This window comes from Nipponia nippon, unplaced genomic scaffold (assembly GCF_047370975.1).
Source record: "Nipponia nippon isolate SJK-2023a ecotype South Korea unplaced genomic scaffold, ASM4737097v1 scaffold_2, whole genome shotgun sequence".
Lineage (NCBI taxonomy): Eukaryota > Metazoa > Chordata > Aves > Pelecaniformes > Threskiornithidae > Nipponia > Nipponia nippon.
The window spans coordinates 7,167,204-7,730,587 of record NW_028262336.1 but is presented as its reverse complement, the minus strand read 5'-3'; the positions used below and the strand labels follow the sequence as shown (position 1 = coordinate 7,730,587).

The window sequence follows — 563,384 nt, the reverse complement described above, 5'->3', positions numbered from 1 at the left end:
TCCCTACAGAGACGCTGGTCCAGCTTCTACTTTGCGTAGCTCTTTCTTTGTAAAAGGGAAGCTGCTACTTAAGATCCTGTGATACTAGAAGATATTGCAGAGCTGTTTTCTCTTTGGAAGTAGCTGTAGAAAATTCTGATGCGATACCACCTGGAATGTTGCTGTGGAGAAAAAAAGCGCTAGCTGCAGTGCTGTTTTTCCAAGGTTATCGTAAGCCTTTGGATTACTTTTGTAATAGCTTCCCGCCTGCATGTGTAGTATTAAATCATGGGTTAAGTAATAGAAGCAAACTGGAAATGCAAAACTTAAGTCATGCAGTCTCTGAGGAATGGGTAAGGAAGCTGCATTGAAACATTAGTAAAGAACCAGCTGAAAGAAACTTTCCTGGTCTGGGAAACCAGCTAGATGCTGTGATAAATGTTTTCTGTCTGCAACTCTGAAATCTAATATTTTGAAATGTAGTTTTCAAGTAATGGGTGAACAGCTGTTTCATAGATTGATCATAGATTGATTCCTAGATCAGATTGCTCCCAAAAACTGGGTACAAAAGTGACAGTCACAAACCTTTGTGACAAACTTTTCCCTGCTCACACAAAACTTTGAGCAGGGAAAAGTTGGAGAGGAAAAGAGCTAAATTATGCAAGGCAAGACATCCTTATCAACTGCAGGGTTTGTGCAGACATCCTAGAATGTCTACACAGAATATTCTGCCGTAAAATAACCCAGGAGCCTATTGCCATCATTCCTGACTTCCACAGATCTCTTGCCAGAAATAATTTCAAATAGATTTACTAGGGGAAATTTAACCAGTCCTGATACAGCCGTTCCTCAAATCTGGGCATGAGGAACTGTGTAACTTGACTATTACATACATATAGTAAGAAGTCACGTACAGCGTATGAACAGAAAATGATGCATTTTTTGTTCAGGTCCACCAGTAGTGACAGAGTTAGATGATTCCTGCTCCTCCAGCTCCTGCATGGTTTAATCATAGTAATACAGGCTCTTGTCAGAGCAGTGATAGAACTGCTCCTTCCCACTCTGTGCATCAGGCTGTAAAAGTTGCCCTGTTCTACTGACTCTTTACCATTTGTGCTAATAAAGTCATTCCCTAAAGTTGTTGTGAATTGCAGAGCTGTTGCAATTACAGTGACTCTTCCAGGATCATTACAACGAGGAAAAGCCAATTTGATGAGTGTTTGCAATTACAGTTTCAAATGTCAGGATAGGGCATGGTATTTTTCCAATTACATGTCACTGCTAAAAGCTAGGTGTTTTTTCCCTTTGCTAAAAAGGTCTTTCCTTGTTGCTGTAGCTGTTGTTGTTGTTATCACTATTTCTTTTAGCATGTATGCTTAAAATCCGTAACAGGTCTCTAGCTACAGTCCTGTATTAAGCCTGGTCAGGCAGGGTGCATTGTTCAAAGGCGAAGCTGCCAAAAGAGAAGAAAAAAGCCTGGAGGCTACAGGAAATTCAGGTGGCGTTGATTCAGGAGAGAGCCAGATGCTTCAGGCTGAGTCAGTGCTGAACCTCCTCACAGATTTAGCAGGCAGCATTTTACCAGGACCTTTTTATACGTGAGCTGAGTAACTGAATCCCCCTTTTCATCGAAGATCTCCTCGTCTTTTTTTTAATAGAATGGCTTTATATTTAGTCTTTGGGCTAAATTCAAGCTTGGCTATCTCTGTGCTGTCTAGAAGTTGGCAGTTCCTACTTGATATAACTGGAGAGCTTTCTTGGAAGAGCAGTCATCGCCAGATCATCAGAGGCAGAAATGTTCTAAAACTTTATATGACTCCTTCAGAAGGAGATTTCTTCTCCAGTGGGCTCCTTGGATATTTGAGTGAAATTGATACTAAACCTAATGCATAAGGAGCTTTCGATAGATTTTTCGATAGAAAATTACCTTCTCCCCCTCTCAACTTGTTTTAAGTTTGGCCTCAAAATATGTAGCTTCAGCTGATTCTTGAAGCATTGAGAAAGTCTGTTGTGATAAAATGGGTAGGAAAAATGTTAAATTCTAATGCAGAAGTTGTTAGAAAAAGCAATCAAAGTATTTTTGAGGTATTCTTCATAATCTGAGAAGAGATGCAAAAGGGGTGCAAGTCCTGTTTTGTTTATTTTGTAAGTCTCACACAAAGCTTGTTTCTATGTATGGCTCAGTTACCTTTTCTTTCAGTTTAATCCATGGGAAACCTTTTAGAAAAGGCCACAGCAGCCAGCTGTAGCATTTTCAAAATCCATGGACTACTGACCTGGGGCTTAATATGGGCCACCCTTTTCCAGGGGTGTGACTGTAGCCGTCCGACTGAACAGCATTAAGAGGTCAGCCAGCTGTGATCCTTGTCATGGAAACCAGCCGTTGCAGATGGTGAGCAGGTTTCTCCTTCACAGAATTTTGGTATCATTAGAAAATTCTCACATGGCTTTCTCTAGCATAGACCATGACCTACAGATCATACCATTGCTGTGAAATGCCAGAGGGGAAAATCTGAACTAATCACTCATAATAACTCTGCACAGACCCACGGGGTAAGTCTGAGGTCAGGGCTGAATTGATCTTTGATGTGAGAATGGCAGTAGCTGTAATTCACTTGCTGGTCATGGGAACGGGACTGAGCCAAAACCAGTTTTCTCTGAGCTAGGTAAGGGGGAGAAGGGGTGAGAACGTGACTTAGGCGTGTCTGTTTTACATGCAAAGGACCCTGTCTCTGCATCATCATTCAGGCCGGTGCTGAGTAAGAACGCCCAGAGCTTGTGGTGTTTTATACCAGTTTTGTACTTTCTTTGTGTCAAAATAAAATCTTAAAGAGTTCAGAATGATCTTGCTTTAACAGTCACTAAAGCTGGGTGCTATCTGACAGCCCATGTTATGTGGGAAATTAAGAGATGCTTAGTTGGTCCCTTTTGGCCATATGGTTTGTGAATTTGGATAGCTGGAGTGACAGCGTAGCCATTGAAACCCAGCTCCCCGTGCCCTCTGTCCATTTGCATTCTAGTCATGAGAATGATTTCTCTTTTCTTTACTGTTTTGCTTTTGTGGTGCTGCAGATGGTGGGGGGAAGAAGGGGGGAGAAAGGAAGAGAAAATTTGGGGAAGGGGCTTCTGCATCCTGTCGCTGTAATTCATTGCGATCTGACCTTCTGGATTCTCACTCCCCTCAGCCATCCACCGCTCCTCATGTGACTGTCACCTCGCATTGTTGTAATTAGTAACTGCCAGCCCCGGAGATTTGATGGTGGAAGTGAAAAAGTCCGAGAAGCTCCCTGCCAATTTAAAATTAACCCTGTCACTGCAGGACAGATTGCCTTGCTCCTCCAGAAGCAGCTCCTTGGCATTCACACTGAGACAATCCCATGCTCCTGCTGTTGTACTGCAGCTCCCTTGTCTCACCCTGCTTTGCCTTCCTTGCATCTTCCCAGCTCCCAGGGCTGCTTCGCCCTCCTTCCTCCCCACAAGCCACCCCTCTTTGCTGGCTATGAGAAGTGAAGCTGCTAATGAGAGCGCTCAAGCTGACGGTCCTGGAGTCTGTGTGGGTGGATGATAAACGTGGCTTTCCGTGGCTGTGCCAAATGAGGTCTCTCTGCCCAGCCTCAGAAAAGACCCTGCTGCTCTGCATGCATCTCTCTTCTCCTTCCCCTCTGCCTGGGGATTCTTCTCCCCGTGTGTAAGCACCGCAGAGTATAAAACCACCTGGGCCCCATTTATGTGGCTGTTGGTACATGTTGCTGCCTAAGACTCGCCATCTTTACTGCCGTGGATACCTCAGCCAGGTGGATGAAAGCTAGGTCAGATCTGCCTCCTCATGCTACAAGTCCCTCACCTTTGTAAAGGGATTACAGACGTTCTCCAAGTGTGACTGGCAACTGCTGTTGTCACGGCCCTCGTTACATGGCATTTACAAATCTCGCTTCATTATCTTGTAAGCAGGGGGTGGCTGGAGGTCATCCTTGTTGCTACTCCGTTTGGCTAATTAGGAGCAGCTCCTGCTCACCTGCTGTGCAGAGGTGACAGCACAGTGACAGCTCAAAGGAAGGTTGTCTTCCCCCAGGAAATATCTGGGGTTTCAAACAAAAAATTGGAATATGGAGCATGCTACAATATCTGACACCCAGTCTCTGTACTCATTGTATCTGCTCAAACAAATAGAGCACAGTCAGGTAACAGAGATCCTGATAGTCCTGCAGTTCAACTGGGTGATGAGCTGTTTCAGTGCATGTGACAGGCAGGTTTGACACTGCCCTGGCTCAGATACCGTTCTGATAGAGTTCGCATAAAACCAAAAATATATTCGCTTGACCTATTCTGCACCCTCCTGTATAGGTACAGGTTTTTTTACTCCCAAGTTCATAAAAGCTGGTACCCTTAGTCCTTTAGGATAAGGCCATACCCTTTTTTGCAGTAGTTCCATGCTGCCATAATTAGTTCTGATCCATGATGTGCTTCTCCCCCACACCCCTTGTTGTTGCAAGCAGTTACAACAATCACTGTTGCTCCAAGTTGCCTATTTCTTAGTTCAGCTTATGTGTGGGGCTGGGGCAGATGAGCTCTTCCTCCTCACTACAAGAAGCGTAACTGAGAGCCCCTGAGACATGATTTCAGTATCTGGTCTTCACATGCTTGTGCCATGAAGTTTCTGAGCCTGCTCTCAGCTTTCAAACATGCCGGTTTGCCTTTGCACCACACAGCTCATCATGCCTTACGCCCATCCACATGGCAGGCCATTTTTGTAAGAGCATTTTGTATTTTGTTGGTGAGCCTGACACCGTGCTAGATCCCAGCAGTAACGGTGTTCACCAAGAAGCAGGAAAATGCCTACATAGCTATTACAGCATTTAGCTTTTCTAATCACATCAAGTTCTGATGGCTTGTCAACTACATCCACAGAAAAATGCATCCCTTCCTTTTCTTTGTGCTATGCTCTACCTTATTTTATTTCACTGAGGACTCCAACAGCTTTATTAGGGCAGCAGACTCCTCGTTTCTCTTCTTACCTTTAGCATATTTACAGCCACTGCTCATCATCAGAGAACACTGTGGGTCTGTGGAAGAGTAGCCTTAGAGAGCATGAGTGCATAACCTTGGTGTTGTTATTTGCTTTATATGGATAAATGAAGAGAAAGTAGTTGCCAGCAAATGTAAAGATAGACATGGAAAGAATGAAGAAGAATCAGCAGAACTCTAAAAAATCTCTGGAAAGAAAGTTATGTGTTTGGGTTGTTCATAAGGTGAGACATTAGAAAAGCAGGCATGACAGGCACTAGTGGAATAGTTTGTGCTTGCATTTTGTGACTGCCTTCAAGGGAATATGACATGATTAAGAGAGATTTCTGCTCATTACTTAAATGCCTGGCTAAATTGTATGTCCATGCAGTGCGATGCAAAGTGTCAGCACCCGCTGGTTCTGGAGCTCTGATTTAAGATAACTAGAAATGTGTGTGGGTAAGTGTTGCACTACTAGGTTAAGCTGCCTCTGTAGCCGTATCCAGTGATGCTTTCTGGTGAAGCATGGAGAATGGAAGGGTTTGTCTTCAGTAGCCATCAAATCCTTGGCACCAGCTGAAGGAAATAAGGGCCAGAAGTCGCCATTCTACTAACCACGGGCAGCAACATCTCACCTTCCTCATGCTGCAGTGGGCACAGCATAGTTCAGGTTGGAAGGCACCTCTGGAGGTTTTTGGTTCAACCTCTTGTTCAAATCGGGGTTGGCTGAAGATCTGACCAGGTTGCTCACAGCTTTATCCAATCTTGAAAACCTCCAAGGATGGAGAATGCACCACCTCTCATTTTTCCACCTGCAAACAGAAGGTATAAGTTACAGTGCATGGCAATGTAATATCTTTGTGACCAGAGGAACTGGGTCACAGAATCAAAGCTGCTGTTATTCTGCTAGTTGTGCACTCCTCTGCTCTGTAGCTGTCTTTATCATTATCCCCTTCGAAGTGTTATATTGAAAACTATATTTTTCATTTTAAGAGGCATGTCCTGCCTCTCTGACCTTAGAATATTTAGCAGCACGGGTGCAGATGCATGCCACACATGCAGTGAAAGTCAAAGACTGTTTCTCAGCCTATAGTAGACACATTTGCCAGCTCTCACCTGATTATTTTTATGAAGGATGCAAAACCCAGCAGCTAAAAAGAATGCACCAATGTTCTTTTATGTCAGCAATAGGTTAGACCAATTGCCTGGGGAACTATCATTGTCCCTAGCCCAGTAGTGCTGCAACTCTCCAGATACCCTGGCAACCTTGCACCCAGTAAAAGAACTGTGCTAATTGCTTGAAACCCTTTTTATATCTTCGTTCCAACAATACTTTTGTGTATTTAAACCAAAGCTTCAGAATATCAGCAGTTCAGTGGGAGGTGCTGGTTTGGTAAATCTTGGACTCCAGGAGTAATAAATCCTGATTAGCAAATTACTTTGCCGCTTCATGTTCCTGTTTGGCCGTCTGCTCATTTTTGGTCTTTCTGGCCTGATGCTGTAAGCTCAGTTAAGTTACTGTCTTGCAACCCCAAGCAAATGCCCATATTCCCCAGCTATTAACTATTTGTTTCTTTCTTCTTGCGCTCTGTCTTTGCACAGGAAAACTCACAAGAGTCTCTTGTCTTGTCCTATTGTGGAAGAAAATGGGGAAAAAAGCTTCCAACTATTCAGCAGAAAATGAAAAATTGTTTCTGACCCAGCAGTTATAATAACTACTATGAGTCCGTCTGTCTAGATATATGATTTCCTGACATTCAATGAATTTGACATTTACAGCTGCTTTTATTTCTTCCAAGAGCTTTGTCTCTTTTTTCCCACTTAAAGTGCTGTTGTACTCTGAAAATTGTTGTTAATATTGGCACCATGGGGGCTCCATATTTCTTATGTCAAATTTACTCAGAGCACAAACATGTGGATCGACAGCAAGAAACTCCCTGGCTTTTGTGGCCTTTGGGTCATGGTGGAAAAGGCCTTTGCTAACTCATAACCCTGCAAACGCGGAACTCGGAGCCTGCCCGAACCGTGCAGAAGTGATGGAGAGCGATGAAGGAGAGCGTGAGAATAGGCTGTGCAAGAAGAGCAGAAACGGCAGGCTTCTCTCCCTTGTCCCACTTTTGCTGCTACGGAAGATTTATGACGTTGTAACAGGGTTTGCCGTGAGTTGAATATGAATAGCACTTCTCCTGGCCTGTAGTACAATCAGCATTTTTGCTGCATTGGCTTCATTGCTTTGCTTCAGTGCTCCAGTGAGCCGACTGGCAAAGTCCAAAGCTGCATGCTAAGAACCCGCAGCACTGCAGGCAAAATAATGCCTGAGCTGCAGGAATAAGGAAATAACGTACCTCATAAGTACCCTTCACTTAGGCAGAGATTCCCTGGGGAACAGCAAAAAACCTGGAGAGGGTGTTGCCAGAAACTCCTTCTTCACTGTCATCCACTGCAGAGAAAATAATTTGCATACAGTGACTGCCGTACGAATTGCCGGATACAGTCTCTGCCCTCTGCAGCAGAGAATTGCTGGCTGCCTTCATACACAGCGGACAGATCCAGATTCCCATAAACATGAGGCTGGGTTGATGGGATCGCTTATCATTTCACGAAGATGAAACCCAATTAGAAAAAGCAATTTCATTGCAGTATGTACATCTCTTAGCAGCTTACGCTATCCATTGCTATCTCTTGCTTACAGTCTAAATATGAGACTCTTGAGTAAGGATCATTAGGTGTTCACAGTGCTGAACACAATGAGATCCTCATCTTCCTTCATCCATCACTATCACCATCACATCAGCATTTATTTCTTTACACCATCTGTTCTTTCGGTAGGAAGCTCTGCTGGGAACCATAGTGGTGATAAGGATAGAGCACTGCTTTTCTCAGCCATGCCTCCTTTTAAGAATGTAAATGGCTTAGCTCTTTATGGCACCCAAAATGACATTTTTCTGCAGATACCAGTGATTATTTTCTGAGTTGGCTCTTCTCTTTTATGCCTATCTGATGCTTTTTTACGCTGTAATATTTTATAGCTTTCTAGCACTTTCCATTTAAGGATCTTGAGGCATTTATATCTATGAGGTACAGAAATGTTATATCTATTTTACAGACGTGGGAAACTGAGGAAAAGCATGGTAAGGTTTACATCAAGGTCACACACTGAGTTTGTAGCAAAACTGGCAATTAAAAAAAACAGGTCACCACCATTTCTTCCCCTGTTTTTAGCTATTCCCTTCCTTTATGCCTAATCTCCCTCCTGTCGTCTTTTCCTTCTACCATTTTGCCACTGTCTTATCCTCTCTTTCAGCAGGTCTTATCCCTAAAAGTGGGGTTTGTTTTCCAGATTTGTGAATCTGGATCTGATCCCCAGCCACTCCTTTTGTGTATGCATATGCTATACAGCACTCACACACTACCAGCCTGCTTCTCTTTTACATGCTAACAGCTAGGAATTTCCATAGCAAACTCCCAGCTATTTCAGGGACCTTGAACACTGGCAGTAATTCTCATCTCTCCTGCTTTTTTTCCTGTGGCCCATTATAGTGCTGGCATTTAACTTTGTGTTATAGGCCATTAGAATTTTGCTGTGTAAATAGGTCATTCTGAAATGTTGTGGAGCCTGCAGTGTGTGTAGACTTGGAGGACAGCATTCCCTGGGCCCTTCTGGGCTCGATATCTGTCATATTGACTATCTGCAGTAGTATGTGGGGATGATCTTTTCCCAGCCTGTATTTCAACAGAGATTCCTAATATAAATTTTCTTTCTGTTATTTCCACATTGAAAAAAAACCCCAAATGCTTCCTGGATGAAACCTTCAGTGTTTGCCCTGCAGTGCACTGCAAAAGGACAATCATCTATGTATGATGCAGCTGGATAAAGGGAAGTGTTTAAGGTTTGAGTGGGGGTTTTGGGTTGGGTTTTTTTACCCTTCCCAAAAAATAACATAACTTCTGCACGTAGTTATTTCAAAAAGCTCTGGGCAGTGTGCTCTGTGAAGTAAGAATAGCCAATTCAAAATTCTGATTTCTATTGATGTGGGCACTCTTTGTATTTTAGGCACTGTGTAAATGCCTTTTCTGGATAGATTTGTTATCTTGTTTTTAATACATTGAAACAAGGGGCAGCTGCTAAGGAGGAGGGGAGGCTCTTTGCCAATGTAAGGACACCAGGGAAGCTGTCTGCCAATTTCAATACGAGAAGAACAATTTTTTTTCCTTTCCACTCCTCTACTCTTTTCCAGCGCTTCCACTCCTTCACATTCTCTCTTGGATAGAGGTAGGAGTTCATTCTCTAAACTAAATCAATTCTTGCTCCCTTCACTAAGGCTGTCAGCAGAGCAGAGTTATGTGTCATGACAGTGTTTTTGTGTTGTGGGTAGCTCTTCTCTTTTTGCTGGATTGATATAAGCAGCCTTATAGCCCCTGCCCCATTTAGCCTGCTCAATGCAACATGCATGCTGCAGATCACTAAGGCTGAGATTACTTGGCTGTCCATATCTTCCCTAAAATGACTTCAACCCCTGTCTCTCTCCTAAAAGCACTGCAAGATCTCTGAAACTGTGTCTTTCGTCTGAGCGTGCTCAGAGGAAAAATTCTTGTTTCTAAAGATCTAATTTTTTCTTTCTTGTTTTACATCACCAGTTATCTGTATGAACAAGGCAAGGCAAAACAGCCGTAAGAAAGAGTAGCCCCATGCTGATAAGCTGGCTACCCACTGATCCGACTTTGCAGCATGTTCCAATTAGCTCTACCCAAGAAAAGCATCAGTGACTGGAGTCACAACATGGATGGGAGATTCTCAAGGGATTCAGCCAATACCAAGTGGATCAGCAGCCTCATGTTAGATGCTCTGGTACTGGTGGAAATGGTAGTTTTCAGGTGGGACAAAAAATGACCTCCCCACTATGCTATTTTCCACATGAGTAGAGGCTGTCACAGCCTTACTCTAAACACACGGTTACTCATCCATACATGTCTGTGCCACTTCTTCCTAGATGCTAGTTCCATTCTGTCTTACTCAGAATTTCCCAAGCACTGTTCATTTGCAAAAGCAATCCTCCCTACTTTCTGCCCTGGTCTGCTGCTAAATAAGTAGATGTGCTACTGTGTTGGGGGGAAATTTGCCCTGTATGTGGAGCAGAAAGTATACTGGAAATGGCCAATGTCAGCTGTGCTAATTGATGGAATGATAAAACTTGTCCCGGTTGCTTAAATGGCGTCATTCATATGTATTAAACTATAGTCTAATGGTAGAGTATTAATCTGGAGAGAGGAACTTATCAGGTTGGAAATCCATGTACGGTTGGCGAAACAGCATCTAAAGTTGGCCTCTTGTTCCCCCTTAAAGTTTTAAGTGCACTTCAGCTTTTGAAGCTAAACCACTCTGCTGGAGGACTGCCCGGTCTTGCTTTGGCTTGCCTCTTTCTCTGGATTCCCGCCACAGAAGAGATGTTAGCTACTTCGGTTGTATTTTAGAAACATGGAAAATGTGGCTCATGTAAGCTTATGTTAGTGGGTTGCTGGACTCTTCAGGCTGATGTTGTCTTTTGCATTCTGCATTTCATGCTCAAGAAGGCAATTTATTTTTCCCCTTTTCTAAACCTCGCCCCTATTGTTTGTTTGCAAAGAGAACTCTTTTGCAGAGATGGCAGGATTTGCCGAGAGTAGGAAGGGAAAGGGGCTTGCCATGTAGACGTGACATTTTCTGTACCTCGCTGCAGCTTTGCAGCAGGATCTTGTTTCCTGCTCTCTGGTGTCCTCTTTTGCTGTACTTTTGACAGATGTCTGTTAATGCTTAATCACCAGTCAGCAATGCTTGAGCTATCTCATGGCTTGTTGAGGTCCACTGACTATCACCATGCAACCCACAGCAGCCTTGTTTTTGTAACATCAGAGTGAGAAGAAAGTTGTCTAACAGAAGCACTTCTTACTGGAGCTTTCGAACAGCCAGCCACCACAACTCTTATCCCATTGTAGGTCAAGATTTGCTCATGAGATAACAGGTGTGCAAAAAGTTATTTATTTAGTAAAATATCATATATATTTATATATCCCTCCCTATTTATATATCCCCCTCCCTATATATATATATATATTTATATATCCCTTCAAAATTAGGGACCGTCAGTGATTATCTGCAGTGCAGATACTAAAGTGGACCATTTTGATGCAAGGCCCTTGGGCACATGGCAAGTTTCTCTCCATACTACAAGGCATGGGCTCCATGACCCTAAGGCTTACCTGCATGAGTATGGTTATGCTAAGGTAATGTGTGGCTTCACTGTTTCACTTCTCCCCTCCTTTCTTTGGGTGTGACTTCCTGCCAAAGGTATGGCAATATCATCTTGGCATCAGACTGGCTCCAGGGAAGGAGGGTTAGCTTCAGAGCTACAGAGCTGGCTGGTGAGACAATTCATTTTTCGTTTGGTCTTTGCATACTTTTAAGTGCTTTAGCCATTTCTTGTTTGTAGGGCGGTGGTAAACTTCTCAAGTGGCTGTTAAGATGTGAACACAGGGAGGAGTGGTGAAGTGCACAGCTCCTATCCCATGCTGTGGCCCTAATTGTTCTGAAGAATTACACACTTCGTCAAGTCCCGTTTGTAATTCCTCTTTTGATTCAGCCTATTTTCCACCAGAGGCAAGGGAAGGTGAACCGCTTAATTTGCGTAGCTCTTGGAGGCAAAAATCTTCAGAAAAATTAGGGCCTTGACATGGTGATTTTGTATGCATGTGGATGTCTTGTCAGCCCATGGTCATCCCACAGAGATAGCATTTCCCTGAATGGGTAGGCAAGGCCTACGTGCACAGAGTGTATGAAGTGCTTTTGGCTTCTGATGAGATGAAATGCCCTTAAAATAAACCCTGGCCCCACAGAAATCAAAAGCAAAGCTCCCAGTGACATCTGTGGGGCCAAAGTATTACAAAACTTGACATTCTAGAAATGGCTGAAGTCTAGATGGGCCAGATTTTTCTAAGCTGCTAATAGGCTGCTATACAGAAGGATCTTTTTTCTTAGCTTAGTTTGCTGTGAAAATACATTTTGCTTTAGAAGCGGTCTTCCCATGGTGAGCAGGTCAAGAGGGGATCATAACCACACACTTGATAAGAGAGTCTGCAGCTATATGGGATTGTGCCATAACACTCTTCTTTGGGCAGTGTGGGGTCTCATGGAAAAGCCCTGAAGCACCCGTCTGAAAAGAAACCCAATTCCAGATCTTGGATTCAGCTACCCTGCTGGTTTTTCAGGGTTCAAATTTCAAGCCTGAACTGGGATCCAAATACAGGCAAATGGTAATTTTCTCCTTATAGAAGAGCTGAAATTGCAGGCTGGCGTTTCCCTGACCTCTAAGTTTATTCCCGCTACTGTGTTTTGTGGCATCAGCCTGTCTCACCAACAGCATTAGGTCAAAGAAGACCCTGTCAATGACAAAGAAGTTGTGCTTTCTTCCCCGACACATCATTCCCGCCCACAGCCAAGCTCTGAAATAAAATTGGCCTAGGAGGATTGCTCAGCTGTGCAGGTCATGGGGAGGCCAAAGCATGTAACCTTGGAGTGAGGCAGCCTCAGTACCTCTGTGAGGCTGACATTTGAAGATGAAGAGTGAGAAGGAAAGACAGGCCATGAGTGCGGGTGTCGACACGCTCGTCTGTACACATGTGAGCGAATCTGTGGGTAAGAAGCTGAAAGCAGAACTGCTGCTGTGCTTGGCGGGCAACAGGGGTAGCTGGACTGGCCCTGAGGGTGGGAGGAAGGGGTAAAGGCAACTTCAGACCTGAAAACTGCCATCAGGGGGATCGGACTGGATAGACATCATGCCGTTCCATTGACTTCTGTGCCATGCAGCATCGGTGACTGCAGCCATATTTAACCCAAGGTTTTCCTCTTCCTCCGGGGTGGAGAGGGGCCAGAAAAGAACCACATACATGAGCTAGCTTCGGATCTGTGCTATAGCTTTTGTTCAGTTGGGGGCCTCTGAACCGTGTTTCTCACTGCAGTATGACCAGCGGGTGTTCGATACCCACTGCACAGGGCTGCACGGGATTTGCTTGTGTGAGTCGGGGGAAATGGTTCACTCCGTGCCAGGCAGGGTAGCACCAACAGGAATTAGAGGAAAACCTGCGTATAAGAAGGAGGTGGAACTAAAACTGGCGTCCTAAAGCCAAAAAAGCATATTTCTTAGGAATTACATTAGTAGCAGTTAACAACAGGATCAAGATGAGTCATATGGACAAAGGGCGGTAATGGGACAGTTTTGACTACAAATTTCCTTGTAGCTGTTGCACAGATCAAAAGAGACCGTCAGCATTCATTCCTGGGAACAATAACATGGAGGCCTGCCTCTCCTGTTGTATATAGCAGTAGGAATGAGGAGTGAATCTGTTGAAGTCAGTGCAGTTGTCCTGATGTAGTGAAATGCAGGATGAAGACACATAGATCCATCAGCCAGGAAAGGGAGAGCCCTGAAGACTTAAAGATATGCTGAAATGACTGGCACTGGAGGCAGTAAGAGTGCAATTTCTTCCCACAGACTATTCAGCCAACCTTGGCCTTTAGGGAGAATGGCTATGTGAGGACTGCTCTGCCCCCATATCCGTGTTGGCTCCTGGCTGCTCTGCACCATCAGCCAGCAGGAGGGCTGGTGTGAAGTGCCTGGGATCAGGGTACTCGGCAAGGCGCCCTGCTCTTGTCCCAGCCCAGGCCAAAAGGTACCTGTGGCAGTGTGAAGAGCTCTGAAGCAGCAGTCAGCAGCAGGGACTGGTGAAGCCCTTTCCTTGCAAATCCTGAGGACGGGCAAGGACTCGCAGGGATTTGTACTGTTTAGTCTCATTGTTTGCTCCCGTTTCTCTCAGTGCTGGATAACTGGCTGCTGAAGCTGAGGTTATTTCTAACCTCTTGGGCAAAATTTTACTTCCACTTCCTAGCTGGTCACATTGGTGCTTTCTTTTCCCACTGTTGCGCATGGCAAGGCTGGCTGGACAGCACAGCCCAGAGCAGAGCTACATGTCCACAGAGCACCCAGGAGTGAGCCCAGGACAGCAAATGCAGCTGGTTCTGCTTCTATGTGCAACACGTTATGTCCACTGCAAGGAGAGGGTTTGGGATGCTCGTAGGATCTTTTTGATGCAGATGACAAAGATGATATCTTCTCCTCCCCCAAATATACGCTGTCCTAGGCTGTAGCTTTGTCTAATTTCCTGGGAGCCCAGACCTTGGTGAGAACCCATTGGCGCTGTGGTATTGTGCCCCTCCATGACCCTCATTAGCCTTCATTGGCCTAGTTCTCCACTGACTCTGTTCTCCTATCAACAGCTCCAGGGAGACTTGGATGTAAGATGTCCCCTTTTATTCCATTGCCTGTAGAAAGAGTTGGTGATGGGGCTTGGAGGACAGGCAAAGATACAAAGTTCCTACTTGCTCTCCAGTTCCAGTCTCCGCTTCTTCCTCTTACCAGATTAGGAGATGTCTATATTTCAGGTATATATTTCCAGTTTTAATGGAGAATGTTTGCTAGTATCTTCTGGTTGACTGCATTCATTTTAGAGAGCAATCTTATGATTTTGTCATTCATTGTGGCCTTCTGTTCCCTCTAGTGGTGGCTGGGCTCTCTGTAAGCCACAGCTACGGAGGGAGTTTGTTTTAGGTCTGAGCCTACTTTCAAGATCTAATTTACCCTCAGCCTGTATTGTTCACCACAGATATTCACTAAGAGGGCCAGGAGTCATTTAATCCAAGCTCTGGAGCTTGGGTATAGTCCTTCTGCAGGCCTGAACTTCACACGACCTTGTGTATCAAGCACCAGCCCACCAGCAGGTGTCCCAGACGCCCATTGGTTTCTCACCGCAGGAGGGACAGGGTCTCTCATACCTGGACTTGGATCTTCTGAAGGACAGTGCGGATGCTGTGCCACAAGCAGGATACAGCCAAACTAAAAGCACAGTGTACAAAAAGAAAGCGTGTGGATCGTGGGACCGGGTGTGCTTGAGCCACGATCTTCACCTCACCACATGGGTATGTTCCTTTCAGGGGCTGAGGAGCCTGCTGTTGCCTTGGTGACAGGAGCTGGCTCTGTTAGCACAACCAGGAGAGCCTAATCCAGTATAGTCCAGAGGATTAAGAGCAAGTCCCTGCAGCACAGCACAAGAAGGGGTGATTTCAAGGATGACGTGAGGCAGATATTGGATTTTGTGTCATGTTTAGCCAACACAGGCGTACTGGATTGAGCCAGTCGGCTGCTTATCATTCCCCCATGCTGCAAAGAGAGCATTATCTTTCCTACATTCTAGAAGCCCTTTGTCTTTGAAAGGGACAAGAACTTCACTGGGGACTACCAGTTCTCTGTTAGCAGTCCCATCAACAGACAGTAGTTTCTCCGGCTCTTGCAATGGAAATGAAACCTCTGTCTAAAGGAAAAGCAGTAATAATGTTGTATTGGTCCCTGACAAAAGTGCAGAAGTATGTGCTAGCACCATCTAGCCTGCATCCCCATCATTGCATCACCAGCTACGTCTTTCTCCCTTTTTTTCCATCTTCCAGCTCGATGCAAGTAGTTGTCCTCTATTTTCAGCTACAAGCCTTATTTACTGCCTTGCATCCTTTGTCCTCTGGCATTATTGCACATCCTCCCCATCGCCTTTCAGGGAGAGGCTGCAAACTTGCAGGCAAAGCCATTGACTGTGTCCCAGTACTTGGGAGTGAGGAGGAAGGGAGGTGTTCTGGTGATATCCCAGACCTCAGACCCTCTGACAAGGGTGAAGCCAGAGTGTTCCTGCACTCTGCTTACAGTAAGTGCCTGAAACGTTGTGAAAGTGGCTACAGGGCATGCGTTGAAGCAGCCTCTGGGAAAGCTCTAGCTTGACACAAGGCACGGTCCATCAGCCCTAAAAACAGGCAGCTGTGAAGTCACCCTTGCTACCTGCTGTCTCCAGGTGGGGTAGCCCCAGGCATGGGTCAGCTGGACCCAACTGTCTCATTTCAAGGCCATGTGTCTGAAGCAGCAGGGGAAGGGCCAGATGAGCAGCAATTAATCACCTGAGGCAAGTAATCACCATAGACTAGGCAGTGCTGTGGGGCCAGCCATCCTTCTGTGCCATGTAAGCAGTACCCTATTCCATGCCGTGGAGGCTGTCCTGGCAGCCCACTCTGTCTTGAAGCTCGCACGGCTCCTCAGCTCATCTCCTGGCCTCCTTATTCGGGGTATGCTCTGCCTGGGCGGTGACAGGAGCGCTAGTACAGCAGCGTGTGAGTGAGGGCAGGATATTCCTGCAAGCCTTTGGTCCTCGTCCCCAGCGTGTGAAGGTCGCTGGCTCCTGGGTAAATTTCCATCGGATGCGGCACTCTCCCGTTGCGACTCAGCATTTCTGACACCCGACTGCAGCTTCTCTTTCTCATTTGATCATTTTCTTGGTAAGGGGAACTAACAGCCGTTACTAGAGTGATTTGGCCACTGTCCAACAGTGTGTATATTACTCACACATTTCCCTGCTAGCAAAAGGCTTTTTCTTTTTTCACTGTCTGGTTGCAGCCTCTTCCTATCTTCATCATTAGATAGCTCAGAAGGTCAGTGCTAAAAGAGAAATCTTGGAGGCTTTTTTTACAACCCAGAGTAAGGGAGGGCTGGGGGGGGAGGGGAAGGGAGGGTATGCCCAACTGAATTGATTCTTCACTAGGATTGTCTCTGATACAGCTGAAAACACGATCCTGGAAAATGGGATATTTATAGAAACTGTACTGCCCCTGTTGTGTAAATCTCAAGGTCATCTGATGATCACTGCAAAAGGAATGGCCAGATACTGCTGCTGTTGCCCTGGCATCATGAGACATAAGACCTTCAATTCAGCACTGAAATCTGCATACAAAATGGGATCCTACTCCCTCTCCCTAACAACCATCTCTCCTGAAACCGCATTAAGGAAATACACAGCCCAGCACTGAGGCTGCTCAAAATGCCTGCATGGCTTTTTCTTCTTTTTTTCTGTGGGAACATTAAGCTATTAACTCTAACTCCCTCAGAGGTAGAGGTCTGCAATTCATTCCACATAAAGGGAGGGCATCTCAGGAGTTTGCCTGAACAAGTGAAGGACCAAGTGCTGGCCTGAAGCCAGTTCTTTCATTTTTGAGCCCTTCCCATCCCTTGAGGAAATTCTGCATGGAGGTGCTGGATGTCAGAGTCCCCAGAGAGAAAAGAGGAGCAGAGGACTTGTGTTTTCACTGTATCTGTTATATTCCTGCACAAAGACAAGTCCTGACCTCATCGTCAGATGAACACAATCCTTCCACTGCCCTCACCCCCAAGTGTGTTATCTGTCAAAGAAATCTGTGGTAAGAGGGAAAGGTGAGAGCAAGGTCATGACTGCAGCTATTTCGCTCTGGCCCAAACAACTGTCCAGGTCTAAAGAGTGAAAGGTCTCCACTAGAGAGAGCGGAGTCAAGAAGGCACTGTCCTGAGGCAGCTACCCGCTTCTGAAAGTTTAAAACACTCTCCCCTTCCAAAACATTAAAGGCAAACTAAATGTGGCCTCTAGACAACCTTCCTGAATTGCCTTTCCTGAGCACAGAGCAACATATTCCCTAATATTTTCTCTTTCTGACATATTTTTGTCCAGTGGGGGTGCTTGCAAGAGCCTTTAAGTTTTGTGTACAGGGTTAATACAGTGAATTAGGGTAATTATTCATATCTTCAAACATTTATTCTGCTGTGAACCAAAATACTTGATTGCAGTGACAGTATTGTAGCCAACACAATGCAATGCAAAGCAGTAATAAAATCCAAAAAAAGTCAGACTGTGCCACAGTGGTGTGCGATGAACGTGAGAATAACTGTGTGGCAACTGCAACGACCATGCAAAGCATGCAGCAAAGGTGAACACTCACAAGAGTACACCGCATGAAGGGTACATTTTTGCTGTTGCATGACCTTGGGTCAGATTAAGCTAGGCTGGGCAAATACAAGTGTGCCAAGCTGTACCGGAGCGTGTCCTTTGAAAGGGTGTGCTCACTCAGGTGAGGCTGTAGGACTTCTGCAGTCACCTCCCAGGTCCTCAGCCCTGCAGTACCCCAGGGATACATTTTCTTCTGGTCTGGTCTGGTTGTCTCCATAGAAATACTAGAAATGGTGCCTGCCCATCAGACTTCATTGCAGGTGGATTTAAACCTGGTACATACTGTCTTAAGTGAGGGGTCATTTCTGATGCAGAAGTAGCGAGTAGGTAGCTGACCGAGAATACACAGCCCAAGGGAAGGTATGGAAAAGCACTGGAAGACTAGCAGTTTTGAACACAGTGGCTAACAACCTGAGCATGAGCCAAGTTGAATGGATCATTAAACTCAGGCAATAGGTTTTTGTGGGTCAAGGGGAAATGGATAAGGAAAAATGGTGTGGAAAAGCTTAACTTCGTGCTGCAGGTGAAGGTGAACCCTGAGTGTGAACTTGCAGTGCTGCACAAAAAGGTGTACAAATACGAAAGGGAGATACAGGGCAAGACAGTCCAAAGCATTTGACCTCCAAATTGCCAGATCGAACATCCCTGCTTTGGGAAGGAAAAATTATATATAGGTTCAAAGGTGGATCCTATGGGAAGAGCAGTGGTTGCTTGCCTCTCTGAAGAGTAGAGGCTGTAGGGGGTATGAATTCCTAGCCTAGGATGGTCCGTCTTGGTAGGACTTGTGTGAAATTGAATCCAGTCTAGAGGATTCATACCAGAAATGCTGCAGCTAATACACATGACATTCTCAAGGATTAGAAAGATGATTTTTCATGGGCCAGATTACTTTAGAGACATTGGCGCTATCATATCAAGGTGAATCCTATTATCCATCCAGGAGTACACGTGACAAATATGAGACCACTGAGGCATGAAATGTAGAGGCAGCTTACTTACACGGGAGGAGATGGTTAAATGCATCAGTGGGGGGAAGCCTATAAATATACTGTTTGTCTTGTTAAACTCTAAAAGTTTAGGGCAGAGGTTGTCTCTGTCTTGTGTTCAGTGTTGTCTTAGACGTATTTTGGAAAACATAGGGTTGGCTTTTACCTAGTGAGGCCCAGCTCAAAGAGGCAGATGGTGCCTGAAGCACCCAGAATACGACTCCTTGTAGGAACTGTACACTATTTCTTGATAGATGTTTTAACTTTTCATTTGAATGCTCTTGAAAGGGAAATACATTGCCTTGATCTGCCAGCTACCTTGATGACTGATGCACTGCTGAGGCACTAGGTGTCTTCAGGTGGCCTCACAAAGGTGTCTGGTAAACAAGGACAAAGCTGTAGCTCAAATATTGCGTAAGCCTTTGTCTGCTCTTTATTCTCTTATTTATTAACACTTCTTGTTGAAGAACTGTAGTGTAATCATTAGTATGCTTATGCCCCAACCCATGTAATCGAGGCATGAGCAAAATTCTCTTCTTAGGTCTTGTCCTTTGGGTGTAGCACCAACTCCATATTCACTCTCTCTTGCTGGATGTGGGAGCAAGAATAAGTCTGTACATTTTTAACAATAGGACAACCATCCCCAACAGTGCAGAATGCTAAAGGGGCCCTACGGAGAGTGTACAGGCTAGGGCCCTGCCAGGTAAGAGGGACATAATCTATTCATTCACTCCCTCTAACACTGTTTCGTGCCTTTTAAATTCTACAAAGTCACAAGAGGCTCCTCCTGCTATGCACATTTTTCAAAGACCTCCAGGCAGAATGACCTCCTTCTCTGTTCCCTTGGTGAGAGGACACCCTTCTGCCTACAGTGAAATGAAGCAAATAATAGCATCTGCTAGTCCAGGGGGCATCTTTCAGCAGTGGAAGCTTACAGGTTTCGCCTGGTATTTTCCCCTCTTCCTAAAGCACATGTTAATGATTTTGACCTTTCTAGTAATTTGATTCCAAAACCAGTGTTGCAGCAGCTGAGCCCTAAGCTGTCATTTTAAAGAGAAGATTATTATTGCTCTGAAATCAAAGCAAAGGCCTGCTTGTTCAAGCCTGTGTGGAGATCCCTTCACGTATGGAGATCCTGCTCTCTCATCTCTCCGTGTCCTCAGCTCTGGGCCTGCTGGCAAGAAGTTCCAGTCTGGTTGGCCAGTGTAAGGATAAATCTACTGCCAATTCTTTGCATCAGTGTAATATAAAAAAGCTACAGGAGAGCCAAACCGGTTGAATATTTTGGGGTGATACCAAAGGAATCCTTGTACACAGGTACCCAGGATAGAGGGTGTGTGTGTGCGTGAAAACGTTGGTTTGTGACGTGCAGTAGTTGAAAGGACATTTAGGCTATTTGCAGATAGACCAGAAAGTGCTCCCTGCTTGCCTTAAGCAGAAGCTGACTCGTGCGAAAGGTCTCCTTCCAGATCTGTGTTCCCTTGGCTCCTCCCACAGTGTGAATAATCCCTAACGTTGCTGTGACTCAGTGGATTTGTGATGGAAATCATGGCAATATTTTCAGAGTCTCAGTCTAATACCTGAGCCCCGACAGGATTCTTGCCCCCACATCTCTGGTATTTTGCATAGTTACGTAACGCCTCTTACTCACGGCGCCGAAATCAGGAGCATGTCCGCGTAGTGAGGAGCTAGTGACATTCGGAGTAAAATCCAAAACTCCCTTTTGTTCACTTTTGAAAACCTTTTCATTCATGTTTGAGTTTGCAACTTTTTTTTTTTTTCATGTGATTTGCAGATAGCTTGCTCTATTGGTGGCAACAACAAGGTCACAGCTTTGTTTTTAACTTCTTGCTTTTGCATCACAAAATTCAAGTCACTGTGTAGAAAGAAAGTCCGATTAGCTGCTTCATGAGATTAACATGAGCATCTGCCTTCGGCTTGGCTGTTTCATCCCCTCTTCTCCCGGTCCCCTTCCTCCTGTCCCCTAAATGCTTATTAAGAACAGCAATTGGAAGAGCAGGTGTGTAAAAAAGAGGAAGAAGTAATCTCATCCATACAAACCCCTAAGCTCATGGCTATGTTTCTTGTATCAACTGAATAGAAAGCTGCTGTCCTCAGAAAACTGGTAATAAGAATCATTTGGGAGGCTCACTGCTCAGTGCAGAGCAATGTCTGTTCTCAATGCAGTTTCTGCTTGCTCCTTTATGGAAAGCGTCCTTTCTGCTGTGCATGACAGAGGCAGTTCTCACAGGTTAGATGCAGCATTCGCAGCCACGCGCAGAGGCCTCAGGGCCTCGTCATGGGGCAGGTACACTGAGGAGTGGTCACAGGAGGACTATTCAGATATTTTTGTGTCATATTCAGAGAGGATTCAGAGGATTTTACCTGGGTAACTGAAAGGCAGGGGTAAACCACTTTGCAGTGAGTTCACATATATGAATGCAAATAGGATTTGAAAGTGGTAGGTATGCATGTCTTGCATGTCTGCACCATCTGCCTTCTCTGGGCCATAATCACCTTTTCTGAGAGGCTGTATCAGCCACTACTGCTGTCTGTAATAATCATAGCATCACTGACTGCACTGTTCGCATATTCATACAACCGTGGTCTCCCGTAGCGAAAGCTGCCTCCCTTAAGGCTACAGACTTGAAAGCAGACCCACCTGCAGACTGCTGTGCTGGCAGCTGTAGAGCAGGCGGAGAAGCCAGGGCCAGAAAAGCAGTCACGCATTACAAAGCCACTATCAGGCTCTGTTTCACAGGTGAAGAAACAGACAGATGGAGGGCAAGTGAATTGCTCAAAGTGGTATGAGTAATATCACTGGCAATGCCTAGTCTTGAAACTAAGCCTGTCTCAGGCCAGATTCTGTGCAACGTGTAGTAAATTGGACTGCAACATCCCTGGGCTCCCCACTCTTGCCCCAGAGAGACTCACTGCAGACAGCTGGCGCAGCCAGCGCTGTGGTTGCACTACTGTGTTGGCTCTGATCCGAGAGCACTGCTGGGGGACCTTCCTCTTTCTTTCTCCTGAGGGTGCCTATGGTGAGAAAGTAGCTGATTCTTTACACAGTAGGTGCTCTTTCTTAAATTAAAATAAGTCCTTCTGGGTTTTGGTCCTGTTCAGCTCAGTCTTCCCTTTCTGGGCACATGATGTAGTTGGGTGACTGAATAATTTATAGGTACCACTTGGCAGGAGCAGAGATAATGACATTTAAAGAGTCAGTAAGGATGAAACAAAGGCTTTGTTGTTTGCTGATATTCCAAGAATAGGCTGCACTGAGAGCAAGCACACCTTGTATTTCCCTGCTGCCCCTTGTCCCTTTGATACCCCCTCCCAATCCACTCCAGTCTGCAATTTCCACTTCTTTCTTCCCTCCTTCACTCCCTACAACTGGCTGCCTCACGGGAGCGTGAAGCTCAGGCGCTCCATGCCCTGGTTGCACAGAGGTTTCAGTGGACCATGGGCAAAAGTCAAAACTATCACCTTTTTTTGCAGTCAGATGTATTGCAGTTCGATGAACTGGGACTCTCCCCAACCTCTTCTAACTCGGAGCCCGGGGTGAACCGATCTGCCTCATTCCTAGACCTCTGAGTAACTCTTTTCTGCCCAATTTCTTCTTTGCATTTGCCTAGGTCTAAGCATCTGCTAGACCCTTGTCTCTGACTAAAGAGCGTTCTCACCCATGAGCCCTGTTTTGGACTTTGAACTTCTTCCTAGTCCTCTGGCTTGGCCGGGCCCTGGGCTTGATGGGACTGGTCAGGTGGGCAGGCCAGTCTGCAGGGAGAGTGCTGGCTGTAAAGGAGAGACACGATGGAAATCATCCCAAATGATATTTGCCATTTTTGACAGCAGTTTAATTACCCAGAATGTGACGTGTACCCACCCTGGATGATATCTAATCCGCCAGTTCTTCTTGTCTTTCAGGAAAAATGATGGGGTGGAAAAGAGCCAAATAGATTAGCTTGTGTTGGGGCTAGGACTTTTACGGCTCCTATGTCTCTTTTGTGGCTCGCATGGCTATGTCAGGCTAACTCATGATTCATTGACTTCTCAAGTTTTTCAGACTTTGCCTAGCTGTCCATCATCCTAGGAACCAGCTAGTTCCCTGAAAACTAATTCTCCCTGCCAACACTGCCATTTCAACCGAGTATCTTGGCAATTCTAGGACACTTCTCTTACTGCTTGGCATGCTTGGATCTAGCCTTGATAAACCAGGAGACTTCGCCGTTGCTTGAACAGCACAACCCTCTTTGCACTGATTAGCTGTTAGGCTAAAGTATTGGAATGCTTTAGGTGACGTGCTTCAGTTTTAAAAAGAGAAAGACAGAGAAGAGCACAAATACACACAGAGAAACTACCAAATAATGAAAAGCAAAGAGGTTTCTAAAGTTCTCTTTTCAGGTTGATAGCTTGCCACCCAGTGTTAACGGTGTATTGCTCACGTCTCCAGAAAAGGTATTTAGAAGTAAGAGGGACTTGCACGTTTCCGGAGCTGGATGTATTGGAAAGGATAAATAGCTCCATCCCATAGTAACACTAGGCAGTCAGGCACGTGCTGCGTGTCACTGAGTGGAGGAGTGCCTGCTCCACTGTGCAGCATCTCTGCTGTCACTGACAGTAGCTTCAGTCCTGTCTTCCTCACTTATCTTCCCATCGTGACTCTCCTCTGCACCCTCCATCCGTCAGTATCAGGCTGCTCCCTGCTTCTGGATTACAGATCAGCTCTGGGAGTACATCCCCATTCTCGACTGTGCCGTGCTTTTTGTGCCTCTATGCAGTCTCGCATGCTGACCACTTTCACACTTCTAATCTCCTTTATTTCTTCCTTCCCTTCTTCCCCCCCCGGCTCTTTTCAACATTATAAATAGCATTCGGCAGTTCTTTAAAAAACATTTTAAAGCCATAATCATATTTTCTTCAGGTTTTTATAGATTTAACCATCTCACAATGCTAGTGGGGAAAGTGAAGCTAAGCACACTTAGTGATCATCCCAGAAAATGTTCACGTCAAAATCAGAAGCAGACTTCAAGGTATCTCAGTCTCAGTGAATGGTTCTGGCTCTCTTGCAGGGCCTGGACACTGCACTCTGCTCCAAGCCACTCACGAGGCAGCGATTCCTGCCATCCCAGATCAGCCAGTGGGGTGGGCTGGGCCAGCCCCTTGTAATCTGCTCCAGTGCAAAGTCAACTGGGAAGTCAAGCTAGTGAGCTTTGTACAGGTAGTGGGAGTCATTCTCAGGATCCCATCACCAGCCCAGTTTTGGGGGTACCAGCAAACAGCTGGCTCTGCAGGGCTATTCTGCATCTTTTCCAGATGCTTGAAATATATGCCTGAAAGCCACGGACTAAGCAAAAGGGAAGGATGTGATAAATCAGATAGATCATTTATTTGCCCTTTCTGACCTGTATGATACTATTGTTATCCAATGGTGTCCTGTCAGAGCATGAACAGGCCTTGTGTGAGCCTCAACACAGGGGTGAGCGTAGCTCGGCTACCTGGAAATACATATGTACTTTGGTTTATTGTGAGGAGTGTAACAGAAGAGAATAAAACTAAACATTTCTCCCATTTATGAATGTAGTCTATGTGTCTGCTATATATTGTTCCTCCTTGGATAGAGCTGTTGAATGGCTGTCAGCACACTGAAGGCTTTTAAATATAATAGAAAGCCAACCTAAACTTCCCTCATCTGGTCTGGATAATATGACTGATCTCACCATTCCTGCCGAACAATGGAAAATTGCCTGAATATTTAAACATGTATTGTTCTTAGGGAAACAAAATGTTCAGCTAGTTTGGTTGCCTTAGCAACATCCACTTCTAAAAATACAAAAGAGACAATCTACAAAATAAGTGAACGTGTAGAACAGGCAAGGAGAGAAAATGCTTCTTTCTCCCTGACCCAGAACAACTGGGTCGTGGGCATGGAATGCTTTCATTTAAATCTCAGTGAAGGGTTTAGGGCGTATCTTCACACACTTGTTGCACAAGTTTAATTTTTAATAGTTTAGAACGTGACTAACATTAGACCCATGCAAGCCCCTGTGACATCTCTATTATACTGGCTCCAAACCGATTCTGTCGATGGTATGTTCAGTGATGTGAGGACAGAAAGCACAGATCGCACCAGAAGTAAGCAGCAGGTCACAGCGATGGTTGCTGTGTGTTAGGGGGCAAGGGGGCTAAAACTGTAAAGGATTAATTAAGAATGATCAAAGGCCAACCTGAGACAGACCTTGTAAAGGCAAGTAATAGAAGCAACAAACAATTCCTTTGTGACATGGCATGGAAAAGACCTGTGCATGCTTGGAGAAAGTAACGAGGGGATCATAGGTGTGACCCAAGGACAGTGTGAATTAAAGGAGTAATACTTTGGTTTTCAGTAATTCTGAGAGTGGAGAACACAGGGCAATTGCTGTGTGTATAGAAAAGGAAATGACTGCATTCGAGATGAAACAAGAACGTAAGCATCTTGATCAGCTCCAGTCACAGGGACCAGAATATCTCAGAATATTGAGATAGCTGGCATATGAAATGGCAAGTCTTCCAGGGCGGATTTTTAATTAATCTATCAAGTTGGTGGTGGCACTGTCTGACTGCAGAATAACAGATGCAGTACTTCTGTTATCTCTAAGAAAAGGAAAAGGGTGTAATCTAGGGAAATGCAGACCCATTCTTCTGACCGCAACAGTGCATACAGCTTTAGAGCCAGTCTGTAGGAGAGAATAATAAAAAAACACGAAGGCAAATAAACAATGAGGTACAATGCAGTATTAATTTGTTGAAGGCAGAGCATGCCAGAATAACTCGATATTTCTCTTTGATAAGACAACTATTTTGGATAGGGGAAATGATAGAGCTCTTATCTGTCCAGACTACAATAAAGTACTTGACACAGTGCCATATGTGAAATTAATAGCTAAAATAGAAGTTATGAAAGAGTTAGAAGGCAGATAAAGAGCTGACTGATGGGGAGACAAAAGTAGGTGGTACGGAAAGGGAAGGTATCAGGTTAGAAGAATGGAATTCAGTAGCTGGCTTTGCTAGCGCATTAGCTTTAATATGCAGAAATGTATTGGCATCCATAACAGCAACACTGTGGTGGCTCAACAGCTGGAAATGCCAGAGAAGGACAAAAGCTTGAAGCTAGTAATACATTACACTGTCATCACACAGTGACTGTGAGCCCCAACATGTTGCAATTGTGAAAAGGCAAATAATACCCTACAACATAACCAGAGAGAGAGGGAAGAGTGAATAGCAGTATGTAGGACTCAGGAGAGATCTCATCTGAAAAATGGAGTGCAATTCTTGTCGCCTACTTACTAGAAATATGTATTCCAATGGGAACAGGTGAAGAGAAGAGCGAGCAGATGATACCAGGAGCAGGAAGACTCTTAGCCTATATGGAGAGACTAAGAGAGACTGGCTTTTACAGCCAGCAAAGTGAAGGATGAGAGAGGCTGTATTTCCTCTCTGTAAGTGTATCGGGGTGGAAAAACCAGAAGAATAGGAAGTTATTGAAGCTGAAGGACAATTGTGTCCCAAGAACAAGTGGGTATAAGCTGACCATAAAGGAAATTAGCCCGGAAATTAGAAGAAAGTTTCTAGCCATCAGAGCAATTAGGTTCAGGAACGCTCTCTAATGGGCGAGGTGAGGAAAGAAGGGCAGCATGCTTTAAGAGGATGTCACTCAAATGAAGGACATTGTGTGCTGTGGCTTCCTGTGATAGCACTCAGTGACTGAGAGGTTTCTAGGGCTATATTTGCCTAATCACAAATCAATTTGGCGGCATCCATATTCAAGAGGTCTCCACTTTACCTAAACTTAAGTCTGTGCTTTCAGCCACACCAGTACAACTCAGGGTGAAAAACAATGATTCACTGGAAAACGCTTGGTGGGGAGAGAATGACAGCAGGAAAAGCAAAATACTATTTCAGCAGAAGGCCCTTATCCTTCCCTGGTACTGAGGGACACGAGATAATACCACATTTGCAAATTGTGGATGCAGCCCTGTGATGCTGATGCCAACAGATGAGCCAAAAGAGCTTCCTAAGAGTATAGTAACTGCATACACTGTGTAGAGACCTGTCCTGGAGACAGACAGAAACAGCTCCAACTCTCTCCCAGTCTGTTTCTCTTTGCTTTCCCCCTTGAACTGTGACTTTGTTGAGGCTGTTCAGATGAAAGCCTTCTATTTTCTGGATGTCGTTCAGCCTGTTTTTTATCACAAGGTGGTTGCCATGCTGTATTTATGCTCCTCGTGACATTTAGCGACAGTTCTTCTCACAGAAACTTTTTACAGAAGAGAAACTGGTGTTCAAGCCGATGGGATGACTTGCCTGAAGTCACTCGGGAGGTCCGTGGTAGAACGGATCTACCAGTCTACCAAATCCCTACTCCCTGCCTCACCACAAAGCCAGTGTCTCTGCTACTCTTCCTTCCTTGGTTCATTTTCCCCTTCCATTTTAGTCGTCTTCTGTCAAGCTCACTCATGTCCTCTTCACTCACCTCTCCTTGCCAGCTGAAGCACATGGCTCGCGTGCCCTGCTGCAAGCCTCTACCCTCTGATTTCTCACGGTCCTCCCTTTGCTCCATCCATCGCTCTCACGGCTCTCACAGTTGTAGATCACCACAGCAACAACAGAGGGTTGGTTAGGAGGAACGTAAGATGAATGAGGTATTGTGACTCTAGCTGAGACAATAGGCATGTACAAATGGGAAGCAGGGCTTTGGGAGAGCCCTGGGCAGGTTTCTTGGTTTATACAGTGGATAGACGCTAATATGACAGGCTTGCCAGATCTTGCTCATCAAGGGGAGAACTCGTGCAATTAATTCCCACCTTGTGCTCCCCTCAGCAGGCAGCTTTTGCTCTGTGTTTTCTCTGCAGCATTGCAGCCTCTGTCTCCCCTGTGCCCCCCTCCCATGCCAGGCCCAGCCAGTGCGTGTAATCTGTGATCCACTGAAGACCTTCTGGGGGACAGGGGTGCCACAGAGCAGGACACAAACCTCTGTTGCTGTCATGTGAGCCAGTAGGCCACATGCAACTCCCATCAGTGTAATGCAGGGAAGAGAAAAAGAGTTGGCAGAGAAGAAAGCAAAGGCAGTGGATACTGCAGTTGCTATGCAAGACTGTTGAAATGATCTGAAATGACTGTGCTGGGGGGATCTATAATGCAAGGGAACTCACACGTGCATATCCTTCAACAGGCAGAGTGAGCTGCAGCTCGTCTCTACATGTGCTTCGATTTGGAAAAACAGCTAATTATAGATCATTCACACTCTACTCTAATTATTCTGTCTCCAGAAACAAAATTTTTGTGTGCAGTGTGGAAAGGGTCTGTCAATGCCACTGCAGCCCTTTGGGTGAGCAGGCTTGTGCGAGCCTCGTGTTTTGAGTAGGGAGATTTTCTCTCAAGTATCAGAACTTTTATGTGTTTAAGTTGTGATCAGAATGGAGACCTTTCTCATCGTATGTGTGTCTTTCCAAGCAGGGAGTCTCAAAAGCAACTGTGATATGGTGAACAAAATATCTGACTGTACAGACAGTTACAGAGATTCTTGCCTTTCACAAGCTTCCTGTCGCTGTCACATTTATATGGATGTAACTTTTGGCGCAATTGCAGCAATTGCTTACAAGGAAAATGACTTAGTTATGTATAAATGTGGTCAGTGCCATAAGTGTCTGAGAAATCATTAGTCATAATGGACCAGATCTTCAGCTGAATCAAGTTAATATTTGTCGCAGAGAAAAGTGTGCAGGGCAGGGTGACATAAGCTAACATTTTACCCAGCTAACCCTCCCCCTGCAGAGAGATTAAAATGGATCCAAAGAGAATGTTGTTAAAAGGAGTTTAGGCGTTGCTCTACCTATGCCACAGGTGTATGTCCCTTGGAGACTGCTATAGTGGCCAGAGATTTATATGTGCTCTCCTCTGTCTGCTCCTAAATAACAAGGGACGCAAGAGACATAAAGCTGAGTGTTTCATGTCAGTGCTTATGAACTTGTTGTCCAAAGACCACAGGTACTTGGTAAGACATTAAAGGTTTTCTACAAAATGCTGTAAAAATGCACACTGAAAGAAAATACACACGTACATTCCTGCTTGTAAGCAACAACAAAAAGGAGGAGGAGAAAGTAAATGCTATTTAATTTATATAAACAGAAGGAGGAAAAAATAAAGGCATATACAAAATTTTAATCTAATTTTTAGTTGATGATAAAGGAAAAGCAGTGAGCTGTGTCTTTTTTTTTCATACAGACTGGATTGCTAAGAAACACTGCTATACTCTGCCTCAGCGCAATCCTTTTGAGCAGCTTTCTGCCTGCTTTGTACCACAGAGACTCTGACAAAGCTGGGGCAGCAGATCTGTCCCACTCTCTCCCTTTTCTCTCCATCCCCTCTCCCAGCTAAGGAGCTCACACACTATGGTGAAGACTTGAGGGCTCAGATCTCACTATCTCCACTACAGCGCCTCAGTCTTACCCCCTGGAGAGTTATCACCTTCTTTATTTGCAAGATAATTAAAGGGAAGCCCACTTCATACAGCAGCTGCTCCTTTGCAAAGCTTCATGTAAAGCTTTCTGCTTTGTTCAGGAGGATTCTTCTTCTTCCCCATTAGCGAAGGACTGATGTGGGCTCTTCCCCTTTATCTGAGGCATCATATCGTGATAACAGCAAGAGATTCTGACCCTGTGGTTAGAACTCTGTCCAGTGGTTGAAGGCAGTGATCCTGTGACATGATCCTCTCTCCCCTGCATGTGTATTCCTGCTTGGCCTCTGTCACCTCCCCTTCTCCGTCAGTGACTTCCAGCTGCTGGTTTCCTGCTACCCCTTCTCTGACGTGATTAAAGTAGCTATGGGAGTTCACTGGCCCTGGGGACTGTCATCACAGGCTTTAATGAGTACATGGTGATGTGGCAATGCATCACCTTACAGTACGGGGTCACAGCATAAGAAAGAGGAAGGGAACAAGTAGTGAACTAAACTCCAGCAAAGGTTGTGTCTGTTCAAAGACATGGTGGCAGGCAGCCGCAACATCTGTATGTGTTTGTAGTTACCTATAGCTCCTCTGTCATGCTCTCCTGCACTACTTTCCACCAGGTGGGAGAATCTGCAAGGATAAAGGCTAATCTCGGTGGGGAGACCCCAGGATTTCTCTGTCAGTTACAAAACTTACCCAGCTCATCTGTCATCAGCTTTTTGCTTGTAGCTTTGATCACAATTACTGATCTGTTCCTAAAGCTGGGGGCAGATATGAGTAAGACAGTGATAATGCCTTTGCTCCTCTTCCCCCTGTAGGAAGGAGAAATGGTCACAAACTTGGAGATCCAACTGGGCAAGGCCAGGAGCTGAGTGGGGCTCCCTGTTGAAGAAAGGCTGTCTTGCCCCATGGCTGCTTCTGCCCTTCCACTGTCAGAAAATGTCCCAAGCCCAGGAACATCCCCGCAGATAGACACTAGTTCCTGCTATTGCTTCTGCTGCGCAGCCTCTGCCTGGGTCCTGGTAGGAGTGTGAAGTGAAACTTCCATTACAGTAGAAGTGTAGATCATGAAACTTGGATGTTGAATGGGCTGGTGCCTGTCCTCATGCAGAAAAAAGCTTTGTTTTAAGATATTTAAGAAATGGTTCACAGGATCACATGGAGGCAGAGGGGAAGCTTTGCTTGTTCAGCCTTTCTGTCTGAAACCAAGAATTTCCCCAAGGTTTCAAAGGTTTTGGAGATGGGGTGTACAATGTAACTAGAAGTTTGCACTTTCTAGCTAGCAGAGGTTTTCCTCATAAACAGGTGTAGATGGCATTGAAGTACATGGCAGTACCGTACATCCACCATGCTGACACTATGAGCAAAACCAGTTCCTGCAGGCTTACAAGCACAGCAGATCTACACAGCCAAACCCAGGCTCCAGTGGAGTCTTTCTCTGTCGTGGATTTCAGTAGAGCCAGGATTTTGCCTCCACATCTACTTTCATCAAAATAACTTTTTTTAATCCTCCACACTGCTCCTTAGCAAGCATGCATCCCAAACCATCTATCTGACCAGTGCTGCCTTCCCATTTAAATCCCTGTCTGTCTTCTGCAAAGAATCGTTTAATTTGAATTACTGCTTTTTTATTATGCCGTTATTTTAGATATCTGTAAGGCCTTCCATAATCTGTCTGGCTATGCTATACCAGCCTAAACTGGGTCACTGTGTCTGCTGCAGTTCTTCTCCCATATTGTGCCCAATGATTTCCTTACCCCTCCATTCCCACTGCAGTGAGATTCCAGGTTCCTGAGAGGAACCCATCTAGAGGCAGTAAAACCAGCAGGATTCTGCCTGCCACAAAGCTCCGACTCACATCTGCCTCTCAAGGGTGAGTGCCCCCATCCGCTGATGCCCCAGCTGCTCTCCCCACCACTGTGCATGCCCATGGAGGCATCCCACCCAACCCTTTGCATTCTTTCCAGAAAATCTGGCTGGGTCACAGCACTGCAGTGGGCACAAGAAAAGCTGCCCTGAAGCTTGCCTTTAAAGCCGTGAACTGATGACGTTGTCAGCACATAGTGTTCATTCCCAAGTCATGAAGTTTATTCTGGGACCACTTGAGAGCTTCAAAGGTCCGTCCCCTTGCCAGGAAAATATCTATGCTGTTGAGCTCTCCTTCAGATTCTCTCCACATGCCATAAAGGAAATGTTCAGAAACCTAATCTGAGGGGGATCGGGCTGCAAATTCTCCTTGTCTCTGTCGACTTCATGAGGCACGAAATCTGAGGGTGCTGTAGGAATCGGGCAGCCTTTCTAATGCACACCAGTTGTGTCATGCACCTTCAGCAGGGAGGCAAGCTCTCATGTGTCCCTGTTACTTCAGACTCTGCGCTTGCTGGTACCCTGCTCGCTTAGAAGGACCCTATTGCCTGTAGATAGGACTGCTGCTAGGTAAGCAAATAGGAATGACATGTTATTCCCTTGGGGTAAGAGTGAGAGATAAAGGATGGTCTTGTGACTGGGGCACTGAGCTGTGACTCAGAAAAATAAAAATTTCTGTTTTCATCTCTGTTGCTCAATTCTTGAGTGACCTTGACAAGTCACAGTTACTGTTTCAGTTCCCATCTTTGATCTGGGGAAGAGAATGCTTTCTTTTTCCTGTCTAACCTGTGTCAGTCCTCAACTTTTTGTGCCATAGACTGTCCTCAACAGTATGTGTGTGTGTCATCTAGCACAGTTAGCCCTTCACTCTGGGTGAACCTTTAGGTGCTATTATGATATCCCTAAGTAGGAACAGGAGTGGAGCCTAGGGCATGCGTGGGCAGTACCCCGATCCTGACAGCTTCTTGCTGGTCCTGTTCTCTTGGAGCGTTTTGACTCAGCAAAGGCTGCCACATTCTCTTGAGCATGAACCCCTTGGTCTGAGCTACAAATAACTACCACAGCCTCGAGCGGATAAACACCAGATGCTGAACATTCACTGTCAGATGCTGCATTGTAAGTGAAGGCAGATAGTTAACCTACTTTGGGTACCTCATCCAGGATGTCAAGATGTACTCTCGGTTCTGCTGACACAAACTTGAGGAGATAAGCTAAATCAAGCTACATAACCCTCGTGATCTGTCATGTGGGTCTTGTGGGCTTAGGTGCCATCATTTGGAAGGCCACAGAAGTGCCAAATGCCTGGCAATACTTGGAAAGGAGACAACTGCAGCAAAGCAATGGCTGTTTTGGAAATTATGTGTAAAATGCCTATAATTGTACAGGGGGATGTCTAAAAAATGGAAGCCACTTCTGCAGGACCAAGAGCACGAAGAAATCAGGTGGGAGACAAAGGGAGAATATGTGCCCATGCAGAAGAGACATTTTCTCAGTAGAACATCGTGGTTGGTAGGCTCTTTTCTTGGGCCATATGATCCCAAGTTAAATCAGCTATTGAGAATGACTTGCTGTCGCCAGAAATCAACAGGGAGGTAAAGCCCTGTATAAATGGGCACCAGAAAAAGCTAGTTTAAGGATGTGATCCTGTAAGATCCTGCTTCAGAATCCAAACCTGGGTCAACTGTTCTACACCCTGAGCAGAACAAGAGCTCTGGGGTGGGACGAGGTGAATTGTGAGGGAAAAATTGAAGGGAGGACAACAGAGAAGGATCTTGTGAAGAAAATGGAAAAAAGGAATAGGGACAAGGAGGTGCAAGAGAACAGGGTGAAGGAACGAAATGGGGGAGTTAGTGAGTGGTTGGGAAAGAAAAAGAAAAGACGAAAGAAAATTGAGAGGAGGTGAAAGGACAGAAGATTTTTAGTGGGTGTGTGGTGATGCATTTATTGAGCCGCGTGTACCTTGGAGCACACCTTGAATGATGTATCTGTGGCCCTCCTGGTAGGCCTTGGAGAGGAACGTCTTATACTTTCCTTTTGATCTGGATGGGGAGAAGGATATTACTAAGGCTCAGACCTCTTCTTTAGGATCCCTGAGTATCAGAGCAAGCTAAACCCAAGCTGTTTTCCCAACACACGTAAAAAGAATGACATTCTTTCAGTGCCTGGAATTCCTTAAACTCCTGTCTCTGATTTGAATAATCCCTACAAAACTATGTGATTTCAGGTATATCTTGCTGACAGCAAGGGCAGATTTAGGAAATAAGACAGTTTCACAGAGATATCCTAGGCCCTGAAGGACAAGGTCTTCTTCCATCAGGAAACAGCTCTACAGGCTCTTCCTGTTATTTTTATCAGCCAGTTGGAGACTCGGTGCTGGCTTAGATCTCGTATGAAGCTAGCTTTGCTTCAGCCTTTCCCCCGGACCAGCCAGTCACTGATTCCTCAAGAGCTTGCTATGGCAGTTACCACCAGCTTTCCTTATTTTATTGGGAGTTTCTCAGCAGTCATAGTGTTTGTGTCAGAGTTATGGGCTCTACCAAGGGTCAGCTTTCTTTTTATTTAGTTTATTTAGTTTCCCTGATGGCTGCTGAGAAGACCTTTAAAACGTGAAATTCAGAGGCTTAAAAAGTAGGAAAAAAAAGAGAAAGAATTCCTGATTTTGAAAAAATAGTTTTGACATGAATATCATCATTACTAGTTGCCTCATTTGTCATTTTTTAACAGATTGAGTTTTTCAGAGATTCTGAAAAGGGAAAATGAGATGGTAGCCAGTGTAATTGTGTAATAAATTTTCTGCAGGATTTTAAGATGGCTCAGGAAAGAAATGTGCGATACAGACTGTCGGGTTAATTTCTTTCAGTGTGTTTTCTTCCCAAAAGTTGTTCCCTTTGAAACAGAATGGCCAAAACAAGCGCGAAACTTCACAGAAGTAACTCAGTAATGGAAGTGAAGCTGAGGGCTTCTTAGCATTAGGCAATCTGCATAGATAAAAACTACATTATAAAGTTGTCAGAATGGTTCACATCGGGATTGCACGTGTTCTGGCATTTCCATCGGCGCACCTCCCGCGTTTAAACAAGCCTTAAAACATTGTGGTATGCTGCGACAGTGTGTCAGAAATTGTGCTGCCCAGCCCTGGGTGTCACCTTTGCCTCTGATGCCTGCAGAGTCCCCTGGTAACGCACAACAACATTGCTCTACACATCCAGGCGTTTTGCTTGACCTTCCAGACAAGCAACAATGACCAACACCAATTCCTTAATTTAATCTTTGACTGCAGTAGCAAAACCAATCAGACCTTAAAATTACTTCCTTGGATAAATTAGCAACTTCTGTTTACTGTTGCTTTTACCACAGCATAATTCGTTAATAACCCTTAAGAGCCTTCTCTATCAAAGCACCCCACCGGCTAGTACAGGCTACCCCACAGACAGATTATGGACATACACTTGCAGAACGACAATCTTGCACATAGCTTGAGTCCCGGCTCTATCCGCAGTGCCTAATGTATCCAGTCTGCAAATTTAGACAGCATCTAGAACTCTCATGGTCTCACCCCACAGACACACCAGGCCCCCAGGAGCGGCCAGCCCGTGGCTTCTCATCTGCCTGCAGCCTGCCAGCAGCCCAGGGGCAGTTCTCCTGTTGATGCTACCGTGCTTGGCCATGAGCCCTAGGGCAGGATTGAAGTGCTGTCGGCCGGGGGGTTGCTCGGTAGGGGAGGCATGGAGCTGGGGCACCGCGGTGCCGGGCCACTTGGCCCAGCAGAGTCTTTCTTATTTTGCTAACACCATCAGGAAAGGCTGGCTACCCTTGATGCAAGGGCAAGTTGACCGCTGTGTTACTATTTCCTCTGCATGTAGGTTCTCAAAGACTCCTCTTCCACTTCATGTGATTCCTGATAAAAACATACCAGCCTCTGAACTTAAGGCTGATGATACCTGGTGCTTTCCCCTTCCCTGTAACATGAAGTGTATGGTAATATAAGCAACAGAAGGGACTGCCCAGAACAACAGGGGTGTGAAAATAACCTGTCCTGTGTGTCTGTTTTCCCTGTGATCCTCTCCTGTTCCACAGTATAGTCAAGACAACGGTCTGCCTTGTTTCACTGCTTGTGGAGAAGTCAATGTAGATGATCAGGCACCACATCAAATGCTCCACATCTACCAAGAAGTACCTGTAGCCAGTGGCTCCTGTGCAGTCTGCAAAACTAGAAATTAAACCCCACTGGGCAGCAAAAATAGGCATAGTAGCTCAGCTAGAAGACTAGACCCACTAGCAAGGAAGAACTGAAAGATTATTGAAATTAAGAGCATTTACCTTCAAAGTTGTGTCCACATATCAAAACCTTATATATGTATGCCATGTGCAAATGCGTGTCCTCCAACACACAATCACATGTTCACTCGCGTGTGGACATATGCATAGACATAGTTATTGTGAAGTGGTGTGCTGTTGTGGGCAAAAACAGTCTTGGGTTGGGGAATTTCACTTAATTTATTGCCAATTTACATAAACTTTTAATTACTGATGCTGGAATTGAGAAATACTAAGACAAATAAACAAGTACTTAAGGAACACATCCCAGCTTCCCTCTGGATACCCCTCGTCCTCCTTGCTGGTCTCCAGATCCCTAGCCACACGCTATGCTTAGTCCCCTCAGTGAGATGAGGAGTGGTGGAGGAGGTTGAGGTTGGTGTCTTGTGGTTCCTTTGCTTTTGCTGCTCCTTGTTTCTGACTCAGCTGCTCCAGCATGGGTTTCTCCATGGGCTGCAGTCCTTTCAGAGGCATGTCTCCTCTTGTGCCTCCTTTTGCTCTGGCATGTCTTTTGCTCTGCCCCTGGTCGGGTGTCTCGTGCCCTTGCATGGGTGTATCCTGATACACCTTCACTTGTGCCTCCTCCTCTCTTTGTGGTATCTCCTGCTCCAGGAGCAGCTACTGCCCTTTCTTAAATATGTTTTCGCAGCGGCTCCATATGCTCTTCTGACTGGCCACAATGTTGAGGCGTGGTGGGTTGGTGTTCCCTGTTGCTCAGTTGGCTGGACCTGGCTGGGACTGGCACTGGGCAGTCCCTGATCTTCTCCCACGCAGGGCGCTCTGCAGCCCCACGCCCCCACCCTTGCCAACCCTGCCCAATACAGATGCACTCAAACAAGTATTTATACCATGCTAAAATCTATGCAGGTCAACAAAGAAGTTTCATGTGAGTCTTTCTGCTTCAGCCCATGGAGTAAAGTACTCTTCCAAAGAAACTTAATTCCCCCAGCTTCCTATTGCCTTGTGAGCTCTCTTCATAATTCAGCGTATCAAGTTTAATGTATGCCTTGGAGCTGGCTGAAGGAGGTGTATGAAGAACCTGGCTGACTGGTGGCCTCCTAGACAGAGCGGTCCCGTGTGACAAAGCGTATGGAAACTTCACTTTGCAGCCTGAAGTTTGAGGGGTTCGCCCGTTGGACACTATTCCCCAGGCTAGCTGGCATCATGTGCAGTCTCCATCACAACAGCATTCACACAAGCTGTAGTCAGGACCAAGCAGTCATACTGGTGGCTTCTTTCCGCACCTTGCAGGCTGCAGTGCAGTAATAACAGCATCTCCTTCATTTCACGTTGTCTCCAGCCTTAGTAAAAGGATCACCAGCAGAGAACAAAATAGTAAAAAAAGGCTCTACCAGTGAGACAAAACTGATTTATGGCCTAAAGGGGATATGAGGACAGATCTAAACGGTCATCTTGGTATGTGCTTGACTCAAGCCCTACAGCCATCTGCACTACTTCCTTGCTGGTGCTTATCTGGGCCCATTCTGGTGTTTTTCTGGCTCCCCTTGGTGCACTTGGGGACTGCCACCACAGAGAGTGCAGGGGTGGCCTGAAAGAAGAGGGAGGAGGGCAGCCATCCAAGCCTGGAGAGAGAGAGACAGCAAGAGCACATGGTGGGAATACAGAAGCCTCAGTAAAGAAAGAGAAGGCATAAAGAAATTGGCAGTCCTACAGTGCAGGGCTGAAGCTCTTGGAATCTAGGATTTATGATGTCCCACCAGTTATGAGAAAGGTGGACTCTTTTCCTCATTTCATTGTTCCTACATAGACTGTAGATTATGACAAGACTCTTGGCAGTGGATTTGCATGAATAACGTGGCTGTACTGTACCCAAGTAAATCATATTTTGTTCTCAAGCATTCCTAAGTGTTGTTTGTGCAGTCCTGGAGTCTTAAAATGCTACCTGCCCGGCAAAAGTTTGACTTTGGTAATCAAAAGGAACTGATTCATCCTGTAGGATGGGAAACCTCTTCAGGATTGCAAGAATGTGGAGATTCCAGAGCTGCACAAAACAAACTTCACCCACTGCGGAGCTGTAGCTACTTCTGGGTTGTACAGCAGCTGTTGGGTACTGTGTGACACTGTGACGTACCAAAGTGGTTCAGGAAGTGGAAAACTGTTGAGCAGATGCTGCTAGGACATTTGTGGTGGGAGAAGTACTAGGAATTTTGGTTGAGGTACACCATTTCCAATAGTGACCCTCTAGAAAAGGCATTTTTAAAGAGTTGGTCTGTTGTTCCTTTACAGTGCATCAGAGAGCATCTTCAGAAGTGTAAGACTGCATGATACCATGTGAGGGTATTGGATCAACCCTTGAGCAGGGATTTCTTTAAGGTTTCCCATCCAAGTACTGACAGGTGTCACTCAATAAGAATGAACAAGCAAGACCGCAGAAAAGTGGAATAAATATTGTTTCAGGTCAGTGAGAGAATAACTAAACAAAACATGCTGAGCTCTTTATTTCCAAAAACTTAGTCAGAGAAACCAGTCACCAGGCAGCAAACACCTCATAAGCTGAGGTTCTCTAGAAAGGGAAACGTGGTATAAAAGTGGTTTCTGGCTAATTAAAGTGGGAATTTTTTTTTTTTTTTTTTTTTTTTTTTCAATTTAAGGTTCTCTCATTACTAACAGGAAAAAACAGAGAGGATGCTGTGGTAACTTGAAGCTGCTGGTGTGACTAAGGTAATTAAAGCGGCCCATATGGATTTCAGGCCACCCACCTACCCACCCCAGCCCTTAGTCAAGTCAAAACAAAGCATTACATTTTTGAAGAGTTGCAGCTATGGAAAAATATAGGCCTCTGAAAAGCTTGTTATTAGACACTGCCAAGATAGATTTTTGATGAGCATTTCTGTTAATTTGGCAACATAAATAAAACACCAGAGTTGTTTATTATGGTATGTAATGCGAGGTGGAGGCTCTTTGGCAGGTATTCCCCTTCAGGGCTTGTCTCTCAGGCGTAGGAGATGCAGGTGGCAGGGCTTGGTGGCATCTTCTCAGGGTTGCCAATTTTCACACATTCATCTCAGTGAGCCAGATTCTCTTCTCTACAATGTGGTAAACCAGGAATAATTCCATAGAAATCGCTAGAGACAGCATGAGGTCATTGCTGGAATGTGAAGGCACAAGCAGCTTCTCCCTATAGACTAGCAAGGGACACCCAGCTCCCAGAGAGTTGAGTTTCTATAGGTGAGCAAAAAAATCTGTGGCTTGAGACTACTGCTCCTGTGCGTTACAGATGGTCTACTGTGAAATTTTCCAACCTGAGTGACCTAAGAGCCTAATTGCCATTTACATGCAGAATTAGGCTCCTGAGCAATTTGTGCCATGCCTACAGTCAGGAGTTCTGCAGCTGTTAGATTTCTTGGTTTTGCGAGCGGTGCCTTTATCATATCAGCAGAGATGGTACCTGTCTCCCCAGGCGCGGCTTGTTGGCTGAAGGCAAAGTGCCCAGTGGGGAGTCAGCCAGTGCTGTCCTCAGAGCCTGATACAGTGCCCTGCGGGACATCTTTGCAGAGCATTTCTGGAGGCTGTTGTGACACTCGATAAACTGTGGGACTGTTGTATCAAATTCCCATGGCTCTGTCTTCCACTATGTGTTTTCCACCTCTTTTAATATTTTAGCGTCTTTGTAAATCTCTGCTGTTCTTTGTGTCCTTCCTCAGGATAATAATGTTCTTGGTTCTGGTGTACAAATGGATCATGCAGCCTGAGGGGACCAGACATGGGTTTCAGGAAAATGCCACTGCCCAGTGGTTGCCTCTCAAGAGGAGGAGGATAAGGAGAAGGCCTTGGAGGGGTTGCTTTGTTATAACAGGCAGCACCTGTGTTTTGCTGCCTCTGAAGGTCTTGAGGTCCCAGTGCACCTCTGTCCTCACACTTCTGCTGGGGCAGGTCATCTTTTTTCCTTCTGCCCTTATGGGATTCCTCTTTCCTTAGCCAGAAATTTTTGAATAGGATGAGCTCTGAGACACAGTCTGCATCGTGCTAGTTTTTTTTTTTTTTCTGGTCCGAGTCTAGCAAAACTAGGTGGGGAGGTTGTGCATTTCAAGGACACACTGATGGGAGAGACTAGTTTAAAAAAAAAAAGAGAAAAGAGACAATAGAAATGTTGTTAGATTTATACGAGTATTCAAGAGGAGAAGCTATTTTTTTGATTCCTAAATCTTTTCTGTAACCTTCTGGGGAGATGCACAGAGGTGTTTTCCTGTCTTTGGAATTGCTCAGTTTCAAGTTGTCCTTGTGGTCCTAGCTGTCAGCTTGTAGTGGTAAAGCAGGGAAGATTGATAAGGTGAGTCCCAGCAGAAAAGTGAAGGAACGTGGCAGTAACTGTTGCTCTGGCTGCTGTGGAGAGAGGTAGCTGCGGCTCACGCATCTCCCCCATGGCTAACGAAGAGCTGGCAGGAGCAGATGCTTCTGAGCTCATCCCAGCCCATTTACTGCCCACCTGCTTTCAGCATTTGTCCCAGCCGAGCTCCTCCTCGAGGCTGTGGAAAGGACTCCTCAGCAGATGGAGGCAGCAGAAGTGCCATTGCTAGGGCCAGGGTTAAAGGATCAGAGCACGTGGGAGCAGTTTTGAGGCACTGGGACTGGATTCACTGACTGTCTGTTTCAAAATAATTGATAGCACTGCAAATTAGTGTAATTCTCTCTCTGCTGAGAGGAGATTAGCATCCTCCACAGGCAGTCAGGTCTTTGAAACCTGATGCAACGCGTTTCAGCTTCTCATGACAGAGAACAGATAAGTCCGTAAGAGGGTCATGGCAGGGCACAGTTTTGGATCTTTTTTGCTAAGAAATGTTATTAAGAGCAGAGCTTTTTATGTCTGTTATTTAACTTGCACACGAGACACAGATATTAAGGATATTAAGACACAGATAATGACTCAGGAACGGCAGGCAGGCAGAGCAGAGCAAGCTCTTCAGTGCAAGAGCAGAGGGAGAATAGCTGCAGCAAGTACATTTCAAGGTCAGCTTTGTGGAAGAGAAACAAAAGGCTGTAGATGTTGAAGGCTGGTGGCTCCTGGGTGTAACTTCTGCCTGCTTTTATGAAGTGGGACTGCAGGGAAGAATCCTGCATATTGTGACAATATCTCCGGATGGCAAGTTTTGGGAAGCTCTCCAAAGCTGTGACAAGCCAAATCTCAAGAACTGTGATAGGTGAATCTTCTAGTGTTGGAAATTATGAGGTTTGTCTACACAGGGAAATTTGCTTTAAATATCCTGATGGAGTTAAAGCTCTGTGATCTCTCCCTTACTGTGAATGAACGTTCTGTTTGTATAAAGGTGTATGATGCCAATACAACCATTTCTGTATGGGGGAAAAAAAAAAAAGAAAACACACTTCCAGCTGAAATAGTTACGCCTGTAGTAAAAAATGGCTTGGAACTACTTAAGCAGAGTATGTGGATCATACCAGACAGCTCCAAAAGGCTGCATTATAGTCATAAGGAGATGAAGTTTATATCCTTGACTAAGACTAGATTTGAGACTGGAGTAAACTGATTCTGTCCCTTCTCGTGGCTTCTGCTACAGCTGCTAGCCCTAAGGGGCTGGGGGAAACTGGCCTGAAAGAAGGATAATTTCCTAATTTTCCCAGCCCCTCAGCAGCCATAGCTGTAGAATTTGCTATTGGCAACTATATAGTAACTTTGATAATTCACATGGGAGTGATTTCAGGTTGGAAGTTACCCAGGTGAACTTAGAATTTTTGCTCAAGTTCCCTGGCTTCTCATGCAAACATGGGCTGATTCTGGATTTTCTCAGATCTTCTGAACTCAAACAACTTTTATGGGGATAGATGGGGTGACTTTCTAGAGGTATATACCTTTCTGTACATACATATCTGTTACCCACTTACATGGGGACTTGGGCTTGGACTCCGCTTCAGTGGAGTGTCAGCAGATCCCTAGTTTAGCCTGAATTGACTTCATTTGCCTCATTCCAAATATAATTCAGAAAACGTTATTCTAGGCGGCAGTGACAGCAAGGGACTTCCTCATGCCATCATCTAGGGGTGCAGGGGAGGATATCTCCTACAAATAGATGTCACAGAGTTAGCTGCCCTGGAAAAGAATAGTGTCCCCCAAGGACCTAGCAGAGGAGGGGGAAAAAATCAGATGAGTGACTGGCTGAGTGACTGAGTCCTGCTTTATGAGCGGATGGGGTAGAGGCCTCCGAATAGGTAATTCAGCTGGTGCAGTTGCTGGTATTCCGAAAGGGAAGCTTTGACTGCCTGACTGCCAGTTTCCTTGTCTGGTTAACAGATGAACAAAGAGTTTCAGTCTTGCTTCTCCATGATGTTTCTTCACCTTTCATAAACCCCACAATGACATGAACTCGCTAAATGGCCACTAAATTTTATCTCCCTTAAACCTATATTACTTTAGCGAAGTTGCAACCAGTTTACAGTAATGCTACTAAATTAATCCAAATCTCTCCTCTAGCCTGTGTAACTTAAAAGGATGTTATGTGTTAGTCTGAGTGCAGAAGCCAATAACTGTACATTATTCTAGCTTTATATTGAATAACAAAGATCTGTGTAGGTCAGTAACCTACATGCAGGAAAAGGAATATAGCTTAACTCTCCCACAGAGAATTGCTGTGTTTGTAGCATCTGTGCCTCAGTTTCTTCCCTGTAATGAGACCAGACCTGTTCCTATCAAGGGATTACAGCTTTCTGAATGACAGACAGCTGCTATAGTTGTTAATGTTAAGAGCAGCTCTCTTGCTTGCACTAGGAAAATTGAAGTCCACAAAGTAAGCAGCTCATCATCTGAAATATTTATGTATTCATCCCTATAAAAGCACCTGTCCTCTCTGCAAAACTACAGTGAAGCAAAATACACTTACTACAGCTTAGAATGGCTATCAAGGGCTTCCTAATTGATTAATGTGAATTTCAACTTATTTTCTTCTTTAGTTCTCTTTACTGCATCTTCCTTCTTTAGGGAGCAGGTCAGCCCTCCTGGAGCATTGAATACAAAACCTCATTGTGTGCAATGCATAAAAACAGGGTCCATTGCAGAAAATGAGTTCCAGCGTCAAGATGTTGCATTAAAATTGCCTGTACAGTGGCCCCTTCTTACTCCAGATTATTCTGATCTTTGATGAATTTAGGAGAGTAGAACAGCAAAAGTACACAGATCTAAATCTTAAGGTGTTTCTTGGGCTACTCTGTGTCCCAGTGGATGCTTAACAACCGGAATTATGGATGAAACGGAAAGGAAGATACAATAATTTAAGCATTAGTCCAGGATTCAAAGACCTGCATTCAGTTCTTAGCTGTCATGCAATCTCAGTCTCTCCATTCCCTGTCTGTAAAACACTTTTAACAGCTGTAGCCTTTCACTTTGGGAAGTCTTAGGAAAGTGGATGCATCAGCATCAAGAAAACATCTAGGTACCATACAGCTTTGTAAGCCAGTAATGTAAGCAATGTATTGAACAGAATGTATTGAACAGCGTATTGAACAAATAATTTTTTCCATATTCTATATTAAAAACTATGAGTCTTAGAAATCATGGAGTAGTGTGATTTTCCCCTTCCATCGATTCCCAGCATTTTAGCAATTTATGTAGCCTTCTGTAGTCCTTTCAGGTTCCTTCCCAAGCCAGAAGGTGACTCAGGTGTGCCTTCCGTGCCTTGCAGATGGGATACACGGCATCAGGACATGGTGAAGAGGTGGTGAGAAAGTGTTGGGCAGACCCATGAGGGGACAGGAAATTCCCCCTGATGCCTCTGCTCGCCTGGTCTGCAGTAGGAAACCCAAAGTGTTGGAGTTAAGGATATGTTTCTCACTCTGAGCTTTTAGGAACTTGATGAAATTGCAGATATCCTTGTCTCCTCTTCCCTGAAGCCTCTCTAGCCTTAGCTGAGATAGCACAGAATGCTTTCTTTGTTGGGAGGGAAGATAAAAAGGGAAGGCAAAAAGTGGGAAAATAAACTTATCTTTAAAATGTAGTTGGAGCCGGTGATGCAGTAAGTTCAGTTACTCAGTTGCTGCTTTGCAGTTGTTTCTTTCTGCCATCACACACTGATGTAGTTGAAAGGCTAACTACTGAAGTCATTGAATGCCTGATTTATTCTTTCTTCTGTTTTATAGCCAGTATATATTTTCATAAGTTGGGCTGTCATTACAGTGAAGGTAAAATTTCTGTCCTTTCTGTAGAGACTAAATGTATAAGAAAATAAACCCACAAGATATTTATAGCATCACTTGCAGTGTATCTGAGTATACCTAGAGTCTAAAAATACTTATTTTAATTAGTGACCTCTTGGGGGTGAGCTGAGAGCTCTGTTTTTAGTTACAAGATATTGGAGGAGGTGGAACTGCAGGACAGTTTCAGGGCAATAACGTAGCACGGATTTCAGTAGCATAGTTCCTAGCCCAGCAGGGGAGGGCGGAAAGTTTGTGACTATGCTGTTCAACACCACAGCGTGCTTGCACTGTAACTACAGTGTGGCTGAGACATCTTTAAAGTCACAATGTTCTACATTAGAAATCCCGGTGATGGCTAAGGGATTAAAACATGAGGGAGTAAGAACTGCTAGAGCGTGCTGTTATGGGAAAGCAATTATGTACTAAATACCTAAATGCGGATATATTTGATGGAAGGTATTGGTTGATGGGATGCTACCTGCATGGAACTGGGCTTGTAAAGAATAGTTATGAGTTAATCAGTGGTATAAGTCAATTTTTTTAAACAGTTACATTAGAGAATTCTCCTTTGAGTTCTGCTTTTGTGTTCCCATTCGCATAAATGTGAGCGTGCTCCTAAAGCGAAAGGCCAAATAACAGTACTATGTTAAATTATTTGCCAGATTTATAGTCTGTCACATCCTGCTGTCTCACTAGCCCTGTTGGGCAGGGTTAATATTGCTGTGGAAAACTGGATTTAAGATTGTCTGATTTACTAAATCTCAATCTTAATCTTAACAAATATTATATTAGCTAAGTGGGAGGAGGGAGGGGGAGGCATTTATCTTGCACAATGCTATAAAACAGTAATTGGAATTGAAAAGCAGTTGTGTCTTGTTATATTTACTTTTATTGTTCTGAAATAGTAGTGACAGTAGACTGTTCCCCTGCTTGTCTCTAGACACATGCAGATGTTACTGCAGGCTAGCTAGGGAAGGAGCTCATTTGTTACCAGGAGTACCAGCCTGTGTGCATGCTCTCACCCTACAGTAAACTTTAGCCAGCTTTCTCCCTTTTCACTAAGCATAAGCTTCTTCAAGGTTTTGTTTACTGCTGCATAAGAGCACGTAAGTGAGAAAACAGATAATATTAACTTATTCCTGTGCTTGTACTGTAATAGCACTGCACTGACTTCAGAAGAGCAGTGCTTGGTCCTGAGAGTCAAAGAGATCAGACTGGGATCCACAGGCTGGAGTTTTCAACAGGGCATAGAGGAGTGGGAACAGTACCCACTAGCTCATGAAGCTCCCTTAGACCCTTGTGAAAGTACCACGTGCTGTGCTTATCTCTGTGTTCCTAGTTATTAGCTCTGGGTGGTTTAAGAACAGTCAAGTTCTTGCTCAGTACTATGATCAGTGTGATATACTGTTCACATGCTGTCGGTGTGGGACATCTGGGCCATTTAGGGGCACACATAGCTATCAGCAGGTGGTTAGATTAGATGGGGGACTGGAGCTAACTCTGCTGAAGCCAGTGTGAGTCTTTCCCATGACTGATTTGAAGCTGGATAAAGCCATATTTTTGCATGAAATTTATGCATACTTCTTAGAAAGCATCCCTGCAGGACAGAGTTGAAACACAACGTTGGAGGAGGGCTTAAGAGAAACTTGTACAGCTGTGGTCAGTGTTACACTTAAGACTATTCTCTCAGATGTGCAAGCTGGCCTGTTCCAACTCCATTTACAGTGGGACCTCTCTTTTTTTCTAAGGGAGGTGGCATTTTGGTGGTTTGCCCTTTCAGATGCTCTTCCTCCTCCAGCTTTTGTCAAATGCACTGAATTGTTACACATCTGCTGCATTCGTTATGCTGTTATATGACTGCATTTATAGGGACAAAAATCCCAATAGATCTGAAATGATGTCTCTTTCTCAATGGCAGGAGCAGTGGCAGCAGCAGCAGGTATATACTAAGAATACCTCTGGAAGAGAGAAGAAGAGCAAGTCTGCATGTACGTATCACCTTGCACACTGACACTCCTCCAAAGGGAACTGAGAAGATAAGCCAATTAAGCTTGAAAAAGGCAGTGTTAGCTGAAGATTCTTCTGTCTGATTCTGCAAAGGTTTAACCAGACCTCTGAGTTTGGCAAGAGATTCATTTTAAGAAATAACTGCTTAAAGAATTCCCCTTACTTATCTGCTGTCAGTCAGAGTCTCAGTTTGCTGCCCCAGTGGTAAACATTCACCTCCACGCTGTGAGTAGCTGTCTCTGTGTCCCCAGCTCTTTTCCACCAGTGGGGCCTAATACCGAGGAGTCAGCAAGTCTTTATTACTGGGAAGTTACACTATCTGTGTGCAGAGGTTGCTGCTGTTAACTTGAAAATCTGTCTGTGTAGTGCTGAGAGCAAGAAACATTTATAAAACCAGGATTCTCTTCCTGGGTCTGCTTCTGAAGCCTTATCATTTGACTGTAGCTGGTGGAGGCATCACGAAAGATACACCAGCAGGACTGGTACAAATAGTACTCTCAAAAGAAGTAGTTACTCAGGTGACCAGAAGGAGCTGCTCAGGTGCATTTTTTGTGGGTTAGAAAGTGCCCTTGAAAGTAAAATCTTCTAACTAGTCACAGAATAGGTGCGGCAGTGGTAACAATTTTTACCAATGTGTTCAAGCTCTGACCATAATTAGACTCTGTGTCATGGTATCTGCCCTTGAATTCATACCTACAGGTTGCAGCGATGTGGCTTTATATGGATTACTCTCCACCAGGAACCAGATGAGGATGTTAATTTGCTCTGCACAGACTTCTAATTGCCTGTTGAAATTAAAATAAGTTTTGGCCACAATACCTTGGGCTGATTTTTAGTTAGGTGAAACCATGGTAGGTGCCATTTGTATATATTAGAAGAGCTAGGAAGAGGGATGGGTATGAGATGGTAATGTTTGCAGATAATTAGTTTGTTTAGGCTAGATAAATCTTCAAAGAGTGAGAAGCTTCACAGGGATATAGCCAAAGGTATGTGGATGGGCAGCAGGCTGGCCGATCTGTGCAAGTATGCATGTGTATTAGTAACTACAGGGGAGCTAAAGGCAGGTAGGGACTACTAATATATCTCATGTGAGTTAAATGCAGCCACAGAGCCAAGGCACTTACTACCACTGACTGTCTAATGGTGCTTCATTACCCCATGCTTTTGAAATAAGTTCTATCTATTATGGATTACAGGACAAATTTATACCATTTCATGTATTTTGCCCAGAGCTTGGCCTCTCATAGAGAAAGGACCATGGGCTGGATGATCTTGCGTGAACTGATCTGCTACAAAAGACTTTAAAAGATAAAGGGCTCTGTAGTCCATTACCATTCTTCTGAATCTTTCACACTATTAAATTCATCTCATTATAATGCCTCTTTTCAACAGGAAGCTATCAAATGGATCCCAAGAATGTGGTCATTCTGACCCAGCTCATTCAGATTCGCTTATCTCACGATACAAAGCATAGTCAGAATACACCCGCTGTACAGAAGAAGATAAATAGTTCAGATGTCTATTTGGAACCACTGTAAGTAGATCTTTTCTCTCCAGTAATGTAATTTTATCTTGCTGTATCTAATGGTGGGTAGTTGCTGAATCTGACGATGAGGTTGCTCTGTTTTCTGTCTTAACAATGTCTCTAAAGCCTGAAGCAATGAGAAAAATCAAGATTATTTAAAATTGTCTTGAGTGATTCCACTGTTGCACAGAAGGGTATTTTTCTTGGGCTTTCATGGACTTCAGTAGTTTAAAACTATATTGTCGTCTTTTATGGAAAAGAAGTTGTAAAACCTCCTGTAAGATGAGAAGGTTCATGAATCGGTTCAGTAGTCAACCACCGACATGTGAGACAGAGACTGAACTAACCAGGTGTTCTCTTAAACATATCACACCCAGAAGTCATTTCTGACACTTCTAAAATGTAGAATTATGATGTGATGCTTCTGTTTTGGTGATACTTTACTGATTTATCTGTGGTTTGCATGAGGATTTCTGTCTGCAGCAGCAGAAGGGCTATCCCGTTGCTCTGCACTGTTAAAGCAGATCTGTGGCTTCATATTCATGGCCACTGTGCCACCTGGAATACAACTTGGGAGTCTCCTTGCCAGTCATAGACCTCCCATGCTTGAGCAAGAGCTGGCTCACCGTTCAGCTCTGGGTGTCTGTTCCATTTGTAGCTATCCCCATCTTTTAAATTATTCAGCAAGTTTGATCCCTGCACTAGAGGGCAGTCAGAGTCAGCTGCACCAGCTGGTAGGTATCACACTGGCCCCAGGAAAAGTGGGAAAATCTGTGAGGGGAAGGGGCTGCCAAGTCTCAGGACTTGCCTTTTAGTCCTTCAGCCCCTTAGTATTAGCCCTTTGCCAAGGCCAGGGGTGAGCAGCACAGGCACTGCCATTTCTCGTCATGAATGAGAAACTGAAGTGCGGTGGCTGCTGGATCCTTCTCTAGAAGGTATTTATGCCAGCTGATCCCTCTTCCTTGGCTATTCTTAACCCCAACTTTGCATGTAATTGGGTATTTTCTGGGCCCACCTCATAAATTTTTAGTGTAGATAAATCAAAAGGAAAATAACTGGATAGGAATGAAATGCTAAAAAAAATTGCTGAATTATATGATTCCAGTGGGACAGGACTTGGACAGCTGTCATTGATTTCAATAGACATTTAAGTGCCTGGTTTAGTCTGGAAACTCAAGTGTGATATGTTTACGTAGTCCTTTATACCACTGTAGAAGCCATCAAAGCATTTCTGTCTCCTGCAAAGCTTTGTGCTATTCACAAATCCAAATTACTTGCTACACATCACCTTCATGAAGGGCTACATTCACTTATTTGGAAGGTCCTGCAACATTTCAAATCCTATTTGAATTATGAGACAGACACTGGGAGTATCCGTTCCCTTGCCTGCCTTCTCCCCAGGGTGGCTGAACTGCCTGGCTTCTGGCTGCCGTTTGGTATGGACTGTTGGGCTGTGCCCTGTGGCGTGTGGCCTGCCAAGGGCAAGGGATTTGGTAGATCCTTTTAGAAAGAGTGAAGGCTCCCATGAGACAGAGTTCGCCCAAGATTTGGAAAGGAAAGCCATCATGTGATTGGGGAAGTGTATGTGAAGCACAAAGCAGAATAAATAATGGAGTTTGATGGCAATAGGTCTGGGACATTGGGTAGTTGATTTATTTAGGAGAAAGGAATGTTTCTCCCTCATAGCTGGCACTGCACTGTCCATGGAATACTGAATTTGCCTCTTGAGAAGTGAGCATTGCCTGGTGCCTCAGACAGGATACTAGACCTGGTACTTGCTAATGCGACCTGGCCTAGCAGCCTCTGTTGTGTGTTGAAGGGAGAACCCTGGCAACCATCTGCTTGGAAATTCCTGCCTTTGTGTGCAGCCAGATTTACAGCACCACGAGCACGAGGAAAGCATATCGAAACAGGAACCTCACATAATACCATGCTGTTGAGTGAACGGCAGCTTTTTGTAAAGAGCAGTTGACTTTGCAGGCCGGTCCCAAATGGATTTTGGGTAAGAGCTGCTCTTTTTCTATCAAAAAGCTGACAAAAGGCAGAGAAACAGATGGCTCTGATATCAGCTCTGGTTGAGGGCCCATGCCACCAAGCCATCTTGGTGAATCCTTCTCCTCCTTTTGCACCTCACATGCACTGCTCAGGGCTGTCCATAGCCCACTAGCTGCCAAGCCTGGTTTTCCACCATCTGCACGAGACAACCTTTTCTTTTGGCTTGCTGCTGCTGTTCATGGCTCTGTCAGTTTGAATGGCAAATGCGGATACAAGCATTACCAAAAGCAAAGCCCTGTGTGGAGGTGACAGTGTGCAACTGGAACTGGTCCAAACTGGGTAAGTCTTCCTTCTTCCTTCACATGGTTAAGCAGGAACCAGGAAATATCTTCAAGGGATTTTTTTTTTTTTCTAATTCCTGCTTGTTCTTTTAATAAAGGGCTGGCAATTTGTAAACATCCCCAAAGCATAAGGTGTTCTCTGAGCTTTTGCTTTCTCGGGCTTCATGTCTGTTTACACTACAATAAGGCTAAATAAATGACGGGCAACAGTAGCATCTCTTTGTTTTCTGGCTGGCATTTCCAGTCTGGTCTGGAACAGCTGAACTCAGGAGGGGATTCCCACTGTTGTCAAAGGGCTCAACATGAATATGTCCAGGGCCAGGCCTACATTTGTTTTATTTTGCATGCCCTGAACTCCCACCAGTTTCACTGGGTGCTGACACTTTTTGCCAATGGCAGCATCAGATCCCCCAGCAGGGATCTCCTGTGTTGATGCTAGAGAAGATTTATGTCTCATTTCCCTGTGCTATGTGTAATCCTTGTGCTGCAGCATAAGGACAAGGTCCTGCCATTCAGGTATTTCATAGTATTTTGCAACACGTTTGTACTCCCTTCATTTCTGTAGGGGATTGTGTGTGATGCAGGGCAGTGAGGAGGAGGATTGCTAAGGACTTGGGAGGCGCTTGTCCTGATCACTGGGACTTACTAGGTCTTGGGCATGAACAAACGAATCCAAACAAAATAAACCAAATCCTCCTTTAAAATGTCAAGCTCTTTTCCTCCTTTCCCTCTCCCTCTCCCTCTCCCTCTCCCTCTCCCTCTCCCTCTCCCTCTCCCTTTCTTCCTTTCTTCCTTTTTTTCACTTTTCTCCTTCTTCTTTTTTTATCTGCTCTCCTATGAGCACCAAAATTTCTTACAACCTCCTCTTCCAAATTTTCAGACAGCTCTGGCCTCAAACAGGAGCTGATGTACCAAAACCCCATGAGAGAGGTCTATTCTGACTGTATTTCTGGCCTATTTTTGCTGCGAAGAGAGATGGATGCCCTCTGAAGCTCAGAATGGTATCCAGAGTTTTGGACGCTTCCCCTGAACACTGTGGCACTTGTCCATCACTTGTCCAGAACACACACTCTGTTGTTTGTAAAGTACTTGTCTGCTTACAAGGGAAAAACAGTCACTACGGAGGTGAACTGCTGTCAGTTTGGAGAGTGGAAGGGTGGGAAATGTCACTCTGTCTTTCTCTTTTGTGGGGAAAAAAGTGGGGGAGTATATCATAAAGTGACCACTTGAAAGGCAGTAAGAGTAAAGGACAAAAGGACAGAACGAACTCACATTTCAAGTCAGCTAGGTGCCAGGTTTTCTCCCGTCCAAGGTACATTACCTGTTGCAAGCATTTTTCTTCACAGCGGTGTGAGTAGACAAGGTACTTGAATTATGAATAAGAAACTGAAAGAGATAAAGGGGACATTTGCTCCGCAAAACAAAGGTGGGGCTATTCCCAAGGAGAAGATGCTGGCTCATAGAGATGGACCTAGGCCACTTTTAGATAAGGCAGCAGGGTACTCAGTAGTACAATTCCATCAGCCCGGTGCTTTCTCTAGCACTGACAATAAGTCCTCGGGTAGCTATGCCTTTTTCTGTAGCTTCGTTGGCCAGTTTAAAACTAGCTTGTTTGTGTCTGTGCAGGCTGAGGTTGAAGATGTGACTTGGGTTGTGAAAGACATGGCAGACCAGAGACTGAACAACGCTCCTGGGTGCTCTACACCGTCTCCCTTTCCTGTGCTACCCAGTGCTGCATCCTGCAGGGTAGGAAGGAAGGAGGAGCCCCTTCGCGCTGCACCACGCCTGGCCCCATGGGCGAGCAGAGCTTTCCCCTTTGCCTGAGCTCTCAGTCTGTCACCTTGTGCCAAAAGTCACATCATGTCAGATTTATTTTTGGGATATCATTTTGGGAGCACAGCCGCATTGGCCTCTGTCGCTGAAGTTTACATTAAAATGAAAAGTATCTAAAAAAAAAAAAAACAGTCCTCCAGTCCTCTAAAACCTTTAGTGGATCTGAATCGAGTCTTCCACATAAACCTTCTTAAAGGCTCTGCAAGTCAAATCCTGCCTCCTCAATGCTTTTTCCCATAGGTTTTGGTGGGTCTCAGCCAGTATGGCTAATTTGGAAGGCAAACACCACAGTGATGATGCCCAAGGAGGGAAGTCCATTATATTGCCTTCATGGTGCAGAATAAATGCAGGCAAGGGCAGAAGGGATGAGGAAGCGACAAACCCTACCACCTTTCACTGAAGTGAGAAGAGTTGCTGGAGAACCATTTCCATGGCAGCAGTTTGGTTTAGTTAGTAGTATTTTTACATAACAGTTTATCAGATTAGAACTGCAATTCCAAAAAAAAACCCCAAACCCTTAATAATAATCCCTGGGTTTAAAGTAAGATGTATTTCACCTTTTTTGTCTCTTTTCCTTTTCTTTTCTTTTGGAAAAATGCCTAATGGAAACCATATGTGTCACTTGTACACAATAGTACATAAAATGAGAAAACTTTTCAGAAATTTCTCTCCTCTTGTTTTAGAAGTCGATTCAGGCCTGTAAACAGATGCATTCTTCACTGCATTAGCAGTTTGTTCCATTTTTAATCAGCCACATGATGCTATCCAAATATCATTTAACCTATAATCTTCTTTTGTCCAGAAGCCCAAATATTTGTATCACTAGTAAGAACTCATTAAGGTGGCACTCAGATTTTTTTTGTCCCCTGAACGCTGCCAAGTAGTTAAGTTATAATGAATTCAGAGATTTGAAAGGCTGCAGTCTGAATACTCTCCCTAGTTATAAAATCGCTATTCTAGGAATTAACTATCCAGTTAGTACAATTACTTGCCTCCAGTAACAGCGGGTCCAGCCTGGTTCAAAGGTAATATATTCCTGGTGATGTATAATATCATAGTCTGTATGGAAGTTCCTCTCTGAGGACAACTACGATCACCTTGAAGCAAGTACATGAAAAATCCTTGAAGATCTGTACTGTACATGGTGTTGCTAGAAATGCTGCGTGTCTTAAATTCTAATCTTTTATTTAAGCAAAAAGTTAGTAGGCTTTTTTCTTCACTAATAGATTGTGGCAATGTGTAGGGCAAGGCCAGGTGACACTGAATTCTAAAACGTCTGACTCAGCAGAGCTGAAAGGGAAAGCCAGGAAGAACAGGTGCTGTGCATGGTAATCTGGAATCATGTACACGAGCAAATATTCTGGTACCATGGACATTTCAGATCTGAAATACATGCTTAACCTAGGGATCCTTTGATCTACAAGTCTTTTATTATGCTGATCTATCTAATAATATTGTGCAAACTCCAAAGTACCAGTATTTGGTAAACATTCACCCACCCCTGATATGGAGCAATTGCAGGAATCAATCGTAGTTACTGTCTAACAGCATGCAACAAACTAAGCTCAGGAAAGGAAGCTCTTACTCATATGAAATGACAGGACAAAGTCTTGCAGCTGATGCCCTTGCCATAGTTTTATGTGCACATACCTTGATCTTTCCAAAGGAGCAGAAGAGACTGAGTGCCAGGTTAGGGGCAAGGTCTTGAGTCCTGCTCGGTTGTGGCGATTGCCCGGGGGTTCTCATGGGGCAGGGTGCGCAAGCACTGACCCAGCACAGGGAGACCAGAAGCAACTGAGATCTCCTTGAAGGTATACAGAGCTGATGAAGAGTGACTGGGGGAGTGAACTGGGGAAATGGACCTTCAATGGTGGGTGGGTGAGTGGGTTTGGGGAAGGGGCGAAGGGGAGGGTGAAGGAGTCCGAGTGTTTGCAAGACGATGCCCCAGTTCTGTCTGGTGTTGCACAGGTGGCTGTGCAGGCAGCAGCGGGGACTTGAGCACTTCTACCAGGTTTCTGTGAGTTTCGGCTACGGAGGGTGCGCTGAAATGGCTGGCACTGAGGGTGTACGCAGTGCCAGTTTTGTTCAGGCTGGGAAGCAGTATCAGCGATATCAAATGGAGCTGGTCCAGAAATGTCACTGCTAGGTTAACCACCACTGACTATAATAACACGCAGGGTGGTGCAGCAAGTGGTTACGTGCTTGTCACAGCAGGTGATTGCAGAAGACTAGGAAGGGCAGCAGGCTCGCTAAAGGACAGGGCAGCTTGATCTTAAGGCAGAGAAATGGCATGAAGCTGGTAGAGGAAGAGAAGGAACACCCATCCCAGACTTCTTGAAATCTCACTGGTTCCTCATTCATAAGTCTTAATGGTATTGCCACGCCTTTCTGGCATTTGAATTGTGAAAGATTCAAATGATGTTCTCCTGTAGTCGGCCGGAATACTGCAAATCAGACAGAATCACCTTCTTTTTTCTCTGCCAGTGCAACAGAGAAGAATCACAATTTTTCCTACGGAAAAAAGGAGTTAAGCTGTTAGAGCTAGGGTGATCTTTTTTCTAGGTGTGGTTGGGTTTTAGTTGGTTGTTTTTTCCTCCATACCAAGCTTTTTCAGGTCTGTATTATTTCAGTTAGAACATGTTACTATTTTAATCTCTCATGAGCCCAAAGCATTGACCTAATACGTCTTCTGAGATAAAATGCATTATTTGATACAGGAAAATTTGTGTCAGTTTAAAAAAATTGCTTGCTCACCAGCAAAAGAGAGCCCTTAAGGATCAGGTCTCAGGTTCTGAATTTGCAAATGAGTGCTGATTCAGGTAATCCAGTTTTTGACAAGCTAGTCAGCACCCCACAATGTCACATTGAGGCCTGAAATATATTTAAAGCAGCTGTTTGCTAAGATCATGCATGTGTCCACCCATTTGTTTATAGAACTGTCCTAAATACAAGATCAAAACTTCACTGTAGTTTAGCTAAGATTCTGAAAAGAAAGAAAATCCAGTATGCTTTCCTTCTTAATTTCAGTATATTATGTGTTAATTTAAAACTTTTCCACTGCTGCGGAGAGCAGAAAGTGAACCTGGCTAGAGGCAAATGGTGAAGATAAAGACTCTGAATTGTTCTGACCCTGCAAAGAGAAAATCCCAAGCACACGAATCAAGTCTGCTATCAGAAAAATAAATCAGGTCCTTAACATTCTCACAGCTATATCTGAGTCATGGCATCTTAATAACACCACTAAGAATGCTATTGCAAATTATCTAATTATTCAGGGAAGAAATTCCCCAGCCTAGGCTTTCTACCAAATCTCTTCTCACCATTGGTGGAGGATTGCTCTGAAAAAGGATGGCCTTACGCTGGCAGAACCCTTGTGGAAGTCTGTGGGAGTTTGCTTTCACTGTGAGCTGCAGGAAACAGTTGGTGAAAAACGAAGTCTGACGGTAAGTGCTGTCAGGCAAATGGCCAAGTCCAAGAAGGAATACAAGCACCTAAACTCTTACTGATCTCCGTGAGAGGCTGTGGCTTACATTTCTTCAGGTGGCTGGTCCTGTATCTTGTTTTGTCTTGTAGGATTAACATACCAAAGTTCAAAAGCCTGCTTATTTTCACAAAGAATAAAGAAGTGGTGTGTTTTCAAGAGCCGTGGGCAAACTGGGCAGCAGTGCAGAAAGGAGAGTCCTGGCAAGGATGGTTAAAAAGCCAGGGGCAATCTTAGGTTACCCAACATGCAGATGGGTTGTGCTGAATACACGTCTTTTGGCCGTGCTGCGTCGCTGGATGGAGGGCGACAATGAATGGAGCATATGTGGTGATGCCTCGCAGGTCGCTGATGGCAGCTGTGCCAGTAGTGCAACAGGTACACCCAACAGATGAACTAGTCCCAGGGCAAATGGAGCCGGTGCACTGGTGGCTCCGAGTGTCTTGTACAGGCATCCCGGGTGCCCCAGGTTTCCTAAAGAAAACCAGGGCATGGAAGGAATGAAATATGAGGGAGAGCTGTACCCTCCAGTTACTTTGCGTCCTTGCAGAAGTCTTCAGAGGCCACTAAACCAAGTGCACATCCTTCACAATCCTTGAGGCAAGAAAATACAATCTGACTGAAAAAGCTTTCCCTTTACAGAGATCTAGGAATGCATCGGATCTAAGCATGGGGGACGTGGTCTACTGTATTGCAGTGTATACAGCTTCGATTTAGGATCTGACAAGCCAAGCTTCCATCACTACCCACCACACATGCAGAGTTCCCCAAGAGCTGTGTGGCCTTCACAGGCCATGCCTCTTCAAGGTGGCACCACTGTCCTCTTAAAGTCACTGCAGTTTATTGCTGGGGACACACATACCATGCAAGCAAAATCCTCGTACAGCACCTTCTTTCCTGTGCTGTTGCTTCTCTACTCTATGTGGAAGGTCTTTCAGACCAACACTCGGGTACAGAAAAACATCACACAAGAAATGAATCTTTCCCTGGGCAGGCACAGAGCAAAGAGGATTTCTTCTACCCCTCTTCAGATATCTAGAAGGTTAGTCTTGATGGCGATGCAACCTGAGACCTGCTCTTTCCTGAATCCCACCTTTCGTGATCCACAGTGGAGTTTGTATTGCTTTGATACACAGTCTCCAGGGCTGGGCCAGCAACCAGCCCTCCCAGCTCACAGGAGCACAGCCCACGATAAAGTCAGCAATTTTGCCTCTTGACACAGACCTTCACTTGACCTGTGGCTCCAGTGAAACAGCTTGGCTGTAAACCTAGCTAGGCAGGCTGAACAGAAGTTTTGCTGAAATACGATTAGCCCGTTCAAGCCTAGATTAGCATGTAACTTCCAGAAGTGGATGTGCTCTAAGGAGACACATACATGTTTGTTTTCTTTGTGAGAAGGTACAATATTATTTAATTCATTGTAACATGTCAGGATTTCTGTTAGAACGAGAAGCTTGAAGAGGAGTACATGCTTTTTTGAGAGAGGGAGACAAAAAACAGAAATACAAAGAACGATCACGTATGTATAGCTACTGGAAAAAATACAGAAAAATCCAAACCCTACTGCACACACACAACAGAGATTATATAATTTTAAACATTTTAAGTGCAGTGCTCATGTCTGGGGTGACCAGTTATCCATCTTTTTTATGTCTTAGGGAAAAGTATTAGAATAATTGCAGGCCTTGATCAATGGTAGATGAGTCATTTAATGACAAAACTGTAGCAAAGTGTCCAAACCTTCTAATTCAAGTACATTTTAATCTCCAGTCCTGTTTAATTATCCAGTTATGGCAACTTGGATGGAGAGTGATAGACTGCGCATATCAGCTGACTTAAACTCCAGATTTTCTTTGTAAACTATCAGTGAAGAGGATGGTAAGTAGGACTAGATCCTGACCTCTCCTGAATGGTATTGCACTTACTTAACCCAGAGAGTTAAAAGGAGTTCAGTAAAATTTCAGTGAAACTAGGGAGTCATCACACTTTGAAAGGCAGAAAGAGGAATATATGACAGCTTGCATTATGACCTAGAAACTCAGTCACTCCATTTTTATAACCGTTCTGCACTGAAACCAGAAACATAGCCTTGCCCTGCTCCAGAAATTCTAACGTCCAGTCATACAGTTTGTATGGAAAATACAAGTGTTCTTTGAACTTACTGTAGGCCTTTGTTGTGTTTTGCTTTTTATCTACCTTGTTTTTCCTAGTCTTTGGTCTTCCGTGTTTGCTAAAGCCATTCAAGAATGCCGTGCCAAACAACGCCCTACTACTGCTCTGCAGCTTTTATATGAGAAGGTGGCCTCTCAAATGTAATCATCCTAGGCAGCGACAGCTGCCTTCACCCACAGTTAAGGCTGCACAATAATTTCCATTACAAGAGTCTTGTCTTTCCCCCCCCCCCCCTTTTTTTTTTCCCCAAAGTTGCTTGCAACTTTGCTAAACTCTGTCATTGAGGCTGAAATTTTCCATGCCGGGTGTCTACCTCAGGCCTCTTTCGCTTAATTTAAAACAAAACAACTTAAATATCACCCATTTCTGAGAACAAGATGATGCAAAATGTGTACATCTGCCCACATTAGAAATCTTACTGTCAACTGAAAAGCTCTGGGGTATTCACTCCTTTGCCTTTTTTGGAGGTCAATGCAAAGCTGCCCTGCTTTTTAGAAGTGCCTTTGTCATTACTGTGGTATTTCTTGAAATCTGAAAAAAAGTGTAGGACTGAAGCACTCGGGTTGTGCCTGATTAGAAGGGACCTAGAGTTTGGAAGCTAAATTCTGTAAAAATGTGCCAGCCTTTCACGTGGAAACCAGCATAGCCTGAAGTGTCACAGCAGTGGCAGCACCTGCCTGGCCTCAGGCAAAGGGCACAGGCTCCAGGGAGAAGAGGGTCAGCCACAGGCAGAGCATTTTCCTCTCCAGATCCGGAACTTAGGTCCAGGTCTGTTGTTCGTGTTCAGCACGTAATTTTAAAATGCCCTGGCAAACTAGGTACTTGGGGGTTCTTCTTAGGGTAGGCCTAGGGATATGAGTTTTCCACTGTGAGTAGTTTCTCTGTTGCCTCAGGTGGGGAAAGGCTGATGAGGAGCTGATGTTCCAGCTACATATGATAAACCTTGTGAGGACTAAGGTGAAATTTTGATGTTGCTGTTGTTTAGTTTTCTTTTAATACTTCAGAAGCATTGCAGAATGTAATTCACACATCACCATCAACGTTGCAGCCATTCAGAAGCAGGGCTGTCCTTGCAACTGTATTCAGCCCCCCTTTATGACGTAAGACCGTTGTGCAGACTATAGAGAAACAGTTGAGAAATTATGATATCGAGGTGACCAACTGGAGAGCTACATCCACCTCTGGACTCTGCTCATTAAACTGTCTCCTCTGGGACTTAGGACTCTTCCTTAAGAAGCTTCAAAGTATTGCCATTTTCTTTATGTCAGGCTTCTTCCTCTCACCCCCTCTCCCTCTGGCTTATGTTAATGAAAGTATTACTACACTGTGAATGACCACGTGTGTGGCTAAATGCAAGGCTTACGGCAAGATTTCAGACCTTTCGTCACAATGACTAGGTATCAGAAAGAAAAGGCAAAAGTGGTTTTTTTGAAGTGCATATACTGTTTTATTTACATTTTTCCTCTTCTGACAGAAGCTGTAGGAGCAGGTCTGTGATACTGCCACAAGTCCGCAGCAGCTAGAGACAGGTCTACTGCAAGCACAGACAATGCAGGTCTGCCTGGGGCAGCAGGCTGCTACGGGCTGCAAAGTGATGACTGCCGCAGTGTCTGCTTGGCCAGTACAAAAACTATGGCTACTGTTGGAGCTGTTGCTGTTGCAGAAGGGGCCAGGTTCCTTCCCTGGCAGCTGCTGTAGGCCCCAGCGCATGAGGACAGGGTCTCAGCAGGTTCGGCCCCTGTTCTTCTGTTTCTTCCTTCCCTCTTTCTGCCCTGACACCTGCCTCTCCTCTCCAAGCAGCAGTGGTAACTTTGCCAGTGCTGCTCAGTTAGTTTGTTCTGTAAGGGAAGAAAAGACTTCACTTATTTAAAAATATTTTAAGAGTTTTTCCTCTGAAATGCAGATCACTTGAGTTCTAGGAATGAACTACATATCCGACTGAGGCTTTGCATCTCATGAGTAATGCAGTCATATCAACCTCAAGCCATCTCATGAGTCTCACACCATTGTACATGCTCTTGAATTCTCTCCCTAACACACTTATGTAAAAAATTATGAAACACGCAGAGGTAAGTGATGTCAAGAAATAATATACATCTAACTTTTTTTAAGTATATGAACAAAGCCAGCAAGACAGTTTTCCATATTTTCTGGTCAAGTTTGCTCTTGGGATAAATATTAAAAGATGGATAACCCCAGCAGCTTCAAATTTGACTTGTATTGTGGACTACATCAGGACTGACCATCAAGGCAAGATCACAAGGCACATCTTCAGCTGCACACTCAACCTACAAAAACTTGCAATGGGTTCATGAAGCTGGAAGTGTGCATGTTTGAGAAAGTTGCAGGGCTAGAGTGGCTGTAATACAGGATCTCTGATACCCTGTTGATGTTGCTTAACTCTTAGTACTAATGAGTTTTAAGTGGCTTAGTTATCTTAAACTGCTCTAAAGGCTTAGACTGATTTAAGCAGTTTAGCTTATAGTTGTGCCAGTCATGGTTCATAGGGTTGAGGGATCCTGATTAAAGCAGTGTATGGTCAGGAAATTCAAGACATGTAGTTCAGCTCTGATGAATGTTCAACATTTTGCAAAGGTCATAATTTTCAGGCCTTTTTCCTGATTTTTATTTTAAATGGAGGACTATCACACATAAAAATAGAGGCTTTGCAGCATCAAGTTTCAGCGCTGATACGAATTTCCTAACAGTAAGGATGTTCCCAAATATTAACTCTGGAACTAAGAGTTGATCTGAAAATCTGAAATGATATTTCAGTGCTCTTTGGCATTGGTAATTTGGCATGTTACTTATTTTTTATTTTTCCCTGGTGTCTTAGGATTTTTCCCTAGGAGTAGATCACTGAAATAATGCCTAGGTCTTAAGTAGCGCTTCTCATCTGCTTGTTGAAGTAGCTGTTTTCGTTGCCCACTCCAATTTGAAGAAAGGCATTTCTTTTGAAGTTGTCCAAAGTTTTAGAGGTTTACAACAGCTACTTTGTTTTCACCCCGACATGGTAAGAATTAAGAAGACACCAGTGCCTCTCCTTTCCCCTTGGGGAGGGAACTCACTGTTCCCATGAAACAAGGCCAAACCAAGGCCTGAATCTGGAAGACCCAGCAGACGAGCAGTCAGCCTAGAACTGCTTGTGTAAGAGGCAAAGGTAGATGACCATCCTTTGCGTCAGGAAGAGGCTCAGGGCACATAGAAGAGAAAGGGCAGCAAAGACCTGGGTTGGGCAGGGAACACAATGGGCCCTGAAGTTGGTGACACTGAGCACAAGCCCTGTGGCTGTGTGTTGGAAAATGTTAGCTTTGCTAATCATCATCTGTATAGCCTAGCTTTTGCCAGCACCAATTGATTGGAATTATATTCTGCATTAGCACTGTTTTGTTGAAAGGCTTTCTGGAGCTCAAGCTACAAAGGAGGGTTGCAGCCCTGTGTTTCTTGTCTAGTGTTGAAGGGGTCCGCGGCCGGGTGATTGGCCTCATCTTCCTATCACAACTCCTGCCAAGGGTTTATTTGCTCATTGGCAGCGAGCTCCTACAAGGAAGGATTGCTCTGCCATTGATTCAGTTGGAAACGTAAGAATGGACCTTGCTGAGTGAATATTTATGTCTGGAAGATGCTTAACATGCTTGGCACACTGCCAGGAATACTTCATGAATAATAACAGTAATATTGTCTCTCTAGTAAAGATCTTTACAAACACAGAAGAGAAAAAAAGCAAGAGGAGTAAAACACTACAGCTGTCCATTCATCCTGGGGCAGTTTCAGGAAAATCCTTGGCCAGGGACAACTTCGACTTAAAAAATCCGTTTTGCTAGTGCCACAGGCTCTAACTGGTGAAAAGAAAGAGTCTGTTTGCATTTGTGCTGAAGAGAATAATGTTTATGCGTTCCTAATTTTTAGATAATACCACAGGAACACTTAAGAGGATAAGAAATACAGCTGAATAACAAAGAATAAGACCGTGCCAGTTTTGTTCCTGTGGCCTTTAATTTAGTTTTTAGAGCATATCGGGCACAGACACATTAGTCATAGGCACACATGATGTGTCCTTTGGGCTCTGCCTCACTTCTGTCATTTTAGGATGAGACTGGGAACATTCTCCTGCTCCCCTTTCACCAGTCATTCCAAGTCCTTCAGCACCATCATCACCACTTTACATTATAAATACCTTACCAACTGCCTCGTGAGGAAAGAGACCATTATTGTACCCATGTGACTCGCAGGAAACTGAATGACAAGAGTATTAACTGATTTATCCAAGGATACATTGAAAATCCAGGCAAGTGAGGGAGTTGAACCTGCATCTCCCAAGTTCCAGCCTTGCTTTAAGGCCACTGGACTTTAGCAGAGGATGCCTGAACTCTCCTAACAAGCTTGTCAACACACCTACTTAAAACCTCCAGAATAAAAGCACACACAGAAATCTGACCCTTTGTGTTAGATCAGAATTCAGAAAAAAAGGCATTAACTCTTTAAATCTCTTCAGATAGCCACACTTTCTTGCCAAAAGCTCTGGGTTGCATATCCAAGTTTACCTGACATAAAGGTGCAATCAGTTCTGGAACAGAATGCAGTAGCAATCTTACTGCATCCAGCGATTTTGTAAGAAATCACAGAACAGCTTATAAAAAGGACAGAGAGGAGAGGATTTGCACATTTGTAGCCTGGCTCAGGCTTTTCTCAAGAGCTAACGGATGAGAGGGACCAGAAATTCAAACTACCTACCCTGTTCTGCTGGTTCCTAATTGTCCCAGCAAGATACCTAATTATGGGAAGGCATGCAGGAACCAAACAAAGACAAGGAAAAAAACCCATATCTGGAATAGCGGAACAAAAATGGAAGGCACACTAGGAATCCAGAGAAAAATATCTGTGCAATTAATGTGAAAGAAGAAAATGTAAAGCTCAGAAAAGGTTTTTCTGCTCTGTTGTTTGAGACAATAGGGATTTAGTAAAGAATTAGTCTCCATCAAAAGGTGAAGCAGTAAGACTGCTGTCGAAGAGGAAAAACACGTCAGAGCCAGGATCTTCACTTGGTCTGTGATGTCAGCCTGTCTTTATAAAGCTGTGAAGTCAGTGATGAGGTCAGCACAGTGCCCGAGTGACAGATACAACTTGGCTTTCTTTCATCAGAGAGCCTAGAGAAAGTGGGAGAATCAAAGGTGGTTATGCAAAGGTGGAGGTCTCCTGAACTACTTCTCTTGCCACCAAGAGGAAAGATGGAGAAAAAGAGGCAATCTAAGAGGCAATGCTGGAAGGAAAAAGTAAGGGAATTCAAAACTAAGTCTAGAGGATGGTGGAGCCCAGGAGGAGATGTGAGGATTTATCCTGGTGCTGGAACAAATTCTTGTGAACATGAATATATAGTAATCATTCTTGGGCTGAAAGTGTGGATACTGGAATAATTCTCCAAGGCAAAGAAAGTGATCTCAGAATCAAAAGGGTTTTCTAATTGAAACTTGGGCTAAGACAAGAGAAAAGTGCAGACTTGTTCTTAGCTTGACCTCAGCTTAGGATTCAGGAGGAGATTCAAAAGATGACTGAAGATTTTTTTTTTTTTAAGGGTTATTCCAGTTCAAAGAATGAATGGAGCTTGAAATAACTTGCTAAATGTAAATACAGAAGACTTATAGATCAGGAGGGTACTTTTTGCCCATGTCTGCATCTGAGACTAGACAATCTCTCTCATTAAACCTCTGCTTCTCATTTGCAAAGACTGGATACCCCTCACCTCTTGAGGCTGAAGTAAAGGAGAGCCTCTTCCAGAGTGGAGGGAGCTGTGTCCCTCCTTCACAGCCACTGCCTTGCAGTCATTTTAAGTCTGATGTGAGAATTGGAAGAGAGAGACCAGCTGTGATTTCCATGAAGTAAATCTCCTTTCTAGCAAGGGTACTTATTAATTCTCAAAGCGTCCCTTGGATTGCTTTACTTTTCTCCCTGCAGACATCAGGCAGGACTTCTCTCTGAGCCTCATGGCTGAATTTTGAAGGCAGATTTATCCTCTGTTATTTGCAGATAGATGTCAGCAGGTTAATGGGGAGGTATGGAGAAGAAAGGACATGCTATCTAATGGAGACGTGAGTGCCAGGGCCTAGTGCCACAGTGAGCTGGGAAAGATCTATGCCACAAATCATGTCAAAAGAAGCAAAAGCTAATGTTTACCTCCCCCTCAGTGTAATGCTCTCAGCTGCAGAGAAACAAAGCAGGATAGAAATCAGGAATAAAATCCAGTCAGCCACGTGCTATCAAATGGTTTCACCTGCCGCTGGGAGCACGGGCTGGTACAGCTGTGAGGCACAGCTCCCACCACTGTCCTAGTCTGAAAAAAGAATTGCGTCAGAGGGACAAGCATTGCTGATAGAAGTTTTGTGCCAGTGAAATAGCTAAGTGAAGCTATAATGGACTACGGGGGTTTTTTTTCTTAAGGAATTCCACTTTGCGGTAGATTACAAATTGCATTGGTTGACCAGTTTTATTGAATGGAGAAGGACTCTGAAAAAAAAATTTCCTTTAGATCTTAGACTGGCCAGCCAGAAAGTTAGAGCTTGTGATTTCTAAGACTCAATCCTATGTGTGTAAAGCAGGGTTAATATCCTTCCTCCTCCATCTCTCCGAGTTCTGAGGATACGTCCATTAAGTGGTAACAGAGAAAAAGTGTGTTTTCATGGCACCAGGTAAGGCTACCTAGCTGGGTACAACATGGCTATAGGACAGATATGTTGTTCAGAGCTGGCCCTGGTAAGCTGGCCTAGCACTTCTTTGTGCCGTGGAGACCTGCACCATGATGCCGTGCTGAGAGTACTGGGGAGAAACATGTACAGGGAAAATACCAGTTGTGCATTCAGTGCAGGATTCAGCTTGTGGGCAGGATACAAGGTGTGGAGGTTCATGTGGAATGAGGGCAGTAAGGAAGAGCGTGTTTGTTTGTTTGATCCCCGACTGTATGAGATGGTAAGTCCAATTCTAGGACCAGAGCAAACGTACCATGGCCGCATGATGCACAGTGCTGAAACAGTACATACTTACTCTGCTGTGTCAAATGCTTTTTAAAGAAGCGAAGGGACACTCTGTTCTGGCAGATTGTATATCATGCACAGTCTGCCTGCGCTTCACTGACTTCATGATGAGTCAAGTGTGGTCTGTCCTTCCACAGCTGGTGTAAGTCCCCTATATGAATACAAAGCTTCCTAAATGCCATCTTGTGAGCTTTGGCTGAAAAGATTATTAAAATGTGATTGTACGCATGCATCTGGTCCAGGTGAAATTTGTAGCGCGGTGACCCCATAGTGCGCCGGCCACATATCAACGATTGTAGAGTCACTGTTCAGGTTCAGCAGTTCCCTGTGCAGAGTGTGGTACGGGTTCCTCAGACAAAACAGCTTGTGATCCTGCGATTGCAGACTGTATCACACTGCCTTGCCTCCAACAGGGAACGAAGGTTTCATAGGCCATTCCAATCCTGGCGTTTCCTACCTGTGAGTGCATGATTTTGTGCCCTCGGTGATGTTCTTTTTGTGTGTCATATGATCATAAGTCTATGCTCATGAGCATTTTCCATGCAGTACTTGGATATTTTGTCTATAACTCTTTAACAGTGTGCTTTTGTGTCTTCCTTTGCAGAACTTTTGCTACTACTCTGTTTGTAATCTTTAGTGATCAATTCTGCTATGAAACAAAGCAGCCTAAGACATGATTGCTTAAGCACCTACAATAATGAGACTAAATGTTTTGGCATTGAGGAGCTGCTGTAAACAGAGCTTCCTTTGTGATGGATTTCTACTGGAAGTTATTGAAATCTCCTATCAGTATTTTTTGTTAAGTTTTAAAACATACTGCTTCCTTTATTACCTGCATCCCTAGCGATTCTCTTTGTCATTCAACAAATTAATAATGCCGCTGTGTTCAAAGCCAGTTTTGCGTCTGAACTTGAGGGTGACTTTCACCAGAATGCAATTCAGTTACATACTGTGTCGGATGCCAGGTGCTGGGGCCAACCTGGAACGAATACTGAGCTGGTTTGTTACAGGGCTCTTGGAAGTGGGGCTGCTTTCGTGCCTCTGCCAGGGAGGGATGAGCAGCCTTCCTCGCTGTGAGGCTGGTCCCTACGTCCCTAACCAGAGGCTGCTGGTGGCTGTTCTCCCATTAGGAGCTAGAGTAGCTAACCTGATTTTCAAATGGGAGCTTGCCCTTGGTAAGATCAAAAACCTTCACGCTGCAAATTGAGTGCACCTCTCCAGAGCAGTGTCAGGTTTTCCAGCGACATAACAAAAGTGAATTTAGCTGCTCTAAGTATGAGGAACAGATACTGAGATCTACTCCTATGACAGAAAAGGGAAGGAAGGGATGGAGTATGGTTGGGAGGAGCAGTGGTGGTGACCCTGCGTAGAGATCGGAGGAGTGAGGACAGATCATGCTGCTAGCCCTGATGTGGGAAATAGCAGCTGTCCAAACACTCTGAACCCAGTCACCCAGAGGTGGCGGCAGCAGAAGACAATCTAGCTCTCCAGCAACCTGGAATAGGCGAAATAGGCAGCCGGGTCACAGCTAGTTTGCGTGCTTCGGTTTCCTGCTCTGGGAAGTTAAATGCTGTATTGATTCCTGGAGCCAGCCCTGGACCTGTCTACACATGGCCTCAATTATTTCTCTTTATGTTTGCATTGCACTACTTTTTCTCTCTCACTGCTAAATCTCTGCCCATTCTTGTGTGTGGTCTATTGAGAGGGAAAGACCTTACCAGCGCTCTTTTGTAACAAGGATGCTCTTTTAATTCAAGGGGTAGCAGTCTGTGTGGTGGTACTGAACATTTTTGTTTCCATCTCCTGCTGCCTACCTCTGCAGGGTGGGCTACTGCACACATTTCAGGTCTAGCAGTAACCTGATGGATTGTCTCATAGCAGGCATGGCTGAAGCATATGAATGGACAGTAAGCATTGCCCCAAATGGCCAACGAGGGTAAATATTAGCTTCGTTAGTGGGGACTTCTCTCTTTTTCATGCCAGCACATAATTTCAGTGTTGCAACAGCATCTTTAGTTCTTGTCTGCTAACTGCTGAGGCCATGCTGACTGGGAAACTACCCATGTGCTTGAATCCAGGAGAGCGAGGGGAGCATTTTCCCCTGTGTTGAGGCCAAACCCACTTTCTTCCAGCACAGCACAAGCCTGCTACACAAGCTTCATGCTGGAAGCGTTAAGAGAGGAGGGTGGCAGACTAGGCAAAGATGGAAGCGTGGCCAGAAGGCTGGTGCCCCGGGTACCCCTGGCGTGGAAGCTGCAGCTGTGTTTCAACAGCGGCAGCAAAGCACAAGAAAAGTGAGCAGCATCTCTTTTGTCCCTCGCGGCAGACACGCACTGACTCTAATCCAGACAATGTGATGGGGGGGGCAGCCACAGTTTTGTCCGGACTCTGGGGACCTGCCAGCTGTTCACAGCTGGGAGCCGAGGCAGCGCTTCTGTGGAAGTGAGGGAATGTGGGCATCATCCAGAGCGAGATGATGAACAGAAAGGAGTTGGCAGATGGAAACAGAGAGGGTATCATATATTGGGGAAGTGGTTGATGTTCAGGAATACTTGTCCTGGGGACAGTGCTGACTTATTGAGGGCACTGGCTTGGAGATTGCAGTGTGTTCTGTGATCCAAAGGTTAGAAAGAATATTAGGCTTAGCAAGTGTGGCAATAAAGTAAGGAAGCCAAGCCAGCTCGCGGAGTAAAACTTAAGAGATAGTTTAACTATATCCTAGACTTGCACAGAATTGCTTACTAAATTGCTAGGCTTTGCTGTTGAATATGAGTTGCAAAGCTTTAAAATGCAGCTTCCAATCCTCTTCCCATTTTCTGATACACAAAGTACGTATGGCAGGCTTGTTTGGATCTCATAAAAGGCTGGAGGGGAGTTCCTGTTCCTCTGGAGGAACAACAGGGAGAAGTTTCCCACAGTGAGTCATGGGCAGGCTGGATTGGAGCAGTGCCCCTGCTGCTTCCATGCACCCTGCTGTCCTACAGCCTCCCCCACAGAGGGTACCATGCGCTCGCATGCAGGGAGCGAGTGTGGAATAGCTCGGGTACTGCAAATGAGTCCCTCCATCTTCATACCTACAGGTTTTCATCACAGCAAGCTGGGCAGCCGTGCAGACGTTTTCACCAGTTCCACTGTACCAGTTTACTTACACATCTGAGACTGTGCGCTACTGAGTTTCCCTAAACTGAAAGAGCCTCCTGAAAACGAAGAGGTGGTTACCCAGCCCTTTGCACTTGTTTAAAAATAATCTTTAAAAATTGCTTAAAAAATTATTTTTAAAATCTATTTTAAACTTAACTAGTGCAATTTCCCTGTGGTAGCAGAGGCAAAGAGAAGAAGGGAAGGGAAGAGGGCAGAGGTGGATCACCTGTGTGTGTGTGTGTGTGCTGCCTTTAAAAACAAGGCCTGGCTCAGGCATTTGAATGTTGCTGTTTCTTTTCTCTTTAGGAACCAGTCTAGAAACTTTTATGAGCTGCCAACTATTGATAATATACCTGGGTGGGACAGCCTCAGTTTGGGTTTGTACTAGTTGCCTTCTCATTGCGATTTCAAACAAGACCAGCAGGGCAGAATCATGCCTGGAGTTGAGAGAGGGGATAAGCAGGAGTCATCATCTCTTAAAATTATGCTCTCTGCCAATGACTTGCTCTGTTCCTGTGGACAAGTCATTTGGTTGCTCTGTGCCTGGGATGGTGCCTTGCTGACACAGTCGTCTTCGGTAATACTAGGTATTGCTCAGGTATTGCCACTTCACTTCCCAGCATCATCATCCTCTCCTTCTCTTTCTCCTTCCTCCACAGCTCATTCCTGCTCCTGTGCCACTGCATGTTACTACTGTGTTCATCATCAGGCAGCATTTTCCCAGCAGTATTATCAGTCTGGTAACTGCTGAGACTATAAAATACAACAACAACAGCAAAAAAGCTTTGTTAGGTTTATTTGTTTTTCAGTTGGAATAGTTACACCGTCTGGTTTATGGAGTAGTGCACAGTTGAGGGTCAGCCTGTTGGGAGGCGGCGATGGCTCAAGGAAGGGGTGACAAAGAGGCAGGAGCAGTAGCCGCTGAAGATCTTGCTGCCATCGCATTCTTGCTATTGGCAAACTACGGCCTCCATTTCAGCACTGAACAGCAATGAGAGAAGGTGCTGTGAGTCATCACTAAAGGATGTTTGCAAAGTGTTGTGAGATCCTTACAGATACCTTGCAGAGAAATGTCCTTGAAGAACAGATATCTCTGTTCTTACCCTACAAGATTTTCTAGGCAGACAGTAATAAACAAGACTCATTGCAGGTCATGGCTAGCCTTAGAGCATGAACTCCTGCTTGGGAAGAAAACGCCTGGATCGTGTAAGAATCACATGTTTTGAGAAAAAGGAGGGAGGAGGGGTTGTTAGGTTGCAGATACTTTTCTGTTGTCTAATTGCAAGAAAGTAGGGAGAAGACTCACGGCTATGGGTTAAGATTTTGACCCTGTTCAGTATGCAGTGGGCTGAGCAACTTCTGTCTAGCAGGCTGCAACTGTTGAGAACAGTAAGGCTATAATTTGCAGTTACCAGCTTAAACGTTATAATTCTCCCATTGCACCATAGTTGTTTGTTGTCATTCTTCTCCCCCAACTTGGTTGTCCTGTCTACGCTGCTGGCACGAGCATTCATGTCGTAGTACTGTGAACCAGATAGCCATTTTGAGGGGAAGGTTATTTTTCATCCTGAGCTAATCCAGCAGCCAGGTGCACAAACACTGTGGTCAGCTTAAGCAAGAATGAGGTGCAGGAGCGTGAATGAATGATTAAGGGTGAAGAACACCAAGGCTTTTTAAGCCAAGTTAAGCAGCAGTGGTGTCCCAGTCCAACCAGAGTGAAAAAGGGAAACGAGCTCTTGCCTATCTTCTGGAAGTCTTGGCTTTTGCCTTTTTAAAAGGCAAATGAACAGAAAATATGCACCAACACTTGACAGCTAATTACAGCCAGAGAGAAAAGGAGGAAAGGAAAACATAAATAAGTTGAGCAGAAAGATCTTATAAATGCATTTTCTGTTGCAGAAATGTGTTTATAACAGAACACACAGAGGCAGCCCTCTTCCAGTGGGTCCCCTGATTTGGCTGCAAGTTCACTGCTCTCATAAGGTTCTTTATCCCCCACTGAAGTACTGGAGAGATTGACCGTCGCACCCGTGCACCAACCGCTGCGCAGCCCAGCTGCCACTTCGGGTCACCCGGCAAGCAGGATTGCCTTCCAGATCTGGCTGAAAACTTGCACAGCAGAAATCACTAGATCTAGCACAAAAGAAGGGCTTGAATCATGCAGCAGCCCAGGGGCTGAGGAGTTGAAGCCAACTGTGAAATGGCCAAGGGGCAGATCAGAGACTGACATTTCCCCATCCCACCGGATGGGAGCAAGAAGGTAGCGTTTAGTGAACATAGTTGGCCATGTAGTGCACTATACGTTATACTAGGCAGATGGTTACAACCAAGCAAGAGCTCTATTTAACAGAAGTACTGAGATCAGGGTATTGTTGCATTAAATGTTTTGTACATGAGACCGAAGTAGAGTGTCTCTGCTCTGAAAAGCCTCTAAAGCCTCCAAAGACAGCTCCGATGTGGTGGGAAAGGGTGTCATCTGCAAGACCATTCAGCACCCAGCAGGTAACAACTCCTCTGCAGCGACATTGGTGCTGGTTTTTGAGGGATTTGAGACGGGAGCTCAATGAGGAGGGAGATGCTCTTATGACTAGAAGGAGTGGGGGAAGAATAAGGAGAAAAGAGGGAAGGGAAGTGCGAATCAGTTGTGGAGGGAGGCTGGTCTGAGGGGATCAGAAAAGAGGATGTAGGAGCAAACTGCTGTTCGAGAAGAAATGCCTTATTTAAAATTGTAGAGAATGTGGATGACATTGTGAGTATGGCTTTGCGCTTGCTAATGTGATTCTGTGTCTGTTCCTGCCAGCCTCCAATACAGTGACCTGTGCACCTGGCTCTTCACAATACGTATTTTATCTTTTTTTTTTTTTCTTTTTTCTTTTTTCCACACAAGCCTGTATGGCTCTGGGGTAGAAAGTTCTCCATGGCTCTCTAAAGGGAATCAATCTTGTATAGTTACTGGTGGGTGTGAGGAATATTTATTTTTAGGGGAGCTTTTGGAAGTGGGGGTACAAAAGTAGGGAGAACCTGTGCAACAGCAAAAATCTTTTCTGTTTTTTTTCTTTACTTGTATGCTGCTGCTGTACACTGCTAACCTGTTTCCCCAAATATGGCTGTGTTTCAGGAGCGGGAAGAGTCCTTGTAACACCCGGTGGGATCCCATGGGATGGGATGCAGTAGGCCAATATGAAAATTGTGCAGCATTTGTCCTTTAATTGCCAGCTCTGTCCTTGCTCCTGGAGTCAGCGTGCTCTTCTGACTGGACTCCCCATAGGCTTTTTGCCATCCCAGTTCTGTAGAAATTCTGCATCATTTTGTATGGCGGTGATTTTGCATGGCACAACTTTAAACATTGCAGGCTGGTTCTCCCTTTTTTTTTCCCCTTTGTTGCTTGCTTGCTTTTATTTTGTCCTTTGTTTCTTCCACCGTATTGTTCATTTATTTGCACTCCCTTTGTGCCTTGTCTCAAGGCTGCGAGCAACGTCTCAGTGCAGGGAATTCATTGCGCTACCACGTCATAGTGGAAAGAGCTCCCATTCAGAGACAAGGGAATATTTTTTTAAAGGGGAAACCGTGTTATCCACAGCTTCATGTTTGTACAGCACAATGTACAAAGGCTATCCCCTTTGGCATGACTTTACCTCCTACTGTTTATGACAAAGTATGAATTGAGGAAGAGAAAAATTATGACAAAGGAGCAAGCTGGAGCCTGTTGAAGGGGAGAGAGAGCAAGCAGGGTAAATGTCCAAAGCCACAGGCCACGGAGGGACCCCATGGAGTGCAGCTATGATTTGGTGCAAGACATCTAACGAGCGGGTAGGAGCAGAGAGCAGGGTCTACACCTCTGCGTGAGGTGTCTAATTTCTGCTCCTGAGCTGCTGCGGTTTACGGACAAATGCATTTTGTTGGACTTGATGATCTTAAGGGTCTTTTCCAACCTAAATGATTCTATGATTATCTTGAGCTCGTCTCAGTTTAAACTTGCACTCAGATGTTCAGCTGTGAAATGCAGCAGCTGAAAAGCAGGTACATCCCCCTACTTCTGCGTGGTGGGAGCGGACAGTGAAGTGGTGTAGCTGCCAGACAGCCCTGCAGAATCTGAATATAAGTTAGTGCCTGGGGTTCCCATGTGAGGTTCAAGGCAGTAGGGCCATCAGAGGAGCGAGCTGCCATGTCAGCAGTGAGAAGATTAACTCCAATGGATATGATAAAACAAGGGTTAAATGAAAGAAAAAGCTCACTGCTGTCAGAGTTCAAAATAAGAACAGGGATGCTTGGGAGGGAAAAAATAAGGATGCTTTGTTAACTCCACTGCAATACATAGCAAACATGGTACCTTTTTGCGTCCGGACTGCAAGGTGGGTAATCCAAGTCCCATTGGTGCTCACTGTAGAAACTTAGGCCTGCACTGAGTTTGGCCTGCTAGGGCTCCGTGGAGTAACAGGAGACGATGGTGGAAAAGGCAATGGAGACAGCTGGTGCCTGTGGACAAGAATGGGGAAGGAAACTGCAGGAAAGGTCCTGAAACTGGGCAGAGCCATAGCATAAAAAGCTTTATAAGCAAGGACCCAGATTCCGTTGCCTTCTGTAGGTACTTCTGCTGATACCAGTATGCAGTCTCTGGCTCGGGTGGCACTCAGCAAGCAGCACACGCTGCAAGACAGGAAGGGATGGTGGTTTGAGCTGGTGCCCTGTAGCAAAAGGAGAACTTGCAGAGTTGCTTAATACAAGTAGAGTTTCATGAAAATGCAGCTTCCTATCTGTGCTCCCCCCGTACAAGTCCTTAGCAGTACCTGGCTGGCACTGTGACTTGGTATTGGTCCTTGGCAAGACTGCGGCCCTAGAGCTACTCTTGTATAAATGCACTTGCTGGCATTCACACCTGAACACTTTGATTTGGCTTCCAAGCACTGGTGCTGAAATGTGTAAACCACTGAAAGAAGTTGTGTGCAAACACCTGCCCCTGGTACTTGAATGAGCTTTTCATGTTTATTCTTCAGATGGTGGATATTTCTTTGGATATTATGAGATTCATAGCCTCCATTTCAGAGATCATTGTGACTTCTAATAAGCAATTAAGTCCATGGCAAGTCAATCACTCTATAATTAGCTCCAGTCTGTGTTCCCATTAGCTGCAACATCCTTTACCTGCCATTGAGCAGCCAGCAGTAAAGGGTGTGAAAATCCTTGTGACCTTGGAAATGCATCCAAAAAACTGAAGCAATCCCCTCCGGCCAGATACTTGCGGACTACTGAGAACACATAGCAGGAGTTGTCTGTTGGAGAAAACACTGCTGAGTAAATCCTCAACTGTGGTATTTAGTAAAGCTTAGCTCTTTTTATTAGTCTTGAGAAACTATGACAGGTAATTTAACGGATGGGAAAGTAAGGATAAACAGTCCCCATTAAGGCACTTTTTGTCTGGATGTGTATCAATTTTGAAATAGCTCTGGCTCTACAGGCAGGACCATTTTTTTTAAAGCCATATAGTGGTGTAAAGACACAGGCACTTAATAGGATTTTAAGCTGCTACCAGGCACTGCAGGGAAGATCGATACCTTACTCCCACTAAATCCTTAGTTAGATATTGCATAAACCAGCTTGCAGCTTGGGTTTGGTTCTCTCGCTGCTGTGATTTTATGTACCAGTTGCTTTGAATGGATCCTATCTAGTGTTTCTTTAATATGCCACAAGGCAGGGATAAACTTGGAAGCTAGTTATTCATCCCAGGAGTATTCTCTTGCTTTTTTATCATCTGATGGTATTTTAGTGTGTGCATTCAGATGCAAAAGACTACTAAACGTGCATCGCCACGGAGAAAACAGCTCTTCTGTGTTCCAGTTAACAGGTACCTCCTAGAGCGTGAGCAGAGCTGAAGACAGGCAAGATTTAGAAGGAAGAGTGCTCCTCATCAGTGCTTCTTCCCACACACTTTTAATGGCAAAAATTGCCACCGACAGAAAGATACTAACAGTGAATAGTCTGGACAGCCCATCAAAACCATTCAGGAGGTTTATACAGAGCATGGGTATCTATGATCAGCTCACTTTTAACTCTGTGACTCAAACAACTGTGTGCTGACAGCAGCATTAGCCTAATAAGAGAAAAGGTGTTCCTCTGCAGAGCTCCCTGGCTTCCCAAGTCCTCCTTCGCCTCCAGCTATCCGCCCTGCTGGAAGCCGTGTACCTCACCGTGGTTTGCGCGCTTCTGTCTCTTGAGGCGACGCAGGCTGGTTGTGCCAGGGCAAAGGGCCATGATGAAAAGGGGCAGAGGTTGTATGTGCATGGGGGAAACCTTTCAGGCCTGATGGGAAGGTTCATATGTAAAAGGTGCCAAGTGGGCATCCAGCACTATACCAAAGAGCCGCATACTTGGGAAGAAAAAAAAAGCCAAGCTAGGGAGCTGATCCCACAAAAACTTTTGGGGTAGGAACCTGTTACTAAAGCTTGGGGGAGGAGAGTAAAAAAGAAATTTGATTCTGCAACATTTTTATTTTTGTGTGTGGTTTTTAAACAGAACCATAATGTTTTCCCTAAAGTATAATTTTTCAAATGTGTAATTTAGGTTCAGGTGGAGCATTCAGAGTGGCTCATGGTGCTTTTCCTCTCACTGTTGACCTTCTGCTTCATAGAAAGTTTAAAAATGGAAAATTCTCTTCTTCCATTCTGCTAGACACAATGTCATTGCTGTCAGTGTGTGCTCTTGCGGGGAAAGTGAAACTTTACCTTGTATTTTCCCAAGGAAAACATTTTGCTGAAATATGTTTGGGACTTCGCTGTGAATGGCTCGTGCACACCCTGTGAAGGGCTGGGTTGCATTATGGGGAGCTGGAAGGGTCAGAGGAGGCTGCAGTAGTTCTCCATGCAATGAGCAGTTTTCTGCACTGGGGAGATTTCATGTGATTTAATTTACTGCGTTCTCCTAGACGATTCTCGCCTTCAATTTACTGCCTCCGCCTAGAGGAACTGATGCGTTACGGTCTAGACAAGTGGTTTGTGCGGTGGGTGGGAACTGGCTGACAGCCGCACCCAGAGGCTGGTGGTAAATAGCTCCTTTTCACACTGGCAGCCTGTTGCAAGTGGGGTCCCCCAGGGATCAATATTGGGCCCAACGATGTTTAATATCTTCATAAGTGATCTGGATGATGGGATCAAGCATACCCTGATGAAGTTTGCTGATGATACCAAACTGAGTGGGGAAGTAGACACTTCGGAGGGGAGGGCCACCCTGCAGGAAGACCCGAATAGGCTGGAAGAGTGGGCTAACAGGAACCTTATGAAGTTCAACCAAGACAAATGTAAGGTCTTGCACCTGGGAAAACATAATCCAGGAGTGCAGCACAGGCTGGGATCTACCCGGCTGGGGAGCAGCTCTGTGGAAAGGGACTGAGGGTCCTGGTGGACAAGCAGCTCACTGTGAGTGAGCAGTGTGCTGCTGTGGCAAAGCAAGCCAAGGGGGTTGCACCAACAAGGGCATCACCAGCAGAGACAAAGCAGTCATAATCCCACTCTGCTCAGGGCTTGTCAGGCCACACCTGGAATACTGTGTTCAGTTTTGGTCCCCACTGTACAAAAAAGATGTGGACAGGCTGGAGAGGGTCCAGAGCAGGGCCACCAGGATGATCAAAGGGAAGCCTGCTGTATGAGGAAAGGCTGAGAGAACTGGGTTCGTTCAGTCTTGAGAGAAGAAGGCTTAGGGGAGACCTTACCATCATGTTCCAGTATTTAAAGGGTGGCTACAAAGAAGATGGAGACTCCCTTTTTGCAAGGAGTCACATGGAAAAGACGAGGAATAATGGGTACAAGTTACTCCTGGGGAGATTCCAGTTGAACACAAGAGGGAAATTTTTCACAATGAGAACAATCAGCCATTGGAATAATCTCCCCAGGGAAGCGGTGGATGCCCCAACATTGGACACTTAAGATTTGGCTGGACAGGGTGCTGGGCCATCCTGTCTAGACCATGCTTTTGCAAAGAAAGCTTGGACCAGATGATCCTTGAGGTCCCTTCCAACCTGGGATTGTATGATTCTGGCACTGGCTTAAAGTGACCCAAAGGAAAGCTTACGGTTCATATGGTGTGTCTCATCCAGGCATGGAATAAGGAGTAGCTGCTGCATACTCGGTGCACCCCTAGCTATTTCACAACTAGACAGGTGCTAACTAGGCACTGCAACTGTTACAACTTGGCAGAGTTCCTCAGCAGTTCCCCAAAATTTTATGCCTGAGGGAAGATATCCTGTCTCGTTACACCAGACAAATGGTTTTCAACCTTCTTCCAATTTACCAGCCACTAAAAATTCCAGCAGAGGTGTGGGCTCCTGTGGGACGAGCAAGTTTGCTTGTCCTGGTCTTTATCCATGGACTCCTTAAAAATAATTCTCAGACCCCTGGGATCTCACATACTGTGGATTGAAAACCACAGTACTAGGTCGGTAAACAGATCCACTGGTGAAATGAACAGCTCTGTTCCTCGCTACAAGCAGTACAGAAGTAGGGTGCGAAGTTAGCCCTGTTTCATTTGTTTGTTGTTAGACAATGTGTTCTTGTGGATAAAGCACTGGTCTGGCAGTGAGGAGACTGGGTAGCAAACAGGACCTATAGCTGTGCAACATGGTCTGCAAAGCAGAAAGCATGGTTGATGCTTTTGGAGAGATGAGACGGGTACTTAGCCCAATATTTTAGAGACATAGAAGCAATATCGGATAGAAAACTGGCTTCTGAAAAGGGCAAGTAATGCAGATGGTTGTTGGATGGGAGAAGTTCTGAAAAAGACCTTTCCTGAGATACTATGTTAATACAGAGAGATGTTTTTCTGGGACATTAACAAAAGCAGATTTCCTAGAGTGATGATGGTAGTAATAGTGCTGAAGATGATGTGTTTCCGTGTCAGGACTTTCTGAAAGAGAAGATACAAGGCGGAGAGGGCTATGTTCTATCATCTCTCCAAGGAATCAGTCCTAATTTGGTGAATGAAGAGAACAGCATGCTTGAGATTTACTCTGTGTGAGGTCCAGAAGTAAGGGATGCGGGAGCATCACTTCTTTTGTAGGTACACTGGGTATTTTGAGCATAATGTCTGCATTCTGGCTGTCCTGCACCAGAATGAATCTGGATTCTTTCCACTGCAGACAGAGAGACAGAACATCCTGCAGTTTACAGCTGAATCTTCATGTTTGGAGGCAATCAAGGACGATGCCAGACAATCACCCGTGACCCACTGCACTTGTACACAGTTTTTAATCTACATCAGACCTCACATCCCCTCCATGTATCTGCTAAACACTGCAGATGTCACACTGAGACCTAGGACTTGCAAGTGGAGAGTACTTGTCTAATAATCTTGTAACAACTCCTGGAAGGCTTCTCAGGAGCAGGATGTGCTGTTCGGGTCTGATATTGCCTTCAACGTGTCTGGCCCCCACCTCTCTTTTATCACACATACTCATATGGCATTAGAGAGCCGCCTCACAGCCACTCCTCTGCTGTCATTCTGGTGTAGGTCCCTGCTTTCTGGTTCGGAGACCAAATACAGTGACACTTGGCACTTACAAAACCATGTAGCCTATGCAGAGTATTGTCCAGATATGAAGCTGCTGACCCACATGCCATCTGTACGAATTAGGTCACCCTGGCTGTGTTTTGTCTTCACAGTACAGATAAGGGAAATGACTTATCCTTCTGGAAAGTGGGCTGGAGTCAGTACAAGGATTTTAGTCCCAGCAGGACTTGTGCTGCTTTATTTACCAGCTCTAAGCGGCAATAATAAAAACAAAGGGGGGAAAAAAGTCATGAAGTGCAAGGTGCATATTGTGCCCCAGTGAGAGGATGTCGTGTGTACGAGCCAGGGCACTGCCTGTAAACAGAAGTCTGTATTATCGTGGCGATACTGGGAGATCCAAGCAAGAGGCAAGTCTTATTTTACAGATCTGCGAGTAAAAGCATAGGGATTGACCGTTCTTGCCCCGCAGGCATTACAGTACATTTGCCGGGAGGGAAGCAGGAAAAGGATTCAGCCCATGGAGAACTGAGAGGAGGGATGACTTTTCCCAAGTTGTATTAAAACTTGTGGCAGAGCCAAGACTTAAACCCCTTCCCCCTTTCAGTGCTTAACCATCCCCTCTCCAAATGTCCCTCCGTGGCTGTGCCTGCAAAGCTGTCGTTGTGAAGAGCGTTGGGATCTGCCTCTGAAGTGACTTCAGTGCAGTTTCTCTCTTCCTCACCCCCGCACCCCTTCTCATTAGCTTGAAAACTCCTATTTATAAACCTGCTCAAGCTTGCTTGTTCGGGGAGGAGGAGCCGAAACACTCAGCACACAGACGAGGAGACTCAGCAGAGATGCAGGCAGAGCTACTTCTCACTCAAAGGGTAATAACCAGATGGAACAAGTCAGCAGGAAGAGTGCCTGAAATGTCACAGAAATGAGATCAAGCAACAGCTAGAGCTTTGTGTCTGCAGGCAGAAGGGGGAGAATCACAGAATCTCAGGAAAGAGTAAGAAAGAAGGGCTGAGTGGAAGCAAAATATTTAAGTGGATAAGGGTTAATGACCTAATCGTCGCCCCAGACCATCACACTTCTGTTAGGCATTTTTGATGCTCTCTCCCAGCGTCTCTGACAGTGATGAACAGGAGGCCCATAAAGCTGGCTTGCTGTGAAAAAGTGTGCCGGGCTACTAACTGTGGAGTGACTTGTCACCTCTGTTGTACACAGATCACTCGCCTCCCTGAATCTCACTGAGATGCTGTTTGTAAGCACAACACTTGTTAAACTCAGGCTTGCCTGCAATTTCTGCAGCACCTGGTGATTTTGTGCTGGCAAGCTAGAGAACAGGCTGATGACAACTTGAACCCCTGTGAGGGGAGAAGCGAGTACCTAAATAGCTGTCCTACATTGTATGGCACTATATACAACAGCCTGACTTCCCTTAGCTTTCCTCCTGACTATATTTTATGGTAATGATCCAGACACGACCCAGCTATCTCTGCTTTTCTGGAGAACCACAGGACAATTACAAAAGACCAGACAAGCTCATCTCCTATGAAGAAAGAAAAAAAGCCAGTTCCTAAGTTTTATGGAAAGAATAAACAAAACTGCAGTAACCCATAAGGGGTTACATTCATGGGGAGAAACAGAATCACATTGTTCAAAAAATCAGAGGAGAACAAAGAGCTTCAATGAGAATCCAAGACCAAAGCCATTTCTGCCGAGGGGCCTGCATCCGCGTGCTGAACATAACCTCACCTCTTCCCCTTCCGGCTCACCAAATGATTTCACGGAGCTCTTGGTGCTGGCGTGCAGGCACCTCCCTGAGCTGCTTCTCTTCCCTGGGCTCCGGAGCCAGCGGAGGGCAAAGGACCTGCTGTCCTGAGTGCTCTGCTCTGCTCTTCTCCAGTCTGAATTCCTCCCGTTAGTCTTACTAATACCAGATTAACTCTCCTTGACATCTATGCTCTTAGGTGCTTTGTCATCTGGTACATTATTACGTTACTTCTAAAAAGCATTTTAATGCCCACGATCGTACCAGGCTGAAGTCCCAATGCATTAAGCGACAGTTTACAGGTCTAGGAAAGGACGGTCATTCCCATAGAATGCTCTCAAGGTGTCAAAGGTGAGACACAGCCGGTGAATGAAACAGGTAGACTAAGGGAATGAGACCAAGAGTTAAGGTAACAAAAGTAATGTGATGTGCACAATCGTGGCATTTTCATTCTGATGATTTTAATGATGGTGTGTTGGACATGCCAGAGTACTGGGAGACTCTCAGGATAATACAAAAACATTTCTAAAAAGAAAGTTACTGAATTTGCCTGTATGTAATTGCTCTCTTGGCTGGAGAAAACCTGATCCAGTTTGTGGTATCATCTGACATATCTTAGGAAGCTCTCTGCTAACATCAGAGAAAAAACATCAGCCTATCTAGAGCATGTCTCCGTGTGAGACACAGCCTGAAGTGGGTTTAGAAGTGAGCAACGAAAACTGTCACAGGTCTAGAAAACCTGGCCAAAGCAGATTGATTGAAGGAATTGGCTTTGCTGGGTGTAGGAGAAAGAAAATTGGGGGGGAACATGGAAAACTGTCTTCTAATGGAGCTATAAAAAGAACAGGGATTAATTGTTCTCTGCTTCCATGGCAGGAGGGGTATGCAACAAATAGTGGCCAGCTTTGTTTGCATAAACAAAGATTTTGGTTAAGTATCGGAAGTAGATTTATTCTGAAAATAGGAAGAGAGAAGATGTGAAGCAGCCTTGAACGCTGTGAAGTCCCTGTTTATGGAGTCCTTTAAGAACAAAGCTTTGTTAGACAATGATGGTCTAGGCATATTTATTTTGTTGTGAGGAAGGGACCTCTGAAGTCCTCGCAGCCCAATATTTCTATGATTTCTACTAAGTCTACAGTTCTAACAGCAAGGCTGCAAGCTATAATCTCATTACATAAATAAAGATAAATGGAAATCTCCATTGGGTTCCCAATGACCAACGCTGGAAAGGGAAACAGGAGGTTTGGGGAAAACAAATGCCACAAGAACTTTTAAAGATTTATAGGTGTAATTTGACCCTGTAGTTTCAGGAGCATCTGTGAAGAGGGGCCTGGATTGAGTGGGCTAAGGAGGGAAAAAAACTCTACTCCTTGTCCTTAGTTTTGTGAAGGGATGAACTGGAGGAGATGGGCTTGTTCTGTGTTGAACCAGGCGGCTTCAGGGCTGGCAGTGGGATCCAGCCTGCATCTCAGTGACTATGCTCCCAAAAGTACAAATAACAAAACTCACAATAACAATGTTATTGATGGAAATACTCTGACGTAGCTAAAGTGGTTCACTATTTCAGAGCTGGAATAGGAGAGAAATATGTGAAATTAAGATGCCTGTATTCCTTGTCCAAAGTCGTGGGGAAAAGCTGAACAGCACACAGGTAAAATAGATGGATTTTAAATTATATTATCAGTAACCTATGGTATAAGTGCTACATTTAAGGTTGTTGAGTATTTTTAAGCAGCATCGACTGGGCTTGAGTTGAAACATTAGATTTACTCAAGTGTAAGTTCTCTTAGTTAATAAAACTACATATGAGTTGCCACTGTATACATGAAAATCTTGTATGTTTGCTTTGAGATAGCTTCATTAGGTTTCTTTCTTCGTCCCAGGTCACTTGCTGATTGTTCATATTTCTGCGGTCCCAATTTTTTTGTGTTGTTTTTTTTTTTTTTTAAAGGGTTTTCGGTGTCAAATATAGAAGTTCCTAAACAGTGATAGACCATGACCAATGGTCCTACCTTAAGCTCTCAAGCATATGCATAGGACTTGAAACACTGTGGGCTTAACTCTGGAAGATGATAAGAACTCTGGCTCCAGTCCAACAAACTGTATTTGTCCTGGGCATAGCCTGATTCAGCTGGGCTACTTGCATGCTCCAGTCTCAGCACCAGGAAGGAGAGCAGTTAAATCAGGACCTGTTGGGATAAAGTTCTGATCATAGCAATGAACTGCCCCCCCTTGTCTTTGGTGCAGTTCCTCTGATGTATGCAAGGGTAAGTGAAACTGGATCTGTATCTGTAAGATCCTTTCTGGCTTTAGACTCAAGCCTTCAACGTGATCTTTTTCACTTGGAATAACATCAGTTAATTGAGATAATAGATACTTATCACTGGTTTATGACAGAAAGAAGTTGCTCAGGTTCTGTAAAAATTATTTACCTTTGTGTTAACAGAACCTAATTAACATATCTCCTCCAAGAAGATTAAGCTTGGAGTATCTAAAAGTCCTATCTAAAGTCCACAGTGGTGAAAGCAGCAGGCTCTGTCATGCTCCCGTTGTTAATGGCTTGGAAGGATGAACTGTTTAGCCAGGTTGGTGTGAATTGATAAGTCTTGATCCAGCTCACGATAGACTATGGTTGATCTCACAGCTGTTCCACGTGAACAAACTTGCCGAGTGAGGGACTCAGTCTGGAAACCTTCTCAAGCTGGGAGACTTAAAACGAAGGCAGTGTGCTAAGGCTGCTAGCTTGCTAAGGATTACAACTTTAATTCCAGGCTCCCTGCATCCTGTGTTTTTATGTGATTAGACAGATGATATTTTTCTAGGAGTCCCCTGAGATACAGCAGGTTGATGTGACTTCTTAGCTGTAAAGGCATCATGAGGAAAGTACTTCATAAGGGCCTTCATCGGATGTTCTTAGCACAGGTATAACTATTGTAAGGGTAAGCTATGTTGCTATTTATCTTTAGATGACATTTACTGTTACTGTTGCTCCCTGCTACCTGGTCTCTCTCCTGTTTTTTCCGTCCCCTCCTTCCCTAGCCAACTCAGATCTGAAAGCAGTATGTTGTGGCCCAGCAGTGCATAAAAGTAGCTGTACTGCATCTGCATTTAAACTGGGTACATCAGCGTAGCAGCACGCTGCAGGGATCTGCAAAGGAGCCTTGGCTCAGCTCGGCCCTGCCACAAGCATCTCTGTCCCATGCTCTGCTGCACGGTGCAGAGAAGCCCAAAACCTGATGGGGAATCCACAGACCAACCTGTTTCAGAGTTCAGATCCATCCTAGGGTCTAGATGTTTGTCATCACTTCTCTGCCTATCAGAGCTTTAGTCAGCGTGGCCCAGAAATGAATAATGCAAAAGACTATTTGAATCATGTGGCCTCTGCTTGCTCTCAAGTTTCTTGGGTGAACGGTAGTTTACTGTAATATGCTGCAGCACCAGAAATGCATCTAGGACTATTTTTCATCCCTTTCTTGCTTCAGGGTAGCAGGGCTTGAACCACTGAAAAAGATTAATGAAAACGCAGAACAACATCAAGTCCAGAGCTCCTGGCTTAGAGAAATGGACACTTTCTGTTTCCTGCCTCTCCCATGCAAGCTGCATAGCCTGGATCTGAAAGCTGGTTAGCCGGCCTTGCTGGCGGTCGGCTCTTTGCAGGTAATCGATCCAAAAAGACTTAACTTGGTGCAGAGCTATGGGGCCACATGCAGATGGTTACTCAGTAGTGCTTATTGTATGTTGGCAGGAGAAGGCAAAAAAAAAAAAGAAAAGAACTAATACAAGGTTGTTACAAACTGCAAAATAAGAAGGAAACCCACTGTTCTTTCACATACACTTGCAATTCTCTGCTATTTGCTCTCCTTGCTGTTCTCTGCTCCTTCCATAGTCTCTCAGTGTGTAAAATAATCATCCTTACATTGCATAACTTAGAGTGTTGATGTCACTGTGGAATTTAGTGCTTGGCTCTTGGATTTTTTTTTATTAGATGTAGTTATTAGAATCTAATCAGTGATCATAGCTCTGAAACTTTTATAAATATGTTCTTGTTTCCAGTGGGATTTTTTTTTTTGTTGATTATCTATCTGATTCAGAACACTTACCACAAGTTGGGAGAATGAGTGTGTATGGAGAAGTATGAGGGGGGGAGGTTTGGATTTTAAAAGCCTACGCAGATGACTTAAGGGCAGCAAATTTTTACTGTAGGGTAAGGTGCTTTGTTTCTTAGGATACTGACATATGGAAAACAGCTTCTGGAAGAAACATATGATTTCAAAAATACTCATAAGGAGGTATGATGTATCTTTTCATTCTATTGGTGAACCAAAGCAAGCCCAAGGCTGGTGAGAACTACTCCTATTGAACTTACTGGGATCTGGGGAAAAGGGGCTGAAATTCCAGTGCCTGGGTTCCCAAACACCAGGTCACCAGTGAAGGATCAGGAATCAGCGTCCACCTTTTCTTTACCTACATGAGATGAGGAGGGCTCCCAGGAAGAGGAACGAGGAAACCGCACTTCAAGTGAATCCATTTCTGTATATCTGATTCATCTGCTTATGTGGGGATGAATTGGAGTATCCCACTGAGGACAGTAGGCTAGGTCACATGAGGAAGGGAGCCTACCCTTCCATATGTATTTGATTTGTTTGGTTTTGGGGGGCTGTATTAAAACCACGTGCCACAGGAAGGGCAGTCTTAAAAGAGCTGATTTTCCCACTAGGCTAAAAATAGTGTTTTCCATGTTTCATTTTGGTGGTGCCTTTCCTTGGCACATCTGGCTCTACCTGCAGTTGTAGTTATTCCAGGTAAGGAGTGCCTTTTTCTGGTTTAAGATAAGCCACTTCTGTACTAGGTTATAGGTGCTGCTCAGTGTTACCTTGACTGGTCTCTTCAGTACTGTTCCCTCTCCTTTTTTATAGCCATCTTGTCTCTTCAGGTCTTATCTCTTCAGGCTGACAGTTTTTCTGTCTCTAGCTCTCTGCCTGCATAGTCCTTGGAAGAGCCTCTTATAACGAGAAAAAGAAGAGTTCTTTGGACGTTTCCCAGCATGTGTTCATGGGCACATGCAGCAGGTATGTCCTTGGGAGCTAGCAATTCGGGGTCCGCGTTTGAAAATGTGTTCTGGGACACATTGTTCGTTCTGGAGAAATCATCCATAGGTATTTCTGAGACACCTACACCTCATTTATCAGTTCAATGTCATTTGACATTTTCTCTCGTTCTTTCACCAGAATAAAAAAAAAAACAAACCATGAGTGCACACAAAAGGGTCAATGTTTTTGAAAGGTCAGTAATTCCAGATGAAATGCAAACCTAGGGCTTTAAAAAAAAAAATCTCCATTGAGCAATAAACCACTTAGCGTTTGACTTTGTTACGCAAGAGAGAAGCTTTCCAGCTGGCTGGCAGCGGTTCCGAAGGGTGTCGGTGTGGTTATTGATTAATTAAATCTATTGTTACTCACTTCTTTCATTAATCCAAGTGTTTTCTCTTCACTTGTGTCCCTGCACAACCTTGTTTTAAAGGCTTGGAATCTGTCAGAGACAACTGCTTTGAATATCAGGTTGCTTATTTGAAATGCTAACTCTTCCTGTCTCAGAAATTTCTGGGTGTGGCATTTTAGACCTCAGAACAGTGAGAAAGCTGCTTACAGTTGAAGGTGTCTCCAGTCTCATGTTCAGACCTGGAACTCTGTGTCCATGCTTAACAGAGAGGAGGGCACAAAAGGCTGGACCAGCGAGGTGGCTCCGCTGCTTTCTGTGGGACTGCGCTCCGTTCCAGGGCCGGAACGCAAACCTGGTAGGGGATTCCCTGCTCAGGGCAGGGGCAGACGCCTCTAGCGGGATGACACTTGCTGTTCAGGATTATAAATCTCTGCAGGAGTTGTGTGGAGGATGGGATAGCAGTATCCGCAAGCCAGCAGTATAGTTTTGCTTCTCCATATGCCCACCTTGGCCCTAAGGAAAATTTCCAACTAGCCTTATACCCACGCAGTCCTCTGCTCATGCTCCCAATAACCAAAAACCCTGAACAGCACTGCTGCCCCAGCCGTAAGAGGCTGTATCTAAAAACCCAGAGGAGAGCCCAGCTTTTGCTAAGCCACCCAGTCCCTGGCGTCTCTGTTTGCCGTACTGAGGGTACTTTGTTCGCTGGTCCCTGGCGCAGCGCCACTGACTCGTGTCACACAGGAAGCTGAACCCCTGCCAGCTGGGAACCGCTTCTGGTCGCTATCTCCAGTCATCGGTGCTCGATTGGAGCCTGTTAACCAGGCTCCTGACCTGCCAGCCCTGCAGGTCCCAGGCATCTGCTTTCCCTTTTGAGCCCTTGAGATAGCAGAGTCTGTTCTACTGGGATGAAGGGGTTTAGGAAATGCCAAATCCAAACTAAGAACCCCTGGGTACCGGGAATTTTTAGCTTCAAGACTTCAATCTCGACTGGAAACATTTGCCAGAAACCAGGATGGGCTGAGTTCAAGCCCAAGAGCAGGGCAGACCTCCTTGATAAAGCTTCCCCACGGCAGCAGTGCACATTAAGAGATCCTTTATCGCAGCAGCCACAAGTCACTCCTGCTTCCTTCCTGCTGTATACCAGCGTTATTTCCAGTGAAATACAGGGGTCATTTCAAGGGTAAAACTGCAGCCCTCTGTCAGATCAAGAGAGCTCCATCTCCACCTTCCTGAAGCAGGGAAAGGGAGGACACACTTTCAGCTCCTGACTATTTGGCTGCTTTATAGTTTTGTTTGGTAGAACATGAAAGAGACCTGGAAATTTCACAGGGCTATTTTAAGAAATCCTTTGCAAGTTCCTTTAGGAGATGGGTTTTATCTTAACAATTCAACTAATTACAATTAGTTACTTGATCCTGAAAGCAGAAGGAAATTGTATCATTCATATTTCATACAGGATTTACTCAGGTATTCTGGTTTTTAGCTCTTTAGTCCTTTTGTTAGTCCTTTTGCCTGTAATTTCAGCTGGCAATACCGATGCCTTTGTACCAGAGAAGTGGGCTTCCTCTTCTGAAGAGCTTAACAGCAATAGTGTCTGCTGGCAAGCTCTGGTCTTGTCAAAATCAGCCACAAACAAACTATGCATAGGTTGGTCTTCCAGTCCAGTCAGATATGCAGAAAACGTTTGTGCCTGGGGATGTCCATTTTCCCGCAGCTGTATCGGTAGGTATCCAAAGATTACCTTGCTGATAACAGTAGATTGCCCTGGTTATAGCAGTACTGCTAAGAAACACTGCAGTAAACCTTCATGCAACGTAGTACCAGGAAGGCCTCCTACTTTCCCTGAAGCATTTAAAAACGGGACTGTTTAACCATTTCCTAGCCACAGCAATGTGCTGGCCCTTGTGGGAGTCCCTCCAGGGGAGCTGAGGCCTTGGAAAGGGCTGGCACAGCAGATGGGGAGGAGCAGCTGGTGACGTGTTTGGCTCGCCGGCTTGCTTAGCAGCATAAATCTGTTGAGCACTGAGGAAAGTTGCAGCCAATTTGCTGTAAACAAAATAATATCTTTCAGCATAATTGCAGTAATTATACAGGGACGCTGCTTTTAACTAAACAGTTGTTACCTTTTTCTGATTGAATTAAATAGTTATAAGCCTCCCAGGCTTGCTGTTACTCTCTCTTCCTGTTGTCTGTTTTATCAATCGGTGATTATGCCTGAGGATTTTGTAGTGACTTTCTTTGGTCAGATTAGAAATGTTTGTGGTGTCTTCGTCTCTAAAGCCTTGCACACGCAGGGCAATATTCCTGGAGAAGTTCCTCGGCCGCCTCAGAAGTGCCCTTTTGCCAGCAGCCGCCCATGCTGCTCCGCTGCTGCCCCAACCTCTGTGGAAGGGACTGATCCCGAAAATAAGTCGATCCTGATCTGAATAAGCCTGTCAGTAGAAGCAGCCGATGCTTTGCTACTCATAAAGCAGTCTCCAACACGTAGGAATGAAGGCTCAGCATATTTCTGAATTAGGGTGGTGCTTCACCTGCTTTTGCAGTTGTGTTCGAGCAGCGTAAGGTGCTATGACCAAAGCAGATTTAGGCAAAACCATTTAGCTCTGTACTATATCAGATGGAGAATTTGGCTGTTACCATCTTCCACCTGAAAAGCCACCACAAGCAGTAGCCTGAGGGGTAACGTTTACAAACTGCACCGCCTGATAGCAGGGCAGTAGCAGGAGTGACTCTTCCAGCCTTGCGTCCCTTCAGATCATTTTCCGTCGCTTTCCCGTCATCTTATCCTCACTCACCCTCAATGTTTTCCTCATCGCACTCTTCAAATATTTCTTTGTTGGTGTTTCAGGTCACCTTAGTGAAGCTGAAAGAAAAGAAAGAGCAACAGCGATAGTCAGCTCAGCAGCACAACTCCTGTGTACTCAGCCCTGCTAGGTTCCCTCGAATGCAGTGCCTGGCCCCACCTGACCTGTGGCCCCACGCAATCCTGTCTTTGTTTTGGCTTAAATTTCCTGCAAATAGGTCACCCTATCTAAGGAAGACCATAAGAAAAGAATCCTAGACATTTTAATTCGCAGGCATTTCTGAACTGGCAATACTCCGGGAGAGTGGACGGTAGAGCTTATAAATAGCACTTCCAGTGCCCGTGATGTCACAAACCGCAAGAGCGTCTGACTTGTGATTTATTACATCAGATCGTGGCTTGTTCATAGGCCTGTCACTTGCAGCTTATTTACAGTCAGTACACCCACTATTATTCCTAAGGCATCCCAGTGTTGAGCAGATACATAAATGCTGCCTGGAATTGAAATGGTAAAGAAGCAATTAAAAGTTTAACCTCTTCCTTTCCAATCTCTTCCTATGTTATTAACTGAGGATACTGTTGTTTAAATTAAGGTTGTGTGATATAATGACAAATAGGTGTTCTTTCATTTGCCCATGTATCACATTTGCACAAACAATACTTGTAGACTTTTTGAGTATTTATGCTCAAAAATAACTTCTCATTAAAACTGCATTTATTTGAAGACATGTTCTTTCCTTTTCTTCAGTGCAAGATTGTTGTTTTACAAGATTTCCTAGAATAAAATAATGAAAACTCATTTCTCGAATTTAATGAAAGAAGAATTTTAATTCTTTTTATAATTCTTGACCCTGCACACATATGCACATGAGTCGGTTTACCTAAACAGCAGTTTGCCAAACCAGAGTTGGACAATGTAATTAGAAAGGAAAAAGCTTGGTATTCAGATTAATTAAGCTAAGTAACATTCAAATTTTATGTCACATCTTTTGGGGGGGATCTCATTCACTTTGGTCATGTTTTCGAAGAGGTCACATTTAAGATTTAAATACAGGCCACCATAAACCTCAGGCATTAATGAATCGTGAATGTAACGATTTTAAGATTGGAAAATTCTTTGTCCCGCTCATGTTCCCTAGTATTTCTGAGTTCCAGGGATGACTTGGTTTCCAGTAGCCTAGTCACAGAGAAGGGCACCCAGCAAGAAATCTACTGAAAGAACTACGACATTTCAAGCAGTAGTCCAACTAGATGCATTTTAAAATAAACAAAAACCTACCCTGAGAAAAATGTGTGATTATATGTTCAGGTGTCTAAAAACTGGTATATCTTGGTATCTAAGGGCGGGCAGGGGAGTAACTGCATCGTTCAGAAATGGCAAAATGGGAAATAATTTATGTAGCTACTCTCAACTGAATATCAGTGAATCTCGCTGGTACGTTAGCACGTGTTCTCTATCAAAGGTTACTGTAGAGCACTCCTAAATGTATTGTTGTGATTTACTCCCTCTCTTTAAAAAAAAATCTCAGGTAAGTCTAAGGCTATAGGAGAAGAAAAGTAATTAGTAGTACTAATGTCCTGTAAAATATCTCAGTCTATGCCTCGTGGTTTCATAGTCTGTGATCTTAAAAGCATAGCCTATGTCCTGAGATCAGAAGCTCCTCTTGCATTCTCATGGGATAAAGTACCCTAAACCAGCTAGTCGAATGAGATCAAACACTATAGGGGCACAAAGGAAAATTTTCTGTAGCCAGCTGGTTCTTTCTAAACGTTCATTTGCGTTAATTAAAAGTTTTACAGTGTTAGTAGCCCTTACTGGAGTTGGGGAAGAATGCAGATAAGATGGTTCAAGGTGCATGAGAAATGTGGTTTATTGCAGTCTTCCCTGCACAGATTTTGCATTTTATGTCTAACCTTGTTTAGTAAATAGTGAGTTGGCTAGCTAAGGTGTACTGGTGGCCATGAAAGAGAAATCTACTGCACAGCATGTCAGCAATATTTCTTCTAGCTGGGTTTACAGACATCTGTAGGTGGCCTCAAAGCTATTTTTTATTTATTTTTTTACTGGACCTGCTTTTGAAAATGAGTGCTTTCAGACTCTTGCTGAGGTAGGCAGAGGGCTTAGAGGAGATTGTGGGAGTGCCGCGTGCTTGCTGTCTCTGAAAAGAAGAGCCAAGGTGCCTTGAATGTCAAGAAAAATGCTTGTCTTTGCACAAAGAAAAAATATTTGTGTGCGCTGCTACTAATCTCAGGTGTTTAGTCATCAAGGAAGCAGCCTTCAAAATTTAGAAATCAAAGGATTATTAAATCAATGAATAGAAAAAAGCGCCTTTTTTATGCCCTCTGGATATGGGTGCCGTTGGTGTACAGAGGACTTATGTTTTCAGGCTTTTCTACGCAGTCATGACAGCTTGAATCCCGTTACCCTTTGATCAAAGCACTTGTGCAACCCCTTGATACTGGGAACTGCAGCTTTAAGGAAAATATTGCAAAACTTCCCCGTATAAAAGTATGCAGATTTTTTTGTAATATTTATCATCCAGTTACTGGCACACTGCCACTGGCACAGGGTAGTGCTGGAGGCTGACGTGGTGCCTTCAACAATTATCAGTGTGTATTTTCCCATGTCTTACCAGCTCCCTGGACACACGGTAGCAGCCACTGTCAGAGCCAGGGCAATAGCTAGATAAGCCTTTGCCCTGCTCTGCTGGGGCCTTTCTTATGTCTTATTTTGGATTTGGAAGGGTTAATAAATATACAGATTCATTTTTCCTCCTCCCTAATTAGATCCCAGAGGAAAAATGCCACAAGCCTCAACTACGTCCTTAATCTCCTGAACAATAGAAACCATATTAAAAAAAATTAACTGTCTTCCTGGAAGGGGTGGATGATAGTCAGTGACCCAGAGCTGGGTTTCTGGTGGGAGCCTTGCACGGGCTGGCCGGGGGCAGCGAGGGTGGCCGCCCACGGCTGCAGGGGCGTGGGGACACCTCCTGCTTCGCTGGGCTGGGTTGGGTTCCTGCTGGACGGGTACGCATGGCCCAAAAGCTGGCAGGGAGCTTTGCGGCCGTGTGGAGAGGCACTGGGGAAGGGGGAGCCTAGGAAGGCAGGCAAGCAGCTTACTCACCTCTGCAAGAAGCAGCTCCCTTCCAGGTTGGGAGCGCTTTGGCAGAGGGATGCAGTGGATGGATGCCCCGCACTCATCCAGCTCAGCTTCTGGAGAGGTGCCTTCCCTCTTCAGGTCTGTCAGCTCCCCGGCACTAAAAATACTTCTCTGAAACGTGCCCTCCTCTGCACACAGAGAGCCTCCGCTGGGCTGGCAGAAAGCAGTCTCCTGGTGTTTTCCGTGTACTTCAGGAAGGGTGCAGTCAGCTGCTCGGGACCATTATCAAAAGAATTGGGACAGAGAACTGCACAGGTTAACCCAGCCTCTCCTCTCTTCCTCCTCCCTCTGACTCAACAAGTGGTGTAAGCTGCAAACAGCATCCGTATCCAACAAGCGTGTGTTTTACTTCTATAACAAATTGAGGTATTAGGAATTTTAAACCCCAGATGTTTCTCATCAGTTATGTAAACCAGGAGACACCCAGATGCCCATGTAAGAGCAGAGGGAAAATCCCTTTGAGAGCACGTGCCTGACCCATGGCTGCACTGGGCTGCCAAGCAGCGTTGTTCAAACTGTGAGGTGCAACAAGCTGAGATAGCAAAAGCCCAAGAAGAATGAGGTGAAGGTGTAAAATGACGTGCTGTTCCTTTTCTTTCTCCGCAGGCGGGCCTTGGCAAAACTAGAATATACCACAGTTGTGGCTCCCAAGTCAAGAGTCAGGATCTGCTGTGCATAAACTCAGGCAGAAAGCTAACCAGCAGAAAGAGGCTTAAATGGCAGAGAGTATCGAAAGAAAAAAGACATAACAAGACAGGTAAATATTACATTCAGTGTTTCCCAATGTACTGTATTTCATTTTCCTCTCCCTGTTTCATTCCCATTTTGAGACAAAGAATTGTCATCTGGAAACAAGGAGAAATTTCCTCTTGTTTTGTTGCATTAGGGCATATAGGGAAAGTTTGAAAATGTTTAGGTTTTTGAAAATTATTTTCTATCTACAAACACTGAGTCTGTTTCTTGGAGGTCTTTCTTGGTGGACTCAGGATGGTTACCTGATGGACTCTGAATTCTTAGAGGAAGTAGCTGGGACTTTCTTTCCTTCCAACAGTTTATTTTGTCCTTTCAATCAAAGAGATATTAATGAACATACACAATTAAAAACAGCTGTTCCTTCCTCATACGAGAGCTCATCTCCACCATAGTAGCTCTGCTGAAATGAGGAAAGTGATCTCCTGGTGTGGATTGAGTCCTGTGTGAGCTTTTGCTCTGCTTTCTTCTGCGAGGCTCTGTCCCTCGCCCAGAATGGGCAGCCTCCCTCTATCTACCTCCCATCTGCCCTGGGATGTCCTGCGTTACAGAGATCAATGACATGACCTAGCCTTATCTTGTACTAGGAAATTATAGAGCTATTAGGAATGCAGAAAATACCTCTTCTCTCACTCTCCTCCCACCAGTCAACTGCAATCAGCACAAGCTTTAATGTAAATGCAGTGACAGAGGCAAAAGCAGCAACAGGAGGCCTTTTACTGGTGTGGCTTATTATTACTATCTGAGAAAATAAGCTGCAAATGCAACACTGAGCTTTACTAGTTAGAACATTGCCCCTGTAGCTGTACCTTGTTTGGTGGAGGCAAAGAATGAGATCTGAAACCAGTGAGGCAGGAAAGTATTTTATTAAAAGCTGCAGCACCCTGAGGAGCGAAGGAACGAAGTCGTAGGCACCTAAGGAAAGCATTTGATAACATTTTGAGGACATCCACATGCACATGGGGCCTTTCTAAGGGGAGCTTCACAAAACTCTATGTGTGTGGCTTGTCATCCCAGCTTGCCTCTGTTGGGATACCAAGGAATCCACGGTTGGGATACCATCAGGCCTTTCTGGCTGAAAGGTACTGACTGTAACAGTAAGTGGCTGACTCAGTTTCAGCCTAGTGGCCACCTAAAACTCTCAATATGTGCCAGATAAAAGGAGCTTTTCATCATACAGGTATCTCTAAAGAACCAGATTGAGGCCAGCATATCCTGGCATGCAGCGTACTAATCAGTCCTCCGAGGCTGAGTCACCACCCGTTGTCACCAGACCAGGTTTTGAATCAGGTCAGAGGATCAGTTGTTTATCGTCAAAATCCTTAATCTCTCTATCCCTCCTTGCCAGTAAAGCTATTTAGCTTTCCGCCACTGTTTCAAAGCGTTACTCTTTCGAAGTGGCCTGTGCTTGACTTCTCCTTAATGCCGCTCTCTGGAGAGAAGCAAACACGGCATCACCCTCGGTCAGGGCTGGGTGCCCCGTGTCCATGACCTTTACCATGCTAACCTGCCCTCGTTGGGCCCGATGGCATTAATTCCCTCGTAGGGCAGCTTTGTCGCCAGCTCTGGGAGGTTAAGACAGACAGCTCACGCTTCCAATAGTTAGGAACTAGTAATAGCCAGTTTGGGTCCCGGTATGAGAGGAGGAGAGGCTGGTAATACCCCTGTTTCAGTGCCCCATTAGAGTGGAGGAATCCTCAAAATGTGGGTTAGTTTCAGCTGAAACCCCTCCCTCGCCAGCCCAGGCTCTTCCTCATCTTCTCTTTCAGCTCTGCACCGCAACCCACGTGAGGAGGGCATGATGCTATTTATTCTTATTTCCTCCCTCTCTGGGATCCTATCAGAAACACCAGTCTGAGTCAGAGGCAGAGACTGTGACTGAAATGAGAGAGAAAACTCGGAAATGCACAGATTTTAGCCCAGTGTGGCTACCCCAGCTCTGTGAAGGAAAACTGGGCCTCAAAAAATGCGTGAGATACTCAGCAAAACAGTGGCTGAAGAAAGACTACGTGAATTAGAAACTGCCTCGCAAGCAGCAAAAAAGGAGTGGCCGGCTTGTCATAGGTAACGAACAGGACTCAGAAGAGCGTTGTAGCACGGGTGTTACGTGACCTTCTCCCCTCTTGCAATATCTGCTATTTTTGGACATTTGCTGAGAAGAATCCCTCCAAGATCACTCTTCTGGTTTATTGGGTGGTGATAGCTGGCTTTTCCAGCACAAACAGAACTGTGCTACAGTGAGAAGTTTCCAGCAGGGATACTTTTTCATACGCATTTGGATGAGAAGTCATTTAAAAGCCTGTTCTCTGCATTTGGCAAGTAGGGGCAGGGTACCACAAACTAACAGCACGTGTCCAAATATTCTAGTCCCAGACATGTAAATCTAGCTGCTGGCAATGTGTTCCCATTGTACATTAAGCAGCACAGATCTGGAAGTACCTGGAAATGCTTTCCACATCCAGATCTCCCCAGCAAGAACCATGTCTTGGGCAGATTGCATTTTTATTGCCTTCACTGCCTTGCTCAGATGATATCCTGGTGCTTAAGGTGAGCTGCGTGTGTAATGGGACTTCAGTATAATGGAGCCATTTGCTTCTGCCCAAGTGAACTGGTGCTTAATGGTCTGTACAGTTATATGACCTCTGGTTGCAATCTGATCAGATATTATAAACTAAATGGAGTCTTGCTGATAACGGGAGGGGAGTGGAGAGTCTTGGGAGGGAGGGTCAGGATCTAGCGTATTGCCCAAAGTAGGGACGATGGGTCAGTAGGTGGCAACCTCATATCTGAAGCAGGAAAGGCCCCCACAATGCTAGAAAAATCTGTGCTACCGGCCATGTCTTCAGTGAGATGTGTAGTCGCGAGGTCTGGACGCTTTATGTACTGGTTCTAATCACGTGGATTTATTTTTTCTTTGCATTGTGTTAACCTTGTACACTAGCCACGTCCCAGATGTTATGACTTACTTTCCCTTCCTTCAATTCTTCCGTGCCCTCTAGTTGCATATCTGGTAGGTTATATACACCCTTCTCCTTCACCAGACAGCAGTACAGGGCCAAATGTGTAGCCTTGCTATTTTCAGCTAGAAAGCTGCTATGGAATGGACGCACCGTGCAAATGTAAGTCATGAATTATCATTAGCCGCATCTGCCGTTCAGATGTGTGAGAGGAGGGCATCTGGGTCCTTGCAGAGATGAATGGCTCACAGACTTCGCTGGCCTGGTTTGTCCGTGCAAAGTCAGTCAACTGCAGCAGTTTGATCAACACCACCTTTAATTCAACACTGCAGCTTAGGCATCTTTGCTCATGTAGTGCTGACTTGAGAAATGCTTTCATTTGGGGCTTTTTATTATATACAGAAAAAAGTGCCGCAAACCATTTCCACAGCAGTTGACCTCATTTGCAGCCTGTCAAGTGGGAGAGAGGCCGTGAAGCATAAGGAGAGTGGTTGGGACCAGGCAGAGAGCATGCAGCAATGGAAGCATTTGTGATACGTGTTGTCCTAACAACAGCAGCCTTCTCTAAGCCGGGATTTCCTGTGTTAACATCTTGAGGAATCCTTGGGTATGGCCTGTTACCTGAAAGGCACTTCGTGTTCTTGTGGGGAGGGAGGAGGTGAGAAAAAACCTGATGATGCTGCTTTTAAAGCAAATTTAGCATTAACGAGAGTAACTTGTTCACAGCCCTGGAGCCTGAAGCTTTGTCTTACCCACAGGGTATGGAAAACAGGCAGGGCTGGAGCAAACATCCCTGTCCTGCATTTGCTCTAGGTGGACTAGGGCCTTGCACCCATGGGAGTGCAGGTGGAGTCCTGCGGGAAAGGGGCCGGTGTTCGTGCTCCTCAGTTCTTGCTTGTGGACCCTTCTGGGGCACCCGTCATCTATAACGGCCACACTTCATACAGGCCTCCGAGTACCAGCCCCCAGTACCCTGCTGAAACAGTGCCTACTCTGACGTCAGGGAAGCAAGGTGAGGGGGCTAAAAGCTAGGTGACGTGGGCATGGTTACGTGGCAGGTTTGTGGCAAGGCAGGCAGTTATGCCAGAGCCTCCCAAATCCTTGCTCTTTCCCTTGGGTTAGAGCAGTTTCAGTTGCCTGTTCAGATCTCAGCCCCATAACCAAACAGCTAATTTGGGCCCATTGCAAGTGAGATGTGAACCACTGAGGCCTAAAACTCATTTTGCTCAGCCTGCCAGCAGTCACCGACTGGAATTTGACAGCTAAGCACTGCTAGTCTGTGCTTGATTTAAGCTGGCAGCCTTCTTGCTGAAGTCAAGGTCAACAGAAGTAGCACAGGGAGGTGAAGAGGCTATTACAGCACACAGGAGCCACCCAGGCACTCACATGGGGTTTGATTTCTCACCCCTTCCATTGCCCAGTTTTCACAATGCACATCCACAGATTTAGGTTATAACCCCGAAAGTGTTGCAACAAGTTACGGCTTGGAGAAAGCTTTGTCTGCGGTGTTTGCACAGTCTGTCTCGCCGGCAGCCAGGGCTGTCCCAAGCACGCCAGCAATGCAGGCTGCAACGGCTGGATGAAGCTCCCCGGTGGCGAGCGGGGCTTTAGCTCCCATCCTGCTATAACCCAAATCACATCAAGGATAAGCTCACTCAAACTGAGACCTCCCTCCCCAGGTGTGCGCTCCTCACCTGGCCGCCGGGGGCCTTTGCCCAGAGAGCTTGGGATGCTGCAGCAGTACAGATTAGTGGTGTGTGCGAAGGAAAGGGCAAGCATTGGAGCTGCGCTGGCTCAGGCAGCTGCTCACACCCTGCCCACCGAAACGGCGATCCGCGTTCAGAACCTGACCCAATTTCAGCCCCTGCCAGCTTCACAGGCAAAACACTGTGGGGTTTCCAGGAGGCACTTGCACAACAGCTGATACCAGGTGAGCTGCAGGCTGAGGCAGATGCGTTGTCAAAGCAGTGTTGCCACATGTGTTGCAAGGATGAGCGAAGGATATTGGCATTTTGTGGCGTTCCATACTCAGAGGACGATTTTCTCTTCCTAAATACGGTCAAAATGGAGGGGAGGGGTGGAAAAGCATGGTTGTGACTTTAATATGCCAGTTATAAGTGGGAATGTGTGCCTGGCATAAAGTTAGTTCATTCAGTAATGCATATGTTGCTTTTATATTTGTAGAAAATTCACAAGTGGATCACGACCTAGAAAAGGCTAGGGGCCTTTGCTTTAAGGGAAGGGCTTTGACCTGGTGGTGTGAAATTACTGTGTTTTGGACATTTTCCCTTCATATCAGACATCTGCTCTACATGTACCCAGGAGGTCTGACCCAAGCAGCAGTCTCTCATGAAAGACAACCTCTAATCACATGTAAGCACAAGTGCAGGATAACGTATTTTCTTTCACAAGGATGAGGAAGAAAAGCAGTGACAGACACAACTGATAGGAAAAGTCCACTCATTATAAACCAGATGTCTTCCAGGCTGAGGAGCCAGTGTGTGGCTCACAGTGGAGTGAGGAGTACGAGAGGGCTTGGAGCCACACACCTGGCCTGGCCCAGTCATGCATGCTCCTTGTTACCTTTGGTGAAACACTGGTTGTTTCTCTCTGAAAGCCATTTTCTTTCCACCCACCTACTGTGTCAGTCCTCAGAAAAGCTTGCCTTGGAAAAAAATGCCTAGTCATCAGCCTGCTAAGTCAGGCTTCATGTCTCTTCTCTCTCTCTTGACCTTGTTCCCAGCCAGAAGCACATTTGTGGCAGCCCCACAGAGTCCACAGCAGAAATCTCTGCTTTGCCTTCGCTGGAACTGGCGAAAAAGTACAGCAGTAGGAGAGGGAAATGGAAGGAGATGATGGGGCAGGGAGGTAGCAAAAGAAATGGTCAGGAAAAATGAGATCAATGTGTGATCCCAGCCTATAGGATGGGTATCTGAAGGAAAGGCAGGGACAGGGCTTTTGTCCGTGCTAGAGAAGCTCTAAGGGAGCTAGCTGGGAGACGTGGGAAATTTTACTGGAAAGGTCTCCAAGGCTGAAAGATGTCAAAAGGCTGTTAGGAACAGGGAAACAAAACAGTATTCATCTTGGAAAATGGGAGGCATAGGGATAGCTATGGCCCTATGGAGAGCTTCACATTTGTTTCTTTAGATGGCTTAATTATGCTGTGTACCAGTACTTATAGCATAGCCCTGCTTATGCTACAACTTTAACCTGCAATGTTAGCAAGTGGCTGTAACGGTTGGCCCCAAGCCATGAGGGTCGAGGCGCCACGTGGCTTTCCTTCTTGGCTAGCACCCAAGAAGGAGCCATAGAAGCTCCACAGGTCCCATCCCCACCCCTCTCTGCCTGGAGGCCTCCCCATGTCCCGGCCAGCTCAGCATGGGGGCTGGGAGGACAGCGGTGCTGGTGTAACTGGTTTGGTCTGCATACCAGACCAGAGTGGGTGCCAGACAGCACTGCTCCAGCCCCGGGGCTGCTCCTCCGGCGCCTTCCCGGGGCACGGCAGCAGCAGGGTCCCAGCACCCTGCACCTCCTTGGGCTCTTTGCGGAGCAAGGGCCACGTAGGCGAGGGAGCAGGTTTCCACTGATGAAGAGACCCGTGCTGGCACATGGGCAGCGGAAAGCCAGCAAGGCATCAGAGCGAGCAGGAAAGAGTATGTACCGGCGCTGGGTCCAGCTGCGGGTCAGCCTGGATGACCGGCCGAGCAGCAGCACAGCTATCGCAGGTTAGGTGCCTCCGCAAGGCCAAGTGGAAGGACAGAGGTGCTTTACGTCAGCCTCCAGCCATGTGTGTACGGGGTCAGTGCACGGCACTGCCCCGGGCACGTTCGGGTGCTACAGGCTGGTTTGCAGGGGAGCAGTGTCCTTGCAGAAAAATTACTCTCACGGTCACTCTCTTGTGCTGTCCCAAGTTGCTCTTAAGGGTAGTGGAAAAAGCCAAGGGGGAAGTCCTGTTCTGCAGCATTTTCTCCTTGAACTCCAGAAGGAAAGTTGATGTTGCTGTAAATGCAGCAGCACGCTTCACCACTGAGGCACTTCTGTGTGGCTGACAGGGATTTTGTCTACGTGTCACGCAGGAGGCCAGAGATATGTGGTCCTAGCCTTAATAGCTTTTTCTGTTCCTCCTGCTCTGAGGACTGGCATGAAATGATGAAAAGGGCATCAGGCGAGGACAGCTAGCCCCCGTCTCCTACCAGTCAAGGTCTCAGGAGGAGATTCCTGCTCTGGAGGTCATAAGTCAAGGAAGCCTCCTAGGAACAAGCAGAAATACCAAATCCTAAGCCTTGAGCTGAGACTTGGTATTCACCGTTATCAGGCTGGAAGGACAAAGCCAGACTGGATTATTTCCTTTTCTTTTTTGAATTCCTTTTGTCTCGAGGCCCTGATGCTGTGGACAAGAGTAAGAAACTTCCCCTTGGGCCCCTCTTCTTTGGGCTTTTTCGCATGCTGCTTGTATCCCGGGAGCAGGCAAACTTCCCACCCCTCTTACCACAGATTGTATTTTTTTAACCCCTTTTCCGCATTCCAGTAAGAGATGTGTCCTGTAAGCGCGTTGTCTCAGATCATCCTGCTCTCTACAAGCCAGGACTTGTGGAAAGAAAATCTGTTTGGGCCAGGAATGTGTTAACTGTTTGCTGCTGGCTCTCCCATCAGGGGCTGTGTGCTGTGCCGGGGATTTTCCACCGGCTCTGCCTGTTCCAGCTTTTCAGCTGGGTGCATTTTCTCACAAAGACATGGTCTCAGAAGTGCCATCTTCGCTGTTTAGTCACTCAGGTAAAGAAAATGGTTAGAGCATGGCTCTCATACTGTTTCCTTCCTACCAGGCACTTGGCTTTATCTTGCATTATAACTGAGACTAAATCTTTCTGAAAAACTATGTGTCAGCGCTGAATTATTTATAGTCATGTCAAACATTCCTGAGTATATGGGTAAAACCCAGGATAAAGTATCCTGGTATGCCACTGATGACAAAGACATGTTTTGCCAGTCAGAGAGCTGACAAAGAGGTGATGTAGACAAAGATGTTTTTTGCCAATCAGAGGGGGGGTGGGGTATTGTAACAAAGTCAAACAATATGTCATATTTTATGATTACCTTAATAATCACATATGTAATAATATATTTTTTCAGCAGCAGACTGCGGCAGGAGATAAAAGCCTAGAATTACATTTGTGAATTTGCCTGGAGCAGGTTGCAGTCTGTTCCCAGGCCATGTTTGTTCTCTTCACCAAAACAAAGTATTACTTAAATAGAAGGCTAGAGACACTATGCTGCAGCTGAAATATGACCCATTAGAAATGCCTGAGAAACCGCAATTAAAAACTCAAGAAATTTTAAATCATTTCTCCCAAATAAAACTGGGGGAAGGGGAGATAATTGTATTGGTGTGTCAGTTGTGAATCCAGATCTTGCTTTGTAGTTGCTCATTTTCTTCATATGCTATTTGCCCTTTTTTAAAGAATAACACAGGCCTTATACATATGCATATAAAGTATACAATAATACATCATTATCCTTCTTGTCCTATATTAATTTTTAATTTAAAAATCTTCCAGCACTTGGAATGCTCATCCTTGTATTCAAAAACTGCTTGGCTTTAGTGGCTGATCTCTCCTGTTCTCAAAATATTTAAGACCTCCACATCTCTACATTTTTCATCTCATTTTTGTCTATGTTCTGATGGGTATTGACCAGCCCACTCTCACTGCCCTCCACTAGAGGAAACTGATTGATAGATCATGTCTTCAGTTACAGAAGGTCTCTTGACTCTCCCAACATGGGCATTTAGGAATTCTTACTCCCTGCTTCCCTGTTGAGTTCTCGGTGCATTGCCCACGTGAATGGGCTGGACAGTTGTCAAAGGAGTGGTTAAATCTCAGCCAGTCCTGAGAGGGTTCAAGTGGAGTCTCCAAGGAAGGGCAAGGAATGATAACCTTTCACCTGTTTTGGTCTTCTCAGTCTTATCATAGCAATATATGCTTGCTTGGTCACTCCCTTTCGAAAAACAGTTGGTCTCCTGAAAAAGTAGATCCTTTGATTTGCTCTACATTTAGGCAAAACCAGTCTTGATTCCTGGACTATAGAAATGCACACTTTTCCTTCCACCCTTCAGCTAAGGAAGAGGGGAGAACAAACATTTGTGCAAATCCATCTATAATAGTGTAATATTTTACATGTCTGTTTAATAGACAAGTACAGCAGTGAGGGAAAGCTCTTTGATCTGGGTTTTCATCTGGGTTCCAACAACCCTGTATCTCCTTGGGAATAAATTTATGCATCGCTGACAAGTCACTGCTAGAGAGTCCAGGCACTTTGTGGTGGTTTGTGGTCTGAAGGCTGCTCAGCTTCTTCATTGTCCTGCAGAGTTTGCAGATTGGGTTGTGCTTTCACGATGTTTTTAGTTGATGGGTATAAGTTTATTTTCTGGTAATGCTTAGACAGAGGTAGAAACTTCCCAGCCATAAAGGAACCATTGGCATCCTCAAGGTCCTGAGGGCGGAGGACGGACCACTGAATGGAAAAGTTAAATAAAGGGTGGGAAAATCAGAATTACTGCTGTTGGCTCTTCAGGAGAGCTGTGTGACTTCTCACACTGGCGTGAATACTTTTCCCTGTTGTTTTTTTTTTTTTTTTCCCTTGCTAAAGGGTAATGGTGATGTCAATAACGTGCATATGGATTATTCTGCATTGAAAATTTTTGCTGTATGGCTGGGTTATACTAGTTGGGAGTATACGGGAGAATACACATCAAACTCATATCAGTGCTGGCCCTAACATAATTTCAATTATGCTTGCAAAAAAAAAAATAAAATTACACAGCTTAGTCTATTTAGGTAGCTGAGAAAATAACTCCTTCAGTGGTATGAATGGCATCTCCATTACTGAAATATTTTTGTCATGGCTCCAGCAAAATATATATATATATATATATATATATATATGCTGGAAAACTCCTTCTAGTGTAGATACACCCTAGAGGAACCTGGTGTCCACCTCCCTGAGAAGGTCACCTAGGTACCTAACTCTCTTAGACACATCTGAAATCACTATCTAAAGCCTGTCTTTTCTCTTTTGAAATGGTGGTTTAATACATTTCTCCATGTTTCCCCCCCCGCCCCGTGAGGTCTCTATGAACACTATGGCATCAGCTTCCCTCGATCCCAAATCCAGCCTGCCTGTTGGTCACCCTGCCCTCAGCGCTGCCCCTCAGACATAGCCCAGGCCCCAAAGCTGAGGTAGGAAGCCTGGGCTGGGCTGGGCTGGGCTGAAGAGAAAGCGGGAGGGTAGGACTAGGTTTGTCAACAACAGGCAGCAAAGCCTATGTTTTTAACTGGCAAATAGAGGGACATTTCCCTTTAGTGAATAGGCCTGGCCCTGTGATGCAAGTGAAGTGGAAGATTTGCAGTGTTATACCAGTGGGTGTAGATTTCACTTCTTTTAAGATACACAAATCCTAAGCCTATTTTTCTCTTTCTTTTCTGCCTCTGGAGCTAATGCGTTTAACTCTCAAAGAGGAGACAGCTGGTTGTTAGCTTCAGCTTCTCTTGATGTTCATTTTCTTTTTAAGCGAGCTTGCATATTATTCTAGCTTAATTAGATCTTTCTGCAGATAAAATCCTTGGAAGGGGTGCACCCCCCCTCCCCCCATTCTGGTAGGTTTCTTGCTTGATTTCTTTCACATGTCCCTTCCCCAGTGAATATATCTGAATGTTACGTGGCGTTAATTAAGGATCTCAATTGCATATTCGTCTCTGCAAAGCTTGCCAGTGTGTACTGGCAACCATGATTGATTGACAGCACACGAAGAACAATGGAGAAGCCTTAACAAGGCTTGGCAAAGAAGTACAATCAGTGGAAAGCACGCAGAGGGGAAGAGCTTCACACAAGGACTTCAGGAAAGTCTGTGCTTCGTTACTTTTATTTCCTTAATCAATGACAGGAAACAGTTCAGCCCTGCTGCAGCTGGTGATAAAGTAGCTCCCCCAAAGCCCACCACTAGATAAAATAACCACATGGCTTGAGGTAGAACAAGCTGTTCTGGAACATGCAGTTGTATGGTTATTCAGGGAAGTCTTCAGAAACTGTGATTCTTCCCGGCAATGGCGTGGAGCTGGGAGATTTTGGTGTTGGGCTCTGCAGCTGTGCCAGGACAAGGTGCTTGTGATGCTGGTGCAAAGAGGTGTCTGGATGGGAGGTGGAGAGTCCTCTTCTAGTTGAGGTCCTGACTAGTTGACCCACAGGCTCCACAGGTCAGCCATCTGTTCTGCTGGCCTCCTAAGACAAAACTTGAGCAGACCAGAAGAAACAAAGTCTGGATTTACCTCAACTCATGTGGGAGGTCTTCCATAGGCAGGATGAGCTTCAGGTTGCGGCCACCTGCCTCGCACGTTGGGGAAAAAGGTCATCCCAATTCTGTCCACCAGGCACCATCCATGGGGCTTGCCTGTCTCACACGCTGTGGTGATCTCTGGTATCACCACATCTGAGCACCTCACAGCTTCCCTTGCATCGTTGCATTCTCCTCATGTTCCTGAGGGGTTAAAAACTGCTGTTAGCCCTGCTTTATGGCATAGAAGCGGAGGCACAGAGATGTCACCTGTTCCGTTTCCTAAGCAATGATGAGAAATCATGGGGCAGGACCAGGAATTATAGCTGGGTTTCCCGTTGGTGTTCCTCAGGGAATTACCTCAGGGGTTTCCTGCCCACGGGGACAGGACTACGGCCAGTAAGAGGGCGCAGTGGTTCAAGCAAAACACTGAGGAGTCACACTGGTCTGGGATCTGTTATGTTTGGGAGCAATAGCATAATGCAGCAGCATTAGAAACTCCTTTCCGTCCATCTATCACACCTGGAATGGCATTTACGCAGGCAGATCTCTGTGCCAAGGGGTCATGTTACAGTGCAATTTTCTGCTAACCATGTTACTGCATGTTTTTGCCTCACCTGTGTATGCAAGTCCAATCCATGTTACAGCTCAGGGGACAAATTCCTTGCTAAAACAGAGTTTGACCTTATGTATACCAGCAGTAATAACCACTATTGCAGCAGGATTCCCAGTCATGTTCAGTTTTCTGTGCAGAGAGGACTGCTCACACCAATGAAGAGGGCTGCCAAATTGAGGTGTGCACTGTAAACTTTAGTGGGGGATGATGTGCCAATCTATAAAAGTTTGCAATATCCTTTTAGCCAATTGCGTAATTATTATTTCTTGCCTATTTTACCACCTCCTCCCTGTCCCGCACTTGTGTCCTGAGTTGAGAAGCACAACAGATCAGGTATTTGGGCACCCGCAAAGCACTGGGGAGACCTGGAATCAGTATCTTTGCCTGCCACGCTCTTTCGCATCTGAGCTGGGCGAACCCCTTAGGGCATGTCTGCACCAGGTGAACTAAGTGCCTGAGAACTTCTACCTTCTTGTAGGCAACAGCTGGATAAATTAACCCAGGGAGAACATGGCATGACTATCTCCCCATCAATTTAGAGCTTGTCTCTTAAAGAGGTTGCCTGGGCTGCAGAGATGGCTCAGCTGCTTATGAAGCAGTTGGTGAACCACTGCGGTTAACAACCCTCATCATTAAGGTAAATTAGCACCAGCACAGAAGGTTTTAAATGAAAAATGGTCATATTGGATCACTATAAACGTTCATCTAGTCTAGTATCCTCTCTTCATTGATGGTTGGTAGCAGATGTTTACAGAAAGCTGTATGAGAAAGGCAGGCATGTAATGGTATACCATTCCCTGGTGTACTTGCCAGGCTGTGGGTTCCTGAAAGCCTCCTAAAATCTTGCTGTTTAATAGCACTTAATAGATCTGCCCATGACTTCATCAAATCATTTTTCAAAATCTATTTTTGGCTTCCACAGGACTGTTGGCAGCAAGCTCCAGAATTTAACTATGCATTTGATGAAGCGTTTCTTTTTGTTAACTTTGAATCTGCCACCTCGTAACTTTATTTTATGCCATTTCTGCTGCATAATCCTGCCATGTGACCAAACTGCATGGAAGTCTTTCTTCAGTCACCAAGAAACTTTTCAGCTTAATGTCTGATCTGTAGTTGCATGCCTGCGCAACTGTTGTGGTTATGTGTATGCGTCAAGGGGAGGTTGTTTTTCACTTAACCAAGTCCATACCAATGTAACTTCCAAATTTAAATTCCATTACAATAGCCTGAATAGGTCTGCCATTGATTGAACTCTTCTCTCTTCTTGGAAGTGAAAGCTTTGCCAATGTAAAGCATGGATACATTAGTGCGATCACGCTTACTCAGTGAGCAGGTGTAGTCAAAAGAGCATGTCGTTCAGCCAGAGCTTTGTTACAGAAGCTTTTCCAGCACCAGTGAGTTTTACCAGGGAGGTGTTTCTGCTTTGGAGATGGCGTGTTGTCAAGGCTGTGCTCCGTACCAGCCTGTAACCCACAGGCAGAAAACGGGTTTGCTGCAAGAGTGACACCAGCAAGGCAGCTCACCCCTTTGCTGTCCTAACCGGTACGTAGGCCAACAGAAGTCTTTGGTGATCCAGCCTTTGGGGCTAAACCAGCCTGACGGGATGCAAAGCTGTCCCTCAAGTCGTTTGAAAGAAAATATCCTCATGAGGTCCCTTCCTATACTAAGGAATCTCCCCGCCCAATAACTGTACTAATGCCACAATGTTCACTGAAGGCCTGTGCCTATGATTTGCATAAGAAGCTATGTCCCCAAGACCATATCTGATGGTCTGATAAAAGACTTGATTTTTCAGGAACCCTTGAGTTTCTATTAAAAGCAGTGAGAGAGATTGTGAGTGCTGCTCATTGGAAATTCAAGCCATTTACTCGGGAGTCTAAATATGGAGTTGGACTTTTATTTTATGATATATTGGCCTTTGTCTTGGGCTGTTGTAAAGCAAACATGATAAGCTAACAACCGGCATAAAATTTTCAGTTACTTTCTAAGTGTTACAGCAGCAGAGAACGAAGTAGAATTACCAAAGGGTCAAAGGCATAGATTAGAAGCATCATTAAGAAATGGTAAGAATTACTGATAAGTTTTAGTGTCTTTGTTTTATTACTTCCCTGTCTCAGTAAGGTCTGCAAACACACTGATTCACTTTTAATTGAACAACAGCTTCATTGTGAAACCTGCCATTCTTAGCTCCAGTATAGAAAATATCTTTAAAAACACCACCCCCGCTTTCTAACATTGTACAGACAAAGAATTACAGCTCATCTGCCATAGGATATACACTACAAGTGGCATCATCTTCCTTAAGTCTCATTTTCTCCTTCATACATGGTATGACAAACAGCAGTCCAGGGACCCGTGTGCTGTGTGTGCCTCTGTGTGGAAAGGCTACCTTGCTGACAGCCTGCAAGAGGCCCTTGCCTTCCCCTTCCATCTCCCATTCTTTGGGCACCTCGTCCATGCGCCTCCGTCACGACCAACGTCCTCTGGGCCGGTGTCCCGTAGCTTCAGACTCGGGCAAGGTAGGCGATGCTGTGTGGAGGTGTGTAAGGGTGACCTTCACTTCAAGTTCCCAAAGCCCTGCCCACGCTCTGGGTTGCGCACAAGCAAACACACCTCCCGCTTTGCTGAAAACGGCACAAAACGAAGTATGGTCTGCTTCCTTGAGCCATGGGCTATTGTATGCTGCAACGTTCGCTACATATGATCAGTCGTATATATTTGATTGCTCTCATATAAATAAAAAAGGATTAGCTGGCTCAAAGCATTTGGCCTATATTTCACCGTTTTGCTCGTGAAGGTGAGCCAGATAGGAGCGTGAAAAAACCAGCTTGTGAAAGCCCTGGTGTTGACATAGTTATGTCAGAAAAAAATTCTTTTTCTTTTGTCTGGATAACTAATTTCCTTTTGAGGGATGCGTTCCTTTGGTGCTCTTAGTTGTGGCTTCCACTGCTGTTCTGGCAAGCCCCATCTTGAGTAGATCATGCAGTGCATAGATGATAGGGTCTACAGTCCAGCTTGGCAGTGACTCAGGCTGTATGGTACTGGCAGCTACTCAATTTTGGTAGTAGTCTGATGACCTTGGTGCAACTCCTAGGAGTGGTATGCCTCTATTGCAAAGTCTAGGCTTGAGGAGAGTGCATGCGAGGCTTCTGACCTGCCTCTAATTTAGGATTCTTAATCAGCAGGATACTGCAGCCACGTGCTCAGTGTTCGTTCCCCTCAGCTTATTTCAATTCCAGCATACAGGGCACAGTGCAGTGGAAGATGCAGTGGTTTGGAGGAGAGTGGATGGTCCTTTAGGTCAGATAACAGATGCAAGCATGTACGCAGGATGCCCCATGCTATGTAATACACTGCTTTATCTGCCTTAGACCATGTTGAGACTTCACTGGTCTAGTGTCACCATAAAGTTAACTCACTAGAGAGATCTAAATTGACTTAACCAAGGCTAAAAGTGACAGTTCAGTACAGATAAGCCCTTCATTTTTAAGTTGGTTATTTGCATTAGATCAGCCTGTGTGAGTCACAGCATCTGACCTGAACAGCCCATTCCACTACCTGGGTAAGGATTTGTCTGGCTCTGTCTTTTTTTGCCTTTTTAAACTCCTTATGCAGTCAAGACTAGTAGAAGGAGGCTGGAAACTCTGGAACAGTGGTGCCTTTCCTCCTGCTCTCAGTTTTAACCTTTAGTCATTTTACTTTCAGCCAAAATTGCTGAAAGCCCTTTCCTCCCAATCTGTGCACTAAAGATTGTTAAAAGTTAATGAGAAAAGCTAAAACTCATTTGCTCAGAAAGAATAACTCCCAACTCTCTCCTGTGGCAAATGAGAAAATTGGGCAAACGTAATGCATTTGTCATAGACTCAGTTAAATATGGTGTGTTTTATTCAGCTTCATGTAAGGGTACTATAATAAAGGTTTGGGCATAAGTCCCTGACAGGTTAATGACGACTCCAGCATTGTTTCTACAGGGCTTGTCAGAGCGCTGTAGTTTTCCAGGTAGAGAACTGGCAGCCTGAGGAAAGGTCCGGGCCCAAGGGATCTTGGTATAGGGATAGTGGGATAGGTGGATCTCTATGAATGTTGTTAGAGAAGATCATGTCCACAGATCTAATGAGGAAAGGTCCGGGCCCAAGGGATCTTGGTATAGGGATAGTGGGATAGGTGGATCTCTATGAATGTTGCTAGAGAAGATCATGTCCACAGATCTAATGACTGCGCCCAGCTCTGCTGTGGACCCCGTGAGCTTTGGCCAGATGGGTGTATGAATCAGGGTGCCAAACATACTGTAACTATCATTTGACTTTTGGTGTTGCTCCTAGTTCTCTAGAAAACATCTGTCTATTGTAACCAAGGGCAAGTTGCTTTTCCCCATCTCTCAGTTTCTGCCTTGGGAAAAGGTAAGAAATAGTGCTTCTTGTCCTTAGTATCATGTTCAGATCCAACACTGGAAAGCTTCTTATATATATTCTGAGTGTTACTGGTGATCCCAGAATGCTGAGACAGTGCAGCGTGGTAAGTCTAGTCCAATAAGACTCTTGCTCATTTTTATGCTTTATTCCAATGTGTATTTGAATCCCTCTGCACTGCCCAGCCCGACACTGCCATTGGAGTGGGGGAAAAGGAGAGGCTAAATTGGCTCATGTAACTGCCTTGAAGCTGCCCACCAGGTTCTCCTTTTGGCTCCTGCAGAGTGCCTGAGGCTGGGACCACCCTGTAAAGCTCGCAGGGTTTAGTGTTCCTGCTCCCGCTTCATTGCTGACGTGGTGAGGTAGGCAAACGGAGCCACTGTATGTCCTCAAGAACCTAGATATAGCAGTGACAATAAGAGATGTATTTGAGGGAAGGAGAAATTTGCATTCGCGCTGGTGTAATAATTTTGGACCCCTGGAAAGGAATGGGGTTTTCTCCTCTTTTTTTTTTTTTTGAGCTGCTATAGACCAAAGCTGCATCCCCAAGAAAACAATGACTATGAATTTGCACAGAAAGGCATGTCTGTCAGAGGGGAAAAGATTATAAAAAAGTAGTTTGCTAAAAGGAAAATTGGTTTCAATGGAAAACACCCATCCAACAAAACGCCTGGAACAATTTGTCTGCAGCAAGTACCTGACTTTATGCTTCAGTCAAAGATAAGCTATCAGACTGACTGAAGAAGTAATGGAATGAAATTATACTGTCTGTGTTATGCTGGAAGGGCAGAATAAATGATTTCCAGACTTCGCAGTCTCAAAGGACTGTGGCATTTTCATGAATTTTCTACGCAGCGTTGCCTGCAGCCAGACAAGACACCTGCTAGCTCGCTCCTCCTGGCTCGCCTCTGCTGTTCAGGGCCGTTGCAAAGCCTGATGTGGTAGGGGTAGAAGAAGAGAGCAGTAGGGCTAGATCCACAGAAAACATGTCCAGCAGCGATAGAAAGGTAGTGGAGAGAAAAGCTGCTTCCCTGAATACTTGTGTTATGTCTGGGCTCCCCCACTTCTGCTCTTGGCACTTCTTTTGGGTGATCCTAAACAAGTCCCTCCTCCTCTCTCTTGAAGGGCTTCTTTACAAAGGAAAGCTAAGGAACAAAGTCATCTAATTGAACTAAAAGTGTGAATTTCAAATAGGTAAATCAACTGCATTAAAGTGGACACCTTTAGTAAGAATTTGGGTGGGCTAAGTTGAATGTTCTTTAATTTGCTTTGGAGGGGAATGTACTGCAGAGAATAAACATACCTTTAAGTTAAAATGCCCACATGGGGCTTTAATGTGATTTAATTAAGTTTTTAAAAGTTTTGTTAGCTTGCAAAGTTTGTTCAAATTAGGTTTCCAGAGCATCTCCATTAGGCAAACCCATGGTTTCTGCCACTGGTGAAATGGGGACCTTTCTGCCTTAGAAAAGTGATGCTGCCGGCCTCAGTTCATTAATACCTAGAGAGCACTTTGCTCTGTGGGAGGCATGAGGCAAGAGGTGCATAGTTCTCCCTCGTGAGTTCAGCAGACGCAGGCTTTGGGCAGCTGCACGTTGGTTCTGTGCGAGGCTCCCAGCTGCGCCCCTCTCCCAGACGCGTGCTAGCTAGCAAGGACGGTGCCGTACCCAAGGCGGCAAAACACTGGTTCTGCTCTTTCTTCTGCCACCAGCTTCCCACGTACCACATGTACCTGCTAGAAATGGGGCCATAACAATGTGGATGCATTTACTCTTTTAGGTGCTTTGAAGCCGAGAAGGGATAGAGGGCTTTGCAGGCCTGTTGTGAGCATCCGATGTGGTGACTTTCTTGTGCCATTTCATTATGGGAACTGAACTGCAGCAGATTCCTGGAAACCTGATCCCTGAGATAAACGGGGAAGGACTGAAAGAGCAGTATCTGTACAGTGCTTCAGACTTTCAGTTCAGAGGCAGGTCAGAGCCTCCCTGACCTGGAATAAGGCTGTCAGTATAAAGATAGCTGCTCTCAGCCGTAGGCACCCAGCGGGCCTCGGTGGAGGCAAACGTTACATTAAACAGCCACACTGCTTTCAGAGTCACATGAGACCTACTGACATGCATTTTCTAAGAGACTGATGACATTTAAAGCTCTTTGAGTAAACTATTTGCTTTCCATTTATAACAGGATATTCATCCACACTGCTTGTCACGGGAATAAAGCACACTGATCGCCAACCCAATGACCAAACATTTGCCATCTCAAAAATGTTCTCCTGGAGAATAAAATATACATCTTCATTGTTAAATTCTGTCTCATTAGTAATGTTGGGACAGATTCTCTTACAAAGGTATCAGGTATTTAACAGAGCACCCATCTTACTAACCACACCAGCCTTTTTCCAGATGGCATTTTGAATACAGTATAGACCAGGGGCTTTGCTAACCAACCCATTATTCAATTAATTAGCACTTATAAATTAAATACGTGCCTCGCAGAGTGTGCCTTTCCATGTGGCAAGCCTTTTGTCACAGTGCAAAAAGGAAGGACTGTGAGTCAGTGGGTCACCACAGGTGACATGCAAGCCACCTCCGTCGGTCATCTCGACTGAAAAATGAGAGGCAATTCCCATGTGCTAGGAGGCTGCGTCCCAAGAAGCAGCTCAGAATTGAAGATGCAGAGGTCTTTATATACTCATAGGCTAGTATGTTGTTTGGTGGTGTTGCCATGCGGGCGACTGCTCAAATACCACCATGACAGTGAGATGAACACGTATCTGGGTACCTCACTCGTCAGATACACTAGCATGCGTCCACTGAAGTCTATGGTCCGCTTGTTACTGCACACCCCATGGGAAGGCTGATCTGCGGGCCCCCTGAGGCTGATGGTGACTTACACAGCAAGACCAGAGACAGCTTTAAACCACCTTGCTGAACCATGATGGAAAGTATCAGTGCAAAGCCCAGTGCAGGCTATAGCTGTTCACGTGTGGGGCTACAAGACCTGCCCTCACCTCTGCGCAGTTGCTGGCCTCTAAATCTCACTCAGGTGAACTTGCAGAGGCTGCAGTCACGCCGCGGAGCTGGAGGGTGAGGTGCAACGTGCTGGATACAAACTGGTTCTCCTAAGTGAGACACAGATTAGGTTTGGGGCTACGCCCAGTTTACTTAGCTGTCAGTGTACTCCCTGGCTTGGGAAATCCCAAGGCAGCAGGCTGCTGGCCACCTGGGAGGTCACGTTGGTCACTCTGTACTTGCCCTGTTCTTAGGCTCTTTTTCTAAATATTTGCTACTGGCCACAGCTGGAGAAGACATACTGGATTAAATGGACCCTTGGTGCATTCCAGGTGTGGCCAGTCTTATGTTCTTAAAAGGGACAAAACTAGCTTGTAATGAAACCGGTTAGCTAAGTCCATTTTGGTATTGAGTGCTCATTTGTGAAATGCTTTGAACATCAGGTGACAGTAGCTTATCTTTGATTACTAGTAGTGACTGCTTGTTCAAAAGGAAATATGGGTGGGGAGAAAAGGGAATTTCTGTTCAGTTCCCGATCCTGGTTGCCTGGGGAATACTTTTTAACATGCAGAAGAACAGATTTGCATGTTGGTATTTTGGGGATGTTTCCTATGAGAAAAAAAATGCAACTCAAAACTCTAGCTGACTTGGGGGTCTTGTCACCATTATATCCTCCAAGGGTTTGTGTTAATCTGCTGATAAATAGAGTTTAAATAACAGAAAAACAAAGGTATCGCCTTATGTAAATAACAGCAGCATCACCGCATGCGCTGTCCTCCTCTACCTGTCCCATTGTTGGACCAGACATGATGGAGTGGTTTGCTTATGGTGTTCACTTCGCTCTGCCCGTAACTTGTGATGTCTTACTCAGCCAGAACTGACAGTTTCTGAGAAACGCCAGATGGATCTGCGGACAGCAGTGACACCAGTGCCCAGCTCCTGTCACGCCTTTGCAGAACCCGCTTTGACGCGGGTCTGGTATAAATGTCCACGTCAAATGTATCTGAGCAGAAAGGCTGAGCTGTGGAAAGTCAAAGCAAATCTTCCAAGGTACACAAGCATCTAAAAATACAAACTGAGGCCCATCCAGCTTTTCAAATCATCCACACAGGACAGCTCATTAACTCCAACTGATTATAATGAGAAAGACTTCAGTGCTTTTTAAACTCCTGTTAGATGTGTATCTGCCTCCTTTGGCCTGTATGCGAATGCCTCTCAGGCTGCGTGATGTGGTGTGGTCCATGCAGGACTGGTTAAAAGAGAAAAGGGAATTTCAGACTCCAGCGTGGTTACCACAGCACCGAATTTACATCAGGGGAATGAAGACAGACAGTTCGCATCACGGCTGCATGATGTCTTTTGTCACGATAACTGGATGTTGAGGACTGGAGAGAGATTCTCCAGTCAAAATACGTTCGTTTTTTACATGTATTGTGTTACTGTGTTGCAGGTGAGGGTGCAGTGTTGGTCATCGCAGGTCATTGCAGTGGAACCAGACAACCCAAACCAAAGCAAAAACCACCAAGAAGCCCACAGTGGACAGCAGGCTTCCCAGTTTGCAGAGTCATCTACTGTCAGTCGGTAAGAACTTCTAGTGTGGACGATGCTGGAGTAATCTTTAAAATTACCACAGACATCTGTGAGTTGTTTTAGGGAAAGGACCTCCCATGAGGAGAAGGAGAAAGGCTTCTGGCAGGCACTGTAAATCGTGTAGCATCCCACTGTGGCCCTGACCGAACAATTAAAAGAAGATGTTTAGGAACAAGTCGAACCCTAACTTACCATTCCCATTGCCAGCTCCTGTGTGGTGCTGCTTAGATAAGTCTTGCTCCTGATGGCTAAAGATAGAAATGTTTTTCCACTCTGATTTTGTTTTTCTTTTTAAACACTATTAGAGCAGGCCTCAAAATAGTTTTGGAGTTTATTTAGTTCTTGTTCTTTGACTTGGTTTCGTGCTGGATGTCCCAGACTGGCTGGCCCTGGAGACGGCAGAGCTCTTAACTGGGGCAGCCGAGCGGGCTGGTGCCCAAATACAACCTGCCATCAAAAACCCCTTACAAACCGTGGTTAGGAGTGAGTGGAGAGTGAAGCCTTGTGATCTTGCTGCCAAGACAGAAAACTAATAACAACCTGTTTTAATGGTGCATAGTGCTGCTATATCCAGTAGGAGCCAAATGGGGACCATTTTGTTTGGACCAGCAGGGGTGAAGCCAAATCAGTTCCCCAGACTTGCAGCTGCTGGCTGCATCGGGAGCTCCCGTAGCTGCCTGAGCTCAGTGGCTGCGTACCAGGAAGCTGGCTGCTGCTCCATAAGGGCCCCAGGTGCCCATTGTCACAAAACCTGTGCTGTTCTTGCCAGCTTCATAGCTAGTTCCTACTTCTTCCCTGTGTGGAGGTCACTTCCAGATGTGCCGAGGAAAACAGGGTGGATTTTATGCAAGAAAGTATTTTCTTATTATCTTCAGTGAGATGAGCGTCATTTTTCCTGCATCAGCCAAAAAGAGAAATTCTGGCAATATGGTTTGACTTCTGCTGCCTTCACAAGTTGCCTTTGCCTCCACCAGAACACTGTTGATAGCTGGCAGGTTTCACTACTGGTGGCTGTGCTCAGCCAGAGGAACTCTGTACCATCCACCAGAAGTATTTATCCAGGTTATCAAACACCAGGCACACAGCACGTTGTCCCTATCGCATCCCCCTTTTCTGTCTCCACCTGCCAGCCAGTCCACCCCAGAAACCATCCCTTGTCCTGCACCTAGTCTCCAGTTCAACATGAAGTGAATCTTTTCTCGATCTCTGACCACATAGGCCTTCTCCTGCCAGGATTGGTCAAAAACTTATATCAATTGTTAATTGTTGCAGGGAAAAATGGGTCAGCTCACGTAGGTTAAACCAAATCAGGATTGAAACGATTTGTTGATTTATTAAGGACATGTAATTAACTGACAATCAGTGAACTATACATTCAGGATCTATGTCAGCAATACAGCAGTTTAACCACAACATTAGACACTTAGAAAACATTAATAAATTCCTGCAAGTTCCTAAACACGCTTCTGTAACTAATCCCCAGAAGTTCTCATCCCACACACGCAGGCACCCACCCCTCTCTCACTGGTGGGGGGGTCACTTCTGGGAGCGCAGGTCCCCCGGTTTACGCCCCGCTCCCGCTGGGGTTGTGGCCGCTCCAGCTCTAGGGGTGCCCACGCTACTCCCTACCATCAGCTAATGCACCCACTGGTGGGAAGGCACCCCAGCAGGTCACCCACACACACCCAAAGCGTGGGTGCCTACGTGCTGTACCCCGCAGGGTCAGCCCACACGCTGGGGGCCGGCTGCTGACGGTGTCTCATGGATGGGGAAGCTGCTGCGTCTGGTCTCAGCAGAGGTTGTGATGTGCCAGACTGGGTTTTGACTGCTGCTCTGTTCCCGGTCTGCTCCGTTACAAATTTTTATGCTTCTTTTATACAGCTTTTCAAATGAACTCATTCTTTGTTTCAAAATTCTCTTTGTCATTCCCTGGTTACCGTATAATCCAGCTGATGGCTGCCATCCTCTTTAGCGTGATCAGTTGAGGACTGGTGGTTGTTTCCCTCTTCAGCAAGATCAGTTTTGGGCAAATGCTCTCTCAGAGACTTCAGGGTTTTCCATCCACACGTGCTGTTTACACTCATCTATCTTAACAGTTGTTGTTTTCCACATTGTTTTGCCAAGGGTGAGCTGTGTGGGCACCCCCACAGGTTGTATTACACAACTATCAAACTGATATTAAAGAAAAGAATACTGGCCCCATGGCTGGGTTTGGGGGGAGGTTATTTCTATATATATTTAATTTCTCAGTGCCTACCAGTTTACGATTTTTTGAGCTTAGCTACCTCAGTTTGCATAGCTATCTCTAATTCATCTGTTCAAATGCAGTCATTGTGCTCAGAGGACCAACCACATATGTCTATAAGCCTAATCCCTAGTGACCCCACATCTGTGGGGGGAACAAGGAGGGGAAGGAGGAAGACTTGAAAGCTGTTTTTGTCATACTGTGTTCTGCGAGACTACAGACCCTGCCTGAGCCAGTATAATGTGCTGCAGCCCCTGAGCGGGCTCTGTTTCTCCTGAACCTCCCAGACAGAAAATCGGAGGACAGTCCTAAGGCAGTGCCCTGCAGGACCGGGAAGCTGGTGTGGGGACCACACACCGGCACTCGCCTTGCTGGGACACTAAGGGCAGTTCTTGAGGGTCGCTCCTCTCCCCTTCAAGGCCCCTTGCGGCTCCCAGAGGGGTGTAAAACGCCCCTGTGCCACCTGGCCTCGCGCTCGCAGTCTGCAGGGCCGCGGCAGCTCTCGGCGCCCGTTTTGTTCCTCGCCCTCTCTCACCTGTTGTGTGTGATGCAGGCTTGGTGCCAAGCTCTTGAGCAGCTGCCCTTTTCCAGCTCCCGGGCATGCCAGCCCGAGGAGGCCCAGCCCCGTTTGTTTGCAGTGGCAGCCCACGAATAGTAACTACTTGAGGCCATTTCACACACTTCTGTCATCTTATAATTAGCACTTGGTCCCGCAGTCTGTGAGAGTCCTTCCCGCGCCGGTGTGCCTCTCTCCTTCCTCTGCTGTATATCGCAGCATCAACCACAGCCACCTTCAGAGATGTTTCTTGATCATGTGTTACCGTAAGTTCCTGTGCGCAACCATAGAATAGTCACCAAGCTGGACAAATCCTCACTTTGCTTTGCTCTGCACCGGGCCCTTCTCTTTCGCCGCTACATCAAAAGAAATTGTCCACCCTCCTGCCCTGTAGTGAGACACCTCTCCTTGCCCTAGGTGCTTTCTCCCAGTCCTGCAAGGCAGGACACCCAAAGGAAACAGGGATCTCATTGGTAGCTGTGCCCAAACCCACCAGAGGAAATCAGAGTGCTCTTCACATGCTAACTCCTCTAGGGCAGCGAGATAAACCCTTAACAACTTCCATCCTGCAGGTTGTTCCTTCCTAGGTGCCGGTGCACAGCCTTCCCCAGCCCCGTCCTTCCTCCTGCAGCTAATCTCCTGGACATGGCTCACTTTGCACATTTTGTTCTCGGCAGTTTCAGACGTTGCCTCAGGCCCTTATCGCCTTAAAAAATCAGATCATATAGTGGTAGCCTTAGAGACGGCCTGATTGATATCTGAGCAGCCAAACAAACAGTAAATCTGAATAAAATTTGGCACCCCGTTGCCTATTAGTTCTGCCGATTCTGAGAGGATAATTCACCGACATCAGGTGCATGTCCTGAGCGTGCATGGGACTGAGGCTTCAGGTGTGCAAGAGTCTGCAGGAACAGCGTGCAGCCCTCGTGAAGGGCCTTTTGCCTATTCCAGATCCTCCGCTCCCCAGCCTGTGCAGTCACGGGGATTTGGTATCGCTGGCCACTGCCAACCCAACAGGACTTCTCTGTGTATTTATACAGAAATACAGACGCTTGCAGGAAGAGGAGAGAGTTTCCCGGTGATCCTTAAACAAACACTGATGAAGCCAGGAGCTCCTGCAGCTCAGCTCCCACCAGCACCACTAGAGCTTGTAGCGCTGGTGAGAATGTGCTCAGAGGAAGATCGTGTTTCTGGGGGGCCATTTACCCTGTAATCATGATACGATTATTCAGATATTCTCTAGCTGCTTTCTCCAAACTCATTCTTCATGGTCTTGGGAAATAATGCTGAGGGAGAGTGCACTCCCGGTTCAAATCTTCCCCAATTTGAATATCGCCGCGAACCTGCCTGAATATCCCATGCCTGTTTTATTTTGGATGACCCCATTGCTCGGGCAGAGGCAAGGAGGGGAGGGCTGCACTGGTAGGCTGTCTGATGAGCAGACTTCACGCTTGGGTGACACCACCACGCACCCACACATCATTCCCAAACTGCTGCCCTTTGTAGGGTAGCATACCTAGGCCATGTATTGCGCCCAGGGCATTAGAAGGAGAGTTGGTTCAGTACCCCAGTGGCCAGCGTGGACCTGGTGGCCTGGCAGCCAAGAGAAATGGCCTATTTGGCTACAGCGGCAACTGCGCTGAGGCCTGGGAGTTAAAAACGGGTGGTTTTATCTCCAGCAGTGCTCGTCTACTTGCTGGCTTGATTGTAATCACAGCTGCCTTACCGTGTAACTGATACTGTCCTCCCCGCAGCGTGGATGTGTTCGCTGGGGTATCAGATCCTGCTGTCTGTGTTTGCTTTTGTTATCACCCACCATCAGCAGGTCTCTTTAAAAGACCAGCTCGGACCAGACGCCAAGGAGAAAAGAAAGATGCCGTTTATCCTCTTCCCTCTGGCTGACCAGCCCTTTTCGATCACAGAAATGCCACTGAGAGCCGATTCTCCTCACCTGGGATGAAAATCCATGTGGCACGCCTGGCTCCCTTTGATCGTGCGTAACGTATCGCGGAGCGTTGGGCAAACTGAACACTCCCAATTAAGCACATAGAGCCTTCTAGGCACATGACCTCTCCGCACCTCCTGCGTGATACCTGTCCTCTTTCTAACCCACACGGCTTTGGGAAGTCTGGTCGTGTGCCTACGGCTAAGGAGGCCGTGCTCCGCCACTGCCGTGGATGGTGGCATGACCGTGAGGGTGTCTGTGGACCCTGTGCGGCTCCGGTAGGCTAAAGCCTAAAGGAGGGCCTAAAAAAGCAGCTCTCTGGGTCGGTTGCTTCAGGGGCTGGTGCTGGGTTGTAGCTGTGGATCAGCTGGAGAAGGGTGCCACATTACGACTTGTCCCCTGACTGCCAGCTTGATGGCTTAGGGAGGGTAGGAGATGATGGTGGCTGGACCGCTTCTCCTCGAGGTCCGAGCGGAGCACGCGGAGGCTGGCTGGTGGGGTTGGTCCCCAATTTCAGGCTGGGTCATTCTTGCAGGTAACTTCCAGAAGAACATGCACCTGCAAGGAGATACCAGCCTACGTGCGTGCATCCCGATGCCCAGGCCGAAAAGAAAACGGAGGATGAAGCCGAGAGAACGCGTCAGTAGCTCAAGGGCAAGAAAATACATGGGATGCAATATCGCAACGAAACAGGAAATTCAGAGTTAGTTTAGTAACGGCACCGTGGGATCGCGGCACCTTGGTTACCTGCGATCGCAGAGGGGAGCGAAACGACGGTTCTAACGGTGCGTTAAAATGCCCTTTTCCCCCTTTTTTTGCCCCCGGTTTCCCGCAGGGTACAGGCAGCAAGGGGAGGAGGAGGAGGAGGAGGAAGGGAGGCAGGCGATGCCCAGGGAACCGCGGGGGGGGGGGGGGGGGGGGGGCGGGCCCGCGCGTGCATGCGCACGCAGCCGCCCCTGCAGCTCCGGCCGCGCAGGGACACGCGCCCACCGCCGGTCCCGCCCGCCGCTTGGCCACGCCTCAGGTTCCGCCCCCCCAGCCCCTTCTGCCGGCGTTCATTGGCTGAGGCGGCGGCGGGGGCGGAGCCGGCGGCGTATATGAAGGGGAGCGGCAGGCGGGGAGCGCGGCTGCTCCCTGCCCCGTGGGCTGCGCTCACCTCGGCGCCCGCCGCCGCTCTCGCACGGTCGCTTCCTTCCCTCCCCCTCTCTCCTCACGCCCCGCCGGGCCAGCGCCGCCGGCCGCCCCGCAGAGCGGGCGGGGGGCGCCCACCCAGACCTTCCCGGTGCCGCGGGGCGCGGAGCCCGGCCGGAGCCTGCCCGCGCCGCCCGCCGAGGGCTAGGCTTCTCCCCGCCGCCGCTCGCCCGCCCGTTCGCCCGCCATGGCCCGCGGGAAGGCCAAGGACGGCGACGGCAACTGGAAGAAATTCATCTGGAACTCGGAGAAGAAGGAGCTGCTGGGCCGCACCGGGGGCAGCTGGTGTGAGTGCGGGGCCGGGGGCGGCGGGGCCGGGTCGGGGGGCGGCGGCGATGCGGCGGGCACTGCAGCAACGGCCCGCGGCGCCCCGCCTCCGCCGGCTGCGGCGGGGCTGCGGCCCCCGCTGAGGGCGGCCCGGGGCGATGCGGGCGGGGGGCCCTCCTTGCCCCCCACCGGTGCCCTGGGGGGCGGGGGGCGCTGCCCGCCCGGGTGTGACTTCAGGTGGGGCCGGGGCTGAGGCGGGGTCGGTCCCCGGCCGCGGGATGGAGCCCGGGGCGGGCCGACCTTGGCGAGGGCGCCTCGTCCTTGGGTCTCCTTCCCCGGCGGCTGGCCCGGCCCGGCCCGGCCCGGGAGCATCGCCGTCGGGGAGCCTGCCCTCCCAGCCGTCATCTGCCTCGGACGTCAGGGGGGCTTTTCTTTTTCCCCCCCCTTTTCTCTGGATAAAGGAAACTGAGTTATTTTACCACGTCGAGAGAGAACAATTGGCTTTTAATGCCTCTGCAAGAAGGAAATGGCTATATGCGCATTTGTGATTAAATGCTCATGATGTATTTATTAGTCTAAGTGCTATTTGTGCAGCACCTAAGAGGCTTTTAACATTTTCTTTACACAAATAGACAGTCTTCCAGTTGTTGCCAACCACAGCCACCCTTGCGATGTTGAATTCAGCTCCTGTTGTAATGGATCAGCTGGAGGTGCCACATCCGGAGCTGCCAGCTTTAGCTCTGGCAGGCGGGCGGACTAGAGCAGGCTTCTGCCGTATCTTTACGTGAGCAGAATTGGGTTGTGGGTGCTCATGGATAGGTATTTTGTGCTCCTGAGGCACCAGGCAACTGCGCAGTGCTTCAAATGCGGAGGCTGAACCAGGTCCTTCTCCCAGAGTGCCTGTACCTATCCGCCTAGGACTGATTTCCATTTGTGGAGTCGATCTGCAGGCTGATGATCCGATTCCTCTCTTATAAACCTACCTGTTGCGGGAAGCTTTCTCGTTCGTGCTCGGTCACTAGACCTGCTGCGTATTCTCTGAGACCTAGGAGTGGTTTTGACCTTTAAGGTGTCTTTGGTGTTAAGAGCATCCTGGCTGGGAACCTGATTAAATAAGCTACCTCCCAGCGTTTGCCTTTTGATGTTACAAAACTCAAGGCATTACGCTGCAGACAACAGCATTAGTGTTTGGTTTGTTACAACAGCACCTCCTATGACCGTGCTCTGGAAAAAATTTCCACACGTCCCTGACGTCACAGCCATTTGCTTTACGCTGCCTGGATACCAAAGAGTGCTTTTAACTCCTGGAGCACCACGCTACCACACCCAGCTCTGCCCACCAGCCCTGGCTACCTCCCCTGTCTCCGGTGCACACGAGGAAGACGAGAGGATGGAGTGCCTTTCTGACAGTGTCCCTCAGCCTCCGTGTTGCTGGCTGTCCTTCCTGCTCGCCTGTCTTTCATAGACTTGAAAAGAAAACAACCAGAACTGCCTGCTTTCATTGGGAGGCTTCTCCACTGATGGAGCCTTTTTTACAAAGGGGCTGGGGAGGGAAGAGGAATACTCCCACCTACTGCTTCCTCCCCTTCCCTTGTAGCTGATCACTTCAAGTTCTTCAAATAAACCACCTCTTTCTCGTTCGCAATTAGATGAGGACAGTCCAAGATCAAGCAGGCTCTCTTTCAAGTACTCTTTGGCCTCTTGTGCTGGCCTCCTTGTTCCTGCAGCCTGCTTAGCATATAGTTGCTTGGCATGGGCTGGCTTATCGTTCCCGTAGGTGGCCTGGTGATGCCTAGTACAGCATGTTACTGTGCAGTTAATCAGTTGAGATAATCCTTGTAAACTGGTAACTGATACCCGGACTCTGAGCCACGCTGTGTCTCCAGGCTCGTCTCCACACTGCCCCCCTCTGCCCCCCCAGATTATTCTGGGCATCTCCCTTTAGACCAAAATTAAATTCAGTCTTTCATTATTATGTAATTCACTTTCTAATTGGTATGAGCAGTGCTGGAGTGCCTTTGTAGACGTACAAGGCTGGTAAACCTGCGGTACTGTGACATGTCTGAGTACTTTCCTACATTTGAGATTGAGTCTTGGAGCTAGTTTGGGCCCAAATTCTGCTCCCATTGTCTTTAATGGAGGCGATAGCCTGAATTACTAGGGGAGATCAGGCTTTATGACTGCTTGCAAACCTAAATGTAACATTTACTGCAGGTTCTCCTGGGAATAGCTTTGAGGCCCAGAGCTTTGTGGAATGGGTGTCATTCAGAGCACACCCCTTGTGTGGCTTCTTGCTGTTGGGCACTTGCTTCACTGAAAGTTTGTCACCTGTGACAGTTTGATGGTAGCGATGGGTCAGCTAAGGGATCCTTTAAAATATGGTTAAACATGGTTTAATCTTCATGTTTTACAATCCTAGATCCTGATTCAGGGATTTCTAGGTTTTCAGGGGTTTGTGCTTCCAGCCCCCCAAACAACTGGAGCGACTTACATTTTCTGCCTGCATCAGGGCATAATCTCACTGTTAAACAGGTGCCTCTGCGAGAGGCCTTGCCATTTGAGTTCAGCGTGCTGGGCTCTTCCTTGCAAGTGGCAAAGGAATTTTGTCCTGAAATGTGACTGCCGTAAGGGCTTGATTTGATTCCTCTTTCTGTTTGTTTTCTCTTGCAGTTAAAATCCTCCTCTTCTATGTCATCTTCTACGGTTGCCTGGCAGGTATATTCATTGGGACCATCCAAGTGATGTTGCTCACTGTCAGTGAATTTGAGCCCAAATACCAGGATCGAGTGGCACCTCCAGGTAACTAAATAGGAGGCCCGTGTTTAACTCGGTGCAGGCTGTTTGGGGGAGGCGGGTTGGTTACTCACCTCGAGAAGGAGGATGAAATAAGCATGCTGTTGCTGCAACACATATTTGTAGGGGGTGGGTATGTTCTCAGCCTTCTGCGTTAACAGTACTGGGGCTTGAAGGCAATCCTGCTAGAATGAAAGGTTGCAGCACATGAAATATGCCTCCTGTCTGAGAGGAACTTGAACCTGGATTGCTGCTCTTCCCTTAAACTGAAGCAATGGAGTGAGGCTAAGAGGCTTCCCTTGAGAATGAGCTGTATGAAGAAGCTGGATTCAGTTTTTCTTCATAGCCCCTGTGTTCCCGTGGGTAAGTGAAGGGACAAAGATAAAATGTCAGCTTTACCTGTGAAACTGGGGTGCACAAGGAGAAAGGGGACTGTAGCAATTCTGGGTGTGCTTTCTGAATTGTATTCGCCAACACTGAACTATGCTGTGTGATCTAGAGGAGATGGTGGTGGTAGCATTTACTAATGGGCATTTCATTTGAATGTGTCGTGGGAGGTTCAAGGTGGGTCTCACAGTTGCTGATGCATGACCTGTCTTTACTAGACAAAAATAAGTCTCTGATCAAAATTAAAATGCTCACTTGAGCGGTGTCTGTGGACAGCCTTCCTCGGGTAGGGGAAATGGAGTAACCAGCCCTTGCCGCAGGTTCCCTGCTCTGCCTGTCCGGGCTCCGCTGCGCTATCTGATTCCGGCTGCAGCCAGCGGCTGCTTCAGAGCGTGGCGGGGGAGCTGCGCAACTGCTGCTTTCCCACATTACAAATGACCTTGAGGCTGCTTGGCACTGGGGATGGTAACGATCTGTCTCCAGTTGCTCTGTAAAACAGTTCAGAAGCTTTTAATAACAGTGGTATTTAAGTGACAATTGTGAGGCTGATGGCTCGTAGCTACAGAAGTTGGCTCTGGTGTCACAGTGTCTTACAGCCCCACTGTCTGCAGTGCTATGCTGTGATTATTCCCAGCTCTAACAACACGGGGAACGTTAACCATCACCAAATGGTGTTACATCTCAGCAAAGAATCACCTTTTTCAGGTAATTGCTTTTCCACCAGCACTTTTTTAAAGATGGAACAGAGACTGGAACTGCTGTGTTAGTGTGGCACTTCGTAACATGCCAGCATGGCTGGGGTAAATACTGTCTTCAGCACTGAAAGTGGCTGTTTCCATCTCTGCGACAGGCTCTGACGTTTGTAGGAAAGACTAAACTGTCGCTGATACTGCCCAGAGCCCTTAGCTGCATCTGAAAAGCCAACACGGCTAATAGTGGAGTAGTTACTTTAATAATGTGGTTTTCCCCCGGCCGAAGCCCAGTGGTCTCACCAGACATGAAATAATTAGCGAAGAAGCCCATGAATCTTGAGTCACATCCAGATAGACCTGCTGTGTAGCCTGATGTCACATAATTACTCATTCTAGGTAAACTGTTCGCTTTCTGTGTAATAGCAGTTTGCAGTTCTAATTTCAAAGCAACTCTGGTAAAATTTCTGTGTAAGATTTTAGCCTGCAGAGGATTTTTATTCATCTCTTAATTGCATACTGCACTAGTTTTTCTGGGGATTACCCTTTTTTGGTTAAAAAAAGGGAACTGAATTTGGAGATGCTCTTGTAGTGTGTATTACAGAAATCAAAATGGAGGAAGAATGAAAAGGTCATCAGGGATCTTTGTAATGGGCTTTCAGGTCATGTACTGAAATCAGGGGGAACAAAATGCAGCTCCTTGAATGTATGACAGTAGGCAGCCCGATAAGCAAGGGTTTTGAACCAAGCTGTAATAGCACATGTGCATGACTTCAAGGAGCTATTTAGCAGTTCATAGTACAGGTCCTTTGCAGGGCATCATGTGGCAAATCTTTCTACAGATGTGGACAAGCTAGGGGTAGGGTGTGGTGGAGGCTGGCGCTTAGCATCAAGTCTGTTCTCCGTCCTGTAGCACAGCAGCCATTAGACCACAGCGAGTCAGAAATAAGCCTTTTAACGTGGGCTTTGAGATGGACACCGGAGTGAGTTGCTGCACTGCTGTGTTTGGGAGGCTGGCAATCCCTTTGTGCCCCTGTGTAGGGCTCGCCCCTGTGCTGCGAGCGCAACTGCTCTTCTGGCAACGAACACGCGTGCGGGCATGTTCGCTCCTACGCTTGGTGAGCATAGAACTTGAGTTTTCTGTGATCTGGGACCCCTGCAGACTATCAGCTACATAAAACGGGGTGTTCTGCAATTCTAATTCCTGGTTCTCATGGGAAGATTCGCAAGCCAAGTAAGTATATTGGCAGCATGATAGAGCCCTGGATTTTCTAGGAAGCTAGGAAACCTGGTTTTAGCCTTGCTACAGTGCTCTGTCCTTCCTGAGCAAGTCTGAAGTGGCTGGGAAAGGGGAAGTCATGCTTCCCTTCAGGATTTGCAGGAGAAAATGCTGCAGGGGCTGCTATAATATTCTTGTTCTGAAATACAACAGATTTTGTAGCAGCAGCAGAACCTGCAGGATGTTTTATCGAGTTATTGACATGGGTGTAACATTGAAAGCCATAAAGTGCTATTTTTGTAGCCAAGTGTCATTACTATGCTAATTGGTTTCTGCATTGAACACAACAGGAATGTTATACCGGGCTTCAGGGCAAGCTGAGTTTTGTACCTTTCCATGGTTCTTTTTTTCTTCCTCTTTTGTCTTGGGGTGGGGGAAGGGACTGTGCAGTTCACCTTGTCCAGCCTTGCTGTTGCGACAGCCCCAGCTCCCAGTTCCACGTGTGTTGCAGGCTTGGACTCTGCTTTAAGCACAGAGGACTTACCATGCTAATAGGGAAGGATGAGGATATTGCTTCTTAAACACAGCGTATGGAGTGTATATAAAAAAAATAATACTTCATTCTCCTCCTCCCCTTCCCCACCCCAATATAAATTGGGCTGTGTATCCTGCCATCTTGTGGTGTGCATCCTGTGAAACGTCACCAGGGCTGGTGTAGGGGCGAGAGAGCTCGCTGCTGCTGGAGGCTCTTTTTAAGTGGCAGCTGGAAGAACCCCTGCTCGAGCCAGGGCGTTTCAGGTCTCCCTGCTTCAACAGCCGCCTGGCCACCATGTGCCTGGGCAGTGAGCATATCGTGGACACGGCTGCTCTGCTCTGTATTCCCCACTTGGCTTATTTATCCCTAAGGAGTGTATGCCACCTCCTGGGAAGCAGCACTTTTTCTATTTCTGTCTCTTGTCTCGGTACCTATGTTTGGGGAAAAAAAAAATCTCTGAATCTCAAGCTTCAGGGATGTTATCTGCCAAGCAGATTTTGCTGCGTTTGTAGAAAACTTGCACCTGCTTTTTGCGCTTTGGGGATGAGGTGGAATCCTAGAATTGTTTAGGTTAGAAAAGACCTGTAAGATCATTGAGTCCAACCGTTAACCTTATGCTGCCAAGCCCACCGCTAAGCCATGTCCTCAAGCACCATGTCTACCCGTCTTTTAAATACCCCCAAGAGATGGACTCAACCACTGTCCTGGGCAGCCTGGAAGCTTGGAAGGACGTTGCTTGGTATGGGGGCTTTTAAAGTCTGTCCTCATTTAGTGAGCTGGGGGGATGGGAAATAGAAATGGTGTCGCTCAGTTTGTCATCTGTGTCATCCCAGGAGTGTTCAGACTCATTCTGAACCAAGATTACATGGTACTTGGAAATGAGCATTGCATGATGAAGCAAGAGTGGTTACTACGGACTTGCACAACCATTCCTAATAACAAGCCTGACTTCTCACTTCTAGTTTCTTCCTCTTCAGGAAAAAGTGTCCTGAGGGTGAAGTCTTGCTCCTGCAGCTTAGAATGATACAGTCTATGTGGAAAATCTGGTTTTAAATGGAGCTGAATAAATGTGATTTTTTTTTTAACCTGCAATGGTGTTTTAGAAGTGGAACTGTAGCTGAAAAAAAATGAATTATTTTATTTTACATGCTTTTTTTGTCATCTGGTATCTTTGTACATCTACAGTTAGGAAGCAAACAGAAGGTGGTGTCTGTTACCAAGTCAAGGCATCACTCATCATTTACGTGGACAGTGTCAGTCAAGTGACGATAGGAATTGTATTTCCTAGCAATGCACTCTCAGAGCCAATTGCAGACATTTTCTCAAGTAGTTTGTCAGAATTTTAGCAATAAGTTACTTGATTCTTCCACCTGTGAAGCACAGCATCACCACACATGACACCATGGTGCATCTCTGTGGTAACAGCATGAGATGCAGAACTGCGGCAAACAGATGACAGTCAGAAGATGGGGAGAGGGTTGTTCAGGCTCCTGGCTGTGAAAGCACTTGAGGCTTTGTTTCTTTTCCCCCATAGGACTTGCTTATGAATGGCTTCCTCCTGTGCATGAAGCCTCTAAGAGGCTTATTCATCCCTGTACTTTATGGGAGCCACAGACTTAAGTGTCTGGCAGCCCATGGTAGGTAGCACTGGAATGGCTCAGCTTTGTAATTTTTTCTCATCCCTACTTGCTTCTCTTTCCCTAACGGGGATGAGAGAAAGTTTCAGAAAGGTTATGGATGTGGTCTGCAGAGGTTACCTCCTCTTGGCAGATCAAATCAACACTTTTTTTTTATTTTTAAACAAGGTTGCTTAAGAAGGGTTCAGTGATAGCGCTGCTCTGATAACAGCATTGAAGCTTTTATTCTAGCTATGGGAGGTACAGATGGAAAACAAGGAAGGAAGTGATAGATCTGTGCTTAGGACTCTGTGTCCAGTCAGTTGCAGGCATGTGAGAATGGAGGTTGTGGTGAGTAATACATTTTTAATCAGAATAAAGCTATTTTCATAACAAGCTCTTCATCTTCACAAAGATGTACTTTCCTCCCTTCATAAGCAGGAAGATTAATCCCTACTTTGCTCTTGTTGTAACCAAAGAAATTACCTGCTGTACCAAAGCTCAGTCTGGTTCATACAGGTACCTGTAAATGCCCACAGTTCAGCGGAGAGCAGCCCAGCTACGGCCACAGGCTGAGTCTGCCTGGCAGGAATGGTTGTTCTCTTGTGCTGGCTGCTGGAGCAGCTGTACAGAGGCACCGCTTGGGCTTCGGTGCCGTTCTGCAAAGATTTGTGAGACGGGGATGCTTTGGCTGGGGGTCTGTTCTCCCAGCCACGTCGCTTGTCTCATGGGCGGAGGGTTGGCTTTGGATTGCACATATCGGTGGCGAGGCTCTCCTAACCAGGGAACAGGGATATTCTGCTAGGTGGCTTTTTCACACCACGGCGTGTGTATTGCTGACCTTCCCTTCACCTCTGCCACCTCTGCGTGGGTGTCTTTATTCGTTACCTTGGACAAGGTAAAGAAACGGAGGTGGGGAGGTCCTGAGCAAAATTAATGGTTTAACAGCCTGACTGAAGCTTAACAAGCCTGGCCAAGCTTGCTTGAATTTTATATTTATACATTTGAATGACACACCTGTAACTTGAACTCTGGAGAAGGCAGCCGCAGGAGAGGAACCAAGACCTGCCTTCGCTGCAATTCCAGATAGCCACTTCGAGTGACCCTGAGCCTGTTGCTTCCCAGCTGAGTGGTAACATGAGGAGGGATTGGCAGGATGGGATTGAAGTCCCTTACTAAAATTGAACCCAGCTTATTTATTTTATATATACTTATTTATAACTGTGAAGCAAGAATGCAAGTAATTACTTGAAAAGGGGTTGAAAGCCACTGACTTTGGAGGGTAGGACATAATTCTGCTAGTGGAGTAGTAAGTTGCTTCTAAACTTCTAATGCTCAGCCTGGTCAATTTGTACCAGAGGGAGTTTTGAGCCATTAAAGCTGCTTCCTGGAATAAAACTTGAAACCCCGAGCTACTCCCTGGGTGTCTCGCTGTCTTTGGCTACTAGGAGCTGCGTTTAGGGGAACAAAGCTAATCTTTGTTCTAGGTTACAAATTCCCGCTCGGGGGTGGTGGTGGTGGTGGTGAGCTGGCTTGAGGAGGGACTAAGTAGAAGCACTCAAGTGGCTTTGGAAAAATTGCTGGAGTCACAAGCTCCTGTGGGTTGGGGCCAGCCAGCTGAGCTGCCTGGGTTTTGCACCGGGGGAGCTCGTTGGCAACAGGCTTGTTCTGAAAGCCGTCAAAGCAAATGCTGCTGCCCTGTTCCTTTTTCTTGTTCTTGCTAAAATGAAGATGACAAACTGAACAGAAGTCAAGACCTCAATAATTACAGCGGCCGCCGCAAAAGCAGCATGAACGCCAGTTCCCATTACTTAAGTTCAATGCGTTAGCCACGCATCAATGCATTCGATTAAAATGTGACCTAAACATCACGCAGGAGCAACTATTTCCTAGTCCCATAATGAAAAGCAAAGGGGTTGGCACTTATCATCTGTAGGCGTTACTTCTATCTAGTCTTGTCTCTTCTCCATGCATTCCTTTTTTTATTCATCCTCCTAAAGTCAAAAGTGGAGCTGGTTACACGGCCCAGAACCTAGGACAGTCTTTTAAACATCTCTCCCATGTAGCAGCATTTCCTACCCACCTAGTTGGTGATGAGCTTCTGATCAGAGAGCTCTGAAGGCTATTTCTGCAATCAGAAATACCTGCTTACAGAGTGAGAAGACCAGAGGAAGCCATCAGGCTGATCAATTTACTGACTGGGAAAATGTCTCCTGCCCCGCATCCTGCGAGGGCGGCTACACGAAGGCAACGTGGGTCACAGCCAGCAGAGACCACGCCTGACTTGGGGAGCCTCTCGTGCTTTATTGCAAGGGTTCGTGAGTGGGCAGCTCTGATTTTTATCCTAAACACAGAGCATGTTTTGCAGACTTCCAAGTCAACCTGCCAGGGATGCACACACAAGAGTGGGCTTCCGTGGGACTTCAATGTGTGTGGTTGGTCTCAGGCACGGGCAGCTTCCCTTCTGTCCTTGGGGAGGAGGCAGAAGTGGGCAGGGGACCCACAGCTGACTGTTTTTCTTGAGGAAAACCTTGACTTATAGCCTCCCTTCTGGATTCTGTGATTTTTATCTGCTTAGTGATGCAAACTTCATGATGAATATTCCAGACTGTTGTTGGAAGGAGGAGATAAGAGCCTGTCAGAGCCTCCCCTCTAGTGAGCTTAAGCTGTTTTGTTCAAGTCCTGAAGTCTGAAAAATAGAGATTATTAGAATGAGTTACGTTCTTGGTGTGCGCCACGTTGCCCGGAGGCTGAGCAACTCTGAGGTGTGCTTAATGTTTTCTTCCTGATTTTGCTTTTCTTAGGACTGACTCAAATCCCCCAGGTACAAAAGACAGAAATTTCCTTTACTGCCTCCGATCCCAAAAGTTTTGAGCCGTACGTGAAGAACCTTGAGAAGTTCTTAAAGGACTACAGCGCTGATCAACAGACTGAAAGCATAGTATTTCAGGACTGCGGGGGTAAGTCGCGGTCGCTTCGTGTAGCTGAGGGCTCTGACCAGTGCCTCTGTGTCAGGCCCACCAGAAGCTGAGGGTTGAGCAGTGGTGGTCTCTGACTTTGGCTGTTCCTTTTACTGTAACCAGCGGCGTGTGGGTGAACTGGCAGGCTCTGGTGTCAGTCGTATGGCTGCTCGTTAAATGATGAGTTTGGACAGACCAGATTTGGCCAGGGATGTACCTCGAAGCTTATTGTAGAGGTTATGTGGTTGGGAACTCCTAGATTTCACGTGGAGAAAGTTGCAGCCGACTCCAAAAAGCTCGTGGCGCTGACCTTATCATCTCTGAAAGCCATGGGGGGTTTTACTGATGACTTTGCTAAGGCCAGTGTTGGTCCTCTTGACGCAATGCAGCAAAACATCTGGGAGTTATTAACCTTTAATAGATGATATGTAATAATGCAGAGTGAGACTGTCACCTCATAATACATGTATATAAAATCTGAGGGGAACCCGCTTGTAAAAGCTGCCAAAACCCCCCTTTTGAGCCAGTGGATTACAAATGCATTTGTTCTTTTGTTGTCTGGAAGAATCCCCAGTTAAAAACCAAAACCGCTGCAAACTTGCTGGTCTGGGACCAGCCCACAGGCGGGGGTGGCTGGGTGCGGGTCTGTGGTGTCACTTACCCGCTTGGATGAGGGGCAAATCCTAACTACGCATGGAAGCGTAAGTGTTGCTGTTCCTGACGAGCAGAAGGTCACCTTGCATACGGTTGTCTTTTCGTTCCCCCGCCATGACAGACATGCCTACCGACTACAAAGAGAGAGGACCATATAACGATGCCCAGGGTCAGAAGAAGGTCTGCAAATTCAAACGTGAATGGCTGGAAAACTGTTCTGGAATAAACGATCCCACCTTTGGGTACAGGGATGGGAAGCCATGCATCCTCGTCAAGCTCAACAGAATTATCGGCTTCAAACCTAAGGCGAGTATCTCTTCCCTTTCTAGCAGAAGTTACTGATCAGGAGGAGTTGGCTGCAGATTTGCTGTGCCTGCTTTTCTGTCTCTGGAGAGGTATCAGTATTAAACCCCTTCTGCAGAGAGGGTTTAATTGTGAGACGATTTGAGTAACTGGCTTTAAAAATACTTTTCATTAAAAAGCAATGAGATCTGCACACCGCAAGTTGGTAAATATCGTAGAATGGTTTGGGTTGGAAGGGACCTTAAAGATCATCCAGTAAAAAAGTAGCGATGACCCTCACAGTGCCAACTCCTGGTTATTTATCTGGTAGCTTCTGAGCCTGCTAACTGAATTGCTCTAACGGGGTCTTTTCTTCAAATGATAAAACCCATTTTAAGTTCCTTTGTGCTTCCACAGGACCATCCCAGACCAACTCTATCTGTAGTAAGATCAGCCATTGTGTCATGCCCCGATCTACTGCATTCTTTCCTCAGGCAGTGTAGGGTTGCCTGCCTTGCTAAAACCACTGAATTAAATGAAGTTGTGCTAATATTCACTATCAGACTGATACATAGTCTCTAAAACGTAAGCTACATCTGAGAGTCAGGCACAGTTCTTACTGCAAGGAAGGTGAGGAGGCTTTAGGCTATTATTTAATGCAGTTTCCCAGATGCTGTAGGGTGTCCCTGTCACCCGCTTGCTCTGTGCTGCACCTGAAGGCATGTTTGCAGTAATGCTGGAGGATGTTAGTCTGGACAGGGATGGCTTTTACTTCTAGTTTTTTCCCCCAGCACATTTAAATGCTGAAAAATTTTTTAAGAATTCAGCAGCAGAGCACGTGTTATTGAATAAGGTGGTGCGCAAAACCCGCCGCTCCATCTTCTGGATAGAAAGCAGTGCAAATGGTGGCTAAGCCAGCTTCACCACCATCCGTCAGTGCAGTCGAGGACGGGGAATGGCGCTGGGTAGCTAACGTGTTTTGAGGAACGTTTTTCTTCGAAGGGAGCCTGCCCTGTGCTCAAAGAAGTGAGTTGAATTTTGGCTCCTCTGGTCCAGGGTGGGACCAGCCGGTGTGTGTTAGCAAGAACGTGCTGTGCCCAGTATGCGGTGGTTGTGGGATGACATAAGATGTGCCTGTTTGATGACTGGGGAAGAGAAGGGTTTGGTGTGTTCCTCTTCTCTTTGCCACAGAGCTCTGAAGAGCTCCAGACCGCCTTAGACAGCAGGGTCTAGTCAAGGAATGACTTCACAGGTTTCATTTAGAAATGACGTGCGTATCCAAGGCAATATTTGTTTTCTTCATTCCACGCTCCAGCAGAGACACTATAGCTCCCGTGTTGGGCAAGGTGTCTGTACAGCAGAGCTGAGACCTGCAAGGTTGTGAAGCAAAGCTACTTCACGTGTTAAGAGACCAAAGACCAGCACCAGAGCTGGCGCTCCCGCCCTTCCCTGCCATCCTCGGAGCCTTTGTCCTGCCCTGTAGGTGCTGTCGAAGTTCAGCCACGTCAGGGCGTGACTGCCGCTCTTGGTTCTTCCCTGTGCATTTCCAGTCCCAGCCGCCTCTTCCTGCCGCTGCCTGGGCTTCGCACGAGCGCGCCCCGCTAGCTAGCGCTCTGTCGTGAGACACTCTCCCTAATGACACCGCGAAATGGAAAACAGCAGCATCGCTTGCTTTGGTATCCACAGCAGTAAAGCTGTAAGAACAGACAAAAGCTCTGCTGGGGTTAAGTCCCCCGGCTTCTACGCTGAGTGTCTGTTCCAAGAACCCCCACCAAGAGCTGTTGCCTCTGAAGCTGAGCTAGAAGGGGTTCCGGTTAATGGCACGTGTTTGGTACCTCCGAGCTGTGCCGCTGCAAAGGTGCTGCGGTCTGCAGAGAAGCGTCCGGTCTGTAACATCCCCTTGTTTTGGGTTTCTTCTAGGCTCCGGTAAATGACAGCCTCCCTCCAGAGGTTATGGCAAAATACAACCCATATCTCATCCCTGTCTACTGCACCGCGAAGGTAAGTTGAAACAGCGTAGGGCGGAGGCGGGAAGCTGCAGGGGAAGACTGTCGAAGTCTTTGTCCAAGTGTAGTGACCTCCCTGCCTTTCTGCAGATGCTGGGGGTGGTTCTTACGCGGGCTGTCTCCCCCTTCGGAACAGGAGTTTCTCAAACCCCTGCTGGTGACAAATGGTAGTTAGCGCTGCCCTCACAGGGAGGGGGTAGAAGCAGGGCTGCAGAGCAGAGGGTGTCCTCAGAAGTAGCTATTTTGCTTCCCAGTGCTGCAGTGGAGCTCCTAGCAGGGATGGCTGGAAAAAGGACTCCAGGGATGAGGTATTTACTTGGCATTGTAAAGCAGCTGAGAAGCAGCAAACTTTTTTTTTTTTTTTAGCCAAAGAATCTGTGGTGACTTCTGAACACGTAAAGAAGCAGTTGAGTTTTTAAATAAAGCCCTTTTCCTGGCTTATGTGTGCTGGGAGGTGCTTACTGCCCGGCTGCTGGTCAGCCAGCGCCTCAGCGTCCTTCCCCCCCACCCGGCCGCCCTCCTGCTGCGGGGTGAGCGCCGAGTGACCAAAGCGAGGGCGCGGTCTTGGTGAAAAAGGGATGCCGCTAGGGAAAAGGGCTGCACAATGTTGCGTTTGGGCGATTGTCATCGTTTGTTCTTCCTTTTCTTGCCTCCCTAGAGAGAGGACGATGTAGACAAAATAGGCACGGTGGAGTACTATGGGATGGGTGGCTACCCTGGCTTTGCCCTGCAGTACTACCCCTACTACGGCAAGCTCCTGCAGCCGCGGTACCTGCAGCCACTGGTGGCGGTGCAGTTCACCAACCTGACCTACGACATGGAGGTGCGCGTGGAATGCAGGGCCTACGGGCAGAACATCCAGTACAGCGACAAAGACCGCTTCCAGGGACGCTTTGATATTAAATTTGACATAAAAAGCAGCTGATTGTAAGCACAACTCTCTCCCCCCCTCCTCCTCCTAGCCATTTAAAAAGGTAAAAAAAAAAAAAAAAAAAAGAACAAAAAAGAAAACCTACTAGTCTTGAACAAACTGTCATACGTATGGGACCTACACGTAATCTATATGCTTTACACTAGCTTTCTGCATTTACTAGGTTAGAATGTAAACGAAGTGTAGCAATAGCGACAAATATTTATTCTACTGTAAATGACAAAAGAAAACAAAATTGAGCCTTGGGACATGCCCATTTTTACTGTAAATTATGATTCCATGACTGACTTGTAGTAAGCAGTGTTTCTGGCCCCTAAGTATTGCTGCCTTGTGTATTTTATTTAGTGTACAGTACTATAGGTGCATACTCTGGTCATTTTTCAAGCCATGTTATTGTATCTGTTTTCTACTTCTTGTGAGCAAAGACTTTTGCTGTCCAAGGTGTAAATACTCAATGGGACGAGAACTGGCATGATACTTCTCATTATTTTGTTCCTTTTCAAAGACAGGCCCACCTGTGAGACTATATTTAACAGCACTCCATACGGCTTCTGACTCTCCTGTGGTGTTAGGGTATTTTATTTGGAGGGGTGGCAGGGGAAACTAACTTAAGTGACGTTCAAGAGAATAGATGATTGTGTACTGTGCTTTGTAGCGAATGCTGTCTCTCTCCACCTTCTCCCTCATCCTCCAGTACGCTGTGTGAGAGACCGGGTCAGACTATCACTCTCCTCGGTGATAGGCATCACTCTTTGCTTTGTATGTTTTCTTTTTTCTTTTTTTCTTTTTTCTTTTTTCCTGCTGGAGGCATCGCACACTGTGGTGCTAATGTCTTTATTGAATGTTTTAACCATTTTCATGGTGGAAGAATTTTATATTTATGCAGTTGTACAATTTTATTTTTTCTGCAAGAAAGTGTAATGTATGAAATAAACCAAAGTCACATGTTTGAAAATAAATCTTTATTTTAAACTTTATAAAAGCAATGCAGTACCCCATAGAATGGTGTTAAATGTTGTCTAAAGTGCAAAACTCTATGTTCTAACATGTAACAATAGCCAGGAGTACAGTGCTCTTGTTGATCTTGTATTTCGGTCAGGTTGAAACATTGGACAAATAAATGAATGAACACACCGTGCCGTGTGCTCGTCTCTTGCGTGGGGCGAGGCTGGAGGCTGTTAGTTGTCCAGGATCTTGAAGAAGTACTGCACCTGTTCCAAACAGAACATACCTCGCTATCCTTCCCAGAGCATCCCGGCTGGAGGTAGCTGAAACAGGCCTTGGGATTGCCTTAAATTGCTGCTCCCGCCTAGGACAGCGGGGTTTGGGGTTAGCTACTTGTTTCCCCCCCCCTCCCTGAGCTGCCTTGGAGGCTGCTGCGGCGCACGTGCCCACGATCGCACCAGTCAGGAACCCCAAAAGGCTTCACTGTGTTCACCGTTACTGCAAGTTCTCCACGTCTGGAGGCACCAGCCGCACGTTCTAGTAGTACCTACAGGTAAAAATGCTTTCTCGTTGGCGTGGGTTAAAGCATCCACCAGCCCCTTGTGCGACGGGTCCAGAGGGGAGGGCGCACGCTGAAGCTGCAAGCGGAAGAAACGGAGTTCCACAGCAGCAACGGGGTCCGTGTTGCCGCTGGGCCAGGAGCTCAGCGCTGACCCCGGGCGATGCCTGACAGCGCTGCTCCGAAGTGACAAAACGCGGCAGCTGGCTTCCTGCAGCAGCCAGGAGCGCTTTATGCTGTGTGACGCAGACTGCCAGGGAGAATTTCTCCGTGTAAAGTGACAAAACATGACTATCCTAGAGCAAGCTGCTTGATAAAGCCTTCCTAATCGGAACGCACGATACTGGAAAAGCAAGCTGCTAAACTTACTGCCATCTGCTAGAAGGAGAAGCATAGTTACGGTACGCTGCGGTGGTTAGCGTACGCGTTGGGCTGTTCCACGCTCTTCCCAAGGAGCAGGAGCTAGCGGAAATCTCACCTTCGACTGTTTAATTTGCTGCTGTATGTTTCTAGCGAGGCAAGGATTTAACAAACACACTGCGATTAAAGCGCTAAAATCCTCCCTGAAGGAAGCTCCACCGCAGGAGAGCTGAGCCCGCTTGGCTCCCAGCAGGTGGTGGGTGCACGGCTGCTGCCGTGGCGGGGGTGCGTGGTTCAAGGTTTGGCAGCATCAACTGCCCCTACCATTCCATTCTTGGTGCAGGGCCTGTGACAGTTTGAAAAAAAACCACAACAAAAGAAACCAAACCCCAGACTCCTCTATTTATAAAATAAAACTCAGAGTTACTTTATCTCCTTTTAATGTACTATATGAGTGCAAAGTCCAAGCATGAACTAGTAATAAAGATAACGGCTTATGCCAGGGGTTGGGACAAACATTGAAGAAAGCTTACGGTGGCTGCGTTGGCGTCAGTGAGCGGGTGTCAAAAGGCGCTGGTATGATGTCCTCTTAACAGCAGCATATGAAATAAAGCAACCCAAGCCTTTACCCCTCAAGCACTTTCTAGGACCAAATCAGTGAAAGCCGGCTGGCCCGCTCCGCTCACTAATTAACCAGGCGGTAACGGCAGCAGCCGGCCCAGCCACACGCCCTGCAGCCGCCCGCTGCCGAGCCCCAGCTGCTCCCAGGCCGCATGGCAACTCTGCTACTGAGGGGCCGCACCCCCAGAAAAAAAAAAACCCACCCAGCCATCTCCCGTCCCCCATTAGAAATGCCGCTGTAATGTGTCAGCCCTAGTAGGGATACAGCATTAAACGGCTGCAGGATGGTTAAAAAAAAAAAAACAGAACCACAACCAACCAAAGCAACCAAACCCCTCCCAAAAAAAAAAAAAAACCCAGCCCCAAAACGCCCCAGAGGACAAGCAGGTGTGGACGCGTGGCTGGGCAGCCAGCTCACCCCAAGGCACCCGGACTTTGGGACACAACAGGCTTGGCACGAAAACGCCCCGTCACAAATTGCTGCTGCCACAGCCTGGCTGTGCTAATGGCCCAGCAAAAGCCCAGGGGCGGGGAGAAGGGCAAGATGCGACAGCTCATCAACCCAATTTAAAAATTTGCATTGCTTGCAAGATGTTGGTTTTTGGTTATTTTTTTTTTTTTTTTTAAATCTGTGCTGTAGTGCCTATGTAAAAATCTATTCTCCTCGGGAAGGCATTGCTTTCCTTACTGCCTAATAGGACGTTACATTATAAACTGCCAGTTTGAACATGCTGTTCTTTCTGCCAGATTGGCTCAACATAGTAAAGTATAATTGTAGCCATTAAAGTGAATTTTATCTCCCTTCTTGGGAGGGACACCTGCATTTCAAAGCGAGAGAGACAAAAATACTAATAAAATAAAAAGCAGAGAGAGAGACACGCACACACATTTAAGGACAAGAACCTCGAAGGCTGTGCCCGCACGAACACTCGCACTACCACACCCCAGCTGCCAGCTTTACAGCTCCGAGCGTTGGCGCTTCGGGCCTTCTGTTCCCGGTTTGGCCGAGGGCGGCCGGCCGGCACGGGCCAGGCACGACCCTCGGCGTGGGCGCGGAGCTCTGCCAAGAGCAAAGGAAAAGGCCCAGCGGCACGGAGCCTGCTCCTCCGCAGGTACCAACCGCGGGCCCAGCCCCAGCCTGGGCCGTGGAGGCGCCTGCTGCCACCGCAGGCCGCGCTCCCCTGGGACGGGGCAGGTTTAATGGAGCTGCGCCCGCTCCCAGCCCTACCTCGGCCGGAGCGGGGTGGCCTCCCCGGGCTTGGGCCACGATCCGCCCCTGCAGCACCCACTGATGGAGGCCAACACTGTCCTCACCCGACTCCTGCTCACTTGCTATTAGCAACAAAAGGCATAGCGCTATTTCAGTCCTTAAAAGCCCCTGGTTTTGTGTGACCAATTTTCCCAGGCCAGGCTGAAGGATCTCAGCTTGCTTACTTATAGCCTACGGAAAACCTCTTCCTCCTCAATTAGCTTTTATGGGATTGTTGAAGACCCACACAGACTGTACTGGCACGGCTCGGACATCTGCCCAAGCACATGTGTTGTATAATGTGCAGAAGTAGGTGCTGGTATGCTCTCTTTATATATAATCATCTTTATGTGGGTCAGCTGCCACCCAGCTCCCAGTAAAACCAGTTCAGAGCTGGCATGTCTGTGGTACACAGAACCTCACCCTCGGGAGCACGGCAGTGCTGGACAAGGAACGCCAGAAACAGGGGCCATCCGTTACCCACTCACACGACAACACACGCAGCGTTTTGCAGAAGAACCAAGACAAGGATTCCAGCACTACCAAGAGATTTGGGGTGCCCCCATCTTATGAGGCCCCAGCTGGAGACAGCTTGAAGAACCCCATTCTAAAAGCACCAGGTCCTTTTCCAAGGGGATCCAGGACTTGGAAGTACTTCCACTGAGCATCCAGACAGGGGTTCGGTATTCCAAAGCACTCTGTATTTTAGGAAATACAGTTATTCTCTTTCCCAGGGTCCAAGTATAGTATAAACCACAGAAAAGGGAGCTGAGCCTGTACAAAACATCCGGACAAGCCTCAGCTTCGCTGATCCAAGCACACCTCTGGTCTCTTTACAGGACCCAAAGGTGGCAGAGGATAAACCCACACCGGGAACTGATCTCAAACCAACCAAACGCGTTTCACCAATGCCACCCAAATGCCCTTCAAATGATGCTAACATTCAGGTGTGGTCACTCCTTCCCAGGGATGAAACAGGATTAAATTTAACATCAGTACTCTCCTTACAGATCCCAGGAACCATCCACCTGCTTTATAGCACACAGCTGCTATGAAGAGCCTGCTCTAGCTCCTGTTCAGGGACAAATAACAGTAACGCTCAGGAAGCAGTAGCGGGTGAGTAACTGTGACCTCCTGGCTCTGACCCTACAAATGCTTCACCGGGGAGGAGCTGCGCTGCTTCAGTTCCATGAAGTTTTGCTTCAGTCACACGCGCTCTCTGCAAAACTCCTGGTAATGAAGCTGGCTGCTCCCTCTGGGCGCTTCCACGCATTACCACAAGGTTTCAAGAGTTAATACAGCAGGCAATAACGAAATCCAGCCTAATGCCCTGGCTGAGCACAAACGATTATCATCTGAACAATGTGTGCCTTAAGAGCATGGAGAGGCCAGGCAAAGTTAAAAAAGGAGGGAAGCAAATCGAGTGAGGCAGTCAGTCTTCCAAAGGAGAGCAAAAGATCTTGGTAATAACGCAGGACCCAGCGCAGGCACGAAGTGGCCCGAAGACTAAAAGTGTAAGAATTACAGGCACCTATAACTTACTTCTCCTAGTGCCCAGAACACAAAGCAAAAAGCAGTGCCGATGAGAGGTGCCAGCTGAGCAGCTTTGGAGTCAGAGCTTTTGCCTACAGACGGTCAGACCAAGGTACACTTTGCACGGTACCAGCAGACCGTACAGGAAGCATTACATCTCGCCTCAAAGAAAACCCCGGCACTGAAAGGGTACCTCAATGTTCACGGTCCATTCCCCTCGTTCCCTTGGGCTGGCAGTTTTCGATACAAGACCCTGTTAGCATCATTCGTGGCAGAAGCAAGGGCACTGACGGGGAGACATACTGGTAGGAAATACGCCGAGATCACAGGTTCATCTCATCCGTCACCAGAAAGATGACGGCAATTTCAGTCCTTCCTCACCTCTGCCAAACCAAAATTGCCAGCTGGGAGATGGAAGGCTTTTTCATCCCTGTATTCATTTAGAGCCTGTCAGTCATCTCGGTGCCTTTCATGCAGCTGGACAGACACTCACCAGTACCCTCTCCCCAAAACCACCGCAAAACTGTGTCTCCTTGTTCAGCGTAGGTATCCGGGCTCATGATCCAGAGAGTCTTTGCTGACCTAAAGTTTCAGCATCAGTACACTCCCCCTAAACACTCAGGTCTTACAATTTTTTACAGGTTATCTCAGTTTGAGGTCACTAGTAGGAACCAAAAATTTCTCTTTGCCCATGAATCTTGGTTTGTGCATCAGCATGAACCTGCTGACTGTTAGCACTTGCTAACACCTAAACTGCATTTCAGCTACAGTTCACTCAGCTGACTCACACGACTAAATCATTAGATTAACACACCAAAACCCCATGGATTCATACCATCCTTCCAGCCACAAGCAGTCCAGAAATAAAAATGACTGTCAGAGAAGAGGGCCTACTTATTCACTGTATTATTTGTTCTGAAAATAAAGAATTACTTTCCCACAACGAACCTGAAGAGGGTTTAGTCCCAGGAAGCTTGTTCAAAGAAAAAGGAAAGTTAGTCACTCCTGCCTCTCTCAAGCATCACGCACTGTAAGAAATAAAGCCGGTCAGGCTGCCCAAGGCAGAACAATTTGTACACATGCACTTCAACCGTCCAAGTTAATTTCTGAAGTACAACTGGGACAAAAAACCCCTGTGCACCAAAAAATAAAACTTTGCAGTGGAAGGTTTTATTAAAGAAACACTACAGGATAACACAGAGCGCATTCTGCTTTTATGCTATGTGCTGTTAAAACAGTCACCTCAAACACTGCATATGGTTATCATCAACTCTGAAAATACAGTGAAAGAGAAGGGCAAGGGAAGCTATTGGGAAATTGTACCATAAAATAAAAGATTAGAGAAATCTAAGAATCTCTGAAATGAGAGGACAAGACAATAATTCGTTATACTACAATCAAAACACCAAGAAAGCCAGTTTTACGCTATTTATTCTGTCACAGTACAAGAAAAATAAGTGAACCCAATAACTTATTTAAAATAACAAAGTGTTGTTTTTACATTGTACATATCTACTGCGCTGACTCAGACCACTGATTTCTGAAGTGTCCATACTGGCAGATTTAATAAGAAGGTACAGGTTCACTGCATCTCCCCACTCCACGGCATAAGCCAACTGCTCAGTAGCTGGGGCTGAATGTATTAGGCCGGGACTCTCCTACCAGGAGCTCTGCTCCTCCTTTAGCAACATCTTTGGTCGCCATCAGAGGAGATCACTGGTCTAGCAGAGCCACTGGAAGGAAATAAAGTAAAAGGTCCTGGCTCCCATCAGACATGACAAACTACAACACGACAGTGAGTACTGCTTTCCCAAGGATGCCAAGCAGCTCACCGAGTCACCAGGATCACTGCCACTGCACATCACCCTTATCTTGAGGGACACTCAAAATTAGGAGGTCCTGTGGAGCTCTTGTATGATGCCCTTGAACCGGTCAGCTCAGGTACAGCCAAGAGGCAAGGCGCACCACCACAGATGTCGATGCAAGCTGCAAACAGTCCTGAACGCTGGATAAAACCACTGAAAAGGGCCCCTGCTGCTAACACCTGAAATATCTAAGTAAAGCCTGGTTTGGATGTGTTCATACAAGCCACAGGCATTGTGGAGGCTCCTTGCCAATGCTGTGCTACGGCTCTCCAGCCTACTCAGAGAGCACTGAAAGTCAAGGTCCTCACGAGCTACCAGACTATGGCCAACAGAGGAGGAAGCGGTCACAGAGAGAGAACAAAAATGTGTGTCCACCCACATCATGGATTCAAGCAAGGATGGAAGCAACAAGCAAATAAATGAAGTAGAAGGCAGCCAGCATTTAAAACTCTTCCTGAGCAACCAAGATGTTCTGCAGCGTAGTATTTGGCCAGGGGACCCAACAGGCCACACCTGGCAGCAGGGTAAAAGTTATGACAGATAATACAGTGACAACAGATCCTGAAAAAACCAACCAACCAAAAGCACCACCTGGTCCACAAGTAGGGGCCTTGCAAGCACCGCCACAAGCCCCTGTGTAGACTGTGGCTCCCTGAGCTGATAGGAAACATCCCACCAAACTAACAGCATAAATTCCCCTGGCATAGTGCTCAAAATTCCTTCTGAGCAACGCCAATGAATCTAGAAAGCTCCATTCCCCTGTGGAACGGGTCAGTATTAAGAGGCCAAGAGCTCATTTCAAGTCTCAGCAGCCCTCTGTGATTTTCACACTTCTGCTGCGTGCTAAACCATGTACCGTCATAACAGAACTAGACTCTTGACACCTGAGTGACCCAAGTTCCTGTTCAGCAGCTGGACTCGGTAAGGCGGCTACCAGAGAAAGCCCAGAGGTCCTGGTTTGCGGCTGGATAGTCTTGGCGCACTGTCTCTCCCCAGCAGAACAGCAGTCACCACTACCGACACCCATGTGGAAGGGAACTTGCCCACTTAGCAGCTCTGGCCACTTAAGAGAACTGCCTCCTGCTCAGAGACTTGCCTACATATCTCAGTGTATCTCAGATCTATTTGTAGATATATCATTCCTGCCTATATGCCAATGCACGGAGGGTTGAAGAGGAAGAACCCAGCTCTTACTGAAACCAAAAGATGCCCGGTGACTTCAAGGAGCTCTAGACTACAGCCAACACCCTTTCAGGTGACCACTGCCATCTCGTTCTGTGTTTGCACAGCTGCTAGCACAAGATCATCACAGCCCTCAGTATTACCACACCACAAACCCAATACTGGTATGACACTACACTTTGAATAATTAGTTATTATTACTTATGAAAGAAGAAGTGGTTTCTAGAGCTTGATAAACACTTAACTGAAGATATCCCATGGTGTTCGCATCTATGAGAGAAAAGAAATCTTGTTCACAGTCTTCTAGTCATATTAACACATTTGGCTTTGTTTTTTTCCTCCCACGTTCCACGTATATTTCAACACATGTATGCAGATAGCTGACTTAAATTCTCCTCTTAATTAAGGCTAGTTTACAGTAGTCAGTCACGGAGGTTGCACTGATGAGGGAAGGGGTAAACCCTACACCGAAAGTACCGATACAGCTAATCATTTGCCTATTTGACCTCTGAGAGAGAGATGGGAGGTGCAACTGCCTGAGGTCAATAATAGGAATCCACGTAAAAACAGATTTGCATCACACAGCAGTGTGTGCTACAGGACAACAGTGCTTCTCTTACCCCCAAAAAAGGTGCAGGACCCCTTGCTCAAGAAACGAAAGGAGATTCTAAGCTTCTACGTAACTGTGAAACTACAGTGTCCCCTTACTGCTTTTGCTATATAAGCTCTTCCCCTGGGTTTTTTCTCTTCTTTGCTGTAGTCTGCCCATCATGCAGCTGAGTTGCAGCTAAATTGTTGCTATGCTTCAGCTGGAGGAAGCTGGGTAACTGAAAGCGGACCTGGGCTTTTTGGTTCAAAATGAGAACATGCTGAGGGAAAGCAAGAAGGCAAGCAGCCTCAAAGACACAAACTGGGCCTCAGATGAGTTATCAAGAAGTGTCACGCCTTCCCTCTGCCTTGACCTCCCCTCCGCAAAATTACCTTGCTCAGCGCAACGCGAACATGTGCCAAAAGCCAAGCCCTGTTTATCACGCAGGTTACCTTCAGGATCAGGTGAAACTTAAAGAGCTTTAGGAGCTGCTTGGTTCACACTCGTTAACTACTTCTCTCTGGCACTTATAAACCTCAGACTTGGCAGAACAAGGGGCAGTTGGACCTGGGATCTTACCCAGAAGTGGAAGCACAAGAGCCGAACTATTTCCCAACTCTGTTTAAACATGTTTCTAGTTTAGTTTGCCTGTCTGGCCCACAAGTATAATAATTATACAACCTATGTTCAAAATTAGGCTGCAAGTGACCTAATAATACCTTTTTTTTTTTTTTTTAAAGAGAAATCACCAACATGTGCTCAAAATCCATCCCTCTATTATTGCTATTTTTATTTTTAATTTCTCTTCAGATAGGCCTAGGCAAAAAGATGACTTAATTCCCTGTATATACAAGTATATATACAGCATCAGGAAACGTTGTGAGACAGTGCTGGCTAACATCCTCTGATATGCAAAAACACCACCAAATGAGATGAAGTTTTCCTACGCTCCAGATTCTTTCCAACCTGTTCTCACAGCTGTTGGATAAAAAGTCTCAGAAAGTTAAAATGGAGAAGCACTTGAATCATAATAACCATTATCTGACAGATCAGTTTGTACCAGGAGAGACTGAAATGTCCAACCGACTTACAAAAATAGCTACTGCTTTGATGAAAACTTGCAAAAAAACCCCACCAAAAACCAACCTCACCCAAACCCTCCAATTTTTCATTTCTTTTCACTGGAGATGATTAAAAGCATCTTACCCTGGATTATGCAGCTCAGTATGGGCCCCTAATAAAAGACTTCATTGCAAAATTGCCGTATGACTGAGTGAAACAATGGCTTCTTTATTAATATTTTAAAGACTCCTGAGGGAAATGCTGTACAGCTGAAATGCCCTCAGTGAAAGGTTCATTGCCATGCTATGCACTTCTGCTGTGTAATGTTTTACAAGCTGCGCTGCCCTGTGAATGGGGAGAGTTAGTTCTCAGCTGGTAGAGGCAGCTTGCATAATACCAGACAAGTTAATCGGTAACAAGCAATGCAGGAGACCTTTGTTCCGAGTGTGACATACACAAATTCCACACTAAGCACATTGACGCTTCTGAGAGTTACTCATTGACATGCTTTATTAAATTGCTTGGACTATACCTTGATGCAGCAAAAAGATTAGTTTAACAGAGCTGCATCCCTCTGATGCCTTCCATCCTGAAGTGTTGCACTATAACCTCAACCCACGGATCAGCTCACTGCTGGTACAAAGGCATTTCCAGGGTGGATGATAGCAAGCACCTTGCAGCACGCCCACGTGTCAAGAGAATGGCAGCGGGCAGGCAAGGAAGCAGCAAACAGAAAAACGCAAGCCGGCAGCCAGCAGAGAGCTCCTGTAGCAAGACTCTGTTCTTAGGGGAATGGTTATGGGAAGCATTTGTCGTGTGTCCCCCCTGCAAGGCAAGTGCCCCCCTGTCCACTCCAAACAGCTTGCTAAACCACCACCCTCCCCCCAGCCTCCCTGAACAAAGGCAAAGGGAAAGGAGGCATAAGGCGTGCTTCTCCTGGCACTACTTGGAATGCCAGACCAAGGACAGCTGGCTTCGAGCAGGTGGAAGACACGCTGCACGAAAAGCCCAGGAGCAGCACAGCTTGTAACACTCGTCAGAGAATTTAGCTAATACCAAGTCTGAGGAAAACGCTGCTGGTTTTCATCGCCCACAGCACTTGTCTGGACAAAACACATCTGCTGAACTGGCTCGTCCTGTCACCACTTATCGTACGACATCATCGCCCATCTCCCCAAGGCTGGATCCAGCCAGCTGAACTTCCAGTGCCAGAACTTGTGTGAGTCTCCGTCCGTCAGACCGCCACAGCTGATCTGTACAGCTAGATGGTATTACTCGTTTGCCTTAGCAGCAGTGAGCCAGTCTCACTGGTGCGAGGCTGAGCAAGGGAAAGAAGAGCTTCCAGCAGTACGTTGCAGTCTGCCAGTCCCCAGCCTCGCTCTCGAGCACCACTGCACAGCTGAAACTCAAAGAAGTGCTAGGGAAAACAACCACCATCACGACAGCTCTCTCAGAAGACAAACAAAACCCACTCTTCTTTGATAACAGCAAAATCATCCCCCTTCGATAGGTTATTTTCATGTCTGTAGATGCCACAAATAGACCTGAGGCAAGGGAGAAGGCCAGCAAACGATACTCGAGGAGGTCCTTGGTACTGCCTGGCTGGAAAGCTGGCTGTGGCAGTGAAAACTGACACATTTCCCTCCACGGTCCCAATGCCCAAGGCGGAGCCTGACGGCACCCAGCAGCCATGCGGAGGCATGCACGCAGCACCCCGAGGAGTCAGTGGAAAGAGCGCCCGTGGGGACGCAAGACTGAGAAGGCAGCTGGCACATCCTCCGCTCCCGTGAAAGCTGCCTTAGCAGCCCACCCCCCTCCGCAGTTTCACACATAGCCTACCAGACACGCCAAGGCACATGTAAGCACACTCCCGCAGCAATTGCCACATTACTGTTCACTAGAAGAATTAGTCACCTAATAACAGCATCTTCCTCGGCAACGGGGAGCCGGTTATTTCACCCACAACTCAAATTTTACCCATCCCACAGAAAATCCTTTTTCAGGAATATCTTACTGAAGGCAGCATCCTCTCCCTCTACGTGTAAGTATGCACACACATATACATGTATGACTATTAAATATTTTTTAATTATGCAAAGATTTTTAATTATGCAAAGAAACCCCATGGGACTGACTGATTGCCCAAACCTCATGGCATAGGAACATAAAGCTAGCGTGGATGGCTCAGACACAGCAGGCTGCACCTCAATGGAGAGACCTTTCAGGTTACCCCAGGCGTGTGCAGTCTATCATCCCCCGAGTGTTTTGCTGCAGGACAAATGCCCTTATGGAACTGCTCACAAAAAAAAAAAAACAACCCAACACCCTGAACTGCACAGTATGAGCAACAATTTACGGGCAGAGTGTGCCAAAACCCAGAAATACCGGTTTTGTTATAACTGCAGGTCTAGACCACCAGTTTCTTAATGGTTGCAGATTATGTGGATTCCTGCATAATCTGAAAGGTACTCAGCCACTTGAGACCCAACGAACTGAGGTGTGTGTACAGCACCACCTCCTGTGGAAAGTTTTACTCACTGTACTTCCAGGGATGTGAATAAGGCCTTCACGGACTGATTTTTAATTTGCCTTCACTTCTTTAAGGAGGCACATAAACCACAAACTCTGGTAGCCACAACACCTTGTATTGAGTACTTAAGTTAAAACTAGTCCAGGAATGACTAATTTCAAGAAAAATTGTTTTGTCTAGAGAATGATGATTCATCAGATCCAATGGTTTGCAAGCTCCTATTTCAAAAATATATTTATCAGAAATGTTCCTCAGGTCAAAGACGGTGAGTTGAGAAACAGAATCATCTTTCACCACGTGTACGTGAAAGACACAAACGCAAACCCGTCTCTGGTCTGTTCAACAGAGCACTTACTTGGCATATAAAACATGCATGTTCCAGTCCTTGCTCTACCTGACTCAGAAGGATGTGAATGCAGGTGAGTACTGTAATTGTTTGCTTGCTCCAAATAGTACCTGCTTTATATAAAATAGAAAAAAAACTGACAAGAGGTAGAGCAGTACCTGCTTTAGATGTGGGAAACAAATGCAAAACCCTGCTCTGAATGAATGCCCTACACAACATCAGCTGATCAGAAAAATTAAGAACCAGCTGGTTTAGCCTTCACTCATGAAACCCCATCATCTCATAAATACTTCATCGCTATCAGATTCCCTTCTCTACTTCCTCCTTTTTTTCCTCTCCCCATTAAAATGGGAAATTGATGACAACGCTGAGAAAACGGACTGTTCTGAGCTATTCGTGTCTATCCATTGTCACTTGTGAAAATACGTTTTGTACTGAAATGAGGACATGCAAGTCTATGAAGTGAATAAATAAGTGCCTGACCCAGTAAGTCAAAGAGATCATCCAAGAGGCTTCAGGGCAATATTCACCCTTCTCCTGTATCACTAAACTAGGAATAAAAGAAGCAGTTACAGCTTTACAACTGAAAATACACTGATATTTCCATTGTGGCCAGTTGTGTTTTAGGCTCAACTGCATCTCCCCATCTCTCTTGAGCCAAAGTGAGTTATTCATTAATTCTGGTATGCTTTAGTCGCTGCCTAAAATGTGAAGTAGTTTGTAGAACAAAGACAGGAGTTAAGTGTCAAACTGGTGGGAGCAAGTGCTGGTATTTGCTTTTGGGGTTTGTTTGTTTGTTTGTTTGAGGGTTTTTTAAGATTAAAAGTGAACTTTCCTTTTTTGCAGGTCCATGGAAAAGAGATCTAACAAAAAACATTGAAAAACTGCTGTACTACATTAATTAAAATATAGTGTTCTAAAACTAGATGCACAAGCTGGCCTTTACTTAGTTAATTAGTCCTTGTTGTTTCCAAGACACCGTTGTTCTCTCTCCTTTCCCCGAGTACTCCTTGGTCATGATTTTTGGGAGAAAGGTCACTACTTTGCCTTTCCTAGTGACTGCCAACTAAGCATGAACCACCAAAGTCACCTACAGCTTGGCTATTAACTTCAGCAAGCATTTGATCTAGCCTTCAATTACCTATCTCATCTCCCCTAAGAAGTCTCCATTTGTGGACAATCAGACAGCAGTATTTTTATTTTGGAGAAGAGAAATGTAAATCAGAACATCTTCATACAGAATTTCAGAGCCAAATACTTTCATGCCGAAATTTGGAAAGTGGCTGAGCCAAGCTCAGATAAAATCAGCACCAGAGTTAGAAATGAAACTCTGAAGGTCCTAGCTCTTGTGCCTGAATTCAGATTGCCAAATTTACCTTTCATCAGCAAAACAGGAGTGCAAGAATTTAAATATAGACTGTTTTTTTGAGCTATACTGGGTAGTAACTGCAGCAGAGTATTAACACTGTACAAAAAACCAATGCTACCTGAAGAAAGGAAAAAGACTGCTAGGGATGATTTCATTTTCTTTGGAGTTTTCAAAAGGATCCTTCATCTTTGTAGTATAAATCTAGTAGGTCAGATTTCTCTCTGAAATTTACTCCAGGCTCCTCCTCTACTAACCAGTTGTCCTACAACAATACTGTAAAGCTTTTATAGCAACAGCAGCTTAACATCTCAGCAACAGCAACATCTCCTACCAGAACATGGACATAACGAACACACACTAACGCCATATCGAAACAAGCAAGTTCCACTGCGCCAACATAGCCAAGGCCATTCTCCTCAACGACAAGTGCCTTACCCATCTCTGAATTCACCTCCTCCGAGGCTGAGAATAATTGTTCTGTTAAACTCAGTATATTAAAATATTCGGTTTTCCATTGAAGAATGAAAACATTCACTACCATTTACTGAACAGCATACTCCTTAAAAATGTTAGTCTGGCTCAGTTTCCTTCTATGGTCGTCTTGCATGCCCCACACAGTCACTCTGCTCTAACCCAGCACATATGGTGCTGTTACAGTGATTGGGGCTGAGGGGGGACAAAGGTCTGGTTTCTGCTTGCCAGCAAATGAGACCTCTGTGACTGGATTCAAGCTCCTCTCACAGAAAAGCCCGCTGAGGAAAAAGTCCTTCCCAAAGATGATCTCTGCGCATACTGTATTATTTCTTTTTCATCAGTTGTGACAAGCCCTTGCACTTAAGCAAATCCAGAGGCTATTTTTTTTGCTTACCTAAGTTTTCAGGCAACTACATTTCTTACAGAATACAGATCTAAAGATACTCCCAGAATCAAAGTGTTAGCAGTAAAAAGGTTTCTATAGTTTACATTATAATGCTTATTTGCCAAACAATCAGAATGAAACCTTCACTGCTTTACTTACTCATTAAAGAACATTGACTGATGTCCTTTGCAACTGCTGGCTTAACCTGGACTGTTATAGAAGAAACTACAGACAGATGAAGAGCCACATTCTGTGTACAATTATGCCTTCGGTAAAAAAAGGTTTTAGACCCCTCTCCCAGAAAGAGACAATCAATAAATGACTGTTAAAATGACTCGTCTGCAATGGGAAGTTACTATAAAACACAGGAAATACCAACTGACATGCATAATTACGACTGCCTACAAATAAACCTGGACCCTATCTGGAGAATTTGAATCCCTAGTGCCCATAATATTCCAAGCCACACACGAGCTCACTGTAGAGACAATCCAGATCAGGAGTTGTGGTGGTCATCCAAGAAAGGGCTAAGAAAGTGTCCTTGCAGAAGCACTGTTAGGTGCTGATATCCAGTCCCAAGGACACATTCAGCCAAAGAGAAGACTCTTGACTTTCATTTCATTAAATACTTCATTGTACTATATTCACTCAAGAAAATGGCATGAATGAATTTTTTTACAGTATCAGAATTAACTGAGTTAAATACCCTTAATAAACTCTTTGCTTTTGTTTCTAATTGATCACTGGTCTCCAACACAGCTACTCCTGCATATAAAACATTTCAACAGCTTAAAACAGTGTCAAGAATAGCTTTTCACTTTAAAACTTTCCATGATATAAAAGCACATGTTTGTCTAGCAGGTCTTACCTCCAAAAGTCCATCTTCAGGTAGGTCTGTGCAGTGGACAGCATTCTGAATCTTGTTCTTCCCAAAGACAGCACGCAGAGTTCCAGGTCGGAGATGACGGGCTATTTCCTATTGAACACAGGAAAACCAGAAGATGTTTGTGAACCACACTGTTCCTTTATAGCGTGGACGCAATAGAATCTGATAAAGTAAAACATTATTGTGCTATTAATATACGTGTTGTGCACTATAAAAGAAAACAAAGAGGGAAATTCCAGCTTGCACTACACACATACACAACTGCTGAAAAACCATGACCAAGACTGTGAAAACTAACTGCTTGAAATTGGGCCCATCAGGCCACCTTGGGTGAAACGCAGGACCCTTCATATTACAGATACACCTTCCTGGCACTTGTATTAATACAGTTAGCTCACGTTAACACCTTTGCAGCTCTCCAGCACAGATTGTGCTGTCCTTAGTGAGCAGACACAAGCACACCACCTTGCAGACTGCCTCCCCTAACACTGAACTATTTGCCTCAGAACCTGACATTTGTGAAGCCCAGCCTCTCGGTCTTCTCCTCTGCGGCGCTTCTCTGACACCGTGACTAGTGCCAACATCTGATCCCCTCTGACGATCAGTCCAGACTCTCTCTACATCTTTCTCTGTTCTTTGAAGTTAACATTTCAATATTCTTCTTCATCTACAATGCTGCATGCCTCCTTGGCCTCTCAGAGTGTTTCTCTTACTACAGCAGCTACCACTCAGGTCTTGAGACAACATTCCTCCCCTGCCTCTTTACTATGGTATATCTTCCATCATATACCACAGAGGACAGCCTTCATTGGCTTTCCCCTCCACCATGTTCTTTCTTTCAAGGCGTAATGCAGTCCTGCTGTACTTCTCTGCCCTACCACCTTGCAGTGTTGTCTTTTAACCCCTTTCCTATACCAGCTGTGCTACACCTTGCTGGCCTCTCTTCCCACCACCCTGGAGCTCTTCTTCAAGCCTACCTCATGCACAGTGTGCCTCCTTTTAAAATTCAGTGGTGATAGCATTAACCCCATTTTCCCTCCTTAAAGCCCTTTGGACATTCTTCCATGAGTGCCTCCAGAGCACTGCTGCCCATGAGGGGACAGGCCAATGACAAGCTCACACTATGGCTACTGGACAAAAAAAAAAAAGCATCCTTCCTTGCCAACAGAGCCTACATGGCCCCTTTCTGAAAAGGCACCGGCTACGTGAGGGTGTAATCACTTTGAAAGCAGCCAGCACAGTTTCACCATGCCACTCCCAGGTGTGTGTTTCGGTGTCACAGCTGGAGGTTACTGCCCCCACAGCCGAGTCACCAGACTGGATCGTCCGAGCATTTCTTAACTTTCGGTGTCAAACAGGTTCAAAGGGACTTCAGGAGTGGCTCTTGGCTGACCTGGAAAACTTTGCACAGGTACAGATGAGAACCACTCGAGCAATGCACGCTCTCTTCTGGGATGGCAGGGAATGTTTTAAGCTAGTCCCAAAAGGCCCCACAGGGTATCTGACAACACCACCCTTTAGCCACTTTCCAGCTTCATCCACTTGTTGTGTATCATTACTAAACTAAGACAATTGGACTTTAAGGGCAAGATTGTCTCCTTAGGCCAGCAAGTCCTAGATATTTTCCTGTCATCACAGTTAGGGTGATCTGTTACCTAGTAACCTAGATCTGTTACCTATGGTGATGTGTTACCCACCTGGAAGACAAACCGCTTTAATGCTTAGAGTGTGTCTAACCCCAAACATGCCACGAGGAGAAGTTTCAGTTCCCCATGGTTACTGTGTGTACATCACAGGTTATACAGGATCTTTGCATGCGGCTGTCGAGGATATTTCAATAAGATACACTCAACATCAAACAAATTTTGCTTCAGAGCAAAGTTCTAGTGTTTCACTTTAAAAAAAAAAAAAAAGCCCCAAGGAGGAAAAAAAAAAACCCTCCCCTACATGGTCCTCATTAAAGGCTTGCGATAAGAAAGTCTGCTGGGGAAACAAGTCACATACCAGTTCACTATAGCTATGTGACACTTTAATCAAGCCTTCCTTGAAACAACTGTTGAGGCCAGTAAAAACTAGCTTCAAGAAGCCAGCAATAGCACTAGGCTCTCAATCATTTTAAGGAAAGTTTGGGCATATTAAAAAAAAAAATATTATCGTGGCTATGAAACCTTTAGAAACACTTTAGCAAGAAACAGCTCAGATCTAAAAAGCTAAAGCTTGGTATTTCACGTTCCATTTATTTCCTATCCATCAAACTCTTTTGCTCAAACTGTTCTGTCCTCCAACAGGTCCAAAAATGCTGCTGCTTATGAAACTTGGAAAAGTTTCCCTTGACCCATCTTCTGCACCAAACTCACTTTTTTTTTTTTTTTCTTTCTTTAAAAGCAGCTATGGCCTCCTGACTTATCATTTGTCCTAAGCTCTCATTTCTACTTCACAACTTCATAACAGAAGACCTCATGTTTCTTCTCTTGGACTCACTCTCTCGCACTAACATTGGCACAAGCTCCTACTGCTGCAGTACGCAATCTCCTGTTCTTCCGTCAGTTTTTCAACGCAGGTTGCTACGCATTCTCCTGCCCTCCTGAAACTCATCAGCCATCTTGCGCAAAAAGGGACTCACTCTGTTCCGCCTGGGATTGCGTCAGATCAGAAGGACACAAAGGTAGGTCCTCCAGCGCTTTACATTGTTAGCACCTGATTAATAAGAATCTAAATAAGCCTTTCTTGCCATCAGTTAACAAACAGGAGGAAAGGTAAAGCAGTTTTTGCTTATATTTACATAGCCAAAAAGGACAATAATTGTCAACTTCAAAGTTTTACTATTCCGTTGCTTTCTTACTACAACATTGAGGAACTCTCAGGGAACAAGGCCTCTGTAGATGCTGGAGACACAAAGAGCTGTATGGATCATATACAGGTGTCCTTGTGTATATATGGCTGGAAATCTTGGGAATGTTTCGGGGTGTCGTGGTTTAACCCCAGCTGGCAACTAAGTACCACACGGCCGCTCACTCCTCCCCCGTGGGATGGGGGAGAGAATCGGAAGAGTAAAAGTGAGAAAACTCGAGGGTTGAGATAAAGACAGTTTAATAGGTAAAGCAAAAGCTGTGTACACAAACAGAGCAAACCAAGGAATTCATTCAGTACTTCCCATGGCAGGCAGGTGTTCAGCCATCCCCAGGAAAGCAGGGCTCCATCACACGTAATCATTACTTGGGAAGGTCAACGCCATCACTCCAAACGTCCCTCCATTCCTTCTTCCCCCAGCTTTTTATGCTGAGCACGATGTCATACGGTGTGGGATATCCTTTTGGTCAGCTGGGGTCAGCTGTCCCGGCTGTGCCCCCTCCCAACTCCTTGTGCACCCCCAGCCTCCTCGCTGGTGGGGTGGGGTGAGAGGCAGAAAAGGCCTTGACTCTGTGTAAGCCCTGCTCAGCAGTAATGAAACCGTCCCTGTGTTATCAACACTGCTTCCAGCACAAATCCAAAACATAGCCCCATACCAGCTGCTATGAAGAAATTAACTCTATCCCAGCCAAAACCAGCCCACAGGGAAGGAGGAAGAGAGCTCCTTACAGAACTTATTCCTCATAGCACATATTAATGTACACTCTTCTGCTCCACGCCAGGAAGCTTGCCAAGCATTTTATTTATAGGGCGTCATCTGCAACAACAGGGAGATACAAATACAGCAGTGGGGATTGCGTTGGTTCCCCCACGCCCCTCTATCCCCTTTTAAACCTCTTTTTCCTAAGCTTTCTGCTGGAAAGTTTCCAGAGTATGTGTTTTGTATACTCGTTTTCAAAAACTTTTTGAAATGAGTTCAGAGTGGGATGATGGAGGAGTTAAGAGCAGCTACAGCTCTACCACATGCATGAGAGGAGAATAACATGTGTGCACTGGAACTTCATGTGCGTGTGTAAGTGGGGATGCCACGAACTTGCACCTGACATAAGGAATACACTGTCTGTGGCAAAACAAACCAGGGTTGCTGTACCAAAAGGCTTCATCCTCTTTGGTCTTATTCAGCAGGCTATTTGATCGCACCTTACAGGCTGGGCTTTGATCTACAGCTAGCCCTTTGAAGATCCTTGTCCTACACAAGATACAGATGCATATATTCCATGTTTCTCTCTATCATATAACTGTGCCCAGTGCAACACTGCCTGTATGAAGTACTTAGCACATTCTAAAATCTTTCTATTTCTATAAAAGTGAAGGGAAGCAAAAATGTCACCAATGCCAGTAATATGTCAAAATCAGACTGAAAAGTCATAAACATACTCATGAGCAAAGCTCATTAACTGCTTTTCCTTCAAATGGCTGGTTTTTCATGGGCTGGATGGGAAGTTGTATAGAACAGTAACACGTATTCCAGCCAAAACTGCAGATTTCAAGAAAATTTGGCCAGGTTTTTTAAAGCATCTGCCCTGAATACTTAATTGGGTATCTAGAAAGGCTGAAAGGCCACTGCTCTTAAACATTTCTGCATGCTTTGTTGTTTTTTAAATGACATTCAAGGAAAAGCCAAGGAGGCAGCCACTGACTCTGTGCAGCAGCCATTCCCTCCCTCCTCAGTGGGAAACAGCACAAACTCTGAAGGGACCAAAAACACACAAAGGAACTTTTACAGCCTAAACCTTTGTTCTACTTGAACATGGATTTTCAAGGTTCCCTTGTTCTAGTTCGTTACTGGTCCTCTTGAGTGAAGCAGAATAAAAATAAGAGTTTGTGATCAAACCCTCTCCTACCCACAGTGTGCTCCCAAGGCAGGCTCATTCTTTTAGGTTTGCTTTCAGGCCAGCAGCATTCAGAGGACTTCTTGGGCTGCAACAAACTCTGCACAGTCCCCCCCAAGCCCCCAGTAAAACACCTTGTTTTCCTTCTCTATCCAAGCCCTGACTGAGCGTCTGCTCATTGCTCTTCTTGGCATTCCTCATTCTCACTCTTTCTGAAGGCTTTCTGTTGACTTGGTCTCCTCGCCTCTGCTTTCCTCACCCTGCACTCATGAAGCTTTTTTCTTCTGCAGTTCTTCATGCTCCGCTGCTGTCATGAAAGAGATGGTCCCTCTTTCCCCTTGAGGGTGCCAACTTATCCAGAAGGCACTAGCCAGCCTCAGGCAAACAAGCAAGTGCCTTTCTCCTTTTCAGGACCAGCTACGCCCTTGTCAAGAGAACAAAACACACATTAACTGTGAACAAACAAAATAACGTAAATTCCACCATTCACCATGGAATTTGTCTGGCTGAACATTAGCCATCGGAAAGGTGAGTGCCTCGTCCAAGTGAGGCACCTGAGCTTCCTCTGTAGTGAGCGTAGTGAGCGGAGGCTGAAAAACCCTTTAAGGAAAAAAAAAAAAAAAAAAAAAAGACTCTTTTGCAGTACAACAGCTATGTAAGGTAGGTAGGATAAGTGCCTGCCTCTCCTCTTCCCATCATCACAGTTCTTCAGTTGGCTTTTATTTTCAGGGGGTTTTAGCACGTCATACCACACACTGCTGGTTGCAGCAGGGAGCTGTACAAAATACTCATTCCTACACAAACCATCAGCAAGAGGTAAAATGATAAAGCGGCACAGGCTCTGTCATGCAGAATACACCACTAGACAAGTATCTCCTGTAATGCTTATTCAAGCGAAGAAACACCTTAACATTATTGCTACTGTGGGAACAACCTCAGCTGATCAGCCTGATATATCCTTCACAGAAGTTTCCATCGAAAGACGAAGGCTTAACTGTTAAAATGAAATCTGTGGTCACAGATGATCTTGTGCACGATAACACAAGGGCTAGCTTGCCTCAGCTTGCTTCGCCTGCTTTCTTTGCGGCCCATCCTTCCACACTCTGGCCAGCCAATTCTGATGTGTGCGCTTCCCCACTGGTTACCTCAGCTCTGGCCTGGTTTATGTTCCCCAGTTTCATGTGATGAACCACCTTGCACTCAACATCAGCTGCTGCAGAACACAACAATTTTCTACTCCTGCATCAATTCAAGGTCAATCCAATCATCCCTAAATGCAGTGCTAAGCCTTCTGTCTATATTACAGAGAGAAAAATCTACATAAGATTGTGCTGTTGCCACTGTAAAGTCTTTAACTGGGGAAGAGCACATTTTGCCCTGAAACCTGGGGCCTGCCTGTTGAAAGGTACTTCAGAAAGTTTCTAAATACAAAACCAGGGCAATGTTAAAGAGAATGCAATAGGTTTCCTTTACATTTCACAAACCAATCCAGAACAGAAGTCTCTTGTTGACAGAGTGACCCATTTTCTCCTTTGCATTCCATGAGCTGCAGCAACATCATGTACAAATATGGAGTCAGTATCAACGGCCTTACGCACACTTCCAAGGGAGTCAGCGTTATCTCAAAGTCTTTTGTCCTTTCCACATATCGCAAAAAAAAAAAAAATCAAACCAAAACAACCTCCTCCAAACACACACACACACACAAACTGAACACTCCTCATCTCTTAATCTTTATCACAAAACAAACTGATACACAGGTTCTCAAGAATCTGGAGAGGTTGCATCAAAAGTCTTTATAATATTTAGCCTAATCCTCTGTCCCCTGAGCACTGTGTATCTCACCTAGACATCCAGGTTGTCTTCTGACTCATGGCAAAATATTTATGCCTCCTACCACTTACAGGCCATCCTGACAAGTTTCTCATATCTTTAACAGAGCCAAGTCTGTGTGCATATAGTTATGTACTTGAAATAGTGTGGCTGTGAAGTTTTGTTCAGCAAATTAAATGATCTGATCCAGGCAACAGCAGCCAAATTTTCAATTGCAAGGCTGTAAAAAGTGCATCTGAGGCTCACCTCCTTCCAAAAATCAAATAGTTTTGCAACAGTGGCAGCAAGTAATCAAACCATAGTTTATTCTGTTACAAAAGCCTACGCTGGTCGAGTTTAAAAAAAAAAAAAAAAATCTGTCTGCTTTTCTGTTTATTTTAAAGTCAGCCTACCTCTGAACTACCAGTCTGAAGCCCTGTATCTTTTGGAAGTTTTGTTAACGGACCTAAAATTATCTTCCATACTCCAGTGTTGGCAGTTTTTCGGAAGCTCACAAGTCTGTAGAAGTTGTTACACTCTCTCCTTCTCACCCTCCATCCCCTGAGGCACTTAGATTCTCTCTGCTTCACTCCCACGCTCCCCACCACTCCTCCTCTCTGGCAGCCCAAAGGTGCTGCACCAACTCTCCGCAGATTCTCTGCTGTGGGCAGCAAACGTGGCACATTTGCCAGCCTGAGATAGCATTTTCACTGGTCTTGGCGCTTCTGGTTGATGCTTAAGCAATTCTAATGATAACTGCCCTGCTCGGAAACCTACTTACTGTCATATTTGTGTGCCTATTTGCCATTGCCAATGGGCTGAATTTAGGTAAGAGCAAGCAGCCATGCTTCTGAGTTAAGTGTAAACTACATTGGATGGTGAAGTCTTGAGGATAACTGACATCCCAAATGTAAGCTGGTCGCAAAATAGGAATAAAGATAAAATATCTACCTATCTTGTATTATCTGGGTGCAATAAGAGATATTTACATTACTTGACAAGTTGGAAAAAGGAAGCATTTAACAACTGAAAACGCCACAAGACGTCAGAAAACACAGTATAAATGTAAATTTGATTATTAGTTGCTTTACTTGAAGCTTTAAAGGTGAAATACTGGTCCTACTGATGCTTTTCCAGTGCCTTCAAGGCATCCACAATTTCATCCATTTATTAATTCACCTGTAAAACAGGGATAAAAAAATACTAGGCTACAAGGCATGTTTTGGGATTTCATTAATTCATGTTAGTAAAATATCTGGAGAGCCTCCAGTGAAAGTCACTATGAAGTTGCAAGACATCATTTTTAGTCTGCAGATATCTTGGCTGAGTTTTCCCCTGTAAGAACAACAATAATCATAAATTATCTTTTCCTCTGAAATTTTTGAGACAGAATTTTACATTTGCAAAAGCAGTCGAGATATCTGAGCTTTACACTTTTTGCAAAGCAGAAAAAACTGCTTCAAAATTCTACTGAGACTTCCCTAGCTGAACCAATTTCGGACCATCCACTTCAACAGATGGACTGAAAGACAAAACTCACAAGCCTGCTGCAAACCCCAGAGATCCTTCTCACTTGGGGCTTAGCATGGGAGAGCGCTTTCCCTTCCACTCTGTGCCCTCAAGCCTCTCCAATCCAACAGCAAGCTTTTCCTTGGAGGCAGCCATGCTGCCATCTCTTCCCACACAGTTGTGAACAGCCCTGTTCTGACGGAACGACTCACTCATTATTTGTGTTACAACTGTTTTTTAGAAGCCCCTGCTGCTTTCAGGACTAGCTGTACTAGTCAGTGTTCCTATACATACTAATAGACGGTTCCTGGCCTGGAAAATTTACATGAAGAGACACAAAGAACAGAACATAGGAGCAGAAGACCCCATTTTTTGGAGTGGGAAACCAAGACAAGGAGACAGTCATTTCCCAGGGGCACAAAGAAATACACATTTCACAAGGATCACAAGTTCAATGTCTAACTTTTAGCTCAGATCTTTTGAATCCCAGACCAGTTCCTCAACTGATCTCTCTCCCTGATTTAATGCTGCTTTAATTCCTGTGTAGCACTCTGATGATAAGCTACAGTCTGCAAAACTCAGGCCATGCCAGGTCGCCCATGGGAACTTGAGAGCTGCCATGGGAACACGAAGAACTGCTGCTCACCCGTCTTCCACCCTGACCTTGTTCTAGTCCCTTGATCTGGGAAGTCAAGGGATGCAGAGAAAGGGAAAACTTCTCAGTAGGAGTATCCAAGGGAAGTCCCATGTGCACATCGGATGCAGTCTATCATACTGTAAGCAAAAGAAGCTGCTAAAAATTCTGCTCAGGTGGCCCTGCAGTAGAACAGAGAATGTCAGCCTAAACCAAACAGACCAGAAAGCAGCACTCCAAATTATTCAGCAGGTTTGCAGCAGTTGAATTAATCATTTAATATCCAGTTTTTAAAATGCCTTTGTTGAGTTAATAGTGTCCACAGGCAATGAGGCCAGTGGTACAGAATGAAAACTATTACTGCAGCTGTTCTTATGGTTGTCAGTAATTGCAGAGAGGAGGATTTAAAATTAATAATAATAATAATAATAATTATTATAACAACAATAATATCCATCATCGTCAGAAATGCAAAACCAGACTACTTACTTCTTTTTGTTACAGAAGGGAAGGCCTAGGCTACGGTATTTGTTTTCACCCACTTTGAAGCCTTCAATAATGTAGCTCAAGCAGAAAATAACTGCAGATACGCTCTGGCCACAGCAGGTACTTCTTGCATTACTACAATGGCATGCAAAGCACCTAGGGAATTTCAGTCCATACACACCCTGTTGCAATGTACAGTACAAGGATACCACCCAGAAAGCCAACTGATCCCTCTTAGGGGAAACCCATTTGAGAAACTGATAGCTCTCCTCCCAGCAGTGATCAGTTCCCCTCAGATCAGTCTCTTTTGTGTACCAATTTATCATCAAGAGTACATAAGATACACTGTGATCTGCAGCTCCTTTGCTGTTTGGTTATTATTAGGTCTGCCACCAATTTATTCACCAAGCAGAGCCTGAATAAGCAGTCCTCTGAGATAAGAGTTTCATAGGTCTGATCATCCTCTTCACCTGTTTCTTCCAAGGGATCTCAAAAAAAGAAAAAAGTCGCACGTATCCAAGAATTGACTACTCATAAGCTGCTGACTGAAAGACATGAAACCTTTTGGGACAGCTACAGTCAACTCCAGGATACTCAAGATCACAGCATCATCATGGTTATATGGAAAAGCAAGTGCTCAACTGCCCTTTTTCTACCCATTTATAATTTCCTCTATTGCACATTTTCAACCAGCACCTTTGTGTGCTGAATCTTGCTAACTGCCTTCTATAGTGCTCTAGAAAAAGCCCTTGCAGTCTGTTCTAGCAAGTTCTGCCTTGGCTTATTATTTTCTTAACAGTTTTTTACTGGAGATATCATTCGTATTACTTCATAACTTCACGTATACGTAACAGCACTACAAAACTACTATGTTCCAACCAGAAGTCAGGAAGAATTCAAGTGAAGGACAAGGCTATCTATAGTCAACAAAAGCCTGAGTCAGGCATGTAAGCAAATGCTTTTAATCTATTCAAACCAAAGATCTGGCAAACACACAAGGTCACTGTGACCAGGATGCTGAGAAACTGGAGAAGGAGAAAAGGTTGGTTAGTGCAGTAACAGTATCATATTCTTTCCCAGAGTGACCTCAGCACTTCCCCTATCTTCTGGAAACACTGCTCCCTTTTTCCAAGGAAGGACTGAGGTTATAAAGAACTTGGTTTTTGCTTGAATGCTTCTTTTCAGGGATTAACTTTTATACATTCAAAAACATCACTGTCCAATGTAAAAGAGTGATTTGCTGTCTGCTGTAACCAAACAGAACACAAGGGAAGCAGAGAAAACAACCACATAGACTGAAATTAACCTAGACCCATCATGTACTTGAAAAGGCTCTTACCTTGTGCCTTTATGGACTGAATATATTATTGAATCTATTCTCAGAAACCTCAGCAGCTACAGCAGAACTATAATAGAACAACAGTCCAAAGGAGAAAGTGGGGGGAAAAGAAAAAAACCCCACCAAAATAAAAAAGGGAAGCACCAAGAAAGGTAGACCTCCTGTGATCGCAAGAGCAGAGTATAACCTAGGAATTCTGATGACCAGCTCTGTGTCTTACTGATAAAGACTGTATTTTCACAAGGGGGAAGAGCACTTTTATTTTTAAAATGTGCTAAAACCCTCCCATAGGCAAGGTAAATTGCATTTTAATCCAGTGTAGCTGGGAGAAACAAGCCCTAGAGAGAACCGTGTGGATTACCTTTGATCAGCCTACCGGTGTAAAATCACATTGTGTATTTGTCTATACCAGGCTGGTATCATACGGTCACCTGGTATGTTAGAAGCCTACCTCTTTTTCTACAATAGTGAGGAACAAAACTTTTCTCCTCAATCCACCTAAGATATGTAAGCAGAGTTACAATAAAGATATGGTATTTTGAAATGTATTAGCTAGCATTATTTAAAAAAAACCAAACAAGCAAATGCTAAAAGAAACTAGGCAAGCAAGCGTTTTTTAAATTTTGTGTGGTCACAAGGTCAAAGGTTTTAAATAAAATATGAGCCATATATATGAGATATTAAATCTGTAACACCACTCTGTAAAGCATGGCATGTATTCAAAGCTTGGAGAGAACCTACACAGGAAGATGCAATCCAAACAGGATATGGAGGCATTCATTTTGCAAAACAAGACCTGCAGATGGACAGTTATAACCAAAACCCCGCGCAATCTGAAAAAAAACCCACCTCCTCAAGGCTGAACAGACAAATTTATGTAACTCACAGCATTTATAAGAATCTTGTGTTCATCATAGATGCTTAAAATACCACTTTTTTAATAACACCCACCTACTACTTTGGGATGCACTCAGTCTGAGTGCAAAGGGAGCCTTTATGATCCCTAAGCCAGTCTTTCAGGCTTCTTCCACACCCACCTATAGATACAATTAGTCTTTGTGATTTCAAATTAGGCTAAACATCTTCATGTGTCTGCAGAGCTGAACGGTACAAAGTCCTTAACCAAGAAATTGAGTTTTCCTAAAAAGCAAATATTCTAAGTGTCGCTTAAACCCTTACAGAAATGGCTAGCCCTACGATGCTTTGCAGGGAAAGGCCTAAAATCCTAGCTCCAGGATACCCCGGCACGTTATCCATTCTGGGGAGTAGCTAGGAGGTCTCTCTGGCAGCACAGCAAGCCAAGGAAGATGAGTAACCAGTGCTGTTAATGCCTTGTGGCACATCCCTGCTTTCCTTCAGTCTCTGGGCTCACGTTCAGCTTCTCTCCTCTTGCTAAAATAGGGCAAGCTATTCCAGCCTGGAACCAGGCACGAGGAGCCCAGGGAGAAAAAGTTCAAAGCCAGAGACAGCTTGACATAAGGGAAAGATGGGAACACAGGTGGGAACCCTGAGGTTTCTGAAGTTAATGCTACTGTCCAGGAGAGCATACAGGATTTTCAGCAAAGTGTTGATAACTTCCTGAAAATGTCCAGAAATTGCAGTTAAGCAGGTGCCTTGTCATCAGGGGATACTAAAATACCATGGCGACAGGCAGCAGAGGAAACTACAAAAAACCCTACATAGGAAACAAGATGCAAACGTGCTCCGGTTTCAGTCCTCTCCCAGAGGTCCCCAACACCTTCTCTCTAGAGGACGACAATGGCAGACTCCTCCAGCTTCATGCCTCTGTGGTGGTAGTGGGCTTGATATCAGACAATGCAATGTCTTTTATTATCTACTTAACCAAATGACTGGAATTTGTGACCACCGAGTCCAATTACTTCCCATCGAGGATTTATTTAGGCAGGAAATGTAGCACTGCTGACATACTCAAGTCTGGTAGCTCTGGAGCCTCAGACAACGAGAGGGAGATAGAAATTTGAAAAAAACCTGTCACCTTGCCAACATGCCTCAATCACATTGGATTTAAAGCAGAGTTTGGTCTTGAGGGCTCTGTCAGTATTTAGTCTCCTGATGGAGACTGCCAGTCACCACTAATAACAGCAATTTTCAACACATATGCACCTACCCATCAGGAATCAAAGCGAGCCTACAAACTTCAGTTCTGCAGGACACTGAACAGCCACTGTACGACAGCAACCTTCAGGCAGTAACAAGCCACACTTCAAGCAAGCCACTTGCAAGCAAAACGCTCCTCCACCACTACTAGTGCTCTCATTTTTGTTCTCATCTCCCCACAAAGACATATTTCAGTGAGGCTGAAGTCCCTCTCCCTATCGAAGGACTTCTCGTTGCCTGCAAAGGGTGGCGTGGAGAAGACAGTATGCAAGACACAGAGCTCTAAGCAGGTAACCTCGAAATTGTAACCAGATCATGCATACATGCCACTACAAAGCACATACATGCACACGATGAAAGCAAACCGGGCAGCAGGGGGAGGGTTTCAGGCGCTGGCAGACCTCTGCCATACCCATTCAGAAGCAAGAGAAACACATGGGGAGAACTTACTATGAACACTGAATTCATGCCTGTAAAAATTATTTATTGGATTCTTGACTCTCAGCTGCTCCTGGGGCTACACACAGCTTTGACAGGAAGAACAAATATGACATTTATGTATCAGTCTTGTTCTGGTGCAGCCAGTGCAGACTCTACCAGTTTTAAACCAGGGAAAGCAACTCACTGCCACAGGCGTGGTGTCTGGCATCCACACAGACACAGGCTTGTCTCCGACAACAAGCTATACCACTTTTGGAGGTAAATTTCAAACCATACACCAACATATTGACAGTCTGAAGCAGTGGTGGCAACTCATGGTTACAGTCACGTTACAGCTGTGGGTCACAGCTGTCTTAACACTTCCTTTCTAATATATATCCAGCCCTTGCCCAGGCACAGAGGGGTGACAGAGAACAAGGCAGGAGAAGTCCTGAACCCACCGAGACTGGGCTTTGTGAACCAGCAGTGTCAGCTCAGCAAAAGGGGGCTGCACTAGAGGGAAGAAGCTTCCTCCACAGACGCTTACTCAGTCAAAAATTACCACGTCTCCCAACTAAGAGGCCTTAGCACTGTCTAGAACACATTTTCATTAGACCTGCAGAGCCTGATGTGGAAATTAAAAACTGAAAGGACAGAGTCAGATGACTGACCCTAAATAACATCTAAGCAATTCAATCATGTCTTTCCCATTGCAGGCTTACACAGCAGGATATCGTAACTGGTATCGATCGATCTGTTTGCTAGTCTAGCTGATAATGGTCTGGTGCTGAATGAAAATTTTTGTTATTATTACATGACTCAGGCTATCTGAGCAGATAATCAATTATATGAACTTCTTCTTAATCAAAGAATTAGATTAATAAATCTTATTTCTCTTGAAACACATTATGTACTTCACTGTCAATACTCTGACCAAGGCTCACTAGGCTACGGGGAGAATCCACACTGAAACAGCTATGAAGGTATTACCAGAAAATGAATACCTGGGAGCTCAAAAACAGTCTTGATATCTCTTTGTATCTTCCACTGAACTATTTTTTATGTGATATAATATGAAAATGTCGTGCTGCTAATGTAGTTCTAAGGAATGAACATGAACATTTGCGGCCTCACATGTAGATATTTTTCAGTGCTAGAGATTCACAGGAGGTCTATACAAACAAAAATCTTACAGCAACAGTGCTCTTTGGCTCATACCGTTACCCCTATTTAACTGATGTGATAACTGAGGCAGAAACGTATTGAACTTTTTGTCCAAGGTCACACAGTGAGGTCAGGAATGGAGCTAAAGCAGACTCCAGCTCTTTCAGTTCACCACTTTGTTTTAAACCATCTAATCTCCCTTTGAGCTCTCTGGCGTTGATGCAAAAGTACAAAAGACTGTTAATACACTGTTACCCTTAAAACTGCAAATCCCCAATGTAAAAAGAATGTAGGTTAGGATCTAAAGCAAGGATACGAAAATCCCTTTTCAGCCCACTGGATGCAGAAGTATTGCAGCACGTCCCATCAGTTTAATAATATCTCACAGCAGAAGGTACTTGAGTCACTTTTAGCGTACTGCCAATCCTAACTAAAAGCTCTTAAGATTACTAAAAGTTACACAATCAGCCAGGAACATGTAGCTGATGTAGACTCCTGGAGTCACATGTTATAACCAACCTTTTCACTTGTGTATGAAGACAGTTCAAAAGAAAGATAAAAATAAAAAAATAAAGGCAATATATCTAATTTCTACAGCATTTTACAAGTGTCTTATGGATACTAAATAATCACCTCAACAATTCCATGACAAAATGTTACCCGCAGCTACTTCAACATAGAAGCTGCATGAAGAAGATGCGAATACTGAAGCTGTAGCTTCAGACCTAAGTAATAACAAAAGGCCTCCAAGTGCACCAAAGGCCAAAAATACACAAACACCAAATCAAATGAAACATTGATGCCAGCAAGCTCAAGCAGAGATGGGATTCCCTGGCCATCATCTCCCTGTTCTGAAGCTGAGGTTTTCCACGACAGCCTTTGCTTCCTGATCCATGTGAAACAATGTCAAATCAATGCAGAACAGTTTGTGGTTTTTTTTTTCTTACCACACTTAAACAAAACAGCTTTCTTGATAGTGCACACTGTGCTGCGTTCCCCATACCCCTCCAAGCATTTTAATTTCTTTACAATGATGAAGAAACATAGCTTCTTTTCTGTTCAACTTTGGTTGCAGTTAGCAAATCTTATTTCTAAGTAACAGTGTGTATCAAAAGTTCAAAAGGTTTGTGTTCTCCATTACTCTGATTTAATTAACTTCTAACTCCTCTTCCTAGCTTTCTAGAGCAGTTACCTCTTTGCCATAGGTGTAATTTTTTTTTTCTCTTGATGTCAGAACTGCAGCAGTAGAAACAGAGTGAAATAGCATCCAGCACAAAAAAACCCCGCAATTTAACAACCTGCATAACAAGACTTGATAGTATATATTGAAAAAGTCCTTAAATGATTCAGACACACCATGGAAAATCAGTGGAACTCAAAGTCATGTCAGAAATCCCATTCCTATTTGAAATTTAAATATCCAAATAAAAGGGCTCAGCTGCTCCTAGGATCTCAATATCTCAAACTTCCTAGCTTTGGGTGCACAGCAGAGGCTAGAAAAAGCTACAGTCTTGTGTGGAATTCAGAGATCTTTTTAAACAGTCCTTATTAACATTGTAAAGAAACAATATTTTCAAGATTGGCATCAGAATGGCCTGCTGGCCTTTTATAGGGGTGCTGCAACAGCAAGTAAAGCGTAAATACCTGTTTATTATAGTAGATGTGGAGAGAGCTTTCCGTTTCTAAGCCCTACCTGTTAGCCACAGAGGCAATGTGCGACAGAGAGAGTGAGGCGCAGGGCGACACCAAGAGCAAGTCACACGAGTAGCCTGGGACCTGGCTGTGAGGAACAGCTAAGCTACAGGCTGCAATCAGAAGACAAGAAAAACAAGCATCATGGCTGATCTGAAAGATTACAGAAAGGCCTCAGATGAGACCACCACCAACACAAAAAAAATCCAGCTGCACTCCAGGAGCTTAAGCCTAGTGGAATTAAAGATGCTGACAGTTCATCAAGAGTGCAATGACCCAGCCAGCCACTGACGAGAGAAGTGCCAGTGTACAACAAGAATGCAAGCAGCAGCAAGATCTGCAGAAAAGCATTTCTCCTAGTGCATATACTATCCACCAGAGACAAACGTTCTGCTAGCCTGCAACCTCTGACACTGAGCTCTTCCATCAAGCCACAGTAATTTTGAGAGTGAGCATGTCCAGCACAGCTCCTTACAGACAAGTATCTATCCCACTGCCTGCTTTCCAGATTTGATAGGCTGTCCGTACACTACTGCAAAGAGGCTCAAAACAGGTTTTTGGTTAGTAGTCTTCCCTACTACCACATGAGAGGTTCTAATGAAGTATTTATAAGCTGGTTTATAATGAAGGATATTTTTAGTAGAGAGCTTTACTGACCTGCAGTGCTAACAAAATATTACCCAGTTATAGAAAATAGCACAAAGTTCCATTTCATTTTTAGCATTGTACACTTGGTATAAATTGCTAGCTTATTAAAGTATAATCCTCAAAGTGGAACAACTCTAATTCTTTCTTCAGCCCTAAACATCAAGGGACTTGGACAAAACCAGACCTATTTCCAAATGACATCTTGCTTTGATTTGGGAAATTTTATATCACCTCTTTTTGGATGCCTTTTATTGAAGTGTACCCCAACTGCCTCCCTGCAAAACCAAGAAGAGACTGAAAGGGCTGTTAACATTCATACCCAGTTTAGATATCTGACTTGCCACAAAGTAATTATTACATTTGCTATGTATCTAAGATATAATTAACAGCACACGTGATTGGGAGAGATTCATTATATAAGTCAAATTCCAACACCTTTACTCACTTCCAACAGCACCTTGCTTTGAGAGCAATCACAGGTATTTCAATGGCACTACTTGCCAAATAGGGTACTATTTCACAAGAGCCAAAGTGACCCCATCAGGTACATTTTGTAATAAACTTGCTCTTCGCTTGTGTGTATAAACAAGCTGTACACACATCAGGATCTAGCATATAAATAAACAAACAAACAAGTTACAGAGAGAGCCAGATCTCTCAATGATAATGCGCTATTTGCATGACACTTAGATTTACTTTAAGCACTAGAATATCAAGTCCATAGTATCTTCATGGTCTGTATACAACCTTGCTAGATAATGAAACTGCCGTTATGGTTTCTGCTACCCCTATTTGAGGTAGATATTGTAACCACAAAGTTCAGTTGTGAGCTTCTCTGATGATTCCAGTTGGGAATGACAAAAGATCACTGAGATACCTTAGTTCCTTCTTCCTCAAGGACAAGCTACAAATGCTATCTGAAGAGACAGATAAGTTCCAGGCAAAGATCACTCTTGAGAGCAGCTGTAGTTACTGTACATATGCTTCATGTGCCTGAAGAATCAATTAATTTGCAGTTCTTATAGTAAACAGTAGACAGAAATATATAACACAGCTGCCTGTCTTCCAAACATACCATTAGTGTAACTGCTATGAAGTCAGTGTCCAAAACTCCACAGCCCCCTGCTTCCACTAGAAGCAGGCAGGTACTTATTTTCACTTCACAAGTCACACAGTTAACCATTAAAAGGGAAACACCAACAGCATAGGTAGGTCACTAGCAAGAGATCTGAGAGACAGGAATTTAGTTCCCTCCTTTGCTGTTTTCTCATGCTACCCAGAGAAGCCATCAGTTCATACATCCCTCAGTTCCTCAGCTCATCAACAGTTCCTTCGGTCACACATGTTGTATGGCTATGACAGAGCTTTTCATGTGATGTAGTAAGGGAAAATAGAGAAATTCCCCTTGTATAGGTACACTTGGCTTTAATAACCTAAAGCAGCTGTGATGTTTGCAAGCATATTTTGATTTCAATTTATCAGGCATTAAACAAGCAGAAACATGAAAAGGATGTAACAGGCCCAAATAAAACAACTGCGTCTTTGAAAGTTTTAAAGACCAGAAACCTTAAACATGGAATTTGAAACAAAACTGAAACCACCATATTGTGTCCATTACTACTGATACATCATCCTGCAGTGAAAAATAAGTCAGATAAACAGGTTATGCTCTGCTTACAAGATGCTAACCCAGCAGAGAAACATTTGAATGTTACCAAACAGAAGGGGGAAAAAAGGGTTTGGATAATGCCTTTAACTTGTGCTTTCTGTAATGGAAACTCTGGATCTGAAGAAAAATATATCCTGAACAACTTGTTCTCCCCTTCAAATATTAATCTGTGTGAATTTTTTTCCATGGAAACTGGTAAACCCACTCAATCTGCAACTAAAACATCAAATCATAACAAAAAAACCCATACAAACCCTGACCTCATTGCCTCCATCTTGATATTTCACCTCATGGCTCCTGTGTGGTATAGCAGCCTTCAATGTTTAACAAAAAAACTGCGAACTTTTTGAGACAGCACTTATGCTTGTCTCCATATTGCACACAGTATCACGCATATCCAATTAGTCACCTCAAGAAATGAAAAATAAAAGCTAGAAGCATTAGCATAGCAAACAGATATGAGAACTTTTACACCCTTTTTTGTTTGCTTCCTTCTAAAAACCAGTTACAGTTTCATCCTAGGAGAATACCAGACTGCAGTGGACTGACATTTGATTTACACTGGCATGCACAAGCAGTAACTATTTGTTCCAGGGCTCTGAAGCCTTGTGTTAAGAATATTTATGAATCTTTAACAGAGATTTTTTTGCCTAGGTAGCTTTGCTTTCACTTAAATACTATCACAGTATTTTATCATCTAGTTTAGGTAAGATCAGAAGAGTTGCTAGAGGATTTGCAAACTGGTCCACTAAGACTAGCATTTGACTTCCATAATAAGGCAATGCTTACATGTTTCCAAGGAATGCAGCAGGTATGTGGCAGCCATACCACACTGCAGTATTTTAATTCACATAGACAGCACATCAACTTTTTAAGCATTTCTTATCACTCAAGCAAGTACTTACAGGGTCAGCAGGACCACAGAAGTCTCTGAACACTTTTGGAGGCTCGGTTTGTATAATCTCCATTGCTATGCAAGGGCCTGAACACAGTTCTGTGACCATCTCCTGGAAGAGAAAAAAGACAGAAACAAACCTGAGCTTCTTTGGGCATTAGCAAGGGTTGCATTCCTCCCCGGAACTAGACTCAACCTTACAGGACAGGAACAATTAAGAAATACTGGTGCATTTAGGAAAGCAAAGACATGAAACAAAGATGACATTAGTATTCACAACAAAAGAAATGTTTTCCATTTTGCTACTCGGTTTAGAAGGTGGAGATTAAGGTAAATTGGATATTCAGCTTCAACAAGATACTGAATAGCATGCAACAGCATCCGCAATACTTGAAATTCTTTTGCGGGTGCATCCTTATTGATCTGGACCTGGATTTCACAGAATTATCCCATAACTTGTCAAACTAGACTGAATCAAGGGAACACTCTTTTCTGGGTATAAGCCTGAAAAAAAATCACACTATGTTCAGTCAGTTCCACAGGCAGCAATGTACTTTGCAGTGTTCCCTACAGGGAGCATAGTACACAGCCTATATTTGTTTCCAAATATACAGTCGTTTGATGGCTTTAAGTCGTTAAAATGTCTCTTGGGCTTTTTGTCCTCACTGTCTTTTCCTCACATATTACTACAGAAGCTGAAACGCACAAGCCAACAGAACAGAACTGAAAGGGGCCTGTGGCACAACCTGTTAGGGAAAGGGTCCTTGATCTGGCGACGTTCTTGTGGTGTACTGTTACCAGAATCTCTGTTACACCGAAATAATCTGTTTCCCTGCAGCCTGCCAGAGAGTAAAGAGAAATCATGAGTTCTGAGTGGGTGATGAAGATGGGTCTTGGTTTTCATAAGCTTAAATTAACTCTGGGCATTAGTGCCAATTTGGAGTTTGTTAATTAGAGGTATAGGTTTCACAAGCAGAAAGAACCTATTTTGATGCTCTAGTCTGACTTCCTTTTTTAAAACATGCCCTTATAATTGCATACTTGTCTAGAAATTTGGGCAGACAAGTTTTAAACAAATCAGGACAATTAAAAGAATCAAAACCAATGAGGAAAGGGGAAAGGAGAAAACATTCACAGCAAATAAGGGAGGACAGGGAAGGACAAGCAAGGTACTGCAATCACGCCCACCAGCCATGGGCAGGTCACGGATGAGCCACGGCAAAGAACAAGAGCATACAGAGTGGACAAAAAAGCAGTAGGAAAGGAAGGATTAAGTCCCTCTCTGCCTTTTATGAATTGTGATGGAAACTAAATCCACAAAGGCTCCAAGTCAAGCAGCATTGTTCCAAAGAGTTGGTGTCTTCGTAATGGATTCCACACCGAGAGCATGTGCTCAATCTCCCCACTCTGAAGTCAACAGGACAGAATTTCAGTCAAGTGCCTCTATCATCAACCTGATCCTTAGGAAACACAGGTAGAAGTATTCCTGAGAGGACATGAAAAGAGTGTAGACTAGTTTCCTGCTCTACAACATGAATACATATTTTAATTTCAAAAACTGTCTTATCGCCAACGGATCCTCTGTTAAGAACAGGTCCAAGGGCAAGATATTTCATTCTGTTAAGAAACAGTTAATTGCCACAAAGCCACTACTCTGTACAATTTCAATGAATTCTGTCATCTAAATAACTGTTAACAGGAAAGTGGAGAAAAAACGGGCTTTTAACTTTAGTTGAATCAACTGAATTCCTCCCTGCAAACCATGGTGTTTCTTGCTTCTGCCTTTTCTATTGTTTCTGTGTCAGCACTGACATCCCACCAGCAACAGCAAACAGCGCAAGCAAAGCTACTCCTGACTCCTCCATTACAACGCAAAGCTGAGGACTGAAGGCCAGCTGCCATCAACTACAGCACAGAGGCACGTGGTACTACACGAGACAAGCTTGGTCCACCTTACACAGCCTCATCAAGCCCAGAGTTGAATTTAAATAGCAGACAGCATTTCTCTGGTAAGACTCCCAATTACAGCTAAATCAAATTTTCTTTAGCAAACAGTTTATTCATCAAATAATATGGCTTGTGGTCAACCAAAACTATTCCTGGAGCTGGATCAAGCTCAAGCATTTCTGATTAACAAAGTGGATTCTGAGCTGACCCAAAATAATATCCCTCCTTTTTTCCCCATTTTCTGTTCTGGCTACAGTAGGAAATACAAAGCAAAACAGCACAAAACCGAATCAATAGCATGCAAAATCCCATGCAGGAGATACCAACAAAGCTAAAATTTTGGGCAATTGTTCAGCTTTCTCTTTTCACAGAAAAGTGCTTTATATACAGTGTCAAACCTTTATCTGATTGATAAGGGGTAACCGGAAGAAACAGGAGTACAGTTTTTGAAAAGGATTTCTGGATGCCAAGTATCTTCTGTGCTAGGTTATTTTGGAATGATAAATAAAATTCAGATCAAAACAGACGGTTCTGAGTCACAGATATAAGAGGTCATATTCTTTCTTCACTATCCTATTTCGCAACATACTTCTTCCTGTTTGGCCTGCACTGACAATATCTATTGCTGTTCCCATATGTGCTTTCTCTGGATCCCTTTACCACCATGATTAGCTTTCCCACGTTTTCCTGTTTCACAGATATCCTGAGTGCACGGAGATATTAATTTCATTTCAACTGAGTGCATCCAGCACATATGGCTTGCAGGACAGAGCTCTAGATTCTCACTTTTCTTCAAATCCCATCTAAAACGTATCTTATTTATTGACTTACTCTGTTTAAATGCCACTTTCCCTTCTGAGTAACTCTCCAATTAAATCATATAACTAAAATTTGCAACTTATCAGGGGGTCAGAGATTGTACAAAAGAGCTGCAGAAGATGGTAGAGAACTTCCAATTTGATTCAAAGCAGAGACTTTTGCAGTACCACGGGATTCTTTGGGCCCTGAAATACCGGTCATATATTACCATATTTGAATTCTGCCACATACCTACAAGTCTGCCTGTCCAATCTTCCTTTGGTCCTTGTCAAAAGTGGTGTTATCAGAGGAGACTTTAAGAGTATTCCCCAATCTAAGAGCGAACTAAACAGTACTCCCAACCGATTTAAAGACAAATCTACAGACCCTGTTGAAGTAAGTTAGACTAAACAATCATAAAGGGGGGGAAGAAAGAAAGTACAAATGTCATTATCAGAGTAATATTAGTAACTGTCTGGAGTAATACTAGTAACTGTGTAGAAAACTTTTAATAATTTAACCATCTAAAAATTAAGGATAATTTGCATAGCATACAGCATGGCAGTGAAACTAAATTCATTACTATTTGTAAAATGAACCAAAATCCTCTGACAGAAGGTGATACAGAAATGCAAGCTCGTCGTCTTGTATTCCCATTGTTCTGCCTACAGTCAGGAAGTTTTATGTGACAGTACAACAAGGCATAATAATATACAGAGTCTCCGATGTCCACTGGGATTACAGCATATCTTAAACTTCTTATATTTTCTGAAGATCCACAAAAGTCAGATCAATAAACTTAAGAATAGCTCAAAATGTCATTAGGAAAGCATTCAAATACAGCAGCCCCATTGTAAACAAAATAAAAAAATACATATTCTGGTCCAAGCCACTACTGCAATATCAAATCAAACAAAGATACAGATGTGACACATTCTCATAGCTCTACTGCAATAAAATAAAATCTGAGGGGGGGTGGAGGGTGTTCACTTTGTTGTATTTTACAAATTCCTTGGCTGAACAATTTTCACAAAAGACTCTCCTTTCTTACAACATAGCACAATTTTCAAGATGAGTTAGTTCATCTGAGAACAAGGTATAACTGGTCAATACCAGGTTCCTAAAAGAAATCCTATCACAACCCCAAAAAAGGAAAGATGTGACTGCTTCCTTGTTTAATCATATTTTATTTTTAAAGAAATTCTTCTCAAACTTATGCTTACCACATATTCAGCGACGACACCTTTGTAAATCTCATAAAATTCTTCCACATTTGCACGCTCCATGTTGAACTAAGAAAACAAAAATGTTAGCCAGTCTGCCTTAAACAACAACAAAAAATAGACAGACACCCTTTCTTAACCAGCAAACATTCAGAATACTCTTTTAAGTTTTACTAGGTAAAAGGAATGGCTTTACAGCTGCAACATGATATTTGTCAACAACTTAGCCAATGATGCCACAGGCAACATAGCACACAGCATCTTCTTCCGCCTTAAATATGAGTAGACAATGTAGTGTTGGTTGATGCCGCTAAGACATGCAAGAGGATCTGTTTGGTGCATAGTAAAGAAAAAGGGCTATTCTTCATTTGTGGTGGGGATTTGAGTCATTGGGGGATTTCAGATCTCCAGACTTTCACAAAAATCAAAGGGCAGGACTTACAGGACTACTGTTGGGAACAATCCTTGTGCCAACTTCCTTTAACTGCTGAGAGTGATCAGGGTGTCAAAATCCTTTAAGTATCTTTAAAAACCTTCCCCTAAATTCTTACTAAGTATCTATTTAAAAAAAAATTGAAGAAGGATATTAACAACCATTTCTCTAATCTTAGCTAGTACTTTTTGTAAAGATATCTCAAATTGCTCCAGAAGAGACAGATATCATTATTCTCCTTCTAACTACAGGGAAACTGAGATACAGGAGGTAAAGTGTCTTGGCTCAAGGTCACCAAGCAACAAGAAACAGATCAGCTGATCAATCAAATAATAAAACACAAATAGCACAAGGACAGTGCTGATCCCAAAATATTGCTACACAGTCTGCGCAAGGGTTTTGTATTGCAGGAAAACACCTGTGCATGGTTGTGAAGCATATACAGGACTTCTCCAACTTCTGTTTATCAGAAAAACATCCACAAAAGGAAACCTACCATCTGCAAAGCTGAAATCTGAAATCCTTCCTTGATGATGGCTTTTATAATCTTTCCAGCTAGCCCTGAAGAAACACACAAAAGACAGTATTCAATTTTAAAAAGCAGAATTTACAACTGGAAGGTATTTATGCCAATATACCACTTATTTTCAAACCAAAAAAGCAGCATTTGCGTAACGCTGTGAGAGGAAGCAGAGAGCAGAGCTGAGTTCACATACTCTGTGTTCTACCTGAAATGACATGTTGATGATTTCAAACAACTAAATTCCATGCAGCTGTTGAAAAGAATCTCTACCAAAAAAAGGTAATTAGTGAAGCCTTTGCTTTTCTCAGATCAACTGCAAACCAGTTGCTTCAAGATCAAGATTTATATTTTTAATTAAGTTTGGGTCACAGGCTGCCTATCTTGCTGTTTTTACACAGTGTTCACCAGAGTGGGGGTCCCAATTTAAGCTAGAAAAAATGCAGGATGATAATAAATATTCCAAATAAACCAGCACAAAAGTTCATGTCTTATGGGAAAAACACATTAGTGCAAAATAACCTACTGCTTCTAAAGTTGTAAGTCACAAATATGTTATTGCTGATCATACTGCTCGCTTTATTCTCTCCAGAATGCATCCTCAAAGACTGAATGACATTGTAAAACAAAACACTAAACTTCGGAGAACAAGAACCACTGATTTTCCACTGAATGTGTCTTTTAGATTTGCCTATGCTTACAAGATCAGGCCATTTGAAAGATTATGTCAGCCAAGCACAGTACTCTGTGTGAGTGAATTTCATAGAATCACCGTTTTTATAGAATATAAATGCCTGTCCTCTAGTACAATTTTTGAGAAACTATGCATTTCTGGACATTTATTCAGAGCAGAATTAATCCTAGAAGAATACCCTGTAATGAATGACAACAGCAGGATTCGACTCTTGGTCATTAAATCCTTTTATTAACTAGTCTTTAAATTGCTGCATTTTTTAGCACTGCATGAATTTAGTAGATGAGAATAAAACATATCTGGTATCTAGGTCCTAGCATGCTCAAGACCTAAACTGTACAGTCTGCTAATACCTATGGCATAGGACTGGTGAGCTTCCTACCACATTAAAAGGTCAGTGGAAGCTCCGAGTAAATGAGATGGATGGTTGGAGGGCTTTCAAAAATTGTATTTACGAATTAAAATGAAAAAAAGCTGTCCCTGAAGTATCCCCCACTGTATTTTCACATTAAGGTTTATGTGGAAAAACCTTCCGCATATAAAACAGCGCATATTTCTTCAAAAAAATCTTCAAACTACTAAAGGGAAAACCTGAGATTTTGGTACGTGCTCAGTCCACGCAGCTCCTGGAGCTTGCAAAATGTGGAAACAAGCAAAGGCAGGTGTGCAGCTCCTGCCATCCCACTATACTGATACACCATGGTTCACTAGCACTGCTAAAAGTTCCTTCGTAACACTCCTGTGAAACCAGGAAAACAGATTTCCCCTTTTTCCAAGGTTAAAAAAAAAAAAAAAAAAATAATTGCAGCAGCAAAATGAAGGGACTTGGACAGGTTTGCCCAGGAAATGCAAGACCATGTTGGAGAGAGAAACCAGACCTCTAATTTCTTTTTGTCCACGCTGCTGGAAAGGCTGAGCAGCTCAGAGGCTTCCCCACACAGGTTCCAGAGAGGCAGCCAGCCTACAGTCTTGACTTCAGAGACGAATGGCCAGTTTTATAAAGAGATTAAGCGACTGGCTGGGGATCATTCAGGAAATAACTAAATGAATAAATAATCTGTGACAGCGCATAAACATTTCTTCATTCTCAATTTTCAGAGCCAATACTCCAGCCAACTGCTTCACAAGAAACCAACAAAGAGGGAAGAAAGGGCAGTGGCAGACAAATGGCAACCGCCACTTGCAGGGACAAGGCTCCCTTGGTATGAGAAAGCTGCTCTGCGTGACAGATCTCCATTTTACACTTCATCAGTCAAGAATGGGCCACTCGCATAGGCCTTCACAGCTGGCAAGAATCTAATTAAAATACTCATCAGGTATCAGGTTCTGGGGTATGATGGAGATCTGCTTTTTACAGAACTTTTGCCCTCCGCAGTTTTACGAGCTGCAAGCAAAATCCATGTTTTAGAGAAACAAAGGGGGACTCAAATATTCAGCTTTCTGGGCTGTTTCTCTACTGAAGTCAGTAAGATTTTTCTTCTCTGTAGAGAGGAGACAGGCTCCGTTAATGATAGAAATCAAAGTAGGAATGTATTTCACATAAAGGTCTTTAATACAACGTTCATTTAATAATTAACTGTGATAAACCTATCAAGATTTTCCTCTACATTGTATTCCTGAGTTCACTCTCACTCATCAGAGCAACAGAGCACCTTGTTGCTCCAAACAGATTGCCCACGACTGCAACACCCAAAAGGCTTAACCAAAGGAATTACTGTCACCATCGTACACAGATAGATGTCTTGCCAAAAAAATTCAAAGTGCCTTGAGGAAGAGGCATGAGATTTCATTTATGTTTGCAAAGCAGGATGTTAGCTCCACTTCCCAGACGTGGGAATTGAGGCACAAGAGGATAAGCGAGTTGCCAGTGGCAGCGCAGATCTACAAACCCAGTGACTTGGCCTCCCTTGTCCCAGTTTAGGCAACACAGGTATCACTTCTCCTAGGGACACTTCCCTTTCAGATTCAACCTGAACTGAAATAGAAACAAAAAGCATAGAGGCAATCCCCAAGCAACAGAAGAGTGGAAGCTCGAGGCTCAGCTTGGGATGTGTTTCAGGCTTTCAGCCACTCGCATGACTGAATTGGGACATGTCTTCTTTGCGAGCAGATAAGGCTGAGGATAAGAACAACTACTAATTAGATAGAGTGACATTTCAGCAGCTTTCAACAATTTGTTTTCAACTTTAAAATCCAGATCTGTAGTGAAAAAACAACTTTTTAAGGACCCTTCAAGCAGGGCCAGTGCATGTTTAAAATGTGATTACAGTAAGAACGCAAATCAAAGCTGCAGGTTAGGCACCAGTTATGAGAAATTTTCAGTCACAAAGCACAAAAGTATCACAAGAATTACTAAATACAACCAGGAGAATTTAGTACTAATCCTAACAAATATGAGAGTGAGAGAGAGAGTGAGTCTGCACACGCTTTATGTCTCCTAGGCAGCATTATGTTACTACGCATCTAATCAGGTCAGATAATCTTCCAACATATTTTAATCAGATAAAATGATAAGGCACCAAGACTTCATCAGTTACATTGATCTTCTACAATCTCTTGCTTTACAACACACAATATTTGAAAATTGTACTTCATTAAGAAGCAGAAAGTAGCAGGGAAGACATCAGACTGAAAAATATTACAACTGTTTGCAGAATTATGGATTAGAATAAAATAAAACAGTTCATGAAAGTCACTTTTAACCTAACTGCACTTTAATTAATGGGATGTAACAGCTGTGTTACCGGGACCTGCCAGTCTCAGTGCAGTATGAACCACCAGCCCTAGGACTAGGGATGTTACATTCTCTTCCCTTTGTTCTTGGCCTGTTTCCCAATTTAACCATTCCACCGTTAAAAGCTTATTAGGCAAGGCAGCAGACTGCCTTCAAAGCAAGTCAAGAACTAGCTTCCTCATCTCAACCTCTATATGTCATTTTTTAAAATTCTTTTCCAATAATTAAAAATAATTCCTCTGGAACAACAACAGTTTTCTGACAGGAATACACAAACTGCTGTGACTGATCAGATCAACGATGCACCTAATCCAATAACATACTTCTAGAAGTAACTGGTACCAGATGCTTAAAGTAGCACTAACTATAAGTAGCCATTTCATTTCATGTCTATTTTTGACATTTTAAAATGCAATTTTGCTTCATAGTATAATGAAATTATCTAATTCCTTATTGCCAAGTGTTAAGGTCCTGTCCCAAAACTCCAGAGAATCACGATCAGGCTTGACTCTGAGCAAAGTCCTTATTGAATTCCAAAAGAGGAAAAAGCAGGACTCAGAGCTGGGCTCTCCTGCAATGTATTTCAGTTGAAGTTCTCACTACTCTTTGTTTCACAGTGTTGCAAAACACTGTGCAGTAGGAAGCTGACACGTCCTTCTCAAAAAGTGGCCTTCTTCCCATCAGTTGATCAACCTATCCTCTAAAGAACAAGGTTTATCTATCTTTTCTCTTGGAGAAGAGAGTTTTTTCTGCTTAGAAATAACGCAACTCTAGGCATTCTTACTATGCAACATAAATACACCGTTTCTAGACTCCCCGAAAGTTTGGCCGTAGTGATAATCTGCAGCTATTGATCTCCCAGCCTCGCTGTGCACTGTATGAAAAAGGATATCCAGTCATTTTTTTATTTGTGCTCTAGAGCACAGAGAGGGACAGAGGGTCTCCTGAGCAACACACACCAGACCGACAGAGAGGAGAAGGGGAACTCAAAAGCTACCCAGCCTAACCATTAAGGGGGAAAAATGACAAGTGGATGCAGACAGAACACAGAGAGGAACACATGAAGAGATTATGAGAGAATATTGTTCATAGTGATAAGACTCCAAGGCTTTCCGTCATTCCTCATTTCTCTCTAGGCACTGTATTAAAGAAGAACCTTAAGAAGTTTGAAGGGCAGCTTTACAGATATGTTTGGAGAACTCTATCAACACTGCAGCACTGGTGAAAATCTTTACAAACAATATTAATCTGAAAATACTAAAAGGGCGAAGACAAAAAGTACCACCACTGCTTTACTGGGGAACAGAAGTTGGCATTTTGATAGCACAAGAAAAATTATGCATACAGCCAGTAAATCTTAGGGGACCTTGAAACCAAAACGGCTGAGGGTTTAATGCTACTGAGAACAAGAACCAACAGAAAGATTCAAAGCGGGTGGAAGGTTCAAAGGCTTAATCCCAGCTGCAACTTTCTGAACCGCTATGAACAAGGCAGGACCACACTTGTGAATGCCAGACAGGACATTAACACACAAAATGATGAAAACCTGTAGCAAAAAAACCTGTTCTGGGAGTTCTTGCATGGGAACAGATGGGAAGAGTCCCACTTAAAATTCAGATACAAAAACCCATACAGAAATTCAAGTCAAAGATCACAGCCAGGCTATAGAAAGTATCCAGCAATTTGGCTGTGCAGTGTGTGCCATTTGAGAAGGGAATTTGAGGAAGAAAGAAAAAGCTTAAAAAGAAAAGATCAATACCTCTGCAACAGGTGAACTCAAACTGACAGCTGTATGTTTACAAAAAAACAGAAAGGCTTAGGTTTCTGGCTTTCATTGTTCTTGTGCTAAAAGAAAGCTTAAAAAGAAATATCTCGTTTGTTTTTCTTTTTACTTCTTTCTTTCAGGTTGTTCATTATCTTGTACACCTTTAGCACATTCATTCTGATTTTTATTCACTTGAAAAGAATATGGTCAATCACTCTGGCCAGGAGAATGTTTCTATGGCTATAATGATTTTCATTTACTTTTGCTTATTTCTTGAGTGTGAACAAAACTAAACATGATATTTTAGCTGGGGCTGTATCACTGGATTATATGATGGTATTCAGTATTACAATTCAGACCATTTGTACACTTACTAATATTTCTTTCTTTTTTCTGGTTATCCCTACTGAACACTGTGCATGGGACTTTTCATGAATGGTTACAGTTACAGAGAGGAAATGGTTAAAATTATGCCTTGTAGTGTGCATTAGCCCATAATTATAAACAATAATTTTAATCTGCTATTGCACTGTCAATTAACTTAACTCTGGAGGTTAAAACCCTCAGGAGATCCCCTATAATCTGCTCCAGCCTTTACTAATTTTATATTCCACTTCCTGTGGAAGGTTTGCCAACTCACTGTCCTAGATCAATAGTAATTATACTGTAAGCTCTATCATTTATTTTTCACTTGGCAAAAGACTATCACATATTCCTACATTCTGTGTCTTGGCTCTTTTCAGATCCAATACCTTGCCTTTCTCCTTACGCTCTGATTTGAAAAGGACAGTAAGAGAAGAGACTTCAAGATATTTATCTTTTGCTCCAAGGTACAGTAAAGTTAGCCTACGCATGGCTTCATTTTTTAAATTTTTCTAAAATGTTCTCAAAAACTTCTGGGAACAAAGGTTCCATTACATCCCCAGATATCAGGCCAGTGATATACTTTGAAGTTTTCTTTAATGATTAGATTAAATCTTCTTTCACCTGAACTAGTAAATATGCGCATATTTTCCAAATTTACACATTGAAAGCTGTATATCCCTTTCTTCTCTGCCTCTTCAAGTTTTCATCAAGTTTTCGTTGGCTAAATCTCTTATTCTTTTTGCTCTCGGTTGATGATGTTAGTTTTGAAACAGAGTGCCCAGAAACTGGACATGGTGCACAAGCTGTGTTCTCACCAGCACTGAGCAGAACTAGTTACTGAAAAAAAACATAAACAAAGTGTGTGCAACATTGTGAGCACGGATTGTGCTTATGATACATCACTATTCCAACCACTTCTCTACAGACCTTTCACTGATACCCTGCCAGTTCTTCTCTATTTTATATTTGTGCATTTATTTTCCCTCCTCCGTGGTAGTGCTATGCAGTTGTTTATATTCAGTTTCATCTTCTTCACATTGCTTCGTTTCTGCAGTTCATTAGGAATGTTCTGAATTCTAATCACATCCTCCAAAACTGTAGTAGGCACTTGGTACCATCTGCAAGCATGCTCTGTCCTTCCCCATCCCAGTCACTAATGACAATATTGACAAGAACTGGCCCAAGGATGGGTGGTAAGATTTCACTTGTAAAGCCCTTTTAATCGCATGTGCTCATGTCCAGTCCAATGTTCAGGAAAACATTTAAAGCTATGCAGATGCCTACACTGCACAGATCTAAATGTATGAATTACTTCATTAAAGGAAAATTTTGGTTTCCTAACAGCAAGGGACTTTGACGAAGGCACTGATATTCAAGTGAATTAGACTACCTGGCTCTGTTTTACCTTCCTTTATGGAAAGCATACTTAAAGAATTCAGAGATCAGCAAAGCATATTTTCCTTCAAAAAAGACATGCTGGCAAATGCCCATCGTATCACCACTATCTAAGTGGTTTAAATGGAATTATAGACTTTTGATTCATCAGTTTCCTTGGTATGAAAGAAGTTTCATTAGCCTGAAATTCCCCAGACCACTCTTAGAATTAACTTTTCTCTAGCCCTTTAAGAATGAAAATCCCACAATGCAGTAATAAAACACTCATTCCTAATCTCTTTTTTTTTTTAATATTAACACCATCATCCCTGCACAGAGATGATTTTCAGCAACAGGAGCACCACTAATATAATTCTACTGAACACTACTGGGAAACTCTCTCTTTCCGGTAGTAGGAGGATACTTACAAGCTTCAGTAAGGATTGGCTGTGCCATTTGATCTGTTTTTTTTTTCTCTGAAGTACACCTCCTCCTCTTCCTTCCAGTCTCAAACTACCAGAAAGGATTTCCAGATTCACTTCACCTCTCCCTCTACCTTAATCAATCCAAATATAAAATATATTTTTCATACTTTGAAAAAATAAATGCCACTTCCCCACTAGCCACTGAAATCCAAAGTCAGTCTGTTGGGAACCCAATGCCAAGCTGCTAAAACTTTATGCAGGAAGTAATCAAGAAGAATTCAAACCATGAATCAAGGTTTTGGTTTCAAAAACAAACATCCCAAGCAAGGAATATCCATCATTACAACTACAGCAAAGAATTTAAAACACAGATGGAAGTGGATGGACTACTGTTCTCATGGAAGCTAAATTTTTTTCTAAAAAATGGTGATAAAGTGGTAAAGCAGATTGCTTTTATTTGAATCACTTTTCCTAGGTTCTCTAAAGTGAACAAAACCAAACAAACAAAAAACCCAGCACCACCAGACACCACCAAACACTTTAGCACCCTATATATAATATATTCAAGGAAAACATAAGAAACAAAGTGCATTTAATTGTGCATAAATATGTCTTCTGCCTGGGCAAATCTGTCTGCAAAAACACACCTGCATCTGAAAGCGTAGTGCTTTACTAGGTATTTTTCATATGATTACAGCAACAGATTGCCATATTGCAAGTGGGAATATCCAGAGGTCGCAGCCTAAACGATCCGCTGTACTACTTTGAAGCATCTGCAAAGATTTGTGTTCATCCCACTTTTTTTCCATTTCCAGATTCTATCTTCAAATAGTTCCTTCCAGACTCCTGTCAAGTGTATCAAGGCTATCACTGATGCCCCTTTGTACTCAACCTTGTAGACAAAATACAAAGAAAAGTTCTGCCTATGATGAGGTCAAGTCCACAGCATCTGCACTTCACCTTTCTATTATGAATACTTATCACAGACAGAAGATCTATCGTCAGATTACTTATGAGAAAATTGCTTTCCTCATTTTTCCTCAAGTATGAGAAAACAGCTTTCTGAAAACCTTGTTCTACTTCTAAGTTTCCTGAAAATCAAAATAATGAGTTACTCAAACTTATGTCTAAAAACCCAGGGTGAAAAAAACCCAACAATTTCCAGAGTTTGTTTACAAATTTTAAAAATCTTATCTAATGAATACAAATCATCGTGACAAAAACCAATGACATAGATACCTAGTCCTGAGAACGATGACAGATTTGCACCTTAGCACACTACAGAGGTCAATTGGACATTTTCACAGTGATGCCTTCTCTCTTTCAAAGAGCAGTAAGTATATTGTGTGCCAGCAACAGCTTTTCAGTTGTTTGCAGTCAGACATACAATCTACTAAAATGCTGGATTTTAGTCCTTTTCTCCCCATTCTCTCGTAAAGAAACTTCATTTGAGATCTTACACAAATAAATGCTGTTTCTATACCCGCTTGAGACTGAACTACTGTCCTTGGTATTCTTTTTGTCAAAATTAGGTTTGTCTCTGCAGCAAGGAAGTACTCTCTCAATTAATATTTTTCTAAGTCTTTGCATAAATAAGGAAATATGATTCTTATGGTTATCTGTCATGCAGCATTTTGTTGATCAATATAAAGGTCCGTGAATTTCTAAAGCAGTCCAGTAAGTATTAAGATAGGAGTGCTCCCTAAGATGTATCATCCACTCAGAACAGGTCTAAGACCACATTTCCACAGAATACCTTTTCCACTTGGGAAGAACCCACTCCGGCTCCTTTTGTTTTCTATGAGAGTTAAATTTTAGTTGAGGAATAACGTGGAACACAGCACTGTAAATTTTTTTTTTTTTTAATTACAAAAGAGGGACAGGGGTTTAACTTACCAGCAATGTTAAAACAAAATCTCAAGCTTAACACATGCCAGGAGAACAAACCTGTCTGGGTAGCCAGTCTCACATCTAGGAGCCCTCAAGACCATAGAGGCTTCCTTGCCTCTAGGCAGGCCTTTCAGTTTGCATCAGGTCCAATGAATTCCTGACTAGCAGTTTTGCTTTTCAAGTTCGTGGCACAGTTCTAGCCCCAAATTTGTTTTTGACAAAACTCTGACTTTAGGAGAACCCATGTCTCAGCTTGGGAGTGCAGAAAAGGAGGGCAGGATTTCACCTCTCAAGCTCTGCACTGTAACCTAAGTACAAAATGTGAAATGTTACCAACTTCTGACCTCAGTCTTTATAGCCTGATCATCACTACTTTAATCATTTTTTCCCTGCTCGTTTTTCAAAGGAATTAAGTAAAAGCCACATCAAAGAAACTTTAAACCAGTCATGAAATGCCAAATTCTAATTCCTACAGCAAACATGACTAAACTGTTACACATAAATACATTAAAGTTAATCCCACCCAGTGATCTACTGACAAAACAGTCGAGTCATAACTGTTCTCAGGGCATTAAACTGAAGTTCATCCATTTTGGTGCATTTACAATTTTGGCTTCTGAGCACTACTGCCAACACCTCCAGATCTACTAAAATGAGGGGAATTACAAAAAGAGAATGTCTAAATGATTGCAACTGTGACCTTGTATCTGAAGAATCAGAAGCTCCAAGCACAAGACGCAAGTGGGTTTCAGAACACAGATCCACACTAAAACTCTTAGATTATTAAAATATTAAGCCCTACAATCGTAACCTACACACTGAGGAGCTGTGCTTACTAGTTACCATCCTCCTCAACTGAAAACTGGTCTCAGGAGAAGAGGAGACGGGTAAAAGACACTCAAAAGCTTGGCAGATTCTAGAGGGGTCAAACCACATCATGCCTCGCCAATATGCCTCTGGTCAGAGCAAGTCTGCATGGAATAGCATCGGGTTGCTTTTGCACTCTTTCAGCTCCCAATAAAGAGGAATTGGGCTGCTCTTGCAAACCCTTTTCAGAGTTAAAATACAACGACCTCACCACTGCCCACCTCCCAGCCAGCCAGGGAAGTGCTTCATCTCCACTGGGAGGAGCCGCCAGAGAATGAGCTAAAGCTGTCTAGTCTGGAGCACCGGGCTACATAGCCTTCAACGGCCTTCCCAGCTGTCTTCCCATCTCTGATCCTCCACAGAAGACATGCTGACACCAGAGTGAGAAAATAGCTATTGCCTTACTTCTTTAAGAGGCGCGTATGATGCATGTTCCTAGAGAGCCGGCAATACCACCCCTCCAGCATTACCAGCACCCTTGACAGCTGAAGTTAAACTTCACGTAACTCCCCTGACACCCTTTGTCAGGCCCCAGGGTTTCTCTGCAGCCCGGCAGACGCTTGCGGTACTCTCGCTCACAGGACTTAACGTGTGCGTGAGCGCTGCGCCAGGTCCTGCTGCAGGTGGTCGGGCTGCGCTGCTGCAGCTGCCTAGCAACAGATGAGGGGCAGCAAGGCCAGAGATAAAACCAACAGTGATTTTCCACTGCATTGTCGCTGGATAGGAACCCTATGAACCCTCTACAGTAATCAAAGTCAGTTTCTAAGTAAGGACTCTGTCTGAGAATTAATCAGCATAAACTAGAGATGAGATCCAGCCTTCTGACAGCAAGGTAAGCTCACTGAAAAACCTCCTAGGTTACAGCTGTGGTTAAAGCAAACCATCTTCCAGGATGGAAAAACAGAAGATTTTTCCTTCTAAGAATCAGTTATGCAACAGACTCTGGATGAAAAAGGAACACTGGGGAAAAGGACTGGAAAGGAAAACTCAAATCTTTAATTCGGTCAAATGTTTCTGCAGAAATAAAGACTAAAGCTCTGTATAAGCTCAAGTGTGTAAGTGAAACTTGACGTAATTGTAGATGTGTAATGAGCAGATTATATTCATGGTAATTAGATAATCAAGTTCAAAGCCTCAGCAGCACATAGGAAATGGCAAAAAGGTTTATTTTTAGATACTCGATAGTGAAAATTTGTGGAACACAAATCAAATCTGCAATGCGTAACAGGCTCTGCTGCTTTGACCCACATAAATTCGTCTGCCAAACCACCTTTCTACACTAATGGCTATACAGGATTTCCTTTCCTCTCCAGCTGCTTACATTCTCCCCACCAGAAACAGCAGGGTGGACAGCCACAGCCAGAAGCACTGTTGCTGGGTGTAAGCAAGTTGCTTATTTCTAAGACTACGCAATCTACTACATGCCATTTTGCCAAAAGGGTGGCTCACTAGTTGCTATAGCACCTTCTTCAACTGAGACACAGGAGATGTTGTTGGTATAACCAGAATGTCTCGGGTATCACTGAACCCAGTTGCTAACAGCCATTAAAAGGGAGATGAGATGAGCAGGGCATCCCTCTCTGTCACAGATTGCTGAGCCCAAATAGGTCAGCCCTTCCTTTCTCAAACTTTCTGCCTACAGATCCACAATCCATGGGGCCAACCTGCTCCACTGCCATGACTCTGCTCTCTAATCCCCTACAGCCAGGCTTCCCCCTTCTTGTCTGCCTGTTTCAGGCAGGCAGCTGGGAGTTCTTCCCAGCAGATTGTTTGGTCCCCCCAAACCCTTTCAGCGTGCTATTCCCTGACTCCAAAACAGTCCCCACAGGGAAAGAGGAATGGTGGCATTTCTGTAGAGACAGCCTGCCAACTGCCACACAGCATGCTCAAAAACTTTAAAAGCTTTAAAATCTATAGGAGGCAAAGGCTACATTCCTTCAACTTTAAAAGAGGCAGTTTAATCATAAGAGAGTAAATTTGGAATTAAGACTTCCAAAAACTGTTGCAGAGCTAGCACACAGTTCTCTACTCTGTTGTGCATGATTCTTCCAACCACTGTGATGATGCAAAGTGCTTTGTAAGAAGACCAAGTGTACCAGAAGAGATGCCACTCCGTGATATTTTTGTTGTTACTCACAAAAGTTGGCTGAAGAAGAATACGAGAAAGACTAAGGAAGACAGAAGGAGGACAGGCTAAGAAAGCCAAACCCTGAGACATTCCTGGCCCATTGGGCTGATGTTGGAGAGTTCCTGCAGCCCTTGTGAAAAAGGATTCATCTCACCTTAAACTGCAAACTGGAACCAGTCCAGTTGCAATATGAAGCCACACCAGTGCTCTCAGCCAAAGGAGGAGGCCACTGCTCAGCCACCACGACTCTTCCCTTCCCTAAGCCCAACTCCCTGTCAGAAGCCAGACTTGTGGAAAGTTTTACAAGACCTCCACAGTCTCATAATCTCTTTAAGAGATGCAGCACCTGTGGCTTTTGAAACATTCAAAGTAACACTGGAGAAAACAGGCAGGAAGAACAGAGCTTGGTGAGGTAAAAGCATAGCCAGTCCCTGAATCCCATCATTCTTGATATTAATTTAAAATTGATAAAATGTTTTGCTGACTTAGAAAAGAAAATTCAGTTTTGATTTCTTCATTCTGTTGAGGGTAGTAATCAAAGCTGCATGGACAGAGAACGCTCACACAAGGTACACTTTGTCTTTCAAATTTTAGTTGCTGTTTGGCATCTGTGGTCTGCCTTTCCAGCCCTCTGCGGTGTGAGAAAAGGACTATATAGTAGACATTAAACTCAGTTTTAGTCCAGTCTCTCTAGCGCTCACATTGTAAAGCTGGGTGTGCACTTATATTTTCTGTTTATCTGTACCTGTACCTCTTTCTCTCACCACCCCCACCTCCTCCAGACACCCATGCTCCCAAAGGGGAGTGCAAACAGAGCCAGAATTTGTCCTTTGGCGATTCAGAAAAATTCTGAGAAGTTCAAGAAAAAAGAAAGTAACAGACAGGGCACTATGAAATCTACAGAAATGAAGATTAAAAGTAGGAAGGGACAACCTGAGCTGACTAAGAGAGAGTCTGAGCCCCCATATTTAATAGAAATTGTATCTTAATTATAAGAAAGCACAGCCCAAGCCATCCGCTTTGCTATTTTCACAATCAAATTAAGGACCCTAACAATCCTGCCACAGAAAAGTTCGTCCTCTGCAAACATTTAGCTAGGTAAGATCCTAGACCCAGCTGTTGCCCATATTTCTGTAAAAGGAGCATCACTCTGTCTTTGCTGCATGGCAGACTTATCAGTAGCAGATACCATGCAAGGCCTCAAAGAGATAACAGGCATATTATCAGCAGTGAGTGCGAGACTCTTTCTTGTGAAAGCCTTTTTTTTTTTTTTTTCAGCAAGCTGTCCAGACATCCCACTTGAGGTGTGAAAGGTCTGGAAACTGCTACGGCCACTTCTGCTGTTTCCATTGCAGCTATCCACAGAGAAGTGATTAAAATGTTGCAGTGTGCTCTGCATCTTACTAAGAAAAATCTCAATGCTCTCACATGGCAATATTTATTCTGCGCTCAAAAACACTGTTGCAGTGCCAGAGCCAAAATATTTTACTGCACTCACTGCTCCTACACATGCTCCTGTATCTAAGTACAGGACACAAAAGTGAGATTATTTTTGCATGGTGACAGTTGGGCATTAAACATTTCCAATACTCATATGGTGAGCTCATGGGGCATTCTTCAGCACAGAAAGCATCATAGAGTCCAACAAATGCTTTAGGTCTTTGGCTCACTTTCATAGAGTAAACAAGCCTTTTCTACTTTCCATCCCCACTGCATTCACCAGAATAAGATTCACATCAGCACAAATCTCCCTTTGTGAGTAGTTTTAACGTAATGTGTTATTGCGTGAGCGGAAGGCCCTGCAACAAGGCCAGGTGTCCTGCTTTCACTCAGCCGTGAGGATGCTAACCTCCAGCAGGTGAGTGTGGTGGGCAGACGGGAGCAAGGACATGGTAAGCTGTCACAGTAAGATTCATCAAATCCCATGTATATTTTTATCCCTCTTTTTTTCACCTCTCCCTTCTTATTCTGAAATTAACGAGTATCCACATGGAAAGCACATGACCCACTCTTCATGGAACCGAACTGCAGAAATACTAAAGGTGTATGAAAGACAACGTATCTGTGTGCTTTTGCGTGTACTATGAAATATACCCCATGCTCTTGCAGTCTCGTTTTCCCCAAAAAGGGCACAGAAATGATCACGGATACAATGAAGCACACATTGCTTTCACCTCCACTATCTGCATTGCTTACCTTCATTAACTGCATGAGGCTTAATAATGCAACAAGTACAGTTTGTGAATTTTGCACTGTTGACTGGTCCATGACCTCCACTGGAGGGAAAGAACAACTCCAGCTCCTGAAAACAATTGTAATTGAATACATTTTAGATTCATCTAGCTGCATACATCAGCTTTTATCATAAGTAACAACATCTGAAGTATCCATAATCACAGAAGATAAACCTTAATTGTAAATTTTTGCGCTACAAACACTTTTTCCCTATAATATTCTCTCAAATATATCTTTCCCTCTCTCGCACCATTGCTACAATCATAAAAACATGATTTGAATACTTATTGCAATGTCTTTCTTTTCACTTCTGCAATGCAATCCATTCCCATTCAGAGCATTCAAAATGCTGTTGCCACAATCATTTGTTAGAGGTTTTCCCAGTTTTCTAATTCTCTCTCTTTCCTCAGTATCTTTCCTAAATCCACTCTCATATACATATATTTTATCTTCCCTTTTTCACATAATCTTTTCCACTATATGAGCAAAAGTGCAACTCCCATCCATTTCTCAGTATGTTTTCTTTCCATATACAAAACTGACCTCCATCCCATTTGTTTGCAATTTTTTTCCTTTTGTCTTAAACAACTACACTTTGTCTAAAATTGTTGACTCACTCTTCATGCCTTATCGACCCTATTTTGTTTTGTTTTTGTTTTTGTTTTTTTTTTATATCTTACTGAATTGAAGCTGATAAACTCAATTGCTCTGATTTTTGGGATGAATGAAAAGAACCTCTTTGCCTCTGATGACTTCCTTTCTTTCCTCCATCACTATTCAGGTATCATAGAGCTTGGGTCTTAGACCATACTGGGGTGAGCCTGACAGCCAGGTTTCTTTCCTCATTGATATTTTTTCACTGTTCACTGCCAGCTTCACACTTTTTCTATACCATTTATTCACATATGTTACACAATCTGCCAATTAACATTAGTCAGATGCTCAAAACACAGATTCCATTTCAGACCTATTGATCAAATTCAGTAAGAGAATTGATAAATTTCTATTTAAGGGAAATAATAATATCCTGGAAATACTACTACTGAATCTATCTGATTTTTTCCTGTATAACAGTAGCAGTGCTAAAGGCCATTTCCTGAAATTGTCTCATTTAATTTAGTAGCTCAATTCAGATGGAATAGACTTAGCTATCTCCCAGTCTTTAGCTCGTGGCACTCCGATGATTCCTGTAATCCTTACTTGAACAATTATACAATTCAAACTAATGGACCTTTCAATAGAAGGGAAAATGGTTTTTGTTTTTCTCCTAGCAAATAATCCACATTTTAAGTGGGCATATCGGAGACAAAAGGGTTCATTTCCTACATCCTTCTACTGATAAAATGCCGCATGCTTCAAGACCATGTCCCACTCTGTTAACTAATGTTTACTCTATAAAGAAGCAGCCAGGAAAAGGCAGCAAAATAGTTACAATATTTAACACTTTGTTTTATCCATTAAGTCATAAAAGGAAAGTAACTAAATAATGTTGAAGGACTAGGGTAATGAAATGCCAAACTATAACCAAGTGGAGCCTTAAAAAGAAAATTCTTTTCCTTTCCCTTTATTCCTGATCTAAAGAAATTCCAAAATTTGGCCTGCAGAGAGGTATGAGCTTAGAGTATACCAGAGGCATACTTGTCATTTAGCTCCCAAAAGAGCAAGGCAGTCTTCCATTCTAACTGTTTAGTTTACAATACATTCATTCAATGCGACTGAGACTTCAGATTTCCTTTGAAGAGTTTGTTTAGGTCCCTTTATCTTATATTTCTTTCTTTTCAGCAAAGCTTCTGCAAGGCATAGCCAACTAGTTTCCATGGCAACTGCTATACAGCCATATAATACTGGGCCTACTAAATTAAAATAGGCACAGGGTATTAAATTCACAATTTTTATTGACTTATTGAAGATAGGTATCAGTAACACTACAAAGATGCACACACCTGCAAAAGCTCAGCAAAATAATCGTGGGATATAAAAATACTGCAGATGAATGGGGCCTTCAAACAGCATTTCAAAAATAATGAAATGCAAAAAGAACAACAAACTTAAGCCAAAGCACATACTTATGCTTCTCATCAAAATTTTATGCTAATAAATACTCTTTCCTACACGCTCGGTTCAAAAGCTGGCACAGTTGTCACGGCAGTACACAGGAACAAAGAGAAACTTTCACCCTTATATATGAAGACATCTAGCTATTTAACCAGAACTACAAAGACTTTTCTGACTACAATTCTCCTTCATCAGAAAAGATCCATTTCATCCAGACTCTTTCTGATTGTACCATCTTCATCAAGCTTGCCAGCAGAAAAAGTACTTCAGGGCCAGCATATGATTTCTTGTCACAACCAGAGGCACGCGGAGAGGATCTGGCAGCCCAGGCATGGTGCAGGGAAGCGAGATGAGTGCTTGACCGGCAGAAAACCGCCCAGGCTTTGCAGTTAGCTTGCTATGCCACACAGCCTAACAGCCTGCCAGAAGAAGAGGCTGACCAACTCTGCCCTCATCACCAGGATATAATCTCTACATGTATTTTCTAGTATATGGTACTTGGCAGCTTATTAGGTATTCCAGGGCAGGTCTCTCTCCAGCTGTGCTATTGCAGCTGTTCCAATTTAAATAGAGGAAAGACTAGGATCAAGGAAGCAACAACTGTTACCTTTTCCCTGCTGGTCTAGAGCTAAGATACCACATCACAACACCAATCAATCATGAGGTAAACTTTATTCTTGCCATCATTTATCAGCATATCTACCCTACAACGCACAGAAACAGTCACCTCAATGCTGGTAATATCTATCACTCAGTCCCAGGGCTTTTTCTTAGCGCTAAGGAAAGACACACTGCAAACAAAACAAAAGAGAACCGAATTCCTCCAAGTCAAGCCCACTGTATTACCTCTCAAAACATGAAGCGCTAGAAAGTGGCCTGTTTTCATAATTATTCATTCTGAACAATAACAGCAGAGGAAAATAGGCTGCAGGCAGAGGACTGGTGAGGACTGTGGAGGAGAACAGATAAGCGAAACACAGGAGGGCACAAAAGGATTTAATTGTTTAATGCCTTTCTTTTTATGACCAGCATTGGTAGGCTATAGGTAGATTATGCAGCCTATGCAATTAACTCAATGTTTGTGATGTACAGAAGACATTAAAAATGACCAGGCATGCTCTCCTGATCAAAGTGCCCAAGGTTCTCGCTTGTGACAGAGATAAACAAGATTTCTGTTTTCAGACAGCTTATTTTTCCATGCTAAGAATATCTATGAAGAATATCTAAATATCATCCATGAAGAATATCTAAACTAGTTCTGAAGTCCAGTGGGGAAAAAATTGAGGAATTCCTGACCCAGCTGTTACCAGATAAAGTAAAAATAAACCTCAGTCAACAAACAGTCAAAAACTTACTTGAGCAGCTGAAGCAACCGAATCTGGGCCATGAGCTGCATTTCTTAGGCCATCATGTCCAAAGTTCGCTCTAATGCTGTCTGGTGCATCAGTCTGAGCCACTGCAGAGTTTGCTGGCCCCAGTAATGTTTTCCATTTACAAACTGCATCATCTCCTAAGATTTCCATAGCAACAATGGGACCACTCGTTATAAACTGGAGAAGCTCACTGCAAAATGGAAACAGCACATGGTGACCCACACTACAAATTAAAACCAACAAAAACACGATCCATTGGAGATGCTCACAACTCAACTCGGCAAGGCCTTGAGCAACCTGATTTAACTTTGAAGTTGGCTCTGCTTTGAAGGAGGAGGTTGGACTAGCTCATGTGCAGACATTCCCTCCTTATTATGGCTGTAGAAAAAGAACCAGAAACTCATTCAAGCTACCGTATAGTATGTTAGATTTCAAAAGAATTTTTAAAAGATCAGTACTGGCAACAGTGAAAGAGACCCTGCTAACCATTTGTCTGACAGGAATGATTCCTAAGCATGTCTCTTCTGGACAGCAGGATTTCAGGATTCTCAAACATGACCCATGTGTGTTCCCCACCGACACAACCTCAGCACTGCTGTCAGGATGGATTGCTCCACTGCCCCGTGGATCTCTCCATGGATTTTGCCCAGCCAAAATCCAAAGTGGGAGAGAAGGGAGAAGCACAATGTGGAAAGTTTGCAGGGGAGAGGGGACTTAGCCACAAAGTGAGTTACCACATCCTGGCATAAGCAGAAATCAACTGATTTTAATGGGATGAATCTGAGTAAGAAGAGATTGTCACCCAAAATTGGAAACGCAAACGTTCTATTTAAAAACTAAACAAATCATCATAACTATAATTCTGTATCTTTACAAAACATGCATACCAACAAGCTTGCCTTTTCACTGTGTAGTCTGGACAGAATCAACAAAGGAGAAAGTTGACTCAATGCTTTTTGTACTACTTTCTTAAAAAAGAGCTTTACAAAAAAAAGAGCTTCACACAGAAAAAGCTTTACAGAATTACAATTGTGCATGTGTACGCTTCTCCAACCATCCTCTTCCTAATGATCATTTATGCAATGATCAGTGGGCAACAAGAGAAGAGAAATCCTACTAGTTCTTTGCTACAGGATCAATATTAAAACTATGAAAAGTTACATAAACATAAAGAAACTACACAGGCAAAAGCTATTGGAATTCAGGTTCTGCTGGTCAGAGACTGCTTGTTTAGGATACAGTTACACGTACATACACTAGAGAAAAAAGCAATTTCTACAACACTGCTTACTGTGCAGACTAATCCTGAATATTAAATAAATTTAAAAAATTAAATTCTTTAATATGAAAAACATTCTTTTCCAAAGAAGTAGAACTGCTCTTTTCCCTACTATTCACTAGAGTTACATTGACCAGTGAACTCGCAAACTAAATCTGAATGTAAAGACAAGTAAAACAACGCTAAATATAAATGAGTCAGAGATTTTACATTTCACTGCCTTGAATATTCTTTTCTATTTGATTTGTAACACTTTATAACTATTTGTTTCTAATTTAGAGAACAATCCTATACCAAAGATGTAGCCAAAAGGACTGTAGGATGGGAGACAAGCAGAGCAGAGTGGATAAAGGCTACAGTTCCTCAGATAATTACCATTAGTGTAGATAGACATCTGAGAAATAACACTACAGGCAAAATCCTTGCTTATTTATCAACATATTCAAGCAGGCCTACTCAGCAAAGAAAAGGCAATTCTAGATCTTCCTCTGATCTCCAAAATGGTCAGACATAGCCTGGGGCCATGTCTCCATGAAGTTTGGAGCCACAATAAACCAGTGGCTGTTGCAGAAGAGCAGCTGGCAGATCCTAACACTCAAGCACTTCATGACAGTACTGAAACCAGGTCTTTTGACCAAGTGAGTGCAAACCTGGGTTCAAACAAGGATGAAAAACACAAGGCAGAGCTGCACCCTTTTCCTAAAAGAGGCAGACCACCAAATCCAAAGGGAGGAAAAGGAAGTTGTTTGTTGGCACTTTCAGGCAAAGTAGAAATGACACAACCTCTGGGTCATAAGCATCTATCTGGTCAGTTAAGGAACAGCTAAGGTTTTTCATGTTAGGTGGAGCAGTCTAGCACCATGGAAGTCTGACATTTTGTCCAAGGGTAGCAGTACAGTAAACAACTGCCGATGCTCTATCCTTTCAGTTACTTATGATTTGGGGTACTTGCTACCAAATCAATTCTCACAGCTAAGGTAATTCTCATTACCTGCAAGCTGCACCCTGATCCTGAAGATGCTCCTTCCCTTGGCTTTGAAGTTTCACCTTGCTAGGAGCATCTCTCACTTCGGAGAGACCAAAGACATTCCCCTGATATCATCAGGCTGTAAAGAGTGTGAGTTAAAACCCTGAATAGCTGAAATAAGGATCTGTCCCTGGAGGAAGATGAACAGCGTGCATACTTTGCAAAGGGCTCCACTCAACTAAGACAAGTTCTGATTTTCCCATGGTCCTGCAGTACCAAATATGGTAAATGAATCCTGTGTATTCAATAAATAAGCTTAATACATGTCAAGCTGAAACTGATATACATACTTATAAAAAGGTTTTGATTGATGGTCTACGTAGAAATCAGCTGCTTCTTTTCTGGAAAAGCAAAAAGACATAGATAAGATGCACAGATATAGATGCACAGATATAGATATATACACACACACACACATATATATATATGTAAACCCCTCTGAAAATCACAAACTATCTTCTGATTTTTTCTGGTCTCCATGATTTTGCCGACTTTGAGCAGCTCTCTTTACTGAAAGAAATTACCTGGATGTTTTTCAAATAACAGATTCCAAGTACGAGCAAAGGCATGGTTCTGTCATCTGCAATGGAACTTTTCACACCTCTCTCCCATTTGCAGTCCAGACTTAAGCCCAATATTGCCAGAGGAAAGAAATAACATTAAGAAGAACCTAAGAAGAATTTAATTTTCCTAACCTTGACAAATATTTGAACAGTCACAGCTTTCTCCAGTTTTTTTTTATCAAAATGACCACCTGCTCATTGGAACTGAATGATTCCTGGTTTGGTGCTTTCTGTTCAGTGTAAGTATGAGCCAGTCAAAATTCAAAAGATTTTCATTGACCATACAGCTAATATGCTTTCCTTCCATTTTGTAACTAAGGCAGTAACATGATTTAAAAATTATGCTAGTCACAGGAGCTCTTGCAATCTCAAGCTTCAAACCTACACTCTGCAAATAGCCTGAAGTTTTTCCTTACAATTCACTATTTCACCAGAAAATCCTCTTCTAAAACTAATTCACCAAATCATTTTGGAAAGCAAATATGAAAAAGGTATGCAAACAGATTATCATTTCTGAATGCAAAGAAATATTTGAGGGATATATTTCTGAAACAAATTGAGCTCTACTACTCAGTTAAGAATTCCTATTGCAATAAATATAAAACTGCAGTTGTGCTGTATTCCTTTTTCATTTCATCTCCCTCATTAGTTCTCTGCTTTTAAAGAATGGAAAACAGTGTTCATCTGGGAATAATAGACTGAACTGACATATGATTAAATGAAGAGACTAGAGAGCTGAACTATCAAAGCACGTGCTTGCCCTCACTTTCCTATCTTGGCTACAATTTTTACAGAAGGCATGAATCTACTTAACAGTGATTGCCAGACAAATATCAGTCATAATCCCTTTAAAGAAAAACAGTAGATGATGAATCTGGTTTGAACAAGCATGCCCACAGAGATCTAAGGGTAGAAGACTTTGGCAAAGCCATAGTTCTATCATTTTAAAATGGCACAGTCCCAAGAAACAGAGTATATAGCATGCAGAGAAACCACAAATATTCAAAACATTATTTTAAATATATCCAGTATCACAGCCCAATCTCGTGCTTATTAATAATTATTTTCAATTATACAAGACAAGCAGAATTTTTTTATACAGCAATAGGCAATAAAGGTTCAAGTCTCAAAGTTTCTTCCCTTCAGTGTGAGTCAACTCTGAAGCACGTGACTTGGCTCACCAGTTCTTCAAGTCCTCAGACAGACACTGAAATAAAGAACCACCCAACACAACACTTCAGGATCAAATCTCTCAGACTGCAGGAGAGCAAGCCAAAAAAAGCTGGCTTGAAAGACATTGTGAATTGTAAGTCAGCATTAGAAACCTGATTGAACTCACAAACTGGAGTTGTTTGACAGAGGATCTGGGACCAGTATCATCAAACATTGCAGCAGGTGAATGCAGAAAGAAGAGGAGGAAGTCACATAGTGGTTTTATCAGTATTTCAGAAAGCCAAAAAGGTTTTGAGGTAGGGGAAAATTGTTCCTGACCTCACACAGAAACCATAAGAATACATAAAAATGGTATTATGCAAGACAGATAGCTTTTCTTTTGAAAGACACATTGTATATGAACAGGTTTGACAAAGCAGAAATGGAGAAACAGTGCGGTAACTTTGGGGAAGTCTTCTAGGATAAATTAATTATGTTTTCTTTCCTCTGCAGCATGCCTTTTTCTTTAAATCATAGAATCATAGAATTGTTAAGGTTGGAAAAGACCCTTAAGATCGAGTCCAACCGTTAACCTAACACTGCCAAGTTCACCACTAAACCATGTCCTCAAGCACCACGTCTACCCATCTTTTAAATACCTCCAGGGATGGGGACTCAACCACCATTGGCCCTCTTGGCCACCTGAGCACACTGCTGGCTCATGTTCAGGCGGCTGTCAGCCAACACCCCCAGGTCCTTTTCTGCCAGGCAGCTCTCCAGCCACTCCTCCCCCAGCCTGTAGCGTTGCATGGGATTATTGTGACCCAAGTGCAGGACCTGGCACTGAGCCTTGTTCAACCTCATACAGTTGGCCCCGGCCCAATGATCCAGCCTGTCCAGGTCCCTCTGCAGGGCCTTCCTACCCTCCAGCAGATCGACACTTCCACCCAACTTGGTGTCATCTGCAAACTTACTGAGGGTGTACTCGATCCCCTCCTCCAGATCATCAATGAAGATATTGAACAGGACCGGCGCCAGTACTGCGCCCTGGGGAACACCACTTGTGACCGGACGCCAACTGGATTTGACTCCATTTACCACCACTCTCTGGGCTTGGCCATCCAGCCAGTTTTTAACACAGCGTAGAGTGTACCCATCCAAGCCGTGAGCAGCCAGCTTCTCCAGGAGGATGCTGTGGGAGACAGTGTCAAAGGCCTTGCTAAAGTCCAAGTAGACAACATCCACAGCCTTCCCCTCATCCACTAAGTGGCTCACCTTGTCATAGAAGGAGACCAGGTTAGTGAAGCAGGACCTGCCTTTCATAAACTCATGCTGGCTGGGCCTGATCCCCCAGTTGTCCCGCACGTGCCACGTAATGGCACTCAAGATGACCTGCTCCATGACCTTCCCCAGCACCGAGGTCAGGCTGACAGGCCTGTAGTTCCCCGGATCCTCCTTCCGACCCTTCTTGTAGATCGGTGTCACATTTGCTAACTTCCAGTCATCTGGGACCTCCCCGGTTCACCAGGACTGCTGATAAATGATGGAAAGTGGCTTGGCAAGCTCCTCTGCCAGCTCCCTCAGTATGCTCGGGTGGATCCTGTCTGGCCCCATAGACTTGTGGGCATTCAGGTGGAGGAGCAGCTTGGTGAATGCCACCTCTTCGACAACTGGGACTTCATTCTGCATCCTATCTCCATCTCCCAGCTCAGAGGCCTGAAAACCCCGAGGATGACCAGCCTGACTATTAAAGACTGAGGCAAAGAAGGCATTAAGTACCTCAGCCTTCTCATCCTTTGTGGCAATGTTTCCCTCCACATCCAACAAAGGACGGAGATTCTCCTTGGCCCTCCTTTTGTCGCTGATATATTTGTAAGAACATTTTTTGTTATCTTTAACGTTGGTGGCCAGTTTAAGTTCTAGCTGGGCCTTCGCCTTTCTAATCTTCTCCCTCACAACATCCTTGAAGTCCTCCTGAGTCACCTGCCCCTTCTTCCAAAGGTGGTAGGCTCTCCTTTTTTTCCTGAGTTCCAGCCCAAGCTCTCTGTTCAGCCAGGCCGGTCTTCTCCCCCGCCTGCTCCACTTACAGCACATGGGGACGGCCTGCTCCTGCGCCTTTGAGACTTTCTTCTTGAATAACATCCAGCCTTCCTGGACTCCTTCGCCCTTCTTTCCTTCTAAAGAGCTTGTAGCCATCCATTGCAGCACTCCAGTTGTGTGAGTCATGCCACTATGTTTCCACGATGGCAACCACATCATAGTTTTCCTGGCTCGCAATGGCTTCCAGCTCCTCCTGTTTATTGCCCATGCTGCGTGCATTGGTGTAAATGCACTTCAGCTGGGCTATTGATCTCTTCTCCAACACAGGCATGCCACCCCTAGGCTCATCCCTAGCAAGCCTGGTTTTATCCCCTTCCCCCTTCGAATCTAGTTTAAAGCTCTCTCAATGAGGCCTGCTAACTCCTGAGCTAGAATCCTTTTCCCCCTTTGCGACAGGTGAACCCCATCTGTCTCCAGCAGGCCTGGTGCCATGTAAACTGCCCCATGACTGAAAAAAACAAAATCCCACCACTGGCACCAGCCTCTGAGCCACGTGTTAATGAGCTGGGTCTTCCTGTTCCTTTTCCATATGCCTCCCAGTTACTGAAGGGATGGAGGAAAACACCACCTGCGCTCCTGATCCTTCAAGTAATCACCCCAGTTCTCTAAAGGCCCTTTTGATCATCTTTGTGCCTCTATCAGCTACCTCATCACTGCCAACCTCAACAAACAATATTGGATAATGATTGGACAATTTTACCAGCCTAGGGAGCTTCCTAGTAATGTCTCTTATCCTTGCCCCAGGGAGGCAGCAGACTTCCCTATGGGATGGGTCCAGTCGGCATATCGGGCCCTCTGTTCCCCTCAGAAGGGAGTCGCCTGTGACAATTACCCTTCTTTTTTTCTCACCAGTGGCTGCTGTAATGGGTGGGGCTGACTGGTTCCCCCTAGTCAACCCCTTGGATGGATCACTGTCCGCATCTTCATCCTCCTGGCCCTCAAGTTCCAGAGCCTCATACCTATTGTGTAAGGGCACCTGGGAGGGCGAGGTAGGCCAGGAGAGGATTCGCCTGCTGCGCTGAGCAGGGATCTGTTTCCATCGCCCTCCATCTCTTAGGTCCCCTCCTTCTGCCCGGTGGCAAGAGGGTAGGGGAGCCTCTCCTTCTCTTGATGCTTCCATCTGGTGTGCTCGTCTCAGCGATGGTAGGGAGTGGCTCCACCAGTCTATCTCCCTCTCACACTCCCTGATACTCCTCAATCTTGCTACTTCTTCTTTCAGCTCTGCTAAAAGAATCTTGTGGCTCAATGAGATAAGTGGAGAACAGTGAAGGTTGGGGGGGATTAGGAAGATGCATGAGTAAAATCTGTCCAACCCTGCAACAACATCAGAAAATCGCTTGCTTTGCCTGGGACTTCCAGTCACTAAAAAGCAAACAAGTGTGGGTTCTGAGAGCACAAATTAAGACAACACATTTACTGAGAGCAAACAAACCAACTACTTTAAAGACAATGCTGTTATCATCAGCAATACGGTTTGTATCAGGAAGCCATGAGGTGAGGACATACAGCCATGTCAGTAGTAAACACTGCTGAATTGCTAAAGCTATGGTAGTCACCTTGGATTCATACAGAGACATTACACGTTTAATCACCCATACTCATTTCCACAGAACTTTTTAACACTTCGCTTAATTCTCTACATGCTTTCAGAAACCTACGTGATTATGAAACTGATGAGTCTTCCTTTTATTACTCACTGGAATGGATTTGATATGTGGAACAACACAGGATAGCTTCAGAGAACATTCTTAACTGCAAAAATAATATTTAGATACAATAGAGCTAACCTTAAAAATTCCTTACCTTGAAAGCACCATCATTTTGGCCTTAGTTATTGTAAATCCTGCATTAATAATGATATCAATTAATTCTCCAATCTTGGGCATCGCATCAGGTTTAATCAAAGCCAGTGTTCTGGGAAAAAAAAAAAAGTAGAGAGATACAGCCAACACTACTTTCCTTAGAGCATTTGGTGTGCATGTTAAGTTTATATTCAGACAAAAAAACTTCACATCAAAGAGAGAAATTCTGCCACAGTCAAACATCCTAGTCCTAATGTCTCATCAATTTCCACGCTGTTCTTGAATGCCTGTGCAAGGCATTATTCTGATAAGAACGAGCTTTGCATGTTACCATTTCCTCGGCTTTCTAACCCAAGTGAGCCCACAGTGTTCCACCAGCAGTCCTTATTTACTGGCTTCTCCCTTCACTGTCAGAGCAAACAATTTGACCACTTCTTCCTTAGCTAGCGTATATCTCTAGAGCTACTCACTCGCAGCTCTGGGTTAGAACACAACTGATTTGTTAATGTCTCCCTACGCTTGCTCAGCTCCCTATTTTCCTAATGTTAATCATTATATACATAAAAATGAAACTGTTAAAATTCCCTAGTTAAAAATACTACTTAAACATGTGCCTCTTCTATAAAACTCAAAGTGAAATGATTGTTTTATTATTACTTTTAAAATATTTGGAGGCCTCAGTGAGAAGAAGGTCCTATTATGCTTGGTACAGTACGAACACTTTATGGTATACAATTTGCGTGCCAAATAGCTGCCACTGTTAACAGACACAATAGAAGGTTGGCAGAGGAGGTATTACGTCTCTTATACTGACTGACAGCTATATTCTAAGGGACACCAATTCAAAAATCTCTACACTCTCCCCCACATCTTTGTTTCCAAGTACATCCTGTCTTCTCGATAATTATCTTTTTATACTGTACATCCCCGAGGCCAGGACTGTTTTATTAGTGCGGTTTGCATAGCACCAAGTACACCATCAGCACTAAACATATTATTAATCAAAAATAACAAGCACAAAAAGGTCTGTAAAACGGCATTTTCTATTTGCATTCATCTCATGGTGAGTCAGCTTTGAATGTGCTCAGCTTACAAATCAACAGATTTATTCAACCCCGTATCTCAGAAACTCCTCATCTCTGACAATCCTAAAGAGCTCTTTCCATCTTTTACACTGTTTCCAATAATGAAGGCTACCCAAGATAGAAATTTTTTTATTGCAGTACTTCCCTAAATGAAAGGCAAATAATTGCAAGTTTCTCATTTTACATACCAGCAGAGCATGGAAAGCAGCCTTTAGGTTAGCAGCAATATATTCTAGCCAGGGCAAATATGCTGAGGTTACAGGAGATGGATGAACTTCCACTACATTTACTTTGAACCTTAGGCAACACCAGATTGACAGATGCATTGGGAACAGACAGACCATCTATTTCAAGGCAAATCTAAAGGAAGGGAGGTGTTACGACCAGGAAATGTAAAAAGGAAGATTTGAACATATGTGACATTTCATCTGAAACTAAGGGAGAGCCATAGATGACCTTCAGAGCTCAGAAACAGAGATTTCCTTGAGCATCAGAAAGCTCATGTACACAGACCAGCTTAGGCCCAGATCTGTTGGGAAATATGACATAAAAAGACTCATGGACTAAGGGTGTAGCCAGAAACTGCATGAGAGTGGTCAACCAAGCCTATGCTTCAGTCCATTGCAGGGGAAACTAAAAGTTGGTTTAGCCCTGTCTTCAGGTCAGGAAAGGCTGACCAGGCCAACATCCAACACAGTGTGCCCACATACCCCATGCAGCCTACGGCCTGTAGCCTGTTCCCCTCTTCCCCAAGGGTTTCACAGCTCCATCTCATGTGGTGATATTAGCTATCATGGCAGGCTGCGCCACGTCCATCGAGGCACGTGAGGGGGAGCAGCTGCGTGCCCAAGTGATGGCACATACCCATCCGCTCACACAATGCATGACCTGCATCCTGGCCTAAGAGGTTCTCAACTCTGTCGCTTACCATGAACAGTAAGGATCAAAGCACTGGAACGAGATCTCCAGTGCCGTTTGCATTTCCTTGAGGAATGCTTTTTTGAATCTATGTTATTACACAGGCTATTTGAGACACACTGCTCATGCTAGAAATAAATTGTCCCTTACTTTTCGAATTTCAAGCCTCCTAGTAAAAGTGTAATTCCTACCAATATGTAATGAAATATTGCATTATGAAGCAATTTACCTAGAAGACTGCAATGAGCAACTCTTATAACATCTTTTCTCTAACACTGATAGATAAACTTTAACATTTCAGTGTGAGCTTCTCAGAGGTATGCAGGATAAGAAAAGTATAATTCAGGATGCTGAAGACTTTCTGAGATTGGATTTTGATTCATGTGCCCCATTTTTAGTTTTAATTAGGAATATGTTTCTTGTGGTTTGACATGATGCAGTCGGCAAAGTACAGTTTGAAACAGTTTTATGTCTAGGAACAAAGGAGAAAGAATGAAAATTAAGCTCATTTGCCTACATTTTCAAAGGGACTGTACAACAGTACTGCAATGAGTACTGAAACAACAGAAGATGGGAACTGATCAAAGGAACGGTGCACAAAGCATGCTGTGGCTATGCTTTTGAGATCTACTTATTTCTAATAATAGGACTGTTGCATGTACAGTAGCTTATGTCTCGTAGGGAAAGAAACACTGATTATGTCAATGACTAGAAGGATAAGAATAACCTATCCCAATCAAAAAAGAATTCAAGTATTTCTGGTTGAGACACAAGCTTTCTAACACCTTTTTCAAAACCAGTGATAACAGTCCACTTAGACAGGACACACTAGTCAGACAAACATTTACCTCCAGTTACAACCACCCAGGATCACAAGTGAAAGACTACAGAAACCGAAATCCCTGTCCCACGCCAGTGACTCCTTATGTGGTACACTGTAAGTAAGCACATGCTTACTCACCCGTTTTAGTCACTGTTTGTGACGGTTTCCTTGTGATGCACTGGGAAGGGAGCAGGGAAGAACAACACTCAAATACGGCTGTATTTAAAAATTTACCCAAAACTTAAGAAAGGTAGGTACAGAAATTGAAACCCCATAGAACGGTCTTAATAATTTTAGCCTAATTCTAGAAAGGGCCTGTGCAAATCTAGCCTCCTTTTACACATCTGTTTTGTACCTCATGTACCTAGAGTCACATTCACTTGCTTTACTGACAAAAATAAAGGTCCCTAATTCAAAACATTCAAGATTTTTATATGCATTCCTCAGTCTCTCTCAAAGACCTTTGCTGAGCCTGCCTGCATACATATTTGGTGACCAAAGAACGTATTTCCAAAGCAGAACTAACCTGCTGACAGTCCTGTACAGCACAAAGGCAAGAAAAAGATGGGGAAATATTCTGTCTCATACAACATCCTTAAAATTACTGATAGAATTCCAACTACAGATTATTTTAGGAATTATCACGTCTTACTACATCTATTTAACTAATAACTGCTGTAAAACCTGCTAGGAACAGGCCAAAAAGACAAATACCTCATATGCAACTGTTTTGCCCAAGGACTCTTTTAATATGACCCTGTTTACCCAGTGAAAGCTTTTGTGAAGCAATTGGATTTCGAGGATCCCTTGCCTGTTTAAGACACCTTTCACTATGTTCCTTTGGGCTATTCTGAATATGTAACACCACTTGCATATCTATGTTATCTTTCAGCCGACATTCCTAAAATGTTTTCCAAACAGCTGACATGTCATAAATTCCCTTCCTTCCTTTTGTAGAGCAGTACAAAAATTCACCCCCTCCCAGCACCACTTCACAGACACAACTATAGTGTTGCTGTATAGACGGCAACTTCCCTTACAAGAAGAAAATGTCATTTTATCACAAGCTGCCTTTTCTTGGTGTAACTGCATCAGCACCAGGGCTTATGCTAGTTTAGGCAGAGCAAGAAATACACAACTATAAAAAGCTACATTGATATAAAAAACATAAACAGGACAGATGTAATCTACCCAAGGCTCCACTGAGGAACAGAGAGAGTAGCCACATATACAGCAGTCATCCTCTGGTGTTACCCACCTCCTTTGCTACGCTTCCACCATGCCCAACCCCAGCTTGGAGAAAAATTACCAGGAGAACTCCTTCTGGAAAGCTATTATGGCAGTCATAACCTCACAAAAACGTTGCTGTGGAAAATACAAAGGTGTGTGTTAAAACTTGCAGCTCTTCCTGCATGTCTGGTTATGTACAACTCTCCAAAGTGAGTTCAAAATAAGCCCAGTTAGCGAGAAGGAGCAAGCAAGTAGGCAAATAGGGCTCACGGGAACATCATACCTAAGAAAATATTCTGTGCTCTTTTCAAAAAGAGCTGGAGCAAATTATCAAAATTTATTCATTCGCAAATTCAGAGATTACGCGCACTGCATTCAAACCAGATTTAAATTCCTTGTAAATTAATCTTATTGTCATTTTATTAAGTCCCTCTGATATTTTTGTTCTTGGATGGGCTCTTAAAGTCTTTTCCAAAGCAAGACTTTCAACCAAAGAGAGATGATAAGTCTTATTTTCATCCATTATAAATGAAATTTGTCTTAACAAGCACGCCTATAGGTTTTACTCACATTTGCACTCTATACTTCCTGTCCTCATGCACACAGAGTGTAGGAGATGCTGAAAAAATCCTCAGAAAAAATCCTCCATAGTGGGAAAAACAATGGAGAATGGGAATGGGCCTCTCTCACTCCTGTTTCTACTGTTTTCAGTTACTACTACTAACACAGAGTAAATCTGATTGGTAAGGCACTAGGCTTCTGCACAGATCTCAGAGAGACAGCTGCTAGTTTCACAAGATCCAGGCCTTTTGAGCCCAGCACACATCAGGGTTACCATATCCATTCTGCCCCAAGAGAATCCACAAATCACAAGAATCCTACTGCTGCCTGCCCCGGGGGAGTAACAAAGCTGAACAGGACCCCCTGTTTTCCTCCTCCCCCTCTTGTCTCCCAGAAGACCTAGCGGAGGCAGCAGTTGACACCATGGAGAAGCTGGCCTTGAAAATTTATCAGGTAACACTGGCAGTCATGGGTTTGCCTACAGGCAGGGGCCACTTTGCTTCTCTCCAGCTTTTGGTGTGCCAGATCACTTCAAACTGCATGCAAACTTGTAGCTATCCCCTCCTCTCCCCATAGTACAGAAAATGTATCTCATTTCCAGCAAACAACTACTTAAAACCCCAACCACAAAGGAAAACTTAAAAAAAACGTGCTTTCTTACCTCTCTTTGCGGCTCCCCAGCTTGCGGGCTGTATATTGATCCCCATAGTCCACTAAGGACAGATGACGGGAAAAAACAGTAATTTTATTGCCCACAAATAAATCCTCAAGGTGTAAGCTCTCATACTTGGTACGCTTCAGAAAGGTGCGACGGTTCTTCACATCATACTGCAGAGAAAAGAAGATTAAAATCTACCATAGCAGGAGATTTAAGCTGTGGACAAACTAACCACAATTTTTACTCTACCTTCAGAAATTTCCATAGTACCTTGGGATTGAATCTGATCACTAAATTGATTTAATTCCTAGCCCTTTGAACTTACAGGTGTACCAGGAAAGCTTAGAAGACTAAACCCACAATTATAAATTTATTCCATTTAAATAGTCTCAGGCTGACAGCAATCTTTGCATTTTTTATTTTGTCATTTGCTTGTCCTAATTCAAGCTGTGATAAACGGTTCAGGTGCCTAGTGGATACCTCTGCCCAGTCTCACTGAGAGTTCCCCGTAGCAGACCTATGCTGTTTCACAGACCAATGGCTCGCACCAGGAAGCATCAAGATACACACTGTGGCAGGTCTCCTCTTCAGGGCATGGTTCCAATGATACTACGCTTTATTTGACTGCGTAAGACTCAGAATTAGGGACGGATGGATGATTGCAACACTAGGTTGAGACGTTCTCACTGCCTAAAGCTGCAAGCTCAAACGCCTGTCAAGACAATTCAGCTATGTATCATCATTCCAAGCAAGAAGCAAGATGTTAATGTGTAGTTTTCTGGGTGGGCTGGCAAAGCACAAAAGGCAACCTGCTGAACAGTTTCTTCACTGCATGTAGATACTACAGATGCCTTCAGTTTCCTGGGGAAGTGGAATCCGAGGAAAGGAAGAGTTTTGTCCTCCTCAGGCCAAACTTCCCCTTCTCTGTCTTGAATTACATGTACTGTCCTCCATTGCAATGGTATATAGACTAGAATAGCATTAAAAGAAAGAACATCATTCCCACAAATTTTGAAGGAAAAAAAAAAAATTAAGAGCAAAATTACATACTCCTCCATGTTCTGAAATGTGTGAATACATTTCTCTCCTGTTAGAAGGCTAGAAGAATTCTAAGTTTTTCCAGAATAGCCAAAATTTTTCAGATCAGAGAATATACGTTATTTTGATACTTCCTTCTGCTGAGGCAGGATTATAAGGAAGAATCCTTCCCTGCTGAAATGTCTTTACCGTCTCATACGTGCTCCTCCTAAGTGTCCTCTATTCAAGTGCAGTAGGGAATGAAATGACAACATGCTGAAAAAAAACCCTCAAATTCAGCTACTTGTTTTTTCCTGGACTTTGCCAGGAAGCCCGTTAACTGTATTGACCATATTCAAATTCTTCAATATCTTGACTAAAAATCTGAAAATTTCCTTGGTTATTTCACTAACAGTTGCTAGAAAGGCACCCCAAGCTGTTTCTCCCTTCTCAAGCAGAAGACAAAGATGCAGGGGGAGGCTTCTACCTGTGTTAAAGAATTCTTCTTTAGAGTGGAATTTTGGATCTGTTTAAAAGACCTTTTTATAAAGCGAATGAAAAGCCACAGCAGAAGAAATATAAGACTGTTTGGACTCTTGCCCTCCTGCCCATGTACATGTAGAAGTAAATTACCCAAAACAAAACAGTTCTCTGCTAAGAATCTGTCCTTTTTAAATATTTCTTCTCTCTTCTTAGGAAATCTCCTGCAGAAAGACAAGTTGTTCAGGCTTTAAGAATTCCCCATGAGAGTTACTAACTATGGAAGATTCAGAGAATGAGGCATCTCTTTGTCAAGAGATCCAGTTTGATCATAAGATCTGTCTCCCACAGCATTCTCCTGGAGAAGCTGGCTGCTCACGGCTTGGATGGGTACACTCTACGCTGTGTTAAAAACTGGCTGGACGGCCGAGCCCAGAGAGTGGTGGTAAATGGAGTCAAATCCAGTTGGCGTCCCGTCACAAGTGGTGTTCCCCAGGGCGCAGTACTGGCGCCGGTCCTGTTCAATATCTTCATTGATGATCTGGAGGAGGGGATCGAGTGCACCCTCAGTAAGTTTGCAGATGACACCACGTTGGGTGGAAGTGTCGATCTGCTGGAGGGTAGGAAGGCCCTGCAGAGGGACCTGGACAGGCTGGATCGTTGGGCCGGGGCCAACTGTATGAGGTTGAACAAGGCTCAGTGCCAGGTCCTGCACTTGGGTCACAATAATCCCATGCAACGCTACAGGCTGGGGGAGGAGTGGCTGGAGAGCTGCCTGGCAGAAAAGGACCTGGGGGTGTTGGCTGACAGCCGCCTGAACATGAGCCAGCAGTGTGCTCAGGTGGCCAAGAGGGCCAATGGCATCTTGGCTTGTATCAGGAATAGTGTGGCCAGCAGGACCAGGGAGGCGATAGTGCCCCTGTACTCGGCACTGGTGAGGCCGCACATCGAGTACTGTGTTCAGTTTTGGGCCCTTCACTACAAGAAGGACATCGAGGTGCTGGAGCGTGTCCAGAGGAGGGCAACGAAGTTGGTGATGGGTCTAGAGCACAAGTCTTATGAGGAGTGGCTGAGGGAACTGGGGTTGTTTAGTCTGGAGAAGAGGAGGCTGAGGGGAGACCTTATTGCTCTCTACAACTACCTGAAAGGAGGCTGTAGCGAGGTGGGGGTCGGTCACTTCTCCCAAGTAACGAGTGATAGGACGAGAGGAAACAGCCTCAAGCTGCACCAGGGGAGGTTTAGGTTAGATATTAGGAAAAACTTCTTCACCGAAAGGGTGGTCAAGCATTGGAACAGGCTGCCCAGGGAAGTGGTTGAGTCTCCATCCCTAGAGGTATTTAAAGAACAGATAGATGTGGTGCTCGAGGACACGGTATAGATGGACTTGGCAGTGATAGGTTAATGGTTGGACTCGATGATCTTAAGGGTCTTTTCCAACCTTGACGATTCTATGATTCTATGAAGAGATGCTGTCCTTGGACAAAAACCTACGCTGCCCTCTTCCAGCTGCAAAGCAAGCTGGAAACTTGTCTCATTATTCCCACTGCTGTTTTTCTTCACAGGAACCAAGACATGAAGGACTGAGAAAGAGGAAAGCTGAGGACTTCACATAACACAAGCTTTCAACAGCTCTGCTCCACCCTCAGCTGAGGTGTGTGATAAAGGAGAGCTATTGTCAGGGAGGTGGGAAAGGGGGTGAAACATCTTTGTCATAAGCAAGGAGAAGCTGACACGTATCCATTACCTCCCTTCTCCTCAGATACGTCAGAGGCAAGAGCGGGCTGTCATCTCCTCAGGAAGATACCAAAAGATGCAGAAGAATTAGGCAATAATAAAGAAAGAATCACCAAATTCTACAGAAATTAAAAAAAATAATCCAGAAGAGAATTCTAAATTTAATCTCTGACCACAAACTCACCCCCAAAAGTGATTTTGAGGTATTCTTTCTATAGAGGTGTTACATGCATTTTTGCTTGTTTAACTCCTGTCCTGATCACACACAGTCCGTATACACTCGTGACTGTGTACACACCATACTATCTTAACCTAAGAGCAGACCAGCAAAATGCAAAAGTCTACCAAGCCATAGGTATTTGATGCTGAATGCATTAAGCAGCTCAAGAACACCTTGAAAGCTCTTGGTTTTGAGACGTCTAGGTGAAATGAACAACAACTTTGCCAGCCTACACATGGTTGTGTAGGAAGATTATTACGGCTCCTGACTGATTAGCTAAACTGTCTCTGGGAAATAAAAAATAAAAATCCTCACAATTTGACAACTGTGCAAACAGACATCATACAAAGAACTAACTTAAAAGGGAGAACACCATGATAGAGTTTGTTTAAAGAGATTACCAGTAAAAAGTGCAAAGTGCATCTTCTCACACAGATGGGTACCATGGTTTCAGTGAGCAGTAGTTTGGGTAAGAAAAGGCAGATTCCACCAGCTTTCTTATTTCTGCATTTGATATTTACAGCAGGAAAACTAAAATTTGATAATGAAGTTACTAAGTGTAAGCAAATATCCAAATCTAGGCTATTCTCAGACCCTTAGGTCTTCATTAAAAATTGGAAAAGACTAGTCCAAACCATTCACTGATTCCTAAAAGGAAGCACAAAGCATTGGTTGGTTTATTAGGATTATTTTTACAGTACATATTACATTTTTATATATATGCCTGCTACTGCAAAACGCTTGTTTTAACCTGCTATCAATAAACAATGGGGATTAGTTATATGAACCACAAGTCAGAAAGGTCTGTGCAAGCATCAGTGATGGAAAAATTTAGATCCCACTGTCTGAAACATCCTTCCTTTCATTAAAACCAAATTAAGAGCAATTTACCATTTCCTCTACTTTGATAAGACTCTTTTACATTTTACTCTTCAGAGACTTCTGGAATTCCTGCTGAAGCTTATTCCCCTGTTTGGAATCAGCTTCAGTTTATGTTTCTCAAGCAGTAGGTAGGTGTTGCTGAGTTTCAATTCTGAAACCCAAGTAGAGATTGAATGAAAACAGATTTGTGAAAATTAATCTCTCTACGCCAAAGCAAGCTTTAAGAAAAAAAAACAAACCATGCTTCACTGTGAACTTGTATTTTTGCTTTTCTGTTAGTTTTAGAAACAGAGCAAGATACGTCTTAAACTACATTTTCCTTACCTGGAAAATTAATAGGCATAAGCAGTGGCTTGCCGTTTTACAAACTGTTTAATTGGATATTACACTTATGACAATAGATTTTTTTTTCTTTTATTCTTACCATTTCAACTGATCCATCTTTTGGATAATACAGAAGTTCATAACGCCGGAAGAGTGAAGCATTTGGGTCATACCATTCAGCAGTGAAAGCAAATCTGTCATCTTGACTCTGGAAAAAGAAAAGGGGGGGAAGAGGGCTATTACAGAAAGCATATGTGTTTTATATGTAAACACACACAAATGAAAAACTTCCTTGCATTTGTTAACAGAAAAATAAAAAAAAATCACTAGTAAATGCACTTGCGCACTCTGCATATCATCTTCTGCTTACCACAGCTGGTGACACCTTTTCACTTCTTAGCTATCACCTTTTAAGTACGATGGAAACAGTATGGCAGTTTTCCAGGCAATCTCGAAACTTATTCCGATTTCATCAGTCATGAAATGTGGACTGTTGTAGAATTTGTTGTTACACTTCTTAACTTTGTGAAAATATTTGATTTACGTTCATTTGTTAAAAAGAATGTGTTAGCTCACAACTAAATTACAGAATCTCACAATTAAATTATAGAATCTTAACACATTTTCTACATATCCTACAAGAAAACACTTCCCTCTTCCTGAGCAGTCATATCTGAACTCCTGTTAATGAGGAGATAAACATATTCAAGTTAAGGACAACATTAGTTTGATTCACTACTTAACTTCCTGAAACTTACATAAAGCATAAATAGCCCGATCTCATTTACAACTCATTTTCTCCCCCTAAGGAGCATGAAAAGAAAGCTAGACTGCAGCAATTCTAAAACCGTAGCTACATGCGTAGCTTCTCTGCACTCCTCATCCTTCAGAGGATAACCCCCTACAGGAAAGTAAGCACAAAGGCGATGCAATGCATGTGGACGTGCAGTTCTAACACCTCTTAGTGGTACGTTTGTTAGATATTGATACTGCAATATCTGTTATTTGATAGCTGTTACATGGAGCTCTACATTTTTATTTTCCACACCTCCTCTAAATCTGATTGCTGCTCCTGAGGGTAAGCACGGTCTTGTCACAGGCTTCCACTCTTTAGATGTATCTGTACTCTTCTTACACATCTTAAACATTTAGGTAGCACTGGGACTTCAAGTTGCAGCCATGTTGTCGGCCTTTTTAGTCCTTCAGATTTTAGAAAACAGCAACACTTCAGTTGTTTCAAAGACTGCTCAATAAGCAACAGGACAGAAAGTGTTCCTGTGGGCTTCCATGACTGTTCTGGAACACCAGCAAGAAAAGAATCATTATCTTTTTCCTAGTGAGTGCAAGCCTATAGATATTTAAAAAAAAAAAACAAAACAAAACAACAAACAAACCAAACAAAAAACCTAAACGAAACCAACCAACCAACCAAAAAAACCCAAACAACAACAGTGATCTTGCTTTTGTTGTCAGCACGTTTTTTCTTTCAGCATCTTTACCCTAAAACCGACTTAGGACCAAGTGCTTTTGCAGGTTGAAGTCCTAACATAAGCAGCAGCAGGAAAGAATGAGATAATGAAGAACAATTTCAGAATTTTACAACGTGATGAATACTTGTACCTGTTCAGTTAAAAGCATCATGGCAAGTGCCCCACCCTCCTGTCAGCCCTTATCGTACTCCTACACTGCAAAACGGAGATATGATTGTATCACAGAAACACTCACTCAGTGGGGCACCACAGTGCTCTGTAAAGGGTGCAAAGCTTTCATTTCTAACTGTAGAAGTCTGTACAGCACTGAAAGCTTTATTTACATGAGCTACTTTAACTTCTGTGTTATCTCTACACTACACACTGCAGCCTTTGACAATACTTAAACTCATGTTTTAGGTGCAGCATCCAGCACAAAAACTCCCTCGGGACTTAGCCTGGTTTCTGGCCCTTACTTAGGCTAGACATGCTTGTGTCTTCAATGCTACTGCCATCGTTCTGGAGGTATGTAAGCCAGAACAAAGTCTTTCTTATGTCAAAACTCACACCTTAGTTTTCCTACATAGGTGTGTCGTTGGCAATAAGCAATAATAAGAGTTGGCATACAATAATAAATGACTGATTTCAACCTTGATCTTAAATACACTCATACTGCTGGAAGACAAGACAAAACATTTGGTTAATTAATTTGGCCATCATCTTGTCAAGGATGGATGGTATAGAGAAGCACTTCTCTACCAAGGAGGTTGTCTAAAAAGAAACACGGTCCTGTTTCTAGAGTACTACCCCCAGAAGTTGACTAACGACGTATGAAATAAAAAAGGTGCACCATCCTTAATCAATGCCTCCTCATAACATGAAGACATATATAACTGCATTACTTCATGCTACTTATTTCATACTATAGTATCACTTTCAAATGTATTTTCTAGGTAGCAGTTGCCAGAGAAGCTACTAATTTCCATTGAAGCGAAACTTCCAAAATTTCCAAATGCTTACTTGCCTTGGGGAAGTAATGTATTTATGTGAACAAGCAAAGAAAACACCATTAGATTTTTCACTTAGTCACCAGTATCAGTCATCGGCACCTTCATGTTTACAGCGAGAAACTACATTGTGTGTCTAGTCTGCTGAGGAATTGGTCTGCCTTTTTTTTTTTTTTCTTTTAACGCAACCTTGGTTTTAAGATCTGTTTGAAATTCATTTTATAAGATCTTACTCAATATCTGAGCTATTCATATTTGTTATTCAGCAAGCTCTGCTGGCCACTGCTTCTTATTCAGCTGAATGGCAGAAATGACCATTCTGTATTATCTTCTTTTAGCATTGTAAGCAAAGGCAAGGTAATAAATGCTACTTAGACTTGAAAAACACTGCAGAGCTACCCCCCAAATGCCCAGTAATGTTATCTGTAAGCAGGAAAATTTGAATCAATTATTATTTTGTATCTGGAAAATACGGAGAGCTAACAGTTTTCTAAAACAACCAAAACAAGTCTGTAAAGCTTATCCTGGGCCATAACCAGAATTTCCTCTGCTTTATGGACATAAAATTATCACAATAAATATTTCTAAATGCAGAGAACAATATCAGAATAAAACTTAAGAGCTTATGGGAAACACTGTAAAAAAAATTGGAAATGGATTATCTTTGTGAACAGGTAGATAGTTTCAGAGGCATGCACTGCAATGTAAAGAAATTGAATATTAAAAACATACTGAAAACCTTGCCAAACAAGTATAATGTAAAACACAGCAGGACTGCAATTTTACTATTGCAGATTCATGCACATAGTCTTAAAATAGATAGAAGACAATCCTGAATACAGTCATGACATGGAGTAATGTGAACATATTCTAGTGAGCGCTCACCAGGCGTCACTGTAAAACTGCCACTCCAAGCCATCAAAAACACCAACCAATTTAAAATCATAAGTTTTAAAAAGTGAGTACATATTAATCTCATAATACATATTTTTAAATGAGAACCGAGACTTTTATTTACTTATTTAATGGAGGAGTAGGATTTTGAAGGCAAAAACCAAACGCAAAAGCCTGTCCACTTCCTATCACAAATTGTAAGGATCGCAATAAAATTTTAAGTCTTCACAGCCCTGGAATTACCTTTCCTGAACCTTTACTTTCAATCAACTTACTGCTCAATCAACAGAACTGGTACAGCAAACAACTTTCTTACGTACCCTTTCACTAGCGTGCCCTAGGCTGCAATGTGGGAAGGAGTCTCAAAGATGAGAAAGTACTATGGGAGACACGCTAAGTTTCATCCGTGGCTTCTGTTCATCCTCCTAACAAAGGCAACTCAGAGAGAAAATAATTGTCCAGAGTAAAGTGATTACAGACCAGGGATGACCTGTCAGTGTTCAACACACCATACTGCTCTGGACCAACGCCGAGTCCTGAATGGGGAAGATTTCACAGCCCTTGATCAGAGAGCCCCTGCACCTATTCCCCCAGGAGATGGCTGAAACATGTTAGTCACTAGTGAAATCACATCACTGTGAGCAGCTCGAGTAACATCAAATCAAGTTAATCTATAAATACATTATAACTCAGAAAATTCTTGCTTTAAAGCATTAGTTTCCATTCATTTCTGTACTGTACCCTCATTAAAATCACACATAGCCTCTGCTCTCATGACTACGCAATTAACCAAGCAATACCTAATGGGGGAGAAATAATTTTTCATAACTTTTCATATCAGTGGAGAAATTACCAGCATTAAAAAACCTAGCAGTGACTGTGCACTTTATATTTCCATTCTGATAGTTTTAGAGTAGCTGCCTTCAGCTCAATTTTTACAGCCCATTTCCATGGTAAAATCTAGGGCCACTGCAATCAGTGTCAAGAGTTCACCTACTGTGAATATGGAAAGAATAATCTTTTTCTTTCTTCCTCCTTTTACAAGCTGCATGGAAAAACATTTGGATGCATGTGTAGGTTTTGCTAGCTTATGCTTTTTTGTTTATATTAGTATGTGTGAATATGCAGTAGGATGACTGTGCACAAGAAACATTTATTGAAGTACAGCTGAATTAAAAAAATTACATTTTGTACTTAGTTCTGAAAGCGATGGGGGAAGCAGTCATTCTTAGCTAGCATGGGACTAAGTTCTAGAAGGGAAATCCAAGCATTTATGAAAGAACTGTGCTCACAAAAACCTCTGCTGCAGAGGGAAACGGTTTGCCTGGAACATAGCTGCCAAGGAAGCTCATAAGCAGAAAGCAGAACATTTAGCAAGCTGGCCAGGAAATGATCTCTTGTCCTGTGAACCTTTTAGCCTTGCAAAGGGCTTCTGTTCTGCAATAACAAAAGCAGATCTTCCAAAGGTTTTCATGAGAAGCAACAGCGGTAGAACAGCAGCTCTGGGACTAAGGAACTTGCATGGGAAGGTGGAGAAACAATTTTATCCCTCCGGTCTAAACTAGGCAGAACATACATCTGGATTTGGTTTTCCCAGCTTCAAGATGCCTCCTGACTGCCACGCTATTTTACTGTTCTGGGGTGAGTACTTCCGTCCTCTTCCCCTAGTGTTGACTAGAAATTTCATCCTAGAGTTTCTCTTACAATGGAGAACACAGGGAACACAGGGAATCAGGAGCCACAGAATTTTTTTTTCTCCTGGTCATATGCACTCTCAGACTTATCACAGTCTAATGGAAAGGAGTTTAGATGATTCCCCTCACTATTATAGGGGCAACATATTTTTACTAAGATCCTGACTTTCTTTTTTCCATTATACAGATAATTCTGTCCCATCTGTAAGCTTAAAGTTAGTATGAAAAGTATGCCAGTTTGTCCCTTCATGCTTTTGAGCTGTAATCTCTGTGATCTATAACTGACTGGAAACAACTACCTGGGCTTAAACTAGTTATCAGACGGTGATGTACCATAAGCCCTTCAGCTTACTACTCAAGAAAATTTCACATGAAACAGTATCAAAGTATTTCTTAAAATTAGAAAAGCCCTGAGGTATCTAGAAAGTGCATTTTTATATGCTATTAGCAATCTGGTCTCTGTGAGGCTTATACACGCTATCAGGAACTTCAACATGCATGACAAACTTGACACAGACTCACGGCCTGCTGCCCACGTATTTACAAATTCAGGAGTCATCAAGAGTATTGCTACGTTTTAAGTGGGCAGCTTCGTGTCTGCTGCTCCTTCGATTTTCTCAGTGACTCAGTGTCTCTGAAATCAGACCAGAGAGAAAAAGCACCAAAGGACCTGAATCAACTCCCAACCAAGCAATAAAAAGACTGCACAAATCTCAGTAAAAGCTGAATCAGAGCGAAAAGGATCCATCTTGATATCGGTATTCTATATTTTGTAAAACTCTGTGCTGTCACAGGGAAAACCTGCGGTCAAGCACGGATCTTAAGAATCAAGCTGTTTCTATGAAAATCACTGGGAAGAGGATGGACCAGCACACAGGAACCGTTCTCGCATTGAACGGGTATTTCTCCTAATACACCAAAAAATCTTTCTGGAAAGATTGCCCTGAAACTTCCTAAAATTCTGGCAATAATTGTAAGAGAAACATTTCTTTCACAACCTGGCCCCCGCAAACCAGGCTGGTGGCACTGTGAAAAATATTTTGAAAGAGCAAAAATACTTTTATAAAAAAATGAGATGGTATCATGGGACACGGATACAAATAATTTAAAAACTTTTCAGGTGAAGATATCATGAGGCTGACTGACTCCAACACCAGGTAGTCTGCTTGTGCATTAACATGAACTTAGCTTACGCTTTTAGAAAAAAAAGAGGAAAAAGTCACACATGTATGCGACTTTGCCGACCACTCTCTTTGGCAAAAAATAGAATTTGTTGAAATGGCCAGTCAACAGGTATCTTTCTCCTTGTTCTTCCTCTTTGTAGGTTCTACAAAAAAATAACTATTGCCATTTGTATTGGTGCATTCCTTAGACAGATGCTGGCCTCATGCTCTTCAGACGGCAGGCTGAAGTGGGGGACCTGACCAGCTGCCTTTGTCAAGAACATTACTCTCAGAATTGGGTCCATAAGTTATTGTTGTAGATGTATGATCAACCTCTAATAGCAGGTATCTAAGTCCTGTTACGAATTATTTGAAACAGTTCCTCAAAGCTCATAAATCAGTGATCACTCATCTTCCAGACCAATCACCACTTCAGATTTAACTCTACTCTCTAATCCTGAAGAGGACTTCAGCACAGATGAAAAGAAAGTCACTGATAAACTCCTAGTCTGAGGAGCAAGAGTCACGAATTTCAGCCAGATCTATCTCCACCTTCCTCAAAGGCAGCTACTCACAGTCTTATACTCCCCCAGCAGGCCACAGATAAAAGCGTTGTCACAGTATCACCTGCTTTCTTAAGAGCCCCAGAAATACTTTGGTTGCTTTAAATGGTTCACTTATTAGCTTTCCTGTTCTCCCACTCTAACGACTGGCTAGCTTTGCTTTACTTTCAGCTGAATGCTTTTAGGTACATCTGTCTAGGGAACTGCAGGCCCAGCAGTACACCCAACTTTCCAAGTAGCACCGAGCGCTCGGGAATTCAGAACACCAGACAAAAAACCGTAACTCCAATTAGCTTTAAAGATGGTTTCAACCACTGGGTTAGGAGTGCTGCTCTTTCATGTAAGGACATTTTAAATGTGACGGTCTCCTGCAGATAAATCTATAAAGCTGAAAAAGGAAAATCAAAAACATTTAAAACAAATTGGAAACTCTACAAAAATGTTACATAAAAAGTCAAGACATCAAATGGGACATGTCAAGCTCTTCATGGACTTCTGTGCAATCTCAGGCAAGTCAACTTAACCTTTTGTGCATCCTTTTCTCCAGCTGCAACAAAATCCTTATTCTGGGAGGGCCTGCCACTCCGGGCACTAGTAAATAAAAGGGATACTTGCATTATAAAAGCTGTAAGGCAATTCTAGCTTATACAAAACAGACAGCTTAACTTCCTCTTATACAAGCTATGCCTGGACCACTACAGTGAGATGTGTCTCAGTGAGTAAAGGAGCGGTTAGCAAAATGGATGGTGTCACTTCATCACAGTGCAAAGCACTTGCTTTTTCATCAAACACCTCTATCTTCGTAGTTTCCAGGCACTGTATGCCCTTCAGTCTGAGCGAACAAGAAGGACAGTATGTTTAACTACAACAGGCAATAATCTTAAGCAAATAAACTTCCCAACCACTATTCTCTGCCTTTCTTTAGGACTACTTGTCATTACTGAATGACAAGTACTTCTGCAAGTACAAGAAATAATGAGGCCTTGTTCTCTATACTCATGTTTCTCACCTCTCTGACCACAGCATCACTTCAGCTCAGGCATTTAATAAAGGCTCACACCCACCTGGATTCTCTGATGTCTAACTAGGCTTGAGCTCACACTGAAGTCTTTCTTTAAAGATGCCTTAGAGGGTTTCTTCCCCCTCCCCGTTCTTGTGAAACCTGGAGGAACATCATTATCCTTCTGCCAGATCTGACTGAAATCTGCCAGTAAATTTAAACTTCCCGGGGGGGAAACTTAGTGGTCGGATACACCAACAGACTGTGATCACACAAACTTTGGCTTTCTGAGGCAAACAGGCTGAAAGCAGCTGTATGAAAAATTCTGTTTGCACACTACAAGTAACTTTCCATCATCAATAATTTGTTAAAAGAAAAATCTCCATTTGTGAAAGAAAAGGGAAAGGGAAAAAAGTGCAGAAGTAGCTAAGCCATTAAATGCTAGTGACAATTTTGCAAGACAGAAACAAGAGACTTCAGACATATGGGTGGTATTTAACAAATAACATTCTGAGTGGCAGAAAGTGCTCTCATTTTCAGCATTGTAATGCACCTTAAATCCCAAAATGAATCCTCAGCAGTGCATGCTTATTAAATTGTGTTATTCAACCCATCTTCTACCTTCACAGTTCCTATAACACAGGATATTTTCCAGGCAAAACTCAAATCCACAACACTGTGTAGACAGAGCACTCAATTAGTTCTGCCTCTTAAAACTCATTTTCCTCCTCGTCTTCTATTCATGTTCCTGACACATGAGCTCGTATGATTTTTAGAACTCCAATTTTGCAGCCCCCTCGCTGCTGTTGGTCCTCACACCACTTTCTCAACGGGCCTTTCTTTAGTCAAAAAATAAAATCAAAAGATCACTTTTCAAATGAAGAAACATCTGGCAACTGCAATTTCCATGACAATGTCTTGACTACAGACAATTCTCCATCTAAACCTCATATTCAGAAGCTCACTGGTGAATTTTGTAAGCATATCTCTTTTTATCCTCCCCTTGTAGAAAGCAAATCCTGCCTATTGAAAATTTCACACAAATTCTAGACAACTGTTTCAAATTAATGAAGTATTGATTAAATAATTAAAATTCTTCATCATCTTTGGAAATCTATTAAGTGAGTCAAACACTCGACTGCATTTACATTTACCCTCCTGCAAATAGGTCCTTTAGATCCACCGTTATCTGACTCCCGGTGTTACTGGTACCTAGGCCTCTCAGATGCATCTTGGGCTATATATGTTCACACGGCTATTGCTGCCTGGACCATCTGTTGCCAAGTAACATGGGGATACTTCTGTCTCTGTAGCACTAACCGAGTGAATCTTCCTCTTCGACTGGGATCGCAGTTCAGTAAATCATCCCCATATGCTCAGGGGTCATGATGAACACATCTCTAGAAGGCTGAAGGCCCCACATTTTCTTCTCAGATTTAGGAATCTGCAATCCCACCTCACATCAGCAAAATTATCTTGCTGTTCTGTCAATTTACTAAGCAAGAAATCTTCTTTTACTACAAGATTATGTAAATTCTGTACGCTTCCTATGAAGTGTGTAGGCATGATTAGTGTAACCTATTCTTTTTTTTCCACAGTCTTTCATATAAGAGAATTAAGAATTCAAATCCTAACCATTAACTCCAATCCTCTGCAATTACATGTTATAGTTAAGTACTTAGTTACAGGATTCATGTTATTTTTCTAATTAGGGAACACAATTTCTCTAAAACACATGAAGGATGCCATACTGCTGTTCACTGCTCTGCAAAGACAGGTTTAGCTTTAGAAGACCAGCTAAACCGTGTCTTTAGGGGAATATGTCCCCATTTAATGCACGTTTATAAAGCTATAGATCATAAGTTATATTATTGTACTCTTAATTACATGATCACAGGTAATTCCTCTAAGAGTAGTCAGTAGTGCTCAGCATGTGCCTATCTGCCTCCACTAACTCAAGAAGGGTCTGACAGTGATTTTAGCCAAAGCAGAGCTGTTCTGTGACTCAGGACAGCATTTGTAACACAAGTCATCTCACATAATTCCATTTGAGCATAAAGTTTAGGTGCTTTGCACCTAATCGTTCAGTAGCGGCAGAACTAATGCTGCTATGGTCAGCTGCCGAATGCTGGGTCTCTGACTTTGAACTATGAGGTTAGTGTCTGCATGTGATCCCAGAAAGGGAAACAGGGCTACACATACACTGAACTACCTGTGCACATCCCGTTACAAGATCCAACCTACACTGTACTTACAGGAAAAACATTTCTGAAAGGCTCAAAACTTGGCCCAACATTGAAGTTGATGGCAATACTCAAAGGTAGTCTTCTTTTATAGAGACCATTCCTCTGGCAAACTTTCAGCTTTCAAGTTCCCATCTTTTCAGAACCAAAGCTCTTCAGAGGAACACTGAATTTATTTTTTTTTAATTAGGATTCTGAAATGTTTTCAATTTTTCCAATTTTTTCCCCCACACATTCTTATTCAAGTCTTCTATTAAATTTTCAACCTCCAGTAGAATCTGTCTGGAAAATTTCAAGCAGAATGGTTAAAATTTCAGAAAGTTAAGAGCAGCTGGAAGTAGAGGTTTGAAAGGAAACACCTACAAATCCTGAACCAAAGCTGTCAACTGCACTTCAAAGTAGTATAATGCCTACAGTATCTTCAGATTATCTCAGCTCATAATAAATCTTCTGAAAAGCGTTTTTAACAAAACCCAGTTGGTTGCCTTGGAATCACAGCTGAGGGAGAGAGGGTCCTTCAGCCAGCCGATACCATGAGTATTAGCTCCCAGGAGTTTGTGTGAATGCTCTAAAGACCACACATGCAGCATCCACCTTGAACAGTCGGAGCTTATAACGGTCAAGTAACAATTTATGATCCTATGAAGTAGACAAACAGCTCTGCCGACATGTTTCTTATTCACTACAGACTTATTCACTATGTACTACAGACAGCATTTTGTCTGCACTACTACTGTTTAACCAAATATTGACATTAAAAGACTATTTTTTCTCAGATTGTGTCAAATATTAATTCTAAGGTAGTTGGACTAAATCTAGATTTCAGCTAGTAGAGATGTCGTGGTCATATATCCTTTATTCTGAAGTCAGACTAATGACAAGCTACATGTGAACAGAAGTTCTCATGATAAAAGCTGTTCAACAACTTCCCATTAGTAAAGTTGTCAAAAATTAAAAACTTCTGTGGGGCAGAGGAAGCAAAGTGGGTAAATATAATCATGTTCTTAAACTCTGCCAATCCTAACGGGCTTTTACAGGTTCAGCTTATGAAGATTTGTTCCACAAGTCAAAGATTTATTTCTCTCCCAGAGCACAGGACTTTTGTCATCACAGTTTTGAGCAGACTACGTTATTCCCCAGGGATGTGAAGGTCTCTGCTGGATGCAAACAGTGACTGAGAGATTCCAATCCCATACACAGTTTTGGTCAAGTTGCTTAGTTCCACCTTCACAGCTGCCCTCTGCATTAGTGCATTTGATGTTCAGCATTTTTTAAAAAAAAAGAGGCTATATTTCCCACTTTATCCATTTGTAAAACGGGAATACATCATCATCATTCTTTTCACGGAAGGATAGCGAGATTTAATAGCTAAAATATCCATACTATTTAGGCATCATAAATCCCCCTTGGTTTTGCCAAACACATGGCAGAGGCAGCTCATCCTCATCTCCTGCTTCTGCAAACCCTTCATGGCAGCACAGGAACCAGAGGCCTGAAGAAGAGGTTAGAAAGGGCTGCTAACGCTGCCCAGCCCGCTGCCTCTGCAGTTGCCACCAGGAACCACCGCTAGTCCAGAATGTCAGTAGCTGCAAGGACTGGATCCAGACCACAGTTCTGCTCCTCCTCCCCAGTGATTTGGGCATGTTCAGACTTACAGGCCATGGTTCAGTTACCAAAGAGCCTACTGTAACAGAGAGCACCAGACAGGGCCAGGACAGCATTGCTACTACGGAACTAGTTGTTTTCATCCAGCATAAGGCAGTCCTGCTCCTAGATACTATAATCAGAGAAAGAGTACATAGAAAGGATAAAAATAAGGGGATACTAAGTTTAGTGAAAGATCATACTTAAATGTGCATGTGTTCATGTGGAAGAATAGGTATACAGCATCAAGCATGCAGGCCCACATCTCCCCCCTTCCCACGTGTAGACATCCCTTATATGTGGCTCTTTCCAAGCGTGTTAGAATATTCTGCAGAAAAAGTGTGGTTTTTTAAAAATAATTAAGGTAGTTAAAGTTATTGAAGAATCCCATGCAAACAAAGAACATGCAACAGGCTCTCTGGAACATGTCTCCGGAGAGAGCCACTTCTTTGTAAATACAGGAGCACCCTCTGGTGCTCAAAGACAGGTTGAGCACCTTATTGAAACCTCAAGAATTAACTTCTGAAACGATCAGTAAGAAGCCGTCTCTGTTTGCTACCTCTTCCTAGTGCACTATGCCTCAAAATTAGTAACCTTGTAAGAGGATGTAGAAATGCCTAAATTATAAAGCACAGATCACCGCAGCCTGGGTGATAAAGTCCTTTCACGTAGGAGAACTGCTGACGCATGGGCACGTGGCCTTCTTCAATACCCAGCCTCCAAAAATGCCCATGCCGCATGTTTTAAATGAACATCAGAGCTGTCCACTCCAGGACAACTTGCAAGGGCCACCTCACAGAGTTTCTCTCATACTGGGAACATAATTCTCTATTAGGCATTACTGTGAGAAAAAAAAGAATTTCTACCTTTTCTATGTGCTCCTCTGGTCAGAGGATATTCTCGTTATACATGCAAATACTTGCTAAGCTCTCGTTCTTAGTATTAAGCTGCGGTACTGTGTTCCAAAGCTCAGCTATACAAAATTTACTACTTTTATCAAACCTTACGCTGTTTTTTCTTTCCATTTTGTTGGCTGGGAGAGAACTCCTGGGTTCCACCCACAAAACGCTACTGAGTGACCTTGGCATGTTGCTCAGGCACCAGTGCCTCTGGTTTCCATCTGTGTAAGGACAGACGTGAACACAAAATAGTTTGGGAGGATTAGGCCAAGCACAGTGCTTACTTCCAGGAAATAGTACTTTTGGTGATTATTCCTAGTAGCCACAATTATAGGTAAAGGTCAATGTTGATGGAAAAAGCCCTCTTCAGACTCACAGCAATAGGTGTTCCCTACTACCACTGTTTCTCACCAGCCAGTTAATGATTAACAGAGTATCCCACCTGGATATACTTGATCACAGTAATATTTTAGAAACTGACACTAAAATGCTCAACTGAACAGCCAAAAACACTTCTCGGAGGCGCACTAGTCCCTTGGCTTAAATGAAACAGACATTATCAAAAAGAAAAAGAGAAAAGGTTCCGTTTATAGCGTTCAGCCACTGGCCACCAAGACAGTCAGGGGCTGGAGAACACCACACATGAGACGAGGCCGGGAGAACCGAGCCTGCTCAGCTTGGAAAAGGCTGAGGGTGACCTTACTGCTCTCTACAGCTACCTAACTGAAAGACACCAAAAAGACAGAGCTAGACTCTTCTTGAACGTGCACAGTGATAGCTAAAAATGCGAAGGACACAAGTTGAAACATGGGACATTCCAGTTGCATATTAGGGAAAAAAAAATTTCCCAAGAGGGTGGTCAAACACTGGCCCAGGCTGCCCAGAGGAGGTGTGCAATCTCCATCTTTGGAGACATTCGGGACTCGCCTGGACACGGCCTGGAGCAGCCTGGTCTGGTTAGACCTGCTTTGAGCAGGTTGGAGGTTCCTTCCAACCTAAATGATGATTCTATGATTCTTATTATAGCCTGGCGGCTCCTTGCCCAAAGGTAATGCCCACCCTTCCAAGCTTCTCCAGAGCCTACACAAATCTGTTGGGTTCATACATTAACGGTCTAGATGTGCTTTCAAAAAATTAAGAGCTCTGACACAACATTCTTAAGTATAAATTTTATCCACATCAAATCTGCCTGGAACAATTCTCTAAATAACCACTGGCTTTGTCATCAAATCCTATTATTTTTTATTGCCAACTGAAAGGAAAGTTTGTAACTTTTCCTTATTCCTGGCAATGGTTCACTGAGTAATTCCTGAATTTCTTCAGTTTCTGACAATACAAAAAAAAACCCCCAAAACCCAACATACAATTAGAACAGATGTCTCAAAGTTACTAAGAACTGCACCTACAACCCAAAGGATCTGGAGAGAGAACTCTGGATGATAAAGAGAGATCAGTATTGAAGTTATCATTAGGTAATGCTAGATAACTTTGACTATCATACTGTCAACTATTTGAGCCACTCCATCTGAAGAGCCATCAATGCAGCTAAAATTACTTTTAGAGAAATGGCAATTTCTGCAAGCCAAAGCCAAGACTTGGCTAGAATAGGAGGTAATTTGTCCCATGGATTCTGAACCTGTCAACTTCATATTTGTAGGGTGGTATTTTATATATCACATAATGTCATGAAGATGGCAGCATCAAACCCAAAATGAGCTCCTGGAACAAAGGGAAGTTGTATTTTTTTAGCAGTTTTCATTTGGCTGACAGAGGGCCAAAGATTCTTTTATTTTATCAGCTATATCTTCTGCAACGTACATAGCTTATCTGCTCAAAAAGTAAATTAGCCATATTTGGAAACACTAGTTCCAGAAGAAACCATGTCAGATTTTTGATGCTCATAGGAAGACTCAGCATGCCATAAGTGTTTAAAGGCTACCTGATAGCATTTTGCTTATTTTTTCCTCACGCTGCACACAATGTTTTATTTTTCCCTGTGATGAAATGCTTCTAATGACAGTTAGCTATTCAGTAAGGAAACTTGTCTTTGTGGTTGGTTCTGTCATGCAAGCTTACAACTGAAAGGGTCAGGCCACTTTGCAGCTGAAAAAAGTTAGTGTAATCACCAGCTGGCACTCCAGTGAAACTGAGTCTTGTTTTAAGACCAAAGCAGCAAATCTTCTCAAGCATTAGGAAAGTGTCTTTTGGGGAGATTTTGCATCTTTTCCTGGAAGACTTAAAAATGCCTTTTATTTTTTTTAAATGGTAACTATTTTGCAACAAAAAGTACATAATTTGAAAATTATTAAAAGTTATTTTATAAACATGCACTTGTTCAGGAAAGTTTATTAGCAGGAAAGAGTTTTGTCCATTCATATGATCAGCTCTGAATGACAACTCTTCACCAAAGTTATCCCATTTTACCAGCTAATCCAGTATCGCTGAGATTACTGGTGCCCAAATGAAACTCCTGCAAACCAAGGTATATTCCACAGCTGCCCCATGAGCTGTATTGTCTTTATAAAATCTTCAGCTGAAATCTGATCACACCACAATATGCTGGACCATGAGGAACCCAGGACTCACTGTTGTCAAGTTCTAGAAATGGCTGATTCACTTCCTGTTTTCTAAGATCCATTTTTCAAAACACAAAATAAGTCTTTGAAATGCTTTGATCCATCAGTGGAAAAGAAATTGACTCATTTTTCCTCCCTGTCTAAACTGAGGATTTCCATGCTGATATTCTCTAAGCTGGGGGTTTTATCAATGAACTGATGATGATAATAATAACAACAACAAACATACAACAGTTGTAAAATTTTCTTTTGAAGTGAGCTGAACTACTCATCTCCAGATATATTCAAGACTGTGGTCAAAATTACAAGACTGCAAGCTCCGGCAACCTACCCCAGGGGAGTCTACTTCATATATATTTTCCCCCAACTTTGCAAAAAGAACTAAGGTGGTTGGAGACTCAAATTCCACTAACCATGTGCTTCTACATCCACAAAATCAAAGCCAGATGGCATCATATTAGACAAGTCACTTGGCTTTTATGTTCTTCGATTTCTTTAAGGGCAAGATGGAAATAATATTTGTCTATCCTGTTGTTCAAAGAGACTTTGTAATGTAGGCTGCAGTTGTCAGATGTGCAGGGGTAAGAGTAATTGTTTTAAAGAGAGGAGGGAAAAGAAATTATCTAACTGCACCTACGTACAGCCTCTCCAAGTGCAATAAGGCTCTGTACCTGTGTGACACGCTGCTTGCGTACAGAGGCCGTTGTTCTCTGGCAAATGCTATATTTCTATATCCGGAACACTTTCGAGTGTCAGAGTCCACCACACTCATTAATAAAAAGAAACTAACATTGTTAAGATGATGGTCCAATATGTCTCTGCATGAGATTACATGAAAGGCACCATTAAAGAGTATCGCATTCCAGCAGCCAAGAGAGACAGCACCTCTCAGATGGCGATAAGCAAGTTTCCCTTTGGGATTTACTGCTCACCATCCACAGCAGCCATCTGTCACACATGTACAATCAAGACGTCACAATGCATTAGAGCTGATTTGAAATACTGTCATCTGCTGACAACAAAAACTGTTTTCCAATGATTAGCAGACCTTTAAGCCAAAGTGCCATCACAGAAAGACAAATAACTGCAGGATATTCCAGAACATTTCTCCCCTTGCCTTAGCTTCCACCACAGTTATGTGCCCAGTTTTACAATACACACAACTACTTCCAGTGCGCTGCTTCTATATGACTGAAGTATACACAAATACACTCCAAACCGATTCCACTAAAAGTTATTACATTTTTCTTTCTGTGGCCATGATATGACTTGTAACTCTTTTTTTCTGAGTAGGTATATATGTTAAAAGTAATGCAATCTATATGACTGACCGGAAGCAACACAGGCTGGACGAGCTTTCTAGCAGAAAATTCTTTACTTTCAGAATATAATTAGGTTCCTGAGGCTAAAATCCAGCTTGTAGATCAATATTTGAATCCACTGGAAGGAGTCTTTTATTTTTTTGATTCATTGTTCCTGAGAAAAGAGGTTTTGAAAATGTTTGAAACGGATCAGGTATGTAAAGTCAAGGTGTCCAACAGTCACATAATTTATCCCCTTCCCAGGATGCTGTGGCCGTACCTAATTGGGTAGCACATGTTCCCAACACATCTATTTTCCCATCGTCTTCCAGCTACCAAATTATTCTCACTGTATTTTAGGAAACTGGCAGGAGAAAGGTACATGAGTGGGAAAATCAGCGTCTTTGTAAATATAAAAACCAAGCAGAACTCTGCAACATTTGAAAGGCCAGAGAAAACCAAGAGAGGTCCCAGGGCACTGGAGAAGGGCAAGAGACAGTCAACCTAACTGCAGCCTTTTGGGAAGATAATGGAACAAGTTATTAAGCAGTCGGTCATTGAGCATCTATGAAGACAATATGATAATAAAACGCAAATAATGTGAATTTGTCAAGAACAAATCTTTTTCTGACACAATGAGCAAGGGGAAAGCCACAGATGTGACAAACTTAGTTTTGATTGGGCTTTTAATCTAAGTCACCTGAGAGTCTGACAAGCTTTGTAGGGAATTATGGCCTAAACTGAAGAGCAGTTACAAGTACTATATGAAGAAGTAATTAGGAATAATTCTCTTGCAAACTGGGAGTCAAATAGGGTTCCACAATGATCTGCCATGCACCTGGCTTTATTTCATGTTTTCCTTAATACACTGGCAATGAAAGTGATAAAGCGCACTTTCAGAATCTGGGCTGATAACTAAGGTGGGAAAGACTGCAAACAGCTTAGTAAACAGAACCAGCACTCAAAATGATGATCTGAAAATTCTGTAGAGACATATGCAAAGTACTACAACGATGAGCAAGAAAACAAATCCAAATACAAGGGGAAAAACTAGCCAGACAAGAAAAACACAGGAAAAAAATCTGCACGTTGCAGTTAGAGAGTGAGAGTGCAATGAGATACAGTTGGAAAAAAAAGGATGGCAAACTTGGCGCTAGGAAGATCTAAGGCACAAGAGACGAGTATTTTGCTCTGTTTGGCAGCAGTGAAACACACAGCAGTTGGCAAACAATGTACAGATTAAACACCACATTGAGAGAAAACTGCAGAGACAGAGTAGAAAAAAATATAAACTTTAAAAACACATGATCAGTAGGAAAATACTAAGAGAACAATTTTTTTTTTTTGTGTAGAATAATGTGAAGAGGAAAGGGCGAAGTTATAACCTTCAAGTTCTTCTGCACGTAAAAGACAAAAATGGAATATCTTTATACCCACCAAGGATAGAACAAGTAATCACTAGCATAATTTGCAGCACAGAATGTATTAGAAAAAAACCTCAGAGAACTACAAAAATCATGATGTAATGGAATTGCATCAACAGATCATGCAGTTCCTGTCACTGAAGGCTTTTTGAAACAAATTAAATAAATTCAACATGAAACATTTTGTTAGAGGTTGCTGTAAGATTTGACACTGCTTTAATGAATCAGTTAATTTGGTGTCCCCTCAGAAATAAAGGGAGGTTAGAAACACATCACACTCATAGTGACAGCCAACTACAATAAAGTAAACGTTTTACCTAAGTGGCATCTGCGTGAATTCACAAAGCAGTGAGTAAATTCAACGTGAATAAATTCAATATAGGAACTGAAAATTACAATTTTGCCTGGATTAAAAAAAAAGACCTGTAACCCCTGTACTTGCAAACGAGCAGTGGCATTCCTACTTAAGTGGCAAACGCTGATCTCGAGTTTGTGTTCTGAAAGCAAGGTGCAAACAAAGCTGCTACACAGGCTGGAGGAGCTGGGGCAAACCTGAGCTGCTTGAGGCAGGTACTTAAAGCTGAGGACGCCAGCAGGTGCCGCGGCCAGGCTCTTGCGTATACCTTGCATATGTTTTTCAGTACGAAATTCGATTCAAAGTTGTTGGTTTTTAATCAGCTTTGCAACACCGGGTTTTGCATACCGTCTTTAGCAAAGGCGACTCCGTCAGTTGTTTGATCAGTGAAAACTGTTTTTACATTCGTGCCCACGCAACGACACCCTCTCGTCTTCCCTGCATTACTAAACAGAAGATCCGGGCAAGAATAAAGGCTGTCGCACCTGAAACATATTCCCTTCTTAATGTTCACCAGCTGCCTTCCCACCGGGTCCCTCATCAGTTCCCAAACTAGCCTGTTCCTAATCCGGGGCGGCTCGGACGCGCAAACAGCCTTCCAGCCGGAGCCCTCAGGCAGCTGACGGTTACCCACCGCCTGCGCCTCACAGGAGCCCTCAGCGGGGAGCGCAGTCGCTGAGGAGAGCCCTGGGCGGGCCCCGCGGCCGTTACTCCGGCAGCTCGGCACCACCTGCCCCGGCGCTGAGTTTCGCCCCGCCTCGGCAGCCGCCCTGCGGAACGGGGCCGGCACGACGGCGCGGAGCTGCCGCCGCTGACCCCCAGCCCCGGCCCCGCTCGTCCCGACCCGAGCCGACCCCCGCCCGGCGGCGCTCACCATGGCGATGATGGCGGCGGCAGGCGGCCCGCCTCACCCTGCTGCCGCGAGCGCGGCGTGACGCCACGCGAAGCCGCGCCCTGGCAACCGAAGCCCCGCCCCCGTACACGGCCCAGCGATTGGCTGAAGGGGGACACGTCACCCGGGAGCGCTCCGCCCGCCGCAGGAAGCGGAAGTTGGTGGAGGTGGCGGTTGCGGCGGTTGCAGGGTCTGTCGCGATAGTGCTGGTGCGCGTTCCGGTAGCGGCCTCGGGGTTCCGCCGCCCCTCCCGCGGGGTGGCCCGGTCTGGCGGGGTCGGGGCGGCCGCGGCGGCAGCAGGGCCGGAACCCCTGAGGCGGGTGGGGGAGGCCTCGGTCCGCGTTGGCCGGTACTGCCGCGGGGTGAGGAACCTCTTCTCCAGAGCGGTGGGTAACGTCCAGCTTTCGCTTACCGGCAGGCTGCGGGGCTGAGGTGAGAGGGCGCAGCTCCTCGCCCCGGGTAGCCGAGGCGCGGCGGGGGCTGGGGTGGTGGGGCTTTTCCGAGGCCTTCGTGGATCGTGACTCAGCCGCGTTAGTGCAGGATTTCCTTGCCTTGTTCGTCATGTGTGGGGTTCTGCAGGGCACGACGTTAGCCGAGGGGGGCAGTGGTTAACGATTCAACCAGTGGAGGAGTTTTGCCTATAGGGATGTAATAAAAGGGGGGGTGCAGAGGCTTACATTGAGGCTTTGAGAGTAACAGGACGGTAAGAGCTGTATTATAACATGAACAGTGAAGGAGCAGGATCACCAGTAGGTGGGCTCAGATGAAGGAGATAAGACCAAATTCTCATAATCAATTTTTTTTATTGAGCATTCTTGCCTCTATCTGAGCAGCTATGTTTTCCTCCTCCTTGTTCTCCTCAAATGAGTAGAGATCCTCAATCCAAAATGAATGAACAGTAGTGGTGATTAGCACATCATGGTCTTAAATGAGGAAAAACCTACCTCCAGCTGTAGAAGCAACAGATAGCAAGATGTTCCTGTATCTGTAGTTTGAGAAAACACAAGGAGGGAAAGTCATTTCTTTTGTCTTCTAGTCATTGCAAAAGAAAACAAACAAAAAACCCAACGGGATATAGCAATCTCAAACTATTGTAGTTAGTGGCAGACCCTAGAAAAGGGAGGCCTGGGGCATTGGGAGTGGATGGTCCTGTGGGTAAAGGAGGCAGTGGTCAACAGAGCTCATGAATAAGGGAGAGAATGGCCAGGATGGCAGTTTGGGCCAAACTGGGGATGAAGTTTTACTGTTGGCTTAAACCGAGCATGTGCAGCCACTCAGGGCACTGACTCCTGCTTTCGGCTGGGAATTGGCTCTGTTAAAAAAAGTTGTAAAAAAATTGCCATCGGTTCCTCCTCACCTCTTGGTCTGCGGTAAGCACAGTGTGGGATTTCCCTTACTTGTGGGTCTGTGATGATCTGAGGTTATCTGTGCGTGGTCATGCAGTTGTACTCTGGGAGTGTTCCAGAGTTTTAAAGGGTAAGATGAAGGCCCACTGAAAACAGGAGGGAGGCCGGGAAGAGAAATTTGAGGAATGGGAACTGGAACTGGATGAGGAGCAAGAAATAGGAGTTGAAGTCCAGATCTTAGTGAAAAAAGAAACAAGTGGCAGAAGTTTTATAGGCCTTTTCCTTTGAATTCTTTGGGTCCTGGTGTGTTTTTTATCATTTTGGGTTTTTTCCTTTGGTTTGGTGTGGTTTTTTTTTTTTCACCGTGCTGCTGAACTGGAGTTTAGGGGTTGTACTAGAAAATAGGGTAATCCAAGATTAACTGTCATTGTTACCTTGCTAAAGATTTCCCCCCTCCGCCTCATTTCATCCTCAGACTTACGTGGTTAGGAAGAGCTGACTGCTAAAGAGAAAATGACATCTCTAGAAAAAGGTAGGTGGTTTGCATGATGTCTAAACAGACTGGATTAAAAGTACTTTAACTTGAATTCTAAAGACCGGAGTTATACTGTATGCCAGGCTCCATTCATTTACACTTATTCCTTTTATGTAGCTATTGGGAAGTAGTTATGTGACTTCATTACTGCGGTGAAAACCAGAGCTGCCTGGATGGAACAGTTAATTGAATGTAGTTTTGTAATCCAGCTCTGTACTGAAAAACAAGTTTGTCACTGGTACTGTCATCTGTCTGTACGCTTGTCTGTCAGTCCTCCTCTAGTATTTAGAACCTGTTGGTACTGATTCAGCCAGCTTGAAAGCAGGGCAATATAATGGTGCTACTACAGCATTTTTGAAATTCGTTATTTGGATAGAGGATGCAGGCTCACATTAACTGCCCGCAGTATGAGGAAAAAAGCAGTGTGTGTAGCTATGTTCTAAGAAACTTTCTTGCTTTTGCCCATTGTGAGGAAACTACTACAATAACATTTCATTCAGCTGAAAACTTAGTGAACCTAAATAAAATGAATTTCAGTAAACATTATCATGCATATTGGGGAATTCAGAGCAGCATGCAGCGTTGCTGGGAATACTGGGGTCTGTTGATTAGAAATGAAGCAGAACTGGCTTGTTGGCTTTTCTTAAGCCTTCACTTGGACAACTAAAACATAGGGTAGGTAGTACTTAAAAGTCTGCTAAACTTCTTAAGGTGTTACTAGCTATGTAGCAAATAGCTGCTTTTCATTTAATTCTTGCTTTTAAAATGAGACTGCTCTGGTTCTGTCAGCTCCCAAAACCTGATTTTGCTTTCAACCTATGAGTAATATTGACAAGAATTTTCTGCTTACTAGCTCTTTTTCATGTCTGCATCTACTCTTGTATGGCAGCAGGAAATTAAGATTAATACAATTCAAATCAATGTCTGTCTTGTACTACTAGTATTAATGAGCAACACACTTGAGGAGTTTTCTAACTTGTGTTTTATAATTGCTGCTGCAAAGGACTATTTTACACATGCAGTGTGCAATGAAAATCTGTAACTGTGAAGTACAGAAATTAAGTGAAGAGCTACAATGGGACTATAACAGAGTGAAAGGTGGTAAACTTTCCCTCTGCTATTTCTAAATTTTAGTTGATGATGCCTCATCGCCCGTCCGAGGACCCGGAGATGGCATGGAAACAGAGCAGACAGCTGAATCGGTGGAAGTAATCACTGGAGCCAACACTACAAACCATCACACCCACCACAGCCCACATAAAAAGACAGTCTCTTCCCTGAGTCCTGGAGTTCTGCAGCTGGGGAAAGTACCTACTGAGAAATCAGTGGAGGTCGAAGCTATTCGTATATTAGTCCCTAAAGCAGCTATCACCCATGTTGTTCCGACTAAAAATGCTAAGGTAGCTAAATCAGTGGGACATAAAGGAGACACGTTCCATCAGTCAGATGGAGTTGCAGATCCCAAGAAAGAACAGATAGAGCTGAAAAATGCAATCGAAAAGCTAAAGAATTCAGAAAAGCGGTTGTTACAGGATAAAGAAGGTCTCTCTAATCAGCTGCGTATACAGACAGAGGTAAGAAATGAAAGGTATTTTCTCTCACGCAGCTGAGCTGCTTTGGTTTATATAAGCAGTTTGTGAATGTGACCGAAGAGAACTGCTATGACACTCCAGCCTTGAAACAGATAGTTTCCCTTTTCAACTTACCAGCTAAGATACAGAGTAGAAGTACATCTGAGCAATCCAGTGCTGCTTCTCTGACAACAGATGAAAGTATCAAAGGCTTGAAGCTGGGAGAAACACATTGGAGGGCTGCAGGGAAATGGGTCTTTCATGAGGAAAAATTTTGCTCCTCAACTGCTAAGTGAAAAATGTTATGCCACAGAAGGGGTGACTAAAATTTTCTACATGATATAATCTGTGGATATCTTGTCTAATCCTTTGTTATCTTACTGATTCAGGACTCAGATGCTACGGAAACATTCTTTGTTTCTTGTAGCCGGCTTTCACTCTTCCTCTTTGGCCTCTGCTAGCATTTAAACAAGAATGTGTTAAACGTGCATTAGTCTCAAATGTTTATGCTCAATGGAGTGGATCGTGAGGCTTAATATACTCTGCATTGGATTTGTCCCATTCTGGAAAGAGAAAGGCAATTTACTGTTAAGTATTTGCAATAACTTGCACCGCATTCTGGAAGTAGGAGGTGTTTCATTCTGTGTTGGTAATTACAAGACAGTCTGGTCTAATCCTAGGTGAATCGGGAGCTGAAGAAATTACTTGTTGCTTCTGTTGGGGACGATCTGGAGTATCACTTTGAACGGATGGCTCGTGAGAAAAATCAGCTAATCCTAGAAAACGAAGTCCTGGGGCGGAATATGTCCCAGTTGTCTGAACAGTTAGAGCGCATGTCTATACAATGTGATGTGTGGCGAAGCAAATTCCTAGCAAGCAGGTATTCCCTCTTACAGAAGTGTTATGACGGCATTCTCCTTCAGTCTTTTATTATGTACGCCCATTGCAATGCCTGGGAATGTGCCTAAATATGCTGAGGACAGCCACAACAGCTATACTAACACCTACTATGAGGTTTGAGTATACAGAAAAGGTACAAAGTAAGCTCCTTGTAAATCTGAATAGTTCTGCTTTTCAGAGGTAATACAGTGGATCCTAAACCTCTTCAAATCTTAACTACAGTTCTTGTCAACATAGCAAGAGAAGTTCTTATTTCTGATAGACTGTGTGCAGTTTAGGGTTTAAAAATGCCTTTTTGTCAAGCTGTCTTGACTCATCTTACAGGTAATTAGCTTGATTTTCACCCCCACCCCCCAAGTAGGATACAATCATCAATGTGTGAAGAAGTTGATTTGGTTAAAGAACTCTGCTTACAGTGATTCGGGGATCTCCTGGGAAGGGCAGCTCAGTGTGGAAGAGAGAGTATTACGTATTACAAAAAGGCCTTACTGCTTGAAGGAAATGGTAACAGAATACAGCGTCCTCCCTTTAATTTGCTGGTCTTAAAAAGTTTCAGCATATTGAGTGAATGTAATACTTGTCCTAGTCCTAGCTAGGCAAGTGTTACTATCCTAATTTAACTTGTTTCTTTAGCATTAATAGGAGTTCTGAGATCAGGGATGCAAGTCCCTTCTAGGAGCGACAGTGTGGTTGGTGCTGTGCTCAGAGTAACACCCTTCGATACTGCAACATTCGGTTCGTTGGAGACCTCGGATTTCTAACTGGTTGCTGTTTAAACGTCATTCTGGTTTTTGCATTTGCAGTATGGCAGTCATCTGAAATACCTGCTTGAGGGGTCCGTGGCATAGCAAAATATGACAACAGGCGTCTCACATCTGTAGCTCTTAAATGCTCCTATCTGGCACATAGACCATCTAGTTATTGCCCCTGGGAAAGGCAAAGAGGTGAATGAATGCAGTCTGTAGCCATAGCTGTCATCTGCAGAGATGAGTATGAAAAGACACGATTACAGCGTACTTGTGGGAACTGTGTTAGTAAAACAAAATGTATTTAGCTTTATCTGTCAGGATGCTTGTCCACCATGTTCACGTACTCAAGGTATATTAAAATGTCTGTTGCTAGATTTGTATTAAGTGACACAAGATTGTTTAAACTCATCAAGTCAAAACATAATCTTGCACTTGTGTTGGCTGTAGTTGAACAGAAATTGCTCTTAATACATGTCCTTTGTAATAAGGTTGATACAGGCCCTGCATGGGGGAGGGGGGTGAGAACGGCAGCTTAATACTTAGTTTGAGCTGACAGATTACGGTCTGTAGTAGAACAAAGGTGACTTCCAAGCTGCTCGCTTACGCTACTGATTGGAGATTTCTTTTGCAGGGTTATGGCTGATGAGCTAACCAATACCAGAGCAATTCTTCAGCGTCAAACCAGGGATGCACAAAGTGCAATCCAGGACTTGCTAAATGAACGTGATCAGTTCCGTCAGGAGATGATTGATACACAGAAGTATGATTTTTCTAATCCAGACTACCTCTGTGCAAACTTTTCATTTCTGTCAGTTTATGCTAGGCCAGAGAAGAATCAAATAACTTTCCCCTATTCCAGTGATATTCAACAAAAATCAATTATGCTGATGGATAGTACGGTCACTTTTCAGTCTCAGAGCTGAAAAAGCTAAAGTAGCATTAATTCTTTCTTCATCATTCCCTTGAGGTGTTAGGGGTCATAAACTGTGGAACTGACATCCCTCATATCCTCAGACTTTCTTTATTTAATCACTTACTGTCTTGACTTCGAGGCTGCTCTGTCTCCTTCCAAAACACAGATTCTTCTACCTGCATTGGCTTTTTAATGCTTATCCTGCCAGATAAGTTTTACCGGTATTACAATACTGTGTTGAGGAGGCCTTGCCTTGGAGAATAGCCTTGTTGCCTCCTTCGTTTTGAACACGTAAGCTTCCTTTTTTGGTTAACGTTTGGCTTGTGCAGTAAGTCTTTGGAAGAGACAATTCCTCTGAAGTATGCTGTGCGCTGACAGTAAAGAGTACAAAACCCACTATTAGTGCTTTTTTCCCTTTCTGCACAGGCTGCTGGAAGAGCTGATGGTTTCTCTTCAGTGGGGGAGACAACAGACATACTATCCTAGCGCCCAACCTTACACTACAACAGAGCTAGCAGCTGTGAATTGTAAGCTAGCCAAAGCTGTAAGCTCGCATCTTCTTGGAAATGTTGGCACTACCAGTCCAAAAAAGGCTTCAACAGCTGTGGAGTTTTGCAATACCCCTGCTGAGAAAATGGCTGAAATGGTAAGAACTCTTCGTACATCTCAGTCTGTCAGCACAGAGTCTTCTTTCCAGAAAGAAATGCCTTGCTTTGTGTTAACTACTTGATATCTTGCCTTTTTAAAAAAACTATATGCAGGGGAAACATGTTGAATAGAGCTGTCTCTTTCCCTCATTACAAAAAAAAAAGGACAAAAAACCCAAACAAAAAAAAAAACATGCAAAACAAAACAAAAAGCCCCCACACAAAACAAAACAAAAAAACCCAAACAAAAAACCCAAACAAAAACAACACTGGAAGAATAAGCAGAACAACATAAATGATATAATGATACATACTGTTTCCTTCTCTGTCCCTAGCACCACAAATAACTGGGTCAAAATTTGTTTAGAGCTAGTGTGTCAGGAGGAAGCCAACTGAAAATACTTAGTTGAGCTTAAAAACTGAGTGGGAGAAGAAACCTGGTTCAGGTAGGAATAAGTCACACCACTTCAGCAGTAGTTTCTGTTGCCCTAAAAATCAGTTCTGTTGAAAGTGGGTGGAAACCCAGAGAGAAGGAAGCTATATGATTTATCTTTCAAGATAAGGTTCCAGTGCGGATGCTTGATGGTCAAATAGCAAACTAGACTAACAGCTGAGTCTGGAAGCAATTGAGTAATAGTCGAGCAGCAGGAGACTCACGGTGCCTAGTGATCTGTGACGTTCTTGCCTGGTTTTGTTCAACTCTGCTAAAAAGATTAGCTCTTTTTTTCTATTCTTAATAAAATCATATCTTGGATTTCTGATGTAGATTACTAATTTATAAACAGTACTTAGTGTCTTTATATTGAGGGACTGGGTAGATGGGTATTTAGTTTTCAACTTGGAAAAAAAATTGAAAAACGCTTTTAGGCAGAAATCCTCCCTAGCTGTTAGAGAAGGATCAAACCCATTAAACTTAATAGATACATTTTCAGTCTCAATTTTTCCATCCTTAGGTGCTACGTGTACTGGATCCAGCTGCACGTACAGAAACAACAGAAGTTTCTTTTTCTGAGACTTCGCCATCATCCTTCCTTTCCACAAAGAAGAGTATTGGAAGGTTTCACCCATATACAAGATACGAAGATGTGACTTTCAATTGTTGCAATCACTGTCAAGGAGAGCTGCTAGCCCTTTAATACCACAGCCAGTGCAACTGCCCATGCACTCTTTCTGAAGAATTACATGAGTTGATGTTCAGCGGGCTTCCCTTTTTCCTCTTTCTTTCCATAATGGGTGGGTTTAACGTTGGAAATTATGCAGTTTCCTCTTCTCAACCCCTTGAAGTTAGGGACTGCCAGGATTTCCTTAGCCTCTGGGATACTTCTGCTACTTTTCAGTCTGGAAAGCTACTTGTTTTCTTCTACAAAGGCAAGACCAAAAATGTTACGCTGTTCCAACTTGTAGAGCATAGAGATGCCCTTGACTATTTAAGGTTTACAGTCTTATTAGCAAATATCAATGAATTTCTCTTTAGAGGGAGACAGAAGTGTAACTATACCAAAGTAAACGAAGTGCTGATAGGTTATTTTTAAAAAAAAAAAAAAAAAAAGCCATGGAAAGTGGTTAGCTCCATGCTTTTTTTTTAATCTTAGCCAAGGTGCTGAACTGTCCCCAAGCCTACGTTCAGCCTTTTAAGTTTAGTAATAAAAAGGAATATGTGCAATGATTCTTCGTAGCCGTAAGCTCTGAAAGTAAGAGCATATGCAGTGTTGCAGCCCTCCTGGCAAGAAGGGGAAAGAGCTTGAATGAACTCTAGCTGTCATATATAAATAGTAACTGGTTTTAAATGGATTCTGGAAAACTGTGTGGGGTGAGATTATTCTTGGGTTTCCATAAAGCTAAAATAATGGCTTTTCCATCTATTTCAGCTTCTAGAGTGAAGCTGTTGCCTAGCTGATCCTCAGCAAAGACAGACTGATATACCTCCTTTAGTACACAGTGTTGAAACCTGACCTAGCATTAGAACTCAGTCCTTGCCCAAGGTCTTCCTGGGCGTTAGGGGAAGCTGAAGATAAGCAGGAAGTTTGCACAGGTACTGGTAAAAAAAATTATATATTTTTTTACTTGTATGGTTTTATAATCTTGATATAGGTTCAAAGAGAACTTTTAGCAGATAATCTGCTAAATCCAAAGAAGCCTATTTAAGTTGCAAATGTAAAGAGGAAAGGTAGGAGGATGCAAATATGCATTTTAATTTCTTAGTTTCACTCCCAAATTTATCATATGCAGCTGCCCAGTTTGGGGAAAGGGTTTCTGGAATGGTTGCTTTTACCCAGTTTTCCTTTGAATCTCATACCATGATCAGAATATGTTAAGCTCTAAGTTCTTGCTGTTGTTGGCCATGCTTTGGTTTGCATGAGAAAGCTACAATAAACTTGCTTTGCTTGCTTGGTTTCAAGTTGCAGTTTTGGATTTAATATAGCTGTATTTCTGACCTTGTTTTCTCTGCAGCATAAAAGGAACTCTATGACATTGAACTGTAAAACCCTTCACTCTACTGGTCTGAGGTAATGAACCAAGCAGCACTTCTTTTGTAGCTTAATTTTCATTTCACATCCATGCCCTTTATCTATGCTGGTAAAAGCTGCAACCCAGCACCGTGTGGTCCAACACCAGGACTCTCTCAATATGCCTGTAACTATCTCCAAAATGGTAAGAGAAAAATACTAACGGCAAAATTGCTTTGCATCTACTACACTTCCTTCTGTTACAGTGCTTCCAGAAAACACTTTGAATGTGGAAAAATGTAGGAACAATGCCAGATCATGAGATCTGTTGGACACATAGCTGGACAGGATGCTCCTCATCTTCCAGTAACTTTATGATTTCGTGAGTGACCTCAGCACGTTCTCTGACAAGAGTTCATGATTTAGCTAGGTACAGTGATGTAGTTTATTATCATTAATTTAGCAAACATGGACATGTATACAAGGAATCCAGCTTCCTTGACAGTGGTAAAGGTCATAATTCACACAACCTTTTAATTTCATGGAATAGAAAACTACTGAATACGACTCACAGAAATAAGCTTCAAAAACTGTTGCACGTTCACATTAACATTAGCATTCAATGACCACTCTCCCTGAACTAAAATAAAATAGTCCTCCCGTCTAGCCAGAATTAACAGTTGGTCAACAGATCAATAGAAAGTGGTACCAGAAACAGCATTTTCCAACAACGTAACACCTTGTACAGTCCTCATCACAAGCAGCAGCAAAGAGCAATATTAATCCAGCGAAAATTCAACATTTTACATAATAGCCTGCAGCCAGGAATTCATGGTAGAGGTGAGTATAAAGTGCCTTTTAAAGACAGGAATGTGTATTTGCCACCCTCGCATATAGATCTCTCACTCTTGATTTGGTCAAACCAAGAAGATCCCTGAGTTATATGTAAAAGCAGGCTTTTCAACAAAATTACAAATAAATAGATAGTAAAATCATTGTCAGTGAAGGTAGTTGTTAAACTTGCTTGAAAGCTTTAAAAACACCACAAACAAACAGTAGCTGTAAAGAGCAAAAGCTCAAGCCATAAAAATTAAGAGGGCTGCCACCAAGAACCCTGTGGTTACATCAACGTTTCAACTGTAATGGTCTGTGAAGCGAAAGGATTTAGGCTCTGAATTAATGCAGTGGATGTTCTGCATCTGTTTTGCTCTTCTGGCTTCTAACCTAAGCTGCCTTGCTCTCTCTTTAGCAGCTAGTTCTTCTGCTCGTTTTTCTTCTCTCTTTCTTTTTAGCCACCTGCGGAGAGAGAAAGAGGACTAGAAGTACTGACAGTTGCAATTGTAAGTTTTACGTCATGCATTCAAAGGAGACTTGCCCCCATTTAACTAGAGTCACCTTGTCCTCTAGGATAAAGTTAGGTGTCGTGGCTGAGCCAGTCTAAAAGCCTGCCACTCCTGAGCACGGGAAGCACTGCTTTTCCATCCCAGTTCTCCTGCTTCTGCACTCACCTTTACCTCCCCCTTTTGTTGAGCTGATTCAACTTGGACTCGAGTTGAAGCCATTTTATTGGATTAACTTTCTGCTTGTGTAATGAACTGAATCAACCCACGCCTGCTCCAGAACAGGCAAAAAGGGGTAGGGGAGAAGGATGTCCCTTTTTCAGCAGAAGCAATTTACTATTTCAGCTCAGGTTCTGACACGTAACGTCACAACACTGAACAAACAACATCCAGGAATTGATGGATTTCTACTAGGGTGTAAGTTTGTGAGGGCATATTCATGCAAAAAACCCCACCAAAACCCAAAAAGCAATACGGACTTCAGCAGTAAAGATGTACCATAAAGTAACTACAGTCTGAAGCTGACGGACTACAAAACTTTCCAATATGATTCCCTCGGAATGGCCCTACTCACTCTTTAAAGGCTCTGTTGCATTCCTCTGTTCTTGGAAAAAAGGCAATTCCCTCAGCTTGGCGTCTCAAAATTTCTATCTGTTTTTCTTTCATGTGTTCTTGGTGCTTTTTTTTAAGCCATAACTTGAAGGCTTCTTCTGGATTCCTGCTCCTCTCCTATTTTAGAAAAAAAGACATACATACACAAGGCGTATCATTACATGACCTTTATATTAATCACATTATAATAATTTTTTTAACTCTGCTGGCATCTCCTATCCACGAAACATACTTTATATCAGCAAATTAGAGCATATGCTAATCTGGCATGGAATATATACATGAGCAAGTATTCAAAGCGGTGTGCTTTAAAAAACAGTGAATTTAGCTTTTCAAGCCCATTGCTGCAAGGCAGAGGAACTTCAGAGCATCTGAATCTGCAGGTTTTGGTCAAGTCACGTGCATTAACTGCTTGCCAACAAGTTCTGATGATAAGGAATACACTTCAAAGGGTTTTCTGGCTGCTTGTTCACTGCAGGGTTCAATCAAGCCATTCCCCTGATAAAAACGGAGCATGACTGTGTCTCCTGTGATTTTATAGCTGTTAAGTTCATATATGCAGCTTCTACGACGCAAGCCACCCTGCCAAGCAGAACAATCCTAAACATGCAAGTCAATCTAGCTCTGCACAGAAAGCAATGTAACAAAAACATTTCCTATCACTGTAAATTTTTATATGATAGCTAAGAACACAGGCCTATAATTTGGTTTTCCTGTCTAACCAGAGCACTACGGATCCCAGTCGTGCATTAGGGAGATCTTACTTTGCTGTTCATGTCTTCCAGCTCCTTTGCACGACGAATTCGCTTTTCTTCTTGCACTTGTTCTTTCTTCTTCTGTAACCAAGCTTTAAAAACCATCTCGTTCTCTCTTCTCTTCTGTTCTTCTTGTTCCCTTTTCCTTTCTTCTTCCTTGAATGGAATGAAGTGTGAATAAACTTAGTTTTTAAGAGAATCATCTTAATCTGCAAAGGCCTTCATTGTCACAAGAGACAACAGATAAGCCATTTAAGTTATACTGGAGAGACACAAAAATACTGATGAAACAGGAATACTCAATGACCGCCTCACAGGTGACACTACTTTTAGGAAGGAATGAGTTTGAGACACTTCAGCGGTTCATGTTACATTCAGATACTTTCAGTCTAACCCCTTCTGTGATTACCTCCACTTCCGTGATACCCCTCAACACACAGACATTCAATAGCAACAGACCAGGACTTTTAAAATTAAGCCTGCCCAATAGCTCTGCTTGACTGGCTTAAAATCAGTTTAAACTGACGCATTTTAAAAATGAATGAAACTCTCGGGCTTGATGGGCCACTAAACCCTAACAGATATTTAACTCCCTATGGACTGCAGGCACTACCTTATAAATGAGGATTTTTTTTCTGGACATGACGTTGTAAAGAGTTTACTTAAGGAGTATTACTAGCTTAACACTTTTTCAAGTCTACAAAAGGAACTGATTTTTACAAAATTGAGAAAAGTCTTTTGTAATTGTTAATTGCATTTTAGCTAATGACAAGTATCTACAAGAAGGAGAAAAGTTTTCAAATGATGCTGCAGAAAGCTGATGAGGACATTTTACCAGGTTTTGATTCTTTAACACAAAAGCTACAATCCCCACTCATTTCAACACTCGGAGGAATCTGCTCTGCTTGCGAATAGATGATGTTCCTCGGACCTACACACAGCTTTCAGACTATCCTCCAAATTCACAATTTGTAATTTACTGAAATGAAAGAAACTCCACCAAAGTGAAGCAGATGGATTCCAGTAATGTCAAGAAATGTTTCACGCCTGTCAGATCCATCACAGAATGGAAGAACTCCATTCAAGAATGAAGAAATAAGGTAGTACATTCTTACCTTTTTGTAAGTCAGCCATCAGAGGAAGAGATTTAGTACACACTGTTAGGAAAATAACCTTCCTTACCTCCACCACACTACCTTTTACTTTAACTACGCAGACTATGGTGTCAAGAGATCTACTCTTGCATGTACAAAGAAAACACATCAGTAACTCTTCACACTTCATACCCCTCGTTACGGAGCAACCTCAGCAAACTTCTCAAATAAAGCAGGCTAGACCTATATCCATGGATGGAAAGCAATCTTTGAAGCCACTTAGCCAGCTTGCTTAGAACATCAAGGCATGCAAAAATGGTAGATCCTTCATGCTCTTTTTATAGAACAACACACATAGTAAGTTACATTTTGTAATTGTATCATCATAATGCAAAGCAAAGAAAAACATCGACGTTTTTTAAATGTTTACTAAAGATTTCTGAAGTTCCTGTTACAGCTGTCAGAGGCTGACTCTCTATTAAATATTTTTTTGCTGAATAAGGAGCTGAGAAAGAATTGAAAGGATTTTTTTTCCCAGTAATTAATACATAAAATACTGATTTTATTTTCTAAAGTAGATTTTTTTTTCTTTTAAATTACTGCCCTCTATAGATACAAGAAGAATAACCTCAGTACCGGGAATACTTTCTTCTTTTTGTCCTCTGTGTAGCAGCCAGGTAAAACCAAATAAGAAGGAAAAGTAGTATTGATTAACAGAGAAAGGGGGAAAAACCCTACTTTGCAACAAACTCATTGAGAGAACTCACTACAACCCTCACCCATGCAAAACCTTTACAGGAAAAAATTATCCAGTTACATTATTGGTCAATGTGAGTTGACCTGCATGCATCTTACGCCAGCAACAAGGCATGCCACTTTTGAAGTCAGCTGCATCTTCCATACATGTTAAACACACCCCGCGTTGTTCATAGGTCTCACAGTCATTCTCCTGTATAAATCTTATTTTATGACTGAACACTCTCCCAGACGATAATTGCCTATTACGTACTTCACGAGCACCCAAATGTGCACCTGCATTAGTGTGGTTAACGTTAGCTTCCTGCACTGCAGTGTAATCTGTGGAGATGCGATACCGTGTGTTACGTTCAGTAAACAGGGGGCCTGTAATGGAACCTAGGCAGAAAGAGAGTCAATAAGCAAAAGCAGTAAGGACCATACAGCAGCAGCAGGCCTGTTATGAAGGATATATTAAATAAATACTTCATTTCTCCTGTAAGCAAGGCATGATCCTATGCCACTCTGTGTGGTTTTTTTCTTTTAAGGAATGGAGTTTTGAGAGATTCTCTACAAACTCCAGAGAATTATTATTATTGTTGTTATTATTGTTATTATTGCTGCCTCTTTTATCATGGAAAAATGGAGTAAATACCCGGAACACGTGGTCTCTGTGAAGCACAGGAACAGGATGGTCACTGTGATCTACTTGTTGCCTCTATATCTTTACCTCTTTCCTCAGTTTTTCTTTCCTTTGTTCTAACTGCTTCCGCAATTCTTTTTGTCTGGGAGAAAGACAGTAAGTGGAGCTTCTCACGGGCATGTTTGCAGACTGCGCCCTCTGTGGAGTCTTCCGTCTTCCCAGACCTCTTGCAGCATTGATAGCAGAATTTGGGCGATGCTTAGGGTTAGATGGAGGCTTAGGGAAATACACACACTCTTCTCCACCAGGAGAAAAAGAATGTGCTCCTGGTCTTACTGGAGGTACTTCCTTCATTCCAGAGGCAGTGCCAAAAGGACCGTAGTGTGAAGATTTTGGAGACATACGCTGAGTTTCAATATCAGTAAAAGAAACACTTATAGGGGGCAAAAAGCCCTGGCTTTCAATATCACGTAAACTTAACAGTTCAAACTTCCCATCTTTTTCCACTAGGATTTTGCCGTCCTTCTTTTCGTCATCCTTGCCAGCACGTGGTGAAAGTGATGAGCTTTCCTGTCCCGTTTCATTAGAAATATGCAACTGCGATAGCCTATTTGAAACGTCATCTCCTCTTGCAAAGTCAATTTTACAAACTTCAGCATCTTCTAGAGGAGGAACTTCAAGATCCACCAACTTATCCTTAAATTTTAATTTCCGTTCTCTGTTCTGATCCACAGGAGCCTGATTCTCCAGCAGTTTGTTAGCTTCTTCAATCTTTTCCAAGATGTAACGCTTTATTTCTTCATCCTCTTCCTCATCCAGTTCCTGCTGATTTTCCAGCTTGGATTCCTGGATAGAGCTTTCACTATCAGTATCAGATACACGGTCCCCCTGTTTAACATCAGACTGGGATTCCAAACTCTCTTCATTGGAGGGTCTCACTTTCGCATCGACATCTGCCTCTGAAAGCCGATCCGGATTCTCTTCCATTTCCTCATTGTCTTCCTCAAACTTGTCCACAACTTTAGCAATTTGTGCTTCAATATCCTCTTCATTTTTTTCAGGATTCTAAAAAAATTAAAATAAACTAGTCTATTCTCCCAACAAAGAACAGTATCAGAGAAAGAGAAAAGAAATAGCGAGAGAGAAGAACAGTGCTAACTACCCTAATTCTAAAGCAGGCTGTCAAATAGCGCATGCCATAACGAATAGCTTTTTTTTGGCACTAACAACTCTCTTGCAGTTTCTCCATGTTCACATCTGCACAAAGTTTAACTAACCAGGGCTTGCACTGTAAAGCAATCAGTGACAGCATAAAAACAGAACGACATGTATTACACAAACACTTGAAGGAACCCAGACATACTTTTGAAACAAACGTATTATTTTCAATGAACACGGAATTTTCTGGTTTAAGGAAGGCAATTATAACCAAACTAACCAGTTCACTGGATTATTTTTCACTATAATTCCAAATAACCTTCCTTGTCAAAATTCAGTGAATATACCCGCACATTTCAAACCATATTGAATTTTTTGCTTATGATTCCAAATATTACTCAATTTTGTCTTCTAAATAAGACAACTAGCATTTAATTTAACATACCTCTCTTTCACCAAGGTTTTCTTTCTCTTCTTCGTTAGTTAGCCATTCAAGGTCTTTTTCAAAGTCATCCTCATATTCTCCACTTTCTGTTAAATCGCCCATATCTGCTGGATCTCCTTGATCTTCCTTTTCATTCATTTTGGTGATGTGTTAGAGCAATACTATAAAAAGGAGAGGAAAAAATTGTTTTAAAACTCTAGTGACACACAAATATAGAATACTGATATCTCTTACATCAAGCTTGTGAGCAGTATCAATACGACCACGTTAGACAGTGCCACAGCACCTCAGAACTAAGGGTCACTCACGGCTTATAAACATGAATGGTTTTGGCATTTCCAGCTCCAACTACTAGGGGCAGATCCGAGCCAAAGCAAACCAAGGTGACTTACTCAACGTCTTGAAGTGAGTCTCTGACAGAGCCAAGACTAGAACTCATGATCTCTGAAGTGTTAGTCCCGTCCTTTAACAAAGATCGCTGGTTTATGTCCATTAGAAGCACTACCAGCTTTCATTGCTCCCAGGTGTGTTTTACATGGTTGTTTTATATCTGCCTGGCCTGCTTGCCTTTAAAGAAATCTTAACGTGTTTAAAGCAACATTGCAAAGATGTGGGATGCACAAGTCCTGGAAGATCCACGCCATGGCTTACAGTAGATGAGATTATCAAAAAGCTTCCCATAAGAACATATTAAAATGAGAAGACATTCATTGGACTCTTGACAGGAACTTTCTGCTAGAGTGGCTGAACATTCACAAGCAGCTAGCTTTCAAACCATATCACCTCCACTAGTAGTAGGGGTAAAGAAAGTCACGCAGACACCAGTTGAGACTGCTGGGAAAAGGCTTCAGTTCTGGTTTGAATTTCTGAGGAGGACAACAATGGGAAATACTCAGTAGCCAGTTGATCAGGCTGGATACAGTACATTTTGTAAAAACCCTTCCGTCCAGAAGACGCTGCTTAAATTCCTTCAAGCTTTTGTTTTAAATTCTGATGACCATCTCAGAGTTCTCAGTTATTTACTCACACAAATACCCGCTCCACTTCTTAAAACTCTGCATTTCATGCTTGACAGGAGTGCTGCTCTTTTAGACCTCGAAATTTAGTCAAGATTTGTTTAAGAGGAAAGAATGGTAATAAAGCTGGGCACTTTTGTTGCAAACTTATTTGTATACAAACTTTATAAAAGCTCTTCTTTTTGTTTGATCCGTATTTTGTTCAAGAAAATCAGGCATTTTTTTTTCTCCTAATTCACTTCTTTTTAGCCATCACTTGCCACGAGAATCACTCTAGATTTCTCTGAGTTTAAATTTTCAGACTTGTTCAGACTATTGCCTTGGCTTCCCACACCATCTCTATTTCCATCATGTTTTTCCTGCACCTCTTCTCATCCGACACGTAATCCTTTTTGCTTGGAAATGCCCCTTCCCTCACAAATATCCTTGGTTTGGGTGGTGGCACGTACCGGGGTTCTTAATGGAGGTTACTTTGCTCTAGTACATATTCAGCACAAAAGAACTATTTCTCTGTAACTTCTTCATCATTATGGTAAGTGGACGCAACAGTGACAAAGCTGAGCTGTGCCTTTAACAAAACACATTCACGTCAGCCCGTGACACTCAACACAAATACTGAAAACTGCTCGATTTATTTAGGATATGCATAATAAAGGGAAACGGCATAAAAACCAGCCTCTTCTGTCGTAACATAAAGTAATCGTGGCTGAAGAGATCATTTCAGTTTAATGACCTTGTTTCAGAAAATCCTGTATCAGCTCCTGTTCCATTTAGGGTCTGATGAAGTAAAGGTTAAAGTGCTTCGGCTTTAATAGGGACCAAAAATATTCAGAAAATCTCAAGTCTTCATTTTCACCCGCCGGTGTCCTAATGGAGGGTGCGCGTGGGTGTGTGGGTGTGTGCGCGCCGTGACCGGATTGCTCTGCAAAGCTTAATAACACCTCCATGGGTTCACGGTCAGGCACAGGCACACCAAAAAGAGGGATACCGTGATGGACGTCTGTGCTTTTGCCCCTTTGTACCAAACTGTACCTACCCAGAGATCCACAGACCCGAACCCCGCAGCGTGCCGGCGGGGAACGGGCGAACACCGGCAAAGGGCGCTCCCCGCCCGGGAGCGGCCCCGCGACCGTCCCTCACCGCGGTGACACCAACACCCGCCCTCAGGCGAGGCAGCCCCTCAGCACGGAGCACGGCCCGGCCGCGGGGGGCCGCCGGCAGCCTCCCGCCGAGGGGCCTGCCCCGGGCCCCGCCGGCAGGTGAGGGCGCCGTTCGCCTCACCGGCACTACCCGCTCCCCGCGGGTGCCAGCCTCGGACACCCCGCTCACCGCCGGGTCCCGCCGCTGCCACCCCCGCCTCGGCCCGGGGGACGAAGTACCGGTACCGCCGCCCGCCGAGGCCAGGCCCGCCCCGCCGGTGCGCCGGGCGGCGTTGCCATAGCAACAGCGCCCCGCCGCGGGGGGGGGGCAGCACCGGCCACCGCCGACGGTGGCCCCCGAGGGCCAAACCCCGCCCCGCCCGCACCCTTTCCCCGCCGCCGGCGCCGAGGCGGCACCGCCCCGTTGCCATGGAGACGGGCCTCCCGCACCGTGTCCGCCCCCCCCACCCCGGCCTTGTCCCCCATTTTCAGGCCTGAGGGGCCCTCAGGCCTCGGCGCTTTCCTTTCCCTTTGCGGTACAAAACTTGACGTAACGCTCAGAAACTGAAGCGAAGCAGAACAGCGGGGGGGGACCCCACAGCCGTGAGCGCCCAGGAGAGGGGCCGCAGCGGGGCAGGTGGCTTTCCTCGCCCCGCTGAAAGCCTTTGACTGCTGTTACATGATGCGCTTGTTTGGGAGCAGCCTGAGCACCGGCAGATTTTGTACTGTATTATTCATGCTCAGGCTGGTGACGAGCAATTTGATCAGACCGAAAGGTTGCGGCGTCAAAATTTGAGCTTTCGTTAATAAAGATGGCGCCGCATCTCCAAAGAGGCACTCCTCTGCAGTAATCACGCATCGCGCCCAGAACTCTGACATGTGAAAAGAAGGGGGAAAACGCCACCAAAAACCGCTCTAAATAAATCCCCTTCTGGAAAAAGCCACCAAACGGCCAGGGGAAGCACCCCGCGCTGCCCGCAACCCTCCGTGCTGGAGCCAAGCTGCTCCCCCGGCCATGCGGGGCTGGAGGAGTGGAGCCGGGGGGGTTGGGATTCCATCCCTGGTCTTTATGCCATGAAATACAACGGAGGCCATTAACTTACCTCCGGTGACGCTGAAAAGGCAGAGGGAGCTGCCACCGGGGTGACCAAGGCTGGTGGAGGGTCATATGGTGCTTCCCAGCGCCACATTTTGGGGGAGGACCCTCCCCAGCCCTCCCACCGGCAGGGGGGCCCAGGCCACAGCAGCATGGCCGCACAGAGGTGGATGGAGGGAGTCGTCCTCGCTGGCAGCACCGACACGGCGCCCGTCACACCGTCCCCCACGCAGCCGTGGCCCCCAGTTTTGAAGAGACTGGCCCAGCAAAGCGAAGGGTGACAGTCTACCAATGCACCAGAAGGCCACACACCTCAGAGGGCAGCGCGTCCCCTGCAAAGGGTTAATGTCAATGAAAGAAAATATGGGCAGAAAACAGCCGCGACTAAATTTAGCCAGGGTGTTGGTAAGTCTCAGAGTAATGCGGGTGGAGTTACCCTTTCACTCAAAGTAATGCAGGGCAGAAAGCTAAATCCCGTCAAGGCGGGGTTCAGGAGGTCTCTGAAGACAGTTGTCATCACAGGAGGAGGTTGGACTCCACAACCTCGAGGTTTCTGCTCATCCCACACCACACAGCCAGAAAGAGAAATGGGGTTTGACATCGGTTTTGGCAGGTTGGAAGGGCTCCCTGATATTTACCTGAGATAACACTCGGGTGCCTGCTTGGCAATGGTTTTCACTGTACCCGGAAAAAATCCAACCACTGACCTCAGCCAGGGTCATGCAGTTATGCTGTGCTTGAAGACAACATGCTCAACTTCTGATTTTCCACATTTCACAGACAGGTGGCTTCGACAAGTTCATAGCAGACTCAAACAAAGAGCACTGGGCACAGTATTCAAGCTTTATGCTCTGCTTTTATCATAAGACTATCCTTCATCTTACAAGTCACAAGAGATGCTTTATTTGACTAATTACAAATCCATGTGATTGTAAGACAAGGATTAGACCCCGTTGCTGGAAGATGGAGCTGTGATGCTTAATGATAATGTAATGATATCTTAAGGTCAATCTAAATTCATGCATGCATTCATTAACTCCTATGTCATTAAATTGAGGTTTTCACATGTTCCTATCTGTGAGGGAGCTACAGAACACGGTCATGAAAAAACGCAACGGACACACTAGCCAAGCAGCGCAGGGCTCCAAGGACAGGCCCCGGCATGTTGGTTGCTCTTTTCTGTGTCACTAATGCATCAGACACTGTGCTTAGGGAAGACTGATTTACACAGAGCGAGTATGTTTGACAGAGAAAGGCTACGTAACACCTCCAGGGCAACATTAAACAAGCACCTTAACACCTTTTGTACGTTGTGTAGGAAACAATTGACACTGTCAAGAGTTGCTGGGAACAGGGTCCAGAGCTCCCAGTTTCCTTCCCCTTCCATAACCAAAGTCCCTCTTTCCTTCCCAGTACTTCGCTACGATCACACTAATGGAGAAAAAAACATAATCACTTCCATGCAGAGCCCTTCCCTTTCCCCGAGAGCAGCCGGCTGTTTGACACACGCACGCAGCCACAGCGTGGTTGCGAGTAACCCCGCCGTGCCTTGGTGGGCTGTCGCAGCCAGTGCTAGCCCAGGGGGCCAGCAGTGGGTGCTGCTCCTGAAACAGCAGCCTCTGGCAGCTCTTACTAGTCCTCCCCTTTTGGACAGAACAAGCCCAGCACCTCTCCCCCTAACAGCGATCCTAAAGCCCAGGAACTGCAGCACATTTTACCAGCATCACAGCAAGCCCGGTGCAGGATACACAGATTTCGTTTTAACACTCACCTCCAGCAGCCCCTGGCATCAACTGGAACAAAGAAACAGCCACAGCATCCCAGGGAGACACCCCAGCCACGCGTAGTATTTATCTCATCTCCATCAAACCGCACTGTGTGCTGTTTCGCAAACGCAGGGATTCAGCTCCTTGACAGAAGCTGGGCGTCCCTTTCCAGCGCTCTCAGCTGTACAGTGGGGCAGGATGCGGTGGGAGGAGCAAGGAGGATTGCCACGGTTCACGTGGACCTGCTTCGCTCGCAGGCAAGAGCAGCCTCAGGATTCTCGTCACAGCACCTTTCACCAGCACCAGAGACGTGGAATGCTTGAATCCACCTTAAAAGGTGATGCTACACCTGTATGAGCTACTAGTCACGTTCCCGTCCTATGAAGCGGAGATTTTTAAACCCCCACGCTGTCAAGAAGCTCATCCCTACACAGCTGACTCCTGCATTCATCCAGAGAAGGCAGATGAATGAAATTCAGAGCAAGCCTGAAATGCTGACAGGCCTGTCACTCCTGCCTCAGCCATAGAGCTCTCAAAGCAACACCTGTAAAAATGGCAGTTTTTCCTAGACCTCCCTTTCCCCCCGGACCACCCATTTTCTCTTGTTTTTGGTGTTGTGCAGAGGGCTTGTTGGGCTACTACCCACACCAAACTACATCAGACGGGCAGCAGATATTCAGAGAGCACCTTCCCCTCCAGCCCAGCCTGTACTATCAGGTACGAGCCATCTCTTCTAGAAGCAAAAGACAGGGAGAGCTTTCCAAGGCAGTCAAGCGGGAGAGTGCCAGGATGGGGAGTTTACAGCATTTCTTCCTTAAGGCCTCAATTTTGTAATTAGGTTGATGCAAATAGAAAGGTCCTCCTGCATGGCAAACCTGCACCTTCTTTCCCTTACAGTCACCTTCAGCGAGACTGATGCTTCCTGACCAGGGTTACCCGGCACCAGCGAGTAATTTTCTCCCCCGCTGAACCAATCTGCATTGGAACTATAGTGGTATTTCTGAACTGCTCAGCAATTAAGGTTCCTCAGTGCAAGACCCAAGACACTTGCACAGAGTTCTGCAAACCTACACAAAACAATCAACAACTATCAGCTTTAAGACTTGGTTCTTTTTGCATGATTTGTCCTGTATTTCCCCCCTCCACCCCCCCGCTTTGGAACAAAGATGCTCAGTACAACCGCAGCAGCAGTGCTGTGGATCAGCAAGGTATCAAAATACAAACCAAACACTGGCCACACAGGATATCTCGGAGTATTTTTATTTCACAAAAATAGCTATTCAGTTAGAAACCACCAATGACAATATGTTTACAGAATTTCATCGGCATCAGTAACTCCACATACAGCTCCAGTCAGGCTCTACAGTCATCTCATCACCACAGCAACAGCACAGCCTAGGAACCTGAACATCCAGGTGTGGCTTCCATACATTCACAGGCCTGACGACATATGCAGTGTAGCACGCCTCTCTATTGCGTTTGCCACATTTTCATTACTTTGGTAGAAAAATCATTGTTATTGCTGTAATTCATGAGTTAATTTTTGACTTCCTTTTAAATAACTGGGTTGTTCCCCATCAAAGATTTGTTCTCTGTATGAAAACAGTGATTAAAATTGAGCTGCTGCTTTCGGTCCCTTGACACAAGTGCTGTACACCCACTCCTCGTGCCTTGCTGCTACTGCCATCAGACCAAGGAACCCAAAGGACAGGAGATGCAGGACGTGCACTTACTGTCCCTTTCCCAGGACAGCTCGTCAGCTAGCATTTCATGGCTTCAGATTTTATTTTTTTAAAAACAAAAAATGGTAAAGAAAGGAATATATACATAGGTGGTTTCAAGTTTCTATTTCAGGATAAGGCAGTTAAGTTGACACGTGTAAATGCCAGTACAGCTGAGCCCCTATGTTTAGGGGGATGTTTTAGGAGGCAGGCTGCAAACACAGAGAAGCTTTGGGGAGTGGGTTCCCCTGAGCAGCCAGCCTGGAAGGGGTCCCCAGACCCCAGGCAGCACATTCCAAACATATTAAATCATTCACCCTGCGTGGTAAAGGCTGAGGTTCACAGAAGTGATGAGAAAGGCTGTACCTGTCCCAACCACGGGAGAGAAGCCGTCCCAACCCCAATGCTGTGAAGTCTCCGTGGCACTAAAAGCAAGCAACAAACTAAAGCTGCTTCTTCAGGCTCTGCCTAGAAGAAGCCTTAACCAGCACGCAGAGAGAAGGCATGAAGGGAAGCACGCTGCATTACCTCTTCGCCCTCGCTAGTTCTCCTGCACACTGAAACTCACCACAACCCGCACAGCAACAGGGACAGTCCATAGGTCATTTCCACAGTATACTCCAGATACCTGTTGCTGTACTGGTCGTGGTGCCTGAGTATCCAAGTGCCCAAGCCCAGGACAACTCTGTGCAACTCCTTCCCAGTGCTAAAGCAATTTGAAAAAATAAGTTATTTTTAAAAACCAGGTAAGAGGCAAATCCCAAATTGCTTAGACTGGACAAAATAAAAATAAAAGAACTGCCCACTCCAAACATTCATTGTCCTGCTCAGGTGGAAAGAAGAGGTAGAATTAGTGGACAGAGACCCACCAGAAGCATAAAAGCATTTTAAAATAAGGGAAAAGACTGACAGACCAGAAATCAGCATTTTTCAAAGCCTCAGGCAGTGATCCTGCTAACTACCATAACTGACGGTGTCTCTTTAGTCACCAACCTCACGATTCTCCAAGGTCACAAAGAATAGCTTACAGTCCTGCAAGTCACCTTCCTCCTCAGTGCTGTACTAACACCCACCATCCCACTGAAACAGCCCAGCCCACAGGGTTGTGAGGCCGCGACTCCTGGGATCACAGGAATCTGCAGTCCTAAAGGGCAAAGGCAAGGATGTCCGAAGATTCCTCAGATGAGCGTTTTGTCTAGTTAAACTCTCTCTCAGCTTCCCCCCTAGCTTTACAGTCCCTTGGGCACAAGCCTTCATGGCACAAGCCGCGCTGCTGATAGCCAATTCACCAGCGCCACAACTTGCCTCAGGACGCAGTTAAGTTTTTGGGAAAGCACCATGATCAGCTACAGTAAAACTCTGGCAGGAGGGGTGACAGACAGGAACAGCAGAAACAGTACAAGCAACTCAAGGCAGCGTGTGCCTACACAAAAACATAAGTGTACTAGTCCTCAAAACGGAGCATCCAGCACCATGGGGCAGGCACAGGAGAGCCACGCTGCAGAGCACAAGCCTAAGGCCACCTCCTATCCCAGGCCTGGGGCTCTCCACAGAGAGGTCTGTTAGTCACTTCTGCCCTGCAGCAGCACCTCAAGGACAGAGAGTAGCAGTTGAGTAGACAATCATGAAGCTGCCTTTTCAATGGCAGCCTCCAGAGGCACAGCCGTAGACTAAAACCTCCCAAGGCTTTCATTCTTTAAGAAAACTGTTCTTTGCTGCACATCCTATAAGTGCAACAGAAGAACAAAAGGCATTTTAGAAAGAAGATATTTGTTCTTACTTACGTAAGAGCTAATACGTTTACCTTCTAAAATGTGCTACTAACATAGTATAAATATGGATCAAATACCATTAAGGTGACTGCCTTGGGAAGAAAAGGCAGATATTAAAAAAACAGACCTATATTTTCATACGTAGCCACTGAGAGTCTTCACTTGGTGCACTACTGGCTTTCAGGAGGTCTTCTTTGCATCTGCTCTTGTCTTCTGTAAGCTCTCATAATACTGTATATGCCACTGACCAAGAACACCAGCGAGATGGCCGCAAAGTAAGAGGCATAAATCATGAACTGCAGAGAAGGGGAAAGAGAGAGGGGGGAAAAAAAAAGTGGTTAAACCAAGCAGTTACCAAATTTGTACGAAGGTTAATAAATGAGCTCTCTTCTTCTTCTAAAATATCAGGAATCAGTGATTATTTCTCTGTCAGCAAACCTTTGGCTCAGAAACAGGTGGCTGAGAAGCTTTACAGCCTGGTTTACCTTCCTCCCTCCCATCAGTAAAGCTAAGAGAGTCTATCATACCTGGGTGAAGATGTCCAACCCAAGCCCGCTGGCATCCACAACAATCAAAGTGAGCAGAGTCTGAAGTACTAAGGCAATAAAAGTATTGACCCCAAACACCAGGGCATACCGCTCCACGCTGAGATTTGTAGCGATCTGGAACCTGGAAAGAAAGGGGTGTCCAGAAACATAAGGATAGGGAAAAAGCAGGGAAATGCAAGAATAGGAGGAACATCTCTGCAGAAGAGAAGACTATGCAACCTGAAGAGCTACATAGTACCTTCCAGGACTAAATTATCTCACACTGACAGTGTAATTCTCTAAATAGGATCATGACAGATTAGCACAGAGGCTAGAAGAGACCCACAGAGACATCTAAAAGGCTAAAAAAACCTTTGGGAGCTCTGTGGGTTTCAGTCTTACTGAAGCAGCGCTCCTGTGTGATGCAGCTCAAGGGCCTTGTCATGCAGAGAACATCCAGCACACCGATGCCAGAGAGCTGTTGGCAATCTCAAAGCATCAGCCTACTGCAGTGTGGTCCATAACCTCCCGCATCCTTCCGACCAGAACTACTCCTTTTGCGGTTACCAGCTTCAGCATCTCCCCTCATATTGTGCTTGAGCTGTATTATAGGGGTTAGGTACGTGTGGTTCAACAACAGTTGTGTTTTCCTCCCCAAAGTGACAAATAACATCGAAGAAGTTTTCCTCCTTACAGGTTAGGGAAAGTTCACACTTCAACACAGGCAAAGCATTGTCCTCTCCTCATCTGTTAACACTTCACTCCAGCCGTGTTTCTGAAAAACACACCCCTGCCAAGCAGCACTATCTAGTATTTAGAAATAGTCACTTCAGTGTCATAAGACTTTTGAGCCTGGGCAGACTGCCAGCCAAATATATCTCTGGGCCTCAGTTTCCAACCTGAATCACAACACAAACCCTTGCAACAGATTTCCAAATTCCTGGTAGGCAAGACCATGGAAAATATGCCAGCTTTCACACCAGCTGTAACCTTGAGAGCAATTTACATTAAAAAGACACTCACGTTGCTATTGTGATTAGCAGCATGTAGATAATTCTGAAGACAACATACGATGCGTAGCACACCCAGATGTTGTGAACAGTGTCCATGATATATACAGCAGCAGCAATAAGAAAGGAGAACAGGGCAAGTGCCACCTCACCCCACATTGCCCAGGATGTTTTTATGTGACCAACGACAAACACCGCAACAGCTCCTACGAGAGGGAGGAAAGCATAACCATTAGTTATTACGACTGGAGCAATTTGGAGACTGTGTATTAGAAGCTGTACAGACCCTAACAGCCAAACGCGATTGAAGTAGAGGATGCTCATGTGCACACCTTAGCAGCTCTCCTTCCTGACCTCTCCCTCACCTGGAAACGAGCTGTAAACTCCCACTCACTTTTACAGGAACAGGGAAAAAAAAACCCAAAACAAACAAACAGGTCAATGCTGACTGACTCTGAAGTCTCCTCCCTGGCTTCAGAAGCACAACAGTCCAGCACTCAGACCACTGCCACTCAGTCCTCTGTGCCTGACTGTAGCAGTGTCGTCAACTGGGCTACAGAAAAATGCAAACCCTGGTTCTCAAAAGCACTCAGCTAATTATTTTGTGGTGCTTTAGGGGGTTAGGAGGGAGGAAGGCACTACCCGCTTTGATACACAGCTGTTAGAGCTCTCTCCCAGGAGGCAGAAAAACCTGCATTTACTGTCATCTTCATGCTGGCCTGTAAGAGTAAGAGCAGGGCTCCAAATCCATGTCTCCTGGGATGCAACCTAATCACAAGCTACAATCATGCATTGTTGATTGTGCACGAACAATCCTTTACAGCCAGAACAGGTTTGTAACTCCTGCTGGATTTTATGAAGGGGGGATGGGGAGAGAAGTCAGGTCACAAGATGGAAAGCGTGTAGTATTTCATGCAAGTCAACAAGCAGACAAGGTGTGTTTCATGTGCTATCACTGTTGTAACTACTGAGAAGCCCAAATACATATTACATTACAAGAAAATTCTCATTTGAAGTAGGGAAACTTCAAAAAAGAAAGACTTCTGCAAACAAGTCAAATAGCAGCCAACAGCATAACAACGCTGCTGTACCCAGCAAACTAGACAAACAGCATACTGACAAAAGGAGGTTTACAGGAGATCTCTGAAAAACAGGATTGTGTTCAGCATTTGACCACTGTACAGAAGTGCTACAGTGCAGCATCTAAGCTCTTTGTAGCCCTCAGCTGGACTGCTATCTTAGAAATCTTTCAAGCACACGAAGACTCCTTATGTACCATCAGCATGTACGGGCCTGCCACCCTGTCAGACCTCACATCCATCTTGCAGACTAGTGAAGAAGGTAGCTGTGCCAAGGGAAAGGAATTCATTTCCCCCCACTGAACTCTTCCTTCCAGTGCCTGCTGTGACACCACCCAACGGACATTTTGCTCTTTGAAAGTCTGGCTCCCCCAGTAGCAAAACCCTGAGATGCAAAAAGAAGCCAAGTCCTAGAGCCTTCTTCCTACTGTCTCAGCAATTCTGAAATTTGGGAACAGACATCACTCTCTGGGGATCTCATGGCAACTCATGAAGTTGTATTCCCCCTATGTCTCAAGGTTATAGCAGCCTGACACCTAATTACGACAAGATATACAATCGGTGTCCTGCAATTAGACACCTACAGCTGGTTCAGTGGTTTCACATCCCAACCTGATAAAGGATTGCCACATTCCCAAGCAGGTGCAGGGATGCAGCTTAACAGGCAGTTGACCTCACTAGAAAGAATAGTGTTTATCTTGCCCGGGACAGGAAGCTGACAGCCACGTTAGTCACCACGCTCTACTCAAAGCCTTCTGTAGGGCAGCACAGGTACAGGCAGGGATGGCAACAGCATCTTACCTGAAGGTTGCCAAACACTGCTCATAACCGAGCACAGAATGACTAAGAGCCATGAAAATGGCAAATCAGATCTGGGATGCACCAGGAGATGTATTTCTAGTAAAGGGAGAAAAGCAAAGAGTGTTAACGTTCTTCTACAAGTCTGAGGCCTCCCCGAACAAAGCTGAGTGCAGCTCTGGTCATCCGTCTTCAAAAAGACTGCAGCTCAAACCAGGCTTGGTACAAAGAGGGGGCAGTAAGACGACAAAGTGAATGAGGAGCTTCACTTTACCAAAGAACAACTAGAAAAGCTTGGCTTCTTTGGCCCAGAGCAAAGAACAGGTATCTATAGATAGGCCAGAATGAGCCAATTTTGTGCTAAAATACAGCCTTGGCATGAAGTCAGAGATAAATAAACTGCTCGTTAATATATTCAAACTGGAAATCGGAAGAAGTTAGAGCATTTGCACTAGTGCCTAGGAAGTCAGGTCACTGGATGCTCATCCTTAACAGGTCCAGTTTTGTTATACACTTCAAAATTTTAGTTGAGATTATTACTTCACTAAACTTCACTTGTTCCAAGCAATGAATCTGTGTCAACCAGAAGGGTTTTTTGTTCAGGGACGAAGGCTAATTTGCTTTCAGAAAACATCCCCCAAAATCATTCAACCATTTATAAAAATGATACTAGAGGAAAAAAAATCAAAACGGGAAACAAAAAACTTCAGTTCTGCATGAGTTTAGTGCCAACCACCTTTTCTTCCAATAGGTCCATTGTTCACAGGCCTTCAAAAAAAAAAAGACCTCGATATCAAAGATGTTCATAATAAGGTTTGAAGAATACTCCTCCTTTTTTTTTTTTCTCTTTTTTTTTTTTTTTTTTTTTTTTTTAAAATCTGCCTACACCTAGCCACGCTATGGGTCTTCTTTCCCTTGATATTGATTCTTCTCCTTCCTGGGACCAAGGCAGGATGGTCAAGGAAACCAAATCAAACAAGAAATAAGAGTCACAGCATCGTGCCAGAGTGGAGGAACAGTGTATGACTGCATGCTATTAAAGCGCAGGTTTAGCAGACCAAAGACAGTTTAATAGCCAAAGCCTTCAGAATCAAGTTGCCGGCAGTTTCAAATCCAACGAACAATGGGTGGTAGAACAGCTTTTAGAAATATAAAACAGCCACGGCTTCCCACTGAACTCCAAGAGGGGGCTGAGCATGCCCAAGAAAGTACTAAGCCTTCCTTGTTTGTGTACCTTGGTTTCTTTTGCCCCCAAGTAGGTGATGTCCACAGCAGATGGTGGAATGATGACTCCATCAAAGAAAAGGAACATACTGCAGCAACACCTAGAAAGCCTCTGCAAGGCTATGTTAGCTATATTAAAAAGGTATTGTCCTAGTTCTGGTAATGGAACAATATTAACCAACTTAATAAACAAATGTTCATGTTGACTGACCTACGTGGCCCTTTTAAGTCTAGCAACTTCTTTCATCTTAATAGCTTTTCTGCTTAACAGCGCTAAAATGACTAAAGGTGGCTCACTGAATGCTGCATGTGTACGGGAAACCTTCACACGTTCCCTACGCTGCCAGAAAAATAAAAAGCAATAAACCCATAGGACATTTAGCTTGACTTTGAGCAGTTAAAACAAGTATAACCCCACTGCCATAGTGACAGCCAAGAACACACAGCCAGCCACATGCCTTGAGCCCTCTGCCAAATATTTCAGAACAAAGATGGACTTGGGAGGCTCCTTTAAACACCTACGCACTAGATTACAAGAATCAGGGCTGCATGCAGCAACGAACTCGAGTACCGTACCCGTGCACATCACTGAAGCCTCACCCCGAATGCCGAGGTTGCCTCTCCTGCATGCATGGGGCAACGCAAGACACTTCCAAAGCGTGGTCTAGTTACCTTGAGGAACATAAAGCATTTCCCACAGCAGAGCAGGAGCTACGCCAGCAGCTTACCTAGCAGCGTCGAGGCCGCCTCCACGGCGCCGTTGTAGATCTCCGTGCTGTGAGAAGGCAGCACTAGCTCCCACAGGCCCTGAGCGTAGTTGATGACCTGGAAGTAGCCGCAGGTGGAGAGCGCCCACCACACAGACCAGCAGAGCATGGTCTGGGAGGAGTAGCACTGCAAAAAGTCCCGCCAGAGATCTTTGAGCACCTTTACAATGTCTACTTTCTGCTCCTGCATAGATTGGAGAAGGAAGGGGAGAGAAATGTTAGTCTCTGTTTACAAGTATTCATGCTGCTCCACAAAATTGCCCCTTTTTAAGTGGTCTGACCGCTGGTGAGTGACAGTACCACTCTTGGACACAAATCTCCACAGAGTAATGAATGAAAAGCTTCCCCATGCCGCAGTCCCAGCAGCTGGTCTCTGCCCTAACCAGGGCCGTCCCCTCAGGTGCAAAGGTTCAGTCCCAGGCACCCTCTCCATCCCTGCCTCTCTCAAGCAGAGAGCAATAACTGCTAGACGTTAGAAGTACGACGGGAGCAACTGAAGGGGACCAGGGAGGAGACACAGGAGAACGGGACACGACATCCACTTTGACGAAACAGGATCAGAAACCAGTCATTGAAATCATAAAGGCAAAAGCATCACCGATGCTTTTAAGTCCTGATCCAAATTGAACCAAATTTGGTAGTGCAGGGAACACGAAAGCCACCAGATGAGTACATTTCCTCACAATTAAGTCAATTTTCTTTAGTAGTAGCATTCAGGGATTATAAATATTCAAAGAAGCAATATCATTACGCTGCTCTCTACCCCTGTTAATGTTCACCGAGGCTCCGAGAAGGTGAGAGATGTTGCCTGGGGATCTGAAGAGAAACAGAAGCTACTTCCACCAGACACTGCCATCACAAATGGCAGCTCCTGTATATCCAAAGTGCTCTGATAAATGGCGTAGGATAAAAATGAAGCTTTCCCCTCCAAATCTTCTAGAAAGAGCACCAAAGGGGACAGACCCATGAAGTGGTTTGCAAAAAATTTGAAAATAGATCAGTTCTAACAACAGAGGATGATGACAAATGAAAATTACTTTTTACACACAGGCTGTTACAGCCCTGTTCCTAACCACTTGATGCAAACAGCAGCAGAAGAAACAAGCACGTCTTTACTTTGTGGACAGAACTGCTGATTACATTTGCTGCATGCGCACACGTACAGAGTCTTTGTACACAGGCGAGACCCTTCTCGTGTAAGCCAGAGCAGCGGTTGCTTCATGTGAGAGTGGGCAGAGCCCCCAAGGCCCACCCAGCATCTCAAGCCCCCGTGAACTTGGATTCCCTGCAGGGAAACATTCAGCACTGTCACAGGACTGAGCTATTGCACATTGTGCCATCGCATGTCCAGTTTCGGAGCGGTTCCCAGTCAGCAGCAGTAACTTTGGGTTCTTGGCAGTATGCCCTTTCCCTGGGGGAATCATGCACTGTGTGCCTGGGAAAGACTATTCTCCGTGAGCAATAAAACTCATTTTAAGACATTTCTACTAAAACTCCCAAAGACCCTAGCCTAACTCTGTCCTGAACTCCCTTTTTCCCCACCCCTCGAAGTGCCACTGATTCCTGAGCATCTTTATTAAAGAGCACACAGTCCTGTTGGTGCTTCGCCAATGCAAAACGCTTGCTCCACGCGTGGACGCCGTGCCTCCAAAGCCCAACAGAACAACTTGGGAAGGGGTCAGCTTGCAGCAATGCGACTTTAGCAACTTAACTCCCACACAGAAGCTTTCACATGAAGCTCAAGTTTAGGCACAGGAAAACCAGGAAAGGGAACTGTCACATCGGCTGCAAAACCTGATTTGGCATATTCAACCCAAGGATGTGCCCCATAAGCTGGAAAGGCCCATCCACCTTCCCACCACCTGGCGATGCTTCTTCAGTCCAATTATTCCTACAGCCTTCATTTACGTGTGCAAAATATGGTTGCCGTTACCTTAGTAAGAAGGACTATCATCACATGCCAATGCTTCTCAGCTTTTAGCACCTGGTATAACTGAACGATAGTTATGCAAGCGTACTTGCTCCTTTTTTAAAATGTTCACCATTAGTTTGGAACCACCCTTGCTCTCACAGGCTGGAAGTAAGATACACAAAAGGGATGGATAAGTGATGTTAATGCCTTAGTCATTATTGGCACAGAATTTGTCTTAAATACCCTTCAGCATGCAAGTATAACATAGTTAATACTTCTGCTCACACAAGACTGTGCTGGATGGGGTGGGATTAGTCCCCTGGAATGTTAATACCTTTAATTCCCAGCTGTAGCTGGAAGAAGCTGAAAGCGGCCCCAGATGCTGCCGCCCCCCGACCCAGCTAGCCAGGGCTCACTTGCCAAATGAAATACCCATTAGCTGACTAAACCAACAGACGCGCTCACCTTCTGGCTTGTTCTCACAATGAGCACAACCTCCCCGTGACCGAGGAGCAAGGCTGACCTCTCCCCAGGGCCCTGAATCCCCGTGCGGCAACAGGCTCTCCGAAGGCGTGCATCACCCGGAGCAGCGGGGCAGAGACCGGCACAGCAGGCAGCTGCACGCACGCACGGGGCCTCAAGACTGGCAGCTGCCCGCTCATCACCTCGTGGGGCCCAACACAGCCTGTCGCTGAACAAGGGCGTCTGCACGCTCGTTTCCATACAAGTGACTTTGTTAGAGGTTACGGAGCCCAAAAAAGCCACAAGTTGGGGCGCTACCTTGGCGCGCTTGTGGGCTGCATTAAGCTGTTATTATGCAAAGGTGTTTCCTGTGATTTATCCATATTCTGTCCGTCTATAATTAATCGACGTCAGCCTGTGAGTACTCTCAAGGACTACTGCAGTTTCCTTCCAAGATCCTAAGATAAAACCTAATTACTACACAGCTTATTACTGCACAGCGTGCACAGTGGCTGAAGAAGTAAGAAGCGTTTTCAAAATGCAAGTGCAGGAAGAATTGTCTGTATTCTGCAAGTCACAGGGTGCATCCAGAAGCACACACAGAATTCGGACATATGCACAATTTTTAGTGCCCCAGAGATGTCCCTTGCTTTGTACCGTTGAACGGCGATTTGATGCCTGGAGCATTTTAATCACAGCCTTGTGAGACAGGCAGAACAACTTCAGAAAAACTAAGGAGCAGCCTACCATGCTCAATCAGCAAAAGGAAGCCAGGAATAATTTTTTCTGTGCCATAAATAAAGAAGCGGGATAAGCAAAGAAATACTTTTCGCTGTTGGATATTACATCTCTGCTGCTGTATAGATATATGCGCATATGCATGCACACGTATATACACATATGCACGCACGACAACCACATCAGTATCACATTTTCTACTTACGCAAACCCAGGGCACAACTCACCTGTTTCTCCGCTGAACGACACTCCCCGTTTAAGGGAACTTTTGTCTCATCCTCCCAGCCGGGTGCCCTCTGCACGATGGGGTGATCTTGGACAGCCGATCCATTTCTACAGTCCATGACCTTCATTTCCCAACTGAGCTGCTGACTCGAGACGTGGTGAAAGAAAAGGCTTTTTTGCGGCATCGGCAGGAACCAGGCTGTGCCAAAGGCAATGGATATGCTGGTTAAGGAGATAACGTTCAAGCTGAAGAGGGACCATCCTGCCACCGACACAAGGACCTGCCCAGACACCGAGCCCACCGTGTAGCCCACCAGGGTGGCACTCCGGCAGTAGCTGGTGACCTTCTGATACAGGTTGACATCGACGATGCTGTAGATGTAGGAGTAATAGGCGATGTCGGTGGCGGTCCCCATCCCGTAGAAGAACTCAAGGAACTGGACGGCCCGCAGCCCCTGGGCGTACAGCAGCATGAACCAGGTGATGATGAGGCTCAGGCCCTGCAGCAGGACCACAGGCTTGTACCGCAGGTAGTCCGTGGCCAGGAACACGGGGAACAGCAGTGCCAGGTAGGAGTAAGTCCACACCGGGTAAATCTCGTTGAACACCTGGAGGGGGGGACAAAAAGACCGTGGTAGCCCCCAGCACCCGCATACTGCAAGGAAAACAGCAATACAGACACCCGGGCGGGGGTGCGAGGGGCCCCGGGCCGCAGTACCTGGGTCTCGGAGAGGTTTTTGTGCGGCCCCAGCAGGTACCGGGTGAGGAAGGGCTCCGAGGGCCGCACGCTGCAGAAGAAGCCGTAGGCGCACAGCAGCCCCGTGGGCAGCGCCCAGCAGCACCCGCCGCCGCTGCCACTGCCAGCCCGGGCGGAGCGCCGCGCCGGCCGGCCCCTCCGCAGCCCCGCCATGCCGGGCTGCGCTGCCGGGGCCGGTGGGGGCGGCGGTGGCGGGCCCGTCCCGGGGCCCGTCCCGGGTCACCTCCTGCCGCCGGCTCCCGGCAGGCACCGCCGGCCGCCGGCTCCTCTTACAGCCCATTCGCCGGCGCACGGGAGGCGGGGCTGCGCGCCGCCCTCCGATTGGGCGAGACCGCCGACTGCGGCGAGGCCGGCCAATGGGGAGCGGGGGGCGGGAGGGGCTGTGGCGGGAGAGGAGCACGTGTGCGCAGAGGGCGGGCGCGGCGTGGGCTGCAGCGGGGTCAGCGGCGTGGGGGGCCCGGGCGGGACGGCTGGAAAGGGGGGGGGCCGCCCTTGGGGTAAGCGCTGCCTTCCTCGCCTGGGCAAAGGGACGGACACAACGCGTGTTACGGGTTGTGATACGCGTTCAAGAGTGACCGCGGAGAGCAAAGGTCACCCCGCAGGCTGCTCTGCCCCCAGCATTCCCCATCTCCCCCGAGGAGCAGGTACAAGCCTTTCCTGAAAAACATCTCGACAAAGAGATCCTTTACCCGCTCTGCTGTGCCGGTGCTTTCTGTCCTGGCACAAATGCATTCAGCTGCTGACCTCTGCCGCTTTCTGCCCTTTAGCAAGATAAGAGCTGGAACCGCTTCTGTGGTTTAATAAAAGCTGCACCCTGTTGTCCAGCCAGAAGAAATATTAGACAAGAGAAGAAAAAAAAACCTATTACATTCAAAGTAATTATCTAAAGCTTCCCCCAGGACTACTATTCTTACAGCTTTGCCAATTCTTCTCTAAACTATTTGCTGTTCTGCTACTCAATCTATCCCAGATTGGCTCTCTATCTACCTGCTTTGCCTTTCCCCACGCTCCGCTCCCTTGATCTCCACCACATTGCTACCACTGCTAGGGCCTCCTACTCTATACCTACAGTTTGTTCTCCAAACTGGCCGATGCCATAGAAAGTTCACACCAGAGGTCAGGCCTCCCACCCGCGCAACTGCATATCCTGCCTCCTACCTGGGGTCAATGCTCGAGGAAGCAAAATCAAAGCCCTCAGAAAGCATCTGGCTATACACAGTTGGGTGGGCAAGAACAGGTTCCTCTCAGCCCCAGAACAGATTCCCTGAACCGCAGGATTTTATGACTATCTCCATCATCATAGCTTAATAAACATAGCTACAAAAGATTTTAGGACCATAAAATTACTCAGCGCTCTGTAAAATGCAGCTAAACGTTCTGGTCCTCTGTCATCTGGCATCAGGGGGTTGCTGCTTTCTGGCTATCGTCTCGGTCCAGCAAAATTTCCTTTCAGTTGTTCCCAGGCTGTTGCTCCTCAGCATCTCCATGTTCTCTTTTGTTTGTAGGTTTATTAGAAATAAAGAAAAAAGAAGAAAAAAAGATGACAATTGCTATTTCACTACAATTTAGCTTGAAGCAAAATTCTAAATAAAAAGAGTCAGCTCCCGTTAATACTGGCATCCATCTCAACCATTTGCAAGAAACTGCTGATCTCTTAAAATAGCATGGTTAGAGTGAAATGAGCTGAAACAATGACTGATAAACAAGTTGCCACGGGGAAGCAAACAGAAACGCACAGTTCCCTCTCACTGAGCTCTAAGCAGCCCCTCTGTTCTGCCAGCACGTGGCTCAGTAGCAGGTAATAAAAGGATATGGCCTGCTAGAATGAGGTGTAGTGCATCTTTGCATCTTCTGACCGACCTAGGTCATCGCTTCACGCCGAGCAGAGGTGGGAGGAAAGAGTAAAGCCTTGGAGTTCCCAGGGCGCGCCCTGCCTAGGGGCAGCAGCTCCCACAGCTTTCAGGCTGCTCACAGGATCTGATGGGCGGCCTTGGTCCTTTCCAAAACAGCAATCCCTAGAGCTGTGCCGCTGGAGCTCAGCTGCTGTTTCCAGAGGATTGGCTGGGGTAGAAGGAGTTATGTCAGCTCAACCCGTTTCCTTGAAGCGATACACAGCCAGTCAGTCAACCTAGATTTCTCCTCCAAAAACTGCGCAAGAAAAAGAACCTGCAATGTTTAAGTACTCCAGGTTTCCTCAGGGTTTCTTTTATTCTCAGAAGAACTCACCTTACTTTGTTTTCACAGAATATTTTCTGCCTTTGGAAACAACATAAAATTTTATTTCCTGAATTTTCACTTCTACTTTTCCTTCCCTAGCCTTCCTCCCTATTTTCTCCCTCCATCTCACCACTCTACTAGAAAAAGTAAGGTAAGGTTAAGGGTGTTTGATAGTAAAGAAAAACCTCAAAACTTCCAATATTTTTTCCAAGATGGAAGACATAAGCTGTGAAAAGTAGGGTTTCTCACACTTTCTTCCCTTAATCTTACCTGATCCCTACCTCTCTCAACAAGCACACTCCTTTTTCAGTGGAAAAAAGGAGTAATAGGAAGTTTAAAAAGAAAGAAATAGGAATAGGGGAAGAATTTCTACCCTTTAACTGTAATTTTTTAAATTCCTAAACCAAAATAACCTTACAATTTATGTTAGAGAGTGATTGGCTTCATCCCAAAGCTACGTGTTTGTTCATTTCTAGCTTCCCAGACAGGTAATGTGAAGAATGTTTTGAAAATGACTACATTCCACACAGGATGAAACCATTTGCCAGAGAAAATCGTCTCTTACCAGAAAGATTTGACCAGTTTGAGTGATTGCTCATATTCTGAACGCTTCCACATAAATAATATTACGCGGAAATAACTATAAAATCTTTCAAGACTGTAACAGTCAGCGCAAGCCTGCCAGAGAGGCACCACCTGCACGCGTGTGACCTGAAGCGAATGAGCGACTGTTGCAGCATGGACGCACGGTGTGACGGCTGCCCTTTACAGACGCAGCCCTGGCTTGTGCATCTCCTGAACCTACCCCAGCGAGTAACATTTTCTTCAACAACATAGCTCATGTAGTAGTTACCAGACAAAACTCTTCCGTGCTGGGTTACTCGACCACTCAGAACTGCCTTCAGAGCGTACGAGTTTCCTCAAACCGTTTCTTTATCAGAAGCCTCACCTTCGTACAGCTCGGGGCTGTCGTACACTAGAAGGCTTGCTTGCAGGCAAAGGGACACGCTGGCTGTGTTTTCCTGCTCCTCTGTTGCACAAGGGAAGCTTGAAATCTGTCTGTACCTGTCCAGAACTCTTCAGATTTTCAGCTCAATCTCAGAAATTGCTGCTGGCACTTTGGAAGAAAAGGATCACACCAAGCCCTCCAGCAGGGCACCGTTGCTGCTTTCCTTAGTGCTAATGACTGAGAATCCCTTTTTGTGTGAATCTAGGGTGGAATCACCCCTAGAGGATCCTTGACTCAGCATGAGATCCAAGCAACTCATCTAAACGCACGCTTCAGTCTCAGAGTCAACAACATGTTAAGGTCACATCTTATCCACACCATAAACTCTGATAGGTTTCACCCAAAAATGCGCCAGAGGGAAGTACTGTTAACCAGTTCTGGTCTGGAGTTTGTTGTGGAGGAATTTATAAAATATACGCGCAAGAAAAGTTCCCTTAAAGTCTTGCCAAGCTGTTTGGAGAAAAGCTTCTGTAAGTTAAAAACTTTCTGCACTCTCGTGAAGCCGTTCTTCAGAGCGCTCTGTCGGTATGCGTGAGCACTCGGATGGTACAAATACCCCAGAAACTCTCCAGAAGGAGGGATTAAAACAGATTTGTCTTTTGCTGAGCGTGGAAGGAACAAAGGCACATAAACGTGAGAAAAGGCAGCAACTGCTTTCTTTGTTTTTATGATTGTGGCCGTTGTAATTAATTTGGGGAAGTAGACTCTATTAACTCGTATATATGTTGAAATGTGACAGAAGTAGTGAGAACAAAAAAAGCCAAATTATTTCTGAAATTAAGCATGATTAGTTTAGAAGAAAGCCTATAGATTGTAGCTATCTGTAAGAATAGAAGACTGGATACAACCTTAAAGGTCTTTGTCTTCTAGTTCCCCCTCTGATCCTTTGATAGTTTGGGGGCTCTGAACAGGAGACTTACAAATACTATGTGGCCATGAAGGGTTAATTTAAAAGCTCTGGCATTGATTACTTTATTCAGCTAGCATGCCTTCATTTCTGTTACTTCCTGTTCTCCTAGGGTTTGTTCCAGACTTTTAAGATGTCACATGTTGAGTAAATATGAACCCAAAGTCAAGAGCATAGCCCCGTCCTGCAAGCACAGAGCAGGTGTTCCCCTGGCATCAAAACCAACAGAACAAAGTAATTTCAGTGGAGCGAAGAATACAGTCTTTTCCCACATCAGGACGTCAAATAGTAAATTACTGTTTTTAAAAAAGCCTTAAGAAAAACAACAGAATTGACTCAGCTTCTTGATCCCTTCTTCTTAAGTCCTTTAACATTCCTTCCCCTCTTCAAAAAAATCAATATGCATAAATTCTGCTAGGATATTCTTTGAATGCCACAGCTTTTTTGGAGCCATTCTGGCTTTTTGAGAGCAAGAAAACTGTCAGGGGTGCGTTGTATCTTTGTATTTTAGAGAGGTGAAGGGAGGGTCAGCAGTCATTGTCATAAATATATTACTATAATCTGATCAGTTGCCCTTGACCTGTAAGAAGAGGTCCCTTGCTAAAAGAATGCAACAGCTCTTCTCTGTAGCATGGACGGAGCGTATTTTCTGCTTCTATTTTCCTATACATAATCTGGAAGTCCAAGACATTTTGGTATTGTAGTTCAACACAAATTCATCTTATTTTTCATTTTTCTGAACCTTCACTGCTTTTTACCTGTAGTTCATGCCTTGATGTCCACACATTCCACCATGTATCTCCTCCAGTGCTGTCTTCATCACCTCTAGTCCTATACATGCTAGATCTGGCGTTCAACAAGACTGGTAAACCAAGCATGTCCTGAAAGCTGTGCATGGGGAGGAAGAAAGCGGCACTGCAGTTTAGTGGAACACAGCTGACAGAGAAGCCGGTGTAAAATCCAAGCTATCAAGACCTGCAGAAGCCTTAGGACAAACAGCAGCCATCTCTCCAAAGTACAGGAGTCGTTAGGCAGGTTGCTATTCAAAAGCCTCTGGCAGAGAACTTCTCTTACCCTCCACACACCGTAGCAGGCTCTGCATTTGACACAATGCAGGCTGAAGCACACAGTTGTTGGAAATAAGACATTTATGGTTGAATTTGTGGAATCGCTTGCCACAGGATATCAGATTAACTCTTGGTCTAAAATGGATCATGTTGTACAGCACTATACATTACCACTATGTCCATAACATTTAAAAACTATTTTGCAGTCAGCTATGTGGGAAAAAAAAAAATGGAAAAGTCATTTAAGTCTGCTACAACTGGAGACACCGGTGGACAAATTTTCATGGGAAGTGCTAAAAGAGCGTACAATAGCAGGTGTTACAAAGAAAAGCAAGCAGTGGATCAAGTAGACTTAGAAGAAACATATACCGTACTTTTATTAAATGTAGAAGCACATAGGTTGGTCTGAATTAGTTGGTGCTTTTAGAAGTATCTAGGTCACAGTGGGCTTAACGTAGTATTGTTTCCATTAGGAATGGTGTTACAGATGTGCCCAGGAACCCTGAGAATGATTCCATCGCCTGTTTTGGAGAGTGCTGTACAAACATTCAAGAAGATGGAGTACCTACCTGGAGGAGATTATCGTAATTAAAGCATGACGCAAGTACTGGGTGTAACAAACAAATGGAGAATGGGGCACAGCAACGATAAGAAAGTGTAGGTTGATAAACTGGTTATGATGTACAGCTAGCATGAATAAACATAACAAAACAAAATACAGGAGCAAGAGCAAGAAGAGGAATATTCAACGCTGATTAAGTGGAATGACCGACTCATACAAAACAGCAGTTGGTCACCCCAGGACAGCGTTGCATCTCATTTCTATGGTGCTAAATAGTAACATATTAATAAACAGTCTTCCCTAGCACATCTGTGGCCACGGGCACAGCCTTTGCATTCCTCGTTCAGGTATGTGTCCAAAAGATCTTCTCCTGTCCTGAAAGATACCCCCTGAGCGTCACCCCTTGTGGGGTTGTGAGCCCTCTTTTTGCCCCTTAGCACAGCCCTAAAATTCTGATCAGCCCACCAGCATTCCTGGCTATTTCAGGGGGTGCTGGAGGGTGCTCAAAAGGTTGGGTATTTGTCTGGAGTCCTGACCAGATTCCTAGTTGATGCTTTTTCTGTAGAGTTCTCCTGGCACTTCAGATGGACATACTTTTGCCATGCATGCTCACTGATGTCTCTAATATGTAAAGTGCCCCAAAGCCCAGATTCACCTTTGCATCTATTTTGCTGCACAGCTCAGGAGGTTTCTGAGAGAGTGAGCAAAGAAACATGATCTGCGTTGACTTTAATCCATGGGTAATATACAGCTTTACATCTCCATTGCTATGCCAGTGGTGTGGAGGGTACCACCCAGTTTGCAAACTCCTGGAAACCTTGGTGAAGGTGAGCTCGTTTAGCTTCAGTCCAGCCACCTCTGCAGTACAAGCATTACGATCAGAACTGCCAGCAGAAAAAAAACGGCAAAAATGGAGGTTACATCTACTCTGTAAGCAAGTGGCGTGCCTACTGATTCATATAAGCCTGCCTGAATCAGCTTTAGACTTTACAGGGCAGTCTGTACAAACCTGTCTGAATACTGAGCTAACGCGTCAGGGTCTGAAGAAACTACTGCGGTGCTGCTGTCAGTAGCTGCTTTAGAGCTGCTCAACTGTCTTTACACGTCCTTCCACCTCACTTCCAATCCAAGTGCAGACACAACCAGTTTCGCAACTTCTGCTTGACGGAGTACAGCCACCACCTCTGGAAAGCAAAAGGAAACACTTAGTGGCACCTTGTGAGAAAAGCATGGGGCTTCACGCACAGCCATCCCTATGCTATTGGCATCGGCAGACGGTCAGCTTTGGGCACCCTGAGGCCTCCTGGAAACTGGAACGAGCGTTAGAGGGCAGCAGCTCCATTATGACACTGTTTGAGGCTAAAAGCAGTTAACTTTGGACCCTTGGATCAAAAAGCCAGTGTGAAAGCATCCACCCAGATTTGTGAGTGAAGAAATTATTGGCCAGATATGTATACTCTGAACTCTGGCACCACATTTCTCCCTCGGCCCGAAAGAGCTTGTGTTTGCTAACCTTCATGCTGTGATACGCATCTTTATTCTTTAGTTTGAGAGAACTGCAGGAACTCTTGCTCCCCTTGTGTATTTTGCAAATAACTTCAGCATACACAGGATTTCATCCCATAGTGTGTAAAAGGTGGTGCAAGACTGACTGGTTTACCTACAAATTTCCCAAAGCCTCGGCAGATTCAATCTAAGCTGGTTGCTTCATGAAATCGATAAAGGTCTCGGTTTTCCAATCATCTACAGGCTCACTAAACATTGCTTACCTTCCGTTTGGCAGATCCGTACAGATATGTTTTCACATCTTCTTTGCTGTAAACATGGATGAAGAATTTAACCCTCCATTTGCATTTGGAAATACTTTGTGTACTTGGCCTGGCTGGGACAGAGTTAACTTTCTTCAAAGCAACCTGTCTAGTGCTGTGCTTTGAATTTGTGACTAAAACAGTCCTGATAACACACCGATATTTCAGCTATTCCTGAACAGTGTTTGCACAGCACCAAGGCCTTTTCTTTTTCCCACCAGCGAGCAGGCTGGGGGTGGGATAGCCAACGGGATATCCCATAGCATACAACATCGTGCTTGGCGGTAAAAGCTGGGGGAAAGGAGGAGGAGGAAGGGGGGGACGTTCAGAGTTATGGTGTTTGTCTTCCCAAGTAACTCTTACCTGTGCCAAGGCCCTGCTTGCCAGAAGTGGCTGAACAACTGCCTGCCGATGGGAAGTGGTAAATAAATTCCTTACTTGGCTTGCACATGCAGCTTTGCTTCATTTGTTAAACTGCCCTTGTATCAAGCCAAGTTTTTCTTGTTTTTGCCCTTCCCATTCTCTCCCCCAGCCTGCTAGGTGGGGGAGCAAGCGAGGGACAAGCAGCGAGCCTCCGCTGCCAGCTGGGGTCAAGCCACCACAGTCATTTTTGGTGCCCAACATGGGGCAAGAGGATTTACGAGATAACAGCATCTGATCAGAGCGTGCTAGGTGGAATTTACAGCTGTTAATAGGCAGGGTCCTGTGCTTGCTTGCCTGACTGTATATTAGAGCCTGGTGCTTGTTAGTGGCCGTTTTGGACTTTTGCTGTTGATTGCAGCACTTATCATCTTACTCTGCTGTGCCAGGGAACATTTTGTTAACAGCAATGGCCACATGCCTAGGCTGGCATAGGGCCCAGCTGCTGTGCCTGTACTGGACATACTGGAACACCAGTGTTATGGAGTTAATTTTCACCATAGCAGCCCATAGGGTGTTGTGTTTTGGATTTGGACTAAAGCGGGCATTGACAATACAACTGATGTTTTAGCTGTTACTGAACAGTGTTTGCACAGCATCGAGGCCTTTTCTTTTTCCCACTCTGCCCTGCCCGTGAGCAGGCTGGGGGGGGGATGAGAGGTTGGGGAGGGCACACAACCAGGACAGCTGACCAAAGTCCTATCCATTAGCAGGTAAAAGCAGAATCTCCAACTTGTAAAATTGATGCAGATGTATTGAGTCATGCTTCTGCAATCAATTTTGCAGTTGTCTAACTTTATTTTTTATATATATATATATGTATGATTCTATGCAATTACTTACGTAGAACCTTTAAGATCATGGCCTTCTTAAACATAAATTTAGCACTTATTGCCCAAAATCGTGGTTCTGCCGAAGTTAGCAAGCATTTATTATCTGTTTTCTAAGGCAAAACCTGACTCCAAAGTTTACATTTTTTCTTTTTTTTTAGTGAATATGGCTTGTATTGCAATTTCATGGCTGTATCAAGCAAATATAAATTAAGCACCACTACAAAATATTAAGAAACTGATCTTTTAAGATGAAGCCATTATTCATACAGTTTCACCATTTGAAACTAATTCTAATTAGCACTGAAAATTCCCATCAAGCTGAAAATTTTACTTTCATGATGCAAAATTTTACTAATTATTACCAAAGGGGTACTATTGTTAAGGAAAATACACAAAATAAAATATTGATGTTTTTCATGCTACAATATTATCTTTATTTTCCAGTGAAAAATGACAACAGTTTGTGACATAGTAAAAAAATCAAAAGAAAATATTTTTTAGCTTTTATACGTTTTTTTTTTCACTCCTATACCTTCATTTTGAAATGCATGGTCCATAAGATACAAGAATTGAAAAACTACCGAAATAACTTGGATAACACCATACAAGGTTCAAAGACAAACTACTTTGAAAAATCCACCCTGCTGAAGGGTACCTAGTGTGATAAGTGGAAGTTCTGCAATTAAACAGTTTACAGGATAGAAGCCAAAGACACCACTGAAAGCTTAGCTAAAAGTCTGTTGGAATAACGAGTTCCTGGTCTGTGTGTATATTTTTACTAGATGTAGTCATTGTGGGAAAAACCCACATATGCTCTATGCAGAAGAGTAGTTCCATTAATGAAAATACTGTCAGGGCTAAATGGTAAAGAAGATGCAGATGGTTCTCTTACCCAGTTTCATCTAACCCTCCTCTGCCACCACCAGGTTGTATTCTTGCCGAACAGCTACCGTTCTCCGTGCCTTCCTATTCGAGGGAGCTCCCCCTCTCCATGGTCTAGAAGTTTGTATGGGACTGAATGCAAGGAGTTCTGGATTCTCACTTTGGTTCTACTGTTGCTATTCCATGACCTACCATAAGCCAGGTTAAATCACTTCCCTCCTCATTTCTGGGAAAGAAAGGTATTGCCAACAAAGTAAGACAAAGTACTGATTAGAATGAAGAAGTGATATACAAATCAGAAGGGACTGCTATTTCTTCCCAGAGAAAAGAAGCTGTTTTCTAAAGTATGTGTAGGAATGAAACATCTGCCAGAGAAATCTCTCTCAATTCTTACTGGCAAAACGTTAAGGTCCTTTGAGGAAGTACACATCCGAACTACTAAGTATGACTGTTTTAAGGGTTTTTAAAAAAATTGTTGTTCTGCGTGATGACTGCTGAAAGGTTAAGAGCTCCCAGACTTGCCAGTCCTTTTCACAGCCAGACCCCCACCAAAATCACAGCCATAGAGTTCTACCCGAAGGGCAATACCATGATACCATGTTCTTGGAACAATGCGGATAAACCTGGACAGGATGGGTGGATTAAAGAAATGCTTGACGTGCCCATTGCTGTTTTCATTACCCAAGAAAACCTGCAAATACACAAACACACAATTAGTTAAAAGGCAGCATTTCAAAAAAACTCTGCTTTTTCTTTTTAAAATTGTTCCAAGCTGTTGCATTAGCCATCCAGGGTAGATGTACTGGCTCATTTCTGATTTTCCATAAGATCACATCCAATCTCTTCCTAAAATGCTGGGTCAAAGCTAGTTCAGGCCAGCAATATCTGAATGAATTAAACAGCCTCTGTTTCCATCCACACCATGAAATTTGCCATTCTAATTTGGATGGACTAAAAAAAGAAACTTCCCCTATTTTGCCTCTGCTAATAGCCCTTGTGGGTTAGATCGGTGTAAGGTGATGTGGGCAAGAATATAAAGTGCTGTGTCTGCTCCGTGGGTAGCTGGAGCTCTCCAGCTATGTTACAGCAAAACTGCTCACTAACATTAATTTCACGATAAAACCAAGGCAGAAAAAAAGAGCTGAAAAGAGGCCCTGGGAAATCCATTGTTCATTCAAATTAAATGTCCTCATGCATTCAAATTAAATGTCCTCCTTTACAAATAGCATCAGTTCCGTTTATCACAGTTGCGTTGACTGCGTTCTCTACAGATTTGGAGAATTCTTTCCTTTTATTACTGTTAATTACTATGATCAAAATCAGATGGATATTATGACATTATCTGTAGTAACCCTAGCTCCCTAGCATTTTAAAATCCTGTGAGAATCTCTCTTTGGCTGGGTGTTCTGCCTTTGGGCCTTGACTGTGCTCAGCATCTAAAACCAAGCGATGATATAATTGTCTGAGCTGAGGATGATACCTTTGCCACTGAGCTTGAACCATCTGTATAGGATTTCCACTCTGAGCCTTGGTCGCTGTATAGGATAACATAGGTTTTCACAAAGTTTTCAGCAGATATGGACTTGACCCCCTGGGTAGCAATAGCAGTTATCTTCTTAATTGTGAGGAGATCAATTTGCAGCCACTGTTGGTTGTTGTTGAGCTGCAATTGATAAAAAGGGTTGTCTATTAGCAAACATGTCTATGTCTTTATATGCTTAAGTGAAAAATCCTGTTTAAAGATAGTCAAAACTGCATCAAAATGCACCAAAACTGTATCAAAGTGCAGAAGAGTAAAGCTCAGGCAAAAGTCACAAGTGTTCTTGGTGGTCCATACAATTAACCTCTTCACTGCAGATGGTGTATTTGGTGTCTTAAGATTTCCACATTAATTTCCAATACATAATGAAAAATAACACAGATTTATCTCCAGTATTAAAATGCAATACATAATACTAGTACCAAATGCTTATACAAAACAGTAGCTTCCAGCAAATCTCAAGGTGCTTTGTGAAGAAATGCAGCTCCATTTTGAAGACACAGAAGCTCACATGCCTTGCTGGAAGTCATCCAGCCCCATTATCCATTAAGCTGCACTGCCTATAAACCAACCCAGGAAGGGTTTCTTTAACCCCTTGGAGCCAAATATTCAGCTGGTATTCATCTCCTGAAATTAAAAAGGCTATTTCTGCAGGGAAGTGCTGCAGGCTCTGGCCCAGAGGACACTATCCATCTCTCAAAATATGATTTCACTGATGTTGCCAGAAGTTCAGCAAGTTTTCTACTGGAAGAGTTGAATGGACTTCTTCCCAAAGGAGGCTAAAGAGCTGTGAAGTGACCCTCCCACGCTTGGCACTGGACACAGTGAGCAAGGAAGCACATGAGCACACAGGCAGCACAAATCTGTTAGCGGTAGCTGTCTCGCTGTCATCCCTATTTTTCACTTGTTACCTTGGCTCGCCAGGCATTCATCTTTCCTTTCTGATTGAGACGAGCAAGTGAAGGGTCCCATGTGCTAAACCAGGATGTCTTAACAGACGAGGCTGTTATCTGGGTATTCTTGATCTCTCCATTTTCCATTCCAAGTGGCAAAGAGCAACCTGTTCAGAGAAGCACCATGTTATCTCCAGTTCATCCAAGTAGCCATAGCCTAAGCAACAATGTTGGAATTGAGAACACCCACCATTTTAGCTTCATGTAACGTATTAGGTAAAAAATTTGCCAGAAAGGAAGCACCAGCACACGACCCATTCTTACCATCTACTTCACAGCCCAGGAGCTCCATGCGAAGAGTAGGCCTGTTGTAGGCCTCAGTTGGGTAGACTCTGATGTACCTAGCAATAACAGGGGGATCAATGATGTTCTCTTTTACCCCATAGGCATCGGAATTACCTTCAAAAATCTATTAAAAAAATAAAACAAAAATCCACACAGTTAATTTAATGCAAACACAAGCTTGGATGCTGAAAACCCGCTCTTTTACGAAAGTAGTCTTTTTTTACACCCTTAGCTCCCATCCACTGTGATGGAGCACGCTATGCTGCAGGGCAACTTGAAATATTTCATGGTCCTGTCTTAGCATATTTGGAAGTACCTGAAGGCCTCAGTTCAAATAAGCAACCCATTTCTATGCACTATATAAGTCTGTAAGAAGACATTAGTAAGGAGGCAAAAGGAGAGGTAAGAGACAACAGGTTTTCCATTCGGGAGCAGAAACCTCAGGGTAAACTGAAGGGAGCTGTAATTGGTAGGGCTGGAGTGGCTGGACATAAAATGAACCTCTTGCAGGGTATGGCCACACTTATTATACAGGCCTTCTGTAGGCAATTCAGACAGTTTAACATTCAACTGTTGTGACAGGACTCCAGCTCTGGGGTCCTCAGTACAAGAAGGACATGGACCTGTTGGACAGGGTCCAGAGGAGGGCCACAAAAATGATCAGAGGGATGGAGCACCTCTGCTATGAGGAAAGGCTGAAAGGGCTGGGGTTGTTCAGCCTGGAGAAGAGAAGGCTGCAGGGAGACCTTATTGCAGCCTTTCAGTACTTAAAGGGGGCTTATAAAAGAAAGATGGGGACAGACTTTTTAGCAGGGCCAATGGCGATAGGACAAGGGGGAATGGTTTTAAACTAAAAGAGGGTAGATTCAGACGGGATATAAGGAAGAAATTTTTTACAATGATGATGGTGAAACACTGGAAGGGGTCGCCCAGAGAGGTGGTAGATGCCCCATCCTTGGAAACATTCAAGGCCAGGCTGGATGGGGCTCTGAGCAACCTGATCTGGTTGTAGATGTCCCTGCCCATTGCAGGAAGGATGGACTAGATGACCTTTAAAGCTCCCTTCCATCCCAAAGCATTCTATGACTCTATGACAACAGGAAGGCAGGGAGAAGAGGATGATCTAGTCCCAAATGAGGTAGGGCCTGATTTTTAGTTCAGCTTCCTGCTTGCTTCAAGAAGCTGGCATGGGCTTAGGAAACAAAAGTAGGAGGAGATGTTTGTGAGAAAGCCAGACTCTATACAGTCAAGGTCAGAGGGCCAATCTAAACCCCAGTCTAGGAGGTTCTTCACCTTGTAATTTGTCTTCTGGTCTGGATTTGATTAGATTGTTAAATGCCCTTTGGGGCCTCAAGCTGTATTAAGTCTTTGAAGGCCATAATTTTTTCCACTATCTCTTAACATAAATCTGTCACCTCACTGCATCATCCAATGATGCTGCCTAGGTTGTCGCAACCCCTACGGCACATACAGACCTTTTGTGCTTGAGAGCTGTCTCCTTTGAAGGTGCTCCACTTCCGTTTGTCTTTGCTGTAAACGATAAAGAACTTCTGGACGTACAAGGACTTTAAAAATTGCTTGGCTCCCTGCATCTGTATACCAGTTAACAGAACTTGTCTTTGAAAGTCCACCTAGGAACAGCAAACAGAGTTTATAAAGCCAATAATCCACAGCAAAATCTGTTTCATTCTTTGGCATCTACACAATAGCTTTGAGCCCTGCATTTTAAAGCCCACAACACTAACACTCTCAGGAGGAATACAAGCAGATGCCAGAGTCCAAATTTATGCTGTCTCTGTCATTTCATTTGTGTATTTATTTGTGTGAGCATTTAATGTCAGAGGCCATTTTACAGTGTTCAGCACAGCATCACAAAGACACATCAAAAATATCTGTGTCTCCGTGCTAGGCAGAGCTCTGCTGTCCTCATTTTACAGATAGGCAAAAGGAATATAGAGAAATTCAAGGCTCACATTTTCATAAGCTGCCTCTAGTTTTGGATACCCAGGCTGAGAAAAGGCATATGACATTCTGAATTGCTGAAAAGCCACCGTTCCTGCTGATATCAGATCCAAAGACTTAGCACATAAAATCAAATCAGGAAGATATTCCTATCAGCAGTGAAACTCATTCTTTGGGATATGCCCTCCACATCTCTCCATGCTTTACTGCAGTAGCCTCAGCTTCTCACTACCATGTCCCCTATCAAATTCTTTCTCTTCCCAACATTATTTCCAGTTCCACATCAGATTCCCCAAACTTCTCCCCCTACTTCAACTCCACTAACTTGCTAGGATGTCAAATGTTAGCAAGCCAAACATAACAGCCACCTGTTGAACTTACCCTGCAACACTAGTTTGAGTCTTTTGTTTCTCCCAACTGCCAATTTTAATGAAATTTGTAAGAAATCAACTCTCTTCCCTAAATTTGGATGCAAAATGGCTATCTGGTAAAAAAAGTGATTGGGATGGAAGAAGTGAGGTGACTGAATGATATAGTGCTTGAAGCCATAATTATAAGCTTAATTTCCCTGTGAAGCCACACTGTGCTATGTCAAGTTGGACATTGAAGCATCCAAAACAAACACACACAAAACTATCTGAAGCAATGTTTGAGAGTATTACACTTTCAATGATCATCCAAACATACATACATAAAGGTAAATATATCCTGTTAGGTAGACGGAGGAAAAAAAAAAAAAAAGTAATGGAAAGAATGACTCCATTTGCCTACAAAACAGTTACAGTCTAAATTGTGAGGGTAACTGTCCAGTCAATGGGCCTCAATAGCAGTAGAGACTGGGTTACTCCAGGGGAGGTGTACAGTTTATGGTATCACCGATCAAGCTTGCTGCATCTTTTCAGTTTTCCCCAGCAGGCTTCTCTCAGCGAGAACAAGAGGAGCTTGACCTTTTAAAACAAGTTGCAGGAAAATCACAACACAGGGTTGTATGGCCATACCCAGGCTCAATGATGGTCAAGCACATGTTATGCCAACCATACCTGGATCCAAGGGAGTTCTTCTCTTTTCATTGTCGTGCTCCAAGCATTGTATGTTCCGGAATTGTGTAATCGGGCTAACTTAGGTTCCCAATAGTCTAGACAGAAAGTATGAATAAAGCAAGAATTTAAAGAGAGGTGCTGAAAAGAAAAATATGGGGGCTGTAACTAGCTACTGCTGTTGAGAGCTTCAGTTCTTTTCCAATCTGTCTTGGGAAAAAACCCCAACCAATAGACTCCAAAACCATAACCTAGGATAATTGGACATGGTCAGCAACTGCAAGTCCGCTGTTACCTGCAAAGTTTTATAGTTGGTAGAATGACTTTAAAAATAATAGCCTTTTATGTAATGTACTGTCTACTGATTTGGAACCAGGGTCTAGAGTTTGCTAAACAAGTTTTGGCTGCCAGCGGGATCAGACACAAAATGTGCTCTACATTCATGGCAGAGAGCTTCCCTCTGCATAAGGAGGTTTCCATGTTAACAACCAATATCAAATATATATGACAACACAGCTTTCAAGCCTTCATAACACTGTGGTGGGAAATGAAGAAAAAAAATTAAATCCACATAAATCCACATAAAAATCAGTTTTCCAAAATAAGTAATTTGTTTCTTATTTCATGGAAAAGGATGTGAGTTCCTGCGTGTGTGTAACCTGTATACCTTGATTTGCCACTGTCCATGTAAAATTCTATCAGTTTCTCTATCAAATGATCCCACTTTTATACCAGGAATAAACTTCATAAATTAAAGACTCTGTCATTGCTCTGGATGCCAGGTTCCCAAATCTTTCATAACAGATACACTTTGTCCTTCCACATCTCATACCGCAGGCAAATCTCAAAAGCTTTTTGAACACTTGCTGTTGATTTTCAAGCAGGGAACCCAAAGGACAAGATGATGAAGCTGGATTTGTTCCAGGTCATCCAGCAGGCTACGGACAGAGGACTCCCCGACTTTCAGGCTTGTGATACTGACAGTAGACCTGTGACACTGTTAAAATACAATGATGAGGGCTACCTAGTACAGCTCACAGTCTCTGCTTGCAGCACCGGAGAGCTTTTTAACCTGACAGGTGATTCACTGCTGAACTGATCTGGTAAGACACATTCATGAGACACCAAAAGAATACGGAACTGCAATACCTTGCTGAGGATATTGAGGAGCATGCCTGGACTTTTTCAAGTATGAACTCACCTACATGATCTGAAGCGCTGATTTGCGAATCGAGTATAACTCCACTTGCTAGACCCATTGGAATCCTGCACTCTAAAGAGAGCACAGTAAGTTTGTTAAAGAAAAGGAGGGCTATTCCAATATATATTCTGGTGGAATCTTCTAAGACAATATCATTCAGAACAATTCTTAGTAATACTGTAACATCATCCCTCTCTTCCCAGAGAAGGCCAAGTTAATCTCTGCAATTTCTCTCAGCAGATTAATCCACTGGCCACTGTGAGGAAACCTCAAATTCAAAGCTAGTATGCTAAAGGAATAAAGGTAGCATACTAAGTAACTCGAACCTAGTATGCTAGAGGCTAAACATTTTTTCTTCTAGAATAAATTTACAGTAACCAGTCCAGGCCCTCTTCTTGAAAGCACAGAGAATCTGTTTTGGGTTTTTGCAGAAAAATCTCCCAAATTTATTTTTAATGATCCTGAAAGGGTAGAGAAGGCTTTACAGCTTGACTCCCCCAGCCAAAAACCACCTTCATTCAGTACCTTTCTCTATAACCAAGTAGGACGCCTGCATTCCTGCTTGCTGATATTCCCCCACTTCAGTGTCAACAAGCCACCAGCCAGGTCTCTGTGGTTTCATTTCAATTGTTCTAAATGAGCCTTGAAAAAAATGGAAGAGAAACATATCAGAAACGTTAGCATTATAAGGTTGATGTTAGCAAGGCTGGATGTTAAACCAAAGACCATCCTATGACTTAATCCAGAAAAAGTAAATAACCTGCTATGCATTGCAGAGAGAGCAATAACTACCACCATCTCAATTATTTTTTCTTAGCAAGCAAGTTCCAGCTGGAGACAGATTGGAATGAAGTGACCAGATCAAAACCTAACCTTCGCTGCTGGTGCAAAGTACAAAACCTTGGATGCCTACGTGTAACAACAGATATCTGCACAGTGCCGAGCCACGTAATGAACAGCACTATTAAGTTTATTACATAACAGGGGGATGTTAATTCTGTGGTGCTGATTATAGTTCTTGCTCCTGCTGCCCCAGTGTGTTGTTCAAGTAATGTAAAGGGTGGATGTAAAGAAACCAAAAGCAGATGCGGGAGAATCAGATGTATGGGCTCTCCCCTCACTTTCTGCATGCTCCAGGAGGGCCAAGGGTTGGGCAGGAAGCAGAGACGGTTTAGGCTGTTTGCTGCACTTCTTAGAAAGCACATGCTTCATTGTTTTTCTTATATTCCTAGTTAGTGCAGATATGATAATTCTGGTTCCCATTTAAACAAAAAGATATGGGAATGTCATAGTGAAAAACATCACCTTAAAAAGTTTAAATAGTGAATAAACCACCTAATGTTCACTAAAATAAACTCCTAGTATTCCAAGCCAATCCCATTATTTTGATCTCCTTGTTTCCCATTTCATGTCCCCCCCCCCCCGATTTGGTTTTTTGTTTTTTAAAACACTTGTAGCTGGCAATACAGGCTTCATAAGTGCTGTTATTGCACACTCACACTGCTGACAGTGATGGGCAAAGGAGTATATCCTGTGGCCTAATGAATGCTTTTTGCCTGTTTCCTTTCTCTCTGAACATAAGCATCCTCCTAGGGCTCACATTTGTTCTCTCTCTTCTGTATCATGCTCATCTTGACATTATAAAAATAAATCCTCCCCATACTGAGCCAGATACCAATAGTCTTTCCCAGCAAACATCAGTGAGACTTCAGTGGTATTGAAGCCTGGGGACGCATGAACAGGATTGCTGCGCTACTGTATATGTGTCATTTCACAAGGAATTGGTGGCTGACACTCTCCTGACTTCCTTTTTCCAAGACTGACCTTTACTGTTGAGCACCTTCCAAAGCCAAGCCCAACACTATAACCTACTTTGCAGATAGGAAGAGAGAGATGCAATAAAGGAGAGAAACCTGCTCATACTCGCACATCTGGTGAGCGGGAGGGAAAGCGCAAAACAGAAGGTAGTGCTGCAACCCATACTGCTATTCATTTTCCATACATATCCCTTCTCATCTGAGAGGAAGCCATTTGTCCAAGAACTTTTGTCTGAAACTTTACTCATATTTCCAGTTTTAGAGGACAGCAATGTTATCTTTACTTCCTCCCATCCCACAGTGTTAAGTGAGGTGCACAGTAATGATTTTCCTTCTGACCATCATAGGCAAATGAACTGTCAGTGCTTTCAAACTCTTACTGTGCCCAAAGCCAACCTCTGTTCACCTTTACATTGGTTATGACGACAACAGACTGCAACGGTCACCCCTTAGAACCTATTCTGCTCTGATACTTACCTGGAAGGAGCGTGTATGTACTAAGCTGATGCTTTGGCTCTCCTTGTTCTATGAAGGTCTGTCCATGAAAATGAACAACATGAATGTCTTTTGGCCCACCCATATTCAGCAAATGCCATCGGACCAGTTCACCTTCATACATCCTCAAGCCTTGCAAATTGTAGGTAATCCCATTAATGGCTGAAAAAAAAAATTGTTAGTAAGGAAAACGCTCACAAAACAGATCTCAAAGTGCTAGAATGTAGTTATTAAAATGAGGAAAATATGTAATGAAGTAATGCAGTTGGGAAAACCACCACTTTTTCCAATTCAAAGTGCTACGCACTTTATAGCCCATGTACATCGATTCAGAAAATCCAGGGACCTCACCAGAGGATTTAAGCACAGTTTGCTTGCAACACATGGCAGCCAGGAGAACAAGGAGGTGTAAGAAATTAAATGTCAGATGAGAACATCAGGCCCAAAAGAAAGGACAGATATCCAAACCGTGTTCTGCAGCTTACATTTCCACAGCTATACAGTCACAACTGACACATTCGATTAATAACTGACTGTATAGACCACATTTTCAAAAGGCAGATTCCACTTCTCAACGTGCCTTTTTGAAACGTGATCACTTACAGCATACAAGCATCAGATTTTCAAAGACAGAAACATAAGAGTTTTCGTTACTGACCATTATTATTTCAAAGAGAAAAAAGGGTTACCTTTGAACAGTCAGTCACTTACTAAACTCTACATGACTAAAATCTCTGTGTCCACAGAGAGGTATATGAAGGGCTGTCCTACAGCTGCTTCAAATTACTCCTTAGAACTAGTTGATTTGTCAAATTATTACAATATTTTTTAATTTCTTGCAAAAAGTTTTCAGGGTATTAGCTTCTTACTGAAAAGAGGGGTTTTTTTGTTTTCTTTTTTCTTTTTTTTTTTTTTAAATATGGAGGGTAGATGTATGCGTGTGTGAGATTCTGTTGAAAGTTTCAGTCTAATAAGTCCTTTCTTCATTTTAATAACAAATTTCCAGTCAATGAGAATCTTTACATATAAAACTATGACTATTAAGGGTACAATGGAGAACAACAAAAAAACCCATTCACATAATTAGCGTGTAGAATTTACTCATGTTCAAAGGCACTGTGAGCTGAGATACTTCCCCCAACACCTTCCCCTCCACCCCAATAAACTGAATACTTGGCAAAATGAAATAAGTACCATAGAATTTGTGGCATTGCTGCATTTCCTGGGTCTTTTCAGTACAAGCCCTTCTAGAACGTTTGTCAAAGTACCAGCTTTTCTCTTCATCGAAGACCATAAAAAGCAAGAAAAAGTCTCGTGTCGATGTTCTGCTGTTGTTTGACTTACTGAAGGTTCCTTTTTGACAGATCAGTATTGGCCCAATCAAACCAGAGTGAACATCTTTCTCCTAGAAGGTAATAAACTCACATTAGATGTAAAAGCGGATTTCCCAGAAGATGTCAAAAAAGACATAGCATTCTATAGAAATGCATCAGGCCCTAAAAAGTTAAAGTAGAGGCCAGAATTGCCGTTGCCTTGTATCTTTACTTTCCCCTGCTCAGTCTACCAAAGCGTTCCCCAACTTCAATTCTTCCACAGCTTATGTCCTCTTTTAACTAAGCGTAACAGATTAAATGTCAGATGGGAACATCAGGCCCAAAGTAAAGGACGGCTATCCAAAACGTGTTCTGCAGCTTACATTTCTACAGCCATACAGTAACATTGTCCGGAGATATTAAAAACCTGACTGGATGTGGTCCTGGACAACCTACTCTAGCTGATCCTTGCAGGGGGGTGGACAAGATGATCTCTAGTGATCCCTTCCAACATAAATGTTTCTGTGATTCTGTAATTCTGTTATCAACCCCAGCAACACTACAACTTTTATTTTGATTTCCTTACCAGATTTAAATCGGAGTAGTAGATCCAGGACCGACAGGCTGCTCCTGCCTGCACAGGTCCCGATCGCCTGTTTGCATACCATACGTATATATAACTGTTATTTGGCTGAACTTCGTCATCTTCCTTAAACCAAGCAGTAGATTCATCATCATAAATGCTTCCCTCAGAGGACTTTTCATAGAAGAGTCCATGAGCATGGAGGGAATATGGTCTGGATGCCAGATTCTTAAAATGAACCTTAAAAAAAAAAAAAAAAAAGAAGAAGAAACAGATTCTGTTCAGCAAATTCAGGCCTAAACCAAAGTTCCCACGTAATACATTCCCATGACCTCAAGCCAGGGTCAAGATTTGCATAATGATTACAGGCTACGTTGTGTGTGGCAAAGCTGGCAGGGATAGTTTTTGACAGCTCCCTGCAAAGTCACCCTCTTTGATACAGGTAGTTAATTAAAAAGTAGAAAGCATGAGTCTAACTCTGTCTTCCACTGAATCTAGGTTCCTAGGATTTCTACTGCTGCCCTTTGCACCTGCATATGCTTAGTTACAGCAAGCAGGGAGATGGGGAGTTTCTACCTCTTACGCTTTGCTACACAGTCGTACTGAAGGGCACAAAATAGTAACACTAGACCTCTGTATGTATTGCTCTCACTGAAATCAGTGCTTCTCGCTTGTCCCAAGGAAGCATGAGGATAGGGAGATTACATGTTTACCTCTCCTTAGAGAATGATGCTCCCAAGCTAAAATAGCCTCTTTTCTTTTCTTACTCATGTTTTTAAATATAGCTCAATGTGTTCCTGTTGCGCACTACTCGTACTGAAATAAGCAGAAAGCAGTGAGATCTACTCTCCCCATCTAAGTCCATCCCTGTGTATTGGAAGACTGGATGAAGAAGGATGAGAGAAGGGAAGCTCTACAGCAATGTGCTTCCTAATGCAAATACACCACTGTATCACCAGGGATACAGTTCCTCCCCATCCTTGTTGTTTGTATTAGAACTAACCAACCCATTTACAGCAAAAGTTTTCAGAGGAAAATACACTTTTGGGACAAATATATATATTAGTCTTGAATACAAATTTCCTAATTTCTTTTTAAAGAAATTAAGAAGCTCCCTTTACATATAAAAAGTGATATTTTTAGACCAGTCTGGGTTTAAAAAACTTTTTTTTTTTTTAATGTTAAACTCAAACCTCATTTTACATTAGACTGATAAGGCAGTATTTAATGTTAGGAAACATAAGAAAAACAGCAGTGAATTTACCGTGGATAGGAGAGAAATGGATGTGTTTCTTTGAAACACATCACTGTGCTTGTATGTCCACAATGCAAGTGCTGGTTTTGAAAACTGTTTCCCCATCATGATCTTTTAAAAATTTGTGGTATTTTTAAACCCATTCTATGTCACACTGTAAGACTGCCATAAGAATCTTATCCTGCACACATATTCAAAACATTGACCTACTAGGATAACATCGTCCACTTCAGCCCGGATAACTGGCCCCAGGATGCCAAGGTGCTCTCTATATTCATCTTCATCCTGAGGAGTCGTAAAGGTACTGTCTGTATAGCTTTCGAAAATCACCTTATATGTGGTGCCATCTTTACAGGTTTTGTCATCCATCATTGTACTGAAAGGAAATCCCCAATTAAAAACCCACACAGTGAATCAGAAATAATAGCTTTGATGAAATCTGTGAACTCATACAGCAGGAACATTTTTAGAATATAAAGAATAACCACACAAATAAACATCAGATGATTCTGAAAACTTGCAATGTTTAAGCAATTCTAGTTCTACAGTTGTATACGAGATCCTTCAAAGATTTGGTCAGCTATCACTGAAAAACTCCAACTAGTCTCCGAAAACCCACCTGAGCTCTATTTTCCTTTTTTACTATTAGCCTTAATAATCTGAATCAGAGCTTAGCTCAGAGTGTAGCGAGCCTACCACCTACACCCTACTGTCTCACAGATGTACCTTCTCTGGAAAGCTAACAGAAACACATTTTACATTTGATTATGTCTGCATTTTGCAAAACAGAGCTGGTAAGAAAAAAATAAGCTTTTAGGCATTCAAACCATTCTTCACATCTTAAATAGAAGCACCAAAATGCTATTATTCTCATAAAACATAGTATCATTCCCTATAAACCTTGCCTCATTATCAATTCTTCAAAAAACAGAAACTTAACCGAAGTCATCTAGTAGGAGAGAAGGCTGGCTTTCAGCTCTTCAACACACCGAGACTACATATGCCATGGCCTCTTAATTTCACTGGAACTAAGCACCTCACACCAGCTGAGGATGAACCTCACTGGGGAGATCTATACAGAGCTCTGAGCATAAGGATTTTTTTATTTTGCAAGTGCGCAAACTGTCTGTGGTTTCTGCTATCAAATCTATCAAATAAAATGGAAATTCAATTTGAGAAAAATATGTTTGGAACTGAATTTTGTATAATGATAATTTTCTTCCTCCTGTTTTTGCTGCTTTTGAAAAAAACCTGAAGTTGTGCCAGTTTTGGTCTTGTTCATTTCGAGGGCCACACAAAGTTCAGCTTTTTGATGAAAAGTGACTAGGAATTCTATACATTGTAGGGTGAGCACTGATCCTAATTTGTATGAATTAAGATAATGAATTTTTAGGACAAAGTGTCTCTCAAGTCACATACACTCTTTACTGTGGCATAGTGGCCAGTCTTCCATGTCAAAATGTAAGAAACCCTGTCAACGTTAGTGTTTGTGATATAGTCACCTTCTGATTTCTCTGAACAGTAGGAACAGCAATGCAATAATTCATGCAGCTTTATTTTTACTTTAAGGCAGTCACCAGTGTGGTTAATCATTCTGCATCTTTCATATATTTTTCAGTACTGCAGCCTTGTGAAGTTGGAAAGTGCTATTATCCCATTTCACAATAGAGAACTGAGACACCAGAACCACTTCTTGCTAGTGCTAGAAACTGTGATTTCATCCTGCCAATAAGAACATCCTGTCTGTATTAGATCAGGCAGTCCATTAAAGTCCTGGAAAGACTTTATACAAGGAGGTCTCTATCTTGTCTCTACTACAGAATCCAAGAAACTCAAGGCGGAAGGAGGTAAAACAGGTCATTCAAGTATAACAAAACTAACTGGAAGTTTCCCTCTTGACCTCTTACAGTGGATTTTTCAACTTTTGTTTTAAAGAGTGTTTCTAGTAAGTCTAAAAAAGGGGGTTAAGGGGAAAAAAAAAGGGGGGAGGGAAGAAAAAAAAAAAAGAGTTCTTAGTTGCGTTGCTCTTGATTATAGTAATCTCTCTCTATGACAATCTAGGGGGTCCCAGCCTCCCATGGAAAATTCTTAGGGTTCTGCAACTGAAATGTTGGAAATCACATTACAGATGCTCTTAAATTTATCAGCACGTGAATCAAAATTCTGCTAGTATGTATCTGGTGGGTGTGCAAAATGAAAGCAAATGATTTAGCCAAACCTTTTTTTATATCCTGCATAGTTCCAGCAGACCTCTTTAGCTGCAATATAGTATCTCCTCTCATTCCCTTTGCTACGCAGGTAATGTTCAGCAATGTTGTCTGGGTTACGTTGTTCGTTGATATTCACTTTTGGGTCTGTCATGTATGGGTCATCAAAGCTCACATAATGGTATTCGTATTCACCACCTGATGTTTCCTCACTGTAATAGCCTTCCGTAACATACTCGTAGTCTCCATTTTCTTGGGGAAGGCCAATCGTGATCGATGGCTTAAGCTGCCGTGGGGTGAGCGTGTAATTTTGCAACTCTCCATGCCTGGCTCTACTCAGATCCACTGTATGGTTGGCCTCACTGGGTGCCCCTGTGGTGTTAGAGCAACATGGCAGTGTCGTGTGGTTGGCCTCACCTGGAAACAATGTACGGCCAAACCCTGCCATAGAATTGGTGATTTTTTGGGGCTTTTTACTCCTTGGGCTCAGCAAGTGGGTCATTTTTGGATATTCCTTTTTTTTCCTTCGGATCTTGATGGTTTCAGATGTACTCAAAGTATTATTCTTGTTCCCCTCCTTTCCTTTCAGAGTTGGGTCCATGTGCCTCCCTTTCTGTTTTTTTCCCATTAGATGTGAGAATCCTTGATACTTCTTCATATGTTTTTTATTTACGAATGCTGTACCATTTCTGCCACAATGATTTAACTTACCACTAACAGATTTATCTAAATTTGCCTCTAATCCCAGACTCCCCTTTGCAGACACCAAATTCCATTCCTCATTTGTCATTTTAGATGAATATTTCCCAGCCCTCGGCAATGATGCTTCTAGTAAGTTCTTCACTAGCGCAGGGCTGGAATTAGGGCTTATATTGCCTAACGTATGATGTAAAGAAAAAGTGTCTGCTTTTTTATCTTTGGATAGCTTGGTTTCAGAGAGGCTGGATGCATTAGACTCATCTCCTACAACGAGGTCCAAAGCAAGCGTCAAGTTAACTGCATGCATGGCATTTTCCATCTTGGTTTCCTCCTCTTCCAGTTCATCATCATCATCATAATCATTTGGAAGCTGGCCAGTTCCCGCCATGTCTCTCTCAGATGTGTTCTCTGTATGATGCGCAGAAGGAGGTGCACTTGTCTTGGTAGAAAGTGAGGTGTTTTTATTTCGTACATGATTTAGAAGGGCACTCATCTTTTGGACGGAGTAAAATTTAATGGCCAGTGAGTTTCGCCTTTTCCTGTTATTGTTAATGTTATAATTTCCTCTTCTGGTGCTTTCCTCTTGATGCTTTTCTGAAAAAAATTCACTGTCCTTTCCATCAGTTGGAAGGTCTTCTGCAACATTCATTTGGCCTTCCCCATTGCTCAGCAAGTGTTCACCTGCAGACATGTTACTGTGATCCATTTCATAATTGCTTTGGCTTCTATTCTCAAATACCAAGTCAGCCTTTCCATCACTTGTGCTAGCTAAAAATAAGTCCGCTTCTGCTGTGACTGATGTGTGATTTGACTGGAATGTTTCAGCCTCAATGAGGGGAAGAGGAGTGATACGAGTTTCTAAGAACTTATAGGTGTTTGTGGATTCACTGCTATTTATAGCTGTCAGACCTGAGCCAGCCACCACCTCAGAACTCGCGGCATCAGTGCCTTCATACTGTTCCCAGGCCAGTGCTGTAAGGTTTTGTTTTTCTTCATCACCTGTTGCATTCCTTGAGCTTCTGATGGAGTAAAAAGAAGCCAGGTAATCCTGATAATCCAAATCCTCCTTATTTCCTCCTTCTTCCTGCACATCATCTTCAACTGAGGTGGAAACAGCCTTTTTATCAGTCTTGGTGTAAGTGAAATCCACAACATCAAACGTGTAATCTTCCTCATAGTCACACTTGGCATCTCTGAATCTCAGCCTCATGCCGTAACTCATCTCTGGGGTACCCCAGGACGCTAAAAGCCAAGTACCTGCAATTGAAATAAAAGTGTTTTTCTAAAGTGCAGTAGTTATGAGTGGACATTGCCTATCATGTAAGCGGTCAGGGCAAGTTGCTGGGTTTGTTTCTACAGCACCTACTATAGCAGAGTGCTAATCCTCATCTGGGCTTTCCATGAGCTCTCATTACAATGAAAAATAATTAATAAATGTTAATAAACAATAGCACATACAAATAAATACATCTAAAAGCTGGAGCTCTTCTCCACAGATTAAGCTGTACCTAGGACCTGAGTCCAAACATAACTCATGAAAGAGATGGATACGAAAAAGAAAAAGAAACAATATAAAGGATCCTGTGTTTAGATCTGGATCTAAGATGGGGATCTTTTGAGATAAAGTTGTAATTTTGTCCTGCCCTTAGTGTTGTAGGCATTGCCACACAGATAGAGCATTCTGAACAGAACAAATAGTTCTGAGGCAACGTTGACAAACATCTGACAAACATAGTATTTTAAAAGCTTTTGAATGCATAAAGGATGATCTTTAAAAGAACAAAGTAATTTGAATTTCCAATCTGGACACAAAACATTAAGCTGCCAATCTGAGGCATCTTAGATTAACTTAAAGGTTTTAATAATCGCTCCAAAACCTAGTCAGAAGATAAGTTCTCCATTTGAAACTAGGATCTGCAGAGAACAAAATACAATCTGTTTCCCTAAACAGCATCAAATCAAAGTTCTTTGCTTGTTAAGATTTGGACCTAGCAGAAATGACAGAATAGACAGAATTAACAGAGCTTAAGAAAACCAGCCTTTTTTATTAAAAAGGACATACACAATTTTTCTGTATTTATCAGTTTGAAGTGACCTGCATAGCTCTCCTTATTTCTAACAGCAGCAAATTTACAAAAGAAAACATGGCCTAGATTGAAAAAGCAGATCATATACCAGAATCAAGCAAAGGTACAGCTTCATTACTGGGGATGTTTCCATAAAATCTGATGGAGTTTTAACGATTCCTTAGTCTTGAACAATAAAAGACACTTAATGTACAATGCATTTTTAACTTTTAAGGTCTTGATGCTCTGCAATCACTGAAAACAAGCTTTGAGGACATAAAGAATTTGTTATTTAAATAGATAAGATACAAAAAAACACTGGTGTTTTAAATAGGATAAGGATACCTAAACCTTGTGGGATTTTAGAATGATCGCTAAACACTCGCAGCCTTCAATGAGGAAGAATCTCTGTCCTTTTGCAGGTAATTCCATAAGTGTGGACTACACAGGTTTTAGTGTCACCTTTTCAAGATATGGTTTTAATCCTAGTTAGACATTGAGATGTATACCGATGGATCAGTGATCCAATTCAGTCAGGCAGACTTTACTGCTGCTAAATGACCACAAGCCTAAGGTGAGGTGTAGCCACCTTGTCCAGTAATGACTAGCATAATTTGACAGTCTTGGCCCATTTTAGCTAACTCAGGGTGGACAAGTATGTGGCAAAATTGGGAGTCACACAGTGGAGCTGATACTTGATTGCTTCCAAGCTTCCAAGGACAATCTTATAATTGTCTTAAAATGAACATTGCTAACCCCAATACTAATTGTGAAGTGGGGGAAAAAAAAAAAAAAACAAACCAACCAAAAAACCCCCAACAAAAAGAACCTCAGTATAGCACACAATTATGCTGTGTGCTAAGTCTGTGTAGCCAACAAAAATCCATACGCATCAGTTGCACTGGGAAATGATTCAACATTTTCCAGCACTGTGTTTATCTGTTTCCTACTTAGGTAAGTCCTTATAGAATGGAGATTAAAAAAATGTCTTAGAAGAGCTATCAAACACTATAGTTTTACCACTTACCCACATTGTCCATTTCAACTGTGACCGATTCTCCACTCATTGGGAAAAGATTCAACACATCTTCGTATTTCCCTTGATACAGAAAAGAGTGCCCAGAAAGGCGAACAGAGACAATCTCATCGTGAGTGCCAACACTGGAGAAGTGCCACTGAACCACGCTATCTTGGCAAAATCCAAGGATTTCACTGCTGTCAGACACATAGCCATTTATTGCTAAAAGGAAAGGAAAATAGAAGTGGTCTCAATGTTTTCAGAGTAAGACTTTTAAAGTCTCATGTTCTTTGATGTCAGTCCACTGAACCGGACTCACATTTGCACCTGGAAATAGACTGGCACAGGGCTGAAACCACAATAGCCTTGATGGAGATTCCAGCTCTGGAAATAGTATCTCTAAGGCAGAAGGGTGCTGAGTCAAAGTTAAATAATCCTTGCCTTTGCTTCAGGGTCCAGAACCAGCCTGGTCCCTAAAATATTGCGTATTTCTGTACAGTGCCACCTGGCATGGTTAGAAGTTCACTAACTCTCTTGAGAATTCCCTGATTGCACTACATCTGAGAACAAGCAATCACTGACTGCTCGGGTTCACGTGAGCTTTCATAATATTCAGCTTGATATCCCACTCACTGTGCATTATGTTTGAGTTATAGAACTTGGGATCATCCCTTTTAACACTGGCAGGGTTGCTGCAGTAGTCCTTGATGTTATCCTCTATGTACCAGCTCTTATTTTCATCGAACACAGCAAACACTGCCTGCTGCTCCCCATCTGCCTTTTTCTGAAAGACAATCAACATAGCAGTTACATTTTTATGAGCAGAGACATGTATTAAGGACTCACTCCTACTATCTTTCTTACTTACTACGTAAGTGATATATGCTTCACCAGAGTTGTGGTAAGCGTGATCCAAGGGCTAAGTGAAGGGGAGTAGGGGGTCAAGACTTCAGGGTGACAATCTTACTACTGCAACCGATCTGTGGTGGAGCACTGAACAAGCCACTAGCGCTGCATATACGCAGATGGTATATGACTGGGCTCTCTGTGAAAGAGACAGCCTCCTGGTTTGACCTGAGCACAAGCTTTTGACATTTTTTTCTCCCAAGTGATGCTTAAAACTTTGACAAGCAAGATTTCAACGGATGGCAGAGAGAACCACTCTCCTAGAACTCTCCCATGCTGTTTGGGTTGCTCTGGATTCAGTGCTGCCTGAGATTGTCAGATCGTGTCGAGTTATATCTGTTACAGAAAGGGACCAGCTCAGATCTGAATGTCTTTAGAGTGTGAAAGTATAATAGCAGCACGAAAGTTTATCATCAAGTCTAGAAATAGACTTTCAAGTAAGGCTGACCTTTTGTTGAAATGCTGCTCTTGCTAAGAAAACCAGAATATAATTCCTCTACTGCTGTGGACAGTTAGAGGACTGTTTCTTCAAGTCATTTCCTCAGGAGCCTATTAGTTTAATTGCTCTCTATGCAACAGGTCTTTAAGGGGAGCAAAACCAAATTTGCTGTAGATCAAACATTATTTGAGCAAAATCTGTCTCTAAGAGGTTGCCAAACACGTTACCTGCACACCCTTCTGCGTCAATGCTTCACTTTTACAAATCAGAAGTGGGCCAATCAGTCCAGAGGCTACGTCTCTCTCAATATCTACAGCGCTATGATATAGCCTTGTAATACATTGTGCATCCTGTGCAGTGGGTTGGTCCGTTTTAGCAATTTTCCATTCGTAAGTGTATGTCTTCCCTGGTTCAATTCCTCTACTCTGGGTTTCATTGCCTAAGGAAAAATAGAGAGGGAGAACAGTAATGATACAAACTTAGAGCCAGATCTTTATATAACATCTATATAACATATATAACACCTTTTAATGAAATTGGTGCAGTTATGCCATTTCAAGGTACCTCTGAGATAACTGAAGTTCAGCATGAACTTTTGTCTCTCTCTCAAATCACAAACAAGAACAGAAAGCTAAGACACCAAAAAAGGTTATTTGTCTATGCTTTGCAGCTAATACCTTGGTTTCTCTATAAGGCAACACAACAGGTCAGCAGAGGCAGAGTAGAGAACTGAGGTCTCCCAGCCAGGCACACTCCTAGCCACAGCATCTCCTTCAAAGCAAGGAAACCCTCCACAACAGTTAGTGGTATGCAAAATGTAATTCACGAATTTCTTACCTGTGGCATCCAGAGGATAATCAGCTCCTTCCTCACTCTTTGAAAGTGTCACTCCATGGAAGTAAATGCTGTAGGGTCGACTGGCCTTATTTTTGAATACAATCTATATTGATAGGCAAATGAAGAAAAAAATAAAAATTTAGTATTCAGCAAATCCTTGTCTGAATACATAACAAAGTTTCAACTACAGTGAGATTTGTTTGGTTTCAGCCCAGGCAGTGCTGGAAAGGCAAAGGGATGTCTTAAATATTCTCTGATACTATAAACACACAGTCTAAATGCTGCTAGCACCCTGCTGCTGGGCTTTGTAGAGCCCATTGAGTGAAGTTCAGCTTCTTGCATCTGGTCTCTGGAAAATCTAAAAAGAACACTTGTTCTTCCAGCTACTAGGCACACACTACCTCAGGGAATATGAAGTTATTGACTAAAGTTCTTAAGAACCTTCAATATGGGAGAAAAACTTAAACAGATTTAAAAACCAATCTCGTCCCAGATTCCAAGACCCAAAGGGAATATGGGAGGAAAAGGCAAAATGTCCTGCCTATTCTTGATGAAATCAGAAAAAAAAGAAATGTGCTAAACTCAAATTCAGAGACAGAGTCATGGTGGCAATTAAAGGTCATGAAACTTTGTGATGCATCATTAAGTGACAACAGAAAGACAAGTGGATGTGACAGCAGCACAAGCTTGTAATGGAAGTGCTTTGTAGTTTCATTTCATAACTCCAAGAAAGAACATCTAACTATGAAAGCTATTGTCTAAAAACACTATTGTATTATTGTCTAAAAACAGCCAGAAAAAATAACAACGTAAGGAATGAGTGACTCATGAAGTTTGGCTTCACATCTAAATCCCTGCAGAAGTCCATCTGGGTCTAGCTTTTTTCCATTTTGGACCAGTGTCAACATATAAATACATTTTACAAAGAGTATGAATAAAGAGTATTTATGTTGTAAAATAAAACACAATCATCGAAACTATAGAGGGAATGCTGAAAAATTTAAGCTAGACACTGTCACTTGTGATCATAACTTTTAATAGGGCCAATATTTATAACATTAGCTATATTTTTTGACAAAAAACCCAAATCAAACTAGTTCTTTTGTATCTCTGCCCACCAGAAAATTATGCTGTAGTATAAATTATCTCTGAATTTATGTTACTTACTTTGACTTTGTCATTGAGTTGAGCTCTGATAATAGGGCCCAAGATTCCAGTTTCCTTGGGACGAGGATTTTCCAGACGTTTAGTGAAGCTGGCATCGGTATATTGTCTAAAAATAGCCTTTTTATACTTTTTACCTATGAGATTTGAGAAGTTGTCCAAGTGCTGTGCTTTATAGTGTCTTAAAAATAAAGGAAAATACAAATGATCAACAAAACTTGAATAATGTCATCTATTAGAATACAGAATTAGTACTCAAGCAACTGGTAGAAACCTCACTGCTTGAAAAAAAATCCAAACCCTAAACTAACCTAATGCTCTTCACCCCAATTCTAACCTAAATTAGGTAAGAAGCTTGGAACATTCTTTGTGTTTTAGCATCACATATGACCAATTAGTATCAGAGTTTACATTTAATTTAATAGGGTATACGTGCAAGAAATAAACAAACTGAAGCAGCAGCTACATTTTTCAAGATAAAATAGCAAAAATTGCTGTTCTTCATATTTTGGTCTCCCCGTTAGAGGCAAAAGAAGGTGCCCACTTCTGGGCTCCTCAGCAAAGAAAGTCATTGACACACTGGTGAGAGTCCAGTGGAGGGCCACCATGGTGCTCAGGGAGCTAGAACACGTGACATAAAAGCAAAACCTCAGTTTATTCAGTCATGCAAAGACACGGCTAAGGGAGCATCTTATTTTTATCTTCAACTATCAAATGGGAGATTATAGAGAAAACAGAACCAGACTCTTCTCAGAGTTGTGTAGTGAAGAGATGAGACACGATGGACACAAGGTGCAACATGAGAAAGTCTGATTAGATACAAGGAAAAACTTTTTCACTGTGAGGTTGCAAAGGTGCCCAGAGTAGTTGAGGAGCCCCCATCCTTGCAGACAATGAAAACTCAACTGGATAAGGCCCTGTGTAACTGGATCCAACTTTGCCATTGGATCCCCAGAGGTCCTCTCCAACCTGAATTATTCTGTGATTTCATGTTAACATTCCATATTATGTTGACAAAGTATTATTTTACCTATCAAGGCTGTCTGGAATACTTGGGGCATAATCCCAAGTAACTTCTTCTGCAGCAATGAAATATTCCCAGCTTTTGACCATAAGACGTTCTTTATAGGAGAGACGACTCTTCTTCACCTCTTTGTCCCCACAGTCTCTTACAGTGAGGTACCCATGCATTCCAGCTGATTGAGAAGAAAGAGTACCATAGTGATTTTCCATTTTATGAACCCTTACCACTTCAACTGCATTTCTCATTTCTTTAGCTAAGGCTGTCAACAAGCATTTGTTCATCTCATGGCCATCTTTTCAGGCTTGAAAAGGCTGCATCCATGTAGACTATATATAGGCTGGGAACCTTCCAAGGAGCCCATATTAATCAAATGGAATACAGATGCTCTCTCAACTAGCCCTCTTTGAGAACACCAGCTGAACAGATCGAAAGCTTTTTTCCTGTTTTTTTTTTCCAAAACATGTCTTCCGGCTCTTGTAAGAGAGACATTTATCTCATTATTTAAAACAGAATTCTGATCACTGCTGAGAGATAGCCATTTTCAAATGATGAACAGCAAATATTTTCATCAGATTGAGTGACCCTTAGCTGAAAGTTCTCAGTTTCTCAGGAAACAGGTAGTTCCTTACTCATTTTATAACGGTGCTTATCTGAACAGCTCACAGAGATTTACACGCTGGAGTACTGATTCACTGTTGCTCTGTGATCTGCACACAGCAGCAAAGCTGCAGATAAGAACGCCTTTTAGTTTACCGTGCACTTCTTATTCCAGCAGAACGCCCTGTTCTCCAGTGGTTTCTTAGTGAAATGACAACCATCTGAAACACAGTAACTGTACCATTGCAAAACAGCAGAAGCCATTTGGGACTTAAAGAAGAGAAGGACAACTCTACAGTTGCCTAATAAATAGATGTTTCCTTGCCTTGCAGGTGATTTTGGACAAGAGAAGATATCAGCCACCTTCCTTCCTCACTCACTGTCATGTTTACTGTGGTTGATGCTCCTCCCACTAGGTTAACAGTAGAAATTCGGTGATGTCTTTGCTCCATGGACTGGCCGTTGACATGAATGGAGAAAATTTCTGGCTTGGAACTCATTCCTATCAAATGCCAGCTAATGTTGTCATACACACAAGCCTCTAAATCTGCAAGAGAAATGAGACTAGGGTTCAGAATACAGGCAAATCATGCAAGTTCCCTATGCACACTAGGTCTGAAGTGAATCTTTGCTCAAAACATTAAAAAAAAAAATCTCCGACTCCTGTGATCAGTGTTTGCAACAAGAGGAAGTTTCAGAAGCTTGTAAATGGAACAGATACCAAAATCCTGTATGTCAGTGGAAGATAAGTGTTTAAATCTTACATGCAGGTGACAACCTGACTTATAGTGAGCTGGGGAAGAAGGAAGAAAACCAGTAGCCTCTTTTGGAAAGCTGATCTGTCCCTGTTTGGGGGTGGGGGAGAAAAGAAAAGAAACAGGCAAGGATACAAGCTAAAGAATGAGGTTGTATCTAGTGACAGTAACTACCCTATCCAATATTTGTTTAAAAAACCCCACCTAAGACAGTCTTTTGTATTTGCTCACTGGACTGGACAGAGATATGAAAGTAGTTCCTTAGGAGAACAAGGGGAAAACACTAGCAACAGAATAACCCCCTTACCACCTTCCTAGATTTCCCACTTAATTGTCTAATTTAATTGTAACTGACTTTCCACTTCCAGGAAGTTCTTCACCTAGTATGTTCTATATGCTGCAAAACCAGCAGTTCACTTAACCACATCACTCTCTCCCCATCACCTGAGTTAAAAAAAAAAAAAAAAAAAAGGATTTCTTATTTTTCAAAGTTAGTAATCCTGTTCTTAGAGCAGAACTCTTAGAAGTAATCTCGTTGTTCTTATCAGCAATATGGCATGACTTTCTTCCAGCAGAACAGTTCCTCTTTCTAGATTTTAGATGCTCACAGACATGTTCTAAGAAAGGCTGTATCCCATTCCTCCACATTCCTGTTCTCTTGCATAAAAACCAAAGGTAATATTCAGTCTTCATCAATGTTAATTTCATTCCACATAAGCCTGAACAATACCTGGTAATGTTCCATCAGCATAGCCATTAATTGTGTACTTGAGTGATGCTGATCTTTGCCAGCTCTTGTTTTCATCAAACACACCAAACATCAGTACATACTCCTTGTCGAAAAGTTTCTGTGACCCATCCTCATTTAGGCTTCCTATGAAGAAGAAACAACAGGTCTTAATTTGAAGCAGACGCAAAGCAGTTTTCACATCAATGTAGTGGCATTAATGTGTATTTAATGAGCTTGCTTCACTTGTTAGCATGTACTGGCTGAGCCTGACCAAAACAAGACCTTAAGAATGCTCATAAAGTGATTTTATTTCTGAAAGTACTTTTGGGTTGGGTAACCATGAAATCAAAAGTCTGTAATATCCCATGGGAGATTAAACAACATGCGATGAATTGTCTTAGACAATTCTGGCAATGTGTTGTAGGGATTGCCTTAATGAATGGGAGCGCCAAACAGCCTTCTGTCCACAATCAGACACTGGCCTCTCCTTTGAGACTGTGAGGCGAGGAGAAGAATGATGGCAGAGTCACCTGCAGTGTGAACGCTGCCTTTTCAAGCACTATGCTGAAGTCAGCTCTTTTAAAAAGCATAAAACCAACCACTCAGCAAACCACCTTTACATACAAAAGACTTCGACAAATATTGCTGAATTGGATCGGTTATAAGAAACCATCTAGTTGAGTCTGTGATACAGGTGTGATTTCTATCAACAAGTAAAATTCATTCTGGACATGCCACACAGAACTGGTGTGATTTTACTGATTCTTTCTGTAGATTGCTCACATCCAAAACTTCCGTTTGCTACTTTCCATACATAATCCAGGACTAAAATAGATGCCCCTCTGGACTGCAGGAACTAAAAATTTGGGAGCTTGCTGATTATTCTACTTAGGAAGAGATGTTGGCAGTGGAAGCAGTCATCTTTAATGTAATCCTTTTTATTTATGAGAGGCTACAAAGTCCTGTTTTCCTGCACAAAAGAAGTCTCAGATCAACAGAGGAATTTATCTGCTTGTCATGCAAAGAACATTCAATCAGTGCTTTAACTCAAAAGTCCACTTTTTATAACCTTCCCAGGTTATACCACCTATGCTGCTCTTAATGTGGTGGGCTGACCCCAGCCAGCAGCCAAGCACCCACACAGCGACTTCAACGCTTCCCTGCCCCCAGTAGGACAGGGGAGAGAACAGGAAGAAAAAAAAAAAGTGAGAAAACTTGTGGGTTGATAAAGATGGTTCAACAGATGAAGGGAAGAGGGGAAAAAACCCAAGCAACACAAAGGAAATCACTCATCTCCCACAAGCAGACTGATGCCCAGCCAGTCTCTCAGGAACAGCCACCTTGGTAGTCAACACTCCTCATTCCCCCTGCACTGCTGCTTCTTCCTCTACCTCCAGTTTTTATTGCCGAGAACGATGTTACATGGTAGGAAATATCCCTTTGGCCAATTTGGTTCATCTGTCCAGCTGTGTCCCCTCCCAGCCTCTTGCCCACCCCTGGCCTACTAGCTGGGGAGATCTGAGCAGGAAAAAGAGAAAGCCTTGATGCTGTGCCAGTACTGTTCAGCAATAGCTAAGACATGGGTGTATTATCAACACCGTTTAGCCACAAATCTAAAACACAGCACTGTTTGAGCTACTGCGAAGAAACTTAACTCCATACCAGCCAGACCAAATATATAGGCATGTTGCACGCCTACCACATGCAGTGCCCAGTCAAAGAAACCCTGTTCGGAAATCTTAAAAATTTAAGTAGTTAGCCATTTGTCTTTGCTCTGCCAGAAACATATGCTCAAATTGTCTTGAAGGTAGTGGTCAAACCAATCCATCTCAAGCCCACAATATATGCATGAATTTGAGAAGCCTGACAAGGAAGGAAAGCAAGTAATTCCAAAGCATTTGTCTAGACTAACTCTAACAGTATGCCATAAAATGCACACATACACATGAACACAAAGAAAGAAAACCCAAGAAACTTAGGAAAATAACGAGTCCTAGATAATACTAAAAACACTAATTCTCAAAAAACTTCAGGAGAACATAATACTAATGCCATTCCTTTGAGGTGATATGAGTAGGTGTGTTCTGCAATTAAATGGATATCTATCAGTGAGAAGAGTGCCCTTGTACAACCCACACTGAACCAGTTTTATGTTCACTTTCAGGAAAGCTTCAAGGTCCAAGTCGACGCAGTCTGAAGTCTATACAAAATGTTTTGACTCAAACTGCAGGGAAAGAGAATAAAGCTAAATAACTCACAGAGCTTTCACTAAAAGAAGGATATATAACTTGGAAAAATTTAGGATTTAAGGGACCAGCAAGTAGCTTAAGTAGCTTACACAGCGGTATGCTGTTTCAAACTTCCCTCAAATCAGTGCCATGTACCTAGTAGTTATTTACAAATCCTACAAGACACCAGTGCTTATTAGTGGAGATGGAATTCAATGACTCAAACCGCTAAAATCTCAAGTCCCTGATTGCATGCAAAGCAATTTTCAGAGACTTGTAATTTGTTCAAATTTGGCCATATTTTCAAATGACTAGCAAAAGACAGACTGCTCTGTGATTTCAAACCCTTGTTACAGAAGAGAGTGCGCTACAGCGTCTTTATCAGACAGCCTTTAAAAGGTATGGGTAAACCAATTATTTCCTGCCTTATTCTCTGGAATGGCTGAACTGTTTTGAATGAAGCTTTGAAAATATTTATTCTAAGACAGGAAATTTGAGGTCATATATTTAGCAATTAAGCAACTGAAAATGCAACCAGTACAGGCAAATGTATCTATCTATAGCGGTCTCTGTCCATCCTATAATTATAGGATCTGCACGAAAGCTGGCATTTAAAAACTTTCACATCTAAAAGAAAGATGTTGAAAACCATTTACTTTACACTCCATGTAAAGATGTGAAAAGGAAAATAATCTCTCTTCCCTCATTATCATACAACCCTAACTTTCTTAAGAAATTAAACTATATTAAGAAATTAAACTATATTACCTTATAGTAGTCTTAAAGCATTTTGTTACCTTTTTTACAGATAAGCAGTGCTCCAATCAGACCAGAGTTAAAATCCATTGTCATGTTCTCATGAGAATAATATGCATAAGAAAGACATGGAAGGTCAGCTTCTCTTGGACCAACTTCTTCTGTTATATCCCACACATATGTGTAGACCTGGCCTGGAAGTACAGCATCATCTTGTTTTTCTGCAATTGTTGTTCTGTCATCATACAGGGAGCCTGCCAAGAAAAGAGTCAGTAGGGTGGCATGAAGACAAAGAGCAATTAAAGCATCTGGAATGTCCTCCTACAATCAATTCCAAAAGCTTGGTTTGTTTCTTGCCTATATGATACTTTAGCTTCAAAGAGATAACTCATGATTCTACTCACATTGTGGAGAGTAGCTAGTCCACCATCCTGTTCCTTACAGATTAAAGATTTCCTAGAACTGTCATAACTGCCAAAAGGTGGGGCTCTTCGTCAGTCTGACTAGGGTTAGGATGGCGTGAAGCTTCAGCCTCTGCTCACTGATACTCTGTGGAGGAATACTGCCCACTTTGTCAACTTCCTAATTGTCTCTCACAAAGCCATTGCACGGGCTAGCATTGCCTTGCTGCCTTAGACCTTTTCTGCACTGCATATCCAGATGGCAGTAATGGCTCATATCTATGCCTACCATATCCAACAAATCTGCAATATGACAAAGGGGAGCCAGAAATTCAAAATCCTAGGTGCAAAAGGCACATTAATAAGATAGTCAAACTGAACTGCCTATCACTTCCAACAACATGTTCTGTTCAACTCCATGAGATGGGGTTGCAAAACTCTTTCTGTACTGACACAACAAACAAAGCCTTGAATAAATTTGTAAACTGCGGGTCAGAGCTCTGGCTTAGCAGCCAGGGCAGGGTGCTCACTCTGTGCTAGTGCAGACATTTAACTCTCAATTTGGTCACAGTTTATGATCTCTTTTTGCTAGCCTCATGAGGGTTCCAGGAGCAAAACACCACAAAGCTGAGCATGAAATGCTGAGTATCAGAACAACATAATCAGCACTGTCAACTGCCTTTACCAATAATGCCTTTATGTATGCTATTGCAAGGGATTCGGAAAAGTTTTTTTTAAGACCTGTGTTTAAGAGTTTACATGTCCTGAAATAGAATATTTTGCAATTACATGGGGGTTGGACCAGATGACCTCCAGAGGTGCCTTCCAACCTCAACCACTCTCTGATTCTATGAAACAGTATTAGCACACAGGCAGCTGGTCAGGAAACTGTGCATGTCAGATGACACTCGTATTCCTAGTGCTACACTGATGAACAAGAAAGGAGCTAGCAATGGGTGTGAAGTTTTAATCCAGGATGAACAGATATGTGCGTTACATGTATCCTCAAACATTGGTCTGGGCCCCTCTCAATATCTCATGCAGTATTCTACAAGTAAATGAATAAACCATGGAGTTTTTATAGTATTTACCTTCTGCACTTTTTTGGTAAACTATGCCTTGGGGATGTATACTGACTGGCTTGTCAGCCATATTCTTAAGGTGAACTACTAAAGTATCTCCCACTTCAGCACGCAGAGTTGGTCCCAGAAGTCCTGTAGTTATTCAAGATAGAGAGAGGAAAATGTGAGCAAAACAATATCTTCAGTGAAACGAAGAGTTCTCTCCCCCCATTAGGGAATGCGAGCTCTCAAAGTACAAGTTGCAAAACTAATACAGGCAGAAAATGTAATACCACTGCAATGAAGATTTACCCATAAAAAGGCACGTGGGGATTTAAAATCTGCAGCTCATAGTCAGGAATGTTATAAATTGTACATCTGGCAACTAGCACTTAAAAAACTCACAGGAAAATGGTAGATTTGGGGGAAAAAAAAAAGTTATTTCCAGATACAGAAAATTTATCTAAAGGGTCATGTTGAGGTTCATTGGGAATTTCTAGGAATCCTTCAATTTAATTAAACAGTTTTAGGAAGGCAGACATTTTATAGTTTAAGAGTTTAGAGAAAGGCATTCAAGCACATTTCTTTGAGTAGCACTCTCAAATGCCAGAAGTCACAGAACAAAAAGCTCTTTCAATCCCAAAATGTTACCTAAAGAAATAATCCGTTCCATGTTGCAGATGTCTTGAGGCATAGCCTGCAAAAGGTGTCAAGAGGGGCTTGTAGCCCTACTCCCCACGTGGCAAAAATAAGCAATGGAAGAAACCTGCTAAGACAACCTTTGGGTTGTTAGTCTTTTTCCTCCTAAACTATTTTGTAAATTTCTTTCTCTGAAAAGAAAGAAACAGTTTCAGAAAACACAGGAAAACAAACAAAACTGGAAGGAATGAGATCACAGGCTAGACCTTTCAGGGAAACTTGGAACAATTTCATATCACCAACCTCACGCACATTTACTTTGAAATCTAAATCTGAACATCTAACGTCTGAAGTTATTTTATCTATTAATATGAAGCACAGACAATGTAAGTACTCTGCATAAGTATCAGAACCCAAGTACCATACTTATGCATGGCATAAGTACGAGAACTTGCCTCCATCCATTTAAAGTGTCTTCAAGCAGTAACAGACGCAAAGGCAAGGGGACATCTTTCACACTCAATCTCAGTTTTTCTTTTCCTTTCCACTGATCTATCAGAAACATATTTAGCCTCAGGCCTTAGGCTCCTTCCATGTGAATTTATAGTGTCACCGCTGTGACTGTCTAAATGTGTACGGGAAGTCTCATCAGATGCTGAAAACAAAGGCAACTACTTTGTACCGTGCAATTAATTTGCAGATAGCACTGAGCCCCAGCCTCTGAAAATCCAACCTCTCTATCGCCTTTGAAAGCCTAGTGCACTGCAGAGACCTCATCCCCTGTGCCTCTTTGGTTTACGTGCAAAAAAATCGACACAAAAATACAGGCTTGCTTAGCTTGTTACTGGCTTTACCAAGCAACAAACAAAAACAAGCAGAACATTTCTTTCTTGCTTACCTGCAAATATATTTGCTGGCTTTTCTTTTTTAAAATCCACTTCATATTCTCTGTAAGAGATTTTCTTAAACACAGGATCTGAATGTTCCAATCTAAAACCAAAAGAGTTACAAAAAAAATTAAAAGGCCAAAGATTCCCAGAGATGCCATTGCTGTTTAACGGATATCTCGGAAAATGAATCCTGGAATTACAATTCATCACTTGCACATTTTGCTGAAGGCAAGGCACAAAGTCCAACTCTTTGTAGTGTCCTCCCCTCTCCCTCTTACTCTAGTGAATTTATGACGTTCCTGAGCTAGGCCATTTCATATTAGACATCCAATTACAGTACCTAGCACAGTTTACCCTTGATTTTGCTGGTGATTTCTATATGTCCTTTTGATTCTGCAATGAAGAATTGTCCATTTAAGACACAGAGGAAGATGTCTTGACCATGCTTAACCTAGAAAGCATCTGACAAAACACAGTGAAAGAAACCTGAATTTCTCTTTCCTCAGCCCCATGCTTGAACTTTAAGACTCACCACAAGGATTCTACAACAGCATTAACAGCAAGCTCCTGTAGCAGCAATGACCTTGGAGGCAAGCACAAAACTGTTCCCTGACAACAAAGGATCTCGCAGCAAGTCACAAAATTGCTTTCTGAGAAACACTGCAAGTGCCCTTAGTCTTGTTATGTAAATGAATCAGGCATCCAGCAGACCACACAATGTTTTCTTAGAAAATATTCAGGCAAGCAGAAGGAAACCAGCACATAACACTTCTGGATTGGAAATAATGATGAGAAGAGGGCTGGAGGGATAATAGCCTGTATTTAGTTTCACATTTATTGGTTGATTTCTTATAGTATGTATGATGACTGGATCCAACAGTAATTCCACTTGCTTTTTTTATAACGCCCTTTCAGGCACATTTGATAGCAGGCAGCTGATGGGCTGCTCAAGCACAGAGAGGCTGGGCAGAGATAACAGTGAGCTCGCTTCAGTGACATCCAGGGCCCATAAGGGGGAGATCTCTTTTTGTAGAGATCTTTTGTAAATCCCTCTGCGACACACACTCGCAACAGAAGAGGCAGGCAGAAGCAGTTCATGTTTCAATTCACTCTCCTTGCTTCAAAGTCACTGATAAAATTTTGTTTCACTCTTTAAAGGAGAAGGGCCTGATCCATAACCTTCATCGACAAGCGCTGCCTTAACACGGCAATGTTCAACAGAATGTTCAACATGGCAACGTTCAACAGAATACGCACATAAAAGACTATGCGGTGGAAATTTATCAGCACCAGTTGTATTGCTAGAAGGAACAAAATCCGTAGCTTACGAAGCCTTCAGAAATCTCAGACTATGCAAGCAGGTCTAGTTAGATAACTGTCAGGAATGGCAGCGGCAAGGCTGCACACACAGATAAGACATTTCCACTTTGCTCTGAAGTGTCTTGTAAACATCACTTGCACATGGTAACAAATAAATCTCTACAATGATGAGACGACTGACACTCGGAGAAGTGTCCTTTTCTAGCCTGTATGGTTGGAAAATTAAGGAAATAGTTCAGGAAGAACCCATTTTCTTTTCAGCCTCTCTTTAGTTTTTGAGAACCAAAAGCAGAAAAGTATCAGATTCTTACACTGTACTTAGATATATTAGACAGAGGAAGTTACATACCCAAATGTCTTTTGGATCCAAGCCACTAGCTCTTCCTTAGTGAGTATCTTTGTGGTTGTTGGGTTTTTGTTTGTTTGGGGTTTTGATTTTTTTTTTTTTTGAGTTAAATTTCTACAAGCTCTACAAAGTTCATCAGACCCATTCAGGATGTGACTTGCTCTAAATACTCAAGAGACACTGTGCATGAAAAACTCCTGGCTAATCACAGAGTATTTCAGCTGAGGTTTGAGGCAGCCTGTGGGTCCCTACTGCATGAAAACCATCTATCAACAATGTGACATTTAATGAAACAGCAGTTTATGCTTATATTGATGCATCCAGTGCAGATGAGAATGAAATTCTAACTACTAAATTCACATGCCTGCATCAATACTTAAATTGCATTTGGCTTCATATTCCTACATTTAAATCCTTTCTTCTGTCTTGCCAGTTTGACATTATGCTTATATCAGTTGTATTAAACTTCTAAGGGGAGTTTTAGAAATCACAGAAACTCTGCTTTAATTAGTCTTGAAAAAAAGAATAGTTAAAAAATCTAAATCTTAACTGGAAATGTCCTTTCCATAGGATCCAGAAATGCAATACCCATTAAAAAAAATAAATCACAAGCTACAGAAAAATAAAGAAAACAAGCGATCCACCAATATAAAAAAATGAAGTAGTATCCAAATATACCCTTGAACGTAGGAGTAGTTTGTACCATTTCATGACACTTCATGAACAAATAAAAGCTGTGTAAGGTGACTATAGTGAACATAGCATAAGAATTCTAAATTACATCCAAGTTTTGTCATCTGTAGCATTGCGCTTGCAGTGTTTACAATGCTAAGGATAACAGTGGTAATACAAAGAAGATATTTTATATGCTTGATTGGTGTATGCATGTAGGCTGGCCATTCTGCAATGCTATCTGAAAAAAAAAAATGGAAATTAGTATTTTCACTTAATAAAGTATAGCAATGCTCGATCCTACAACCTTTACACAGCAGAACTGAGGATGGACATTTCACAAAAACTACTGAACAACTCAGAAACAACATAGGTAGTTCCAAAGTTCACCAGCCTCTGATTTAAGTGAAAGTGATAGTATCCAAATTGGAACACATCTATTCCCTCAGCAAAGTCTAAAGTCTGGAAGTTTTTGAAATCTTACCAAACCATGGCTCAACTTAACATTGCTCAAAATCCATATACCTAAAATAATTGCATTCAAACAAACAACCAAACATCAACCCTCATAGAAGATGACAAAAGCAAGCCCTGGAACATATTTAACAAAAGTCCTCTGAAAACATAAAAATAATTCTATCCACTAATGAAGTAAATAAAAAGGAGCTTTTAATACTTCAGTGGCTCCAGCTCAGATCACGCTGTTTAAAGTCACACAAGTTCCTCTGAAGTCAACAGATCAGGCTCTAAAGTCCTCCTGGGCTCTAAAATTCCACAGGAGACATAAACCACTTCCAGTCACACGAGAGGACTAGTTTCATCCTTCTTATCCTGTACTTTGTTACCTGGACTTTTCCTCAGATTCCGGTTTGTAGGTCCAGCTAGTGATCTGAGCAGCTATATAGTGCTCCCTGACCTTCACAGCTCCCACCACATGCTTCTCCGAGTCTGGCCACCATGAACCAAGTAGAAGCAAGAGAAAAAGACGCATGCAGTGGAGTGTCATGGTACAGATGCCTGCTGATGCTGCTCTGCAAGACGAGGCAGAAACTGCTGCTTTTATTGCTGCTGCTGCTTCTAACTTCCCCTCAGAAATGAAATAATTGTGATGCAAGAGGGCAACAGCATTTGCTACGCTCAGGTCATTGCTCTTCACCTCCTCCTCCCCTTACTGACAGGGATCCAATAGAGATAAAAAACTGTTTAAACTACCTTCCTTCCCCTCCTCCACACCATCTTCAGCGAGAGACAAGCACCAAGGAGATGGAGCTTCAGCCCCACTACAGGCTGTCATTGGGTCATTGTCTACCGAAGCAGCAGGATATCAAAGGCAGAAAACAATTACTTAGATTACTTACAATTACAGGATGTTTGACTTGCATGGTTAGGAAGAAGGGGGGCATATTTTTGATCTTCCCAGAAAACAGAAACCCAGCACACGCCTGGCACTGATGGAAACTTCCCAGTTAGATGCTACATCTCCTAAGAAATCATTCTCAGTTAGAAAGCAAAATGCTGAGGGATTAGGTGTGGGGACTAGAAGTGGATGCAGAGCTAAATCTAGTTCAAATCTAGTTCAGATCACCATATACTGCATATTCATAATAGTAAGTTAATAACCTTTCCAAACACGTTGTCAGCTTCAGTTTGGTTCCCATTACACTCTCAAGTATCTCAGGTAATGGATAACGAACAGGCTTCTCAGTGGCAGCAAACAGGTCAGCCCGAAGACTTGTCCATAGTCAGAATCCTTCTAATCTAGTCTTGATTCAGATCTGTTGACATTTATCTAAAGAGAAACGATTAGGAAAATACCTTTTGATAAGCTAATTATCAGTGACAACTATATCACCAAAAATGTTTTCCTCCTTTTGCCAGTGCTGAGAAGTTTGTCAGAACAACAAGAAAATTGTTGAGTGTGTTTCCTGTACACTGGGATTACTGGAAAAAGACAAATCTGTACTTATTTTTTTCATGGACAGAAGATCACGACAGCTTTTTCAATAATGTTTTGCTAATGTTTTAATGAAAAAAACCTACTTAAAATCCCAAATCAAAATAATTCCACCCCAGATCCAGACAAAAATAAGGACATTTCCTCAGACTACTCCAAAAGAAAACCTGATCATTTCTAGGTTTGATATATTGTTCAACAGCAGAACGGTCTAACTGGCAGCTTGCTTAATTCTATCCAAACTATATGGTACTATATGGCCTTAGAGGAGATGGGGAAGACGGCTGGAAAAAAACTGATGAAGACCTATAGCTAAATGCTCCCTACCAAACTTCAGGATAGTTTGGTGCCTAAACCTGAAAACAATCGTGATCACTTGGACAGCATTAGACTACAGACATCGTGGAACAGTTTCAAGGCAGCAAATTGAACTTAAATTACCTCCTACTGCATCTGCATGGAGTTAATCACTTCTTCCCATGAGTCGCTTTGACACATACATTATGTATAAACAGGATTCAAAACCCAGAATCCAGCAACAATTACGTTGGACTAGAATGCATGCACTGATATTGAAGAGAAAATCTTAGCTAAACACAGTCCAATAGTATTTCATTACTAATTAATTATTGTTTTGATTAAAGAACTGACCATAATCCTTGGTAAACTACTTCAATAATTTTTAAGTTATAATATTTGTCTTATTTCTACTAGGGTCCCAATCATCTCTGGCTCAGGATCTATTTCAATGCTGGTGCTTAAGAGTTTGATAGTTGGTGTGAAAATGCCCATAATTTAGATTTTATGAAAGAAATCTCTGGGCAGATGGACAATTCCTTCCTTCGATCCAGAACTGATGGGAAGCAGCTGGCACATTCTGTTAAAGCTAAAATGTCTTCACTTTTAAGTTAGCTTGTCTCATCTCCAGGTCATCAACATTCATACAGAAGCACACAGAAAATATCATGCATCTTTATCAGAACAGAAACTGATTCATATTTGGGTCCAGTCTCCACCCATTGGGCTTTACAATGCTGTTCCTAAAGCTGCTTCCCATACAGGGCTTTGAAGACCTTGTATTCTTATGTGACTGGCTGAGGAGATCAAAACTGAAATACACTTTAAACAAGTCCTCCTGTAATTCTGTTTAATGAACTAAGTGTTTGAATTTGAATTTTCCATTACAGGTTTCTAATACTTAGTTCTTCCCTGTAATAAAAGCTAAAATATTGCAGGCTAAAAATTAGTACCCAGAATACCTACTTAAAATCCTTACTTTGTGACTGTGAGCTGGGAATAAAAGCAGACATCAATTAGCTACTTCTTTTTTATCCATTTTGATGAATTTGGGGGTTGTGTTTTTTAAATTTATTAGCCAATGCATCGTGCTGTACCAATCACATGGTAAAAGGTATTAAAAATGCATTACATTAGTGAAATTACTTTTACAAGGGTGGCTGATAATACTGATAGTTTTAAAGAAGAGTATCAAATTAGACCAGATACACTTTCCATGAAGCTACACTGATTTGCACCCTTTAATCCTTTAAGAACAAAAAGTCCAATATTGACTACCCCCTTATTTTCTCCTCTTCCTGCACCTCTTAGGATCAATGTAAGATTGAGCCGCCTAAAATTATCTGGGTCAGCCTGTTTTTTTTCTTTTTTTCTTTTCTTTAAGCTATTGTATCACATTGTCTCCTCTAGGCTTTGGGAAGTTTCACAGTGTTCTGAAAATCATTATTAATAACTCAAAGTCCTTGTTCCCTTTCACCTGAGCATTAATTTCTAATATCTGCAATTATATCCTGTGTCTGACATGGTGAAAGTCTAATACATACATATAATTTTTTTAGTTAGCATTGGTTGCCTGCAAACTATTACTATTGGTCACACGACAAGTAACTACAGAATACATTCGTCAGGCTGAAGTCTTCCAAGACAATGCAACTTTATTGTTTATTCATATATATAGCCATAATCTTAACTTCTTCCACTTCGCAACACTGCACACACAGCAAACTTCCTATTTTATCCTCATCGCTCACCCACATGCTCAAATGTAATTTACATTTGGTGACCAGCAACATCAAAAGATCTCGTGGGCAAAAGCCAAGCACAGAGGAGCACGTCTAGTCCATGCTGGCAAAACAATCTCTGCAGCACAAGGAACAATGTGATTCCCCAAACTAAGCAGTACCTTTGGGATGTACTGATAGTGAAATGCCAAATGAAAAGAAAGCATGGAAAGAGAAGCATAAGAAATACTTTTTAACACTAAAAGCAGGTCTGCATCTTCTAACTTGGGAAGATTATTGTCTGTTCTGACGCCCAGTAATTATGGTCCTGATTCTTGTTATGCTACATGTGAAAACATACTAAAACAGTATACTCACAGTACTGCTCTAAGGCTGACCTTTAAAACTAGCTAGGATTGCCAGTTTTTCACCCAGAATAGCCTAGGCTGAGTCTGAGCAATCAAGAACAGATAACTCTTTAAAAGAGCTGTAAAGTGGTGATGTGCAGCTTTCTGCAAATTATAGATTAGGACCCACCGTAAACTTGGTTCTACATCTCACAAATGCTATCCTACATGCTAGCAGGTGGCCATATCCTGATGGCTGCCATCAGTTTTAACAATTGTATTATAGTGACCAAGAGGGAGCTAGTATAGAGAAGAAAAAGTTGTAAAACAATTATGGAATTGGTTGCTAATAATACCCTAACATAGATACCTCTCTCTCTCTCTCTCTCTCTCATTCAAACACACAAATCGATGCACAATGGTCCAGCAAGCATACTTTGTTTAGTGAAGGGCGAAAGGATTTCATGGGCAAACAAGGAGTTAATTATTGATCAGCAGTGAACCCATGGTTCTGAATGTAGGTAAAAAGAGAGGGCACTTACCAAATCTGCCAGGCACAACTCAGAACAGAAGCCATCAGATAAATATCTTCACTTCTGGAAGAAGGCACTAAAGCCAAGAAAGGTTAATCTGTGAAACGGCTGATTTTAAAAGTTTAAAGTAGATGTACTATGTTGAAAACCACATAAGCAGGCAAAAAGAAAAGATGGCAGAGAAACTTAGGCTTTCTTTCAGACAACAGCTTATTCAAAACGAATACATATACGGATTTTGCATTTGATGGCAGCTCATATAAGAACACATTCTGCATAACTGTTAAAGGAAGACAGGCCATGTAACTTGTGTGGTCATACACACAGTACAAGGCAGTAAGAATGTAGAACAGCATTTCAGACTGGTCTGGTGCTAAAGGCTTGAGAAGATACATAACCATATTGATTTAAACCTAAACACGTTTTAAACCCGTGTTTCTCCTTAGGAGAAAAGCAAGTGTCCTTGATTAGAATTGTGTGTTTCTCCAGTTGGTTTGCCAAAACCAATTATTTAGCAGGACGCAAAACTATTTGCACAGAAATGCTGAATTCAACAAACAGTTTCAGAGAAAAACAAATATGTGAATTTTCTAAACATTGTAAAATCTAATTTCAGTGCTTTAACGAATTTGTCTAAGACCACTGGCTTTTGGTCTGAAAAAAAATTCATTTTAAGGAACAAGAAGAGAGGACTATACACTAGCTTCCTCTCTTCAAAAAGTACATTAATAATGTCCAACTCGAAATTTTGGATTGACCCAAAAGAAGCTTTTTTTTTTTTTCCCCTCTCTGTGCGTTTAATTTTTGCCAGAAAATTTTCAGTTTGGCTCCGCAAAGAATTTTGCTCCTACTCTAAACCATGTTTGTTTAGAGCATGTTCTAGTTTGTCTTCTTTACTAAGAGATTTCTTTATTTGCCCAGGCTTACAACTGATGCTGAATCAGACCACCTGCCCTCATGCTAAGGCAGTCTAGCAGCATATTCAACTTGGCTTTCTTTCTGTAAAGAACAGAAGTACTAAGAATACCAGTGGCCACAACGTGATGTTAACCAGGTGGTATAAGATTGCAAGAGTTTGCAACTAGGAAGATCTGCATCTTTTTATCATAAATCCTTGTTGGAACTCAAAGTGGATTACAAAAAAAAGAGAGCCTCTTATCAAGTTGTATACATACCTACTTCCAACAACAGGTATGACACTTTGAATGAATTAACTATTTCTTCTTTTATATGGTTGCATTTTCCACATCCAGGTATTTAAAAAAAAAAAAGTAGACTTAGAACAATTCTCACAAGTTACTAGTAGAGAAGGTTATTTTCCAATAGGAAAGCAGATAGATATGTTTCAGGAAGAAACATGAAATCAGTAAGCTTTTAGCATAAGACGACACTAGATTACTTCTGTCCCTATGGGCTTTACAACACCCAGACAAATTCAAGGCATTCTCATTCTCTAGCAATCGATCAGGCTGTTTGTTAGCAAGCTGGTTAAACAAGCTCCACTTTCCCACACCTAAAACTGCAGCCACAGAAGGACAAAGTTGAAATTGCCCTCATTCTTTAACACTATTTCCACCCTTCGTTATTTATATTTTAGACTTTGATTAGACTTTTAGAAGACTAAATACAGAATTGCACTTCCCATGTATTGCTTGGAAGTTACTGTTTTGATTTTTTCTTCTATGTTCATTTTTTATTGGAAGCAAGTCTTTTTTGTATTTTAAAAGTATTTCATGTAAATTGAGGACTAGGTGTCTTAAGTTTGACAACAGAGCTTATGATGGTCATTATTTTAAATCTCTGTAAGGTTATTCCCTCTGCATCATAACCCAGTCCCTGTGCATAACTTTGGTTCAGATTCAGTGGAATCAAAATATCACCCACATCTTCATTGCATGCAGCACCTGCAAACTAGAATGTACTCAAAGTCCAAGATCAAGAGAGAGATGTGGAAGGCAAGTAAAGAGCCACAAAAACTGTAAGATGTGCTGCAGGAAAGGGACTCTGGCAGAGCAGAACTTCTCAGGAGCTACTCTGATGTAGAGGGAAAATTCAGACAACTAGCGACCTTATAGGATTTGCCAGAAGCTATAACTGAGGCTACTATGTTTGCATGTATTTATAGCAGTTCCTACAACAGCAGTCTCAACTTCTAACAGGAATTTTTAATACTGGTCCCAAATAGAAGAAAAGGATTAACGTACAGCTGCTGCAAGTGTACCCACGTCAAATTTGTTTGCTCAGGTACAGCCACTTTGATATTCAGCCAAGCAGTGACATATGGTGACATATATGTCACTAAGCACCAGGGTTTGTGACACTAGAGATTTCTGTGCTATGAATGCCATAAGACATTAAATATCTTGGTGCTGATGGAAGCCACTGGCAAGTTCTCTTCAGTTCTGCTGCTCCTCTGTTTTTCTGCTATGGTCAGAGAAAAAGGCCTTCATCAGTTTAAACTTAAAAAAAAAAATCATGCCACTTAGTTCTGTCAACAGTCTGACAAAGAAGAATGTGCTATTTGTTAACTCAACACACTGGAAACCAGTGAAAGACTAATTCTCCTTCCTAAAGGAGGAGGATAGACACCTTCTAGGGAGAAAGATGTTTCAAAAGATTCTGACAGAGCAAAGGAAAAAAATATAAATCACTGGTGGTTTTAAGTCATACTCCCTCTTTGCACCCCTCCAAAACCCCCTAATTTGTTGGGTGGAGGACAGCTACTTCCTTTGTTACCAAAAAACCCAAAACATCTTTGAAATTATTCTGATAGGGAAAATCCCATGGCATGACTCAGTGGGTGTGGTTAAGTTTTAACAGGTTTTGGCTAGCATTACTCTTCACTTATGCAGACATTGCTTAACATACTGTCCAAGAAAGAGGAAGTGAAGATGGATATCAAAAGAGGAAAGCCAATTTAAGCATAGTACACAGAACCTGATTACAGGCTCTTATGTAAGTAACAGCATGGTACAGAGGACAGCCAAGACGGGGACCAGTTGGGCCAAGACAGGGACCAACCTTTCTACCCAACAGTAAATTCAGTCTGTTGCAGACGTCTGATTTCAGATTACTTCAGAGAATACACATTGGATGTTTGGGAGACAACGATGCTCTTCTGAAAGCTAAACAGAGTTTAAGTGAACCTAATATATATATTTTATATATATATATAAACATATATTTATATGATGGTCCTTTCCTCCCATTTTCATTAATGTAAAACTTAACATTTTACAGGGCAGAAAGTGGCTGCTAAAGCCTGGATGTGTCTGCAATATTTGAATTCATGAACAACCCCATGTATATTTAGCCCCAAAAGGAAACCATGCTATTACACTACCAGTTAGTGTAGCTGAGGGAGACAAGTAATCAAGATTGAACCTTCCTCTACCATAGCAATCTTCTCCCTTTACCCCAAAGCTGTAATTTTATCAATAAGACTGTTCTTGCTTTATTACAAGATGAGCAGACTACACACTAATACTCCTCCTTTGTCTCCCAAAAAATTCCATCTCAAACCACTAGTCTTGCTCAAGTCTAAACCTAAATCACCTTTCAAAGATTGGTTAGTTACAGCTATGTTAGTTTAAGACGCAGTCAAACTTTCCTAACAAGATGATCACTTATTTTCTTTCAGCTTTCAAAATCCTCCTCCAGCTAGAGGAAATACAACCATTCATAACTAGGAAAAAGCCACATAGCTTTCAAGTGAATTTAAATGGCAGAGGGTGGGGTGGGGAAAATTACATTTTCAGGAATCAGCAATGAAGCCAAAAGCATTAGGCTTCTACTAGGAAAGTAGATTTTAGCTTCCAATATAGACAAAAACAGTCTTCTGTTGAAAGGAAATTGAAGTAATTATGGAGAAAAAATCCCACCTCTTAGTGCAGCGTCTGTATAGGAATGAAAGTGATTTATTTATATTACACACAAAGATTTTTATTAAAAAGGCTGGTAATGGAACATTTTATTTTAATGCATCAACCTGATAAAAGGTTAGTTACAGAAATTGTGTATGATGTTGTATAAGTCACATGGATGGGTTATTTAAAAAAAAAATTTGATAATTAGAGGAGGACATCTCTTATTTTAGTTACATCGTAAAGTGCCTCGTGTAGTCATATTCTATCGTTGGAATGACCGCCTGTACAAATTTCAAGAAAATAAGAAGGTACCTGAGTTTCTTGTTAAGGAAAACACGCAATAGCTAGAAATCCTGTAAAACAAAGCAGAAGTCACATTCAATGGTCTGCTCGACAGTATTTCTTGCTAATAGGAAAATAACACTAGTAATTATCCAGTTAGAGACTGGGAAATTAATACAGCAGAACTCTGGTAATGACATCTGATGCTTGCCCAAACATACAGACCTTCCTGTTTTAAGTTAAAACAGGGAACCAGGAGTTATTTTCAATAAATATTATGAACACCACACAAACATTTACAATCCCATTTACATATTTAATATTTGTTATTAACAAATGCCAAGGTGAATTGCACCTAGCAAGGCTAATCCCTAGCTACCTTCCTGTAGTTGCAGGGAAAGTAGGGTCCTCCCTCAGCGTTTCAGTGGCTCATAAACAGAAATGTTCTGAATGATCCTTTGAAAGAGCTCCTTCCTGTGGATGAGGTAAAGCAGAGAGATTAGCTTTGCTAAGCTGAGAAGTCTGCCTTTGTAGAGAAGACCCTCCTTGTCTCCCTTGTGTATATCAACTTGAAATGCATGTTGGGCCTGAATCTGCAGCCTGGAGTATATTGGATAATTATAAACTTAAGTGTCTGTCCACCTGTGACTGAGGCAGACAGCAATCTGAGATATTAAAATAAATCACTACTTTCAACTGATAATAGAGTTACATTGGTAACGGATATAAGTAAAACCTACTGTTTTGGCATGTCATGCTCATGGACCATTTCTTGACAAACACAAACCATATGATAATGAGGGAACCCCTCAATTTGTTTAGTGATAGCTAACTATTGAAGAGTAGAAGACTTGAACTACCTTGCCAGAGAAGTTATTTTCCAGTTCAGTTTCAGTTGCTTGCTGCACAAATTGAGCAAGTCTCAACTCATACAGTGAACGAGAATGTGACTGATTCAGGTCCTATAGCTGCTCAGTAATCCCCCCTTGCTTGCCTTACAGCAGCAAAAGCAGTTAGAACACTATTTTGAAAGGATACACTTGCTTCTAACATGGAGGTTACTTCAGTCAGAAAGCACAGCATGAATTATGACAAAGCATAAGTAAGATCAGTTACCTTGCTAAAAGAAAATTCTAATTGTGAGGCATTTGATATTGATGTTCAGAACTGTTTCAGTACTTTTCATTGCTTTTTTGTCAGCTGAATGTTTTACCAAGATATTGCTCACATGCAGAGCAGAGAATAATAGGACCTCTACACCTTTCAGAAATGAATCTCAGATTCAGCTCTAATACAGAAACTGCTGTAACAAGAGGAGCGATTACATTCCGGCCAGAGTCTATGAACCTCCAGCCTCATCCTCCCACACTGGGATCTCAGTTTCATACTCACAGCTACCTCCTTCACACACCTACAAACAAAAGCTCAATCCCGTCCCTTCTTCAATCCTACCTACTTTCCCCATTGCTCCTGCCACCCTCCCCACCCCCCCCAACAACTGATGAACAGAGTTTGTTTGCACAAAGGAGCTCATCCCAGAACTCTAGTAAGCGCTACCACAAACAGTTATTTACTGCTTTCACACACAATTGCATTCCAGTTTAGGAACCTTGAGGTAACAGCTCCTTACGCTGCAAGAAATCTGTAAGAATACCACATAGTAATGAAAAAAGGATACATGTGAACTCCAAGTTCTCCCCCACCTTCTGCAACAGTCTCGATTATTTTCTTCATCACTTCTGCATGCCTGAAAAACAGATCAGAAACAGTGAAAATATTTTAAGGAAAAAGTAACTCCTTCATCTCAATAATATTAGGTTTTGTGCAAATTAAATAGTTTTGGACTGTTAGCTTCAGAAGCAGCAAGAGGAAGCTTTCAGTTTGCTACGGGAAAAAAGTCTCAACAATAACAGAAAATTAATATTAAGTGATGAATGTAATATTATTTGCCAGCTCCCTACATTCACAAGGAACGAGAAAGATGTTCTGTGCTACAGTGTAGACTGATTGCTATAATGAGAGTCAATACATATTGCATGTCACTAGTGTAATTGTTAATTGCTAAATGCCACAGAAGCCACCAGAAGGTCACCAGCAGCAAGACACCAGAAGTTCCCAGACAACCCCTGAAAAAGATGCCTAGAAATTGCTGCAACTTTTTTAGCTGCCTTTGCTGCACTCTTAAATTTGTAGAGCTTATGAGGTATCAAACACTTACACAATTCATAGTTTCCTAGGAAAGGCAAGCTAAACCAACCCTGCAGAAGTTCAAAACTTGCTCTCAGACTGACTTAGGATATGGAACCTTTCTCTGGCTACAGCAGTAACTTGGGTTCTGTGGCAGATCAACAGTTTCTAAGCTACCTGCTTCTCTCTTGTGACTCTGTTATTGTAAAGCACTACAGGGGAGGACGAACATTTCTTCAGGTCACTGTGTTTTGACATTAAGTCATCAGTGACATACCAGACCTACTATGAACCACAAACACATTTGTGTAAAAAGGTAATCCTGGGAATATAACATGGAATCACAGAATAGCTAAGGTTGGAAGAAACTGGTCATCATCTAGTCCAACCCTCCTTGCTCAATGAGCAGTAAACCAGAACAGACTGCACAGGACCTTGTCGGGTCTGGTTTTGAATATCTCCAGTGATGAAGACTTCAAATCTTTTCATGACCAGTTACAATTCAGAAGTAATGGTCTTGTGTTCAGGATAGTTCTTATACCCCAAAAACCTGGGGATGAAGAACATAAAATCAGAGGGGAGAGCTACTGTATGGTTAATATATGTTTTATTTATATATTTTTAACACAAACTCCCAGGTTGTATAACTCATCTTACTTTTATCTGTACTTCACCTTTGTTTCAAATTCATGATTCTGTAGGCGATCTTTATCAGTGAGGTCACATAGGGCTATGGACAGCCACCTACACAACACTGCAAGCTAGTTAACACTAATTTAAAATACTTCTCCTGAAACAACCTATGTGCCTACTGAGAACAAGGAACAGTGTTAAGCAGAGTTTGCATAACTTTCTGACCATGCTTTGATACCATTATGCAAATCTAAATAGCTGACCAGTAACTGCCATTTAGAACCATAGAAACATTTAGGTTGGAAAAGACCTTTAAGATCATGAAGTCCAACTGTTAACCCAGCACTGCCAAGTCCGCCACTAAGCCACGTCCCTAAGCACCACATCTACACAGCTTTTAAATACCTCCAGGGATCGGGACTCAACCACTGCCCTGGGCAGCCTGTTCCAGTGCCTGACAACCATTTTGGTAAAGAAATTTTTCCTAATATCCAACCTAAACCTCTCCTAGCGCAGCTTGAGGCCATTTCCTCTTGTCCTATTGCTTGTTACTTGGGAGAAGAGACCGACCCCCACCTTGCTACAACCTCCTTTCAGGTAGCTGTAGAGAATGATAAGGTCTCCCCTCAGCCTCCTTTTCTCCAGACTAAACAACCCCAGTTCCCTTGGCCACTCCTCATAAGACTTGTGCTCTAGACCCTTCACCAACTTCGTTGCCCTTCTTTGGACACGCTCCAGCATCTCAAAGTCCTTCTTGTAGTGAAGGGCCCAAAACTGAACACAGGATTCGAGGTGCGGCCTCACCAGTGCCAAGTACAGGGGGACAATCGCTTCCCAGTCCTGCTAGCCACACTATTCCTGATACAAGCCAGGATGCTCTTGGCCTTCTTGGCCATCTGGGCACCCTGCTGGCTCTTATTCAGATGGCTGTTGACCAACACCCCCAGGCCCTTTTCTGCTGGGCAGCTTTCCAGACACTCTTCCCCAAGCCTGTAGCGTTGCATGGGGTTGTTGTGACCCAAGTGCAGGACCCGGCACTTTGCCTTATTAAACCTCATACAGTTGGCCTCAGCCCACCAATCCAGCCTGTCCAGATCCCTCTTTAGTAGTAATTCAGTAGTTACCTCCAAGGTTAATCATACTGCCAGTGACTGCAAACACAAGGAAGGAAGCTGTTGCAAAGTTACCAAGACACACTGTAAACAGGAACACGCAAGTCTGGGGAAATATTAAAGGTCAGCATTTGTCATTTGCTGTGGTGTTGGTCTTTGCAAATCAGCTAACCCTCACAGCTGATTCCAATTCTGGATCCTCCTGATACCCCTGCAGAACACATGCCGCATCATGTGCCAAGTTGCTTCTATATAGGAACCTGGCCGCTGTCAAAACTTAAGCTTTGACCTCATCCATAACGGCAGACTATGGCACAGAATACAGGTCACCCTACAGCTATTAGAAGTCGTTAACAGGATACTGGCTCAACTTCATGCATCTTAATAACATTTGTTCTTTTCTGTTTTCTAAGGACTAGTTAGATATCTGGAATACCATAATGGCCATAGTAATGGTCATGCTTACTGTCATACAGTCACTCATGAAAAGCTTTGCAGGTGCTTTATAAACTTTCAAAAGTTTGCTTCCTGTTTTCAGTTTCTTCCTATAAGAAAATTTTCAGGTATAAATATGAAGTATGTATGCCCCCTCAATGGAAAGAAATAAGCTAACTTTGAGAGAAATGTCATCTAAAACACCCTGCTATCTAGAAATCTCAATTTTTTATTTTTTTTTTTTTTTACTTCTGAATAAAAGTCCCCAAGAAGTAACTCTTAACTCAGGATGACTAAATACACTACATGCTCACCAGTGCTTGTTCTCGGACCTGTTTGTACATCACCTGAGCTATGAAATAGATCAGACATTTAAAACATCTACTAAAATCACCTAATTTACTTTCTGGTATATCAACCAACTCTTGAGGTGGTTCAAGTAATACAAATGAGTTCCTATTCATATTCCAAGTCAGAAATACTGCTGCTCTTATTGAAAATAAATTGAGATACACAGAGTTAAGGCCATACATTAAGGGGTTAAAAATAAGTTAAAAGAAGCTGATTTCTTAGATTGATTAGATGACCCTTTATGCTCTCATCAGGAATGTCACTTTCCAGCTGAAAAACCCCTTTCCTGCTTTGCAATTGACCAAAGCTGTCAGTCAAAATACTTTTTATTAACTTCACATTTGAACTCACCACAGCTGACATACTGACATTGTCTGAGTATCAGCTGGAAGGGAAATACACATCATCAGAATGTACAAGTAAAAAATAAAAGCCTTCCTGACATATGGGGGGGAAAAAAGCCCAACACCAGAAATTATTCATTCCCCCCCTGCCCCTTGCAGTTCATAGAGATAAAAGGCCATCCACAGGGCTTTCAGTGTAGTGGACAACAACTATAAGCTTCCATAACAGAGGGTAAAATGCAAGACTTTAGGACAGTGTACTTTCAAGAAAAAAAAAAATCACCCATGAATTTGATTCACTGTCTGTAACTGCTCACACACAATAAGACAGGTGTGGAAAAACCCACAAACGTCATCATTAGAAGAAACATTCAGAATTCGCAATAGTCAGTTAACCTTAAGGTCTGCAATTCACTGATCCTTGCAGTTGCCTCTAGTCACTTCCCTGCAGATATTTAGAGTACATAAGAAAGAAAAAGAGTTCAGAAGCCTGTCACCATTTATTCTGAAATAGAGAAAAATAAACCCTTGGAATTAGTGCAAGTAATTCTGATCTAATTGTAAATGTGTTTAGTAGTTAACTAGTTTGATAGTCCCTTCATAGCACCCACATAAAAAAGTTGAGAATTGTGATTAAACCAGTTTGCAGCAATTAACGAGGAAGTTGACTATGTTCCTCCCAGTGCCACAAAAATGCTGACAAGAAGTACAACTTATAGCAGAGCTGCAAGACGAACAGTTTCAACTAACTACTCAAAATAGAAGCAATCTCAAGCAGCTGACAGCAGCACCCAACTGCCATTTCTTTCCTTTCTCTGACGCATGACATAGGCATATATACATCAGAAGAAACAGCCAAATAAGTTTAGGACCAGCAAATACCCTACATTACACAATTCCTGTAACGTGCAGGGAAGCAACAGCAGCAGAACTAGCTAAACACTGGTACCTCCTAGCTGAATTAAGAACAAAACAACATTTTCAGCTATTATTTTTCACCTCAGAAGCCCAGACCTTGTTAGCTGTTAACCCTACTAATTTAAGAAAATAGAATAGCTCACCTCGGAGAGTAAGAGAACATACTTAAAACCTCCATTTTAGATACACTGTTAGCCTCTTCCTTCACTTTCTTCTTTCTGTTAGCCTCAAGATGATCTTTTCAAACCTTTCTGATGTTAAGCAGTTGCTGGTCAACCAGATTGCTTTTTGAGAAGGACTAGACTGTTTCCTCCACATTTAAGACTACCAACGAACCTGTCTCACTGTGATATCAATTATCTCTTTCATGCTTAAAAGACTAACTGGAACCAAGTGCCATGATGCAAACCATTTCTTTGAGTGTAGATGTGGATTACATAACAAAGGCCCTGGCACTTCACTGGCTTCAGAGGAAGAAGTGAAAACGTGCACAGTTCTATTCTTTTCCTAACAGATTTCTAAGTTCTGCTTCCTGTACTACTCTTGAGCACTGAGACTGATGTTTTCTCAGCTCTATTGTTTTAGTGTAAACCTACATCTGAGGATTTAAAGACCAACAATAAACTTTACCACTTTAAAATTGTCTACAAAACAGCTAAACCAGGGAAAAAGCTATTTCCCAGTTGTACAATGGCTTCTCTGCTCAATATTGTCCACATATAAGCCTGACAGCTTGGTGAAAGCAAAGACTGTTGTAAAGCAGTAGTTAAAGAACTATGAACTAGAAGAAACACAAGATAAAGATTTACAAACCCCGTGAATATACATCCTCATAAGAAGATCAAAAGTAGCCATAAACTGCTTGGTACAAAGCTCCCTTGCTCCCTCTGAAGAATGGTGTATATACCCTTCCCAAGACTAATCTTATGATCAAATAATTCCTAAACCAGAAACATGAATGTTTTGCCTCTGTAAAAACTACCACAAGTTTGTCAACAACAAACTGATTATTCGACACCTCAGCTAGTGACATGGATCCCAGAAGCGTTTCTTTAAGTCAAAAGAAATTACAAGATTCAAAGAGGCAACCCGGACTTTTTTTTTTTTTTTAAAAAACAAACATATGCAAGACTACAAAGGGTGTCTCTCTTTTAAAATGAGATAGAAGCCTAAACTCATATCTCTAAGAACTTCATACTATCAAGAAGCTGAGGAGTTACACTGTTTAAGATATTGGCTCTGTATCACTAAGACACCTAAAAGGATATTAGGGCCTACATCTAAGATGAAAGGCACATTTCAAAGACCTAGAAAAAAATATCTGTGCAGCTAGTCAAACTACAGACTCCCTATGTCCCTATGTCTTGGGTGAGAAATGTGGAAAATGCAACAGAAAAGACCCTAAAAATGCAGGTGTGTTTTGCACTTGTATTCAACAAATATTTCAATGTGGCAATTAGAGGACCTCTATTTATCAGTGTAGAATTTCAAGGACTTCTGGGGGAGTGGAAGGTAGGTATTACAAAATAAGAAAGAGTTATTTCATATTCAAATAGCTTCTTCTGCTCCCAAAGTATACATTATACTTTTACCCTCTCAAAAAAAGCAGCAAATGAAAGTATAGGAGAACTTTCTTCTATAGAGTTCTAGTAGTCTGCCATCTTCTGGAGTCCATAGGAAAGTGGAGGAAAAGCAAGTTGAGCAGAGAGAAGACAGCTCTAATTGCAGAATACACTTGTGGCTGTGAGCACTGGAATGACTTCAGAATCGCTGGTACCTTCCTTTCATACTGCCTCAGAAGCTGACAGACCACTGTTGCAGCCAACTGTGGAAATGTGTCCAGAAAACCTGAACCGAATCCTTAACAAGACTAGAGAAGTACCTTGTGCCTGCATGCTGAATCAGACCAGGAAAAAGAAAAAGACTTACCTGCATGGATGAACTGAGCACATGGGAGGTGGAGGAAGATGAGGATGGTTTTCAATGGTCACTGTTTTCTTGACATGATCTTGACTAATATCTTCATACATATGCTCTACTGTTAAAGGCTGCCGTTGCTATATGGGGAAAAAGGAACACGAGAACAAAAGCATTACTAACAAAGAATGTTTTGCTCCTTCTCAGCAATTCTATTATCATTAACAGATATTCACCATAAATTATAAGCATCTAATATACAACAGTTCTGAAGGTACACTGAAAGAACAGCGTGTTAAAATCCATACGGTGTAGAAATAGTACTGCACAAATTTTTCTTTTTAATATACCAGGTGAATGGTAAAGCCAATATATTTGAGAACCACCTAGATTCCTATCTAGGTATTTGAGCCATAAGCCCTAAACAACTTTAACTCAAGAAACTTAGTCATTAAAGGGAAGAGTGATTTATCTAATCCTCTCCCTCTGAAGATCATGAAAACACATACCTGCTTACTTGACTAAGTTTACTGGAGTTACTACTAGCTCTACAGAGCTAACAGAAAGTCAAATGACAGAGCCTGATTTCCTTCCCTCCAAATATGCTTTGTTACAGAGTACAATTTTCAGTGAAATTGTTCCTACTTCCTGCAAGTACCATAAATCCTGTCTGCAACCCTGACTGTATAATGGTTTTCTCACCATTTTTTCCTTTAAATTTCTACTGTGAATAAACAACAAAACAGACTTGCTGTTTGGCACTGTGAGTCTGATTTCACAGAAGTGGGAAACAAAACCAACATAGCTATACCTCATCATATCCAAATAGCCAGAGCCTTGGAGTTTGGTAATATTTGTCATAAGTGATGTAGAGGTCATAAGTTCTAGTCTGTAGAATAGCATCTTCCCCTCCAACATCAACTTTAGCTTTGTTAGCTTCTACAATCTGTCTTGTGTCAAGCGTTGCCTGGTTCAAGGTAAAAATGACAACATTAGTATAGTCTTGTTTGGGTTCCCTCCTCTCCCATCCTAAGTAGTTACATAAAGCTGTAAAACTGAAATTACTGTTCTTAAGTGAGCATTAAAAAAACGTAGGCTTTTGGGTTTTGTTTTTATCTTTAAATTAGGAGTATCAGTTTCTCTCCCACCAAGTGGTTTTGGTTTTATTTTTGGTGGGGTTTTTATTTTTTAAAAAAGGTCCGATTTCTTAAGGAAGCACGCAACTACATTGTCACATTTCCCCGACTTCTTTCACCAATAACTTTTGAACCCAACAGACAATTCCAATGAAATTCAGAAGGCAGAGGTCTCAGTTTATGCAGGTTCATGAAGACCTTAGCAGAGTACCACGAATAATGGCATCCCCTGTTTTCTCTCAGGACAGTCTGGTGCATCGGTGTAATCTATTGAACCTATAAGCCACTCATCATCCACATGTAAACCCTGAGAACAACCACTGCATTTTTTTTACCTCTTGTAAATACAGCACTATGTGTAAGCAGAGTGAAAAGGATCAGCAAAAAAAGCAAAATTACTGTGATCAAAATCTTTGAGGACCTAAGAGTTAAGGTTACTGCAGTAGGTTGGCAGGAGACAAATCCATAGGAAACCAGGCTCAGTAATCCCACTGATCATAACAAGCTTGTTATCTCAGCCATTTGTTATCGTTATTTTTACTTTCCTTGTGCTCATATTGGTGATAAGCATTGTAACAGACAAGATAGAGAACTGTTCACTCACATCATCTGTCTCCAATAGCCCGCTTTCTTCATACTCTGAAAAGAAGACCCATAAAATTCTGTGTTCAGCTTTTAGCTAGTCATCATATTTCTCATTCATAAACAACTCCTTTAAAACAATCTACATGTATCTAAAGACGTTTTATTCAGGTAGACTTCCCAATCCCCAAACCAGACTATACCTTTTTTAATACAAATTTGACCACAACTACAGCAAGCACATGATGAGCAATCCTTAAGTCGTTTTAAGTACACAGATTGAGTTTAAGTGTAGGTACGAAGCAGGAAGGAAGCTGTGCTAAATCCCTAATTTATACTTGCTTGGATCTGTTCTGCTCCTCAAATTAATTTCCCGGTCACTAACATTTATGCAGGTTTCAGCACACAAGTTAGAGTAAACATGCATCAATAAGAACATACAGAAGACGATAAAGAGCATATGCCTGCTGAATTTTTCAGCATGCATTCCATGAAAAGAAAGAGTAGTGTTTTCTTAAAGTGTATTGCTTTAGTTACAGGCCTGAAATAAAGGATGTCCAACCCAATTTAAGGAAATACCTTCCATGTCTGCAGCTTCTCCTTCATCTTCCTCATCATCATCTTCACAAGGTGCTGAACGTTCTGGTATTTTTATATTATCCTTTAGAAGTTAAGTTGAAAACACTGCTTTAAAGACTGCTGCATCTACACAGCCTAACAGCCCCAGCAACTTTAAGGTATAAGTCCAGTCAATACATACAGCAAACCAGAAAAATAATTTCTGCAACATTAAGAAGGACTATACTGAACACAAATATTTGCTTATTAACCTAACTTAGTTTCAAAAGTCCTAGTATGACATTAAAAATCCACTAAAAAGTTCCCCTTTGACTTTGTAATCTGGAAGGATTTAATTCCTAAACAAAGAAGAATAAACATGGTGTTAAACAGCCCATAATTTCTTTTTAAAAACCCACCTATCTCAAATGAAAGGCAATGACTAAACAGCTATGACTAAACACGTAGGTTAAGATTTTGTATGTCCTAACCCACAGCCAACTGTGCAGCAGTTATCATAGAATAAGTTGGAAGGGACCCATGAGGATGATCAAGTCCAACTCCCTGCTCCTCGCAGGACTACCCAAAACTAAATCATATGACTAAGAGCATCGTCCAGTTCCATAATTGTTTTTAAAACACAAGAGAGTCCCAAAAGATATCACATTTTGATATCATTGTCTGAGGAAGTACAGTCCAACAGAAAGGAACATGGCACAAGCCCTCAGCCAACTTTTTCTTTTGAGCATGGTGAGCCTATGCATAGCATTTGAACCCAACAGGCATCCCCAGTGAAATTCAGAAGAGGGAGGTCTCTATTTATGCAGGTTTCATGAAGACTTTAGGAGAACTCTCCAAATAATAATTACAACTAGAAGCTGCTCTAATTGTAAGCATCAGGTGGCTGGTTTCCTCATTAAAAAAACCAAGCCACACCAAAACCAGTAAGAAACTAAGTTGTAAAGTGCTTTGGCAAACAGAACATTAGCAGAAAAAGAGTTGTCATTCTGGACTGGACCTGTGATCCAAGAAATTAAGTACTGTACAACAAGTGAGTTTTTCTACATACAACATATTAGAAGTGAAATCAAATTCATAACACACAACAGCAGTTATGAATCACAACAACATTCTGCAAGTATTGTGTTTCACAGAAATAGTGATCACCTTTAGGTATTCCTTAGAGTGTTTCCTCCACCCTTATGTTACTGACTGGTGAAAAAGCAGTATTTTTACTATGTTCAGCACAGTCTCACTTGAAATACATGTATTTCACAGTTCATCATATCAACAGCATTTTGAGCTGTTTACAATTGTGCAGTAGCACACGGCAGCCCATTCTCTTTCCCCCTAATTTTTAGAATCCAAAGCTTTGTGCTTGGATGGTTTAACAAACTCATAGCACACACACAGAACTCCACTTTAACAATCAACTAATCTTTAAAAATATTTCGTGTCTCTTTCTCCACATTTCTTAAACATGTTAACTAATACATTTCCATTTCAAGTACTTCCAACTGTTCTCAGTTTCCTGAGGACTTAAGTTTCAGATTTGGCTCCTGCTGCAGAGTGACTTTTTGGAAACGTGCAAAAACTGATGACTTTGTAAGACATATACATTTAAACAGTTTTAGTACTTCTAAACCTGAGAGCACAAGCCTGTCAAACAGGACCAAATCTGTTAAAACTCAGCTTGCAGTAGCTAAAGATTACGAAGAAATACTTTACATCCCTACATTATTTTTGCATATAAGAATTTCTTTACACTAGCTCTCCAACCATTAGTTTCTTGAGACACAAAGGTGTGATATCACTGTTAACAGAATTTCATTTTCAGTTTGTAGAAGCCTGGCACAAGAGCACACTGGCAAAAGACATTCCAAAAAGAGCACTGCCTCAGTAAATACACAGTAATAAGGAGATGCACATCCTTAGGCTAATATCATGGGCTCTGAAGGTACATCTGCAACACACCTAGTGACAAAGTATATTACAATCTTTCACAGGCAGTATTACATTACTGCAGGTAAGACTTCTATTACCTTTAGGTCCTGTAATAAAGCAAGAGGAAAATTCAGAAACAAGTACCTTACTGTCTAGTGTGATCTCCTTAACTGCTTCTGTTGCACCCACTATACCTGTTAATTGAACACAAAGTTTGCGTTAAAAAAGCTTGTTTCTTTGTTACAGAATAGTATAGAAAGAGGTTGCAAAGATTTCAGAAAACAGCATATGATCTTTCCAAGTTACATCTCAACAATTTCGATATGTGAAGGGCTGTTTATTTGGTATTGGTAGCATGCTTGGTGCTGGACATCCATAAACAAACCATACCAGTAACATGGAGCACAACAGCACAGCTCTTGCACGTCATACAAATTTTGTTGATGGAACACTGCAAAGTAATTTGGATTCGTAGTTTAAGGAATTTTTGCATAAATGTGAGTTCAGGATAGGCATTCATGTCACAATAATGGAACTCAACTTCATGAGCAAGGCATGCATTTATGAATATTTCTGAGCATCTTGAAAGCCAGCTATTCATGACAAAGCAATAACGTAGCAGAACACAATGCTTTTAGCTGAAAGAAAGTAAGGGTAAAAACCATCCCAAATCTTAGTAGTATCAACTCTTAATGTTCCTCCCTATCAGCTTTCTAGTTTTACTGCAGCTCTCACTCGGTACTCTTTGGGATACGTGACAAGATTCTGCTTTGACACAGTAAATTTATCTAATTAACTCTTCAGCTGAAAGTAAGTTACATCATTATGGAGAAGGCACCTGGAATCAAGTAACTGTTCAGCAGAAAGAACTGTTTAAAGAAAAGGAATGCTAGTTGAATGCTGCTTGGAAACAATGCATTTCTAGTGGCTGTGTGATCATATACGTTTTTTTTTTTCCTACCATAAAAAGTGGTGTTATACAGGACATCTATATGGATGGGTGGAAACAGATTTTTTTTATCTCCTTTGACAGTGTTTGAAGACCTGGCCAGGCCTAGTCAGAGTCTTACAGTTGTGCTACCACAGCATGCGGCCCAAACCAATCAATCCTAAAAAGAAAAACTTGGCAGAGGAGTCTATCCACAACAGTGATGGAGAACGCATCCTTAATTCAAGGATATGACAAAGCTATGTCAAACTATTTCTTTGGTGTGGGGTGTTCAATTATGAACTGCAATACATTTAAGAATTGTCAGTGATTAAAAATGTACATCTACAGAAGCAAAAGGCATCTTCTCCCACTTTTTTTCTCCCCAGCCTGGCTGAACTATTTAGAGAACTTCTTCCAAATTACAGCAAAAAATTTATACCAAAGAAAGTAAAAACTGAGTGAAGTACTTTCTAGGTTTGGAAATGGTAGAGAAAACATCATTGAAAGACAGAATTTTATTAACTCATGGTAGAGCATGAAAAAACAGACTAAAACTTATAAAACTGCCAATTAGAAAAAGAACAAAAGGATTTATAAGAGGCTGTGCTAGAAAAGCTAATGAAATAGATAATAGCAATAATTTTTAGACTTCTTTATAAACGCAAGCTCATCTAAGGACTTGGTATAAAAAAGGATCATCTCCCACACTCATCTCTGTGACATTATATACAATATAACAATATTTTTTCAAAATATATACAATATAACAATTTTTTCCCCCAAAATATATACAATGTAACAATATTTTCTTTCTTTTTAGTGCCTCCCCACCTTCCCCGCATTGACCTCAGATACCAAGGTAACAGCTAGTTTCTAATGATTCCCCCTTTTAGCTCAATCCAACAATTCAACAGAATGGGAAATACTGAAATTAAGTTAGTTGAGGTCATAATTAAGATAAAGATCTCAACATGCTTCACATGCAATTTTACTGAAAAAGAAAAAGAGAGAAATTTGCATATTCTTCTAACAAATAATTTAAACCAGCATTCTCTTCACAGGATCTCCTTACTAAGGAATGAGTCACTATACAGCTCCTTTTTTCAAATAACTTCCTAGAACTTTAAGAAGAGAACACTGAAATAATTTATTGCCAATACCTCTAAAAAGTAGCCTCTTTCAGGCATATACAGGCATACAGTTAAACACCTGAGCAGTCATATACCAATCAAGTGGGTAGCTGGCAACATAACTTATTTCTTCCAGATTAGATACTAGTACACAGCCATCTATATATAAGAAAGATTTTACTTTTTAAGAGTGGAAACTGAAAATCTTTTAGATTACCAAACGCAAAGTCTGAAGCAAGTCTGAATACCTGCATTGTGAAAGGTGTCTACCCATCCCCCATCACCATCATCTTCTTCTATAATTGCTTCCTGCTCATCTGAGTACTCCATCTGCTTACATCTTTTGTAGCACGGCACTGCAAAAAATTGCAAAACAAAATGAATGCAGCCATTCCTATACAAAACCAGACTGTAGCAAAAAGTTATCCTACAAGGCCTTCTGAAATGTGGTAGCCTCTCATATATCCTTATTTAAGGAATCCTAGAGCTAAATTTCAAATGTAAAAGCATGAACTTAAAAAAAGTTGATGTGCTGTACCAGATATTTTATTTCATTTACAGCACAATACTTGCAGTGGCCTTAAAAGTTCATCCTTCTGTTACCCATTAGAGCATTTTCACACAAACTCTTAAGGATTAGAAAATAATTAACTTCTCCTGTCTCAGACTGCCTATCCATTTGCTAACAACTGGAGACAACCTATTAGTTTTCTTCACAATGCTAAACAACTTTTAGTCTAAGTACAACTTTGCCTGGATTAGCATCAGTTTACTGGACTTATTTGTCTTTAGAATTCTGCAAAAAGTTTGCATCAGCTGTTTATGCGATATATTAGGTATGTTTAATTATAAATTAACATCTAGAAGTTTAGAAGAGGTTAGAATTAATGCGTTGTTTAGAATAACTTCAGTCATGTGCATTACAGAGCCATTCAAGGACAGATTTATAGAAAATTTTCAGAAAATAGTCAAAGAAAGAATGCAGATCTGATTAAGGCAAAACAGACATTTTCTAATACCATAAACAAGGACTACGTAACAAATGCTCCTTTTCTACTAGTGTGGAGAAACAACTGCTGCATGAAGTGCAGAATCTGTAAATTGCTCTTAGACCTTTCAGAACAGGAGAAGAGGGGCGTGAAAGTCACAGTGAAGAGAAGTCCTCCAAAGACTTCCAAAATGAGGTCTGTAGGATGGCTCCCGGCCTCACCCATAGCCCACAACTTTTACTCAGGTGGTAGGCCAATGTGTCACCATCGGCAGGAAACACATTATCTTGAAATGCCATCTAGAAGGGTCAGAGCAATGTGGGATCCTGGAAGCGGGAGGAAAAGACAAACAAAGTAGATCACGTGGCCATCCAGCCATCAAGACCATCTTAGGAAAGTCTGTCCAACACTACCATAAGTATTTTTCCAGGATGGTGCACTGCAAGACTCCAAAAGCCAGCAAGTGAAATCAAAGCACAAAATACAATCCAGGTAAAAATCTCCTCAGGCTGTTCTTAGCACTGAAGGTTTACCTAATGACATTATGTTTGACACATTTTCATACAAGATCTCTTGAGAAAATTATTTCCCCATGGTTGTTCCAAGATGTTAGCTTTCTTATCCACTAAAAAGATAGTCACCACAAGTATTATATATACACAACTGTGAACCTGATCAAAATTTGATTTAAAATTTTCTTGTATAGTATAGTTATTGAAACAGATAGTGACATGAATCACATATCCGAACTAGAAGCGTCAGTGTCACCATGAAAGACATTTTGGGAACACTCCAGTAGCCCAAGTTTTCCAAAAGAAAGAGGAAAATAAACATGTTTTCCTTTTAGACACTGAATATGAGCTGAAGAACAGGAGAAAGTAAAGGCAGAAAAGGAAGTTTATAATGTTTAAGCTTCATTTCTACTTCAGAAAGGCAAGCTGCATTACTTCTATAAAGCTCTACTAAAGACTGGTCAAAGGAAAAGATTTTAGATGTGCAGGAAAACCTTTTTTAATATTGCAAAGCCAAAGTATTCAACGTGCAAGGTATTTCCTTCCCCTGTCAATCCAGACAATCAGTAGAGTTGATAGCACAGTCAACCATGCTATCAATCCTAAGAATACTTATATTTAAACATCAGCCTTACCATTTTTAGTTACCAAAAACTGTTTGTCTGTTGGCAGATAAGCCTTGACTTTTAGTTCTTCTCCTGAAGCCCTGTAAAATGAAGCGCACCATAAAAGGTTGAGAATTTGATGATCTGCAAACAAGAGAACCCTTCTATTTTCAATTTAAATCAGGAATATTTTATACTCTCGACCTATTCTCAGAATTTGTTTCCTATGACTTTACTTTTGCCTATACAAAGACTTTGATATAGGTATGGGGTCAAAAAGGTTGGCCACTCCTAAACCATGGCGGTATATCTAAACTATAGATAAAAACTATTTTGTTTAGTTTCTGCTTCAAAAACTAATTTCACTTTGAGATGGCCAAGCAAAGTTGGGTTGACAGAACTATCTAGTCTATATGAAATTTTCTAGGATTGGCAACAACACAGTCCCAAATGTTTCTAGAAAGCAACTTCAGAAAAAGCAAGAAATAGACCTCTAGAAATGCAAAAACTGCCCATAGTCACCAGAGCTCAAGTAATCTTTGCTGAACTCACATTACTCAAGCATTTGCTTTTACCTTCACCGGTTTTTGGTTTGGAGAAAGAGTCTAACATTTTAAATAGCCTGTTTCAAACTGACACACAGACCAGACTCAACATCTTGTTTTCTCTGAAGGAGGCAGTAAAAAGGCAAGAAACAATGATTCAAGCATAATAATTCCTCCTTCAGCTCTTCATGGCCCAGTATAGAGCCAAGAATCTTGATGATACCAACTGCACAGAAACTGCCCATCTAAACACTAACCGATTAGCTTTATAATGCTAGATGCCAGTAAAACACAAGGGAGCACATTATTTGCAGCCTTACTGTACATGAAAGAGAAGGGATTTCCGAGGGCAAGCACTGCACAAAGTGATCTGATGTGGGCCAACTTGAACAAATGTAATTAACCAATGCTTGTCTAAAATACCCTGATTACAACTACTTCTTAGCAATTCAAGTTGGACATGGCCTTTGCTTTTTCAATCACCAATACTAAGACAAGCTCAGGGACGACAAACTGCTGCTGTAGCTAAGCACTGAAAGCATTCACAGTATGTACCAGCTTATTTCCTCTACAGCCTTAGGAAAACAAAACAACATAATCCCAAAACAAATCCTCATCTCAACTACTGCTACACAGAACAATAAGTAAGTCCCACCTGACTTAAAGATTGCTTCATCATAAAAACAGCAGAAGTTCTACTGCAAAAGTCCATGTACTATTCTGAAATGAAACAACTGTACAGTTGCATCCAATGAAAACACATCAAAGCACAGATAGGGATGCTAGCTTCCTAGAATTCTTCTGATTTTTACTTACCATTGCCAAGTAGGGCAGTGGTGAACTAAGTGATCTCCAGCTGCGACAAACTGTTAAGGCAGGAAAAAAACTAAAGTTAAATATAGCATAAGAAAACAATCTCAAATTTTTGTCAATAATAATATTTCAGTTGCACATTCCTTTGATAGATTAACTATTTAACTAATTACTGTTTATATCAGTTTGATACTTTCTTTTAATTCCATTTCTCAGCTAACCATGAAAACTCAAAGACTAAATTGACTTCACCCGAAGGAAATGCATACTAAGCATAATAGCAAATTCAGATAAAGTTTCAAAAGCTGTGGTATTACCTACCAGACTTGAAACAAGCAAAAAAAGTTTCCTAGACCCAGTAACATTGTTTACTTCGTGAGAAAAAGGAACTGTTTTTATTTGCTGCTCCTGAAAGTTTCACAAAGACAATGAAGAGCTTAAAGTAAAAAAATTATTTCTCTTTCCATGTTCAAAAAAATTTTGCAGCAAGAAGAAAAGTGAGACTGACATCAATTCATTGATGTCAGCGAGACAACTGCAACAGAGGAATAAACAGTATACATTTTAAGTAATGATGATCACTATGATAGCTCACCACTGATGTTAACTGAACATGGATGACCAAGTACTTAGTACAATAAAAAAAACACGTATAACTTGTTCTGAAAAAATACCTTTTAAAAGTCTTCACTCTACTTGTTCTTAGTATCACAGATAAAGGCTTTCATAAAAATCACTATTTCAAAGTGACATTGGAAAACTCATGCTAGACTTGTGTATGAACTCAAAATTCACCCAGCAAAGTCTAACGCACTGGGCTTATTTTGTGTACACGTAAATTGAGGAAGGCAAGCCTGCACTTAAGAACAGCGATTTGCGTGGTCTTTGCACCAGTTACTTTTGAAAATGAGGTGCACACCTATTGCTACAGTTGCTTTCTTGCCTTAAAATGCCAGTTCATAACAGCATACTTCCAAAGTGACCAGAAGCTCTTGTAGAGTGACACAACAGCCTTGCAGTGTGTCAGCCATTTTCTCACCACGTCCTCCAAAGCAAGGCATATCAGCGTAGTGGAAAACACCGCAACACGCACTGCATATGGATTAACAGATTTAATCTCTGCAAAAGTGCTTTCTTTCACCCATTTTCAAAAAAAAGTCTCTAGCAAAAATGAAATCTTCACTTTAAAGAAAACAGCAATCCCTCCCAATACACATGAAAGTTCTAAAACTCATTAGCCTTTACATAATATTAAACAACACATGAAACTCCAGAATTATTTAAAATTCTCTGTTCAAGGAACTGGAACGCTGTTTGTGGCACCAATGTTACAATATATTATTAAAGATGAAAAAAAATTAAAGCGTTCTTTGTGGGTCTAAAAGATGCAAAACCCTAAAACAATACTTGAAATTTCATTTCCATTTTCTTCAGCTTAAGCAGCAAAATGACCTAGCTGGTTTCACTTTCTATTTCTCAAGCACTAATGCTATCTCATACCTGAATCAATATTGCAAAGGTGGCAAGAGATCAATTTTAGGACAAAATCTTATTTCTACACCTGGAAAGAATGATTTTTAAGATTTGCCTGTGCTTATATATACAATTAAAACAGGTGTTCTCTTTCTGGAGTATTGACTAGTAAGAACTCATGACAGGCAAGAATTTGTTGAAATTAAATCAAATACACAGATGTATGAAAAGAGGGAGTGGGTATTGAGTTTCATTAATGAATCACCTTTAGCCTTATCGCTAACTGATTCATCTTCAGAGGCAAGCCACAGGAACTCCACAAAGTCTATAAAATAGTCAATGTCTCAGACTAAAATACAGTTAAATTGAGATTCATTACCCAGGAAATCCAAACTTATTCAAAGATAACATCTTAGCATCATTATAGATGACTTCAATTCTTCTTTAGCAATCATTACTATATAAAGACCAAAATCATCAGGGAAAAGGAAAGACTGTCAAAGGGACAATCAACAGATCTATGCTCCAGTCTCATCTAAATTTAACAAAAAATTAATCTTGCTGTATAAGTGCTTCCCTTGACTACTGCTTTGAAGGATCCAATTTATTCATCCTATCGGCATCTGACTTTATACAGAGAATACATACCATCTGCATTCTCTTACTGGTGTTTAAATGTTGCAAACTGCTTAACATAACATAGTGTGGTTCTTGCTACGTTCTATAGGAAGTATCTTTACTTTCAGTACTACTGCGAAGTTTTCTCCCACAGATGAAGGGTTTAAGCATTAGTAGAACATTTATCTAGACGTTCTCTGTAAACAGTTATATTTATTTTATATATATGACAGATTATAAAGATATTATGTAATATATAATATATAAACATTAATATATACACACACATATGTATAGTTATCAGAACAGCAGAACACCATGTTGCTAAGCCTGTTTTTCTGAGCGGTAATCTTCTGGATCACAGAAAGCACAAGTGCTCGCTTGCCATGCAATGTAGCAGAAAAATGCTAGGTACTAATGCCAGGAAAAATACTTCCGTCCACATTATCTACCTGCATCAGTCACAATTTGTTCTATCTTCTTCCATCTCATCTTCACATTTGTGTATTCTGTCTCATTTTTCTTTCATTGTACCTAACAGTCTTAACATCGTTTTCTTATACTTCTGTAAAGACAATGTGTTTTCAGAACAGCAGCACTTTAATATGAGAAAAAGCAGAATGGGGAAGTCAAGGTAGCACTGCATCATCAGTGTTTTTACTATTCTAGAAAAAAATCCTGCTTGTTTCTCTTTGCAGAAGACTCCTTAAAAAACAACTGCTTGGCAGCAATCCGAAATAAAACCAGCCTGGAGCGGCCTACAGAGAAGCTGGGGTGGGGAGCAGAAATCATTGGACACTTGGTGTGGACAAGCATGTGTAACGATTTAGCCAGAGCCTTGGAAGGAACTACAAGTGATTAAAGCAAGGACTGTTCCCAAGATACAAGTTTCCCTTTGAGTTGCTTATGGGAAAGACTATTGAAATCAATATATTCCTGCTTTAGTCCTTAACTCCGAGGACAAACAGAGCTGTTGACCCAGCATGAGCCTCCTCACAAGCCTTTCATAACGTGATACAGGAAAAAAGCATCCCACATTCAGATGTCAAGCGTCAAGAGGAATTCTGCTGTTGATCTACTTCATCTGTGGAGTAAAAAGGCCATTTAGAACTTCCACTTTGTGAAAATTGTTTCAAGAAGCAATAATTAGTTGGCAAAGACATGAACTGTTTGAGATGAACATAGTCATTTTGAGTAAAATCTACCATTACTTTCAAAATATATTTCGATGTTTCTAAATACTTACTTCTTCAGGTGTAATTACTCCAGTTTCTTTAAACTTGGACTCCTGCAATAAAGAAAGTTTAGAAATTTTGAGCTCTGCTGACAAATCAAAGTACCCCACTTTACTGGTAAAGAAAAGTGTCTGCTCTGCTTTTGTCTTGGAACTAGCTCTGTCCGCAGAGATCTGTGAATCAGCTTGGAGGCAACCTCTGCCAGGGCTGATATGCAGCTTACTTCCATATCCTATAACATAAGGCCCAACAAAATTACTTGTGGCAGAATACAGGGTTTTATGAAAAAAGGTCACATACACAAAGTAATTGGTTTGCTACAGCCAATTATATCAATAATGAAGAAAAGATCCCCGGCACCCAGGATTACATTTGCCAGTAAGAGACAGAAAACCAGTTGGAATCAGTGATTCTCACAGTCAGGACTTTGGGACTGTTCTAGGCACTGAACAGCAGTGCAATGCATCAGTATGAGGCTTTGCAGTTATGAAAGGTCATGAAATGAATCACCAAAGCAACTTTTCTCTGTGGTAGGAAAAGTTATGTAGAAAGACTTAGTTATTAACTTTTTTTTGTACCCATTTCTGTGCCTTCATTATGCACCCCATGGAAATGGTTTTTATTTTTCTCAAATTGTCACTTTTTTTTTTTATGGAGGAGAGAATAGATGGAAAGCAGCAACATGATTTAGTTCTGCATGGCGAAATGAAGTACTTTTGCATTAAAGACAACATCTATGAAGTTTAAGGATACAACACTTCTAGCGTATTCAAACCTAGAGTAAGTGTATTTTGTTTCAGACTTCTGTTTCTGTTTTTTTCTTCAGAAAAGCCTCAAGCACCAAGGAAACCTACTATTCCCCAGCATTAGAGCTACCTATAAATTGGGTTTTGAAAAACAATACAATTTCAACCATGGCATAGCTCACTTTTCAAGTTTTTGCATCATCAATTACTGAATAACTTCCTGCCCTGAAGAACTCATGATTTTTTTCTATCAAGACTAAAAGCAGGAACTGGAAAGTACCTCCCTTTTGGCTACAACTTCACTTTATTCAGTCATTAGGAAATCATTAAAGAAAACCAGCCACTGCTTAACTTGGCTATTCTTGATGCTTCACCCTGGTGCATGCTATCACCTGTGCCCTGTAAAAGGCAATGAGCACGCCTGTTTCATACAATACTGATTGCTTCCTTTCTCCCTCATTTCTAAAGAGGAGACATTTAAGAACAAGATTAAGATAAGCAAAACAGCAGTTGTACAAACACAATAACATCGCTACATGCTAGTTAACAGAAATCAAAGAAACTCAAAGAACCCTAATTTAGCAATTTGGATTGCTGTAAAACTGAGAATTTTCAATAACACATTATGCTACACCAGAGCGGAGACAACTTCCTATTTAACCTCAAAATGAACTAGAAGCAGTAGGCAACATGCATGAACTTGCGTTTATGGAATTACGCAAGGAAAACACGTAAAATATCCATCCTCTGTTCCCGGAGGGTAAATAGTTCACCTTTTCATCTCTGTACGTTCTGTGGTATGTAAGTTAGTGAGAGACACAGGCCTAGTTTCTTTCCAAAGTTACCAAGTTGGAGTATTTATTTCAACCCCTTGTAAAGGGAACATAAACACACACACAATATTATCACCTCCCATTTGTGGGAGGTTCTACTCCTGCCTCCTCCCTATAGTACATCTGGGCACAAGAATTCCTCCACTATTACACCACCTGTGCAACAGCAACTGTACTATGGTAAGCAAGGCACTTCACCGCAGCCCATATATGTCACGTTGGTGGGCAACTCTAGAAAGGTCTACTGTCCAGGCAAGAGCATACTATATACCACAGAGGGACAAGTCCAATTAATAATTAAGTATCACTGCCTTCTGCCCAAAGATCTAAGCTGCAGAGTACAAGGCATATAGAAGGTCACACCACAAAAACACAGGCAGAGAGGTTGCTGTCATAAACAATAACAGTAGAAGTGTTTTTTCAAAAACAAGGAAAAATGTGAAAATCAGTAGGGAAAGAACTGCTGACAAGTTAAGCATTCACACACAAAGTTGGGTTTTACATAAAAAAGTATTTGTAAATAGGAGGCAGAAGACGGGATGTAGTCTAACAACTGCAGAAAAACACTTACAATTCGTTTCTCCCTAAATAAGCAATAACAGGAATTATAACAGATGTGCTGCCCACCTTTACAAGCAGACTGTTACAATTCACTCTCAAGAACGAAACAGCCCATTCCTACTATGTGCAGTTACTTTAGCGCACAGAGGCTTGTATTAATGTGGTAATGCTGACACAGAAATCAGCCATGCTACAAAAGTTTATACCTGCTCACGTAATGAAGATGTGACTAGGTTTTATTTTATGTCAACTGAAGAAGTTGCACTCTTACCCAAAATAACCATTGCAACGCATTACCTGAAACCAGGCTTAAGCCTATCAATACACGAGCACCTTTGGATTTCCATTCCTGGTCACACAATCAGTTAAAGCTTAGCCACTTTAATAGAAAACAGCAACAAATAAGTTACTGCTCGAGCGGTAGGACCAGTAACACCTGATCTTCGAAGGCCTGCACCTCCCAGGGGAACGCTCCCGCCCCGGAGAGGACATGAGCTCCAACTCGGCTTCCCTCCATCCCTATGCCGCGGTGCGGGATGTGGGACGAGGCCTTTGCCGCCGCAAGGCTGCCCCAGCGCAACCTCCCCCTGCGGCGTGAGGGAGCACGGCGCCCTCCGAGACCCTCCGCCGGCCGCGTAAAGCCGCCGCAACGCCAGAGCCCCTCGGGCCCGGGCGACGCCGCAGCCGCCGAGCGGCTTCCGAGAAGGCGGAGCTGCTCCCGGGGCGGCCGGGCGCCCCTCACACCCCACCGGGGCGGCGGCAGGGAAATGCCCGCGCAGGCGGCAGCGGCCATAAGGAGCCGCCAGCGGCCGCACTGCGGGCGACACCATGGGGGAGAGGGGGAAAAGCCGAGGCCGCTCCATCGCCACCCCGGGGGCTCACGGCTCCGCGGCCGCCCCGCCGCCAAGAGGCCGGGGGCGTCCCCCTCCCCCCCCCCAACCCTTAACGGCTCCAACTGCCATCGGGAGCGCGCGCCTCCCCTCACTTCAGCCCGCCCCGCCCCGGCACCTTGAGGACGGGGGTGAGGTACTCGGCCACCTCCAGGGCCTTCCCCTTCACCGTGTTGATGACGTTCTGCATACCGCCGGCGGGCCCCGCCGGGAGGACAGCCGCCTCCCTCGGCCAACGAGCTCCGCGGCGGCGGCCGCCCCGCCAGCACCGCCTCCCCCCGCCAGTCACGTGACGACCTCCCCCCGTTCCCCGAGCTCTTCCCGCCCACCCCGCGTCGCGCACACGTGACGACACACCGGCGACCGGCGCCCAGCTGAGGGAGGAGAAGGGCGGGGCGGGAAGCCGGTGGCTCTGGGGGCGCATGCGCGCTCCGCCGTCCAGGGGAAGGGGCGGGGGCGGGCGAGAGCTGAGGCGGAGCCCGGTTACCCGCGATCACGTGGCCGGAGCGGCCGGGAGGGGCGGGACCGGTTGGCACAGAGCATGAGGGTGCGCGCGGCGGTGCGGGGCGGGCAGCCAGGGGACGCGCGCTGCCGGGTGGGAGGGCCCCGCCCCGCCAGGTGAGGAGGGATGGGGCGGGGCGGGAGCCGGGCAGCGCCCCCGGGTGCGGTGCGGGAGCGGGGAGGTTTGTGCGGGTCGCTGAGGGGTGAGGCCGGGGAGCCAAGGTGATGGGGGCTGGCGGCGTGCAGCGGGGGTGAGGGGGAGCGCGGTGCCGCGGCCTGACAGGAGCTCCTCTGCCCGGTGCGCTCGGCCGCGGCGTCTGAGCACCGGCCGCCTCGGTGCCCCGGCTCACCTGGCGCGGCCGCGGCTTCGTTCCTGGCCGCGGCCGCGCGTCGACCTGAGGTAGCGACGTGGCAGGCGGCGGTCAGCGGAGCCGGGCGAGCGTTGCTTCAGTGTGGGGGAGCGCTCGGTGGCCCTTACCGGCCGCGCTGCCGCCACCGCTACGAGGTGGGTGCTCGCCTCGGGGCCCGCGGAGCCGGCACTCGGGGCCCGGTTCGAAGCCGCTCTCCCTGCCGCCCCGGGCCCGTTCGGGGTGCCGCGCTCCGGCCGGCCCCGCTGAGGCGGAACGGCGCGAGCCGCGGCGGCCGTTAACGGCTGTCCCGCCCGCAGCCGGCCTGAAGGGGCTCTCCCTCCTCCCCCGGCGCAGGGGCCGGTGCTGGCCGGCTGCTAGCCGGTTTTTCAGGCCTAGGGCACCGTTAACGAGTTGGCCGAGTAACGGCAGTGCTGGGGACGGAGAGCAGGGGTGCAGCTGAGGCGCTGCCTGCCGCAGCCCGCCTTCCTCCCTTGCCTCCTGGGCACAAACCGGTGCTGAGCAAGCCCCAGGTCACCTCTGTGATGTTGCTTTCGCTCCACAGCTGTAAAACTTTTCCTTGCTGGAATTAGGAGCAAGAACACTTTTAAAAATCTTAAAGAAAAATAAGCATGTAATTTATTTAATCCCTTTAGCTAATCACTCTTGCATAGATGCGTTCTTCTGACAAACTGGCCTCTTTGTGCCACCTTCTGAATCACTGTATATACGTTGTTTATCCCTATTTGCTGGTCCTCATAGCATATCCTTCTTCTTTTCTTAATTTTTTTTTTTTTAATAAAAAAGAAAAAGCTACCTGTGGAATGAGATCGTGGCTTGTGATGTCAGCATCTTTGTATAAAATAACACAAAGCAGTAAAGTACACGCATTTCACCTTGTTTAACCAGTTTCTGGAAGTACTCTTTAGAGTGTATTTTCATTTTGTCGTCCAAAGGGCATTGACAGCAAGACAGCAGAATGAAGACCAGGTGCTGTAGTCGATTTGTGTTTTGCTCCAAGACAACCGTCTATACCTTTCTGCTTGGAGGAGTGTTTATTGCGTTGGGCTCAAGTCGAATCCTCCTGATGAAGTATTCTGCCAATGAAGGTGCTGTTGGGCAATAAACATAATGTACCTCAAATAAGAAAGGGTTAATGTTTGGGCTAAAACAGATACCCAAAAGCCTAGTTCTCCAGCTGCAGAGTTCTTAGTGTAAACATTCTATTTTCTAAATAGTGACATGTATTTCTGTACTGGAAAATCTCTGTATAGTCACTGGCCTAACATAAAGTGATAACTTGGGTTGCAAGGTGTATGATCCATGTGGAGATTCACCCTTAAAAGATGAGGTGGTGAATTATTTTATATCTGATTTTCAAAGACTAAATTGTTTTGTAAGCACTATTAATGGTACATGTCTTGACTGAAATATTTGTCTTGCAACAGGCTTAGGAGAAAAGTGGTATCATAGTGGGCGTGCTATAACTGGCTAGTGTTACTGCTTCTCCTTTTGCCAAGTCTTAGCAAAATACACTAACAAAGAAAAGATAAAGTCCTAGAGGAAGGTTGTGTCACCTTGGAAGCCATTTTTTATGAGAGGAAAAAATAGCATATTGCTGTTTGGGGAAAACATGCCCATTTTTAATTTTTTTTTAAAACAATGATGTTCTTGAGTTCTTCCAAAAAGTTCTGCTGTAGGCTGGGACCAAATGAGGGAAGATTTCAACCCAGAAAGGAGGCCGTTCAGGAAGTTGTATATCATAAAAATTGGAATATTTATAATGAAAGTACTGACATAGCCTTTTGAATTTATAGAAAGTGGCTAAAATTCTGACTGGAGGGGTTAAAATAGTTTCTTGCTATAATTATGAAAGCAGGAGACAGAATCTGACTGTGTTCTCTCTATGATTTGCTGAATCCCACAGATAACAAGTATGATTACCTCCCTACAACAGTGAACATATGTTCTGAAGTAGTAAAACTGGTCCTGTGTGTGGTATTGGCGCTATGGGTTAAGAAAAAAGGTAAGTACCTATGTTTAAAATAAATAAAATGTGTTGACTTTCTAAGAATTGCTGTACTTCAAATCCCTTTTTTGTTGTTGTTTTGGTTTGTTTGGGTTTTTGTTTTTGTTTTTTTTTTTTAATGATAGATTCACATGTAGTAGTATGGAGTAGGTCCTGCTAGTAAAATTCACTGGAATTATGTCTTCCATGCAGAATTATAACTAAACTTTACTTTTATAAGTCTACTTTGTGCTGTAAATTCAGGTGTTCTTGAGTTGTGTGTATGGTAGCTGAAGTGGGGACAGCTAAGTTTAATGAAAAAGTGTAATGAAGACACAGTCTAATATTTTCAGAATTTTAACACAGCATCGTGCTGGGATAACAGGAGTCGCCTCACTGTGAAGCCATGACTGAACAGAAGCTTATAAATTGCACTAACTCAAGGGTTGGCCTTTATGTTTTGTTGTTTTCACCACTTTTATTTAGAAGCACCACCACCTTCCACTGAAGAGGCTTTGTGTGTGTGTAGTGATTTTTGAGTCCAAAGCAACATATCAGTGTTATAATTGAAGGTAGCTTTCTTGTCAAGACAAATCTTGGGGCTGCTGTTCAGAAAAAGCAGTGTCAGGCTTCACTAGCTACTGGTTTTGTATTACAGACTAGTTTTCTTCCTTGGCGTTTTCTGTCCTGATGTAAAATGGATGAGAAGTTAACTTCATAGCATTTCAAAATGGCAGAGAACAGACATTTAAATCGGAAGAGGGTGTCAGGCACTGGAGACTCATGTTAAGCTGAACTGCTGGTTTTGTCCACTTCACGTGACAGTCATGCTCTGGCAAGCTGATGAAATTTTTACCCCACCATTTTGTACAGATATACCTAAGAAAGTAAATATATTCAGTCAATATTTGCCATCTTTGGCTACTGCTGATGACGCATTTTTTAGTTTTCTTTCTTTCTTTCTGTCTTTTTTTCTTTTTTTTCTTTTTCTTCCAGATGTCTGAGTTTTGCTGAACTCAGTGTGTCGGTGCTTCAGAAGAGGATTCGATAACATTGTGTAGTCTTAAATCTGTGCTAACCAAGTGCTTCTGTCACCAGCTCTAGAGCAGTCTAAGGTTTATCACAGTCTTCCTCCTAAAGTGTGTGTTCCGAATACCTAAGTAAATGTCATTCTTTGTGCCTTGTCCTTTCTTTCTTCCTTCATCCTATATGTTCTCTTTTTACCCAGATCATGTGCTGTGTGCTACGGATACTGAGTTCTGGTTTATTTTGTATTTCTCACATTACTGGCTGCCCTTTGGATGCTGTATGAACAGATCCACTGTCTGTGTCATTGTTTCATTTCTAGTTTTAATTGATAATAATCCAAAAATCATACCCAGTAATGATGTCGCTGTTGTGTGGAGACTTTGGGGTTCTTTTTGGCCCTCAAAGAATGGTTGATAATTGAATTTTTGCTCCCAGTGAACAAATACTCTGATGTGGGTAAAAGGCTCCTTGATGTTTTCTGTGCTGAAGCAAGGAGATGAACGCCCACTGACACAAGATTGCTGCTCTAGCTGTGGTTTCTGCCCTGGATCTGTCCTCTATGTTGCCAGAGGGCTGTAGTACCTTAGTTTTTTTCAGTCCAATGGTGTTCCTGAAAACAGAACAGTGGCACCTATTCTGTTGAAAGGGAATGGGCTTTTGATAATAAGATATCCTTCTTACTGATATCTTTTTTCCTTTCAGAGGGGTGTTTGGATTATCCTTTTGAATGTCCTTCCTGGAAGAATTTTTGTAATTCCATGAAATGGTCAATTCCTGCCTTTCTTTACTTTTTGGATAACTTGATTGTCTTCTACGTACTGTCCTACCTCCAGCCAGTAAGTATACATACACTGAATAACGTATCTTCCAGTGTCTTGGTGATAGGTAACATTGTCCTTAGGCCATCTACAGTTGTAACACTGGCAAGGCAGGATTTGCAGGTAAAAGAATGATCTGTTACCTGGCCAGCCAGACCTTCCCATTCTCTTGCTCGCTGGTCAGTGTTGTACAGCTCTCAGCAGAGGAGTCTCTCTGTGTATTTTCTCCATCCAAAGTGATTTAGAAGTAGGCTGAATTGCTTAAGTACTAGGCAGGTTTTCAGTGCTTTCCCTCCTTTGGTTTCTTCAATTCTGTATTTCTCTTTCAATGCATTTGCTCATCTTGCTAGTATTTGAGCTGCACTTTTCTGTGCAGCTTCTACCACTTTATGTATGTGACTTCACGTGATGACTTGTTTTCTTTCCTCACTGACTCCAAAGAAAAGTGAGTAAATGTAGTCACACAAGGGAGTGTGTGTACACAAAGGGAGTAAGTGTAATAGGAACTGAGGAGGCAAGGAAGAAAACTGTTTGACTCTTAATTTTTGCATTTGTTTATTGGTTATGTTTAAGCACAAAATTTAATTGGTACTTTCTTCTAGCTACATTCAGCCTTTTGGGTGAATCTATGTATGCTTAGGAAACCGTACAGGTTTTGTGCTTTCTTTTATTTTCATTCTAGGATGCTTTTTGGTTCAGAATCTATGTTTGAAGTTAGATGGAAACAGATGGTTAGTGCTTGCTATAAAATACTGTGGCTGCCTGTTTGACATTAAAAATAAGTATAAATGTTTCTGTTCCTTCTCTTTCAGACTTTCTCTTTAAAATATTGTCCTTTTAGGTGTACATTTCTGTCAGGGACAGATCAGAGTCTAGAATAGGACCTGGCTAGGAAAATCTAATTAAAATCAAGAGTCGGATATCTTAAAATAACATGCACAGGTGTTTGGTTCTGTGGTTTGCTGTGTGGGGTTTTTTTCATTGTTGTGTGGTTTTTTATTCTTTTTACTTCAGGAAGGAAATTCAGCTATAATGTTTGCAGTAGCAAAGCCTGATGTTTAGAAGGTTACATAAACACTATTGCTTTCTTAAGCAATTTGATTTGGCTCAGTTAAGGTCATCTTCTGTAAAATGCACAGCTTTTATGTTTTATACCCCACCCTGTGTCTTTCTCCCCACAGAACATGTGCTCTAAGATTCCTCTTTTTTAGAAACCTTAGTGCCTTATACCTTTTAACTGGATATATTTTATGAGGGTTAGCTGAAATTATAACATTATCATGGTAAACAAGTATTAAAAGGTATGACTAAATACCTGTAAGATAAAATACCTTGACAGTGTACAAGACTGTGAAAGTGAAAAGGTGGAGGCAAGATGCTTGAAAGAAGGTGGCCATGCCTGACTGAACTTGGTTTCATGTGACTTTAAAAAACTAAGTAGGTTTGGGACTAAGTACCTGGGTGAGCCATTGCCTGCAGTATAGAGTTGCTTTGGTGAGATTTTTTTGCTTGAAGCTTCAGCTATAACTATGAGTACTCTTTAGTGGCTAACATTTCCTAGCGATAAGACTTATTTTTTAGAGACTTTGTTTGTGACATACAAGTTAGTGACATGGTGATCTTTGGTAAATTTTTTTCTTATTCCTTCTCATCTAGGACAGAGGTGCCTTGAGGCCTCAGAGAATAAAGCAACTGAAAATTAATTCCTTTTAACTATTCTGCTATAGATTTTGATCATATTACGTTACCAGAGACGTTGCATGGGGGGCTTTGACTGTGAAGCAAAACCAGAGTATACATGGAACGCTTGTACATTTTGCATCAAGTCTCTTTTTTCCGGAGCAGTTTCTGCTAGTTCCAGATTCACGTGTTTATTCAATATTTTTCTCCTTCCATGGTGTTCACCTAACATGAATATTTATTGAGTTGTAATCTTGCAAAGCGGAAAATTAAGCTGTGGTTTCTTAGGCAGAGCTGTCTCATGTGTCAGTCTTCAGCTTACTTGAGATCCTGTGTTGTGCTGTTTCATGAGATTTATTATTCAGCAGACAGTATGTTGGAATAGAGTGGAACTAAGGTAATGGGAAAAAGGCCTGTGCTTTTCCTCTGGTAAATGAAGATGACTCTGCTATTGCAGAATTAAGAATGTGGAAATGCAGATGAGAAAGTTCAATATAAAGTCTGTGTTATGCACTTCTGAATCCATATATGTTTTTGTGTAAAATTGTCTAAAAAAGTGATCTCAGTCTAAGGCTGAATTGGAGGAAAGAGTTCAGATGCCTAGATTTTTGTACGTTTACTGACTACACAGGGCAGTCTTGAACAAAACACAATTTGGGAAACACCCCCACTCCACAAAAGAACCTTTTTTCCCCCACTGGTGCTGGTAAATTCTGATCTTTAATGGTAACTGCAGTGCCTAAAAGAGCTTCTCCTTGGTCCAGCATCCCAGTATGGAGCATCTAATACAGAGACCAAAAAGGCAATCCTTGCCCCAAGGAGTTTGCAGCTTGGGATCATGGCCATGGATTTGGGCACTGTCATTATTATACAGCTATTCCCAAATTAGACAGGAGCTTTAGAGTTGCCTTCAGTTGTACTTTGAAATAGGCAATTTTTTTAGTACAGTTGCAGTTTTGAAAATTCAAGCCGAGCACCTCCTTACCTTTACTAAATAATAGAGCAAATGCACTTGACATACAAGCAGTTTATTTTCTGCAAGTGCCTTGTCCAAGTCTGGGATGTCACGAACGCTGCAAGCTGGCACTGCAGCTAGAAGCAGCCTTGCCTTCCCCTGTTCTTTTCTGATTTTCATTTTGGAGCAACTTCCTTCTTTGTACTGACACAGCTGTTTTTGCAGCTGGCTGGTCAGCTTGACTGGGGAACTGATCTTACAGAAAACTAAACCATTTTCTTTTTTGTTAAGTAAGTTTTCCACTGGATTCGTTTCTTCACATCTTTCTTTCAGTACAGCTTTCCCCACTACAGTGGAACCTAGGCTCTGTGGTTTGCTTGAGACTTTGAAATGGGACTTGAATGTCATTTTAGGGGTATGTTATTTTACCACTTGGGTAAGGAAGAAAGTTCAGTGCCAGGATGATGCTTTTCACTCTGGCACCTTGCAGAAAGATGAGCACTTGAAGTTGGTGGGCTTTTGATGTCCACACTATGTCTGGAGAATAACTTTGCTCCCCTCCTTCTCTTTCTAGGCAATGGCTGTACTCTTCTCAAATTTTGTCATTATAACAACAGCTCTCCTCTTCAGGATAGTGCTAAAGTAAGTAGTATTTACTAAAGTAAATGAAATTTTATATCTTCCTAGCCTTGATGAAGAAGTTAAGCTACGTTCTTTCTCCTTGTCTGATGGGAACAGTAATTCTGTTTTCTTGTGGCTGTACCAACTTGGAGAGATGGCTTTGTTTTCTGCATCTGAAGGTGTGGGAAATAATAGCTTATTAGGAGTCCCTACATGTCTCTGCATATTTGGTCAACTGTAACAGAAAACAACTGAAATCATGATTATATAGTTGTTGGATGGTCAGAATTAAGGTTTGCATAGTTTCATTTCTACATTAAATCTCGTATTTCATGATTAGCAATACTTCTTTCCAGTCTGCTGTAATTCTTAATTGAATGTAAATGTAATGTAACAAGAGGGGATGAGAGATGTAAGAGTGATAGACAGAGGTGTCTTTGGTAATATTGTGCCAGCCCTGATGTGTTTGAGGTCAACTGCACGGTATGTTTTAAAAAGTAATTATATGTCCCTTCTTCATTATTCATGTGGCAAAAGCTAGGCTCTCTGTCCTATGTGTTCCACTTCACCTGATATGAGCTCTTCATGGTGTGATTTAGATTCAGAAAAGACTGACAGGGAAATGGATATTAACTTTACACTCTACTCAAAGTCACTTACGTTGAATGTGGAGCAAAGATGTCTTTTCTACACGTGTTAATATACCAAAACAGTGTCTGATAGTCTGACTTGAAATGCTTTTTCTCAGTTGTTTAGTTTTATGTCTCTTGTGATGTCACACTTAATCTTCTAAATTTCTGATTTTCCCCAAGATAAACAGGCTTTGCTTGAGTGAAAAAATAGTATAAATAGTTCCAACAGTCTTATAAATTATGTTCGTAGATTTATATGATTTACCATCATAAAATACTAGAAAAGGGCACAAAATCATGGGGGAAAAGTGAAATGTAGTGAAAGTTTACCAAAGAAAGAGGGGAATTATTTGAATGTCTGTCATTTTCTTTTTATCCATCAAACCTGTGTTCCCATGGAGACAACAGTTGCTTTTAAGTTGTCAGGCAGTCAGTATCTAGAACTAACATGATCTTGAAAGGCTTCCCTTAACTTACCTCTTCAGAATACTCCATGTTGTATTTCTGTGATTGCCAGGCTGGGCCCCCTTGCTGCAGAAAAGAATGTTTTATTTTGGCATTTTACTGTCAATTCTGAAAAGCCAAGATTTTTCTTTGCACCTGTCTCCTTCTTTGTGGCATGATGTCTTTTATGTGTTTTATAGAGCTTGTTCTCCTGTCATTTAATTTGTGCCACTGTGTTTCTAAAGTTGGTGGCTTTTTTTGTCTACTCCTAGGCGAAAACTCTCTTGGGTACAATGGGCATCTCTGGTGATTTTATTCCTGTCCATCGTTGCCCTGACTCTAGGAACTGGAGGCCAACAGCAAAGCTTGGCTGCACACGGATTCCATCACAATATGTTTTTTAGTCCATCTAACCACTGCCTTCTCTATGCCGGACCGGAGGAAGCATGCCTGGAAAAGGGCAACTGCGTAGCACCAAGTTTCCTTCCCAACTTCCAGTGGAACGTCACCAGTACCATGGCAGGAGCACTGAAACCTCTCCGCCTCAGCCTGGGCCATCTGCTTATTCTAGTACAGTGTTTCATTTCTGCCCTGGCTAACATCTACAATGAAAAGATCTTGAAAGATGGGGATCAGCTTGCTGAAAGTATTTTCATGCAGAACAGCAAACTCTATGCCTTTGGGGTGCTGTTCAATGGGCTTATGCTGGGGCTGCGGGCTAAGGACCGGAGGCAAATAGGGAATTGTGGCTTCTTTTACGGGCACAATGTCTTCTCGGTCACTCTCATATTTGTCACAGCTTTTCTGGGGCTGTCTGTAGCCTTCATCTTGAAGTTCCGGGACAATATGTTCCATGTTATGACTGCTCAGATCACCACTGTCATCATCACCGCTGTCTCTTTCGTCATCTTTGACTTCAGGCCTTCTGTAGAGTTCTTTTTGGAAGCTCCTGTAGTGCTTCTCTCCATATTCATCTATAATGCCAGTAAACCAAGAGGCCTGGAATACGCCACTCTGCGGGAAAGGGGCAAAGGAGATGCATGGGAGAGGTCAAGCGGGGTAAGGCTTTTCAGTACTTGTCTCCTCTGGTTTCTCTTTTGTTTTACCTCCTTTTATGCCATGGAATGTTTGGAAGATTCATTTTGCATGTGACCGGACTCATCCCTCAACTCAAACACCAAAACTCCTTAGTATTTCTTAAAATCTTTTCAACTGATTGGGTGTTGCTTTGCATATTCCACTTTTTCAGTTCATGAAGCCTAGGTACGCATTGCTTTCCTGCTGTGACTATAGACAGTCCTGTGAGCAACTTCAGCTTTGTACAAATCCTCTCTTGAAACCTTTGTAACCAAAGTATTTTACTGGCCCTGGGCATCCAGAACTTGGAATTGATGCCTGGGAAATAATTGTACTTAAGTAGAACTGATAAATCTGTGTAGCTGAGCCCACATCGTGAAGCAGTTATTATATTTGATGTTAAGATTCTTTCTACCTTGACAGTCAAAGATACCTGAAGATAAAAAGGTAATGTTCAAATATAGAGTTTTAACATGTTTTTTTTCTGATGAAACGTTTCCTCCAAGCCTGTTAGTGTTTTTTGTCCTAATGCAAATAGTAATCTGCTTAACTAGAACATGGCAGGGAGGGCTTCCTCTTAGGTACGTCGTGCAATTGAGCTGAGCAGTCCATCGAAGGGGGAAGAGTTAATGTCTGTGTACTTTTAGTCTGCCTGTACAGATGTGTTCTGTAATACACGTTACAACCAGCAGAGAGTGTTGTCTCCATTTAATTCTAAGAAACATTAAACTTGGCAGAGATGTTTTCCAGAAATTCCACATGGTGCCTTCTTAGATTGTTGTTTAACAAGCAGTAAATAACACAAAGTCATATATTTTTGGTATACCAGGTGTTACCTATTTTTGCACTTACAATTGAGCAGCTGTGGTAAAAACAAACAGCACTATGTGAGCAGGCTTCCTGATGAAGGAATGGGCTACAAGCTGTTTTAGGAAGTGAGTCACTAAAAAGTGTTAAAGATATGGGGGATGTTTTTTTATGAGCATGTATATCCTAGAGCAAGATTATAACACACTGGTAAGAGATGTAAATTACAGGGTCTTGATTTTATGTGATGCCTTCAAAATAAACTTTACTTTTTTTTTCTTAATTAATAGCAAGATAACTTTTCCTCACATTGTTCTCTTTTGCTTCTGGTTCCTGTAGGATGGAGAAGAATTTGAGAGATTGAACAAACCAAGCAGTGACATTGATACAGATGAAGATTCCCTCTAGCGTGAGGCTGGCTCAGAGGAGTGCTAGTACTCATAGTGAGAGAATGTTAATGTTTTATTAACATAGAGAAGGGTCATTTTTCCCCACTTGCAGAGCGATTGAGACTGTTTTGGGGCTGGATGTCAGAGGTGGATAAGGAAAACGTTCAAGCCATATATATGGAGAACTGTATTCCCTCTTCCTATCCATGTAAATCAGGAGTTCAAAATCTGCTGAAAGAAACAAAATTTGTAACTGATGCAAACAAGAGGAGGCTTGGACGCTGGACTCAGTGGTCTGGGTGACATGTGCTGCATTGTGGAAGGCAGTCCTGGACTCTAACCGTATGTCTTTCACCGCTTTGGTTGACTGTCCTGAGTCACTGCAACTTCCTGTATGAATTCCTTGGTTAGCAAAGCAGAGATAAAACTGTTCTCCGCCTTGCAGAAGTGATATGAGCGTTGATTAATGATTTTGCTGCATCTTCCAATGTACAAATGTTCCAGCAAGTTTTCTTTTTGGGACTTAAGATGTTATTAATAACCTCATAAATAATGAGGCATATTGACTGTTTTATTGTATTTTGGCAATTCAGCTTGACATATCCCTAGCTGCGTAAAAGAGTCCCTCTGAACCAACCTCATCAAACCTTCACTTGAAAATGTACAATAAATCAAATAATTTGAGTTAAGGATATGTCAATCCTTCAAACAGGCAGATCTCTAGCATGTGATTTGAGTTTGAATGGTCTTAATTCTGTCTTCATTCCTGTTTTTACATCAGTGCAACTCTGTACTGACTCCTGTGGAGTCCTTTCTTTCTGATTTTCTCTGATGTGACTGAGAGCAGAATAGATTTCACTGACTTCAGCCACGAGTTCTCATATTTTCAGTGTGAGACTTTTGTGTGCCTGTCTCCCAGTGTCTGGGAAATGGAAATCTTGAATGCCTTTGTAGCAGATAGTGAATTTTACGTGCAACTTATGTGGCCTAATTTGAAAGTGCTTGAATAAAACAAAAGTGTGTTATAACGTATGAATGCATCATAGGGTCTTTTCTTGCATTTAGAAAGGCTATGTGTAGAGGCTGAGTTTGCACTGAGGCCACTGCCTGAAAACAAATATTGTGCAGCTACAGTGATGCCCTTCAACGTCTGGAGCATTGAGCAAGAGGGTGCAGGTGGTAGTATCGTCTGGTGTTGCTCCACCCTGTCAGACTGATAAGGTCTTGCATTCGTTTTGTAGAGAGAGAAATCGTTCTGCAGAGTGCAAGGCACAGTGATCTCAGAATCCCTGTTGAGGCGTCTGCTGGATTGTATTTTGAGTGAGATGAAAAATAGGTTCCAAATAATTCAGAGAATTTTAAAAGGGGGAAGGGAATAGGGATGCAGATAAGAGATTCTTGGTATGTTCCTAAAGCCTCTTCTCTCAGAACAGTGGAAAAGATGTTGGTTTATAATTTCCTCCCTTCAAGAATGCGTCTTTCATAGTTGAAAGATACTGTCAAAAGAATTCTTAAGAAGATAAGCAATGAGTTCAGTGTCAAAGCTTCATGCCACAGTGTATAGTAATCAGTTAGTGATGCATTTCTCTGTGGACTGAAGACAGTCCTGCCTTTGTTCCCCTCTGCCATCCTGTTTCCAGGCTCTGTGTGTAACAACTTACTTAATGCATACTGTATTGATGGCTCATAGCTATATTAATTAACATACCTCCCGTCATTGATCCATCAAGAGGGCCAGCCTGTTTCCATATGACCATAGCCAATGATTATCAATGATAGCCAATGACTATCAAGTTATAAACTATGAATCTAAAATTATTGTTCTCATTTCTTTTTTTTTGCAGGAGTAACTTTTTCTAGCTTATATTAACTGTACAAAGTGAAATTACTGTTGTGGTTGAAAAATTTTTTACAGCTGATCTCATTGTGCTTCTATAGTAGGCCATTTCAACAAAAGGAATCCTGCTTGTTTGCATCTGTACAGAATGAATAAGAAAGCATGTTTCAATGTAAATTCCAGAAACATGGTTTTCATTGGTTTGAGATGTCCTGTTTTGGGAAATGAGACTTCAATGCAAAAAAAAAAAAAAAAAAAAAAAAAAGCTCCAACTGATAAGACTTAGTTGCGATAAGACATTTTCATTTTTTTCCGTTACATACAGCTTTGCAATATATACCTGCCTGAGTTCATTGTCTTTTTTGATCATAGCTACCAACTTTAGCAGGTATTTCCAAGAAGAGTGAAAGTACTGTTAGCTTTAGACTGTTTTGCATTTACATGAGCAGTAGCTTTTTACATGAACTTTTCCAGAGAGCTTTGCCTTGCGTTAAGTCAGAACACAGAAATCAGCCTCATGCCTCTAATGACAGAGCATCAAACCAGAGATGAATGTCTTAAAAACCATGTTTGACCCTCCTGCCTGAAATATCTGCCTTAAGAGAAATGAGATATGGAAATGACTGACCTGCAGATTTTATAAAGTGCACTTAGTTCTTGCTTTCAACTCTTGTCCCACTTAATGATTTTTCCCTCTATAAATTTCACCAATGCTATCATGCTTGACTTATTCGCTAAAGTCTTAGATTGCACAAAGATGTCAAGTACATAACCATTGATCCAAGCATTTACTTGTGCTGTAGAGTTAGTCCTGTCTAACATGTAGAAATCTTTGTTTTCCTCAGGTTGGACGTCTCAGAGAGATTCTGTCGGATTGGCCAGGCAGGTTTCTTTTAATAATGGAGGAGACTTGTATATCCCCTTTGCAGCAACAGGAATTTTAACTGCTGTCTAAAAATGGGTGAGGATTTGCATCAACTTAGCAATAAAAAAGTGTGTAAAGTAACCGGAAAGTATAACCATGCAATTCTGTGCAGCTGTACTATCCATGGCAATAGTTGAATTCAGTGTGTACATGAGATGTGTTAGAGGAAGTGACTGTAAACGATTGTCAGCTGGAGAGCAGCCCTGGTTAGCAAGGGTGAGCTATTCTACAGAGTTACACGTTTCAAATAGATCATGTGAATCCCGCTTGATTAAGTGTTTCCCCTGTATGGTTGTTGGCCTGCTCCATGTTGGAAAGCTTGCTATTTTTCTCCTCAAATGACAAAAGGGAAATTTATGAGGAGATTTTTGGAGAACAGCATTAGTTTGTCACATAGTCTTTAATGAATACATTGGGTAGAGAGCTCTTTCTAAGCTGTGATTTAGAGCCCAGATTCCCAAACATTTGAACTTAATTGCTGCTGAGGATGCTATGTTCCTCCCTCCACGTTTGAGGTAACAGTTCACAAAACCTCCCAGGAAGAGAGATGTGTTCAGGTTTCTCTTGTTTATAACAAGCCAGTTAAAGCAATATCTATTTTGGTTAATTTCAGCTACTTTATGAATGTAGCAACTGAGCCATGGTCCTTGAAAGACAGCCTCTGGCTGAAAACAGCCATCTTGGAGCTGAATCAAATCCCATAAATATGCATAAGAAAAAAGTTTTTCTTTATCATGTGGAATCTTCCCACTAAGGGCTGTAGAAATAGGACCTTAATCTCAATAAGTCTGTCCTCAGAGTGATGCTGCAGGGACAGATCCAGTGCTTTGGATTTGATTTGTGTTTTGGAAAATTAAGTCTAAATTTGGAGTATTGTAGCTCCCAAATGCTTATAGTCTTCAAGATAACTATATGTTGTTGTTGAAAGGATTTCTTGGCTTTGTGCTCCTTCAGACTTTGCTTTTAGTTTTCCATAGGGAGAGGGAGGTTGCAAAATCAGGATTTTAAATAATTGCTAAAATTTTCTGGTAATTTTGAGCCAGTTTGTAATGAAGGCAGGAATCAGCACCAGAATGTAGAATAATACTGAGTCTTCCTCAAATTCTATGAATATTTGAATGTGTAGTTTTGGTTAAGAGCCCATTCCAACCTCCCTTATAAGTGGACAACTTGTTTGGAGGTGTCTTTTTAATGCAACTCCCACAGAATGCCTAGGCTGGGTTTGGTACTTGCACAAATTAACTTTGAATTCTGAAGAGGGAAAAAGAAAAAAAAAAGGCAATTTGGATCAGGTGTTGCATTCCCTTTTGTAAGTTAACTGTGTCCTCCTCCTGCTCAGTACAGGACATTTAGTTTCCATGATTTGTAATGTGAGTTAAAAGGGCTTTCATTTAAACACTTTACATGAAAAACAAGATTAGAGAAAAGTTGAAATGAACACCTGAAAGAAAACACCCCAAAGGTGTTTCCCTTTTTGTCTACAGGTGGTGGCTGTTAGACATCTGGTATACTTTACTCTGCTTTGGCTTTAGGCAAAGAAAGTTAGGCAGCTGACCTTAATACACTGATGCAATAAGCACTTGTTTTCTAAAACTCAGCTATGGGACCTCCCATTTTCTTCTAGAAACTTTCAGTTCTGTGATTCTTTTTTACAGCTCCTCTTTGTTTTTTTGTTTTTTGTTCTTTTTTTTTTTTTAATTCTCTGTCCACTGCTTTCAGCTGTGGAAGTGCTGTAGTTAATGAGAGCTTGGAAGCTCTCTGCAGGGAGCAGTCCTCTCAAAATGGTTCTGTCAAATGCCTACCTTCCCCCACTTAGCTCCAGTCACCTGAGAAAGGTAAGCTGGGAGCTGTACCCTTAACAGACCAGACCTTGTGGTATGGAGGGCAGCCTGCCCCAGAAGGTGACCAGGTTTGTAAAGCTAAGGAAGAACTGGCCAGGCCCTGTGACCTCTCCACATCTGTTTGCCTTTCTGTCATTCAGAAGGGCAAGCAAGATCTGACCTCTTGTGATGAAGTTTCTAAAAAAAGCATCTGGTTTCGCGTGAACTTGTTGCTTTACCCAGTTCTGTTTTCATCTGGGCCAAAAAAAAAAAAAAAAGGATCAGGAAAATGCTAAAACTCACTGTTGGGCATGCTCTGGCCAGCTTAGTGCTGTAGCTTCTCCCTGTTCCTGTACTACTGCTGTGATGGCAAAACCTAGTACGAGTGCCCTGTTGTATGTACCTGTACGTGGCATGGGCACCCATGTCACGGATTGTAAAAAGACATTTCAGTAGGAGTAGGGTGGTGCAACAGATCCAATGCCCAAAGACACCAATGAGAAGGGAGAAGAAAACTGTTTCAGAAAGTGTGGCAGAAATAGAGCTGTTTTAGTAGCAGATTAAATTATTCCCAAATAGTTTTATAAACATTTAGTCGAGATTTTTTTTTTTCATGGGGGAGGGTATGAGAAGAAAAGGTAGAAGGAAATTTGAAATGTAGAGCAATAGTTTAATTAAAAACATTATAGAGAGCTAGTTACAACTCATTTAAAATATATGTGAATGAGAATTTTTTTCCTTCTTTTCTGATGAAAATAATGCTTTTTGGTTTTCTGTATTTCAGACAATGCTAACTATGGTTGGTGTATCCACTTAGCTCTCATTAACTTGGATTTAACTGTCAGTTGGGCAGGACCTAAGAGAACAGGGACTCCAATTAAAAGAATAAATGGCCATGCAGCAAGCTTTGTAGTTAAGAACTTTACATTGTATTGAAACAAATCCTGCCATAGGCATAAATTCTTATTTTCATTGATAAAGTCAGCTAATTACAATGTTAATGCACTGTGGAAGGGATGCTGTCTTTTTAGACAAGGTACTTCAAAAGGATTTTATTGTTGTTATTATTACTGTTATTATTAAAGAGCCTGCCCCATGCTTCTTAAATTTTCCTTTTCTGGGAAAGTCCTGAAGTGTGATTCTTTGCTTGTCTTCATGAGCACAATGCAATCTCACTTTCCAATAAATATACTTATTTTTTTTTCTCCTTAGAAAAAAATACTAAAAAGAGCATTGCAATATTTGTTGGACAGTTCGTGTCCTGCCCTACAGTAGTGTCCATAGACTGGGGCTGTGGGTTCTTTTTGTTTGGCTTTAATACAAACAGCACCTGCTGATGCCCTTTTTTTATAAAGGTTTAAAAATATAAAGGAGTCTTTGTTGTTTAAAGCTTCAATACTACTGGTTTGAATTGCTTCACTGTAAAGGCTTCTGTGTTTTTGAGAAGGCAAATGACCAAAGTCCCTTGATTGAACAGTGGAAGAACGAGGCATGAATATCTAGGTGGCCTGGGAAGCCTTTCTGCAACTGGCCACCTAGTGCTTGGATAGCTATTAGAAGACAGACACGGGGCAGTCAGAGGCTAAGTTGCTCTTCTCAGTATGGATATCCATGGTGGTAACTTCCGTGGTGACGGTAGTCATCTTGGTAACCTTCCTGGTATCCCTGGTGATAGCTATGGTAACCATACCCACCATACTCATCGTCTGGGCACTGCATGCCGAGCGATTGCTGAATTGTCATTTCCTGTCGCCGAAGCTGCATGGAGTCAATCAGATCATACACGATTGCCATAGACCACATTGGAGAAGGATACCAGGATTTGACGTTTCCATCTTTCCCAACTAGAAGCATGGAGAAATATTCTGGGCTAATTTGGAAATAATTTCGAATGTCTTTCACCAAATTAGCTGGGATATCTTCTCGGTCTACAGTAGAGCTTCCTAGAAAGTGATCACACAAAACCAGCATTGATATTTTGTTTAGGCAATGGTGATGGTTTGTAGGTGAGTGAGTTAGCAACATGAGATAGGATACAGCCCAATAGTTGGCAATGTAAGATTCTTGTCATTTACAAGTTCAGAATTACCTGGTTCCGAAATGAAACTGCTGCACTGTGAACTAAAGATGTATTTTTAACAGTTTTGTTAGGTTTAGTAAACTTGTCATTATTGTCTAGGCTGAAGCTACTAGAGCGTGGCACACCTTTTTGTCACCCAACACACATGCACTTTGGCTTCTATGCAGCTTGGGTCACTGGTTCACATAATGCCAAAGGCATATGTGACAAACAGTCACAGTGAAAGAAATGACTGGAATTGAAGTGTGATAGCGTGAAGAACTGCAGGATGAATTTGCTCGGTCTTTAATAGCAGTATAGAGCCTGACTCTTGAACTGGCATGATATGCGAGATACGGGATGCGGTAGATGTCCTGTCCGCTTTAAAATATATGTTCTAGCGCGAATCTGGTGAGCTCCAGGCTTGTAAGCGTGAAGTCTGTGCTGGGTAAATGAGTAGAAGGTATAAGACAACTAGGATCAGTGGACATGTATGTACATATATACACACATAGACATATACATAGTTGGCTTGGCAACAGGACTCTTACGAAGTGGCATCCTGCCTTACAGACTTGCTGAGGCTCTCTGATGGAGGTCAGCGAGCAGGTGGCTAAGGGTGGTCTGGCTGATACAGGCTATGTGGATTTCCAGAAGGCTTCAGAAGGAACTTTGATAGCTTGGTTGAAAGGCAGAAAAAGGTGGGAGCGAATATCAGTTCCTAGAGTGGAGGGAGGTCACCAGTGAAGTCCCACAGTTGTTTGTGCTGGGACTGATGCTGTTCAATGTGTTTGTAAATGACGTGCGTAAGATATGAGCGTGGAGGTGAGGAATTGTACTGAGGACGTGGAGATACTTAGAGCTGTAAGGACAGGGGATGATTGTGAAGTTTCTAAAGAAAGAAGACCCTTGTAAGGCTGTGTGACTGGTCACTAAAATGATGGCAGAAATTCTATTCAAATTGAAGTAAAATGATGCACGTGGTGAAAATTTTGCTAGGTCCACATAAGAAATGGTGAAGTCTGACCATTACCACTTGGCAATGAGATCTTAGGGCTATGAAACAGAGTTTCATGAAAGGCTAGTTCAATGCTCACTCACGGTCAAAAGCCAAAACAGATGTTATAAACCACGAGGAAAATAAAAACCAAAACAGAGTATTATTATGCTACTATGGAAGCTATTGTTTGTGTGCATCTTGAACACTGCATGCAATTCTGGTTCTCTCACCTCAAAGAAATATGGTAGAACTGGGGAAAAAAGTCAGAAAGGTATCAAGGTTGATCATAGTTTTGGAATAAACTCCATATGAGAAATGACTGAGCAAGTCAAGACTGCAGTCTGTAAAATAAATGGGTTGGGGGAGGTCTACAGGATTGTGAATGTCAGTGCAGGGATGGATAGGGATTAAATGTTTACCTTTTGTCCCCACACAAGAGATATGGGGTATCAAACAAAGCTATAGGGGCCATGTTTAGGACAAATAAAAGGTACCTTGCAGATCTGTAGAGGTTCTCACAGGAGGATACATGCTAGAAATTAATGTGAATTCAAAGGGAGATTAGACAACTAAATTGAAAATAAATCTGTTGGTCTTAACAAATAGAAGCTATAACCAAGGTGATGAAGCCCTTCAATGAAAAGTAAGTGGAGGCTGCAAGAGCCTTGATGGAAGAAGTATGACATCTGCTTCCTCTGTTCATATTCTTTCTTAGGCGTGGACTTATGTCTATACGTGGTAGAAACTAAGATTCTTTCATGTACAGAGCTGTAGGAATGGCAGTGGGATAAATAAGCTCCTTCCTGCCTTTGTCCCTCCACTGATGGAGGCAGTTGTTGGGATTAGGTAGTAGAGGAACCTGTAGCATTTGAAATGTACCCTGACAGCGAGATCTCCTAAGAATAGCTACCTGAAGTAGCCTGCTGGGATGCAAGTGGAATACTTAAAGGGGGCTCATAAGAAAGACGGAGAAACACTTTTTACCAGGGCCCACAGAGACAGGACAAAGGGTAATGGTTTTAAACTGGAAGAAGGTAGATTTAGATTGGATATAAGGAAGAGTTTTGTTAGGATGAGGGTGGTGAGATACTGGAGCAGGTTGCACAGAGAAGTTGTGGATGCCCTGTCACTGAAAGTCTTCAAGGTCAGGTTGGATGGGGCTTTGAGCAACCTGATCTAGTGAAAGATGTCCCTGCCCACAGCAGGAGGTGTGGACTAGATAATCTTTAAAAAGCTCTTTCCAGCCCAAACCATTCTATGAAGATGAATGAGGGACCCACATAAGAGAAGCTGCTGGGTCTATGTTCTATTAGCCCTACAAACTCTTCAGCGTGTAAGAGGCACAGACATCCCTTTGTCTTTGCCAGCAAGGCAGGCAGAGGAGTGTACTTGGGACTGTATGTTTAGGTGGGAGATAAAGATGTGAGATGACTTCCAGGTGATATTTGGGCTTTTCTGTCCTGAAGAAGCTATATAATGTTTAGCACAGGAACACCAAGAAAATTTACTGTTTGCTTTTGTGTCTTCTTGTTTCTTAAGAGAAACAAAACAAAAACCAGTCATACCCATCCCTCTAAAGAAATGACAGCAGAGAGACACTCAGCACTATGTAATGCCCTTCATGGGTAGTACTGAAGAAACTGGCAACAGTTACTTACCATTAATTGGATACAACTCTAAGACACCACCGATATCTTCTCCAAGGCCTAGCAATTTGAGGATAGTTATATGGCGCAGACCTGTGGAGGAAATGAAGGAGGTTTTGGGTCGGACCAGTTCTTTCTGCTCGTTCTCTGGCAGATTTTAGTTTAATCAGCCAGGTCTGTGCATGCTAAGTTAGGGGCCAATCTCAGCAGCCCTCTAGGAGGAAGAGTTACTGATTTCTCTGGAGTCTCTGCCAGTGACATCACCTGTCCCAAACATGGGAATAAACAAATGTGCTGAACAAATGTGAGATCAGTTGCATAAAAGCTGTTGCTGGTGTCCCAAGGACAACAGCATTTGGTGTGGTTCTGTAGCATAGGGATACAAGCATCAAGCACACCAGTAAATTACAGAGGCCATTCCCCAAATTCAGAATGTCTGTGCACTGTTTTGTTCACTAGTAAAGTTCTCATCATGCGCACAGCCACAAAGTATTTAGAGGCGATATAACCTATCACAGTTAAACTCCAAATGATTGTGGGGAATCTTTCATTTGTTCTGGGCAGAGACTTGGAGTGTTGCCTCTGCTTTGAAGAAAGACCTTAGGGGCTGTAGAAACTGTTTGTGTAACACGAGTCTGTACGACCTACAAAATCTTTGATGTAACTGTTGTTACCACTTGGAGGTAAGATACTTGGAAACATATCACTTAGTTAAAACACCCATTCAGGATAAATACTGTAGGAACAGACTGGATCTCCTTCAAGCTGTCCCTAACAAAGGGTGGGGAGAATTAACTGTTATGGTTACATCCCATTCTTCAGAAAGCGTCTTGCAGTTCTGAGCTGGGTATAGGAGGATCTGCCCTTCCAAAAGCATTTTACCTATGTCGTTAATTCGTGCAGTAAGAAAAAGAAAATACTATTGATCTCTTGAAGTACAAGCCCGAAGAGAAGCTTTGGAGTGCTAACCTTTTCTGCCTCACACAAGTGATTCCAGGGAATGCTTTGTTTAGCCATCTTAGCTGTCAGGGTGCGCAGCACTACCTGCTTAGCACAATATTTTCCATTTGTATTTGGAGTAGCTATGGCAAACTTTTCAGTTGTCAGACTCCTCAGACTGTCTAGGTTCAGAATTGAGCAAAGGAATCCATCACATCACCAGGAAGGATGTGGTTTTGGGGAGCAAGAGTATAATTTCTTTTGACTCACCAAAATTGCAGGCTTGTCCACTGAGAGCAGCAAGCTGCTGGGAATAAGCCCAGTCCTCATCGCTGGGAGCAGAGATCACCACCAGCCGCCTTCTCCATCGGAACCTGGAAAGAGAAGAGAGTGCGACGGGGCATGGTCATGACACGTGACTCGAGTCCTCTCAGCATTTTTGTTCTTTGTCGGCTGAGATAAGTCATACCTCTCACAACTTCTAAGTAACAGCTGGATGGGAGATATTCCCAGTTCTATACATCACTGGGAGAGGATAAAGCCTGTTTTGAATTTTACAACTCCAAAACTCTCAAAGAAACATCTGCAGTTTCGCTGCTTTGCCAAACAAACATTGCAAAGCTTACAATCTTTGCTCAAAGCTCCCTTCAGTAGTTATAACAATGCTGAGAAGTGTATATTCAAGGGAGAGAAAGAGTCCTGTAGAATTCCTCACTAGACATTTAGCTTTTACGTCATTCACCACTGCTGGAACTGCACAGTTATTTTGCAGTCCAAGGGCTGTCTGAGAATTAGGGTGTATCTTAATTTCAGACATAACTCATACTTCTGTGTAAATATTCCCTGACCTCTTTTTCTTCTATACCACATTTGCTCAAAATACCTTTAAAGTGGCTTTAAATCTGAGCCTGTTTGTATGTGTGTGGCTGTGTGAGCTTGTGGCTATATAAGGCATGCATGGGGCAATAAGATAAATCTTTGATTTTTCTTTAATATGGGATGCCCCATCCAACCAAACTTTTGCATGAGGAGCACCTTCTGTTGTCCTCTCAAAGAAGGACAATGCCATAAGGACACTTGAAACCTTTAAAAAAAATCTAACTATAGGGGTTTTTAATACTCTCCAAACAACGCCTTTTTTGAATAAAGGTACTTCTCCATTAAACCTAAATAAATTAGATTTAAAGGAATTTGCAAAGCTGCAGGGATATTTTTATAGCAGGAAATGATCTTTTAAATGGATGCAGATGTTACTCTGTTATAATAATAGCCTGCCTTTCTGCAGCACCATGCGAAGATCTCAAAATAAAGGCTAATGTAATGGGTCAATTCTGTTCCACTTGAGAGAAGCAGAAAATATGATGGGACTTACTCGAAGTCAAAGAAGTTGCTGAAAGAACAGGGGATGATGATGACTTCGTCTTATTGACTGACTGATACTGTGTGTATTTTTAGAATTAAAAAACTAAATCGTTGAAAAGCAAAGCTCCCCAGTTTTAATCTTGCCCAGGAGGAACAGCAAAGAGACATGGGCGTGTGTATACAGGTATGCGAATAGGAATGAGAAGCATTAAGAATCATATATGTGACATGAAGGAAAGGGGGGAAATTTCATGGGGAAAACATAATCTTTGTGATATTTTGTAGAGCAAAAGCACCTGGCTACCTATAAGCAATGACTGAGAATATAAACTTTGGATCATATTTTGTCTAGGGCGTAAATCAGGATGGAATCTTATCTGTGAGCTGTTTTAACATACTTTAATTCCTTTCTGGTTTTTTGAGTATCTCCTTTGGAGATGCACAGAGCTGAAAAGGGTTGAAAGCCACTCAAGGTGTTTATCCCCCTGCCCCAGGCAATCCCTATACCTGGTGTGCTTGTCTGGGGCTACATCTTACCAAGAAATTAATTCAGTTGGTCCTTCACAGCTGTTAGCTCACCATCACTAATGTGCAGATTTATGCCTTATTTCTGACATCAGAAGCCACAGGCCAATACTCCTGTCCTGACAAATCTGCCAGGCCCTTCCCTGTGTGCATCCTTTCTTCCTCCTCTACCTGTTTTGCATCCCATTCTTTTTTTGAGCCCAGAGAGCAGCACAGCCAGTGTCTTGGTGTTACAGGGGGACTCCCCCCACAAACTCAAGGATCTTGTCCTGATACATGTGGCTTTTAAGCATTATTCAAGCCAGCTCTGGCTTTCATGGTGTCCTTTCACGCCAGCCAGACTTGTTAAGAACAATATTTGCCTTATTATAACTGACCTCCCCAGTGAGAGACACCAGGGAGATGATGCCAGGACTCCTGTTCGGCTGAGAAGATAATCTTGGACAAAGCTGGAATGAATCTTGCTGGGAATCTGACCAGTTAATGTGGCTAGTAAAGTCCACCCGATATTTAAAGCCTGATGCTTGTTTCACAGACAACAAATGCATTCTGTGCAGGGGCAGTTATAGATGCAACATTCTGCATTTTTCCTGCCTGTTTTTCTAATGTGTGTTTATTACTAGGGCTGTTTGCAAGCAAAGAAGGATTTGGGGCCTGTCACTTTCCAGCATACAAGCTCTTTCTTGTGTTGGTCAGCTGTTTCCAAACTGTGGTTCTTCTTGGCGGTCTTGAGGATGAATCACTGAGACCTAAACAGGAGGTGGTAAGGTGGGTGGGGTGGATCTTGTTAAAGGTTCTCTTTCTGTTGAAGTGGCCATCGAATTTTAAAATGTTTATGAACCAACAACATACTCATTTACCTGTTGCTCCTTTCCCCCTCAAGTCATAATCCATCACACTGCCTCAGTTATTTTTATAGCCATCTGGCATTAAGTGTATTCCCATGGATTCTGATAGTAGGTGAGGAGGATGCAGGAGTAACAGGTAAAGCCTAGAGTGATGGGGTAGCCCTAATTTCATGTAAATTAACAGAGAGGGCTATAGCTGCACAGCTCTTCTGTGGATCTGAATTCCCACAGTTCAGACATGTTTATTGCCTGGAATTTAGGTCTCACAGGTAGAGCAGTAACATGGTATATAGAGATTGTGTAAACAAAAGTGTCTTTCTGCAGAAGGTCTCTCAAACATTTTGCAAGAGCCATCTGCAAGACCTTTAATAATATGCATGACTAATACTGGCAAAGACCAACTGTTATCTCAAGCATGATAAGAAGGAAGTTACAGAGAATTAATTGCTGGCTTGAGATACATGGAAGGAATTAGAATGGGATTAATGAGATTATGATGGTTGATGATTGAAACACATAAACACTGCGCTTCATACGTTCAAAACACTGAGCTAACAGCTGTGAATTAATCCTTATTTGCTCTTCTAATGCAAATCAGTGTTGTTATCTCCATGTCGTGATGGGGGTACTGAGGTATAGAAAGTAGTGTCCAAAGAATGTGCAGTCAGTCAGGAAACATGACATGCATCCTGACTTCCAGTGCTCTGTACATGACTGCATGCAGCTATGGCTACATCTTTGTATTTGCTTAACACTGTAAATACTGAGAAATCTGTATTAAAAAATCACAGAAATAGTTGGATGGGTATTTTTCCAATAAGGCAATAATTATTAGAACTAGCAGTAGATAAGAACAGAAGGTAATACCTGGATAAGAAGCTCTCAAGGGATTGCTTCTTATCTTCTTTGCAGACAATGCCCTCTTTTTTCTGTCTTTCCATGTCTTTAATTCGTGACTGGAAGGTGTCGATCAAATCAAACACGGACTTCATTGCTATGGGTACTTCATAGTATTGCTGTTAAGAAAAAAGAACAGATGGATGAAAGGATGCACATATTAGCAGTCTTTCTACATGTATCACAGCACTGTAGGATATACAGCTATTCAAGTATTCCTATTTACACATGGGTAACAAGGCCTAAAACAGATGAGAAACCCTGGAAAATATTATTGGTTTTGCAGTCAGACTGCTCTTTGGAAGTGGCATATTTTCAGTATTTGTCCAATGTGATAAGGCCAGGCCATTGCAGGCAAAAAATTGTCATTATATTCTTTTGTAAGGCCATTCAACTAGAGCATTGTCCTTATGCAATGTGCTGTCATCCCCCTGAGTGGCCAAACTGTGTGTTTTAGAATGTCAGGTGCTACATTAAAACCCTGCCAGTGCAGGGTCCTGTTCCTATGGTGTCAGCTCACCATCCCAGCAGAAACCCACAATTCCCAAAATCCCCTAACGGCAGAAAATGAAGATAGCTACCTAATCCCTGAAAATTTTTCTTACTGTCCTTTTCCTTGTCCTCCAGCAATGACCAAGTCCTGCATCAGTCTCTTGCGTGCCTCACATGCAAGCCTGTAGTGTAATTTCCTAAAATTTTTCAATTTTTTCATGGTTTTCCAATGCCTTTTCTTTCAAAGAGTTGAAACCCTCACCTTGACCTTCATGTCAGTGTCCGTCAGCACCATGAAGAAGTCATTGTAGGTCATCCCATACTCTTTCCTCAGCTCACTGATGAGCTGCTGGTCCACAAGATCTTCATCCTCTATCACTTTCATGGGCTTTTCATTATCTTAATGTGAGACAAAGGAGAAATAAAAATAGTCATGGAATCACACAACACTCTGCTTTTAATTTCACCTTGAAAGAAAGGGGGAAATTAATTTCCCAGAAGCCCTCTTCCTGCTGCATAGGCAAGATATTAAAAAAACATTGGTATGGCAGTATGGCTTTTAACTGTCCAGTTTTCAATCCCAGTATTCTTTGAAAATCAGTCTATCCTAGGGCACATGCGCTTCAGTATTCAACATTTCTACTTGCTTTTGAAAAATCTTCATTGCCTGCTCTTTCCTGGAAAGGTCTTTTAGATCTTTTTAATATGCTTATACATGTATATGCATGTACTAATCATTTCACCAGCTCCTGAATTGCAGCCACTTCTGGAATAGAAAATAGAAACTGTTCAACAATTTAGGACAGGAGCTGGAAAGCACCATATCCAAATGAAACAGCAAAGAGAATTTGGGTCAGTAAAATATAGCTAGATCAGCTTGAGGTTGGCCAGGACACTAGAGTTAACCTTTCCAGTCTTAAATGGAGGTTTAGTGACTATAAGAAACCAGAAACTGTTTAATGTCTCTTGAATGCTGCAGTCCTAGCTCTTCACCTCTCTCCATATAACCTGCTGTGGCACTCCTCCATCTGCTTGCTGCTGTTCATTTCCCATTCTAATACCCTGACAGGGAAAAAAAAAATTTTGAGAATGATTTGGCTTAAGTGACCTGCCTGAAGTCAGAGACATGACAGCTGATCAAGAGCTAGAATCCAGAGGTATGACTTTCCAGTCCCCTGCTCCACAGGGGGACTTGAGCACAAAGCAACAGAAAAGATTTGATTCATTGTACAATAAGGCATTTTAAATAATTTTCTAAACATCCATAGCCTTTAAGGAGCATACTGATCTGATTCAAATTTTGCAGTAGGTCTAATCTGTGTAATAGACTGAATGAAACTTCTGAATTAAAACTTTAGGAAAATGTCTGAATCAGAACCTGACCTTTAGGTTTCATACCTTGGACCCGCTTCTTACAGAAAAATAAAACAAACGAGCAAGTGTTAAAATTTGGTTACACTAATCAAGCTATAGATGTAATTTATGTGGTTTTACATGGTTATATGTACCTCAGTTGAAAGTTTTGTAAAGAATTCTAGTAAATGTTATAAATTCCCCATTGGATGTGTTGCTGGATGTGCTAATTGGTTATTCGCTTTGTAAAACATACGTAAATCATGCATCAATGCTTCATAAGTGAGATTTACATGTTACTAGTGGTAAGCACGACCATTAAAACATAGACCAAAAATTCATACTTATACCTGCAAACAATTCCCTACAAAAGCAAAGACTATCTCATTAGCCTATATGGAGGTAGAATAACGCAAAAGACACTAGTGTGAAATGTGATGGAAAACAGCCGTATGGTGCAGTACCTTAGACCAACTGACCCATGGCACTCTTCTGCTTAAAGACTGTAGATAGCAACATGAAGATAACGCTTTAGCGTTTCATTGTTAGGAGATTTTCCTTCAAAACTTACAATGTAAAGAAAAAGAAAATTAAATGACAAGAGCGATACAGAAAAATGTTTCGGGAAAAAAAATAATGCCACAAAGGCTGGCCTGCCTTTCAAACTTGGAAGTGATTTCTAAGGAGAAAAAAAAGAAGTTATTCTAATTGCCTCTTTCCAATTTACTACTTGTCCCTGACCTCCACCTCATAAAGGACATCTGGGATCAGCATGAAGAACAACAGGAGTTGAGACTCTGCTGCTACCTGCAAAGTCCTGGCTCTCTTTGTTCTTTATAGAAGGGTCAGTGAAAGAGTGTGGAAACTTTTCTCCATACATCTTCAGCAGCTAGACAGGCTGGGAAGATGAGTTAGTCTTTACAAAGAAGTTCAGCAGTTTGTTGTAGCAGTACAGCGGCCTAATAGATTAGGTATTGGTTTTGGTTGTAAGGTAGGTAGCCTGGGGCTAGTGTTTAGTTGACTAAAGCCCTGTTCCCATGAGTTGGGGAAAAGAGACCACATGGCTAACTCAGAGTGAAGAGGAGACCTCTGCAGTGACGCTCAGCTTTTGTGTCATTCCAGTGGGAAACTGCAAAATGCTCTTTAGTTTCAGTATGAGCTGATCTTGGCCAAACAGTGTTAATGAGCTCTCTTTCATTCACTACTTTTAAATGTATTTGAAGTTTCATGTGAAAAGTCTTTTCTGTGGACTTTTTGGTTGTTGTCATTTGTATCTCAGTCCCAAGATGCAGCACTACAAGTAGAGTTCATCATGCTGGGTGCTAAGGCTTCTCACTACAGCATAAATACTGTGAACAAAATATTTCTTCGGAGCTTTTGCTGCCTCTGGTCCTGACAGAGAGTGAGCCATGAAGAGGCCATGCAAGCAGGAAGGGTAGAGGAGAAGGGGAGGTAGAATAGAAAGACATTTGTATTATTTAAACTTTTAAAAAAACTCAGGATTTGGTGTTTGGGGCAAAAATGTAAGGTGAACTTCATGTAAGGTTTAACTTCCACCGTTCTAAGTCTCCTGCTTTTCTTTAACAAGTTAATTCCTCCTGTGAGAATTCAGCTGTTACATACACTTGGGTGGTTTGGGGAAAGTTTGGGTGTAGGTTCAGTTTGGAACAGCCTGAAAGAGTATGGTCTATGTCAGAGTGAATGTCTGTTTATTAGCCAGACTGGAGCTAAATATAATCCTGAACAGTCCACTGACAGGCAGATGGGTCTAGGTACACAAAAAGTGACCTTGAGTAACCTTGGTCTGATGTGGAAAATCCTGCACCACTCCAGATTTGTCAAGGAGATGCCCAAATGGACAGTCTGGCAGGCTTTGTGAGTCGCTGCCGTTCAGGGACACGAGGCTCCTGGTCTCCTGCTGGGTCCTCTCCCTCTGAGAGCAGTAGAGGCACAGCTGGAAGCCAGACATAAATCTGTGATCTTCCGGCCTGTTGTATGCCAGGCCTGAAATACCCTGGAGCTGGTGTGGTCCTGAGCTTTCTGTTCCATCACACGTCTCTTGCCAAGGTCTGGTAAAACCAGATGAACTTCCAGAGGAAAGACGTGGTGGACTTATAAGCAAAACTAGCAGCTTTTATACTCTTTCTTTGCCTTTGTCCAGCAAAGCATTTATAGTGGTGTTAACCTTTAGATGCAGACAGCAATGAGATTGTTTACAGGATTCAAGAGACATGTAAGCTTAAGTAGGTGCTTTGCTGGACTGGGACCTGAAGTCTTTGTCCAAACCCTACTGTTGTGAAAGGAAAGGTTCTCGCTGTCTTTGGTGGGTGCTTCCCCAGGACCTGAACACTGACACCAGTTGTTTCAAAGCTGCCTAAGAGAGATGGATGCCCAGTGTCACCCGTCTATATGGGAACTCTGTATGTAAAGAAGGTGGTACTAAATATGGCTGAATGAGCTATTTTTCAAGTCCTTCATAGTCTGATTTATAGTGCCTCCAAAAACTCTGGCTTCAGTGAGATGAACCTCTTTACAATAGCCAGCAATAAGTAGTCACACTGATGGGTATCTTGCTTTACAGGTAAAGAGAGGCAATAGGACCTCTAAAATATATATCCTCTAAAAGGTAAACCTTTTAATATCAGGTATGCTGGTGCAAATTTGTAAGGTTGTCCATACCTAGAGGCTATGGTTGAAATCTTCTAAATTAATATCTGTCTACCAGTACAGAGGGGAAAATGCACCTGGACCTGCCCATACTGTGGTGGAGAATCCTCACTTTGTGAACATATTAAAATCAGCTCTTAAGCCTAGGAAAGTTGATCCTGGGAAGGGAAGGAAAGGAACTCACAGAAAGGGTCTAACTAGCACGCTTCTCTCTGTCCTGGGTTTAGCCAGCACGTGCCCCGGAAAAATGAAGCTTTTTCCATGACCTTGTGAGGAGTGCAAAGGCATGAGAAAATGTTATATGGCAGAGCGGGGAGATAATGATGTTGAACTTCAAAATAGGATTAACTTGGGCCAAGTTTTGAATATAATCTCAAACAGTTCCCTTCAGCATTTCCTGCCCCTTAGCTCCTCTCCTTCATGACAACAGCCAGTTTCTTTAAGCAGCGTTTAAATCATGCTAGCCAGTATCTAGCCACCCATGGCTGATGTCCTGCAAAAACCAAGGGCGGGGGGACATTGTATTAGGGCAGCCATTCGGTTAGACAGTGAGGTTGGTATTCAACATATTGGTAGAGCTGAACCTAATTTCTTCTTTCTGTCTCATGCCCTCATCACATTTTTCTGCCTTTTCACTGTTTCACTGTCTTACTGGCTTTAAGAATTCCCACAAAGAAAGCTGAAGGTGCTTGAATTACAGCACTGGAAGCCTAAACATGGAAAATACCAGAGACACTTATGTAAATACGAAAGGGGTGTAGTTGGCATTGAAGGAGGAGTGGGTTTGAAAGTGCAACTGGACCACAACAAATGATCTTGCTTAGATCTTGACCCAAGCTGGGGAGATTTCTCTCTTTGCTGTCTGTATTGTGCCCACGAGAAGGAAAGAAAATATTAAAAAAAAAGAACCTAGCTGGAAGTGGTCAATTTTCATGCTGCTGTTGTTCATGGTGCCAAAAATTGTAATGACTGAGATCTTCCTTGTTGCCATCTTGCAGAAGCTCTCCAGATACTCGTCTCGCTGCTGTACGTACATGGTGTTGTCCGCCTTGGGGGTCGTGATCAGCTGGTGGTGGCAGAGACAAAAGAGCTTGGTTAGTATAAGGAATGAGGCAGATGGGTATTTGACTGAAGGAGAACTAGTCACTGTCTGCAAACTGGGCTTTCTTTTCCATAGAGCTGTTGACAGTTCTGTAGCCTTATTTATTTGTGGTTGCAGTGTACGTTTAGGCCCAGGCCTGACCCAAAGGTGTTCAACCAGCCACAGGAAAACCTGAGGAAGCACTGCCAGCTGGTGGCACCAGCTCCTCTGCTGCCTCTCCACAGTGCTGATAGAAGAAATGGCACTGGATTTTACAGAAAACCACGTAGTCTCCTATTATCCCTTGCCCTGCCAGTCCCACCAGGTCTCCCTCATAGCCTTCAGTGGTGCCATGAATCTAGGATTCCCCCTACTCACCAACAGTGGGAGCACTGGGAATATGGCAGCTGCTCTGGCCTCATCCCACGGTCCAGGCAGGGCTCCCGGTGACTGTTTTGACTGTCAAGGGCTATATGAATACTCATGTAACTGATGGCCATATAAGAAGACCTTGAAGACTTGCTAGGGCCATTGTGACCTGATCTGAAAATTGCTGATTTAGCTTTTGTTTGTTCTAAGCCACTTTGATGTCTTACGGGACTTATATTTGCTGAGAAGGCATGGCTAGGGGGGAAGGGCAGGAGGAGGAACAATTGCAAAAACAAATGTATAAAAATCTCTACAGTTTATAGTACTTATTTTAAAGCCTCCTAACAATTGCAAAGATTTAACTTTTAAAAAGTTTAAAGCACACAACTTAGATCATTCATCAGTGACCGAGATGCAAATATTCCAGGGAAGGTGTGTGCATAACAACATGCAGTGGTCCTATGCAGCAGTTCCCAGCAGAAGGTGGAGAGGAATGCCACAACTCTAGCAATGTAATCATTCTAACTGGCAGCAGTGAACTGCAATCAAGCACCTGCCACTGATTCCCCAAACACAAAGGGAGGTGGAATCTGGATCCAAATTCTATGATTTAAGGTCATAAATAATCACCAGAATCCTTCAATTGCAAAGTTATGCTTTAGTCTGTAACAGGTGCAATCATCTTCTAGCGGCCTTCCTAAGTTTGTAGGGCCTGGAGGGTAATTTTTATGATATACTCCCTATAAATCCGGTTCATCAATGTACTGAAATGTAAGAGGCATTTCTGGGCTTATAAGATCTGACTCTGATTTATGCAAAGGCCCCCTGGCATGACTACAGCATTGGGACATGAAGGTGAATGAGAGTCAGGCACAAAGAGGATTTGATTTCTCGGCCGTAACATGTAACATGCTTTTAAATTGCATAGAAATGCTTCAAATGAAAAAAGGATCATGAAAAGGATTTGAGGACTGAGATCAAAACCAGCCCATTGGTTTGTATTGTCCTCCCAGTAAGCAGGAATGCACACTCAAGTCTGAATTTGATCTGCTTCATCAAACCTTGGAGAACAAAGCAGGGAACATTTAAGAGGCAAAGCAAACTTCAAATCAAAGCTTTGTGCTAGGACTGTTTTAACTCAGGCAGCATGTACACTATCTATCTGCATTTGCATGCACATGTACGTATGTGCATGTGCATGTCTGTGCATGTGGGTATAAATGGAGTGTTATATATAAACTGTCGGTCTGCATTTCATCACTGCAGAGAAATAAACAAAAAAACCAAGCTCACTGAGCCAAGACTTCTCAACATCAGTAAGACTGCAATAAAAGCCCCACTAGAGAGAGGTGGGGCTGCAGGACTCACAATCCATGCATTTTTTCAGTTTCTGCAGCTGGGTCCTACATTTGTCATTAATTGAACTTAACCCAGAACAGCCTTCCGAATTCTGGATGTTTAAAATTCACTCTGAAATCTGCACTCTGAAATCCTTAATGATGTGTAGGACTTAAAAACCCACGTCTCTATCAAAAGACTTTTGGGACAGGACTGAAACAATGTCCGTGGGAGCCAGTCTGTTAAAGCGGCTGAAAGACAAAAGTATAGCAAAGCAATGGGGAACAACTCCAGTAGAGCCACTTCTGCAGCAGTGTGGGCATATTCTCTAGAGAGGGAGTTTGAAGACTCCTGAATGGCAGAGTTCATCTAGCTGGAAGGACTGGCCCTAAGGCAGCTGAAGAGTCTGATAGGAAGGGATGGAAATAGGCATGTGTGTGGATTCAAAGAAGCTCGAGAAGTTCTTTGTTTTCCACATGTGCCATGCATGGCAAAGAGGTAGTAGAGTTCAGCCACTGCTTTTCCTAATGACCAAATCAAAGCTATTCTCCAAGAAACTTCAGAGCAAGCAGGCTGAGGATGGTATGAGATAATGGAAAAGTGCAGCGTGGCATAATCATTTGTCTTCAGTGAGTTTTGGCCTGACAACCTGAGATTGTGCAACTCTCTTCTTGGAGATCCAGCTGAGAGGTGGCCTAGTATCAGAAGGTTCACATTTCAGACCAGCCTTTAAGTTGCCAGGACTGTGTTGGTGTAATGAATTAGCAGCCTGACATCTGTGAGCTCTGCTTTTGGCTCTTTTTTCAAATTTGTTTTTACTTGTCCTGATGCTGCACATATTTTGGAAGCCACAACACTGAGATACATGGCTAAGTTTCAAAGATCCCAAACTGCTCTCTCTGAGCTTTAGATTTGGTTAACTATTAGTTAACAAGTAACTAACAGGCATTATTTGCAAAATTCAGTCAAGTTCAAAATTTTCAACTATATGGCTCTTCTCCATTTCCATCATGTTGGGGAATGCAAGTCTGCACAGCACCTACAGCTGGAAGAACGGAGAGGGGGAGAAGAAAGTTGGCTTCTGCGCAGGTCTGTGAATCAGCAGCAGAACGATTAATTAAATTCCAATGGTTGAAATCTTAGTTTGGCATCTTAGCTATCTGTATTGGAATATGGGGCATGAAAGTCAGAGCTATGTTTGTGCCACTGACTATTGGACAATAACTGTGAAACAGTCCAGCTTGCAGTGTAATAATTGCAAGAAACCAGCTCCCACAATAATATTTTTAAAGAACTGTTTTTCAAAGTGTACCTTTCAGGGTATGTGGCATCTGCCAGAAAAAACATTTGTACTACAGCTAAAGCTGTTTCCTGTCCCAGGTGAAGTGTTTTTGTAGATAAGTAGTTGGAAAAACATACAACACTATTAAACCCTGGGACAAGTACTCCAGACCATGCTGAGTTTCTCAGACTTGAAAACTTACCGTAGTGTTATAGTTTAATAAAAACAGGAGGGGAAAAAACAAAAGAAAATAAAGTTTGCACGGGATCTCTGAAGATGTCTAGGAGATTTGAATGCCAAATTCCCATCAGAAAGAATAGCAAATGTAACACTCCTACCTCAGGGCATCTGATCATCTGCCTTTGTGCATATCCTCAGTCAGACGTGCGCTAGTACTGCCAAGCCACCTGGCTTGCTTCCAGTTTTAGGACACCAGCACCAATATAAAACAGGTGTGCCAGCTGGCAGGACGTGCTGAGCATCGAAATGCAGTAACATTGGCAAGCACCCCAAAGCGATGAAGGGATGCACTCCACACTGGGACTTCATTTTATTGATCATAACTGTACAGATCCTGACACCTACATATCCACTGGAAACAAAATAATCTGATGGCTTTATGGTGGCTCGTGGAAGCGACTGGGAAGAGGTTTTAGCCTAATTCCTGGCTGACTGATGTTCATACTGCGTGTAGGATTTCCAACATGAGGCTGTGAAACCTTCCCTGTTGGAAATGATCGTTTGGGTCTAGAAATTTTACCTCTTAAACGAAAGCAGCAAAAAAGAATAATACGAAACCACCATAAACTTTCTGTTCCGCATATTCCTACTAGGAGGGAGATAGGACTTCATTTATGTAATAAGATTCAGATGAACGAGTGTACTTACAAGGAGCCGCCTTTTGCCTTCAAAATATTCCAGGAGGTCGGTCACGGATTTCCTGGGAGGCTGTAGGAAAGGCTTCTTGTTGGGCTTGGGGAAATCCTCATTCTCCGTCCTGCTCCCCTTCTTGTTCTTCTTGCTACGATCTTTGTCCTGCTTGCTCTTTTTCTCAGCTTTGTCCTTCTTGGACTGCTTCTCACTCTTCTGCAGCTTGTCAGGTCTGTCCTTCTTCTTCTTCTTCTCAAGTTTATCCATTCGTTCATGCTTCTTTGATTCTTTTCCTTTCTTTGGGGGAATATTTCCCGCTGCAATCTCTTCCTCTAAATGGGAACTAGCAGGCCTGCTTGGGTCATATTTATCTTCATATTCATTGCTCAGTATCTTTTCTTGGGCCTTCCTTTTTGGTGGTTTAGTCTTAGTTGGTTTGTGTTGCCCTGGTGTGATGTTCAGGTCCCTATGGTTATAGTCCTTCCTGTCTGTTCGGTTATCTTTAAATCTACCCACATTTGCCTTTGTATAGTGCACTGAGGGAGCTGTTGGGACTTCCGTGAAACTGTCGTAGCGGGCAGCCTTGCTTGGTTTCCGTGTGGCCGCTGGGTGTTTCTCTGGGTGGCCGCGCTGCCGGTCCCTGCGGTTTGCCTTCCACACAGGAGAGTAGAAATCCTCAGAGGCTGTGACTCGTGGCGTGGTGGCATCAGGGGCTGCTGGCGGCCTGTGGTACTCTGTGGTGGAATGTGATTTGGTGGTCCAGGTCCTCTGCGTGGTGGGGAGGGGTGTAGTTGTTGTCGTAGACCGGCTCGCTGTTGTCACTGCGCGGGTGGTGGCACGGGTAGTTGTGGTGGTGGGAGGGAGGGTAGTGGTCCTTACTGTAGGCAGAGGAGTGGCCACTGTGGTTGTCATTGGTTTCCTCACTGTTTTGGTCCTTGTTGGCTGATTATTGCTCCTCCTTGGCTCCTCCTTCCTTGCTGGCACCTGGACATGTCCACCACCAGGGGTAGGCTGGGTGCTGCCCTCATTATTGCCTTCCTCAACCACTTGTCCCTCCACCCCAGCTGCTTTGCAAGTCTGGATGAAGCCCTTCTGCCTCATCTTCTCAATTTTTCTGATGGGGCTCTGGTCAATAACTTCGTACATGGCCTCTAGCCTGACTGGATAAGGATACCTTTCCTCCACCTGCAGAGTTTTCTTCAACAGCACCATGCCAAATTTCCCCTTCTCCAGTTTCAGAAAGCTCATGAGCTTAGGTATGAGGGCAGGATCTAGTGGCTGCTCCAGGATTTTTCCTTCGTTGGTTATCCTTCTGACTTTTCCCCCTTCTTCTCCTTCTTCATGGAACAACACAATCTGCTGGATGTGCCTCTCAGCCAGTTCGCAGTACACATCGTTTTTCAGCAGGCTCATCATGAGCCGGTAGTAGCCCTCTGAGGCATGGGGGGCAGAAATGACCCACACCCGATTTTTTCCAGCAAAGCTGGCCAGGACATTGGGAGAACTTGACCCCGAAGAGAAACGTACCGCTCGTGACTGTGAGGCAGAGGATATCCCTTCGTCCTTAATCATCTCGGACTTGGAGTATTTGGCTGCAGCTGTGAGTCTCTGTACCCGTCTTGTTCTGGTCCCCGTGCCCCTGGCCTGGGAATGTGCTTCCCCTTGCAGGAGATTGGCAGGTGCCTTTGGAGGTCCTGAAGAATCCCTCTTGGTGACAGGGTGTTGGGGATTCGGGCTCGAATTCCTCAGGGATGCTCCAGACCTTCTCAGGAGGCTGCTTGGAGCCCTGTAAGCCAGGGGCACTTTCCTAACACCATGGCTCCCTCTCTCTGCTAGCCTCCTCGTCTTCTCAGAGCCGCACACTAGCCACGCTGCCCACAGCAGGGCTAAGCTGAGAGCTGGCCTCCAGTTCATTGTGCAATCCGCTTGCAGGGAGGAGGAGAAAGAGAAAAAGTTAGATGTTAACAGTATGATGATATCTTGCGCAAGTGATAGAAAAAGCAGAGCACAGGCTGGCTAGTTTTTGTGATTTAAAAGTGCTGATTACACCTCAGTCCTGCCCTGGTGGCTTTGTACAGTTTACAGTTATTTTTGGAAGAGCACAAACCGGATCATTTTATGCAAAAATGAGATCATCCCTCTGTAACATGACTCTGTCTATCCAAAAGGCCACTGTGATCTGCATCCTTCTCTCTCTGTCTCTCTCTCTCACGCTCTCACATACACACATGCAAACACGCACAGAGAAAGGCTCCAGAGAAGGAGAGCAGAAAGCCAAGAGTTTGACTTGAGACTTACACTCCCAGGGACGTTCTCCTTCCAGCGACGAGGTTTCACGTCTTTTTCCTTTAAAAGGAGAGCAATGCCATACAGCTTTGCTGCTGCCCAGTGATTTATCTTTATGCAGCCCAACAGGTCCCAGAGCCTGTCCGTCTCCCCGTGTATCTTTTAACTTACTTTCTTCTTCACCTTCTTGTCAAGCGGGATGAGGTTAGCGGAAATTTCCTTTGGGATCTCTGCTTCTCCATTTACCTGCAGGTCTGGCTTTTTGCTCTACCAGTTACCCGCACAGGCAGGGATTTCATTTAAGAAAAGGGAAATCCCAGCTGCTCTGAGTCTCTCTCTTTTAAACTTCCCAAGCCTCCTTCCCACTTCTTGCTTCCTCAGTCCCGTTTAGCTCCTTTGTTTCCAGAGAGGAAAGCGCCAGCATTAATATATTTTCCAGGCTGAAGAAAAACCCAGGAATGTGATGCTGAAAAAAAAGGACGCTTCCCTTTCCCCTTTCTCCACACTTCGACAGAAGCAAATTGTACAAGACTCGTCTTTTCTTCTCTTTCCCTTCTTGGCTGGCCCGGGTCCCAGAAATGTCAGGGTAACCCCAGCCCTGCTCCGAACCAGCCTCAGACAACAGTGGCCACTGGAAATGGGGGAAACTTCACTCAGGATTTAAGAGCTCAGCAGAACCCGCCTCCTCCCCACTCCGGCACAGGGAGGGAGGAGGAGGAGGAAGGCTCTGGGGGCTGAAACACTGCACAGCATCACAGAGCACTTCAGAGAGGGTGACTCCAGCCTTAACTCTTTCCTTCACGCGTCCCAGCTCCGTGGTGCTCCCCAGCCTCGGCTTTCTCTTTCCTCCCATTGAATGGACACCGTCTGGATAAAAAATAGCCCTGTGAGAAGTGCGTTTCCCCATCGGTGTCAATAACAGCTCTGGTGTTTAAGAGTTATTGTTTTTAAACCCCATTATTTCGGCCTCCTGTTCCCCTTTTCCTTGTTTGTTTGCTTTCTGGGAGTTCTCCAGTGAAATCCAATTTCTCTTCACTTTCCAACCAATTTCTCTTTCAGGTCTTCATGTATGTTGGTATAGTCTTTTCTGCAAACATCATATGGGCGAGGCTGTTTGTTTGTTAATTTGTAAGACTTGAAGAGATCGGGTTGTTTACTTTATTATTTAGTTAAAATTAGAGCCACGTGTATTTCCCATGAATGTGCACGAGCAGTAAAAAAAAAAAAAAGAGAAAAGGTGCAAAAATACCTAAAAAGGCATGGGTAAAGACAGGGTCACGTCCTTTGCTCTGCCTTCATGGTGTAAATGACACCATTCTATTGAGCTGACGTAAACTGGCACAGCTACGCTGCCAGCACCTGGTGTTCAGCTGATTCACACTGGCTTCAGTGTGTCATGCACCTTCAGTGTAACGCACCGCTTAATTGTAGCTGATGGGCAACACCCAAAAACATCCAAGACTTTAATACTACTTTTACTGTTTTCCAAGATTTCACTTATTTACAGAGATGCTGTTACATTTCCATGATAACATACTGGATTTGACCTCAATTATCTGGGTGTGTGTGTGTGTGTGTGTGTGTACCTTCTACTTCTCTTGAAATTAATGTTTCAAGGATAAAAAACTTTTCTTTCTCTCTTTCCTCATTTGCTTCATTTTTACTTTAAGTTGTCCAGTGCACTGATAAACATTAGTCGTAGTTTTGCTAATATGTGTCCACGGTTTGCATTCTGTGGCCAGTGGCTTGCCCTGGAGGTAGGGGAGGATTCTGAATGCCTATGCTCACATGAATATGAGGGCAAAAATGCACAGCCCCTCCCGGAATATCATATCCTACATCAGCTGGGAAGTAAGAGGATTGTACCTCTCACAAAACTGGAGCTCTGCGGAGCAGGGGTAGGTAACATTTTCCACTTAAATTAGTGGCAGGTCTGCTGGTTTATTCATCTTGACAAGAAAAAAAAGAGTCTCTAAACATTACACTTTTCAATGTGACCTTTTAAAGAAAATATAATTCAAAATGATGTTTTCATTTAAATGTTTCCTCCAGTTTTATTACAAAGTTTAAAAAAAAAAAAGTGACCCTGCAAAGCTGAAGCCAAGTATTTAATTTGGGGTAAATTAATTTTTTTCTTAAAACTAAATTACCTCAGTTTTCTTGTTGTTGGTGATAGTTTGAAACCACACAGAAGCAAAACATCATTTATCTGCATAGATCTAATGAAGCCAAGAAAAACACACTTGGTACATGACACCGAAGGAAAAAAACAGATTTCCTTATTATCTCTGCTGTCTCTTCTGTCCGATTATAGATACACTAAAGAATTTCTGTGAGGACTTTGCTTTGCTCTCCCAACCTGATTAAAAAAGTAGCACGCTACAGAATCTGTCTTAAACGTATCAAAGGGTGGCAGAGCAGTGAAGATGATAGATTGTAAGGCAGCTGTAGGGAGAGACTAGCACACAAGAAGACATGGAGCCACAGGGATTATTTCCAAGGCTGATGCTTCTTAGTATCTTTATCTGAGGTGAGGGATAAACTTGACATGACTGCTGGAAATATTTGGCATCGGAGTTTCTTAGAAAGTAAATAATTTATACAGGCCAACATGGGACTTCTGGTTAAGTGAACATATGTTTTAAAGGGCCAATGCAAGGTCATACAGCAAGAAGCAAAAACATACACAAAACATGCATAAGCTGAACAATATCCTAGAAGGCAGTTATTCTGCAAGGGACTTAAAAGTCATGGTATAGAAGCCACTGGAAATAAGCTTTTGGTGTGATATTGCAGCAAGGAGAAAGTCTGCCAGTATGTCAAGGAGAAGTTAGGCAGTCATATATATAGTAGCAATAAAGTGGTTACTGCCATGCACATCAAGCTTTTCAAAAGGATTGCAAAGGGTTCAAAAAGTGACCTGATGGTTGGATGTGATCCCACTGAAATGGTGGTGGGAAAATAACTGTGTGGAAGGCACAGCCTTCTCATGCATAGACAGGAAAGAGACTCCTGAAAGTAAATCGCTTTTTAATCCAGCAGAGGAAGGCAGAAGGATATCCAATGATTAGGAATTAAATCCTTACAAATGCAGACCTGAAGTAATTGCAATTACTTGCAATTTTTTAATAATGATCTCAGTTAACCCCTGGGATAATTTCCCCAGGAATGTGGTGGTTTTCTGCTGCTTAGTCTTCAAATCAAGCTTCTCAGAGACGTTGGCCGGACTGGTAGTCATGGCAAAAGGATGGAATGAGATCCCTACGGACATATCTATATGTGAAATTTGAGATCAAAACAGCACCCACCCCTGAAGAGTGCAGCTCTCTGGAGGCTTCTGGAAATGAATTCTCTAGCCCACTGAGCTGACATGAGCAATTTGAGAAAAGTGAAATGCAATGTGCAAACCCTGTAGCCCTGAGTGGTTTTAATAAGGAACTGAGAGTTAATGCTACGTCAACAAAGGGAAAAGATACATCTGTTTAAGGATGACAGTACTGTGAGTCTTTCTATATTCTGCTTTAGGTATCAGACTTAAAAATATATATCTCAAGTGTGTCAAGGGGTGTGTGTGCAACTACGTTATTTCAGCTGCTAAGGAATTAAACGGAAAGTCCGCTGCCTCCTGACCTAGGATTCTTTCTCAGTCCTACAAAACCTGGAGAAATAAGGTAGCAGCAAGAAGGAGACAGCCAGGGTGCGAGTGGGAAGAACTTTATTTTTTGATAGGCTTCCAGGCAATCCTCCAGAGAATGGGGGAGCAACTGATTACGGGGAGGGTGAAAGGAGGCAAGGGGCTGGGAAAACTGGCATCAGCTGCTTTGTGCGGTGCTGGGGAGCTGGGAGCCAGATGAGCAGGTGTAGGTTCCCCTGCTGATGCCGGTGGGGGGTTATTAGTGCAGAGAGCACCAGAGCCTGAATCCTGCGAAGCCAGACATTGTTGATGCTCTAAGAAGGGACAGGTTTCTTGAACCCCGCTGGCTCCTTGCTTTCCTGAGAGAGGGGAGGAGGCTATTATTAGTGATCTGACTGGGGTCACAACCCAGCCAGCAGCTGGGGAAATAACAACTAATAATGTAAACAGGGGAACTGTGCTGCAGCCCCCTGCATGTAAGCAGGAGAAGGAGTCAGTACAGGGAGGCTTGCAAAAGCAGTGACCCATAATAAAAAGAGCAGTGCCTGGTTAGTCAGATCGAGCTCCTAAAATAGAAAGGCGCTTTTGATAAATAGGTTGGCCTCATTTGTGTCTTCGCTTTTTAAATATACGTTTTTCTGTGGAGTCCCCAGGAATGTTGCTTAGAAACTGGTGATGCAGTGTGACACTTCAGGCTTTAAAAATAAATATTATGAACTTTAAAATGAAATGTTTTAAAGTGAGGCTAAGCCTCCTAGGTACTGACAGGGTTGCAGCCCCAAAGGTTCAGGCTATATTTGAGACGCGGTGAAATTCTGATGTCTGGGTGTTATTATTGGCCTGTGCTTGAGCTGAGCTTGAGTTTAGCACCTCTCCTTGTCCAGTTTACAGAGCTTCCTGGTGAGAGGAAGGCTCTCACATAGACCCATTTCTTGTTCTACATCTGGTTGACATCTGGGATGGAAACGTCAGCCAGGGAGAACAAAACATCTTCTGGCCAGGACTGACACAAGTTCTGCCCCAAACTGACTGATGCAACCGGTGTGATGTACACTAAGATGAACGTGTTATACATGAGAACAAATGAATACAAAGATTGCCATCTGCCGGCCTTGCAAACAGTGTTACCTAGTCACAAGCTGGTGGGAGTGATAAAGCCATAGCAGTGTGCTGCAAATGGTTTCTAAATGATACAGCTGCTGAGGCATAGCATTCAGAAAACCACAGAAATAGTCTTGGGGTAGTTACAGACAGTCAGCCACAGAAATAGTTCTTGACACTATTAGGAAAAGAAGACTTCATTAGCTCCAGTCATCAATGAGTGGGGCCAACATCCCTCTCTTACAGCAATATAACCCCACAGGGAAGCTGTACTAGTGGCATCTCATGATGCGGATGTGCAAGATTGTCCCATGAAGTGCCGTTGGTTACCTCTCCCAAATCACATGCCCACACAGCTAAATGAATTTGGCCACGGCAATGAACTCACCAGCTGCAAGGGCCTGAACTCTCATCTCACTTTCGCTCCTCTGCACAAGAGGACTTTATGCTAGCATAGGTCTGAACACTGATCCATGCCACCTCCTTTCTCTGACGTGCTTTCTTTGTCCTTCTCCCTTCCTTTGTCTGGGGAACCGCCAGTTGATGTCAAGCCCTTCTGAACAGAGGGGGAATTCTCTCCTGGCTCTTGCAGCCCCACTGTGTAGCACAAAGCAGATTTAAGCAGGATGGAAGCCGATGCTTATGCAACTTCTCTCTTTGCACAAATACTAGGACTTGGATTCTTAATGCAGAGCTCCCAGGTCTGATCTCTTTGACAACTGTTTTGTCCAAATGCAATCACTTATGGCTTTGCACACTTGGAAGAAGACCAAGTAGAAATTGTCCTGCAATACAATCAGCTCATTCACTTACCAGGGGAGACTCAGCTCTCCTCTGCACTGGTAGGGGAACTTCAATGAGATTCTGCCAGAAAACAGAGCCCACTGATTCAGGGGGGGTTGTTCCTTACATATTTGTGGGCCTTATTATCTGTCCTAAAATATTCTGGCTTACAAATCTTTTTCTTGCACCCTGTAATTTAAATAAAAAAAAATTGTTTGGGTTTTTTTTTGGTTTTTTTTGAAGACTTGTTTTGATTATAAAATTGAAGGGGTAGGAGTGGAGGAGGATCATGTTTAAAAACCAGACTGTGCTACGGTTCAGCAATAAAAGAGCTTTCCAAAACAGGGCTGTGCTCAGTGATTACTCTCAGTGATTACGTGTCAGAATGCTTTGGGGATGAATATAAAAAATTACTAGTTACACGGCTGCACACATTCTTGTCCTAACATTCGTTACTAGTCAATGGAGAAGATTCAAATCCTCTGAGGCTCTAAGTCAGAAAAGCACTTAAGCATATACTGAAGTTTCACTTCACTTTGGTGCTTGCATGGCTCTATGGAGGGAAGGCAAGGCAAGGCAAGGCAAAAGACTGATGTAGAATGAGAATTTAATGTTTATGTCCCTTTGCTTCAGGTCAGCCTGAAGATAGTTCAAGCCTGAAAGTGACAGCTGGAAATATTATCATGTGCAGATAAGGTACCGCTCTTCTTGTCAGGCTGTTTATGCTCGCTTGCAGGCATTCATGGCCCTTGCCTTTATTTATATGCTACCAGGCACATTACAGCATTTAATCTTCAGTGGAGTTACTCTTTTCTCTTTCCTTTGTGTGAATAGGCACTCCTGTGTCTCGCTCAGTGGTAGCTTGTGGCTCTCCCTCGTCTCCTTTGGGCTGAACTAGATCTTCTCTGCCAGACGCTTTTGGGATCTTTCCTTGGTGGGTGGCAGAGGAAGGGGACACCCATTGCGGTGGGTGCTCTGACTGTCAAGTGCTCCACAGGCCAGGGTCCTGTAGGTGGGGACATAAAAATGGGGAAAAGGAGTATAAATAGTGGGAAGCCCAGGGCTCTTAAGTTCTTTCCTTGAACTAGTTTTCAACACCAGTGTCTACTACCCAAACCTTGGAGAAGCACACTGGGGAGACAGAGAAGAAATGAGCAAGTACTTGCTTAAACTTGAGTATTTAGAAAATTGAGTTAAAAGCTGTGGAATCATTTAGAGTGGGATGAAGACCCCACAGCCTCCTTTACGGGGTTTCATTTGCTTTGGGAAGGCCCATGCCAGCCTCCTGAGTATGCTGTTTGGCTGGCAAATACAGTTCTTCCCGTTTCCTTGCAGAATTTTTTTTCCCTTCTGTAGGCAGAACCTACTCACCTGGGAGAGGGGGCGAATGGCTAATTTGGTTAGTCTCATCATTCCACCAGGCTACAGGGACATGAGTCCAGTGACCTTCCTGCGCTACTTCGGGAAGCAGAAATAGGCACCGAATGATGTAAGCAGCTAGCGTAGGCAGCTAGTTCTCAAACCGTAATTCATGAGATGATGGTGAGCGGTCAGCAGCTGGCAATAGAACAATGTTGACTACTCTGGTGCTTTCAACTAAAAACATATGAAAAGGATGCAAAATGGTGTGAGAAGTCTTGAGCCATGACATTGGTCCAAAGGGCTCGGGAACTAGGGGTTTTGTTGTTTGTTTTTTTAAGGTCTGTGACCCAATCTCAGCTCAGGTCAGAACCAAACCCAAACTGGTGCCATTGGGATAGGTTTCCACCAAGCCAGAAACTAGCAATGCAGTTGAATTCAAACGGTTTCGCTAGGAGAAAAAGCAAAGAATAAAAAAGGGTCCTGGTCCCTGATACAGTGTCTCACATTGAGGAGATGTACATATGCATCTCTTTCCTGTTCACTAATACTAGTATTAATTTTTAATCAAACGATAATAGAAGATCTGGGGTTTTGAGGTTGCTGAGGTAGTCTACTTCACAGGCAATAAATTCACATAAACAAAATTGGTGCAGAAGGGATTAGGATATACAGCAGAGGCAGTGAGTGGGCTCTGCCACGCACAATCAGTGTCAGTGTTTTCATTCAGGATAAAAAATACTTTTTAAGGGTGGAAGAACTTATGCACATAAATTCCACAGCTCCGTTTTGCACTGCAGGGTGAGAGACATTTTTCACAGTTATTGACAAAGGACATTCCAGCAACTAGTGAGATCTGGATTTCATTATATATTTTGGGCTACAGCGCAAAAGTACTATCTGCCAGAAAAAATGTGGTCGAAGCATGTTTTATTAATATATTGCTGCTGTTCTTGGATTATACCCCTGTAGAGGCTCACATCTGCAATGACACATCTGATAGGCTATACATTAGATAGCATTTCAAGGTATATTTTTTGGATCTGATTCCCTTACAATATACAGAGACCATGTATATTGCTATTTTTAAGCATTCAGAGACAAACTGTCACTGCCCTTCTCCGATAGATCATTGTTGCGGGCTGTTTACGGAGCACTTTAGTGTCCGTGTACTAGAAGCACTAGTATTACTGTAGGACAGTAAGTTCTTACCATTGAGTTTGGTACCTCTGGACGTACCGTATGACTAGAGAATGACTTCCCAGTCCAGGCAGCTTCCATCTAAATACATGGGATAAAGCAGTCCAGTGTTGTCAACATTTCTTTCCAACGAATGGGCTGAGTAACAGCAGAAACAGTGGCAGGAGGCCTGTGCTGAGCAGACCTGGAAGACCGAAAGAAGTGCATTTATTTCCTGTCACCGCACCTTAGAGAGTTATATTAATGATAAAATCTCCCTGGCAATTCATGATCTCCAAAAAGAACAAAACAAAAGAGCGGGAAATCTGTATAACAGATTTCTTCAGAGAAATACACAGTAAGGACTGATATTTCCATTGCTGGTTTTGCTTTCTTATCGTCATGTTAAGGCAGCCTTGTATCTAAACCCACATGTGTTCCTGATATATGAACCCACCTGCCTTGAAATCAATGGCAAAGTTCCTGTCTTCAGCGAAGGCTCCTGGAGTTTGTTCATATTTATAGGATACAATTAAGCTGAAAACTTAAGGGAGATCACAGCCTTCCAAAAATTAAAGAGGAGAGAGAAAGAAATGAGAAAGCAAATATGTTGTGAAAGAGATCCCAGGTGAAATAGTTGGTCCAAGTTTTCATGTCTGGATGTTGTTATTTTTTCCATAATTACTATAGCAAGCTCCTGCTTCCACTGAGGGGAGGTGACCTGGGATATTTCCAGTAGCAATGGAAATTTAACACACAAATGACCAGAACTGTTAAAGCTGCTTTACACATGTGTCAGCACTGGGAGAATCAAGATATAGCAGACATTGTTTAGTCAAATACAAAATTTTGTGGGTGTATATGTGTGTCCATGCCCTCAAAATGGAGAGCAAGGAACAGAAAACCACTATCTACCAAGAAGAGATTGTCTTAGGTATCAAATAATGTACAGTGATGTAGGCATGGGTAAAACATGATTTAGATATCTTTCTTCTTGCAGATATCTTAGAAAGTCACATTGCTGGAGTAAGGAAGTCTAATTTACACTGGTACACATCTACTGCTGTTGGAAATGCCGCTATATTTGGACCTCTAGTTCTCTTCAGTGTCCTTTCTACAGAGGTGGCTAATATTAAATGGTCACATGATGCAGATGCTTATAAAGTAGCCAACTCGCTTCACCTCCCATAGTGAAAATCTGGACATTTTCTAATCTCTAGAAGCATGATGCCACATATCTGTGCTCTCCAAAACCATTTGGGATCTGTCACATCTCAGCAGGATACAAGGCAGATCACCAGATACCAAATCCATTTTTTTCCTTTTCCACACATTCTATTCTTGATTTTCATTTGTGTTACTAGTATTACAGTTGCTACCCCTCCCAGAGGGAAAAAAAAAAAAAAAACAACACAGAGGAAGCAATCCAATCCTATTATGGACAAACAACATTGCAATTTATCAAAAACTACCTACTGAAATGTACTGGTTTGACACCTCCGCTAATGCCCCCCCCTGTTGAAAACTGTCTGCAAATATCTATTGCTAATAGTTGTCTGATGCTAAAACTGTGACCAACACTCCGAGACTATTTGCCCTTAATCTCACCCTTGGAAATATACTATTATATCTGATATAACCTTATTCTTGTTAACTGCTAAGAATTCATTAAAGGAGTAGGGTTTTAAGATTTCATCCATGGTGGCTCTTAGTAGCCTGGCTATGGCCAGGATGCTATTGTACCTGCAGTCAAAAATCTGGAACATCAAGAAAATCTCTTCTTCAGGGAGATGATAATCTCTGTTGAAGACAATAGGTGGATAGATGGATGCGACAGCTCAAGGGACAAGGAGAGAATGGAGGCAGGAGTGCCAGGCCACTGTGATAGCCCACCAGTGGCCAAATTTATGTCAATTAATGCATTGGCAGTGATGTGGGGGCATCTTAGCAAAGGGGGGGTTTTAGGGATGTTTTAAGGAATGATATGAAGGAGAAGAATGAACATTTTTTTCACAGATGTGAGTGGCAAAATGAGATTTTATTCATCAACAGCAAAGGGAACTCAGTACAGAACTAATCTTTCATTACTTGGTTCATTTAAGGCAAGTGCTCAAGTTTTTGTGTTAGAGAAACATTTCTTTATTGCTGTACTGGTAGCCAAAAATTTCTGACATCTGTAGGACTAACATCTGCATGCCATCATGCACAGCAGACAGTGGGCTATAAAATGTCAAGAAGTTTTGGTAATGGAAAGATCAGCAACAGACTGGAACACCAACCAGAACTATTTATAGAGGGAGAGATTTACTTTTCTTTGAGAGGACCAACACAAGTGATCGAGAGACTGAGAGACCGACTTATGAGGAGATAGTGAAAGAAGTAGCTACATGAAGCTTGGGGAAACGAGAAGCCACCAGGCTGTGATATGAAGAATCAGAGAGCAGGAGATTTTTTACTGGGAAGGTCGGGGCAATGGGATCACTGGACAAAGGCAAGTCCAGGGTGAGGCTTTTGAGGCTAAGGAGGAGATGTATTATAACTTTGCAAGTAACTTCCCAAGGGAGATGGCAAGAGCTCATGATGCCTGAGTCACTGAAATTGGGACTGGGCAGAGCACTAGAGGCTATCTTGTTGGCAGGGAATGAGTCCTAGATGACTGTATTGGCGTTTCTCATTCTGGCATTCCAGTTCTGGGCAGTATTGGATACACACATGTGTCCTGTGCAGAAAGAAGGCAAATAGGAAAAGCCCACCCGAGCTTCAGGTGTGACTTGAGCCTGCTGGCCCTGCAGAACAGGCGCAGCTTTCGGTGAGGGAGCTAGGCTCTGCTAGGCTCACACGTCATCAGCAAACTTGTTAGCTAAACTGTAAAGGCACGGCTGAATTGTCCTCCCCTCTCCTATCTGCCAATTCTAACGCCGGCAGTGCAGCTACGCAGCCGTAACTGAAGGCAGACCTGGAAGGCAAGTAAGTGGTGGTGCAGTTGTAATGCGGAGCTAAACTCAACTGGCAGCCCTGGTCTAGGTCAAGTGGGAGGCGGGATACTAGCTTGATTCCCAGAGCTCCCAGCAGTGTGCCAAGCTAACTTCTAGCTTTTACTTTTTAAACTGTTAAGGTTCAACGAGCTGATCATAAATAATAATAATAATAGACATAGCACCTCCCTGTATCATTTTTAGAAAATCAGCTACACCACAGGCTTTAAGGGAAGGCAGTGAACAAGTCATCTTCTTGATGTTAGAGATGTGCTTGATGGATTTTCCAAGTTAGGGCCGTATTCAATATGGTAACAGCCTGAACTTTGCCGCTGTCCCTGGTTTTGGTGGATTAGCTTGGTATGAATGAGTGTGTCGCAACACTGGCAGGAGAAGCATGTAAGGCCTGTGTAGGAGAAAGAAAACTGATGATTTCTATGTGTTGATTCTTTCAGTATATTTACATGTGAGTTAAACAAGCTTAAAAGAGATGGAACTGGTACCCCAGCCTGGTTTCGTGACCTGTGTAGATGAACAGGTTCCCAGGGGCGTTACACGGTAACACAGCAGCCTATTACACAACCTTGCGATTTGCCACTAAACTGTACCATAACTGTTTTGCAACGCCATCTAGTGACACACACGGATGCCTCAAACCCATACAAACTTGCTTTTCTCTGATTTTATTGCACTGCATTGAACAGCCAATGGTTTTGCAAGGAAAAGAAATGTTCACATTTAACAGCAGTGACAATTAGGCCTACAGATATGAGAGGAGCATTTGACCCATTGGATCTGAGCTGTTAGTTTATTCTAAATGAAAAATAAAATTGTCCACTGAAGCAATAAGCTGTTCCCAGGCAGTACTGAAGTTGGGTTGTCACTCACAGTCCTACCCCAGCTTCAAGTCTCAGTGTGAGGCCTCATGGTATTCAAATTTCCCTCTGCTTTTAATATAAATGAAAAACCACTTCCACTTATGTTTCATGGAAAAATAACCCCCAAAATAAACACAGTATGTAAATTATACTGGTGCTCTTCTTTTTGAGTGAATTAAAATATCCTTCCCTTAATCAGAGGCCTATTAAAATGGAAGCCTTGCTGAGAAGTTACTGATGAGTTCCCCATTTGATGAGCCTGCTACATAGTAAGCTTCCAAGATTTATAAATCTGTGAGGAATGAGAGGGAAAAAGAGCAATACAGAGTCACAGAAAAACCAATAACATCCTTCTGTAATCTTTAGCTGTCTAGAAAGCCACAAATCATTTTTTCCGCATACTTTTTCAAACTTTAGTATTTTGGAAAGTGTTGAATTATTGCTGGATTTTTTGACTTTGGAACCGATACTTTTTTTCTCTTAAAAAACTACTTAAAAAAAAAAAGATTAATAAAATCCTTATGTTTGAAAAATGTAATAATTCTAAGGAATGGTGAAGCCCTTATTATCCCGCGGCAAGCTTGTAACTTAATTCCCACCCTTTCTAATGACCATTCTTACTCTGGTTCTCCATTTGCCATCCTTGGAAAGGTCATAACACGAAGTTACTTTGCATCTACTGTATTCTTCCCATCCCATCCCTTTTGAAGGGTTCTGGCCATTTCACAGCGCTAACATTTGGTGTTGTGTTTTTTGCATCAAACAGAAAGTTTTGGAACAATCCCTTAATCTGAAACAGCCGTCTCTTCCCTCATCCCCCTCTCTAGCTGACTCTACAGCCAGAGGACTGTGCGATTAAGGGATACGCTCTTCTCTCAGCAGCACCCAGCACAGGCCAAACTCACTCGTAGGGGGAAAAATGGTACTTAAAAACTTTTCACTCCATGTGTATGTGGGGAAAAAATGAACACATTCAGACCAGGGGAATTCTCCATCACCCGTGCTAAATACTGGGTGCCCTCTAGAAGGCAGCCTGTAGTTTGAACAGAAGCTATGAGGGTGCGATGCAGCGATAACTAGAAGCCCTATTTGTGCAATAAGCCTATTTTAGTCAGAAAATCTCTGACCATAGATGCATTTCTGTAGAAAGTAAATTCCCTTTCTGTTATTCCAGGAAGCAAGTATAATAACACACGATCTAGCAGGTCAGAAATACATGTGGCTAGGCATTGCTAAGTGTTTTTATTAGAATCAAGTGGGACAATGCAGAACAATGCCATGGTGCCTTCATTTAGTACATTCACTGACCCATCTCAGGCCAGTGTTTATATGTGGATCTGTACAGACTCCCATAAATACAAGCCTCAGTCCCTGTCGCGCCATTCACAAAGGAGCTGTTATGGCAATGCTATTTTTTTTCCTGTTTCACACATCGGGGCCTATCTTAGAGGATAATGTTGTCTATAGCTATTATTTCCTATTTGAGATCTTAGAACTGAAGGCTGACATTTCACAATATCCAAGCCTCTGGAAGGCACTTTTGAAATACAGCCTGTGCCTCACGACAGCCTTTATGTTAGCTACAGTTTGCAAATATGGAAACAAAGGTGTAGGAAATTTCAGTGGCTTGATCTGTCACTCCTTCTATTGGGAATAGATCCCAACAACGTCAGCTCCCCTTCTCTTTCTGTCTGCACAGGACATGGGCTCAGACCTGCTGTTCTTGAAAGTCCATTTATCTCTTATCAGCTCTTCTAGTCAATGAAACAATGGACTATGCAGAAGGGGGGAAAGTACATGAACAAACATTTGGATGATCCTGTGTTCTTGTGTATTACCTTGAAAAGCTTCCTAAGGATACGACACAAGTTCTACCATTTTAATTCTAAAATGCATGGTCTATAAATGCCCATAAGGTCTTGTTAAAAGCAGCCAGTCTTTGGACACTGCATATTTTGAACCCTGGAATGTATGATTCATTTTTAAAAACTGTTGCTGCTACTAGTGGGCCTCTCGTCACCTCATCTGTGTATTTCTGCCTTTCCTGTCCTTAGCCACAAAAGACAGGATTCCCATTCGTGCAGTTTTTCCATCCCATAGAATGCTACAGCATTAGCTGTGGGTTTGTCTGTTGAAAAACCCAAAAGTCTCCTGCTCCCATTTACTGAGCGTGTTGCATGGATAGCAATGACCCTGCAGCCCTGATGTCCGGGAAGGTTTTTAGAGTTTAGCAAGCCTGGCAGGCAGCTGTGCATAGAAAAGGAAAACCAAAAAGAATGAAGATCCAAGGTCACACTGGGAAAGCAGCAGGGAGAGCAGAGGGCAGGCTTCAAAGCTAGGCGGCAACTTCTAGGCTCACCCAGGCAAAGTGGACTGAGAGAGCATGGCCTTGCCTACCACAGCATAAATGCACTGGCTGATGGACTGGCGGTTGATGGCAGGATGGATGAAGGATACAAATTGCAAATCACCACTAAACCTTCCCTTCTCAGCACCTTCCCTTCTACCTTGGCCATAGCTGGGAAGGTTTTCCTCTTCCTCTGGTTTTAAAAGTAGCCCTATATGCACTACTGGTCTAACTCTCCACATGTGCCACTGTTTCTGAATGTGTCAGCAGCTCTCCTTTTCCTCTATGGGATATGATTCCCTTCTCCTTCTCTCTCCCCCCCTCCCCTAACTGGGAGATTGGAGTTTAAACTTGCTTATGATTGACTACATCGCTGCTTCTACCTTTGTGATGTTTAAAAATAAAATGTCCACTGTCTTGATTTTAAATCACAAAAGTAAGCAGCTTCTTTATTTGAGAAGATGTGGATGTAAACAGCCTTCTTCGGGTGTGTTTGTACACGACCAGTCAGTAAATTACTTTTCTTGCCCATTTCAGTTCCACTCCTGCAATGGCCACATCTTAAATCGCTGCCTGCAGCACCCACTGTCAGCGTGACGTCTGAGATGGCAGTGACAGTCCCAGATGTGAGAAGCCTGACCCTCCAAGTCCAGAGTTGGAGTCCCAGCTGTTAGAAAATTAGAAGTTCTGATGAGGAAGAGGAGAAGGAGCATGTTGGAGAGCTGGCCTAAGCAATTGACTTCAGAAAGAGCTCACATTTGTTTGGACTGGGTCCACAAACTGCAGAAATGCCTTGGGTATGTTTGTCTCATTCATTTACTGTACAGGGAACATATTATCAAAGATGTTTGACCGGTAAACCTGGGAATCTAGTACTTTTTGGAAAGCCAGGCCCCTTGTGACGGTATCTCTAATCAGGTATCCAACGTTGCTAGTAATTCATGATATTCTTCCTTATGTAAAACTCAGTCCTGCTTTTTCAGTCAAATGCAGACTCTCAAAAATCATACTGGGGCCACAGAATCATATTAGGGTTAAAAGCGCCCATATTGAATCACACCTTGGAGTCTGCATTGATGCTTATGGAGATTATATAGGTCAAGAGCAGGATTAGAGTCAGGGGTGAGGGCAAGGGCTGTGCACTGCACTATGTGAATTCCAGATGTAAGTGGAGACCCTGCGCCCACAGCCTTCCTCTGGAGCTCAAACATCCCAAGTGTTACCCTACAGGCATGGCATGCTGCATTGCTGGTGTCCTCTGTACAGCAACAGCTTGTTATATTTTCCTTGGTTTCTGAACATTGTGCAGACAGCTGTGTGAGGGAACACCTTCCCCCAGGGAATGCCGTGATATATGTAAGATATTGGGATGGGTCCTGGCAACATCTATGGTGCTCTGTGATCGCAGATGATTTGCGAGAGGAGAGAATTTTGTTTTGTCCCCAAAACCAGAATAGGAAGAAGGAATTTATAGGTACATTTTGTTACAATACACAGCCTCAGTGGCCACAGATAGCTCTTCAGACAGTGATTCTCTAATTAAAGGCAGGGTGGTTTGAGGAACATGTGATTTGAGCTTATTTGAAAGACTGTAAAAGAACAAAGCTAACCATAAAAAAATGCCCCAAAATATCAACAGGAGCAGAACTGTTCAGGGGAGGGAGCAAAAATGTAGTAGCTACTTGTGAGCAGCCACTGCACAGGTTCAAGGTGAAGGAAGCAGATACTGAAGAAGGAAATGGAAAGCCTGCAAGGGATAGCCCTACACCTCTGGAAACTGGCAGGGTTCAATAGCAGCCTGCAAGCAGCGAGGTAAACTGAGGACCTTCATTGAGTCAGCACTGAATCGGTGGCATAATCCAGTACTGATGATGGAAGACACAGCTACTTGATTTACCAGGAGCAAAAAGTGAAAGCCCTCTGTGGTGTTTTCACTGGGTTCAGGCTGCCTTCATCAGACTATTTGCAGATGCCAGTGAGAGCAAATGCCTACAGACACCATCAACCTCCAGTGCTCTTTCTGTGTCAGTCAATCCAGGTGCTAGAGGGAATCCCAAGCATTCATAAGACTAGTGTTTGTAAAGAGCTTGCAGCAGGCAAATGGGAAGACTACAGAATGCCAATAACTAATAATCCAGGAAGATTCTGTGGCTCCTCTTTGGAGAAACATTTTGAGAGCTTCTTCTCTTTGGAGGAGCCACTGAAGACACATATTCACAGCCCAAATCTCCTAGTTTGGGACAATATCAATTAACATCTTGAGTGATGCAAGTGAGAATGAGCAAGAAGGGAGTAGCTTCTCATTTGCTTTGTGCACCGTTCAATTGAACTGGCTAGCTGAAAGAACTCAGATGTATCTGAGAACCTCTTTCATTTTACTTGTTCTTTTTCAGGACAAGGGTGAATTGTGGAGGAAATGGAACCATCTGTCAAATCATGACATCTGATAGAAAATCCTGCCTTTCTCTTGGTTTACTACCTGGGTAAAAAGTTTATTTATATGAGATGCTGGATTGCTTTGTGAACTACTTCAGCAGACCAAGCCAAGCTGGTCTTCCAGCACCATGAGTTTATGTCCTTACTGTGGCTTCCTGCCAGCATCCTCTCCATTGAACTGTATTTACATTAGCACTGTAAAACATTACTTCATTCAAGTGTCTGAAGTGAAGCACTCACTCACTCCATGCACTTAGTTCTTGATTGTTGCCAGCTGGTGAGAAGTTAGCTGATTGCCTTTCCCAGCTGGGCCCCGCCATCCTGCGTATAATGAGAATTAAAGCCACTGATTCACTAGGGCTGCTCAGGTTCCAGTGTTGGTTTTAGTTGTCTGTAGCTGATATAAATGCAGAATCTTAGACAATTAATTCCTTTAACCAAGAATGAAAGAGAAATCCTTCATTTGAAAGATAAATGCCTTCAGCAGGCATTGCCTTGGGCATCAGATCTTGGCATCCTTGAGTCTATATACTGGTAAGTGATCTGGATGATGGTTCACTGCATTTCAGTCTGTTTTTTCTTCTGTAACTTTCAAAGCTCTTTACAAAATGGATGTATTTTCATTTTATGGAAGGCAGAAATGGAGGGAGAAAGGGGCAGATTGTATTGTCTAACCTGGTATAGATCCTCTTGTGAAGCTTCTCTAGTCTGCTGAATCAATGGGATGGTCCCAAGGTCTCTCACTGACAGAACTACGACAACTTCTATAGGAATGAAAGATAAAGGAGGTTTGACTCTCTTCAGTGTGCTCTGATGCTCAGGCTGTATTACTTCTGAATAAGAACTTCAGAATGGAGTCAAAGGTATATGTTCTTCTCTGTGTTCTAAAAGGGCTTGCTGAAGGGCAGGCTTTGCTCTGTTTATTTCAAGAGAAGGTTTGAATAAGGATTTTTGCATTCTTGAATTTCACTGAATACATTTAAATTACTATTATTACCAATTGTTGCCCTGTGTCACACCATATTCCCAAAAGGCACAGGGACTTTGCTAGCTCACGAGAACCAGAAAGCAAAACCATCTGGTCTTATGACCAAAAATAGATGAATGATAACAGCTGATGAATGGAATATGTATTTTAACTCATATTTAAGAACAAAGTACATCACCCTACCTGGAAGCTAAAAAGAAAAAAAAAGAAAAAACAAAACAAACCACGCTTCATGCTCTTAACACTAAGAAATATGTAAAAGCTAATTTAAGGAGAATAATTGTGAAATAGTTTGGAAATGAAATTTCTCATAGACGTGTCCCTGTTTTGGAACACTTAATTATCTCAGTGTTAACATGCAGACTGGTGTATGGCAAACCTTTTCCCACAGTAATCAATTTCTGGTTTAAAACACTGCATTTCAATTTTTGGCTTAGCGGCCCTTGCTTTGAAAAGGGCAATAGCACTTATCACAAAACACCAGGGCATCGGGGCTATGTGAAGTGCCTGAAGATGCTTGGATACAAGGTTTGAAGGAGGTTATAAGTACTGCTATCTCTCTTAGTATTCTTGTTGCAATTTTATTCTTTCCTTGTTCTTGATTTGCTCAGATTTTATCTTCAGTCTGTAGAAACCACAAGCAGAGAATAAGGAAGTGTTTCCATGACTTTGTGGAAGGCAAGCAAAGGAGGTGTGTTGGGGGGGCTGTAAGGATGGTCAGCAGTGAAATGACTGGCACTCCCTTCTTCCCTAGGGGCAAAAAAACCCCAAACAAACAAAAAGAAGTTTCTCCATTACTGTTGTGGTACCTACCAGTGGAACAGTGATATTCATCAGGGCCTCTGTACACCACCTCTGGGGTTTGGGCGGAGGGGAACCCGATTTATCAAGATAAGTTAATGGAAACTTGTCATTTTAAATTTGCTATATGGTTCTTTGCATCTTCATGGGGAGAAACCTGGAGTCTTTCCAGCAGGTACCTCACCGGAGGTGAAGCCAGCCTCTCTCTACTGGGCATACTGGCAGCTGCTGCTCTCCCTCCTATTCAGTTTCCAAGTACTGTGAGCCTGATTGAGGGTGACTCTACCTCACTGATGCAGGTCTCTCTGAATCCTGAAGATACCAAATCTGACTCTCTCCTACACCCTGGCAGAAAATATATCCTGCCTTCCACATTACCTGATACAGGCCTGGGGGACCATGCTGGCACTCGAGGGATTCTCTTGGAGAAAGTGCAGGTGACACCAGTGGAGGTGCATTTACATTTGCCTGGGAACTTGGCCTTATTTCTAATGAAGAATATATTGATTTCTTTTGTCTACAGGGTCATGGCTGGTCAGCAATGAGGGAACATTAAAGAGTCTGGAAGTCCATTTTTGGATCTGTCAAAGCATGTGAGCACTTCTGTTTGTTTATTCTCCCCTCCCTTCTCTTTGGTGTAGATTAGAGGTAAAAGTCTCCAGAGAGTGGATTCCTTATTAAGATTCCCGATACCTCCTGGTATGTAGAGGTTGGGATTACCACATGAAGGGCATCCTGCTATTTTTAGCCTCTGTTCCAGTCCCTTTGAAGGGACCCTGGAACACTTTACAAATGTGCAGATTTATGAGTGCTGTGCAGCCTGCCAGAGCCTTTCTGACATACTCCTGTAAACTAATTATGGGAAACTGCCCCAGGCTCCTGTCATTAAAAATACATTCTTAGCATTTCATGAACAAAGCTTTGTTTCCTCCTTCTGTTTGTATAGGATATGATCTGTTTCCTGACAGATGTTTATCCTAAAACATCAAGTGATTGTTTCTGAGGAAAGTAAGTGAATAAAAGCATAGTGTGTCACCTAGGATGAGTCACAATGTGAATCCTGAACTCCCAGTGTGATCTGAACTTCTCCAGTGCCCAAGGAAACTGCTTTTTAAGACTTCTAGTTTGTTTAAATTCATTGAAGTGCTCGGTCTCTAATTACAAGTTCTGTAGTTTGTCATCAAGCCTTCCTTTTCAACACTGTCTTAGCATGGCTTTTGACCAGAAGCCATTACCCACCCACTGGGTATTTGGGCACCTGAACGAAATGAGTTGATCCATCCAACTGCTTGCTCCTTGCTGGCTCTTAGATGCTACAACACAGGGTGCCAGGAAAGGCAGACAGATATAGAATAAACAAGAATGGCTGTTGGCAGGAGTGGAGCTCTGGCTCATGTAGGCAGATAAACACAACGTGTTTTGGCTGACTGAATGGCATGTGTGATCCCAGGCCCCTGGAGAGCAGGGCTGGCTGCGTGCGCATGGGCTGTGTGTGCCTGAAGCTGACTCAGAGGTTATGAACACAGATGTAGATGTTCTCAACGTGCACATCATAAGCAATGCCCTTGGAAACACTTGTTCCCTGGCTAGGCAAGAAGCACGGGGACTAGGTGGAATGGGGAGACCAAATTCAAGTCATAGTCTTACAATCCATCCCTATGGAGTGAGACTGAGGTACCTTCTGGATCAGACAGGTGGTGAGGTTGTCACCATTTCCCTGATTATCTTGGGCCATCTGGGCTGCCAGAACTGTGTATGCTTCAGACTGCCTAACCTGTTAATTACTGTATTACTCCAACGTCAGTGAAGAGCCTGACATATGTCATCATTAACCTGAGCTGTAACTTACGCTTGTATTTGGTCAGTGAGCAGGGTGCATGTAGGAACTTCAGCTTGTTGCTGCTGTTGCGTGTGGATGGTACCAACTGGGGTCCTAAATCCTGTTAGGACCTGAACTCCTATGCGTGTTTTAGATGTAATGTGTATGTGCACAGTGCTTACACAGATCTTGATTTTAAAGGATCTTTAAAATCCCAGGGTGGTGTTCTTCCCAAGGCTTTCAGTCTGTGTGTAGGTCAAACACCAGATGATCTGCTACAACACAAGGCTTTGAACTGATTCTACAGCCATCTTCCTGCTGTAAGGTTTTGAGCTGCCAAGTAGAATGCACTGGGAAAAATAATATGCAGAAGGATGTCCATATTTTCCATCTGTAGATGCTTAAGACCAAAGATTCCAGAAGAATAGACGTATCTATTTTGTGGTAGTAGTATTATTACTTAAGTTCTGATTTAAATTCCCCCAACCTCCTTCTGCCCCCCTCCCCCCCCCCTTTTTTTTTTAAATATCTTACAAGGGATCTAGATTAGCAATGGAGGCTGGGCCACAACAGGATGCTTACCATGCAGTCTTCTGCTGCAAAGATTTCCACACCCCACACCCCCCTCCCGCCCCGCAAATGATAGGTCTGAAATTCTCCCACAGAGTGATATCAAAGCAGGAAGAGAAACTGAAGAACACTTTCCTCCCCCTGCCACACACGCACAGAAGAGGAAACATTGAGAAGGAGTCTTCTGTGGGGTGAAGATTTGAGGGGGGCAGAAGGCCTCTTCCAAATGCTTCTGGAGATGGGAGGAGCTGCAGAGAGGAGTCAGTGAGGAAAAGGGGATTGAGAGATAAGGTGAAGGGACATTCAGGAAAGTGCTGGTACGTGTCTAGACAAATGGAGGTGGATTTAGAGAAGAATCACAGGGCTCTCTTGCCTGTATCTCATCCCATGAAGTGGTGTGCAGTAGCAAAGAGCCCCTCGCTAACATGGATGGTGGTTATCTGATTTCCATTAGCTGAAGCTCTGGCTCTTGACCTGATAGTTTTCTACTCACTCTTGGCATTAGTGTAACTGATTAAAGAAACAGGGAAGCAGAGAATCAGGCTGTGAGCCCATGGGAGTACTGGAGAAGCAGCACAGCGTAGTCCCTAGTTTGAAATGGGTGAGGCAGTAATTGAGGTGTACAGGGAGGGGAGTGATGTGGTCAGGTAAAGAACTGGTGGAATTAGCTGTCCATTTGTGCATGTGGCTATTCTGGCTATTTTTCCTTTTCTCAGCAGCATAGTTTGGATCCGAGCCTAGTCCAGACAATCCTAGCTTTCCCCTTCCTTATTTCCCATACTAAAGGTTGAATAAAATCAAATGATAAACAAACTGTGGGCTCAAACTTTCCTTTAGGACTTAGAAGAAAAACACTCTCTCCTCTCTTCCCCCCCTTCCTCGCACTTTTCCAGCTTGTTCTGTGAGAGATTCTCAGGCTTTGTTCCTGAAAGCTGGTGCTGATAGATGGCCCCAGGGAGGGACGCAGTGACCTCCCACAGCAGAATGGGGTAGAGCTGGGTGCACCCCTATGATTTTTCTGGAAGGGGAAAATGAGGGAGAGGAGTAGGCTCCTTCTGCAGCTGGGGTCCACCACTGTGTGAGACAGTGCCAAACAAAAAAATCAGTTCAGAGCCTAGAAAAAAAAAAGGAGATTTTAATGGGCTTTGGATTGGCTGATAAACATGCCACAGGGGCTCCATTCTGCAAGAAACTTTTCTGATTCACCCTACCCTCCAAACCCATCACCTGCAAATAAACATAAGCCAAACCAGGCTTATACTAGATGAGGCTGAAGAGCTGCACAAGGAGCATCCTCTGTGGACTTCAAAGATGGCATGACAGAAGAAATTTTTTTTTGTTTTTGATACAAAATTGTGTGATACAACAGTACTGCCTCCTGTTCCAGGGCCAGCACAGCAGATACTGGATTGAAGGGCTTCTCCACCATGCTCCTTTGCACAGGATGGATGTTTTTGGTTTTTTTGTCTTTTTTGCTATACTCTTGCTTCACAGGGTGTGTGTGTGTGTCTGATATCATCATGCTGCTTCTTCGTCAGCATCAGACAAAAGCACTTTAGTGCCACTAAAGCTTATGAGCCACGGGATCCTTCATTCCAGCTTTTCCAGTGATAGGGCACTGACTGCTTTGCAGAGATAGGGGAAGAGCTGTCTTATTAATGACTTCTTTGTGAAAACACAAGTTGATAAAACAGTCAACGCTGCAGTCTCTTCCATCTACTTCCACTCCAGAAGAAACTAAAGGTAGAAACAATATACTTGGTCTCACCTAATCAATCTCTGGCAGTATGGAGTAACTCCTGCTAATCTACTGCTGATATTTAATTTGTTGTATTTCTTACAGTACAAATGCTCTCCCTTCTTTGTAAGCCTACTCTGCACCCTAACAGGTGTCTCTCTTGGATGTACTGCACTGTCAATAAGATGCAGATGAACATGAAAGAGTCACTGTTGGAGCCACAAGAGTGATAAGAGGCTTAGAAAACGTGAACTGTGGGTAAAGGCTGAGAGAATCAGTTTTCTTTAGTCTAGGAAGGAGAACATGGCAGGAGCGGAGGTGGGAAATATGATAGTCCTCAGACATTTCTCAGGGTGTTACAGGTAGGACGATGATCAATTCTACAGGTCAAGATGAGGTAAGGCAAGAAGAAACTGGCCGAGGTTCAGCAAAGACAACTTGTGTTATATCTTTAAGAAGGGAAGAAAAATCCCCAAAACTCTCTCTAGCTGCAATGACAGTTGACCAATGGTTGTTTAGGGACTTGTAGAATTATTGCTCTTAGGAGGTTCATGAGAAGGCTGGATAGGTGAAACTGGAGAAACGGGATCCCAAAATTGCACTGCATTTCCACAGTGACTTTTGTGTATCGCCACCAATACAAATTCTGTGTTTAGTCTTGACTAGTTTCAGCTGCTTGCAATCAGCTGTCTTTTCATCTTCTCCCATTTCCTCCCCACCCCTCACTGCTTTTAGGTGTTTTCCTGTATCATCCTCTTGAGCCATTTCGTATTGCCAGATCAAAACACTGGGTGGTTGTAGACCCAAATGGTCCTGTTTCTATAACTGTACTACATCAAATTTGAACATGTTTTTTTCTGTAGAGGAACAAAGCTCAGCATTTAGCTCTGGTTTTGTATGGCATCTAGCATAGCAAGATTCTTTTCTGTCACTGGAACCTGAAAGGATGCTACAGGAGAAATAGTACATATAATAATAGTTACTCTCACTTTTCTACAAATAACTCAGTTCTATCTGTGGCTGCAGTTAAGCATTAAAGCAAGACTGGAATGTTTTTGGTGTACTGAGCTGGATGAAATATTACCTCTAATCTATGGCAGGATGACTGCAATGTGGAAGGTACAGTGTGTTTCAGTTGAAGGGGCCATGGCTGATTATCTGATGGTGCACGAGGAACACATTTGATGTTTTGTAAGTATTCACCAGAGAGCAGTAGGTCAGCAGTAGGATCTCATACTTCGGCAGAATACGCTCTGCTACGTACTAATTTTTGCATCTTTGAGCTACTGTAACTAGTCTGTTTTGAAAGGAATCCTCTGAAGACACATGTTAGAACCAGACCTCGTGTCAGCTAACCTATGTTAGGTGCCCAGTGAGGCAGGACCAGGGCTCTAAGACTGTGTGAGATCAGCCCCTGACCCTGAATGAAACAGATTGGAGGCAAAAGGAGTGGAAGTGAGGGTTATGTCATGTGTTCTGCTTAATTACTCAGTGTCTTTGAGCAAGCCACAATCATCCTGTGCTTGACTTTCCAGCAGCATTACTGTCCCTAATGAGGAAGAAAAGGCTGAGTCCCTTCTCTGTCTGTATAGGAGCACCCGGTGCTCCTGCGTTAACATCCAGATTTACAGCCATCATCATGTAGCACAGCAGAAAATGCAGCCCAGGTTTCCTGTGGCAGCCCTCAGGAACCTCCTCGCTCCCTGCCTGCGGCCAGGCAGCCAGCCCACGGCCCCCTGCCAGCCCCCAGCTCCTGGGCCCGGGGCTGCGACCCTCCCAGCGTCCCAGGCGCTGACCGGCCTGGGGCTGCAGCTCTTGTGGGAGCGCTGTCGCCTGGCAGGCACTGGGACTGTCCCTTCAGGGGAGCGAGGTCTGGCTGGGGAGGGGGGCATGCTGAGCTCTTGAAACACCTCTGTGTCTAAAAGCCAATAGCATCAAGCTGAGGCAATTCAGAAGTTGGGTTTTCCTGAAGGTTGAATTGTGACATTTTAAAGGGCACCGAGACTCTCGGCCAGTGCATGCTCCAGTGGTGCGTCCAGCCTGTTACAACCATGTTGTGCCATCCCTGGGAGGCTGTGGGCAAACCCAGCAGCTCAGCTCTGCTCCTGGCTCTGCCGGCCACCACACAGCCCTCCCTGCTGTAAGGGGCAGCAGGGAAGGACCTCCAGGCACAACCTGGACTTTATCCCCAGGTTAGGATAAAGTTAGTATAAGCCTTCATCTCACTTAACTTCTGTCAGAGCTAGTGGCAGAAGATGCAAAGAAGATGAGGGTAAACATCAGGCCCCCTACCTCAATGTATGTAGGCATTGTTTGGAGGTACTGGAGAGCTGGGAGCAGTGACCTACACAGAAATTTCCACGGGGGAGTATCTGGCACCCGGTGATGGCTGCTACACTTGCCTTGAACTGCCTCTGCCTGAGTTGTACCATTTTGTAAGAACAATGGTCAAGGTTTGGTGGAGTGTTTGGTTTTTGAGGCTGATCTGTAGAAAATGTAGAAAACGTGCCTTCTGGTAATTAAGCCTTTTTTAAAGCATTTCAGTCTGAACGTGCGGCCTCTTTGCTCTCTCTGTTTTCCAGAGTCCCCTAGAGGTATAAGCTCTTCTATGGTGCTTCCTCCTCCACTTGCAGTTTCCCTCCCCACCATTGAGCTGCCATGCAAGTATGTGGTTTTTCAGGCTTTTTAGTCAGTGAGGCAGTACGAAGAAACTGGGATTTAAATTAGGATATTGATGGCATTTTCCCCTGCTGTGTTTCAGACCATGCTGGCTCAAGCCATCTTGCATCTATCCAAAGTTATTGCAGACAAGGCAAGCTTTGATCTTTCCAAAAGTGCAGAAGTGTACGTCTGCCATAATGTGATGTCTCTTCTATTATTGCTGAGCCTGGAACACAATAACATCTTATAGAGGGCTTTGGAGTTTAGACTACAGCCCTTTTATTTATTTTGCTGGAGCACTGTCCCATAAGGAAAATCCTAGGCTGGGTTTAAAGAGCCAGACAATGGAGCAGCTGTCACATTTAGATGTTGCTTTTGAAACAATACCCTAATGCTACATCACTTTGCTCTGCTGGGTTCTGCTTCTACTTGTCAGTGGCAGAAATCACAAGATCAGAATTAGTGAAAGGGCTTTAGTGATGTTTGGTGCAAAGCATGTTGAAAATGAAAACACCGACTCAACTCTGCTGAAAAAGCAGCTCTCTGGTTCCTAGGTTTCTTCTTGACCAGTGGATAGAGGCATTACCTCACACTCAGTATGGGGTCGGGCAATGGATTGCATGTCTCAGACTTTTGCAAGAAAAAAGTAATGTTACACTTAGAGTAAATATTAATAGTGCCAAATGTATGTCAAAAATTTAGACCATCTGTTACCACTGAATGGGGCTCGAGTCTCCCAGCATTTATAGAAAAGAAAAAGAGAAGTGTCTAGTCTTACTGTCTGTGAAAATAACCTTAAAACCTTTTCAAAGTCTGCAGATAGCCCAAAATAACAGCTGACAAATGTATGACTTGCTGTATTTATACTTGATGGATTTTCAATGATAAAATGAAGAAAGAGCAGTATTTTTTACAAATGTATTTTGTTGAAAAAGTTTTTGAAAAACAATTCTTAGTGAAGAATTTTGATACTGTTCCGCTTGTTCTATTTGCCTAGTTCCTCCTTCTTCCTCCTGCTCCTGGTTTTTAAAAATACAAAACCAGTAGATATGAACAGGTAAAAGCAGCTGCATATTGCAGAGGGGTTTTGGACAAATAACCTTTTCATTTATTAAAAAAAAAAAATATGGAAACCATGACTGAAATTGGCAAATGAAAAAAACTGAAAAAAACATTGAAAAGCAAATACTTGAAATTTATTCTCTGAAGTGAGATTTCAATTCTCATTAGCTTGATTAGAGCAGTTCAGATAACAGTTTTATTGATGTTTTCCCTGTGATATCATGCACCTCTTATGGATTGCTTAACATCTTAGGCATCTTAAAGGACTTACATGGCACTTAAGCATCTCTGTTCAACTCCAGATCTCACTTGCTCTCTTAAAATCAGTGACTTTCACAATGCAATTTTGTGCAAGGATTTTGAAAACTGGAGTTGTGTGTGTATAGATCTGTATATGTCTATCCAAGATAGATACTAAGATACTAGAGCAAAGGGGATTCTGCATTATTTATTAATTTCCTGATGAATCCATTGATGACGTTAGTACTTCTTGATACTTGTGAACTACTTGAGATCTCTCTGTCACATCAGATCCCTGCAAAACCTGGGAATCTTATCATGAAAATTAGGGCTAGTTTGACATGGATTACATGCGTTTTTGTTAGTAATTACAGGAACAGTGCATTTGGTGAGCTGGCATTTGACGTGCATACAAATATGGCAGGTCAAGCAGGGTAATGGGAAGTACTGGGAGCAGCTCTTTCAGCCAAGTTTGCTTTTTAAAGGACCAAGTCACCAATAACAGACCAGACTAAAAGTCTAAGTCTAAACCAGAACAGCCAAGACTGCATGTGATAAGCCACCTAATTGCTTAAATCTTTCTTACTGATTACCGCTCTTGGTTTAAGCCCTGTGTTATGAGTGTGTATGAAGTTTCTGAGCTCTTGCTCTGAATATGGACCCACAGCCCTGCTTATGTGCAGCTGCTAAGATCCATTTAAAATTAACTTTGTGCACAGGGATATATTCTATTGGAGAAACTGAGAAATATCAGGCGATGACAGAACTGAAAACATAACGCACATGTTCAGGGACAAAGCAAAGGCTGAGGATCCAACTGGAGGGCTGAAATGACTAACTTCTGAATGATTAACTGTGTGGCCTTTGAAGAGCCCGTACCGCATGCAGGAGCCTCATATCTTCAAGATTTTTGTGAGATATCAAAAGCATAGGTCTATGTGGTCTTTTTATAGAATAATTCAAAGCCTGGAAACCTTACCTCGGGGGTAGAGATATAAGAGGCTTAATCTATTCATTTTAGCAAAGAGAAGGTAAGAGGTGGCCTGGTCAGAGCCCACAAGACTTTAGTGTGGTAGAAGGCTTCTGGGAACAAAGAACTCATTTATGCAGCAGAGAGAGGCATAACAAACCCTGTGTCTGGAAGCTGCAACATGGTTTATACAGATGGGAACTGAGGTGCAAAATCATGGGCTTGAGGCAGGAACCACTGGCAGAAATTCTATGCCTTGTGTTACACTGCGGATCAGACTAGGTCATCACAACCAGCACTCTTGGCTTTGAAATCTGTGTGCCTATGATTAACGTGATTCCCACATTATATGCACACATCAGCATTACATTTAGTCACTGAAGAAAAGAGAGAATGCATCCAATTAGCTCTGGGCTTTCTGCCTAAAAAGGGAAAATGAAGTGAGATTTTGTTTAAGGACAACCCCGATAACTCTGAAAAACACCATGGGATTATTAGCATTTGGGCAGAGTGGACAGGATTTCAAGGTCCAGCACAAAAGACTCCACAGAAAGAACTCTGTTCAGTGAGCTTGCACAGAAGGAAGGCCTAGGCCTACCCTACTCGGGCTTAGTTACGGTCCTAGAAAGCATAGGACATGCTTAGATAACCAAAACAGAGGTAGGGAGGGCTGTATTACTTTAGAAACGGATGGTACTAGAATCCTTTATTTTGGTAGGATCTTGCATAAATAGAACGGAGAATATCCTCTTCTCTGAGGATGGTCTTGTTAAAAGGGGTGGTAGGGATGACAGCGATGGGAGGGAAGCATCCTCTCCAGAGCAGGCTGGGTTTAAATGTTTTGGTTTGCTGGAAAACCCCTAAGTTTTTGTAAGAACTTGGAAAGAGTCACTTTCAAGTGTTCCTGACTCACATTACAGGAAAAAATGCATCAAAATGCAATTTTCAAAGCTAAAATTATGATTTTTCGAATGCAAAATGACTTGTCTTTAAGAGGTAAGCAAGATACCATTTTTTTAAAACTGCACTCTCAACATCTCATTAAAGTACTTGAAGGGTATCAAAATGAAATGTTTTGGTGATTTAGATGATAGAAAATATTTTATTAGTAATTATGGGGCATGAATAGTGTTTGGGCCTTTGACAGTTTATTCAGATTGGAAATACTTTCAAGTTGTTCATGGGACAAGAAAACCACTTCCTATACAGTCTTAATTCCTGCTGCCATGGGATGCTAAAGCATCTGTAGTTGTCGCCCGTGTGTGTAGGTGAGTCCTTTCAATACAGCTGCTTTGTTTTGCTTTTCTGTTCTTTCCAGCAGAGTAGTGAGTTATCCCAACCCAACGCTTACATTTCTTGACCATTTTCTGTCATCTGCCAAGGCAGTGGCAGATGCTCTGCTCAGTGGAAGCAGAGCGCTAAGGCATGGATAATTGGACTCACTCATTTAGGAGTTCAGGTTGTTGTTGACTTCTCTTTCTCTTCTTTCTTGCATCTAAACTGAGTGACAAAATGGGCTGTTTCTGACCGTCATTTTAAAAGATCGCAGTTGTCTTTGTCAAGTTGTGTGACTTGGTCTTGGGTTTTCTCATTCTGTTCTCCAGCCACCTTGAGGAGGAAGTATCATGTGGAGTCATGGCTTTTGATCTCACCTAGGTTGGTAGGTCTGCACTATGCAAATCTGGAATAACTGTTTTAAAGAGCCCTTTTGTTTTCATCTTGTTGCTATTGGCAGGGAAAAAAGTGTTCAAAAGCAAGAGAATTTGTTCCCAACTGATTTGAAAACTGAATGGCTCCCTGTTTTGGGTTTGTTTTTTTTTTTTTTTTTTTTGCTTTTCTAAAAGTCCTTTACATGGGACTGGTTTTTGAGGGCTTCTCATCATGTGTATAGTTTGCTTTCTGTCTAGCCACAGCAGTTTACCTCATTTACAAGAGAGTCTTTCAGCACCTGACCCTATACTCAGGGCAAGTTCTGCAACCTTTAATTGTTTAATTAGCTGGTGCTAGCTTAAAAATATTTAAGTGTTCTTTAAGGTAAATAGGCTATTTCAGGAAGCATCCCCACCAAATATTTTCATTCCAGATTAACCTCCTTTTTCTTTGCTACTTTACCCAGCAGAAGGAAGCAATGGCTGTGATCTTTGAGGGTGACCAGCCCACCTTCGAATACTTGCAAGTAGTCCTCATCTTCCCAACTCATGACATAAAAGCTTCTACCTGAACCCTCTTGTACTGAGGCTGTTTGTTCCTGATGTGCTTTCTGCTGGGGAGGGCGGTGTGTGGTGGTGGTAAAAAGAAAAAAGGCCTTGTATCTTTTCATTGCTTCTTAGTTTGTTTAGTGGTGAGTGGGCAATCCTTTCATCTGAAGCCTTGCGTGTTCTCTTTTTCTGCATAAAACTGTGGAGTCAAATAAAATCCTAACATGGGTATGAAAGTACTTTGCATATAGTAACAAACAGCACACAGAACGAAGGTTGCTTGTTCTGACTTCCTCTGTCAAAAAGAAAAGGATGATGAGTAAAAGTGAAAGGCAGTGCTTCTAAAGCTGATTAAAAGGTATCCTTTTAAATGTCAGTTAACTGGGGAAGGTGGCACTGACAAAATTTGAGGTTTTGTTTTGTGTGTTAGCAGATTTTGGTACAATAAGCAGAAAACTGAGCTACTGAGAGATTTTTCTTCTGTTAGTGACATCCAGCTACCCCTGCTGCAGGAAGATGAGTTAGCACTTGTTTGTCTTCTTCATCAGGTTGTCAGCTGGTCTCTCCCAGTTTATTTCTGGTAGAATTTCCAAAATTTTTAATACCTGAACACTGGCAGCTACAAAATTAAGAATAAACTGCCTTTACCCTTATCTGTTCTGTGAGGGATAAACAAGAGCAAACAAAGTACCCCAATAGCACTTTCACAGAGCCACTTTTTGGACTGTAGCCTGCTTTTAAAGTCAGCATTGCACTTGGCTCAAATGATGAGATACTGACATTAATGCTGCTCAGGCAGAGCCAGTGTTAATATTTTCAATTCCTTAGAAAAAAGGAAAGAATGTAAACTAATTCTACTTCTGTTATGATGAAGCTCCTTCATAACATCTAAGCAAAATCAAAGCTGTCTGAGGACTTAGCCAAAGTATAATTTTTCTGCTGTTTATTTGGGGCAGGTAGGGGGAGGGAATGATTTTTAAAACGCTTACTGAGAGTCAGCTTCCTTTCCTCATCCCCATTTGAAAGTTTCCAAAAAAGGAGGATAAAGAAATCAAGTTGACTCCCATGGTCAACAGCAGACAATGCCAATGAATACATGTACTGTCGGTTAGTGAAATTCATTATCCCTGTGTGCCAAAACGGAGACAATGGAGACAAAAGCCACAGCCTTTCAACTCCAGATATATCACTGGGCTAAACTCGCCTGACATGACTAAGAAAATGACTGATCTAAAGAAATTACTATGCAAGAAAAAAACCCTCCTTGTCTACCACCAACCTCTTGTCCTCTCCCGTATTTGGCACTGGCTAGCTAGTCAGTCTACAGGGCACTTAACTGTATGCTATTATTTAGCTACAGAAAAGACATAATTTCTGCAGCAGCTGAGCACTTATGAACATTAATGCTTTAATTCTGGTAACCCCACTGTAAAGTACTGATGGGTTAGTTCTATCCATTTTACAGATGAAGAAAAGGGGCAATTACTAGTGGCACCTTTAGTTCAGTGTTAATTTGGTCTGTCTTGAGTCCTACCTGTGTCTATATCATAGACTGACGGATTTTCATTCTAGCAGGCTCATCTGCCACATGCCTGAGCTGATCGAACTCCTCCATTCTGTGTTGCTAAAGCAGTACCCCGTGCAGCTCACACCTTAGTTCACAGTGTGGTCACCCTCTATTCTAGCTTCCAACCATAGCCAGCTAGTGGCTCTCAAACATTAGGGATGTTGTACTTCATCTGAAGAAGGGTCCTTTTGTAAAAATCTGGAAATGAAGACTGCTGACTGGGAAGTGAGCACCAGACTGTCTGAGAACTAGACTAGCCAATGAATTTTGTTTTATCAGCCTGTTGGGATAAAACAGGATAAACCAGTATCATTCCATCACCACGGCTTATCGTCTAGAGTCCCTCTGTAGCGTACTAATCTTATGACAACTCCTTTCCAAATACTCCAAGAAAAAATACTGGCCCTGGTTGGTGGTAAATAACATCAGTGAGTTAAAGCAATGTTAGGCAATTCAATGCTTTGCATTCTATAGAAGTTAATAAATATTTCTTGCAGTTCTCTCTTTACTTTTTGGATGACAGTGTCTTCCTGGAGGGTGGATAAGAATATCAAGTCTGGGAAGATAAAGTGGTAGGAGAGAAAGAAAGTGAAAAAGATTATGAACTAGAACCAATGGGATATACAGAGATTGCACGCTTCTTGTCAAAGTATGCTGGCTGAACAATTCCATATTGTGACCCAAGGTTTTGTCTGGTACCAGCTTAGCTGTAGTCCAGCCAGGTCAATCACTGAAGCAAGGTGGACTTAAAGATAAGGAATTTATGCTATTCAGTTTCCCAGTGCTGGGAAAAACCTGGTGCTGCTGCAGCTGAGGAAACAGTATAATAAACAGATATGTTAAACAGAGATGGAAACCAAAAGAGAGCTATGTACTTGTGAATAAGTGAGGCATTAAGAAGATATTTCTATTGGAAGAAACATACTGGTAGTTTTCACTATTCCTCTCCCCAGTTAAACAGGACCTCTGGAAGTAAAGAAGTTGTATTAAAAAAATGCCTTTATCTGTGTTCCTAACTCCTTCAACAGGATCTAACTAGGTCCAAAGATTCACCAAACCTGGCTCTGCAGAGAGACAAAACCAGTAAAGATGTGAGGAAATAATTTCATTTTAGTAGTTTTTAAGCTGTTGCCTTTCATATTCACTGTAGTCTACTCAATTTCTCTGTTCCAGTGGGAAAGGGAGATCTCATTTCCCCGCCCTGAACATCACAGTCTAATCCGTTCTTGTTATTTAACTTCTCTCTCAGTTCAACAGCCAATTGCATATTCACCAAATTCTCATTTAAACATCTTTCTTAGACTCTGGGCATTTTTTGCTGCCAGTCTCAAGAATCCATCTACTTGGCTTTGCTACAGACTTGTGTCAGCTTAGAGAAGTTGCACTTGGCCAGACTGTAGTGCCCTTGCCCAGGGTAAACAGTGCCTTGCTACACAAACAGGGCTGCTGGTGTAAGCGGTACTGCTCAGCAGAGGAGGCAGTAAAAGCTGTTGACTTGATAGAAAAATCCTTTGTGTGATAAGAAACTTCTCCATCTGGATGATGAAAATCTGTCCCTTCCTTCCCTTGCTGAGCATGTTGAGCCCTACAGATGAAAACCTGTCTATACGTGCTAAACACATCTGAGTATTTATAGGCATTTCTGTGGTACCCTGAGTCAACAGTGTTGTGAAAGAACCTGTCAGGAGGTAGAGAAATTATCTCTGAGAAACTGGAGATATTTTTTAATAGCCGGAGGGAATGACAAAACCAAAATTTTGCCAGGGAACAATTTTTTAAAACATTTGGTCTGATGATTTGCTAGGTCCTAGACATATTTGTTGAAATCTGTCTTCTGTGCGTTAGAAATAACTGCACTGTACTTAGGTGAACATTTATAGAAAAGCCAAGCCCTGCTCCTAGAGCTTGTCTCTGCTTTTCTTTTTTTAGAGCTTGGTATTTATATCATCTAACCATAGGATAGTTTTGGTTGCAAAACTGTGGCTGACCAAAGTCCTGAGGGCCTGCCACAAGAAAGATGACTTCTCCACTGGTTAAAAACCATCAAAACCAACTTTTCCACTGGATGTGCTGGGAAGCATTCTACCAAATAAAGCAACTTTTCTAAAGAGAGGGCAGCTTTGTGGCATAATTCTGCTGACTACACTGAACTTCTGCCTCGGAAGGATTCTGACCCTTACCTCTTCCCTTTGCTATTATAAAGTCTTCTGCTTTTTAGTGGATAATTGAATCTTGATGAGTTTCTTCTGAGTGATCTTACTCAGAGATAAGACTGCAACAGGATTTTCTACATGTCAGTGAATTGCAAAAAATACATCACTAAAGTATTTTCGATACAAGCAAAGAAGAGAAACCAATCATTATATACTCTCTGCTGTTTGAAAAGCCTGTTAAAGTTAATGTAAAAGGCAGGGACTATAGCTCCCATTTCAGAACATCAGAAATGCGAGATCCTCAAGTTCTTTCTGACAAGCTCTACCACTTCGGTAGCCAAAATTAGCACCATTTAAGGTAAAAGGCCATTGCCAGTTTTGTATGTGTTTTATAAACAGAAATTTTCTAAAATTGGAATTTTACCATCGTACCCATCCAGCCACTGAGGTTTAGTTACAAAGGAACACTGGTATGAGCCATCCCATGTCTGAACTAATGGAACAAAACCGGTGAGGTTTTGTGACACCAAACTAAAACTACCTTTCATAGCAGAGATAAGAACAAACTGAAACCTTTTACCCGAGTCCCAAACTGCGGTGGTTTGGATGAATAGGGGCCAGGCTACCCACAGAAGGTGGAATGCAGCCATCCAGGTCAGAGTCTGGTCCTAACAGTAGAGGCGATTTCTTGTAGTGTCTGAAAAAAGAACTGGAGCATCTCTCATGGCCCGAAGGCTGGCTTTCTGCTCGGAGGAACCCTCAGTGTTGACATGATACCAAGCTGCAACCATTACCTCTGCAGAACAAGCTCTCTCCTTTGCCAGTCACAGCAGGGCACTGTAGCTGGCTGGGTTTGGAAGCAATAGCCTCATCTGTAATTAGTGGCTACAAATACAAAATACTCTTGTAATATTCTCCCCTTGCATTAATTCTCTTGCTGCAGAGACAAGGATAAGTGACCTTCAGGTTTCATTTGGATTTATTCATCTCATGATCACCTGTGGCTGCAGAATGATGCTTGGCACATCTCACCTGGCCACTTGATGACATCACTGTTTACTCAAGTTGTCCTATGTTTTTCATCTCCATGTTCCAGATTAGTTTGCTTGGCCTCCGTTACTCTTCCATTAAAAATGATGTTTCTCTTCAGGGTTTAGATAACCTTTCCCAGCCCACCATGCTTCAGCTCTCTCTGCTAATCCTTCAGCTACCTGGAACATCCTTTCCCCCCCCCCCCCCGCCCCAGTATACAGTTATTTTAAAGCTGAAATGTGAAAATGTCTCTGTGAAGAAGGTGTATATATAAGAAAAAAAAGGTTGGGTGGGTCACCCAAGCTGTCGTTTAATTTAGGGTCTTCTAGCCAACTGATCCATCTACCATACTTGAGGAAGTGAACAAATGACTAAAAGCCCATGTGTTCTTGCAGAAATCAAACTGTCATGAGATATTCTTAGAAAAAAGTGATGAGGGAGGACAACCCTTATTTTTATATTTGGTTAGGTAGCTTGCCAGTAGATGTTCATAAGATTAATGGGCTCTGATTAGATCTTGTTAGTAGCTTATTCTTAAGGCTGGGACAAACAATGTGGTATCCCTATTACAGGATTTAATTAAATAAAATGCTCAGTCTGGCTCTGTAAAAATGATTAAACTTGCATTTATGGTGTTTATGCAAGATAGAGTTTTTGACTGTCCTTTGTCCAAGGCACCTTGCAATGCTTTATGTCAGCTGCCTCTCTCTAGCAGTAACGCTCTGTCATTTTCTAATTCAATCTGTGCAACTGTTCATGGTGGAATTAAATCTCAGCAAAAGACATGTAGAAGGTTGCAGGGGGCTGTGTCTTAATGATCTATTTTTCTCATCTCATAGCTCATGCTGATTTGCATTCTGCTTAAATAAAGCAATATGGTTCTTACTACTGAGAGCACAGGACTGCAAATAGCATGCTAGTCCATGGCTCTGCTGTTGTTTTGTGCAGTACCAGCTGGTTTTTATTGAGGAAACTGTACTATGTAGTTGAATAATTTTGGTCTCTACAGGCCTTATTGTTCTGTTTTGGATGGGGTGAATAAGAGAGTACTAAATCCTTTGAAGAGTTAGGAAATGACAGTAACTGGTAGAGTATGTACTGCACAGCTGATGAAGAACCAGATGATCTCTCTCTTTTTTTTGTTTTGTTTTGTTAATGAAAGCACAGATCTATGATGGGTTTACTGAGAAAAAAAAAAAAGGAACTTTCTTCTGTTTTCCTTCTTCTAGTTTCAAAACGATTAGAACATAATACTGCTCTTCCAGAGATCTGCCAGCTGCTCAGAACTGTGCCACTAGATTGCTGCTGAAATTGCTCACCTTGTTTGCATTATCTCAGCGTGCATCAGTTTCCTCCTCTGTAAAATATCTTGATCTCTTGAAAAGACTTTCTCTTCTCTTTGTAAGTTGCTTTGAGCTCTAAGGGTGAAAAAATGAAGGTCACACTGTAAGTACTCAACAGACTGGTTACTGGGCTACAGCGATGCTTCAGTTATGACACTAATGCTGATAGGTGTCAAATAAAGCATACATTTTCTTGCTCTTGCACACATGTTTCTCTGTGCTCTACACTGGGGCCCCTCAATTTTTCCTCTGTTAGGTGATTAATTTGACACTGAAAAAAGGTCTTTTGCACATGCTAATGGAAAGTTTGGTTGGTGCACTCAGTGAAATTTGTTGCTATGTTGCTATTTACCCTTAGGTAGAGCATGCAGGTTGCAGATGGTGCTGAGCATATTTCATGACATCTTTTGACAGCAGCCATGGGTTGAATGGACTTTGGGCTGCACCTCCCTACATGGAGAGCCTTTCTGTGAGTCAGGTAAGCAAGAGAGAATCAACCTGGGCAGAGGTATGAAATGTCTCCTCCTTCTCTGCCAAGCTGTTTTTTTGGGAGCACAGGACAGCTGTCTTGAATATCTCAAAGCAACAAATTGTATGAGATTAGAGTGCAGCTCTAGGCTTCATCACCCAGTTTTCTAGTGTGATTGTGCCAAAGCAGAAGGTTTGGTTTGCTTGAAAGGAACATCCTTGTGGAATGGGGACGCTTCTTTGAAATGAATGTGGCTGGATGGGGAAGAGTGGGGAGGACTGAGTGCAGAATTTATCCTGTTGCACATTTCACATGATGAAATTTCCCTTGCTAAAGCAAACCAAGCCAAAAGAAAAAAAAAAAAAAAGGAACAGAGAGAACTGAGGGTTTTTGTGGTAGAGCTGTGCTTCATGTGCTGTTCTGCATTATGAAATGAATCCAACCGTATCCAGCAGACTTTAATTAACTTTTTATTAGGAGGAAAAAATTAGCTCTACAATATGGAAGACTATTTAAAAAATGAAGGATCTTGGCTATTTTTAATCCCAAATGCACAAAAGAACCAGGCTACAATACATTCCAGTGGCTTGAAATATTTCAATTGGAATAAAAAGTGAAGATAGTTTTGAGTCATGCAAGAAGACATCGCCACATCCTTAGGTTTCATTGCCTTTATTTGCACTGAAATAAACTGAAATAATTTTATTTTGAAATCATGAAGAAATTACAGCACCAAGGATGAGACCTTCACTGTGGATTTCGGCCTTGGGTGAAATATTAGAGCTAAATTGCTAACCTCTTTAAAAAATCTTTGGCTGAATGAAACAAATCTGTGAAGGAGAATGCTGATTTTGGGCTTAATATCAGCAGCACATCTGTCCATGTCAGAAATTATAGAAATACAGCGGGGAGCGTGGACTTGGAGGCCCTCATCATCTTCTTCCCTGTGCTGAAAAAAATGGCTAAGTTACTTGTGTGCTGTGGTTAATCTTCTAACCTACCCTCCGTCACTTTAATTTCCTCAGACAAATTCTCTCTGGTATAATGTTTTCTTAATATGAAGTAAAAGGAGGTTGGTTTTTGGTTTGGGGTTTCTTTTTTTTTTTCAGCTGAGTTAGTAGGCTATCTTTCCTAACCCTGTTTTTCAGTTTTACCTAGTAAACTTTTGAACCCAATGGAAGTCTCAAAGAGAATTATTTTCACACAAGTTTTGTGCAGCTGAGAAGAGAAAAAAGGTCCAAAGTAATGCCTTTATGAAGGAGAGACAGAGAGCAAGCAATCTCTATCTGTTTCATCAGCAACGCTCTCTCTTATGCAGGAGTGTGCACAGAAGACCTTTCATAGAGTGGAAATTAGCTTTACTGAAGTGGGGGGGAAGCAGGGGAAAAAAGGAGTCTTACAAAATCATTATACCAAGTAATTATTTTTTTACAGTTTTTCAACAAAGCGAATCAAACCATTTTTGAAAAATACTAAAACCTTCCTCTGCCCCCAAGAAAAGGTAGAGTATAGCATTTACCTAGTCCTTGTCTCGAGAATTATGTGCTTCTGTCTCAGAATTGACAGACTAAATTTTGTTCAAACTTGGCTTTTTTTCTAGATGTATGGAAAGAACAAGGAATAAATCAGATGAGAAACATTTGAAGGGATCTTTGAAGGTGTAAATTGGACCCAACTTTTTTCAGCTCTCAGGGAGGTATGGCAAATAATTTGATATCCAGGATCCAGAGAACAAAAATATATAAACCAGTGCAAGCATGTCTTCTCTCAAATTCAATTATTCCTGAAGCTGAAGTATATTATATGATAGCAAATCTGTCTTTTGTTGAAGTCTGCTACTCCTATATATTGTTTATTAAGAAATAACAGATTCTGAGAGCCATCTTAAATTTTTCTCAATGAAGCCTAGAGGAAGACTGTGGGAAGAATTACTTAAAGAAGCTAAGCATTTGGCCCAACATTCATAATTTGTCACCGTATCATAATTTTTAAGGATTGTTGTCCAGAATGAATCATAAATTTATGAAGCGGAGAACTGAATCCAAAAGCTTTTCTATTCTATGGAACAACCATATTGCCAACGGGCATATTTTAAATCCCTCCCCATTAGCAACTTCATTGCCTCTAAAACCCAAACATTCAGTCCTTCTTCCCCACCAAAAAAGTAAACAAACATTTTGGGTCAGTGTTAGAACACTTGTTGCATAAATAAATCACTCCTACATATTCTGTCTTGATCCTCCATGATCTAGTGTAGATATAAGCATCTAATATTTTTACAGCAAAATGGTACATCAGAATGTAGGGGGAGATTTTAGGCCATAAACATAGAAAAAGGTCTAAACCTTTTCAGCCTAGAAGGGTAATACTTTAAATTCGGACACTCATCCTTTTTGGGGTGTACATTAATGTTAGTACAGGACAAGAGAGCACACTACAGGGGAGTGCACTCATGTTTAGTGGCTGCACACTTTGGAAGGCCGATTGCACTGGGGGCATGTGCCCAAAGCAAGACACAGCCTATGCTGTGAAGAGCACGCAGTCTGAGACAAGGATCCCCAGGGCCTCTGGCATGGCCGGGTGACAAAAAGAGCGGCGCACAATTTGCCTGCGGATCATAACTTCCTCAGTATCATTGCCTGTGTGTCAACAAAGTCTGGGGGCCGTCGGTATAAGTAGACAAACTGAACTGGGAAAAAAGGGAAACTGGAAACTCCTGGCTCCCAGCCCAGGCTCCAAACCACACAGCCATCCTATGTATTTCTCTGTGTATCTGAACTGGGGTTCTGTTTGGGGTCATCTTTAAGATCTGTGTATTCACCCAAGGAGCAGTTCTATATATAGCATGCTTGCTTATGTTGCCCTGCTGTGCCAGAAGCCTTCTCTCCAGGAGTTCTGCGTTGTTGACTCGTCATTGTTCTTTCCTCTCTCTTGCTGGTAAAGGGCTTAGCTGTTTCCAGCTGGTACTCTACTGAATTTGCAATTCATTATATATCAAATAACTTTTAAAACAAATCTCATAGTTTGATCTTCCCAGTTGCACACAGTCTCCGGCTTTGTGCTCCTGTTTCATTCTCATTGTAAAATAAAGTTGACCCAAAGAGGAGGGGATTTCTTAAAAGAAAACCTGTGTGTGTAGGGAAATGGGAAGAAAATATCCCAGAAGTAGTTAACTGGGAGACACGTCTGGGACTGAGCCGTTCAGATTTAATATGTTGCTTCATTTCCAGAACTTTCAGCTCTTACAACACCTATGAGCTATGTTCATGTCAATGTAAAACTCTAGGGTTTCTGGTGACTGCACAGTGGTGGCCCACTGGTCGCTGCGGCACCTCGTGCCATACAGAAGGCACAAGTCTGAGCGCATGAGGAGTATAAAGATAATTCCGGTTTGGGGCAGCTGGACGGATTCGATCCTGTTGTTTACTGTGGTCCTCTAGTTTTCAGACTGTCTTCTTCATCCTCGGAAGCTAAGTCTATATGGATGGATGAAGGCAAGCCCAGGAAGGTGTGTGGCCACGCTGGGGCAGCTCTGGGCCTCAGGATGAGGATGACGCCATATGTGGCAGAATAGTGTGATGTTCACAGAGATGATGCCTGGCACTGACATTATCAGGAGCTTTCAGTGAGCAGTTGCAGTGAGGGTGGCTTTACATGCTGAGCCTCAAAGTAAGGAAGAATTTGTTGCTCTGCTTATCTGCTAGGGCTGTGGTCTACTTACATTTCTGGCATCACTGTATGACTGTTTCTCTCTATCTCCCTAAATCTGCCTTGTTGAGCCAAAAAATTGGAGTGAAGCTGCAGCACGACAGTGGATGGTTACAGTATTTTGGCAGGGAAGGAAAAATCAGGCTCACCAGTGGCGAAGGACTAGAGGCTTCTTTGCTTTCCCTGATTAACCTGTGCCTGTACAGTGCATGAACATACACATGTGCATCCGGGATCTAAGCTGCACTCAAGGGTGTATCCAGGTGCTTGGGTTGGAAGGAGCAGAGACAGAGGGCTCTCAGCAGTCTCATGGGACATTTCACACAGAGGAATAAAAGAATCAGCAAGTTTCTCTGGCGAGGAGCATCAATTTAGGCAGGTGAAAAAGTTGCTGTGGTGAACAGCCTGCTGCAAAGGTCTGCAGAGCAAAGCAGCATCACAGTGCACGTTTGGGCAAGTTGTATGCCCTGGGACAGATGGGAAAGCTGATGAGTGGCTAAAGTTGTGAGGTTCAGACCCTGCTAGAAACAAGCTGTCCCCATGCAGGAAGATCCCTGGTGAAGATGTCAAATCCTGATCTGTTATTCTGAACCAGAAAAATCAATGTTTGCTCATCCTGGCTCAGCTTCAGCAAAATCATCATAATAACGGTTCCTGTGTGGTCTGAGATGAAAAAATATCAGCTCAAAATAGTTTTCTGTTTGGATTCAGTTCAGCACCCTCTCCAAAATGGACTTAATCTCTGGAGGAACTGCCTATTCCCAAAGTGTACCAGTGTGCCTGGATGGTAAGAGGAAGGGTTTTAATTACTCAGTTGATTCAGACCTCAGTTTTGCCTGTGTTTGTTTGCACCTGCTATTGTGTAAATCGCTGTGTCGCTGCTCCCCAGTCACTCGGCAGCCTCACTGGGATAAGCAGGAGGGCTACAGCTTGATTCCTAGTAGGTAAAGACCCCTCTTTACAAAATCACCGCTGTGCTTGTGCCTTCGCAGCAGTAAGGAGGCCAGTGGCTGACTAGGCCATGGAAATGGGCTTCTCGCCCTTAAAAAGGAGCCTGGAGATCGGGGTTGCGACACATCAGCATGTGCTATGTTGGCGGTAGCCACTGCTATAGCTAATCTTTGAATACGTGGGAGATATCAGGCTCCAGGATCATCAATCATACATTCATTTATTTTAATGAAAGGAAGGAACAAAGCTCCAGTTTCCCTGGAAAAGGATGAAGAAAAGCTTGACCTAATGCCAGACTTCAAATGATTAAAGGGAGACTGTCCCTTTCCCCATCTCTACAGATGTGTGTGCTGCCAGCTCCTGGGCCCCAGTCACTGGAGCAAAAGAGCTGTCTTCGGCACTCTTCTCTGTGCAACAAATGTAATGTTCAGACCGAGGTCAGGCTGGAATTAGTGTTTTTCCCCCTGAGGGACAACATCACTGTGTTATGCCAGAACCATCCTGCACTGGGTGAAGTTCCTTTACCGGATTATCCCTTCCCATCCTGTCTGCTCCTCGTCCTGTGACCCCTCAGCAGTGTCCTTCGGGGCGCCTGCAGTGCTGGCATCCAGCTGGCAGCTTACCCAGCCTTGCTCTGGTAAAGGTTTTTGTGGGCTATTCTGCTCTCCCTCACTCCCACCCGCAGCCATACGCTTTCTTCCTTTATGGATACACAGACACAGGCACGTGTGTACTTGTACAACAATCTGCTTTATCAGCCTGGACCTTTTCATACAGCGGAGATTTACGCTCACAGCTGCCATGGTTACAGCCTGACTTCACTGGCGAGGAATTATACTACTGTATGCTCTCCTAAGCCGCGTAGGCATTTGAAAGGCAGCTGCTTTGCAGTGAGGAGATTTGTTTTGTGCAGAAGGAGGCAATATGATCAAGTCATCAGTTCTATCTTATTTTGGGCCAAATTCCCCCAACTTAAAGCTGTAAAATTCATTGCACACATAACAAATGAGAGAATGTAGACCACAATATTCAGGGCTGTTGCTATAGATGGGGTTACACAGGCTGTCTGGTAATGATGCAATGTACTATATAACAGTTCCTTTCAGCTGCCTTTGGGCGGTAGAACTCTTTTGTATTTTATAATAAGGATTCCCATTTGAACTACAGCTGAATTGGTTCCACTGCTGTCAGTGAACTGTTCCAAAAGAGGCTTTATTTTCCCTCATAAAATGCACCCTGCAGTGATTCTTCCTTTTGCTGGTTAAGTTTGTAAAACATCCACTGAGAAGCGTGACAAGATGCAAGTTTCGCTGGATGGGTTTATTTTCCATTCAGTCATACCTGTACCACAGGAGAAAGCAACAAGAAGAGAACAGTAAAACAATAACTGCTGTAACTGAGCACAGAATTTGACTTATCTGACTTCAGCAATTATCATAATGCCTTAAATTTTAGCTTATTTTAATTCTTGCAAAATAACCTGTGAAATCATAGGCAGTCCACCTGACAAGTGCATTTCTCTCATCACTTGTTATACGTCATTTGGTCTTCTGTAAGCTATTTTTTATTTCCAAAAATATAAGAATTGCCACATGGGATTAGCTAAACCTATTCTGGTATTTTGTATTCGCATATTACCACTATTAATTGCTTCAGGAAAACTGCCACAGTTTCAGTAGTCAATACTAAATAACTGGCTATTGATTGAAATTATGTCTGTCCACCTTTCCTTCCATTGGTGAGAAATCGGTTATGCCCAGCACAGTATACTTCATAGCATTTTCTGTCAATCACACCCTTTGCCCCTGTGTGGCTTTTTCCCCTTAGGAAATTTCCAGTTCCTTCCTGCGCGCCACCAAATTCCTGGCCGCAGTGACTGCCTCAGTGACTGCCTGGGTTCTTCTTTTGTCTCTCTGAGATGTGAACTGGACGTTACCTCTTCAGAATACTACTTACCTTTTCAGTTTGATTTTAATCTGGGCCAAATTTCCCCCCACTTTAACATTCTGCAAAATCATTGCACATATGTGACAGAAATAGGATTAGGTCCATGGTACGCAAAGCCGATGCTACAGATTTACACAGCCTCTGTGGCAGTCATCCAATATTCAGTAACGACGCAATGTTTTTGGATCATTTCCTGATTTTTCTTAAGCATCTTCATGCTGACCTCAACAGCCTCAGTGCCCCTCTGCACAGAAACTTTCTGCCCCTAGTCACATTTTTTACGTAACTCCGGAATGTCCTCTGTGGCTTTTTTGGAGGTGCACAGAGTATTACAGGCAAGTGTGTGCCGTTGATTCATATAATGTTCAATGCATTATTTCTCATTCTGCCGTAATAAGCACTCTTTTTTAAGTCTTGGGAAATGAGCAGGTAATGCAACACTTACTATCTTCTAGGCATCCATCACAGAAATTGTCATGCATAAGAGAAACCCATTTTTTCATTTGCAGTTCATCCATTCTGTTCTTTGGTCCTATCGGGACTTTTAGTGTGTCTGATATCCAGCCTCGGCGGCTCATTTCTCTTTTATTTGTTCATTCAGAGCTTCTAGTTTCTAACAGTATATTATCTTTATTGTCTGAAGAGACTAATTCCAGAGTAGACTTCTCAGCGCTGGTCGCTTTGCCGAAGGCCAAAGTGATGAAGGTTTTCTGCAGCAAAATCCCTTAGCTGTGCTGCATTCGATACACATGGGGTCCATCCAGCCGATTTCAGAAGCACCATGAAAAAATAGGTTACTGGAGCATTTTGTCAAAGGGGAGGAGTGATGAGAGGAATTAGTACTAACATCTGTGATAAACAAAACTTGGCTGCTCCTTAGTCTCTTTGGTTGCTTTGTGCTGCCTCCAGTTCTAGCAGGCAGTTGTAGAATAACAAGCACTAACAGCTCCAACTGCAGCATATTCTGCAGCAAGGCAGACTGTGCGACCTAGGGACAACTGAACACTAGAGTTAGTTTTAAAAGTAGCATTGAGATAGATTTACACTCCTCCTGTACAGCTTTCATAACGGGAGAGAAGCATATGGAAAGCTGTCAAACTCGTGCTAAACAAAACTTTAAAGGAATGTGTTTACTGATCACTTAGTTATTCAGGTGTGAATTCTTGTCCTCATGTAAACACGGGAAAAACTCCCCCTGAATTCTTCTGGATTAATCACAGGCCCCTGGAAGATTCATGCACATAAACATGGGATCTGTTACAGGAGGCCCCTGGCCAAGGTGATACGGGCCCCTGCCTTGCCAAGTGGCTTAGATGGGTTTTTCAGCTGAAGTTTTGACTTTTGGTATATAGCTGAAATTTTTAAATTGCTTGGGAGGTGGGGAAAGTCAGGAAGAAGTAGATGGAGTTGCACCTTATCTGAATTATAATCTGGACCTGATTGCTGTTCCACAGCTCTGATCAACACCACCAATTTGCCATGATTAACAAGGAGAAACTGCAGTGGAGTCTGTGACATTGCCCTGACCTCAGCCGCAGCCTCTCCCTGGGTATGAGCTTACGTACGTCTGTACGATGCCTGCTCTGTTTGCAGGCTGGAACGGCAGTCTGAACCGCTCTCAAGCCGGAAGGGAGAGCCAAGGTGCATTACATCATATGTTAGTAATTCAACCAAGAGGCAGTTCTACCAGCACTCACTGCACTTCTCTTTTTCTCCCTCTTCTCTTGGGAAGAAAGCTAGTTTCTATTACAACAGGTGCTAATCACATATTATGGCTTTCTGGAGTGCTCAAAAGGCCTGTTGGCCTAAGTGAGCGAGGGAATAAAATGTCATTAAATGAGTAAAAATTAATCACAGCACTGTAGTCAGAAGAATGATGTTGGATCAAATTTTTCCCCAATCCCCTGCACACAAGTGCTCCATGAATAGCTGTCTCACTGTTACATACAGTATTTTTGTGTGAAGATCTGCATTTGTGTAGACCTTTATAGGTAGAATCTCTTAACATTCTGCATATATATAGGTAAAGTGTTGTTATGCAGAGAAAAAGCTATGATCATTACTTGTCTTCCATTACTTGTCTTCTATGTGGCCTAAGATTTCACAATAACCTCTTCTTCAAATCCTTAACTCTCTCAGCCAGCACCTACCTTTAAGAAAGAGTTCCTGTCTATCTTCAAGCAAAGGAGCCTGTTATACATCCAGTCACTATTCGAAAGGTTCACATCCCTCATATGCATTTTTTCTGTATTGTTTAACCTGAACTTGCCTCAACATTGATTTCTAGTAATGAGATCTCATGAAGCTGCTGGAATAGGGTTATGCATGTGCTGTTTTGGGCAGAAGCACCTTGTTACGTCCAAACCATAAATCTTGAATTTTCCTGAGGTCTGCCTACACGTTCTTCATGAAGCAGTGCTTAGCTGCTGAAAATGTTGCAAGAACTTCTGAAGATAAAGGATGTGCCCCACAGTTCTTGGGAGCATGGTGTCAGTGACTAGGTTGGGAAGTCTGAATGAACTAAGCATTTGTTTTGCCACAGCAGTGCCATTAGGGAAGGTTTCCTGGAGAGTTAGAGGCAGCGCATGTTAATGGCAGAGTTAGGCACTTGCTCAACCATCAGGCTGGTATCCAGTCATTTGCTTTGTGTAATGTAAGGTCTGGACTTTTTCCCTTTTTTAATCAGCGGATATTATAAGTTAATCCTGCTTTAGTGCTTGAGCTATAGCGTATTGTAGAATGAGCACATCACTCCCTAGGAGACTAACTCTACTTCTGACTCAGCATGTCTTATTTCCATTTGTGCAGGAATGTCTTTGAGGAAAAGACATTTTAACAACCAGAGAGGGGGAACACAGGGAGGTAAAGCTAGTACCTAAATACCCCACAGCTTGGAGAGGAAGCGAGGGTGTTTGTAATTAGATCCTATCTGACTTTCATATCTATTGTATTGCATTTCCACGTCATGCTTGATCAAAGCACTATTATATTTGTATGTAGAAGAGGAGGTTCGAAATCTGAATCTGGATCCGAACTGTAAGTCACACTCAACATCAGTGGAGATTTGCTTTAATCAAAGCTGATGGTTTACCTAGGTTTGGGTGAGGTAGCTTATTGCTCAGTTCATGTCCCTACAGTGGCTCGAAATTAGTTTTAACATGCAGTCCTAATCAATTTAGTGAAAATAAATTATTTGGTTTTCTTCTGCTTTTTCAGTCTTCCACTTGGTCAAGTCAATACTTAAATACTTCAATAAGTATTTAAGTAAGTAAGGCCTTTCCATACTTAAAGGGAGCTTGTAAGAAAGATGGGGATAGACTTTTTAGCAGGGCCAACAGTGATAGGACAAGGGGTAATGGTTTTAAACTAAAAGAGGGTAGATTCAGACTGGATATAAGGAAGAAATTTTTTACGATGAGGGTGGTGAAACACTGGAAGTGGTTGCCCAGAGAGGGGGTAGATGCCCCATCCTTGGAAACATCCAAGGCCAGGCTGGATGGGGCTCTGAGCAACCTGATCTGGTTGAAGTTGTCCCTGCCCATTGCAGGGGGGGATGGACTAGATGGCCTTCAAAGGTCCCTTCCATCCCAAAGCATTCTATGATTCTATGAATACACCTACATTGCTAAATGGACCTTTCCCAGACCAAGTGCTATAGCATGGCTTATAGCCATACTCCTCAAGGGTAACCTGCTCTAGAAGAGGCTGGCAATGTGCACACTAAATACCGTTTCACCTCCCCTAGACCTCCCATATATAGCCCTAGATATGATCAATGCTTTAAAGTATTTTTTCTTGCCATTCAAAATGCCTGCAACAACAAGGACTGTATTGCAGCTCACAGGGATGATGTATCAGATGAATTCAGTGGTATAAATTACAAATTACACACAGTGCATGTAGCGTGAGGGTTTGTCAGAATGCTTGAGAGGGCAAAGCATGCTGAGATCATGGTGTAAAGGTGGACTGGGGTTTGGTGTGGTTTGTACCTACAGTTTATATCTACACCAGCTGTCTGGAGTGGACCATAGAAGGAACTGTCCTGTTAATAGCACCTGGGTTTCCTCTTGCAGAGACGCATTTGGCTCACTCCTGAAAGAACGTGAGGTGTAATCTGACCTATATGCAGCACGGATGGGCAGGTAGTCCCAGATTGGCTGGGAAGGAAGTTACCTGACAGTGAAGGCACACTCTTGGGAAACCTGTGTGTCAGTTCCAGCTCAGCCACAGGCTTTGTGTATGACCTGAAAGAAATCACTCCTCACACCTTGTTTTCCCATCTATAAAACTTCTGACATTTTTCTCATCATGTAGTGTTAGAACCACTAACGAGGACTCTCCCTTTCCTTGTTTGTGTAGAGAATGTACCACAATAAGACGGCTTACTTACTCTGCTAGAATAGAACTGATAACTGTAATAAGAAAAGAAGACATTTCACATTTTACTTTTGTGCATTATCACCATTTAAAAAGGCTTACTGATGTGGAGAGTATCTGTTCTTTTGTTGTGTTTTTGGTTTGGTTTTTTGTTGGTTTGTTGTTTGGGTTTTTTTTATGTTCTTGCCTTTTAGGAATATTTTAAGCTGGTACAGAGGACAATCTCTTAATTCTCTTCTTTCCCAAATAAGCACATACATAAACCATATGGAAAAAGGAAGCATCTTTTTCACACCCAGGCCTTCCATCCTCTGCACTCCATACGTGCCAGGTGACGGAGTCAGACCCACTGAAGCTGTCTGCAGAGGCAGAGGCTTGCTTTGGTTGGTTGCCCACATGAAATGATTCACATCTTTTCTGAGAGCTTTCGAAGTCTCCAGCAGTGCATCAGCTCTGGCAGCTGATCCAGAATTGCTGGGAGATGGCTGTAACACCTGAACTGCTGATGCAGGACTTGAGTCACTGATGCATAAACCAAATTAGTGTAGAGGAAAAGAGGACCACAGGGCTGGGTAAGATTTGCAGACTCTCTAGATCTAGTCTTTTGCTGTCATTATCCCCTCGTTTTTCTAACACTGTTCATGAACTCATCAAATCCATCTTAAAACAGTTGTTCAGGGTTTTTTGTCATCATGAAAAGTGATTCACTGCAACCTACTTTATTGACTTCGGTCTATCATAGCAACAATTAGGAGAACTTGAAATCCATCCCCTCCTCCATGTTCAGGGTACTGTAACTCACCTGGGCACTGTTTAGAGATGCACCTAAATTGAAGCGAGTGCATTAATCAGTGAGTCCAGCAGCGTTCTTCAAGATATCAATGTACTTAGCACCTTGTTGAATTTATGTCCTCACTTAGACATGCAGGCTCTCTTGTAACTAGGTTCTGTAGGGTTTTTCAGAACGTGATTAGCACTCCTAAGGATCCATAGAGGCGGCAGAGAAGTTCTTTTGAGATGACAGAAGAGGAGTGGAAATCCTTTGCGGCGTATGAGATGGTTTTACACGTTGAACAGCCGGCTGAATTGCCCATGCTGCGTGATTATGTAAAGAAAGACCCTATTGTAGCAACGTGATTCGCACAGGGGAAAGGGGTTAGAGCTGCTCTGGGAACCTTCAGCCTGAACTTCCTGACCTTTCTGCAATTAAAATTTCAGGCAGCCTTGCATGTGTGCGTTCTTTTGACACTGCATTCCCTGAGAGGGCAGCTGTTTTGATTTTGGGCAAGAGACTTGAAAACACCGTTGGATAAATAAATGTAAATCAGCTGCAGATGCCATTGTGTGACTATCCCTCCTCCCTAAAACTGCTGCAAACACTAGAAGTCTGTGTAATGCACCTCGTGGTTTATGTTAATAAGGAAATTTGAAAGGTGTTAGGGTGAGGTAAGGGAAAACAAAGCGAAGGATCAGTGAAGTGCTTATGAACTTGGGTCTGTTTTCCCTTTCACTGACAGTGCAGCCAAGTGCTGCACAAAACGTACAATTGTTGCCCTCTTCTTTAACTCGTTTTCCTCTACAAATTCCAGGCAGGCCTAGCACTTCTGAGTGTTAAGCACAGACCTGTTCTTCAGGCTGCCCAGCAACTGCCTTTCCAGTTACAGCTCTCAGTCTCCTGTCACTTAATTCCATGCTGCGTATCCAAACATGCTGGATGACTCCATGAACTTTCTATGACTTAGTAGTTACAGAGTATTAGCTCCCTCATGCCCCATCTGAGTTTGGACGGGATAACGCAATATAATTCTGCCATATAATGCACAAGCATGCCTTAAGGGTAGTATGTTGGAGAGAGATGTGAGCCAGCCGTAAGTAACCTTGGTCCTGCGTATGAAGGAGTCTCATCTGCTCAGCAAGGTCAATTAGCCCAAGTGGATTTCCATGCTAAACTGTTTCTGAACTAGTTTCGGTATCTGGACAGTGCAAACAACTCCCTAGAGACAAGGCTTGAACCTGGGCTGCAGACTTCTCTGCCATCCTTCATACACACGCTTGTAACAACTGCAGGCCTCATCTTTGTTAACTCTAAGGCACTTTCAAGCTCTTGACAATGTAAGAGTGCAGGAATACGAGAGCAGGAGACAGTGTAATTTTCTGCCTGAGCAGTGCTAAAGGCTTCAGCATAAATGGTGATTAAGCTCGTTGATTCTGTATAACACAACATGATCAGCGACACTAAGTCCTTGGAATTCATGGAGGTTTTCTTTTCTTTCCCTCGAAATGAGAACAACCACCCTCCCAGGTCAGGGGCTTCTGAAAGGGGAATATTTCCAGATGGAAAATGGACTAAGCTCTGCTCAGAGGGAGGCCTCTCTGGTATGGAAAGAATGAATAAACTATGATACATGTCCTCCAGTATACTGTAACTTTAGTAAATTCCAGCGAGCTAAAAACTTTATTCTCTGCAGCACAAGGCAATGTATTCATTCACTGGGTTCACCTTCACGTGTTCTTCTCCCCAATCTCTGTATGAGGATAAGATTGTTAGAAAATATTCTGGTTATGAGTCATCCAAGTGTCATAATCAACGCTTAGTAATACCACGCAACATCAGAGTCTCATGCAAGCTGTAACTCCCACTGAGATGCTGAGCCATGCAGTGTTTCAGTCATACGCTTTCCTGTCTACATACACTTTTGCAGCCCAGCTCAGGTCTAGACTACTGTAAATCACAATCCAGAAAATCTACTTAATATTCCTAATTTGGGGGGGGCAGGGGGGAAGAAGAAGGGATCGAACTTTACTTGGACATGGTCATTGGCACAAAATACAGCTGTTGCCTGGCTGAGGAAGATGTGCTCTTGAAGACGGTGCTCTTGAGGGCTGAACTACTCAGAACCTACCTGTTGTGCTCTTTATAGAGCAAAGCAGGTCTTTTGCAAGTACCTAGAGCACCAGCGCCTTACTGAACTGCACAGGTAGAGTAGGGCAGGGAACTGGATTGGCACCGGGATTCCCACATCCTGCTTCCAGCCCTGGTTTGGTTTCTCTGTATGGCATCTTAGTTTTCTTACAGAAGGAGAAACCAGTATCTCACTGGCCTCGGGAAGTTTAATTAGTATTTTGGGATCCTGTGGGAGAAAGGCAAGTAGTGAAGACACAGACAATCTACTGACAGTAACAGAAAGGTAATGGGGTGAATGAAACATGGTTTTGTAAAGAAAGATTGCTTCACATCAGGTAATCCATGTGATTAGGTAATTGCAGCATCAGCAAGGATGTGACATCAGGTGGTCAAGCAAGTTCTTTTTTAACCTCTGTTCCAGTTCAGATTTACCTGGAACTGAAATTGTTCCTGCTCAGTTTCAGTTCAGGGCACTAATGGTTTGTTAACCACGTTGGTATCTTGGAACTGACTCACAGCAGTCAGCTGCTGCAAAAGATCCAGCGGGACAGAGCTTCAGGCACAGAAAATATTACCTCCCCTTGCTAATTAACTAAAGTAAATTTTGACAGGGTCTAGTTCCAGTTGAGGTTCCAAAAGGCTCCAAAACAACACTCCAGTTCTGGTTCAAAAGAGAAATCAGATTTCTAAGTGACTTCTGGTTGGGTTCATTTCTCTGGTTACATTGCCAGCAAGCATGCTCTTCTCTCAGGTGTCTTAGTCTTACTGGCTGTAAGACACGATGGGTGCTACAAACAGAAGAGCCTTACTGACTCATTTACTCAGTGTCCCTGATGAGATGGGTCTATTTGATTCCCCGCATTTGTGATTCCTTAGTCCAGTTTAATTGCATTTGAAACAGTCAATAAAGCTTCTGTTACTTAAGAGACTACTGTTCCGATTAACAGATTTTCCTGTCAGGAAGGTCTCTTAATTTTCTTACCATTTCTTCTAGCTTCACTGTAGATAATTCTTCCTCCAAGGAGGCCAGACCAATTAAAATTTGTGGTAGCTTTTTCTCCCTCCGTGTGACTCCATAGAGAGGGCCAGATTTGCTGCCCCCCTTCCCATTGATAACTTACTCACATGAGTAGTCCCACAGAAAGGAACACACTTGTATGACTAATCTGCTCAGCAGCATACAAAGTTTGCTGCCTGGACTAGAATTAAATGACTTTTCTGTAGAGTGCTGCAGAGGTTGCAGAGGGGGTGGACTGAAACTCAGGAGTCCCTAGCGGCAAATGCCGTACTTTGAGAAGCAGACCGTTGAGAACCGTCTCGCTAAACTGAGTCTGGACACCATTTTTTTTCTCTGGTTTTTTTTTTTCCCTTAGTAAATAAAGAGAATACAAAGTTTTTAGTGTTTTACTAAACTGTGTATAAATTGGGACTTCTGTAAGGGTCCCCTCAGTTGTGCAACTCTGTCTTAGTTGGATTAAATGCCTGAAAATGTTGATGGTCTTGTTTCTCCCAGACATTTGCTTACCAGATTTGTTGAGCTAGCAAGCATATTGCTGTATGTTGGCACATACATTACCTCAGCTTAAACTAATTTATGGGATGTGGCACCTCTGACACAGTTCTCCCATTCCAAACATCAGTCTTAATCAGTCCCACTCAGAAAAATGTATAATGCTGAGGAGCTGTAACTACTAGATTTCCTCTTGATTAGGACTTTGGCGCTGGTCCATTATTCAGCCCTCCGTGAACAAACGTGTAAAGCAGCTCACTGAAGCAGAGATGGCATTGACAGACGGGTCAGTGGGTTTTTTCTGTCAGGAAGAACAAACATGTGGTGAGACAACCCGGGGACAGGGAAAGTCATACAAGAGAACCCAGCCTATTTCCTTCTTAAACAAAGATGCCTGGAGTGAGCCTGCGCCAGCCCATCATAGCATTTATTTGTTGTTTCTTGGGATGCTAAGGAGGATAGAACTTACTGAGGTAGTGGAATATCTCTACAGTCACTTCGGAAGATAGGGATGCTGGGCTGGCTCTCTGCTGTGCCTCCTAGAAAACTGCAAAGAAGGAACAGCCTGATAGAAGGGAATAGAAACTGGATTTGTGCCACTATGATTCCTCTATCATCAACTGAAGTACCTCAAAGTTTACATGGCCCTCAATATAAGGATACCCAAGGGGCTGCTCCAGATTGTAGCAAAGTTACGTGTCTGTGCATGGACTACTATGGAGTTTGGGAGGGCTAGCATCTGTAGTGTATCTCTCTCCTAGACATAATCTGCTTCGTCTTTCCCTGCCTCTCTAACTTACGCTAAGAACTGCAGAAGAGAGCTGCTGGTTATGGACGATACTGTTCCTGCATAAGCTGTGGTCATTTTCTCAGCAGAGCCCTGAATTTAGGCTGACATCCCCTTCAGCACCGTTTTAACTGAGGAAAAGGAAGGAGGAGCAGGAACAGAGGGTTAAGAATTTACAGAGAGATGTGAGATACAGTCAAGTGGAATCTCATTCCATCTGTTTCTGCAGCTTGTCTCATAACTTGGGAAGAGAATTAAGGAAATTAGCTAAAGGAATTAACTTTAAAGAGTGGTCAACATTTGGAAGTGTTTTCCTTAAAATTTGCCAAAAATATTTTTTCCATTTAACCCGAAATGTCTCACTGCCTCTTCCTTTATTTTCCAACTAAGTAAGCTGTTGTTTTAAAAAATACTTGCCTGTCCTTTAAAGGAAAAAAGGAGGAAAAAAGGGAGGAAACTGAAAGAGTGGTCAACAAACCCAAACAAACCCCTGCAAGTTTTTGCTTTTTCACTAAATAACTTGAAACCGTGAAAACCCAAATCTCTATAAAGTTTGGTTTGGTCTTTTTTTCATCCTAAAATGTGTTGACGTGCAGTAAGACGGATGCCCCCTGAGGCGGTGAGTTGTATGCACCGGAGGAGGAGGAGGAGGCGCTGAGTAAGGGTATGAGTACAGCTCCACAGCCCACCCAGAGAAATGGGCTGATGGTGACAGGCCCGCCGGGGAGGGTGAAGCAAGCTTCTCTCTAAGCCACCATAACTCACCCTCACGGTTAGCAATTTTATCCTACTCTGCCCTACAAAGGACACCCCGAAATACCAAGTGTTTCACCCTGAATTTATTTGAGATGAAAAGCAGTTTAAAAAAAAAGAAAAACATGACTCTGTCCTTGGTTATTTTTGTCAGTCTGGGTAGGGCGGTGTTGCTAGCAGTTTACCAGACACCAGAGCTGGCAGTGCACTGCACTGAGCTGGGCAGCGAAGAAAACAGAGCTGTTTTCAAGCGCTCTCGAGTTTCTGTTGCCAAACCACCACTTCACATTGCACTAAACCCTGCCTTGACCCTCCTGCCCCGTGGAAGAGGCCGTTCTGCCCTAGCCCAGGGCAATGCTGCCGCCGCACGAGGTTTCAACCCACAGCTTTGGACACGTGGGTTACTCCGGGGAGGGCTGCAGAAGGTGCCTGAGTGTTGCAAGCCTGCTGCCAGGAGGCTGCTGCTTGCCCTGCCCGAGGAAGATGTAGGGGAAGGCTGGAAAAGCCCTGGGGGAGAGGTGCTGTGGTGGGGAGGTGAGGGGCTGGCGGTTGGCCGTTGGCCTTGGCAGTTGGCCGTTGGCGGTTGGGCACAGAACATTCCGGCACCGCAGGTGGGAGGGGAGGGGCGCCCCCTGGGCGGGGCGCGGGGAGCAGCTGGGTGAGGGGAGGCACGGGCGAGGGCTGAGGGGGGCCGCTCCTGAGGAGCAGCGAGGGGGACCGGGCTCCGCGCAGCCCGTGCTGAGGTAAGAGCTGGTGGCCACGGCTCCCTCGAGCTCTCCTGAAGGTGGGAGAGAGCTTGTGCTCCCTGTTTGTCTGCTCCTTTGTTTCAGCTGCTGCCTCGCAGCTCCCTCGCACTCATTTCCATATCCCCCGCTGTGGGCTCCTTCCTCCTCTCTGCTTCCACCCCACCACTCCCCCTTACTTTTACTCAGAAATTCCTCTACTGACTCCCCTCCTCTGCCCCCAAGCAAACCAGCAGAGTGGGACCCAAGGGCTGCTACACAGCCAGGGTCCCATTTGCTTTTCCCGCCTTGTACAGCCATGGCAGGTCCGAACTAATGCATGGTGGCCAAGCTGCCCTGCAGCCAGGGCTGTGTAGCCACTTCATGTGGGATTTAGGTGAGGCTCAGGATATTTGGGTGAGGAGGAAAGTCCTGGTTCATCCGGCTGCTTCATCAAGCCCCATGTGCCTTGGTAGTGGTTTTATGTGTCTAACAAATATCCTATCCTTGTGTCACCTCAACTGAAGACTAATGGGATGTGTAAGCACCTGGAGCACCCATTGCCCATCAATATGCCCTGTCTGCCTGAAATAAGGGGGGTTTTTCACCCATCTAGAATGAGGTAGGAGGACCAGAGTGGACAATGTGATTTTTGAAAATACAAATAGGCATAGATGAGTCCATTTTTCTCAGCGAATAGTGTCTTATCACCTGAGAACTAAAAAAGAGCATGAAAAAAGTGCAAGAAAAATGATGCCTGGAGGAGAGATTGGAAGTACCTCTGGTGTTCTCGCTGTACCCTTTTAGAATTACATCCCCTTAACAATCTGCAACCACTCTTCCCTTCCCTCTGATTTAATGGGTTTAAGGCAAATGCGTTTCATTGTGTACTAAGGGCTGAAGAAAACAAAAGACAAAAAGATTGTCAAAAGCCAAAAATTTGTCGAAAGCCGAAACCCGAAAGTTTGTAAGTCAAATTTTTCCTCAGGTTTTCCTTCATATGCCTAACTTCTGTGTGTTAAACTGCCTGGAACTTTCTTCTCTCTGGTAACTCTAAGGAGGACTAAGAGGCTCAGGACTTGCACCTCTAGGTTTCTTTCTTTCAGTACACGGTGCTCTCTGACTGCCAGCGTCCCATGAGAAGCAAATTGCCATGACTAATAAGTTCCATCTCACACTTCATATGAAGAGGTTTGGTGGCTTTTTCCAGAGCCGTAAATTGAATCAGGGATAAGCCAACAAAGAGATTACAGACATATCAAGAGTTTACTTTGCGTGATTGCCACATATTTGCTGCCAGATACAGTATCCTGTTTTCCCTCTACACTTCACTTGGAGATCACATCAAATAAATCTCAGCTTCTCAGTTATGTAGAAATAAAGCAAGCTCCAGTTTTTAAATTCTTTTTATTTAGTAAGAAATGAAAAAAACAGGCATTATGCTGAGCGAATTCACTGTGATTTGAGAAGAGATCATGATGAAAGGTTTTTTCAAGTCTTTTTTGGGAGATGACCTGTGAGCCCAAATCATGACAAACAGGATTGGGGGAGGGGGAAGAGAAAAACAACTCACTGTGGGCTTTTTCACTTAAAAATACTTTGCTTATTTACAGAGAGCTTTTCCTCTGAGCCCTGACCTGTTTCCACCTGCTGCATGGCATTTGATGAAGCAAATTACTATAATGAATCCATTGTTACAGTTGGAAATAAATTTCCTCACTGGCAGAGGTTAGATTTTAGGATGCTTTTTACAGCCCTAGACCTTATAGTCAGCACATATTTGGGTGGATGCTCAGGTTTCTGGAGTAGGTCCTGGTGCCACCTCTCCTCTTAGGCCTCTTGATGTGACCTTTCCTCTTTGATCTACAGAGACCCATGCTAGTCTCTGTAGCAAAGTCACTGCTTGTTACCCAGCAATGGTGAGTCCATAAAAAACACTTCATCTTTTATCTGTCACACTGAAGCCCATTGTGTTGAATTGCCAGTATAAAACCAGATTCAGGCTAATGATGCTGCAAGCATTGGTATATTTGGCAAGTTTAGCTGTCCTTAGTTGCAGCCAGTGTATAGGAGGACTAAAATGATCCTACTGCTGAACGCTCTTGCAATAGAGAGGTGCTGGTGAATGCAGTCAGCTCTGGCAAATAAGCGTGTCTGAGTCTGGGGGAAAGAAAACAGAGTAGCTCCAGTGCCTACACGAACCTGACTTGGAGAAAAAATTCCTTCCCCTGTCTCCCAGTCAGTTTTCTGTGAGCAAGTGAGTCACGACTGCACAACTGACATGCCCACCAGACTTACCTGTTCTCTTTTGTACTATATATGCACTGCTCTGCTTACAACTCGGGGCAGGTCAGAGCCGAGCTTCACTGGAAGTCACATAAATCTATTAGAAACCTGTCATTCGATCAGCCAGTTGTTGATGAGGTAAATCCTTTCTAGCTGCTGGTGGAAAAAATCAGCTGATCCTATGAAATGCAAATTTAGGCACTCCAGATGATCTTACTAGACAAGCAGAAGTTGTGAACGCTGTGATGTGGAGGATGAAGGGAGGTGCTGAGGAAATTCAGTTTATTGTCTTCAATGGATGTGAAATGTTTGTATGCATTTTGCCATGGATGTTTAGTGCAGGAACTCTGCAGACACTATAACTTCATTCATCCATCTTCTGTGAAAATCACAGAGCACTTAGCAGCAGCTTCTGAAGGGTTTATTGTCGTAGTAAGTAAAATACGTCTGTAGATGTATAAATATGCTCTGTACTTTATAGAATAAAAATAAGGCAGATTCTTGCCCCACGAACTCATCGATTAGCTCCCAAATGCCCATGTTGAATGCCAGCTTTCAGAATTGCAAGTACCAGGCAGGCTTTCCACGTGCCTTGAGCTCTGAGGTTTGCTGGGGCCTCAGCTCCTGCTACACAGCTCCAACCCTTTCTTTTACTGTCTCTCTGGGTTGCCTTAAGAGGCTGTTGCACTGTGAGCTGTGAGAGAAACAAATGATTGCCCAGCCTAGTAATTCCAGGATTTGCAGGGCTCTGAAATAGGTACAGAACTGGGAAGTGAATTTGAAAGTTTATCCCTTGGCACTCTCTCTGTAACCAGTTGAGCCTCATAGGTGTGCGCTGGGCGCTTCTGTTGAAATACAGCACTCAAGTGCCATCTCTAGAAGAGCCAGCGGTGGGTCAGGGCCACCACACACTCAGGCAGAGGGAATGAAACTGGGGCAGCTGCCCTCACTGCCTTTGGTAGAAAGAAATCTCAGTGTAGAAAGAAATCTCTTCTCGTCAGGATACTGGGTGCTTTCCTGATGATCCCCAAGGCCTGGCTTTGTTGTTACTCATTAGAAACATATGTGACCCATGTCTTCACATCCCAGAGTTTAGTGGAAAAGGTTGAAATTCAGTGGTAATCATCTGAATTGTTTGGCTCTGACCCAACTGTAATAGGAGTAAAAGCCTTAATGGATATAAGTGAATACCAAACCAGGAGGAGAGGGGCTTGACAGGGTGGGATGCAGATCACTGTGGCACACTGAGGAAGATTTCACTTGCTCTGACCTATTATTTTTGAGATGTGCTGCTTTTTCGCTGTTTGTATAGCCAGAGAATTTGACCATTCTCTTCAGTGATTTATTTTCATGTTACTGAAGCTAATTCTGTTCCATATTTCCTGATGTCGCTGGGAGAGGGAGTCCTGTTACCTGACCTTAAACCCTGTTCCGATTTGTTATTCATACCAACACGGTGCATGGATTGTTACCAGGGATCTGTTGATGGCAGGTAGCGATCTCTATGAACTACCTAGAGAACAGTTGTTGTCCTGATAAAGAAATCACCACAGCGATAGACTCCAGTTACTGTTTGCCAGCAGAGGTTTGTGCACTCGGACAATTGCTGTCTCTTAATATCTTATACTCTTACTAAGATTTGTCTGCATCAGGCAGGGGCTGATGAAGAGGACCTAATGAAAGAGAGACTATATTTTTCCTGATAGGAACTTCATTTTTAGAACTCTCAAGCAAGCATTAAGTTCATAAGAAAAGAATATTGACATTATCTTACAAATGCTTTTATCTATCTCCAGGCCCGAAAGCTGCTTTTCTGGAGCTTAAACTGTAGCCCTTGAAGCATGTAGACTCTGTGAGCCTGTACTGTGTGGAGTAGAGAACAGACTCGCCAGTGAAAGTCATAGGAATTTGCAGTTTATAAGTATGTAGCGCTTGCAATAACATCATAAATATTTCATTTCACATCACACTTGCAGTTCCCAGCACTGTTAATATAGATGTATTGTCAATCCCCAGCCACTGCGGAAGGCGAACGTGTCTGGAAACTGGTTCATTCCTTTACTGGAAAGCCTATTCCCTCCAAACGTCTGTAGTGAGCTGGTTGTAAAGTGTGGGCCCCTGGTTTCCCTTCTAAGCACAAGGAGATTATTTTTGTTATTTCTTCCCTAGCAAAGACTCTGGGGTCTCTCATCTGACTTCCTGACATGTTTGTGTACCCTGGGCTTGAATAAGTCCTCCACCTTTTCAAGCCACAGACAGAAGAACCATGTCTCAGTGTAACATCTCCATTTCATTAAATCTGTTGCTGGGTAGATGGTGGAATCATTTTTGCTGCCAGTTTGCTCAGTAATGCAATGTGAGCAGGACTGTAGCAGCAGTAAAACACCACTGAAAATTATGAATTTTTCCCTGGCAAGGCAATATCTATATATACACATTAGAATCCCAGCAAACTTCCTTAATCCTTTTGTGCTTGTGTATATCTTAACATTTTTAGAAGTGCTTAGCTATGAAATAATCTGAAAAACTAAACTGAAATGTTTTTCTGAGAAATGAGCACAATTTTATATCTTAAGTTTGTTTTATGTAACTCTGATAATAAAAACCAAAAAATCCACTCTTTGCATTGAATCTGAGCAAAGAGTGAATATGAAAAAGCAGCTGATTTTGCTCTTTAAAGGTTTTGATGTGCCAATGTGATGGTATGTCAGAGGTGGATGGCAAGATCTCTGAGAATCCCGGTACAGACATCAAGGCTCTTTCTGCAAATTGAGAGCGCTGTGTCTCCCTGGAACTGCTCCATCATCATCTCCAACAGCTGACTTGACACTTAAAGCTGAGAGTCCAGCAATGAAGGTTTTTATTATGTTAGGTTGTACTCTATGTCAGATAGCAGCCCAGAAATTTTAACTGTCATGGTCCAGCCCAGCAACGGCCATGACGCCATGTCTGGTGGGGCTCAGCTTGAGCTGCGTTTGCATTGGCAAAGTTCCGTGGAAATGAAGAACAGAGATGGTGGTGATGAGATGAGTTTTGCCTAAGCGCTGAGGACATGACTTTAGGTTAATATTATACAAGCCCAATAATTCCGAAATCTTTGAATAATCTTGAATGCAGCCTTTGAAGACTGCTGGACCTGCTTTTTCAAATGTGTCATTGAAGGAGCCCACTGGCTTTGCAGCTGTAATCTTGCAGAATTTCCATGTTTCATAGGGTGGAGCCCTGCAGAACCACAGCTCTCATTGCGTACCCAAACTCTACCAAGGACTAAGAGCTTTAACGCACCAGTTTTTTGAAACCTGCAAGAGCAAAATCTTCAGTGGAACCCTGCAAGGGGGATATCGCATCTGGTTTTCTGCATGGAACTTAGGGCCTAAGATCAGACTGTCATGAGACTTCGCTGTCTCTGAAGAGAGCATCATCCTGTCTAATGACACAAAATGGATTAGATATCCTTGATGTCATCTTGTGCCTTTACAAAATATGCAAATACAGGGACATATTCCCCCAAACACAGTAGGAATCAAGCTGTCTCTTTGTTTTCAGTTCGTAACATTTCAGTGACAGCATGGTGAAAGCTGCCTTTCTAGACTTCTTCTCAGTTACCAGTGCTTCTTCTGATACGCTGAGTGTTGTTTCTTCTTTTTCTTTGCTGTCACTTGCATATCTCCTTCCCCCCTCTCTAATCCATATAAAAGCATGCATGCCCTTGTGATATGAATGAGTACCTAACAAAGCTCTTTTGCTGATGTGTTTGAGGTTTCCAGGTTGCTTTTCATTTGCCCATGCTTTGGGTGCTAAGGTACCTGTGGTTTGAGGTTACTGTCAGCTGCTCTTTTTTCAGTTATTGGACTTTGATAGTTTGTTCTTTAATGACTTTGTGTTTAGTGACTTTGTCCAAAGGACTCAGTTGCGCTTTCAGCCAGACTTTAAGAGCTCCATTAAAGTCACTCTTTGCCAAATGCAGGTATGCAAATTAATGAGGCAAATGCTGATCTTTCTGAAAACCCAGCTGGACTTTTTCTATCCCTTCCCATACATTACCACTAAGAAATATTCTGTTGAAAGTGAGACAGCAGTTATTTTAGCAGGGGCCGTTGCAGACTATACCCCACCTCATAATGGCAGGGTGGTTAGATGTGCAAACTTGCCTGCCAGGGAACAGAGCAGTCAACAGTCCAGTCACACGTGGGGTGAAAACCGTTCTTGCAAAAAGAGCAGGAGAGAGCTGATGTGGCACCTCGGACTCTTCACAGGGGCAAAACCATGTCAGTTTACTTTGTCGCTTTTCTACAAATAACCAGGTTTTGAGGGAGATTTTATTTCCTCTCCCAAAGTTTGTATATTCAGACTAGTGTTTCCTAACACAGACTCTGTGCTCCTCCTGTGTTCTTTGTCCTTTCATCTCCGGCATTCCAACATTAATATTTTGGTTCTGTGGTTTCCTGACTGTAGTGTAGTATCACACATGGATGCCTTCAGTTTAGCTAACAGCATGTGCTTTGAACTGTTATTATTATTAATATTGCTATTATTATCTTTCTCAGAAATACAGAGCCCCTAGACAGAATCAGAGCCCTACAGCAACAGGTGTTTTATACACAAATGCGGTCTCTAGAACACATCTAGTTTTCTAACTGTTTCAGTATAGTTCTGATTTACTAGCAAACCAGAAATCTTCAGTATTTCTTTTTTTTTATTATGAACCAAAACTTTTCACTGTTTATTTGCTTTGTAGGGTCTCCTTGTCACCGAGTTTTGCTTTTATACATTATCATCCTCATCTGCTTAAGTCTCATTGCATTTCTGTAGATATATGTTGCCAGTATTGTCTTTAAACTTGTTTAGGGAGAAGACCAAATGGGAGAGAACAAAATTATTCCCTGCATAATACCAAGTACAACATTTGTCTCTGAGACTTTGCACTGGCTTTTGTGTACATAGCTGCTGGTCCTTGCAGCCAACAAAGTCCTTATACTTCATTGTCTAAAACACAAACAAGCACCAGCTACATAAAATATTGTAATGACATACAATGTGGTTTTGCCTTGTGTGAATCAAGTTGAGCTTAAAGCAAATCTGCAGTTCCTGTGAACCTAAACACAGGGGGAAATTTTGGATCTGGTTGGGGATTCTGTAGCTCAAGCTGACCTGTAGCATTTTAATTACTGGATATTGCTAGGACCTGATTAGCACCTGATGGTTCAAATGCTGACAGTGACTCATTTCCTGCTTACTGCCAAATGAAACGTGCTTCAACATAAGGAAACAGGGAGGAAGAAAGGGTAGGAAAAAGTCAGCCCACTGCCATTTAATAAATAGCATTGGACTAAAATCTTTTGTCCTGGGAATTGTTTACAAGAATGCATGGTCTGTGAAAACTAAGCTGGAGAATCTCCATGTTGAGTCTCTCCAGACCAGAGCAGACTGTGAAAGCCAACAAAGCCAGTTTTAGAAAAAAAAAAAAAAAAAGGTCCACTCTGAGGCTTGTAAAAAAGTGCAAAATACATTAGATTGACTTTAAAAAAAACAAAAAAAGGCATATTCTAACTGGTTGCAATGAACCATGAATTCTATCACTCCTGTGTTCTTCCAGTGAAGCAGGACAGATTTATATGTAGTTTTAGAAGGGGGGAAATGGCAGATTTTCTCTCAAATCAGTTTGGCTCAGAGCACAGTCTGATGTAGCTATACTTCCTATCATCACTGGATGAAACAGCATGTCTGATGTAGCTATACTTCCTGTCATCACTGGATGAAGCAGCATTTTTTCTTCATGTACAAAAATAAGAACTGCTAAAGGGTGTTACTTTGTCTTTTGCTGGTTTCCAGTTCCTCTTTATATTCTTCTAGAATTCACTGTTCTTCCTGGAAGAGCATCCTGAAGTCCTTATGCAGATCATAGGCAGCTCTTTATATCTTATGCCTATAATAATAACAAAATATTCTCAGTACATGATAGCTCATTTGCCCCTTGAAGCCAGCCAAAAAGGCTCCAATTTACTTTAGTGATCTTTGGCTCAGACTCTGAATGTTGATTTACTAATGTCACACTAACAAACATCGCTTGAGTTTTGTGAAAAACAGCTGAAAGTTGTATGTTTATGCTCCTTAACTTACTTTTCTCTTAAAGGAAGACACACACATCCTTAAGTCAAATCTAGCCCGAGTTTACTGCTGTCAAAGAAAACCTGATAACAATAATGTTGTGTTAAAGCAGCTGCATTAAAGGGAGGAATTTTGTAGCTATCACAGTGTTCTCAAACTCAGACCTGCTATTTTAAGAGGACCTTGTACATACCATTTTGACTAAAGCATACTAAAAAGCTCTGTCAGTTAGCACTGCCCCTTTGGACTGGCACTTCTCACTGCTTTCATGCTCTTTGTCATTAGAAGAAGAATATATCTGACCTATAGGTGTACTTCTAAATATGTTTTCAGGTACTTCTGCACATTATCAGATAACCCCCTTAATATACAGCCACCCATAATTCTTCAGAGGACCTTTAACGAGGGCAACTCAGAGCAGACAGCAATTTTAAAGAATATTTAGTCTCAGACATGATGGGTGAGTGACAATGTGCATATGGCTGTCAGGGGCATTGAGCTGGCTCTTCGGCAGAAAATAACTGAGGTACGTCAGAGTTTGTCTTCAGGAGCTCCCTCTGCCAATTTTAATGATGCTGCCTCTCACAAAAATGGTTGTTTCACTGCCTCTACAGGAACAAGTTTAGTGACAGGTTTCAGCAGTGATGTAGGAATCAGCTCTTTTCCATCCTAACTTAAAATTAGGACTTTGTATGCTAATCTGCCTAATGAAAATACAGTGGGTTTGTCCATGCATAGATGTAAGGAAATGAAAAGCAATTGAAAAATATTCAAAAGCCATTCATTTTCACTTTTGTAATGTAACTCCTACAATGGTCTCTCCTAAAACATGAGGAAATATTTACTAAGAGAGACCTAATTCCAATTCAGAAAAGCACTTGATGCTTGTGATCAAATGTGAGCACGTGACAAAACTCCTAAATTAAGATGTAAACATAAGGTTCATTGTGTAAATCAGGCTCACGGTTTTGTGATAAGATTTCCCATTATGACCTTGTTACTTTTATGAAGTAAAGAATGTTTACTGTAAATTTAGAGTATTATAGTAACTTAGCAATGATTGCCAAAGATCTTTTTGTAAGGAGCAACCTTGGTTTATATTCTTCTGTATTTTTTATGTAGTGAATATTTTTTTTTTAAACTCACTCTTTCGACCTTTATCTTCCTGAAAATGTGGATTAATGAAACTCTGCTATATCATGGGGATTGCCATGTAGATTGTCATGGAGCTTCTGTTACAGGTATAAATTGAACAATTTACCTCTACCTCTAAGTGATACCCGGCAAAGGGTTTTACTCATGTTACTTGTATTCCTTCCTCAGGAAGAACTTTTGTTGGTAGTTGGTGACTTTAACAGCACCTGCCAGGTACAGGTGAAATATAGGGCTGTCACCCCCATTGAAACTGAATTCTACAGCAGTATCAGGCACGTGGGGTTTATTCACCTTGTTAAGTGGTTTCTATAGGGAGTCTACAACCTGAATCTGACAAAACAAAACATTAAAGGGAGAAGGTTTGTGAAGTGTTGGAATGATGTTTCAGCTGCCTTGAGCTGAACAAAGTTCCTAACAGATGAAAAACATTGTTGTTCACTTGAGATAACTGCAAAGCAGCCAAATGATTACATTCAAACTTTCCAAAGCTTGCAAAGATTTGCTTCTGAGTCAAAGCCAAACATCAGTAACTGCTGCCCAGAAGGGATATTGTTGTTTGGAAAGAGAGAGACAGCTATAACTGATCGCAATGCTGAGCCTGGAAATTCCATCTCAACCTTATCTTCAGCATCATGCTTTTGCAGCACGCTCACCAGCTCCACCACTGCTGAAGCAGCAATCCAGGAGCAGCAGTCCTACCTTTATGATGCAATGAACTGCTCCAACAAAAAATGCGTTGAATCCCTACATCAAGGAAGATGTATTGTAGTAAGCAGGTAGCCTGGAGAACAGAAAGCAATTGTCAGTGTTCCTTCCAAAAACCATACATATACTGCATAAAACTCAGTAACTAATCTTTTTTTGGTTTGAAACACTGTGTGGCCAAACAAGATGTTCTGCCAGAATTAAATACAGGTTAGCCTTTATCAAATAACTGTGAATAGTTAGCCATTAAAAGAGAATTTGGGCATTCGAATCTTGGCCTACAGCAATTTATTTTTGTGTGTTATGTTGTTCATGAGATTTCATCTGTTCTTTTAAAAACAGTTGCTCTTGAAGTCAGAACTAAATGTTCCAAGGAGCCATCATAAATGAAAAAGAAACAGGTAGAATCTCTGCAGAAACAAGTCAACATAGGAAATGCCTTCAGAACAGTTTAGTATTGGACTGAGAGGAGATACTTATTCCAGGATACTTGGGGAGAATCAAAAATGACAAACGTGCAATATTCGGTTCTTAACCTTACTTAAAGGCACCAACACGTCTCTATCCAGTCTTCCCCAGGAAGGCTTTCATGAAGACTGTAGTATAATCTTCCCTTCTCAAGCATCCTGCAATTTTAATGGGAGAAGGAATTAACATCAGAAAACAGACCAAAAAACCCACTCCTGCTCTGAAAACAGTGCATTTTCTGTGGCGCTTCTAGTACGTATATGGATTTCACTTACCACCAACCAAAATATTCCTTTTCTAAGAGGAGGAGGACTGACTCTTGTCAAGGACTAAGAAGATTCTGGGCATCTGGAGTCTCTCCCTGCTGCCAGCTCTGCAGTTAAATACAGTTGCAGGCTCTCCGCTGTGCGTAGAGGGATAAAAAGCAGATGTCTTTCAAATCCCATGTGAAGTTTCTGTAACTGTCACTTAAAAGAAAACACCTTTGACTTGTGCACCAGGCAAGTCTGAACTGAAACCACAGGGAGAGAGTAAATATGATCCTCCTGGTGTCATTTTTAGAGCCTCTTTTGTGTCCATAACTGTTCTTTAAATGTAAATAAACACCGCTCTCTTAATATGTGAATTTCTGCCCTAAGAACACTATTAGGGATTGCACAAATATTACCTCAGTGTATATTCAGACATTATTAAAACAAATTACTCTATTGCAGTACAGCTAAGGCCCATTCATTCACTCATAATGGTGGAGGACTGTGCAATGTCCCTGAGGTATGCCAGAAACAACCGCTCTGTTGTAAGCTTACACACTGAGTTATTTAAAATTGATTTATTTTGTTAATATCATATAATGGCTCCCAGGAGGAGATGAAAACAAACAGATCAGAGCTGATTATGCCTCCAGGTTATTCCCCGAGACAAGGCAGTAACTCTTGGGTCTAGAACTCGCAGCTACAGAAAGATACTGCTTTGTGCTTTGTGTGCTTTTTTCTCCCTGCATCCCTTTGAACCTCACAGTATTCATGTGCCTCCGGTCTTAAACCGCCACAGGCCTGCATTGTACGGCTTGGCCCACGGTCTCCAGATTGCCTGAACTGTACCTGGCAGAAGTCCAAAGGGGTCTTGTACACACAGCTATGGTTAGTTTTAAACCACCCATACAACTCCCCTGTCCTTGAGTTCCTCTGGTCTCAGGCCACCCATTGGCACGGGATAAAACTGTCCAAAGAAAAATATCTCCAATAGCTGGGGATTCCTGGTGGACAGAGACAACCAGTATGTTCCTCCTTTTATATTCTGTGTATTGAATACACAAAAGGCATGTCCTAGAACACAAAGATCAGTGTTGGCTTTGGCTCAGCCTAGAGATTCGTGCCAGCTAGGAAATTTGGAGCCACGTTCCGATTTGGCTCCCAAGGGGAGTTTTAAGATACGTCTCTCTTCCTCTCAAACCATTGTTCATGTGTTGTGTGTTCCTGACCCTCCATTTGTTTCCATTTTCCTGGCAGATGCACGTTTCTGTAGACTTTAATCTGCAGGTCAATGGTATGACTATACAATAGCTTTCTCTTGCCACAGGAGAGGTCGTTCCTAACCTTGCTGCTGTGAGGCAGGTAGTAAGCAGCCCATGAATTATTTCTGCAGGAAGACAGCAAAATGTTGGAAACAGGATGGGAGCAATCATAGAATCATAGAATCATGAAGGTTGGAAAAGACACTTAAGATCATTGAGTCCAACCGTTAACCTAACGCTGCCAAGTCCACCACTAAACCATGTCCTCAAGTACCACGTCTACCTGTCTTTTAAATACCTCCGGGGATGGGGACTCAACCTCTGCCCTGGGCAGCCTGTTCCAGTGCCTGACTACCCTTTTGGTGAAGAAGTTTTTCCTAATATCCAACCTAAACTTCCCCTGGCACAGCTTGAGGCCGTGTCCTATGCCCACACGCACTCTGAAGTCCTGTGAATGCTCTCAAATCAGATGCTATTAAGCCAGTTGAATATGGCCCACTAGAGACAGTGGCTAAGAATGTCACTTACTGAGCAAGACTGTTACACTAGCTGCTGTCACTGTTGCCATAGGGCCTTCTGGCTGCAGTCACAGATGAAGAACCTACTATAGTGGGTGCTGCTTTGCTCATATAAAAGTGCACCACAAAGTGGTATGTATCATACATAGCATTCCCCATCCCAGCAAAGCTGTAGACGGACTGTCAGATCTTTGCTCTAAACCTAAAATTCACACCTTAGAGCTACTTGACCGCTGATCATAATGCAGCTCCGAAAGAGTAAATCCTTGGGATTTTGTTGCCTGGCTGTGTTTTCCTCTGCAAGCCATTTTTTACATAGTCTCTGAGGAGCAGAAGCTGCCTAGCCTGAAGGATGATAGATTGTTGAAAGCAAAGTAGCCCCCTATCTAAAAGAGAATCACAAGATTTTGCTTATATTCCTGGACCCCTGAGGCTTCAGTGGATAACAAGACCTTATTTAAATCCCTTGGCCACAATCTAGGGATCTGTCCAATAAAACAATAATCTGTCCAATAAACAAGTTCTATTGCTTCCAAGTAAGATGAGGCCAGGACAAGGATACATTTCTGATTTCTTAATGCCTAGTTTAACTGCTGCTACTTTAATTACATGTTTGGACATTGGATTTAGGCCTGATTCAGATTCTGAGGGCTGAGCTTTCAAGGCATAGTTCTCCATACATCTCTTTGGTAGCTGTATCAAGCTTACGTACATTAGAGTGGGTAAGGCTTTGACCCTGGACTGTACTTACACCTGTGACTGGCATTGGATATTTCTCTGGGAAGCTGGTAAAAAGTGGTTTTTTTTTTCAACAGTTCTAGTGGCACTGGGGTTCATCATTTTATTGCAGAGAGTAGGGATGAAACATTGTGCAGAACTGTCTCTTTAGAAAAGGGACAAGCTCTAGAAGTGACTACACTCTCTACTGTGAGTGTACTGCCTACTGTGTATCTGTTTCATCTGTTGCCTCCGGTGTAAGATTAATACGCCACATTGTCACTCCAGTTGTTAGCAATAGTGATGGTAATTTGGGGACCTGATCCTGTGCCGTCAGTTTCCAGCTTCCAGTGAAGGAATTCAAGGATGAATGTCACGGTGTGTTCCTCATTAGACTACAGAATTTCCCAAGCTTCCTATTTTTGTGAGTTTTCATCTACCTTCTGTGATAGTCCCACTTCTCTCCTGTGGCCAGACACTAATATCTCCACTTGATTCAGGAGAATCCTCCAGCAAAAGAACCAGGTTCTCAGTCTGTGAACTGGTAACTTGTAATGATGCCTTGTGAAGGCGGGCAAAGTATTTTGGATGAAATCAAAACTTATTTTCTTCTGCATGCTAATATATCTGTGCTCCAAACTTAAGGTTAACTCCCTTTGAGCTGATAGAAATGTGTTTCAAATCATTTATTTTAAGTCTACTTCTGCTTTGGAAATGGCAAGCAGTAAACTGTGATAGGAGCCTGACTGTATGAGAGCTGAAGACACTGAGTAGACACTTCTGAATGAGGCTTATTCAGAGAAGGCCCAGACAGCATCTGCACACTTAAAAGGTGTTGGGAATCTCTGCCTAGTCTGAGGTCTGCCCAGCCCTAGTTAGAGCCTTACGGTTTGTTTTAATTATGATCTTCCTTGCACGGGTGCAGGGGCCCTGATGCACTAATGCTATTGCAAGCTCCTAATGCAGATGTGTCACGCTGTGCTGACAATGGCTTCATTCTTTGGGCCCTGCCTATTACAAGTTGTTTGTTTGTTTGTTTGTTTGTTTGTTTACTGATGGGTATAAAACTCACTGTGTTATTCAATTTGCAAGTTCCTTTTGAGATGCACCAAAGGAATGAGGTAAAAAGGATTGAAAGTATACATCTGTCATGAAAAGTTGAAGTTTTCTTCTTCCACACTGTGCCTATTTTGACTATTAGATTGTAAACTCTACAAGGAAGAGGCTTTTATCCCTGGTTTTCACCAGGATCTCTAAATTTGCCAGTAATGCAATTAAATAATAGCAATTTTACATACATACATTTATAAATACATATAGCATATATACAGCACAAATCTGTTTTGTAAATATCAACTTAGGATTCTGCTTTTTTATTCAGAGCTTTGAATCAAGGCAAATTTGGTAAAATTTAAAAGCACATGAAATTTCAAATAAAAGGCAAACCCCAGAAAAATAACAGAGCAGGGATAGGGGCAGAAAGGATGAGCAAATAACGAAGTTTATATGTGGAGTATGGCTCAGATTTCAAAAGCAAATGAATAAACTTAAGCAAAACAGCGTGTATTCCAAATTGGAATCAGCTATAATATTATGAGAAATCTGTGTACCTCCTATTGTAAATATTTATACTTTTGAATTTCCTCAGTGAACTGCCAGATATGATTCCCCAAAGAACATTATTTACTTGTTTTAGGTTTTAGCTAATTTGCCCTTCAATTCTCCTGTGAGATCAAACTCTCACATTACTGAGACATGGAGTTTGTTGTATTGCAGATCAAGGAGGAATACAATTTGTACATGCATTACAGTTTCATCTATTAACACCTAGCAGACTGTAGTGACTAAAATTTGACTTCATAGAGTATTAAAATCTGAATATGATGCCAGAAAAAGTGCCATAAACCTCCCTGGAACAGAAATCCACTACTTACTTACCCTCACATAAGTAACTTCAATGCAGTCTTCCTTCTCCTAAATTGCTGCCTGTACGTCAACACAACTTAAAAGGGAGAACTTCATGCACCCAAAGATCGGGGGATTATTAGCGCAGGAATCATTCTACTCAAATTTACATATAACGTCCTGTTCTGTATCAATGTACCTGCAATTATTAGATTTCTGACAATATGCAGTCTGTTGCTTAGTCTGGCTGATGCTGATGGGACAGACCCTGAATTCTGTCCTACCAATCTAATCCTGAGTTATTGTGCATCTGTAGTTAATTCCTGTCCCGTCTTTCGTGCCTTAAATTCCATCTGCTGCCTACTTTCCCCAGTCCACAGTAGGAATACAGTGAGGTTTACGTACCTTTGACTTCACTGCCTTGATGCTTGCCCAAGAAAAGCCCTTGTAACACTTAGGTTGTTATTGTTGCTTTGAGCTATTAAACGGAAAACGCAGTATTAACTTCAATGGCATAAGGTTTAGCGTTTGTTTCTACAGGATGTTGCAATGGAAATGGAAACTTATCAGTGAAGAGCGTATCGGCTAGCAGAGTTAGTAATTTAACGTGAGCTTTCTCAAAGCATTCATCTATCTCACACCCTTTTTGAAAATCTTAACTTTGATCAAGGAAGGTGTAACTGGGCATTTAAGTACTAAGCACGCTGCCACAATCGCACATGCTTTCAAACATCGCTGATAACATCCTGTTCTGTCACGTTCGGCGTGTCTATTTAAGTTGTATGTTCTTTAGGTCAAAGACTGTCTACAGCTCCCTGTTTGTATAGCGATTACTAAATCTTTGTCCATCTTGACTAGTCCCTAGACATTAGAATAATAAACAAGGGTAATAAAGCAGTTAGGAATCTTCAGTCACCTCAGATTTGAGCCAGCAGCATAAAGGCAAGGCCTCATTATCCCTTGTGCCATTCATTCAGTCTTTTGAAGGCAAGTTCTTGAACAGCACAAGTCATTTCCCCCCTCCCCTCTCCCAGCAATCCCCACCTCCTTTTTCTTTATATAGTTAAAAAGCAGGTAAGAGAACAACCTCAAAAGCTCTTGGGAAAAATTTGTCTCCTTAGCCCCTCCAGGTCCTGACAACAACACAAAACCAGAAAAGTAGAAGAAAAAAAAAAAAAAGGAAAAAAGAGTTTCTAGTTTGTCAAAACAGTTTTGATCAAAACAGCTGCAATTTGCAGGGATTAGATTTGGTCTACTGTCCTGCAGAGGTAAGAATTGGACAGTGGCTCTTTATGATTTCACAGCCCTCTGCGCAGGCTGCCAAAGTAAGCATGTTTTGGATGAAAGTCTGAAAAAGGGGAAAAAAAGAGCTGGCATCAAAAAAAGTTTTGGTTTCCACCTCCAGCCCTAATAGTTTTCTTTTAATCTTTAGCCAGGGCAAGGGAAATACAGTCCTCCTACATTAAAAGCACTCAAGTGATCATATGTTGGACTGTATGTGACTTGAGATTTGTCCCCTTTATGGGATGAATAAGGTTCATGGAATCTGGTTATAAGCTGAAAAGTCACCATGGAAATTTTTTCAAACTTTCTCTCTTCTTTACCCCCCAAAAGTAACTTGTAGTTCTAGAATTCTTTTTCTTCTTTTGATGACATGTGTCGAGTAAAGCAAGGAGGACATATATCTACCTGGAATAATATCTAAGAATTCTTTCAAGTTATCCTACTGTATTTTAGTCCTTAGAGATCTCTTTCACTGTCATGTGGTCCTCTAAGTGATTTTATGTGTCCTGTTCTACGGTTACAGATATAAATTATAAAAAGGAAAAGAAGTGTTTACTTTCAGCTGGTGCAATAGAGCTTGAAATGGTAAATGAAGGCAGATGACGGACAACCAATGTCCCGATGCTATACATTGTTTTTGCAGGTTTTTGCCCAGTTTTTTTTAAAATCCACCCTCCCACCCCTGCATACACGTGGCAGTGTTTGTAGATTTTCAGCCTTGGGAGTGTTAGCAGCTGAGTCTTGTGCAACCTTTCCACTTTAGGGCATGAGCTCATCAGCTTGTACAGCTAACCTACTGCTGGGCACTGGTCAATATAAAGTGAGAAGACCATGGGAAAACAATCAATCAACCAAAAACCAGTGTCCTGTGGAAAGCGTTACCTAATAGGCAAAAGACAGTGATTAATTTGCTGCTAGGTGACCTCTTAAATCAAATACCAAATAACTTTAAATTTGCAGTTTTCACAGCTTTCTGTGTTCAGGCTCAGAGGTGGCTGCACTTTGATGATAAAAGTAATACTCTAGTTTTTACACAGTATCTATCAAAAGTAGAAGACCGTGCGCTTCACAAAGTAGGTCACTATCAGTACCCTGTTTTACCTAAGGGAAAAGTGAGGCTCCTAGAGGTGAAGAAATTTTCCCATGTTTATTAAAGCATTGATATCTTTTTTTTTAAGGAGGATTAGAAAGTGCTAATGTTTATAATGGTTTTTCCTTACTGTTGCAGTTGATCTGTCCTGATCTTTGACTAGGCAAAATGTGGTTCTTGTTGATTGCGTGCAAATCGCTGAATCCTTCTTTCCCTTCATATTCTTGTCTATTTAAAATATTGATGATATTTTGATTTTGATTTTAAAATATTGAGGATAATTCAGAGGAGATTAATAAGGTTAAATTTATAAGTAACGGTGAAGTGCTGTAAGATCTTTGGCTAGGAAGTGTTTACTTCCTAGTAATAATAGGTAAAGCAATATTATTATTCCGCTACAGTATCCTGGACTGCTCTTGCAATACTGATACTAAGGACAGAGAGCCGCGACTGCCTGCTTACATCAACCTCATTGGATCAATGAGGTAAAGAGAGCTATTTAAAAAAAAAACCCTCACTTTTTAAACACCTCCCACACTGCTCTGCTGTGGCACTGGCAACTCCTACTTTTGCAGCATCCTCTTGGTTTGGATATCCCCTACATCAGATTCAGCTTGATAGCAGATCTGTAACGTGCTGAGTTGCTTTCCTGCAATGGGGCACCTGGAGCTGGAAAGAGACAGCTGCACTGCACTGCAGCCAACGGCAAATACTCCTAAAAAGCATGTTCCTACAGTCGCTCATCTATGAGCCACCATCATATAACCTCTCCTACGGTTCCTACCGCAGGTCTATGCTGGTCCTACCAGCACCAGGACTGGCTAGCCCAGATGTTCCTGTTCCTTGCTGGGACCTCACAGCCACCTACTTCGCTTTCCTGAAACAGCACGCCAAGGAGCATGACGGATCACCCAAGTCCATGATCTGTTTGTTTTGTGTTTGGATAAACAGCTTTTCACATCATACAGCCTAGTGTGCACACCTTCAGACCCTTGCAATGTGTCTGTAATGTGACTTGATACAGGAGCCTTATTGTGGCGGTGTTCAATGTTTTCATCAGCATTTCAGTATTGAGGGGTCTGAGTGCTTGCAGAGAAGTGGAGAGGGAGAAAAAAAGCAGAGACGGGTCGGTTGAACTAGGGATGGGAAATCGTCACTCAGCAGAAATGTGAAGGGGATTAAGGTGTGTGACTGTGATGGGATGCAAGCTTTTAAAAAGTATTTAGTCCCTGGTTCTGACTGTGAGAGAACCATAAAGGTACAGGGAAAGGGGCAAAGGGTTGGTGAAATAGATGTTCCTGACAGGTATGTATGTTTCCCTGTGATCAGAAATTCTTGGCCATGTTTCATAGGGTTTTCTCAAGAAAGAAAGACCCTGCATAGCGGAGTGGTAATATATAGGTCCTACATTTAAAAGGCAGGGCCAGCATCAACTCTCCTTAGTTTACAAGCCCCTCCCCAGCTTAGTCCTTCATGGAAGCAGAAAGTGGGGCCACTGCATACTTTCTCCATCATGTTTTCCATCAGGTTCTCCCCAAATTAAAAGATTGAGATTAAGCTTGATATCAACTCTCATGTGATACCAATGGATCCTGTAAAAGGCTCCCATCTTGTCAAGAGCTATGTAATTTTCTGGGTGAGTGGCATACAAGGGAGAAGAGTAGGAAATTTGGACAAAGCTAACTTGAGGTGTTTATTTTGTCTAGAGTATAAGGACCAATTTTCTGAATAGAGCAACCACTGGAGCAGATGGTATTCTGCTCTGCTGCTCTCCATACTGAGGCCAGGGGTCTTGGAAGGGAGGGGATGGCTTTTACTGAAGGTGTGGGACCTCTCCTGAGGTTTCTACTGCAAATTTGTGCTTTTGGTCCTGCCAGCGGCAGGACTAACTAGCCCAGACGTCCTTGTCCTTTGCTGGCTCTCTGCTGGGACCTCACACCCACCTGTCTTGAAACAGCAGCTCAGGAGGTATGGGAACAGTGGGGGCTGCAGGAGCAGTGGACCCCAGGTAGCAGATAGATTTTGATTCCTATAATAAAGAGGAGAAGAACAAGCCTTTACACTGAGAAGGTGGAGTGCTGAAAAAGGAGAGGAACTCCTGTCCCTAACTGCAGTCTGTTGAATTCTCATTAATCACTTCTTCATCTTCTTCCCAATTTGCCTTTTACTACCCCAGCCCTAGAGATCCCACTGGCTTTTCATTATTCTCTTCTCCATGCCTTCAGAACCTACTTACGGTCACACCCTTGAGTGTTGCGTATACCATGGAGATTTCTCCAATGATTTCTGAATGAGCTTGTTGATACATAGTATGTTATTTTTGTTGATTTTCCTTAGAATTGCCTTATTGCTTGATGGTGTGATGCACACAAAGGGGAAATGCCTTTTTTTGTGAGAACAGTCTGTCACAAATGAAGCTCCACATATAAGAAAATGAGTCACTAGAATTCCAAATCTCATAACAGAGTATGTGGAGAACTAATGATTCTCCTGTGGCAGTGTTTTTCATAGAGTGAGGTGAAACTGTCATCTAGTGGTCATAAATAGGTGTTCCTGAATTAACATTTTCATATGGATATAGCTGGAATGTTTCTTATTCCCAGGATGTATCACCTGAAAATACTAAGCTAAAAAAAATTATATATATCTGAGAGGCTTTGAGGCAAAGGGAAAACCCCTAGAATCTTTGATCAAGAATAAACAAATTTATAACTTTGGGCGGCAGGGCTGTGAACTCCCTTTTTCCTCTCTCTCCCACAATTTACCACAGTGACATATCAGCTTCTGCCTTACTGAACAGCTGTGGGAGGCTGAAGATCAAGATAACTGAAGCTAAAATAGGGCATCAAAAGAACTTCTCTTGTTAGGTATCCTACTACAATCATTTTACAGGTCAGCCTCAATTTCAAATTTCCCCTTAAAAATAGTAGCAACACTTCACCCTAACTCGTCCTAGAAGGTCAAGTTTTGTTGCAGCATCAGTGCAATGCCAGTGTTTTCAGTTGGACAAGCACAGGTTGTCAGGGAGAACAGCCTTCAGCCTGAAGGTGTAGGTCTTCTGTTGTGCATTGACTCCAGCAAGTTGTAGTAAACCTGGAGGGCTATGTCAAGAAAGAACAGGCAGCATGACTGGGCACAGCCTCAGGCCTCTAGAGCTTTGAGTACAGACCTCTTCAGAGAAAAGCTACTCTGGGGCAAGTATATCGATGCTGACTGCGCATCTCCTCACTACAGGCTTGTTAATGTATTAGTGTTTTACAGCTGACCGATGGGTAAAGCTAATACTGACACCGAGACAATAATGACGGGAGTTCAGAGAATAAGTGTGAAAAACAGCAGGACTGGTCGACCGTGTAATAAGAATATGCTCTTACAAAGAGGAAAACTAGCAAAGTGCAGTGTTACGAGTTTAACGACTCAGGCTAGAATATTGCTGCATAGCATTAGCACCTGCCTCTAGTATCTGTGATACTGTGGGCAGAAGCAGGTGTGATTCTCAGTTTTTTGTATGAGAGATTGATGTGTACTGATCGGTGAGGAAGTCTGCTGGGGCAAACTGGCTAATGTAAGTCATAATACCTAGCAAACAAACTTCCCAACTAGCTCGGTTTGCAGATTCTGTGTATTATCCGTATCTTCACAAGGTGTTGGAGCCCCAGTTTTGGATTAGGATCCATTTATTCAACGCGCCTGCAAACTCAGAACCTCAAGATAGCATCTGCCTTGTAATGCCTACAGTTTCAAGTATATATTGAGGGGCAACGCTGACAGAGACAGATGATGGGGACCATAAGGGAATTACAAGACAATCTGGTCTGTGCAATTAGCAGTAATTCCAGTAGGCCCACACCCTAAAAAAAATGTCATTTTTATTGAACAGGTGTCATTGCAGAAATTAAGCAAAGACATTGAAGAAACATAATGAGGTACCTTTCTGGATGTTTAGGCGGTTTCCTAACCAAAGAGTGTCCCATCTGAGGTAAATGACAAAAAGCACAAGATTAATTATTTTTAAACTTAACATGTGGTCAAAGTTAGCTGGCATCTTTAGTCTGTCAGAGAGAAATGATTTCTCAGTAGTGAATGCAAGGGAGAACAGGTTAGGCTATGGAAGCCTTTCTTACATATTCACTACTGAAATATATTCAGTAGGGAAAATTCTTTGCTCAGTATTTTCTGTGAATAGGTTTTGGTCTGACTGCGTAACTTCTTTCTGTGCAAATGTATTTTTTGAGCTTTCTTTCTAGTTATGACTAAATGCAATGCACACTTTTCTTTCCCTACCAGTTAAATATGAATCAGTTTTTACTCTGCTTATGAAGATTTTAGAATTTTTTAATTTCTTTTAATAAATGTTTTTTGAAAAACATTTCTTTAGCATTACCTTGCCAATACACTCATTCTCTAGATTTGTATAAGGAAATACATTCATTCTCTAGATTTGTATGAGGAAGTCCTTGCTACATCTAGAGGCAGGTGGCTATGTCAATGCTCATGTGAAAGTCATCCAGCTCTAAGGTGAAAATTTAAATTTCTATTGCCAGTAGGATGAAAATCAAAGATATTGAAGTCATTTTAATTCATAACTGGAAGTAAGCTGGGCAGAACTACAGAGCAGTCACACACTGAACCAGAAGGTCTATGATGGACAGCAGGATTACCAACTAGACCGTAAGTAGTAAATGACAAATATAAGTAGGTGATACTGGCAGGAGAATGTAGTTATGAGTCCTGAAACCTGTTGGGATGCAGAGACAGGGTAATATCTGAAACACCACTTTTAATGGATTCTGTTGTTAGGAAAGCTGTTTGAAGCAAGTAAGTGATGATACAATGACCCTTCTGCTAAAATTTGCAGTTTAACAAATCCTACATGTTGCTGTAACAGGTGATGAAGAGCTTGACTTTATTCCCATGAAATAATTTCTGGTTAGAGAGCTGCACGAATTGATGTATGTACAGAAGAAGAACTGATGTATGTTCAGTCTCAAGATTTGTAGTGCATCCATTTTTTAGTACTGCCAGTGCCACTAAGAATAGGCCCTTAGTCTGATGGAGGCCTGACACACTTCAGTGTGCAGCTGCTCTGTGGATGCACAACAGCACCGAATCTGCTGACTTGCTGTGCACGTGAGCTCGGTGCTCAGGACTCTTTATAGTCATAAGATAGATAACCATGATTAGTAACTGCCTGATTAGTGCAGGAATGGCAGTTGTAAACTGTCAAGAGACTGGAATGTGTGTGTGAAGATAAAATATAGCAGTAAAGGTGGGAGATACAAGTTAAGTAAAATTAAATGTTGCAGCAAGAGATAGCATTGGTAAATGTGGTTAAAGCCAAAACATTTCTTTATGGGAGGAGCTGAAAAGCTGCTGACTTTCTTCCTGTGAGTCTGCAACATGCTGGGGAGTTTATAGGGCAGGCTTGCCTGATCGCTAAGAGACAGTCAACACAGCACTTTTGCATGGAGGATGACTGCAGCACAATAGCAGCACATTGCAAAGAGAAGTAGCAAGTCCCTTGATGGAGAAAGAGGAGTGCAGGAAGGGACTTTCTGCTCTAGACCTTCTGTGCTGCTAGGAACAAAGAGCATATTTGTATATGTGTGTATACGCAAGACTTAACATATTATTTATCACAGTCACAAACTAAAATCCTGTTTTCTGCCAACTTACTGCAGAGGATCTGGCTACATCCTTGGCTACGCTAATCAGTTAGGCACAGAAACAGTGGTCTTCCTACCTACATGAAAGGGCAGGATTAGTTGCTGTGCTGGCTGCTTTGGCCTTCTAGCCACTTTGCCGCTTTGGGCTTCAGGTCAGATGACATACATGCCATCATTAACAGCCTACATGACTCTTGACTCAAAGTGCCTGTAGCAGGCCTGAATGTGTAACAAAGTGGAGGACGAAGGAAATAATCAACCAGTTAGCAACTTAGCAACATCCAGGTCTGGAGCATACATGATTTAGTCCAGTGTAATAGGCCTGTAAAGGATCATAAAACCCTACAGCTAGACAGCAGGTTAGCAGGTATTATACATCTGTAAATATAATATATTATATGTAAACTGGCAAGAATCTACCTTCAAGAGCTGCTGTGTCATAGCATGAACCCCACTTTATGGACACTGAGCAACATAAATGACTTTCCAGTCCACAGAAAAAAGTCCAAGAAGTGATGACACTGTTTTGGGGGTGGGAAGAAAGATCATTGGCCAGTATTACACCTATTTTAATTGGGGAATTTAAGAGGATTATGACTGAGTTGACTTCCTTGGTAAGTCAGTGGAAGCTGAGGTTCCTTTAAAACTTTCTGTTTGTAGCTGATTGGTATTCAACTTTGATCCCTTCCATTCCAAAATGACATACAGAAATGGAGAAAAGCAATACTTGCATGCAGAGAGCACCTGGGCAAAAGTGGCTGTTTCAGAGCTGGTAGAGTGAGAATAAATAACCAGTTGTATCCGTTTACATCAGTAATACATTGAGAAACTGCAATCGATTTAGAAGTCTGTTTCCAAGCACTGGATCATAGCCCTCGGGAGGCTATCTCAAAAGAAAGCTCTAGCAATGTGTGGCAAAGTCATTTCTATCGTCTGATGGAAAAATCCAGTTCTTCTGATCCTCCCATCAGACCAAGCACCCAAGTCAGTCTTTTAAAATACTGAAATAAGAGGTAGTAAACAGAGGGTTACAAATGGATTTCTTTACTCTTACTGTAAAGCCAATTCATACTTTAGCTAGTAAGGCATCAATCCAAAAATTTTAAGAACTGCTAGAGGACAATTTATTTGACTTATTCCCAAAGGATATTTTGGGAAGGTGAGAAGAAGTCACCTCAACACAAGACATTAAGATAATAATATAAGCTAATTTACATATAAAAAAGTGAACTTGCAGGTATATTTAAAAGAATATCAATAAAACATCTAGACATATGAATGAAAAAAATGTTCAGTTGTGGTAGTTAAAATAAATATGACTAGAATTAGCAAACATTTTATCCTTTTTGTACATTATTGCACAGTTATAGAAGACATATTTGAACTTGTTGTGTTTTGTGAAATGTTTGATGTTTCTTTCTGTTAAAAGTAGCTTACCAGATTTGAGTAACATAATTCTTTTACAGTATCTTAATGCCAATACTCTTAAGAAAGAGAGAAATAACATATCTTCAGAGAATCTTATGGAAAAGTAATCATAACAATAATCTGAAATACAGAATGAACACATTTATTGGAAATACTGAATATGAACCTTACAAATAAATTAATCGTGCTAGTGAAGTCTCTTTCTTAGTGGATGACCTTGTTAATTCATCACTCACTTCCATTTTCAGAATTGGAGATTAAAGGTCTTCCCTACCAATATATTCTGCCATTTGAGCTATTCTGTGATGATCAATACTCAGGCTACTATGTTAGTACTTTGTGAATTAGAAAAAAGTGGCTGTTGATTGAAGAGTGTTTCATTTTAGTTCAGACATAACACTCCTCCCATCTCCCAAATGTGTGCAACATAGTGTCAAGTGCATCAAAGTAATGCCTACAAGTGACTGACAAAACTAGGATCTCCAAGGTAAGAACAGCAAAGGGAAGACTGATCACAACAGCTTTTCTAGGAAAAACTATGGCATGGGGTCAGTCACATTTTCCCAAGGAATAACAGGAAACCTGTTTCCTTTCCCAAGGAAAAAGGCAAAACAGGGAAAAAAAAAGAACTATACAGCCTCATCAGCAAGCACAGGTGTCTGAACAGACCTAGTGAACTGTCTTGCCCCAAAATCTGATGAAATCCTCTGAGATTTTTCTTTCTATAACCAGTCTTTTATAAAGTGTCTCTCTCCCTTTCCAGTGTTGTTGAATCATTCATGTTGCTGGCGACAGTCCTTGTGGAAGATTCTGCTCTGTTGTCAGGTCAGACACTGAGTTGTAAATTACGTTTTCCTTCTGCACATAAGTAGTATAAGGTTCCACTTCCATTGTGTCATCCTAACAAAACAAAAACCAAAAACTGTAAATGCAAGGGGTAGTTTAATTTGGCAGGACTCTGCAAGTCTTTCATCTGGACTGAAGAATGTAACTGGGAAATAGTGCTCCCACATTTATTCCTCTTGGACTCAAGAAAAAAACCTCTATTGCCTTTTCTACCAAAGAATGTGTATTGCTGTTTCTGTCAGAGATTTGGAGGGTAAAGCTGAGGTATTGGTTCACCTGCCTCCTTTTCCTCCCCTTCTACTTATTTGGGCCTGAAAAAAATTCTATTAGGGTCTAATTCTCTAGAAAGAGCAAATAACATGCTAGAGTCTTGACCATGATCGATTCCTCCATCAGTCTACAATTTCAGTCTCCTTCCATTGTTTTATAAAATGTTTTGTCTTGAGTATGGTTGCTTCTTTGATTGTGGACTGGCCATATAAGATAAAAAGTGGCCTTCAAAACTTGCACATTATCATTCTGGACATCAAGAGAGATATTCTTTTTTTCCCCTGTGTCTGTTAATTTTGTTGTTTAATTCTCTTGTTTACTAATAGCTTTCTTAATATTCCCCAACCCATGGTATTACAGTATCCTTCCTGAGTATTGTTTGTACAGCAGTTGTGGTCAGTGTATCTGACATGAGCAGGGAGATGTGGTGGGACTCACTCCTTGCTAAGATAAAGGATGGAAGTTGCTGAGCCTTTGCTGTTGGGACATGCCTCTAATGTGTGCTCCAAGTCAAAATTATGGTGATGATAGGCTTCGTTTTGTCCTGAGATACAGCTAAAAGCAAACAGGTAAGACACAGTAGCACCTGCTGAAAGCGGAGAGTAAAAATCTAATGATTTCCCTTTACTGACCATGTTTTCAGGGCTACCAGAAGATCCCTGATTTGGTGATGGTCAAATTTGCTCATTCTCCTTACCTGTGGGGAATGTGTAGGAGCAGTCTCGGGAGCTTTGGTTTTGTGGCACAGTCTGTGAAAAAGAAAACAAATATTAAAGCAAATTCCTTCTTCAGTCCTAGGTTTGGCTGGATCACAGCCTGGTTTCTTTGATCACAAGCTTAGGAAACATTTCTTTTTCTTGTCATCAACAGTAAAGCCAAAAAGCCTTCTCATGTCTCTCCCTCCTTGACTTTTGATCCTGAAATTATGGCACCCTGACATTCTTTAGAGGTCTTTTCTCATGTTTGTGGGAGCTTAAGCACAAAGTGGAGGCAGAAGATTAAAATCAAAGTCCTCTGAAAGGATGTACAATTTGCAGTTAGTGAAACTGTATTGAACCATTCTTCGCCTCTAAGGGAGAAGCTTTGGGAGGAAAACAGTTTTGGCATAGGAGAAGGAGGGAACATAGCTGAGGTTTTCAGTACAGATGCTAATTCAGCCTTTCTCTGCACAAATGATTTCTGTAGTTTTTCCTTGGAACTGCTTTTTTCTCCACAGCCAGTCCTAAAGGGGCTAGAGTCCAGCTTCACCCAGGGAGCTTTTTCGTAAATACAGATACAATCTGCTGTCCCCTCTATTGATATGGCAGGATAGCACCGGTCAGTCCTCTGGCACTTGACAGAACCAACCCCCTGCTCTAAACAAGAGAAACACTGGCAGACTATCACCGTATCTGAAGAACAGTTTCCAATTAGAATGAAGAGTTCCCCTTTAGTGTAGCAGGCAAGACAATGAGGATCCTCTGCCAACTTCTGCCCATTTATATTTTACCAGGTGCATTGTTCAGTGAAGATGTGTGCAATGCAGTGTCTGCAGTATGGAAATATTTGATGTAGTTAATTCAGTTATTCGTAGCAGCACAGACTGACAGAAACATATGATTTCAAGACACAAACAGTACTTAAAGATTTCTTCTAGCAATCTTTCCTTAGCACCCTATCGTACATACCTGTCTCTGTGGAGCTTAAAATAGTAAATGACAGCCATGACGGTGATAATGCTCAGGACACCAGTGATGATGGAGACAGGCAGGATAAAGCTGTTCTCTAAGCACAAAGAATTGATCTTAGTCATATCTTCTTACTGCTCAGTTTCTTTATTATTTCAGTATAAGATTAAAGCTGCTTTAGCACCTACACACATATTCAGCATGTTTGTAAAATAAATATAATCCCCTTCAGCAGAAGGGAAAGTCAGTAATGAAACTTGTCTGAGAAACACAAATGGAGTCTGTGTCAGAGACAGAAGCAGATCCCACAAATCCCACAGTGGACACTCATGATAATTTTTCACTAAGCCATATCTGAGCTCCTCTCAAGGACTCAGCATATCTCAGTACTGCAACTCATGGGTAATTCTCAAAAGCAACAAAAAAAGCAAAAACCAGAACCCAAATGTGTTGGTGTCAGACATTCACAACTCGGAATGAAGCGATTTATTTGTTTCTGCTGGCCACACAGGAGTTGGTTCTCTTTCTCTTTCTTACCATGACCTGAGCACGAGACTTTAGGTTTGCATCAGAAAAAAATTTTGCTGATGTTCTGCTTCCAAGTGATTATTTTAACACTCGGACCGTGACTGCTTTGTCTCTGTTTCCAAGAACATTTCCACTACCAAAAGAATGCTACCACGCTTATGTATATCCCTCTTAGGGAAGAAACCATTAGGAAATAGTGTCTAGAACACAGACAAGCTGGTGATGTTTCTGGGAAAAGGCAGTTGGGGATGGTACTCTTGTCTATATGGGACTTCACTGAAGGATTCTATAGCTTTTCCTTCCTAGAAGGACCAAGAGTGTGCACAGGAGGCTAACCAGGATTTTGAGTGCCGAACGCACGAAGGGAAGCTTACTTGAGGGGTGACAGGCTATGGACTTGCTCTGGTTCCCAGCTGGGTGGGACACAATGCAGGTGGTATTAGTCACGTTGCTGCTGTGTGCTGTGAACTTGCTGAGAACAGTCACTGTCCCGTTGTCATGGACTTCTTCCTTGGGGGTGGAGTTGCCCTCTAGGACCCACAAGACCTGAGCAGCCGGCTTCCCTGCCACTGCCTCGCACACGGTGTTGCCGTGGTCATCACAGTACAGGGTCAGCCTGGGGGGGACTGCAAAGCATCAGGAGGGGGAGATACATGGAGTTAGTTTGCCACAGCTGGGATAGGATGTTCTTGTTCTCTACCCAAAATGAACACAGTGAAAAGAAGAGAATAAGGTTGGAGGTGCCATCCCATTACAGCGACATGGGCCAAACTCACAAGAGGCAAAGATCGTGCCTCTTTTTTCCGTTTGGACAACTCTTCCCCCATGCAGTGAGTTACCACAGCCATGTACCATTAGAGGAGGTACCCCTGGACATTGCCCTAGGGAATTATCCCAGATACAGGGCTGAATCAGACTTGTGTCCTAAGCAGCCATCGTACACGTGGTTTAAAGTGTATCTGAATGCCAGCACAGGAGGAAGTGGGTCCATTCCTACTGTCTGGATAAGAACATCCCGTGTGTGATGGAGTATCTCAGCACTTGGAACTGTTACTGTCACGTGATTTAGTTGTCTTAAATTAGCGTATTAATGAGTGATTCTACAGCACAACTGGATGCATATGCAGAATCCTCTTTTAGTGTCTTGGAAATTGCTTCACACCGGTCGTTTCTAACTAGACAGTGGAAAAGGGGGCAGCAGAAGGGAGAAGAGTTTTGGGAAATAAGGAGAAGGGAGACACAGAGCTACTATCAATGAAATGCATGACAATTTATCCCGGCAAGAAAGCTCCTCTTCTTACTGCACGCTTCCCCTGGTGCATGGGGAGAGGAGCTTTGTATGTCCAGGCCCAGACACGGTCCTTTGGAGAACGGTAAAATGAGGAAGGAGTCCCTTACCTAGCACGATCAGGTTGTACGTCTTGTGGAAGTTCCCTTCTGTTGCTACTACTTCACAGGTGTAATTTCCTTCATGGGCTATTCCCACTTGCCGTATCTCAAGGGCAGGATCGCGCTCTGGTGTGAGTTTCCAGTTCATGCTGTCACTGCAGTTTGTTCTGTTGGTCTCGTTCGTATCAGCCCTGTACCCCAAGGTGCAGCGGCCTCCAACCTTGGGGCTTATTTTCCACGTTACCATCATTACACTTGGTTTGGAAGGGCAGGCGAGCACAGAGCTGTTGCCTACTGTCACTGACACGCTGTTGTTCCCTGAAGGAGAGAAAGAAGGAGAGGGACGTGTGAGAAGGTGCCCAGGGATGTCACTCATAGCCTTGGAGTTCTGCTCCGTGCTTCACAGAGAAATGTCTGCGCTGTTACGTGCCTGCGTGAGGCCCTGTCTGTGCCAGCCCAAGAGCTGTCTCTGTCTTCTTAGGCGGGAATAGATCTCCAGATTGTCCAGATTGAGGCCCTGTCTGTGCTCATCTGCAAGTTGTCTGTCATCTCATGTTACAGCTGTGGATAATGGAGCCAGGGGCCTATCACAGCCTACCCTCTTGAAACTATCAACAAATTTCCCACTGGGGCTCAACTTAGTGGATAAGACAGATACTGGAGGAAGATCCTATCCTTAATTGTCTTAATCAGCTCATCATCTGAATAGTGTGTTTCTGTTGGGAAATCCTCCAGTGGGTTGCCACTTACAGGCTGAAATGATAGAAATTTGAGTATTGCATTTGGCCACATGATAATGACTTTTCTCTGGGGCTGTTGCTACCAATGAAGTGAGCAACTTTTCTGCATTCATACAAAATCCAACGCTGTGGGCAAAGGCCTTTTCTATACCTCTCAGACATGACCACAACATAAACAACAATGATGGAGCTTTGTGTAGGAGAAAAGGTTTTTGCCTTATGTCTCAGTGGTGTCTTTTAATTTTCTGAATCTTTGTGAACACATATATTCACACTATGAGTGTACACAATGTGTACATACGCATTCACACTGCGACTGTACTTTTTTTACTGCAGCAGTCCCCACAGGCCGTGAATGTAAGTCCTGACCATCTTTGTGCCAGGCACACAGCTACGAAGGTGTAAAACATGCCCATATCCATGTGCCTCTTGCTTGAGAGGCTAAGATTGCAGAGAAACTTTTTTCAGTTGATGTATCAACTGTGTTGACTCTCTAATAGTGAGTATGTCTTCTTCTTGAATTCTGTTTTGCATTTGCTTGGAAACACGTTCTATTTTATTTTTTGTCCTTCTATGACACTGAGTCTTCTTTTGGGTTTTAAAAGATGAATCTTGCTTGCACAACACCTCCTCTCTTTATCTTTTCATGATCCATGAACTATGTACTTGAAGCTAGATGTCTGTATGGAAAAGCTTGGACCTAGTCCTCTTGTCCTTTTTGGAAGTTATCACATTGGCCATTGAAGGGCAGAGAGCGAGACCGCTGTTACGGCTCCTCTGTGGGCTGTGCTTGTTCAAGACAAGTTACACCCTCAGGATTGCCTGTAAATTTTTTTTTTTTATTTTTTTTTTTGCTTATGGGTCCCTGAATTTGTCCTTAGCCAAGAAACTGATTTTCCCATTGTTTTTTTTTTTCCACAGGCTTTCAGGGCTGATTCTTTTTTGCATATATTGAACGTGAGTCGTGCTTGCTCTCGTTATATTGACCAGATTTGGGACTCCTTATCTGCCTGTCTCTTCAGCTGACACATCCAAGGGGTCAAGTTTCTAACCCCAGGATTCATTTCACTATTTCCTTGACCATTGAAACCTCTCAACATTATGCCAACTTTGGGACAGTCAGTTCTTTTGCTTTGTTTCAACTAGTTACATTGGGACCTTTTCATAGAACCACAGAACCATAGAATGGTTTGGGTTGGAAGGGACCTTAAAGATCATCTACTTCCACCTCTGTCCTTTGGATCCTGCTGAAATTAGAAGCAAACAGCACCAAAAATCCATAATTTATGTATGTGTATAAATAACCACCTGAAGAAGACCTGTTCCAGGTAAATAACCTATGTTTCTCAAAATGTCCTAGGTGCAACAATCAATGAATTAATAGGAATAACACCTATAGCTGTAGTCCAAGCCAGCCTCCATTTACCACCTCACTCATTTCCTCTTTTAATAGGTGACCATTAAACTTCGGGACTGTAAACCACTGATCTCCGAGTGCTCTGTGTCTCTGGTGGAACCTCAAGTTGCTCTTTCCTTGGGCTGAGTAATGGTTTTAGTGGCATTTTGGCATTTAGTGGCATTCTGAGGAGGTGTGCGAGGAGAAAATCATAGTACTACTTTCAAACCATGCACTAATCTGGAGGGACAACAAACGTTAACCAACCTGATTTGTACTGACAAATGAGTTTTTCACAAATTATTCCAAGTATGTTAAACTCCTCCCCAAACCTTTCAAGCAGATATACTAAAGAGGTAATTGAAAGTTCAGCTGGAATATGCAAAGAATTAGAAGACCTAAGTTTTGCGTGATTAATCAAACCTTTGCCAAAGTCTTCCTCAGAGATACCAGACCTGACTTTGTTGTGTTTCTCTATCCCCTAACCAGAGCTGGAATTCAATTACCTCTGCTGGCTGGCACAATGTGAAGCCCAGTTTCTGAACATTCACAACACTATAAGAGAAGGTCTTAATGAGCATCAACTTCAAATTATTAGTCAAATCATTACTATTAGCCCCTTTGAGAAAGCTACAGTTGTTTTTATCGTAATAATATTGTCTGAAATCTCATTATCTTCTGGAATTTGCATGAATGAACCATTCCAGCTCAACCACTTTTCTTTCCATTTAACTGTGTTCTTGGGAAATTATTTCTAACTCAGAAAATGAACACAGTTCACTGCATTTTAACCGTTTAAAGATTCCTTTAAATATTTTTGCCTTTTCATTTTGAGGATTAAGTATCCTTTGGGTGAAGACATTTCCAAACTTAGACCTAGCTTCTGCAGATTGATAGGAGGTGTAGCTGCCATATTGCCCCACACTACACTACACTACGCTACACTACACTACACTACACTACACTACACTACACTACACTACACTACACTACACCATGCAGCACTGTAAGGTATTAGTTACTCCAGCTGTATAACATGGAAACCAGAGTGTAATTCTGAGACGGGTTTTTTTTTCTGGTAGAAGAGGAAAATTAGGTGGGGATAGTACTTCACTGAAGCCATCCACTTGCAATTTTTATTAAATAAAGGAAATAATACTTAGCTTCCTGCTGCTCAGTACTGTCAGGATTCATCAATTAATGTTTCCAAGCACGGCTGAAGAAGAAAAGTGCTATCTGTCCACACCATTTTCTGATACACCAATTACCCACCAGCCCCACAAATGCTTGTCTCCTTAATTCAATTGTCAACAGTGTTCTGTGATACATTATTACACTGGAAGTGTTTTTAAATGACAAGGTTTTTTCTGCTTAATGGCATTTCAAGAAAATGTGAGCTGTGTGTTTTAAACTCAGGTGATTTTACCAGGAGGAGAGGAACTGAAAGAAGCCTTTTGTCTCATGATGCTGTCTGAATGTGAGTTCTGTGAAAGTCTCTGAAAATTGGAGAACAAAGTGTTTCCTCTCCCAGTTTAATACTGCCAAGAGCCTCGGATGCCAAGAGTCATGTCATCAGTATGGCTGACCTCATCTGAAAATGACTAAGCAAACCTAAGCATTCAAACAGCCTGTGTGCCGGGGCTGGGGTTTCTTTGGATAATGTTTGCAAGTGTTGCACAGGAATGACGATGTTGTGCATATTTAACTGGGTACACTTTCATTTACATATTAAAGCAGTATCATTTTACTTGTCTTTCAACTCTGCATCTCCTAAGCAACCTATTGCAATGTACAAGTTCCCCAGCATAACGACTTGTGTGCTTCAAGGCTGTAAAGAAAGAGGGAGTGAAAGTGGTGCTTTCTGCTATGCCTTTCTGTCATATTCTCCCCTGAATGAATCAGGTACCGTTCACTTCAAATGATAAGCCACATCAGTCAGCTTAAAATCTGCTGAATCATGTTTAAGTACAATTTTAGGTTTACAATACATTTGTAGAAGGATTCTGAATTCCCCTGTATCTTGTTATTAATTTAGAAGGCTTTTAGCAAGGCAGGAGCTTTTCCCCAGATGGTAGATTAATTAGTAAAAAATCTTCTTGTTTATCCTAGCCTTACATACACCTTCCTACTATTGTAAAGAGGCATTATAAAGATAATAAAATTAAACTGCTTTCACTTTACTACCCTCTTTCATTGCTAGAGTGCAGATAAATGGCATTAGTGTAAATATGAATTGTGTGCTTCTTCCTTAGTTTGCATCTTTTCTCATGCATGCTGCTAGAAACATGATCTTTAGACTTCTTTTACAGAAGAATGCATATGCAAAAAATCCTGAAAGGTTTGGTTAATTTGTATTTCTGAAATGACTTTGAAGACCTCCTCTTAAGGTGGAACAGAGAATATGTTTTTATCTCTGTAGAACAGACATATTGTTAGGAAGAGGTTTTATCCTTTATTATGACCCTGTTAGCCTGCTAGCATTCACCCAAGAACTGTCTAAAACTCTGTGTTGAAGTCAGAGAAAGAAAAAAATTGGTACGGGAGCAAGGTGTAACTGCAGAACCTGCACCTATTTTGATCCTCTTCCAGTTCAATGTGGCATGGAAGCATGTTGTGATGGCAGAGTGCTGTGGATACCTACTAGACCGAGTCCCAAAACCAGTGTAGCCAGGCTGATAGTTCTGCTGGGCTTTTGCTCATTAGCCCTGCTTGTCAGCCATGTGGATGGTTAGAGTGCTTCCATTTCTATAGATGCTCACTTACATTATCACATGGTGCAGAAATCTTCCAGCATGCTTGCTGTTCTCCCAAGAAAGCATATGCAAAAAGAGAGCTCTGCTTCATTTTATCACAGAGCATAGTACCAAGTTCAGATAATTTAGGGTTTTGAACTGTGTGAGCTAAAATCTTGTCACTCACAAGCAAAACAGGATTGGGGCTGGGTAATACTTAATAAGAAGCTTCCAAATCATAAAGAACAGTGTCAGCCATTTTCATAACAGTTTCTGATGAAAAGAGGATTTACCTTTCTTTGCCTTATTTCAATCTAAAATATAGCCTAATGAGTTGTCAAGACTTGCTGGTTTTTACCACAGAGTTAGCTTTATTTAAAAACAGTCCAAATGTATATTCTCAGGAATTAATCTGTAAATAGCTATGGGATCAACCAGCACAAAGGCAGTTCTGGAAACAGAAATTATCCTCATCCCTACCCTGTCCTTCCTGGTCAGCCATAGCATTTCCTTCAATTTGGAGATGTTGATAGGACCTCATGTTGGGCTGAAGTTGGACATGCCCTACTTTCTCTTTCTAGTGAGCATACCAAAAGCCATCTAGTCTCTAAAAGTATGTTTTATTAGAACATAAACCAATATGCTAGAAAGTGATAGCTCGTTAGGGAACTCAGAATTGCTAGCTATACTCCTGAAAAATAAGGCCTGAAAATAAATCTTCCCGGCTCCCTGTGCCTTTGCAGAACAGATTCTTTCTCCCAGTTCTCTCTTCTACTCCACCAGCTTTTGGTGACTGTCAGGCTGTACAGATTCCACATGATCTCTTCTGAGCTCCTTTTTCCATCACTTCTATGACTTCTTCTGGGTCTGCTCCAACCAAGCCCTTTGCCAGGGTCTCCTCATCTGCTTTCTTTCCCCTCCTTATGCTGCCTGCCCCAGCCTGCACTCTTGGGTATGATGCAGCAGCTCTGCGGGAAGACACAATGTCCCCTTCCCTCCGAGAATTTCACTAAACCTAAAGGGGATGTGCTCTGCAGGAGAACTAAACAAACAAAAGTATTTGACTCTGTTAAAGAGGGAAGGTTCAGTGCTGCAAGTGTTTTAATTCAGACCTGTCACTCCACCACTGTTTTCTGGAATGGTCTTGTAAAATGGCTAAAAGTTTCCTCTGTGATAGCTGATTGGTTTACGACCAATGCGTCAGGGCATATGTGCCCTACATGTCAGCATTTATCTATTCAAATGACGTCTCGGAAACAAGCCAGTACGTTGCACTGCTACTTCTCTCAAGGTGAAATCCCGTGTTATAGCTGACCTGAACTGACAGCTTGCTGTAGCTGAAAACGGGGATAACCAGTGCAGCAAAGGCCTCGCTCTCTGTGGGTCTGCAGAGAACAAGAAGTTCGAAGAGGTGTGAGCTATATCAGGCTCATCTCGGTGCTGTGATAACCGTAGGATGATAATTAAATGTCAGTACTGTTAACTATTTCATTGCACAGAAGAGAGATGAAATGAAGGATCGTATATCTACACATTTATTGTAAATAACTTCTCATTTTCAGTCTTATTCTTCACAAATGAGTGGAGTCTGGAAAATGGCAATCATGTTTTCTGTTAGCCAGAAGGAGCAGAGCTCAGGAGCCCAGGAGTACGTGCCGTCTGTCACACTGATGTAAAGAACAGGCGAGTCAGGTGCCGGCAATTCTGTACAGCTCTGGGCCGAACTGTCCTATTTTGGTTGTGCACGCAAATCCATCACGGGCAGGTTTTACCTTGGAGACTTGTCTGACAGGTGGGTAGGGTAGGAGGCCTTTAGGCTCAGGTCCTCCAATTTGACTCCAGCCGTTGGAGTTCATCTAATTATAATACCAATAATATTACGCCATCCCTCATTGTCTCTCCTTGACTGTTGAAGAAGATTTTAAGCCATGTCTGAGGAGGTTCTCAAGCTCTATTCCAGTGCATTGAGTGCACATTCCAATGCACTGCCAGATTCCACTTCCATGTTTGAAAATGGACATATCCTCTCTCAGGGAAAAACAAACTCGGTCGAGGAGTTCGCATTTGTGTTTCAAAAATGTGCTGGTTGCTGTTGTCGCGCTAAGATTACTGTAATTGAAAAAGACTGGGGGAAAGACTTTGCTCTGTTTTTTTTAATGTGGTTTATGTAGTGTGTTTGACAGCTGTCGTGGATAACTAGTTGCACCTGTTCCTTTGCAGCATCACTTATTTAGTCATTTCTCCTGTTTCGCAGAGTCTTCCTCACAGTAAAAGGAGAAAGAAAGATTTTAAAAACAGGAAAATTTGATTGTGAAGCCACTAAATTTTTCAGGGGAATCACTGCAAAATCAGACAGCTATGCAGCTTGAAAGTGCTTTTGATTGCTTTCAAATAGGAAAGATTTCCAGCCTCTGTTATTCTTTATAGCAGGTTTTAACCCACAGTAGAACTTTTTCTTGCCCCCAAAATGACTCAAGTTCCATGACAGCCTCTTCAGAAATTTAGCTGTTAAAGAGTTTTTCGCACTGTACTGAGACTGCTTTACTTTCTCAGACATCATCCTATTGTGTCTTCATTTCTTACAGTAACAATCTACCACAGCGTTTTGGTGCATCTCCCCCCACACACACTGCATGACGTATTAAACTTAGAGGTATAATGAACTGAAACAATGATTGTACCGCAAGCGAATGACTAACTGTATCTTGGAATGAATATATTATATGAGTCATAGCAAGTCATAATCAAAAAGGCAGTACCGGACACTTGGAAGAGGCCAGATACAACAGGCTGAGCTCTGCATCTGTTTTCCCCTTCTACTGCCACAGAGTGCCTGTGACACTTAGCAAGGCTTGTCTGGAATGAAGTGAAAGAGAAACGAAGTGCTTTATACTAGCACAGGGATTGCTAAAGTACTGACAGAGTTTTATATTTGATAGCTTTGTGGCTCTGAAAACGTAGCCACAGCAGCACAGGACAGAGTGTGGGCTGAAAACCAGCCCTGCGTGTCCGGCGAGTAGTAAGTAATTAGTCTACTCTAATTTTCGTGATAGAAATACATGAACTAGCTGGCCTGAGCTCATATGACTGTTTCTTGAAGCTGTGATCACAGTTTTTTCAGCGTGGACATATCTTTAAAAGGACACAATAAGAGACTTAAACCTTTCTTGTTAGTTTTCCACTCATACTCTTATCCGTACTCGTCATTATTCCTTGAAAATATCTCCTATTCCCCTTTCATTCTATTTAGGCTTTTTTCCTATTTTCAGAAATTCCTTTCTTCCTCATACTCAAATCCTTCTTTTGTTCTCCTTTTAACACATTTCTTTTCTGCCACCATTACTGTGTCACTTGCAGTATAAATCTCTTTCCTGCTCTCTCACACAAGCTGAAAGCAAGCTTAAAACACAGCCAGAAAAATACACTTTGTCATTGTAAACTCTGGTTTTCCAGTATGAAGTGTCTGCAGCATGGCTGGATTTTTTTTAGATTGCACACTTTAACACGACTTTATATGTTGCAGAGAGGTGAGCACGCTGACAGAACTTCATAATGAACCCAAGGTTTCAGTCTTCCCATTCAAGGTGGAATAAATGTTTGCAGTTGCCAGTTCCTAGTTTTTAATTTTTCTATGATCTTTTCATTCTCTTTAGCTTTCTCCAGTATCCTTTCAAGCAGTCATTCAAGACAGCTGAATTTGAAGGCAAAGGAAACATGTTAAAGCTTGCCTAATTAGAGATGCGCTTTGATACAGTGTCCTCTTGAGAATCATAAATTAAGCTGAAGAACAGAGGGACAACTGGAGGGAAACATGATGGATAAAGAACTGGATTAACAAGAGAAGGCAAAAGGCAGTGCTAAAAGGAGGTGTCAGGTTGAAGGTAGCTTGCTAATAATGTTTCTCAGCAGATGATTTTTAGGGTAATTCTGTTTAAGGGTTTTACTAATGGCATTGGTGTTCGTATCAGGAGCGTGTGAGGAAATTTGCTGAAAGCCGGAAGAATGTAGCATTACTAATATAGAGAATGGAAATGTCACACAAAAAGAACCAGGTGACCTTGATGAGTAGAATGGTAGATGTGTGCTGAAATTCAGCAGCTCAAAATGTAATAACAATAAAAAAAAGGTAGTACAACAAATTTAGGCTGGAAATTAGAATAGAGAAACTTGCCTCAATCAGGATTAAAACCAGCCTTTCAATAAGGTGGGTGCTTTTTTTGCTGCTCAGATTGTTTATGAAAAGTGTTTCATGATACAATGCCTGCAAAAAAAGGTGATTTGATGCAGTGATGTAGGGGTCCTTCCTGAGGTTTTGCTTCTACCCTCACGTAAATGGGCTATGTCTCAATATAAACATGACTTTGTAGAAAAAAGGATGGGTACACTTCTTTAATGAAGGAATTAGTTGGTGTTTAAATGATGTGTTAGAGTCATCCAGCTTGCAGAACAAACACCATCGGCCAAATCCTCAACGGATAACAAATCATCACTGAACTTAACAAGCTGTCACATATTATATCAGTCTGACTGTAAACTTTAAACTTGGTATAGCAACTTTTGTGTGCAAAGTAAGTAGATCTTCATCCTTGCAGAATGTGAGCTGGAATGGATGAGGGGGAAAGGGATTTACACGGGATGCCAAAGTGCCTTGGGTAGTATTTCTTTCAGAGTAGCACTGTGACGCCATGTGTAGCAAAGCACAAAGCCCCCCACTTCTCAGTATAGAAACAGATACAGAATGTTTTATATTCTGTTCTGCATGCTGAACTTGGCCTTTTACTGTCTTCCTCATGAGAAGAAGAATAAAATAAGTTGTATTGTTCGTTTATTTATTCTTAAGTGGCATTTTCCTGCTATTCTAAACAAAAATAGATCATTGACTGCAAACGGTAGGTTGTGTGCCCTCTTTTTTGTACTTTGCAGAGAGCAGATAAGGGACTGCTGTGAAAACACACTTATTACCTCAGTTTTATATGGATAAAATCTCAGTTATACCTTGTTTAGTGCTTAGCTTTAGCGTAGTACTTTTCTTCCTAGCATTTTCTTATTCAATACAAAGATAAGGCAGCATAAGAAAATTCCCTACACTTTTTTCTTATGAATTGTTGTACCTCTAGATACAAAATATATCAGCTGTGAGTTTTAAGTAGCATGTACTTCTATAAGTGCATTCACAATTAAAGAAAATCCACTTCGTAGTCATGGAGTATGTGGTCAACTTGCAAGACTCAACTTCCTTGTTTCCATGGTTTTGAAACTAGACACATTCAGACATTGCATTTGGACCACAGCAAAGTAAAACATTAATGTCACAAGGACATGCTTTGAAGATTGTACTAGGGCAATTTAGATGTCTTTGAGAAATTTTTTGCTTAATTTAATAGTACGGAATTCTGTTTTAAGCATTTGCTTAAGAAAAACAAGCTGTTTGGATTCAGCTGTTTTTAGGGTAAAAGAAGTCAGAGTGATTCCAGCACACAGACCCAAAGGAGCAGCAAAGAAATAGTGAAATGGAGACAAATGTAAGTTTACCAGAATAGTTTTTTAGTGTATGGTTTTTTTGTATCTATCTGGAGCAAGATTCCACGGTAAATGAGAATAGGAGGCAACAGAGACAGGAGCGCTGAAACACACTAGGACAGAGAAAGTAAGAAGGCAATAAAACACTAGTGCACTAGTGAAAGAGAATTTACAAGTTATATTAAGGAAATAAACTAAATGAAAGCAGTAGCGTTCAAGAAAGTTATGTATGCAGGTAAACTTGAACTCCAGCCAGGTTGCTCTGTAAATCTACTTCACTTTTATTCACCTCAGACACTTTAATTCCAGCACTGATGCAATGCCACTGAGTTCAATTTTTAACTATCGATAAAACTGAACTAACCATAGGGAATCACATCTCGTTACTGACAATGGATTTCTTGCATCTTCCTCTAAAGCACTTACTTAGTCATATCTGTTGTCACAGGATACAACTGCAGGTGCAGGACTTACACAGTCCAACACTGCAAATGTTAATCCAATAAAAAGAGATTTATACCATGAACCTCTCATAGAATATCTTGCCCTCTCTTATCCCGTTTCCTTTGGAGTACGTACACAACCACCTGAGGTGTCCTGTCTGCTTAGTTAAACTACAGAAGTCTTCAAAGTGTTACCAAAAAGATTTTAATTTTGAGTCTTTTCCACTGCTGCTACTATGAGGATTGTCACAGAAGGAATGTTAGTACAGCTCACGCACCAGCAGCTTCAGTAGCATATTATCCAACTCCACTTGGGGGCAGATCTAGATATGACAATCATGAAGTGACCTCAGCCTTGCTTCTGAGCTGCCCCTTCTGCTGTTGTCAAAAATAACCAAACCACACAAAACAACATGCTAAAAAAATGTTAAGGAAAATGCTAATGCAGATAAAGGCTGGTTCACACAACAGTTTTTGCATGACCTTATTTCATTCAGAGTAGCTTGCTCTAGTCCTCAGAATTGGGGACATAGTCCTTCTGAGCTTCATACAACGCTAACATTCTCTGGATAGAGTACACACACTGGATCAGCTTGACACATTTAGCCTGTGATCTCTGAAGGAAAAAACCTTTTCACTACATCTTGCTCAGAACAGCCACCCTAGTATTGAAGGAAACAAGTTTAAGAGCAGTGTTAGCTAAAAACTTCCCATGAAATGTTGGCTGCATTTTTTGGGGGGAGAGGGGAAGGTTCAAGCATGAAATTCAGGTTTAACTGAACATCTTTTTCTGTATTCTTTGAAGGGGAATATCATTGATTCACCAAGACACCAAGAAGTTAAAATCCAATTACCTTTTGGGTGAAAAAACTAACTTTTGGGTACTGGATTTTTTTTTTTTTTTATATTTCCAGCAAAGTCCATATTTAGAAAAAATTTTTGCCAGTAGGATTCCCCTTCATCTCCCCCATTTTCTTTTGTGAAGTGTCCATACTCCTTTACTTTTTGAGCAGCTGTATTCAAAAATGTAGACTGCCTGTGATGCTACCATGATCTGTCTGCATGACCCTGAGCAGGTCCCTCAGTATTCTTTTCAGATAGTTCTTTACCTATAGACAGGTTTTTTACCTCCAGTGTGCCTGTTGTGAGGTTATCCATGCAAAGTTTAATAATGTTTGTGAAGTATTTCAATTTTTTCCAATGGGTAGCACTGAGGTAACCATTTTGGATCCCTCATTTGATCAGCCAAACATTATAGATGGGTGTTCCCTCACTGCCAACAATGACTGCAACCGTTTTGCTTTAAAATATCACCAAGGAACCATTTTTATTTTCTGGCCAAGTGGAATGGAATAACTCATGACCCTGCAGTTTAGTTCTACCTGTCCATAATAGGAATGGACACATGAATGTTACATATTATTCAGAGCTGTCCTGAGTTTAATTTGTATCTCACAGACCTATCTGCCTTCTCCCTCTATACATAGACAGTTTAGGTTTCTGGAACTGCGGCTCAAATCTCTAGTTCCATTACCAAGTCCCCAGACTGCTGCGTGGTGTCTGGAAGAGCACAAACTCTAGAAATGCAAATGAACAGTATGTGGGAGACATTAACTGCTGTAGCTAAACTGGATTAAAACTAAGTCAACTACACTAAAAGACGGGGTTAGAAAGGCTTAGGAGTGCCACTGTCTTTGGCACAAAAGCCTTTCCCACTCTTGATACCGACCATGCCCGTTAGCCTCAGAACGAAATTCCAGAACCTGCTCCCTACTGTCAGCGCATCAGTGATCTTCCACCGCTCCTCAGAAAGATGCAAGAGATCCCTGCCCTATTTCAGAGTATCTGCAGCCTCTCTTCAGCAGAAACCACATGGCCAAAAGCTTCAAGTTCACAAACATTTTCCCGGGCATGTTTTTAATACGTCAAATGGATTGTTTTCTCAGATGATGTGGATTTAGAGGTCTGAGTAAAAAGGCTATATCTGTGACAAATGGTACATTCCCAGCTAAGGGTCACTAAATAATTGCCTACATGGAAGTCACAGGGATAATGCCTGGCAGCCTTGTGACCAGTAAGAAAAGAAGAGCAGGAGTGGATATTGGCGAAGCATGTTTTAGTTGTGCTCCATAATTTTTAGCAATTAAAGAAAGTCACAGCATGATGCACAGCTTTTATGGAAAGAAAATATCTGCACACATTCCCCTTTCTTCCATCCCGACGGCTGATTGGTCCCAGTTACACTCACCCACTGTTCTCGTGACCTTGGTGATGGTGAGCAGCACAAAAACACACACAGTCTTTCCAGCAATCTCCATGTCGGCTCCTGCTTTCATGGCTCAGGCAGCTCCGTCACTCCATCCATCCCACCGCCAACCTAGCTGTGGTCATGGGGAGTATTTCTTCCCTGCCAGTGCATCCTCAGCAGCCAATGTCAGTGTTTTCTCTCTCCCTTTCTCACTCCTCTCCTCTAGCTGTGCGTGCTCCTGATCGACTGGCTCCTCAAAGCTGGAGAGGTTCCTCCTTCTGACTTTTCAGAGCACTAGGCTTCCTGTGCTGAGAGCCTAGGCGAACACTGAGGAAACAGATTGAACAACTCTGCCTTCCGTTCATTGGCTCTCCTCAGGAGGCTGATGAGTGAAGATAAACCCTGCAGCAGAGCTCAGAGAGGGTAAAAGCAGAGGAGATTATTCAAGGCTGAGTTTAATATCAAGAAGGAAATCTTAGTCTTGGGAAGAGAAACTTGTTCTTCATATTTGTCACTACTACTACTACTACTACTACTACTACTGCTACTTCTTTGTCACTTCTTTGTCACTGCCTCCAAGAAGATTCCTCTCCCTCAAAAAAATAAGCAGTCTCAAGTCTTCTCCGCAAGTGACATTTTTAATGATTTCTCCTTTCAGTAGCTACTTAGCTACTGGCAGCGTAGTTCTCATCTTGAACCACAAGGCTTTCCAGACCCTGGGGGGGAGAAACTGAGTTTTAAGGGAAAATAAAAGCCTATTTTACATACTTTTCAAGACAAATGATACAGAAATTGAAGCTGGTCCACATCTTTCACTGAAAAACTCTGGTTTTTTCAGAATACTGTTGTGTAGGTTTTTTAAAAATAATACTCTACCTGTTTCCCCACTTCCTCACTGATCTAGTAACTTCAGATTCAGGCTTTCTTTTCCTTTCTTAAGCCACAGCACAGTTCTGTAGGCCAGCAGTAGACAAAAGGCCTCAGCTGTTGAAAGCTACGAGTAAGAATAACTACCACAGAGGACAGAGACATAAGAGGTAAAGACAGAAAATAGATCAGAGTTGGCAGGAAATAGAACTGCTCAGGAGCTAGGACTGCACACCACGTTTGAACATTGGCAACCTGTACTGGTGACTGTAGTCTGGTGTTCTGGTAATTTTGTTTGATCAGACTGGTGTTCAAAAATGGTCTGCATTGATGTTCACTGGAACGGAGGAGTGTAAATTAAGATCTTAGGTAAATAAGTAAAAAAAAAGACTGATAATGATCATACAAAGAAAATCAGGTAAGACAGAAATTCAGCTGGATCATCTTGGTCACAGAATCATCTTATTTATTGACTGCAGTTGTGTGTGGGAGGACGTTCTGTATATTTTTCCCCACTTGTTTTTTAAATTCAATTCAACATTTTGACACTCCTCTGCAGTGTTCTGAGGTTTTCGATATGCTATTCACAGTAACACTCTGGTTTATTTTCTGAGTTTTTACCATTGATCTAGGAATTAGTAACACTTGTGAACAACTATCAATCATAGCTATATTTTACACAAGGGCATGGAGAGGAAGAAGAGGTGTTTATGTAAGTAGAGATTAAGATACAAGGCTGGAGAGAGAAGTAGGCAACATGTAAGCAGTATGAGGCCTCAAATGTAAAAGAAATAGTGCTCAAATTTGATGCGAAGACAAGGAAACTAAGGTGGTATAAATGTGCAGACATGTGGCATAGTGGATAGATGACTGCTGCATGAACATGAAAAAAATTAAAAGATGCAATGGGATAGAGGAAATTTTGGAAGAGAGCAAACTATCCTCTAACTATCCTCTAAATATGCTTTCCACTTCTGATGGTTTCCTACAACACGATAGGATCCATCAGTAAACAGAGCATAATGCCTTTCATCTTCTGGTAACTTGTTAGGTAGTTGTGCCTCTTGGGCACCAGCCACCTCCTGAGGCAATGCTCCAAAATCTCTGCCTTCTGGCCAGTCCATGATCTCTTCCAGGATTCCTGGGCAGCTGGGTTTCCCCAGTCGAGCCCGCTGCATGATCAATGCTACCCACTTACTCCATGTAGCGCTGGTTGCATGATGTGTAGAGGGGTTGTTTCCTTTGAACGCCCAGCGTTGCAGTGCCAAGAGAAGATATGCTTCTGTACCAACAACTTCTGAAGCAGCTTGAACCCCCTCACATGCCGCTAGTATCTCTTTTTCAGTCGGGGTGCAGTGAGCTTCTGATCCTCAATACCCCTGGCTCCAAAACACTAGTGGTCAACCTCAGGTTTCTCCTGATGTTTTCTGCCAGAGGCTCCAGGTGAGACCATGCTCCTTGGCTGCAGTGTAGAGTATATTTTGCACAGCTGGTCCTGTCCAGACAGGCCCAAGAGCTACCACATGAGCTATCTCCTGTTTGATCTGCTCAAAGGCTTGTTGTTGCTCAAGACTCCACTCAAAATAGTTCTTCTTTCAGGTTACTCGATAGAGAAGGCTCACCAGCTGACTATAACCTGGAATATGCATTCTCCAGAATCCCACGAGACCTAGGAAATCTCGTGTTTCTTTCTTGTTAGCTGGTGCAAACGTAGTTGCTGTCTTGTTGATCACATCCATAGGGACATGACGACACTTAGAAATCTGAGGAGGGCTGAATCTGGGAAGTACTGCAACAGTTCCTTCATCTACCTTGTCAAAGTTCTGCTACAGGCAACAGAACTTGGGAAGTGAGATACGAGAAGTCTGTGGTGGGAGACAACTGAAAACATAAATTTACCACAAGAAGTGACAAGTACTTTATTTCTTATTCACTGGAGCCTGTTCTCTCAGTTACACATTGAGAGCCAGGATCCCATGACAGAGGAATTGACCCTGAGAAAGGCCGGAGTGGGACAGAGGATGACCTGGATGGAGAAATAAAGCATGTAGAGGGAGGAAAGTTGTCAGGGTTTGCTGGCTGCATCAGTCAGAAATGTAGTGTGCATTTGATGGAAAGGAGGAGAAGGAGAGGGATAAACTGATCGTGATAGCTCAAGCTGAAGCCTGAGACATATCTGAGGATGAAGATGTTGCCAACAAGGTGCGATTAAAGACACACTTGCAGTAAGTGCACTTTTCGACACAGCAGCAGAGAAAACTCAAGCGTTGTTGGTTTAAGGTGCTATGCAGAGCCATCACGGCCTTCCTGGAGACTGAACTTTCCCTGTCTTCTGTGTTCTGAGAGCACAGGTCTGGGCTCTCCCTGTGGTTTTCAGTGTGGGTTACTGCAGACCCATTTTATGTTAATTATCATAATGTCATCAGATATTATTTGACAAAGGCACAGTCTATGATCTGCTCTGTTTGAAGTGGTTTTACTCAGCCTTAAAGTCCTTGCTGACAGCAGATTCCATGCTAATAGCTTGTTCAACAACAAGTGCAGGAGCTGTAAAGCTGGATTTTAATTATCAAGGTGCAGACAGAAATTAAATTCTTTCCAGAAACTTAATTTCCAATGATAACATGAATATTAGAGTGCTGGAACCTCAGCTGGTATAAACTTTTAAGATGGCCTGGTTCTCTTTATTTCTTGTGGAGCTACCATGACTTTCTCCATGTAAGAATTCTCCCTGCTCTCTCTTTCTCTGTCAGCTGAGGATGCGAAATCTTGGGACCATACAAATAGCTCAACAGGCTGCACATAAATGAGTAAATCCAGTTATCTCTGACGCTGGGAATGGTTCTGGAAAAGCATCATGATTCTCTGTGTACTGACAGATCTGTTGTACTCGCTGAGTAAGTGCTCACCCCAGCAATGAAATACAACGGTTTTGTCTGGGAATTTGGCAAGGAAGTGAAATTAAGGCTGGATTACATTATGCAATGGCCTTGTCTGATGTATAGGGCATTAAAACCACTTTAATTCTTTCAGAGATAGCAGTGTGTTCTCTTGTCAGTGAATTTCCCGCCTTTGATGACCTGTCTTACGCCTAGAACTTGTTACATTTGTAATGAAGGAAAAATAATTTCATAAGTTTTATTTGCATACTCTGTAACAAAATGTATTAATTTTGCATATTGGGGTACATGAAAGAGAAAGCAAAAGTATTGGATAGCATCACTTTTTGTGTGGGCAGATGCAAAACTTCTCCCATATCTATCTTGCTGATGCACTTTACTCTGACTGGCTGTTCCTCCAACTATTCCAGTTCTTAACTCTAACAGAGTTCATCCAGTCTACCTGGAATATGACTGACAGGTCTGCCCAAAATTTGATTGTCTGAATGGTTGCAATTGCAGGCTCCGTAATGTCAGCTCTTGCTTTCAGCATGCCATGAAGGGCAGCGTGCAGTAGTCATTTCCTGGCCCATTGGTCCCACCACATGGCAAGTCCCCTAGTAGAATGTATAATGCGGTAGGCTGGCTACGGAGATAAAATTTATAAACTTTGAGGCAGTAAAGTGACATAGTATGCTTATAAAGCCGCTTCCTGGTTGTTCTGTGGTTGGGTATTGTTTATTCCTGGAAACACCCACACACCTGAAAGTCCTGATGAGAATATGGTTTCTTTTACACAACTCCTACTGGAGGGTAGGTAAGGCTGAGGTGACGCCCACATTCCCAGAGTCCCTCTCCCTGCAGGGAAGCTTGCATTTAATAGCAAGCCTGAAATTGGAGGACCTGACTTTGAATTCAGAGCTGTTGTTCACCCTTTATACACATGTGTAGGTAAAAAACGTATTATGTTTCCAAGTACTTCTGCGTGTGCTGGGTGTAGGGGCTAAATGTACTATACACCTCCCTGCAGCCTAGTCTGAAACTCTGCTTCCCATCACTCCTTGGATTCCTGTCTCAATAGCTTCTGTGGGCCGTGTCCATGCTGTGCAGTTGCTGACAGTGCAGAGCTCCCTGAGCTGGCTTTGAGCTAAGTTCAGAAATAGAAACGGTACAGTCAAGTCAGCACAGCACTGCACGTAGCCAGGGCACAGCAACTTGTTCGTGCAACTAACTGCTACCCGGTGGGGACCAACGATTCCACCCAGTGCAACGCAGTGACGTATCAGCTTACTTGGAGCTGTCACTGATGTACGCAGAAGGCACACAGTTCCTACTGGTATGAAATGTTGGGTCTCTCTTGAAATCACCATTAAGATCACTAAAATGCATGATGTTCACCCGCCCCAAACTCCCGCACAGGCCACAATGCCTAGGAACTTCACCTTGTGATTACGTTGTGGTTACGTTCTAGCCTACCTCCCAGCAAGGCTTCCCTTGAACCCTGCTCCAGATTGGGCAAAGACGGCTGGGCTTACTTGGAGAAGTGCACTGAGAGCGGATGACAGAAAAGTGGGGAGGAAGTGACTCAGAGGACCGGATGAACTGAGACAGATGTTTGGTGAGAGGAAAGGAGCAGGAACCTCCAGACGAATCCTAGTTTCCCTCTGTGCTGGAGGTCCAAAGCATTGGAGTCAGCCCCTCTTTTCATCGGTCAGGAGGTTGCACAGAAATAAGTAATTGTTAAGGCTCTGCTTAAACAATAGGAAGAAGTAGTTTCATTTCTCTGATTCCTTAAAACACTGAAATCCTTGGCTTGAGGAATGAACAGGATATCTTCACTTGACAGCAAAGCCTGAGGCTATTTTTTTTCCCAATGGAGATGCTTCCTAGCAATCTCCCAGTTGAGAGTGGGCAAGCTAAGGGTATGAAGGAGGAAGTTCTGCATTTGAACACCATGTGCAGCACTTCTAACAATGTGGCCTAGAAATCCGCTAGCTCAGCTAGGTTGGGACTAACCTCTGCACTACCCTGCCTGTCATGCCGTGTCTATTATCCCCAGTGTGGCTGCACAGAATACGAAGGCTGTATGTGATATGTCCTCTATTATTTCAAGCAGCTGGAGTAAGAGAGCATGAGAAATCTGTGGGAAATTCTTCCTTGACATAAATCAATGGAGGTTAGTGGAAAGAAGCTGGTGTATGGAGACATTTTCAGGCTATAGAGGCATTTATTTCATTTTCTGCAAGAGATGCTAAACATGTAAGCAGAAGCAGGAGATTCTTCTGCCTGATTTGGGATTTGGACAGTTATTTCTGTCTCATTTTGCTTAGTAAACAGCAGTAAGGCTGAGAGAAGGTGACTCTAATAAAATGGACATTTCTAGCGAAGAAATTAAAGTCCAGCATCAGATCATTCACAGAAAGGTGCAAGACACTTTCTAACCTTCAGGAGATAGGTATTGGTTTAAATGCCGGTACATAAAGCTTAATATCTGTTTCAGTACTGCGCCTGCATTGTTCTGATTTCTAGTGTTTCCGCAGTTCATGATTATCTAATGTTTTATGGAGTCTTGCTTGTTTTCTTATTTCAGCAATATCTGGTGATAAGGACATACACAGCCCATTTATGCAGTGAAGGAAAAGTTCCTTCCTTTTCTTGCCTTGAAGTTGGTATGAGGTGAGGCATCCTGCTGTTCTTGCATTATGGGGATCAAGGGAAACAGAAACTAATTTTATATAATAACAACAACAACAATAATCTATCCAAACTTGAATCCTAATCTTTCTGCCTTTCTTGTAAAAACTCTCTCTCTTTCTCTCCCTTTCTATTCAGACTGCATTTAACACCACCTGAAGAAAAAACAGAAGGAAGTAAAGAGAAGCATATGATTCAAGTCTGAAATATCTGATGGTGGTGAGATTTGCTAATATATGACTGTGTTTTTAAGGCCGCTCTGAAATGATAGACTGCAGTTTAGGAGGGATTTCTGTGCAAAACATGTTCCCCACTACACTTGGAGAAAGGTATGGAACTGGTGGTGTTGCCAGGTCTGAATGTTTCCTGTACCTTTAAAAAAACTACAGTCTTTCCAAAGTGTGGTCAAGGCATGTAGTAATGAGCCTTGTACGTGTGGGTGTGTGTATTGCTCTTGTTACTGTCTATAGATAATTTCAGTCAATCATGGGCCATTTATGTGCAGGAAGGTCACAATATTGATTAAAAATATGTCCTAGGTTCATTGTCATTTTCTGCACCTGCATCAAAAGGGCTTCCCCACGACGGCCATACTTCCACAGAGAATTAGCAAAACGTCAGGTTGGCCATTTAAAATTATTATTTTCAGCATCTTATTTTTGGACACTAGAGAAGAAAACTCTCTCAGTTCCAGTGGTTTATTAGCACAGCCTGTCTTCTCTGTGAAGTTCAGCTTACCACAGAGACATCTACAGGAATCTCACAGCTCAAGATCATTCTTAAACTGTATAAATTACATTGAGACCCACCATGACATTAATCTGTCAGGAATGCAGCAGTCACGAAGGGCTGAAATTAGTCTTTTTTTCATAAAACAAAAAGCCATCAGGAATCCATGCTAAATCAGCATTGTATTAAAACTTTTAGACAGAGGTAAGGGGAACTTCAGGGGACAGGAGATGGAGGCAGACATCTTTCCTCCAGCCTCACTAACCCTTCCCTATTGTCCAAGTGATCTGATCTCACAAGTGGGGTATGGGTGTTGCAGGACTTTTTCTGAGGGCACTTATCTCCACAGCCAAAGCAAGTAGTGTAGAAGTTGCTGTTACTCCGTCCTTCTCTCTGACTCCCTCTCCTTGGCAAAACCCCATTCCTGTGACCCACTGGCATGACACCTCCGTTCTCCTACATTGCTTGGAAAGTGCCACCAGCTGTGATATAGGAGTTGTCACCTTCCTTTGCACTGACGGAGCAGAGAAGACATGAGAGAGAGAGAGATTGCATCCCATTTCACAACATGGGATGTTGACATGAAAGGAGAGACAAGAGAGGCTGAGTGGAGCACACAGTGAGGCATGGTGTGCAGAGCAGGGCACCGAGACAGTATTCTGTGTACTATGTGATATTACATTAATGTTAGTGGCTAATAGCTGCAACCGGAACATGGTTGTACTGTGTGCCTGTTTCCCAACAGTATCGAGTGTAGCTTTGTCTAATCTGGTTGAGCAGTGAGACTGGAAATGGGAAAGAAAGCTTTTCTTTTTAGGTTCACCACCATCAAATTGACCAAGAGCATTCAGTGATATATCTCGTCCTGAAAAGACCAAACTTTTCAAGCTAAATGGGGACAAATTCATTAGTTTCAGTGAAATTTTGCCTCAAGGTTTGAAGCACCTTCTGTGAAATAAACTGACAGGTTATCTTGATTTTCACATATTCATTTCCTCAACCATATCAAGAAATCCCTTTGGGGAAGCTCTAATCCTTTGGTTAGATAGCTATAATAGCATATAAACTAACAAGTAAATGGAAATATGGGAGATGAAAACTGTGATCTGATCACAACATGCAGATATGGGCACAGGGGAAAAGTGCAGGTGGTAAAGGACTTTTTCACTCAGTGAAAAAGGTGCAACACCCACCAAGCTACAGCCAGTCAAATTCAAACTAGAAATCAGGCATGTATTTTTAACAGTGAGCATGACTAAGTGTTGGAACAAACTACTGTAGGAAGCGATGTTTCCCATGCCTCGTTTCCTTCAGGTAAAGACTAGCTGCCGCCTTAGAAAAAGTGCTCTACTGCAGCCTGGGTTCTCTCACCACAGAGAATGAGTACTAGTAGTGCCTCTACCGAGATGAAGAACAGGATACACATGAAATTCAAAACACCCTTTATTCATAACTATTCACTTCTTCCAGGATCGATCTTAAACACCTTAGTGAATTGTATAGCAGTGATGAACCTAATCTGTAGGTGATTAAGGGAAGTTATGGGTTGTCAGCTTTAGGCTTTTGCCCTTCACTACTTCTGATTCTTCCAGTGAAAGAAAGCTAGCTATGCTGGGGAAAAGAGACTAAATTGAAAAATAATATGAAACTCAAAATTTCCTCAAGGCCATGAAAAATCTGAATGAGGACATAATCTCTGGATCTTGTACCATGCTTTGCCTTGTTTCATTTCTGTGTGTCTCCTTCCAAAGGGTGTTGATAAAAGCTTCAGCAGCCTCTAGAAGCTGAAATGGAGAACAGGATGCATTGTATCCATTCCAGCAGCATGTATCTTATTTTCTGAAGAAAATGTTTTTCCATGAAAGAGGGCTTTCCTAGCAAAGGATCTATGTTGTGACTCAGATCACACTGAAATTATTATCTCCAAATTGGGCTGTCAGCTGTAAATTTGGGAGGTTTGGAAATATTCCATATTATTCAGATAACTTCTGTGCTGCATTTACCTCTAATATGATCAACTCCTGTGCCACTATCTTTCAGAAAAAAACCCACAATTTATATTTAATAGAGGAAAATCCTGATCCACTTGAAAAATATTTAGCATTTGAGGAGTTCCCCACAATTTGATTTTTCCTTAGATTTATGTGCTGGGTGTATGTAGCAAGGTTTGGTAGCGGGGTAGTGGACCCACTGCAGACACAGCTGAGCTCATCAGCAAAGCTGGTGCTGCCTCTGTGAAAACACATTTAAGAAAAAGCAGAGAACACCACATAGGAAATAAAAAGAGTGAGAAACAGCAGAGAAAACACCAAGGTCGGAAGAGGAGGAGGAGGGGTGGTGCATGGTGCCAGAGCAGATATTTCATTGCAGCCCATGGAGGACCCATGTAGAGCAGAGGAAAGGTGTGAGGAGGAAGAAGTGTCAGAGAGGAACTGCTTTGTACTGACTGTAACCCCGCATCCCCCCTGTGTCTCTGGGGAGGGTAGAGGAGCTAGGCATGAAGCTGAGCATAGAAAAGGGAAGAAGACATTGTTTTAATGTTTCTCTTCTTGTTTCCCACTACCCAAATCACTAATTAAAGGCTTATTTTAATTGACAATAAATTAATTTTCCCCAAGTCTGTTTTGCCCATGAGGGTAATTGATAAGCAATCTCCTTGTTTTCATCTTGACCCATGAGTTTTCTCATTCCTATTCTTCCTATTTTCTCCTTCTCTTCTGCTGAGGGTGCGGGTAGTAAGTGAGCAGCTGGGTGGGCATTTGGTTGTTAGCCAAGTCTAGTCCATCACTGTTGTGTTAGGCATAAAATAGTTCAGTTATAATTGTTTAACTAAGATATGCAGAATCCAAAAGAATCTCATGTATAACTCCAGAAAGGTTGGTTTATTCATCAAGCCTTGATTTTTCCTGGTAGTCTCAATGTTTTTAATACACAAGACGGAATTTTCTGATTTCATGGTGCTGTTCTTGCCACTTTCTGATGAAGGCAGGAGACTTGAGGATCAGGATAGGCCAGAGGTAAAGTTCTCTCTTCCGGTTTTGCTACTGGCTCGTTCTGTCACCTTCACTTTTTATATGTGAATTGTAAGAACTGCTTCTGTCACAGAGAAGCTCAGCTCCCAAGGCTGGGGATAAATATTAGATACATACAATGCTTACGTTATGATGGGTATGCATGTATTGGAAACTGAGAACAAATGGGCTTCTCCCATATAAGCAGACTTGTTAACCTAAACAGTTCATTTTTTCTGATACTAATATATGACTAGGAATTAGCCCTGCTTGCTACACCAGAACAAACAAGGCCTGTCTGGCACAGGGAAATACCAGCCTACAGTTAGCAATGTATGACTAAGAAGAGCACGGGGAGGGTATGGCAGCTCTGTGATCTGGAAAATAGAGCCTTGTCAGGCCTGAAGGTTGAAAAATCATTTCTCAGCTTGCTGGCCACAAATCATGTGACTGCAAAAGAAATGCATTTGCTTGGGTGGTTTTACTCTGTAACAACAGCGGCTAAAATATGTGATCTCAGAACCATATGACTCCAGCTGGGGCAGAAGAACTCTAAATATCCCTTAATTTGGGAACTTGGCAATACTGAGAACACTTCAGGTGAAGAAAAGAACATGATGGTAAAATTCTGCTAGTTAAAATAAATTTAGCTTTTTATGTTTTAATCCGGTCAGAATTTCCAAACTAGATATTGGTGAACACAAGTGATGACATTTGAAATTTGCATCTCTCCAATGCTTGGTGAGCTTGTCTGAACAGTAATAAGAAAGAGGCAGTGAGTCAGAAGCTCAAAAATTGTAATTTGGGGACTAGCAATGATGTGTTGCCTCACACTGCTCTGTTCTTTCTTTAGAAACTGCTGTAGCTGCCCTTTGGGATAAAAATGCTGAAAGTAGAATGAAACAGCACTAAAATCCAGGAAATACTGCAACTTGAATTTTGATGAGACAAAAGGGTGGCATTGAGCACAGCATTCTAAGCTTCCCACTTTGGGATGGCTTTCTGAACCTTATGCCCTTTGATTATGATGGCAACTTACAACTTGAGCTCTGTAAAGAGCAACTGTTTACCCTGATAAGCTATAAATACCAACAGCAGCTTACTAATGAGTTTGGCAGTGGTGTCAGTGAATGTGCAGCAGGGGCACGGCAACTTTTCTTCTGCCAAAATCACTTTGTCTATAGATTGTTGTGATCCAAATAACTGCCTAAACTGAGTACAACTTTAGATTAAATCTTCTGTGATTAAATACTCTGCTTGCTTTCAAGGTAGGACATATTGTTTATGTCGTTATCTAGACCAGCTGAAGTTTCTCAGCTTTTCTTTGCCAAGACTTGCTTCAGTAATACCACCTAGAAGATCACCTGACTGTACATGAAATGGCATATACAGTTAATACCTTGAAATCACAGAGGCTTTTTGGCACATATTTATGTTTTATTTCTTTGAGAATCAAAGATCTAAATCTAAGTCCAGAAGGATCAAAACAAACAGAAAAGGCAATGGAGAACATTTGGCAACATGGAGTTCAGCCCAGACTCTGCACCCTACAGATACCCCAAATCTTTTCACAGGTACTGTCTTGATGAGTAAAAATAATGATCTGAGAACTTGTGTGACCACCTTAAAAATAACTGTCCTTCAGACAGCTGAAGTAACTAAGATTTCTTGTATTGCTATCCACATTCAGCATAGGCTTTCTATCTGATAGAGTTGGTCATCCATACCACCTGTGAGAAGAATTCTGCAATGTTACCAGCCGCCTTTTCTCCCTGGTTGGGTTTCTCTGCTGATAAATGTGTCACAAGGTCCCGCTTCACCAGAAATACTGAAAGACCAGAAATGACTTTAGAAGGAACATCTCATCTATGTTGCATAGTTCTCCCATTTTATCTACTTACATTCCACCCTACTTTTCAGCTATTCTAGCAGTAGGATCTAAGAGATGGGTGTTGTATTTCTTCTAGAGGAGGAAACTGTCCCTTTTTCTCCATTCTGTCCCACGGGTTTTGCTAGAATTCACAGTGAACCAAGATGTCTTTTAATCTCGTTCCCAGCTGTTTCAAAACATGGTGTCTGATAGTCATTATTTTTCTTATTGTCCAGTGCATAAGACTAGGCAGTTGGGATAATGTGCATTTGACTTGTGGGTGACTTCCGTAGATTAAAAAACCCCACTCTAGTTGCCCTTTCATCTCCACCTTGTGGTCAAACCAGATGATGCTGCCCTCTTTCAGAAATCATTTTAGGATGGAACGAAATACTTTATTCAACCCAAAGCAAAAGATTTTATTTGTTTGAAGGAGTGGGATTTATGTGGGGGGGTTAAAGTATTTTTGAAGGTCTGCTTTCTGTGAAACTTTAGGAGAATGCATGTACTACTGTATGATTCTTATCGAATGTAATTGCTTGAATAGGTATGGCATAATGATTGGTCATCATTATATGTAGGTTTCTTTTAAAATATTCAAATCAAACAGTTTTATTAGAATTTTTTTATCCATCCTGACATTCACCTGCATTTAGACTCCTGCGAAGGTTCATCTTTGTCTAAGAAAGGTAAGTTCATTCTTCTGTACATTTGAGAATAAGAAAAATGAGAAAAAACAATTCAATTAGATTTTCTTATTAAATCTAAAAATATAAGAATTTAAGCATCATAAGAACTGCTGCTTGAACCCCATGGCATAAAACCTGAAATAAGCAGAACTGAGTTTGCTATGAGGAACATTGCCTCTGATATACTTGATAGCTGTGATTTAACTCCTTGTTTTCAAATACAAGATTGAGTTTGTAGTTGCCTCTCAGTGCAGTGTATATGAATGGGCCAGTTCTACAGAATACAGGCACAGTTTTTACTGTGACGTGGTACATATAGGAAGGAGTTCCAAAAGTATTTTTGCTGGTGGAATGGGCTACCCGCCTGCAAAAAGTGAGACTCACTGGTTTATAGGGTTGTTTGTGCTTGCCCTATCTCATAACATGTTGTGTTTTGATGACGCTGCCAGGCCACACATGAAATGAATAAACTCTATTTGATGCAATGTCAGATAACCTCCTGATGTATAGATGTTAAGCAAATTACTTAATAGGAAAAAGTTCATATGCATGAGTGGAAATACCACATGCAATAAAAATAAACAAGGGCCAACCAGCCTACTGATGGAAAGACAGATAGCAATAAGTGAAGATTAGGCAGGTACTACTTATTTTTGCATAGTTATGCTAGCTGCATTGTGAACATTTGCAATCTTATTCTGAAGATTTGGCACTGGACAGTCCCCATCACTGAGATCGTCCCATCTAGGAGAGCCTTTTGCATTGTTGGTCAGACTAGAACTTGTAGATTTTTAATTCCTTTTGCACAGAGACAAGTAGGGCTCTCTCCAGGCTGATTATTATCCAAGCAGTGAACAAACTGAAGCAAGAATAAAAATAAAAAGTGAATAAAGGTCTGGATGCTGACAAAGCCTATATGAAGCCCTAGTGTTTTGTTTGGTTTAAGTACAGCCCTCTGGACCAAGGCTCTCTCAAGGTTCTTACTGTGCACTAATAAGCCTTAATGGCCCTGACTGGCCTCACCTGGGCCTCCACCCAAGCTCTCTGCCCATAGGCCCAGGAGTGCCATTTAAGCCCAGGTGTGGGTCCTTGCTTCATGCTTGAGCTGCCTCTTGGGGGTGCTGATCTCTGAGTTGGCCATACCTATGCCTTGCTCTAGACTGATTTCACAGCTTGACCCCAGGCGTGTCTTGTAGCTGTGATATTCTATGTCTTGTGGCTGTGAAGATGCCTGATGATTGCTGGCCTGTGTCTGACCCTGGTTACCTTCACCAGACCTGACCTTGACTTGTGGCTTGACTTCCCAGCATGATCTTGGACCAGTCTTACCACCATGAACTTGCCTAATGATCTGGACTGGGCTACTGTCCCCTGGACTGCCCTGCAGGAAGAGGAAGCCTTTTAACCCTGCTTTTCTCTGATGGAAGAGTGGTGAGAGAGTAACTTTAGTCATACCCCTGACAGTCATTGCACCTGACGCATGGGGATTCCTCAGCCCCAGACTGCTGCTGTTCCATCTACGGCCAGTGTGGAGCTTCTGCCTTCTATTAGATGGAAGATCAATAAGGCAGAGCCCTTGCTTTAGTTCAGCTTAAGTCTTAGACTGGCATAGGGGGGGGAGAATGATTTTTTTTTTTTTTTTTCCACTTATCCTGAGTTACGCTGGCAAGAATACTCAATTTGTTATTAACTTGGTGTTATTACATGTATTGCCATAGCGGAAACTCTGGCCTTTTACTCTGTTGTAAAGAGGAACTAACTGACTCCAGTAGTGTTATTAGGTTTGCAATCTCATTATGGAGAGAAATCTGGATGAAGGCATGTCTGCAAACCCTGATAGATACCTCAGCCTTATGTCTGTCTTGCTAAGCTGAGCACTATAAAAATCTTTTTTTAATGGTGGAAAATATTCACTGATGATGGGATTAGAGACAGTGATCTCAACTATATTCTTATGTTGTAATTTCTTTAGCATATCTTTTTAATTCTAAAGAAAAAAGTATCTAAATTACTGATAATAATAGGAGAAAAGTTTCCATCAGCTCTTAGAATTACATGTCTGAATGAGACGTTAAAGCTCTCATGCAATGGTGCTATGAGCAGAAATCATCAATGAGTGGTGACATTATTTGCCTTTAAATATCATGTTCAGAAAAACTTGTACTATTTTCAGCATGGAGCAGAAGAGACCTTACAAAGGGATGCAGTCCCTAGAACTACTTTTCAAGCACTTACAGAAAAACTGTGTGTATACTCTGGGTCCTCAATGATATTTATTTGGTATTTAGTTTTCATAAGTTTAATATTTAGTTCATAAGATAGGTTGTAAGTTTGATACTAGTTCTTGTAAGTCTTTTTTTCTCCTCCCTAAAGTCTGCTGTCCTAATGCCAGCATGAAGATGGTTAAATTCCAGAGGACCTGGGTCTCTGACCAGCTCTTTCTGTGGTATAATTCAATTATCCTGGAGTATGTTTATCTATGGAAGAGTGGTTCTGCATTGTGACTGCTATGGACACGTTGGGTTAATGCAGCACTTATTCCCTGGTCAGTTGGGATAGACATTTGGCCTACATACCGTTTCAGGAAGCAATGTGACCCTTCCCCAACTGGCCTCCACAACTTCTGTTTCCCATACCTCATGTGAACACCTAGGGTTCTGACCTGATCTCTGATGTGATCTTGGTGTCTGGCTAAGACTGTGACAAAGTTAGAAAGAAACAGCCTGGGCACAGGGCCCTGGCCCTGGCATGTAACAGTACTGTGTTCCAAAGAACAGTCTGACCTGCCCATTGTACTTGTGGTCTCCTCACACAAGGCACAAGCAGTCTTTGCACTCAATATTCAAGCCTGCTCTTGTCTCTGTCTCAGATGGGTCTTCCATAAAGTCTGGCTTGTGCCAGATTCCTCTCGTGCCGGTACATCTTCAGCAACCAGAGTCATTGCCCTCTTCACTACTGTGCCGTGACTCCCCGTTATTCTGGCAGATTAGGTCCTTGAAGCTGGAGAGCTTCCACACCCTGCCTTCTTGCAGAGCTGGGCTTCCTGCACCTTCTTCACCTTGCCTCTCCTCATGGGGCTGATTTGTGGCTGATAAACCCTACAGCAGAGCTCAAATGGGGTAGGAGTCTCTTCTTGTCTGTGTTTCATATCAGAGAGAGTTTTCTTATTCTGAGCTAGTGGAAGAAACGCATTCTTCCTCTAGCACTGAAAATACTAAAATTATACAGTCCCTTCCCAACCCTTCTGCAAAGTGATAACAATATATGTCTCTCTACATTTGTGGTGTTGATGCTTTTTCCAGTGAAGAGGTGCTCAGGCATTAGCGGGAGTGGAGTTCTGAGCCCATGTCCAAAGAGGCCTCCCAGGTACTTGGAGAAAACATGAGGAATGGGGCAGAGATGAGGCTTCGGAACTGGTACCAATCCTGTTCCATATGCCTGTCCTAGTGCATACTGTCTATCTCTGGAAAATGTAGCATAATCAGAACTAAAACCACATAGCCTGGGGGAGGTGGGAAGTTGTGCTGGAAAGAGCCCTGTATTTTTAAGTTGCTACTGCCCCTTCTGTGACCTGGCAATTATTCCCAGGCCTCACAGGATATCTTATGCTTTTGCCCTTTGCCCCCCCATCTCTAAAATACTAATGAAATCACCTGCTTACCTCAGTAGTAGAGGGTGACTTACTTAGGTACCAGATTAAACATAACTTCTGACCTATAAAGGCCTTGATCAGCAGAGAGTTTGTCTCTCTGAGGGCATCCTGCACATTAAGATGATGTGGGTGGGCTTCTGTGTAATCCTCTGGGACAAACTGGCAAGTAATAATGAATTAGAGTAGTAATAATGCATTGGCATCTGTAGTCAGGTCTTTGCTATTTCCCAGGTAAAACTGTTTGTGTTCACTTCAGTCTTGAAGCTTGTTGACTGGACATTTTTGGTAGGGGAAAATTGAAGGCAATTTCTGGATCTCTGGGGAAAAGTCTGATATTTATTTCTCTTACAGTTTGTCTAGACAGCATCTAATCAATTTGGAAAAAAACTGTAAATAGTGAACAGAACAAATATAAAAGATAAAACAAGGCTACTAGCAGAAATCAAATACAGCAAGTACTCAGAGGATGTTGCTGACAAAGTATTTCTCTGATAATATCAGAAATCATGACAAGGCCCACAGTCTCATGAGTCAGGCCGCTGATGAATGATATCCACAAAATCTACAGTATACCCTTTGCCCAGAGTAGTCTTGGCCAGTAACTTCTCGGAGAGGCCTAAGTAGGTCTTGAAGTATAAACTTCTCTTGTGATGAGGGAATGGCTTCTCTTGTGCCTGGGCGATGGCATGTGTGCATCCTCTGTGTGACTGCATGTGAACTCACAAGTTGTTCTGCTGCTCTAAAAAAGATTTTATAATAACCAAGCACCTTTCAGCTGCAGCAGGACCACTTTCACTGTGTGAACTTGATCTTCGTGTTAATTTAAAATATATATTCAGGCCACTGTAGCTTTCTGCTACTGAACTCTTTGTGGCTTTCAGTCATGCAGTTATATTACTGTGAAGAACAAATAGCAACCCCAATTTAGTCCTGTGAAGTGCTTATTGTGCTGCTTATCAGTGCAAAAGGAAAATGTTCTCTTTGCTCTGAAGGCTGATTTACACACTGCACTTTCTATGGCTTAGACTGCTTGGAAACTGTACTGCCTACACAGGCACACACATGAACCTGTATGCCTAGGTGGTACCTCTTAGTAGGTCTAACTTGTCTTTAAAATACTTCATAAAACATGGACGTGGCTGTGCAGAAGCCTCTTTTAACTAACAGTCAAAATACTGACTGTATCAGGTGGAAATCTGGCTCATGCCTGTGTTCTCCAGCTATACTGCTGACGAGAGTGGCTGTGTGGGAAAGACTGAATAAAATGGAGCCTTTTCTGCTCTGGACACAGGTAATTCCAATACTGAACTTGTGCAGTGCTCTTCCTCACGAATGGCTAGCTCTGTGCTGACAGGCTAAGCCCCCAGAATATGGGGCTAGCTAGCAGCAGTTGACACAGCTAGAGCCAAAAAGCAGAAAGGCTGGTGCATGACTTTCTGCTTCAGTCATTGGCTCTGCTGGTTTTGGCCCATTTTCTGAGAAAAGTCTCTATAGGGATTACTTCTGTAAATGGAACCCAAGGATCCCAGTGCCACAGACCCCCAGGACAGCTACTGACCCACACAGGGCAGCCAAAAGTTAGATTTTGTTTTCCCAATGCTTCACCCTTGTGATCTTTCTGGTACACAGCCTTATCTTTTGGGTTAATGGGACATACAAAGAAACAGACTTTTCAGGCAAGTTTCTAAAGCAAGCTCTTTCTATTACACAGCATGGGGCATAGAGCCTAAAGTGGGAATACTTGTGTGTCACTCTTCCTCAGTTTCCTTGCTGCTCTTCAGCAGTATTTGGGATTTGGATTGACGGTCATGGTTATAGGTTTCTTCTTTAGATCACTTCTCTTCTGCTGGACTCTTCCTCTGAACCTTAGAGGCTCGTTGTGTTTTTCTGTCATGGCAAATCTAGCAATCCTAAATCCCCCTGACTTAGGAAACACAACAAGTGGTGTTCTCTGTCCAGTTATACAAAGGGCTGTGTCACTCTCACTCCATTTCCCTTTTCTGAAACGGCAGGCCTAGCCCTCTTTTTTTATTTTGTTCCTACTTACAGGCTTAGAATTGGTTTGAACTTGAATTTATACAGATACCTTCCTGTCTGTAAAAATCCTTCTGTTTCAAAATGATATAGTTGCTCCTGCAAAGACTCTTAGGGTCTGTGTCTACACTCATATTTCTGCATATAAATTCTTATAGCAACACTGGACTATACCTGCGCTTTCATTCTCTGGAACTCATGCATGTTCCCTGGGGAAGAAAGATTCAGCGAATAGTGCAGGGCATATATGAATTGTACATCTACAGAGTCTTGTCCCTTGATTAATTTTAGCCAGGCCTTTATGGGACCTAGCACAGCATATCGCTAACAGAAAGGCAAACGTTGCCGAACATTAACTGCCTGATCTAAGATATGTCACTGCTACAGGTTTTCGACTTAAAGATTGTCCATGCTTTCTTCTATGAGTACAATGTTATTGAATTATTGATCTAAGCTAAAACGTAAAGGGAAAAAAAAAAAAATCAAATATCAGGCTGAGGCAGACATCTACCACAGATAATTCCAGCGCAAACTCATAACATTTGGCAATATTAAACTGTCAAACACTCTTATAATGGGAACTGTTGCACACTCTTAAGAGCTGACTGTATCAGTCCCACCTACAAGCACCTACCATACTTCTGCCCTGTACTTGCATAAAGCCTACTTGTGAAAAAAACACAGTATAGTTGGGTCAGAGTAAAAGGCTTTTCCTCCTACTCATGTTTCAGAGGGTTCCTTTCTAGATTAGAGCTTTTTTTGCCTCTCCTTTTTATCTACTCCCTTTCCAAAGTGACAAGTTCCACTTAGCAGAAGGTACTGAAGTCACTCCTGTGACTTCTATTAGTCATACTGCATGACAGAAAAGGGTCTATGGATTAAGGTGCCACACTGTCTGTAGCATAACCTAAGATCAACCTTGTTCCAGACTTCAGACTTCCTGTTTACTCTTGAGCAGGTAATTGCATGTACTTTTCTAACTCTAATCACATGCATATTAAAAGTGCTATTGTGTGGGTAAATACACTGGAGATTGAGGTGCTTACCTAGCAAGGTATTGCTACCTCGAGATACGTAGAACGGAGGTCACTGGGGAGCTCACATGCTGAGAAGATGTGGGTGGATTTTTCATAATCCTCTGATGGACAGATACACTGAGTAAAAAATAAAGAACCTGTGGTCGCAGATTTGCTGTTTTGCAAGTAAGCATGTGTGGCAGAGGAAGACTTGAAACTTACTGATCTCGGTTTGTTTTGGTAATGGAAAGTTAAAACTAATGGCTGGTTTTCTCACAAGAAGCTCCACCCACTTCTTGCTCACTTTGTACCATAATGTAAAGATATTACATCAAGAAGATGACAGAAAAAAAAAAAGGCAAAGAAAATAATGTTAAATACACATTATTAAAGGCTTGAAAATGAAGCAGTCAGAAGTAAGGAAAGGCCCAAACACTGCATAGCATATGTGCATTATTTTAGTCTGTAATTAGTCACAATGTGACAGTGTACATGGACCACAGGGAAAGACTATTCAGAAAGAATTAATGAGGGGCTTCATTATTTTGCCCAGCTGTGGCCGGGCATTTACCAGAATGGCCTGCAGCTGAGGCAAACTGGGTCTGTAAGAGAAAAGAAACTGCAGGGGAAACAGCTTTGTTAGAAGTACTGCTGATAGCTTAATAGGGTTGTCTTTTGCTTGCTTGACACAGACATGGTGCTGGAACTCAGAGCGGTGTCTTCTGCTGCTCTGGGTTCTGCTCTCGTTCCTCCTCCAAGGGAGTTCAAGAATGGATTATCTGCAAATAGTGGAGAAGCTCCAGTTTGCCTGTGATCCTGTGGTGTCCAGAGTGCGATGCTGAGCTTTGTTGTCCCTGAGCAAAGTGAAACCCATGGCTGGATATGTAGAAAGGAGTTCTTAAAGATGCTCGCTCTTTCTTTTTCTCTTGTGCTCTGGCTGGATACCCCCAACTCTGCAATACGGTTACTGCTTCAATCTACGCCTGACAGGCACTAGCAAGGAGCGACCAGCGCAACTTTTCTGTGGCACTTCTGAAATTTTGACCCAGCCTAGTGGTGGCACCTGGCTGTAGCATCTTGCTTGGACTCAAAGTTGAATGAAATGTAAGTATCCTTGTTGGTGAGGTGTGTCCTGGTAAGTGCGTGCGAAGCTCAACTGATTCAAATCAGTTGAGTGCCCTCCATTGTGATAGGTTTATTTTACTGTGGAAACTCACTCACCAGTGTAAGTATGAATGTGAGCTGGGTCAGTGTGGTTTGCTGTGCTTAGACTTCCTGTGGCTTTCAATAATACAGATTGCTTATCATAAAGCAATAACAGCAACCATAAAAGAGCTATTTGAAATGAAGTCCTTTCTCATGCCTATGATTTATTTGCATATCATCCCTGCTCTGTAGGACTGAAATGATATGGTAACTCAACTAACTGTGCACAAATATCCTTGCACAGAAATCCATGCTTGTAGTCAGTCTTAAGCTGTATGAGTTCAACAAGATATTTTCTGGTGGTATATACAGCAAGCTTTTGTGGAGACCAATAGATTTATGGGATCTGGAACTTTTCTTCCCCTAGTGACTACTTTCAGCTCAACCCATCTTGGAAACTGAGCCACTTGTAGACAAACTTTCTGCTGATGTGAATGAGAGAATGTGTTCACCCCAATGGAAGGGTGACTTGTTAGAAAGACTTTGGTCCAGAAATCTTGAAGGTCCGTTTATGAATAGAAAGGTGCCTGTCTTCAGTCTTCTAGGGAACAAAAGTTTGCCTCCCACTAACTTTCATCATGGCTAGGCACTAGTTTATTTCCTTAGATCTGTTGAAAAACTCTTGTTTGAAAACTAGTTCTTTTGACAAATAAATAACCTACTGAAGCCACCCAAGAAGAAACACTAGATGTTAAAGGATCCTGTCTTCTGTGTGAAAGGTATACTGCCCATTAATGGCTGGAAGGCGTAGCCAAACAAATTCAAACAGGAAAGCAGGCACACATTTATCTTTCTCTTTAATTCTATAGTAAGGCTAAAGCTAATTCTAGTATTAGTGTTTTTCAGCAGTCCTGCTCTGATGGTGAGGACTGTTCCCGCAGAATCTCTAAAGAAGACAGGTTTGGTCTCTTATGTCATGAAGGAAAATATCTACTATCCCTACTCCAGGAGGATCTGTGGCAAAATCCATACTTTTCTTTCAGGAAAATGTTTCTAAAAGACATGCTAACAAAGAATTGTGGTTAAAATACCCTGAACTAGGGGGAATTTACTTGCTCTCTAGAATATGAGCCATTGTTTATTTTATTTCTGCAAATAAGTGAGGTAAAACCTGGGTTCATGTTTGAAGAAGAAACAAAAACAAAGATCTGATTAAAGTAAACTCCTAGATTCTAGAGTTACATGGCAATTTCAGTTGCCTTGAGTTTCAGGCTGTACTGCTCTTCAGAGCAGTATTGGGAATGACTGTAAACATAGAGCAGTAATTCACCCAGGACTACATTCACCAGCATAATGTCAAATGCTACTTCAATACAATATTTTGCTGCTATGTCATGAGCAGATGTGCAGAATAAGTAAGCATCTAGGTGAATGTGGGGGGAGAACCGCTCTTCTCTTCACCTCCAGCCTTTGCTCTGATTCAAATGTGGACTGAAAATGCTATTTCTCATACATTCCCGTGGGAATACATTTATTGATAAGCCTCCAGATTTTTTTTTTTACATGGTTATTCATATCTTGGTGCACGAGACTACATAGACTTGCTAATGTTCTTTCTGACGTGTTTGTTCTGTGTAAAACCAAGGTAACCGTTCTAAAATACACTATCTCCTCTTTAATCTCCATCTTATGTGGCAAGCAAGTAATAACACTTTCCTTTTAGGGTGGAATGAGAGTTTTAACTGAGGCAAAACATCACTTGATTCATTGTGGGGATTTTCTGTGCATTTTTTATTGTTGTTAGACTTTAGGAAAGACTTAAAGGTTTCTAGATGTTGAATCTGAATGTTTGATTCTAAGGCTTTTTTGGCTGAAGAAAATTGAGGTATTTGGAAATTCAACATCCATCATAAATATGTTCCCAGCTCTGCCTTTGGTATGGGATTCTTGTCTGGTCTCCTCTGCACTGTGTTTTCAGTTGTAACCCTGAATGGGTTTGAAGTGGGTGAATATCTGCTTTATCCGATGCCCTGAGTGTTTTGTGCAAGGATGGAGCATTGCAACAGACCCAGAAGCATCGCTGTGGAAACCACAGTGCACGCAGCTGCTTTTTAGCCAGTCTCCTCAAAACACAGGGACAATCCAGCTCCTAAGTATGTGGGGTTTGGTGGTGGATTCTTTTGTTGTTGTTTGGAAATCACAGTGACAAGTAGTGTTGTAAATGCTTCAAGGAAGATAATGAGTTACTTTTCTGGATCTTTGTGGTTAGCTGCTCCAAAGGGTGAAGGGGACTTATGGCAGAAGGCATACATTTAGTTGCTGTGAGAGGCAGTGGTGATTGGTATTTTCAGCTGATCAAAGCTAAAAGGCAGCTTGGTTGCAGTGAACCAGAGAAGTGCTACGGAGATGAGCCATAAAGGCCTTTCTTACATGTGTTCCTTTTCCTAAACACTCTGTTCAGTGCTTCCAGGGAGCTGATCTTATTCTGAAAACATGGAATGCTACTGTGCATCCGATTAGTAGTGATATCCAAAAATACCAGGTGGAGTTTCTTCTACTCCCTTGCCAGTTATGCATAATGCTTAGATTCACGCTTATCTGTGGCACAATGCCAAAAATCCTGAAGTTGAAGTACACAACATCCACTGCCCTCCCTGCTGCACAGAGCAGCTCTAGTCACTACCTTGGTTACATGGTCACTGCTGAAGCCGATGTTATCACTAGTGGGCGTGCTGCAGCGACAGCATGAAACACCAAAAAAAGCTCATGGAAATAAACTCGGTTGAACTTTTGGAATGCAAAATTGTCCTCGCTTAAAATGTGCCCCCTGTCTTCCCCAGAAAATGCTTTTGTTCTTCTGGATTATGTCCAGCTCTGGTATGCCTTGATGGCTGTGCCTTGGCCTGTGTCTCAATGGGCAGAGGCCCCAAGCGGCCACTTGGATCTGCAGTCTGCTCCAAAGCAACCTCCTGTCCTCAGTCTTATACATCAGTAAGAATCACAGTTTGATGCTTGTTCCTCTGAGTAGGTTCAGTTGTGAGCTTTTCATAAAAAGATATTTCCCTAAAATATCTTGATTTAAAATCTTTTTTTTTTGACGAAAATCTTTTGACGAGTGCCTGAACACATGGAAAGTATCAGTTTACATCATACACCAAAAAGCCCCACAAAAGCAACTGGTACATGTTGATGTGCAGTTGGAAACTTCTAGTTTGGGGCTTGTCATTTACCTAACAAAAGCTGAACGTTTTCCTAAGCTGTTCCTTGCCACCTCCCTCCCACACACCTCCTCCCAAAAAACAACCCCCCACAACATTCACTTCTTTTCCCCTTTCTTTCTGTCCAGCAGTGGGCCAGGAAGGTCATTCTGATGCTTTCTCTGCAGTGAGTTTGCTGTGTGACCTCATGATAAGGAAATCTGGGGAGCAACCACCTGCCTGGTCCTGTTTTTCTGGAAGACTTCCAATTCTTGGGGGACACAGGCTAATTGTATTATAGCTCCTGCAGTGAATTTTCTTCCTTCATTTTTCTATCTAGCTGCTGATCAGCACCCTGTTCCTGATGGAAGCATGCTGCCTAGCCATGGGTACAACAAAGCTAAGAAGCAATTGGTGCGCATTGCCCTGACCTCCAGGTTTGACAGCTGCTGGCTCCTAAACGGTAGTCTGTCTTGGCTGTTGCTCCAGTAGCAAGCAGCATGAAGGCTCATGCAACCCTTCCAACAAAACTCTTGTCAACACCACTTGTTTTTACTGCTCAAGTGGCTGCCTTGCTCAGCTGAGTAGGAGGACCTTGTGGCTGTGCTCTCGGTAGCCAGCATTGCTATTTGCTGTGCTGGTTCACCCTGACCTGCCTGCTCCTGAATGATTAGCTGCTTGGAGCTGCAGATCCCTTTCCACAGCACCAAGCTTCCTGTGCTGTCAGTCTGGGAAAGTATGTGAAAAGAAATACAGTGACTATGCCTTCTGTTTTTTCACTTCTCACACAGCTAGGTGAAAATAAATTTTACACTGGATGTTAGGGAACTGGAGGAACATATTCTACCTCCAGTACTGACAGGGTGTTAGCACTGTCTGGGTGTGACCCCAGCTTTCCCCCAAAAAATAATAACCTGAGATCTTTTCTTTAAAGGCCAATGCCTGAACATGTCCCAGGGTGGAAAAGTAACAACAAAGGCTCTAAATTTGCTTTTGCAGAAAGTTTCTGTGCCAGCAATGGGGGAAACTGTGAATAGCAGGGTTAAGTAGAAATGTCTGTTGTTTGTTTGTCTATAGATACAAGAAGAGCCCTTAAAATTCAGTTATCTGTGTCTTCCCTTGCAGTCTGCCCCACGGTTTCTCCCCCACCATAAGGAGATATTGCCTTTAACTGGAACACAACTCCACTCTTGCACTGGACCACCATCAGCACTTGAGAGGACTAAGCAGGCACTGCTGTTTAAGCAGATGTTCCCACCTGCCCTGTCCCTGGCCATTCCTTTCCACCCCTGTGGTCCCCCCTGCCTTACCCCTGTCTTGTGGTAAATCAGACCAGAAAGTCGACTTGTTCTTGCTTGCTGAGTTCCCTAACTCCATTCAGTGAGCAGCTGCATAAACTTGTGGCAATGTCAGTGATAGGGACATTGTGGAGGTGGGAATAAGCTGCTAGCAGTGGGGTGGGTAGGGAGGACTTTGAGGCTGGTTTCTGATGGCACAAAATGCCCAAGGAGCAACAGCATTTTCTTACGTACGAGTCCTGCTGATACAACAAACTCTAGATCAAGGAGGAGGCTGGGGTTTCTCTTGCTTTCCTCTCTAGCTCTGGCTGCTGTAGTGCCTTTTTCCTTTTGAATCATCCCCGTGCCTTAAAGTGAGGATTTTTGCCAGCCACCTCAAACACCTGGCAGAACAGGTCTATATTTGCCAGCACTTTGCCAATTTGGGCACTTCGGCACACATGTTGCTTCTTCATGGGCATCAGGGGACGTGGAAGCAAAGAGATGCAAACTCTTCATAAGGGTTTCTGAAGTAATCCAGTCTTGTTCTACCTAGAGCAGGTAGATTTAGGGAAACAAATATATGCCACTTTTTGCATCTTTGTCCATGTGTTTATATATGTGAAATGAGAAGTCATTGTGAGAAACACATTTTCCTGTTCATTTTCTCTTGCTGCTTCCGCTTGTATGAATCATAGCATGTGGAAGGAAAGCAGGATGCTCTACAGGTTGGTGTGATAGCTTGTCAGTGGGATGACATGGGTTAGTATCCTTGTACCAAGCTTCAGAAATACTCTGTGAAGTCAGAGCATCTTTTGGTTTCCCAGTGTTCCTGTTCGCCATACTCAAACAGAAGTAGTAGGGATATGAAGAGACTTGTACTAGGGACTTGTAACACTGAAATAGTGGTAATGTGGAAGAGACACAGCTGGTGATGCTGGAACAGCCTGAGATCATGCTGCAAGTGAACAGGATGTGAAAGGGGTTTTATGTAATATTTTGGGGCAGGCTTACCAAGTGACGAAAAAAACGAGTCTGTGGTCAGTCTGCGGTCTCTCAGTTGTGCGTGCCTGCTGGAGAACTTAAAGTCAGTTCTTATTTACGGGCGGGGGGAGAAAGTTAATGCAGTCTCTGAATTTATTAGAACTTTTTCCCCCTACTTGAGGTTGGTGATTTTTTTTTTTTTTAGAACAGTAGTTTGAAACTGGTATATGTGTTAAAAAAAAAAAAAAAACAGTCCCATAAAAAGGCAAGCAATGTTTTTTCTGCTGTTGTGGTTTAACCCAGGCCAGCAACTAAGCCCCCCCAGCTGCTTGCTTCCCCCTGCTGGGATGGGGAGAGAATCAGAAAAGTAAAAGTGAGAAAACCTATGGGTTGAGATAAAGACAGTTTAATAGGCAAAGTAAAAGCTGCATGCATAGGCAAAGCAAAATAAGGAATTCATTCACTACTTCCCATGGCAGGCAGATGTTCAGCCTCCTCCAGGAAAGCAGGGCTCCATCATGCATAATGGTTGCTTGGGAAGACAAATGCCATAACTCCAAGTGTCCCCCTTTCCTTTTTTCTCCCCCAGCTTTTATTGCTGAGCATGATGTCATATGGTGTGGGATATCCCTGCGGTCAGCTGGGGTCAGCTGTCCCGGCTGTGTCCCCTCCCAACTCCTTGTGCACCCCCAGCCTCCTCGCTGGTGGGGTGGGGTGAGAGGCAGAAAAGGCCTTGACTCTGTGTAAGCCCTGCTCAGCAGTAAGAAACCGTCCCTGTGTTATCAACACTGCTTCCAGCACAAATCCAAAACATAGCCCCATACCAGCTGCTATGAAGAATATAAATTCTACCCCAGCCCAAACGAGCATATTCACCACCCCTTACTTCCTACCATTTACATAATGCTCGGGCCACACACTATCCAATACATCATCATTAACCACCACCCTTCTTCCCATTCTTTGATATATACACACAGATATCATTCCCTTAGTTTGTTGACCACCCTGCTGTAAAATGTCCATAAAACGTTCACTGAGTTCATTTAGTCCATGATTTTGGGCTCTATCTGTGATGGTGGTCACTCAGGACTGGAGAGGTTGTGTTGCATGGAGTTGTAAGGCACCAAAGCCAGCTCAGGTTGGGTCACTGCTGCACTTGCTCTGCTTCTTGTAAGGCTTGTGCTCCATTGGTTCTGGTGGTTCCTGCTATAGTACTTCCTATAACATGAAACTCAAATCATGGGTTAGAAGAATTTAAAGGTATATCCATTACAATTTCCACCCCTGGTCTCTTTGGACCAGACCATAGGGTTTAATACTGCAATGAACCCCTTCCCTTTCCCCTGCTCTGTCTTGGACTTATCCATGGACTGCAGTCCCTTAGGGGGTACCTGCTCCAAGTGGAGCCTTATCTATGAGCCACAGTCTCTCCATGGGAAAACCTGCTGCAGCATAGACTTATCCACAACCACAGTTGCTCCAGTGTGGCCTTATCCATGGGCCATAATCCCTTCACAGGTGTACCTGCTCTAGCGTGGCCTTACCCACAGCCACAGTCCCTTCAGGAGTGTATCTGCTCCAACATGGCCCTGCCAATGGCCACAGTGCCTTCAGGGGTGTACCTGCTCTGTCGTGGACTTATCCATGGCCACAGACACTTTGAGGTGTTCCAGCATGGCCTCGTGCACAGCCACTGATGCTTCGAGGTGTACCTGCTGTGGCAAGGACTTATCCGCAGCCACGGATGCCTTGAAGTGTACCTTCTCTGGTGTGGACTTATCCTTGGGCCACAATCCCTTCAGAGGTGTACCTTCTGTGGCCCAGACATACCCACAGCCACAGACACTTCGATATGTACTTCCTTCCATGTGGACACATCCACAGGTCACAGTCCCTTCAACTTGAATTTAATACTGGAGTTCCAGCCTGTTCGGTGCAGTAGCACAGAAACAGCAGCGATGCCCTGGCCGTCTGCCAGCCCAGGCGCATTGCCATTGCTGTTATCAAAATGTTCCCAGCACAGCAGAGTAAGATGATAAGCAGTACAGCAAGTGGTTGCAAAAAGCAACCACTAACGAGCACTAGACTCTAATATACAGTAAAGCAAGCAAGCCCCATGGCAAGCATGGAAGCCTGCCACTTAATACCCGAACAGCTATAAATTCAATCTAGTGCGTTGCAATCAAATCTGTCATCATCAAGTGGTGAGCACACCAGTAAGAAGATGGGTGTCCAGTGAGGGAAAGGAAGAAATGTTCCTCGTTGCTCCGGTAGATGCCCAGGAGACTGGGCTGAAACTGTGACTGTAGAAAGCTTACGTTCCCTTATCCTCTCTCCTGCAGGAGGATTTGCGATGGCTTTGAGAGTAAATAGACCTTACAGAACCCTGTGGACTCTGGTATGTGAGTTTGATCTCTTTTACCTCTGATGGAGGATAGAGAGACTCCGAGCCATTTGAATGGAAACTGCAACAAAGGATGTGAGATATTTTTCTTTCTGGCTGGAGACCTGCCCGATCTGGAGAAAAGGAAAAGAAATGTAGTAAGTAGAGCTCAACAAGAACATGTCCTGAATAACGCCAACACCAGTGGGCTGTTGCTAACCTAGGGCACGTCTTTGGTGGTTTCTCTGAAATTCTGACTTGCCCTGCAGTTTGTGAAGAAAGGAAAGGATGATGAGTCTCTCTGCGTACTCCCTTTGTCTAGAATATGCTTAGTAAGAGCCAAGCAGAGTTGCAGCTTTGCAGATGGTCTTAACATAAAATGAGACTGCTGGTGGAGAAGCTGTGTGTTTGCATGTAGGTTTGTATGTGCAGGTGCTCGGCGCTTGCTTAGCTGCTGCAGAGATGAGGTTAGCTGAGTACAACTCGTGTGCAGTCAGTGGATGTGCACTGTGGAAACTCAGTTACCAAGACAGCTACAAATATCAGCTAAAGTCAGTGTGGTTTTCTGCTTGCTGGCCTTTTGATAAAGCAGTTAGGTTACCACAAAGAATTAGCAGTAATTTTCTTAGCCTCTGAATTGTTTTTTTCTTCTAGTTCTTGTTGCCGAGTTCATTCGCATTCCGTGTCAGCTCTGCAGAGTTCAGACTCTGTTGTGGCCAAACAACCATATATGACAACAGATGGACAGAACGGGGCTGTGTCTGTAGACATGAAAGGAGCAGTTTCACAGCACTGTGCCAGCAGAATCATTCTCTGCATCCTGCAGGCATCATTCTGCAGAAGCCACCCCAGGCAGTGATTTACACCAGTTTATTGGCTGCACCAGGAAAGGGTGAGGGGCAGCAAGGTAGTGGTAGAAAAGCTGCACAAGGGAGGGAGTGTGGTGATATGGCATTTCCTTTTCTGCATAAAGCTAGATAACTCCTCTATGTATTAGTGTGCTGAGACTGAAAAGCTTGGTTTTTTTTTTTATTACTGAAGTTTAGGTGAGGTTTTGGCCCTGGCTCCTTCAGTAGCTGGTTCAGATATGAAATGAGGCTCACAAAGCTTGAGATGTGGTCAGTCATGGGTAGAAGCAGTGAATGAACAACAAAGATCGGGATCACGTTCAGGCTTTGTGGAAGCCGTGGAGTTCCCTCTACCCTCTTCTCCTCCCTGCACTTGCAATGCTATCTAACTCAGCCTTACGCAGGTATTCTTCTGGCTTGGGGGTCTGGGCAATTGTCTTGTCAACCTTAAACGTGGTCTGTATGCACGAGGCGTTACAACAAAGCTCATAAATGTGGCTGAGGCTCATTGAAGCACTCAGAACAGCTGAGGTTTGTGGACACTTGTGCAGGCTTGCCCTCCCCAAGGAGCCTCCAACGCCCAGAGGAGTTTGGTACCTTGGCTTCCGTGTTTTACCTGCTCTGTAGCATATTAATGCCCCAATTCTAAGCCCAGCTTGCTCGCTGAGAGCTAGAGATCTGTGTAACTGATACCCCCAAAAATTAAATAAATGCTTGAATAGCTAATGGAAAAAAAAAAAAGAAGAAAAAAAAAAAGGAAGAAAAAAAAAAAAGCCTTAGTCTGGGATTGGAAGGGTTGTGAAGAGTGTAGAAAGGCCTAACAGCTCCGTAATGCACAAACACAGGGTAGCATGCCTAGCAAAGGTGCTCCTGCACTACCTTCCCACTTCTGCCCTTATGTAAGCTGACATCTGACAGGAATATCATTAACATCTCATTGCAGAGATTTAGCAAATTGAATGACTGTAGCAAGTGGAAAATGTCTCCATATGTATTACAATTTGAAATAGTCTTCCGTACAGTAACAACGATGAAATGTGGGTTTCTGCTGAGCATGGAGGAGTGAGGTGGGTCTGAAATACATGTGGTTCCTTTGAAATTTCGGGTGCGTAGTAATATTCAGCTCTAGTCATATCTATTCAGAATAGAAGTGAAGAAATGGTGAAGAGGCACAGCTACGTTTAGAGGCTTAGTAGTGGCAGCATGTCACCGAATGAAAGGTTGAACTGAAGGGCTCCCTTGTGATAGGACCAGTAAGATGTGTTTAAAGAAATTAATATTAGAGAGCTGTGTTCTGTGGGCTGCAGCTCTCCGGATTATGCAGAGGTAAATGAGTGTGAGGCTTACATCTCAGGATTGTAATAATTTCTGTGCTTCGTGTAGCAAGAACTGCTCAAGCTCCAATATTCTCTCTCTCTCTCTCCCTTTTTTGTAGCTGTTGATGAAACACTTCAGAATTCTTACAGTGAAAATGAGAGTTGCTCAAATTTAGCTTCAGTCCTGCGTGATCATCCTGGGACGGTTGCTGCTCATTAGTAAGCAAGAAAATTTCTTCTGATTTATTTTATCCTACAAGACACGATACTTAAATACTAGGATACAATGTATTTGAAATAGAGTGACTTCATTTTATACAACATGAATTCATTTCCTATTGCACATATGTTAGATTTGGTTTTATAGAAAAAGATTGATACTTCGTGAGTGATAACAGCATCTGTAGTTGCACTGGAGAGACAATGGAAGACAGAGCCGACAGGGATCAGGCAGGATCTGCCCTGCGTGCCATGTTTCTGCACAGTTACACTGGCTGCATTGCAGGTGTTTGCTTCTTTCTCCTGAACGCTTTGGTACTGGCGAGTCCCTGCTGCGTGTCACATTGCTGACTGAGGCATACCGGGAGTTTCTTTCATCTCTGCTTGGGTGCTGAGTTAGAAATAGGCCCAGACAGCTCTGCAGATGGAAAATGCCATCACTTGTACTGGTTTCTAATTGTCCTAGGAAACAAGACACCAGTACTGTAAGTGTGAGGACGAGGCTGTTTTGGGAATGTGATTTGGGCTCTAGGAATGCAAGAACAGAATTCCTCCCTTTTATTTGGAAGAGAAACAAAAGAACGTAAGGCTTTCTGTCTGTAATCTCACATGAGCATAACCAGAGCTGGCCATGCTCCAGTCAGCACCAAACAGAGAGCTGCCAAGAGCCCCAGCAAAGCTTGGAGCTCAAGTGGCTTGAACACAGTAGTTAGTTCTGCCTCTGTGGTGTTTGTACTGTAATTCTAGGCAGCAACTGCACCTTGTGACAGAGAGGCTAGCTCAGATAGAGTAATCGGCCAAGCTGCCAGAACTCCTGAGCAGTTACAACAGCAGACCTGTTCTGCTCCCATGCAATACTTCCTGCAATTTCTACATTGGCCCTGCCTTCCCTGGCTTTCTTTGAGTAGGACAAAATGGACCAGAAGTCTGGCTTCGAGCTCCGAAAGATATTTTGCTGCCTCTTTAATCTTCATAGCCTGGCAATCTTTGTTCAGATCCCTCAATTGGGTGGAAAAAACTAACCATTCCATTTGTATTTTTGCTTCTGAAAGAAGTATGGCAGCAGGAAGAAGGTCCCTAACACTCATGTATGGGCTCCCTCCCCCTCTCCCCCAGCTGTGGTGTTGCAGACCTCAGGCAAACCTCCACGAACACGTGCTGAACTGGCATGTTTGTGACAGACTGAGGTGATTGTGCATGACATGAGTTAGTACCAGAAGCCCTTCTAAACTTCCCCAGGGCTGGCCAAAGGGGTTTGTATCGTGTTCCATACATACCTGCTATCACAGGAGGTGTAGAGATGACCAACAGCAACCAGGAAGAGGAGGCCCAGGAGACTAGCAAGGCTGATGACACAGTGAAGAAACTGCGTACTATTCTCTAAGGAGAAACAGCCGCTATTTTAAGTACATCTCACAGACCGTTTGTTTACCCTGTGCCTCTGTCAGGATGGCATCTTCTAGACAATGCTCTCTTTGTGCTGTACTTCGGAGGATGACCTAAGGTGGCTGGTATACAGTGCCGGGCACAGAACTGGGAATAAACAACATCCCCCTATGCCCTTGATGGAGGAGCCTTGTTTTTTGCTGTATGGGCACTAATTAGATCCCCCTCCTCACCACTTCCCATAATCCAGCTGCAGGCCTTGCATGTGCATCCCAGCAAATTTCAGCTCTGATTCTCTTCCAACTGAGTACTTCAGTGAAGTGCGTATGGTTGCACCCAACTTCCCAGCAATGTCTTCAACTCCACCGCCTAAAGCCTTCACCTACCAGCCAGTCTTTGGAAGCTGTAAATTGGCTTTCAGTCTTCCTGTCACAACCTATGTGTAACCCAACAGTCAGCAAGATATAATGGTAAAACGGGATTATGATACATAGATCTGGGTGATCATACCATTGACGTGTTTGTGCGTCATGAACTTCTGAATAGTCCTGCCTTTCCATTCAGCCCTATTGGTGGAAGGGAAGACTACTCCATCTCCTTTCCTAGAATTTCACAAAGGGCTTTACAGTTCTGACAGCGCTTTCGTCTATTCTTCCCCCTCCTGACAAATTTCTCACTGGAAACCTCAGCTCAGCTGCACGGTTCCTGCTGCAATCCTGCCAGTGCCACTTTCCAACCTAAACGATTCTATGATTCTATGTTTGTCTCAGTGCACGAACAGAGGGCTAAACGGGGTTTTGAGTGCCGAACGCACGAAGGGAAGCTTACTTGAGGGGTGACAGGCTATGGACTTGCTCTGGTTCCCAGCTGGGTGGGACACAATGCAGGTGGTATTAGTCACGTTGCTGCTGTGTGCTGTGAACTTGCTGAGAACAGTCACTGTCCCGTTGTCATGGACTTCTTCCTTGGGGGTGGAGTTGCCCTCTAGGACCCACAAGACCTGAGCAGCCGGCTTCCCTGCCACTGCCTCGCACACGGTGTTGCCGTGGTCATCACAGTACAGGGTCAGCCTGGGGGGGACTGCAAAGCATCAGGAGGGGGAGATACACGGAGTTAGTTTGCCACAGCTGGGATAGGATGTTCTTGTTCTCTACCCAAAATGAATCATAGAATCATAGAATGCTTTGGGATGGAAGGGACCTTTAAAGGTCATCTGGTCCGACCCCCCTGCAATGGGCAGGGACATCTTTAACCAGATCAGGTTGCTCAGAGCCCCATCCACCCTGGTCTTAAATGTTTCCAAGGATGGGACATCTACTGCCTCTCTGGGCAACCCCTTCCAGTGTTTCACCACCCTCATTGTGAAAATTTTTTTCCTTTTATTTAGTCTAAATCTACCCTCCTTTAGTTTAAAACTATTACCCCTTGTCCTGTTGGAGCAGGCCTTTCTAAAAAGACTGTCCCCATCTTTCTTGTAGGCCCCCTTTAAGTACTGAAAGGCTGCAATAAGGTCTCCCCGCAGCCTTCTCTTCTCCAGGCTGAACAACCCCAGCCCTTTCAGCCTTTCCTCATAGCAGAGGTGCTCCAGCCCTCTGATCATTTTTGTGGCCCTCCTCTGGACCTGCTCCAACAGGTCTATGTCCTTCTTGTGCTGAGGACCTCAGAGCTGGACACAGTGCTCCAGGTGGGGTCTCACCAGAGCAGAGTAGAGGGGCAGAATCACCTCCCTCGCCCTGCTGGCCACGCTGCTTTTGATGCAGCCCAGGATACGGCTGGCTTTCTGGGCTGCGAGAGCACATTGCTGGCTCATGTCCAGCTTTTCATCTATCAGTACCCCCAAGTCCTTCTCGACAGGGCTGCTCTCAATGAACACAGTGAAAAGAAGAGAATAAGGTTGGAGGTGCCATCCCATTACAGCGACATGGGCCAAACTCACAAGAGGCAAAGATCGTGCCTCTTTTTTCCGTTTGGAGAACTCTTCCCCCATGCAAATAAAGCCTGAATCAGACTTGTGTCCTAAGCAGCCATCGTACACGTGGTTTAAAGTGTATCTGAATGCCAGCACAGGAGGAAGTGGGTCCATTCCTACTGTCTGGATAAGAACATCCCGTGTGTGATGGAGTATCTCAGCACTTGGAACTGTTACTGTCACGTGATTTAGTTGTCTTAAATTAGCGTATTAATGAGTGATTCTACAGCACAACTGGATGCATATGCAGAATCCTCTTTTAGTGTCTTGGAAATTGCTTCACACCGGTCGTTTCTAACTAGACAGTGGAAAAGGGGGCAGCAGAAGGGAGAAGAGTTTTGGGAAATAAGGAGAAGGGAGACACAGAGCTACTATCAATGAAATGCATGACAATTTATCCCGGCAAGAAAGCTCCTCTTCTTACTGCACGCTTCCCCTGGTGCATGGGGAGAGGAGCTTTGTATGTCCAGGCCCAGACACGGTCCTTTGGAGAACGGTAAAATGAGGAAGGAGTCCCTTACCTAGCACGATCAGGTTGTACGTCTTGTGGAAGTTCCCTTCTGTTGCTACTACTTCACAGGTGTAATTTCCTTCATGGGCTATTCCCACTTGCCGTATCTCAAGGGCAGGATCGCGCTCTGGTGTGAGTTTCCAGTTCATGCTGTCACTGCAGTTTGTTCTGTTGGTCTCGTTCGTATCAGCCCTGTACCCCAAGGTGCAGCGGCCTCCAACCTTGGGGCTTATTTTCCACGTTACCATCATTACACTTGGTTTGGAAGGGCAGGCGAGCACAGAGCTGTTGCCTACTGTCACTGACACGCTGTTGTTCCCTGAAGGAGAGAAAGAAGGAGAGGGACGTGTGAGAAGGTGCCCAGGGATGTCACTCATAGCCTTGGAGTTCTGCTCCGTGCTTCACAGAGAAATGTCTGCGCTGTTACGTGCCTGCGTGAGGCCCTGTCTGTGCCAGCCCAAGAGCTGTCTCTGTCTTCTTAGGCGGGAATAGATCTCCAGATTCATGGCTGTGTTCGCATACATTTGGTTATAGTGGTGACAGATGAAATAATAGAGGAGTACGACATTTAACTGGAAAGAAAGCACATTCCTGTTTGCTGGTAGATGCAGAGATCCCTGATAGAGTCAAGATGGCAGCCTTGTGACCTGCCTCACCTGTCCTAACAAAAACAAATAAGAAAAACAGGAATTTGCATAATTAACATAGAGTAGGGAGGAGAAGGGATTATAGCTGCATTTTCAGATTCCACATTTTTGGAATTAGCTTTTCTAAGTATTTGACTGAGTTTGGAAAGGGCAAAGAACCTTCCCATTAAGTCTTATTAAAGCTTTCATCTGAATCTAGTGTTGTAAAATCCCAGTATACTTCATTTGTCAGGACAAGTCACTGATACCTAAGAGTAAAGCTTGATAGGGTGCTCATACTGACCAGAAAACCTCCCATCAAACGTGTTTTTAATAAGTCTGTTAATTATCACGAAAGGTATCGTACTCCAAGAAAATCGTTACCAGTTTTCATCAACTCATTGAAAAGCCCAAGTTCAACATCTTATTGGTTGGCAACTGAAAAGATCTAGTTGCAGCTAGAAATGTTTTGATTTGCAGGTTATTGGGTTTCCATCAAAATGTCCCTTCAGCAATTCATAAAGATCCCTTCCCCTAGATTTTTTTCTTTCCCAAAGTAGAATTGAGGAAACATCACTCTGATGCATTGCCTTTTCCTCCTCTGCCCTTAACAGAGAGTTGGTACCAAAGTACCATTGGAAGTACCTGTAGCTCCTGTGACCGCAGTGATGGCGAGCAGAACAAGGGTGTACGTGATCTTCCTGACAACTTCCAAAGTAGCTCTTGTGTTTGTGGGCGATGTGGGTTTCTTCCACCATCCAGCTTGCTGTGAGCTCCCCATCATCCCCTGCCAGTGACCCTCAGCAGCCAGAGTCACTGCTTTTCCTGTGCTCCCGAGAGCCCTGCAGTGCAGTTAAGAAGAGGTGATTCTTCTTCTTCTTCCTAGCACGAAGCTTCCTGTGCTGAGAATTGGTGAACAGAGAGGAAGTGGTATTGGTGTTTGCTTTCTGACCACTGCCCTTCTGTATAGTGTTACTGTGGGAGGACACACTCCATAGCAGAGCTTGCACAAAGTCTTAGCAGTGTGATTTTTCATGTCTGGCTCTGATCTCACAGTGAGAATTTTATCATTGGAATTTGGGGGAAGGATATTCTTAGCTTATCGCTTAGAGGATGCTCAACATATTCGAAAAAATCTCATAAAACAAATTCCGCTTCCTCCCCACTCTATCCTTCCCCATGTAGCTAGCAGCCTAAGACCTTTTCTCTAAAAGGCACTGGCAATCACTTCTCCCCTGCAGGGAGGGCAGGCAGGTAGGTACATTGTACATTTATATTACAGCTCTGTTTCTCTGATAATAGTACATCTACAGACGGTTAGGCCAAGGTTGCTTTTTTTTGCACTACTCTTTTGTTTGTTTTTCAAACTGTTCTGGTACTATATTCCCCCCATACCTACATAAGTGAACACTGAAGGTCATTCCAGTGGTGAGCTGCGGGATTTTGCTTAGAGCCAGAAAGGTCAATTTTTACAAGGTCTGTAAAGACCTTTTCCCAAGCTACTGCTGTCCGTCTTCCCATGTGATTAAGACTGCTGTCTCATACCAGCAAAGACAGCTTCCCTAGATATAAGATGAACCTCCCTGGAAATCAATGCATTGCATTTAATTTTATCAGAAAAATGTTAGCCTCCCCAAACTTTGAAGGCACCAAGCTGAAATGAGTTGGTGACTATCTGCCTGTTCTAAGAACAGAACTCTCCCCCTGCAACTACTGTCACAGCAGATTTATGTATTTCCATGGCTGTGCTGAAATGTGCCTGAAAGGGCTTCAGTTCTGTGGTCAAATAGATGCAAAACATCCAGAATCACTGGCAGACAGGCAATGGTGTCTCCCCCTCCTCCCCCCAAACAGTGGGTGCCATTTAACTGAGAAGAGGCATAGCACCCATTAGTGACTCAAAGGAAAAGCTGGGTAAGTTCAAAAAGAAAGTTAGGCGACCTGTGGTCACAGTTCTTATATTCAGAAAAGCCAACAGCAGCAATATAATGAAATCTTCATCTCTGCTGGCTGTTGTTGCTGCAGTTAGACTTTCCAAAAGTCACTTTGTCAAACAATTTCAGACAGCTACCTGCACCTTGGTCAATGCAGCTTCTCCTTCAGTGCTGTGTGGTTTGGCGGTGAAGTGCAACAACCATTTCTCATGTTTAGTGGCAGGCCCAAGATGCAAAGATCACATCTGGATCCCTGCGGCGTGAGACACACCATAGTTTCAGCCATAAAATCCGTGGGTGCCGTAGCTCAGCACTAAATGGCAGAGGCAGCAAGAAATAATGGTCCAAGGCATGAAAATCAGAAGCTTTCAGGGTCCTAATCACTTGGGGTTTAATTGGGAGCAATGCACCCAGGCACCTGGAAGAATTCCCTACAGCATGTGATACAACCTAGTCCAGTTATCTTTGGGGTGAGGCCTAATGTTCTTGGGTTTGGGGTTTTTTTTTGCCAAAGATCCTGTTTGCTCTCTGATAGTGAAGGTGATAGCTGGAAAATCATGTTCCTATTTCTTTAATTAGCTTTTTAGTTTTTGAGTCTTTGGATTACAGTCTGGCTACAGTGCAGCAGCTTACTGCATGACTGTGAAGAGGAGGAAAGGTTGTATGTGGGTGACTTGGCAGGGGGAGGATTGATGGGTGGTTTTTATTTTCGGAAGCCCAAACTCTCAGTCTGATGCTAGAGCTGGAGCCAGGCAGCAGGGTAATATTGTGGCAAGAGCACCGCTGTTGTGCCCCAGGCAGCTGATCCAAGCAACTGAGCTGCTGGACCTGGTTGTTCTCTATCCACCTCCAGCACAGCCCTGGAGCTGGTTTTAAGTGTCCTTCAGCGTTAGACTCTTTCCTCCTCTGCTCAGAAGACTTGTGTGTTCGGACACCCTGTTTTACTTGAAGTTGTAGAGTACCATGAACGACTGCATGATATCCTGTTTCCTTTGTGTCATTTCTCGCTTGCTACCTTGCTTGTTTTAGCCATTCTGCAAGAGCCTTGGTAAAGGGCTCTATATGTACATCGTACCTCTAGCAGAGGGACTTGGCTTCCCCCCCTTCACCCGCAGTTACTCATGTACCAAATGCTGGTTTTAGCTGCCCGTCTGGGTGTTTCAGAGCACGCTGCGACGCAGTTCCTCCATGGTTATTAGCAGCCCAGCCCCCAGGAGAGCAGAGTTTTGCAAACTTTGGCTTCGTGCTGCTGTGCAGTCCTGCTGTGAGGACTTCTGTCAGGGCCCAGGCTCTAGCTGCGCTTTCCTCTCCATCTCCTGGTCAAAGCAAGCAACAACGCTCACCTTGAAAAGTTCTTTTTTTTTTGAATGATCGACTGTACCACGTTCAAAAGAAAACGTTTTACTTTCAGGGGTGTTCATTGTTGCTTTCTAGTATTGATGTGGTAAGTTTGGGTTAACTTTTAAGTGGAGCGTTTGTCATTCCTGAACTAGGGCGTTTCCTTTTGGAAGCAAAGAGGAAGGCATTTGCTGAAGCTATTACTGGATTTATAAATTATCAAATAAACACTTTGCCTGCATCAGAAATGCTTTTGAGCCAGATCATTAGAGAATATTGTAATCTGAGCAAACGTGTTGTAGATCTGCAAGGGACAGAACAGTTATTTGATTCTCCATCCCGCCTGCACCGATCATGGGGAGCTTTTCCATTTGTCAGTGTCCTCATCAGTCAGTGTTACTGGCACTACTTGTATTTTTTCATCCCAGATTCAAAGGGTTTCTAACTGATTTAGCACCCTTAAGACAGAATTTCCTCCTCTTCTGCAGCGCTTCCTGCGCTAATGACCAAGGCCAACTCTGAGAAAATGGATGGAGTAATTCTGTCTTCTGCTCTTTGCCTCTTCTCAAAGGCTCAAGTGCAAAAAGAAACCTTGCAGCTGAGGTCAGACCAGGTACAAATGGAAGAGGTTCATTAAATTTGAGATGAGTATCAAAAAGAGAATTTCAGTTCTGTGAAGCCAATGGAAACTACTCTTCAGCTGGGACTAGCAGTGTTAGCTGCCACATGAACAATAATGCCTCTCTCTTCCATTACTTTACTTGAGAACTTTTAAAAAACTTTCCCAATAATGAGTATTTTTTTTTTACTTTTTAATGTTCTTTTTTTAGTCTTAGAATGTCCAGCCCGTGAGAAGGTTGTGGCTCTGAATTCCTTCTTAAGGAAAGAGACACTTCCCCCCCTGCCAACTGGAATGCTTTGCATAGAGGAAAATGCAGAGCCTCTTAGTATTTTATACAAGTAATTTAGCCTTTAAAACTTGTCTATCCTTGTTACTCTAGTTCCTAAATGACCTTCCAAGTGGAAAGAACTAGGCTGTATTTTAGGAGAAAGCAGAGATTGGGGCAGAGTCAGTAGTGCTCTGAACGTCGCAAAAAAGCAAAAAGGTTGGTGCATGTGCTCCGGCCTTTCTGGCGTGCTTCCTGGTGGCAGTGTTTGGTCTCAGGTCCTCTTCTTGGAAATGAAGCTCTAAAGCCCAGTTGGGTTTGGCTCGCAGGACCCGAACCGACTGCCCCAAACGCACAAGGAGCCCTCCCTGCTCTCCCAGAGCTCCATCTCCAGCTGGTCTCACAGCTGCTCTTCTCCGAGAGGCATCTGAAATGAATGGAGGTTTGACCTGTCGCAGGATGCTGGGATAGACAAGATCAGACCAGGCCAGACAACTGGCGTCACCACTTCCTTCCAGCTCCACGCTCCGGACTATTCTTTGGGATTTAGGTCAGTGTCAATGGTTATAGATCCCTCTTTCATACTCCAGAGGAATGATTGTCAGAGTTTTTAATGTGGACTAAATTATTTTGTAGTCATTCCCTAACATCTGAACTACATAACGCACAACTGAAAAGAGGCATCTGCTGCCACAGACGTGAGCCATAGGCAATTTTAGTCTGAATGCCTAATGTTTGGCAATAATATATGGAATAGAAAGTAAAGCCTTTCAGGGGAGATACAAAGCAGGCTTAAATGTTGGTATTTTACCAGCTCTGTCCATAGTAACCTGCCATTTCCAGTCTCCGTAGGGTGTGCCCGCAGAGAACCCGGACTGCAGTTTGGTCCAGGAAAAAAAAACACCTTCCACTGAAATGCACGGTTCTGGTCTTTGGGTTTTAGATGTGGGTCTACTGGATGCTCTTGTTTATCCAGCCCTTTGCTAAAATTAGAAGTATTCGGAAGGTCCTATGCCATTTTAGTTTGTTCCTGTCGCCTATGTAGGTACTGTCACATTACAAAGGGAGACAATTAGCGGTTAGGGCGCTAGCCTGTGAACTGGGCACCTCTGTTCGTGTCATCGCGGCTGCAGACGTACTGTTAAACGGGCCGGGCGGTTTCTCGGCTGCCTTCCCTCCTGTCTCCGTCCAGCTCTTCTGGGAGTAACGTGCTGGAGAGCGCCTGCCTGGTAAGGGTAACTGCTGCAGGGTCCTTTCAAGCAGGCAAGCCTGCTGCCGGCAGCGGTGGGCTGCGTGAGGCAAAAGTACCTAAAAGCACTTGCTCTGTTTCGCGTGTCACCGTTGGGCATAGAAAGGTGGAAATCTGCCTACCGGAGTGGTTACGAGCATCATCTCTGGCCAGCATGGGTTTTCTGTTACTAGATTCACCGCAGATTTCAATTCAATTAGGTTGCTGCATTACCACAAAAAAAATTAGCAGTGTTCCTGAAGTAATTCTTGAAAGGTTTATCGTGCTTTTTTCCTCTACGTTTACCTATGGTCATTGCAGCGCTGGGGGTGACAGGAGAGGCCCGCTCTGTGGGTTTCAAACTGGTCTGGAACCAAGTAAAGGTCATTTGCAGATGTATTTGGGAGCACTCCTCTGAGGGCGCACGTAGCAGCCAGCGACTGACTGCGGTCTGCCCTGAGCTATGCGCATCTGAGCTCTGGCTGGCTGTGAGGCAAAGCAGATTTTAAGAGGACTTAATTTACAGACTAAAGTAGAACGCAGGCGGTTTTTTCCCTAGGTTTACACCGTTAGCCTAACTCTCACCAGTAACTGCTTTCACTGATCGTAAATTTGAGAAGAAGCTTACGCGTTTCAGTAGAAGCTTATTACAAAAGAAGTCTTATTACAAAAGAGCTGAAGCGATCTCCAAGAAACACGGAAGCTGACGTAGGGCCTCGTACCCGGGCTCAGTCCAAGGCAAGGAGGGGGCAGCCCGTGCTCTCTTCCAGCGGCCCGTCCCGCCCTTGAATCCATTCAGCCTCGTGCTGTTTCGCGGCCCAGCGGGGCTTCAGCGGCCAGGCCCTGGGCGCCGTCCCCGGGCTGGGGCCGGCTCCGGCAAGGGCCCGGCAGCGGGCCCTGACACCCCCGGGCCGCGCGGGGGCAGCCGCGGGCCGCGCCCCGCCCCGCCCCGCGCCCGCCGCCTTCCGGGCCGCGGCCGGGGTCGGGGCCGGGGCCGCGGCCGCGATCGCGATGGTGCTGCCGCGGGCGGGCCGGTCGCCGCCGCCGCTGGCCGCTCTGTCCCAGGTGCTGCGGCTGGAGCGGAGCCGCCGCGACGGCGTCGTGTTCCCGCTGCAGAAGCTGGCGCGGTGCCTGGCTCCCGGCGTCGACACGGTGCCGTTCCGCCTCTTCCAGCCCGGCCTGGCCGCCCTCCAGCGCGCCGAGGCGCTCTTCAGGTCCGGCCGCGGCCACCCCATCGACTACGTGAGCTCCGCCGTCCGCACGGACCATGCCCCGCCGCCGGCCCTGCCCGAGGTCCGCCCTGCAGCCGGGGCCGGGCGGGACCGCAGCCCCGAGCCGCGGGAGATGAGCGGGGGTTGGCAGCGTTGGTGCAGCCCCGGGGGCGGCGCGGTCCGAGCGCCGGGCGGGGCGTTTCGCCGTGCCGCGCTGAAGCCGTTCGAGTGCTGTTGCTGCCGGCGGTGGGGTCCCTGGCCGCGGCGGCCCTGTCCCCAGGCGCTGGCGGCGGAGGCTGGCGAACGAGCGGGACTGGGGGCGGCAGGAGGGGTGCCCCTGCCCAGCCGCGCTGGGGGAGCGGAGGTGGGCAGGTGTAGGAGTGCTCTCTCTGCCTCTCCTGCTGCAGGTGTGCTTCATCGGCCGAAGCAACGTGGGGAAATCGTCTTTAATCCGCGCCTTGTTTTCACTGTCTCCAGAAGTGGAGGTCAGAGTGTCCAAAACTCCGGTGAGTGACATTTTTAACGTCCCTCCCTCTCGGTGCCAACCCAGAGGGGACGAGCTCTGGGGTGACTTGAAGCGGCAGGAGAACGTGCCGGCCGTGGTGGCCACCAGCTCACGGCTGGCACAGGCCTTGCTCCAGCAGAGGGAAAGGCGGAGAGAGCCCAGCTTAGCCCTTCAGCCAGGGCTGGCACGTGTGCCAGAGAGAAGAGTCGTACGGGCTGAGCAGACGTGCCCTGAATCCCTTTGGGAAGAACCGAGCACGGAGACCCGTAAACGTATTTTTAGCCTGTTTTAAGGATAGAGCCACATAGGATCGCTACAAGCGTAGGAAACCAGGCAGCTTAAGGCAGCAGCAGCATTTTTGCAGCCTTCTCTGGGGGCGCAGGGTATGGTACAGAGATGTTTGGCGGGGCATCTCCTGCTTAAAGCAACTTTTTAAAACCACCCTTTTCCTTCATCTTGCCTAAATCCTCTCCCCAGGGCCACACCAAGAAGATGAATTTCTTCAAAGTAGGGAAGTCCTTTACTCTGGTGGATATGCCAGGCTACGGCTACCGTGCCCCGCAAGACTTTGTGGAGATGGTGGAGGCCTATCTGCAGGAACGGCGCAAGTAAGGGACTTAACTGTGCCTCCCCAGAGCAGCGAAAGCCAGACGCCTATGTACAGTGTCACGCGATCAGGTGAAAAACTACAGGAGGGCTGGTTACCTCCAGTGGTAGTGTTGATTAGCCCTGATGGCATCTCCCCGGGAACCTCTGTGGTGTCACTCATTCGTGCTTAGACAGATCCAAACAGCAGAAAAGGTTGAGGTGCTGCTCCGCGCTGACCCTCAGCTCCCACGCGTGGCTTTTCTTGGCTCTTCCTATCCCCAGATCCTGTGTTGCTTGTTCTTGCGTGTGAATTTGGAAGTAGCAGAGCAGGCGTGAAATAATGGTGGTGATGACTGTTGCTTGTATTTCTGGCAGCTTGAAGAGGACTTTTCTATTAGTTGATGGTGTAGTAGGACTCCAGAAAACCGATCACATTGCAGTAGAGATGCTGGAAGAGTTTGGGATTCCTTATGTGGTAGGTAAAGCTTCATTCTTGTGTCGGTTATCAGCTACAGATAATCCATAAAGGTGTATGCCCTCTGCCTGAGCTTATGCAAGTTGCCCTACCTAAGCAGTAACCCCCCCACCTTTATTGTTAATAAAATAGGCCTAAAATGTGTTGAGGGGGGCAAGCGGGATTTAAGGGATTTTTTTTCCTTCATTTATTAAGCGGACACTTCTTTTTCAGTGCTCAGCTTGAGGAGCTTGGAAAGGTCCACTCCTTACGCAGGCTATACGAGTGTTTTGGTGAACTGAGTTACACCATTTTTCCCCCTAGATACGAGCCAGAGCTTTCAGCCTGCCTTGCAAGGTGGTCCAAGACTCTTACGGATCTTCCAGGCTAGCAGCAAAATAACCTTTTCCTCTCTTAACCCTCCTGTTCTGGATCCGTGCAGATGGTGTTAACAAAAATTGACCGAGCTTCCAGGGGACTGTTGTTAAAGAACGTACTGGAGATCCAGGAGTTTGTAAAGGAGAGAACTCAGGGATGCTTTCCTCAGCTGTTCCTGGTCAGGTAAAGCTCTGCTCCATTGCTGCCGTTCCCTTTCAGGCGATGATTTGCAGTAGGGCAAACCACCCGAAAGGGGTCTGTCTGCTCTGGAGGTGGCACTGCTCTGCGCCCCAGCGATGGAGGGCGGGCTGCTGGTGGGGAAAGGCCCCTTTCCTCCTTCCCCCTCCTCTGCAAGCCAGCGGAGTTCAGTTCTGGAGGCCGCTCTTCCTTTGGCCTTTCTCCGCGGGGGGCAGCAGTCCCTCTGCCGCGGGCGATCGGGCTTTGCCGATTTGTTTGGCGTTGCGTTAACAGCAGCAAGCTGTAATTGTTTGGGTACGTAGCTGAAGCGCTTCATTTACCAAGGTTGCGCCGCACTGCGGGAGATGTAATTTAACACTGCCAGCGGCCGAGTTTGCTTGTGTGACTCCAAGGCACAGCAGCATCTGGCGCTGAACATCCATGCCTTTGTTTCTGCAGTTCTCTGGAGTTTTCGGGGGTTCACTTGCTGAGGTGTTTTGTAGCCCATGTTACTGGAAACCTGCCTGCTGTAGAGGCCAGCTGAAAAGTCTGGCTCCTGATCTGCTCGGCCCATCCAGAACAAAAGGTACCAAAACTAGAGGTCCGGATTTTTGTTGTAAATAATCCAAGGTACTAGAATTTATTTTTGGATAAACTCGTATACGTTTTTGGATAAATTAATATTTGTAAGGCTAAGCTTTTTTGTTTAATAAATTCATCAATTCAGGAAGTTTGCGCTATGAATGAATCCAGGTTATTACAAAACTCTCTTATAAAGCCTACATGATTGTGCTAAGGAGAAAAAAAACAAAGAGAACCTCCAAAGAGAAGCTAATTTTAATACAGCATTTCTTCTCCCTCCAGCTAAATGTTCAAAAACCTCCCACTGCATGCCTAGCCTCTGCTATATTTAGGGTACTAGAGATAGTCTAGTAATCTCATTAATAAAAAGGCATTTAGTTGAGAAAAGAAAACCTATAGCCCTAACATTAAGCAAACCGTACCTGCCCAGCTGAATTGAGTGATACACAGAGGTTTACTTCTCTCAGATTAGATAGCAGGGGCCAAAAACGAGCGCCTGTGCAACCCGCCTGCTCGAAGGTGATCTAGAGTGGAAATAGCCAACATGTTGTCTGCGAAGGCGTGTTTAGGGCTCCTTGTATGTTTTGCTTTTGTAACTCCTCTGCGTCGTGCGTTCAGTAGGTGCAGCGTGATGGCGTGCCTCGCTTGCGGACATCGAGTTGTCCCTGTTGCGGGTGGGTGAAGGAAAGGACACATCTTCAGTGGGATCTGCTTTTTGATCACTGTTGGCTTAAAACAGTGGAATAAATGACTGACACCTAGGGGAACTCTCTCCTGCACTTTATCGTCTGTCTGTGCTGCATCCACCTTCTGTTTTAAATGCAGCGTGAAGTTCGGCAGCTGCGCTCAGCTGAGTTGCCAGAGATGAGACGCGTTGTCCGTTATCTGCCCCTGTTCTACCCTGGCAGCTGACACACAGTACTGATGTCCTGTACTCTGTAGGGACACTGTAGCAGCTGGCAGAACTGCATCCCACAGCAGCTAAGAGCACCTAAAGCTGGCTCGTTACGAGGCACAGCACTGGGAAAAAAAGGACTGCCATCAACAGCAGTTGTTGTTACAAGAGAATTTAGACCAAAGCTATTAAGTGTCTGTGTCGAACTCTGGCACTCAGCCTTGTCACGTCTTAATGTTGCCAGATGTGCGTATGCAGTTGTCAAAGTTACTTAGGTGAAGTGTTTAAACCTCAAGAAAGGGCAGGCCTTTCGTGAGCCGCTCCGAGGTGTTTCTAGTGTTATGTTTCATTATGGAATTTCTTGTAACTCTCAGACTAGGCACGAGGTGAGGTCTGTTTTTAGCATACATGTAAGAAGTGGGGAGTGTGGGGAATGCAGCAGAAAGATGCGGATCTCTCATTCCCACATCTTAGCAGAGATCAAACCTGTGATTCTCTAATATTTTACCTCCAATCCCAAAGCGTTCCAGAGCAAAGCAGCCCAGAGGATGCTTGATCCTAGGGGGAAGTGCAGTAGTGTGGAACGGGTGCAAGTGAACACTTCAGGAATAATCTTTTCGTAGTACATTAAAACCAGGATCTTCCAAAAGTATCAGACTTGCCAAGGCTGTCTTTTTCAAGGCCTCAGCCTTGACTGGATAGCCTCTGAAAATAAGTCTGTGTATGTAACATGAAGCGCGGTTCTGGTTTTAGTCCCTCTTCAGAACGAAATGCCTTACAGTGCTAGGAAGTCTTTTAGTAACCACTTATTGACCACTTCAATGCATTAAGTATGTCTGGTAAATCCCTTTGTATAAAAAGTGCTTTGAAATGCCAGCAGACTGTGAACTGGACCCCACGATCTTTGTGGGTACGTATAGTTGCCGTGAGGTGTCCTTAGTGGAAGCCACGTGGAGCTGGGTCATACAGTTTCTTACAGCTGTACTAGAAACAGCAGGTACAGTCTTATCCTGAAGAACCAGCTTTACCCCTGGACACGTCTGGGTTTTCTGCCGGATTGGTCCCAAGATCTTCATTCACAAATGCTTCAAATACTGGAATAACTTGCGTTTGGAGGGAACACCGCAGTTGTGTTACATGCAGGAATCGGTGCCCCTGTGACAGGTAAGGCAGTGAATAAAATCAAGTCCTCTCCTTCACTTAACCATTAAAACTTATATTTAAGTGCTTTCATGGGACCGTGCTTTGGGTAAACAGGCGTCTGGCACACCAGCAGACTTTCTTGCCGAGTTCTGAAGGAACACGCTGTGTTGTTGAAGGAGGAACTGCGCTTTCTCAGGCCAGGGACACAAAAGCTTTCCCTTTCTTTTTCCGCAGTGGTGGGGCGGGCAGCATACTGAAGTAGTAGAGATCATTTCAGTTTTAAATGCTTTTGATATCTTAAATTGTTTGCAGTGCATACAGCACACCGCAAGCACCCAGCATTATCTCGTAAAGCTTTGCCTCTTCTGCACCTGGCATTTACAGAAGTGATGTTGAGCACGGGCTTCTATGGAAAAGGCTTTTACTCTCTCCGGCCTTTCAGCAGTACTTTCTCCTTTTTCTTCCTCTACTGGGTCTGGTCTGGTCTCTCACCATACCCCTGGCACTACAAAGCCGGTGTTTTGACGTATTCTTGCAAGAGTCCCCTAGAGTGGCTATAGCATAGAATGCATTTTAGTAGGGACCTTGACCAGACACTACATCAATAATTCTATTAATGTTAATGAAGTAACCTAAACAGGTTTCTTGGGTTACTTTAAAAAAAGCGGGGGGTTAGCAGTTAGACATTTCAGATTTAGCCTCTCTGAGGCATTGACACAGAGAGGCAACATGCACTAAGGCAGAAAGAGCTCTGGTTTACTGTCACTTTGAAGGTTGTTTTGGTGTTGCCTTCTTTCACTCTTTATTTTGTCTAAAGTCTTGCTCCTTGGGCTCGGCACTGTTTTCAGACTGCTCAGAACTAGGATGTGTGGCAGCAGGAGCTCTCCGGTACAGCATGAAACAAATTTTGGATGCCAGACAGAACCTGCCGAGTGTTGAACACAGACAATTCATTCTGCGTTAAGTGGGGTGGCTGCCCGTGAGAAGCAAGATACTGCTCCCTCAACTGTCAAAGTTCCTGGCAAGAGAGGAAACAGCCGTTTTAGCAGCAGCTAATGTTTCCAGCCTGTGTCACTGGCTAATCCTACTCATGCTGAGATTACTTGTGGTACCTGCTTATCCCAGCTATAACGTGGTACTGTATTTCACAGAGAAAGTGCAGCTGTTTCTGTGCAAGCAGGGACAAACCCAGGGAGACGTACAGCTTCTTACATCACTCTCCTGCTTAAGTGTTTTGGAAACAGAGTAAGACCAGAACTCATTTACAGAGGAGGGAGGAATAAGTTGTGGTTTTGTCCCACGCTACGAACAGGACACAAGATGAGAGGAAGGAACAGGACTAAGAAAAGGGAAACTGATCTTGCATTACATCCCAAAATAAAGACGGTTACGTTAATAAATCGAGAGGCTATCGCAGGTGAATTATTAAGAGAAGTCATTGTTGTGGGATTAACCAAAAGGTTTTATTAATCAATGATTCAACGATGATTAGACAGAGGTCAAACACTCTACTACTTCCTACACTTCTAATAATTAAGCTAGCTTGTACACAATGTGCTTTAGATCTAATATGTCATTTACCTCGCCGTAGATACCGGATGCTGGGTACGGGATCTCTCGACCTCGAGGACTAACCCCGAGAGGCATCAAGGGGAGATCGCCACCGTGCAGCCCGCTGCTGTGCAGGAGAGCTCAGTGGGCTGTGATGGCTGCAGATACTTAGAGCATAAAGCGATTGACTTGTCGTCAAACCCCCCTTTGGTGTACATGCAGCTGCGCAACCCCAGCAGCTGTAGTTTCGCCTGGTCCCAGCTCCGGCTGGTACTGTTAACTCCTGATAAGACACGACCTAAATTCCTGAAGTTCCTGAAAAGACAGGGCCTAGCACAACTTCTCAAGGTTTGTACAACAGGGCTGGCTTCACTCGGGCCCACTTGTCGGTGATGCCTGAACCAAAGTACTGTTAATTCCGTCGGAGGGGGCGCACCCCTCACAGAGGCGTGACTTACCCCTACAGCCCTCTATGTAAGAAGCCGCCCTCTCCACCGTATGCTATAGCCAGTCCTGTAACTTCCTTTTATTCTCATCTGACGGGTTCACAGCCAGTTTGTATCTAAAAACAGCACCGATGAAAAGTAAAGTAAGCATCCCTTCCTTACCTGCACAAGTGATCTTGATACTGGGTTTGGTAGCTGCGCTTTGACCTGCTCCTAAGAGCTGGCCACGGCATTAAGCCTGCATGCACAGATTTATTTTAACACTAATTTAATGCTGTCCAAGCACGTGTTGAATACTTGATCTCTAATGGCTTCAGCTATAACTAATCTATTTATAATCATCTCTTATATAAGCACAGAAAACTGTTTTGCTCAATAAAGTAATTACGGAGCAGCTATCAACTGTTTAGCTAAATAGACAGCAGATTTTTTTCAGGGAAGGTGGTAGTTAACATTTTTGTATTCTAATAATCTACGATGGTATTTGTGCACTTTGTGGCAGAGTCACAAAGTTTATACAAGACAGTAAATCTGCCACCTGCACAGACGTAGCTACTTAAACCAGTATTTTCTTTGAAAAACACTCGGAATGATAGAAAACATTATGCCAATAAGCAGTAAGGGGCAGGAGGGGGATAAATCTTAGCGCTATTCTGCTGACGCTGTTCCCCAAGAAGTTATTCTCCCCTGGTTCTTGTGTGATGAACGCAGCGCTGCTGGCCTGTTGCCCTCGCCCCTGGCACAAGTGCAGAATGGGGCGTCCTGGGGTGGCACCAGCCCTGAGCTCCTCGGGGGAGGCTGTTTGGGCTCAAGGCACTGTACTCACTTCCTTGGAGTTCATTCCTTGGCATCCCTCAGTGCTTCACCAAGGCGCTCTCTGGCTCTGCTCTCCAGTGCGTCTCTGTTTCTCTAGCGTCTGCACCTCAGCTGCACCTTCTCCTTCTTCAGCTTCCTAGAGAAAAACATTCGTTGAACCTTGACTTAGCGAGGCATTTATTACACTAAAAGAACGAGCCTCCTACTGGAGACATAACGGATTTTTCTTTAGAAGGAAAAATTTCGTTATGGCAAAGATTTTTCTTAAGGCAAAACCTGACAAAGGTTGTATTTCTCAAGCATCAGCAAAACTAGCTTAACCTTTCACAACAGTTTATGAAGGACGTAAGCTATTGTATGCTTCGGAAGTAGTATTTAACAGGGCAGAACAAACGCGCTCAGACCAGGGCCCACGTAGATTCAGTAGGACTCCAGAACCACAGCTGCCGTTGTGCTCAAAGACAACAGAAAACATTGCGCTGATATTTAGACACTCTTTTTCTTCCAAAAAAACAGAAGGTGTGGGAAACCTAGTACTCGGCCCCCAGCGACAAGAGACATTTCAGAAATTCGAGAACTTGGTGATGGGAAAAATAAAATAAGGAACAATGCCAACAAACCCTGGGCAAGGGCTGGCAGGTGGATCTGTAAGCAAGCCAAGCATGACTATGGTCCGCACGCTGTCAGAAGGTGCTGCTGACAGCTTTGGCCCATGGCAGCCAGTGTGCAGGTGGCCAAAGTATTTACAGCATTGGGATAAGGGAATGGTTTTGGACAATTGTTAAAGACTGTTCTAATAGAAAAATATTTCTTTTATCCCCTCCTTAGTGGCTCCCCAATGTGACTCCCAAGGCATGCTTATGAGACATTTGTTCTAAACCTAGTACTCTAAAGGAGTACTTCTAAGAAGTTCACCACAAATACTACGAGCACAATACGCAACTTAAAAATAATGCAATAAAAATAACAAGAAACATGTCTTTACAGTATTTCAATGTTAAAATTTCTTTAAGAAACACTAACAGGTGTCCAAGCTGATGAGGATAAATCTTGTCCAAGCCTTAGATGTTAAAATACAAAGACAGGCAGATCTCCTTGCAGCTGCAGGTGGGAGCTTAAGCAAAGCGGATGTCATATACCCCAAGTTTAGCAAGCCTTTTCACACTGTCCCGTGCATTATTCTTGCACCCAAATTAGGACGTTACAGTCTGGATAGGTGCACAACTCGATCAGTGAAGGCTGGTTGGATAACCGGGCTCAGAGGGCAGTAGTTAGTGGGTGGTACTCTGCCCGCATGGCAGTTACAAGGGGAATGCTGTAAGGGTCTGTCCTGGGACGCGTCCAGTTTAACACCGTTACAAGTGACGTGGAGGAGGTGCGTTCCTGCCAAATGTGTGCGTGGCACCAAACTGGGGGGAAGAGCTGACGCGCTGGGGTGCAGGGCTGCCGTTCAGAGGGACTTGGGAGAGCTGGAGGAAAGGGCTGACAGCAGCCCTATGAAATTCAACAAGGGCAAGCGCAAGTCTTGCTCAAGGGAAGGAAGAGCCCCTGGCGACCACGCAGGCCAGGGACTGACGGTTTGGGGAAAAAAACACCTTTCTGACCTCGTGGCTGACCCTCTTTTAAGCAGGGCAATGGAGCAGGCACCGCCCGGGTTCCCTTTCAAACCAAATTATCCTGACCTGACAACCCAATAATGGTGAGTGTAACACACAGATGTGGGGAGGGTCACCAAATCCATCTCGGAGTAATTCCTTCGCGCCACAGCTTCAATCTGGAAGAATCGCAGCTTTCTTTGCTGGGGGGAGAGAGGCGGCAGCCCAGCCAGGGAGCCGGGAAGCCCCCCCGTCCGACCCGGCGCTGCCTTCCCGCCATCAAACCGCCCCTCGGGCACGCAGAGCCGGGGCTTGTCCGCACGGGGAAGCGGCTCCACAGCAGGCTGGTTACGGGAGGCAGGGAACGGGAACAAAGCCCAGCAGACCTGCAAAGGACAACTGGACTTTACAGCTCTTCCCCCGCTGAAGAGAACACACCGTGTGAACCACCTCCGGACACCGAAGCCGCCGGAAAGGACGCCGGCCTCGCAGCAGCAACCGCAGTCCCTGCGCCTCAGCGGCCGCCCCCCGGGCGAGGCGGCGGTGCCCTCTCGCCGGCGGAGCAGCCGGTTCCTCGGAGACACCCGCGCGTTCCGGCTTGGCTCGGCGGGGACCGGGCGCCCGGAGAACCCGCCAGGGAGCGGTGCGGCGGGGCGGGGCGGGGCCTCTGCCGCCCCGGAACCCGGCGGCCTCCGCGGCAGGGCGGGCGCGGCTGCGGAAGCGGAAGCCCTTCCGCCCCGCCCGGAAGCGCCCGGCGGCCATGGCTGACGAAGAGGAGGACGCGCCGGTGAGTGGCGGCGGTCGGGGAGGCCGGAGGGGACGCCCGAGCCGGGGCTGGGGGGCGGCGGGAAGGGGCCGGGTCCCGGTCGCGGTCCCTGGGCGCTGACGGCGGCCTCCGCCCCGCTGTACCCGTCTAGTTCGAGGAGGACGCGGAGGAAGCCGGCGGCGGCCTGGACGGCGGGCAAGGCAAGAGGAAGAGGCTGTTCTCCAAAGAACGTGAGTCGGGCCGGGCGCGCCCACGGGTCCCCGCGGCTCTGGCCTCCCCCCAGACACAGCTGAAGCTCGGCTTTCCCTAGGCAAACAGCGGCTTCCATTCGGTGCCCCGACTGCGAGCGCAGGAAGCTGTTGCGTAGATCCCCCCCCCCCAAAAATACTGCTAACGCATCCTCTGAACCTAACCGTGCCAAAAGTCAGCCAGCCTTCAGTATTTGGTAGGCTAAATGCATGTTTAGTCTGTCATCAGACGTGCTTTTCTGTACGTACAGCGCCGGCCTTTGCTGGCTTCTGTCCGCCTGCTCGTTTGCCCTCCGTTGCTCCAGGCCTGCCTTGCCCGAGAGGCGAGGCTGCCGTCCCGCCCCACGGATGCCCGGGCTGGCGAGCTCCGACTCGCCGCCGGCAGCGCCCAGCGGGCGAAAGGAGCCTGACGCCGAGTGTTTCTTTCTGCAGTAAGATGCATGATGTACGGATTTGGGGATGACCAGAACCCTTACACAGAATCGGTGGACATTCTTGAGGACCTGGTAATAGAGTTTATCACAGAAATGGTAAGTCAGCTCTGGACAGCACGGTCAAAACATCCTCGCTAAGACTTCGGCCTCCTGAAGGCCAATACCTCTGACTCAAATACTGCATTATCCCAGGCCCAAAACTCTGATGCTAGTAGGAAAAAGCTGAACTTAAACCTTGCTCTTCCAGGATTACGGCAAAATTCACGCATCTTGCTCCTTGTGGATTTAGAACAGAGTCTGAAGCCCTTAAGTAGCAGTTAGATGAGTATTGGCGGGGAGGGGGGAAAACACGTCCGACTTGGGGGTTCCCTGTGGCATCGCTATACGCGCAGCTGACAAACACCAAGGCTCAGCTGTGAAAGTCTGTCGACTTCTTGTGTGCTCCCGGTGTCTTTACATGGATGGGAACGTAGCTCTGCGCTACAAACGAAACGCGAGCTTCTGGGGCCTGAAGCCATCGCTCTTCCAGACATTTGGGTGCTGTTTGAAAATTTGTTTTGGTTTTTTTTTTTGAAAACAGTTATTCCTACTGTTTGTGGATCCCCTTTTGAAAGGTTGGCCTTGCCTTCCCTCATCAAAATGCCCTAAACTGTCCTGTGGTGCAGGTACTTCACGCTGCTTCCAAGTTCTGCCTGATGCCCGTTGTCTTCAGGCACCCTGCAGGCTGGGTGTCCTACGTGCAAGCTGGCTATAGTTTTGATGTCATTACTCTGACGTGTACGTAGTGGTATGCGCTGGGTGTAAGTGACGAGCAGCTGGGGACAGCAGAGCCACAGTAAGTCCGTGGTTTACTGCAAAGTTCTCGTGTGACTAGGACGGTGGTGCCCAGATCCTGCAATTGCTTACTTTTTGACTATAAAATGACAAGAAATAAAGTGGAATGGAGAGCTTAAAAGAAATTAAGGGGCAAAGGAACCCTCCTAACTTTCTCCTTTCCCTCTAACAGACGCACAAGGCCATGTCAATTGGGCGGCAGGGTCGTGTACAGGTTGAGGACATTGTCTTTCTAATCCGCAAGGACCCCCGGAAGTTTGCCAGAGTTAAAGACCTCCTAACTATGAACGAAGAACTGAAACGAGCCAGAAAGGCCTTTGATGAAGCCAACTACGGATCTTGAGTCTGTGCGCAGGCTGCACTGGGGCATTCGTTACTTGGGCGCCAGCTGCCCAGAAGGAAGGAATGTCGCCTCTGGTGTGTGGAGGGGTTATTCAGCATGGAGGTCACTGCTGGGATGCCTGCCCTCGCTCCCAGCCTTTTCTGAAAAGTATTCAAGCAGTTGAATGTTACCTGATTGTATGTGGGTTATTTAAGTATTTTTATACCGTTTTATGAAATAAGAGCTCTAAAGATTCTTGTAATGGCAGGAGGTCTGTTTGAAGTAGGACTGTGTTGAATCAGATACCTAGAGGGCTAACGATGGGTGATTCTCTACAACGATTTCAGTTACCAGTGGGTGTTCCTGTGACAGGAAGCCTACAAAAGGGATCTTGGTTAACTGCACAAAGTCTTCAAGGCCGAACTACTACCGAAGTTCTGCCCTTTGCTCTGTATATGTTCTTTGAATAAAACATTTTAAGTTTGTGCCCACTCCTCGTAACTAAACTTAAATTGATCCGTTCACACAAGGTGCATAATACAGGGGGTTTGGCGCTTAACTGGCTAAGAAGGTTATTTTTTTCTTCTGCTCTTTTGGTTTTTACCAATATTAAGCCTAGGAAATTGAAGTTAACCTATTCTAGATTTACTTGCACCTACAGCCTTTCCTTACCCCTGCAGAGCACCTGGCCGGTGCTCTACAATAATGCAGATTCCTGTTTTTCATTCTGAGACAACTTTTTCTTAGTATTTCCTGGTGATTCTGATCTTGGAACTTAGTTACAATCAAGAGCCTGGCAGAAAGCACTAACCCCAGTGCTTGTTCTAACATTATTTCATTAATAGGAGTAGCTGTGCCTTACAGTGCCAAGCAGGCAGAAATTCCACTTACGTTAAAAAGATTTCAGGACAGTGAGCAACGTGTTCACTAGTCAGGAGTTTACTGTTTCAGGCCACAGCTGCGCTTTCCCCTGTTTCTGGAGCAGCTCAGAGGCAGTAGGTCCAGGTAACGTCTCATTTCAGGACAAGGATAACAAATGCTGAACAGCGATAATACCGCAAGTCAAGGCCGTCCCCTATACAAGCAGCGCAGAAGGAAGGGTGTAAGACTGCTTCCTCGGAAAGGTGGCAGCAAGGCTTTTGTCCTAAGCAGCAGTAAGTGATCAGCTGTAGCTTCCACTGTGGATTCGACAGCAGCACTTAATTAACACGTGGTCAAGCAACAGAGAAGGGGCACTGAGTAAGGGTGACTCAAAGTCCCTGTTCCTAGACAGGGCTAGGTAAGAGGATGAAGGCGATGCAGCTGTTTTAAAAAAAAAAAAAAAAGCTGTTTTACAAAAACATAATGAACTAGTTGCTGCTTTCTTAGCAGAATTCAGGGTATGAGTTACCAAGACACCATTAGGGTTCTGAGGATTTTACTTAAAAAAAAAAAATAATAATTGGAATGACTTGACCCCTTTCCTCCTTGCAAGTCTGGGGTCAGACACCCATTGCTGCAAAAATAGAATCAATATCCATGTTCTCAGTAGCTTCTTTCCACACAGGGCCAGGGCTTCCTTCCAGCAGCAGCCGCTTCGGAGCCCCTGCTGTGCTCAGTTCGACACAGCCTGTATCAGCACTGGAACGCCCTTCCCGACTCGGAGGCCCCTCCTGGTAAGCTGGGGGGACGAGAGATGCACTGTTCTCACAGACCCCAAAAAGCTCAGAAGGTTTTTGCCCAACAGTCTTCAGAGTTCTCTTCAAGCGGGCGGATGATTTGATCCTCCTTCGACAGAACCGTGCCCCGAGGTACCGCTTCGGCCAGCGCGCGTTTAGTGACCCGTATAGGAGGTATTTACGGACAGATGTTTTGACACAGCACAGTTTTTTCTTCAAGCTTAAGGGGAGGAAGGTGCACAAAACATAACTTTATCAGCTGCTGAAGTGTTATTTCATTTGGGGTTTGGAGAGATTTGGTTATTAGCCTTCTCCATCACGTTCCTTGTCATACCAAGGAGATACAACAGCACCTTGTACAATAGTAGCCAGGGCATTCTGAAGAAAGACAACACCCCTTGCATCGTATAATCATTACCATTAAACATGCACATGATTTAAGTTGCCCTTTCATCCTCCCTCTTAAGTATTTGTGTATTTGTTAGCCTTTTAAATCCTCTCACAAATGACTGAGGCTAAGCAGAATGTTCATGTCAGAGCATCCAGTCACCTGAACTAGTGATCCCGTTTGAGTTCAAATAGAATGGGTGAGACCACTGCGTTTCTCTACACTGTAGCAAAATACATAATATTAAAATGTAAAGCGTCAGATCCGGAAACCCTACACCCATGCAAAATTACCTGCATCCTTGAGCCTCCACGTGGTGCAGCCGGTTGCTTTTCAGCAACTTGTTACGCAGAAAATAAGCTGCTGACTTGAATTTGTTGCCTTTGCACCACAGAATAGCTTTTCTGAGTGCCTCTGACAGTTCCCCGAATGACGTAGCTGTTTGGACCATCTCTACAAGAGATCCAGCATGCTGCGATTTTGCTATACGAGAGGAAAGTGATGCCAACTTTGTTTTAAAAGGTGTTGATGCAATGCTTATACCCTGAAAGAAAGAATAACAGAAATAGATAGTCTTTTAAGAACATGACATGCCTGATCCTCTCTGCTGGAGAGGAGCAGAGCACTGATGTTTTTATGAGAACATTCCTTATTTTCTAAGAAGAAAGTGGAAGAGCAGCCTTGTTTTGTGGAATACAAGAAGAGGCCGGTAACGAGAATTTGTATTCCTGTCTACTCAAATTCCTAAGCAGAAATTAGTAGTGATTTTTCAGTGCAAAGCTTCCATGCTAACTTGGGTTGTTAGACAAGCAAAAATAAGGCAGGGAAAGGGGACATTTTCAATCAGGGATATCATGTTTGGAGTGTTAGGGTCTTTAAAGTTAAAAAAAAAGTGTAAAATGGTACCATACAAACCTCTTGTGTTGGCAGTCTGGATGGTCTAAGTAAGCTCTTCACGTCAAACCCCAGGTGCTTCCCTACAAAGAGAGAGGGGAGTTCCCATTATGAAGTAAAGACAGTTTTAAGTCTTTGCACAGAGACCCTGCAATGCTTTGCCCCGCTGAGCTCTCAGATCTCCTGCTGTCCCAGCAGGCTCACACCTGTACTCCACATTTCCAGGCAAAATCAAGGGGACTACGCTCATCTCGCGTGGCAGCTGGCAGGGGCTGAGGAGGATGCAGAGATTTACAGATGGCTGCAAAGAAGAACTTAATGGGTAAAAGCTTCACGCAAACACCCGGATGCCTGCAGTCACCGGCCACAGCCCCGAGTGCAGGGGAAGGCTGGGGCACAGCCCAGAACCAGCAAGCACAGGATACTCGCATCCTGTACTTACACCCTTATTGACTCTTGTATGGGCTGCAGACAGCGCCCGTAGCTTCCCTCGCTATCCTTGGGCCCCAGCTAGGCAGAAGCAGGAAAATACAAATAACTATTTACAGGACCTGGATACTGCACTCATTACCTGCTTCTCTCCAGGCAGTATCATAACTAAAACAAAACACCTCACAATACTGACATTATCCACAACTTTATACAGGCAAGGGCACATGCAGCATTCTCCTCCTCTTCCAAGGACAGGAGAGGGGAGTTTGTACCAGAACCGCACTCTGGGGGTAGCAGAAGCGCTCGGCTCTGTTGGACCGAAGTTGCGGTCGGTCTCCGAGACGTCAGAAACCAGTAGTGCTGTGGCACAAGGCTTTACCTCTGCTGGCTCTTGTCACCAGAACTGGCTCTCCGATGTCCGCGGGGCACGGGGTGCTACAGTTTTTCACAGCACTCGTGCAGGTGGCAAAATTTCTCTTTTTCCCAACCTCCGACACTGCCTCTGGCATCATTGGGAAGAGCTTCTTCAGCCAGCCAGTAGGTTTTTTTGTTGTAAGCATTCTAGCCTTTTGCTTCTTCACCTCAGAAGAAATGTTAACTCCAAGGAAGTTACTGATATCAGAAGGGAAGGTAAACCCCTTGACATAAGGCATCTGTTGGGTCTGAGATACCAGATGCAGTGATGTCGACAATGTGCCATACAAGGACATGAGGCTCTGCAATACACACCTGTACTGAATCCTGGAGAGAGAAGACAGGAAGGTATGGGGCCTCCTCTAGCAAAACCTCATGCTCACTGAACGACTGCCTTCGGCTCGAGCGGAAGAGCCAATGGAAGAGTTTCCAACTTGCCCTGTCCCTGTTCCCCCTCAAAAGAAGCTTATCTTTTTACACTCCATCACCATGCTTGCCTTAATATTAGTCTGAGCTTTAAGGAACCGCTCAAGATCAGAATGTAGGAGTGACTTGAGTAGTAAATCCCCGGTCAGGAGCCCCTCTGCTTTCCTAGAGCTTTGCTGAGTGCCACACCTGGGACTCATCGGGTTCTTAGGTCACATCCAAATCATTTGACACGAGCTCCTTCCCCAGAAGCAACCTGTACCAACTAAGGACAATGGCGCTAGCACCGATGCCGTACAATCGCCTGCTCTGCTTTACTGGGGAGACACATTTCTTGTGCCAAAGAACGTTTTGCTGAGTTCCTCTGCACAATGCTGTTACTCCTTCAGCTACAGACAGCAGCGACTTTCTCGTACTGAGAGAGACCAAAGCCCCGATTTCCCTGGAAAACTCAGCAGTGTTATAGAACAACTTTATCCCAGCCTCTCCGTTTCAGCATGAGGCAGGACTTACTGCGTGCTGCAAAGAGCACTGGATGTAGTGTTTGTGGCAGGCTGGCATTAACACTGTGATTTTATTAGTGCTACATAAAGTTTGCTATGAACCAAGAACAAAGCCTTCCATAACAGCGTGTAAGAAGTTTCTCTCCGCTTACACAACTCTTCAGGTGCTAGAATCCAGTCCAAAAGGACGGCGGGACCCCCCTCTTCCTCCTCCCAACTGAATAAAGCTCGCTCAGCAGCAAGGCCTAATTACAAGCCCTCCTCCCTGACAGGCACGTCAAACAGACAGACAACAAACAAGACAGACTTTTGAATACACAAACCATAGCCGGCTCAACAACCCCGAAGCCACGGTGTTCAAAAGTATGAATTCTTCCGAGCAGAGATGTTTAACGGACAAGCTGAAGATTACACCAGTTAAGGATTAAAAATAAACAGCAAGTAATGAGACTTGCTGAACGCACCGACTAGAGGCAATTCACAAGGCAATATCCTGGATAATTTGGGAGATGAGTATCCAAACGTTGGGTTGCTCAAGGCCGGAACAGCAGCCAGCCAAAAGCCTGAGGTTGCTACATAATAACTTGAAAATAAGATGTTTGGCTATCAAAGAAACTCCAAGTTGCACGTATGAATTGCACAGTTGAGTCCATCAGCAATAGAGGCCCTACAACAGACCTAGTTTTGGTCTCAGGAGGTGCTGCTGGTGAACTGTAAGAACGTTTTCATGGTGAAAAAAGGATACAGAAAAGCCTTACAGCAACAGTCCAGTAGACGCAGTATGAGCTTGCAACCTCCCAACACCTTCAGAGCCACTGTCTCCAGCATAGGCTGGCTGGGAACTAAGCACTCTGCATGGGCTTGGGGTGTATTTTTCCTGTGGTGACACAAGGATGAGGAGATGGTTATGATCTCGTGTCCCCCTCCCCCTTAGCTCTGCAGACTGAGTTAATGAATAACATAACATATGGGATCGTGACACTTACTTGGGAATCAGTCCTGCCAGAGTTTCAATGCAGCCCACCAAGTTCATTTTCCATAGGCGCTTCAAGCATTGTTCTACCTAGAAAAAAATGAAAACGCCTTTGACTGGTATTTTGAGAGATGGGAGTGCCTTGGTCTAAGAACTGTCACTGCACTAAGTGACACTTTCCCCTTATCAGTTTAACAGCATAAATGGCAGGTTTGTGCGATGGAATGTGCTGGTACGTTCCTATGTCTGCGCTATGATGAATAAGATCCCTTTATCACACTACTGTGAGTATGGAATTAAGCGAAGGGCTGGAGTAGGCCATTGTTAATTGGTGCGGCATGGTTTCCCCAGCTGTATACAATGGCCTTTGGTACTGGCTTTCAAGAACAAAAATGCATAAACAAATCAAGAAGGTAAGAACGGTTCCTGTTGTATTGCAAAAGAGTTATTTGAAGATACTGACAATCCCTTTGCTGGAAAGCTGGTAAGGAGTTCACTTTTCGTCTTAAAACAGAAAGTGCCTAATAGAGTAGCCTAGGATTATTCTTCCCTCCTCCTATTGTTACAATTAATTGAAAATGAAATCCCCGTGTTACTCATCTATTCAAAGGTACGTAATTGTACCTGCTTCAGGCCTCAGCATGAGTTTAAGAGACCGAGTATTGGTTCCACAGGGCTGGAAAGCAGAAATCGCACTGGCCGCAGAGCCAGGAAACCCACCGAACTAAACCGTGAGGAGGCGTAAAGACGACCACAGTACACCCGCTCCAAAATACTTTCTGCACGATGCTCCAGGCACCCAGCCCTACTCCCAGGGCCCTTCAGGGACCGGTGACGGGGGGGCCGGGGCGCAGCGCCCAGCTGCCGGGTACCTGCCGACCGGCGGGGGCTGCTCCTCACCTGCTGCAGGGCCAGGTAGGGCCGGTGCCGGAGCAGCCTGCTGTGGTAGACGTAGAGCACGGCCCGCAGGACGCGTCCCTCGGCGGCCAGGCCCGTCCCCGACAGCCGTTCGCCGGCCGCGTCGCACCGCCGCCGCAGCACCGGCAGCCACCTCACTGCGGGCGGGAGACGGGCACCGCCTCAGCGCCCGCCGCTCCCCCGCGCCCGGGCCGCGCGTCCCCCCGCGGGCCCGCCCCACCAACCGCCGCGGCGCCCGGCAGCGGCTTAAAACCCTGCCCTGCCCTGCCCTGCCCCTCCCGGCCCGGCCCGGCCCGGCGCCCGGGACCTGCAGGGTGCTCGGCCGGCAGGGCCACCGTCGCGCTGCTCGCCGGCCACGGCAGATCCAGCCGGTTCCACGCCGCCTCGGGCGCCGCCATCTTCCCCGCTGTGGAGGCGGCGCCGCGCAGGGCGGGAGGGAGGCCGAACGCGGGCGGGCCCGTGTCGGCGGGGCCCCGGGGCGGGGAGGGGGCGGGCCGGGCCGGGCCGGCGGGCTCCTCCTCGGGGCGGCGGCCGCTGGGCTCCCGGGGCCTGGTGTGCCTGCACCCCTTCCTCGGGCCGCGGAAGGGACGCTGCCGGGCTTCCCCGGGCAGGGCCGAGCCTGGGAGCACAGCCCGGCCCCGCGGGCCCCCAGCGCTGCGGGCGGGAGCGGGAAAGCCCCTCTCGGGGCCCGGCCACGGGCTGATGGCTGGGGCGGGGTGAGGGCCGCGGGGCAGCCCGGGGAACACGGCCCAGCTCGGGGAATACGGCCCAGCCCGGAGCCCCCTGGCTGCGGGGGGCTGCGCGGCCTGTGAGCACCCACCGCAGGGCCCAGCAACGCCAAGGCAGGCGGGTCTGGACGCTTACCCAAGGCCCGGGGCCTGACTCTGACACACTGCATTCCCAAAATGTCATCAGTGAGAAGGGAGAGAAACACGAGTGTTATCACGCTTTTTAAACCTCAGCAACAGAGTTCTTCAGGGGATGACCCCCGTCACAAGCCATGCGACTGTCCCATCCCATCACACACAGAGCCCCAAGCTCAAAAAAAGCTGGGTAACTTAACTTCATGCCAATAGCAATTCCTATCTGCATTTTGAAAAGGGAAGGGCCTTGCTGCCCGTACCCTGGGTGCTCCCAGCCCCAGCTGTTGGGATTTGCTGTGGCAGGGCCAAAGGGTCAAGGCCGGGCAGGAGCAGGGCCTCTGGTGGATGCAGGTGCCCTGTAGAGTTGATTGCTGCAACGTATTAGTGCTCCCACAATAGTTTCCCATCAAATAGATTGAATTTTTGTGGTCTCCTGTGAGTTCTTCTCTTCTGAGTATAAGACATTATTTCCTGCCTCCTTCCCTCTCTGTTGAATGCACTTTTTTTTTTTTTTTTTACCTGCTAACATTGGTATTCCAATTAATATATTTGTTAGAAACAATGGAGTTAAATTGAGCATGATCTTTGTACAGTCTTACCTTCTCTTTGGATTCCATTTCGTTATACTTTCTGTTTTCTTTCAAGGAGTCTCACACAAATACGCATTCAAGTGGTGTCCCTTTAAAAAACAGAGCAAAATTAGCATTAATGATCGCACCTGTAGGGAAGAGAGGTGAGAGCGAACCAGGAGGCAGAACTGATAAAAGGCTGCTATGAGCAGTTGCCTGTTCTGGAAAGGGGGGTGTTAAGCTTCCTAGGCTAAGAGTGGAGGTGAGAGGTAAAGGTGAAAATGGAGTCTCTGTGGTGTGAGCAGGGGATTACAAAGGTCTCTCTAGCCGAGATTCTGAGGTGTTTTGAACATCCCATAAGCGAGGAGCAAGCCTGGGCTGTCTGCTTTCAGTGTTGCCGTAAAATGGAGCAGCTGGCTCAGGGGCTGTGCCCGCCGCTCCATTCTGTATTCATAAAAGGTCCTGGAAGCATCTTTATCCATGCTGACGGTACTGCTTCCTTCAAGGTGTACCACAAGTCTGGTAAGAGCATAGGTAGCTGTGGATGCCAAGGGCTGTTCCTGTAACAGGCTGAAATGTGGGGACAAAGTGGGGAATTTTCTTTTTCCTGCTCTTTTTTTTTTTTCCCTCTCCTCTCTCTGTATGTTGTTATGAAGCTATTCTGCTGCCCATACTTCATTTCAAAGGGCTGTGAGGGAGTGGCAATACAGATGTACGGCCTACTAATTTTTCTAATAGTGCTCTAGCGAGTCATTTGGTTCTAGGGAGTAGCTGGGAAGAAAGTTTGTTACCGCTTAATGTTATCTGAAATCAATAGTCTGAGGCTTTATTATATGTCCTGCTCTGTTCATCTTCCAACATATGGCTCCTTTGTTATAGTAACTCTCAGGACAGATCTACGATGGATAGTTTCTCTTTTTTGTCGCTATGCGTAGCCAGCAAGTGGCAACAAGCTTGTCTTGGACGCCGCTTGGTTGCACTGCTGCAGAGGCCAATGCTAGGCTGACTCTTCAGGGACAAGAGCGGGTAACAAAGAATGAAGACAAAGATCCAGTGCCGTCCTTGTGGTTAGAGATCTATTAGCAAACAAAAAAAGTACGCAGCCGCAGTTAGTTTGGGGCTAATGCTCGCAATAAGAAGAGTCTCCTGTGTTGCTTTCCAGGAGTCCCCAAATATAGGCCTACTTTTCCCAGGTGGGACTGACCTTAGTCAGAGGGGTTCGTTTCCTTATTACCAAGAATTCTTCCTGTTTCTCTCTCTTTGCAGGGATTCTAAAAGCTGTTTATCAATGCCTGTGCAGTTATCTTTCTTCCCCTCCCCTCTTTGTTCTCTTTCAGATGTTGGCAGCATTCAGCAGTCAGAGGACAAGGTAAGCCTGTGTCTTCACCTTCATTATGTGTGCAGATATAATCCTGCTGCAGTAGGCGGCCAGCTCAGGAGATGCAGATGTCTTTGGAAGCTGTCAAAGCGCTCAGATTTGCTGTGCCCTGTGAGAGTCACTCTCTCCCCTGCAATCTGGAAAATGAAACAAGATGCTAGGACTGAACTCAAGTAAGACAATGGGACTGGGAAACAATGTGCAGAGATGCTGCCTACTGTCGAATAGCCCACAGTCTTTTTGTCTTAATAACAGATAACTTAGAGGTGCCAGATAAGGCCATTTAAAAATCTTAAAACAGCTTGTTTAGGGAGTATCTCAGGCTACCCGATGAGCATCTAGCTGCCTTTTAGAGGCCCTTCTCATCCCAAGAGACGTGCTCAGCCCTGAGGGGCAGCAGAGGGTGCGTGGATGGCTGGGAAGCAAGAGCTGTGAAATTCTCCACAACGCTTTGTGCCGCACTGCTTCTTTGTCTGCAGCTCTTGGAGTACTTGGGAGTGGTGATCTATGAAGCCCTGGACTGGGGAATCGACAGCCAACTGGAGCGAGAACTGAGTGATCCTTTGGAGAAAATGCTGTGCCTCATGTTGAAACTGGATGATGAGGCAATGAAACCAGCAGTCACCCTGCAGGATGTTATCAAGGTTTCCTTCTTCCCATTTAGTAAATATAGCAGCTTTAGAGGAGTTGATGGAACAGTGCTGTTAAGCAAGGGGCAAGACCATTTCTGGGAAAAAGCTGGGTAGCTTGTTGGAGGACAAAGAGGGAGCATGTGGCTTTCCCATCAGGGGAAAACGTAAAACCATCTTAGGTGTGTAAAAGTGCCTGTGGAAAAGAATTAAGAAGGAAGACAGCATGGCTTTCACACAGCTGTGTCTGCAAAGTCCTTCTGTACGTAGTCTCAGAATTTGATACCTAGAAGACTATGGATATTGGAAAAAGTCACTTGTCCATAGTATTCAGTTTCTGCAAGAGCTGGGATTTGAATGTCTCAACTCAAACAAATAATTTCCTCTCAACCATAATTTAAAGGTATGAGAAACTTCTCATCCCTCAGTCTGACCAGGGCAGGGGAAAAGAACGGGGCAAGTGACTCCACCTGCTGTGGGTTTTTGTGCTTTGTCTGCACTGGAGGCTTCCCCTTCCAGGTACTTATTTCAAAGCACACCTTATGGAGAACGAGATCTATAAATTACACAGCTACTTACATTATTGTACATATAAGACTGGACTTCTTGCTTCTTTGTTCTGTTGTATCTTCAATAGAAAAAAAAAAATACAAAGGGGCTGTGAGGAAGATGTTTTTTAACCACGGATTGACAAAACTGAATCTTGCTTTATTCCATCCTACCATGTTTTTTCATTTCAAGATCTTTTCTAAATAGCTGCACTTCTTTCAGGCCTGTGAGGAGCACTTGTCCAGGCCTTCTGAGGCTATCAGCCATTACGAAATGACCTGTAGGAGTCTGTTTACTGAATATATAGAACTTCAGAAGCTTGTGACCATCATCCAGACCTCCAAAGAGGTACATTTGGGATCACCCCTTAGCTGCTACTCCCTCTACCTTCACACACTCACCTAGTTCTAAAGTAACCTTCCCATTGCAGAAATGGAGTACCTAGCTGAACGTCTATTTTCACAATGTGAAAGGCTGCACCATATTAGTAATTTATTGTAGCTTTTCAAAGTTTGGGTGTTTGGGGCTTCTAGGCTTTTCAGATTAGTGATTTATACTGGATAGATAGGAAATCACTGAACAGTACAAGGTAATGACTGCACGTGCTTGCTTCTTAGAGACTGAGAAAAATGGATGTGGAAGATTTGGTGGAAAAACCTCTTCAGAAGAAGGAAAAACACTGGGTAAGGGTAATTCCTTCATTATGAGGCATTGGGGTTTTTTGTCTGCCTTGGCTCTCTGAGGCTTTCCGTTGACTCTTCTATCAGAAGTAGAGCTTGAATGCAAACAAAACTCTTTAGGTTGTTCAAGAGCTTAAGTAGTTAAAGACTTATCTGCAAAATAAGTTGGGGGGTGAACTTGTAGTTAAACTATTTTGTGTGTTAACCTCACGTGGACATCTACATTCTACACAAGGATTGTCTTTGTAGTTCAACTTAAACCACTTCTAAAAATGAAGTTGGAGGCAGTCTTTGGAGTAAGTGTCCACAAGTAGTTACTCAGGCTGTTTGTTCCTTCAAATGAGCCCCAAACGCCAGCTCTTGGCAGGAACTGACACTTGCCAAAAGCAATCTGTTCTTTTCTTGTAGCTGGACTGAAAACTCCCAGAAAACTGTTCTGTTGGTGGTAGTACTGGGGTGGACTAGTTCGCTCTTATTATGTGGGGTCTGTGCTTGTTCAGGGCTGGAGGGGACTGAAGGCCAGTAGCTCTGTCCGTCTTTGTGGCTGTGCAGCTCAAAGAAAGAGGTGAAGGAGGGGGAGGCTGGAGGTGTAGCTCCTACCTTCTGCTCCCTGCCTTTCTTGTCTTTCCATTCTGTCCTTCTGTAGACCTTGGACTGTGTGTTTGGGGCAGAGAGCAACTTATTCTGTTCTTTTCAAGGCCCTGCACAGTCAGGGCTCAATCAGAAACAAATAGCTCTTCTGGCTGGAGCTCTGCCCGGCATAAACAAATGCACTGTAGTCTGGAGTCTGTGGAGACAAACGGCAAGCCCCGAGAGACTTGTGGACTCGCTCCCTTTGTCTAAATAGCACTTGCTTTGAAGCGTGCTCAAACTATTCGTATGAAAATGTTTGTGAAATGTGTGTTTGGGCATATTCTCAATTTTGTGATCTATTAAAACAAACTGGCAAGCTATCTCAAACCACAAACTCATCAACTGCTATAGCTCTTTCCTGCAGGGAATACATGAATAAATACATGGGCTTTGCCGTGTGGCCTGAAGGCCAGCGTATTTGGCCTCTGCTCCTTCAGGAGACATGAATTCCAAAAGCAGGATGTCTCTTGCAAATCCTCTGCCTCTGGTTTCCAAGTCCCAAAGCACCAGTTGATTGCATTGCTCTGACAAACTCTTGAGTTTAAAATAACCGGGATGCCAGCTTCACTGGGATCCCACAGATCAGAGCTGGTGCCTTGAGTGGTGCCAAGCAGCTAATGGTCTCTGTGGAGCACGCTTTTTCATGTTGACTGCTATGAAACAGGCCTTCTGAAACACAGACGACTGGCTGATAGCATGCAGGGTTGTATAGTTTCAGCAGACCTTATTCGTATATGTCACAAGATGATCTTCACCTTGAAATCTAAGCAGTGAGACCTCTTAGGTCTCACAGCTGTCTTACCACTCATCTGTTGAACTGAATGCAATGGGTTTGGAGTGTTGTAGCATTGTGTTGTATTGCACAGGTGTGGGAAGTTTACGTGGCATTTGACAATACATGGGATGGCCCAAGTAGAATAATTGCTGTGATCCAGTCTGCAGGGAAAGAAAAGTATGAGTAATAATGATGATGTCACCTACGTCTGAAAAATGTTTTGGGTGTACAAGTTGCTCGGAAATGGCTAGCTGAAGGCAATTCTTGTCCCAAAACTAATGTGGCACTATTACTGTACACAAGTCTCTCTTCAGGTCATATCTTTCACTCAAGTTCTGTCGCCATGCAAAATACAACTCTAGAAAGCGCAAATGACTCAGAATAAGCTATTTCAAAGATCTCTAATACTGGTCAGTTTGCCCAGAGACTTTTGTGTGTTCTCCTACACAACAATAAATATCACCTAGGAGATATGGCTAATATATGGTCACGCTTTGAAAGTTCTAGTTCTCTGGAGTTGAGGTATGACTGTACCAAAGCCAGGCTAAAACAATCCCACAAAAAAACTGTCTCCTTGAAGGCAGCCATCAGTCAAAGCTTGCATAAGACTCTTCTGATATTATACCAAGATATCTGAAGGGATAAGTTGAGAGAAGATGCTTCATACTGTAAGTGGAAAAGGGAGAGGAGTCTAAGTCAGAAACTGTTCTGAGGCAGTTTTCTAAAATGTTTCGCTTCCCTTTCACTGTTTATAATACAATCACTTGTTCTTACTCAATTTGCCGTTGGGATCCAGATAAGCTGTTGACTTAGCACTTCCATTACAATGTTGTCTAAACATGCTATTGAGTTAATTTTTTTTTTTCACTGTCTTTAACTTTTGTTGGGTTATACTGCATGCCTGAGCATCCTCAGATATTAATACAGGAACAGGATAAGCAGATGTCAGAGTTATCAGCTTGTGTCTCCAGGCTGAAACTGCTAACATACGCTGCTGTGAAGGTTAACGTATGAGATCTCTTTCCCCTTGTCTTCCTCTTTTGTCTGTGGGCTGTTCAACCCTTGGTTTCTGAAAGTTCAGCGGATTTTAATGGTAAGATTTGGGATTGTGTTCCCAGTGTTTCCTAGGATGCAATAATATGAAAAAACTCTGGCACCTGGAGCACTTGCAGGAAGTAGGTATTCAAGAAAATGGGTCTAGCTGCCGGGCAGCAGAAGCTGTGTTTTGCTGAAGTACGTTCATAAAGTTAATGACAAAATTTGGGAATGAGCCTGGCGAGCCAGCTCCCAGATGCCTTGTTGTAAATTAACTTCTGCAGCGAAGCAATTCTCTGCTCTGGTACTGTGCCCTGATCTGAAAGTGAGTTGAAGGGGGTGTTAAGGACACACCTCTGTGTTTCTGAATGACTTCAGTTGCTAAGTGTGCCCTGTTACATGGAGGGAGGGGATGGTGCTCCATGCATTCTAGCCAGCTGTTGACTTGGCTCTCACTGGTCTCTCCAAGACATCCCTGTGGCCCAACGTCATCCGTGAACTGCAGAACGGCGTGAGGCTGCGCAAGGCCACTGAACGACCGCAGCATCATGCGCCTCCAAAAGAATATATCCGCTCTCCCTATGAGTTACTTTTGGATGATATTCAGCACAAGAGGTACACCCTTCGGAAGGTGAGTGACTGGAGGCAATGGACAACTTTGAAACCACCTGCTCTACCTCATTTCTAAGCAGTGTTGATTGAGACCTCTTCTCCAAAAGCCTGTCTTCCTCAAAAGTACTTCCAAGTCCAGAAGTGTCTGGGTCTCCCTCTCAGCTGCAGCTCAACATTAGATCACTGTTTGTCCACCCAAGTGCTTCATTTCCAGCAGCTTTTTAATCAGGGGTAGCCACACTTTCATGAAGCTGGATGGTAAACTTTTTCTCCCTCCAGGGGTCAGCCCGTCCCTTCCCTGGAGCAACCATGCTGCCTTGCACACGACAGTTGAATGAAACAGACCCTTGCCTGCTTATGCTTTTCACCTTGGACACTTGTGTCCTCCCAGGCTCCTTGAGCTGAGCTGTGCTTGGCATCTCTTACTAGTTTCCGTGCCTTCCCAGATGTTGTGCGATGTGTGCAAGTGCAAAAGCACTTCTGAGCGAGTCCTTTGCTCAGCTTCAGGCAGAGGCCTCTAGGCAGCGTACATGAGCTAGTTTAGCTAGCAGCTAGGCAGCAGTTTAGTCAGGGTAACAGAAGCTGAGCCCCCTCCAGGGGTAGCTGCTGTGCTGACTCAAGTGGTAGGGGCTTCCAGCAATGTGGATGGTTGGTGAAGATGACCAGATGCAAAAATGTCTGGGGTGTCTTTAAAGGCTTGTGAAGCTGTTCGTTTGCTGCAGCTTGAGCTGGGAACGATGAGCAGATCTAAAACATTGGCATAAGGCTTTGTGGCATTGGCGTGCTTTGCAAACAGACGTCTTGGCAGAAGATGAGACACAACTCTACTTGTAATAAAGAGCGATATTTTAAAAAGTGAAAACTTTGCATACCACACTAGACATCAGCTTTTTTCTCCTTGTTGGTGCTGCAAGAGTGCAGGGGGTTTAAAAGTCTCAGCTAAACCATGCACCTCTGTAAAAACCCAGCTCTTGCTTGTCTTGACGTGGCTCCAGCCTTCAGATAAGGCTATGATATTTCTCTGGAGATGATATCTTGCCTGATATATAAATGAATAGTAGTGGAGAGGAGACAATACATCATAGCTGCTTGTGTTCCTTGCAGTGTACTATCAATGCACTGTGCAGTACAAAACTGTAACTCAAGGTGGCAGGATGAACTGGATCTTGATTTTATTTTTCTTTTTTTTTTTTAACTTTTTTCTGTGGTCAACGAGAAGCACAAACATGTTTGAAGAGCAGTAGTCAGAAATGCTAGAACAAAGCATAAAGTGCTACTGCTCAGGTCTTTGAGAAGGCTCTTTAACGAGAATTTCCCCATCTGCAAAGCTATTTTAAAGCTTCTCTAGCAAACAGTGGTCTAATTTGCAAGTGAATGAAAGCACAGCTAGGGTGGGAAGCTGTAGTGTTGTTCTACCTGCACTCCCACGTGTTCTGAAGTTGTACACACAGGGAAAGTAAATGGCATAACCTCAAAGTAAGAATAAGGGAACAAGGCAGCTAAAGACATGCATGTGCAACTTGACTTTTCTGTCAGTTCTCCCCTATGCAGCAAGCACAGGGCTTGATGAGGGAGACAGCCTGCCTCACATGAATACCTGCCCTGCAATTCTATCTTGCTATTGTTCCTAGTCTATATGGGGCTGTAAGCCAGTCCCTGGGACTCTAGCTTATGCATACAGCTGCCTGCTGCTACAGTTCTTGTTACAGCCTTGTTAACCCATTCAATTACTCTCCTGCCTGGAGCTGATGAATGCGATGGTGCTTGTCAGGATCACTTCTGACATGAAAATCCGAGTACAATGTTTTCCAGTGGCTTCTCAGAGCAGTTCATGAGCTGCAGGGGCTAGAAGGCTGTATGCTTCTTGTGCAAGCCTCAAAGGGCTGTCCAGCCCTTCTGATTGCCTCTAGTTTGCCATAGGCAAATCTGTCTCTACCAAAAACCCACCTAAGTAAGCCTCATCATTCTACACTTCCCAGCTCAGTTTTGTTATGCCTTCCCCACCTCCTCCATTCCCAGATCCTGGCTTGAGTCATGCACTGTGCCACTGAATGGGAGGGTGTACCAGGAGTAGGGAAAGAACTATCACTTAACCATCGTTTCTGCTCTTTCAGGTGATCATCGAGCAAAACCACAGGACCCCCAAAGTTGATGTAGCTGCTCCGAAGCCTCATCTAAAGCCTGTAGGTGACCTGCTGCTGCATCTAATGGTAGCAAAACAAGATGATTCTGGAGCTGACAGGACAGTTTCTAGGAATATAGAGCTAATGTCTTAGATACTGGTTTGGATTTGAGAGGGGGATATATCAACCATACTTAACTTTTGGGCAGACCCTCCTGCCAAAACATGGGGTTAGGAAAATGGGAGGTGACATCTTCATAGGAGAAAGACGAGCAATCTCCCTACTTCCCCCACTGCTTCTTCCATTTGGAACATTTTGTGGTCCTGAAAGTACTCCTGGAGTTCTTGGTTTCAAATTTGAGAGTTGCTAAATTGTTCTACTCTGCATTATCTAAAGGTTCTCCGTGTCTCTCGTGTGCAGAGCCCAGTGCCCCCTTGAGTGAGAGGCACTTGTAAAACAGTGCCATTGCTGAAGGAGTAGTTCTGTCACCACTGGTCTCCTTGCTCTATCCACTGGCTCTTTCTGGTGCTATGCTTTGCCTCCAGGTGCTAGAGAGGAAGCTGAAAGAGTGTGTGCCATGGAAGTCCAGCTGGCATGAACAGCTCATGGCAGAAATAAAACGACCACAAAAGCTTCGATCATCAGCAGCAAGGAAAAATGGGAGCAGGCCCAAAGGTACCTGCTACAAAGTGACCTGTCAAGCATGCAAGTGAAGCCAGTGCTGACTAAAAACAATGGATGGCCTTTGAAATGAAAGCCTACTTATCTTTTCTGTGGCATGTATAATGCAAGGGAGGTGGGAATGCAAATTTTGTGTGATAGGGGTGGTATGGCATAAGAATAGTTCTTTCTAGAAAATCTGTTTGTGGCTTATTAAGACTCAAAAGATGCTTCAACTTACCCTTTTTTTAAAATCGATGTTCAAATTTGTCTGTCTACTAAGTGGGAGAACAGGATTTTGACTATCATCTAAAACTAAAAGATTATGTAACTACCAGGGCAAAGTGTAGACAAATCTCAGATTCTGAGGTGTGGGTATCAAAACCGTCATTTTGTTATCACAGCACAATATCTTATCTTGTCTGTGTGTATGGGGTGTTTTGTTCCCCCTCTCCCCTGCAGAAATGCTCGTGACACCAGATATTGCCTTGAAATCTCCAAGTGATAGTTTCTTAACTCTCCAAGATACCAGTACCAAGTTTAAAATTGTCAACGCTACAACAGAGCAGTTGGGACCAGGAGTTCAGGTAAGGCTTTAAATTAAAGGACTCTGGAGAGGCACGAGTACTTCAGGCATTCGATCTGCACGCACACATAGCCTAGCACGTCAGGTTCAAATCATAGTGCGGGCAATCTTGTCTCTCAAAAGTGAACGAATGTGGTACTATTAGGTTCCCTGAAGTCCTTTTCTATACAGAAACTCATACCATTGTGGCATGACTGCAGCCTATAGAACCAAGGTCTGCTCTGGTCTCTTAAAACTAGATCCTGCAGAAGTTTTAATATGCATAGGAGTTTGGCCAGTATGGGCCAGAACTATTCCCACTCTTACCTCACAGTGAGGCATTTGATGCTAGATGTATTGATGTATTTGCATTTCACGTGATACGTGAGCTTGTGGAAGGAAAACTTAATGATTTATTTTCAGGAAGCAACTTCACTGGTGAATTCCCACTCTTCTGCCTGTGGAGCAATTTTGGGAGCACCATTCTTCAATAAACCACGATACATAGTCTTTGGGTTCTTTAACTCCTGGCTTGATCATGAAAAGCTTGACCGCTTGGTTCTGGGATTCAGTCTGAGCATATTCAGAAAATCTGTGGAACAGAACTTAAGCCCTAACACATCGTGTCTAGCACAGATGCGCTGGCATACAACCAGGAATCTGTTTTCTGTAAACATTTCTGTCTGAAATGCAGTTGCTTAACTGAGGAAAACGGATACGAATTAATAAAAGCAGAAAACCTTAGCTATATTTGCACAAGTCTGCTACTTGTAGGAATGCTCAGCATTTGAGAACCCTGTGGTTGATGTATTACTGCTAAACTAGAAGGACCTTCATATGGAGGCTAATATAATCAAATTTGTTTTCTGCTTTCCTAGAGAACTAGAAACAATGCTGTTGAGATACAGCATTGGGTTTGAGTTGGGTTAGTGGGGCACAGTCTCCTGAACTGTTCTCCAGTGTTGCTACATGTGAGCTGGAGTCAAGAAAATGGTTCCAGTGTACTCTGAGAGTTGTATAGGGAGGATTTTGTGAAGTTGGTTCCTGAACAGATCGAACTTTGGGACTAGTATCCGCATTGAACATGGGTGAGAGAGAGAACAGATGAATTTGAAATTTCACTAGCTTGGCTGGAGCTTCCTGGTTGGAAGGGGGGGAATTAACTTGCTATTACCTCTTGGAATATAAAGTTGCTAAATATACCACATTGATTTCTCTCTGTTCCACTTTTGGCTGAGTCTTGAATATTTCTGGTCAGTCCTGGGTATCCTGGGTTTTGTTTAGCAGCAGCACTTCTGAGGAAGTGGGCTTGGTGTCTCTCCTATGCAGCTTAAGAACATCCTGTCCTCTGGTCTACAGGGAACCACTCCCAAGCTGCCTTCCAGCACCTGGCTTGCCTCAACCGGGTCATCAGTAGAATCCTGCAACAGCACAGGTCCATCTACTCCTAGCTGCACATCTAAACCAGGTGACAAAGTACAGTCAGTGGCCTGCTGGGTTCCCACAGCCTTAGGCTGGGCTCACTGTAGACTTTCTCTCTGATCACCTGAAGACACTTTACAGGAGAAGCTCTGACACTAAGTAATGAGTCTGGGGAGGTGCCCTTAGAAAACCATTCCTCTGCAGTTGACTGAAGCTTGTATAGCTCCTGCGGCTTCAGAACAATGATAGCACGTCCCCAAAGGCCTAACTGGAATTCACAGTAAACTCTAAATGAGTGTTTTAAATGTTCAAGTAGCAAGTGCACCACTTGATTTTATTAAACTAAATGGTGCTAATAAAGCCTCATCACTGCCTACTGACAAGCATAATTACTGCATCCTCTGCTTTTTGTGATCTGAACTGGTGGGGGTTGAAGGGGAGAGCCTTGCTACCTTCAGAGGGCAGCGTACTGCTCTTGAGCATTCAGCTTTTGGGGTGAATACTTAGAAGCTGCCAGTTGGTTTTCTGCACCCTAAAACTCTCTCTTCCTATCCAGGTCTCGCTGCAAATTGCACATATCCTCCCGTGAGTGCATCCATACTAGGAGACATTCAACCTAATGGTTTCCTGAATGCTGGCCAACAGCAGCTGCCTCCTTACAGAGGAAGGTCCAGATCTTTAGAGAGGGGCCTTCAAAGCAAGGAATTTGTAAGTCCGGCATGTCAGCTAGCAAGCCTGGTCTGATACATCTGGTAATGACCAGAGCTTGCACCTTGATCCTCGTGCAAGCAGTAAGCATGTTGTGTGGTTTTTATCTTAGGCAATATTGTATACTGATCTTAAGTTGATATATTATTCTCTCCTTGGAGACAGCTCAAGAAAAGACTGGATGCTGTAGTGTCCTTGTGGAGGCTTCCCAGTTTGAATAATATGAAATAAAGTTGTTCCTCATACAAGAAGAGAAAAATACCACTGCATTACTTGAAAGTGTCCATCAGGGCTTCCTCAAGCAGACTGTAGTTGGTACTGGGACTGTCCTGCTTTCTCCATCTCCCCTCATTCTTTCTAGATTCTGATACGTTCATAAACATCCTTAAAGCTACAGTAAAGGGAACAAGTGGTTGACAAAAGGTAGATAGCACAGCATCAGTGACTTTTAAATGTACGTGATACTGAAGTCATCAGGCTCTGAATGACTATTTGGGAGCAATGCTGGGTTTTGTGTGCTTCTGTGCAACCTTCTGAATCATGGCCTTGCCCTGTTCTGCCCTGACAAGGTACACTGTGCCCTTACCTCCTTCTTTCCTTCCGCATCCCTCCCTGCCCCGCCCCTGGCAAGTCTCTGACCATAACTGTGTGACCTCTTTGTTCAGCAGTGTGGTGGGGGATGCAGGGGGGTTGGGCTCCCCACCTGGGGATAAAAGCACTGTTGTCTCTCCTGGTCGACCACCAGACCATAGCTGCCGTTTGTGTGGGACCAGTGGGTCTTGGGAAAGAGGAGTGTTGTGGTGTGGAAAGGGATCCTGTACCTAGGAGGGGCCAGGGTGCCATCTGTACCAACGAGCAGAATTCCCCAGAGACTGGCTCTGGAGATGGTATTAACTACTTGTGGTGACTGAAGGACCTGTTTCCCTAATGAGGTGTCAGGAAGCTGCTTGAAAACTATAGCAACCACTAAATCCCCTGTAGTAGTTTCTCTGCTAGTATTATCAAAGAGTCAACTGATACTCCCCATCGTTGGCAAAACTGAGTTTTGGGGACAGATGCTCCTGAGCCTTTTGGGATGCAGTTTGGAGGATGACCTCCCCACATATCTGCTTCCTTCAGCTTTTTCTGATGCTTAACTTCTGTCTTTCAATAGGACTGTCCCTTTCCTACCAAGTGGCCATCACCAACCATTGCTGAGCTGATTGGAACCAGATATGCAGTGATGGTGCTGGAAGGGCAAGGCTTCTTCCAAGGCAGTAGTGATGGTGTCTTTCCAAGAGCAAAGGTATGTTTCCTCTCCTCTTTGTGCTGTCCTTGCCTTTTCAAAAGCTGGCTGGCTTCATGGCCCTCTGCTGAACTGCTGAGGTGCTCTCTGCCTCAACTTACCATGTTCTACAGCTGATATGAGTTTGGCCCTGGGCTGTAAAAATCGTTTAATACTTGTGCAGTGATGGCTTCTAATCAAGCTTAAGCTGTGTAAGTTGCCTAGAAAGTAACCCTGCCGTTGCTTGATACTTGTCTGTTATTTCCACGCTAGGGGAGCTGACTGCCACGACTGTTGGCCAGCTCTGAAATCACAAAGTAATTAATTGGGATTGGTACTGCTAAACAGTGAAACAAAGGCTCTTAATTCAGGCTCCCACACCTGAGTTGTGCTGACTCAAACCACCTTGCTGAGTGGACGCAAAGGCTGGGGAGATGAGGGGGACAGAGAGTGACCTGCAGCACAGGACTGTTGGCTGTCCATCTGCTGAACTGCTGGCTTATTCGCCGAGCCTCCTTTAGAGGGTGTTGCAACCAGCCCCTCTAGAGCAGATGTCATGAGTACAAGCCCTTTGCAACACAGATGTGAGGATGTCCGTGCTACTTGGCTTAGGGGTCAGCTTCTTGCCCTCACTTATTCAGCAGTGTAGACAGAGCCAAAGGGTTCTACTAGCAGAGCTATGCTACTGCCACAATCTGTCTGATGCCCTGAGGCTGAATCCTTGTTCTCGCTTTACTTACCAACCCTGCTTTAACTTGCCTGCTCTCTGCCTATTCTAAAATGGCTCTCATACCCCATTTGTGTTCTTGCTGCTGAAGTTTTTTTAGCTTTCTCAAGCTCTGCTTCTCAAGATAATATCACTTCTGACTGCCAGCTGTGTATGAATGTGTTCTTTTTTATAAAGTTCAAGCGACTCATCAGCTTCCTTGTGACTCATTTTTTGCTTCAGGATTGGATTCAGATTTGCCCTGACTTAATCTCTTTGGGATTGCTGCAGTCTGCCTCAAAGAATGTCTCTCTTCTTCCCTCTCTCTTAACTAGCTACTGTTACACTCTTGCACAATACAGCTATTGTTTGCTCAAGAGCCTTTTTTTAAACTCCTGTTGTCTGGCAGCTGCCCCAAACCTCTGCATCATAAAAAACACTGGCCTACAAGTAAGACTTTTTTTTGCCTTTTTAGCTTTTAATTCCTGTGTCTTTGCTATCCTTTATTGGACCTCTGTTATTGTGTGTGGATCTAAAGCCTTTAGAAGGTTGGTTTATGTGCTTGCTCTTTGGCAGGCAGTGGATACTGGTGGTACAAAGATATTTTCCATTTGCATTCACAAGTAACTTTCCTTTCCACAGACCTGTTTCAGCTGCCATAAGCAGATGTTTCTGAAGTGGCCTTACAGCTGTTACCTCTGTAGCAGGTGAGCTGGTACAAAAGGAGTGAATGAGGAGGGAGAAGAGAGTGAAAGAACAGCGCTGAGAACACTCAGTATTCAAACAGTTGTAGTACTGGATAGGAACAGGTTGCTGAGCCCTTCAGTTTTGCCTTACTGCACAAGCCAGGCTGAAGTGTCTACAGCTGCAGAGGATGTGGAAAGACTTGCCTCTAAAGTGGTACCTCAATTTTAACTCTTAGGATTAAGCTAGTAATAACCAAATTTACTGTGCAAGTATTAGATTCAATTTCTCTCGGAGATCACTCTCTGCGTTTTTCTCTAAGGGTTGGATTTAACTTCAGTCAAGGGCTGGAGCTGGTTCTGGGAGAGGCTTTTCACCAGAATCTTCTGTTGAGGACTGAAAAAGTGAACTCCAGACCCTGTGACTGGGAAAGGAGTTGGACCTACTTGTATCCAGTTATTTGTCAGAGGTTTTCTGTTCATGGGAGAGGAAAAGAGGAACTTCAGGGTCATTAAGGCTCACTTAAATCTATTTGAAGGAGTGGTGAAGCACTGAATTGATTACAAGCAACAAGTGAACAACCACTGGGAAATGAGTAACTGGCTGGTGGTAGTTCTGGGTGAAAAGTAATGGGCATTTGCAGATAAAGCCTTCAAGCTATGGATGCTGACACATTTCAGATGATTTAAACTAGGATAAATATACGAGGGCTGGCAAACTGAATAGGGGGGAGTTCAAAGCTTGCTCACTTTGCCATCAAGTGATTGTGCCACAATCGCAAATTAAGACTTACTTGGGAAAGTCAGCCTTAGCTGCAATATTGGTATCTGCTGAGCTTTACTCAAAAGATAATGCTGGGAACTTTTTTCTCTTAGTGTTGTCTGCTGTGACTGCTGCGTCAAGGCAAGTCTAGTCTTTACAACAGCATACGGGTTTTTTACGTTTTCTGTTTTCCCTGCACCTCACCTCATCATAGGAAGCTTTCCTTCACCCCACTGATACCTCAAATCTACCCTCTAGCTTGTTTCGAAAAAAATAGAAGAGGGAATATTACTAGGTGCAAAAGCAGCCAAGGTGCCACAGACATCTCTTGTCATACTCAGCTAAAACAACTCTGGTTCCTCTCTTTCACCCTGTGTAAAGTGGTTGAGATTACTCTGCACTCTATTTATACAAGGGTCAGAAAGTTCACTGCATTAATGTCTATCTTCTAAGTGCACCAATAAATCAATTGCATGCCGTGCAGATTTTCCTGCTAAGAAGGAACTCAGGTGACTTGTGTTTCCCCAGGAACTCAGGTGACTTGTGTTGTGATTCTAGATGTCCATGCCCTTCAGAACGTGTGTACATCTCCCTCTTCACTTCCTAAAACTTTTGAGACTCTCCAGAGAGGAGGACCCAGCTACTCAAGAGCAGAAGAGCTCAGAGTTGCTGCATGAAATAGAGCACTGGGAGTGTTTTGGGTAAGCTGGGACAGGGATGTTCTGTTTTTACCTTGAAAGATGTTACCCGTTACTTGTATACGCTAAGTCTACAAATGTGCAGACAGCAGTATGTCGTATTATGCTGGTCAGCTGAATGTTATGCTGAATGACTGGTTCAGCCACTGGTCTAACTAGTCTACAGTTCTCTGGAAGTATCGTGGATTTTAGATGACCAAAAGGGAGGACATGTAGGTGCTCTGAAATCCATGTTGCTTTTTAGCTATTGGGTTTCCGAGCTGGATTCAGAAGTGTCCATATTGGCCCAGACATAGAAGGTTCCTTGCAACAACTTCATTTGTATGAGAATTTCCAGACCCCATTATATTCTGTCCCCCACAGCTGGGGGTCTGTCACTACAACCCAGGAGTAGCCCCTTTACACCTAGAAATAAAATCTGCTAACGGTCTCAGGTATAACTGACTGAAGAGTAATGCCACAAATAGTTTCTCAGTCCCACCATGCACATACAGACCCCTTTCCTTTTTGTGCCCAGAAAGGGAACTATTTCAGAAAGAGCTTTGGACAGTTCTGGGTGGAAAAGACAGACCTTGTGGGTATAAGTGCAATATCTATGACTGGAAACATACATTATCTGTTCTCTGCTTTCCAAATAAGTTATGTATTCTACTGGGGGAACAGGTATCTTTTCTCTCTGAAACCACTCTTTAATGTAGCCAAAATAAAGTCACAGCAGTTTTTGGTTCAAAGGCTTGTACTTCTGTTGCCAAAAATCAGGGGTAGTATTCACTGCTGAAGTTAACTGTGTGGGGCAGTGGCTTGGTCTGTCGTGTAACACAGGTGCTGCACAAGAGGTCTGAGTATTACTGCCATACTTCCAGATGGCAAAAAAAATATCCTACAGCATAAGGATGCAGCCGTAACCTTGAATCAACCACAGATACCCATTAGCCCTTTGGCTGACATACTGTCAATAGAGAGAAGGTGTCGGTAAATGAAGCTGTTCTGGCACTTGGTAGCCTTCCTAAGTGGAGCTGACTGCTCTGTTGAGTTCATGCATTTAGCTAAATTGCTTAGTGGTGTTGGATCATGTGTGTGGGCAGGGTGGAAGAGCACCATGCCCTCTAACAGAAGCCTGGGTCAACTTTTCTGTTTTTCTTTTTCCCTCTCCCGCTCCAGTGTACCCATTATTTTGGAACCCCGTTGCCTAGCACAGCCTCTGTGCTGTTACACAGGGACCATGGCAGACTGGCTGACCGCAGACATCTGCATGCGATGTGAGCAGTATCTGTTGAACATGGCTTCCAGTCAACAGCAGAGCATCCCTCTCAGGAGAATTTCCTGGCCTTGAACCAAACTGGAATGATTCTACCATACATTTCTCCTGTCACTTGTTCTGTACCTGAAGTAAACGAAACAGCTTTATGCACCTACTGACATAAAGGCCTGAATAAAAGACCTCCCTGCTGGTTAGCCTAAGCAGGAAGTACAGTTAGTATTTATGTATTGTGAAGTATTACAAAGCTTTGTGGCTTTTAGAATGGTTTTAATTCTTTTTATGTGTCTTTGGGGAAAATAAATGTTGAAGCACTATCACGCCTCTAGCATTTCCTCCTTTGCACCTGCAGTTGTCATTGTTCTGTGGCACTGTCTGCATTCATAGCTGAGCAGACTTTGCACTATGTAATGAGTACAGGGTAACTTTTAACCTAAAACCTCTGTTCCGGAGAGGCTTGGAAAGTGGAGCTCTGTTATGTGGTCGCATCACCACACGTTTTGCAAACATTTCTTCCTGATAACTCACTAAAAAGCACTTAAAACTCACTGCTCTGATGCATGTAACACTGTAGCAATGGCGGTCAGGCAGCCTGCTCAGTCTGCTTGCTTAGGAAGCTAGCTCTTGATTTGGTTTCTGTCTACGCGCTACCCATGCTTTGCCCCTGGAGCTCTCTGGTGCATGTCGCATAGCACGTGTGGGTGCCATCATCACCTGAGAGGCAGATGGTTGTTTTCAAGAGATTCTTGCTCTTTGTATTGGCCTTAAGCTATGCCCTAAGCTAAACTGGACTATGACAACCTATGATATTCTAGAAAAATAAAGAACGTTTTGGTAAATTGTTTGTGTGGTTAAAACCAAAAATGGGGTATTTGATACATGTCTGTTTCTCCCCAGGAATTGCCTGTATGGAAGGGGTGTAGGTGCTCTGATGGAGTTCTTCCCTGGTGTGTTTTGCAGGGCCTGGACAGACAGTGTTGAAGGGTACAATGGACTTGTAGCTGGGGTGAGTCATGCTGAAGAAAATAATGGCTGGGAAGGGCCAGTTCTTCTAGACAGGGGAGAAGGGAAGAAAGACTTGTTTAAGCTGAGCCCAAGGTCTGCATCCAAACTGCCAGAAGGGTCAATACCTCCAGCTGACTTGTGCTGGCCTAACTCTGCTTCCTCTAAACTGCCTGTCTGCAAGCTGACGCCTACTTGCAGGTTTGGGCAAGCTCTGCAAGTTAAATGAATGTGGGGAAGCTGCAGCTTGTGCTTCCTTTTGGAGCAAGTTCAAGTGTTCCTCTTCCTTCAGTCAATTAGGAGGGGTGCAGCCTGCCTGCCCAGGTCCTCTCCTGCATGTGCTAATCGCTTGTGCTGCTGGGAGGCACATCCATATCGGGCAGGTGGGTTCCTTGCAGGCTGCAGGGAATGGCAGCCACGCCACAGCTGCACTAGCTGGCAAGATGGGCGCGGTGTGGGGCCGGGGGCATGAGGTGCTCCTGGCTGCTTGCTGAGTGAGGCAGTTTAGACAGAGCTAGAAATGAGCTGAGATCAGCCTGTTTTGATTCACGTGCAAGCCCAAAATGCTTCTCAGAGCCTGGGTGCAGCGATATGGAGAGAAGGTATCTGTATGGCACTGAGGTAGACTTCAGTTTACCTGGAGAGCAAAGGCGGTTCTAGGTTTTGTCTCTTGCACATCTGCTGGGGTGCCACGTGGGCTCTTTTACCGGCTTCCCCTTTTCCTGCCTTGTGACTACGAGGAAATGCCCTCACTGCAGAACAAACAGGCAAAGGGGATGCTAAGGGACAGCCTGACCTTCCCTGCCTATCCCTGATCTAGCGAGCTGTCAGGAAGAGCCATGTTCCCATCGCTCCTCTCTCCTATGCTGGTTGCATTGGCCCCTGAGCGGGCTTGTACAACCTCTGTCCCCTCTACAGGAGTGACACCTAGTCCTTCTTCAACTCTGGAGTGCAGCCATTGCTCCTGACCATGGCAAGTCATGACAGCTTGTGTGGGGGCAGGCTTACTAGAAACGTACATCTGTTTAAACACAGCCGAAAGAGCCTGGTCTTCTCCTTTCCCTGGCCAAGGAAAGCCCTTCGGAGGGAGCAGAGACTAGGCCTTACCTGGCAGCCCCGGAGTGCAGGGGGAGCAGGCACAGGCACCGCATGGGCAGCCTGAAGCCAGGGTGCAGAGGGGGAGGCTCCCGTGTGGAACAGACCTGGGACCAAGCCTTAAAGGCACCAGGAGCAGCGCTTTCCAGGGATGCGGAGGTGACTGTGCAGAAACCTGTTCTGTTCGGAGCCCCTGAAAGGTGATGGTTTGGAGGAAAGCCTTCCCTCTGCAAGCGTACGGCAGGATTTGATCTGTTTTCTAGTCTTTTGCTGGTTCTTCTCATCCTATGGACCGGAGCTGTCCCTGCTCAGAGTCAGCTAATTCTAGTTATTGGCGTTGTGTTCGGGTGAAACTTGCCTTTGGACATGGTGATCTTTTGGTGTTCTCCCGCCACTGCAGAAAGCGGTCAGTCTCCAGGCTCGGGCGCTGGGTCCCTTCACCCAGCCCCTAGTACCTCAAAGCACCGCTGCGGTCTTTACTCCTCTCAGCAGTGCATCACGACTGAAAAACAGGAAAAGAAGTCTTAATTATTACCACTGGTAATGGCAGGAGCTTGGACTGAGGCACTGGGAGCAGAGGAGGGAAGTTTCCTCCTCAGGTCAGCTCTGTGCCCACTGATCTCTGAAGCCAGCGAGGGGCAGGCGGGACCGAGGTGGGGACACCTTTTATTTCGGCGTGGGGCCTCTGAGGAGTGACCCGCGGAGCATGCTGGCTCTGCCCGGGTATGGAGGCGACGAAGCTCCGCGCCTGCCCTGTGGGCAGCACCCGCAGGCAGGGCCCGGCTGCCCCGGGGAGGCGGCCTGAGGTGGGCGCCTCGCGCGCCCGCCCGGGCTACCGGTTCCCGCGGGCTCTGGGCCCGCCACCCCCGCCGCTCCGGCAGGGGGCAGCCACGGGCCGCGCTGCCCGCCGGAGCCGGGGGCCGGGGCCAGGGTGGGCCCCGCAGGCCAGCGGGCCCCGGGGAGGCGGCGGGGTGGCTGCCGGGCGGGAGCAGGTGTAGGTGCGCGGTAAGCCCCGGCCTGCCTGGCGGTGCCGAGTTACGGGCTTCGTTATTGCCCAGGCCCCGTTCTTAGCCACTTCTAGGCAATAAAAGATGTTTTTACCGTCCTCGTTTATTTTTATTTTTATCTTTTTGCCTGTCCCGCAGCGCTCCCCTGAGCCCCGGTCCTGTGAGGGTCCCATTGGGCATCTCCAGGCAGAGTGGGCCTGGGCGATCATGGCGGGGAGGCGAGGGGGAAAGCGAGGGCGCGTGGGCCAAAGGCAGCAGGGACACAGCAAAACAAAAAGGTTTTTAGGTGGAGGTGAGACGCAGGAGCGGCCTGAGTGCAGTCAGGCTGTGCGTCCGTCAGCGTTGTTTGGCGTTTGATGCCTGAAGCCAGCTGGGGAAACACGTTCCTGGAGAAAGTAGGTACAAACCTAGTGGAGTAGCCTCACCCAGGGCACCCCTGCCAGCAGCTGCCTGTTCAAGTGAAAGGTGGTTTCGAGTGGGGTTTCACCCTACATCCAACTCAGTCCAGCTTAGTTTTTTTCTTCTTTTGTTATAAAGGATAACCATAAGGACATCATATTTTACGCATGAAATAAAACTGTAGATGTGGTGTTGGGGAGGATTAGATTTAAAAACTATGTGGGCAAATTGGGGAAATGGTCTGGAAGAAACAGGAGGCAGTTGAATGCGGATAAGTGGAAGGTCGTACACGGGAGCAGCAATATGAACTCCCCAAGTACAGAGGAGGGAGGGATGGGTTAAGCAGCAATTCTTCAGAAAAAGGATCAAAAGCTGAAGGCGAGTCAGCTATGTCATGGTGTTGAGGTGATGGAAAATAAGTTGAGGGGAGATGTGGGGTAATTGGATCCAGCCCAGCAGAGAGCAGAGAGAACGAGCGGAAGTCGAGAAACCATTACCTACCGGGGAAGCCTGAGAGAACTGAAATTCTCTAACCCAAAGGAGGAGAGAACTGAAGTCTTCAAGCACATAAAAGGACGTAATCTTTGCTCCTTGTCTGTGATGGAGAAGAGGAAAAAAAAAAAAAAGAAAAAAAGATGGCTTAAGTCACAGCAGGAAAGACTCAATTTAGATGTTAGGAAAAACTTTCTAATGACAGGGATAATAAAGAATAGACTGCCTGGGGAGTGGAGAGCTTTAAGATCAAGTTAAGCAACATCTGTCAGGGATGTCCGAGGTTTAGGTGATCCTGCCTTGGGTTAGCAGGATGGACTGGTCTGACCTTTCAAGGTCCCTTTCAGCCCTAATTTTTCAGTGGTTCTGCGGGCCGACATTAATCTTCTTAATGGTATTTAAACAGTCAGCAGCTTCTCTTAAGTAACTGCTAGCAAGTCTCTTCTCTTGCCTGCGGTTTAAAATTAACTTCATTTCCATGCATCACTTTCACCCTCCAGCTCCCAAGTCCTGCATAGCCAACCAGCAGCTGAATTCCTTGAGTGCTTGTCGGTACCTTCCTTGCGGCTCTGTAGCTATCCACAATGAAAAAGAAGGGATAGAAACACTGCGTATCGGTGGCTATGTCGCCAGTGTGAGGGTGGCCTCCTTTTCTGCATTTATACGTAGGAGATACAGTCCCCCTTCTTGTGATAGCCAGATCTCATAATTGGTTATTTCATTTTGTGCGCTCCAGTGACCTGCCTTTCTGCATTGCCTGCAGCTTTCTGAAGGAGTTTGTCGTGCCCTGCCTCTGGTGGAGGCTGGCCTGTTTCTGAAAGGAGTCATGTCAGGCCATGGATCTTCACCGTTGGTTTGTCACAGGTCGAGGCTTGAGTGTCCAAGCCCAGACACTGCCCGATGTGTGTGGCACTTGTGCTTAACGACGTGTTCAACAACAGATTTTGTCATTAATACATTGTCCACAAGTGATCTCTCTCCCAATGGTGCAGACTCCAGAAAGAAGGAGTCTGTGGTGTGAAGTTGGCCCTTGTCTGGGAGCATGTCCTTCCACCCCTTGAAACTACTAATGAAGGTGAATTAAGTTTTTCATCTGCCAGCAACAAAGAGGGGAAGAAAAAGCCAGGCCATGACGAGCAGTATCTGCAATCCTTGTCTAGTGTCCTTGGAAAACAGGAGAGCTGGTGAGCGTGTCCTGAAGGCAGGGTGTCTGCAAACTTCTTAGTTATGTGCTTAAAACAGAAAAGACAGCATTTCCATAGCTGGAAAAAAATGTTCTTAATGAGAGAGGGAACCACTACCTGGAAGTCCTCACCTTTGGAAGATAACTCCCTGCCAGGCGCTGAGCCGCACCTATGGATTGTGGCTGGGGTGACGCTGCTCAGCGTGGCCATGAAAACGAACAGGGTGGGTATGGCACCGAGAGGATCTCTGAGCCCACGTCACAGCTGGGAGATCAGCGATAGAGGAGATATCCATAAACAAAACCAGGTTATCCAAAGTCAAGAAAACATGAGGCTTCCAAACCTTCGTTGCATCCTCCTTAGTTATTTACCTAAAACAGAAAAGATGACATTTCTATGGCTGGGGAAAATCGTCCCTAATGAGAGGGGGAACCACAAGTAGCTTATCTGCCCACAGAGAAGCAGTCACAATTTCTTCCACTAATCTTCTCCAGTGGTTTTAACCAGCCAAGATCATTGTGGGCCAGAAACACAGGCCTTCACATTCGCTTTTGTTAACAGAGCAAGATCTACCCTATCTCTGTGTGATGGGTAAGTATTAAGAACGTTATTTTAGATGTGAGAGTAACGTACAAAGAACCGAAGTGGCCACTGCAGCAGCAGGTTGGAACACAGGGTCTTTCACTCTCGGCCCGGAGCTCCTTCTTCCAGACCCTGCTGCCAGCTCTGAGACGCAGGGGGGGTTGTTATTTATAAGCATAATAAAACACCACCTGAATGCAGCTGGAGTCCTGCCTTTGAGCAACATTAACACGCTTGTGACTTCATTTACAGCTATTTCACTTTGCCTCTCTTGATGCTGGGAATGAGAGTTTCAGGTGTGCTCCCCTTTAAAAAAACCACTGTGAAATATGCATATGTTAAAGTTGGTTGTGCTTTTGTGGAGCCTATATCCCAAACTGTATAGTAGCTGCTTTGTGCGCAAATTGTACAAAGGCACAGTTCCACTCCAGTGAAAATGTATTTATCAGAACCACGACAGTATGAATCCGACTCATGAAATAAGACTTCAATTTTTTAAGGGAATGTTAGGAATAATACAAATACAACAAGCTCATAAATCCCCTTGCAAGGTAAGGGTGAAGCAAGCTTACTCTTTAATTGCTGCGACTTGGGGGAGGTTTTTTGGAAGTGCTATAAAAATCATGAGCTTTCTTGAGGTATCCTGAACACTCCTGTATCACATAGGATTGGGGGGAAGGATGAGATTAGCCACCCAAATGTAAGTTCATTTGAATGAAGCATTTTAGATAAAGTGCAGCAGAATATTTCAAGATAAGAGGAAATCAGGAGCTTTTTTATTTTTTGCCCAGACACCACCACCTGGGGAACTCGGGTCCAGCTACACTTGAGAACCCTGCGTTTTGGGCATTGCAAACTCAAAGTTTTCCCATCTGAGGGGTGTTGGCAGCTGCAGCGAGCTTGATCTCTGCTTACTCCGGAGCTGGAGCCAGACTGCATGCTAACACAGTATGGCTGCAGGCCTTTTGGTGTTTTTACTCTGTGGAGTTTTTATGAGACCATATCTGTCAAACGTATGTGTGAAGATAAATCAAACAAGCACAGCCACGGCTGTTAAATAAATGTGAAATCTGAGTGGCTTCCCCCAGCCCCTTGGTCCTTCCCCCTCAGCTGCTGGGTGTGCTGAGTGTTTTACAGAAACAGGACGGTGAAGGATGGCTGGTTATGAGAAAGGGAAAGCAGGGGGAGGCAGCTCCTCGGGAAGGGGGGGCTTTCCTTGCAGGGGGAAGCAGAGAGCTACAAGGTGGGTTTGGGGCTCATGCTGCTGAAATATTTGGATCTGGAAAGAGCCTGTTTTGGATCTTGATGACTTTTGAAGAAGGAGAGCCTCAACAAATGCCATCAGGGATGCGGTCTGACTGCTGTGATGGCATCCAACGTGCAATGAAGACGGGCACTCAGCAGAGGAGGCAAGAAGGTGCTCCATGCAGAAGTGTAACGAGGTAGTCAGTCTCAGACCATGCTTGGGGCTAATGCTGTGTGAGCACCATGAGGTTGCTGCGCCATGAATACCGAAGCATGAGAAGGACGTCAAGCTTCTACATGCCTCACAGCCTGTCTTCTCCTGGAAAATAAAATAATCTTGACCTGATCACCACTTGGATTTTCCCCCTATTCCCTAAACCGTTCTCCCCCCAGGAGAAGGGTGGTCCTTCCAAGGTCAGGGTTGAGGTTACTGACAGGTCAGGGAGGGCAAGGTCAGGCTTGAAGCTGACTGTCTGTACCAAAGCTGTCCCACATAGGGAGAGGGCCTTGCAGTTTCCAAAGCCATCAATCTCCTCCCCACTTTCACCAGCTATTCACCTCTCCCAGTTTTAAGTGGAAGAAAATACAGCCAACCTCTTCAAGCCCTTGTGTCGCGCCTCTGGGAGCTGCATTCTTGCTCTCGAGTGGTCAGTCACCGAAACAGAATAGCCAATATATCACTCCCGGTGTCTTTATTTGGGGGTTGAAGTTGGATCAATGTATCTGAAGGCTACTGTAACCAGGAAATGATTCTTCTGATTTCTGACAATGGGGCCACTTCTGCCACCGAGAAAGCATTTGTCACTTCTCCCTGGCTGCACCGGGATTTGGCTGAACGCGCTTATCTACCCCGGCACGCAGGGGGAGCATCCTCGCAGGGGAGATGGGGACCTGACAGGAGTCGAGGTTAATGAATCGCACGGTAACGAAGCGTATGGTGCTAGTGCCAAAGGTGAAGCAGGAGGAGCAGCGCTATGCCACGTGCTCTGGATGTGGCCCATAAGGCAGGAGTGTAGGACATAGCTTATTTGACCTGGCTCCTATGTCTGTGAAATCGTTGCGCCTCCGTTGATTTTTAGTGCTGATTGACACGAGAAGAGGATTTGACCCATAGGGATATAGTCTGCTGCACATAGGGTGTCATGATGTCTCTTGCTCCTTCTGTGTATACCACCAATGTTCAGCTGAATGAAAACAAATACTCAGAGATGGTTTTTGCCAGTAAAAACACACAAGGAAAGAGAAGGCTAATGTACTAGCAAGTGCATTTCTGCTGAGTTGCTAGTGCAATGCAAAATGATTATTAGTAATAATTAGCAACGCACGTGAGACTACCATTGAACAAATGATCTATGAACACCCAAAAGGCCAGGAAAACACTTAGAACCAATCTTTCTTTGAAAGTAAATAATTTAGGTTGGATTCTGTGGGCTCATAGGGCCAGGTTGCGTAGTTGATGTGCTGGCACTGTTACGTTCAATGAAATCTAAATCAGCCAATTTACACAAGCTGAAAATCTTATCCTAGGTTTTCTGTTGATCATCAGAGTCATTATCAATGTTAAATATTTAAGGGCTAGCTTTTCATTCAGCTCTGGCGTTGGGTTTTTTTAAAAGTGTGCTGGAGGTGCTGGTATATAGCATATACATGCAGTTCCAAGTGATTCAGTTGCCACTTACCAGCTGAAATGCTGAGTCTATACCATCATGTCAGTGGGGAACAATGTTATTCTGATCCCAAATAACAGAATGCACAATTCAGAGGTCCTGAAGTGCCTGGTTGTCAGGGCAAAGTGTGGGAACACAGAGGAAAAGGTGGTCGTGACTGATGGCAGCGATGTGCCTGCAACTTATCTGTGCATATAAACACCCAAGAACCCCTGCTCTGCCATCCAAGGATGATAGGTAGGTTTATAATATGTTTTACTCCTAACACTGTGCTTCCCTGTAGTGCAATTCCCTTCACAAATGCAGGTTTTCGTGGAACAGAAGTAACACAATGGTAACTTCCAATTCTCTGGTCTTGAGTTTATCCTACCTGTCTCTCCTGCGGTCACCAGTCATCTTCTGTTTACATTGCTGCCCTGTAACCAGGGTAAGAACCTTGTGGAGATCAGGCTAGAGATGCAGATTGGCTTTGACATCTACTGTACTGCCTATTGTGAGGAAAACCCCTCACACTGGGATCTGTAACATGCTCTAAGGCACGGGCAACATGGGCAGTTGCCTTGGGTGCCAGACTTGCAGTCTTGCTCTTTGCTTAGGCCAGAGGAGACAGGCGCTGGTTGCTGCTGGGGAAGCGTGAAGGCAAACCACTGGTTTCTCACCTCCTGCAGGCATATCCCTCCATCCCTGTCACCACCAGCCGTGCTGGCTGCAGGGAGCTCCCTTTTGCAGCAGCAATAGCTGTTTCCCCACCCGATCCCGCCGATGGCACTGGGGGCAGCAAGCCCTCCCTCCAGGGTTTTCAGTGCTCGCCCATCTGGCCCTGCATCCTTCACCTCCCCAGGACAAGGTTAGCCTGGACTGGCCCCTCCTGCTCTTCAGGTGTGCAGCAGCAGCTGGGGAAGCGCAAAAAATCGGTGACACCTACTGCAGATAAGGGACTACAAGGGGAGTAAGTGGCAACAGGCCCTGTGCAGAGGGGAAAGGAAGTTTTCTGGGGCAAACTGAGGAAGGGGGAAGGCGAAACATCCTAGCGCTCCTCCCTGTCTGTCCCACTGAATACTCCTAACAAGGCTCTCCACTTACAAGGGACCTTTCCCAGCCCTCCTCCTCAGTCAACCTCCCCCCACAGAGCTGCTGACTACCCCCAAATCTCTGTCCCCCTCCCCAGATCCCTGAGGCAGGATACCTCTCTCATTCCTGACAGCTATCCAACCTGTTCTTGAAGCTCTCCACTTAGGGAGGCTTCATGCCTGGACACCTTAGGCATTGCTTCCATCTATTTGCCCTAATATTTTTGTAACATCAAGTTTGAATCTTTCTTACTGCAGTTTAAGCCTGTTATTATTTCTTAACCTCTCCATTTTGGGCAGGTAGAACTGACCAGAGCCTTTCTCCACTTGTTGCAATCTTTCATGAACTTAAAGACTTGTTGTGCTTATCCTTGGTCTTCTTTTCTTAAGGCTAACCTTTACCAAGTCTTTCAGATTTTCCTCCCAGATCATGTTTTCTAGACCTCTGATTATTCTTCTTTTCTCTGGACTGTATCTAATTAGCTCACATCTTTTTTTGGCTTTTCCAAGAATATGGCACTGATGACAAACAGTTCAGTTTTCAATCCGTGCTAAACCTCAGCTCCAGTAGTTCCATACCCATATTTGTTCAGTCCGTTATTCCTCAGTGTGGAGTCTCGCATGGATTCCTACTGTGTCCTTTCTTTTTTTTTTTCCCCTGACTGTTTCTTTAATTTGTCAGGCTGTTGTGTTGTTTGTTTTTTTTCAAAATTCTAATCCTGTCTTCAGTGTACTTGCAGATCTTTCCAGCTTTGGGCATCCTGCAAACTTAATCATCTTTCTTCTGGTTCACAGTCCGAGTCACTAATAGACTGGAGTTGGAGACAGAGAGAAACCTGTACATCTCTGTTCCTGTATCTGGAGGGTGAAGTCCTGTTCACAGCCTTCTGGGTACCAGTGCTGTGTCTGCTCTGCAGTAGATAGACCACACATTCCTTGCTGGTTTATGAGAATTTTTTGCAAGACAATGTCAAAGGACTTACTCAAGTCAAGATGCTGACATCTGCTTCTCCTTACTGGCCTGCGAGGTCTGTCTCCTTGTTTTAAAAGGGAATTAGATGGGTTTGTCAAGACTAGACTATGAAGCTAATATTGGTTGTTACTCATCCCATTACATTCCAGTTCCTTACAAATAGCTTTTTTCATTATTCATTCCAGAATTTTTCCTGTAATTGAAATTAAATTCATTAGTCTATAATTCCCCAGCTCCTTTTTTTTTCCAAAGACTTTCTGATTTTGTCTTTCCTTGCTTTTGCTATGCTTGTATACTAATTCTTAGTAATCCAGCCTAGATTTCACTTTCTGTACATAGCGTCTTTATGCTCAAGGTCAACAGGAGCAGTCTAGTCAAGCTATTCTTTTCTGGCACTCCTTTTTCTTTCTCTGCACTGGTGTAGAGCTTGCTTGGGCAAACCGTGTCTTGCTGCCTTCCTGTCCCAGCAACTAGCTGGGTGCAAAAACTCCCCCATTACCACCAAAGCCTGGGCTGTGGTTGAAATCTGCTAGTTGCTTCCTGGCTTGATGGTTTGCAGGAGACTTGTCATGATGATGAGGCCTACATCTGGTGACCTGTAGGCCACCCGATGCTGTTGATGCTCGTGTTTTCTCCTTGAGCTATATTAGCTATAGCATTTCACCTGGCAGATGTTCTGGGCCACCCACCTCAGCACTGATGCCACCTTATTTCTTCTTTTTTTTTGGTCTTGTCAGAACTGATTGGCATGAATGAGATGGCCGTATCTTCAGCAATGCCCAGCAGCTATCCGTTCCACCTACTCTGCAGGAGAGGGAAGGGATACTGAGCACCACTGGCAAATTAGAGCCCCCCCTTCCCGCCCCCAATTGCTTTTCTTAGCCTTTGAAGTCAAGGTTAGATCTGCATTACCATACTGGCAGCGAAGTCCTAATTCAAGCCATCTTTGGATAATGTTTGCTCAGGTGTAGTATCTTGGAAGTGAAATCATCGCTGCTCCTTCCCCAGAAAAAATAGTCATTGTTTGCCACATTTAATTAAGTTTTCCCCTCTGTTCACACAGCCTCCCACATCCAGATCTGAAGTTAGTTTTATAGTTTCCTCTCAGCCTTCTCCTTTGATCCTAAAGTAGCTGTCACCTCAGTACCTACAGCCCTTCCTTTCTCACCTTGGCCAGCATAAAATGTGTTTGTGTGTTAATGGCTTTCTCCTCGGGGGCTGCTGACTCTCTTTACTAGTCAGCTGGATGCTAGATGAAATCATTCTCTCTGCTGGTTCAAGTATGTCACATATATATATATTTCCCCGCCTGTGTTTTATGTTCCATCCCGACTTCATTCATAGGAAATGATTCTGTTTTAGTTCATTTTGTTTTGGAAAGTGAATCCGTTGCCAGGGGAATGCGAAAGATTTCCAGAGCCTGGGTCCAAGTTTAGTGCAGGAAGGTGCTGCACAGACTTTGCCACACACAGCCTGCTGCTGCTGCTCCTCGCTCCTGCGCTGCAAGAGGCTGTGCCCTCCTTACAGCCTCCTCAGCACCAGCCATACTCAAACCAATGTGTCTTAAGTTGTGTAGAGTCTCTGCGTTGGTCAGCCACGTCTGTGACCTGCTCTCTCCACCTTATCTGATTTCTGTCAGCCAGCTTGCCCTATGCTTGCACTAGAATCGAGGCTTGAACCCTCAAGTCTGCGCACTGGGGAAAAACCTGCTTCGATAAACAGAGCTACATTACAGCAACCAAAGCAGGGCACGAGCAAGCCTTCCGGTTGCAATGAAGAAGGCTTAAAATAGCAAAAAAAAAAGCCACTTGACATAAATAAATGACAAAATAACCCTGTGCTACAAGATGTAAGTGCAATTATGAGTAGTACCATTTTTAGACTGTTGGGATAAAGTTCTGCAACAAAAGTTATTAATAAAATGCTTCACCACGAATGTTGCTTCAATAGTGTGACTCAGAAACCTCAACCTAACGACAGCTTGTCTGCTGTAGAGCCTAATTTGGGTGCTGCATTCGGCCGTGCTGCAGCAGGCTAGATTCAAAATGCTCAATTAGTATAAAGTATAAAGTAGACTGCACATTTGCTCTGGTGTGCCATCAAATCAACGCTCTTTAGCTCTGGTACCGGGATGAAACAACAGGATCCATCTCACAGGCATGGTGTATGAAGAGGGCTAATGGGGAGAGGGCTGATTTGAGGAGGGTCTGGAAGAGCAAATCTAGAAGAGAGGAGCGATGGCATGTGGAGTGAAGTGCCAGAGAAGAGATGTGTGCAGCTACATATGGGGACCCCAAACTGCTCCCCCTCTGCTCCTCAGAGGTGGTAAAATCTTAAGCCGCTGTAATCGACAACAGATGCCGGCTGCTAAACCGGAGCTCTGCTCCATCTCATGGGAGGGAAGTGAAGAGGGCACAAAAGATGTGTGTTAGAGTGGTACGTGAGGAACTATTTCAGATTATACTCTCCAAAATGAACAAATGTTGTTTTCTAGTGTTTGCTATAGATTAACTTTTAATAAAAAAGTACCCACATTTGTAAAGAAGAAGGTCTAGAGAAAAGGTCTGTAATTTTTGCTCTCTTTTTTTTTTTTTTTACTTCTTGGTGCATTACTATGTCGGTGAGCTTATTAAATCTTACTTCTACACATCATTTTGAAATTCTTGCTTACATTATGACCCAAAAGAATGAAGGAAAAAAAATACCTCCATCCAAAAAATGGCTGGCAGAGGATGAACAAAAAGTCTGCTTTGGAAATCAGCGCTGCCTCTCCCTCTCTCATCCTTATCCACACGTACCCTTGCTGGGCAGATCACTGCTAATCGGGGTTACTGAGAAGAGTTAAGGCCAAATCTGGAACAAGGGAAAACTCTGTCAGTAGAAACAGCTCAGCAGATGCACATTTATTACATTTACTGCAGCAGCAAAGAAAAAACAAAACAAAACAAAACAAAACAAACCGAAAACATTTCTTGGTGCCTGTGTCTGATTTGCCTGCGATGACCTCTCTTTCCTTCAAGCTAAGTCCTTTCTTTCTGCAGATCTCCATGTATGGTTGGCATTCCACAATTAGGGAGGCATTAATAAATCAGTAACAGACAAGCAAGGACTTCAGCCTTCCCTAGAGCTTGCACTGCTAAAAGTTCATCTCCAAGTGCTCCCTCTTCATTCCAAGCAGCAGTCAGGGTGCTTAGGGTTTGCGAACAGGAACAGCATGGGCTCAGCGCCGGCCAGGCTCTGAAGCTGGAGTCGGAGGGGGTAGGGATGCAGATAATGTTGGGTTGAACTGAACGCTGTTAGATATTGGACTACACAGTGAGCCAAGAACTTGGGTGGTAGCTATTGTTGTGAATCACAATCAAGAAATGTTGTTATTACATAGTGCTTTACAATGGGTTGAGGCCTGATGCAAACAGTGGGGATCCAGCTTTGCAGAACATAAAGACCAAAGAAAGGCTCATGGGGCAAAAGGACAGAAAAGCCTGTATGAAGAGAGTCCAGTGTGGCAGAGAGGATACTGTATGAAACATCAGTGGCAGGGTTTGGTTGCATAGGTGGCTTCTGTGGTATTCACGGTATACCTGTCACAGAATACCTCAGGTGGGACAGGACCTTGGCAGGGCTCCAACCTTGCCCCCCACTCAGAGCAAGGCTATTTTCAAAGTTAGATCCTGTTGTCCAGGACTCTGTCCAGTTGAGTTTTGAAAAGCTCCAAGGATGGGGATTTCACAATCTCTCTGTGAAACCTGTTCCAATGCTGAAACATCCTCCCAGACAAGATTTTTTTTTTCCTTAGCTCTAATGAGCATTTCTCTTGTTGCAACCTGTACCCATTGCTTCTTGTCCTCTCACTGGCCTCTTCCAGGTGCAGTCCAGCTCTGTCTTCTCTT

At 43.6% G+C, this 563,384-nt stretch overlaps 16 protein-coding genes and 2 long non-coding RNA genes across 78 annotated transcripts; 9 read left to right on the top strand and 9 right to left on the bottom strand.

Moving 5' to 3' along the window:
* Window positions 1-81,698: 81,698 nt before the first annotated feature.
* On the top strand, window positions 81,699-117,055 carry LOC148055628 (uncharacterized). Of its 10 annotated transcripts, XM_087758397.1 has the most exons (8): window positions 81,699-82,102; window positions 83,417-83,514; window positions 90,460-90,610; window positions 111,370-111,500; window positions 114,471-114,576; window positions 115,351-115,469; window positions 116,233-116,303; window positions 116,791-117,055. In XM_087758397.1, the coding sequence occupies exons 2-7, from the start codon at window positions 83,506-83,508 to the stop codon at window positions 116,242-116,244; spliced, it is 528 nt and encodes a 175-aa protein (XP_087614523.1). In that variant the 5' UTR covers window positions 81,699-82,102; window positions 83,417-83,505; the 3' UTR covers window positions 116,245-116,303; window positions 116,791-117,055. The 10 variants fall into 10 exon arrangements, 9 of the variants coding, with proteins under 9 accessions (XP_087614523.1, XP_087614522.1, XP_087614530.1 ...); XM_087758396.1 differs by having other exon boundaries at window positions 115,351-116,303; XM_087758404.1 differs by lacking the exon at window positions 114,471-114,576 and having other exon boundaries at window positions 81,705-82,102.
* A 333-nt stretch (window positions 117,056-117,388) lies between these two features.
* Window positions 117,389-132,919, top strand: ATP1B1 (ATPase Na+/K+ transporting subunit beta 1). The gene is made up of 6 exons (XM_087759545.1): window positions 117,389-117,733; window positions 120,384-120,512; window positions 127,757-127,912; window positions 128,688-128,872; window positions 130,769-130,849; window positions 131,513-132,919. Exons 1-6 carry the CDS (start codon window positions 117,634-117,636, stop codon window positions 131,777-131,779), a joined length of 918 nt encoding a protein of 305 aa, XP_087615671.1. The 5' UTR covers window positions 117,389-117,633; the 3' UTR covers window positions 131,780-132,919.
* Window positions 131,964-226,744, bottom strand: NME7 (NME/NM23 family member 7). 5 transcript variants are annotated; one of them, XM_087759542.1, is made up of 13 exons: window positions 226,131-226,646; window positions 208,599-208,846; window positions 207,651-207,758; window positions 202,897-203,063; window positions 197,620-197,730; window positions 192,292-192,342; window positions 189,678-189,885; window positions 186,229-186,334; window positions 171,766-171,830; window positions 170,837-170,905; window positions 166,879-166,980; window positions 147,723-147,830; window positions 131,964-133,277 (listed from the first exon to the last, which is right to left on the bottom strand). In XM_087759542.1, the coding sequence occupies exons 3-13, from the start codon at window positions 207,651-207,653 to the stop codon at window positions 133,116-133,118; spliced, it is 1,152 nt and encodes a 383-aa protein (XP_087615668.1). In that variant the 5' UTR covers window positions 207,654-207,758; window positions 208,599-208,846; window positions 226,131-226,646; the 3' UTR covers window positions 131,964-133,115. The 5 variants fall into 5 exon arrangements, with proteins under 5 accessions (XP_087615668.1, XP_087615666.1, XP_087615669.1 ...); XM_087759540.1 differs by lacking the exons at window positions 208,599-208,846; window positions 226,131-226,646 and adding an exon at window positions 226,657-226,744; XM_087759543.1 differs by lacking the exon at window positions 208,599-208,846.
* A 52-nt stretch (window positions 226,745-226,796) lies between these two features.
* On the top strand, window positions 226,797-236,092 carry BLZF1 (basic leucine zipper nuclear factor 1). 6 transcript variants are annotated; one of them, XR_015704740.1, is made up of 8 exons: window positions 226,818-227,106; window positions 228,496-228,552; window positions 229,690-230,129; window positions 230,807-231,006; window positions 232,407-232,535; window positions 233,115-233,334; window positions 234,289-234,568; window positions 235,787-236,092. XR_015704740.1 is itself a non-coding variant. In XM_087757607.1 (7 exons), the coding sequence occupies exons 2-7, from the start codon at window positions 228,534-228,536 to the stop codon at window positions 234,469-234,471; spliced, it is 1,191 nt and encodes a 396-aa protein (XP_087613733.1). In that variant the 5' UTR covers window positions 226,797-226,883; window positions 228,496-228,533; the 3' UTR covers window positions 234,472-235,733. The 6 variants fall into 6 exon arrangements, 5 of the variants coding, with proteins under 5 accessions (XP_087613733.1, XP_087613734.1, XP_087613732.1 ...); XM_087757607.1 differs by lacking the exon at window positions 235,787-236,092 and having other exon boundaries at window positions 226,797-226,883; window positions 234,289-235,733; XM_087757608.1 differs by lacking the exon at window positions 235,787-236,092 and having other exon boundaries at window positions 226,800-226,864; window positions 234,289-235,733.
* Window positions 236,093-236,213: 121 nt separating this feature from the next.
* On the bottom strand, window positions 236,214-251,331 carry CCDC181 (coiled-coil domain containing 181). 6 transcript variants are annotated; one of them, XM_087757599.1, is made up of 6 exons: window positions 251,202-251,331; window positions 242,565-242,725; window positions 241,049-242,026; window positions 238,499-238,645; window positions 237,697-237,851; window positions 236,214-237,078 (listed from the first exon to the last, which is right to left on the bottom strand). In XM_087757599.1, the coding sequence occupies exons 2-6, from the start codon at window positions 242,700-242,702 to the stop codon at window positions 236,916-236,918; spliced, it is 1,581 nt and encodes a 526-aa protein (XP_087613725.1). In that variant the 5' UTR covers window positions 242,703-242,725; window positions 251,202-251,331; the 3' UTR covers window positions 236,214-236,915. The 6 variants fall into 6 exon arrangements, with proteins under 6 accessions (XP_087613725.1, XP_087613724.1, XP_087613727.1 ...); XM_087757598.1 differs by lacking the exon at window positions 251,202-251,331 and adding an exon at window positions 247,587-247,771; XM_087757601.1 differs by lacking the exon at window positions 251,202-251,331 and adding an exon at window positions 245,823-246,086.
* On the bottom strand, window positions 248,826-260,726 carry SLC19A2 (solute carrier family 19 member 2). 2 transcript variants are annotated; one of them, XM_087757604.1, is made up of 7 exons: window positions 260,535-260,726; window positions 259,819-260,424; window positions 256,441-256,663; window positions 252,625-252,817; window positions 251,602-251,743; window positions 251,202-251,370; window positions 248,826-251,026 (listed from the first exon to the last, which is right to left on the bottom strand). In XM_087757604.1, exons 1-6 carry the CDS (start codon window positions 260,724-260,726, stop codon window positions 251,245-251,247), a joined length of 1,482 nt encoding a protein of 493 aa, XP_087613730.1. In that variant the 3' UTR covers window positions 248,826-251,026; window positions 251,202-251,244. The 2 variants fall into 2 exon arrangements, with proteins under 2 accessions (XP_087613730.1, XP_009465029.2); XM_009466754.2 differs by having other exon boundaries at window positions 248,826-251,370.
* Window positions 260,727-261,943: 1,217 nt separating this feature from the next.
* F5 (coagulation factor V) lies at window positions 261,944-310,487 on the bottom strand. 11 transcript variants are annotated; one of them, XR_015704736.1, is made up of 29 exons: window positions 308,336-310,487; window positions 305,095-305,263; window positions 301,145-301,236; window positions 299,638-299,760; window positions 298,187-298,399; window positions 295,162-295,305; window positions 294,002-294,223; window positions 293,086-293,251; window positions 292,059-292,236; window positions 290,892-290,994; window positions 290,282-290,493; window positions 289,343-289,493; window positions 288,719-288,931; window positions 284,938-286,882; window positions 282,930-283,095; window positions 281,468-281,704; window positions 280,763-280,973; window positions 279,551-279,730; window positions 277,782-277,898; window positions 277,257-277,328; window positions 276,059-276,153; window positions 274,532-274,687; window positions 273,036-273,180; window positions 272,730-272,878; window positions 271,759-271,941; window positions 270,875-270,969; window positions 268,105-268,150; window positions 267,345-267,519; window positions 267,084-267,219 (listed from the first exon to the last, which is right to left on the bottom strand). XR_015704736.1 is itself a non-coding variant. In XM_087757594.1 (26 exons), coding segments are annotated over exons 1-26 (5,730 nt in total). In that variant the 5' UTR covers window positions 304,481-304,955; the 3' UTR covers window positions 267,384-267,518. The 11 variants fall into 11 exon arrangements, 3 of the variants coding, with proteins under 3 accessions (XP_087613720.1, XP_087613719.1, XP_087613722.1); XR_015704733.1 differs by lacking the exons at window positions 267,084-267,219; window positions 305,095-305,263; window positions 308,336-310,487 and adding exons at window positions 261,944-262,065; window positions 304,320-304,956; XR_015704732.1 differs by lacking the exons at window positions 305,095-305,263; window positions 308,336-310,487 and adding an exon at window positions 304,320-304,956.
* Window positions 310,488-312,225: 1,738 nt separating this feature from the next.
* Window positions 312,226-336,771, bottom strand: ATG3 (autophagy related 3). Of its 3 annotated transcripts, none has more exons than XM_087757610.1 (12): window positions 336,591-336,770; window positions 333,454-333,495; window positions 330,120-330,169; window positions 328,789-328,859; window positions 326,901-327,008; window positions 324,736-324,785; window positions 322,669-322,750; window positions 322,112-322,146; window positions 321,183-321,338; window positions 320,384-320,511; window positions 314,153-314,221; window positions 312,226-312,504 (listed from the first exon to the last, which is right to left on the bottom strand). In XM_087757610.1, exons 1-12 carry the CDS (start codon window positions 336,660-336,662, stop codon window positions 312,423-312,425), a joined length of 945 nt encoding a protein of 314 aa, XP_087613736.1. In that variant the 5' UTR covers window positions 336,663-336,770; the 3' UTR covers window positions 312,226-312,422. The 3 variants fall into 3 exon arrangements, with proteins under 3 accessions (XP_087613736.1, XP_087613738.1, XP_087613737.1); XM_087757612.1 differs by lacking the exon at window positions 312,226-312,504 and adding an exon at window positions 312,505-312,545 and having other exon boundaries at window positions 314,178-314,221; XM_087757611.1 differs by lacking the exon at window positions 312,226-312,504 and adding an exon at window positions 312,659-312,948 and having other exon boundaries at window positions 314,178-314,221; window positions 336,591-336,771.
* Window positions 336,772-336,974: 203 nt separating this feature from the next.
* Window positions 336,975-348,812, top strand: SLC35A5 (solute carrier family 35 member A5). 3 transcript variants are annotated; one of them, XM_087757033.1, is made up of 7 exons: window positions 336,975-337,090; window positions 338,277-338,429; window positions 339,248-339,346; window positions 341,060-341,193; window positions 344,385-344,452; window positions 345,780-346,566; window positions 347,731-348,812. In XM_087757033.1, the coding sequence occupies exons 2-7, from the start codon at window positions 338,300-338,302 to the stop codon at window positions 347,797-347,799; spliced, it is 1,287 nt and encodes a 428-aa protein (XP_087613159.1). In that variant the 5' UTR covers window positions 336,975-337,090; window positions 338,277-338,299; the 3' UTR covers window positions 347,800-348,812. The 3 variants fall into 3 exon arrangements, with proteins under 3 accessions (XP_087613159.1, XP_087613161.1, XP_087613160.1); XM_087757035.1 differs by lacking the exon at window positions 336,975-337,090 and adding an exon at window positions 337,157-337,176; XM_087757034.1 differs by lacking the exon at window positions 336,975-337,090 and adding an exon at window positions 337,245-337,478.
* A 4,206-nt stretch (window positions 348,813-353,018) lies between these two features.
* CCDC80 (coiled-coil domain containing 80) lies at window positions 353,019-374,075 on the bottom strand. The gene is made up of 8 exons (XM_087757031.1): window positions 373,389-374,075; window positions 371,109-373,015; window positions 367,060-367,216; window positions 362,393-362,529; window positions 361,609-361,757; window positions 358,277-358,380; window positions 357,080-357,160; window positions 353,019-354,305 (listed from the first exon to the last, which is right to left on the bottom strand). The coding sequence occupies exons 2-8, from the start codon at window positions 373,002-373,004 to the stop codon at window positions 353,959-353,961; spliced, it is 2,871 nt and encodes a 956-aa protein (XP_087613157.1). The 5' UTR covers window positions 373,005-373,015; window positions 373,389-374,075; the 3' UTR covers window positions 353,019-353,958.
* Window positions 374,076-390,423: 16,348 nt separating this feature from the next.
* Window positions 390,424-411,386, top strand: LOC148055627 (uncharacterized). Its single transcript, XR_015705198.1, has 5 exons — window positions 390,424-390,602; window positions 392,381-392,450; window positions 409,569-409,688; window positions 411,114-411,180; window positions 411,280-411,386. It is a non-coding gene; the product is annotated as an uncharacterized LOC148055627 (long non-coding RNA).
* A 40,917-nt stretch (window positions 411,387-452,303) lies between these two features.
* Window positions 452,304-470,289, bottom strand: LOC104014146 (cell surface glycoprotein CD200 receptor 1-A). Its single transcript, XM_087757573.1, has 6 exons — window positions 469,962-470,289; window positions 456,892-457,200; window positions 455,868-456,119; window positions 454,966-455,062; window positions 453,996-454,047; window positions 452,304-453,082 (listed from the first exon to the last, which is right to left on the bottom strand). The coding sequence occupies exons 1-6, from the start codon at window positions 470,047-470,049 to the stop codon at window positions 452,960-452,962; spliced, it is 921 nt and encodes a 306-aa protein (XP_087613699.1). The 5' UTR covers window positions 470,050-470,289; the 3' UTR covers window positions 452,304-452,959.
* A 20,083-nt stretch (window positions 470,290-490,372) lies between these two features.
* On the top strand, window positions 490,373-500,823 carry LOC148055626 (uncharacterized). Its single transcript, XR_015704433.1, has 3 exons — window positions 490,373-490,506; window positions 498,352-498,550; window positions 500,676-500,823. It is a non-coding gene; the product is annotated as an uncharacterized LOC148055626 (long non-coding RNA).
* Window positions 496,464-511,476, bottom strand: LOC148055625 (cell surface glycoprotein CD200 receptor 1-B-like). Of its 4 annotated transcripts, XR_015704430.1 has the most exons (7): window positions 510,566-511,476; window positions 505,913-506,169; window positions 504,652-504,960; window positions 502,990-503,241; window positions 502,053-502,155; window positions 500,938-501,237; window positions 498,476-498,526 (listed from the first exon to the last, which is right to left on the bottom strand). XR_015704430.1 is itself a non-coding variant. In XM_087755886.1 (6 exons), exons 2-6 carry the CDS (start codon window positions 506,049-506,051, stop codon window positions 498,334-498,336), a joined length of 996 nt encoding a protein of 331 aa, XP_087612012.1. In that variant the 5' UTR covers window positions 506,052-506,169; window positions 510,566-511,476; the 3' UTR covers window positions 496,464-498,333. The 4 variants fall into 4 exon arrangements, 3 of the variants coding, with proteins under 3 accessions (XP_087612012.1, XP_087612013.1, XP_087612014.1); XM_087755886.1 differs by lacking the exon at window positions 500,938-501,237 and having other exon boundaries at window positions 496,464-498,526; XM_087755887.1 differs by lacking the exon at window positions 500,938-501,237 and having other exon boundaries at window positions 496,464-498,526; window positions 511,377-511,427.
* A 111-nt stretch (window positions 511,477-511,587) lies between these two features.
* On the top strand, window positions 511,588-521,158 carry GTPBP8 (GTP binding protein 8). 7 transcript variants are annotated; one of them, XR_015704432.1, is made up of 7 exons: window positions 511,588-511,947; window positions 512,273-512,371; window positions 512,848-512,978; window positions 513,334-513,433; window positions 513,855-513,973; window positions 514,427-516,608; window positions 517,436-518,009. XR_015704432.1 is itself a non-coding variant. In XM_087755892.1 (7 exons), the coding sequence occupies exons 1-6, from the start codon at window positions 511,666-511,668 to the stop codon at window positions 514,509-514,511; spliced, it is 816 nt and encodes a 271-aa protein (XP_087612018.1). In that variant the 5' UTR covers window positions 511,588-511,665; the 3' UTR covers window positions 514,512-514,553; window positions 521,028-521,158. The 7 variants fall into 7 exon arrangements, 5 of the variants coding, with proteins under 5 accessions (XP_087612018.1, XP_087612019.1, XP_087612020.1 ...); XR_015704431.1 differs by having other exon boundaries at window positions 517,405-518,009; XM_087755892.1 differs by lacking the exon at window positions 517,436-518,009 and adding an exon at window positions 521,028-521,158 and having other exon boundaries at window positions 514,427-514,553.
* Window positions 518,561-531,103, bottom strand: RMP64 (ribonuclease MRP subunit p64). Of its 5 annotated transcripts, none has more exons than XR_015704427.1 (9): window positions 530,513-531,103; window positions 529,301-529,377; window positions 529,060-529,191; window positions 528,638-528,715; window positions 527,351-527,712; window positions 526,561-526,622; window positions 525,939-526,189; window positions 519,411-519,536; window positions 518,561-518,700 (listed from the first exon to the last, which is right to left on the bottom strand). XR_015704427.1 is itself a non-coding variant. In XM_087755875.1 (9 exons), exons 1-9 carry the CDS (start codon window positions 530,601-530,603, stop codon window positions 525,081-525,083), a joined length of 1,785 nt encoding a protein of 594 aa, XP_087612001.1. In that variant the 5' UTR covers window positions 530,604-530,727; the 3' UTR covers window positions 524,242-525,080. The 5 variants fall into 5 exon arrangements, 4 of the variants coding, with proteins under 4 accessions (XP_087612003.1, XP_087612001.1, XP_087612002.1 ...); XM_087755875.1 differs by lacking the exons at window positions 518,561-518,700; window positions 519,411-519,536 and adding exons at window positions 524,242-525,477; window positions 530,008-530,342 and having other exon boundaries at window positions 530,513-530,727; XM_087755876.1 differs by lacking the exons at window positions 518,561-518,700; window positions 519,411-519,536 and adding exons at window positions 524,242-525,477; window positions 530,188-530,342 and having other exon boundaries at window positions 530,513-530,727.
* Window positions 521,716-524,090, top strand: TAF13 (TATA-box binding protein associated factor 13). Of its 2 annotated transcripts, XM_087755895.1 has the most exons (5): window positions 521,741-521,782; window positions 521,913-521,991; window positions 522,072-522,206; window positions 522,442-522,539; window positions 523,450-524,090. In XM_087755895.1, the coding sequence occupies exons 1-5, from the start codon at window positions 521,756-521,758 to the stop codon at window positions 523,618-523,620; spliced, it is 510 nt and encodes a 169-aa protein (XP_087612021.1). In that variant the 5' UTR covers window positions 521,741-521,755; the 3' UTR covers window positions 523,621-524,090. The 2 variants fall into 2 exon arrangements, with proteins under 2 accessions (XP_087612022.1, XP_087612021.1); XM_087755896.1 differs by lacking the exon at window positions 522,072-522,206 and having other exon boundaries at window positions 521,716-521,782.
* A 170-nt stretch (window positions 531,104-531,273) lies between the features above and the next one.
* LOC104014141 (protein spire homolog 1) lies at window positions 531,274-549,617 on the top strand. 9 transcript variants are annotated; one of them, XM_087755880.1, is made up of 16 exons: window positions 531,274-532,159; window positions 532,975-533,006; window positions 533,495-533,659; window positions 534,416-534,541; window positions 534,811-534,876; window positions 537,786-537,947; window positions 540,043-540,111; window positions 540,597-540,726; window positions 541,174-541,298; window positions 542,606-542,711; window positions 543,255-543,406; window positions 544,560-544,691; window positions 546,019-546,083; window positions 546,936-546,963; window positions 547,381-547,523; window positions 548,682-549,617. In XM_087755880.1, the coding sequence occupies exons 1-16, from the start codon at window positions 531,919-531,921 to the stop codon at window positions 548,851-548,853; spliced, it is 1,914 nt and encodes a 637-aa protein (XP_087612006.1). In that variant the 5' UTR covers window positions 531,274-531,918; the 3' UTR covers window positions 548,854-549,617. The 9 variants fall into 9 exon arrangements, 7 of the variants coding, with proteins under 7 accessions (XP_087612006.1, XP_087612009.1, XP_087612010.1 ...); XM_087755881.1 differs by having other exon boundaries at window positions 531,275-532,159; window positions 542,636-542,711; XM_087755878.1 differs by having other exon boundaries at window positions 531,275-532,159; window positions 542,606-542,744.
* Window positions 549,618-563,384: the final 13,767 nt, after the last annotated feature.

Excerpts from the sequence above, each read along its gene's own strand:
- ATP1B1 (XM_087759545.1), top strand. The coding sequence starts at position 117,634 with ATGGCCCGCGGGAAGGCCAAGGACGGCGACGGCAACTGGAAGAAATTC. Across the intron at positions 127,913-128,687 it reads AGTATTTCAGGACTGCGGGG|ACATGCCTACCGACTACAAA; the intron begins GTAAGTCGCGGT and ends CCGCCATGACAG. Across the intron at positions 130,850-131,512 it reads CTGTCTACTGCACCGCGAAG|AGAGAGGACGATGTAGACAA; the intron begins GTAAGTTGAAAC and ends TTGCCTCCCTAG.
- F5 (XM_087757593.1), bottom strand. The coding sequence starts at position 304,480 with ATGACACTCCACTGCATGCGTCTTTTTCTCTTGCTTCTACTTGGTTCA. Across the intron at positions 280,974-281,467 it reads ACTACTCCGATTTAAATCTG|GAGAAAGATGTTCACTCTGG; the intron begins GTAAGGAAATCA and ends ATTACCTTCTAG. Across the intron at positions 276,154-277,256 it reads CAGCGCTTCAGATCATGTAG|ACTATTGGGAACCTAAGTTA; the intron begins GTGAGTTCATAC and ends CTTTCTGTCTAG.
- LOC148055625 (XM_087755886.1), bottom strand. The coding sequence starts at position 506,051 with ATGATGGGGAGCTCACAGCAAGCTGGATGGTGGAAGAAACCCACATCG. Across the intron at positions 504,961-505,912 it reads TGCGGTCACAGGAGCTACAG|GGAACAACAGCGTGTCAGTG; the intron begins GTACTTCCAATG and ends TCTCTCCTTCAG. Across the intron at positions 503,242-504,651 it reads GTACAACCTGATCGTGCTAG|TCCCCCCCAGGCTGACCCTG; the intron begins GTAAGGGACTCC and ends GATGCTTTGCAG.
- TAF13 (XM_087755895.1), top strand. The coding sequence starts at position 521,756 with ATGGCTGACGAAGAGGAGGACGCGCCG. Across the intron at positions 521,992-522,071 it reads GAGGCTGTTCTCCAAAGAAC|GCAAACAGCGGCTTCCATTC; the intron begins GTGAGTCGGGCC and ends GGCTTTCCCTAG. Across the intron at positions 522,540-523,449 it reads TAGAGTTTATCACAGAAATG|ACGCACAAGGCCATGTCAAT; the intron begins GTAAGTCAGCTC and ends TCCCTCTAACAG.
- LOC104014141 (XM_087755878.1), top strand. The coding sequence starts at position 531,919 with ATGGAGTCTCTGTGGTGTGAGCAGGGGATTACAAAGGTCTCTCTAGCC. Across the intron at positions 544,692-546,018 it reads GTGTCTTTCCAAGAGCAAAG|ACCTGTTTCAGCTGCCATAA; the intron begins GTATGTTTCCTC and ends TCCTTTCCACAG. Across the intron at positions 546,964-547,380 it reads GCTGTGACTGCTGCGTCAAG|ATGTCCATGCCCTTCAGAAC; the intron begins GCAAGTCTAGTC and ends TTGTGATTCTAG.
- SLC19A2 (XM_009466754.2), bottom strand. The coding sequence starts at position 260,726 with ATGGCGGGGCTGCGGAGGGGCCGGCCGGCGCGGCGCTCCGCCCGGGCT. Across the intron at positions 256,664-259,818 it reads GTCGTTCAGCGGAGAAACAG|GAGCAGAAAGTAGACATTGT; the intron begins GTGAGTTGTGCC and ends CAATCTATGCAG. Across the intron at positions 252,818-256,440 it reads GGCGGCCTCGACGCTGCTAG|GAGCTGTTGCGGTGTTTGTC; the intron begins GTAAGCTGCTGG and ends TCCCTCTCGTAG.
- LOC148055628 (XM_087758396.1), top strand. Across the intron at positions 111,501-114,470 it reads GAGTCATCTACTGTCAGTCG|TCTGTGAGAGTCCTTCCCGC; the intron begins GTAAGAACTTCT and ends TTGGTCCCGCAG. Across the intron at positions 114,577-115,350 it reads TTTCTTGATCATGTGTTACC|AAATACAGACGCTTGCAGGA; the intron begins GTAAGTTCCTGT and ends GTATTTATACAG.
- ATG3 (XM_087757610.1), bottom strand. The coding sequence starts at position 336,662 with ATGCAGAACGTCATCAACACGGTGAAGGGGAAGGCCCTGGAGGTGGCC. Across the intron at positions 322,751-324,735 it reads AGATCACACTAGACAGTAAG|GATAATATAAAAATACCAGA; the intron begins GTACTTGTTTCT and ends TAACTTCTAAAG. Across the intron at positions 312,505-314,152 it reads GGAGAACTTGGAGTTCACAT|GTACCTTCTTATTTTCTTGA; the intron begins GTATCCTTTTTT and ends CAAGAAACTCAG.
- CCDC80 (XM_087757031.1), bottom strand. The coding sequence starts at position 373,004 with ATGAACTGGAGGCCAGCTCTCAGCTTAGCCCTGCTGTGGGCAGCGTGG. Across the intron at positions 362,530-367,059 it reads AATTGACCACTTCCAGCTAG|ATAATGAAAAGCCCATGAAA; the intron begins GTTCTTTTTTTT and ends TCTCACATTAAG. Across the intron at positions 361,758-362,392 it reads ACACTGACATGAAGGTCAAG|CAATACTATGAAGTACCCAT; the intron begins GTGAGGGTTTCA and ends TTTTCTTAACAG.
- NME7 (XM_087759540.1), bottom strand. Across the intron at positions 192,343-197,619 it reads AAAATGATGGTGCTTTCAAG|AAAAGAAGCAGCTGATTTCT; the intron begins GTAAGGAATTTT and ends TTGCTTTTCCAG. Across the intron at positions 133,278-147,722 it reads CTGAAGATGGACTTTTGGAG|GTACTACTAGAACGTGCGGC; the intron begins GTAAGACCTGCT and ends TTTTACCTGTAG.
- SLC35A5 (XM_087757033.1), top strand. The coding sequence starts at position 338,300 with ATGAAGACCAGGTGCTGTAGTCGATTTGTGTTTTGCTCCAAGACAACC. Across the intron at positions 339,347-341,059 it reads GCTATGGGTTAAGAAAAAAG|AGGGGTGTTTGGATTATCCT; the intron begins GTAAGTACCTAT and ends TTTTCCTTTCAG. Across the intron at positions 344,453-345,779 it reads CTCTTCAGGATAGTGCTAAA|GCGAAAACTCTCTTGGGTAC; the intron begins GTAAGTAGTATT and ends GTCTACTCCTAG.
- LOC104014146 (XM_087757573.1), bottom strand. The coding sequence starts at position 470,049 with ATGAAAGCAGGAGCCGACATGGAGATTGCTGGAAAGACTGTGTGTGTT. Across the intron at positions 456,120-456,891 it reads GTACAACCTGATCGTGCTAG|TCCCCCCCAGGCTGACCCTG; the intron begins GTAAGGGACTCC and ends GATGCTTTGCAG. Across the intron at positions 455,063-455,867 it reads CATAGCCTGTCACCCCTCAA|AGAACAGCTTTATCCTGCCT; the intron begins GTAAGCTTCCCT and ends CTTTGTGCTTAG.
- GTPBP8 (XM_087755892.1), top strand. The coding sequence starts at position 511,666 with ATGGTGCTGCCGCGGGCGGGCCGGTCGCCGCCGCCGCTGGCCGCTCTG. Across the intron at positions 511,948-512,272 it reads CGCCGCCGGCCCTGCCCGAG|GTGTGCTTCATCGGCCGAAG; the intron begins GTCCGCCCTGCA and ends CTCCTGCTGCAG. Across the intron at positions 513,434-513,854 it reads AGTTTGGGATTCCTTATGTG|ATGGTGTTAACAAAAATTGA; the intron begins GTAGGTAAAGCT and ends GGATCCGTGCAG.
- RMP64 (XM_087755874.1), bottom strand. The coding sequence starts at position 531,103 with ATGCAGTGTGTCAGAGTCAGGCCCCGGGCCTTGGGTAAGCGTCCAGAC. Across the intron at positions 529,192-529,300 it reads CTGGCAGGACTGATTCCCAA|GAAAAATACACCCCAAGCCC; the intron begins GTAAGTGTCACG and ends GTGTCACCACAG. Across the intron at positions 528,716-529,059 it reads TGTTGCTGTAAGGCTTTTCT|CTTGTCCGTTAAACATCTCT; the intron begins GTATCCTTTTTT and ends TGTAATCTTCAG.
- CCDC181 (XM_087757599.1), bottom strand. The coding sequence starts at position 242,702 with ATGAATGAAAAGGAAGATCAAGGAGATCCAGCAGATATGGGCGATTTA. Across the intron at positions 238,646-241,048 it reads AAGAAAAACTGAGGAAAGAG|GAAGAAGAAAGGAAAAGGGA; the intron begins GTAAAGATATAG and ends ATTCCATTCAAG. Across the intron at positions 237,852-238,498 it reads TGGAAGACATGAACAGCAAA|GAGAGGAGCAGGAATCCAGA; the intron begins GTAAGATCTCCC and ends TTTCTAAAATAG.
- BLZF1 (XM_087757607.1), top strand. Across the intron at positions 230,130-230,806 it reads AGCTGCGTATACAGACAGAG|GTGAATCGGGAGCTGAAGAA; the intron begins GTAAGAAATGAA and ends GTCTAATCCTAG. Across the intron at positions 232,536-233,114 it reads GAGATGATTGATACACAGAA|GCTGCTGGAAGAGCTGATGG; the intron begins GTATGATTTTTC and ends CTTTCTGCACAG.